Consider the following 566,405-nt stretch of genomic DNA (forward strand, 5'->3'; position numbering starts at 1 on the left):
TAGCGCTCTCAAGGCTGGTCCCTGCACCCACAGCACGTGCCCTTAACCCAGAGCTGGGCCTTTCCCGTCACAAACACCCGGAAACTGAGCCAGATCTGTAGCTGAGGGATGCTGCTTGCGGGGGGCGGGGGACTTGTCCCTGAACTCTGCTTTCCCTGATGTTCTGAGGCCCAAGGCTGCTTGGTTCTACACATTTCCAGGAAACTACAGCCCTCACTTCCTTGTCACCTGCCCATTCCTGTGATCTGGGAAGGATGGCCGTGTTTACACGCAGGGGTTAGATGGCAGTGGGGGGGGCGGGGGGTAGACACTGACGAGAACACAGGCTTCAATCTTCGGCTGTGCTGCTGACTTTGGGTCAGTCTTTTTATTTTAACTCCTTAGAGCCTCATTTTTCTCATCTACAAATGGGGAATCCTACTCGACGCCTCTGGGAGTATTCTAATGATGTGGTGCTCATGGCAGAGAAGCAATATACATACGTGACACAGACATGGGCAGTGACGGATACAAGTTTACAACCGTGACTTCCCTCGGCTTCTTCCATTACAATGAGGAGAGTACTTGGAGGCTGGTCTTGGATGCAGTTGATGCCCAAAAGGGGGAGCCCTCTCCCCAGGACCCTGCCAGCCCACCTTGCGGGGTGGGAAGAGACAGAAAGGATTACTTTGGCCATCACTAGGCTTCAGGATGCCCCAGTGCCTCACCCCATCAAAAATGGTCTCCCCTGACTCCCCAGTAGAAACCTGGGTGATTTCAAGCCCCGATGGTCTGTGTTCTCAATGAGCCCAAGCAGTGGAGACTCCATTCAATGATATCTCGCCACGTCATTTGTTTTCCCTTCATGGCACTCACCACATGTTATTTATCTGCCTGTGTGTCTTTTCAGCACTTTTTTCTTGGATGGAAATTTGCAAGCATTTACAAAAGGAAACAGAATATTACATGGCCTCCCTGTACCTATCACCTAGCTTCAAGAGTGACCAACTCAGGGCCAATCCTTTTTCACCTCTACCCCCACACCCTCCCTTCCCTGTATGATAGAGGCATCATATCATTTCATCTTTAACTATTTTGGTATGTATCTCTAGATGATTAGGGCTCTTTCATGCACTATAGCCACAATACCATTATTATGCTCAGAGAGATGAACAATTCCTCGATATGTGATTATTGTTAAGTGTCTGTCTTCTTCCATGAGACTGAGAGGTTTCTCTCATTTTTGGCTGTATCCACAGCATCTGAGACCTAGCAGACGGTTGCTAAGCATCTCTTGGATGGATGGATGGGTGGATGGATGGGAGAAAGGCAAGGGCAGCCTTCTTTCTGTGGATGCTGCCCCTGTCCCTTGACACTGGATGTGATCGGGGCCTTCAGCCCCAGCGTCACTCACCCCCACTGGGCGAGCAGCACCGTGGAGCCATAAACCTCTTAGTTCCTCTCACTCCTAGCCTGCCTTCCGCTTAGTCGGGCAGCAAGTCATTAACCCTCTCCTGGTGGCTGCAGCCCGCTCCCCCTGCTCAGCTAATTCCACCTTCCAACTTAATCATCATACTTAGCACTCTCAATAAGGGCTTTGCATCTTCAGAGCCCTACTCAGGCATTAGCTGATTACTGTAATCTGTCTGACTCTCGAGGTGTCAGCCAGGATGTCGGGGGAAGAACTAAACCAGTTCTTCCCCTGTCCGCTCGAAGCCTCAGTTTTCCCATCTGGAAAATTAGATGAATATACCTAACTGGCAGGGCGCCTGCGTGGCTCAGTCGGTCAGGTGTCCAACTCTTGATTTCAGCTCAGGTCATGATCCAGGGTTGTGGGATGGAGCCCTGCATCTGGCTCTGTGCTGCGTGTGGAGCCTACTTAAGATTCTATCTCTATTCCTCTGCTCCTCTCTCCTGCTCACAAGCACTCTCTCACTCCCTCTCTCTCTAAAAAAAAAAAAGCAAACTGGGGCACCTAGTGGCACAGTCGGTTAAGTGTCTGACTCTTGATCTTGGCTCAGGTCATGATCTCACGGTTTGTGAGCTCAAGCCCCACACGGGGCTCTGTGCTGACGGCGCAGAGCCAGCTTGGGATTCTGTCTCTCCTCGCTGCCCCCCTCCCCGCCTTGTGCGCACGCCTGCGCGTGCGCGCGCCCCCTCTCAAAAACAAACTTAAAAAAAACCTAACTGGCATGGCTGGTGTAGGGATTAAATCAAATGAAATACAGAGAGTGCTTGTCCCATGGGAACACGCAGGGATGATGACCTTTTCCCAGTATAACTCAAGGGTTCACGCTGATCAGAGAGCCAAGCAGATCTTGGTTTGAATCCAGCTTCCTCCACTTACCGTGAAAATTTCCAAGCCTCCATTTCTTCATCTCTAAGACGGGGTTTGAGGTATCTCCCTTACCTTTGAGCGTTTGCTGAAAGTACTGAGCCACGTGATAGGTGTATGTGATGTTCCCGGGCGCCTCGCCAAGTAAGTGCCTGTGGTTATTGCTGTTCCCACGAGGAGATGGGGGCAGGAGGAGTCTCTGGTGCCCTCTGGAAGGCGCCTTTACATCTTTTCTCCTTTGCAAGGTGTACAAGTCGGCAGAAGACACTCCTTGCGCCCACTGTCGTAGTCCCAGCCCTTCGCCTAGTGGTGTGCTCAATAAATGAATAAGTAAATGAGTTTGGTGATGTGGGAGTGGAAATAGCGGGTCTGAACGAGTCAGTTTCTAGAGGACTTGCAAGATTTTTCTTTTTCTTTCAACTAGAGAAAGTAAGCGGGCTAGGGATTATACCCCACAGGCTCCAGACGAGGAAAGAGGTTCGGGGACACAAACACTAGGCCTGTAAATGTTAGCAGCCGTGGCCACTCCCACCCCAGTTTGGATGCAGCAGGAGGAGTTGGGCCTCTGTCTCAGCTGGAATTACAGGATTTTGCCTGCTACTCCTTCGTCCTCCTGCTGTACCTGGCATGGGGCAGCATCCTAGCATTCTTGTTTTTAACCACTGAGAATTTCAACATCGGGGCTGACATGAACAGCCACCGAGGTTGTACACTGTGCAACTCCAGGGGGGCAGACATTGTTCACTGTGACAGCAGTGAGTCACCAGAGGTTAAGGCCCACTGTGAAGCTGAAAGCGACTTTAGGAGGAGCTGAAAGGGCCTTTCCCATGTGCTGGGTGGACCCGGGTCAGGAGCACTGTGCCAGGAACCAGGGCTCCTGGGCCCTCCCTGCTTTGGTGTGGGAGGGCAGGGTCCACGTTCAGAGCGTGGGCATCTGGAGACTGATCTCCACTCTTCTTAGGAAGAAGGGTGTGGAAGCCCTGGGAACTAACTGAACCCTCGTTTTAAAACTTGAGGAAGTTGAGGAAAGAGAACAAGACTCTGAGGCAGGTACTTTATATACTCTATTACCTATATAAGTAATAATTTAATCTCAAGAACAAAGCTCTTGGAGAAGAACCATCTGCCCATTTTATAGATGAGTTCACTGGTGGCACATGGAAGTTAATTGACTTCCTCCAAAGGGTCACACAGCAAGGAAAGTGGCACCCTGCCCAACTCCAGGCCTCGCTGTAACCTGCACTTAATAAGGGAGGCAGCTGAGGCCCCGAGAGGGGCAGTGCCTTGCCCAGGGGCACACAAGCCAGCTAGTGGCCGAGCAGATAGTGAACCCCAAATTCTAGACTCTCAGTCCCAAGATGAGCCCATAAGGCACCCGGCCCATCAGTTAATATTCGTGGTAGAAGAAAGTCTAGGGAGAGAGACCTAGGATGGCTGGGGGAGGTGGAGCAGGTGGTGAAGGACAGAAACCAGGACTCCACATTTTCGACCGGGTCTCTAAGACTGGTTTCCTTCAGAACAGGGCTGGAGGGGAAGGCCCCGGTAACGGGAGAGGCGCCGCGCGGCCCTCGACCTCTAGGTGGCGCCCCGCACTGCAGATCTGGACTCCCTTGGGAAGCCAAGCCACCGGGAATTGGTCTGTCGGGGGGAGCGCCAGTCTTTGTAGTTTTCAGGGTGCCTCTGGAAAACAGCTCCCCTTTCCCCCCAGGCCATCTCCGCCCGGGGCTTTGGCAAGGAAGGGTTGGTAGGTTTCAGACCTGCGGATCACACCTCAACCCTGTCCTCCTTCGGAAGCCTTCCCCTTTCCCTCCCTCCCGAGGGACTTGGACGAGGGTGCCTCCAGATGCTTCCCGTGTGCTTGCTTGACCTTGGGCAGTTTGCTCAACCTCTTTGCGCCTCGCTTTCCTCATCTGTAGGGTGGAAGTGGGTTTTATTTCCAGGACATTGAACAGAATCAGAGGGAACATTTTATGGCCTGTTGCAGGTGTTCAACAGATGGGAACTATTAGGATTGTTCCCGTGGACAGTGGCTGCCTGATGTTATTTCTGTCTGGCTGCTGTTTCTTCCTTTTTTTTTTTTTTTTTTTTTTTTTTATCATATGATGCCAGCCCATCACGCCATGCCTCACCTGTCACCACCAACCTCTATTACTCATCCCCTGTAGACCCGGTCCGTCCTCAGAGACAATACAGAATAGCGGTTAAGCAGAAGGTCCTGAAACCTCCCTATCTGGATTCAGATCCTTGCTTCTATCACTTCCTATGTAGCCTCGGTCAAATTCCTTGACTTCAGATTCTCAGGGCTCACCACTACATCAACCAGCCTCCCTGGTCGTTAGGTCGGAGCCACGGGATGAACTGGTTCTGGCCAGAGAAACGGGAACACAGTGATGTGTGTCACTCCAGACCAAAGCAGTTCAGAGCCATGCCTTTTCTTGCCCTGTGACAGTCACCTGTGTGTGGCCAGATTGTACAGCTCTAAGACGGAAGCGCCCTGGGTCCCCAAGCAAACTTTGGAGGGGGGCCGTCCACTAGCACTGCACCGTATACGAGGGAGAAGTCAACTTTTTATTGCCACCGAGAATTCAGGGTGTGCTTATACGACCCCTAATCCCAGTTTAACTTCACCGATACAGCTTTCCCGCGCCTCAGTTTTCTCATCAGTGAAGTGGGGACAGTACCGCTCTCGTGGAGTTGTTGCATGGATTAAATGAGTTCGTGAAAGCAACCCTCTTCAAATGTAAAATCTTACTGTTTACGACTTCTCCGGGAAGATAGGGAAAAAAACACAGAATGGCCTTAGATTCTGAGGGCAGGAGGGATCCTGTCATCTCGAACTCACTCTTCACCGTGAAAATGAGGAAACGGAGGCTCAGGGGGAGAAATGCCTTGTTCAAAGTCACCCAGGCAGAGAGTGGCAGGATCAGGGCTGAACCCCGGGCCTTCTGACCTCTGTCTAGAACTCCTTCGGCTCTCTGGGAGCTTATGATTTTATTGGAAACAGACAGACATAAGAAGAAAAGGTCACTAAGGATTCCATACTATGTACGGGTATGGGGAGTCACCCAGATTGGGAGGATTCTGAGGGTCAGAGGAAGAGCTGGGGGTCCAGGAGGTGGTCAGGGAAGGCTTCCGGGAGGTGGTGGGACTTCAAGGATGGCTTTCAGCAGAGGGCAGGGGAGGACGGCGAGCAATGGCAGGAGAGAGGGCCGTGTAACCTAGGTGAGGGGCTGGGGGGGGTCCGAAGAGCAGAGTGGCCCCTAGGACAGATGAACCCAGGTGCCGCCTGTTTGACCAACCCCCTAGTGAAGGACATGTAGGTTTCTCCCCCTCCCCATTATATAGCCCACTGCCCTGAACATCTTTGTACTGACGTCTGTGTGTCTGCGTATTCCGCTGGCTGAGACAGAGACTTTGTGGGGAAGCAAGTTTAGGGTGAGGCCTGAAAGGTATGCTGGGCCTCGTTTCTTAGGGTGAGGGGGCTGGGGCCTTTGAAGGCCACACTGATGCTTCCACGCCATTCTAAGGGTCAGGACCTCCAATTTCAGCCGCTTACTTACCGCAGTGACAAACTCTGGCCAACCCATGTGCCGACTACACCATTATTCACTCTATTTCCATTTCAATCCCTCACTTTTCAACTTGTCTATTCATTCTTTAAAACCTAAAGAAAAGAAAATCTAAAAAAAAGACAGCGCTAGTGGCAATAAATGAAAGATAACAATAAAAATAAATACAACAGGGACATCTGGGTGGCTCAGTCTGTCGAGCATCGACTTCAGCTCAGGTCTTGATCTCACGGTTTGTGAGTTCGAGCCCCACGTCGGGCTCTCTGTTGTCAGCGTGGAGCCTGCTTTGGATCCTCTGTCCCCCTCTATTTCTGTCCCTCCCCTGCTCATGCTCTCTTTCTCAAAAATACATAAATATTTTTTTTAAAAAATACGTAAATACAACAATAACAATACGATACCACTAAATACAGCCAGCCAGAGTTGCCGGCTGGAGGCTCAGACGAAGCCTGATCCTTCTGGTTCAAGGAAGAGGGGTTATGGAGTGGTAAAGACATAACTGCACAGAGATGATGTTCTGTGCGTGCTTGCATAGACTACAACAGACCTGAGGACAGAACAACCCTCTCTCTCTATTCGAGGGGCCCCCATCCCTGGAGACCAGTATGTAACCACTACGAGAGTAAGATCTTCTCTGGGGTGGCTTGACTGCAGTGGCGTCCAGAGGTGGGGAGACCGGACCAGCTGATCACAGGCCGCCCGGATGTAAGATTTCCTGGTGTGTGACGAATGGGGGGTGCTCGGAGCCCGGACAGAACAAGGCTTGCCTACTGCTTCCGGTCCAGGCTGCGGACACTCCCACGGGCACTGCCTTCTCTCCGCCCCATTGTCTCAGTCAGGGCTGGCTCTGCGGGCATGTGACCTGTGCAGTCACATAGCACCCCAGGCTCGGAAGGGCCTGATGCTCAGTTTCGTGCTCTGTTGTCAACATCATTCTATGGAACACATGCTGGCAGATTAAAGAGAGGAGCCAGACCCTCTGTGTTCCAGTGTGGAAAGAGCTCCGGGACATATTTTAACAGAAAAAGTCAAGTTATAGAACAATGGGTGAAGTATGACTCGATTTATAAACAACAAATAATTCTCGAAATATACACACACACGCACACACGCATAACTTTATTATTCCATTTTCCCTCCTATTGGCTGGTGAGTTATACATCCATTTACCGTTCTTTTAGGGTTAGCCTAGAGATAGACCAGATATCCTTGATTTATTAACGTTTCCCATACGTTCCTATTTTTACCCACTTCCTGGACAACGCAAGGACCTTAGAACAATGCTAACTCCATTTACCCCCTTCCTGACTCATGTGCTATTGTGTCGTGTATTTTAATTCCCTCTATATATTTGAGACATTAGTTTTAGTGTTTTATCCAACCAAGATTCATTTGTATTTGCCTGCATTTTCCTTTCTATTCCTCTTCTTTCCTTCCTGAATATCCAAGCTTCCATCTGGGACCACTTTCCTCGCGCCTGAAGCATACCCTTTATATTGAGTTTTATATTTGAGCCATTCATATGGTTCGAAATTCAAAAGTACAGAAGTGTGCCATGATAGATGCCTCTCTCGCATCCCTGCCCCCAGCTGAAAACTATACATTTCCATATGGACATAGAACATTACTTGGAAGGGGGTGCCTGAGTGGCTCAGTCGGTTGAGCATCCGACTTCAGCTCAGGTCATGATCTCACAGCTCGTGGGTTCGAGCCCCACGTCGGGCTCTGTGCTGACAGCTCAGAGCCTGGGGCCTGCTTCGGATGCTGTGTCTCCCTCTCCCTCTCTACCCTCCTCCGCTCACGCTCTGTCTCTCTCTGTCTCAAAAATAAATAAATATTTAAACAAAAAATTTTTTTTAATAAAAAGAACATTACTTGGAAGGATACGCACCAAACGGAGAAAAGAGGCTTGTCTATGTGGTCTGAAATGTTTGAGATGATAACGTATTCCTGTCTCCTTTGTGCAAACAAAAGGAAAGTCAGGGCCCGGGCAAGGTAGCCAGGAGGCCTGTCTTTCTGACCGAAAACCTCCACTGTGCCCCACAGTGCGCACAGCCTCTCTGTGTCACCCTCGTCCTCATTTGATCCCGGCCACAGCCCTGTGGGCCAGGAGGGGCAGGGTTCCCCATTCCCAGGACAGCGGACGGCCATGGCTCTGGGGTGCCATTTTATATTCATCAACTCACTCAATCCTCATGACTCTTGTCACCACTTTCCAGATGAGCAAACTGAGGCAAAGGGAAGTTAGATAACCTGCCTAAGAGGCGGAGCCAGGATTCAAAATGAATCTAAACACCTCGACTCTGGAGCTCAAGATACTACTAACCCCATTTTACAGAGGAGGAAACTGAGGCCCCAGGAGCTTGAGCCATACACTCAAACTGACAGTCAGTGATGGCAGAGCAAGAACTCCCGTCCATGACTTCTGGGATCAAAATCTACTCCCCGGCCCCTGTGCCCAGATAAATGGCTTTCCTTCACACATTAGAATCACACAGGGAACTTTCGGGGTGCCCGGGGGGCTCCGTCGGTTAAGTGTCTGACTTTGGCTCAGGTCATGATCTCAGGGCTCCAGCCAGCCGAATCGCAGGCTTTTCCCACCACCTTTCCCCACCCCTCTGGAAGCCAAGCCCTGCCCTGCCCATTTTGTGCAGGGGCTGCGGAAGGCACGCGCTTCGAGAACCGGGGGTGTGCTTTTGTGGGGTGAGTCTAGCCTTGGTTATGGTGTTGACGTCTCTCACAGCCAGCACATGCTGGGCTGTGCAGGGAGAAATTGCCCATTGGGAGGTGGTGGCCGACAAGCCTCCTCTTGTCCCCAAAGCCAGAGGGCCCAGATGGGGGGCAGGAGAGGCAGGGGTGGGGGCCCTGCTGGAGCTGGGGGTCCTGTATCCACTTGCCAGAGCCCAGGGCAGTCGGTACCAGTCCCTGCCACCAAGTGCCATTCCGTGCCAATGCATAATTCATGCCCCCGTGTGCCAATCTGTGCCAGCTTTAATTAGCTTTTAACTTTTTGTCATTCATTTTGCTATGAATACCTTATAAATAAATGATGGGAGAGGGGAGCAGGGAGCAGGCCAAGAACGTGAGGGAAAGAGCCATGGTCCGTAGGCCACGCTGGGGAGGGGTAAGCTTCCAAGGTGGGGCCAGGGAAGCCATGCCCCCCGGGGGTTCCCTGGGGCCCTCGACTTTGCAGACGGGTGGCCCCAGCCCGCCTTGTCCGCCTTCCAGCCTCTTCTCTCTCACAAGCCGAGTCGAGCCACCACAGCTGTGCCAGGCTCCAAGGGCCCACAAACCAAACTCAGGAGCACACACGTCTGGTTTATGGTGGCAGGCGCTACCCCGGGAGAGGACCAGCGGGCTGGGGACGCAGACAGGAAGCAACAAACGGCTTTGCGCCAGCTCAGGGATGGGAATAGACGGAGAGAAGGAAAGGGTACTTCGTTGTGAGGCGGGACAGGGAAGCTGTTATGGAGGACACCCAGAGGAGAGGTGTTTATGTGCTTTAAAAATAATAATCGACCCTCGCGGGGAGGAGGGACTTGCATGCAAGTGTTGTTTTTGTTTTCACAGCTTATGAAGCGTCTCGAGGTGTGTGTTTTCCCCTTCTACTTGAACGGCAACCCAGGGAGGCGTTCAGGGAGCCTGGGGGCTATCTTGCCCATGTACAGCCGAGGAAACTGAGGCCCAGACCGGTCAGCCAAGACCCAAGTCCACTGCATTCCTCTCATGAGCTCTGCATTACCTCGCACTGACTGGCCTACCTCCATTTCCAGGGAGGAAGCAGGGGAGCAGAGCTCCCCACTGGGGGCCGGGGGCAGATGTGGAATCTGGTCCAAACCCAGGTGAGGTTTAAAACAGCACGTTTGGATTCATTCCTCTTCCTTCCTTTTTTCCCTCTCTCCCTTCCTCCTCCCTTTCCTTTCTTATTCGTGGAGAGTGCCAGGAATACAAGAGTGCTCAGGAATACAAAGACAGTGAAGGCGAGGTGCCTCTTCCTCCAAGGTGTCAGCCCGGGACCAGCCGGGACAGTGCACTCTCTTCCTATTCATCCTTCACCCTGTGCATCGGCATCGCTTGCTGAGTGACCCTCAGACCCGGCACGGCACGCCAGGCCCTTTCTGTCTAGCTCTGGTCCATCCCCTGAGACCCCTCTCTCAGCCCTGCCCAGCATGCCTTGGTCCAGCCCCACCACCATATCTCCTGGAGCCTCTTTGCTGTTTGATGCCCCCGGGGCTTTGCATACACTCACTCCTCCCCCTTTGACCCATCAGATGCCCTAGTGGCCTCATCTTGCCAGGGGCGGGTATCTTTCAAGGCTCTCCTTAAGCGGCCCCTCCTGCTGGAAGTCTTTCAGTCTCCTTGGTTGGGGTGGGGCAGATCTTCCTCCCGAGGGCCCTCTGTCCCTGTTGAACTTGGTCCTGGTTTCCAGAATGACACTATCCTTTGCTTCCTATTTGTTTCTGTGTCTGTCTCTCCAACTGGACTAAGGACCAGAATGCCATCATGCGCTTCTCTGTGTCCTCAGCACCCAGTTCAGAGCCTGGCACACTGTGGCCTCTCCGGGAATGCCTGCTAAATGAAAGAACAAGACACAGTCCCTGCCTTTGAGGATCCTAAAAGTGAGTGTCTCTCTGAGCTAAAGATGAACTGGAACCTACTACAGAGATGTGGCTATTTCTGGAAATTCCTGGACAAGGTATTCTGGTATGGAAGGAGCCAGGGTATCTTCCTCCCTCCCTTCCTTCCTTTTTTAATTCTGGGAAAGGGGAGGTCCAGGTACTCACCGGTGCTGACCCCATGTTGGGCTGGGATCCCCCACGATTACTGGGAGAATCATCATATGGTCGGTCCATACCAGGCAGAGTTCTTATGGTTGCCGGTCACAGCAATGAACTCTGGCTAATTGATGTAGAATATGAATGTCGTAGATAGATGAGGTGGCGGGGAGGGCGGATTGTACAACCCGAAGGCTGGAGGATCGGCCCAGGAAACAGGAACCAAACAAGGCTGAATGCAGCTGAGAATACAGCCCAGGGCAGGCCTCAGGAGCTGTCCCTAGGCGTTTGGTGCTTTCCATAACCTCTCAACTGCTCTAAAGGATTTCTAAACTTCAGGACTCCCCTCCAGGGGCAATGTCGAGAGTGGTGATTCCGATTGGCTAGCCTAGGCCACGTGCTGCACCCAGGAGGCGGGACCTGGGGGAACCTACCCCTCAGTTGCTGCAATGGAAGCGGGGGGTTGGCCCATCCCTCATGTCCCACGGCGGGGCGTCCCCCCAACCCTCAACCAGAAGGAGAGGGGGTTCGCGCTGCTGGGGCCCTGGGCAGTGAACATCTGTGTGGTTCTTTACTGCTGTCGACGTGCTTTCACTCCACCCCTGGAGGAAGGCCGGCCTGGCTGCACGATCTCCGGCTCAGGGAGCGGAAACCCAAGCTCGGAGAGGTTAAGCGATTTGTCCAAAACCACACAAGGTGGTGAGAGGTGGCTCTTTATCACACTGTCCATCTTCCTCCATGCTGCAGGTGCTTGGGGAGGGGCAGATGTTTTCGAAGGAAAGGGAGGTGGGGAGAACCCCAAGAGCTGTGGGTGGGCAGCCCTGAAATGCTTTGATGGAGGGCAACCCTAGCCCGGGAGAAATGCTAGATTTCCAGGGATTCATCCAGCTCGTCCAGAGGAAAGATGGAGGTCTTTCCCCACCTCCGAGTCTCCCGCAAACGCCTCCATGCTTCCTTTGGCTGCTTCTTGTGCAGAACATCAGGCCTGCTACTCACCTCCAGGATCACCTTTGCTCCTGCTGTTTCTCCACCTGGACTGTCCTGCTTTTGCTGCCCGTGGAACTCCTGATCTTTGCAGCAAAGTCAGCCCTCAGGTCCCCTGGTCCCGGCAGCCTTTCTGGACCAAACTTTCTTGGAAACCTGTCACTTCACTCTCCTTGGGGCTCCCTCTCTGCTTTGCCCCCCTCCCTTGCTAGATTTTAATTGATTTCTAGGTCTGCCTCTCTCTCTGTGTTACACCGGGAGTGCCTCAAAGACCGGGGGCTGGATTTTATTCGCATCTGTGTCCCCAGTGCGTGGTGCTGGCCGGTTCCGCTCACGACCGTGCCCCTCTCTCCTCTGCTATGCTCTGGATCCCAGCGGAGCTGCTGCTACAGGCTGGACTTCTCAAGCTCCCCGGTCTGCTGGCTTCTGGCTGGGGTCGACCAAAGGGAGGCCCGAGTGGGAGGCCAGAGGGCTGGGGGAAGGGAGACGCGAAGGTATGCTTCCTTCACACCGGGCTGCAAGCAGCGCTTGGCCGTGGAAACATCCTCAGTCCCCACCAGACAGGCCCGCGGTTCCATCTTGCACTGCATGATCCTGAGCCTGGTAACACTGCTTCCTCCTTTTGTCCCTCCAGCCCGGGGCGAGTACGGCAAGTTCTTGCCGTCACCCACCTCTGGGTTACCTTGCCATTAATTCCCCGTTTGAATTCTCAGCTCTTTCGTCGCCGTGCGGCCAAATTCGCTTGGAATTGCGTTACACACTCAGAGTGGCTCTGTGGGCTGGACGCGCCCTGGTGGACACCCCAGTTTCCTAGCAGAAAGGTCCTACGAGAAGAAGTATGGTGCCCGCGGCAGAGGAGGTGATGGTCTCCCTGAGCTGAGTGCTGTTTCGGTCACACGGAAAATACCTGAAGATGGCTTGGGGAGTCAGTTTAAGACAGATGGGGGCAAACCAGAAACAAAGAAGGTTTTAGGGTTGAAGAAATTCTGAAGAACACCTCTCCTAGCACTTTTATTTTATGCATGAGAAACATGAGGTGAAGAGGGGCCCGGTGTCCATCGAGCTAACGAGGAGTCTCGCATTCAGAACACAGAACGCCCCGCTTCTGGCTCTGTCACCTTGTCTAAAATGTGACTACCTGTGACCTACCGTACCTCCAGCTCTGCCCTTTCCCCACGCGCGTGTCCAATGGGCTGCTTGACGTCTGGGCTCAGTCATAGCACACGCTTCTCAGCAGGTATTTGTCCCCCCGTGGTGGCCCTCCTCCCGCAGTCTCCAGCTCGGGGACAACCCTGTGCATCTGCCTCCACAAGCTAGAAGCCCGGGGTCTCCTGACACCTGATCTATATCATCCCCCGATGGCTACCTCTCCCAGTCCTGGGGCCTTTTTGCCTCCTGAATGCCACCTCTCTCTCCACTTCTGTCACTATCACCAGGTCCCAGCCTCTTTCACCTGGACGGCCGCCACAGGCAACAGGAATGCGAGCTCTGGGAGGGCAGGGATTTGTGTGCAAGCACGCGTGTTTTGTTCACTCACGTACTCTAAGTGTCTAGATTCACGGGGGTCAGCCACCTTTCTCTGTAAAGGGCCAAAGAGTGGATATCTTAGGCTTCAAGGGCGGCATGGGCTCGGCTGCAACCCTTTAATTCTGCGGCTGTAGTGTAAAGGGAGCCATAATTAGCATGTTTGTGTTTCACGGAAGCTTTAGTTACAAAAATGGGTAGCATTTTTGACCTGAAGGTGGAAGTTTGCTTACCTCCGATCTAGAAAAGTTCCTGGCACACGGTAGATGATAGGTACATTTTTTTTTTAAAGGTCATTTATTTATTTGGAGACAGTGAGAAAGCATAAGGGGGGGAGGGGCAGAGAGAGAGGGAGAGAGACAGAGAATCCCAAGCAGGCTCCGCACTGTCCGTGCGGGGCTCCAACCCACCGTCAGATCATGACCTGAGCTGAAGTCAGACACTTAACCGACTGAGCCACCCGGGAGCCCCGGTAAATATTTTTAAATTGAATTGGTCCCTTATCATCCGTTGCCTCCCAATGAATTCCCCATTTTTCCAATCATAAATCGGATCATGACGCTCCCATCCCGCAACTTCCATCCCACCACCTGCCTCAAGGCCTCCACTCTTCGGATAAAGATCAAATCCTGAACAGTCTGGCTGCTGCTCCCATTCTGGCTCCATACTCACGGTCCTCCTGGCCATCTCCGCACCCTCTCTGGCCTTCCTTCCTTCCTTCCTTCACTCCTTTCTATGTGCCAGCTCCTTCCGCCCACAGGGCCATTGTGCGGGAGGTTTCTCCTGCCTAACGCTTTCTCTCTCTCTCCGTTGCTCATCCTTCAGATCTCAGCTCAGCATTACCTCCTCCAAGAAGTCCTCCCTGATCCCCTAGACCAGGTGCCATGAAAGCACTCATCTTTCTAGCACTGATTCTGGCTGTCATTCTAGCCGGTTATGCGTTTCATGGGTTGAAGTCGGGTTCCCCCATGAGAGGACCTCCTCCACCAGGCACAAGGACCAACTGCTTTGTTTCCCCATCATAGTCCCGGAACCTATTTCAGTCAACCAGCGCAGAGTAGCAACTGTGAATGAGCGAGTGAATGGTGAAGAACGGAAGGTCTGGGGTCAGATTCTCGGTTCAACACCTGACTCGACCACGTGGGTCAGTCACCCACCTCCCTAAGCCCGTTTTCTTACTGTAAAACCAGGCTAATGACAGGACCTACCAGAAAGGCTGTGTTGAGGACAGGAGCGGAGTCTCAGCCCAGAGCCTCGCTCCAGGCAGCTATTGTCAATATGCCCACTGCAACACTGACAGGTCCAGAAACCCTGTCACGTGGTAAACATGTAAAAGAATTCAGAATGTTTAGCCTGGCGAAGTGAAGATCAAGGTCAAGGAATGACCCTCCTCAGCTACAATTCGTGAATCAAATACGACTCCTCCCCAATCCAGCTGTCCGGAAAAGTCATGAAGTCTCCATCCCTATAGGCGGGCAAGAAAAGGCCGGGGGACCCTTCCTGCAGGATGGTCTACTGCACAAGTGAGGGTGTTCTGGTGGCCTCAAGGCCCTCTTCCCATCCGGGGTCCTTCATTTGTAAGCACCGGGGGGGGGGCATTCTGAGCTCGAGTGAGAGAGACGGCGCAGGTGGGAGCGCCATGAGTGGTGTGGGCAAAGGCAGCTGGTTGAGCCAAGCGGCCTCGAGGACTAGAGGGACCGAGCCCCGCTCGGCGCTCAGCGATTCTGGGAGCAGAGAGGGGGCGCTTAAAGCCAACAGATGGCGCCGGCTCACCCAGGCCGTGGGCCGGCTCGCTGGCTCCGGCTTCCCGGGAGCGTTTCCCGGTTCGGCCGGAGGCGCGGAGCCGGCGGGAGGCCCGCCGGGCCCCCACTCCTCTGCGCGCCCCTCTCTGGGAGGGCGGACGGCCCTGCGGGGCAAGGCTCCCGCACGCACCTGGGGCCGCTTCCGCGGGCGTCCTCCCTGCCCCTTGGGGGGGGATTCGTCGAGTTGCCACAGCAGCCGGTGCCATGACATCGGCAGAGGGCAGCTTCGCCAGCACTGAAATATTCATGCCCTGAGCGCCTTGCCGGGCTCCGCGCGGCTCCCGGGGGTCGCAGCGGGACCCGGCAGGGGCCACCGCGATCCCGGCGCGCAGCGTGGAGGGGGTGGGCGGCGAGGCGCGGCCCGGCCGGCGGGGGCCCGGGAGGAGGGAGCGCGGGAGGGAGCGTCAGGAGGCGGGGTCTGGGTGGCGGGGGCCGAGCAGGGCGGAGGAAGCGAGGGAAAGTTGATCGCGGACTTGAGCGGCGGCGGCGGCTCGGGAGAGAGGGGCGCGGGCTGCGCGGCGCGATGCTCGGCGACAAGACGCGTCCGACGGCGGCCGGGCGCTGAGCCGGGCGGGGCGGGGCGGCCCGGCCCCGGGCATGGAGCGCGGGGGTGCAAAGCCTCGGGACGTTTGGGGTGCGCCTCGTCCGAGCCCGCGGCGCGCCTGAAGTTGCAGGCGGCCAGCGGCGGGCCCAAGGGGACGCTGGAGCGGCCGGCGTGCCGAGGGTGAGCCTTCGTGCCGGCGGCGAGACGCGGCGGTGGCCAGCAGCGGAGCAGGCGGCCCGTGGGGGCCGACCCGGCGGAGAGCAGAGCCCGAGGCGCGACGCGGCGCTTCTCCGCACACGGTACCGAGAGCCGCGCACCGCCCCTTCCCTCCCCGCTTCCCTCGCTTTCTCCGCGCCGTTCGCCCGCCACGCGGCGGGAAAGTTGCAGCCGTGGGGTCGCGACCGCCGCCGCGGAACCACTTGTTCCGGGCGCGGCCCTCGCCCGCGGCGAGCGCCCGGGGCCTCCTTCCGTCCCCCGCCCCTGGCCGGGGTGCTGCGCCCGTTCCCAGCCCGCGGCCGGACGCGCGGCAACTTTGATTCCCGGGAACTCGAATTCCCACCGGGTTGGCCTAGGGGGGACAGGCACTGCACTCCTCACCCGGTTCCTGGACATGAGGTCGCTTTGATCTCTGCGCCCTGGAGAGGGTCGGGTCTGGGTCTGGGTCTGGGTCTGGGGTGGGGAGAATTTCGGCGGTAAAGAGAGCGTCGGGATCCCACTCCCGTCCCCTTCGCGCTCTGGGTCCCCATTTGGACAGTGGAATGGGGTGGGGCGCACCGCCACCGCGGGATGGGCAGTGGCGCTGGAGGGACCTCCAGTCACGTAGCTCTGCCCCACCCTCATCACCTCTCAGTAACCGCGGGAGACCCCAGAGGACCCCCGCAACCTTCCCAAACCGATCCGGCTTTGGGGAAATGCACCCCTCGCGGAGCAGGGAGCCTAGTGCGCCTTGCACTTCGCTTCCCCAGTCAGTCCGCGGGCAGGTCCGCCACCGACGGTGCTGGCTGTCCCTGGAGGCCTGCGCTCGGGATTGCTGCCCCTTATCTCCCCTGCAGGTCAGCCCGGGACGCGTGGACAGCCCGCGCGTTCCAAGGTGGTGGCGGCATCAGCCGGCGAGCTCTCAGTACCTTGCTCTCCGTGAGCCGGCACCTAGAGTCGCTGCCTCTGTGCTCCGAGCGGAGATCCGGTGCCATCGCCGCCGGCCACCGCCCCACTGCGACCCCAACCCCCCAGCCCTGGTGTTGTCAGTGGCCACTGGGGGGAAAATTAGCCTTTCCTGAGTAGTAACACGCCTCTTCCCTCCTGCCTCTTGTCTGTACTTTGCCCTCTTAGACCAGAGGCTTTGACCCTTACGGTTCAGGCAATTAGCAAGGGCCCCCACCCCAATTTGAATTTTGAAATAAGCTGGAGAGGCACGTGAGGATTGTGTGTGCGTCCCCGCGGGCGTATTGGGTGGAGTCAGTCCCTCGCCTGGGTGGGGGTGGGCTCCAAGAGCCACGGTTGGAGCCAGGTGCGAGGTGCTGATGAGTCAGCCCATGGTGGGGAGAGCTGGCTGGAGTTAACATTTGGGTCACGGTGCAGGGGTAGGCGCACTGCGGGCAGCACCCACGGGGTGGGGGACTAGAGGTCATTCTGCGGGAGGAAGGGCCAGGAGGGGAGGGGGCTCAGCCGCCAATAGGAATGCTTGGGGAGGGTTCCCCTCTGGCGGGAGAGGGTCAGAAAGCGGAGGACCTGGATGACAGGGGGCGGGGGTACCCCATGGGCTGGAGAGATAACGCAAGGAAGTAATGGGTATGAGCTAGGTGGTGGAAGACAGTGAGCGAGTGGGAGGCTTGGGGCTGGCATCCTGGCCCTTACTTGGGCTGGGTCCCCATACACATGTCTGTCTTGGCCTTCCTGATCCTCAAACAGCTGGGGTCCTCACATCTGCCTGCTGAGGGGCTTGGTGTGAGGGTTCTATTGGCAGATGGTCATGTTTGCCTCCCAGATAGCTTCCTCTTCCAACAAGCCACCTTACCTGCAGTCTCACCATTTAGGGTTCATTTCTTTGAGCTTAATATTTTAAAGGGCGTCTTTCTGAAGTCCTTACTTTACATGCGCATACTTCTGGGAGGTGAAGGCATGGCGGAGCCTTGCGGTCCCGAGGGTGGCTTGTGGACACACAGCATCAGTATCCCCTGGGGGCTTGGTAGAAAGGCAGACGCTTCTTTCCCATCCCAGAACTCTTGAATCAGGATGTGTATTTGATAAGATCCCTGAGTGATTTGCTCAATAAAGTTTGAGAAGCCCTGGTCCACGGTATCTTCTAGGGACATGAGCGTTTCACAACCTTTTGGTGCAGAAGGAGTGTCCCACATAGGGCAGTGGATCAGAACGTGGGTTTGAGAACGAGACTGGAACTTCCTTTCCTGGATCATGCTAGGGTCAGGTAACAGTTTTCCACTGGCGCCTCGGGGCCATCCCCTGCTAATGCCAGAAAGTGTCTGTGTTTTGGGGACCTGTAAACAGAGTCACGCAGCGGCCCAGCTTTCCATGCAGGCAAAACGTTAGTGTGTGTGCTGCCTTTGGGCTGGTAGAGAGTGGGCACGGGGCAGGGTTTCTGGAATCCGATATACTGCTCTGCTCCTAGGAGGCCTGGGGCTGGATAGAGGCTGTCCCTCAAAGGGAAGGAATTGAGTAACTGTCCTCCACTTCATCTGTCCCTCCCACACGCTGGAGGGCCTCACTGATCACACCTCTCAGCGGCCACAGGACTTACGCAGAGGGAGCTGCATACGTGCTAATCTGGGATAGCCCACGGAGGGCAGGGTACTGACCAGGCTCCACTCTCACCCCCCCAGCCCAGGCTGGACATTCCACTTTTGCCGCCCTGGGGCCGGGGGAACCCCTGAGCCCCAAGACACAAGGATGATGCCAGCCAGGATGGTGGCAAGTTAGCCCCTGGTCTTCTGAAGGAATAATGGCGATCCGGAAGCCATCAAGGCTGGCCTGAGCATAGAAGATTTGGCAGATTTGGCTCAGCGGCCAGGTGAGGCCAGTGGTGTCACAGGGGAAAGGTCATGGCATATGCCCCAGCCCTGTCAAAAGAGGACTGCCCTTCCCCTAAGCTGGCTTCCTTGCCAGGAAGATGGCAAGCCTTCCGGGGTGCAGAGTGACCAGAAAGCCGCGTGGGAGGACACAGGTCAGCCCGGGTGTGGGCCTGACCGCGGTGACGCTGACGTGAGCCATTCCTTCGTCAATAGGAGTTCAAACCCAACTAGATGAAGAAAAGACTTTTTTTTTTTTTTTTTTTTTACGAACCCTCAGGTTTTTAAAATTGTAGTGTTTTAGAATGTAAAGCTGTTTTTAAAAATTGCCTTAATTGCCTTTGAACTCGTTGATTCCGAGCAGTTACAGTGGTTTGGTTTTTTTTTTTTTTTTTTTTTTTTAGTTCATTTTTTATTTTGAGCCCCGATTAGAGTTTTTCTTGGCGCTGGGGCCGTCTTCTTTGTGCGGGTAATAGGTGAGCAAGGTCATTCACGAGGTAGGCTCTTACGCAGGGGGGTGGTTAGCCTCCAGGAAGAAAGGAGTGGGGATCAGAGGGGGTTTTTCTGTGCTCCAGCCTCGGGTGCTTACATGCATATTACTGACGCTGTTTGGGGATCGCCAACCCTGGGAAACCTTCACGGACTCCTCTCCAGCCCGTGCTCCCTCCCTCACCTCCTTCCCTGGCGCATTTTACTACTCTGCAGGGGTCTGACCCCTCCCCTGGGCAGTGAGCCCCGCCCCCCCCCCCCCAGCACGGGCTGTATCTTACTCCTCCTTGTATCCTCAGGGCCTGCCACGCAGGTAGACTTATGCTTGTTGACAGAATGGCCTATTGTTGCCAGGCGATCAATCCCCTACTTCTAGCCCCGGTGTTAACTGGCCCTTAACACGCAGGGCATTTGGTGTGGCCATAGCCAGTTTTCACTGTTCACGTTGGTTACTGTCAACACCGGGCAGCTTTGCCCGTCCTGCTGTGTTCTGGGCTGCGGGCATATGCCCTTGGAGCGGAGGTCTCAAACTCACATGCCTGCGAGGGCCGGGGGGGCACACAGATACACGGTGCCACATGTGAGATGACAGGGAGTGGCGGGCACCGTGAGAACAGAAGGGCCCGGGCCCCGTACGAAAGGGGCCGCGGAAGGCAAAACCCACCTCTGCGACAGAAGACGGAATCATGGTTGCCCCGGGATGTAAAGACGAGGGCACGAGGTGTGCTTCTGGAGTGCTGGAAATTTCCGTACCTTGATCTGCATATCTACATCGGTGGTGACTAATCATTTGTGCAGAAGAGTCAACTGAGAAAAACTGGAGCATTGATGGGCCATATCTGTTTTGGCTCAATATGAAAATAGCTCTATCGAATCCCCTTGGGCAGAAAATGTGTATCCTCACCAACTTTATTGACCAGAAGGGTGTCAGTGAGAAACTTGGCATATTTAAAAAGGAGCCACACAGAGACAGCTTTCTCGGCTTCCACTGTGAAATTTAATCTGGATCTGTCATGGGGAAGGGGGCAGGCCTCTGCTGCTCCTTGCCGGTCTGTATATTTGGGTCTCGGCCTTCATGCTCTTCAGGTACTCTCTCGCATCGGCAGTGAAATTCCGCGGGGCTCAGTGTTTTGCCAAGGGGCATGGGAAGAGCGGACGTCGTCCTCGGCCTCAGGGGCCTCAAGCTGTGTCACGAAGGGGGATTGCAAACCTGTTCCCTTCGTAATTTTTGGAAGGCAGCTTGGAAGCAGGCGGAGAACACTGGGATTGAACACCAGTGTGTCTGCCCTTGGGCTCCGAAGCCTTGGTCCGGCATGCCGCCTTGCCCAGGCCTTAGTTTTCTCATCTGTTACATGGGAATCATTCTCAATTGCCTTGTAGGCTTGCTGTCAGCGTGAATAAGGGGAAAATGATAGAGCGAGCCTTTTGTGCGGTGCCTGGCTCACAGGACACATGCAAAATGTAGTAGCTTTCGTTCCTACCCCTTTTGATTTAGTCATGTGTGAGGCACGTTGTAGTCTAGCAATTTCGAGAGGTTGACAGTCTGTAAGCTCATAAATTGAATTCTGCCTGAAGGCGTGTGTGTGTGTGTGTGTGTGTGTGTGTATGTGTGTGCACGTGCGTGGCTGTGAGTTTTCATTTTAAATTAGCTACTAACAACATTAAAACGACAGCAGTTTTGCATGAAAGTCTAGGTTTCTGGCATCTGTGACTGGAGCTGGCGCTGGAGGGTCTGTGTTCCCAGTTGGCAGTTGTCGGTCGCTGCCGAATTGCAGCCTTTTATTTACTTACGTTTTTAGTTTAAAAATTCTTTGAAGCAGAGCGGAAATAGAAGTGGCGAACCTGTGCGCGTGTGCCTGCCTGTGTCGCCGCCACGCGGACGGGACGCGTTCCCAGTGCCTCGGCCGGCTCCCGCATGCCCCCTCCCAGGCAGTGTCACCCACTCCAGACGTAGCCACTTCCGACTTCGCTCTGACTTCTGTCTCACATCCGAGTTTTGCCTGAGAGCCTCCCTTTAGATTTCGGTGAGCTCCCAGCCTTCACTCTCCACGAAGCCCCACCCTCCCTGCCATCTCACATTTGATCCCTCTCTACTCATTTGCCCTTTAGCCGTTTGAGGTTGTGACCTCCATTCCAAGGGCTGGCAGGGTCCTTAGAAATAGCTAGACTCCCCCTGTTACAGGTGGGGAAACTGAGGCCCCGAGCTGGGGAATGGGCTTGTTCTAGGCCCTCTCCCTGGGTGAGGTATCTGGGCGGTGGCTGGTCAGGGGCTGAGCCCTGCTTCTCTTGCCCCAACATGAGGTGTGGAGCAGGCCAGGCAGGCCTTCGTCTCTTGGACCCCAGCAGCCCCGCACCTGGCTGTGCGGTCACAGGCACCCAGAACCTCCCGCAGGCTGATCAGCCTACGAGGGAGGGAGCCTCTTGTGGCCCGTGCCTTCTTGGAAATGCGTCTTCCCCCAGGCAGGCTGGTAGTGGCACTGCTTTTCTCTTTAAAGGCCATGCTCCATTTGGAGAGGACCTGAGATGCCATTTGTGACAAGGGCCCTGCGTGCCACCTTGATTGTCTCTGTTTCTGACAGAAGGCTGTAATTTGGGAGCCAGTGAAAGTGAAGGAGGGAGGGAAGGAGAGGAGAGAGCGAGAGAGGGGGAGGAAACAGAGAGAGGGGGAAAAAGAAACCCCAGGGTGGCTGGGACCATGTCTGGGTAACCATTTGTGTCACTGGTCCTGTCTGCAAGGGATACTGGCTTTTCCTGGCTTCCAATTAGGGAACCGGCGGTGATGGAACTCGAAGCCTTACTGACCCTTCTATGGAGGCCCGTGGCTTCCTGTTAGAGGGCGATCTTCGGGTGGAATGCCACTGGGAAACCAGCACGTCCTGGGCAGTGGGGCAGAAAGTCCTTCCAAACTCATCCTCCTTTATATTTTAGGGTCTCATGTGCACTGGTGGGGAGGCCTCTCGTTCAGCCATTCAGTCAGCGGGTACTAAGCATCACAGTGTTCTAGGCTAGCTCTGTCCTCTATCTATCAGGGATTCGTGCCGAGAATCTGCAGCACGGCTGGCCCATAGAAATATAATGCAAGGGGCCCCTGGCTGGTTCAGTTGATTGAGCATCCGGCTCTTGATTTTGGCTTAGGTCATGATCCCAGGGTCGTGGGATTGAACCCTACCTTGGACTCTGTGCTGAGAGTGGGGCCTAGTTAAGATTCTTCCCGTCCCTCTGCTCCTCTCCCCTGCTCTCTCTCTCTCTCTCTCCCTCTCTCAAATTAAAAAAAAAAAAAAAAAGAAATATAATGCGAGCCACAAATGCAAACCACAGGTGTGGTTTTAAATTTTCTAGTAGCCACTTAAAGAGTTACAAGAAATAGGTGAAATTACTTTTGATAATCTATTTTGTTTAACCCAGGACATCTAAAATATTATCATTTCATGGGGCGCCTGGGTGGCTCAGTCGTCGGTTAAGCGGCCGACTTCGGCTCAGGTCATGATCTCACGTGGTCCGTGGGTTCGAGCCCCGCGTCGGGCTCTGTGCTGACAGCTCAGAACCTGGAGCCTGTTTCGGATTCTGTGTCTCCCTCTCTCTGACCCTCCCCCGTTCATGCTCTGTCTCTCTCTGTCTCAAAAATAAATAAACATTAAAAAAAATTTTTTTTAATATTATCATTTCAACATATTATCAATATAACAAGTTATTATTTGTTGTATATTTTACTTTTTTTTTTTTTTTTTTTGTACCAAGCCTTTGGAATCTGGTGTGTGTGTTGCATTTAGAGCACATCTCAATTTCGACTGGGTACATTCCAAATGTTCAGTGGCTCCCTGTGGCTGGTGGCTACTGTGCTGAACCGGGGGAGGAAGTCCGGTAATAAAGACACACCCAAGCCTTTTACAGATGGCCCCGGGTGCTACGGAGAAGACAGGTGACAACAGACACGCTAAAGGCAGAAAATAGGGTGGTTGGGCTCCGGAGGCCTCTTGGTGGATGGGAAGACGTGGGCCATCCGCGTGGACCTGAGCCCTGGCAGGGCTGGGGAGGGGGTGGTAGGAAGGAGGGGCCCAGGTGTCCACTGCAGCCCCCACCATCCCCCACAGCACGCAGGACACCAGGCTTACTGAGCATATGACACCATGTCCCTGTCCATAGGAGATCCGAGTGGAGTGGGCCTGGCATGGAGACTAATACTTTAGAAAAGCACTTTATCTCTGGTTGTGTGTGTGTGTGTGTGTGTGTGTGTGTGTGTTTCCCCATCTTCTCTGCACACTTCCATGAGAAAGGTAAGGATTAAGTTCATCTGCCCCTTGCTATTTTATGCTGGGGAGTTTTCAACCCAGCGAGGATGGCAGCCTGGAAAGCTGGGAAGTCGCTTGCATTGTGGAGCATTTGGGGTCACGTCCTCTGGGGAGAACGGCTGGCCTGTCTGCAGTGGGGAGGGGGCGGCGGGGCTCAGGTGCCCAGGGACGGGGGTGATCCAGAGACCTGGAAGCTTGTCTCCTTTCCTGGACCGGGAGGTGGGAGCGGAGCCGGAGGGGATCCTGGGACCCTTGAAGAAGAGCCCGTGGGCAGATTGCTCTGGGGCTGGGGAAATGCAAACCTTACTTGCTGTCTGGACTTTACCCATGACTGACCGGGGCCAGGGCGGACATTCAGGTGCCTATGGCTTCCAGACGGCGGACGTTAAAGGACAGACTGGCTGCTGCGTAGGCCCTGCGGCGAACCGCATATGCCCACCCCGTCTAAAGGGGGTGCCAACGCTTGCATTCTCTCCCATGTTTGTCAAGCTGGAAGGCAGGCCAAGCGTGGCCATGCACTGATTCCAAAATTATCTAGAAGTGCAGATTTTAAGAAATGCAAAATTTTGGTATTCTCAATGTTAGCAACTAATTCAAGTATTTAAAAACACCATGAAGCCATTCATTCATTTATCAAATACTTACTGAGCCCTTACTGTGTGCCAGGCACCGTTCTAGGCCCCTGGGACCAATCGGTGGCCCCTGCCCTCGTGGGATGTATCTTATAGGGAAAACCCTTCAGCAAGCTGCATGTGGCCCATGGATGACCAGTTTACTGTGACCTCTGTCATAGACTTCTAGAGCATCAGGACTGGTAATAATAACAGAAAACACTTCCTAAGCGTTAACTGTATGCCAGGCCCTGGTCTTAGCACTTCCTCAGTCCCAACAATAGCCCGGTGAGATAGGGATTGCTGTTACTCGTACCTTACAGGTGGCAGACCTGAGGCACAGATAGGTGAAGCAGTTCACCCAAAGTCACATAGCTAGCAGGTGATGCAGTAGAATCTGAGCAAGGTGGTCAGACTCCTTAATCTTCAGTCTGTGCTTCATCCTGCACTGGGCTTGGAGAAGGCCAGAGCCAAATCCCTGATTACACAGATGGACACTGAGCTCAGAAAGGACAAGTGACCCACCTCGGGCCTGCACAGAGGCAGCAACAGGGCTAGACTTGGAGTCTAGCCCGTCGTGTGTGTTCAGTGCCGTCTGGACCTTACCTGTGACTGGCCCTGGTTTGGGTCATTGAGGTGCCTACAGCACCCAGGCATTTAAAGAGAGTGAGGCTGGGCAGTGATTTAAATGTCCATGGGGTTGAACAACAGGGCATCTCCCTGGCTCAGGGCATCTGCCCTGATGGGGTTGCCCCCATCCCAGAGGGTCATGTCTTCGGTGGTTTCTGCACTTGCCTGGACCCGGAGACCCCAGCCGGACCCCCAGCTCTTCCCACCTGTAAAGCCTGCGGGTCGAATGCAGTGACTCCTGGTTGAATCCCACCCCACACTGCCCCTCAGCTATTGGCCTGGCTGGCGACCAGCTACCCCGCAGTGTTTCAGGCCAAGTGTGAAGGTGCTTGGCGAAATGTATTGTGATATGTAGAAACTGCAATCAATCAATCAATCAATCAATCAATATTTGTTAGTTATCACTATGTATGGATGACTTAAACTATGTGGGATTTACAAGATATATGCAGATAGATATTTAAATAACATGAAAATCTCTGAACCCAACAGCGGTGTCTTCGAATGGCTTAATGGCTTATGCCCACTCTCTCAATTTGGTGCCCATCTTTTGGGGAGAGTGTACAAGTCAGCACATGTTTATTAAGCATAATAAATAAAAACAATTTCTAAATACAGAAAGAGACAAGACAGGACCCTTCCTTCCTGTGGGCTCTCACACTTATTCAGAGTACCGTACTGGGGACAGCTGATACACTGTGTGTGTGTGTGTGTGTGTGTGTGTGTGTGTGACAGAGAGGAGGGGGCCTGCAGCTACCTTTGGAAATGTTAGCATCTCAAGCCTAACTCAGCCAAGGTGTTCCTTCTTTGCTCTTCCTCACTGACCCCAAAGCTCTCCTCCTTCCCCGAAGTGCAGGTTGACGCCTGGGGGCTGAGTTAGCACCGGGATGGCTGCATCCTAACAAGGGGGTGGGAAGGGCATGGGGGGGGGGTGGTAAAGAGTGGGGATTGCCGCAGGCTAGGCCTGCCAGGCTGCTTGACCTGCCAAGCCGAGCCCGAGGGCTGTTGGAAACTGGAGCTCAGGCCGGAAGAAGGGAGCCCATGAATAATACAGCGGGAGGGAGGCTGTTAACTAGGTGACCTGGTTGCACCTGCATGTTTCACAGCTTCCTCGGGAGTCGCCCCGAGGAGGGTCTGGCTGTCAGGCGAGGGCAGAGGGGAATGGGAAAGGCCAGGCAGAGACACAGCTTCTCTGTTATCCTTTCATCTCTCCGGCTTAGAAGTTCTTTGCGCTAACAGCTCGCTCTCCGTCTGACTTTGACCCACATGGCCTTGGCTGTGCGTGTGAAGGTGTTCTCACAGACAGGTGCGCTGCAGCAGGCACACCTGGTCCCTCCTCAGCAATGGCCGAACGTAAGGGTGGTCCTTCCCTTATGCCCTGCCCCTGGGCCGGATTTTCCAGGGCTTTTAGGCGAACTGGGTGTCAGGCCTGCCCTGGTCTCTGGCATGGATGTGCCGTGTCACCTTTGCCAGGGTGGCCCCCTGTCTGGGCTGCTTCTGGTTGCCATGGACATAGGACTGTTTTCTCTCCCCGGGCTTGGGCCTCCGACAAGCCAGGACTGTTTGATGTAAGCCGGAGGTGGGTAACTCTGACTTTCTCTTCGGATGCTGTGGGGTCTGTCGTTTTAAGTGTTTGTCACTGGAACCCGGCTACGGCCACCCAGACCTGGCACCAAGGAGCTTCTGTACCCGCATACCCCCCCGGGAAGCAAAGAGAGCCTCTGGCAGAGACGAGGGCCCCTTCCAGGGAGAGCAAAGGGCATGTGCTTAAACTGCAGCAGGACAGCTTAAAGGCAGATTCAAGAAGAAACTTGTGACACATCCTGTCAGGTGAGGGGTGGAGAGTCCGAGATGCTAGAATTCATTCCCAGAGGAGGCTGGCTTTGCCTTAAAAGGAGCTGTTTCCAGACCCGTGGGCTGGGGGTGGGAAGCAGAGGGCCCCTGGCCAATGCCTACAAGGGGAACAGGGGCCCCCATCCCGCACCTCCTCTTTGTCCTGAGTGCTGTCAGCGGGGGTCTGACCTCTGAGAAGGTTCCAGGCCCTCCTCTACAGGATAAGGAAGGAACTTGCCCCCAACCCAGGCATTGGTCCCACCTGGCTTCCCCAGGTTTAGGAGCCCAGACCCAGCGGCCGGGCCTGCCTGCTGTGTTTTAGTTTAGAACCGGGTTGGGGCGGGGGGTGGGGGGGTGGTTCAAGACATTACACACCTCATCCCTGTCCACAGACACATAGACGCATTGCCAGCCTGGAAAGATGGCAAGCATCTCTTCATTTGTGCCTGGCCTGGGCGGTGTCCCCGGGGCCCCCGGCACAAGGCCTCATCGGTGGGCTCATGGCTGAAACAAAGTGTTTCTGAGCCAGACTACCCAGGTTCGAATCCTAGCTCTTCTAATTATTAGCGGTGAGGCCTTAGGCAACTCAATAAATCATTCTTTTCTTTGGTTTCCTCATCTGGAAAATTGGGATAACTGCAGTACTGACTTCACAGGGTTATTGGAAGGACTAAATGAGTTGCTGCATGTAAATTGCTTACAAAAAGTGTCTGCCGTATAGTAAATGCTCAACAAATGCTATTATTATGTATTATCTCAGCTCCTGCATTCTGGAGGCTCACAGCCTTGCAGGCTGCCTGGGGATGTCAGGAATAACTATTATATCGATGAGAAAGGCTGTGTAGGTTCAAAGGAGGGTGGGGGAGGGGATTGGCAGTCTTGGAAGGCTTCGTGGAGGAAGAGGCTCCCTTGTCCAGAGACTGTGGCTTTTCTCTGTGCCCACTGGCACTGTGCTCCCACGGTAGGCAAGCAAAAAGACAGGCAGGGCACTGTAGTCTTTAGGAGAACTGATGGTGCCTATCCAACTGGGGCTTTTTTAGCCAACTTTTTAATTGAAGTATAACACATACAGAAAAGTCTCCAAATCATACAGCTTGAATTATTACAGTGACCACTCCCATGAAACTGCTGCCCAAACCGAGAAAAAAAAATATCAGAAGCCATCTCCCTGTCATCAGTCCCCAAAGGTAACTGCTAGTCTGACTTCTAGCGTCATACGTTCGCGTTGTCTCTTTTAAACTTCATAACATTTAATCATGCGGTGTGTTCTCTTTGTGCTGTTTTCTCTTATTCGGCTTATTTGTGAGATTTATCCTGTCGTGTATAGTTACGCTCATGCATTCTATTTACTGTAGTATCCATTGTGTGAATATTCCACAGTTTACCCATTCTACTGTCGATGGACAATTGGCTTGCTTCCGGTTTTTGGCTGGAAAGGATGTTATGATTGTTGGTTATGTGTCTTTTGGAATACCTATATGTTTATGCAAATTTTGTTGGGCGTATTTGACTGCCTGTGTACCAATATAAACTTTATAGTGTAATTACTATAGCTTTGTACATGTAGTCTTGATATCTAGTAGTATAAACCCCCCAGCTTTGTTCGTCTTCCACACTTTTGTTTACTTTCGGTTCTTTAAATTTCTATATAAATTTTAGAATTGGCCTTTGAGGGGTGCCTGGGTGGGTCAGTCGGTTAAGTGTCCGACTCAGGTCATGATCTCACAGTTCGTGGATTCGAGCCCCCACGTCGGGCTCTGTGCTGAGAGGCCAGCTCAGAGCCTGGAGCCTTGTTGGGATTCTGTCTCTCTCTCCCTCTCTCTGCCTTTCCCCTGCTTGTGCTCTGTCTCTCTGTCTCTCTCTCTGTCTCTCAAAAGTAAACATTAAAAAAAATTTAGAATTGGCTTTTGAAATTCCATAAAATCCCTGCTGATTGAGACTGCCTCAAAAATATGTAGGTCAACTTGAGGAAACTTGACATCTTTACAACATTTAAGTTTTCTGATCCAGGGATAAGATAAGCTCTTCCATTTACCTCGGTCCTAGTAAACTTCTTTTAAGAATGCATTTTATTTGTCTGTGTAGAGGTCTTACACTTTTTTTATTAGATTGCTTTCCATGTGTATTATGTTTTTTATACTATAATAAATGCTATTTAAATATTTTTCATTTCTAATTGTTTCTGGCATATAGAAGTACAATTGATTTTTAAAATATTTCCCTGTGTCCAACAACCTTTGTTAAATTTACTTATTAATTCTAAATGTTGACAGAATTTACTTTTTAACATCTAGAATCATGTGTTTTATAAATAACAATTTTTTTTATCTTCCTTTCCAATATATTTTTTTCTTGCCTTATTGCAATGGCTAGGATTATCAGCATAATATTGAATAGAAGTGATGATAGTGGGCATGTTTATTTTGATTCTGGTGTTGAGGAGAAAGTCTTCAATATTTCACCATTAAGTATGATGTTCGCTGTAGGTTTTTTATAGATCTCATTTATCACATTAGGGAAATTTTCTTCTATTCCTCCCCTCCCCCCCCGAAATTGTGGTAAAATATTCTTAACACAAAATTCACCATTTTAATTATTTTCAGTGGGTAGTTCAGTGGTATCGAGTATCTTCACAATGTTGTGCAAACATCACTACTATCCATTTCCAAACTTTTCATCACCCCAAACAGTAACTGTGTAAACTCTGTGCCTTTTAAATAATAACTCTCCATTCCCTCTTCCCTAGCCCCTGGTAACCTCTATTCTACTTCCTGCCTCTATGAATCTGCCTGTTTTAGGTATCTCGTATAAAGAATCATAAAATATTTGTCCTTTTGTGTCTGGCTTATTTCACTCAGGGTTCATTCATGTTGTAGCACTTGTCAGAATTTCATTTTCTTTTTAAGGCTAAATATTATCCCCTTATATGTAGGCATAGACCACACTTTGTTCATCCATTCCTCTGTTGAAGGGCATTTGGATTGTTTCCACCTCTGGTTACTGTGTATCATGTTGCTGTGAACATTGGTACACACGTATCTGTTTGAGTCTCCACCATCAACTCTTTTGAGTATATCGAAGAGTGAAATTACCGGATCATATGGTAATTCTACATTTGATTTTTTTCAGTTTATTTATTTATCTTTGAGAGACAGAGGGGGAGAGAGAGAGAGAGGGGAGGGGGAGAAAGAGAACCCCAAGCAGGCTCTGTGCTGCCAGTGCAGAGCCCCATGTGGGGCTTGAATTCATGAACCGTGAGATCATGACCCAAGCTGAAGTCGGAGGCTCAACTGACTGAGCCACCTAGGTGCCCCTTTTGCACTCTCTTTTTAGATGCACAAAAGTTTTTCAATTTGGAGGATGTCCACTTTATCTTTTTTGCTGTTGCCAAGAAATCATTGCCCAATGTCAGTGTCACAGCCAAGAAATCATTGCCAAATCCAATGTCGTGAAGATTTTCCCCTAAGAAGTTTATAGTTTTAGTTCTTATATTTAGGTCTTTGGTGGGTTTTTAGTTAATTTTTATACATAGTGTAAGGTAAGAGTCCAACTTGATTCTTTTGCATATGGATGTCCAGTTTTCCCTGCATCATTTGTTAAAAAGACTGTCCTTTCCCCAGTGAAGAGTCTGATACCCTTGTCACAAATACATTAACCGTGGGTGCAGTGGCTTATTGCTGGGCTCTGGGTTCTGTTCCAGTCATCCAGTCCTTACATCAGTGTCACACTGTTTTGATTACTGTAGCTTTGTAGCAAGTTTTGAAACCAGGAAGTGTAAGTACTCCAACTTTGTTCTTCTTTTTCAAGATTGTTTTGGTTATTCGGGGATCTTCTGAGATTCCATATAAGCCTTAGGATGAGTTCTTCTACTTCTGCAAAAAATCACCCAGTGGGATTTTGGCTGCATTAAATGTGTAGAATGCTTTGGGTGGTATTACATCTCAATAACGTTCAGTTCTTACAGTCTGTAAACGTGTAATGTCTTCCACTTATTTATGTCTTCTTTAACTTCTTTCAGCAATATTTGGTAGTTTTCAGCGTGCAAGTCGTTTGCACCCTAGGTTAAATTTATTCTTAACTATTTCACTCTTTTTGATGCTATTGTAAATGGAACTGTTCTCTTAATTTTCTTCTCTTCAGGTTATTTATTGCTCGCGTATAGAAATGCAGCTTACTTCTGCCCGTTGCCTTTGTATCTTGCAACTTTGCTGAATATGTTCATACCTCTGACGGCATTTTAATGGAACCCATGGAATTTTCTACATAAAGATCTTGTCATCTGTGAATGGAGGTCATTTTGGAGTTGGACATTTCTTGCCTAATTACCCTGACTAGAACTTTTAATACTACGTTGAACGGAAGTGGTAATAACAGGCATCCTTGTTTTGGTCCTGTTACTTAACACCTTTAACCATTTAGTATGATGTTAGCTGTGCGTTTTTCATCGATGGCCTCTTGTATTCTTCTATTCCTTTTTGGTTTGAGTTTTATCATGAATGCGTGTGGAAGTTTGTCAGATGCGTTTTTGCATCTTTTGGAATGAACATACAAGTTTTCTTCCTTCTGTTGTGGCAAATTACATTGATTGATTTTCAAAAGTTAACCAATCTTGCATTCCTGGACTAAATCCAACCTTGTCATGATATATTATCCTTTTCATAATCCCTTGGCTGCTAATAGAATGGCTACCGCAGCATCCTTTGACTATATTTTTCATGGTGTATGTGAATTATTAATATTCTGTTTAAGTTTTTTTAAATCTGTGTTCATGAAACAGATCACCTGTGATTTTACTGTCTTATGATATCTTTGTCAGAGTATATCTTGCAGTTATGCTGGCCTCATGATATAAATTGGAAACTGTTAACTCCTTTTTTGTTTTTCTGCAAGAGCAGGGATAAGATTTGTGTGTTTGTGTGTTTTTTGTTTTTTTCTTTAACTTAAATGTTTTAGAAAAATTCCATAGAGGAGCCGTGTGAACTTAGATTTCTTAGTGGGAAGGTTTTTGATTACAGTTTCTATTTCTTTAACAGAAATAGGATTATTTATATTTCTGTGTTCTTCTGTGTCAGTTTTGGTAAACTGTATTTTTTGAGGACTTTTTCTATTTTATATAAGTTTTTTAATGAATTGAATAATCTTTGTACCCTCTGTGCAATCTGCAATGATACTTTCTTTTTCATTCATATCGGTAATATGTGCCTTCTCTCCCATTTTCTTCAGCGTCTTGCTGATTGCTGGATTTCTCAATTTTGTTAGTCTTTTCAAAAATTACTTTTGTTTTTACTGATTTTTGTCTATGTAATTTTTTAAAATTTCATTACTTTCTAGTCTTATTAAAACTTTTTGCATTCCCTTTCTAGTTTCTTTGGGTTTAATTTACTTCTTAAAAAATTTTTTTTGAGTTAGGTACATTGATGATTGCTTTTAAGATTTTGTTCTTTTGTAAAATCTGAATTTAAGGGCATAAACGTTAAGCACAGAATTTGTCACATTTTCATTACCGTATGGTCCAAAACATTTGCTGATTTCTGTTGTAGTTTCTTCTTTGACTTAGGGGTTTTTATTCCGTTCTGTTTACAAGTGCATTGCTTCATTTCCAAACATTTGGGGATTTCCTCACTTTTTTTCGTGGTTGTTTTTGAGCCTAATCTGCTATGATCAGATCACATACTTTTAATTATTTCATTTCTTTGAAACATCTTGAAAGTCCCTTTATGGCCCTGCATGGTGGATTCTGGTAAGTTTTCCGTTGCCTCACCAGAAGAATGTTTATTCTGTTATTATATGCAGTGTTTAATTTGGTCTGTGAGGTCAGATATGTAAATCATGTTTAGATGTTGGTCTCCTTACTGATGTGTCGTCTCCTTTTTTTTTTTTTTTTTAAATCAGTTTCTGAGAGAGATGCATGGAAGTCGTCCACTGTGTTTGTGGGTTCGTCTGTTTCTCTTTCTAGTTTTGTGCATTTTTGTTTCCTATATATCGAAGCTGTGTTAGCAGGCAAGTAAAAATTTAGAATTTGAGGGGCGCCTGGGTGGCGCAGTTGGTTAAGCGTCCGACTTCAGCCAGGTCACGATCTCTCAGTTCGAGCCCCGCGTGAGGCTCTGGGCTGATGGCTCAGAGCCTGGAGCCTGTTTCCGATTCTGTGTCTCCCTCTCTCTCTGCCCCTCCCACGTTCATGCTCTGTCTCTCTCCCCAAAATAAATAAAAACGTTGAAAAAAAAATTAAAAAAAAATTTAGAATTTGATTATCTCCCTACTTTCCTTATCTCCAGGTGATTTCCTGGTGGATTTACCCTCTGATCCTGTTGAAATGCCGGTCTTTGAAATGTCTATCCTCATTTCTGATGATCTTGGTAGCTTTTTCCTCGAAGTGCAACTTGCCTGCTGTTAGAGCACCTCCGCCAGCTTTCTTGTGATTGGATTTTGCGGGGCGTAACTTTTTTTATCCTTTTGCCTTCAGTGTTTATGTGTCCTTATAGTCAAGGTGCGTAATTTGTAAACATAATGTGGTATTTTAAAATCCAGCCTGATTATCTTTGTCTTTTAATTTGAATATTTCATTTGTCATTGAAGTAATTACTGGTATATTTCTGTTATGGCCATTATCTTCATAGTTTTCTAAAAAATTTTTTTTAATGTTTATTTATTTTCAGAGAGAGAGGGGGGAGGGGCAGAGAGAGAGGGAGACACAGAATCCGAAGCAGGCCCCAGGCTCTGAGCAGTCAGCACAGAGCCCGACGCGGGGCTCGAACCCACAAATCGCGAGATCACGACCTGAGCTGAAGTTGGACGCTTAACCGACTGAGCCACCCAGGCGCCCCTCTTCACAGTTGTTTTCTATTTCCCACTTATTTAACTGCGCCCCTTTACTACTTTATTGCCTTCTTTTGGATTCCTTGGGTATTTTTTATTGTTCAGTGTCCCCTCTATTAGCTTGTGTATGCAGTTTCTTTACTCTTCATGCAGTGGCTACTCTGGAGACTATAGCCAGCATCCTTAAGTTACTCGAGTGTTTTTTTACTGCCTCTCAGAGAGTGCTAGTCTTTAGAACACTTTAACTCCATTTACTCCCTTTCTGCCTCTTCTGGTAATGTTGTTGTAAGTTTTTTTTTTTTAATGTTTTTATTTATTTATTTATTTATTTATTTATTTATTTATTTATTTATTTTTGAGAGAGAGTGAGAATGTGCTGGTAGAGGAAGGGAGAAGAGAGAGGGAGACACAGAATCCAAAGCAGGCTCCAGCTCTGAGCTGTCAGCCCAGAGCCCGATGCGGGGCCTGAACTCATGAACTGTGAGATCATGACCTGAGCCGAAGTCAGACGCTTAGCCGACTCAGCCACCCAGGTTGCCCATGTTGTTGTAAGTTTTAATCGTGTGTGTATTTTATATTCCACAAGACATTTATTGTTTTTTTTCCTTTTAGTCAATATTCATTTGCTTACATATTTACCCTTTTTGATGTTCTTTATTCTTCACTGTATTTCCTATTTTCCTGTGGACTAATTTTCCCATGGCCTACAGATTGCTCCTCTCAGTGCAAATACGTTGTTTAATTTTCTGTTTTTGTGCGTCTGGAAAGCTATTTATTACATTGTCACTTTGGGAGGATGTTTTTTTTTTTTTTTTTTTTTTTTTTTTTTTTTTTTAATTTTTTTTTTTTTCAACATTTATTTATTTTTGGGACAGAGAGAGACAGAGCATGAACGGGGGAGGGGCAGAGAGAGAGGGAGACACAGAATCGGAAACAGGCTCCAGGCTCTGAGCCATCAGCCCAGAGCCTGACGCGGGGCTCGAACTCACGGGCCGCGAGATCGTGACCTGGCTGAAGTCGGACGCTTAACCGACTGCGCCACCCAGGCGCCCCTGGGAGGATGTTTTTATTGAATATAAAATGTCCTTGTCACACTTTATTTTTTTAAAGTTTTATTTATTTTCAGAGAGATGGCACGAGTGGGGGAGGGGCAGAGAGAAAGGGAGAGAGAGGGGTGGGGGAGAGAGTGAATCCCAAGCAGGTTTCACACTGTCAACACAGAGCCCAACATGGGGCTCGATCCCATGGACCATGAGATCACGATCTGAAACAAAATCAAGAATTGGCCGCTTAACTCACTGAGCCACCCAGGCGTTCCTCTTGCCACACTTTAAGGATGTCATTCCATTCTTTGTTTTCTGGTTTCTGTAGTTTCTTTCAAAAAGTCAGGTGTAAGTTTTATTAACAGCTTTGAAACTAATGGTTCTTCTCTCTGGCTTATTTAATTTTTTTTTTTTGCCTCTTGATCTCAAGAGTTTTACTTCATTTTATCCTGCTTTGTATTCATGGCATTTATCTAATCTGTAGCTTGCTATTTTGAATCAATTTCAGAAGATTCCTGGTCAATATCACTTCAACTATTGTTTCTGCCCTACGGTCTCTCTTTGTCTTTGGCACTGCAACTAATACCTGTAGTAGACATTTTCACCGTATCCCATGTATCTCATGACTTATCTTAAAAATCAATGTTTTCTGTGTGTTTTTCTCTCTGTGCTTGGGTCTGGTTATTTTCTGCTGGCCTATTTTCAGTTCACTTATCTTCTTTTCAGCTGTGTCTAATTCACTGTCATACCCATCTAGTGAGACCTCAAATTCCATTGTATTATTCATTTCTGGAATTTTTAATTTATTTTGTAGATTTGAATTCTCAGATGAAATTACCCATCTTGTCAACTGTTTGCCTGATTATACCAACCCCTGTTTTTATTTATTTTTTATTTTTTGAGAGAGAGAGAGAGAGAGAGTGAGAGAGCACGTTTGTGCACACATGAGCGGGGGAGGGGCAGAGAGAGGGAGAGAGAGAATCTTAAGAAGGCTCCACATTCAGCACAGAGCAGCTCCAGCTGGGGCTCGATCTCACGACCTTGGGATCATGACCTGAGCTGAAATCAAGAGTTGGATGCTTAACCACCCGAGGCACCCAGGGGCTCCACTAATCCCTATTTTTAAAGCCCATATTTGATAACTCCAGCATGTGGGTTACCTATGGGCTTGCTTCTATTCTCTGTTTTTTCTCTTAGTCCTGTCTATGGTATGGTTGGCAATTCTTATACGAATGTCAGTCACTTTGTGTGACCACCTGTAGAGACTCTGGATGCTGCTACTTTACTTCACAGAGGATTCACCTTATCATCTGGTGGGCGGTACAGCAGCCAGTCACCATAATCTGGTCAGGGACAGGGCTGACTCAGGACTGGGTTAAAGTCTTTATAATGCTTGAGTTACCTTTGGTGCATAGACACTTTGGGAGCAACCCTGCAGGGGTCTTTAACCGGGAACCTGGATATTAACCGAAGCCACTTCTCCTGTTACTCCTGTACTCCATTTTTGCCTCCTCGATAACACGAGTCAGCTAAAAACTCCATTCTACTGTTCAGCTGCTCTCTGCTTAGTTCCTGAGCCTCCCTCCACAGCTTATGAAGTGGCAAACACCTTGAGGGGAAAATTGGTGTTGAGTGCTGAATTCACTTCTCTGTGCCTCCCTTCTCTCTGGGATCTTGGATCCTTAAGTGTGCTGGCTGCCTTTTTCGCCTCAAATTCCAGTTTTTATTTCCCCAGGCTCACAGGATGGCCAAAATTCCGCTGGCTTCCGCGCTTTCATTTCTTGCCAAAGCCCTGAGTGGAAAAGAGGCTCCTAGAATGTTGGGCTGATCTCTGGGAGCTCCCCTTTTCTCTGGATGTTTGCACCTAAGGTTCTGTCTGCCCTGACACCTCTCTAGTGCTTTCAAGCTGACTTTTTTTTTTTTGGTCCAGATTTTTCTAGTGTCGTCAAGATCCTCAGTCTGCTCCAAGTGACTGCATCACAGCACAAGGTAGAATAGGACCCAATTGGGATTTGAATCTCAGTTCACTTATTTCCTGGCTGAGCAACCTTGGGTTCATGACTTCTTTCTTCTTTTAGCCTCAGTTTTGTCATCTGTGAAATGGGTATAATAATCATTGCATCTTTTTTTTATCAGATGGTTGTGAGAACTGAATAATAAACGTAATGCTTGACCAGATAGTATATGCTCAATAAATGATAGCTCTCCCCGTCACCATCACCATCTTTGTCCTTGTTGTTGTTGAATGATGAAGTAATATCTCTGGCGAGGTGTCATAGGGTGTCCTTAGTATGACTTGAGGGGACTGAGGGTTAGCGTTCTTCTATGGCCTCAGCACGGATTCAGCCACCCCCCCCGCCACCCCCCTGCCCTGCAGACCCGTGCACACTCTCCTCCACTTCCTTGCCTTCCCCCTGAAGCATCAGATTGCGCACAGCTTTCTTCCTAGTGGGGCTGGCTCTCTCACTGCTCGTGCTGCGGGAATTGGCTCTCTGCAGAATGAAGGGAACTTAAGGGAGGATGAAAATGAAGAGGCATCCCTTCTGCCTCCACCCTGCCGCTGCTCCGTGTCACCCTCAACCCATTAGTGTGCCCATCCCCACGCTGGCTGGTAGGGGAAAGGCACTGGGGACTGCTCCCAGGCCCTTTAAGAAGGACGTGCAGAGACCTCTTCCCCAGGGAAAACCCCTAACCCATAGGAAGAAGGGCATTGGAGGGCACCTGGATGTGAAAAGCCACTTGAAGTTTTGTGTGGTTTTCATCATTCTAATTTCCCCCTGACATTCTATCATAAACGGTTTCTTATTTTTTTAATTTTTTAAAAATTAAAACTAATATTTTTTTTTAATTTATTTTTGAGAAAGAGAGAGACAGAGTGAGTAGGGGAGGGGCAGAGAGAGAGAAGGAGACCCAGAATCTGAAACAGGCTCAAGGCTCTGAGCTGTCAGCACAGAGCCCGAGGCAGGGCTCGAACCCACAAACTGCGAGATCATGACCTGAGCCGAAGTCGGACGCCCAACTGACAGAGCCACCCAGGCGCCCCTATCATGAACATTTTCAAACATGCAGAAAAGTGGAAAGACTTGTACAGTGAACACCCATACGCCCACCACCGGGATTCTTCAGTTTACATTTTGTGGCATTTCCTTTATCGTATGTATCCGTCCAACTATCCATTCCCCAAACATCCATCAAATCATTTTGTTGGGGGGCGGATGCCTTTCAAATGAAATGCCTTTCAAATGTGCACATTGGTTCACTTCACCTCTAAACATGCATGTCACTAAGGGGTCACTTCATATAATTTTCGCATCAAATGTAGGGATCTGACATTTCAGACATGAGAACAGCTTTTTAAGGGAAAGTGAGCCAACAAGGGAGAAGGTGGTATCACTAAAAGAGTTTTGCCCGGAGGACCCGGGACAGGGGTGGTGAGGCTGATGACCCCTCTCACCTGCCCGGCTGCAGGGCTGAGGTCTGTCTCAGCCTCTGCCGAACACCTTGCACCCAGCAGCTCAGGGCTGGTGCTCGGGACGGGTTTGTTGGGCGAATAAATGACTTGCTTGGAAGGGCGGCACAGACTCTGTGTGATTCCGGAGACCAGAAGTCCAAAGAGGGAGCAGAAGTCTCTAGGAGGCAACTTGAGATCCTTGAGAAGAAATTTGTCTTTTTCTTGTTTGAAATACCAAATTATCGTGTGTTTTATTCAAATTCACGAGGCCCAGAGAGGTGACGCATCTCAGGCAAGCTCACACCCCGAGGTGGGCAGTCGGGATGTGAGTCCATCCAGGCCAGTTGCTCTCTTGACCTCCTGTGTTACTCTTTTCAACGTTTCTTGGCTCTGGCTTCATCAGAAGTTCCCTCCAGGGGCCTGGCTGCGGTGTATTTGACAGAGGGAGCGAGCTCCCCGTCCCTGGAGGGCATACAACCAAATGACTCCCAAAGGCTTCTCCACGGATGGCTTTGTTATGTTTTCCCCCAGCTTTGGTTGCTGCCTGTGGGGTCCGTCAGTCTCCTCTCGTGTCTTTAGGGGGTCACGGGTGCTCCTCCTGCTCCCTTGAACCCCCAAACAGCAGCCCTTTCAGCATCTTACAAGGCAGGATGAGGTTTGCCCTCGCCAGCCTGTTGGCAGGAGCAGTGGCGAGGCTCAGAGTGGGCAGAGGGTGCTGCTCAGCCACGGAGCAAGGCTGTGGCTGGCAGGGAAGGTTCTCCATGCTGCTTTCCTGGGGTTCTGCCTGTGCTCATGCTTAACCCGACTCTCCCCTCTCCACCTCCGACTCTAGGCCCGGCCCGAGGCGAACTTGTCTGCCTGGGGAGGTGGGGGGGGGGCGCATCTGGGAAAGAGGGGAGTAAAATTCTTCACTAGGAACAAATCTCATTTTCAAGAAAGTCTTGACAAAATGAGGCATTAAATTACAATATTTCGGAGAGCGTCGTAATTCTATTGCAGACAGCCCTTCATCATGGAATCTGAAAGCTGGGAAAATACAAAACTCATTAGATTAAAATAAACCACCTACTGCTCTGGAGAAAAGCTTATTTATCAATATCAATTTACTTATGATTACTCTGGCCTGCAATTTGTTATTTTTAAGAATTATGATTTGTGTATTGCTCATACAGATGTGAAATGTTTTTTTCTTAAATTGAGTATTTTAAAAAAGATATCCTTGCCCTTAGTAAAGGTTAAAAAGTGGCTGCTGGGGAGGGGTAGAGGGTGGGAGGGTCCAAAGATAAAAGAGGCTGGGGCAGGGGATGGTGAGGAAGTGGGTGTGTGAGGGGCTGAAGGGAAGCAGATGTGGCCAGAGTGAACCTGTAGTCACGTGAAGCCTTTAGGTATTTAAAAGATGCTTTTGGGGGGCACCTGGGTGGCTCAGTAGGTTAAGCGTCCGACGCTTGGTTTTGGCTCAAATCATGATCTCGCGGTTCGTGGGTTCGAGCCCGGCGTCAGGCTCAGCGCTGACGGCGAGGAGCCTGCTTGGGATTCCACCCCCCAACCCACCACCTCTCTCCGTCTCTCTCTGCCCCTCCCCAGCGTGTGCTCTCTTTCTCAAAATAAGTAAATAAACTTAAAAAAATAAATAAAAGATGCTTTTGGTCTTTTAAGAGGAAGGACACCCTAGTTAACCAAGCTATCCTTAAGATAGAATGCATCCCGAGTACGTAGTGAGCTTTCCATCACTGGGTGTATACAAGTTCAGGCTGAGTTCCTATGGGCGGGGATCCCGTAGCACACAGCAGTCAGGTGAAGAGCCAACTGTGGTCCAGTCTTGGCCAGGGATTCTTCGGATCGCACACAGCGGGGCCTGCAAGGCAGGACAAGGTGGGGCAGCCTTATCGCAAATAGGAGGAGGAGCACCGGGTTGGGTGTTAAAGAACCTTTATCTTGAATTCAGTGGCTGTGGGGCTCCTGGCCCCAGGCAGCCCTTTGCTCTGTGGTGCCAGGGAAAGAACACCATTTCTGGAACCAGAGCCTCTAGGATTCAAATCTCGCTGTCCTCCCTTTCTGCCCGGAGACCCCAGTCCAATTACAGACTCTCCCCGATTCTCAGTTTCCTCATCTGCAGAATGGGCCAGTTTGGACGCCCTCGCAGATAGTGCTGAGGGTTTCTGAGGTTAGAAAGTCTAGCACATCAGAAGTATCCTCAGTTCATGCTAATTCCCTTCCCGCCTCCGTCCCGGGCTTCAGTTTTGCTGTCTGCGGAATGGACAGCCTGCTGAGGATCTCTGGGTTTCTTCCGGCTCTAGATTTCTGCCCTAGGTTTTCAGTATGCGGAGGGAAGGTGGTTGAGGGGACGGGCTGGACCCCCCCCGGGTCTTTAGGCTTCCACAGGCCTGCCCAGCAGTATCCAGCACGTCAAACCCCCTTCAGGGCTGCTTGTGCTGATGTGGGTGGTTTTGTTGGTCAAAGGACCAGCTGTAGGTTCTCCATGTGCTTGCCTTGCCTTTGGGACACCGGATCCCCATTTCACAGGTAGGAAAATGGAGGCCCAGAGAGCAGAGGAATAATGTGCTCAACTGCCTCCCCCAGAGCCCCTACCCCTGGCTCCTTTTCCTATGCAGCTCAGTGCGCTGGGGCGGGGAGAGGGAGCGGAGGGGAAAGCGTTCACACTTCTTGGGAACATTTGGGGACATTGGGGACATCCCTGCTGTAGTCTCTCGGAGAAGACTTGTGCCCTGGCCCTCCGCATTCACTCCTTCCTGCCCTTCCTCTCTCCCTTCCACTTATTCTCTCAGATTTTCAGCAGATCGTACTGAACCCCCCCGTATGCTAGGACAGCCCCTGTGTTAGTCTGTGGAGCATCCAAGGTGAACAAGGCCCTGATTCCAGGGGAGTTCAGGGTTCCAGTGAAGGAGACAGATGTGTGTGCACGTGGGGAGCACCCGAAAAGGGGAGTCTGTTTGTCAGGGGCACAGTGTGTGGAGGAAGGCCTACCAAAGCCCAGCAGGTGAAATCAGAGAAGACTTCCCAGAGGAGGTGATGGCCAAGCTACTGTAGAGGCAGGACGAGGAACCGCTGTGAATTTTGTGCCTGCAAGGAACCGGGGCTCAGGAACCACCAAATGGGCCAACAGCGCATTGCACCTGGGGCCGAGTTGGAAACGACTTCTTGCTCCAGGCCCCAGACTAGCCCTTTGCCCCCAGAGGAGGGAAGAGGAATAGGAGGACCCTCCTGGGCTGGTGAGGAGCACATCAAGGTAGAGGTTAGCAGTAGAGAGAGGTTAGGAAGAGAGAGAGCCAGCCGGCAGCTCCAGGACGGGGAGCTGGCCGCTGTGGGTGGGTGCTTGCTGGGGACTGGGATCTGGGGAGGCAGGTAGGGCCGTGGCGGGAGGTGACAGCTTCGAGGCTCCCCTAAACTCCAGACTCCTAGTTTGGCCAGTCATCCTGAGGTCCAAGCACTTCAGGGCTTCGGGGTCATGCCTTTTCTCCTCCCTGAGATTCAGTTTCACCATCTGGAACACGGGGTGACACTCTCGCCTCCAAGATGCTGTGAGAGCCAGGTGACATAAAAGGCTGGACAGCGGTGAGCTGGGGGCGGGGGTGGGGACGGGAGATGGTGTTCTCCGTTCTGCTCACTGCCACCAGGTGCGGGGTGCCTCTGGGGTCCGCAGCCCGGGCCTCTGAGCTTGCTGCCCAGGCATGTGGGGAGCTGTCATGAGCAGCGACATGCTCTACGTGGGTAACCAGGCTGCTGCTGCTGCTGCCCTCAACGTTTTGTGAATTGGGCAGAAGAGACAGGGACTGAGAAGGGAGGCAGCCAGGGGGACATTCGACTCCGTGGACGCTCCCCTTGTGCTGGGCGTACTTCTGGGCTCTCTCATTTAGTCCCCTCACCATCCCGGCCAAGGAGGTGCCATTCTCTTGGTTTGCATGGAGGGGAAACTGAGCCTGAGCAGGGATTTGAACCTAGATCTCTCACTCCAGCCTCCTGATGGTTCCTGTGTAGAACTGTCCCTTTGTGCCACCGGGTGGGAACCAGGTTCCTCACTGAGCTCTTAGTGGAGGGTCCGAAGCTCCTTTCCTCCTGCCCCCGGGTCCCACTGGGCCCCCCATTCTCCCTTCAGGAGCTGTGATATTAATAAGCATAAAAACAATCGAATAGCATCTCACACAATTATGTGGGGATGAAGTGGCTGTCACAGGCAATTTGGAAAAGATTTATCACTTAACTTACAGGGAAAACTATCAGGTTGCTGTGATACACGGTGCAAGCCTTGCCCTCCCTCCTTGTTCTCTGAGGTGGGGACACGCCCCCCACCGGTACCCCATACCCCAGAGTGCCTCCTCCTGCCGGCTGGTGGGCCTGGGCCTTCCCTGCACCACGGCCTCATGCTGTTTGAGCCAGAAGGGACCTCCTCGATTTATTCATTCAGCCCTTTAGTCATCGGGTGTTGACTATGCATCTACTATGTGCTGGCTCTGGGCTGGCTGGGAGGCCTTCCCAGCATAGCCAGCGAAGCTCGCAGGTGAACAAGGGCTCACGCTGCCCTAGGCTCTAAGTGCTTTAAAGCAGCGCGAGTCATGTGTTAGGGATCCCAGGCAGAGATGGAGGGACCACTCCTACCTGGGGGGAGGGTTGCGAGGGGCTGGAGGGAGGTGACGTTTGAGCCTCTTCCTGACAGGTGAGTCTCCGTATGGCCAGGTGGGATGCATCCCTCTGGCTGTAGGAACCCGCCCAAGCAAACGCATGAAGTGTGATGCCCTTTGTGGCCTCTTGCAGACAAGGACACTGAGGCTGGGAGATACTCGATGCCTTGCCCAGCAATTTGTGGCTGTGCTGCATCTGAGAACTGCCCTTTGAACCTAAGGACAAGGAGGAGAGGCTGAGTGCCGAAGGGGGTGTCCATGAGGTACCGGAGAATGTCGTGGAAGGCATTCCGGAGGGAGAGAGGGTGGAAGGCAAGGGAACAGTTGGGCTATAATCACGGTGGGAGAGAGGGGAGAGGGCCGGGGAGAGGGGCAGGGGAGAGAGAGAGAGAATGGGCTCCCAGGTCACCGAGGAGGCATGGGGATGAAGAGCCTGGGAAGGGCCTCTGCCTGGGAGTGGCTGGCCTGGGCTTTACAGCTCCTGCGTGGGAGAGGCCACAGCAGGAAGGGGCCACCTGCATGTTCTTTCACCTGTGGCCCCCTGGGGTCCCGGGCCAGGGAGGGGGCTCGCTGTTCAGGCGGTAGGTCCAGATTCTGCCACTGACCCCTTGGCCAGTTCTCAGCATCAACTTGATCCTCTCAGTGCTCTGCTCTCTCGTCTGTGAAATGGGCACAACACCCACTTATCTAGGTTGGCAGTCACATTTACAGAAAGCCTTTACACTGTTAAAGCCGCCAGAGATGTTCTCCTGGCAGCCGCCTGGAGCGGGGGTTCTGCCTCGGGACATAGAATGGAAACTGCTGGGTGAAGGTTGCCCAGCATTCTGGACCCCTTTGGGGCAGGTTTTGGGGTGCTGGGGGCAAGAGTGGGGAGAGCAGAAGGAGAGAAGCAGGTAGAGTCTTGGTACTGATGTGAACCCCTCCATCTGTCTGGTGGTCTTCTGACCTCCCTCCCACCCCTCTGCCTTGGGGGTGCCAGGAATAAGCCAGTGGAAATTGAACAGGGGGCCGCTAAGAGTGGCTTTGGTCCCATCCACACTTCCCTTGACTGCCTGCATCGCTCCTGAGTAAATGGTCTTGACTTTTTTTTTTTTTTTTTGGAGGAGGGTGGGCAGCATGTGAGAGGCCGAGAAGAACAGAGGTGGGAATGCCAGGAAAACCAAATCCACCTTGCTCTTCACAGAGGGGTGGGGGCAGGATTTTGCAAAGGCCATGCGGCAAGTAACTGAGTGGTGAGGACAGGCTCAAGCCCTGGGTCTCCGTTTCCATCCCTGGCTCTTGGGCTGAAGGTGTGAAGAGAAGGAAGGCGCCTCCGTGGCACTCAGTTTCCTTGTCTGGAAAAATGGGCTGCGTGGCCCAGATCGGCTCATGTGGAGAATGGTTTCAGGAGTGGCAAGAGGGGGCTGTGAGCCGGGGTCGGGTGGGGCGCAGGACACGGGGAAGCAAGCCGAGTGTCTGCGCGACGGTTGAACATGGCAGGTTAACGAGCGTAATCCTGAGAAGCTTCAGTTTCTATACTAGCTTTACTCGTTGCCTTATAAATTTATTTTAAAAAGTTTAAACAGCTTTATTGAGCTATAATTCACATATAATACAATTTATCCAGTTAAAGTGTACAACTCAATGATTATTAGTACATTCATAGCAAACTATGACAGACGGCACAGTCTATTTCAGAATATTTTCATCCTCATGGAGAGACACCCCATACCCTATAGCTACCAGTCCCTTATTCTTCGGTCATCCCCGGTCCTCAGCATCCACTAATCTACTTCTGTCTCTATCGGCTTCCCTATTCTGGACATTTCATACACATGGACTCAAATGCTGTTCTTTCGTGACCGGCTTCTTTGGCTCAGCATGTTTTTAAGGTTCATCCATGTTGTAGCATGGATCGGGATTTCATTTTTATGCCTGAATTGTATGTATCCCATTGTATGGATATACTGTACTTTGCTTATTCATTTGTCCATTGAGGAGCATTCGGGTGGTTTCCACTTCGGGGGCTATTATGAATAACGCTGCTGTGAACATTTATGGACAAGTTTCTGTGGGGACATATATCTTCATTTCTCTTAGGTGTATACCTAGAAGTGCTGGGACATCTGGTGGCTCTGTTTAATCGTTTGAGGAACAGCCAGACTATTTTAAAGTGGCTGCGACACTATATTCCCATCAGCAATGTAGGAGGGTTTGATTTCTCCACATTGCCTCCAACGCTGTTATTATCTGTCTTTTTGATTATAGCTATACCAGTGAGTGTGAAGGACTATCTCATTGTGGTTTTGATTTGCATTTCCCTCCCGACTAATGATATTGAGCATCTTTTCACGTGCTTGTTGGCTGTTGGTACATCTTCCTTAAAGAACCGTCTGTTCAGATCCTTTGCTCATCTTTTAATTGTCTTTTTACTATTGAGTTGTAAAAGTTCCTTTTATAATCTAGATAGGTCCCTTATTAGATGTGTGATTTGCAGACATTTTCTTCCATTCTGTGGGGATTGTCTTCTCACTTCTTTGATCGTGTTCTTTGCAGCAAAAAAAAAAAAAAAAAAAAAAATTAATTTTGATGAAGTCCAGTTGAATCTATTTTTTTCTTCTATTGCTTGTGTTTTTGGTGTCCTAAGAAACCATTGATGAATCCAGGGTCATGAGTTTACACTGACTTTTCTTCTAAGAGATTTTAGTCTTGGCTCTTTCATTTAGGTCTTTGATCCATTTCGAGTTAATTTTTTCATATGGAGTGAGGTAAGGTCCAGCTTTATTCCTTTCCTTGCAGCTATCCAATTCCAGTACTGTTGGTTAAAGAAGACTGATTTTCCCCATTTGAATGTTCTTGGCATCCTTGTCGAAAATCAGTGGAACATAGACACATGGTTTGATTTCTGAACTCTCAATTCTATTCCATTGATCTGTATGTCTATCCGTATACCTTTGGTTCTTCTGATGAGTGTTGCATATATTTCCATTTATTTGTGTCGTCTTTAATTTCTCTCATCAGTGTTTTTCACCTTTTTGGTTAAAATTATTCCCAGGTATTTTATTGTTTTTGATGCAATTGTAAATGGGATTGTTTCCTTAATTTCTCTTTCTACTAGTATATAGAAATGCAACAGATTTCTGTACGTTGATCTTGTATCCCACAACTTTCCAAAATTCATTTATTAGTTCTAATAGCTTTTTTGGTGGAGTCTTTAGGGTTTTCTCTATATAGTATCATGTCCATCTGTAAATAGTGACAGTTTTACTTCTTCCCTACCAACTTGGATGCCTTTTTGTTCTTTCTTCTTTGACGCTCTGTTAGAACTTCCAGTATTGTGTTGAATAAAATTGGACAGATTGGACATCCTTGTATTGTACCTGATCTTAGAGGAACAGCTTTCAGCTTTTTACCATTGAGTATGATGTTAGTTGTGGGCTTGTTGTATACGGCTTTTATTATGTTGAGGTGTGTTCCCTCTATACCCACTGTGTTGTGGGTGTTGATCACGAATGGCTGTTGAGTTTTATCAGATGCTTTTTCTGAATCTATTGAGATGATCATATGACTTTTATCCTTCATTTTGTTAATGTTCTGTATCACATTGATTTGCAGATATTGAACCATCCTTGCTTCCCTGGAATAAGTCTCACTTGATTGTGGTGAATGATCCTTTAAAGTATTGTTGAATTTTCTTTGCTGATATTTTGTCAAGAATTTTTGCATGTGTGTTCATCAGGGATATTGGTCTGTAATTTTCTTTTTTTCGTAGTATGTTTTTCTAGTTTGCTATCTGGGTAATGTTGGCCTTGTAGAATGAATTTGGAAGTGTTCCTTCCACTTCAGTTTTTTGAAATAGTTTGAGAAGGACAGGTGTGAGCTCTTCTTTAAATGTTTGGTAAGTTCACCTGTGAAGCCATCTGGTCCTAGACATTTGTTTGTTGAGAGTTTTTGAATTACTGACTCAACTTCATTACTAGAAATTAGTCTATACAGATTTTTAATTTGTCCCTTACTAAGTCATGGAAGATTGTATGTTTCCAGGAATTTATCCATTTCTTCTAGGTTGTCTAATTTGTTGGCATATAATTTTTCTTATAATATTATACTCCTTTTGCATTCCTATGGTGTCGGTTAACTTTTCTTTTATTTCTGATTTTATTTATTTGAGTCCACTGTTTTTTCTTGATGAGTCTGGCAAAGTTTTATCAATTTTGTTTATCTTTTCAAAGAGCCAGCTCTTAGCTTCATTGGTCTTGTCTATTGTTTCATAGTCTCTATTTTATTTTTTATTCTGTTATTTTATTTTCACTCTGAATTTATTATATTTTTCCCCTTCTACTAACTTTGGACTTTGTTTGGTCTCCTTTTTCTAGTTCCTTTACATGTAAGCTGAGATTATGTAGTTGAGATTTTTCTTGTGTCTTGAAGTAGACCTGTATTGCTATAAATTTCCCTCTTTGAACTGCTTTAGCTGCATCTCATAGATTTGGGGACATTGTGGTTCCACTTTCATTTGTGTCAAGGTATTTTTTGAATTCCTCATTGATTTCTTTATTGACCCATTGGTTTTTAGTAGCATGTTGTTTAGCCTCTATAGGTTTGTGTTTTATCCCTTCTTCTTTTTTTGTAATTGCTTTCTATTTTCATAGCATTGTGGTCATAAAAGATGCTTTATATGATGTCAGTATTTTTTAAAAATGTTTTGATATTTTTATTTACTTTTGAGAGAGAGAAACAGAGCAAGAGTGGGGGAGGGGCAGAGAGAGAAAGGGACACACATACAATCTGAAGCAGGCTCCAGACTCTGAGCTGTCAGCATGAACTGCGAGATCATGACCTGAGCTGAGGTTGGATGCTTAACCAATGAGCCACCCAGGTACCCTTATATGATGTCAGTCTTATCAAATTTATTGAGTCTTGTTTTGTGGCTTAACATGATATATCTTTTTAAAATTACTTAATTTTAATTTTTTTAAATGTTTATGTGTTTATTTTGAGAGAGAGAGAGAGTGGGGGAGGGGCAGAGAAGGAGAGAGGGAATCCCAAGCAGGCTCCATGCTGTCAGTACAGAGCCTAACATGGGGCTGTGAGATCATGACCTGAGGCAAAATCAAGAATCAGACGCTTAGGGGCACCTGGGTGGCGCAGTCGGTTAAGCGTCCGACTTCAGCCAGGTCACGATCTCGCGGTCCGTGAGTTCGAGCCCCGCGTCGGGCTCTGGGCTGATGACTCAGAGCCTGGAGCCTGTTTCCGATTCTGTGTTCCCTCTCTCTCTGCCCCTCCCCCGTTCATGCTCTGTCTCTCTCTGTCCCAAAAATAAATAAACGTTGAAAAAAAAAATTAAAAAAAAAAAAAAAAAGAATCAGACGCTTAACTGACTTAGCCACCCAGGTGCCCCTAACATGATATATCTTGGAGTATGTTCCACATGCACTTGAATATGTATTCTACTATTTGGGGATGGAATGTTCTACATGCATCTATTAAGTCCCTCTGATCTAATGTGTCAGTTAAGGCTATTGTTTCCTTGTTGACTTTCTGTCTGGATGATCTGTCCATTGGTGTAAGTGGGACGTTAAATCCCCTACTATTACCGTATTGTTGTCACTTTCTCCCTTTTTAACACATTCTAAAAGCACTACATTTTTTACTGTCATCCTCCACATTTTATGGATAAGATATCATTTTTTACATCTTTTTATTTTGTGTATCCCTTTATTATTGTAGATGTAGTTGATTTTACTATCTTTTAACCTCCGTACTACCTTTATGAGTGATTGATACACATACTGTTAGCATATATTTGCTTTTGCTTTAATCTGCAGAATTTTTTCTTTTCATAATCTTCCTACTTTTAGTTGTGGCCTTTTCTTTTTTTTCATTTTTTTTTTTATTTTTTAAAATTTACATCCAAATTAGTTAGCGTATAGTGCAACAATGATTTCAGGAGTAGATTCCTTAATGCCCCTTACCTATTTAGCCCATCCCCCTTCCCACAGTTTGTTCTCCATATTTATGAGTCTCTTCTGTTTTGTCCCCCTCCCTGTTTTTAGATTATTTTTGTTTCCCTTCCCTTGTGTTCATCTGTTTTGTCTCTTAAAGGCCTCCTATGAGTGAAGTCATATGATTTTTGTATTTCTCTGACTAATTTCACTTAGTATAATACCCTCCAGTTCCATCCATGTACTTGCAAATGGCAAGGTTTCATTCTTTTTGATTGCTGAGTAATACTCCATTGTATAGATATACCACATCTTTTTTATCCATTCATCCATCGATGGACATTTGGTCTCTTTCCATACTTTGGCTATTGTTGATAGTGCTGCTATAAACATGGGGGTGCATGTGTCCCTTCGAAACAACACACCTGTATCCCTTGGATAAACGCCTAGTAGTGCAATTGGTGGGTCATAAGGTAGTTCTATTTTTAGTTTTTTGAAGAACCTCCATACTGTTTTCCAGAGTGGCTGCATCAGCTTGCATTGCCAACAATAATGCAATAGAGATCCTCTTTCTCTGCATCCTCACCAACATCTGTTGTTGCCTGAGTTGTTCATGTTAGCCATTCTGACAGGTGTAAGGTGGTATCTCATTGTGGTTTTGATTTGTATTTCCCCGATGATGAGTGCTGTTGAGCATTTTTTCATGTGTCAGTTGGCCATTTGGATGTCTTCCTTGGAGAAATGTCTATTCATGTCTTTTGCCCATTTCTTCACTGGATTATTTGTTTTTTGGATGTTGAGTTTAATAAGTTCTTTATAGATTTTTGGTACTAACCCTTTATCTGATATGTCATTTGCAAATATCTTCTCCCATTCTGTTGGTTGCCTTTTAGTTTTGTTGATTGTTTCCTTTGCTGTGCAGAAGCTTTTTATTTTGATGAGTCCCAGTAGTTCATTTTTGCTTTTGTTTCCCTTGCCTCCAGAGACATGTTGAGTAAGAAGTTGCTGCAGCCAAGATCAAAGAGGTTTTTGCCTTTCTCCTCGGGGATTTTGATGGCTTCCTGTCTTACACTGAGGTCTTTCATCCATTTTGAGTTTATTTTTGTGTATGATGTAAGAAAGTGGTCCAGGTTCATTCTTCTGCATGTCGCTGTCCAGTTTTCCCAGCACCACTTGCTGAAGAGACTGTCTTTATTCCATTGGATATTCTTTCCTGCTTTGTCAAAGATTAGTTGCATACATTTGTGGGTCCATTTCTGGGTTCTCTATTCTGTTCCATTGATCTGAATGTCTGTTCTTGTGCCAGTACCATACTGTCTTGATGATTACAGCTTTGTAGTATAGCTTGAAGTCTGGGATGGTAATGCCTCCTGATTTGGTTTTCTTTTTCAAGATTGCTTTGGCTATTTAGGGTCTTTTCTGGTCCATATACATTTAGGATTATTTGTTCTAGCTCTGTGAAGAATGCTGGTGTTACTTTGATAGGGATTGCATCGAATATGTAGATAGCTTTGGGTAGTATCGACATTTTAACAATATTTGTTCTTGCTATCCAGGAGCATGGAATCTTTTTCCATTTTTTTGTGTCTTCTTCAATTTCTTTCATAAGCTTTCTATAGTTTTCAGTGTATAGATTTTTCACCTCTTTGGTTAGATTTATTCCTAGGTATTTTATGGTTTTTTGTGCAACTGTAAATGGGATTTATTCCTTGATTTCTCTTTCTGTCACTTCATTGTTGGTGTATGGGAATACAACCGATTTCTGTGCATTGATTTTATATCCTGCAACTTTGCTGAATTCATGAATCAATTCTTGCAGTTTTTTGGTGGAATCTTTTGGGTTTTCCATATAGAGTATCATGTCATCTGTGGAGAGTGAAAGTTTGACCTCCTCCTGGTCGATTTGGATACCTTTTATTTCTTTGTATTGTCTGATTACAGAGGCTAAGACTTCCAGTACTATGTTGAATAACAATGGTGAGAGTGGACATCCCTGTCTTGTTCCTGACCTTAGGGGGGAAGCTCTCAGTTTTTCCCCATTGAGGATGATATTAGCATTGGGTCGTTCATATATGGCTTTTATGATCTTGAGGTATGCTCCTTCTATCCCTACTTTCTTGAGGGTTTTTATCAAGAAAGGATGCTGTATTTTGTCAGATGCTTTCTCTGTATCTATTGAGAGCATCATATGGTTCTTGTCCTTTCTTTTATTGATGTGATGAATCACATTAATTGTTTTGCGGATATTGAACCAGCCCTGCCTGCATCCCAGGTATAAATCCTGCTTGGTCATGGTGAATAATTTTTTTAGTGTATTGTTGGATCCAGTTGGCTAATATCTTGTTGATGTGGCCTTTTCTGCCTAAGGAAGTTGCTATCACATTTCTTGTAAGGCCAATTTAGTAACTTTGGTGAGCTCCTGTAACTTTTATTTGTTTGGGAAACTCTTTCTCTCTCCCACAGTTCTGAATGATAACTTTGTCAGGTAGAGGATTCTTGGTTGTAGGTTTTTTATCCTTCTAGCACTTTGAATATATCCTGCCCCCTCTCTTCTGGCCCACAGGGTTTCTGCTAGAAAATCAGCTGATAGCCTTATGGCTACAAAATTATTTGCTTTTCTCTTGTTGCTTTTACAGTTTACTCTTTATCTTTAATTCTCATCATTTTTTTTATTTTTTATTTTATTTTTTTTTAAATTTTTTTAACGTTTATTTATTTTTGAGATGGAGAGAGACAGAGCATGAACAGGGGAGGGTCAGAGAGAGGGAGACACAGAATCTGAAACAGGCTCCAGGCTCCGAGCTGTCAGCACAGAGCCCGATGCGGGGCTTGAACTCACAGACCGTGAGATCATGACCTGAGCCGAAGTCGGCCACTTAACCGACTGAGCCACCCAGGCGCCCCAATTCTTGTCATTTTAATTATTATGTGTTTTGGTGTGGACCTCCTTGGGTCTACGTGATTTAGAATTTTCTGTCTTCTCAGACCTGGATGTCTGTTTCTGTCCCCAGGTTAGGCAAGTTTTCAGTTATTTTTTTTTTCAAGTAATTTTGTCACTTTCCCTCTCTTCTTCTTTTGGTTCCTCTGTAATGCAAATGTTAGTATGCTTGATGTCTCTGAGTGTCTTAACCTGTCCTTATTAAAAAAAATGTTTTTTCCGGGCGCCTGGGTGGCTCAGTCGGTTGAGCGTCTGACTTTGGCTCAGGTCATGATCTCAGGGTCTGTGAGTTCGAGCCCCGTGTCGGGCTCTGTGCTGAGAGCTCGGAGCCTGGAGCCTGCTTCGGATTCTGTGTCTCCCTCTCTCTTACCCTCCCCCATTCATGCTCTGTCTCTCTCTCTGTCTCAAAAATAAATAAACATTAAATTTTTTTTTCTTTTTGTTGTTCAGCTTTGGTGCTCTTCCCTATCCCCCCTTCCAGATTGTTGATCTGTTCTGAGTCCTCTGATCTGCCGTGGATTCCCTCTAATGTATTATTCATTTCAGCTACTGTATTCTTCAGGTCTGATTGGTTCTTTTATGTATTCTCTATCCCTTTGTTGAAGTTCTCACCGAGTTTTTCCACTCTTCTCTCGAGTGCAGTGGGCATCTTTATGATCATTACTTTGCACACGTTATCAGGTAGATTGCTTATCTACATTTTGTTTATTTCTTTTTCTGAGGTTTTCTCTTGCTCTTTGATTCAGAACATATTTCTCCATCTCCTTATTTTGTCTGACTCTCTGTGTTTGTTTCTACGTGTTAGGTAGGTCAGCTACATATCCTCATCGTGAAAGTAGTGGTTATGCAGAAGAAGTCTTGCGAGACCCAGCAGCACAGTCTCCCCCGGTTTCCACAACCGGGTGCTCCAGGGGTGTCCTCTGTGTGGACTGCATGGTGTGACTGGGCCTTGACTGGGCAGGCCCAACCCTTGGCTTGGCTGTGGCAATGACTCGGTGCCACTGCTGTGGGTACACGGCGGGCAGGGCTGGCCCCGGTGTGGTTGGTTGAGAGGCCCGACTGTCGTTGACTATGAGCTGTTCGTTTTCACTGTTATAAACAATGCTCCGTAAACATCCTCAAAACAGAGCCCTGTGCCCTGATTCTGATGATCTCCTTAGGGAAAGTTCCTATTAGTCGAATTGCTAAGTCAAAAGGTATGAATGCTTTTAAGGCCGTGGTTTGTTTGTGCCAAATGGCCTCCCACAAAGTTGTACCACTTATGCTAGAGGAGATTTTCATCAAAAAAAAAAAAAAAAATTGCCGTGTGGAATAGTCTGAAAAGCAGAAGGATTCGCTGTTTTACCTTTTAGGGCCTCTTCCTGTTTCCACGTTCCGATTTCTTGCATCAGAGGAGACAGCAAGGCTTGTGCAGAGAAGATTGTCAAAGGGAGCCCACCCTTTGACAGAACCTTCCTCCACACCTTCTCTCCTTGGCCTTCACCTGGCCAGATGTCTGGGTCCCCCACCCACCCGTGACTTTAATGGTGTTGGGGAGACAGACAAGCAACCAGAGGATAACTCTTCATCTACAAAATGTGTTGAGAGGTATGAAAGGCAAGAGCAGGGTACAGTGAGAAAAAAATAAGGGTGACCAACTGTCATAGTGGTTAGGGAAGGCCTCCCTGAGCAGGGGACAATTAAGCTGACATACGACAAAAGAGGGGTCAGAGTGTGGTGTGTGGGGGAACTTCACATGTGGTGACTGGGCTGCTTTGCAGCTGGTGGTCCCCGTAAGTTTATTCTTTATATTTTTAAAGTAGGCTTCACGCCCAATGCAGTGCTTGAACTTACGACCCTGAGGTCAAGTCAGATGCTCTACCTACTGAGCCAGCCAGATGCCCCACCCCCCACCCCCCATAAGTCTATTCTGATTGGACCGGGCCCTGATACCATCGGTATGCCTGACTCTACTGACGGCTTATTAATTTTTTTTTCTTAGTAATAACATGAGAGGAGCCTTTTATTTATAATAAATAAATATAATTAAATATGATAATAAATAACCTTTTATTTATTTTATGTATACATATCATTTTATTATGGCAGGATTTACAAAATGTAAATTTTGCCATTGAGTCATTTTTAGCATTTTTTTATTGCAGCAAAATACGTATAACAAAATATACCATTTTAACCATTTTTTAAAAATGTTTAATTTTGGGGCGCCTGGGTAGCTCAGTCGGTTGAGCGTCCGACTTCAGCTCGGGTCATGATCTCACAGTCTGTGAGTTTGAGCCCCGTGTCGGGCTCTGTGCTGACAGCTCAGAGCCCGGGGCCTGTTTCAGATTCTGTGTCTCCCTCTCTCCTGACCCTCCCCCGTTCATGCTCTGTCTCTCTCTGTCTCTCTCTGTCTCAAAAATAAATAAACGTTAAAAAATTAAAAATAAAATAAAATAAAATGTTTAGTTTTGAGAGAAAGAGAGAGGGCAAGTGGAGTAGGGGCAGAGAGAGAGGGGGACAGAGGATCTGAAGCAGGCTCCATGCTGACAGCAGAGAGCCTGATGCAGGGCTCGAACTCACAAACCATGAGATCGTGACCTGAGCTGAAGTTGGACGCTTAACCGGCTGAGCCACCCAGGTGCCCCTTAACCATTTCTAAGTATATGGTTCAGTGGCATGAAGTACATTCACACTGTTATGCAACCTTCACCACCATCCATCTCCAGAACTTTTCATCACCCCAGCCTGAAACTCTGCACCTGTTGAACAATAACTCCTCCTTTTGCCACCCCTACCCCCAGCCTCTTGTAACCACCGTTCAACTTTCTGTCTCTCTGAGTCTGACGACTCTAGGTACTTCATATAAATGGAACCATACGCTCGTTGTCCTTTTGCGACGGGGCTTACGTCTCTTGGCATAATGTCTTCAAGGTTTATCCATGTCATAGTATGTGCCAGAATGTCGTTCCTTTTTAAGACTAAACAATATTCCATTATATGTGTATACCACACTTGGGGGTATCCATTCATCTACTGATGGACATTTGGGTTCTTTCCACCTTTGGCTATTGTGAATAATGCTGCTATGAACATGGGTGTACAAATATTTGCTCAGGTCCTTATTTCCAATTCTTTTGCATATATGCCAGAAGTGGAATCTCTGGCTCGTATGGTAATTCTATGCTTAATTTCTTGAGGAACCACCGTACTGTTTTCTACAATGGCTACACTGTTTTATATTCCCCCTGAGCAACACACAAGGGTTCCCATTTTTCTACATTCTTTCCAACACTTATTTTATGTTTTCTTTTTTTTTAATAGCTACCCTAATGAGTGAGAAGTGGTCTCTCATTGTGATTTTTATTTGCATTTCTCCAATAACTAATGATGTTGAGCATTGTTTCATGTGTCCCTTGGCCATTTGTATATCTTCTTTGGAGAAATGTATATTTAAATTTTTTGCTTCTTTTTGACTTAGATTTTTTATTGTGCTGTGGAGTTTTAGGAGTTCTTTATATATGATAGATATTAATCCCTTATCAGATAGGTGATTTACAGATATTTTCTACGTGTTAGGTACAGATATTTTCTACATGTTAATAGTGTCCTTTGATGCACGGAAGTTTTTCATTTGAATGAAGTCCAGTTTATTTAACTTTATTGCCTGTGCTTCTGATGTTATCTCCTTGAAATCATTGCCAAATCTAATCATGAAGATTTCCCTCTGTTCTCTTACATGGTTATATATATTTCGTAGTATTGGTATTGTAGTCCCTACCAAACCACTACAACAATCATTTATGCTTACTTATGTCCGTGGGTCAACGGGAGGGTCAGCAAATCTAGGCTACGGTCAGCAAATCATTAATATGATTCTAGGCCATGTGTGGTTTCAGTCTGCTCACTCTGCCTGGGGTGTGCTCATCTCAGGTTGACAGGTAGGAGTTCAAGAGGCACGCTCCTCTGCGTATGGGTCACATGCCTCCACTAGTATGGAGGTGAGCCAAAACATCCATTGGTCCAGACGAGTCATACGGCCAAGCCCAGCTTAAAAGGTGGGACAGCACACTGCCTACCATGAGACCCCAAGATGGGTGCAGATGTGTAATCCTATGCAGAGTGAAGGCTTGGGACCGATCATTTGATCAACCACAGTGATGGCCAAGGGTTAGGAATGAACTTGACAGGGGTGAGGCTTAGAGAGGGCAGGTGAGCCCAAAATATGATAATCATGAGGGTAAGGAGGAAACTGCCACTTACTGGCTGTATAAAATGTGTTTGTTAACTGAATGAAAAAGAAAAAGAGTGTATCAGTGGAGGTAAGCTTACTGAGGCGAGAAAGGGGAGCATGGGAACCTATTTGGAGAAGAAATTGGGTCACTGTAGGATATGTTAAGTGTTAGCGACCTACCCAGGAGGGGATGTTAAGTGGGCAAAGGCTGTATGGGATAAACTGGACTCTACTTGCAAGGAGCTGAGGGTCTTCTGGGAGAAGGAGGGCATGTACAAGTCTAGCCCCTACAGCTGGAAGAGCTGCTTCCAGAAATGCAAACCTAAAAGCCAGGGGAGCTGAGGGTCCAGCTTCTAGCAGGGATCCAGGATGACTTTGTGGAAGAAGTGACAGAGCTGTGCCTTGAAGGCAGAACTGGAGGTGCAAGATGGAACCAGGTGGCACTTCGGATGGAGAGAACAGCCTGGCCAAGGACAGGGTGTGGTGACTGGCAGTGACCCCAGTGAGGGAGAGGGTGTACATTGCAGCAAGGTCACAGAGCCAGGCCAAGGTGTGTTGGTTTTCACCCTACTGGTGAGTCAGGGGGTAGAAGAAAGCCAAGCTTGGTCAACTCCATTCTAGCTCCATGCCCCAATGGGGCGGGGGATCTGAGGATCAGGATCCTTAGCTACCCTTTCTGGAACTTGAAAAATAGTGACCACGCAGCTCTGGCAAAGGTATGGGGACACTGGCCCTTCTGTAAGAGTTGAGGGGAATGCAACTTGGTGCATCCTCTTTGAGAGTAGTTTGTCAACAGCTATAAAACTATGAAAGTTTCCTTCTTCATATGGTGCGTGTAAATATAGGAACAAGGCTATTCATTGTGGCTTCATTTGTCAAATTGCAAAGTTAAAAACAACCTCGATGTCCATCAGCAGAGATAAGTTATGGTCCCCCCCCCCCACTCCCACTACAACTGTTAAAAAGAGCAGGCTCTGTATGTTCTGAAACAGTCTTCAGGATATATCATCATGCGGCAAAACGGACTAGGATAGCATGGATACCGCTTAGATTTTTCTAAGAGAGGGAGAGACCTGTATGCTATATCCTTGTATGCACATACGATAGACACTTCAGGGACCCTCCATCCAGCGTCCTTTCTGGGAACATGCGAGCTTGGGTAGAAGGGAGACTCACTTCCTGCTGGGGCTACGCTGGAAGGGAGACTCACTTCCTGCTGGGGCTACGCCAGAAGGGAGACTCACTTCCTGCTGGGGCTACGATGGAAGGGAGACTCACTTCCTGCTACACACCCTTTTGTATAGTTATTTACCATGTCTGTGCATTACTTCCAAAAAGAAAAGACTAAAATAAAATATATTGCCTACGGAGTGACTTTAAAAAAAAAAACGTATAGGTCAAGGAGACTCAGATACTAGGCTTCACGTGGAGGATGCTGGGCCACTGTGGTGTCCCTCCTGGGATTTTCAGTCCTGCCTGACTCATCTACCATCCCTGGGCATCAGTCAGTGGGAACTTTGGGGAGGGATCCAGCGGAGGGCACAAACACACTGATCTTTTCCCTCCTTACGGGAAAAGTCCCGCTTAGTGACCTTCTGTCACAGCAGCCTCCCCTGCCGGTGGCCTGGATGGGGTAGGCTTTGAAACATGGCCATCAGTGGCTGACAGTGGCTTGTCCGTTAGTGGCCCTAATGGTGTCGTCTGCGGGCACCTCCTTGCACGCACGAGCCCCTCCGTGTGTAGTGGTGGTGAATAATCCCCAAATTGTATTTGATTTCTGCCGTGTATTTCTGTATTTCTATTCAAAGCTGAGTGCATCTGATTTTATGGGAATTCATAGCAGTTCAAACTAAATTGTGGCACCCTGCTGTGAAAATCTTTCACTCCTGAGAAACTGAAAAGCTGCTCAGATGTCCCCTCCTGCCCTTTCCCTCCCCCTCGGCTCTGTTTCTTCCTGTCCCCTTGCTTGCTGGATGGAAGCCACTGCCTCTCTCCACCCTGAGCACACCCTCGGTTCCTGCATCCCCTGACTGAGCTGCAGGGAGAGGTGGGAGATGGTAACCATTGAGGGCCCTTGAGCCCTGAATGCGCCAATTTCCCAGAAGAGGGGAGTGTGTCCTTTGTCCCTGCAGCCACAAGGAACATGCTTTCCAGTCTCTGTCCGGGAGACCAGGCTGTGATGGGCTCTGTCTTGGGTTTGGTCCAGAGGCATTTGGTGACACCCCTACAGATCGGGAGGAGCTGTATGACGAACCTGGCTTCCTCCAGCCTGGGGGAAGCAATGGGGACAGGAAGGGGGGGCTGTCCAAGGTTGGGTCAGGGGCATCTTGAGGGCACATTTCGTTCGGGGGTTCACTGGGCCCAGCTTGTGTGTGTGTGTGTGTGTGTGTGTGTGTGAGCGTAGGAGTACCTTCGGACACTTGTTTTTCTTTTCAGTTGTTAGTCCCCACCTTCAGCCTGGGGCCTGGTCTCTAAGGCCAGGTTTAGCTCATTCTGGTACTTACGAGTCCCCATGGCTGGAACGCAGGGAAGTCCTCCTGAGGGTGGGCGTAATCAGAACAACCCCCAATCTGCTCCGGTGTGGGAAGGTAACAGGACTGGGCAGGGAGGCAGGGGTCTCTGAGCTGGGACCGCCTCGCCCCCTGTCCAGGAGGGAGAGAGCCCCTTGTCCACGGAAGGACCTGAGTAGTGGCAGAGGGGTGTTATTAGCCAGACGACTTTTGAGAACCCTCCCAGCCCTAAGGGTCTCCTCCGGTAGTCACATCTGGGACTGTGGACTTCAGGGAGGCTCAGCAGAGCATTAAGACAAAACTTTATTTTTTTTTAATATAAATTTATTTTTATTTTTTTATTTTAGAGAGAGAGCATGAGCTGGAGAGAAGGGCAGAGAGAGAGAGAGAGAGAGAGAGAGAGAGAGAGGGAATCTTAAGCACGTTCCACACTGAGCATGGAGCCTGATGCGGGGCTCAATCCCACGAACCTGGGATCGTGACCTGAGTCAAAATCAAGAGTTGGATGCTCAACGAACTGAACTACCCAGGTGTCTCTAGGAAAGATCAGTCTATCTTTCTTTCTTTCTTCCTTCCTTTCTTTCTTTCTTTCTTTCTTTCTTTCTTTCTTTCTTTTCCTCTTTCTCTCTTTCTCTCTTTCTTTCTTTCTTTTTTCTTTCTTTTTCTTTCTTAATGTTTATTTTTGAGAGAGACAGAGCACGAACATAAGCAGGGGAGGAGCAGAGAGAGAGAGAGATGGAGACACAGAATCCGAAGCAGGCTCCAGGCTCCGAGCCGTCCGCACAGAGCCCCGCGTCGAGCTCCAACTCACGAACTGTGAGATCACGACCTGAGCGGAAGTCGGATGCTCAACCAACTGAGCCAGCCCGGCGCCCCTAGGAAAGAAGTTCCTAATCAGAGTTGTGTATCTGTTCACATGCTGCTGCCGATGTTTTGGTAGGACGGACATTAGCTAAGTCTCTGGTTGTAAAAACGTTGGGTGTTCTAATAGAAGATTTGGAAAATGCGGTGAGTGTGTAGAAGAATGCGGAATCAGCTGTAACTGCACCTCTCAGATGAAACCGTTTCACCTAATAGTCCTGTCCGTGCACACGCTGCCCCTACCCACAGACACACACATACCCATCCGTATGTGGTCCTCTGCTTCTTGTGGACATCACACAGTTGAACCAGTTCCCGCTGGGTGTCTGGGCTGCTCCCCTGGGCTGCTGCGAACATCGCTGGGGGTTAGCGTTCATGCGCCGCCATAATCATTTCCTCAGCTAAAGTTCTGGAAGTGGAATCGCTAGGCCACGCGTTGAGAGTGGCTTTTTGTAGGTTTTAAACATTGATGGATATTCTCAGCCAAGTTGCCTCGGCTCGAGGGTGTTGGGATCTTGGTGATCTCGTCTCTCTGGTGGCCCCAAGTACCACCTACACGCCGATGACCCCCACGTCTACATCTGCATCTCTGGCCCCACCTCAGGCCTGACGTCTAGGTGGGGGTGTCCTCCTGCCTGTCCCACGATGCTGCTGGGTTCTCAACAGCCTTTCCAAGCTCACCGTGCCCCAAACTGAACTTCTGCGCTCAGCTCTCAGCTCCTTCCCCCTGCCGCCTCCTCCCAGCTGGGTAGCAGCAACTCCATCCTTCCGGGCGCCTGGGCCAAACCCTCAGGCTCGGTCCTTTCTCACACGGCCTCGTCTTCTCCAGTAGGAGACCCTCTCAGCTCTACCTCGACACATGCCAGACCCCACACCCTCCACCCCAGTCTCTGGCCAGAGCCCTCAGATGTCTGGCCGCCACACCGGTCTGCCTGCTTCTGCCCTTGCCCCTGCAGTCAGTCCCCAGTAGTGCGGCCAAGTGCTCCAGTAAAACTTGACTCTTGCACAGAACTCTTGGGGGGCTTAGGACCATGACTCCCACTTGACTCCCATCAGTGATGGGCCCATTGTGTCTGTGGCCTCGTCTCCTGCCACTCTCCCCCACCGTGTACCCAGTTACAGCCCCACTGGCCTCCTTTCCATGTGCGTTAGCACCCTCTTGCCTCAGGGCCTTTGCACAGGCTGTTGCCTCTGCCTGGAAGATGGCTAACCGCATGGCTCACTCTCCTGCTTCCTCACTGTTTGTTCATATAGCACCTTCAGTGATAGGCAGACTACCCTCACCCCGTTCCTTGCCTCTCTCCTTAGTACTTATTCCCAAGCACGCCGTAGAACTTGCCCACCTACGCCGTCTGTGTTGGTCTCTCCTGGAAGTGTCAGCCCCCACCCCGGAAAGGTCCTCAGCTTGTTTCCTTCTGTGCGCTTGTGTCTAACACAGTGCCTGGCACACGGCAAGTAATGTCAGGGCAGACGCGTGCGGTGTGGCCAGACCCGGCTTAGAAGCCTCTCCTTGCAGCTCCCCAGCCCTCGGGGGTATAAATGGAGGCTTTGATTGGGGAGGTGATTCCCAGGTGGGGTGACTCCCTAGATGCTGTAACCGTGCCACCTGCCGGAACATCCCCTGTGGCCCTCAGCCCAGGCCCGCGTGAGCAGCAGGTTTTTACAGGTTGATCACAGGAGAAGGCACAGGCCAGTGTGGGTCACGTTGCTGCCTCGAGTACGGCTGTCTTTGCACTCTGCTCCCTCCAGGGACAGAGGTGGTAACCTCTTGGGGATGGTGCTGGAGAGGGCCATGTGGGATGAGGAGGCGGGGGGCTTGGTCACCTCTGATGGTGTGGACATTGTCTTATTGGTAGTGGTTCTCGGGCCAAGGCCTGTGAGATGCCAATATGCCAGAAAGGCAGGCTAAATAGGAACCCACTTCCCGGCCCTGGCTGTCCCCCTTCTTCCTGGCACACGCACTCGGCCTTGCTGCTGCCTCCTATATCCTGTGGCTGTGAAGCAGTTGTAAGGGTTGGGGCTGAGGCTGGGCGACCAACTTTTGACGGCCATCGGAATGGGGTTCGAATCCCGACCTGGCCACTTATCAGCTGTGTGACCTCGGGCAGGTCACTCAAACTCTCCGAGCCCCAGCACGGACAGCACGTCGCCCGCCGCAGTGGCTGGCACGTAACGTGCACTCGGCAAACGTTAACACTGTGCAGCCCACATCTCACCTCCTCTGGAAGGTTCAGGACTTCTCTTTCCATGGCCTTGGGCAGCAATGGTCTCTATCATTTATTTGACACCTGGCACATGTTCGTAGCCATCCTCCCCCAGGGCCTGGCACCGGGCTTAGCATGAAAGAGGCTGTTGAGAACTGACAGCCCGACGACTCTGAGGCTTGGTTCTGTGTCTTCTTGGCAGTGGGTATGTTTGAGGGATTTCTGGAAGTCTTCCTGCAAGGATGGGCTCTAAGCCAGGTCCCTGAGAGATTTGGGGGCAGCCAGCCCTGACCCTGCTCCTACCCCTGGGGCATGTCTCTGGCACTTATCCCAGGCCCAGAGCAGAACCCCCGCACAGAAGGCTGTGTGTCTGTGTTTCCTGGTTCGGTGGGGGCAGGTGAGGGTTGGTAGGAGCCCAGGCCCCATCCTGAGGTGGAGGAGGTCACGCAGCTCTGCCAGGTGGGAGGTGGGAGGTGGGAGGGCTGGGAGGTTGGGGAACAGCCGTTGCACAAGGCAGGGCGAGGTCAGGCTCTCCCGGGGGACACAGGCCACTTGCTGTGGCCCCAGTGTCAAGGGAATGCCTGCAGGCAATGCAGCATCCATTGCGACACCTGGGCTGGAGGTTGGAACCCAGGGGCCTCTTCCCACTGCCGTTAGCCTCTCTCTCTGGGCCTTGCTTGCCTTCCTGTAGCCAGAGAGGCCAGAGGAAGGGCAAGAACTGGGATTTCAGGGAGAACCCGGTAGCAGGAGGGACCCACTTTTGCCTAGCTACTCCGCTTCACCCTCCGGAGCCGGGGTCCCCGCGACCTACGGTCTCGGCTCCCTTGCCCCAAGCTGAGGACAGAGTCAGCATGGAGCAGACATCACCCCTGCGTCTAACGGCTTCAGAGCTGCCCCCCGCCCCCGATCCTGCAGACTCAGGGCTGTGTTTGGCTGCCCGTAACCCACAGAAGAGAGGCGCCAAGGCAATGTGACTGCCTCCGGAGGGGAAGCAGACGTTTAAGGAGACAGGCTGGGGACAGTGTGCCTGGCAGTGTTGGAGCCCGAGCCAGCGTCGTGGAAATGATGCGTTTTGCACGTGTGGGTGTGTTGTGCACAAGTGTGCACTTCTTTGCAGACGTTCATCCTGTGTCTCTTGTGTATTGTACTCCTGAGGGAGGGGCCGTGCCTTCCCTTTTATCTGTTAGGAAATGGGGAATGGCGGGCAGCAGCGTGGCGTGATGGAATCAGTTCCAGTCCTGGAGTGACCTCTCTGGGCCTTGATTCCCTCATCTGAAAAATGGGGACAATACGTTATGGGGACACTTCAGAGGACTGAATAAAACAACACCTCTGAAAATCCCTGGTCTGTGGGAGTTGCCCTCGTAAGTGTTTATTTTCTTCCTTCCTTCTTCCTTCCTTCCTTCCGCTGCAAACTTCGTGCAACACCTTGCAGAATGGCTACCCTCCCCAGCTATTTGTGGATGATGTTCTTGGCAGATGTTGTTTAATTCTTATAACATCTGGCTTGGGAAGGCAGAGGGCTGGAGATTTTTTTTTGAAAAAAACACTCACTCACTAGGAGATGTCAGATTGTCACTTAATTGCTCTGTGCCTCGGTTTCTCCACTTGTAAATCAGGGATAATGCCAGCAATGCTGGCTAGCTTCTTTGTAGGATACGCTACGGCAGTGCAGGATAACAGATGGAAAGTGGTTTGAACGTTTAGAAAAAGGCATCCTGCTCAACCTCGCTAGTAGTTAGGGAAATGCAAATTAAAGCAACAATGCCAGACCATTTTTCATGCATCCGATTGGCAGCCATTTAAAAGAGGGATCACTTCCAGGTGGGCACAGAGGCCCTCTCATACGCTGCCGGAGGGAGCGGGAATTGCCACAACCTTTCCAGAAGGTAATACGGCGATGTCTAATAAAGGTTTACATACATGGCCGGGGTTGTATCTAATCCACCCAGTAATGCCGCAGCTGGAGAGCCAAGTTCAAGAGCATCCAAGGTCCCAACACGATTATTTTCGGAGGGAGGCCCCTCGTGGCATTACCCGTGGTGGTGGGAACCTGGGAACACCCAAATGCCCAACAGTAGGGGATCCTTGTCTCTCTTGCAAACACCCATGCTCTGAACTATGATTTAGCTCCTAAAAAGAAGGGCGCAGATGTAGCAGTGTTGACGTGGAGGGTCATCCGTGAAATATCATGATGTGAGAAGAGCAAGTTTCTTTTGTGTAGAGACAGCTCCATCATTCTAAAGATAAACACAGCCACACCGCTCCATACGTGTGTGTAATGTGCACGGATTTGCTTGGGTGCAGGGAAGGGCCCAGTAGGACGCGTGCCCAGCCCAACCCACCCACTCTGGCCATCCGACACGTCCTGTTTGGCTCCTACAAGTTGAATTATTTGCCAACATTTAAAAAGTGAATTCATAGAAAAAGCCCGATTGTCGGCTTTTCATTGAGAGAAATCAGAAGCCCTGGCCGCGCTGGGCTCACATCCCTCTTGGCTGGAACACATCAGCGGCTGCCCCTCTTGGACAGAGCCTGTGGCCTCGGAGTGGCCATCATCCCCACCCACCCGGTGTCTCCCTCATTTCTGTTCCTGGCCTGGCCCCTGGAGCATCTCAGTTTGCCTCCCTGTGATGCTGTTAACATTCCAAAGCTCAAGGGGGTGGAAATATAGGAATATATGAATGGGGGGGGGTCTGTCTTTTATTATTTAAATACATCTTAGGATCGTTTATTCTGCAAATTACCGTTTCATGCCTAGTAATCAGGACATCAGGGAAACAGATGTTAGAAGGGAAACCAAAGGGCGTCACGGGCCAGTGAGTGTTGTATGTGGCAGGAACCCCGGTGGGGTCGTGTCACAGGCCACTCGGGGCCTGGGCTGACAAAGGCCACTCTGGGTCTGGAATTAAGGGATCTGAGCTTGTGGCTCTTTTGGAATCTCTCGCCCTTGGATCTTGCAGACATGTGGAAGTCTCTCCAGAGATCCCTTCCCTTCCGTTCCCTTCACCTCCCCGTGGCTTTCCTGGCCTCTCATCCACGAGGGAGGCGGCCGGTCAACTTAGGTCCAGATGCTGAGCCTGGTGCTCGCTAGCCGGGAGTCTCTGAGCAAGCTGTTGAACTGCAGGATGACGTGCAGGCCCTTGGCTAGGCCCTGCGGGGATGTGGAGGCGTGTGGGCTGTGTCCCTGTACTAACAGGGCTGGCATTTGAGAGGGCCGTGGCATCCCCAGCTGAGGAGCGTGGGCCTCTCCTGGTGCCTCTGCTGGTCTCCGGGAGGCCTGTCCCTGAACTGCTGCAGGGCTGAGAAGGAACCAGAGGACCGTGGCCCCGCTGTAACAGGGCCACCGCTATGGTGCGAGGTGCAGTCACCCTCCCCGACACCCTTCGAGGTGGGATCTCGCCTCGCTGAGCCGCTGGGGGCTGGGCTCCAGATCTCACTGGAGCCCCTAGAAATTTGGCCTCAGTGTTCTACAGACTTGCTGTGGAACGCTGTGCAGATACCTCCCCTCTCTGTGCCACTCTGGACACTGCTGACTGCCGCCACCTTTCATATCCCAGGTTATGAGATAGTCGGGTGGGTAGGAAAAGTGAGAAAAGGCATGCCCATTGGGCACTTAGGCTGGGGGGATCCGGGGTGTTGGGCCTGCCAAGCCCGGTCTTCGACCCCTGACTGCCCGCTCAGCACCTATCTCCTATCCCTGTCCCCAGGCTACCCAAGCCCCATCACTCCTGGGGCTGCCATCCTGGAGGATGTAGGCAACGGCCCCTCCCCGCAAGGGGCCCAGAATGCCTCGGTCACGCATTCCTGTGCCTACCGCTTAGCCTCGCTCACTCTCTCGCTCGCTCGGCTGCGCAGCCAGCCCCATGAGGGCAGACGCACCGCTGCCCCTGCCCCCACCCCCAGGCCGCTGAGCTATACCCAGCCCTGGACGATACGAAACCAAGCGATGCAGACCCTCTCTTCTTTCCCACACCCGCCTCCCCACCACGTGAGTTGATTCCCTCCCTTCTTCCCAGGCCAATTCTCCCCGGAGCTGCAGGGGTGGGCAAGTGTAGGAGGGGCTCGGAGGGCAGGCTTCTCACCTCTCCTTCCTTGTGTCCCCAGGAGACATGAGGTGCCACGTTGCCACCGGCTGCCTCGTGGCCTGGCTGTTTGTGCTGATCTCCGGATGCCTGGGTAAGTCCGATCCTCTGCCCTTCCTGCCGCCGCCAGCGAGGGGTTTGTGCACTGGGAGGGGGCTGGGGGGGGGGGGGCGCGGCTGCTCTGGGCCCGCAGACCTCGCCTTGCTGTGTGTGTGATTGCACACACACTTCCCTCTCTGGGCCTCGGTCGCTTCCGCAGCACTCACAGGACTGAAAATACCAGCCTCCCCGGGAGGGAAGGGGAGGAGCCTTGAGAAACAGGTGAGCTCCAGGGGAAGGAGGCATCTGTGACCGTGAACCCCTTCTGGGATGCAGGGAGTGGCTGCAGTGCTCTTCGGTTTCCGAGCTCTCTTTTGAGTACCTACTGTGTGAGGCTGTGTCTACTGTGCCCAGTTCTGGGGTACGGGGCAGTGACTCGTGCTCAGGGAGCCCCGAGCCTGGTGGGGGAGGAAGCCACAGCTAGGATTTACTACCTAGAAGGCAGGTGAGTATAGTGGTAAGAAGGCGGACATGGCTCTGGAGAAGCCCATCAGAGGAAAAGATTGATTGGGCCTGTGGGGACAGGAGGGACTCAGCCAGAGGGAACATTTAATCGGGGCTTTGAAGACTGAGAAGTAGTTTTAGCGTAGGGGAACAGGAGGAAGGGAATCCCGGGAGGAAGGAACAGCTTGAGCGAATCGTGGTGGTGAGGTGCCCTTTCCCCTGGCAGGGAGGACCGGGCCTCCTTCCCCAGCGGCCAGATCAGCGTCAGCCCTGGTGGCCGCGGAGGAGGCCGGGAAAGGCCTGGGCATTTGCCTGTCCCTTGGCTCCTGGGCAGCTGGTGGCAAGGAGCAAAGCAGCTCTGGACTGCGCTGAAGGAAGGTTAGGACTGCAGGCACGGCTGGCATGGTGTCCCCTGGGGCCAGCTTGTCCCCGGGGAAGAGCTGTGGGCCCGGCCTGCCTGGTGACACGGGCAAACATATTCCTGAGTGAGGCCAGCTCCTTCTGTCACTCCAGGGAGCTAGGGAGTCGCTGGAGGAAGCCAGCCTCCCACTGGCTGCCTGAGAGTCCCTTGAAGCTCCCCTCTCCTGGCCACTGTGTCTGGAAGGATCTCTGCTGGAATGCCTCTGTGATGGGGAGCTCACTTCCATCCAGGCAGCCCGGGATTACGGCGCAGTTTCACGGACTCTCAGGGGAGAACTGGAGGCGCTCTCAGACCCTCTCTCGAGTCTTGACCTCCTTTGCAGAGAAACTGACACCTGGAGATGTTACTGGCCCAAGGTCATGCCAAGCAGGGCATGGCTGAGCCTCAGTCAGGGTCAGGATTCTGCTCCCACGGCCATTGCAGGAGACCTCAGTGGGGGCACATGAGATCAGCTCTGACCCTCTGGCTTTGCTGGATGGTGGGGGAGTCAGGACACCCTCCTCAGCCGGCTCTATGACCTTGGACACTCATGCCCTTCCCCCGCTGTTAAGAAGAAATACATCGGGGCGCCTGGTGGCTCAGTCGGTTAAGCGTCTGACTCTTGATTTCAGTTCAGGTCATGATCTCATCATTTCCGAGTTTGAGCCCTGTGTTGGGCTCTGTGCTGACAGTGCGGAGCCTGCTTGGGATTCTCTCTCTCCCCCTTGCTGCCTGCCCCTCCCGGGCTTGCACTGTCTGTAAAAATAAAACAGGTGCTAAGAGCTCGGCTGTATCCTCAGCAGAGGATAGTTTCCTCTTGAGCTCTCTGGGTGGAAGACGGTTTGTGCATCTCAAGTGGGCACAAGGGAGTAGCACAGAGCCAGGACTCCTGGGTTCCCGCCCCACTTCTCCAACCGCTTCCCTTGGGCAAGTGTCTTAGTCGCTCTGTCCTTCAGCTTTCTTATCTCTAAAGTCAAAGGACAATAGGACTCTCCTCCTTCAGTTGTCAGAATGATCAGACGAGTTAATGCACATGTCAAGCACTTAGAATAGCGCCTGGCACGTATTAGGTGCTAAAATAAAGCGTTAGCTCTTTTATTACGAGCTGTATCTTTCTCTGGGTGAAGGAAAATGGGGCACAGAAAACAGAACACTTAAGCAAGTTGCCTGGGGCCACACAGCAGCTCTGTGGCAAAACCAGCCCATCTGGGGACTAGTCTGCTTTGCACGTATATGAGGGTTCCTCTCTCTCATTGCCGGGTATGGTCCTCCCTTCCTGGTGCCTGTCTGAAGTGGCCAGTGTTGTTCCTTTGACATGGTGAGGCCATGGCTGACCTTAGGGACTGAAGGACACCGTCTTCCACCCTGCCCTTCTGACACCTGCCCTTGACCCCTCACCCTCCTCTCGTTCCCACAGACCCTCCCTCATCACTTCTCCCCACTTTGTTTTCATCTGACCCGCAGCCCCAGTGGATCTCTCCTCCCATCCCGGGTAGTTAGAGATGGGTCAGGCTCACAGATGTCAGACCCTCTTGTCAGCCTGTCATCTTCTCTTTGCCGAAGCTTGTTCCGCCTTCTTCCCTCTGGCCTCGACGTGTTCTTCATCTGTGGGCTTGCTGGGGGGCAGGAGGTGGAGGCCTGCAGCTCGCATGGCGTGTTTTCTGTGAGCCTCCCTGCTCCCTTCTCCCCTCAGGCCTGCGGTGGTAAGAAGCTAGATGCTGTGCGGTGTTTTTTTGTTTTTTTCTTTTTTTTATCATGAAATTTATTGTCAAATTGGTTTCCATACAACACCATACAACAGCTGCCCTCCTCAATACCCATCACCCACCCCCCATCAACCCTCAGTTTGTTCTCAGTCTTTAAGAGTCTCTTATGGTTTGGCTCCCTCCCTCTCTAACTTTGTTTTTCCTTCCCCTCCCCCATGGTCTTCTGTTAAGTTTCTCAGGATCCACAGAGGAGTGAAAACATATGATATCCGTCTTTCTCTGTATTACTTATTTCACTTAGCATAACACTCTCCAGTTCCATCCATGTTGCCACAAAAGGCCATATTTCATTCTTTCTCATTGCCACGTAGTACTCCATTGTGTATATAAACCACAATTTCTTTATCCATTCGTCAGTTGATGGGCATTTAGGCTCTTTCCATAATTTGGCTATTGTTGAGAGTGCTGCTATAAACATTGGGGTACAAGTGCCCCCGTGCATCGGCACTCCTGTATCCCTTGGGTAAATTCCTAGCAGTGCTATTGCTGGGTCATAGGGTAGACCTATTTTTAATTTTTTGAGGAACCTCCACACTGTTTTCCAGAGCAGCTGTATCAGTCTGCATTCCTACCAACAGTACAAGAGGGCTCCCGTTTCTCCACATCCTCGCCAGCATCTATAGTCTCCTGATTTGTTCACTTTAGCCACTCTGACTGACGTGAGGTGGTATCTCAGTGTGGTTTTGATTTGTATTTCCCTGATGAGGAGTGACATTGAGCATTTGTTCATGTGTTGGTTGGCCGTCTAGATATCTTCTTTGGAAAAGTGTCTATTCATGTCTTCTGCCCATTTCTTCACTGGATTATTTGTTTTCCGGGTGTGGAGTTTGGTGAGCTCTTTATAGATTTTGGATGCTAGCCCTTTGTCCGATATGTCATTTGCAAATATTTTTCCCATTCCGTCGGTTGCCTTTTAGTTTTGTTGATTGTCTCCTTCGCGGTGCAGAAGCTTTTTATCTTGATGAGGTCCCAATAGTTCATTTTTGCTTTTAACTCCCTTTCCTTTGGAGATGTGTCGAGTAAGAAATTGCTGCGACTGAGGTCAGAGAGGTCTTTTCCTGCTTTCTCCTCTTGGGTTTCGATGGTTTCCTGTCGCACATTCAGGTCCTTTATCCATTTTGAGTTTATTTTTGTGTTTGAAATATTTAAAGCTGGCAGACTCCTCCATCTACTGTGTGGGGAACAATCAGTAGGCGTGGCTGGCAGAGGTGGGAGGAAGCCACCAGGGCGGAGCCAACAGTGGATGCGGACTCACGGGGAAGGGGTGTGTGGGGCACGGGAAGTTGGGACTCCCCCGTGTCCCCTCCCCTTGTACATCCACTCACGGACCAGCTGGGCTGGAGGCCTCACACAGAGCCTTTGTGCCTTGAGAGTGGTTTTTAAGAGAACGAATAACCTGTCCGTGTTCCCTTTCCCCACCCCTGCCCCGTCAGCCCCCTCCTGGTGCCCAGGGACCGCACTGGCAGCCCAGGGCCACGGGGTCTCTGGGGGCAGCAGAACTGTTCTGAGGACCCAGGCCCTGCTTGGTAGGTGGCAGGAGACATCTGCCCCTGGGGCCCTGCCGGCTGCCAGTGCAGAGCACTCAGCAGGTGATTATCGGCAGGTCCTGTAAAAGAAAATTTAAAAATGAACAATGCTGCTGCACGCGGTGTTTTTTCCTGGCTGGTTTCCCTCCCAGCAGCCCAAGCCCACCCCGGAGCCTTCACCCGGGTTCAGCCCGCTTCCCATAATGGAGCCCAAGGCTCTTCTTGGTCAAAAGCATCCTTCTCTGGCTGAGCAGGTGGCTCCATTATTAATACCAATATTAATAGTAGTTACCATTTATCCAGTGCTTGCTGTGTGCTGGGGCATGGTGCTAAGCACTTTATGTATGTAATCTCACTTAATCCTCAGGGCTGCCCTGAAGTAAGTCTTGTTACTGCCATTTTACACCTGAGTAAACTGAGGCATGGGAGGATCGTGTGGCTGGAAAGAAGCACAGGGAAGTTCCAAACAAAGGCAAGGCCCTTGGCCATTGGCCTCTTTCTGAGGCTGTTATGTGTGAGAGGGGTTCTGGATTCCTGATATGAGAGGATGGAGGAGTGTGTGTGGGTGCACATTTATAGTAATGGTGATCAAGGAGGGCTTCCTGGAAGAAGGGATGTCTAAGATGAAACTTGAAGGATGTCTAAGAAGAAACTTGAGCCCACTCCGCACTAGGAGCATCTCAGGCGGGAGGGGGAAGTGCTCCTCCTCGACTCCAGCCTTCTCACTTCCTGGGAGCTGGCCTCCGTTCTCTAGCCTGGCACCAGCCCTGAGACAGCCCCAGCTCAGCCGAAATGGGGAAAAGAAGGACGTCCCCGAAGGACCCAGCAGGGGCTGCTTATGGCTGCACGACATCAGCCCTGTGCGAGACAGACCAGCTACCTACCCCCTGGTTGGCAGGGGCAGAAAGGGAAGAGCCCTCACTTGCCTACTTCTCGGGTGTTTTCCATACCAACAACCAATTCTCTGGACACCAACTGGGTGTCCAAAAATTTAATGAAACTCAGTCTGACACTATTTGGAGTTAGTGTCAAATTATACACATTTAAGGGCTCGGGCGCACAAGACCGCCCCCATGTCACAGGCCAGTCACGAGTCCTAGGCCACCCATACTTCTCACCTACCGGCCATAAATCAGGGCTTCCTCTGACCCCCTTCCTCAGGTTTTATCAGCTAGAATGACGCACAAGACTCAGGGAGGCAGTTTACTTCCATTTCCTGGGTTAACATAAAGAGTACAGCTCCGGGGCAGCCAGATGGAATGGGGTGAGAGTGGAGCTTCCGTGTCCTCTCCAGGTGCGCCACCCTCCCAGCACATGGATATGTTCACTTCCTGAGCACTCATCAGATCTCTTCAATCTCCAGCTCCCTCCCCTCCCCGGAGGTCTGGATGGGACTAAAAGATCCCCCCACTAACGAGTTGGTCTTTCTGCCCACCAGCCCCATCCTGGGGCTGCCTAGAGGCTCCCCACCCCCCAACCAAGTCCCCTCACTAGCATAAACTCAGCTGTGCTCAAAAGGGGCTCCTTATAAATGATACTCCTCTCTCTCTGGAAATTCTAAGGAGTTTTGGAGCTCTGTGTCAGGAACTGGGGCAAAGACCAAATATATATATATATATATATATATATATATATATATATATATATACACACACACACACACACACACACATATATATATATACACACATATATATACATATATATTAAATATATATTATATATATACATGTATATATACATATATATATTTAAAAAAATTTTTTAATGTTTATTTTTGAGAGAGAGAGGGAGAGAGACAGAGCATGAGCAGGGGAAGAGCAGAGAGAGAGAGGGAGACACAGAATCCAAAGCAAGCTCCAGGCTCTGAGCTGTCAGCACAGAGCCTGAAACGGGGCTCAAACTCACGAACCATGAGATCATGACCTGAGCTGAAGTCAGATGCTTAACTGGTTGAGCCACCCAGGCGCCTCCAAATATATTTTTTATTATACTGCACTACTGAAGGCTGTTAAGAGGAGGTTCAGGGGACAGGTAAAGCCAGCCTTGGGGAGGCCTTGTGTGGGGAGCTTGTGGTTTGGGGGGCTCTTTGGAATCACTAAATTCCTCAGCCCGTGCCACTACTTCCTCAACTCCTTCCAAACCTGGCCCTTGTCCCAAGGCCATCACAGAGTGATACAAGGTCAACCACCCAGGGGTCCCCTAAGGCCTGTGCCACTTACTAGCTGTGTGACCCTGGGCAAGTTACTGCTTATTCCCCACAGGCCTCGTTTTCCTCAGCAGTAAGATGGGGATATGATAGCCCCGGCTATACCATGAAGATTGGTGGAGGGGACATAGTGGCTGGCATGGAGAAAGGTTCTTATACATGGCATTGTTGTCATTCATCCTATGGGGTCGGCTCACGTTCCTTCACACGACAAATACCTCCTGGGGCTCCTGAGTCCTCGCTCTTCTCTGAGCACCAGGCTGGTAGCCATCGAGGAGGATAGCCCTGGTCCTTGGTGTGCTCACATGTCACCTACAGCCAGGCTGCCTGGTGGGAGTACAACGTGAGCCACATGTGTGAGTTGGAGTTTTCTAGAAGCCGCATTAGAAAAGAAACACATTTTATTTAAAAAAATTTTTGTAATGTTTTTATTTATTTTTGAGAGAGAGAGACAGAGCATGAGCAGGGGAGGGGCAGAGAGAGGAGACACAGAATCCGAAGCAGGCTCCAGGCTCTGAGCCGTCAGCACAGAGCCCGATGCTGGGCTCGAACTCACGGACCGTGAGATCATGACCTGAGCCAAAGTCGGATGCCCAACCGACTGAGCCACCCAGGCGCCCCAAGAAACACATTTTAATAATAAGTTTAACCCAATATATCCACAATATTTTCATTTCAACCCATGTTCAATATAAAAGGTTAATGAGATATTTTACACCCATGTTTTCATATAAAGCCTTTGAAATCCTGTGTGTATTTTATGCTTCCTCATGTCCCAGGACTCATTAGCCATGTGGGGCTGGTGGCCTCTCTCACCGTATGACCTCCCTACTGGCATTATTCCCCATTTACCCAGAAGCAGGACAGTGACTCGCTGAGGTCCTGGGAAGGTGGCCATGGCACTGGACGTAAGCTCAGTGCCCTCTGCAGCCCCTACTCTGTGTCTCCCTTGCAGAAGCTATGGCATAAGGTCCTTGACTGACACTCTTGTCCTCTGACTTCCAGGCCAGGTGAACCGACTGCCCTTCTTCACCAACCACTTCTTTGACACGTACCTGCTCATCAGCGAGGACACGCCTGTGGGTGAGTTGGCACAAGGGCTGGTGGGCATGCCGAGTGGCATAGGGTGGGCTTCCCTTCCCATAAGCGAAAGTGATCTTAAAGATTGAGTCCATCTTCTACCAATTTTTGGAACCTCTTCTGTGGTGTCCCTCATGGGGGTGTGTATGGCCTCTCCTTGGGGATGGGGCGCTCAGTCCTTCCCAGGGCTGTCCCTTCCCACACGGGGGTACTCCAAGTGCCCAAGGAGTTATCACATTGAGCCCAAGATGCGTGACTTCTTCCACTTCTGTCCTGCAAGATGGCTTGTTCCTCTTCTTTGGGCAAACTTGAACTTGGCAACTGTCACAGAGTTTGTTTTGTAGCCTTTTGCACTTTTCCGTGATCACCAAGTTTTCCGCGCAATGAGTCTGCCTGTTTTTGTCATTAGGGGAACAATTACCTATTTTGGAGGTGATCACAAACATCCCTCACACCCCAGCTTGAGTCACCTCATTACCCAGCTCTGTCCTCATGATCCCCTTCCTGAGGGCCTGGCCTCTATGCCTGTGGCTGGAGATGTGCACACATAGCCCTGTGGCCTTCGCTCGGCTCCGGGGACCAGAAGGTTCTCGGGAAGCGCAGCTGCACTGATGGGAAGACCCTCATTCCTGTGAGAGGCCCCTCCTGCCTCCCCCCACACTCCCTCCCTTGTCCTCATTCTTGTCCGTGTCATCTTAGGGAAAATGCCCGTCATCTGGGGCTTCTTAAACTCAGGTCTGCCTCCTCCGTGGGTCTGCGGGTGGGGCTCAGGGCCGGTGTGGTGCTTCTTTCTGGAGCGTCGCTTGTCCTTGGAAATGAAGCAAGATGGCATGGAGAGAGGGGAGGGGTGTGAAGGCATTTAACGCAGAGGTCATTTTAAACACTCTCTTACGTAAAACCAAAGGTAGATGTGTGATAGAGAAGATGCAAAATTCTTCACAGACATCTCTGCTTGACGAGGGGAGCCTCAGCAGGCCCCGGCCTCTCCCCTGCTGTGTGTGCGACCAGGAGGGCAACCCCTGGAGAGACCTTTCCTTCCATCCTTCCTGGTGGAAGCTTTTTTGCAGGTGGCTGCAGAGTATAGCAGGTGTTTCTGACTGTTGTGGGGATTGTCCCCACAGTCCAATTGCTCCTTTCTAGGACCCATGGGGTGGGGGGGGGGCCCTGGGGAAAGTTGCAACTCCTTTGGTGATTCACAAGCCTCCCTTGGATCAGTGCTGCAAGGCTGGATTTGTGGGTGTAGGTGCTTAAAGGCTCCTCCGAGAAGGAGGCTGCCCGCCTCTCTGTCTGCCTCTTCGTCAGGCTTAGCCTAACTCCTGGTGGGGGGGTGGGGGGTGGAGAGGGAACCTAGAAGTCTCCCAGGGATGCTGCTGAGCTTCAGGCCATGTGCGTGGGCTTCTGGATTCATCTGGGGGTTCTCCCCAAACCCAGGCCTCGCATGGGGCTGGTGTGGAGGTAGGAGACTAGCTGCCTAGTATATGTGATTTGGGAAATGAATGAACATTAGCAGCCTTTGTCATCAATAGAGGCTCTCCCGGTTCACCCATCAGTCCATCAGCTATAGAGGGGTGCACCCTCTGTGCCGGGCCTAACTGCCATTGCACCCAGAGAGGAATCCGACAGAAAGATAAAGAAGTCGATGTTGGGGCGATGGGGGCCGGGTTGGATGTCCGGTTAAGTTCCAGTGGGGCCTTGAAGGAGGAAGGTGTGTTCTTCTGGGGACAGAGCAGAGGCAGGAGGAAGCCGGAGAGGTTTTGGGGAGGTGGTGGCCCTTGAGCAGAGTCCCAAAAGACTCCCTTTCTGTTCCTTCACATACTGTTTCCTACAGCTGATTTTTACAAGTGTCAGTTCTTTTTATTTTTTAACATTTTTTAATGTTTATTTATTTTTGAGAGAGAGAGAGTGTGTAAGCAGGGGAGGGGCAGAGAGAGAGGGAGACACAGAATCCGAAGCAGGCTCCAGGCTCCGAGCTGTCCACACAGAGCCCGACACGGGGCTCGAACTCAAGAACCTCAAGATCGTGACCTGAGCTGAAGTCGGACGCTCAACCGACAGAGCCACCCAGGCGCCCCTAGAAGTGTCTGTGCTAACCTCAGCCTCCCAGGGATTGCTCTGTGGTGGAGGGACTATATCTGGGACAGGGGGGACCATTGAGGCAGAGGCGTGGCCAGCCGTTAACTGACGGGGCTGCTGGCAGGGAGAGGCGAAGGCCGCCCTCAGGTGAGCGGTGCTGGCTGTGTCACCCTATCTGTGACCCTGCTCAGCCCTGAGTGTGGTGTTCTCAGAGGCCTGTGGTGCAGGGAACGTGGTGGGGTGGAGTGGGTATTGCTTGGCCAGTGCTGATGGTGATAAGCCCCAGGCTGGATGCCCCCACTCCCAGCGAGCCCTCCCGCAGGCCCTGCTCTAGTTACTTTTGGCTCCGGTTCCGCAGACGCGTTCTGCAAATGCTAAGCATCGATCGGCTTCCGGGAGCAACTCCTAGGACATGGCCCCATTAAGCCTGCGCTTGGCAGTCACAGCAGGGCCGTCGATCTGGTGCCGTGGGGATTGATCCCTGGCTCTAGGGGACCTTAGGAACGAGGGCTCAGTGAGCTGAAGACAGCTCTGTTCGTCTCTCTCCGGGCAGGGGCTGGTGCTGAGTTGGCCCACACCTTCCTGGCTTCCCCCCTTCGTGTTGCATCGGCATGGGACGGCAAACTCTGGCCCGAGAGTCATGAACTTAGTTTTTGTTCTTCACTGTGTGGCCTTGGGCACAGCACTGCCCCTCTCTGGGCCTTACCTCCTATCTCACCAATGAGAGGGCATTGGGCCCATCTTGGGCGGCCCTGCCGGCCCAGTGTATAGCCAGGCCCCCAGATAACAGGCCTGGAGGTGTCCACTGTGTGCTGTCACCTGTGTGGCCCTGGGCCATTCAGAGGTTGATGTAAACTCACATGGATGTGGCGGGGTGCAGGCCTCAGACCAGCAGAGGCCAGGGCGAGGGTGAGGGTTGAAACAGTTTGTCCAAGGGGCTGGCCCTTTGCTTGCCATGTGGAATGGGGTGGCCTAGAGACTTGGCTTGGAGGCTTGGTTCTCACTGGCCCTTTGCTTTCTGAACCTCAATGTTCCAGCCTGTAAAATGAGGACAGAATGGACCCCTCTCTGGATTCCATGCCTGGAATGGTTTGTTAGTGAACGGGGAGCCTGTGTGTGGCCTGGAGATGACTGGTTGAGCTGTCCTGCCCGCCATGGGCTGTGGAGGGGAGAGACAGGTGCACAGAGGAGCTGGGTCTAGGGATGGTCACTTTCGATGGCTGGAGGCAGAGCCCAAGCCAGTCTGAAAGCGGCAGGAGGTCAGAGCTGTGGGCAGACCAACTTCCAGCCTGGGTGCTGATTATCTGGCTTCTGCTCAATGCCCGACGTGGGGAGCTCATGATCCCGGAAGACAGTTCGTTTCTGTGCTACGGGACGGTTCTGGGAATGAAAAATCCTTCCTAATAGGAATATGAAATCTGTCCCTGGAACTCCCACCCATTGAGCCTAATTCAGACCACTGGAGCCTTACAGAATAATGATAATAATAATATATGATATACTGTATATGTATAATGTATACAATCATAAAAACTACGTTTGTTGACTGCTCAAGGTAGAGTACAAAGTGTGTTAACTAATGTGTTTTCCAAATTCCTCTTAAGATTCCGGAGGTAGGGGCGCCTGGGTGGCGCAGTCAGTTAAGCGTCCGACTTCAGCCAGGTCACGATCTCGCGGTCCGTGAGTTCGAGCCCCGCGTCGGGCTCTGGGCTGATGGCTCGGAGCCTGGAGCCTGTTTCCGATTCTGTGTCTCCCTCTCTCTCTGCCCCTCCCCCGTTCATGCTCTGTCTCTCTGTCCCAAAAATAAATAAAAAAACGTTGAGAAAAAAAAATTTTTTTAAAAAAATAAAAAAAAAGATTCCGGAGGTAGAGGTGGCTGCGGGCTGTTAGTGTGTGGTTTCTGCAAATGTTCTCTCCTGAGCTAGAGATTGGGTCTTAGATTCACCCCAAACCTTCCGAGCCTTTCCATTCTTTATGCCGTCGCCTCGGTTTCAGCCGGCAGGCCAGCAGCCGTGTGCTGGGGAGCAGAGGGGGAGGGCACAGCCCAGCCGCCCCAGATCCCTTGCGGAGGCTACGCGTCGTGTCACTCTATCTCCTCACCCATCTCTGGTTCCAATTCCCTCTGCCTGATGTTCTCTTTGAGGACCATCTCCCAGCCGGAGAAGACAGGAGCAAAATGAAGTCATTACGGAGCCCTGCCCGTTAACATTCAGGGCCCCCTTGTCCCTGTGTGTCTTACTCCAGACAGGAACGTCCATCATTGGCAGCTGAGCTGGCCGGGGAGGGGCAGAGCAAGGGCAGATCAAGGACTCGGCGCCCGGTCGGGCTGGTGGCATCGCCCACACCGTGGCCTTGGCTGTCAGCAGTAAATGACCGCGTGGCACCGGCATCCGAGGGAGGGACACTTCCTGGGTGCTGTCTCCAGGTGACGTCCCGACTCCACTCCAGACACTCACCAGTATGGCCCACGTCAAGGTCACCGACGACCTCCCGGTGGCTGAAGCCAGTCCTTAATTCTCAGACCTGTGGCCTTCTGGCAGTCGGTCATTTTCTCTTCCAGGGCATTGGCTCTCTGGCTGTGCCTTCTCAGCTCCCTTTGCCGGCTTCTCCACACAGCCCGCACCCCTGAGTGTTGCAGGGCCCCAGGCCCAGCTCCTGTGTGCCTTCCCCGTCCGTGTTCTAGCCCCGTGGCCATCACCTGTGGTCTCGCGGCTTCAGGGCCTGTCGTGTGCTGACAAGTCGGAGGCTGCTACCTCCTTCCCGGGCCTCCTTGCGGAGGACGTTCCAGACTTGTGTGTCCGCCTCTGTGCTCAGCATTTCTTCTTGGGTGTCTGCAGGGCTCTCAGCCTCTGTGCATCCAGGCTGGACTCCTGCCCTTCCCCCAGGCCCTGCTTGCCCTGCAGCCTTGCCCGGCTCAGTTGCAGCGGCACCACCTGCCTCAAACACCGGTTGCCCAGGCCAAAAACTCGGGGTTGTCCCTGTCTCTTCCCTCTCTCCCTCACCTCACTTCCGATTCATCGGCAAATCCTGTTGGTGCCATCTTCAAAAGCTTTCCAGAATCTTCTCGCTTCTCGCCCCTTCTGCTCCCGCCACCGCGGTGCAGGCCTGGATTCTCTAGCAGCTTCCTGACGGCTGCAGTGGTCTCCCTGCCCCCTCACCCCGCTGAAGCCTTCTCTCACCCCCGCAGCCGAGCGGTCAGGGGTCCTGAGACAGAGCCTGTCATGAGGTGTGCTCAAGTCCCTCGCCCCGCTTGCAATGAGAGTGGCACAAAGGCTGTCGGCTGTCTGGCTACGTGTCAGACCTCGTCTCCTCCGCGCCCCCGTGCTTGCTCCCCTCCAGCCACACCGGCCTCCCTGCGGTTCCGTGAGCGTGAGAGGCGGGTTCCTACCTCAGCCTTGCACTTGCCGCTCCTGCTGCCTGGAAGGTGGCGAGCCTCCGCTGGTCGGTCAAGTCTGTTCTGATGGCTGCCTCCTCCGGGTGACCTTCCTGGGTTTCTCCAGGCAGGGAGAAACCTTCTCCAGGCAGGGTTCGAGTGCTGCTTCCTTTGCTTACTTTCCTCTCTGTTGGTCCCTGTCATAGTGCTAGTGTGGCTCAGTTCTCATCTGCCTCCCCTCTTGCACTGTGAATGCGCCCAGGTGGCCTGGACCATCTTTGTGTCCCCAGGACCCAGCTCCGGCCCTGGCTTGTGCCTGGGGCCCGGGGTGTCTTGGGGAAGGAGTGAGGTCTGGAGCGTATGGGCACGTGGGGAATGTTCCCACTGGCTCCGTGCCTGTGCACCCTCCTTCCTGCGGTCTCAGGCCAGGCGTTCCGCTCCCGAGGGTGTCAGGAGCGAGCTGTCGGTGATGACGGGGATGGCTGCCCAGGAAGTGGGCCCGGGAGAGCACGTGCCCCAGATGGCACAGACACCGTACGTGCCTGTGCTTGTGAATGACGAGGCCCACGCCGTGCCAGGGGTCGTGTTTTGATCACCCCAGCTGCCTGCCGGGGCTGCATATGGTGTGTTTGCTAGGGACCCGCAGGGAGTCACAGGAGCAGCAGCGGGAGGTCTGGTGTGGAGACACCAAGCTGACCGAGGGGCTCTGTGAGGGGCGGAGGACATCTAGTCCACCTGCCTTGGCTCCTGAGCCCCTGGAGGGGGACAGGGTCCCTTGGGGCTGGGCACCAACGTCCTTCCTTCCATCCCAGTTCTAGACACTGCCAGCCAAGAGCCTCCCAGGTGCCTAGAGGGAGGAGGGAGAACTCTTCATCACGGCCTGTCACCTGCCACTCACACCCTGATCTCTAGTCATGGGGACCCTCTCAACACCCCAATACCTCACCTCTGTCTCCCCACACCTTTGCCATGCTGGTCCCTCGGCAGGGAAAGCTCTTTCCCCTTCCTGCCTGGTGAATTCCTACTCATCTTTCAAGGCGTAGCTCAGATGTCACCTGCTCTGAGGCCCCCACCCTCCCTCTGCTTTGTATTCGCCCCTGTGAAAGCTCTGAGCGAGTTCTAGCCGGGTTGTTGGTGTGTAACTCCTCAGCAGCTGCTCATTTTTGCTCACTCCTTTTATTAATATCGACATTCCAATTAATTAGCATTTTAGCATTTATGTATAATAGAAGATTGTAAAGTGGTAATATGAACGAGCATTTATTGACTGCCAGCCTCCTGCCAGGGCCTCTGTGAAGGGTTCTCAATGCCTGGCCTCCTACAGACCTCACAGTGAGTCTCCGAGAGGCGGCACCGTCTCCATTTCATAGCTGGGCAACCTGAGTCTGCATGTGCTCTGCGCCAAGCACGGCGCCCCCTACAGGGGGAGTCTCGGCAGACACTGACCGAGTATAGGGGGGCGAATGAAAGCAGGAGGGCCCGTGGATGCTGGATGTCTTGTTGAGCCCCCTCCCCTTGGCTCCTTGACCCTCCATATGTCGCCAAGGTCAGTGCCCGTGGAGCCTCCTCCCCCCCAGCCCCCAGCCCCCGCCCCCAGCCCCCACCCCCGGCAGACCCCTCACTACCGCCAAAAGCATCCTGAGTCACAATTCAGGTGCTAATGCCCACGCTAATCACCTGCGCAACTAAATTAGTCTTGTCTGGAGTCATTAAGGCGGGAGCTCGGGATTCATTAGGACGGATCGGGCCCAGGCAGCGCCTGGCACCGCGGCCAGTCGGCGCTGATTAATTTTCCTGCAAACTCCATCAGTGCCCAGCTGTTCCGTCTGGACCCGGGGAGAACAGTTTCCAGGTGGGCCGACCCCACGTTAGCCGTCTCAGTAGACGGAGGAGGAGCGGGGAGCCTGCGAGCGCTTGGATGGCTCCCCGCAGGGAGTCCCCTACCAGGCAGGGAGCCGATGCGGGAGGGCTGGTGTGAGTGCGGGCAGCAGCCGTTCAGGGAGGGCCAGAGCTCCGGGCATGGGGCTCCGGAGCAGCCGTGGACAGGCCTGGGTAAGGGGAATCTGGGAGGTGTTTTGGCCTTCCTTGGGCCCATTCTCTGTACCGAGGGTCCTGGAGGGAGCTGTCCCTGGTCCTGTGCCCCTCCCCCTTTCTGTAAAGGGAAGAACTCCCGTCTCAGGAGAGGATGAAGACATCACTGAGTGAGAATGTTTTTTTTTCCCTCTTAACCAAAGGGTTCCTTTGGACTGACATGCAGGAGAGGGGGTCATGGTCCCCCAGAGCAGTTCCTTGGCAAGGGTTGGAGGCAAAGCCTCAGCGGGGTGACATGGGGAGGCCAGTGAGGGGCTCCCAGACATCAGTGGAGTGTGTGCTCAGAGGGTGGTGTGGGCCTTTGTGCCAACCACCCGCGTGGAGGCAGCGGAGCCCGGTAGCTCCTAACAGCACAGAAAATACACAGCGTGTTAGATGAGAATAAATGCTGAGGGCAAATAATTATCTGTGGGTGAAGTTAGGGCCACAGGTAGACAGTGGGGAGCCGTAACAGCCCGTATTCCTCACCTTCACTTTTACCCCCATGCCCAAAGGACCTCTGAAGGCCTGCGATGAACAACTAGGGCCTCCTGCAGGGCAGCTCGATGGCCGCTGTCTTAGTCAAACACTCCCCCTTTCTGGATGGGGAAACTGAGGCCTAAGGTGGGGAGCTTGCCCAAGGGCCCCAGAGAATTACTGTTGGGTTCCAGCCGGAAGCCTGTGCTGATTCCACACATGGGCTGCAGAAGAGGCTCCGGGGGGCTCTGCCCGGCAGGCACCTGGCCCCCGTGGGCCTGGGGACGAAGGGGCACCCTCCCAGGTTGGTGAGCTGTGAGCGTGGGACTTGAGGTTTGGAGAAGGGGCTGCAGGGGCCTCGCAGCTGTCTCGGTCTGGGGTTGGGTGCTTCAGGAGGGAATGTGAGGTGGTCCAGAGGCTCCCTGGGGCTGCTGCCATTGGAGGAGGGTGTGGTGTGAGATTTTGGAGGGAAGGAGGTGACCCACTGTCTGTCTAGATGATCAGATCCTGGGACCGAGGAGCCCAGGGCCCTGAGTTCTTGGTGACCTCAGCGCAAGGATTTTACTATTCCTTCTAGGAGCCGGGGATGATCACAGGATCTCTGGAAGGGGCTGGCTGCTTCTGTGGCCTTGCCTCCTCTCTGTCTTTCTCCAGGGCAGCCTAGGCCCTCCAAGGGTGTGCCCTTGTGGGGAACCTTGTGATCTGCAGCCACTCCGGCGAGACCCCTGCCTGGTCACATCTGGGGCCCATGGCAGCTACCGACGGACTGTACCACAACACATAGGTGGGGTGGGCCGGGTGGTTTGGATGTTGCCATAACACTAATGATAATGACGATGTGCCCACCTGTCGTGTGGGCAGGCTGTTAATGGCCTGCCCTGGGCACCTGTACCGGGCTGTGCTAGGGGGTAGGGTAGGGACATGCACATTCAAGATAGCTGGCGAAATGGCAACTGTCTTTTACTATGCTGTGTGCAGATAAGCTCTTCACACATGTGGCTCATCGAATCCTTATAGCAACCCCAGAAGGTGGGCTTTGTAACCCCATCTTACAGATGAGGGGGCAGGGGCTAGTGAAAGATAAGCAACCCGCACAGGATCACACAGCTTATCTAGGCTGGAGATTGGGATTGAACTTGTCTGACCCCAAGCCTGTGTACTTAACCACAACTTTGGGATTCTGTGTGTGGGTCATTGCTTTGAAGGAGCCCCCATTTGGAGTGGAGGAGGGGGCCGACGACGAGTGCCTGGTCCGCCCCAGGCAAGCGGGAGGCAGGAGCTACAGATGCTGCCAACGCTCAGAGTGGGAAAGAATTCATTCCGGACTCAGGGACAGAGAAGGCTTTATAGCATAGGTGGCGGTAAGGGTTTTAAGAGGCTGAAGCCAGAGGAGAGTCATTTCAGGAGGTGATAGAACAGGCTGACCAGCCGTGGAAAAAGCAGTTTGTGTTGTTTCTTGGACAGCAGAAATAGGTCGTTGTGGTTAAAATAGAAAGAATAATATTTAGTACTTGTGTCTTAACTAGTTAGGTCACCTGCGTGGTCTCATTGACTCCTTGCAGCAGTGATGGGAAGTTTGTCCTATCATGACCCCCAGGGTATAGACTCAGGGAGGTCAGGCAAGCTACCCAGGCTCCCACAGCCAAGTCAGGATTTGCACCCTAGGAGTTCACCGTCCGACGTCCACGCTTGATCCCCCACTGTGCTACCTCTCAGGATTATGTGGGCCTTTCCTCAGTCTGTCACCCAGGAACAGGTCTCAGTGGCCAAGGGTCCACATAGGGTGAAGGTACAACAGCTTCAGGGAGAGGAGAGTGGCCAGCGTGGCTCGGTCTGGGCACGCAGGCCTAGGACCGGGGCCGGAGCCTGGGCCCCAGGCGGGCTCTGCTCGTGCATTCGAATGAGCTTAGGCAAGTCTGTGTCCCTGTCCAGGCCTCTCTTCCTGGCATTACTCAACAGATGCTAATCCTTGCTGGGCACACGACACAGAGTTGGGTCTATTGCTAAAAAATGACTGGGGAAGAGGGGCACCTGGGTGGCTCCGTCAGTTAAGCGTCTGACTCTTGGTTTCGACTCAGGCGATGAGTGCCACCCTCCTGCTGATGGGATGTCTGCTTCCTACTGTTGCCCCCTATTCGTTCTGGTCTGCCCAGCTCCTGGCGTCAGCCTGACTTCTTCTGACAGCTGCCCAGGCCTGCAGACAGAGGCCTGCCCCCGAGTGATTCCGGAGACCCTAGCTCCTGTGGCCAGCCCTCTGACTCAGGACACACTTTGCCCACCTTCTCCCTCCTGGTCACCCTCCTGTCTTTGCTGCACAAAGGTTTTGCAGGCCTTGCTCATTTAGTCCTCACAGCGCCCCATGAAGGGGGCGGGCATTAAGCCCATTTGACACACGAGGAACCCGAGGCTTAGGTTGTCACCTGCCCAAGGCTCATGGTCATTAAGTTAAAGAGCCGGGTTTGTGCGCCCGGTGGCTCAGCCGGTTAAGCGTCTCACTCTTGATTTCCGCTCAGGTCGTGATCCCACCCCCCCCTCGTGAGATTAAGCCCAGCGTCGGACAGCACGGAGACTGCTCGGGATTTTCTCTCTCCCTCCCTCTCTCTGCCCCACCCCTGCTCGCCCGCTCACTCGCTTGCTCGTGTGCAAGCACGCACGTGCACATTCTCTCTCGCCCTCTCTCCCTCAAAATAAATATTTGAAAAAGAGTTGCAGAGCCGCATTCAAACCTAGGTCCTTCTCCCTCCATCAGCGACACTTGATCCTCCGTGGGTGAGTGGATGAGAGTAGGCAAAGAGGAGACTTTGCCATCCCCACGGCTGCTGCGGGCTCCTCACTCACTCTCTCTGGCCGCTCTTTCACTTCCCCACCCTGCCTGCGTATCCCGGTGGATGCAGGGGTCCCCGGTCCCTTGGGGCCCCCTGCCCTGGGGTGAGGGAGAGGGCGTGCCTGGTCCGCCTCCCTGTCCCCACCCCCGGTGTCACAGCGCTGCACGCGGACCTCCTTCCCTGCAGCAGGGCAGCGGCAGGGGCCTCGGCGCTTCCGAGGATTGATTTGGCCTTCGGAAAGGATAATTCACGATGAATATGCCGGCGTCCGACTGGAGTGAGATGGAGGGATTATTGAGTGTAGACCTGCTTCGCCGCATCAGCTGCTTTATGAGCTCTCTAGAGAAACCCTATGTTGGGGATAACTCACCCTGACGGGCAGGGAGGTGGTGTTTGTCTCCTCTCCCTTGGCGAGTGGTGCCAGCGGGACCCAGGCACCCTGCTCGCCCTCTTTGCAAGCAGGTCATTGTGCCTCCCACCTTGTCCATCACGTGCTGCCCCAGGGTGTGGGGTGACCGCATGGGTGCCCGCCTGCTGGGTCCCTGTGTGGCCTCTGGCTCCAGGCTCCTCACACGGGCCCGGTAGAGTGGAGGCGAGTGCATTGGAGCCTGCAGACAGATCTCCTTGATGTCTGGTAGGTTGTCACCCCCGGGGGGCAGCCCAGCCTCACTGCCGGGGGTACCACCTCCGCAAGTTGGCAGATTCCCTGGAAGATCAAAGTGGATCTTTGGTCCGGGGACTCAGTGCACCACTGGGGAGGTGTCCTCGTGGGCTCAGCCTTGCTCAGCGTTGTCACACGAGGGCACGAGGCCGGGGAGTGCAAAGCCCCTTGTGGCGTCCCGGCCACTCAGGTCAACTCTGGTCACCCTGGGTATTGGTCCTAATCAGCCAGCCCTGTAGTAACTCAGTATTCTGGGCTGGAGCCAGGGAATAGACCAAGTTGGAAACTCTTTGAGAGCAAGGACCACATCTTAGGGCCTTGTTAGGTGAGGTTGCCTGGAAGGTGCAGTAGCCAGACAGGGATGGCCTTCCTTTCTTGGTGTCCCCTTTGGAGCCTGGCATGGGCAATGGCCACGGATGGGACTCCTCCTATGTGTAATGACTTCCACATCTGTCCCGGGACAAGAGCACATTCATCCCTAGGCTTCGACAGCCTTAAATCAGGAAAGCCTTTTCTGAGGGGCAGGTGCCCAGAGGAACCGGAAGGGAGACACATGACACAACTCAGGGACAGGAGAGCTCAGGTGGCAGGGACTCCCCTACAGAGGGGTGCACAATAATAGTGAGTAGTCAGTGCCCTGGGCGGGGCTACGGGTGAGTGCTGGCGTTCTATTATTTGTAACACGGTCCATATCTCAGATCTCGCCCTTCTCTGTGCCCTGTCCCATCACGGGCCTCAGAGTACGATGGCAGTGCTTGGATGAGCCTGTGCCAGGTTCCTTAGCATCTGACCCCCTGGACTACCCAGTGGGACCACTGCTGTCCCCTCTTCACAGATGAGGAAAAGTTAGTGCCCTACCTTGAAATGTCAGTGCCAAGGTTTGAAGCCGATGGTCTGACCACCGCCCCAGCCCCCACCCCGGGGTGCACTTGGCTCCATTTTCAGCTGTGTGATCTTACGTAAACGCCCTCAGCTCTTCGGGCCTCAGTTTCCCCATCTTGTACACTGAGCAGAGCAGGCCTCTCCTAGCGTTCTTTCCCTTTCCCCAGCAATTCAGAACCCCCTGGAGGGCTTGTTAGCACATGATTGCCGGCCACATCTCTGAGTTTCTGATTCTACGCGTTGGTGGGGATGGGACCTGAGAATTTGCATCTTACACATATTCTTGGGTGATTGTGTTGCCGGTCTGGAAACCCCACTGTGAGACCGCCACCCTCGCCATGTTGCTTCCCGGCCCCTGGAATTGGCTCCTGAGTCTGGCCTGCCGGACCTGCAGCCCCAGGGGCGGCTGCCCGTGGACGTGGAGCTGGGCTCCCCGGAACCGCCCCTCACCCGCCTGCCTGCGTTGCAGGGCCCCTGCCTGGGACGTCACCTGTGCTCTCCACACCTCAGCTGTGGCTCCTCCTCGGGGGGCACGGACGTGGGAACTGAGAGGGGCCCAGGTGGGAGGCGCAGGAGAGCCGAGATGCAGATTCCCAGTGCCCCCAGCCCCGCCTTCGGTGTTTACACAGAGTGGCCGCAGGGCAGCCGAGGTAATTACTCCTGACGGCCTCCATTAAAAGCTCTGGGGCAATTTACAGTCAATTAAGGAGAAGGGACCTGCTTCCCTCCTCAGGTGCCCCCCACTACCACCTGCTTTGAGGGAGTCCTGCCCAAGGGTCTGTGATCTGGTGGAAGCGGCAGGTGTTTTAGGACCTGAGCAGAGAAGGAGGTGGGGAGGGGGGCGCGGGTGGCTTCTGAAGCCACCGAATCCGCTGTCCTCACAGTCCGCACCCAAGCCATCAGTCGCCAGCTGTAGGCAGAGGACTCTCGGTATGGTGTGAGGACCTGTGAGCCGTGGAGGAAGGAGCCCTGAGCCCTGGCTCTGCCCCAAGTGCGCCAAAGCCTCGAGTAGATCCTTCACCTCTGGGAGCCTCAGTTTTCTCATCTGTAACATGGGGCTGGTCCTGCATACTTTGCAAAGCTGTCATGGTTGTTGAGGGGGGTACTGGGTGCGGTGAGCACAGGGCGTGCCCCCCACCCCCCAGGTGCTCAGTGGCGGGGATCGTGACTCCTGTCCCACCTGGGGAGCCTCACCTGTCCCTGCATGCACAGGTGTTTTCTTTTTCTTTTTTAAAATTTGTTAATGTTTATTTATTTTTGAGAGAGACAGGGCATGAGCAGGGGAGGGGCAGAGACAGAGGGAGACAGAGAATCCGAAGCAGACTCCAGGCTCTGAGCTGTCAGCACAGAGCCCGATGTAGGACTCGAACTCAAGAGCCATGAGATCATGACCTGAGTCGAAGTCGGATGCTTAACCGACTGAGCCACCCAGGTGCCCTGCACAGGTGCTTTCTGAAAGTAATGTTGACAGTCTGAGGACCTCCTGAGCCTGGCCCAGTCCCTGCGTCACTCTTTGGACGCAGGAAACTAGAAGACTTCCCATCTTAGAGAGCCTCAGATCTGAGAGTGAACGCCTCTCCTTTTGCCTAAATGCCAATTTAGGAAAATCAAAATATTTACCAGCTGCATTTCTGTCCATCTAAAATGAAAATAGCTAAGGGATGCCCGGGGGGCTCAGTCAGTTAAGCGTTGGATTTCGCCTCAGGTCATGATCTTGCGGGTTTGTGAGTTCGAGCCCCGCGTCGGGCTCTGTGCTGACAGCTCAGAGCCTGGAGCCTGCTTCAGATTCTGTGTCTCCCTCTCCTATCTGCCCGTCTCTGACTTGCTCTCTCTCTTTCTCTCTCTCTCTCTCAAAAGAAATAAACATTAAAAAAAAAATGAAAATAGCTTCATCGAGTCATGGGGGGCAAGGGTGGGGGAGGAGAACGTATATTTTACAACTTGGATTACCTACTTTATTGACTAGAAACGTGGCCAGGAGAAAGGTGACATTGCTTTTGAGCTCCAGAAATAGAAATATCTGAGCCTATTTGAGAAGTGGCAAGAAGGAGGCTGCGTTCTGGAATTAGACCAGGGGCCACATCAAGCAGACAGCCTGCCTGGGAGCCCCAGGGTGCTGTCCCTGCTCCAGCCCGGTGCCCTCATTTGGAGGGATGACATATGGGCTGTGACATATGACGTGTGACATTTGCCCAGCACAGAGCCTGGCACATCACCAAGGCTGGTTAACCTCAGCCTGCCCTCACCCAGTTGGCAAGAATTGCCTTTGCCTTTCTAGTTATTTTCTGTCCAGTCTGATGCTATTAAAAAGAATATTGAGGAACGAGGATGGGATTATTCTCCCTCTCTTCTACCCCTATTTCTCACCCTTGGGAGGGTCCCTTTTTCAGCTTCCCCTCTCTGGCTCTGGGGGAGGTGGGCGAGTGGCAGGGAAAACAGGACCAAAGGTGAAGGAAGTTCACATTTTCTTACCAGCCAGCTCTGCTCAGCGTTTTCCTGCCCATAAACCAGGATGTTGACTCTCTTGTGACCAAGCACCAGTGGGAGTAAAGTCCCCAGGGTGTCCAAGAGCCAGGACCCTTGAGGTCATAGTCATCTTTATGTTAGAACTGCTCTGTTTTGCCTGAAGTTCTTCTGATGAGTTCCTCATCCCCTGCCCCTTTGCTTCGGCTGGCCAGCGTCCTGCCGTCAACATATCAAAACCCAGGGCTGCTGGGGTTTCTTGCATTGGATGCCTCTTTGTGAGGAAGGCCTCTTAGGAGGCCTCACCAGAATATTTCACTCAACCAATGCATGCAATGCTTAACTCTGTATCAGTGATTGCTGTAAGCTCTTCTAATCCTTATAATGACCCTGTGGGGAAGGTGCTGTTGTTATCATTACTGCTTTATAGAAGGGGAAACGGGGAGACAGTTGCCCAAGATCATAGAGCTGGTGAGCGGGGGTGGAGATGGTATTTGAACTTGAGTGGTATGGTACCAGCCGCTAGCCTCTTACCCCGTGTGCTCTGCTGCCTCGGGATAATAGTGATGGTAGTAACAATGGCTTCTGTTTATTGAGCACCTATGAGGTTCCAGGTACCTTGTACATGTTATTGCATCCAACCTTCATGGTCACCCATCAGGTAGGCATTTATGTCTCTATGTAGCTGATGAGGAAACTGAGGCTCAGAGAGAACAATGAACTTGCCCGTGGTCACAGAAGTAGTGAACAATCCAGTGCAGCCTATCCGCGAGTCTCTGCCTGCACAGCCTTAGGAGATGGTCCAGGAGTCATTCCCCCAGCTGATCCTGCTGCACCTCCTGGAGGCTCTGGCTGCAGAGAAGACGGGGGTCTTCTGAGACCCACCAGTCGCCTGTGATGAGGACTTTTCTCAGACAAGAGCAATTCCACTCAGTCCCACTCTGCCAGAGCCTGGACAGATGACTCCTCCTTATGGTTTGGGTGATGCCAGGAGTGTGAGGAATGGGGGCTGGGGGGGAGGGCGGGGGTACAGAAGAGGAGAGGGATGACGGTGCAGGGCAACAGGACCTCTCCCGGACAACTGATTGTTGACCCTGGCCATGTGTCCCACGTGTCCCTCAGCAGTGGCAGCTGGAGTTCCTCGCCAGTTAAACTGAAAACCAATGGCGGGAAAGTAAGTTACTTAAAGTGCTGCTCTAACCTGACACTCCTGAGTTCAAATCCCCCCTTCCTCCTGTCCTTCTGACTGTGCCCCATCGAGTTAATAAGAGCTGTCACTTACAGAGGGCCAACGAGGTGCCCAGACTCCGTATGCCTTCTCTCATTTAGTCCTCATAATAACAGAAGAGGACCTATAGTCAGTTTGAGATACTACAAGCATAAAAGTATAACACTGCATTGTCCCAAGCAGTAGCCCCTAGACGTGTGGTTATTTACCCTTCTGTTAATTACAATCTAAGTAGAAACATAAAACTCACTTTCACATTCGCCTGGCCACATTTCAAGCCTCCGGTAGCCAACGCGGATGCACAGGACAGCACGGATAGAGAATGTTTCTATTATTGCGAATTTGGTCAGACCACGAACAGCACTGGTATAGAATATCTCAGTTTTTCACATAAGCCACCAAGACTCAGCAGCCTGCCAGTTGTCACTGGGCTGGGGACAGGAGACCCCCCACAAGGGAACCCCTGGGCTCTACACCACTGTTGTCTGTGCCTGGCCATCGTCCTCCTGACCCTGAGGGTAAAGAACGTTCTCCCCAGGTAGCAGCTGAGCGCTTCAGGTACAAAGAAGCAGAGTATGACCTACTCAAGGTCAGAGGCTGGAGTTGATGGGCGTAATAGGAGCTGAGGGCCTGAGTCACTGAGTGCCACCTGGCTCTCCGGACCCCCAGCCGGGCCAGCTCGGAGCCTGAGCTGTGGGCGATGCGCCCACCCCCTGTCCAGAGGCAGCCCCGCAGGTTATGAATTTTTACAGCTGTTTACCTGACGTCGTTCCGTCCAGGAGTGAAATAACTCTCCCCACGGCCACTATGAATTCTTCGCTTCCCTGGGAAAAAAAAAAAAACAAAAAAAACCCAGCCCCTGTGATTGGAACATTGTCTGCAGTCCTGTCAGGTACCCGGCGGTGAATGACAGGTGAGAGAAAGCAAACGGCTGAAAGCCATTACCCTCTTGCTTTGGTGGACTTGGGAAAATAGTCATAAATTAGTGCCGTGTGCCGAACGAGGGGAGAGGAGAAAACGCGAAAAATAAAAAGACCTCCTCCCTGAGAAAGTCATAATTTTCCTCCCGAGGGCGGGAGGAGGAGGATGTTCAGAAGGGAATGTCTCAGCTGGAGCCCGCACGTCACCCACACCCTTGCTGGCCAGCTCCTGCTGCCACACCCCAGGGACAGAGTCAAAGCAGGAAGGTCCATAAAGCAAGAGGGACTTGGCTTCCCCACCCCCTTGATGGACCGCTGCCTGCTGAGGCAGCTGCCTGTGTGTGCGCGCGCGCGCGTTTGTGTGTGTGTGTGTGTGCGTGTGTGTGTGTGTGTGTGCATGTGTGCCCATGGAGTCACAGACCACCTTGGAGGCTGCTATTTATTATGAAGTTAGAATCTCAGGGAGGGCAAAAGTACGCTTGTCAGCCCCGTAGGGATGCGTGTGCTCTGGGGTTATTATTACTCAAAGGACATCGGCTGTGTTTTTCTTTGTGGAGGATGGTAGGAGGACAGATGAGGAGGGGCTGGCTCCAGGCAAAATGGCTGACGGAGCCCCTTTGGAGACCCCAGAGGAAGAGAGGGAGGGAATGATCTCCAGGATTTGGGCTGCTGGGAACAGCCATCTAATTTCAGCAAGTTAAGCTTACAAACAGAAAAGTGTGAACTTGAATAAGAACATTCTGTGGGTAGAAAACGTATACACCAGTGGGTCTCAGACTTCAGTGTGCGTCGGAATCCTCTGGAAGGCTTGCTACACTGGTTATGGGACCCCATCCCCAGGGTTTGGTTCAGCAGGTGTGGGGCGGAGCCTGAGAATTTGCATTCCTCACCAGCCTCCAGGCGATGCTGATGCCAGCTAATCTGGAGACCACTCTTTGAGAACCACTGAGGCGCACCTTTAACAAAGTCCTTTACTGAATCCCCAGTCCCACAAGGCTGCAAGGTTGGCGAGGAGGTAGTCTGTGCAGTGGTTAAGAGCCTGGGAGCAGACTGCCGGGACTCAAAGCCTGACTCTGGCACCTACCGCCTGTGTGCCCTTAGGCAAGTGACTTCACCTCTCTGTGCTTGGGCTTCCCCTTCTGTGACATGGGGATGATGAGAGTATCCGCCGTGCAAGGCTGGTGTGCAGAAATGTGGTGTAAGTAAACAGCTTAGAATTGTGCCTGGGATCCAGACAGCGCTGTGCGAATCGGTTACTGTTCTCCCCACTTTGCTCAAGAGCAGACTGAGGGTATGTGGAGCCCCAAGGTCACACTGCAAGTTAAGGAAAAGCTGGACGGGGAACCAGACCTTCTGACTCCATTTCGTGCTCCTCAATTCTTCTTTACTGGCATCCCTTGGTTCCAGATGCCCGTGCGTCCTGCCCCTGCAGGGTTGTTTGTTTTTTCCTGAGCCTCCTTTCAGAGTGGGAGGCGGCAAGCCTTTACTTCTTCCCCCTCAGAGAGAAAGTAGGGATGAGCAAACCCTGACAGCCAGCTCTGGCCTCTGCCCCGGCCCCCGTGCTCCCCACTGCCCCCCTGTGCCCTGCTCTCCAAGTTCTGCCAGCGTATCTCCTTGCCCTGCCTGGCTGTGCACCTGCATCACACCGGACTCGGCCCGGCCCGGGGTGACGGGTCAGGGAAAGGGAAGGCAGAAGGGCGTGGGCAAGTCACACGCACCAATGTTTGCATGGGTGTGCCCATTCACGTGCACACGCTTACACACCGGTTCAGAAGCGGTTCAGAAGCTTCGGGCTCCGGGCGGAGGAGGAAGCTGTCAGAGCAGTTTGTGACAGGCGGTCGGTAGCTGTGGGCCAGAAACTGGTCTTTGCCTGCTCTGCCCCGGCCTCTGGAACCCACCTTAGGCCCCACAGGACCTTCTGGGGAACAGACCGGCCGCGTGTCCTTGCCAGAGGAGCAGGGGATGGCAGGTAGCTGCGTCGGAGGGGCAGGTCCCCGAGGTTCCCACTCACGGTGTCCGGGGTGGCCCTGACCGTGGGCATTTGGGGCAGGTTCTCCCGCAGCGCTGATGTGCGCTGTGGCGAAGGAACCCCAACTGGAAAGTGAGTCTTTGCCCTGAGAAAGGAGATTCCCAGGGGCCCCGGCTTACCAGGGATTCTGTTGGAAGGGGAAGGGCAGAGCCTTCTCAGCCAACCAGCAGTGCCCGGGCTGAGAGGGATGGGGGTGGTGCAGGAGAGGCGTGCCCTCGGGGCGGGGCCCAGGCGCTGCAGTCAGACGCCACGTCTCTGCTGCACGTCTGGGCAGGTGCCCCCAGGATGCACTGGGGGCACGGTCGTGGTTGGCCTTTCCCGAAGATTAAGGGAGCACCGTGCGTGTCTGCGGCTCAGTGTGCGGCACAGGCACTTGGACGAACGCTGTCCGGGGTCAGCCTCGTGCAGAAGGGGGATTTGAGGCAGGTCTCCGTGGAAGCCGGGCAGAGCCTCAATGGGCGGAGATGAAGAAGAAAGGCAGACTCGGAGGCAGGGACTGCTTGGGGGTCATTGCAGAGCCCAGGGTCCTGTCGCTACCTGCCCCCTGGCAGACACCCTTCTTCTGGGGTGACAGGCAGCATTGGCTACTCCTCCTTTGGGCTTCTGGCTGTTTCACGTGACCTCTGTGTCACACGTAGCATGCTGGGTTCAGCCATTAGTTCCTTATCTGTCCTCCCACCTCCCCGGATGGGGCTGACCTCCAGGGAGGGACCATGACTCCGACATCCTGGTGCCCCTGCTCCCAGCCCAGAGCCGGACCCAGTTATTAAGCTCTCTGCCGTATGTGACATGCGTCCCTTTTCGTGTACCTTTCCCTCTTCCACGCCCCTTTCCCCCTGCCCTGTCCCCTTTCCTGTCATTGCTCAGCTTTCTTCTCCCAGATGTCCTCACTGTCCCCTGGGCCCTCTCTCTGGTCCCCAGGACCTCTGGTCAACCCTTTTGGTGGCGCAAGGGAGAAGATGGCTGTTTTTGCCCAGAAAGGGTACTCTGCTGTAAGAACAACGTCATCTACCCCCAGGAGTGGCATTCAGCCCAGCCCTGCCAGGCGGGCCAGCCCTCCTCCCCCTCCCTCCTCCTTCTCCCCCTCCGTCCTCCTCCTCCCCCCTCTTTCCTCCTCCCCCCTCCCTTCTCCTCTGTTCTCTTCCTCTCTCCTCCATCCTCCTGCTCCCTCCTCCATGTTCCATCTTCTGTCCTTCATCCTACAAATGTCACAAGCAGAGCCCTCTGTTTGGCACTGGGAGAGCTCTAAATTTATTGTTTTTTTTCTTAAGTATTTTTTTTTCTTTTGAGAGAGAGCATGAGTGCATGCACGTGCACACACACACACACACACACACACGCACTCTCGATCAGGGGAGGGGCAGAGAGAAAGAGAATCCCAAGCAGGCTCTGCACTGTCAACCTAGAGCCTGGCGTGGGGCTCGATCTCATGAACTGTGAGATCACGACCGAGCCGAGATCAAGAGTTGAGCCACGGAGCCACCCAGGCGCCACATGTTTATTGTTAATATTAAAAGGAATTTTCAATTTAGTGGGAGGCACAGCCAACCACCTACATATAAAGATTGAGGTCAGTAACCAAGAGAGTCTGTCACAGGAGTTTATGATGGAGCCCAATCTAAATGGCAGCCACCATGAAGACATTCAGGGAGGGGTCATCACTGACACAGAGTAACAGTGACAACAGTGATTGGGCACTTACTATGCGACAGGGCTCTGCTGAGACAGTGAGATCTCTCTCTGGTACAAGCCAGGAGACTGAAGGGTAGTTAGTAATGCCCCAGGGTTGGTTGCCCATGTGGGCGGTGGAGCTGGATGGGGCCGGGCACATGGTAAGCACTCACCGAGTGTCACCTTAATGAATGAATAAGGAGGTATCTAGACAGGTTCCTCCAGGAGGGAGGAGGAAGCTTCCTCCCCTCCTCCCTCCACAGCCACCCAGTCCACCATCCACCTAGACCAGCTAGAGCAGTCATTTTAAAATGTAGATCGGGGCAGCCCTTCCCTGCTTACAACCCTGCCTGGGCTTTCCCTTCTAGTCAGACTTAACCCAGACTGCTCCCTTGGCCAGCAGTCACGTGGCCCGAGCCCCGCCCACCTCTGACTGCTTTTCCTATCCCCTCCCTCCCTGCTTACTCTGTTCTGGCTACGGGACTTGCCTTTGGTCTTGGAACAAGCTCAGCCTATTCCCACCTCAGGGCCTTTGCACTTGCTCTTCCTCTGCCCGGAACACTCTTGCCTTGGGTCCTTACAGAGAGATTAAAAAAAACTGGGACCTCCTCGTCGTTTCTCTGGAAGCCTTCGACGACTGCCGTCTCTAATGTGGCCCACACCTATCTCTCTTCCCTCTCTCCCATTACCCTGTTTTGTTTACCTCTTGACACCTAACTGCTAAAAGTATTCACTGTTTATATGTTTATTATCTGCCTCCCCACCTCTTCATTCCCCAACCCCCGCCCCCGCCACAAGGGCAGGGACTTTGTTCTTCAATGCTGGGTCCCTGGTGCCTAGCTGGGGGCTTGGCACACAGTGAGACTTCCAAAGATATTTATTGAATGAGCGAATGAATGAATGAATGAATGTCATGGATACCGATGGCATTTGGGTGAGGGGACACTGTAAGCAGAGTCCACGAGTGGCCTTGTGTGCCCAAGGAGAGTGGGTCGGCTCGTCCGGCTGCAAGAGGGCTTGAGGGAGGGAGTCATGGCAGAAAGATGGTGTGAAAAGGCATGGTCCCATTGTGGGAGCCCTGACACCAAATCCTCATTACCTGGATTTGAGCCTAGGTAATGGTGAGCTATGGCCGGTCTTTGAGCATGATACATGCAGGGTCTTTGAAGCAATGCCCTCGTGGGTGTCATTCTTCAGCTGCACGGCCTTCAGGGGCTCCCACCACCCACACATCGATCCCAGGCCCCTTGGTCTACGAGGCCAGGCCATTTGTGATTGGATTCACCACCCTTCCGGCCCTGGCTCCCCTCAAAAGATCTGCTGTCATCCCCCACGCGTTCCCTGGGCTGTCATGTTCCACAACTCTGGGGCGGGGGCGGGGTCAGTTGCGCAGCATGGTGGGACTGTACTTATCTTGGTACTTTTCAGCTCGTGTCGTCCCTGCAAGGTTCTCCTCCACAAAATCCTCCCTGATGCACCACTGGAGGTGGTTTCCGTTGCCTGTGACTTCTGGAAGTCCTCCGCTTGTGCGATTCCCACACCCTCCCTTGTTCACGGTGAATTTTGTTCCTCTTACTGGAACGCTGGTTCCCTACACAGCTGCCACCGCCTCTGTGCAGGGACTGGTGGGAGGGTGGCGGGGAGGCAGGCAACTTGGCTCTCAGCCTCTGCTCCTGCCTCTCAGGGTTCTTCTCTGTGGGCCCGAGGAAGGCTCAGCAGCCCCCCCCCACGCCGTGCCCCCAGGAGCCCCAAGGTAGGCTCATGTCCCTTCCATCCTAAATCACAGCCCTCCCGGACCCCGTACCAACTCTCCTTCCTTTTGTACCCAATTGTCTTTAGAAAAACAAGCTTTTCTACAACATTGTTGAGGTATAATTGACATAAATGAAAAACGACACCATTGCACATGTGTAGTTGATCATTTTGAGATATGTTACCTACTTATGAGACCATGACCACAGTCAAAGTAGCGAACCTATCCATCACCACCCCCCCCCCCAAAATTTTCTCGCATGCCTTTGACATCCTTCCTCTCCCCACCCTGGTAACCACTCCCAGGAAACCACTGATCTGCGTCTGTCGCTAAGGATTAGTTTGCATTTTCCAGAATTTTCTGTAAATGGTATCATACCGCACGTACTTTTTGTCTGTCTTCTGTCCCTTGGCGTCATCGTTGGAGCCATTTGTGAGATCGCATACGTCAACAGTGCGTTCCTCTTTATCTCTGAATTACGTTCCGTTGCAAAGATAAACCACAATTTCTTTTTTTTTTTTTTAATTTTTTTTTTCAACGTTTATTTATTTTTGGGACAGAGAGAGACAGAGCATGAACGGGGGAGGGGCAGAGAGAGAGGGAGACACAGGATCGGAAACAGGCTCCAGGCTCCGAGCCATCAGCCCAGAGCCTGACGCGGGGCTCGAACTCACGGACCGCGAGATCGTGACCTGGCTGAAGTCGGACGCTTAACCGACTGCGCCACGCAGGCACCCCAAACCACAACTTCTTTATCCATGCACCTGTTGCTGGACATGTAGGTGGTTTCCAGTGTTGAGCTATTCCAAATAAGGCTGCCATGAAATCTGTGTGCTTTGTGTGGACATAGGCTTTTATTCTTCTTGGGAAAAGGTCTCGGAGTGAGATGCCTGGGTTGTGTGTGTGTTTAGCTTCCTGAGAAACTGCTGAACCATTTTTCAGAGTGATTGTACCACCCCCCCACCCCCCCATCAACAGTGTGCATGAGCCCCAGCTGCTCTGGTCCCCAGCACTTGGCATGGGAGGTCTTTTCCTTTATTTATGTTTTAATGGTGGTGAAATACACATAACAAAATTTACCCGTTTTAACCATTTTCAAGTGTATTAATTCGGTGGCAGTAAGCAATTCACAGTGTTGGGCAACCGTCACCACTGTGTTTCCAGAACATTCTCACCACCAGAGACAGAAACTCGGTCCCCATTAAACAATAACTCTCCACTCTCCCCTCCCTCCAACCCCTGGTGACCTCCATTATGGGAGGAATTTTTAATTTTAGTCATTTTAGTAGGTCAATTGAGTTTCTCAATGTGGTTTTCATTTACATTTTGCTAATAACTAATGCTGTCGAACGTCTTTTCACGTGCTACTCTGGTGAAGTGACTGTTGAAAGCTTTTGACCACTTTTGAAAAATGAGTTGTTTCTTATTAGTGAGTTTTGAGAGTTCTTTATGCAATTCTGCATAGGAGGCTTTTGCGAGATGTAAGATCTGCAAATATTTGCTCCCAGGCTGTGGCTTGTCTCCATTCCCTTAGCAGTCGGCGTCTTTTGGGGAGCCGAAGTTGTCATTTCACACACTGGGCAGCCGGGCTCTTGACTGGGTGGGTTACACTTGCTTGCTCTTGACCTCAGTCCCCCCCACCCCGTTCACTCCCCTGCACTTTGCAGCCCTGCTCCTGCTCCCACACGCCACTGACGGGGCTCACGCTAAGGCCAGCCAGTGGCCTTTCCCGTGCCTGGCCCAGCAGGCGCTTTTCAGGCCTTACCTCCCAGACTCTCTGCCGTGTTTCAAGTCACTGCTCTTTGGGCACCCTCCTGCTTCCCTCCTATCTCTGTGACTGTCCCTTCTTAGTCTCCTTCCACCCAGCTGCGGTGCTTCCTGGGAATGTGCCCTTTGTCCCCCTTCACGTGTTCTCTCTGGTGGGACCTCCCTCTCTGTTCATCTCATGATCGCCCCCAAACCTGTGATAGCCAAGTCACCTTCTGGAGCCTGGCCGCGTCCCAAGCACTGAAGCACAGGCTGAATGGACCCCGCTGTGCCCCAGAGGCCACACGAGGACGGCCAGAGCCCGCTGTGCTTGTCATAACCCGCCCACGCTCTCCCGTTCCTTGCCTCCGTGCCTTGTTCTCATAATTCCTGCTTCCCAGTGCACGCTTCCTAGGTTTCCTTTCCTCTTCCTTTCCCTTCATCTATCTCCCGATGTCTCTCTTCCAGGAAGCCTTCCTGGACTTCCTTCTTTGTGCTCAGTCCAGGGATACAGCCTAGGACCTGTCATATTACTTGGAAATGATCTGTTTATGTGTGTGTTTCCTTAGCCAGGCAGTAATATGAGGGCCGATGTGACGTCTGATTCATGTTTGTATCCCCCACACGCATAGGTGTGCCCGGAATGGCATCTGCGCTCAGTGAACCGTGGGGGATTCAATTTCAGGGCTGAGCCCTGAGGCTTGTTTGGCCTCGGGTCTGTTCTTGGCCTTCTCCAGCTCTGCTCTGAACTGCAGGGAGCTGACCCTGTGGGCTGCCTTTGGCCGACTCCCGGGTCAGCCAGCTCCCATCTGGATGTAGCCAACGGGAGGCCGTGGCAGGAGCCTGGACGGCGGGAGGAAGGGAGAAGCCAGTGTATTTGTCCCCATCGCTCTCTCCTGGGGCGGTGGCTCCAGCTCCCACCAGGTGATCACAGCCCCTAGGCTTTGGAAACATCGCTTCCTCCCTGTCCCTCCCGTGCAGAGTGGCCGTGGTGGCTTCCTGCTGTTGTTGATCTCTGGGTCACTGCAGCATCCTCCGTCGCCATGTGACCGATTCCCTTCACTGGATTCCCTCTCCGCTGCACGCTAAACGGTGCTCTGTCTTCCCGGTTACCGGACCCTCTCACAATGTCGGGAACTTGGGAGCAGGGGGCTTCTTGCTTTTCCCGAGGACCTGCTTAGGAATCTTTCATCCAAGGAAGGCTCAGTAAATGCCAGGCATGAAGACTACAGGCCCCAGCTTGCTCTGCCCCCCGGCCTTTGGCCCTGAGGGTCCTGCCAGGCTCTCCGCAGCTAAGTGGGGCCTGCGTCCTGCGTCCTTGCGCAGGACGCATCGAAGGGGCGGCTGAGCCGTGGGTCAAGCCGGGGGTGGCAGCACCAGTGCCCCCCATCCTCTTGGCGTGGCTCCTTTATCTGTTAAGCCTGCTGAGTGTTAAAAGCCAAAGTGGCCCCAGGTGGTGGGATAATAGCATCTTTAATTGTGCTCGAACGAGATTAACTTCTTATCTGACAGTTTGACATCTTTATTGTTATTAATGCCCGAATAATGCATTGTTATTTTTATAAGCTCCATGGTGGCAAACATTTTCCCTTTATTTGGATTAAAAATAGATGTATCTGTTACTTCCCCTCATTACCCTGGGAGGGACTCAGGGTCCCCAGCTGGGGAGCAAGGACGGGTGTGAAGGGAAGCCATATCTGCCAAGTCACCTCCCGAGGGGCCCCAGGGACAAGGTCCCAGAGCTGGTCACTTGGCAACAGCATAGCTGGGACCTGGGCGAGCTGAGGCCTCCGGGCTTCCAGTCACTGCCTGGGAAGCAGGGGTGCCTCTGTGTGCCCCTCCCTCTGCCCCTCACCGGAGAGGCAGTGTTCTAGGATGTAGAGTCCGGGGACCGTCTTGGGTGGGCTCAGGAGAAAGGCCTTAGTGGCCCCCGACTGAAATTCGGGTTCTCCAGAATATGAAATAGGTTGAGGAAGAGGAGGTAACAGGTAAGTAAATATAAAGACTCTGGAAGATCAAAGAGCTCGCCCTGCTCAGTCATTTGTTCATTCGTAAGTGTGTGTCGCTAACCTGCTGTGTGCCAGGTACGGCGTCAATGCTGGGTGTGCTGGCCTCCACATTGTCGCTTCTGGGGCTGGGGTCAGGGGGAAGGGTGGGATCACACGGAGGTCAGGAACATGGCTCTGGAGTCAGAGCACCTGGGTCCAAGTCCTGCTACCCATATGTCCCAGGGCAAGTTACTCATGGCCCTGAGCCTCAGTTTTCCTCCTTCGGAAAATGGAAATAATGGAAGGATTTATTGCTAGGGATTTGGAGAACATTAAATATCTGTGAAAACACTTACTACGCTGCCTGGGGCACAAAGCAGCCAAACAATATTAAAGGTAGTTATAGGTGAAGTCTCCTTGGCCCTCTCGCTGCCCCAGGCTCCCAGGGGCATCCCTGCTATGGGGATAAGCCCCTGCGGAAAGACTGCTGGAGGGTCAGGTGAGCCCTGGGAGGGAACGCTCGTGGCCCTGCCCCCAGGGCTGAGAGCTGCAGGGGGACAGTGTCCCGGAGAGCCTTGTGTCCCCTTCCAGGGACCCTTTGCCCACTCCCAGGCCCCCTGTCGCCTCCGCTTACCCAGTCATTAGCCCTGCTGACAAGGTCGATGATGCCTCTGCCTTGGAGACTGGTGCCAACGTCTTTATCAAAGCCAATATTAATTTTCACTAATTAGGAGCTGCCGCTAATGAGCGTCACAGCTAATTTAGCTCATCTATAACCCAGCGATGGCGCCACTCTCGTGCCAGGCTCTGGAGTCTAGGATGCTGGCACCCACTGCCTCTCCCGCCCCCTCTACGTGGTGTTGGTCACCAGCTGCCAGTGCAGCCTGCACTGCCAAGCCACCCCAGCCAGCTCATTCTGCCAAGGGCCCATGACCCTGCCTCCAGGGAGTCCCCCAGGCGGGCTCAATGGTGAGCTCCTTGGCAATGGGTGTGTCTGCCAGCCCCAAGTCTAGGAGGCTTCCTACTGGGAAGGCTCCGGCTCTATTCTGATGTCTCTGCTGCCTCCTCCAGGAAGCCTTCAGAGATCGCCTCAGCCCAACGAGCTCTTCCCCTTCTTGGAGAGCCCAGCCCTCACTTGCCAAATACTGGCTCTAATCAAGGGCTGTCTATGACAGTGTCTGCCAGGTTGACTTTTTCTGGGAGAGAGTAGAGCATGGTGGTCAGAAGATGGGCCCTGAATTCTCATAACTAGCAGCCGTCAGACCTATGCCTCAGTTTCCTCATTGGTACGATGGGGAAAATAACGTATTACTCCTGGTCATTGTGACGGTGAGCTGAACCCGTGCATTGGCCGCGATCATTGCCCTTTCCCACTGTGGTTCAAGGGTCCACATGCTTAAGTCTCGCTTCTTTATCTGTCCTTGTGCCCGCTCTGTGCATAGTACAGGGCTCTCCCCGGAGCAAGCAGCAGGTGAAGAGCCCTGGCTGACAGGCCGAGTCCCCACTGTGGTGTCAGTAATTGTCCAAGGAATGAACAGACTTGGACTCTTATATCGCTCCTCTGGGCCTTAGTTTTCCCATCTGTAAAATGGGACTGTTGGCCGGATCAGTCTCTAAGGGCCCTCTCAGCCCTTCTGTCCTGTGATCCTCTGAGGTTCTTGGTAAGGATTAGGTGAGTGAGTGGACTTTGACCTCTGCCCTCACTGGGAAGCCCGGGAGCAGTGATTTATCTTCCCTCCAGGCCCCTCAGTCCCAGTTCTCCAATGGGACCTGAGATCAGGTGCGGCTCTAAGCTGTGCAGGCTTGGAACAGGGTCCCCTTGCCTGGGCCAAGACGCAGCTCTTTCTTCCCCTCGCCACCCACCTGGCCATCACTTCCAAGGGGCCAGAGAGGTGATTCGCCTGGCTTGACCCTCGAGCATACAGTGACATCCCCAGAGCATCCTCTGGCCCTTCCTGGCACCCCCAGCCACGTGTGAACACGCTGTAGGATCATGGCGGGAGTGGGCTTAGAAGGGAGGGCGCATGTGGGTGATGGGCTCAGAGTTCCGTTTGGAGAAGCTTCCATTCCTGTCTCCTCTTCTCTGATTCCTTCTGCGCAGCCCGAGCTCTTGCTTGGAAGGGGGAGGGCCCGGAAGGGCGGGTGAGGACATCTTTTTTGCACTTATCACCTCGGAAAAGCGACCTTCAGGCCGAGCCAACTTTGGGGGAAGTGCCTTCAGCCGTGACAGATTTGACTATAAATCTTCGGTATTAATGCCGGTTCCCAAGGTCTGTCATTCGGTATGCCCGTGTGACAGGCGAAAATAGTGCGTGGCCCATCCGTCACCCGAGGGGTCCCCACCCCCACTGGATTTGCCTGGGATGGGGTGTTGGGTGGGGGGCAGGGGAATGAAGGAGAAGGAAAAAGTGGGGCAGATGGGGCCAGTGGCAGAAGGGCAGGGGTTGCAGCCGGTGGCCAGGCGTGTGGGTCCTGAAGGACAGAGGCTGGAATCCTAGGGGGGACAGGCCCCAGTTCAGCCTGGAGGTGGGTGGGAGGAGGGTCAGCCTGTGAGTCCGGGCCTGGGTTTAGTTCTGGTTCCATTTTCAGTCTGCCGTGGAGCCTGGACAGGTTGGTTGCCCTCTCCGGGCGTCAGTCTCTGCTCTTCCAAATGAGAGGGTGATTTCCACGGTCCCTGCCGTCTGGTTGTGTGTATGGAGCCCCCTGTCCCGCCCCCAGGGCTTGTGAGCCTTTGGAGATTTGTTTGGTGGGAGCCGACATAGCAGCACCCAGACGACAGCACATACGTTGCAGGGAACCGGCAAGGGGGCAGATGCGTCCCCAGCTCCTCAGGGTTCTCCGCAGAGATTTGTGGCCAGAACGCTTTATGGCCAAGTGGAAAACCACTGACCTGGTTGAGGGGACAGCAGCAGCATTGGGAGGGGACACTGGGCTGCTTAGGGTTTGTCTGTTAGGCCCTGTTCCATTTGCGCCCGTTTTAAAATTCGTATTTTTACTTTTGACCTCAATTGTGACACCTGTCTCACAGACAAAAGAGTAAATAGACCTTGAACGTAGAGATGGAAGAAACACTACAAAGGGAACACCTGTGCGACCCCACCCTGAGCATTGCCGGGACGCTCAAAGCACCCTCCCTTCCCCTGCCTGCTTGGCCTGGGCCCTATTCTTCAGGAGCGGGGATACCCCTCCTCTCAAAGCCCCTGCAGGGTGAGAACATTCTCTGGAACAGCCTGGAAAGAACGCGTGGAAAGAGAGGGGCACCTGAAGCATCGGGCTGCCTCATCCTTGACCTTGAGTGTGATTTTCCATGCAGCGTCCCACACGGCCCACCTCTCTCACTTCCCCAGGCTCTCTCCCAGGCCTCCCCTCCTACCTCTCTGATCATCTTGGCCTCCCTCTCTGGCTCCTCTTTGAGCGCTGGTGTTCCTGAGGCCCCCGCCCACTGGGCCTTCCCTAAGGTACTGCTCAGGCGCCCCAGACACAAATCCAAACCAGAATTTTTCTCCTACCTATCTTCCAGAATGCAGTGAGTGGTAGTAAGTTAGTTGCCTAATCCAGAACTTCACAAGTCAACCTTTCTGTCCCTGAGTCTGTTTAGTAAGTATGTCATTCAGTCTTGCTGTTTCTACTCCCGACGTGTCTCTCACATTACCTGTCCCTTGCTTTCTTTTTATTTTTTATCTTAGAGAGAGACGGTGTGAGTGGGGGAGAGGGGCAGAGGGAGAGAGGGAATCTTAAGCAGGCTCTACGCGGAGCGTGGAGCCCGACGCAGGGCTCGATCCCACGACCCTGGAATCATGACCTGAGCCAAAATCAAGAGTTGGATGCTCAGCCGGCTGAGCCACCCAGGTGCCCCTGCCTGTCCCTTTCTTTCTATGCTCGGTTCTTATCTTCTTTGTTTAGCCCAGGATTGGTAAATCCCTAGCACACATACCCCGTTTTCCTTGTCTTGTGCCCACGCCAGACATCATTAGTCCATCATCGCACTTTTTCTCTTCTCCACACAGAACCCCAGACAGCCATTACCAATCTACCGGAATTGGTACCTGAGCTGGAGATGATTTGCTATCCGTAATAACTTCCCACAGTCTCTTTGCCCGCAGTGGCTGCCCACGCCCATCTGTCTTCTGCACGACCGCAGAAGTCTTTTTAAATGTACAGTCTTTGTCAACGTACAGATGGGGCTAGGCTACTCATCTACTTTAACATCCTTCCGTAGCCATCGTTTAATGGGCACAGAGTTTCAGTTCTGCGAGGTGAGGACTTCTGGCGACGGATGGGGCCGATGGTGGCACGCCGGCGTGCACCTACTTAATACCATGGAAAACTGTGCCCTTGCGAATGGTTACGATGACACATTTTATGGTATGTTTGTTTTACCACAAGAAAAAAACATCGAAGGGAAAAAAATGAAATTCTGACACCTGCTATGCGTGGGTGAACCTTGAGGACGTATATTGAGTGAAATAAGCCAGTCACCGAAGGACAAATCTCGTGTGATTCCTCTTACATCAGGTGCTTAGAATGGTCAATGTCCTAGAGACAGAGTAGAGCTGTGGTCACCAGGGGCCGCGGGAGGGAGTGGAGGGAGGTCAGGGTGGGATGGTGACAGAGATCTAGAGGTGATAGTGGTGATGGTGGCACAGCACGGTGAATCTACTTCGGGCCGCTGAACCGCGCATTCAAATATGGTTCAAGTGATGAGTTTTATGTGATGGCTATTTTACCACAATTAAAAAAAATGGCTTTTAACGTTCACTTTTGAGAGAGAGAGAGAGAGAGAGACAGAGCACGAGCATGGGAGGGGCAGAGAGAGAGAAAGAGACACAGAATCGGAAGCAGGCTCCAGGCTCCGAGCTGTCAGCACAGAGCCCGACGCGGGGCTCGAACTCACGAACCGTGACATCATGACCTGAGCCGAAGTCAGACGCTCAACCGACTGAGCCACCCTGGTGCCCCTATTTTACCATATTTTGCAAAAGTCTTTCTATGCATCTTTCTTGCCAACAGGATAAAAGCTTCTCGGCCTGGCATGCAGGGCCCCTTCTGACTCAAGCCGCCTGCCTCTCCTGTCTTGGCCTCTTCTACCACTGCTTCGTTGTCCCCTGCCCCCTGAGGATTTATGGCTATGTTGACACATCATGCAACCTCATGCCTCTGGGCCTTTGCACCTGCATTTTTCAGTGCTAAGAATCCCCACCTCTTAGTACTTCCTTCTTCCCCTTCAAGGCTCTATCTTCCTGGACTCCCATGGCCACTTTCCACCATCACAGTGCGTTGCCCCACTCTGTTCTTCAGGAGTATCCTGAATATCCCTGCTTGGCAGAGCTCGTGGCAGCGGTCTCTTTGCTACTCTGACTGCATCTGACTCATCTTGACTGTTCCAGGCCTTAACGCTGTGCCAAGCACACATGGTCCTCAGGCAGTCCACTGGATACTGTGGGGGCAGAATTTGGGGTGCCATGCCTCCCCTCTCCCTCCACTGTTCAGTAGTATATTAGTAACCCCTGTAGGTATGGAGAGAGAAATCTAAGAGCCTATCCCCAAAGTCTGAAATATCTAATAAAAACATTTTCATATTTTCTTAGAGCCTCTCCTTAACAAATGCTTAACCAAAAAGGAGGTTCTCTCCCTCTCTCTCTCTCTCTCTCTCTCTCTCTCTCTCTCCTTCTTTAAGGATGGAGAGGCTGTGGGCAGGCGGGGCGCTGGTTTATCTGTCCCCTTGGTTCTTATGTCTGTTCTCTGGTCACATGGAGACTTACTGGCTTTGGGCTGGGGAATGGAAGGGAAGGGTCATTTACTGAGTGTCCATTTCAAAGCAGGGACTTTCAGATGTGTTTCTCCTCTTAATTCTCAGAACTGTCCTAGGAATCAGGAATGATTGTTCTCATTATATAGATGAGGTTCAGAGAGGTTCAGCGCCTTGCCCAGGGCCCCACAGCAGGTAAAGGGGTCAGCATTCAAACCTACATGTTTCTCCATTTCCTGAGGTTAGGACGGATCTGTAACCTGTCCACATGAAAGGAGGCAAGAAGGCAGGGCTACTGTGGTTGGGGTTTCCCTGTGTTCACTTCTTTCACCCTTTCTCTCCCCTCTCTCAAGGAGTGGTTCCTCCAGGGTCCTTAAGGGAGCCTGCAGGGTGAAAGCCTTTGGAAAGTTTGTCTAAGGAGTCAGCAGTGGGGAATGAACTGAATGCCTTAAGAGAGCAGGAGTAAGGGGAAAGGGGTGAGGCCAAGGCTGGGCTTGCCCTCTGCACGGGGACCTTTGTGAGGGGCAGAGTAGATTCAGTGGGACCAGGATAGGTTTGAGCCAGGAAAGTGTCCCTGCTCCTGTTTGTGCCAGAAATTCTACCATTAGGGTGTCATTCTTTTGTGTCTTTAAGTTTTTGATGCTTCAATACCTTATCGGTACTCCTGGGAAGCATCACCCCTTAGTTATTCGTCATGATTCATGGGAGGGGCTGTCCGGTGCCCCACATTAGAGATTGGGGAGCCAGGTGAGGAGGGGGGCTAGGGGAACCAGCCACCCTGGGGTGATGGTCATGGATAGGGAAGAGGGCCTGGGGCCTGGAACAGACGTGCGGGAGGTGAGGCCACGCAAAGCACACCTTGCTGTGATAGCCACGCGAGACGTTCAGAGGAATGTGGGTGTGCATACATGTACCTGAGTGTGCATGTATGTGACTGTGAGAGGACCTGTTACAGGGACTTGGAGAGCCACTTCGGGGCTCAGAGCCATGGCCGAGGTCACGTGCTCACTGCTGTCCTCTCATGGGCTTAACACGATAGGCTTCTTTCTCATCCCTACAAATGCAAAATGGGTGACTCCATGGGCACGTGGCCTCCCCAGGGCAATTCGGCGATCAGCCTGCTTCACCCTCGTGCCCCTGCTGCTGTCTCACCACAGGCGCCCCTGGCAAGGAAGGAAGAGTCAGGAGAACTTGCATCTCCCCTTCCGTGCTTGGGCCAGGAGGTGACACACGGCACTGCCTCCTGGGTCCGGTTGACCAGAGGCCATCCATGGCCCGCCCAGGTGCCAGGGGGCTGGGACACGAGGGCGTGCCCGAGAATATTAGGGTAGTAAAGAATGTCTGCCACTGATGGCCAGCTAGGACACGAGGTTCCGTCTAGCGTGTTTACCGATGTCTATGTATTGTCACCCCTCTCTAGTCGTGCCGCGTCATTTCCGCCGTAGCGTGTCCCATGGGCGTTTACGCTGTCCTACTGTGCGTCAGGATCCTGGGTATGCCAGTCGAGCGAGAGCTTTCATGTTACCCAAGCCACCCGGCAGACGAGGGTGGGACCACAGTGCTGGAACGTGCTCTCAAGGAGAGGACAGCTTGTTCTGCGGGCCCATTCCAGGCAGGCAGGCAGGAGAAATGGCGTTTGAGCAAGGGGGGTGGGGGTGCTTTCAAAGTCCTTTCAAGAGGACTTTGTGAAAATCTGTAGCCTGACAGCCCAGAAACTTTGGGTTGGGGCTGAGGTTGGGGCGGGGGGGCGGATCAAGACCCCTGAGGAGCCCCATCTCCCAGCCTCATTGTTGTCCAGCTGTGGCCCTGGAGGCAGCTCCATTCTGGAGAGAAGGCCCGGACCTTGGCTGTGCTTATGGCGGCACTGACTTCTCCTGGCTGTGTGCAGGGTCCCAGCACCCTCTGGACCAAGCCTCAAAGCAGTGCTTTGATAAACAGATACGGTAAAAGGGAGAAAGTTCTCTGTCCCCAGAGGGTGCAGAGCAGCCTGGATGAGTGAAGGGCTGAGGGCTTGAACTGGGGGCTTACCTGAAACAGGTGTGTGGCAGGCAGGTGCCCACCCACGCCACCCTTGGGAGTCTGGAAACAGGGAAGGAGGGGGTGTGCGTTCAGGAGCAGAAGGCCCCCCAGAGTCCCAGGGAAGGGAGAAGGCTTATGAGAGAATCTTAATGGTGCCTCTTCTCAGAGCTCACATTGTTGGGTCCCCGGGCACCCTGGGCCAAGGCCCTGACCTGCCACGTCCCTCCGCTTGGGTGCCAGTCACCAAACAGTTCGATCAATACCAGCTTCTGTCTAAACAATGGGTAATTAGGGCTAGGGAGGAAAGCTCTTTGAAACCAGAAGCTGGAAAATCACTGGAGAGGGCAAACGGCAGGGAAGGACTTCTTGGATCAGTTTCTCCTCTGCAATTCCATGCTGAGCCAAGCTCTAGAGATCAAGGGTTTCCTCCCATCCCCCAAGCCCAGTCTTGGGAGGCAACTGTGGCCATGACCTCTGGGGCAGCCCTGGGGCAGCCTCGGCGTGGGGGGTCCTCTTGCCTACACGGGGTGAACGCATTTTGCTGGCCCACGGCGGCACGGGGATGCTGTCCCTAGATGGGGGGCATTGGATGCTGCGGGCCTGGCACGTATCTCCACTGTTTCGGGTCAGCTCGGTTGCAGAGTGGTCCCGGCAGAGCTTGGGCTGCCTTCCCTGCAAGGGCCCAGGGAGTCAGGCTGGCTTGAGTCCAATTTCCACTCACCCTCCCCGGAGGAGCAGGAGCTTGATCGAGGCCCTTTGCAACGGGGACCGGACCCTGAGTCCTGGCTGTCCCCGTTCTGTATGGTCCCCACCCCCGGGGCCCCCTCTCTCCCTCCTCTCCCCTCCCACTGCATTTCTTTAATTCCTCCACTATTAAACCTTCAAGGCACAATTCCTTGACATCAAGGACCTCAGATCCTAGAATCCCTTGCAAGTCTTCTCCCACCCCACCTACCGTCACCTCTACCCCAGGAGAGAAACCTCTCTGTCTTCTCCCAGCCACAGGACTGCTTCAAAGTTAGTGTCAGAAGTTTCTGGCCCCCTTGCAAAGTTCTCCTCTAGGCTGGGGCAGACCCCGCAGGCAAGGGAGAGGCTGTCTCCTCCACCCCAGGAGGACACCGGTGGGGTGGGAGCTCCAGTGCTCAGGACCACAGGGGCCAGGCCACACTGCTGGGCAGGTGGAGGGTTGGGGATACTGTCGATGCTGCTGGGCTGGTTGTTTATTTCAGATTTCTTACTTCCCCGGGGCGGGGGCGCTTAACAGGAAAGCCCAGAGCGACTGGAGACACAGAGGGGAAATATCACAGCGTATCCGGGGGAAGCCAAGGGACTAGGTGGTCTCACTCGGTGACTGAATTGAACAGATTCCAATATTTGGGTGTTGAGTTTGCCCCAAAGTGTCCTAACAGTGAAAGCCAAAAGGGAGCCACACTGAGGCATTTCCAGGCGACAGATAGCATGCCCATTAATCTATAGGGTCCGTTTTCTCCCTGGAAGTAAATCTCGAGCAGGAATGGATCATCTGGGTGTAAGTACAGAGGACATTGAGGGACGCGGTCCGTGGTGCCTTCTGAAGTGGGGGGTGTGGAAGATCTGAAACGCTGCCCACCAGTCCTGGTGTTGACGAAGGGGGACAAAGGCAGGGGCCTCGTGATAAATCACAACACGGGAACAGCCCAGACCCCGTGTAGAGCTGGAGCCCAGGCCTTGCTTTCTAGGAGGCCCGCGTGATGAAGGGTAGTCAGAGGACTCAGCGACCTAGCCTGGTATAACCTCGCCCTGCTCAGGCTGGAAATCACACCCTCACACCTGCCACGGGTGACATTCAAGATGCTTCCTAACCTTTCCAGCATGGGACATGCTGAGCGGAACAGACGCTGGCCTGGCATGGGGCTGGAGCAGGTCCCATAAACCCTCTGGTGGGAAGAATGAGTTCTTTGGGGGCAGCGGGGTGGCCAGTGCCTGGTAGCACGTAGCACTTGAACGTCTAGCCTCCAGAGTGGCCGTATGGGTGTGTCCCAGCCGAGTCACCCAGCTAGAGCCCTGTGCCTCCTCTTGTTCCTCTCTGCTCTGTTCCCAGCATCCTCAGCAACCCAGGTAGACTCTCTCTCTCTCTCTCTCTCTCTCTCTCTCTCTCCTTCCTCTCTGACACTTTCTTGCTGGCACTCTGTCCCAGGAGCAAGTGTGCTTTAATAATTATAGCAATGGGAAGGAGAAACTCCCCACCCTTCCCTGGGCCGTCTACATCCTTGAGGCCAGACCCCAGTCTCAGCCCTTTGTGTAAATTATCTGATTTAATCCTCCCAGAAGTCTGTATGTGGATGTGGTTATGGCACCCATTGTACAGACGAGGACCCTGGGGCTTAACAAGTTAAAGTTCCAGTCCTCGGAGAAGGTGAAGCAAAAATCACTCTGTCCCCGTATATGCTCACTCGCACACATTACCTCTGTCTACGATCATGCACCTACACACATGAGCACACCTGCACGCACGCACCCACGCACACACACGCTCTCCCACAGGCATATTCTCATGCCCTCGCTGCCTGAGCTCCCAGGGGAGGTGCTGGCTCCTGTCCCCCAGCCAGAGCCCTCCTGTCGAAGTCATAGTTCTGGGGTCCCCTGCTATCCCACAACCTCCCATGACCACAGAGAGCGGCTGCCATCTTCCCAGGGCCTGTACCTGGATGGGGGGGCCCAGCAGCCCCATTACTCACGGGTAGGAGGATGTGAGAACACTCGGGCCGCTCTTAAACGTCTCTCCACGTCGTCCTCATTAATAACTGTAATGCCAGCATCACTCGCTCTTAAATAGCCTCATTTATCAACAAGCAATTTGCCGTGGCGAGGTGGCAGGGACGCAGATAAGCAGACGGGGCCGAGGTGCCTGCAAGACACCTGCCAAGTATCTCCCTCTCCCCTCTTCCATCTCCAGGGCAGCGGGAAAGGGAGGAGGCGGTGGGCAGGAAACTCGGTGGAGGCACCTTCCAGCCTGGAGAGAGGCTCTCAGAATCCCTCTTTCCAGGCACAGAGGGGACCCAGTGTGGGGCAGGCACGGCCGATGGCAAGACCTTGCCCTGTCTGGGTTCCAGGGCTCGTGTGGTGCTCACGGTGGGTCCTCTGTCCTAGAGATGCGTGTCCGTCTGTCTGACAGCTTCAGCGGACAGCAGGACTGGGAGTCTGAGGTCAGAGCTGGGTCCTGCCCTGCCTCCCCCCCGGCGATGCCGTTTGACCACCGATGGCGGGCGCCCTTGTCTCGTTTCTGATCTTGGAGGGCCCGTGATTAAAGTTGTTTCTGTTCAGGGTAACGCCTTACGATGCTATAGGTGTTTGGTCTACGGATTCTATGGCGTTACGGCAGTTCCCTCCTCTTCCTGGCTGGCTGGGGTTTTATTACAAACAGGTGTCGGTGCTATATACCCCGATAGGCTCTTGATCTGTAAAACGAACTCCTCGTGGCATTATGAGGACGGAATGAAAAATTTACAGAGACGTTGTTGTGCCCTCTGACGAGTTCGTTGTTTAGGGGGGTATCCGGCTGCAAGTTACAGAAAATTGGCTGACGGCGGTGAAAACAAGGAAGGGCCGGTGGTTGCCTCATCACAAGGTCTGAGGGCTGGCAGTTGCTGGAGCTGGTGGGTTCGTGGGCGCATTGTCGCAGACCCAGGGTCTTTCGCTCTCTCACCATCCTTCCCCTGGCGACCTTTTTCCCTGCTAGAGGTGGCCACTGCTAGAGGCCCCACCTCTACATCCTAGGGAGGAACGAGGGAGAAGGAGACAAAGGCTTTTTCTTTGCCGTGCCTTTGAAAAGATGTTCCCATCTGCACCCACGCGGGCCTCCCCTTCGTCTCATTGGCCGGAATCAGCCAAGGGGGGTGGGACTCTGGCCGCTTTAGCTCAATCCTGATTCTGCGTGGACAGGTGGGCATGCATGCCGGGCACGTAGGCCTGTTTTCACTTGGGTGGCAAGAACTGGTCTGGAACCCATTGTTCTAGGCCAATCTCCAGGGGACCCCGCTTCCTGCTTGCCCCCAGGATGCTCAGACCCCGACGAAGCTGGGTGGAGAGGGACGCATGGTCCGGGCTTCCCACGCTGGGATACGTGGACCTAGCTGGCACACCAGAAGCCACAGATACATCTGACATGTCTTCCTGGGGTGCTGATATTATTTGACGGTGGAATGGAGAAGGACAAATTTTATGTCAAAATAAACATGAATGTATTCTGGGGTACGATGCAGAATGCACATCGATCGTCGAGGCAGGCCCACTGGACTCTAAGCTCCTTGAAGACAGGAGCCACAATCTGCCCTGGCGATCACGGTGGATTTGTTGAGTGAATGAATGAGTTCGCCGCTTAACCGAACAAGTAAAATATTAAATGCAAGACTTTGCATTAATTCAGTCTTTGGGGTCTGCTTCTTCAGGCTCTACATCTCGGGAGTCCGCTGAGATACAAGTTTTCTTCTCTGCCTCTAGGGATATTTGGTGTGAAGCACTGAATTAACTGATTATTTGGTGGAGACTCTGAGCTCCCTGAGGGTACTGAGGAGGAGGCAGAGAGTGCGGGATTATCAGGGAAGGCTTCCTGGAGGAGGCTGACCTGTAGCTGGAAAGGATGGGATGGGAGGAGGGGAGAAGCAGGGTGCTTTTGTGGCGTGGGTCAGCCTAGAGCAGAGGGTGGGAGTGGAGGCCGGAGATGGGATAAAGGCTGGGGCTCTACTGCAGGTCGTGTGGCTTAAGGTGGCAACAGTGTCTCTCTCCCAAGGTGTCCCCGCATGTCATGTCACGCCAGGCCTCCACAGAGTGGGACAAGTGTCGTAGTCTTCGTTTCATAGGTAGCAACCGTGGCTCAGAAATAGCCACGGTTATAGTCAGTAAGAGGGAGGCTGCGCTTGAACCTGGCGTGGCAAACTCCAGCTCTCCTACTTTTGGGCCGTTTCTCGCAGTCTTAGGCCAGGATCCCCAGAAGCGGACTCTGAGATGGAGATTTGTATGCAGGAGGGTTATCGGGGTGCACAGGAGGGAGGGGAGCAGGATTGGGCAGAGGGAGAAGCCAGGTTGTGCTGCAGTCACAACAATGCCTCAGCTGACTCTTGGGGCGGTGGGGGGTGGGGTGGGGTGGGGGAGGGCATGTCAGGCTTCAGGGCTGGGATGATCCAGGCTGAGGAAGGGGCCAGGCCTTTGCACCCACTCTCAGTCACTCATGGGGCACAGGCCATCATGGGAGGGGGCACAAGCTTAGTCAAGATGCGTATTGGCAAAGGCCGCCTCCCTCCCTCACCTGCCCCAGGAACATGTTGTTCCCTCTGCCTGCAACTGTCCATCTCTCCTCTTACCTACAGAACTTCAGCTTATCTTCCAAATGCAAGTTCACGTGTCATTTCCTTTAGCTCTAAAATCTGTCAGAGATATAGCAAAGGGCAGGACGAGACGACTACCTGTACAGAAAACAAGGGGGGAAAATAAAGTCTATATAAATATATGTATATGTAGCTATATGTACATACATATTTGCTCCCGTGTGCATCACCTAAACATCTCTCTGGAAAGATACATAAGTTTGCAAGGTAAGGACTGTGTGGGTGGGGGCTTTTGTATCTTTTGAATTAAAAAAAAATTTTTTTTAACCTTTATTAATTTTTGTGACAGAGAAAGACAGCATGAATGGGGGAGGGTCAGAGAGAGGGAGACACAGAATCTGAAACAGGCTCCAGGCTCTGAGCTGTCAGCACAGAGCCTGACGCGGGGCTCGAACCCACGGACTGCAAGATCATGACCTGAGCCGAAGTCGGACGCTTAACCGACTGAGCCACCCAGGTGCCCCTTGAATTTTTTTTTTAATGCTTATTTATTTTTGAGAGACAGAGAGACAGAATGCAAGTGGGGAAGGGCAGAGAGAGAGGGAGACACAGAATTTGAAGCAGGCTCCAGGCTCTGAGCTGTCAGAGCCCGACATGGGGCTCGAACCCACAAACTGTCAGATCACGACCTGAGCTGAAGTCGGACGCTTAACCGGCTGAGCCACCCAGGTGCCCCTATCTATGCCTTTTGAATTTGGGATGGCATAAATTATTTAATAACAGTAAAATAAATAGTCGTTAAAAACACAAAGAAGTTAAATGTCGAAAAAAAAAAAAAATTAAAAAAAAAAAAAAAGGGGCGCCTGGGTGGCGCAGTCGGTTAAGCGTCCGACTTCAGCTCAGGTCACGATCTCGCGGTCCGGGAGTTCGATCCCCGCGTCGGGCTCTGGGCTGATGATGGCTCAGAGCCTGGAGCCTGGTTCCGATTCTGTGTCTCCCTCTCTCTCTGCCCCTCCCCCGTTCATGCTCTGTCTCTCTCTGTCCCAAAAATAAATAAATGTCGAAAAAAAAAAAAATTAAAAACACAAAGAAGGGAAGGAATGGTGAAATCATTTGATGGGTAGGGCCTAGATACTCACTTTCCTCTGTAAGGCCCTAGCATCATAATTAAATAATTTGGGGTGTCATTATTTAGTGGGACCTGTCTCCACCCCCAGATTGGAAGCCTGTGAAGGCCTTCTCATCCACCATAGTAACCCCGTGTCCAGCACACCTTAAAATGAGCGTTTGACGATATCAAGACTTACATCCTCAGGCAGACTGCTGCTTCTCTTTTCCCTCTCTCCTTCCCCCACCCCATGCTTGGAAACAAACTGCTTTCCTTCCATTTTTTGCTTATTAATGTTCTTTATGATCACTTATGCAACCAGCCTAGAGGCCCTTTGCATAATGTATCCACCCTCTGCATCGGGGCGGAGAGTCATTGCATACATAATGGGCAGGAATCTGCATTTCCTGGGCCATGGTCCCTGCCACTGTCTGCACCTGAGAATCTCAACCCCTGTCCCCTGGGTGCCTACCCCAGGCCCTGGAGGAGAGCCAGGGTCAAGGTCTCCAGGGAGTGGGGAGATAGACCACAGATGCATTTATTTCACGTGTCTAAGTGATTGCTCTGAGGGCAGCAAACACAGGCAGCTCTGGGGTGGGCTAGGGAAGGCTCTCCACTCTCCCCCACCCCACCCCGGAGATGTCCGCGCTGACGTGGGAAGAAGGATGCATTTACCAGGAGAAAGGAAGGAAGGGTCTCCCAGACGGGGAAGCTTTGGCCTGGCACATTCTCCTGAGGATAGCACTCTGTGAGTGTGGAGAGAGTGCTCAGAGAAAAAGATGGGAAGGTTTCCCTGCAGGAATGAAGTCTGCCCTCTGGTCCTGGACCCCCCGGGGCTGCAGGATTTGCCTCCAGAGCCTTTTCCTAGCACTGCCCTGGCTACTATGACATCCTTACCCTATCGTTCGGTTGGTCCTTTGTGTCCCCCCATAATAGTATGTTCCAGTGAGATACTTGCTGCATTTTGTGTGCAGACTTGCTTTGTTGGGTCCGCTCAGGGTTTCTTTACACATCTGATTGGTGGCCAACCCTTAAACATTGGGAAATTTGGGATCAAAACATAGATTTCCAGTTTTTGTTCATCAGATCTGGCGACAATCAGCTGTAACAGAAGAAAGTGGCCCCTGTTTAGGGCAGCACAGTCCCCACTGAACTTTGTTCCCTCCCTGACCCCTACAGTGACCTTAAGCTGTGACTTCATTCATTCCTGACGAGACCAGTTAAATACCTGAACGTGTCTTTGTTTCATTCCTGTCCTAGAAAGATATTTTTGCTTCATAGAGAATTCCAGGTTGACACTTAGTTTTCCTCAGCAAGTTGAAGGTTTCAGTCTACTGCCTCTGGCATCCATTGTTATTATCAAGAAATTCGTTCCCGGTTTAAAATGGCTCCTTGAGGGTTGTCTGTTTTCCTTCTCTGGTTGCTTCTATATTTTGTTGTTGTTGTTTTGCAGGTTTACTATGACCTGGCTGGTGTGAATTTCTATTTATCCGGCTTGGGTTTCCTTGGGCTTCTTGAATCTATAGATATGGAGTCTTTGCTCAATTCCAGAATGTTATTCCTTCACATATTGCTTTTGTGCACTCTTGATTTCTGGAATCTCAATTAAATATAAGTGAGACCTTTTCATTTTAGCCTCCATGCTTCTTAGCCTCTCTGTTATATTTCCCATCTCTGACTTTCTGTGCTGCGTTCGGATAATTTCTTCCATTTTATCTTTAATTCACCAAGTCTTTGTGGCCATATCTAACCTTCAGTAAAACCAATGCATTTGAAATTTTAATGATCATAATTGGATTTCTAGGAGTTCTATTTGCTCTGTTCTTTAAATTTATTTGTTCCAGGGGTGCCTGGGGGGCTCAGCCAGGTAAGTATCTAACTTCGGCTCAGGTCATGATCTCGCAGTTTGTGAGTTGGAGCCCCGCATCAGGCTCTGTGATGACAGCTCAGAGCCTGGAGCCTGCTTTGGATTCTGTGTCTCCCTCTCTCTCTGCCCCTCCCCCACTCACATTCAGTCTCTCTTCAAAATAAACAAACATTAAAAAAATTTTTTTTAATAAAAGAAATTTATTTGTTCCTTGTTCATATTGGCAGGCCTTTCTTTTAGCTCTTGAAGCATAGTGAGCATACTTTACATTCTGTGCTGATGACTCCAATATCCGGAATGTCGGAGGGTCTGATCACGCTGTCCGTTTTTCCTTCAAGTTTTCAGTCATGGTGTTCAGTGTCTGTTGATTTTGACTGTGCACTTCTCATTTGGTTGGCAGGGTGGGGAGGGATTCTATGAGACCTGAGACCTTTGGGTGGGTTACTCTGGACAGGATTTGTATGTGTTTTTATTAAGCGCTTAGGCTTCCTATTTGTCTGGGACCACCCTAACTTAAAGTTTTTTGCTTAGGGATTTTTCAGCACCCAGGCGATGTGAACTCAGGCTGCAAAGGTCTATGTGGCCCATCTGGTGATTATGAATCCTCAAGGGCCGTATCCCTTTTTCTATTCAGGACCACAATTTCAGAGAGTTGTTTTTTTTTTTAAGACTCTTGGTTCATGTGGGGGTACAGGTTTATTTCTATACTGATTTTCTTAATATATTTATTTCTATACAGATTTATTTCTATACTATATTTATTTCTATACACCTTATGCTGAAGGTGTGGTTCTTGGGGGTCCCTGCTGTGGTGGGGATCATTTTCTAAATGGGGCCCAATGGGCCCTGGGTCTTTCCTCTTCTCTGAGCCCCGGGATATATAAGCCCACTTAAAGTATGGCAAATTTGAGAGCAGGATTTTTTCTTATTATTTATGTTATGACTTGTGTGTGTGTTTTATTTTTTTTAATGTTTTTATTTTATTTTTGAAAGAGAGACAGAGTGCAAGTGGGGGAGGGGCAGAGAGAGAGGGAGACACCGAATCTGAAGCAGGCTCCAGGCTCTGAGCTGTCAGCACAGAGCCCAACGTGGGGCTCGAACCCACGAACCATGAGATCATGACCTGAGCTGAAGTCAGATGCTTAACCGACTGAGCCACCCAGGCGCCCCTGTGCGTGTGTGTTTTTAATGTGAGTCCTATGACCAACATGGGGCTCGAACTCACGACCCCGAGATTAAGAGTCATTTGCTCTTCCGACTGAACCAACCAGGCGTCCCCATGTCGTCACTTTTGTTCATTCTCACTGGATCGTCCATAAATGTCAATTGAGTAACAAATGCGTAGCTGAGTGAATAATGGGTGGGTTAGTTGATAGAATGGAAGATCATCGTATTACAGATAAGGCAACTCGGCCAACGGACTTTTCCACACCGAGGTTGGTAGCTGAGCCAGAGCTACTCGAATGAGGCTTGTTAAGGGACAGCCAAGGGCCTGGTTCAGAACAGGAAACTGAGAAATCTCCATGAATGAATGGCTTTGGGAATGGTATTAGCAGCCAACACTCGCGGAACACGTACCTGTGCACTGGACCCTTCTGAGTGCTTTGCCTGTGTTAACCTCACTCTCACAACAAGCTCGTGAGATACCTACTGTCATTTTCCTTGTACAGGTGAGCAAACTGAGGTGCACAGAGGCAAAGTAACTTGCCCCAGGTCACCCAGCTAGTGAAAGTGCAGACCCAGCATCCAAGGCCCAGGCAAATCTAGCTCCAGAGCTCCCCCTCCTAAGGACCGTGTGAAGAGTGGCCCTAACTGGCCTTGGCCCCACCCCAGCGATCAAGACATTTCCCCCCCTCTTCTCTACTGAGGGACAGTTGACAAATAAAAATTGTATGTATCTAAGGCCTACAACTAGATGGTTTCATAGATGTATACCTTGTGATACGATGACCACAATCAAGCCACTTAACCAACCCATCACCTCACATAGGTGCTATTTCCTTTGAGTGAGTGTGTGTGTGGTGAGAACACTCAAGATCCGCCTTCTTGGCAAATTTCAAGTATGCAGTACAGTATTGCTAACTCTAGTCACCATGCTGTACCTCCACCCTCTAGCAGTTACTCGCCTTGCGTAAGTGAGATGCTGTATCCTTGACCTACCTCCGTCGACTGAGACTTTTGGCACCAAGAGGAAATCCACGTGGCCAGGAGTGCCAAAGGCACTGATTAAGTGCGTGAAAGTGAGGCTGCCAGACCCTCAGGCCGCGTGGTCACAGCTGGGTTGAGAGTGGTTGATAGAGGTCGCTCCAGAGGGTTCCCTCCGGGCTGGCCATGTGGTGAGGTTGTGGGGAAGGCTTCCATGACTCTCTGGCAGCGCCTCAAGCTTATGCACCTCACTTATGAAAGCGCCCCCTTCGACAGTGACCATGCTGGAATTGTTTCTTTGCCCCTCGTCTTTGCCATTGTGAGGCTACAAGGTGGAGAGGAATGGGGGCTTTAGAGAGGAGCCCAGTCCCTTGCCTGGGTGTAGAAGTCTTATGGGAGACACTCTAGACTGGGCCTCTGAGAGGGCAATATTGTGGAATCATGCAATCCTGCTGTGTGGCTGGCCACGGCCCTCTTCTGCTCCTTCTTTCCTCCCTCCCTTCCTCCCTTCCATTGACATACAATATTATATTAGTTTTTTTTTAATGTGTATTTATTTATTTGGAGAGAGAGAGAGAGAGAGAGAGAGAGAGAGAGAGATGAGTGGGGGAGGGGCAGAGTGCATGAGAGAATCCCAAGTGCTCAATGCGGAGCTCAATCTCATGGTTTCTCATGAGTGTTTAAATATAAGGGGCACCTGGGTGTGAATAGTGATTCAACAATTATATACTGTATGAAATGCTCACCGTACGTCTAGTTACCATCTATCACCACACGGTTATTACAATATTATTGACTGTATTCCTTACACGGTACTCTACATACCCATGACTTATTTATTTTATAATTGTAAGTTTGTACCTCTTAATTCCCTTCACTTATTTCTTTATCTTTGGCAAGAATGAGTTTGTTCTCTGTGTTTATGAGTCTGTTTCTATTTTGTTTTGTTTGCTCATTTGGTTTTTAGATACCACATATAAAGTGACTTATGTGGTATTTGTCTTTCTCTGACTTATTTCACTCAGGATAATAGATAGGCTCTAGGTCCATCCATGTTGCTGCAAATGGCAAGATTTCATTGGTTTTAAAGGCTGAGTAATAGTTCGTTTTGTGTGTGTGTGTGTGTGTGTGTGTTATCCATTAATCTATCGATGAACACTTTGGTTGCTTTCATATCTTGCTTATTGTAAATAATGCAGCAATGAATATAGGGTCGCGTGCATCTTTTTGAATTTGTGTTTTTGTTTTCTTCGGATAAATATCCAGAGTGGAATTGCCAGATCATAGGGTATCTCTATATTTAATTTTTATGAGGACCCTCCATACTGTTCTCCATAGTGGATGCACCAATTTACATTCGCACCCATAGTACACAGCGTTTCCTTTTCTTCCCATCCTCACCAAAAGTTGTCATTTTTTGTCTTTTTGATACTAGCTATTCTGACAGGTGTGAGATGGTGTCTCATTGTGGTTTTGATTTGCATTTCCCTGGTGATTCGTGAACATTATTGAACATCTTTTCATGTGTGTTGGCCATCTGTATGTCTTCTTTGGGGAAACATCTACTCAGATCCTCTGCCTCTGTTTTAATTGGACTTTTTTTTTTTCTTTTTGGTGTTGAGTTGTATGAGCTCTTTGTGGCTTTTGTATATTAACCCATTATCATGTATATCATTTGCAAGTAGCTTCTCCCATTCAGGAGGTTGCCTTTTTATTTTATTGTGGTTTTCTTCACTGTGCAAAGCTTTTACGTTTGATGCAGTCCCAATCATTTCTTTTTGCTTTTGTTGCCCTGGCCCAAGGAGACAGATCCAAAAACATATTGCTAAGACTAATGTCCAAGGCTTTACTGCTTGTATTTAGGTTTCAGGTCTTACGTTTAGGTCTTTAATCCATCTTCAGTTTAGTTTTGTGCATGGTGTAAAAAACTGGTCCAGTCTCATCCTTTTGCATGTAGCTGTCCAATTGTTCCAACAATATTTATTAAAGCAACTGCCTTTTCTCCACTGTATATTCTTGCCTCCTTTGTCATAAATTAATTGACCTTACATGCATGGGTTTATTTCTGGGCTCTCTATTCTGTTCCACTGATCTTTGGGGTTTTGTACCAGTACCATACTGTTTTGATACTATAGCTTTGTAGTGTAGTTTGAAATCTGATACTTCCAGCTTTGTTCTTCTTTCTCAATATTGCTTTGGCAGAATGGGGTCTTTTGTGGTTCCATATACACTTTAGGGTCTTTGTTTAAGTTCCGTGAAAAATGCCACTGGTATTTTAGTAGGGATTACATTGGATCTGTAGATCTCTTTGGACAGTATGGAAGTTTTAACAACATTAATTCTTCTAATACGTGAACATTGTGTATCTTTCCATTTATTTGTGTTGTCTTTGATTTCTTTCATCAATAGCTTATAGTTTTCAGTGTGTAGGTCTTTAACTTCCTTGGTTAAGTTTATCCTTAGGTATTTTATTGTTTTTGATGTAATTGAAAATGGGATTGTTTTCTTAATTTTTCTTTCTCCTACTGTATAGAAATGCAACAGATTTCTATATATTGATCTTATATCTCACAACTTCCCTAAATTCATTTATTAGTTCTAATAGTTTTTTTTTTTTTTGGTGGAGTCTTTAGTATTTTCCATATATAGCATCATATCATGTCTGTCTGTAAATAGTGACAGTTTTACTTCTTCCTTCCCAATTTGGATGCTTTTATTTATTTTTCTTGTCTGATTGCAGCTGCTAGGACTTCTAGTACTGTGTTGGGAAAAAAAATGAGAATGGTGTGTTGTTCCTGATCTTAGAGAAAAAGTTTTCAGCTTTTCACCATTGAGTATGAACTTAACTGTGAGTTTTGTCATATATGCAGGCCTTTCTGATGTTGAGGTATGTTTTATAGCCAGTTTTTGTGATTTTTTATCACGAATATTGTTGAATGTTTTTCAGATGCTTTTTGTGAATAATTATATGATGTCATGATTTTTATCCTTCCTTTGGTTAATGTGGTGTATCACATTGATTGGTTTGCAGATATTGAACCATCCTTGCATCCCTGGAATAAATCTCACTTGATCACAGTGAATAATTTTTTTAATGTATTATTTAATTTACTTTCCTAATATTTCATTAAGGATTTTTGCATCAATGTTCATCAGGAAATTGGTGTAATTTTATTTTCTTTAGTGTCTTTGTCTCGTTTTGGTATCATGGTAATGCTGGCCTTGTAGAATGAATTTGGAAGTGTTCTTTCCAATTTTTTTGGAATAGTTTGAGAAGGATAAATATGAGCTCTTTTCTAAATGTTTGGTAGAATTCACCTGTGAAGCTATCTGGTCCTGGATGTTTGTTAGGCGTTTTAAAAAATATCTCATTCAGTTTCATTACTTGTAATCAATGTATTCAGATTTTCTACTTTTTCCTGATTCAGTCATAGATGATTGTATGTTACTAGGAATTTATCCATTTTTTCTACATTCCCCAGTTTCTTGGCATATAATTTTTCATAGTAGTCTCTTTTGCTCCTTTTGTATTTCTGTGGTGTCAGTTTATTTCTCCTTTTTCATTTCATTTCTCCTCCTTTTTGATTTTTATTTATTTGTGTTCTCTTTTTCTCTTGATGAGTTTGGCTAAAGGTTAATCAATTTTGTTGATCTTTTCAAAGAACCAACTCTTAGTTTCATTGGTCTTTCTCTTATTTTTTTTAGCATCTATATCATTTATTTTTGCTCTGATCTGTATTATTTTCTTCCTTCTAATAACTTTGGACTTTGTTCTCTTTTTTGTGACTGCTTATTGTGTAGGGTTAGATTGTTTATTTGAGATTTTCCTTGTGTCTTGAGGTAGGCCTGTATCACTATGAACTTCTGTCTTAGAACTGCTTTTGTTGCCTCTCATAGTTTTTGTAACGTTGCCATTTTAATTTGTGTCAGGGCATTTTTTGAACTTCTGTTTGATCTCTTTCTTGATGCATTGGTTGCTTAGTAGCATATTATTTAGCCTTTATGTATTTGTGATTTTTCCCCAATTTTTTTCCTCATAACTGATTTCTGGTTTCATAGCATTGTGGTCAGAAAAGATGCTTGATATGATTTCAGTCTTCACAAGTTTATTAAGACTTGTTTTATGGCTTAATATATGATCTACCCTAGAGAATATTCCATGTGCTTTTGGAAAAAATGTGTATTCTGCTGTTTTGGGATTGAATGTTCTTTTTACATCTCTTAAGTCCATCTGATCTAATGTGTCATTTAAGGCGACTCTTCCCTTATTGATTTTCTGTATGGATGATCTACCCATTGATGTAAGTGGGGTGTTAAAGTCCCCTACTATTATGTATTGCTGTTGATTTTTCCCCGCATGTTTGTTAATACTTGCTTTATATGGTTAGGTGTTTCCATGTTGGTTATGTAGATATGTACAACTGTTAGGCCCTCTTGTTGGATTGACCCCTTTATCATTCTGTAATGCCCTTCTTTGTTTCTTGTTACTGTCCTGTTAAGGTGTATTTTGTATGGTATTAAGTATTGCTATCTCAGCTTTCTTTTCACTTCCATTTGCATGGGATGTTTTTCATTTCCCATCCCTTCACTTTAAGTCTGCATTGTCTTTAGGTCTGAAGTGAGTCTCTTGTAGGCAGCATATGGATGAGTCTTTTTCTTAGTTCAGTCACCCTATGTCTTTTGATTAGAGCATTTAGTCCATTTACATTTAAAGTAATTATTGACAGCTGTGTACTTATTGCCATTTTTGTTAATTGTTTTGTAGTTCTTCTCTGTTTCTTCTTACCTTGCTCTTTTCCCTTGTGATTTGATGATGTTCTTCAGTGTCATGTTTGGATTCCTTTTTCTTTATTTTTGCGTGTATTTATTATAGGTTTTTGGTTTGTGGTTACCATGAGGTTCATGTATAACACCCTATACATAGAAGTCCATTATAAATTGATGATTGCTTGAGTTGGAACATATTGTAAGAGTGCTACATTTTTACTTCCCACCTCCCCCATGTTTCATCTTTTCAACATCATGTTTTACATTTTTTTATTTTGTATCTACTTTAACTAATTTTTGTAGACAGAATTGATTTCACATCTTTTGTTTTTAACCTTCATATTAGCTTAATAGGTGGTTAACCTTTACTCTACATTTGCTTTTACCAGGGAGAGATTTTTTATTTCATAATTTTCTTCTAGTTATGGCCTTTTCTGCTCAAGAAGTGTTTTTAGCATTTCTCGTAAGGCCAGTTTAGTGGTGATGACCTCCTTTAACTTTTGTCTGGGAAACTCTTTATGTCTCCTTCAATTTTGAAGATTATAACCTTTCTGGATAGGGTATTCAGGGATGTAACTTTTTTCCTTTAAGCATTTTGAATATATCATGCCACTCCCTTCTGGTCTGCAAAATTTCTGCTGAAAAAACAGCTGATAGTCTTACGGGTATTCCTCTGTACACAACTATTTTTTTTCCTCTTGCTGTTGATTCTTTCTTTTTATCTTTAATTTTTCACATTTTAATTGCTATGTCTTGGTGTGAACCTCTTTGGGCTCATCTTGAGTCTGGGGCTGTCTGAGCTTCCTGGACCTGAATGTTTCCTTCCCTAGGTAAGGGAAGTTTTTTAGCTACTATTTTTTCAAATAAGTTTTCTGCTGCTTTCTTTCTCTCTTTCCCTTTTGGGGCCTTATAATGTGATTGTTAGTGATGTCGTGTCCCTTAAACTATCTTAATTTTTTTTCTTTTTGCTGTGCAGTGTGGATGATTTCCACTATCCTGTCTTCCATATCACTGATTCATTCTTCTTCATTCTCTAATCTGCCACTGATTCCCAGTAGTGTATTTTTTTTCATTTTAGTTATTGTATTCTTCAGCCCTGATTGGTTCTTTCTTATATTTTCTATCTCTTCCTTGAACTTTCCACTGTGTTTATCCATTCTTCTCCCAAGTTCAGTGAGCATATTTATAACCTTTACTTTGAAGTTTTATCAGGTAGATTGTTTATCTCTGTTTTGTTTACTTCTTTTTCTAAGGTTTTATCCTTTTCTTTCATTTGGAACACATTCCTCTGTTTCCTCATTTTACCTGAATTTCTGTGTTTTTTTTTTCTCTATGTATTAGTCAGATCAGCTATGTCCCCTGGTCTTGAAGGAGTGGCTTTATTTAGAGGGTGTCCCATGGGGCCCAGAAACACAGTCCTCTTGGTCACCAGAACCAGGTGGTTCAGGGTTATTTCCTGTGTAGGCTGTGAGTGCCCTTCTCTGTGGCTGGGCTATGACTGATGCAGGTACACTGGTAGGCAGGGCTGGCCTCCAGGGTGGCTGCAACTGTTGTGACTGTGCTTGTTGGTGAGGCTCCCCCCCACCCCGCCCACCGCCAACACTGCGTCCCCAGCAGGAGCCACCTTGGAGGGGTGCTAGTCCTGGCCGAGGCCATCACTTGGGCACCTCTAGATTCTCTGACAATGGCACATCCCTAGCAAACACCAGTCACCTGAGGTCCCCAATCAAGTAAACATACTTGCACAGTTTGGGGCACAGAGTTGGAATCAGGTTCTCCAAACATGACATTAGCCTTGGCACCCATTTACCAAGGAAGGACTTTGACTGAACTGTAGTGGTGGTGGTTCATTTGACTGAGTTGCTGTTGGGGGAGTTGGTTTTTCTTTTACAACCTAAAGTAGGGTCACAGTCTATGCCCTTCTTTTATGATACAGCCAGAAATATCACATTTTGTTTACTATGATTCTCTTGATATATCTGGTACAATTTGTGGATAGAAGGGTATACAGCAAAGTTGATAGGTAGTGGGAGATACATTTTGGAAGAGATGAGGAAGGAAAACACTTAACTGTGACAAAGGAGAGCAAGATTTTAGTCCTGACTCTGTCACTGTATATGGGACCTTGTCCAGCCCCACCCACCCTGGGCCTCCATGTCCCTATAAGCAGTCTGAGGGCATTTCATGATATTTGAGTCCCCATTCAGCTCTGACACTCTGTGATTCTTACTGGAGCCAGAGGATGCCCTTCTCCACTGGAGCATTATGGGGTGGGGGGCAGTCCTGGCCACTACAACCCCCTGGAAGCCCATTCAGGGGCTCTTTGCTTCATTGTGCCCAGCTGCACAGAGTGCCATGTCAGCCTTGGTTAGGTGGGGGTGGGAAGACAGCCAGTACTTCCTTCATTTGCTTGGCTGGAGGTCGGATATTTTCACTGGCATCCTGCCATGCTCTCTGACCTTCTCTGGTGGGGAAATGGTCTGCTGGGCACTGGTCACCTGGCCCATACCAAGTCTGCTGTGAAATACAGAAGGATCTAGAGGGCATGAGGCACATGTTCTCCGCCTCCCTTTCTAGGCCTCTTGAAGCAGATTTCAGAAAACAGTTTAAGAGCGAAGACCCAGCTAGAGAGAGAGAGAGAAAAAAAAGAGAGGCCAGAGTCTTACCCACAAGTTTCCAGAGTAAATTCCACCCCCAACATTCAGAGAATGTGGGGGAGGGGGCAGTACTGAGAACCATGATGTAACAAGTATGGCTAAAAAAGTCTCTGGGAAGTTCCTTGGCTAACTGGCAAGGAGACCCCTCTGCAGCCCACCCTAGGTCTTCCTCACTCGTTCCAACCTCCAACCCACTAGCATACACCATTTTGATGATGTGGGACCTGAGCTCTTCCAACTCTGCCCACAGGGGACTAGGAGGAAGAACCCTGATTCCAGTGGACAGAGGACCCCCCAGGACTCCACATACTTCCTCTCTGCCTAATTAAAAACTAAACAGACCTAATTAAAGAACATCCTTCCCAGTTAGACAGGCACCAGACAGTTTTCCCACTGGGAAGGCTCTCTGCCCCTCAAAACAAAAACATCAGGATAGTCCTTGGGATGTGCCTTAGTAGAGACGGGATGGAGTCCTTCGAATGGCTTTTTAGCAATAGAAAAACCAAACTCCAAACTATAGAATCAAATCACATTGTGTTTACACAGTGATTCATCACTTCATTCATTCATTCATTCATTCATTCACTCATATATTCATTCCTTCATTCACTCACTCACTTATTTGTTTAACAGACACTGACCAAAGGCCAGACCCAGGCCAGGCACTGTGAAAGGCTTTGGGCATAGAGCTGGGAACAAGAGTCACAGTCTTTGCCCTCAAGGCGCTCCTAGTCAGACAGTAGATTCAGACCAGAAGATCAGCAGCTAGAGTGTGTGAAGTGGTTTTGTTGGGGTCAGCTGTGGGGGAATTGAAGCCTCTTTGGGATGTCTGGATTTATGGAAGTACTTCCTCTTATGTTTTCTGGTTTGACCCTTGCCATAACAGTCTGAGGCAGCAAAGAGGTCAGTGAGGTGACAAGACTTGCTTAGGTTCCACAGATGGGGCCAGGAGTGGGACCTGGGTGTCTGACTCCAGTTCCAGGAGCCCACACTGGATGACTCTGGACTCCTCATTTAGCTGTGCTGAACTGTAGTTACTTTGCCATTAAGAGAGTGTGTAGCCACTAGCCAGCCCACTGCCTGGGGCTGTGGTGCAAAGGACCTGGAATGAATGGCCTGGAATGCACTTTCTGAGTGTTGGGCATCATCCACATGTTTAGAGTTATGATTATTAGCTCAGTGTGTCAGGTGCTTAGGATTTGGCATGAGTAAAAAGCAGCTCATCTGATGTCCAGCTAAGGAGGCCCCAGTTCCCTCATCATGAAACAGTGACTTATAACCTGGTGGGATGAGGGGCTGATTCATCTGGAGGAGTGGTCCCAGACTCTGCAGTCATGTGTTCTTCTCCATAACAGCGATTTGCATATGCTCCTTGAATGAGAACAGCTCATTCATTTATTTGTCCTTTTACTCATTTGTTCATTTGCTCATCCGTCCATCCATCCATCCATCCATCCATCCACCATTCCTCCTATCCATCTGTCCATCTATCTGTCCATCCATGATTCCTTCCATCCACCCACTCATCCATCCATCTGTTCATCCTTCCTTCCTTCCTTCCTTCCTTCCTTCCTTCCTTCCTTCCATCCATTCATCCACCCACCCATCCACCCATCCATGATTCCTTCCATCTACCCACTCATCTGGGGAAAGCTGTATCTTCTCTATCACCTGTGCAGCTTCAGAATGCATGTTAATGTAAGAAAGGCTCTGAGAGGTCCTGCAGGAAGGAACCCTGTTTACATCTCTTTAATGCAGTGTTGCCTAGACCTTTTTGGCCAAGGAGTGCATTTTCATGGAGTACCCATTAGCATCTTAGGGAATTAATGATTCGTGAAATACACTTTGGGAAGCATTCCTTTTAATTATAATGACTTGTATGGAATATTCATAAGATCTATTATATATGTACCTGCCTTCTTACATAGGAATGACTCAGCATTTAGCACTTTCTTGGAACATCATTGAACATCGCGATGAATAACACTCTATGACGATCTGTGTACGATCTATGATGATACACCGTCATTGACAGGAACTAGTGGAGGGACTCAGATTATTTTAAGTTCTCACTTTTCAAGACGTTTTGATCTTTCCCTCTTGTGAGCAGCAGAAGTTACTGCTTTTTATCATTGTTCATGTCCCTGTTTGAGATTTCTATGAATTGAAAAAACAAAAAAACAAAAAGCAAAGAACAACCTAATTATGATTGTATATAAAGCAAGAGTAAACAGGCTCTGAGGCGGACCTGACCTTATCTCTGTTTTTCATAATGGTCTTAAAATTTAGTGTATGCATCCCCAAAGGCAAGGGAATTAAAAGCAAAAATGAACTACTGGGACCTCATGAAGATAAAAAGCTTCTGCACGGCAAAGGAAACAATCAACAAAACTAAAAGGCAACCAACGGAATGGGAAAAGATATTTGCAAATGACATATCGGACAAAGGGCCAGTATCCAAAATCTATAAAGAGCTCACCAAACTCCACACCCGAAAAACAAATAATCCAGTGAAGAAATGGGCAGAAAACATGAATAGACACTTCTCTAAAGAAGACATCCGGATGGCCAACAGGCACATGAAAAGATGCTCAACATCGCTCCTTATCAGGGAAATACAAATCAAAACCACACTCAGATATCACCTCACGCCAGTGAGAGTAGCTGAAATGAACAAATCAGGAGACTATAGATGCTGGAGAGGATGTGGAGAAACGGGAACCCTCTTGCACTATTGGTGGGAATGCAAATTGGTGCAGCCACTCTGGAAAACAGTGTGGAGGTTCCTCAAAAAATTAAAAATAGACCTACCCTATGACCCAGCAGTAGCACTGCTAGGAATTTACCCAAGGGATACAGGAGTACTGATGCATAGGGGCACTTGTACCCCAATGTTTATAGCATCACTCTCAACAATAGCCAAATGATGGAAAGAGCCTAAATGTCCATCAGTTGATGAATGGATAAAGAAATTGTGGTTTATATACACAATGGAGTACTACGTGGCAATGAGAAAGAATGAAATATGGCCCTTTGTAGCAACATGGATGGAACTGGAGAGTGTTATGCTAAGTGAAATAAGCCATACAGAGAAAGACAGATACCATATGTTTTCACTCTTATGTGGATCCTGAGAACCTTAACAGGAACCCATGGGGGAGGGGAAGAAAAAAAAAGAGGTTAGAGTGGGAGACAGCCAAAGCATAAGAGACTCTTAAAAAATGAGAACACACTGAGGGCTGATGGGGGGTGGGAGGGAGGGGAGGGTGGGTGATGGGTATTGAGGAGGGCACCTTTTGGGATGAGCACTGGGTGTTGTATGGAAACCAGTTTGACAATAAATTTCATATATTGAAAAAAAATTTAGTGTACGGATTTTGTGCTATGACTTTTAGCTGCCCAAAGACCTTTGGGGCTAATTTCCTGATTTTCATCTCTGGTCTGGGTCACTGAGTATGTGGGCTATGACCCTTCGATGTATAGTATTACTAAACTCCCAGAAGAGGGAAGTCCTCTGTGACTCATTTGGAGTCAGTACTGAATAAAAATGTTGTCTTCAGGGTCAGATGGACCTACCTTTGAATTCTGACTCCACTTCTTCCTAGCTGTGTGATCTTGGGCAAATCGCTAAACCTCTCTGAGACTCAGTCCCTTTATCTGAGGGTGGGAATACCTGTCTCACAGGTCTGTGGTCAATAGTAAATGAGACCGTGTGTGTGAAGTGCTTAACAGAGTACCTGTCATACAACAGGTGCTCAGTAAATGGTAGCTAGTGGCAAGATGGGGCCTAGGGTGAGGCAGGAGAGGCACCCAGGGCACAACATTTTAGGGGACACTCTGAGACTTGTACAAGTATAGGGTCAGCACCTGAGAGTGAGTGCCGTCTTGAATTTTGCTTCCTATGTGCCTCTCTTGTCTCATCCCCGGGCGGGTGATATGCTGTCCTGGAGGCTTCTGACTGGGTGGGAGAGATCCCTGCTTATCCCAGAGAAGCAGTCCCACCACCTGTAAGGGTCTCCCCACCTGAGGTGGCAGGGGCACCCGCAGGGAGGGCTGGCTCCGGATGAGGAAGGGTGTATCCGGGGAGAGATGGGACTGAGGGAGGAGCCCAGTGGGAAGGCCAAGGGGCTTGCTCGCCTGGGGTCCTCCAAGGGCAGGAGCCACCATAGAGCCTTTCCCCTCCGGCCCCTGAGCAGAGGTGGCACCTCAGCCAGCTGGGCTGGACCCCTGCTTCCCTATCAAAACTTTTTAAAACACAAACAGTGTCAAGAGCAGCATTTGCATAAATCTCATTAGAAAAAGTGCAAGTTTCATAAATCTTGTGATAAATTAGCGCGATATCATTCTCAACGTGATGTATTAATTTTAGGGCAAAATGAATGGTGCTGTGATCATTGTGGGTAATTATGAGTCTCCTCAAAGAGGAAGTGATTTCTGGAGGGACTTTTCTGGCCTCCTTCGCGGTGGTGAGTGGGAGGTGGAGCAGGGGTGAGGGGAAGGGTGTCTTTCTCACCTGCTTCCCCGTGACACCATTCTCAGTTTCTGAGTATTTTTTCTTGCCGTTGGGAGGTAGAAAAGGAGCCTCTGGGCCTTGGGCTCTGGCTAAGGGATGGGGCACAGGAGGGGCTGGCATTCTGAAGTCAGACCTTAAGGTTCAAATTCCCTTTGAAAAGAATTTTAAATGACTAGGACCTGGAATCTGGCGTGCAGCCAGGCCTGAGACCCACTGGACTTCCCATCGTTGGCCAGAGAGGGAAGGGACACGCCGGAGATAGCAGCTGGTTAGCAGAGACTGGCCGCCACCTTCGTGTTCACACTGCGGGTAGGGGCTGGTGACGGGGGGGGGGGGGGGGGGGGGGGGGGGTAACCGCGGCCTCATTCAGAGCCGGGGGAGTGTGAGCGTTGACTAGGGCACTGGCTTGGGCAGGAGGGAGAGTGCCAGGGTTCCTGTGAGCAGGAAGGAGTCAGCACGTGCCTACAAATGTTTGGATAATCTCTTTGTGAGCCTTTAAAGGCCTGCAGTGCTCTGTTTATTTTAATGATAATGTCAAGTTCAATTTGCCGTCATTTTTCCACATTTCCTTTTGTAAAGTTAATTGAACAGTTCAATGAATTGAAAAGTTTCAGGAGAAGGGAAAAAAAAATACCCACCCCACTATTATCACTGTTATTAAATCTGGTAACTACCGCTTGGCTCTCCCGGCCCCTGTGACAGGACTTCAGCCCCCCTGGGCCTGGGAGCAGAAGAAGCAAGGACTCAGGAAGGTCAAACAGAGCATTCTGGAGTCCCTTTATTCATGGCTGCTTTTTGTTCAGGCTGCTATTTCTATGCAGAAAGGAGTATCCAGTCCAGCCCAGACCCTGGCTGTCGGGCCTGACAGGTGAAGAGATACCCTGGGTTTCTCGACCAGTATGGGAAGCCTTGCCAGATGGGGCTGGGGTGTCTGTGCCCTTCTCTCCTCCACAGTGCCTTGCACATGGCCTTGTACATGGTGTGGCAAACGGGACCATAGTCTTGTAGGTATTTTAACTGGATGGGACTTAAAAAAAAATTTTTTTTAATGTTTATTTACTTGAGAAAGACATGGAGAGGAGAGAGGGAGAGAGAGAGAGAGAGCACACAAGTGGTGGAGGGGCAGAGAGAGGGAGAGAGAATCCCAAGCAGGCTCCACAATGCCAGTGCAGAGCCTGACGCAGGGCTCGAGCCCACGAACCACGAGACCATGACCTGAGCTGCAATCAAGAGTCGATGCTCACCCAACTGAGCCACCCAGGCGCCCCTAACTGGATGGGACTTTAATGTGGTGTGGTGGGAAGGGTACTGGGAGCCCAAGACTGATCTGAGTCTCGCTCAGCCCTGCCCCCTGTCGCCGTTAGCTGGGTGGCCGCGGACTCGGCACGGAGATGCCCGGCCCCGCTTTCTCCTTTGTAAAATGACTTCACTGGCCTCATCGAGAATGTGAGTGTGGCGCGTGTACAGCTAACCTCCCGTCCCCTGCTCACATCAGGTGTCTAATGAATCACAGTGTTCCTTCCTGCTGAACCCACGCAGCCTCGAGATCCTTCCCCATACAGTGCCCGTGCAGCCGCGACTGGGGGTGGCACACGAACCCCTGGCCCATTTGCCGGGCTTGGAATGGATTCTCCCCAAGGACCTGTGTGCTTTCGCCGTTGCCTTCAACTCCATCGTGGTGTCAGCGGGGAAAGGGAGCTCAGAGAGGAGAATGAGTGTCCCACGATCACACAGGAGGTCATTGCTATGAGCACCGACCGAGGCGGCCGTGTCAGTTCTATGCCTGACTGCTTCTCTCTGTCTTATTTAGAGGGATTTCACCGAGGCCATCTTCCTCTCGAACTGTCTTCTGTGCCCTTTGATCCTGTGTCCCGTGTCCTCACTCCCCTGCCAAGTGCTCATCCTGGGGGTCACAGCCCATGCGTGAACCAGGGCAAAGGGTAGGAATGGGGTTCTTCGTACATATGGACTGTGACCAAACCCCACACCCCTGGCTCACGCTTCCCCCGTGTGCCTGTGAGAGGCCAGGAAAAGCATGTAATGTCTGTAGCTGTGTCCACTGGAATGTCGACTCCAGGAAGGCAGGGACTTCTGTCCGTTTCGTTCACTATTGTATCACCAGCGCCCAGGACGGAGCAGGTGCTAGGCAGCGTTTGCGGAGTGAATGAATGAAGGACTGTAGATGGCGTCACCGGGGATTAGATGGGTGGCTGAACAATCCCACTTCTGTCATATGCTAGCTGTGTGACTTCAGGCAAGTAACTGAACCTCTCTGTGACTCATAAGGTTACAGGGGCTTAGAGCACATTGATGGCTGCCTCTGGGCCTGGCAGCCCTTGGCAATGATGCTTTTATTTGTTCTCTTGTGCCAGAAGAGGAAGAGCTCTGAGTTCTGAGACTCGGGGCCACGTCCCTCAAATATTTTTATGTCTGATCTTTCCTCTTGGGCTTTATTGCTTTAAAACAACAACGACAGGTCGCTCCTCCTCTTCCCTGCCGCTAAAACTTCTGGTTTATATCATCCCGCCCTGCTTAATGTCTCCTTCTCTGCTGAATTAGCTTGTCCCCTTGGCCCTCGGACTCCTGCGTGCCCCGGTGAGCCAGCCATCCCTTCTCTGACTCTCACGAGGGACTCGCCATCTTGCTAGCTGGTGACAAGCAGGCTGTGGCAGGGTGATGGAGGAGGGGGGGGGGGCCCACAGTCTCTGCCTCAAGGGTACTCCTCTTCGGCCCAGCCCAGTCACCCAGGGGTCCAGGGTGGCCTAAACTATGGAGGGGCCTAATACACGGAGGGGGTCTGGGGGGGTCGGTCTCTGGCGGGTGAGCAGAGGGCAATGCTTAGCTTCTCAGATTAGGGCTTGGATAAAAGGCTTTGCGATAGAAGCCGTGAGGGTGGTGGAGGTGAGTCAGACCGACTAGAGTTCAAATCCTCGTGCTGCCACCTCCTAGCTGTGGGACCTTGGGTCGGTCCCTTTACCCCTCCGCACCTCGCTTCTCTCGTCTGCATAGTAGGGACGCTAGTCCCTCTCTGTGGGGTCACGGTGAGAAATAGATGGCAGTGGGAATGAATGAAAACCACTGGGCATGGCGCCTGGCAACCAGTAGATGCTCCGTGAGTGCTGGTTTCCTTTCCGCCTGACCGTTCGTGCCATCTGCTCTGAGGGGACCGAGCTGCAGGAGAGGGAGAACATGGCCATGGGTTTTGCAGACAGACGGTTCCCTTTATCCAGAGCAAGGGTTTTCTGATGCGAGTGAGGAGGCGGGTCAGCAGAGGCAGGCTGGGGGGCCACTTGCCTCTCAGGAGAGGGGGGGTCTGCGTCAAGGCTCTCTCTGGCTTCCCCCGGGGGGATAGAGCAGGGCCTAGGACGCGCCAACAAACACCCAAAACAAAAATCAGCTCCTCGGAGGTCAAACCAAGTTCAGGCCCCTGGGGTGGGGAGGGGGATATGAGGAGGAAGGAGCCTGACTGAAGGCAGAAGAATGGGGAGGGTGAACCTAAGACAAATGAGATTATCCGCAGGAATCAAGACTCTTAACAGGCCTGTCTGATCCCAGAGGAGAGACAAATGAGATTGTAGGCTCCAAGGCCAGCCCAGGCTCTGGGGGGCTCGTCCTGGGGGAGAGGCAGAGGGCAGGAGCCCCTGGCTGTGACAGAGACCAACACCAGTGCCGCTGGGCCCCCCGGACCAGGAGGAGAAGGGTGGGCTTGGGGCTTGTGCGGCAGATCCCGTGGCGATGGGGAAGGGAGGGTGGTTATTCTCAGAAAGACCTGGTCGTAACCCATGGCGTGTAATCTTGGGTCAGGGCCCATCATCTGCTTCTCCTTGACTCAGCCACTCACCAGGGCACAGCCCTGTCCCTGCCAGGACCCCTGCTTCTCCCGCTGCACCATGGGGGGCTTTGTCTTTTTGGTTCTCACTTCGGCCGTGACCAGCCCTGGTTTCTGAGCTCGTCCGAAGGCTCCACGTCTGATTCTGTCCCTTCTCACTGCCCTGAGCCTGGTAGGAGCCGACTACAAGGTCTGTGGCCCCTGGATGGGAAGGGCCAGTAGGTCAGGGCTGATGAGAAGTCCTTTTAGGTTTGCTTTCACACGCCTTTGCAGATTGGCCAGCAGTGGCTGCATACGACCAAGCGTCGCAAGGGGTTCTGGAGTTGACAATGGCAACAGAAAAGGGAGCCACGATCGATGAGCAGCGTCTGCTTGGGCAAGGGAAGGAACTGGCTAGCTCCTTGGCCTCAGGAGAGGAGCCACAGTTAATCCTGGAGGGGTGGGGAGGTTTGCCAAACATGTCCCAGGACATCAGCCTCCGTCTTCAAGGGGCGATGGCCATGCTGGGCCGCATGGAGGTACAAACGGCGGCCCAGGGAGTGCGGAGGGGAGAGAACCGTGTGACCAGAGTGGCATTTGAGGCACACATCTACAGATGACTGGGACTGAGGGGCAGTGGCAAGGAGGAGTGGCCTTCCAGGCTGAAGGAACAGCCGCACAGCATAGGAGCGTGGAGACCACAGCGTGCCTGAGGGAGGGCAGCTGCCTGGCGGGCCGAGCCCCAGGGACGCAGTGGGAATGTGACTGGCCAGGAGGCTGAGCACAGGTTGGGAGGGCGTCGGCCGCCTCGGGATGGAGTGCGTTGAATTCTGCGGGCGCCACGGGAGGGCTCAGAGCGGGGGGCGGCACAGGCGGGGGTTTGTTGCAGGAGGAGGCTGCCGCCGGGAGGAGTGCAGTGTTCTCTGCCCTCCATCCATCCTGTGGCACCCTGTCCGTGTTCGGAGAGCCGAAAGCTGTCACCTTCCCCCGTCCAGAATAAGCACCAAGCCTTGCTGCTACCGCGGCCCTGCCTAAGTTTCTGGCCCGCCCCTCGTCTGGCAGGCAAAACTCACAGCTCTCCGGGAGCGCCTGACACGCCACCCCCAGCCTGTGCCCCTCGGTGCAAATAACAATAATAGTAATAGCAGTCATCTCGGCGAGCGGCGTGGGCCCAGCACGGCTGCAGGGAGAGCTGTGATTGTCCAGCCCTTGCCAGGAAGACGGACGTGGTCTCCTGCTGAGGGGCTGAGGCCACTGTGGGGATGTGTCGCCAGCCTGTGCCTCCCAGGTGCATTTGTAGCCTACTGAGTGGATCGCCACCCCAGCCAGGGCCCCTGGATGGGGTCCCTGGCCTCAAGGATGCGGTACACAGCCCCCAGGATAGGGTCCATGGCCCAGGATGGGGAGGATGGTCCCAAGATAGGGTACATTACCCCTGGATGGGGTACAGCATCACAGGATAGAGTACATGGCCCCAGATTGGGGTACACTGCCATAAAGGATCGGGTACAGACCTACTTCTTGAGACACTGGGCCCCCAGCCAGTGTCCCACTATGATTCTGCCTGCGCCCAAGCACTACTGGTTTGGGCATTGTTAGGTTTTGATTAGCCATGCTTTTTCCTGTCCACTAGTATACATAATTAGGAATTAGCTGGCTATACTCTCTCCCTTCCTTGTGGCTCACAGATCTACACAACTTTGGGGACTGTTGTTGCATAGGACCTCCGGCAGTTGGCAGGACTCGTTTGTTCACCCAGCGGCCCTTAATTGAGCGCCCCTAAGATGCCAGCCCCCGGAGGTACAGCAGGGAACGTGACAGGCCAGGCCGCACCCCATGGAGCCGACATGGGTAGGCTTGTGTGGCAGGCAGGGGGCTGGGGCACGCAGTCTACAGGTCAGGTGAACAAACAAAATCAGCTCCGAGCAGGGAGAGCCGTGAAGACCGTGACACGGGGTGCAGGGACACAGAGTGACGGGGCCTCTCTTTAGATAGACTCTCTCTGTATGATCGAGTATTGGAGAAGGCCTCTCTGAGAAGGTAGCCCTTGGACTGAGAGGTGTATAGTGAGGAAGCTGCCAGGGTAGGGACACTCCCAGCCGAAGGCACAACCGGGACAAAGGCCCTGGGGCAGCCACAAACTGTTCAGGAACAGAAGGAAGGGCCAGGGAGGGGCCAGTCCAGGAGCCTGTGTGTGATGCGGTGGGAGGTGTCTCAGGCCAGATCGCTAGGGCCTTGCACATAATCTGATTTAAGTTTTGGTTTTGAGTTCTTTAATGGTGGTAAAATCCACGTAACGGAAAATTTGCCATCTTAGCCATCTTTGAACGTTCAGTTCAGTAGCGTTCAGCGCATTCGCGTGGTTATGTAACAAGTCTCCAGAACTCTTTCCATCTTGCAAAACTGAAACTTTGCACCCGGTGAACAACAGCCCCCCATTGCTCCCTCCCCCCCAGCCGCCGGCAGCCAACCTTCTACTTCCAGAGTCTGTGAATTTGACTACACTCGGTCCCTCGTGTAAGTGGAACCATCCAGTGTTTGTCTTTTGTGTGGCTGGTTTACTTCACTGAGCACAGCGTCCCTTCCTTTTTAAGGCTGAATAACGTTCCGTTACATGTATGCGCCACATTTTCTTTATCCATCCTTCCATCGATGGACACTTGGCTGCTTCCACCTTTTGGCTGCTGTGAATGATGCTGCTGTGAGCATGGGTGTCCAGGAATCTCAGGTCTTCAAAGTCCTGCTTTCTACCCATGAGGTTAAGCTTGCCCCCGACTCCGGGTTGGGCTGGCACAGAGTGGAGAGGGGCTAGCCTTGCTGAGCTACCTTTCCCCGTGAGGCCGGGGCGGGGGTGGGGGCGGGTGCCAAGAACAGAGAGTCCTCCCGCAGCACTGATTGAGCCAAGAGCCCGAAGACTGAGCCTTTAAATCATCCTGGGGCCCGAGAAGCTTTTCTCTGCATCTAAAATGTGAGCCATAAACCAGGCTGACTTACAGGCAGTACTCGCCGGTCTGCTTGTTTATGGCCGGCATCCTTTCTGATCGGTTGATGCCTATACTGTGCCCATTGTTAAATATTTGAATATCACCCTGCTATAAACCAGTCCCCCGACTTCCTAACCTGGCTGTGCGGCGGGGTCTCTTGTAGGGAGAGCGGGGCTGCTATTTAAACGTTCACACTCTGGGGGCGCCTGGGTGGCGCAGTCGGTTAAGCGTCCAACTTCAGCCAGGTCACGATCTCGCGGTCTGTGAGTTCGAGCCCCGCGTCAGGCTCTGGGCTGATGGCTCAGAGCCTGGAGCCTGTTTCCGATTCTGTGTCTCCCTCTCTCTCTGCCCCTCCCCCGTTCATGCTCTGTCTCTCTGTCCCCAAAATAAATAAACGTTGAAAAAAAAAAATTAAAAAAAAAAAAAAAAAACGTTCACACTCTGGGCTCTCCTCGGGCCAGCAGAGTGAGCGGGGCCTGGGCATCTGTCTTGTTACAGGCTTCTGGATGATGCTGTTGCCGCAATTTTAGGGGGTATCTTATGTGGGTTCCCCCCAAAGCCTTGTGATGAGGGTTGAAGTGCAAACCATTTGTTGGGAAGGGATTCTGGAAAGCGTAGGCGGGGAGCGAGGAGGTGAGACAGGGAGAAGAAGCTTGACCAGCTAGACACCCTGCCCCCCCCCCCGCGCCCCCGCTCTGAGGGCCACTGGAGCTTGAGTCCCGATGGGGAACTCAGAGAGCCAGCGTATAATGCGGCCTCCGCACCAGCCCCCGAGGGGTGAGGGAGCTGGAACAATTATCTGCCAACTCTTCATCCGAGGCTTTGCCTCAGTCATTCTTTGAGCACTGCAGCCAGAAGGCCAGAACCCTCAGGCACAGGGTCCCCAGGCTGGCATTTGGAGGTCGGGCTGGCGTGTGTGACATTGGGATGTGCTGAGGCCCAGCGGGCAGGGTACCGGTAACATCGGGTAGGGAGCGCTGCCCAGTTCCCATCTCTCCACCGTACAGGAGGCGCCCAGCCCCGGTGAATCACCGAGTGTCCTTCCTCCCACTGGAAGGAGCTCCAGGCCTCATCCCTTGCTGGTGAGATGCACCATATCATTGGTGCAGTTGCTGTGGAAGATAATTGGTGGGTCCTTAATAAGTTACATGTAGAATTACCACAGGACCCAGCAATTCTGCTCCTAGGTACGTATTCAAAAAGCGCTGAGAACAAGTGTTCCAACGAAAACTTGTCCACAACTGCTCATACCAGCGCCATTCACAATAGCCAAAAGGTGGAAACAACCCAAACGTCCGTCCGCGGATGAACGGATAGACAAAATGTGGTATCTCCATACGATGGAATGTTACTCAGCCATGGAAAGGGATTAATGTATTCATACGTGTCACAACAGGGTGAACCTTGAAAACTTTATTCTGAGTGAAAGAAGCTAGACCCAAAGACTACATCTCAAATAATTCCATGTATATGGAATATCCAGAACAGGCAAATTCAGAGGGACGGACAATGGGTTAGTGGTTGCCAGGGCAGGGGGAGGGAGGAAATGGGGAGTGACTGCTTCGTGGGTTTGGGTTTCCTTGGGGATGAGGAAAATATTCTAGAAGCAGATGGTGGTGGTGGTCGGGCCACACCGTGAATGTACCGATATCACTGAATGGTATGCGTTAAAATGGTTAACGATGTAGTTTATCCCAGTTGTACAACAAAACAAAGCCAAACTCCAGGTATTCCAAAGCCTGAGTCGCAGGGTGTATTGCCAGGAAACAAACTTAGAATGTGGGATGTGTACCCCATGGTCCCATAGCCGGGATGGTTCTCCTGAGTGGCCGCTTCTAGAGCCATTGGGCTGGGGCTGGGCCCCATAGATTGGCCTCTTTCCCGGGTGAATGGTGCAGAGGTTGCTAGAAGCCTCCCTGTTGGAGAAATGAACCCCGTGCCCAGGAGAAGCCAAAGCGAGGCCCAGCTTCTACAGAGTAGCCGAACAGCCCCGGGCGGGGGAGCATGTGCCCAGCTGGAAAATTGCGGGGCGTCTTGTCTTAAATATAATATTAAATCGGCACCTTTAATTAGTACACTTAGAAAAGGTCACTAGCAATTACCTGGGACACAAAGAAGGCGTAAGCAGGCAAGAGCCTGCGAGGAAGCCGAAAAGGACCATTTTGAGCAGCACATAATTGAGGGGAAAATGGATAAAAGTCCGGGAAATTATAGGGTGGGTGACAGCAGTTGATGGCCCCATCCATGTCCTGCCCAGTGCCCCCCTTCTTGGAAGGGCCTGAGCACCAGGCCCGAGAGAGCCATTTGGGATATGAGACCGAGTCATCTGACCTTGGCTAGAGGGCCAGTGTGGTCTTTTCCAGAATCCCCTCGGCTACCAGAGAGCTTGGTCCCATATTCCCCACCTGGGCTGGCCCCTGAAGGTGGTTGGCAAGTGAAGTGTTCACTCCAGGGGGCTGCCATGGGCTCGTAGTGGACGGGCAGGACCTGTCCTCATAGGGAATCTCCCCAAGAAATTGGGAAGTAGGTCAGTGTTCCTCAAACTTTGCCATTAAAGGACACTTGAGGGTAATGGAAAGGATATGGGTATGCCTGGAAGTCACGGGGAGGCTGGAAATTCTTTTATTGCTTTAGGTTATGTCTTTAAAAATAAATTGTTAGACGGGGGCTCCTGGATGGCTCAGTTGGTTTGAGCATACAACTTCGGCTCCGGTCTTAATCTCACGGTTTGTGAGTTCGAGCCCCACATTGGGCTCTCTGCTGTCAGCACGGCGCCCGCTTCAGATCCTCTGTCCCCCCTCTCTCTGCTTCTCTCCTTCTCATGCTCTCTCTCTCAAAAATAAATAAACATTAAAAAAAATTCTCTTCAAAAAACAATAAATTGTTAGATTGTGTTCCAAAACGTTCCCATTTATTTTAGTATGAAACAATCGCGGGGCGCCTGGGTGGCTGTCGGTTGATCATCCGACTTCGGCTCAGGTCATGATCTCACGGTGTGTGAGTTCAAAACCAGTGTCGGGCTCTGTGCTGACAGCTCGGAGCCTGGAACGTGCTTCGGATTCTGTGTCTCCTTCTTTCTCTGCCTCTCCCCCACTTGTGCTCTTTCTCTGTCTCTCAAAAATAAATAAATGCAAAAAAAAAAAATTAAAAAAAATAAAACAATTGCTTGCCATTGAACAATATAGATGCCTTGTGAGGTGTTTGGTCTATCTATGACTTCTTCCTCCTTCCTCATCCAGAAAGAGCACTGTACTGGGAGTCTGGAAACTTGGGTTCTAGTTGACTGACTCTTTTTCCCACCATTGTACTTTGAGCAACTAGCTAAATGCCTTCAGCTTCCCCATCTCTAAAATGGGAAGGTTGGACCTGGACTCCCCAAAATGTCTCTGAGGTCATTCCAACTCTGTTCTATGATTTTCCTCCTCTTCCTCCTCCTCCTCCTACCTCCCACCTTCTCCCATTATCTTGGATGCTGCCATATCCTACTGTGTTGTGTGACCTTGGAGAGGACACTTTGCCTCACTGATCCTCAACTTCCTAGTCTGTAAAATGGGTAGACTAATGGCTACTAAACAGAGTTGCTGGGGGTGGTGGTGGTGGATTTCATGAGAGAACCCATGTGGATGAGCCTAGCACTGTGTCTGGCATATCCTAAGAGCCCAGTGATTGCCCAGTGTCTTCCTTTTCCAAGCGTTCGGCTTCTGGTTAGGGTCTGATAGGGTCATGTTCATAGAAATCCTGCATCTGGAGTTCACATATCAAGTGTTGAGATGTGTAGGGTCGTGGGAAGAAACATGGGCTCTGGACCCAGAATGCCTAGGATCTGAATTCCAGCTCTGCCATTTACTGTGTGCCATGGTTAATTACTTAAACACTCTTTGTTACCTTATGTGTTAAATGGGGAGAATAGCAGTAAGGATCGAATCAGAAAGTCCACGGAAACCCGTTAGCCCACTGTCTAGAATGTGGTTAGCACACAGAAACCTTAGTTGTCATTGTCGTGTTAGAACTGTCCTTTAGAAAAGCTCATTAGCGTTCTTTTCTAGATGATGGTCCCAGAGTTTGCAATCCTTTCTTGCTTAGCTTGATGATCAGAGCTATTCAGTAAACATAAGAATCTGTATTTGGGGAAGAAAGCATATCTGTTTCATCTTATAGGGGAAACTGAGGCTTTAAAAGCAGTGATTGGCCCAAGGCCATGATTCTAATCTAGCCACCCCTTTGAGAATCAGGCTATAGATCCTCTCTGCAGAAAGCGATACTGTATTCTCAACATTTTGCACAGTTCCTGGAGGCTTGAGGACCACCTGAAACTAAGGTGGCCAGCCAGTCCAGTTGTCTGGGACCTCCCGGTTTTAGTATGTGTTCCACCTCTATCCCAGACAAACCAGGGGGGCTGCGCACCCTGACTGAAGGCTACCTAGAGAGGGCTGTGATCGCCGGGAGAAGATGCCCTACGCTATCGCTGTAGGCCAGGCATCCTGGGGGCTTCTGGCCAGGGCTGTGTTTCCTGGGGAAGATGGACAGCCTCAGTCCTCTTCCTGGGAACAGAAACCTCACCTAAAGCCAGTCCTAGCCTGGAGTTCTTCGAAGCTGGGTCACATCTTCCTAACCTCTGTGTACTCCAGCACTTAGCACAAGGCCAGCACCTGGTCACTGTTGGGTGAATGCCAAGTTTTGTAATATATTCTGAATTAGAAAGGGTGCTTCCATTTGCAAAAGGCAGAAGTCCAGCTCATCTGACTCAAACAAAAAAACAAAAAAGAAGAGGGGGAGGCAGATTTATTAGCGCATATAGCCGAGAAGTCCAGAGGTTACAGCTTATATCAGGCACAGCTGTCTGCACACCCTCAAACTTTCAGGAGCCATTCTCTGTGCACCATTTGGCTCTGTTTTTCTCCTTGTGGGCTTCATTCTCAGACAGTCTCTTCCTGGGCAAGCCAAAGATGGCTGCCGGCGGGGCCAATTTAGCAACCCCAGCGGAAGGAAGGCTCCTCCTTCCCAGTGGTTCCAGCACAAATCCCAGGGCTGGCTTTGATTGGCTAGCTGGGGTCACATGCTCCTCCCTGAACCAATCAGTGTGACTAGGGAGATGGAATGCTTTGATTGGCTAAGGCTGAGATATGTGCCCATCCTGGAACAAAAGAATTGAAGGGCTGGCCCCCCATCTGAGCCACTCGGAGAAGGGGGGGGTCTCCAAATTAAAATCAGAAAAGGGGGGACAGGCACAGGTCACAGTTGTCCATTACACACCTAAAACGTGGTGAATGACACTTCCCGGTTATAAACACATACACAGTGATGAGTGGCCATGATGGAGGCAGGCAGCCTGAGTCAGAGCCCAGAGATGCACCGGGCTCTTACAGTAATCACCTGCTGGCGGTCTTCTGGGTGGCTTCTCCCGCTGGGATTCAGCCACCTGAGCGAGGACCAACCTCCCGTTTTTGCCCTCTGATCTCTCCCATGGCTCTTCCAGGTTCCTCTGTGACCCAGTTGCTGGCCCGAGACATGGACAACGACCCCCTGGTGTTTGGCGTGTCTGGGGAGGAGGCCTCCCGCTTCTTTGCCGTGGAGCCTGACACAGGGGTGGTGTGGCTGCGGCAGCCGCTGGACAGAGAGGTATGACCTGGCCATAAGCCTACCCTAGTCCTTTCCTGGGGGCGGAGGCAGACACTGAGGGAGAGTGGCTCCTCGTCTTTAAGGGGCTTTCCTCTGAGGCCCCATTCTCATGTTCAAGTAGCATTTTCCTGCCTAAATGGTGTCCTTCTTCCAGGGCCAGGGAATGGGGTTAGTTGGGGGTGTCCCCAAACAAGGGGCAACACTGGATGGGTAGGAAGGACAATGAGCCATAGAACGGTCGCTTCATAGTATGCACAAGTCTACCCCCACGAGCAAATGTTCCCCTAAAGGATATTTTCCAGAGATGCGGGAACGGGTGACAAGCAGCCCTTAGCAAATTAAGGTATGAGTTTGAAAACCCCAACCCTTGTTTTCTCCTTACATTTGATGAAGTGGCCACAGAGATGTCTAGTGACTTGCTCAAGAGCACACAGCAATTTAGAAGCGTAGCCCGGGTTAGAGCCCAGGGCCCAGGACTCAGGAGCTCAGCGCGCCTCTCTCTAACTCTGCCTTCTCCCCCTCCCTGTCTTCTCTTTCAGACCAAGTCTGAGTTCACAGTGGAGTTCTCTGTCAGCGACCACCAGGGGGTGAGTGTCTCCTGCAGCCCCTGCTGCCCTGGGAGGCAGGGTCCCCGGCTGTTGGGTGGAAAGAGGCTGAAGCCTCTGCAGATAGACAGTAAATCCCCACCCTTCTCTTGCCAGGTGATCACGCGAAAGGTGAACATCCAGGTCGGGGACGTGAATGACAACGCGCCCACGTTTCACAATCAGCCCTACAGCGTCCGCATCCCCGAGGTAGGAGCCCCCAGCGTCACGCTTGAGGGACACGGGGTGGGGGGCACGCGGTCGGCCCAGGGCCACCTGGGAATAGGCTGGAGCTGGGGAAAGGGCAGCTTGCGCTCCACATCTCCTGACCGCGCCTCAGCTGGGGCACCAGCTCTGGGCAGGTTGCTGACTATGCCAGCACCTCTGAGGGTAGGGACCCGCCTGCTGGCCAAGGAGAAGGAGTGATGGTAGCCTTAGGTCTGATGGAAGGCCTGCCTTGGACGAGACCCACCACTCCAGCTGGACGCGGGACAGGACAAGAGATGGGAGGGGCAGTGTGACCTCTTTCCTTCCATTCATAGCCAGTGCGGGCCTTGGGCGCTTGGGTTGGCAGGCCTGACCCCAGGCTTTCTTGCTGTGGCCAGAACGGGTCCCCCCACCCCCAGGACACAGGAAGCAGGTGGCTCCAGGAAGGGACTCTCTTTCCCTAGCCTTATGCTTGAGCCCCATTGTCTCCCTGGGCCTCTGCTCCTTTGGGTCGTCTGTGTACTCTGTGTTTGCATGAGCGCATACATGTAAAACCAAGCCATTGCTGGTAATTGAGAAGTAAAATTATTGCATTACAAACGGTTCATTAATGAGCTGGCTGCTGGCTCCCGATGGTACTCGGGTTCTCGTCGCTTACTGTCCCTCTCCCTGTGACTGATGGCAGTCTTCTGGGCTGGCAGTTAGCAATTCAAAGACCTTGAAGGTGGTGGGGTAAAGAGCTTCTACCGGGCGTCCCTCAGGCCTGCCCTCGGGGCTCTGGGTGGGGCGGCAGCAGTAAAGGGTTGGCATGGGAACGTTGAGAGATGGAATCCACTGGAGACAGGCAGGTCGGCACCACGGCATTAGAGTTCTAGCCCCTTTGTGTTCTATGTCACGGGATCAGGAACCTAGAAGCGTCTTCAGAAAGTATCTGTTCAGTGTGTGGATGAGAAAACTGAGGCTCATGGTGGAACAGTGACTTACCCAAGGTCGCACAGCTTTGACTTTGAGCCTCCTGATTCTCTGAGGGCAGCCTCAGATACCCTTAGAGGTGAAGAGACCTCGTCTCGTGCCCCCCACGTTCCTGTTCCTGGCCCTCCTTGCTCAGCTGTGAGCCAGTTGTCCTATGCTTGTGCCAGATGGCGGGAAGTGAGGACAAATGTGTGGGTGAGAACACAGCAGAGGCTCCCACGCCCTTCCCCTGATGGGGCAGGACAGGAGGAGGAGAGCCCGCGGTCCCAAGCATGGGGACACAGTGCCCTGAGCTGTGGCCAACGTGTCCGGGACTGCAGCTTGGCTCCGGGCCCCCTCTCATTTGGAAGTCTCCCTAATTTAATTAAGGGGCTCTACGTGCCAGCCTGCACTCTGGGCCCAGGCTCAGAAACCAAGGGCACGGCTCGGAGTTAATGAGCCTTGGACCCATTGCTCAGCTGCCATCCTGGCAGGCATGGCTGCCCTCTGCCTTCCCTCACAGGGGGCAGCGGGCAGCAGCAATGGCAAGGGGACGACAGGTCACATTCCCTCCTCCCCAGCCTTTGGGCTGAGGCCAGCCTTTCCCTCACTTGCCAGGAGAGATGTGACCTCCAACGCTGCCCTGCTGGAATCCCCTGGGATTCTCCAAAGGCCTCTGCCTCCAAGGAGAGAGCCTCTTCAGTCATTCATCTATTTAACAAATATTTATTGAGTGTCTGCCGTGGGCTTGGTGCCGTGCCAGACTCTCACTGCACAGAGACCTGGGAGGCCAGAAGAATGTGCAATGACAGAAGCCGGAACTGGAGGCAAGGGACCCCAGGCCCAGCCCCCCGCTCTGCTTCCAGATCGCTGAGTCTCTGCGGGCACGTCACTTAACCTCTCTGGGCATGTCACTTAAACTCGCTGGGCCGCAGTCCTCCTTATCTAATAAAAACAGAGGACAGACAGGATAAAGTGGCCTGCCTGATGCCCATCTGATGAAGAGAGGGTGGGTTGAGAGGGGCCAGTTACAAGGACACACAGTTCTTGGAGGAAGTCCTGTGGGGTTTACTTGCTCACGTGTAAACATCCCCAGGTCACCTGCTTGGCTTGATACTCGATGCCCTAGTTAGGGCTGCTCCGTGTGGCTGGTCGGGTGTGGTGTCAGCTGGATGGAGGCCTGGCCACTCCTGACCCGAGGTGGCTTGGCACTGACCAGCCCTGGCCCGGTGTGGTCACCCGAGCTAGCACTTAGCTGCCTGACTCAGGCCCCAGCTGGGGTACCAGCAGAGGGCCCGCCGGCTCCCGGCCCAGAATTGAGCAGGGCTCTCCCGCTGGTCTTGAGGTCACCCTGGCAACCTCAGGCCCCTGTCCTTGAGAAGTGTGATATGTGGCGGAGGCCCCACAGATGTGAACGGGATGAAAATGCAAGTCGGAGACAGAGGCAGGCACTGGAGACCCCGTGAGGTGTCAGTGCTGGGGGGGGGGGGGCTGCCAGAGTGGTCAGAGAAATCTCAGCAGGCTTCCTGGAGGAGGTGGGTTTCCAGCTGAATTTGGCCAAGGCGAGCCACGGAGCCCCTGAGTTGTACCGTGGAAGACGTCGAGACACCTGGGGTTTTGTCCTGGCTGTGCCAGCGACCGGCTGGGTGACACTCTGGGCCTATTGCCGCCCCTGCTGGCTTCGATGCCAACAGCTGTTAAACTGGGAAGGTGGACCAGATCCCTTCTTGGGCTGATATCCCATGGTCTGAGGATGAATCCCAGTGGGACAAGCTCCTACTTCTCCTTCCATACTTCATCATCCCTTAAGGGGTGGCAGACGAGCTCCAGGGGCTGTTACCATCTACTGAGCTCCTCTTGTGGTCACACCAGCTACCTGCACCCCATCCCTCACCTTCTCAACATTCGCTGTCCCCACCCCTAGGAGCACTGATAATTTGGGGGTCTCTTGTGCCCAGGACACAAGGATGGGTGTCAGGAGCAAGTTATAGGGAGGAAAATGCTAAGTTTACAGAAGAAAGAAGTTTCTAATCTTGAAACCTACTGCCCAGTCACCGCCCCCCCCCACGTTGTTTGGAAAGAGGGGGCCCAGGCTCTGCATTTTTAACAAAGTCCCCCGGGCGACAGCTAGCGCTGGAGGATGACATCGGTGGCCCTCCCCACCTGAGCCTGGAAGGTGCCAGGGCAGCCCATCCTCAGCTGCCTGGAGGCATGACCCACGGGGACCCACGTCCTCAGGCCCGGAATGGGGGCCGGTGGGAGGCCGGATCGAGGCCAGTTACTGCCGCTTTCTCTGGGAGCTCATTTGTCCCCGGCCCCCCAGCCCTGCCCCTCATCCCTCCTGAAGCCCCCTCTGCCCCGGCCCCGCCCCTGCTCGGGAGAAGCCAGACAGGTGTGTTTGGATTTGTTTGTTCTTGGTTCCCCTCCTGCCCAGCCCTCTCCCCTCACTAAGCTGTTCTACATGTAATTATCCATTTTATCAGGGTGAAAGGCCCTGCAATTCACTTGTCGAAGCCCTAACGAGGCAGCGTGGATGCTTTCAAGTCCGTAAAGAAAAGGGAAATCCTGCTAGAATTGGCAACTTAATTCACCAAGCCAGCCTCGACAGACCTCATTAAGTCCCCGTGTATTCATTTCAGGCTAATGGCTGTCATGCTGACTGCTGTTTGATTTGCTGTAATAGACTTTTATGGCGTTCCAATTTGCTCAAACGTGTTTGCCTGTGTCTGTGCCCAGCGGCACTGCTCCGCTACCTCCATTAGGGGCGTGTGTCCGCCTCGCTGACCTTCAGCACCTCCCCCGTCCACCGTGTCCTCCTGGGGCCACCCCCTCAGCCCTCCAGGTGTGCCCTGGGGAGGCGCCCCTGGGTCCGGGGTGTTCGGGCTGGAGGATGGGTGTGAGGTTAGACGTCAGATGCTGCCAGGTGTCTCCTCGGGTCCAGGAGTCAAGGAGGGCCTCCGTGATCTCAGGGACGGCCGTGTCCTTGAAGTTCTAACAAGTTCAGCCGCCTTCGCTGGCCATGCGAGGCTGCTACCCACCTGGCCTCAACCTGCCTTTCTCAACTTACCTGCTGGCTTCCCCCGCACGGATCGGCCCAGGGGCCGATTCAGTACCTGTGAGCCTGTGTCTGTGTCTCTCTTTTCTCTCGCTTCAACGCACACACATTGTACTTGTTCTAACTAGATCCGGAGTGTTTGCTTTCTGCTCTCAGCCTAACTCAATTCTGCCTTCCTTCGAAGCCCGGAGCTGATCCTGAGCCCTGATCTACTGAGCCCTGATCTACTGAGCCCTGATCTACTCAACTTTTTTTTTTTATTCTTTTTTTTTTTCTCTTTTTCTCTTTTTCTTTTTTTTTTCCTTTTAACGTTTATTTATTTTTGAGAGAGAGAGAGACAGAGCATGAACAGGGGAGGAGCAGAGAGAGAGGGAGACACAGAATCCGAAACAGGCTCCAGGCTCCGAGCTGTCGGCACAGAGCCCGACGCGGGGCTCAAACTCACGGACCGTGAGATCATGACCTGAGCCGAAGTCGGACGATTAACTGACCGAGCCACCCAGGCGCCCCTCAACTTTTTTTTTTTAAATGAATGCAGCAAACATTTGCTGAAAAGCTATGGAGCAAGGCCCAGGGATTCTAAGCTGACTTGGACATGTAGAGGAGAGCGAACGGACTCTGCCGCTGGCCAGCTGTGCAGCTTTGGGTGGTGACTTAACCTCTCTGAACCTCAGTTTTCTTCTCTATGAGACAAGAAACAATATTGGCCAGGTGGGGTCATTGTGAGGTGTAACAATGCAGGTGGGTAAAGCCCTTAGCCCAGTTTGTGGTACATTCAGTAAAATGCTGGTGATTAAGACCAAGGTCTTGTCCTTAGAGAAGGTAATCTTACAGAGACAAAAACATGTAAGAGGATGTCTAATGAGGGGTGCCTGGGGGGCTCCGTCGGTTGGGCATCCGACTTCGGCTCAGGTCATGATCTCGCGGTTCGTGAGTTCGAGCCCCGCAGTGGGCTCTGTGCCGACAGCTGGGAGCATGGAGCCCGCTTTGGATTCTGTGCCTCCTTCTCTCTTTCTCTGCCCCTTCCCTGCTCATGCTCTGTCTCTCTCTGTCTCTCAATAATAAATAAACGTTAACAAAGAAAAGAGGATGTCTAATGAGATATAAATGTACTAAATGCCGTGGTGGCTTAGGGTGTGCCAAAGCAGGATGGAAGCAGGAAGGAATGACCTGGTCTATACGCAGGGCTATTTATTTGGGACCTCACAGGATGTGTAGAAGTTTGGTAGTCTGAGAAGGAGATCATGGTGCCGCTGAATATCATATGCCTTCTGACCTTTCTTTAGCTTCTTTTCATATGTTGGAATTTCCAAAAGAGGGAGATGAACTCTAACCCCCGACCAGAGATCCTGTTGAGGAGGGACAGTGGCTGTTTGGGTACGTGTGTCCCTTGCAGGGACCCAGTCTTACCTAATGGAAATGCAGCTGGCCTGGAAGTAGGCTCCCTGGGTCCCTGCCCAGGTCACTGTGACAGGGAGGTCCTGCATAGATCTTTGTCACCCGTGGCTTCAGATGACCAGCTGTGAGATGCGGAGGAGGTTGGAGGAGGGAAGGTTGGACGGAGATGAGACAACAGGGGCCCGAGAGACTGAGAGTACTTGCCTGAGCCCCCGGCTGGGGGTAGGGTCCAAGCCAGGACTGAAGCCTTCTGGCCCTGGGTTCCCCTAAGCCGCATCGCCTCTCCATGTCATTCAGCAAGGACAGATGAAAGTCACTCCTCGCCGTAGCCCCTTACTAGAGACGGGAAAGCAGGGAGAAGGATATTCCTGGGGCCCGTTTGTCGGTGAAACAAAATAACTCATTTCTGTGATAGTAATAGTAAGTTGACACCGTGGTTACTGTTGAGAGTTTCCTATGTGGCCACGGCCACGCTTTCCGTGGGGGAGCTCACTGAGTGCTTTCTCCCACCTCACAGGTTAGCTGCACGCACGTGTTATTCCCATTCTGCAGGTGTGGACCCGGGACCAGAGAGGCTTGGTGACTGGCCCAGAGCTCATCAGGGCTGGAGCCAAGATGAGGAGAGACAGACCCGGGTACTTGACTTTTGGCAGGTTGGTTCCATTCTAGCCGAGAAATGGGAGTAATTACGCCCGCCTTGCAAAATCGTTGTGAGGATTAAAGTAAATGGGACTGCGGGTGGGAAGTACTTAGCACAGGGCTCCGTATAAATATGTGTCCAACGCACGGCTGTGGCTGTAGCCCTCTGTACATTCGTCTCCCCAGCCCGCCTGAGCGGGGACCGTGCGCCCTCAGCACCCAGCCTGGGGCCTGGCCCGTGGACGAGAACTTCACAAACGGGCAGAGCCCCGCGGCTCCCTCCACGTCTTGGGCACTCGGGAGGACAGCGGGATCATTCACACAAAGTGCTCTGCCCCCGCCAGCTCTCTTCACCCAGGCGAGGGGTGCCTTACTGCTCGGTGAGAGCAGCCGGGCCCGGTGCTGGGGTGGAGAGGGTGCCCACACCTCACAGGACGCCTGAGACCTCACTGCTGGAGCTCTCTAGTGCCCTCTATTGCCCGCCAGGTCCTGAATCTCAGCCCTGCGTCCTCTGAGCGGTGGGCACACAGGGAGCCCCGGAGTGGTGGCCAGACGAGGCCCTGAGCACGCGGAGGTGGGCATGACCAGACTTATTAGCACCCACTGGGGCCTACAGCGGCGGCCCCACTGCCCTCCTCACGGCGTGCCCATCAGACGCTGAATGATTTATAAACTGCATCCTTGGTTTGCAGCGAGGGGTGGGGGGTCAGGGGGGCTCCCACTGGCTTGTGCCCGCCGCTCCCCCTGAGATGTCAGCTCTGCTCAAGAGAGTGTCGTCTCCCACGCCAGGAGACGCAGCCCCTTGACAGGCCATATTAATTTATACCTTGGGGCCATGGTGCCCAGCAGCCCCCTCTGCATCTATAACCACCCACCTATTGATCTGGGAGAGGGAGACCAATAAATCATCTCAGGGGCTCTGGATCCTGCTGACCAGAGCCAGAGTGGTTTGTTCTAGCCAGGCGGCAGCCCCAAGCCGTGCCACGTCTCTGTGTCCCTCGGCGAGTACCCTGAGGTGCTCATGCCCCCTCTGGCCCCCCGCCGTCAGCACGGCGACGCATACTTCCTCCCGCAGCCGGCAGGTGCCACAGGCTGCGGCGGCCAGGGCAGTGAGCTTTGGGCTCGTGGGGCTGGCGCGACATAGGCACGTGGGCAAAGCCGCAGGGCCACGTGTTTCTACGTCGTCTTGAGCTGGAGCGCCGCGTGCGTGCTTATTTAAGTAATGTCATCGTCTCCATATCCGAGTGTTTTCGGCATCTTTCGTTTGTCCTCTTGTCGACTCTGTAAGTGAGGGGAGAATTGTTCTTCCCGTTGAGGAGACGGGACAAACTGAGGCCGAGAGAAGTGGACCGGCCTCTCCAAGTCCCCCAGAGTCAAGTATACTTACGGCTGGAGCCACGGTCTTGCTCTTTCTCTGTCTCAGCGTCTTCGCATATGTCCTTCTGTAGCTTTGCCATGGCCTGCCTGTAATTTGCCCGAGGTTGCAGAGAAGAGGCCTTGAGGGAACCGGGACGGGGGCGGATGGGCAGGGAACTGGGGGCTGTCACCTCGTGCCCCATACGCAGGCCGCGGTGGTCCAGGGGAGAAGCTTCATTCAGCGCCCGCTGCCCACTCTCCGGAGTGAGGACCACCTCTGGCGGTCAGGACCCTGCCGCGGTCATAGTGACATGCCTTCCTAGTGACCTGCAGGGTTAGTGTGTCCCCACCTGTAAGATATCAGTCCCCAGATGCACGTGCCACATTGTTCCGCGAGAAGCAGAAGCCCCATCCCTACAGGTAAACACCAGCCTGCTCCCCAGGGGAGCCAAGGACCCCGGGTCCCCCATGACCCCTGCGGCACCCCCTCCTTCCGTGCCCGTGGGGGCATGGCCAGGGCTGGGAGCACCCTCCACCACCCTCTGCACAAGGAAAGAGGGCAGCACGCACGGGAGCAGGAGACAGAAGGAGCCCACGTGTGATTAAAATTATTTTTTGTTTGAACGGTAGTAATGCTCTTAATCACACCGGTTTCCTCGCCGATTCTGGCTGGGAGTCTTCGGGGGCTCATATTATGTCTGTTGCGGTGGCTGCAGGACCCTCGGCCGTGAATATGAAGCGGGGGCCTGTGTGCAGAGCCCAGCTCACGTGCATCAGGGATTCTCTGGCACATGCTGGGCACCTTTTATTGTGCCCTCCGCCCTTTAAATAAAGACCCTCTGAACGGAAGGAGTTGAGAGCCGGCTGCTAGGAGATGTTCCTGCAGCAGCATTGGGCTGCCAGCCTCACGTGGCCCCAGTCCACCTGTCGTGGCCTCCTCTCCCCTGTGGTGGGGCCTATAGCCAGAGGGGTCGGGTCTCTGGCCTGCACCCCTTTTCCTCCAGGCAGTGGGGTATCCTCAGACCCTGGGTGGGCAGCGGGCTAAGGAAACCGATAGTCAAAGAAGGTTTTGCCTTATTGCAACTGACTTGCGCTCCCTTTGTGACATGGGGACCCTGGTCCCTACTGTGGCACACTCTGTGAGACAGCCACGCACACACAGGTTCTGACTCCAAACTGGGAGGCCATGAGCAAGATGCTTAGTCTCTCAGGGCCTCGGTTTCTTTATCTGTAAAATGGCGGTACGTTGGGTTGTGTAAAAGTTCAGGGAAGGCACATGTATGAAGCGCGGCATTTTGGGGGGAGACGACTGGTATTCCCGTCGTTATGAAGAATTCTCGGAGAACGTTGGGAAAGCGGCTTGGGGTCCAAGGAACCTGACAGAGAGGCTCCGTTGCTGTGGACTGATTGCTTGACCTAGGGGTGTTAGTGGTCAAGAAGCTTACGGCCCAGTGGGAGACAGGAAGCGTGTGGAAAAAATGAAAGGAAAAGGTGACATAGAAAAAAAAGGAAACGGTCATCGAAAAATAACTGACAATGGCCTGAGAGCAGGCCTTCCAAAGGGGTTCCTGGGAACCAGCGCCAGAGGGACTGAAGTGACTTGATCCAGCCACACATTCTGTAGAGGTCAACAAAACCAGAGAGAGGAAAAGATTTTCCCCAGGTCCCCCCAGAAGTCAGTGGCAAACCACTGAAGACCTAAGGCGATCAGGGAAGATTCTCAGGGACATGGTTTCCAGAACCCAGAAGACCGAACCCATTCCTCCGCAGGAGATGCAGCACTGTTTTCCCGGGCGGCGGGCAGGGGGGCCTGATGCCCAGAGCAGGGACGGGGAGGGGTGCTGCCTCCTGGGCTCCCACAGCCCCCCGCGAGCCCCAGGGCAGTGGCCTGATGTAGGGCACTGAGGCCCATGTTGAGTGTGTTGGCTGACCGCCAGCAGGCTGCCACTGTTTCTCCTTGTTCTGGGGGCTCTGGAATTTTGTCGCAGCCCTTTCGTTTGCCCAAACGAGTTGGAATATTGTCAGAACAGCCCGAGGACAGGCCTGACAGCCCCCGTGACATTGAGCCGCGCCCCCCCCCCCCCGCCCCGCCCTCCCCATTCCCACAATAGGCTTGTTTGGATGTGTTTGCAGGCCGCCTGACCCACCTTGTTTTCTACCAGGAGGGGGAAAACGGGGAAAGCGAGCAATCTCTTGGTTGGTAGAATTATTATAATTTCTCTGATTCCTTAGCAGCCTTTAATTACTTTGCAACTTTGTGGCACAGGCTGGAAGCCAGGAGGGGCTGGGCTCTCCCTCTTTATAATAACCTTACGCGGAAACCTCCCGTCCGTCTATTAAAAAGACGGCTCTTCTCTCCGAACGCAATAATGCAGCCGAGAGATTTCACCCAGGGCGTAATCACTAGGTACAATGTAATCTTCCCGCTCACTGTCTTCATCACCAATCGGCCAGCCCACCTTCCAGGCATGGGGGACTGCCAGCCACAAAGAGCCGAGTGTCCGGTCACGTCCTTGTCCGCTAGGGTCACGGGCTCAGGAGGGACCCTCTCCCAGTCCTTCCTCTGAGAGGGAAACGGCACAAAGGCCTTTTCCCGCTGACTCCTCCCCCCTCTGCGCCCAGCCGCGCCTCCTGCCATTCCCAACACAAACCCTACATGCTAGAAACCCATCCCGTTTGCATGAGGTTTAAGCTTCAGGCTTTCCTGTGCTTCCCGTCCAGGATCCTCACTGTGGGTGGCCGCTTTCCTGCCGCCCTGCCTTCGCTCATGCTGTGCCCTCCCCGGAGATGCTCTCATCCATGACCCCTGCACGTCTTTCCCCCAAATCCTATTCTTCCTTCCTTCCTTGGAATGGTACAGTGGGGCAAGTGGGGGAAGTGGGTACTGTGTCCCCATTTCACAGACAAGCAAGCCAAGCGTTAGAGAAGTCAGAAGACTTGCTAGGTTATTCCCTTTTTGGAAGGGGCTGGCTGGGATCTCACCCCAGCTTCTCTCTGCTGGGCTTGAAGGCACAGGCTTCTTTTAGTCCCTGCCCTTGGAGTTGCTTCCTACACCCACTCCATCCTGGCTTGTAAACCCCACTCTGAGATGTACCTTCTGCCTCCTGACCGTGGCCTGACTTTTTCTGCCTTGCGGTGGCCTCAGGAACACTGTGGGCAGAAGTTAGCTGGATAAAGTCCTGGTTGCTGAGCCTTCCTGGGGCTGACTGAGCCAGGTCTCGGTCACTTGTCTGTACAGCTCAGTGAGTTAGAGTGGGGTGACCTCTAGCCTGGAAGGAGCAGGAACCCCACCACCTGTGGCTGGGAGACGGGTCAGGCACTTCCCCCTTCCAGGGCTGCATGTGTGAATTTGCCCCTCTGTTAAATGAGACTAGGAATCCCGGACCTGACCATGCCATCGTGGAGATCAAGGACAGGACTGATAGGAAGGCCTTGAGCTTAAAGCCTTGTGCAAGTGGGACAGATTAACCCCTAGAGTATTTTCCCCCACGTGCCCTTCGCCATCAGCTTCATGAGTTTTCTTTTTTCTTTTTTTTTGTTTTTGAGTCTATGTATTACTTAGGTACCTTTACAGAGAAGTGAACAGCCATAGATGTTCTCAGGACACCTGGGTGTCTCAGGGCACCTGAGAAACAGAAACTCTCAGGGCACCTGGGTGGCTCAGTCGATTAAGCGTCCGACTCTTGATTTGGCTCAGGTTGTGATCTCACGGCCTGTAAGTTGGGCCCCGCGTCAGTCTCTGTGCTGATGGTGGGGAGCCTGCTTGAGATTCTCTCTCTCTCTCCCTCTCTGCCCCTCCCCTGCTCATGATCTCTCTCTCTCTCTCTCTCTCTCTCTCTCTCTCTCTCTCCCTCTCCCTCTCCCTCTCCCTTTTTCTCTCCCCCCCCCAAAATAAATAGGTAAACATCAAAGAAAAGAAACTCTCCAGCACCTAGAAGCCCCATCATGATTCCCTGTCTCCCCTGCTAAAGGGCCATCACTACCTTAGCCTCTATCCCCATGGAATACATTTGCCTGTATTCATTTTTTCTGCCTACCCTCTGGTTTTTATTGGCACCAAAGCCCAGGAACGGGCAGCCTCCTCCAGGAGGCCACTTCCCACGGTGGTTAGGATCGGCGTGTGGGTTAGTGGTGTCATCCTGCTCACCGCGTCCACCTACAAGTCCCTGGGAAGCGTCCCGTCTCTGCTAAAATGGGTGTGGTGCAGACACAGGGGTGCCGCTGTGCTCATCCCACAGTGTTGCTCTGCCTGGGGCTGTGATGCTGTGTGTGCGGTGTTCAGGGGGCAGCCTGCGCTCAGAGAGACTGGAGGGACTCTCCCCTGCAGGCATCCCCCCCCCCCCCCCCCACCGGGCAGCCTCTCCCAGGGTGGGCTTCTCTCTGCAGGTGGATATGGAGCTGCCCAGCTCCGGGACAGGAGGATGCAGGGGAAATGGAAGCTAAACGCAGTGAGCAAAACTTGGGCCGTGTGGAAGGAGGAAGAAACACAAGGGGAGGGGCCCTTTCCCCTTAGTGCCTCTTCTGGACCCCACAGGAGTCCTTCAGGTTAGTAAGGAAGGTCTGATTGTCCTGACATGTTATTATAGGCCAGAGAAGTGAGCCCAGGCAGGTTAAATGACTTGCCCAAGGTCACACGGCTAGTCCCAGATTTTGTCCTCATTGTACTGCCCCCAAAGCAAGTCCAAATGCATTCTACCCCCCAGCGTATCCACTCAGGGTTTGGGGTTTAGTGAAAGTGTCCGCTGCCTTCAGAGGAGCCAACCTTGAGTCTGGAGAAGGTGGAAGGAGGAGGGTGTCTGGTTAGGACAAGGATTCTTCCGTAGTGACCTTTATTATGTTCTAGCACCTTCAGTCTCCCTCAGAGCTGTGGCTTATATCAGCAACCCAATCTGAGCTCTGCGTGCACGCGCGCGCACACACACACACACACACACACACACACACACACACACACAAAGATCTTTAAAGGCTTCTTAGCAGCAGCTTGAAGTGGTTGTTTTTTCTTTCCCCTTCATGGTCAGGGTTGGGGCAGGGCCAGGGCGATGGGAGAAGACGAATAAAATCTCCTAAAGACCTGTCTTTCTCCCCACCTCCCCAAACCATCAGATCCCTCAAATTCAAGGGCCACCAAACCTTGAAAAAAAATCCCCCCAGTACAACCCAAAAGGTGGAGACGCAGGGAAATGCAACAGCAGCTATTGGGGCGGAAAGCCCTAAATGGTGTGGAAGTAATGTCTAAAGTGTGCTGGCGATTACAGACATTTCCACGGGACCATGCTCAGGCTGCATGGGTCGGTGCCAGCAGCGGTGGGGAAATAAATAAATAAGTGAGCAAGCGTCGGAGATCCCGTTAACCGTTGCCGTGCGGAAGGGAGGGATGGGGCAGGTTGCTGGTGAGGGAGGACGGAAGGTAGACAGGCTCATTCATTCGTTGTTCCATCCATCCATTCATTCCACTGTCCTGAGTCCCTGGGAGGCACAAGGAGTACCGCTAAAACCTTTCTGTAGCTGGTGGCCGGAGTCCCACAGGCTGGTGGGGTCTGATCCCAGCCTCCCTGCCAGCTTCCCCGTGACTCTCTGCTTCCCTGCGCCTCCACCTTCTTTCTGGTCCCTGAGAGCACCATGCCACAGGGTCTTTGCACGGCAGTACCGTCCGTTTTTCATGAACTCAAATCCCCTGAGATCTTCGATCCCTGATTGATCTCTTTTCCCAGTATAGAACCTATCCCTGTGTTTTGGGTCTTCGGAGCATCATAGCTGTGGTCTTGGGATATAATTAGTCACTTATTTCCAGGACTGCTTGATCACTGTCAGTCTCCCATGTGAGACAATGGGCTCCACGAGGGGCATGCCCATGTGGCCGTTTCTCCATCACTGCACCTTCAGGATCTTGTGTCCTGTGGGGACCCAGTAAAGATTTGTTGCATGATACAGTTGACACTGCTTGCCTTCTAGGAGTTTCTCTTCCTCCTCTCCTCGGCAGCCCATATCCTTTCAGTGAGCAATTCCCTGGACCAGTGCTTGGCATGCCGTACGATGGAAGGCACCTCAGAAGTGCTAGCAAGTTCCCCACCAAGGCCTTCGGTCCCACCAGACTTCCCAGGCAGCCAGCGGGAAATGGTGGGGCTGTTGGAGGAAGGGGTGTCATTAAAGGGGCTGGGCTATGGTAGACAGAGGAATAGCCCCAAGGTTGTCCATATCCTAATCCTGGGAACCGTGACTGTTTCCTCGCATGGCAAAAGGCTCTTTGCAGGTGTGCTTAAGGACCTTTGTGGGGAGATATCCTGGCTTTTCTGTGTGGACCCAATGTAACCCCAAGCATCCTGATAGGAGGCAAGTGGGAGAGTCAGAAGGAGAAGTGACGTTGGAGGCAGAGATCAGAGAGACAGGTTTAAAGGTGTAAAACTGCTAGTCTGCCCGGGGAAAGAAGGGTCCAGAAGCCAAGGAACATGAGTGTCCTCTTGAAGCTGGAAAAGACATGGAAACATTCCCCTGCAGCCTCCAGAAGGAATGCAGGCTGCTAACCCCTTGACTTTGGTCCTGTAAGCCCATTTTGGACTTCTGGCCCCCAAAACTGTAAGATGCTCAAGTCGCAGAGATTAGTCGCAGCAGTGAGAGGAAGCCGATACAGGGTGCTAACAGGGAGGCATGGTGGTGGCAGCATGCATTCTACAGGCCACCCCTAGCAACCCAAACTCAAGTTCGCTTGTTCCTGTGAGATGCTTCACGCAGGAGGACTGGTGTCCCGGGGATGGGCTTCTAGATGTACATAGGTGTGAGGCTGGCAGTCACTGGGGATGATCCATGAGGGCTAGCCATCAGGCAAGGGCCCCTGGAACTGGGGAGGGCAGCTGGCTGGGAAGGGGCCCTGTAGAAACCGGGAGGGGTGAGATGGGTGAGTCTGAGTGCCTGTGTGGCGAGCGTGGAGAGGGAGGGCTTTTAGGTGAGTGGGGGAGAGCGGTGCCGGAAGGGGCTGCGTCCGAGAACTGGCCGCCACACCCTGGGTCCCCAGGGAGCCCTCCCATTGCACAGAGGATGGCTTAGCAGGGGCCAGAGTGCTGGAGACCCTCCTGGAAAGCGTGGCCTCAGGGCACCAACCAGCCCAGAGACCAGAGAGAGAGGGGAGTCTCTGCTTGGCTTGCTTCCAAAGTGACAATGACTGCAGGAGTGTCAGCTCCAGGCGCCTGACCCCACCCTCGTCCACTCATTCATCAGACATTGCCTGGGTGCCTCTAGACGCCACGCCCACGCGGGATGCTGGGGACACAAGACCATGAGCCACGGTTCCCGGCCCCCAGGAGATCCTGGCTGGGCCCTGCTCTGTACCCACAGGGCACCCTTTAAAACGGGAGGGGAGGCCAGTGCTTGAGGACCTGGGCAGCTACGACCCAAAGCCAAGCTGTCTCTAGGTTGCTGAGGGGTGGAGTGGGGCCCCCCACCCATCTCCGCTTTGGTGCTACAGGAAACCCGGGTCATGCCTCCCACCGGCCCTGTCCTGGCCCCTGAGCCCCTTAGGGCACGAGGCATGTATTGCTGTCGAGTGCGTCTCCCTCCAGGCAGCAGAATTGGACAAACAAGTTCTAAACGAGCTTAGCAAATTGGTTCTCTCTGCTCCGTCCCACCCCTCTGCCGCCCTGCCCTGCGGCAGGCTGGGCCTACCTGTAGGTCGCTCTCGGTAGAGCTGGGGAGGGAGGGAGCAGGGACTGACTTGGGTCTGAGGCAAGCAGGGAGAAACCCCCCCCACACACACACACGCACTCCATCTCTGGGCCCCCATCTGCTTCATTATATCTGAGGTGGATAGAAACCCCACGAGATGGAAACGGCCCTCCCAGAGGGTTCAGGGGCATTACGGAGATGGGGCAGGGCACGGGTCTCTTAGAAGGCCTGGCACGGGTTCGTGATCATACCTTTTCCTCTGACCTCCTATCCCAGCCTCTGGTTTATACCATTTGTCTGATAGGTGGGTCCTCCGGGTCCCACGTTCCAGCATTTATGATCTGATTAAAGATAGGGTCTGTGCCTTACAATTCCTTGAACCCACAAGCTCCGGGGGTACTGGGCATACGGGAGGCACGAGGAATGGCAGAAATGACAGTAAAGGAGACTGTACATTCACGCGTGTACTTGTTAGGGCCAAGCTGGGGTCTAGGTGCTAGGACTATTCCCGTGTTCAAGGCGGGGAACGTGAGGCTCCGAGAGGTTAAGTCAGGGGCAGAGCCAGGATGTGAGGCCTGGCGGTGCACCCCGAGGCCCCCCAGACTGTGCTGCACCTGTGTTGACAGTCAAGGGGCTGAGCTGTGACATCTTCCTGTCTTGTACATCAAGTGCCCGGGACACTCAGGACCCAGCAGGCAGCAGAGCAGCGGAAGACTTCTGGGCCGTGGTTTCTGGCAGGCCTCTCGAGGTCTCCCCTCATCCTTCTGTCCCAGGACAGTGCCCGGTGCGCCACGGCCGGCATGGGCCAGAGGCAGTGGTGGTGCCAGTCACCTCTTCCAGGCCTAGAGAGCCAGGCTGGGCCCCGGTCCTGGGGAGACAGCCTTCTCACCCCGCACCAATGCACACACGCATGCACACGCCTCAGGCATGACGTCCGCCCTGCCTCCTCCTGGCTTGTGTGTCTCCCTCACGGGTCAGCACCCCAGAGTGGTAAATCATGGGCAAATCGGCCACAGCCAGCGGAAGCCAGGAGGACAGAAGGAGGGGACACTGCCATGAGAGCCATTAACACCGAGCCGGCCAGGCAGGCAAAAGCACAGCTGATTGGGGCAGAGCAGACCAGCCTCCTCTGGGCCCTGCTCTGTAGCCCTCTAAGATGTGACACGGGAGGAGACACACACGTGGAACATGCGTGCTCCCTGGGAATCACTGAGCATGCAGGGTTCACGGCATGGACGCTTGGTCAGGCCTCCCCCATGAGAACAGTTTGCAGACGGGGACAGTCACTTCGCGTGGAAAGTGGCGAGAAGAGAGAGGCTGGTTTCTGCCTGGAATCTTTGGACTCGAGCAGACCTCATTCCCCTGCCACCCTCCATGGACAGCGCTGGACTGGGATTCTTCCATACATCCTTGGGCCTCCCTGGGTCTCAGTTGACCCACCTCTACAGTGGGGTTAATCCCCTTAGCTCTGACCAGCTCCTTGGCTGGTCAGTGTTATAAGAAACAGATGAACCAATGATGTTATGGGGTGTAAACCATGGCCCCAGTTCCCCGGCCGTGTTCCTGTTGAGTGATGCCATTGGACCATGGCATGAAGAGGGGGGTCTACATGGCACCCCTGCCCCCGGGAGGAGAAGGCAGAGCTACTGTTGTGACACAGAGGATCGCCATAGAACAGGCCACCCGGGGCGCCTCTCCGGACTTGGACCTCAGTGTTCCTTCCCCAAGGTCGAGGGCCAACCAGTCCCAACAGTTGCTGAGAAGTGGGGGCATGTGTTGGAAAACCGAGGCCGGGGACCCCGGTGCCCTCTCTGGGTAGCCGTGCCTTGGGACGGGTCCCTTCCCGCAGTGTCACCTGGAGGGATTGCAGGCAGGCAGGCCTGTCCCTTCTGCACGGCTGGCCTTGCAGCCGGCCTGCAGCAGACACGGCTTTTTTGTTTTTGGTTAAAAAGCCTCATTGGAGCGTTATGATATTGGAATGTGAAGGGTAATTGAGCTGAAAGCTATTCTCTTCCCGCGACCGGCACGATAGGAGTGATTGAGGCGCCCGGGCCTGCGCACCAGCCTGGGAATCCTGATGAAAGGTCTGTGCAGAGATGGGGGTGATAGATGGAGTAGAGCAAGGCTCCCCGATCCTTCTTCCCACCCCCGGGGCCCAGGCCCACCCTGCAGTGTGCTCCTCTGAGACTCTGAGCTGCCAAGCTAGGCCTCCACCCACCTGGGGTAGAGATGGCCAAGGCCTCGGGGGGCTGGGCGCAGGCAGAGGGTCTCCAGGGACAGGTCCACAAAGAGAGAGCTGGACATCAGACTGAAACCAGCAGAACAACCTATTAGCTGCAGCCTCACCCCTTCTTACTGCTTTGTCTTCTGATAGGACTCATCTCCTGCCTCTAGCCTGGAGAGGGGTCTCTCTAGACTTTCTGCATTTCTATCCCCCCGTGTTCTACCCGACCTCTGCCAGTGTTTGGACAACTCCAGTGTTTTCTAAACTGGTTTTTTTTTTTTTTAAGTTTGTTTATTTATTATTTTGAGAGGGGGCCCGGGGGAGAATCCCAAGCAGACGCGGGGCTTGATCTCACGAACTGTGAGATTGTAACCTGAGCCGAAATCAGGAGTCAGACACTTAACTGACTGAGCCACCCAGGCGCCCCTAAAATGGGAGCCCTATTAGCTCACCTAGGAATCATCTGAGGATCTGATTAAAATGCAGATCCTGATTCAGCGGGTCTGTGGTAGGGCCTGAAACTATTTCTGCCATGCTCCCGTGTGATGCCGACGTTGCTCCCACCTTGCTTTGAGGAGTAAGGTTCTAGGAAGTAAGCAGGCTCCAGATTCTCAGTTCAGGGCCCAGCTGTGAGGAGACACCACTTCCTGAACACGGCTGCCCTCTGTGGTTGTGTGGGTAGAGCACTGAGCAAGGAAGGGAGTGCTGGTGCAGTCCAGCCCAAGCGTTGCTCTTGAAGCTGGGTACCTGGAGCTGGGTGGCATCACCTGGCAAAAGGAGCACGTTTTTCTTGGCACAGACGGGCAGTTCGTGCACCAAGCTATGTATTCACAGGGCGGGGTCCACTCTGAAGGGGCGCCTTTTTCTGATTTCGTACAAAGGCGCCATACAGACCTTGCCCCCAGACTTCGAGCTGTTGCTGTCGGCCTGCTTCTGCCCACCCTCATCCTCTTCCATCCCACTGCCCAAACCCCCAGCTTCTTCTGGCGGAATATGGAAGTCCAAGGAAAAGGGAGACTGGAGTGCATTACACTCATATGCTTCTCCCTGCAGTCACCCCAGCCCCTGCTGGGTGGGGAGAGGGGGTCCAGGCCTTCCTGAGCCCCGGACGCCTAAGGAACAGATCCTTTCCAGCCTCCTGCTGTCTGCTGCTCCCAGAGAGCTCAGCTGGGTGGGTGAGGCTGGGACAGGCCCCTGTGTCCCAACTGGGGTCTGCTGCAGGAGGGGGTGTCCTTGAGGAAGGAGGCTCTGGCCCACCCCAACCCAGCCTGTGCCCTCCCCCCAGCATGTACACACACACACACACACACACACCATACTCAGTCTCTCGGCGTGGCCCATTATTAATTGCCATGCAGGCTGAGCTGAATGGGTCCCATCAATATGTGTTCCAGCAGCTTCAAGGAGCTGGGGCCTTTGGTGGGACGCCACAGCTTATCTCTCCCAGCCAGGCTTTCCCTGCACAGGACTCCATTGGCATATAACGAGCCCTCCTTGGGGGCTTCTGGGCCCTTGTGCCAGGCCCAGCAGAGGGAGAGAGGCCCGCCCCTTCCGGGCTCCGCCCTGCCGGCTCCCAGCTGAGCACAGGCCTGCCTCTTGCCCTGCAGGTGCCTCCAGGCCAGATGGGGGCCTCTCTGTGGCGGCAGAGTCACAGGAGGGGCCTCTGCAGCTGCCATGCCCGGTTCCCATCCCCCACACCCGGCCTGAAGGGACCCGCTTACGCCTTAGACTTGACTTCCCTCATCCTGCTATGCCAGCGGTTGCAATGACACTGTCGTTCTTCTGGCCTGGTGGCATGTTGTCGGTGGGCACGTGTGCAGGGCTGGGTCTCTGGTCTCGCAGGTGGGCAGAGCACCATCTTTCCCAAGCACCTGCCACAGCCTCTCCTCTCGCATCCAGCTGCCTTGGGTTGGCATTCACGGCCCCTCCGACCACCGGAAGAGGGAGGAGTCCAGATGGCCGTTTGTTTCACCTCTCCTACCAGCGAAGAGAGTCATATGCACAGTGACTGCTTTTTGGACGATTAATGCTTAATCACACACGTTCCACGTGCCAGGAAATGTGCTTCGTTTCGTTCTTAGGCCATCCTGGGGAAAGGGATGTTCCCTCTTCTCATTAGGCAGATGAAGAGGCAGAGACGTTAAGTGGCTGGCCAGGGTCACACAGCTGGCTAGCAGCCCCTACGATATGGATGACAGATATAGTGCCTCTGTGTGGACACTTGCCCGTGACATGGAGCTCTCAGCTTCCTGGGGCCACGCAGGACATGTTCGGCCATCTCAAAATAAGGAAATTACCCCTATCCATTTATCCAGGCTTGCTGGCTAGGCTTGGGCTCCGCGTATGCACGTGCCACCATGGGAGGCTGCCGTCGGTTGAAGCCACCTCCTTGGGCCCATTAGCACCTGTGTGTGAGCCTCTGGCCGGCTTGTGACATGTTTGATAGGAGCAGAGGGGCCTCAGAGTAATCTCTTCTTCTCCAGGACTCCCCCAGCTGTGGACCCCTGGGCCTCATCTGCTCTAGCTTTTTGACAGGGAAAATAGTGAGTACTCCCACCCCCCGGAGGTCATAAGCCCAGTGTCCCCTGTTCAGGATTCGCAACCCCCTCTGTTGGGGGTCCCCAGACTCCACGGGTACTAACACGCCTCTAAAAGTATGGCTTTTCTTGCCTTCTAAGATGCCCATTTGCCCCTCCTTCTAAAATATATGAAATTGGGATTCATCTGAGTTAGCCACCTACAGCCTGTGCCTGCACAAGTAGTGACCACAGTCACCTCACCAGAGTGTGGCTGCTCTGTTGCTCCTTAGCTCTCTGCAGCCCCAGGAAGTGGCCCAGGGCTGCTGCCCTTGGAAGCATGGGCATGGCTCACCCCTCCCAGGCCCAGCAAAGCCAGGCTGAGTGGGGGCGGGAGCGGAGGCAGGGGCTGAGGATCAGAGCCTCTAAAGGCCATCACTTCTCTGATCCTCTTAGCCGTAGACAACACCCACATTTGGCACGAGAGCGGCCTTAGTGAGGGTCAGATGGGGCTGTAATGAACTGAAGACGTGTGACAGCTACAGAGGAATAAGTTCCTGTGTCGGCAGGAAGTGCCGACATTTTAGACTCTTCATCTCGGCCCGCTTCATCAATAGTGTGGTGTGTCAGTACCAGTCCCTTTGGACCGAGATTTTCCGCATCCCCTGACCCCGAGTGTGGAAGTCAGAGCCCAAGTGGGGGGCAGCAGTGGTAAGTTTTGCATTCTGTTCACAAGTTCAGTTTCTAAGGAGTTGAAGAGTTGGGGACTGGACCGAATACTTCTCACTCTTATTCAGAAGACCCTTAGTCCTCAGGGAGATTGCTAGCCAGCCCCTTCCAGGAAGAGGCTGACCCCTGCTATCCACAGCAAAAGGCAGAAGGAGGTGCTTGGGAGCCGGGGTGGAAACCCCTCCAGGGTCCTGAGACTCGGGGAGCTGAGTAGCTTAGGCATCGGGACCTTTCGGAGGGAAGCCAGTCAGCCCCCTCCTCCCCCACTGCCGCCCTTCCCAGAAGTCCTCAGGCAAGAAGGCTCTAATTGATGAACTTGTTCCTCTGTAGCTGTCACACGTCTTCAGTTCATTACAGCCCCATCTGCCTCTCACTAAGGCTGTTCTCTTGCCAGCCTCCCGGCTGGTCTGAGGGAGAAAGCACACACAGCAAGAGCAGCTGGGATCCGAGGCCCCGTGATTATCTTGGAGAGTCCAATCAGGGTAATGGCAGGTCCTTCTGGAGGGGAACTGACCATCAGGACAGGGGTGCTGGAGGGGGGATCTTGAGGCGGTTAACCCTTAGCCATCTAAATCTGGAGGCCAGGGCCACAGCCAGGCACACCTTGCTAGTGCAACCCTGCCAGTGGCTTGGGAGTCACTTGGAACACCTAGGGGCTGGGCCTTTCGAATCTGTAACCCTGAGCTCTCCTTTGACACAAAGCACTGGAGCTTTCAGGCTAGGAGTGTTACGTTTGATTTTTAAATGCGCGTGTGCGCCCGGCACTGTATCCGGCACCATGGGGCGCGACCCCCCGCGATGTTCTGCGCCTCCTGGGTGGGCTCCCGCTCTTGGTAGAGTGTGGATCGCCGGTACTGCCTGAGTTCTAGATGATACTCCGTAAGTGTGTCATTGAACAAACGTGTGGAGGGGCAGTCTGCTTTGCCGCCGGATCACAAGCCCCCTCTGATGCCAGTCCCGTCTTTGCCACCAGTCAGGTGACTCTGAGTGCCATTCACTATTGGACTTTGCACCGTGAGGATATGACCACCTCCTTGCCCACCTCGCAGGGCTAGGCCCCGCCATGCTGTATTTGGCCTTCGATTTTATGGGCGGGACATTCAACAAATACTGGCTCCTAGGGTACGGAAGATACAGCCTTGCCATCCGAGGAGACACGTAGAAACCCACACAACTGTTGAGCCCAGCCTCCAGGTCACATGCAAATACCCACCGGGGGCTGCAGAGGCTGAAAGCCACTTAGTCGGGGAGGCGGCCTTTGCTCCCCACTAAATGGGCTGAGGTGGAGGCGAAGGGTTGCCCAGGTAGCGGGGAGGGAGGAGAGGGGGGAGTCAGCACAAGGAAAGGCCTGGAGGCTGGAAAGGGCCAGGTATGCTTGGGGAAGAGTAAGGACAAGGTTCTGGAACAGGCCCAGCGGACATAAGTGAAACACAGATTGAATAGAGCCATAATATAAAGGAGCCCGTGGTTTGGACTTTCTCCTCTCTGGTAGTAGAGAGGGGTGGAGCGCCTTTGTGCCAGAGAGGGATGCAGTCAGAGCTGGGCTTTGGGGCAGGATCTCTGATGGCGGCAGAAAGAACGGATGTGGGTGGCTAGACGTGTGGATATTCTCTGCTCCCCCCGCCCCACCGCTACATCGTCAAAGCTGTCTAAATCTATAACTCCCTGTTTTAAAGAAGGCACTGTCCCACTTCCCATTTTCCCGCATTATTTTTTTCCTGAGGTTTCAGAAAACATCTCCTTTGAGGCTCCCACTGTTCCCTCCTCATTTCCGGCCAGGCTCTGAATTTTAACCATTCTATTTTCTTTACCGATTTTATGATAAACAGCCCGTGTTTTCCGACGCCTTTCCTAAGTGTGTCAGGCTGTCCCTCAAGGCGCTGATGCGTCCCTTCACTCCGAGATGCCCAATCTCATCCCCACCCGGCGGCGTGATTGTCCCCAGATCTCACTGGTGCCTTCCGAGTGCCCGGCACATCTCCAGCCCACCCCAGATCCATAAAATTTGGGGGCGAGTGTCCATCATCTCAGGCTGAATCTGGGTCACTCTGGCTCATAAACTAACCCACAGAAACAGACCCCTTCAACTCAAGCAAGGGACATCTGTCCTGATTTTCACATTTTCCTGCCACTTCCAGGTCTGGAAGGACTGGCTTCCCCTGGCAACCACTAAATGCACCACCACTCTGCTGAGCAAAACTCTGCCATGCCGTGGAATCCCCCCCCCCCCACCCCAGCTTGGCTGATGCCTGACCCCAATTCAGGCTTTGTTGCTGAGAGAGAAATGAAATCAGTTTATTGAACCTCTCAGAGCGGGGTGCTTTCTTGAATTGCCTCTCGTTTCTACTGTTGAGAAGGATCTTGCCAGCTTGGTAGGCACACCCATGTCCTACCCCCCGCCCTCCCCCCCCGCCGCCCCGGAAGGCTGCGGCCACCGCCGGCCACCTCTCAGAACCAACAGTTAAGCTCCTAGGATGGTCGGACCAGGTCACCTGCAACGTTAGAGCCCAGTGACATTTTAAGTCTTCCACCCCCATTAGCTCTGTGCTGAGGGGGGTAATCCCCAGGTATGCTAGGCGCCAAAGGTAGGACAGATACAGACATTGCCACCGGCTACTTCACTCGAGGACCTGAACTCTCGGCTCCCGGAGCACCCCCTCCCCGGGCTTGGACAGGCAGAAGGAAAGGACCTTTCAGACGGGAAAGCCAGCAGTCCCGGGCCTGACGCCTGAAGAGCCCCCGTCTTGCCCTCCCTGCCCCGGCGGCCAGGAGAGGGCCCCTGGGGGGGCTGGGTTCATTCGGCCTCTGTCCTCTGGGGCTCTTCAGGGAAGCATGGCTGACTGCCTGCTCCATGCCCAATCTCTTCCATCCAGACTGCCCATTGCACGTTTTATGGCTTGGAGCTGGTGGTTTATGGAGCAGGAGAAAGACAGCAGTAGAACTGAAGGAAGGGCAGACTGGTTGGGGGCGGGGTGGATGGGGCTTGTAACCTCTGGTTAAGCCCAAAGACATTGTGTAAATTATGGCCCGTGTCTTCCTTCATTCTCATTTGGCATTCCTGATCAGCTCATCACTTTCCGCCGGGAGGGGGTGCGCTCCGGTCCCCCTCACACGCGGCCCGGGACCCTCCGGCCCTCCTGGGTCTCGTTCTAGGTGCCACGGCGTCTTTAAAGCCACAGGCACCAAGAGTCCGTTCATTTTTCAAGCTGATCCTCACTCACAAATATATTGGGGCTCATGGCATCATAGAAGGCTTCGCTCTGCATCCTGGGAGCCCAAGAAAACTGCCTCATGCTGAGACCACTCAGTGGGTTGTGAGACACAGGAAAGAAGCTCGGTTCGCGGGCAAACCCCCATCGTAACGGGCTTTTACTGTGTGGAGCTTTGCGGGGTAGGATTTGACCTGTGTTCTGCCCATAGAAGGGTTTGAGTGTTCTCTGTGCCCGTTGGCACTCGCCCTGGAGCTGGCTAGCGGGAGGAGACTCACCCCTCGTGTCACCGCCCCCAGGGCAGGTTCATCAGACTTGGATAATCAGGCCAGGGCATAGCTGGGGCCCACCCTCACCCGCGTGCCCTGGGACGCGGTGACTTATGTGAGGCAAGGGACATCACATCTCCACTCTGTCACCCAGAAGCACTGACCAGGCAGCTGTCTGCGTGTAGCTTTGAGTTTGGACACCAAGGAAAGTGCCCATAACCGAAGCAGACACCGTCAGCCCAAAAGAGAGAGTCCGGGAAATGGCTGAGGAGAGGACACATGCTCTTGGTTGACGTTCTTCGTCCGCATGTCGAGGGCCTGGCTGCCCCGGGCTCTGCGCTGGCCAGATATGAGGGGACAAGCAGAGGGGCAGGTCCCCTCCGGCTTGGCATGGCCCCTGCCCTCAGGTCGCCTACATTCCGTCACAGGAAAGAGAACCTAAAATAGAGGGGCTTCATGGGGACAGGGAGACAGAGGGGCAGGATTGCTCTGTGGGGTGCAGGCTGTGGGTACTTCTGGGGAGACCCGTGGGGGCATAAGGGCCTACCTCTGTGGAAGGAGGACTGGAGCCCAGGATAAGGTCTGGACAGATGCTGAGGTGACGACGGAAGTGGGCAGAGGAGCAGAGGCGGGGACCCCGCGGTGTGGTTGGGCTGGTGAGGAGGGCTGGTGTGACCGAAGCGGGGCAGGCATCCAGGGGAGGGGGGGCTGGAACCAATGGAAGGAACTGACCATGGAGGGCTTTGAAAGGCATGCAGAGCATTTGCTTTCCAGGCAGTGGAAATAAGGAGCCTCTAAAGGCTTTGGGGTGATGGCGTGCCACACGGGAGTGGATTGGGAAGGGGACTGCCGTGAAATGGGTTGAGCGGGCAAGGCTGCTGGGGTTTGGACTGCACCTTCCATCTAGGGTGAGGCTGGGGACCCGCTGAGGGGGCCAGGTCGAGCTGAAGACCAGGGGTCATGGAAATCCGCCATTGATAATCCGTCCATAGTCCTTCTGTTCCTTCCAGACCTAAAAGGGGGTCAGCGGGGCATGTGGCGTGACAGAGGAAAGGTCCTCACGAGCCAGGGCCACAACAAGACAAAGAGGCGGGGAGCCCATGTGTCGGGCGGTAAAAGGGCTGACTCGTCAGAGCGCATCGGTCGTTAAAGGGTGAGCGTCTCAGACACGTTCCTCATGCCACAGGAGGCTTCATGGCCCTGGAAGGTGGTTCTGGTCTGGCCTATAAAACGGGAACAAGAACTTGGACTGTTTGGATATTTGTTCGCAAGACTGTTCTCGAAGGTTCCATGTTCCTTTGACGCCGTAGATTTGACAGAATCACAGCACGAGCCAGTGTTGACCCCTCAGCTGTTCCCCACCCTCCGTCCCCATCTTCCCAGCTCCCACTAGGTCCACAGCTGAGGGCCAGGAGGTGGGAGCAAGGCACAGCAGTCACCCTTCGGGGCCGCAGCCCCTACTCCCCAGACAGAAGGGCAGCTCGGTTGAATAGTGTGTGGAAATAATGGGATTTCTCCAGAACTGTCGGTTATGTTTCAGAGCCAAATCATAACAAGAAAGTCATTAGTAGTAATAAACACAGCAGAGAGGATCCGTCAGGGGCCTGACAGAGACCCAGTGGGGAGGGGGACGGCATTCCATTTGCATTGTCGTTAGCTAGCAGAATGTCACCGACACCCTCCTCTCTCCCCGCAGAAGTCCAGATTCACAGAAACGCATTAATCCGAAGGATTTTTCTCTGGTGTTGTGATGCCAAGGACAACACAGCCAGTGATAGCCTCGCCTCTTCCAAGCGGCTCTTTATTTCCTTTAAAAACTGAGAGTTATCAAGGCAGTTTCCACGTTCCCCTCCCTTCCCCCTTTGCAGGGCCCAGAGGAGCCCAGCAATGAATGAACTCTGTGTATGCCTGTCCTGGGCCTCTGGCTTGTCTCTGCTCCCTGCCCCGTCAGTCTGGCTCTCCGTCCCCCCAGCCCACCCCCCAAAAAGAGCCAGCTGCCAGCCATCTCAGTCACTTTCCAGGGCCTCGAACTAGCAGCGTTAGCCGCCATGCGCAGAGCCCGTAGCGTGGGCCAGCGCCGCGGTGACCGACTTCAAAACGTCCACGCATTTCCGCCTCCTGGCTCCCCCAAGATGACAGCGTGAGGATCTTATTTCGCCAACGAGACCGGGACCGAGAAAAACTTAAAAAGTCAGCTACCGGAGTTCACTTGGCTGGTGTAGAGCAGAACTGGGGTCCACACCCGGGGTTTTGCCACCTCCTTCCCTGCAGGGTGAGTGACCAATAAACGCGTTGGTTCATTCCTCGCACAGCCCTCCTGAGTATGACCCGGGAGCCAGCATCATCCTTTCCATTGATAGGAGTTAGCTGAGGCCCAGAGACGTTGCCGACATTCTAAGGCAGGCAGAGGAGAAGGTAAATAGGTCCGTGTTCCCTCTGCCAGCACCCACGCCCACGAGTCTCCTTTGGTTATGCCGCTCAGGGAGGGGCAACTGGGAAAGTGATCAGTGCGTTAATTTTCAAACACACTAAGGGTGACCCCAAAACTGTGAGCTTCTCACACCCTCCCACGTGTGCTAATAACTCACCGCCAGGTCCCCAAGGAGCCGGGTCAAGGAGGGGACTATGTCAGTCTGGTGCTTAGCTGTTTGTCTGGTTTGTGGTTATGACGGCCACCAACGTCCTAGGATTCCGGGGCCCTGACTGGCCTCGGTGGCCCGCTCCTCACTTGACATTTGGGGAAGCCGAGGCCCAGAAAAGAGAAGTGAACTGTGCGTGGGCACACGGTCGGCGGAACCCTTGGTGCCCCCCAAGACCCCTTCTCTTCCTGTTCCCTGGTCGTACCCGATATATCTTTTCCTGCGGTTCAGATTAATCTGATTTTAGCAAAAACAGGATAGAAAGCAAGCACACCGGAAGAACCCTCTGATGTTGGGGCAAGTGTATCCTGGCAAATAACAGGCAGCCAGAAGGACCGCCTTGTTGGTGGATGCAGCCCCCTGTGAACTCCCAGGACTTACCTGTCGATCGTAACTGTTTGTATTTTCTTGTCTTTCCATGAGCACATTTGGGCTCTGAAAGTGTACCAGGTGATATCGTGTGCACGAGTCTATGAAATCCTCACCCACACCTCGTGAGGTCGACAGGACAGTCCTCATCTCTCCGGTACAGATGAGGAAACGGAGGCTGCGTTCACAAGGGAAAGGGAAAGGACTGGAAATCGGGAGACAATGTGTGAGTCAGAGAGCAAGAACCCTGGGCTCTGTGACTGCTGTCCCCCGCCCCCAGGACTGTTCCTGCCTGTCTCCTGGGAACCTAGGGACATGTCTCAAGTGCAGACATGTGTCCCTTTCCCACTCACTGCTTCCTGTTTCTGTTCTCCCAACTGGCAGGTGAAGCAGGTGACAGCGCCCTCTTAAGGCCAGAGGCCTGCACTCGCCCTCCCCATGCCCCCCTGGCCTCCCGCTCCGCCCGGGCACCCCAGCCAGGAACTCAGAGTGAGCCCCTGGGTTTATGGTGCTCCCCAGGCCAGGACGGACTCCTCTCCTGCCTGTCCTGCCCCTGGCCTAGCACGTCACGCCTCCTGGCTCCTTGAAGCAGGGAATCAACTCGGAATAAAAGTCTGCAGCGTCGGCTGTGCTCAGAGCCAGAGGAGGGCCGCACTTCTGCCCGCCCCCTGCCTTGCTTAGCCTCTCTCTCTCTTTCTCCGATGTCTTTCGTTGCCTGCTTGTGGCTTTGTTAGACACATGTCAAGCCTGATGAACTAAATGATGCAAAGCTGGAGACATAACAGCTCCTTTTATCTCTCATTTCAAAACCCAATTTGTTCTTGCTGTCTCCTGAGGGCTGCACTACGAGCCCAGCCTCTCCCCGACCTGAGGAACTCTGCGTATCCTGTCCCTGTCCCCGGCTCTCTCAGCCCGCGCTCTCTCCCTCCCCTCCTCTTCCCCTTCCCTCTTTCCCCATTTATCCACTTCTCTGACTTGCTTGGTGTCTCTGTTCCTCTCCCTCCCTCTCCCTCTCCCTCTCCTGCTCGCCCCCCTACTCATCTTCCCGCTTCTCTCCCTGGGGACAAGCTGCATGCATTCGCCTTCGTTCTATTAACCCATTAGCTAGAATAAGAGCAGTAGCCGTGCTGGTCGAGACACGGGTGGCCGCGTGGCTGGTGGTGCGGATGGCAGGGAGTGGGTTGGCTTCGTGACCTTGCAGCCTGGATCCCGGCTGGGGACTCAGGAGCCTCTCTTCTAACAGGACCCCCCTGGGATTCGGGCGGGGTGGGGGGGGGTACTTTCTGCTCCTTAGGGATGCGGAGCACCCACCACTATCTCAGGTGTCCAGTGATCAGGTGACATGACTTTTCTCCTGTCTCCCTACCCCCACAGCCCTGGGTGGTGGGATGGGGCCCGAGGGGGCCGAGGTCCCTCACAGACCAGAGTCCACGACCCTCCCAGGCTTGCACTGGGAACCTACCTCATGAGCAGCCTAGACCCTGGAGCCAAAAACGGCTCCTCGTCCTCCACCTTCCCCACAGGTCACTTGGCAAGTTTGGCCTGAGTGGGTGACTCGGTGCATGGTGCCGAGCCGCCTGGGATCCTGCGGGCAGGGCTTATGTGGCCTAGTTACTTGACCGTGGTTGTAGAGGGCCCTGCCCAGCCCAGCCTCCCGGGCGCAGAGCTTGGGCCCTCGGGGCTTGACAGAGGAGTGGGGACCACTCTGAATGCCCTGCACAGGCCATGCACGTGCTCCTGGTGATGACCCGATATGCCCTTCACTGCCCCGAGAGGCTGGGGGCATGATCACCCCAGCCTATCCCTTCCCTGCCCCCTTTGAACAGAGGAGGGGAAGAGCTTGAGATGGGCCGGAGAAGACCCTTTTGGGAAGGACTGTCTCCTCCTACCTTTGTCAGGCTGTACCAACTAGACCCCAGCCCGGAATCGCCGGCCTCCCGGCTCTGTGCTAATCTGAGGTCCCCGGGGAGGACTTCCCTTGGGCCTCTCTGGGGCCGGGGATAGGGCTTGCCCAAGACAACACAGCAGATCAGACTGCTGCCTGGCCTGGGACAAGGTGGTGTCCATACTGTCTCTGGTTGCGAAGGATGGTCTCCCTCGTGAACCCTGCCGTCTCCACCCCAAGGCCTGGCTCTTGGGGCCTCGGATTCCTGGCAAGGAGACCCCACCGAACCCCATATCCAGGGTGGTCAGGAGGAGGCCAAGGATAGGGCCCCTGCTCTGCCACCCCACATAGTTTTCCCTTGTACAGTTATACAGGCAGCCAGAGCTCTGTTCCTCCCATATACAATTCTCATGCAGCTGATGGTCCCCTTGGAAATAGACAGTCATCAGGCTCTTATGGATCTTTCAAACCCCCTTTTCTCCCTAATAATCCCTCCTCTGGGGTGGTATTGATTCCTAGCCGCCGGCAGCCTCTTGGTATGCCAGGGCCCAGTTTGGGGTGGATAAATCGCTGTGCTGTCATTTTCACGCAGCAATTACCCACTCTGATTCCTCTCCTCCCGGGCCCCTGCGCCAGCCACACAGCCACCTGCTTATTGACAGCATATCAAGACCAGGCCACCTGGGCAGGGGGCCCGCACACTCAGGAGCCACGGGATGTTGGCAGGCACAGAACTTTGGGAAGGCGGGCCTGGGGTCCAGCTCTGGGCTGGAGGGCAGGAGGGAGGTAGGTCCCCAGGGCTGTGGCTGCTGGGTGGAAAGCTCTGCACCCCAGCCGTGGACTGGGAGCGTGCATGTGGTGTGGCCCAGTGCTTCCTGTGACTCCCCGTGCCCTGTGAATAGAGAAGCGCTGTTCCACCCAGCTTCCTCCCTGAGCCTTTCCACCCCCGGCTATTCCCAAGGGCTCGGAGCCCAGACCCAGCTCAGCCTTGTACATCAGGGGCTGAGCAAACATGTTCCGGAAAGAGCCTGACGGCAAATGTCTCTGGCTTTGCAGGCCACGCGGTCTCAGTTACGGCCACTTAACGTTGTGGTGGCACAAAAGCAGCCACGGATGACAGATGGGCACGAGTGTATTCCGATATGACTTCATGGGTGTTGAAATTTGAATTTAATGCAATTTTTCACATGTCACGAAATAGGATTCTTTGACTTTTATTTTTCAAAACACTGAAAACCGTAAAAGCCATTCTTAGCCATTGGGCTATAAAAACCAGGCAGTGGGCTTAGATATAGCCCATGGGTCATAGCTTGCTAAGCCCCGATTTAGATGGAAAAAGGCCTACAAGGATTTGTGACTCCCCTCACCCCTCCTCTCCCCGTGTTCCAGATGAGGAAGCCCAGGTTCTTAGCCACATACAGGAGGAGGGCTCCCTGTCACAAGGGATCTGTGGGCACATGCAGACCTTCTTGGGGGAAAATGGGGAACAGTGGGCTAGAGGATGAAATAGTCCAGAAGGAACTTCCAGCTCCAAGAATAGTGATTAGTTTATGACTGATTATTCAGCCCTTGTTCCTTTGTCGAAATGTGTTTCGAGAGCCTTGGCCCGAAGGCCCCACCTCCTACAGCAGGACTCAAGGCGCAGCCTCCCTGTCTATCTAGCAGATATCTGCTCTCCAGGGTCCCTCTGCCTATGAGTCTTGTCTCTGGAGCAGCATTTCTCGGGGCTTTTCAGGGAGGCTGAGCTCAGCGGGCGCCTGGCTGGGCAGGAGGCCGAGGAGATAAGGCCAGCCAAGGCCTGGCCACTGACACCTGGCGTGAAATTGAAAAGCACCAGACTCCTGCCTGCACAGCCTGGTGCCCTGAGTGAGAGAAGACCAGAATGGTGAATGAAACCTAACTGGCCGCTGGGCTGGGCTCCAAGCCGCCACACTTCAGTCCTCCTGGCCCCTCCTCCAAGCAAAAGTGTAGGAACAGTAGGCTCTTCTATGTTTGGCTTCTTTGAAGATGTCAGTGGCTCTGACCAGGGAGCCCCTTTCCAGCGGTGGCTTGGAGGGGCTTTCATGGGCCGGGATTTGTAGTGGGTGTAGTGGCCCCTCGGGTTTGGAGGGAAGAGGGAGTCATTCGGGAAGGGGGTTGGTGAGTGTGTAGACTTTGCCCCTGTGGAATTATGCCCATCAGGACGGCCTGATGCACAGACTCACAGAATGCTCCTGCACGGGCCCCATTCCACAGGTGAGGGCACCAAGTGAGCTAGCCGCATGGCCCACGGTGTGCAGGGAGTCAGGTGCGGGCACAGGTCCCTGATTCCTGGGACAGAGCTCTCTCCTCTGTTCTAGAAAGTTCTGATCCAGAACTTATCACCCTCTGAGCCTCCTGCCCTGCAGAACTCTGTCATCCAAAAAGCCCTGAAAGGAAACGTTGCTACAGAAGGCCTGAGGGTCGGGCCCGGGGCAACCCTCCTCTCTTCTCACCCTCACTGATAAAGCACCCAGTAGGGGAGGACAGATGTTGCCAATGTCCTCTCCAGGGTCCAGCCCCCAGGGGCAACTGACCAACTGCATGCTTATTAGGATCCCTACACCACCGATGCTGCTGGGTGATCTCCTGTAAAAACACCAATTCGTCATGGATGGTTCCGGTTATAACAATGTGAGCAAACCGGGGGGGGGGGGGGGGGGAAGACCACCATCTTTCTATTGGTGACTTGAATTTTTCCATGATTCCTCATACTTCTCCTGACCACTCTGGCAAGGGAAAAGGTTCTCGGTTTCCACTTGACAGATGGGAAGATAGAGGCCCAAAGGGCTACTCTGATCACCCTCAGGCGTTCCAGGAGTTTAGGGGCCAGGGTGGAACTGAACCCCCCAGCCTCCTGTGCTCAGCCACCTCGACCCCATGATGAGGAGAGGGGCCGGTCTGCCAGGAACTGTTGCTTCTGAGTGACTCGGTTCTCCCAAAGCTACTGAGTACTGGAGGCTAGAGTGAAGAGTAGCAGATGTTGGGCCTCTTGGAGAGCTGAGAAGAAGAGAAAAGGGTGAGAAAAGGCAAAGTGGAGGCGAGAGCAGGCTCCATTTTCCATCCCTACAACCCTCTCCTGCTTTAAGGGGCCAGCTTCGTCCTTGGGGAACGCGGGGAGGATGAGGAGGCAGGTCTCGGCTTTTAATCAAAGTTACACTAGCTGGAGCTTTTCTCTTTCACCTGGCTTTATTATAGCTATTTTTACTCTAAGGTGAGAAGTTAATGTTCCTGATTTTTACTGGACTCCGGTCTACGTGGCTGCCGTAGACGCAGGCAGGGTGGAGGAGAGTAGTGGAAAAAAGCGGGGGGGGCTGGGGGAGAAATCAAGTCGAATAAACTCACCTCACCCAGCAGACCAAGAGGGTGGACAGAAAACAACTTTAATAACAGGGGAAGCTTCCAGAGGTGGGAGCAGGCTGGTGAAATCAGGCCTAATCAGCCCTAGCACGAAGGGTGCCAATCACCCCCAGCTCCACCAAGGGGAGGGCCACGTGGAGAGTCTCGGAGCGGGGGGCCACGGGGGCTGGACAGCGGGCAATCAGGGCCCTGGGAGGGGAGCCTGCCCCGGCCCCGGCTCCCACCCCCTCCTCTGGGTTCTGGCTGTCAGGGTGGGGGAGGGGGGCTGGCAGAGAGGTTAACCGGTTAGTGACCAGACGAGGGAGAGGCCCAGGGGCATGGGCATATCGCCCCCAACCCTGAACACCCTGCCCACATTCTGGCATGAAGCTGGGGTCACCAGGGCCACAGACAAGGCCATGAGGCAAAGACCCTTGGCCACAGCCGTCTGGAGGGAAAAGACACTGCGGCTTTAGCTCCTTCTCTCTCCACCTTCAAAAGGAGTCCTGTCATTCTGAGTTGACTTCTCAGCCGGTCTAGCAAATGACGTTCTAGTTTCTTCACAGTTTGGGAGTCGTCTTCTGGCTCGATGCGCTAAATCTGGAGCAGTGAGCGGGTAGCCTGTGGCTAGGGTCTGGTATCCGCCTGTGACTGCAATGTGGTATAACCTGTGTCAGCCCCGGGCCGGGGTCAGGGCTCCCCACTCTAGCCATAGCAGTGGCAGAGAATAAGCCCTGCCCCCCCTGCCCCCCATAGATTCCTGTCCCAGGAAAGACTGGCAGCCTCTGGGCACAACCCTCAGCCAGAAGCCCCCGATGAGATAGCCAGAAAGCCTCCCCAGCCTCTTCCGGCCACGGATGGTCTCATCTTCCCAGTTCCTCCTAGAAGGAAGAAAGAGGGTCTGCAGAGAGGAGAGGTAGGAAGGGGGCACGGGTGCCCCAGGCTCTGTTTCATGTTCCAGGGACAAGTGGGGGGTGTCAGGGAGGGGATAATGGAGCGTGACCCTCACAGAGGTCAGCGGCCTGGAGAGAAACCCGTTAGGCTGGTCGTACCCACCCTTGAATTCCATTCAGAGTGGCTCGGGGCTGCAGCTCTCAGCCCAGCAGCCAGCACCCGCTGGATCCCCTGGGTGGGGCTGCAGGTGGACATTTTCCATCTGCCCCACCGGGAAACCTTATTCTCTAGGAGCCTGTGCCTTTTGCCTAGTGAAGGTCAGATGCCACAGGTCACCTCCCTATCCCTTCGCTCAGTCAGAAACAGTTCTTGAGGACCTACAGTATGTCGGGCACTGGCCTCAGAGGTGCGGACCCAGCCCGACAAAACTGACAAGGTCCCTGCCTGCTGTGGAGGAGACAGCCGAACCCACACATAAATCTGTGTCTGTCGCTGAGAAGGGCCATGAAGGAAAACAAAGCAGGCAGGGGCTCTCGCGGAATCTGTGGCCAGGGAAGCCTCTCCGAGGACGTCCAAGCAGAGACCTTGAGGGAGTGAGGCACACAGTCTCCTGGGGATGACGATGCCAGGCAGGGACCACCCCCCACCTCGTACCCCACAGCATGAGGGCAACACCAGGAGGGCTTCTGGAAAGGAGCGGACACCGAGGGGCACCCCAGGGCCAAAAAGTGGAGGGGTTTGGAGTCTTGTAGAGCCGGGCCGTCCAGGCTTGCAGGCTTCTGAGCCCGCAGCCTCATTTCCCCTCTGATCTGATGGCCATGGGGCTCTCAGACTCAAGGCAGGAATGCTCCAGTCTTCTGACTTCTATCCCCCCTCGTGCCTTCCCTCTTCGTGGTGGCCATGGCCTTCTCACAAGCGCCCCTTCTCCATGCTTCCTTCAGCTGACTGCACCTCTGTCCAGGGTATCTCCCCTCTGCCTTTAAAGCTTGTGGAGACACAAGTGGAAAAAATGGAGGGATCTGTTCATGCAGAGAACAGATATCAAATGGCTGCTCTGTGCTAGGCAAGGAGCAGCCCGGGAAGGGGCCTCCGGAAGCTTGTAGAATGGACACCCAACCCAGGTTTGGGAGTTAGGGAAGACTTCCTGGAGGAGGGGATAACAAAGTTGAGACCAAATACACGTAGGAGTTTGCCAGCGTGTCCTCTGCACCTAGAACACTGCTCGATACATACTAGGTGCTCAGTAATTATTTGTTGGATGAATTAGTGAATGAGGAAGAATGTTCCAGTCGGGAAAACAGCATGAGCACAGATCCAGCAGGTACCAGATCCGGGTGGTGGTGGAGCTGGGAGCCCGAACTCAGACTCAGAATCTGCCTGTCACTGACACCCTCAGATGGCCTTCCAGACAGCACGGATCCGCGTGCCATCACCACCTAGCAGAGTCCAGAATGTCGGAGGCGCTCAGTTAGGATTTGTTGAATGAATGCAAGGGAGAGATTTTGGAGCTGGTGTGTCCCGAGGAGAGTGTCAGTAGGGGGGTGCCCGGGATGTCTCTCGTTCAACAAACGTTGTTCAGCGCCAGCCATGTGCTGGGCCCTGGGGGCACAATGGTGAACAGAACCGGACGTGGCTCCCACCCTTCAGGGGCTTGGGCGGGGGGGGGGGGGGAACAGAAGGAAATAGAGTCACATAATTATAAGGTGAGATTGGAGCCTCCAGGAAAATCCCAGGGGGCCAGTGCAGCCAAAATCTGAGCTAGACTAGGGGGTTCAGAGAAAGTTCTGGAGGAAATGGGACTTGGCTGAGATGTGAAGGCTGAGTAGACGTGAACGGGGGTAAAGATGAGAAAAGAATTCTGGTGGATGGACAGCACCGGCGGCTCAGAGGCCGAGAAGCACCTCGTTCCTGTGAGGGGGTGAAAGAGGACCCCGCGTGGCCGAGGCAGATGAGGACAGGAGGGCTGGTGAAGGAAAGGGGCTGGAGACCTGGGCAGGGCCGGGCCGTGCAGGTTCGTGGAAGGGATTCTCTGACATTGATCTGAAGGTCAGCAGGGAGCCACTGGGCGGTCGTTGGAGCACAGGCCACACAATCAGACCCATGTTTGAAAGAGTTCATACCAGGCCCTGGTGGAGTCTCCATTGCAAGGCCCAGGCAGGAGGCCGCTGGGGCGGCCCAGGCGGGTAGACACTGGGAAGGGCAGACCAATGTTTGGGAGAAGAAGTTGCTTGGCCGACTCTGGTTTCTGGCTTAGCAACCGGATACAGAGAGAATGTGTTGCCATTCACAGGGCCAGGGCCACGCTTCCCAGGGGAGATGCTGAGTTTGTTCTTGGACGAGTTGAGTCTAAAAGCACCTTTGTGACTTTCACGTGGCTTGTTCAGAACCCCTAGAGACCTCCAGGGAAGCTGGGGGTCCCTTGGCTGCTGCAGCCGGGGGTAAGGAGTGGGTCAGCCCGTCTGGCCTCTGCCAGTAACAGAAGCCAGAAGGGAGGCCCAGCGGGGTGAGGTCAGTCAGAGCCTGGCCACGGCGCTCCAGCCTGCCCGGGGCCTGTCAGTGGAGTGGTGACGGAGTGCATTTCTCTGCACCAGAATAGATTTGAGCTTAGCAGTTGGCTCTAAGTGCTTTTTGCCCTGACGTGTGGAAATGAGCGCTATGGGCAGCGGGAGGGCTGGGATGGGGGAGGGAGCCCAGGGGACGGGAGCCACAGCCTGCTGGGGCCTGCTGCTTGCCTGAATAAATACATGTTTCCCTGACAGCCACATCATAAACTGTCATCTTGGTGGGGAGTGGGGGGTGGGGGTGTTTCAGGGCAGAGAGGGGAGAGTGTGTCTGCGTGTGGGCAGTAATGGCCTATGGGTTGGTGCCCCAAAGTCCAGTGGCATCGGAGGACAGGAATATCTCAAGGTCCGGGTAAAATGGACAGAGCCCGGCAGCTTCTTCTCCCTTCTGTGTCTTCCTGCATTTAGCAAAGATCTTGGCCAGAGGCGCTAACTCTCCTCCAAGCCAGGAATTGGGAAGCAGGGGGAAGCAGAATCTGAGATGGGCATTGAGGTGGGCTGGGAAGAGGCAATACAGAGCCCCTGGGGAACCAGGGGAAAATCCAGTGTGCCCACGCAACCACCATCTGGATCTCTAGGGCTCAGTGCCAAACCTGGCCAAGGACACAAGGAAGAAGGAAGCAGTACAGTCCCCAGGGAAATACTTAGTGGTTGACATTTCTTGTAGGGGAACCAACGAACAGCTTTTGTACAGTAAAGGCTTCATTTAGGATCAGTGTCACGCAACCCCTCATCCAGTGGCAAAGTCTATTCCCGTGGAGCGGTCATTGCCTTCGCCACATCTGTGGGCTGTAGCCTGCGCGCCAGCAAAGCCTTCTGAGAGTTCTCCTTGAGAAGCCAGCTGTGAGCGTGGTTAGACTGCCTCTGTCTTGGCTTGAGAGAAGTGACAGGCTGCCTGCAATTCCCGTAATTGATGGCTCGTGAGGCAGAGACAGTAAATAATTGTTCCACAAGTTTCGAGAGTGAGCGTAATTAGTACAGTTAACAATCTTAGGTGATTAATTGGTTCATTCAGTACAGTGTGAATGGGGGAAAACGTGAGCAGGAGAGGGGGCTGGAGTCCCCCCAAACACCTAACTGTGGGCTGTGGCCCCCCTCTAGCCGGCATCTCATAAGCCAAGTGGCATTCACCTTCTACAGCGAGGACTCCTGGGGCCAGGGCGGAGGGCAGGTCATAGGGCAGCGGCCAACACGATTTGGCCACGTTAGCAGCATCTCATGGGTGTAAAAGCTAGATTTGGCTCCCGTGGTGTTTTACCCGTTAGCCAAAGGTCAGAAAGCTGTTGTACGAGATAAGACCGGCCGATTGATTCTCGTAGGCGGGAGGGAGGAACTGATGCATGGAGTCCCAAACTCCCTGGGTTCGAAGGACCCAAGAGGTCACTTAACCAACCTCTTGGCTACCGTGCTGAACTGCTCTTGGGCGTTCCCATCAGAAACTGACTCCTATTTTAAAATCCTCCAGGGAGAGATGTTCTAAACCAGGGGTAGCAAACAGCTCTCAAATCATGTGTCAACACCAGTTCACGGATAGAAGCTGCTTAGAGCCCTGGGCTGGGAACCCCAGGCTGAGTCTGGGGAATAGCACTGCGATCTCTTGGCACTTTCTGCCCTGCGTGCAGAATGGAGGAGGGGCAGCCCGTGTGCCAAGGATTTGCAGAACTAAAACCCACCTGGGTCACCCAGGCCCGCCTGATGCTTTCTTCCAAGCGTGGCTTCCTGGGACCTTCCCGATGGCCCTTTCGAAGCAAGAGTTGTCTTGGCCTCAGCTTCAGGGAACTGAGAGGGTGTGAGAAACAACCAGGGTGGAAACTGTAGACCCAGTTTGTTGGTCCCTTTCTGGCTCCCGCAAGATTACAGCCCAGAGCCCTGAACCAGGGGAATGGAGAGTAGCGATTGGCTGGTCGGGTCATCCAGGCTCTACCTAGTCTCCACCAGGATACTGACCTTTCCGGGCAGATGGCAGCTTCTCCTTGCAAAGAGCTGGTGTATTGGGAGCTTGGGGATCAGGCAGAGCTGAGTCCCACGCGTGGCCCTTCCTTACTCGAGCTGTGGATGGGTTTGAGCGCTCAAAGCGTCTTTTGTGCCCTTTCTGATGAGACAAAGCCTCTGGGCCCTGGTGAGGACTGCCGTGGAGAAAGTGGATGCTACTTCTAGCACAGTGCTGGTCATCGGGCCCCTGGATTGTGTCCCCAAGACCCTCAGGGGCTTGAAGACCAATCTGACGTGGGGAACCTCGGAGAACAGACGGCTGCTATAGCTGCACCCATTCAACCCTCATCAAGCCAGGCTCCACCCCTGGGCCATGTTGTTTTTATTCCTTTCCCCACTAGCCCTTTCTTAGGGACAGAATGTATACTGGGTGTGCTGGATAGGGCAGACCAATAGCAATCACACCCCTTACACGGAGTCCCTAAGCCTGGGGCAGGGCTCTGGGGACAGAAGTTCTCTGGAGGTTGAGGTGGGAGGAAGAAAGGGAGGAAGAGCAGGTGCAGGGAGGTCCGGAAGAGGCTTTTCGCTTTCACTGCCACAGAGCCAGCCACGACCGGCTGCCTCCCCCAGCCAAAAGGCGAGGGAACACTCGCAGCAGAAAACATATACACATATTTGCAAGCTACAGTACAAACGAGCCGCAAACCTAATGATTCGTGATTATTATTTGAAGGGTCCCACTGTTACAGATTTATTTGTCATTTCTTGTAATAACACCAACGGTAATGAATTCATTTGTATTAATGTGAGTGTCACGAGGACTTCCGTCGAAATTCTGCATTAATTAATGTACCATTAAAACAAAGTGTCGCCCAATTAATATCAAATGGAGGTAAGGCTGCCAGGGTCCTCTTCATCTGGGTTTCATTTGTAATTCATGGTATTAGCACCCCTGCTTAATGAAAGTCATTTGCAATTCCTACCCGTGGTGTCTCCTACTTCCTGCGGGAAGGCCAGTGTGCCCCTCTTTCACTGGGCGCCCTGGGGCCAGGAGAAGCAGAGATGGGGAGCACTCTTTCTTGGTAGACATTGGTCTCCACGTTCATAATTCCAGGAGGGGCTTGAGGAGACCTTTGGGAGGTCCTAACCAAGTTGATCGTCAACTTGAACCACCAGGAAGGTGTGTGGAACCACTTTCTCTGGGTTCTGTTAGGAAGGGGAAGGCTGGTTTCTTTCTTTCTTTAAATTTTTTAAAAATTTATTATTTTTTTAATGTTTATTTTTGAGACAGAGAGAGACAGAGCATGAGCAGGGGAGAGGCAGAGAGAGAGGGAGACACAGAATCCGAAGCAGGCTCCAGGCTCTGAGCACAGAGCCCGACGCGGGGCTTGAACTCGTCAACTGCGAGATCATGACCCGAGCCGAAGTCGGACGCTCAGCCGACTGAGCCACCGAGGCACCCCTAAAATTTATTATTTTTGAGAGAGTGAGAGAAAGCACGTGAGGGGGGAAGGGGCAGAGAGAGGGGGGAGGAGAGAGGATCCAAAGTGTGCTCTGTGCTGATAGCATAGAGCCCAATGCGGGGCTCGACAGACCATGACCTGAGCTGAACCTGGTGCTTAACTGACTGAGCCACCCAGGTGCCCCTTGGCTGGTTTGTTTCTTGGTCAAGTCTGGTCTTAACGGAGGCAGCCATGGCTACCATAGGACTGCCTTACTCTGGGCAGAGCAGAGTGCTTCTGGGATTCTGGGTCTCCGTCTTTTCTCGGGGTCGGTCTAGTGGTCTTCTCATGGTTTTGTGTGCCAGGCTTCTGGCTGTCCCTAAAACCAGTGACGGAGCCCATGTGCCTTGATGTACCAGCCACAGTAGACCAAGGAATTGGAACCCCTGCCGTGTGCCTCCCACACCTCCCTCAAAGGGTGCCCACCTCCCCAGATCTGTGGGAACAGATGCTCCATGCCACCCCAGCCTTTAGAGCCCTCACGGTCCCCTACTATGGGAACGTTCCCAAGGACAATAGAGAGGGGTATCCTCCCTCCTCGGGTATGTTCCTTGGGTGTCTGGACCTCCCTGGGCCATCCTTACCCAAGCAGGAGAGTGTCATCCATGTGACCTCCATCACGTCCCCTCTGCTCTCTGGGTCTCAGCGTTCTCATCTGTAGAGTAGTGACTGGGAAGGGCAGCGCTCCACCCTGGCCGTGCATGAGAATTCCTCGGGGAATTTCGAAGCACAGAGGCTGGAGAGGGCCCTGGCACTGATATTGTTTCCAAGCTCTCCAGGATTCCAAGCCCTGGCCTAGGTGATTCTTCAAGTCCTTTGTAGCCAGGATAATTCCAGTCTCTGCCTCTTGACTCTTAAGCCATTTCCCAGCTCCCCCACCCCCACCAAGGCCAGTGAGTTCCTTCAGCTGCCCTCTCTCTGCCTGGGTCCTGGGCCCACCAACCCCCCTCTCTCCAGCCCTCAGCTCCCCTGCAGCCTATGTGTGGTCTCCCCCAGACTGTCGGCCCTTAAGCCCCTGGGCTCCAAGTGACAGGTTCTACTTATCACATCACACTGCCTAAAGGGCTGGCAGCATTAGCCACCGGGATTGGGGATCTAACAGGGGAAAACGCACCAGGCCTGTGCTGCCTCCTTTACCCACCCCTTCAAAACGCACACCCCAGCTGGGGATAAAGGGGCACACTGGTGGGCGGAGCCTGAGGGGCATGGGGAGGAGAGATGAGCAGAAGTTGTATTACTTGAGCTGTCTCCTTTTTCAGAATCCACTTATTAGCCTCAGCTTCCCATAGATGTAAGGCCTGCCCTAAGGAGATTTGCATATTCATTTTGTTTAACATGATTCATCATTATGCAGGGGAATGAATTTGGGGGCGGGGAGATGGAGCCCCGTTTGTGAGCCACGGAGCCGTGCACCGAAAGCTCAGGGCAGCATTGGAGGCACCACACGGCCAGCGGGCTCCCCTGGGACAGAGATGGGGTGAAGGCCACAAGGAGGCTTTCCCTCAGCCTTTTATCCAGGCCTTTTGTCTCTGCTGAGAGCAGAGCAAGGACCTCACCCTTCAGAAGCATCCCCTCCCCTTCCAGACCTCCCCACCAGAAGTAACATTTGCAAAGCACTTTACAGTTTATAGACCCTTACACGCACCCCGAGAAGGAATAACATTATGATAGAGCCTAAGGTGTATTGAGCAGCGATTTTGCACAAAGCACTCATCGTGTGTTATCTCCTGTAAGCCTCATGATAATCCTGTGAGATAGATCTTCTTATTCCCATCTCACTGTAAGGAAACTGAGCTTCAGAGAGGTTGCCTAGCTTCCCTAAAGTCACACAGCAAATAAGGGCTGGAGCTAGGACTCACACTATAGTTTCCCTGATGTATTTGCTCTTTCAAAGCCTCCCTTTGTCGTGTCTGTCTTCCTCCCCATAAATAACCACCTGGAATTGCTCATAACCATTTCTCTTTCGGAGGGGTGAAGAGTGTGAGTGTGGCCAACATAGTCTTGAACTGTGTTATTCGATAAATATGTTTGGGATCGCTGGATGAAAGAACCGGACAGCTCCTGATAGATGACTAATTCTTACACTTCCAGCACCTTCCTGGTGACGTCTGACACTTGTCGCTTTCTGAACCTGGAGCCTCTGGGTGGCCTGAGTTGTCCTGTGGCAAGCCCCTTAAATGTCACTAGTAGACCCTGGCACTTAGCCGGCGTGACAGGATTCCCAGTTTCTCAAGGTCATCTTGGCCATCCCCCTGCCTCCTAGACCTCGTACACTTGGCTCACTCATCACTGAGAATAATATAGCATGGTGGTTAAGAGCTTGGGCCCTCGAGCAGCCTGCCTGGGTACAAATCCCAGGATTCCTGCTTACTACCACATGGCCTTGGACATCTGGATAATGGGAATGGTAATAGTGTCTGCTCCAAGGCTTCCATAAGGACTGTACGAGATAGTGCATGGAAAGTGCTTAAAACAGGGCCTGACATATACGATGTCTTCAATAGATGTGAGTTATTACCTGAGATCCACAGAAGTCTTTTTCTTACTTAAAAAAAATCCCAGGAGACTCCATGCCTCTATTCATTGTCATTTTCCGTAATCTAGCAAATCTCAAGACGACCTCATGCCTCAGCTGATCCCTGTTTCCATTCAGAACTCAGCACCCTACAGTCCTGGGCTCAGGGACGGTGTCCTGGAACCTAGACAACCCAGGTTCTGTCCCTCCAGGGTAGCTTTTTAGAATTCTTCTGTAGATCAAATCCGACCTTTCCCTAGTTTTTTTTTTTCTCTTCAAATTATCTACTTCTGCAAAAGGTGGTGATTTTTATTTTGACCTTTGAGTTTTCAAAGCACTTCCTCCACTGTTAACTCATTTTGTCTCCCCTGCAGCGCTATGTGGAAGGCAGTACAGGAATTGTTATACCCATTTCCTGGGTGGAAAAACCGAGGCATCAATGTTTGCATTAATGCTCTGTGACAACAGAGAAGGAAGTCCTGCAGATGGTTATTGGAAAGCCAGAATGCGACCCAACATTTCAGAACTGTTGTTTCTGGATTTTTTTCCAGTCGGGCCAACATGCATGGGGAGTAATCATCACCTAATGAATGCTCCCAGGTCTCCAGAAGCTGGTTTCTAAGTCCCTGCCAGGGGAGGGAGGCGGGCTGGCTTCCAGGAGCCAATCAGCTTAACTTTCAAGTCGGGGAGGGGTGTGAGAGTAAAGCTAAACAGCCCAGGTCATCTGGATCCACTCCTCCCCTCTCTGTCACTCCTCCCATAACACACAGAGAGAAGCTGAAACCGGTTCCCTGGGGGAGGGTGCGGCCCTGCCTGGTGTTGAAAGCAGCATGCTGTGGGGACTGGGGCCGGTGTGGGCACAGGGGCCACCCCACCATCATGGCGCTCCTGTCCTGTGCTCTCTTCACATGGCCTTCAGCCAGCTGCTGGCCTGTCCATGGTGCCCTGTGCTCCCGCAGGTCAGCAAGTGAGAAAGTATAGAAGGCGTCTGGGGGAGGACAGGTGCGTGGACAGCCCTGGAATGTGGTGCTAATGGGAGGTGGCACTTGGTGGAAGAGGTGCCTTGGAACTCTACTGCCGCTCCTTATATAGGAAGGACACTGGGCTGGAGCTGGGGTGGGGTTGCTGCAGTGAGGGGTGAGAAAAATGGCCTGGGGTTTCCTTAACCTCTGAATGAGGAGGAGCGGGGGCCTTTGCACACTTAAGGATCATACCTCGCTCTGAAAATCAAGCTTCTGAGAAGGGAAGGAGGGCCCAGATGTCTGTTGGATGAGGCTTCTCCCAGCCCTGCACACCCAGCACATGTGTAAAGGCCAGGGTCCATGTGTGTGGGGTGGAGAGAGAGCATCTCAACCTCAGCCTGGGCACATATGCCTAGAAACCTGGGGAGCCAACAGCCTTTTCCAGGAAGGGAGTGTCGTCTCTATATGCTGGATGGTGATGCCTACTCTCCAGGGAAAATACCAGAAGGAATTTGGATGGAGGACACAGAGCACCATAAGCAAAGGCTAGAGGTCGGCACCCTGGGGGCTGCCATGTAGAACAGTCTGGCCGAAGCAGAGTGTCTCAGTGGGGCAAAAATGAAAGCTGAGTTTAGAGAGGGAAGCTTTGGTCAGACTGTGGTGACATTCAAGGCCCAGGAGACCTTGCCTTGGAGGCAGTGATAGTGTCTGAGGAGGAGAACAAGCTGGGAGATCAGTGCTTTAGGGCAGTGACTTTCTGGGATCAATTACAGGGTCAAGGCCAAAAAAAAAGAGGAAGGGTTGCAGTAGACCAGCCTGTAGGGAGATACAATTTTTTCCACTTTTATATTAATTTTTATCAGAGTCATATTTGCATGAGTTTAAAAGTCAGGTAGTAAAGCCAGGTTTATAATAAAAACATCAATGCCCCGTCTCGCCCTTTCTCATTCCTGATTCCCACCCTGAGACAATCTCTTTCAATTTCTGATCGTTACCTTCTTATTTCCAAATTGCATGCGTGTACATTTTTCAGTTTTAGATATTGACTTCCAGCTCTGAAGGATGAGAATGGCACTTTTGCCCCACCCTCTACCTCATCTCTGCAGCGCACGCACACACACACCCCACTCCTAACATGCTCTACCCATCTGCCCGTCTTAACCAGAGCCCACACGACATTCAGTGTCTAAGGCATTGTGACTGTGTACATATTATTCAAGCTGTGCCACATAGCGTACTGAAATTTAAAAAAAAAAAATACTTTTTTGTTTTCTCTAGAGTTAATGATTACCTCTCTTTCTTATTTGTTTGCTTAGGGTTCTGTGAACCTATCACTTATTCTAAATATTCTGACATAATTAAGTACCTCCTCTCAGTATATTAAAAGTATATTGATTTTTTTATCAGTTTGTATTTCTCTTGGCAGCATTCCCCTTGGAGCATCCATCCTCCAGCTCCACTCCAGACGGGCTGTGCTCTGGTTCACTTTGCTCTTCTGGAGGCTAAGTGGCTGAAGACACCTGTGTGGGGCATGGGGGATGAGAGGGGAATCACCCAGAGAATTTCTTTGTCTCTTTCTACGTGGGTCCCATAGCTTCCTCTTTCTTGGTTCACACCCTCTGAAAAGGGATTCATGGGATTTTTTTTTACTGTGTTTGAAAAATGTGTTTATTCTAAACACATATTTGTTGATAGTTTAGCTGGGTATAGAATTCTAGAATGAAATCGTTTTCCTCATAATGTAAAGTCATTTCTCCTTTGCCTATAATGTTGCTGTTAAGAACTTCAGTGCCATTTTGGTTCCTGATCCTTTGACTGGAGACGTTTGTTTTCTCTCTGAATGTGTCTCAGATTTTTTTTTTTAATCTGAGTGTTTGGAAACTTCATAGTTTTATGCTTCAGTGTGGGTCTGTCTTCAAAACACAGTGGCCTCTTTCCATCTGGAAACATGTCATTCAGATCTGGGAGGTTTTTTTACCTCTCTTTTCAGATAATTTCCTTCCCTTCACTTGCCCTGTTTCCTCTGTCTCTGGAACTCCTATTAGTTGGGTGTTGGATCTTCTGAACTACTTCTCTAATTTTCTTATTTTCTCCCCCAGTCTCCATCTCTTCGAGTTTTGTCCTACTTTGGGGGAAATTTCTTTATCTTCCAACTCTTCCATTCAGTTTTCATTTCTATTATCTCTTCCTCTTGGAATGTTCTGATTTCAAAGATGCTATGTCTTGTCTCTCTGGATGTTAAAGGCATTCACTTTTGGGGTACCTGAGTGACTCAGTCAGTTAAGGATCCAACTTGATTTCAGCTCAGCTCATGATCTCATGGTCATGAGATCAAGCCCTGTGTTGGGCTCCGTGCTAAGCATGGAGCCTGCTTGGGATTCTCTCTCTCTCCCCCTCTCTCTGTCCCTCCCCTACTCGTGCATATGCACTCACATACACATGCACTCTCTTGCTGTCTCTCAAAATAATTAATTAAACATTTGAAAAAAGTTACTTTTGTTATTCCTTCCCACTGTCCCCCTACCCACCCCTGTCTGTCTTTCATAGTAGAGGCTCTTCTCAAATGTTTCATGACCCTCAGTTGTATGTTTATATTTAAGAGTGTGTTCACATTTAGGCACATGGAAATCTGTGTGTGTTAGGGCAGGGTAGGGTGGAGTGCTCTTGTCAACCAGCAGACTTCACTATGGGGTGATTTGGTGAGGACCTAGCTGTTTCCTTGCGAGAACTCTACCATGTTAATATTAGTGTTTTCTCTTGGGCCAGTTTTCCTATCTCCTGCCAGGCTGTCAGTCTTCAAGAGGCCGACTGGCTAAAGAGGCCTGATTGGGGATGGGAGCAGAGGAGAGATGCAGATTTTCATTGGACCTCCTTGTTCTCAGTGCCTTATCCAGCTCCCAGCCTGGGTCCAGAGCCTGACTAACTTGGCCCCTTGAGAAAGTAGACCTCCTGTCTTCTGCACAAGCCAAAGAAGGCATTTGGGAGTCTGACTACTCTTTAAAGATTTGCGGTTGGTCTCCCTGGTTTGGGCATCACCTGGTATCTCCAGCTTCTGATTTTCCAGGGTTCTGAGTTGCCAGCCTGAGCTTTGGCTTGCCCCTCTTTCCTAAGGCAGGCTCCTGTCCCATCAATTCCTAGTTTCCAGGATTTTGTCAACGTCTCTCGTCTGCTTTTGCCTCCTCTCCTGTTCTTTTTGTCCTTGTGGACCTATGCATTTTTAATTATCATATTGTCATTTTGGTGAGGGGTTGGGACAAAAACAGAAATAAATGGACGTGTTCAACCTGCCCTGTTGAATAGGAAGTCCCGATTCTGTTAAAACATTTATTGAATGCCTTCTATAGATTTGTAAGTGACGATGCTAGGTGTCACTGCAGAGGTGGCCAAGGTAAATAACAAAGAGAAAAGGAAGGATGTGAGGAATGTTGAAGCAAGAATTGTCAGGTGCTGGTGCCTGATGAAGAATGGGGGGCAAGTCCAAGATCACGCTGGCAGGCAAAGACCCTCACAGGTGTGGTGAAGTCAGGTCTGCACTTTGATGGGTGTCTTCCTGGGATTCAGAATGGGCAGTGCACAGCTGGAGGCCAAGAAGGAGGGAGGGACTCAGATGGACAGGCCAGAGCTGGCCCCAAGGAGATGTGGAATAGCTAGGAAAGTGCTTTAATCATGCCAGGGTGTGTGGCACTCAGAGCTCAGCCCTTTGGGGCTCCTTGTGCCCACAGGGCTTGTTCCTCCACCCAGCAGTCTGCCCAGCTCTCAGGGAAGACCCAGCACCTTTTGGGGTCCAGTGCACATCATGTGAGAGACAGCAGACACTGATAGAGAAAAGAGACGTTGTGAATTGATCTCTTCTGGACTCTTCTGCAGAGAGACGTGCTGGAGTGCCCATTATACACATGCGGGCTTGTGCACAAGCCAGTGTGCCCTCTCCCTGACCAGGAGGGGACCACCTGAGACATCCATCGGGGCCCTGTGGGCACTTGCCTCTCCAGGTCCCCCTCGAAGCACTGTTTCTCCCCTTGGACCTGCTTTCAGCTGGAGCTTGCACAAGAAAGAGTGTGCGAGCTCCACACTCTTTCTTTCTCAAAGAAATATGGTCCATCTCCCACAGACGCCGTTTCTCCCCTTCCCTAAGCTGGAATGCCACGAAGCCTCTATAGCTTCACATTTGGAATGACACCCTCCCCAAGACCCCAGTGGGCCCCTGCCTCCAGAGTCATCAGTGAAGTGGCACCTGCTGTGGCATTCGATGGAAACTAAAACACCAGCACCTCCCCTTTGCCCCAGGAGCCCCCTTGTCAGAAAGGCCTCTACTTCTGATTTGACTTCTTCTTGGCCCAGTGGGAGCTCATTTCCTGATTCCCAGTAGAAGTGTGCAAATTTTGGGACACTCTCTTCCTTCTGAGTTTTTGGGGGGCTAAAGCTCCCCATCAGCCTTCCTTTCTCCAGTGCAAACAACCCAGAGCCCCCCCCCCCCCCACCGCTGTCTTCGGCTCCCATGTCATTCCCAGCCCTTCCAAGGAGGGAAGTGAGTGAATCAGCCCTACTTGAGCAGGTGCCCTGAGCCCACTCTCCACCCTCATCTGCAGGGTCCCTGAGGTCTGGGGACACAGAGGTGACCTGAACTTGAATCCTAAAATTCCATCACTCACTTACAAGCTGTGTGACTTGAGACAGATTGCTTCATTTCTCTGAGCTTTCATTCTTCCGCTCTGGAGGAAAAGGAGGTGATGAGATAATATTTGATGGCTCCCGGGCCTGAGGATGGAGGAGTGAGCTCCCTCCCCGCCCCCACCCCACCTTGGGTGGGGGGGCTTGGGGGGGGGGAAGGGGGCGGGCAGCAGCCCAGCCTCTGAGCAGCATGCGCACGTTCCAGGAGCGTCTGTTCCCAGCTCCGATTCACCAAGGCGCCCGCACCTTGTCAGAACTCCATCTGTCAGGAATTTATTACTAATGCATTTTATAACAGGCTTTATAATAAGATATTAAAGACTGTGGCGGCATCCAGCAAGCATTCCATAAATATTAATAACGCCTTTAGAGACGACACCTACAGTGGAAATGGTAGGGCTTCTTGCGGAGGTGGGGTCGAAGGTACAGAATAAATCGAATTGAGGAGGGTACACCGCGAAGATGAGAGGGTACGGTGTGCTCTACTTCCTTTCTCTTGGCGCCTCGAACTTTCGTACTTCTTTTCCTTTGTTCACAACTTTCCCTCTGCACTGTCTCTTTTTCTCCCTTTCAGTTTCTTCCTCTTTCCTTCCCTTTCTCTTCTTAGGCGTGCTCTCCCACCTCACCCCCATCGCCCTTTGCTCGCCTGTTGTGCTCTTTCACTGTCCCCTCCTAGTTTCCTTTGTCCCCTGTCACCTTCTTCTCCCTCCCCTGCCCCCTTCCGTACCGTCTCTCCTTCTCTGTTTCCTGCGCCCTCCCTCTCTGCCGCTCCACCTGCCCGGCCCCTTCCTCCCTTCTGCACGCACCCCCCCCCACCCCACTGTTCCAGTGAGCACCCCGAGCCACCTCTGTAGAAGCCTGGAGTGTAATGTAACTCACACTGCATGTGAGAAGTGAGCTATTTATCATTATTATTAACGAACAAGATCCCTTGCACAGCAGAACATTCCCAGAGTCTATTCCCTTGTCACCCCAGGAGTAGCAAAAAGATTTATTTGTCTCTGAATTGCACAGGGTGGCCCATTTGCAGCGGGTCCATCAGAAGTGGCGTGGAGCTTAACCGGGAACTGGAAGAGGCGGGGGCCTGCCCTGTCTGCGACCTTCGTGGAGTGGGCCCCTGCTGAGAGGGACCCAGCTGGCAGTGCAAGTGTTTTGCGGGGGGGGGGGGGGGGGGGGGGGTGCCTAAACACTGGTCCCTGCCTCCCAGGAGGCATGGGCGGTGCATCTGGGGAGATTTCCCTTGAAATGGCCCAGAACCTATGAGGGAGTGGGCAGGCCTGGGCGGGAGAAGGAATGGTCATAGAGGAAGGGGTGCTAGGAGCAGAACTGGGGCAGAGAAGCAAACCAAGAGGCCTATCTCAGAGGCAGGAGTAATCACGCCCCGTGGAACCTTTCCTCCAAAGACCAGCCGCCCCTTTCCAACAAGAAAGTGGACTCAGGGCCAAGTCTACAATGAACATGTGGGGAGAAGTTGCCCTAGAACGGGGCGGCCCACGTCGACTGGAATGGGCCTTTTGGCCCTGCCTCTACAGCTCAGGACCACCCTGGCAATGCTTCTGTAGACCCCTGAACCCCAAGCCTAGACTCCGTAGGGGTACCTGCCCCTGGTTTCCTTGCCTCCAGGTGGGCAGAGCCTGGCCTTGCAGAGCATTGCTCATCCAGGCCTGTCTTGGCTGAGTGTGTCAAGCCCATGATCAAGCTGTCCCCTGCCTGCCCCTGCCACCTCCACATTCATGCTGAACATTGCAATGACCTGAATGGATTTGCATGTTAAATGGAGTGTCTGGGGACGCTTAAAAAGGAGAGGGAGCCCGCATTCATTCATCTAGGCTGTTTTATTCTTCTCCCCATTATTACCTCTCTTGCCCCCAGCAGTCTAGGAGCAGTGGTAGGGAGCTTTGCTTTCTGTGGCCCAGCCTGGGCATTAAAAGGACGGAATCCCTGCCGGCAAGAGTCAGGCTGAGCCTGGGGCAGAGCTGCAGGAATGAGGAGGCCTTGCCTGTGGCTGGATACATTCTGGGGGTGCCACGGGGCAGGCAGGAGCTGAGACCCATGGAGGACAGTGTAAGCCAAGGGGGTAGCCATGGGAAGGACAGTCCAGATTGAGTCTGTACGCCACAGCCAGGGATAGAAAATGAAGTCCAGGCAGGGCCTGTGACGACCAGGGTAGGGGAGGCTCTCAGAGGCCCTTGTCTCTGCTTTTCTGTCTCACTGTGCTCATTGTCATCCCTGCACATGGGCTTCCTTGGCCTGCCCGTGGCTTCTCTGCTGCCTGGTAACTGTGGCTTTCTGCTTGCCATGGTGCCCACCCCAGCCCGAACAGATAGCAAGAACCTTTGTCAGGTTTGTGCAGAAAATTGGTTTAACTTGCAAGGCCCCATTTGATTGGCCTGTTTGAGTCAGGTGATTATCCCTGGACCAATCAGATGTGGCCTAGGTCTGAAGGCGCTTGGTACAAACTTGGCTGCCTACATCCATCCCCTTGAGCAGAACTGTGAGTACAAAGAGCATCTTTACTTGGAAAAAGTGTGGGTGGGGAGGCAGGGGTTGGCAGTCTCTGGGTGGGGCAAATAAAGCACTATATGTAAGGCGAGGCATCATATTTCCAATCGTGGCTGGACTGGATAATCCCCAAGGCTCCTTCCTGCTCCTACATGCAAGCCATCCCCGAGTGGTGCATGGTCAGGCCTGGCCTCGGCCCCCCTCCGACCCCTTCCCCAGACCCCAGCCCTCCTCTCCCAGGCCCTCCAAACCGGCTGGGGAGGGTCTCCAGATGTTCTCCTACCCTGAATCTGTCCGCAGCAGCCATGAACCAATCAACAAAGATGTTCTCTTTCTGAATTTTTAAATGCCCGTTTGTCTAGGTTGATGATGAAGAGATTGATTGGCTGTTTTTAATATCTCCCTTTAAATAGAGCTCATCTCACCCTGCTTGTGATGGTATTTTATTACCATAATAATAATTGCAACGACCATTTATTGAGTATGGTTCAATATTGCCGTGTGCCTGGCTCAGCAAGAAGTTTTTTGGGTTTTTTTTTTTTTTTCGTACCTTGTCTCACTTAATTCTTTCTTACAACCCTGGAGGTAGGTACTGTTAACAACTCCATTTTTACATTTTCCCCGGTACAGGGAAACTGAGCCAAAAGAGTAAGTTCAACAGCAGAAGTTTGAGGTCTCCAGCCAATAAGTGGAGAGAGAGGCTGGGACTCAAACTTGCGGGGGGAGGGGGGGTGCCGGGGGGGGGGGGGGTCTGACTCAGCATCTCTGCTCTGAGTCACCAAGTTCTACTGTCTGCTTGGAAGCCCAGGTGTACCTGGCTTCACAGAAGAAATCTGCTTGCATTGAAGGGGCAGATCTTTAAAGGGGGTACATCTGCACATTTGCATGAAATAGCTTCGTACTTGGAAAAGCCCCCATTGTCGGTGCTGATGAGCACCACCCCCCGCCCCATTCCCCTGATAGAGCATGGCACCCGGGACCTGAAAAGCAGGAAGTCAGCATTCTTTTCCCTCCAATGGCTTGTCCCTTCTAAGTATATGAATGGCTCTTTGCCAGGCCCGTTTAAAACCTTTCCTAAGTTACGCACAAATTAAATGGGTTTTCACTGCCGGGCATGAAACATAATCTAAGAAGGTCAGACACAGGGCCATTCCCTCTTTTTCCCCCTTTCCCCTGTCTTCTTGGATCTCGCTTTTAAATCCTCTAATCAGTTGCCCAGAGAGCCTTTGCCCCGGACCGTGAGGTATGCACGGGTGAAATGTCCCCTGCTCCCCGAGGCAGGGGGCTGCAGAGCTGACATTCTCGAGGGAGCCATCCCTCCCCTCTGGGCGCTGGCTTCGTGTGGGGTGTGCTCTGAAGTGCTGTCTAGCGGCCTCACAGGGGGCTGGCTGCTCTGAAATGGGAACATGTCCCTCCCTCCGGTGGCAGAACCCAGGCCCTGATGGAATGGCTTGGAGGGTTAGGCTGGCTCCGGTGCTCACGTGTGCTGTGCGTGTTGGATCTAGAGGGAGAACCGTAGTTTGGCTGAGAGGCTTGTAAAGATCTCCTCGAGCCCCGTGCCGTCATGGTGGCATGTGAGGGCGGGGACCGGCTCCACCGAGCCCAGTGCCAGAGGGCCTCAGACTTCGGGCCCCTGCGTGCGGTGGCCCCGGGTATGTATGTGCAGAGTGCCTGTATCCATCAGGTCCCCGGGGAACAGTTCATCTCAGTTCCAATAAAGGCATTTCAGTGAAGAGACATCTTACAGAGGGTGGGCAGGGCGAGGGGGCATGAAGGGCTGTTGAGGCACCTGAGACCAGCAGCAGCCCTTAGGGCTACAGGGAAAAGGGGAGGGGATAGCGCTGCCTGCCTGGACCCCACTGAAGGCTGCAGCCAGGGAGGAGGGGCGGCTGGCCTGGAGCTGGAGGGAGTGGAAAAGTATCCCCCAGGCTCCTTCTCCTCCGGCCTCTTTCCCAAACTCTGAGCTCCTACCAGCACCTCCCCCTGGCAGAAGCTAGTCTGCAAGGGATCCTGGGGATGGATGCTGTCCACTGAGGTCTTGCCGGGGGCAGGGGGGGTGGGGAGACAGAGCAGGCTACTCTGTGCATCTGGAGGGTGCAGACAGAGGATGCCCAGCACGGTATTATTACTATTCATCGTGCGTCTTGACACCTGCCTGCCCTCCCCTCGAAGGCGTTCTTGTCTACAAGTCTTCTGGAAGGCACCAGATGACAAAAATCGCAACTGCCAACTTCTAAGCACTTATTACATGCTGGGAAATTTGCACTCCTGAGCTCACGTTCTCTTCACACTAACCCTGTGGGACGTTATTGACTCCGGTGGACAGAGAGGGGATTAAGGATCAGAGAGATTAAGGAACCCAAAGACACACAGCGAGGCTGGGGCTCCAGCAGAGGCCTCTCGATCCCTGAAATCCTGGCACTTGTCCGCTCTGCCCCCGTGCACACTTGATGCTCTTCTGGAGGGAAAGAGAGCATCTGTTTTCCAAGCCACTGAGCTGAGGAGGGAAGGCCTAGCAGAGGAAAAGGAGGTTCAGAGGCTCCAAGGTGCGAGGCAGCCTGCTGGGTTTGGAAAGTACAAATAGCTCAACCTACCAGGAAATATTAAACTGATAAGAATAGATGCTACACATGATCTTAGCTAAAGGCCACGAAGGGATACCTGCCAGGAAATAAAGTATGAAGGAGGAGACGGGGCCAGACCATGAGGGCCTGTGTCCTATGCAAAGGGGCACTGGGGAGTCATGGATGGTGTGGAGGAGAGGGGCCTCCCTATCTGCCTCCTGTGCTCAGTGCTGGTGGGAGAAGGACAGGTTATGAGCCTGTTTATTCAGCCTGACACATGCTCAGCGATGGGGGAGAATCAGCACACTCAGAAAGAAACAATGGCAACTGCATCACATCGTTCTCCCGAGGCCCCTTCCAGCCTAAGCAGGGGTCTTGTAAAGAACACTCTTGCCTCAAGGAGATAGTCCCGGGGAAGGGTTGCCAGCATGCCCCAGTGAAAGAAGTTGCTCAAAGCGGTGACACAGGGCCCACGTCATGGCCAGCAGCACAGACAGGAGGCAGCAACGCGGATGCCTTCCTCGAGAGAGACCCTGCAGGTGTCAGAAGGGACCCAGTCATTATCCCAGCGTGAAAAAAACGCAGGACCAGGAATACTGTCTCTGCCCTCAGGGAACTTACGGGCTAGTCCCACACTCCTGGCCAGGAGGCTTCACTCAGGCTGGCAGCTGACCCCTTCACACAGAAGAGTCAGGAGGAGAACTGCCATGGGTGTTTTAGAGAAGTATTTAGCGTAGAGCTTAAGATCGGTGGCTTAGAATTGGACCTGATTTCAAGGCCACCTTCTCCCATTGCCTAGCTGTGTGCCTTGGGCAAGGCACTTCACCTCTCTGAGCCTTAGCTTCCTTTTCCAAAACCGGATACTAGCTGCCACCTAGAAAGCTACTTGTCACAGAGGTGGACAGACGCAGCGCACAGCACAGGACCTGGCACGTAACAGTCAGTCGACGGGAGCGGGGATTGTTTTTACCCTCTCGTCTCCACGAAGAGCCTCATTAGCTTGCCCATCTTCAGATGTGCCCAGAGCTCACTAAATTATGAATCGGTTCCTTCGCCCAGCATTTTGCCGGCGTGGCTCGCGTGCCAGGCCCTGTGGCGGGCGCTGCGGTGACGAGAGCTGACCGTCGGGCAGAGATGCAAACAGATCCCGAGAATGTGCTGAGCGCTCTCTGGGCGGCTCGCGCATGTCTTGAGACAGGACACTGACTGAACACCTGCCGTGTGCCAGGCACTGTGCTAGGCAAGGCAGCTGGAGCCCTGTGGCTTCCACGGAGCACGGGCGCTGTGAGGGAAGACAGGTGCGGGCCAAGGAATTATAGAAGATATGTGGACGATGAAAACATCCAGGGTGAGGTGGGAACCTTAATATAAACAGCGGTGGAGGGTGGGAGCCGGGGAGGGGCTGACCTGCCTTAAGGGTCTAGAAGGTTCCATAAGGAAGCAATATTTCACCAGAGACCCCAAGTCGGAAAAGGGCAGGGGTCCGTACGTAGTGTATAGCAGAGGGAATCATGGCAGGCTCCCAGGAGGTAGTAATATTGGAGTGGGTCTTGTGGGCCTCTCGTGGCAGGCTGCCATGGCCCAGGGATGGCTTGTGGATGCCCTACCCCAGGGCAATCCGAGTAACCTCTATGCTGCCAGCAAAGCCCTCGGGGCCCCCGGCCACCTGCCTGTAGTGCACACCTGTCAGCTCCCTGCCCTTGAACCTCCTGACACACTGACTCTCAGGTGCCCCACCGAACACCCGAGCCCGAGGCTTGGGCAGAAAGGGGCACTCATCAAGCGAATCAGCACCGCCAAGAAACAGGAGGCTTGGGGACCAAAAGGCCCTCATCCAGAACTCCAGGATGAGCAGATCATCTTTAGAACTGGTGCTGTTACGGCCACCAGGAGGCCATCAAAAAAAGGAAAAAAAAAAAAACCACCAGATACTGCATTTTAAATTCCTCTGAACCCTCTTAGAATAAAAATGACAAAGCCGCAGGTCCGGTTGGCTGGAGGGACGTGGTTAATGGGCTTCGGGGGAATAGTCACCGACGAAGGCAGCTGCTCCGAGCACTTCTCACCCTTTTGTTTGCTTTGCTTCACCCCCAGAACACACCGGTGGGGACACCCATCTTCATTGTGAACGCCACGGACCCCGACCTGGGTGCGGGCGGCAGTGTCCTCTACTCCTTCCAGCCCCCCTCCCTGTTCTTTGCCATCGACAGTGCCCGCGGCATCGTCACGGTGATCCGGGAGCTGGACTACGAGACTACGCAGGCCTACCAGCTCACCGTCAACGCCACGGTGAGTCCCGCGTGGATGTCTGCCTCGCCCCCTACCCCGGGGGAGAGCAACGGGACATCGGCGTCCTTCCCTGCTGGTCAGGCTCAGCCATCGTGATGCTGGCGATAGTCACAGGGAGACCAAGGGCCGGGCTGGGCTGAGCACTCGGGTGGATGGTCTCCATGAATCCCCACGGCAGCCCCAGCTCATAAGTAATAAATACCAAGTGACCCATGTTACAGACGAAGAAACTGAGGCACGGGAGCCATTCGGGTGACGGTGGTGACTCAGCAGCTTCACTCCCGTGCCCGCGCTGGTAGTCCCACAGGACATCCGTGGTGTGGGGTGTCCCCTTGCTCTCTGGAACGTCAGGCCGAGGTGGGAAGCCAGCTATGTTGTGACACCACCCGACATGCAGGGACCGGAGGGTCCAGGCATCCTGAGTAGGGCACGTTATGTGCTCCAAGGACCGTGCTGGGTCCTGGAAATTTCGGGTTCAGTTAGTGAGGAGAGGGAGGAGAGAGAGAATCATCATCCCGTTATATGGCTGACGCTGTTGAGACTCACAAGCCGACGAGTAGCAGGGAGCGAGCATTCAAACCTGGCTTATCAGCCACCCGTCCAAGGCCCCCACGGCCAGGAGTTTCTGAGTTTCCAGAACATCACAGCGGCTCGGCCTCTGTCACCTGCTGTTCGGGAGGACCTGAGGGACAGGCAGGCCACACCCTAAGCAGGCTCCTACCCCTGCCTTCCTGTCTTGCCTGCTCCTGCCTCTTCTCCAGGCACAGCCGGAGCCCTCAGCAGGCCGCAGGGCAAGAGCCGGTGCCCGTTTGTCCCTTATCGCCTGACACACGCCCTCTGGCCCCGTGTCGCTGCAGCGGGGACTGCCAGTGGTGCTGGGGGCTCCGCTTGGCAGGTCACAGAGCCCGGATCCTGGGGTAAGACACACGGACTAGGTCGAGGGTCCAGTGTGAAAGGCGGGGCTCCCCCAGGCTTGGGCAAGGTGGAGAGAGGCCCCAAGAACGAGGAAACGCACTCTTTTTCTGGGGAGGCCACCGCAGGAGACATTCACGTTCTTCCCTTTCTCCCCTGGTTCCGTGTTCATCGCCTGGGAGGCCACGTGTGCTGCTGTTAGTAAACCTGACTTCTGGGACCGATGGGGCTTGCGAGAGCAGGGTCCGCTTTCTGCACGCACCTGCACCCTTGTGCTCTCCCTTGCCCCCGCACCCAGCTGCGGTGTCCCTCCCGCCACCCGCCATTTGCCCACACCGGGGCCCAGAAATGCACAGACGCTTGCTCTCTTTCTTGCTATGAGCCTGTCCCTGTGGAGTAATTTCCATCTTCCGTAAAAATGGCTTTGGGCTGGTGGGGGAGAGACCAGAGCCGGGCACAGGCTCAGGTCTGGGTGGCCGGGCCTGTCAAGAGGCCTGGGCTCAAGCTGAGACGGTGAATACAGTTAAATTGCTGTTAATCTCCCAGCGCTCAGGCCCTGAAGCAATAGAACGGGAGCAGCCCTTCAATACTGATGGCTCCTGCACCTGCATAGTCCCCCCTAGGACCCGTGCTGTACCCTTGGCTGCTGGGCATTTCCCCAAGGAGAGTCTCCTGTGTGGCATCACAGGGAGCAGGCTGGGGTCCCAGCCGCCACGGGGTGGGCACCAGGTGGGGAAATGTGAGGACTTCCCCGGAGACGGCTGCCGAGAGCTGCAGGCCCCAGAGTGGCAGCTGGGAGCCCAGCGTGTCGCCTGCCCTGCCAGGGTGCCCTCTGCCATCCCCATTCCCCAGCCGTGGAATCCGAGATAGGCTGCGTGGGGACATCTGTGGCGGGAGCAAGGCTGTGGCCCCAGGACTGCGGGACGGAGGGGAGGGCACGTGCCAGGCCGGACAAAGCCAGCTGCCCACAGAAGACTGCTAACGGCAGATGAGGGTCACTGGCCTCCCCTGCTCCGAAGGTCAAGGGGCTTTCTGTTCCTCCCACTCTGGCCCTGTCTGCCTGGTTGTTCAGGTCCCTGGCGGAGAGCTCTTACCACGGGCAGCCCCCAAGCCTGGGCTGTGGGTTCCATTGTCTTAGAGTCTGGGAAGGTGTCTCCCTGGTGGATCCTTTGCCCAGCTCCTCCTGTGTCCAGACTCTCCCCCACCCTACCGCACCCACCCCTCATCCCCAAAGTCCCTCACCCTCTCCGTGACTGTCCCTGAGGACTCTTAGGACAACCTGCCCTCTCCCCCGCCAAAGACTCTACTGCTGCACCTGTGTACCTGGAGGGCAGGAACAAGTTCTAGGCTTGTTGAAATGGGGAGAATGCTTTGCATCAGTCAGGTCACCCCAGACCAAGGGAGACCCCATCAGAGGACGGTCGCTCTCAAATCCCAGACCAGAGAATTTACAGGCCTGAGGGTCCACGGAGGTCATTGTGTGGAGCCCCTTCGTCTCCCCGAGAAGGAAATTGAGACCCCACGAAGGAAGAGAACTTAGGCACAGTGACCCAGCAAGTCAGGGGCTGAGATGACGTCAGGGCCCCGGATCAAAACAGGGCAGGTTTGTATTGCAAAAGGATCTGAGTTTGAGTCTGGGCTACACATGCACCATCTGCGTGACTCTGGGCAAGTCACTTAATCTCTGTGAGTCTCGGTGAACATATCTGAATAATGGGCACATAGCATCTACAAAAGCAAACAAGGTGCGAGCACAGTGCCTGGTACTGAAACGTGTATTCAGCGTGTAGTTTCTGTTCCTCTTGGCTATCGTTATTCGATAGCAGTGGGCTATTTAATGTTTATCATGGGGGGCTGTGTATTTGGGGGTAATAGAAGATGTGTTTCTGATTTCCTCTCTTGGTGAGCTTTCGTAAGACTAAACTTCCAATTGACTAGGAGGGTTTAAACACGGCCTGCCTGGCCGCAGGGGGATGGCCTACACGACCTCTCAGGATTTCTTCCTGGAGTCCCCCAAATGTCACATGCCCCGGAGCTCCCCCGGCTGTTCTGTCAGAAAAGTTGCTTGACCACTAAACCCTGGGTGCAGACGGGGAGGGGGCGGGGATACAGGTCTCCGACTAGCCCCCTGTCCTGTGAGAGGGCCTTTCTTCTGAGGAACGCCCATCCTGGTCCTTCCCTTGCTGCCCTGGGGTGAGAGGGGGCAGGAAGTAGGCATGATGGCAACCAGTGGCCTTTGCCTGAGTCAAGAGAAGTTGCTAAGGACAGCACTGTCTCTTTACCCCAAGTCAGTCATCCCATCCGTGAGGTGTCCAGCATGATCAGGGCTAGGCTGGGCGGGGGGAGGGTGGGGTGGAGATCTACCCTAACCCTCCTCTGTGACACTGGATAAGCCACCTTCTGCTGGGCCTTGGGGGCCCTGTTTGCATTTTCCTGCACAGGTCAGAGATCACCGTGGGTTCTTAGAGTTCTTGAACTTCTGTGTACTAACGATCTTTGTGCAGGAGTGCGGGAACCTGTGCGTACATAGGCACACAGGTTTGTGCACATGGGTGTCATGTGTGCAGGTGTGTGTGTGTGTGTGTGTGTGTGTGTGTGTGTGTACGCGTGTCAACAATGTCACAACCTAAGGCTGTGTATTCTCTGTCCTCTAAGGATCAAGACAAGACCAGGCCTCTGTCCACCCTGGCCAACTTGGCCATCATCATCACAGATGTCCAGGACATGGACCCTATCTTCATCAACCTGCCTTACAGCACTAACATCTATGAGCATTCTCCTCCGGTAAGATGCTCCCTGGCCCTCGTGGGGCTTCCCTCCGAGCTTCCGTTGGGGACGGGGGCCCTGTTTGGTAGGACAGACTCTTCCTTGGCATTTCTTATTCCCTTCAGTCCCTGTGCATGTCAGTGATGGGTGTCTTGGCACAGTGAAAACCCAACCCCCTCTTCATACTGCACCCCGTGTCCTCACCCTCGCACTTCATCCCCAGAGGGTTCCAAGAAGCAAAACACAAATGTTTACTAGCATAAACAAACAGGAGCAGCTCAGAAAGATTTATGTGGGACACTAGGGATGCCTGTGGAACCAGCCTGGTCTGGAGAGCACATTTGGACTCAGCCAGGCTTACCCAAACAGATTTGGGCTCAGCCATATTCATGGGTCGATCTGCCTCTCCCAGCCAACCAGTGCTGTCTAAGATGGCGGCCATTTACCCCCCTCTCCCCAACCTTCTCTGGCCTGGCTCTTCTCTGAGAGCACACAGCTCTGGCTGCCCCTCCTAACTGCTGTGTCTTTGGATTTCTCAAGTCCACGTTTTCAAAAGAGGCACCTGATTGGCCGTGCTTGTGATTTTGTGCCACGTTGCACAGTCACAGATCTCCAGCCAGCCTGGAGATTGGCTGCCCTTGGGCTCTGTGTCTGCCTCTGGTTCAGTTGGTTGTGACTGGGAATCTTCGAGACCCAGACGTGCTACTGCCTGCTTGGCAGGGGCTGGGAGCGGGCAGCTTCACTCGCCCATCCCTTGCCTGGTCGCCATCCGTGGTTTTGTGCAAACTCGACTAAAACACACACTCGGCTGATAAATTAAGAAACGCTGGCTCCTCTCGGCAGGTGCAACCCTGGACATGCAGCTTGGGGAGTCTTTCCTGTGGAAAGAAAAACATGCCCTTCCTTTTGACGGAGCTCGGTGTGCTTAGAGGAAAGACACACAACTTGGAGAGCAAAGCAGGGCACCACATGCACACTTGCATAGGCTCACAGGATTAGGTTATCAGTGAAAGGCAGGCTTCCCTTGATCAGGGTGAAGACTGTACCTGTAAGGCCACCACAGGCCAGGGAAGCCTGACCTCCAGTTTGGAGGCTGTGGTCCATCCTGACCATGGCATCCTCGAAGCACTGTGCTTTAGTCTCTGGGTTTGTGGGGGTAGTAGCCACGTCCTTCTTGGGGCCAGGTATGGGCTGGAGGACCTAACAGGCAGGATCCTTTTTAGTCTTCTGCTGCAGGCATCTGGAGATGTTTTTGGGGTGGAGGGGGACATCTCAATGCCCCCCTCCTCACCTTCTCTTTCTTAGTGGTCCATGGACAGCAGGACCTCTAGCTTTTGAGGCTAAAGACTATCTCCTTCCAAAGTCTCTTTGCTACCCCCACATCTTCTCAGCCCAGGGAGTCCTTCCCTGGCCTTTCAGAGAAGATAGGCCCTTCCAACTGTCCCTGGCCCCTAGATGTCCCCTTCTTAGCACTCAGTGCTCTTGGACAGCTGGCTCAGCCTCTGCTTCCCTGCTAGACTGGAAGTGTAGTTGGGCAGGGATTGGGACTACTGTGGGCAGAGCACATCAGGGGTGCTAAGGATGTATTTGTGGAGTGAATGAATGGATGAATGAACGAACGAATGAACGAACAAACGAACAAACGATGTCCTGGTCAGACCAGCCCTCTCACCATCCTGCCATCCTCATCACCCCTATGGCCACTCCTATCACCAGTACAAAATCTGCCCATCTGTTGGTTCCCAGCTCACTGGCCACCTTTCTTTGATTTTTTTTTTCCTGGCTTTATCCTCACCAGCCCGTAGACGTAACCAGCCATTTCTTTCCCTCAGCCCTCCCTGTGTTGCATAATTTACCACTGAATTATAGTTGTCCCTATAATGTTCACCGACGTGTGAGTGCGTTATTTTGGAGCTCCTGGTAGTCAAGGTACCTGAGTCTCTGGGACCCGGTCTCAGGCTTCCAGTGGGTCTCCCAGGGCATCGTGCCCAGGGCTGAGTGCAGAGAAGATGCTCCAAGCCAACTTGTTGGTTGAAGTGAGGATGTGATGGCGACCAGGCAGCCAGGGAAACTGGGAGCAGGTCACCGCACCCACCTTGGCCAAATCACACACACTCTGGATGGCTTCCTCGCTGGGAAACAGACTGGGAATGTCTACAGTAGTGCCTCCATCCCCCGAGGGCTTCAAGGATTAGAGGTTGCATGCTTGTGTAGAGTACCCAGCGAGGCATTCGGTCACAGAGGTTATGGGTCGGTTGTCCCTTTGGCGCCGTGAGGCCACTAAAGCCAATGCCCCAGGAGCTCCCAGGGAGCAGGTGTGAGCCCCACCACTTAGGTCATGACTGGGCTCAGGGGAGCCAGACGAGGAAGTAAGGGGGAGGTTTCGGACTTTCCCAGGCACCCACAGAATCTTCTCGTGGGCACACAGCTCGGCCTCTCCATCCTGTCCCCACACTTAAAAGGAGCACTGTCACTTGTGTGTCCCTAGCACAGCTTTTTCTGCTGCAGGCCGATTCCCATATACTCCAAGCGTGATTGTCCCAGGCTTCTAATCGGTTTCCATGCCTTGATCCGGGCCCTGCGTGTCCCTTTACAGTGTGGAACCCTGACTTAACTCAGTACTTCCCAGGCCGGCCGGGGCCAAGGAGCACTGTGGCAGGCCCAGCCTCCTCGACCCGAGGACCCAGGCATCCCCACTCCCAGCCTTGCCTCTGCTGGCCTCGGGGCCTCCATTCGGACCCCGGCCCACTCTGCCTCACTCTTCCTCTTTATCTGCGGCTCCCAGCATGTATGCCTCTCTCTATCAGTGTATCGGGCCAGCATGCCTCATCTAAAGTGTATATATTACCTAATAAAATCCTTCTTATTTGGGATTATTGCATCAAATTTTAATTTCCTCACTCGAGCAGCGGCATGTCGACCTGCCCGTCAGTGAAGGACCGATAGAAGGTGAAAAGAGCGGATAAACTGCACAAATTACTGCCAGCTGATGCCTATCAGCCCTTTGACTGGAATTGACTGGAATTAAGGACTGAGAAATAGGATTTTCTGCCTCAGAATCTGCTGTGGCAGCTCTTGTCGGAAGTCCCCTGCAGCCCCCACGGGCCGCCTCCCCCCATGGGCACCTCCCACCTCCTGAAGCAAACTGTGTCCACCTTTCAAGTCCTTAATCCTGTCATGGAACCGGGAAAGCAGTCCCAGGGGAGAGAGGTGGGCTGGGACCCCCGAGGCCCGGCAGAGCCTGATGGGTTATCGCTCCAGCTCCTGTCCTGGCCGGCTGCTTTGGAAAAGGCTGGCCACACAGAAGGGAGACACAAGTTCCTTCTAGAGAAGTCTGAGCTCCTCTCAGCTCCGCCCCCGACTTCCCCGCCAGTACCCAGACCTCGGAGGCAGGGGCTGTTTCGCACACCTCCCCCACCCCTGGCTTTGGCACACCTACTGGGCACAGAGCCCCGGGCCTGTCACCTCTGCCAGCCGTGGAGTCCCCCAGACCCACCTCAACCCAGCCCTCCATTCCCCGGTCATCCGCACCCCACCCACTCCCCACACTTTGGGACGTGAGACCAATTCTGGAACCCTCTGAGCCTCCGTTTCCTCACATATTCCCCCGCACTGGGGCTTGTGAGGAAAACGTGAGAGTACCTGTGTTGGGTGCCCAGTGCGGTGCTTGGCACAGAGTAGGTGTTTAACCAGTGCTAGCTCTCCCTGGGCTGTTAGCTGCTCTCTCTATAGGACACCCAGAAAACACCTTACCCGTAGAACACGTGGTATGTTTCTGGAGTGCTAGGGAGTCTGAACGTGCCGACGTCCTTTGGAACATCACATGCATGCGCTCCCTACGGAGAGGCAACTCAGCTTGCATCAGATGCTCACGGTGGTCCCCGTGAACACTGACCGTCACGTCTATAGCATTTGCTGTGCGTCCTGGGTGCAGTTCCAAGTGCTTCAGAAGTATCAGTTGCTCAGGGGTGGAGGCTGTCATGTCATACCCATTTTATAGATGGGGAAAACAAGGCAGCGAGAGATCAAGTAACTCACTCGAAGGGTTCGCAGCCCAGACAGCCTGGCACCAGTCAAACCCCGAACCCCGTCACCATACTGCTCTATCCGCCACCAGGAGCCGGGACCCTGGGGGCCTGTGCCCCCTTAACCTCTCAGGGGAGCCTCCTTTCCCAGGAGGCCTCCTGCTTACAACATGGGTTCCTGTGACAGGAGGAGCCTCGTGGCAGGGTGGACCCTTCCCTGACCCTCCTGGGCCTTCCCACCTACTCTCCCAGCCAACCCCGCCCCTAGCTGGAGGGCCAGCCAGTTAGGGGCCTGGCTCTGGGCCGGGCAGGGGCCATGCTTCCCCATCCCCTCGTCTTTGGAAATAAGTTTCAGTATATTGAAAATATAATTACTGAGACTCCGAAACAAGAGCCGTGGGATCCCAAGAGCCCCCATTCCTCCCCGTTAATTCCTTCTCATAACATTTCCAGTCCTTGTGGCTGCACTTGTATTAAAAGCTCAGGGTTTTATTAAAAATGGATTTATTTACCCAAAAAGAGATGAAACCCCAAACTTTGTCAGGAGCCTGTTGGATCTCACTTCCCAGAAGCTCAGGTGTGGCTCTTCCTGGGGAGAGCCGGCCTCCTCGTCATCTCGTCCTGGATTGCCTGCCGGCCCCTCGGAGCCCCACCGGCAGCCCAGGGTGGGGGTGCCCGTGGGGGAGGTGCTCCCAGGGCTCTTTGGCCACCAGGTCCCTTATTTGCACGGGCCACCACCGGCCCCGTTTCAGTCCTCCGGGGGCTCACTAGGCCCAGCTCAGCCCAGCCACTCCCGGATTGTATGCCCGGAGACATGCGGTCACCCCTTGAGGTCTCTTGTTTAGTGACCTTCTGGAAAGGTGTTCTGGTAGCCTCAGGGCCCAGTTAACCTGGCAGGCTAGTCTGTGCCCTCAGCAGGCCAGGGGCTGCCTGGGACCTGGAAACCCTCATACTGGAACACGTTTGGGGCCCAGGCCACATGGGGCTCTAGAAAAGGGAGGATTGTTCCCATGTCCAGAAAGCCCATCCTGGCACCCGAGACTCACACCATTGGGACCTCCCCCTGGGGACAAATCCAGGCCCCCCCTATGTGAGGAGTGGCCCCCAGAAAGGCAAACACCCCAAAAGTGCCCTGTGTGGGGTGATACCGGGGTGAGCAGTTAGCATAGACGCTGCAAATCTGATGAATGCCTCCTGAATGACCCCCCACACACACACACACACACACAGATGCCTGGGTTTGGGACCATTAACTGATGTTACAGGAGAAGAGTCTGTCATCAGACCAGAAAGCCCAAGAGAGCAAAGGCTAACAGGGTTGTTGTTGTTGTTGTTGTTGTTGTTGTTGTTTTAATCACTTTACTAACTTCTAGGAGCCTTTACTACACTAAGCTCAAGGGAAGGATGGGATATGTAAGTGGTTCCGAACGTGACATGAGCTAATGCTTGTGAAGTGCTTAGATTGGTGCCTGCCACATCACAGGGACTTTCATAAATGACAGCGTCATTATCACAGAAGCTGGTAGACAGGCAGTGTTGCCTGGAGGGCAAGAGCATTTTGGAGGCAAAGTATCTGACTTTGAACCCTGGTTTCACCATTCATTTGTTGCAACGGGACCACGGCCAGGTCCCGTAACTCGAGTTCCCCAGTTTCCTCATCCGGAAAATGGGGCTTCTGGGGTACGTGTGAGGGGGAAAGGAGTTCCTAGCAGGCGTTTGCCGCAGCACAGAGTGAGTGCTTGAGAAAGAACAGCACCTGCCTTAGCGGGAACTTCCTGGGCTCTGACCCCCTTTGGGTCCTCAGAACCCACCTGGGGAGATGCTCATTTAATGATGTCTTTCTCTGACTTGGTAACAGTCTATTTCCCCCCAGGGGGTGTCGTCAGAGCTCCGGGATCCCTTATCCCAGCGGGGGGGCCAAGGAGGGAGCCACATCTGCTTTCTGCATGGCCTTGGCCTCGGGGCAATGGCCGTGTTTCTCCTGGAACATTCTCGCCTTCCCTCAGCCCACCCTAGAGGTGTTCCAGATTGCTGCACACCTGGGCCCAGGAGAGGATGGAAGGAGAGCTGTGCAGGGGCAGCACTGCCCCGAGTGGGTGAGGTGGTGAATGCCCCTTCTGTGTCTGGAGGGGAGGTGTCTCGCTCCCGGGCCCCCCTCCCCCTCAGAGGGCCTCCGTGTCAGAGAACAAGACTCTCTCCACAGGAGAAGGTGTTCAGGAGCACGTGGCCTGCAGACTTCACCCTCTAGCTGACGAGCAGCAAATGAGTGAGAGGCAGCATATCAAGGCCACAAGAGTTCATCATTAGACATGTAAATGCCAGGGTTGACATTTCCCTAGGGGATGGGGACAGGGCTGTCCTGCTCATTATTTAATTTTTTTTTCTTTTTAACGTTTATTCATTTTTGAGAGACAGAGAGGGACAGAGCGTGAGCAGGGGAAGGGCAGAGAGAGAGGGAGACACAGAATCCGAAGCAGGCTGCCGGCTCTGAGCTGTCAGCACAACATGGGGCTTGACGCGGGGCTCGAACCCATGAACCGCGAGATCATGACCTGAGCCGAAGACGGACGCTTAACCGACTGAGCCACCCAGGCGCCCCTGTCCTCCTCATTATTAACCAGGGAGAACTGTAGCCCAGGCGAGAATCCCAGGCTGGCATGGTGGACAGGCTTGGCTGGCCAGACAGTGGTGTGATAGGGCCTGGAGGCTAAGGTGAAGGTTGCCGTGGGCAAGGGACGACCCAGCAAGTGGTGGTGGTGGTGAAATGAGAATCGTATACGTTCATTCATTCAATCAGCCAACCGACCCATCAACTGACATGTGAATGTGCCCATTATATGACAGGATCTCTTCCTGGAGAGTCTTATGGCTCCAGGCCTCTGCCTGTGCTGCCTAGTTTGCCTTCCGGATCATTTTCTCTCCCTGGAAAACTACTCATTTGTCATGACCCGTCAAAATGTTGCTGCCCGTATAACCCTTTGCCAGCTCCTCCAGGTGGACTTCTGCACTTTGGGGTACATTTCCGCATCTAGGCACCCTAATGTGTGTATAGCAGTGCCTGTGAATCTGTCTGCGACCCCTCCCCATAGACTGTGTACTCCCTAAAAGCGGGGACCCCCAAGTCCTCATCCTGGTGGTCCCAGAACCTGGCTCCTTCTCCCCCATTGCTGCAGGGAGGATGAACAGGGTGTGGAACAGAGCCATTTGAGGCAGGAACCGCGGGTGGTACTGCTGGATAGGGCATGGTTCCTAGGGCCTTGGTGGCCTCCCGGGTCATCCCTAGAGATACTCACTTTCAGGATGTATGATGCTTTCGTTAGTAGAGTAATTGATCCATGTTCTCCTTTACTGAAGTCCTAGTGAAAGCAAGGTCCCAGGGTTATTGCTGTTACCCATACTACGGTGGGACAAATGACACCAGAAAGGTGCAGCAACCCTCCTGACATCCCACAGCAATTTGATGCATGGTTGAGATAGAGATGAGATCTCTTGTCCCCCAGCTGGATGCTCTTCTTTCCTGGGTGGTCACACCAGATGGAGGGAGATGGGGAGGGGAAGAGAGAATGATAGCATCAGCAAGATTGGGCCTCCCCATGGGACTCTGAGGTGTTTGCCAAGGCCTCAGTGTTATGTCCTCAGGGTGATGGGGACAGCCGAGACCTGAGCACTCAGCAGCTACTTCCTAGGCTGGCCTTGCAGCAGGGAGGCCGCCCGGGGGCTGGACAACCAAACTCAGGTCCCTCCTCTCTCCTGCCCAGGGCACAACCGTGCGAGTTATCACTGCCATTGACCAGGATAAAGGACGTCCCCGGGGGATTGGCTACACCATCGTCTCAGGTAAGGCCTTGGGAAGGGAACTGAGTGGATGAAGGAGGGAGGAGCCAGGAAGGAGGAGAGGTGCTTGGGACTGAGGCTAAGATGTTGGGGGCTGCTGGGGTGGTGTCGGGTGACAGGAGTGTGTGACACTGTCCAAGGTCCGAGGCATCTGAGCACTTTGGGGCTCCGAGCCCGGGTCATTGGGGACTCCCATCTAACCTCCTTCAGTGCTCTGTTTTTCTTTGTTTTCTTTTCTGACTTGATGAAAGGGTGGCATTTGTACATCATTTTAGAATGAATAGAGCTACACCTCAGCTGATTTCATGCTCCCATCACATTTCTGACCATTGGGAGTCCATGTCTGGTCGCAAGGGAGGCACAGAACCCCTCCTCTCCCACCCGCTCTCTCGGTTGAGCGGAATGGTGACTGGCTACAAAGAAGGTTCTGGGTGATGGCGTCCCTGACCTCCTATCCCCACCCAAAGATGGATCATGTAGCAGCTCCATTTGGCTGTCCCAGGACTGGGTGGCTTTGGAGAGAGGGAGCCGGTGACAGGCCCATGAGAGGCTGCTTACTCACGCACACTCTCTGGGTCTGTCCCTGTGTACCCTGCCCACCACACATGTGTCCTCCTTCCCTGCCCACTGGTCCGTGAAGGGTCAGCCTAGTGCATGTGGGCAGGCCAGACTGATGGCCAGGAGGATGGCAGGCCACCAGGCCAATGTCTACCCCGGTGCCTCTCCTGACCACACCTCCACAACAGAGAGCAACATTTTGGGGACATATTTTCCCTAAAACTCAAAAGACACCAAGGTGTAATGATGAAGAATGTAGAGGATGGCGTCTCGTGAGTGTATTGCCTTGGGATGGTCTCCATACCTCAGTTTCTCAAACATAAAATGGGAGCAGTAAGAGTACCTACCTTGGATGGTTAAGGGTCAGAAGACTTAATATATGTAAAGAACCCAGTTAATGGATCTAAGGTCCTTTATAAGTGTTAGTTGCTGTTATTATTTTTATTGCTAGCAGCCAATAATAACCTTGCAAAGTTGGGGATTAGCTGGTGGGAAGAAGCACCCCCCATCCTCAGGAACGCAGGAAATCAGGAGCATTGTGGGTTCCCTGTGATCTGCAGCTGCTGGCATGACTACCATTGTGTCTTCCAGCCCAGGACCCAAAGCAAATTCCACCCCAGCTCATGTGGTCAGCAGCAGCATAGATTCGGGCCTCTCTTCCCCCACCCCACTTCCTCCCCATTCTGGTGCCCCACACAAGACTCAGCAGAGTAAACACCAATATGTACTTGTGGAAGGAAGGGAGGGAGGGAGGGAGGAAGGAAGGAAAGGAGGGAGGGAGAGAGGGAGGGAGGGAGGGAGGAAGGAAGGAAGGAACGAACGAAGGTAGTGACTCCAGGGTAGTGGGTTTTCAAATTCCAGAATGCCCAAGGATCACCTGGGGCTCCTACCAAAAATAGAGTCCTTGGCACCCATGGAGAGTTTCATGCTGTGGAACTAGGGTGGGGACCAGGAATGGTCCTTTCTCACAGTGCCCCAGGTGCAGATGGTCCTTAGGCCAGGGTGTGGGAAAGCTAGTCCTAGGAAGGAAACCATTCTGCGGGAAGGCAGAGTCCCCCCCCCCCCCCCAGAATTTGGGGGCCCTCTCCCACTGAGCAGAGGAGGGAGGCCCATGCTGGTGTTGGTCTCCTTTATGAGTTTTTCGATTTGGGAAGCAAATCAAGTGCCTCCCAGGGGCAAGGGGCTTGTGCTGGAGAGCTGCAGAAACACCGGTGAACCCTAAGGATGATAGTTGAGGGGTCAGGATAAGGTAACAGCGCGAAGGGGACACCAGGCTGGGTGGGGGATTGTCTCCTCATCTCATTGCCTGTGTGCTGGTTCCAGACATACCCCCACCTGGATGAGGTGGGGAGCAAGGAGCCAGGAGCTAGCCTGCAGTCATGGCCAGACGGGAAATTCCTGCAGTGACACTGAAAGGCCATCCTCCAGGGTTTTGGTCCATTCCAGGTTCATGCTGGGTGCTAGGCCACCAGCCTCAGACCCTGAGGCCCTCTCCAGCCTTCAAAGATAGCCCCAGCCAGCTCTCCCTCCTCACCCCATCCCCTGGGAGCAGGAGGCTGGAGGGCAGAGCTGCTGAGCCTTGGGTGTCTGGCTGGGCTCTGGAACCTGAAGTCTGGGGCCAATTGCCTGTGGCAGCATCCTACGAGATTTCCAGGGGCATGCTCTCCTGGGCCAGGTCCCCACGTATGAACCGCAGGATGAGAAAGGAAACCCGGAATGTGAAACTACAGGTAGGCGATGTGTGTAAAGGTGGGGGCAGGAGGCAGAAACTTCTGGAAGGCCTGGAGCACTTAGCGTAGCTTTATAGGATTCCCACTGCCAGCAAAGATGTGCTTTGAGGGCTTTTTTAGAAAGGTTGACCAATGGGTTTCCTCTCACATGCCAACTGTGATTGATTGGTAATGGCTGCCTGAAGAGGACCCGTGAAGCCAAGCAGGCTCAGTGCGGTACTCAATTGGTAGAGCCTGTTACTGATGTGGAAAGAGAGAGGGCAGCACGTGCAGCAAATAGTTGCCATCCTTGCCAAGATAGCACTTGGACCTCGCTTATAGGGTGGCCTTGATGGTCCTTTAACTCCTTCATGGGTGTTTGTCGCCACAAAACCCGCAGCCCCACCCAAATGCTTTTCAGGCAGCTGGAGGAAAACGTTTCCCTTTTCCTTCCCTCCCGATCCTGCTGCCCACCTGCCTGTTCCTGCCCGCCCTTCTCTGGCCCTGGGATGGCATGGTCCTCCTGCAACCTGGCCTCACTGTGAGCCTAAAGCAGGCAGACCAGCAGAAGGGTGAAGTCCCCCAGGGGGGCAGGAGACTGAAAGCTAGGATGTGGCCTCAATTCTACTTCATTTGATCACCATAGACACTGCTGCAAAGCACATTGTCTCCCAAGGATCTGGCCTCACACACATGCCTTTCCAGTGATGTTAAGTCTCGGCCCTTCCCTGGGAGGCTCAGCCAGTGTCTGTTTGGCTTGAAGCAGGAAGAAGGAATGCCCCCTAAGGGCATCTTCACATGGACTGCCCCAAGTTGGCCCTGAGTACCCTGTGGGAGCCTGCTTCAGCCCTCAATACTAGGGAGCTATTTTCATTGGAGAGGAAAAACGAGGGTCTTGGTGGCTCCTAGAGCCAGGTGTGAGTCCCGACAGCCACAGAGGGTGACCCAGTCTCTGGGCACCTCCAGAGCCTGGGAAGGGGGTGGCTTTGTCTGTATGTGGGTGGACACAAGTCTGAGCCCATGAGTGATCCATGGCGTGCGGTTAACCTGCTGGGCTCCTTGAGGCCCCCATCCCCTCTGGGCTGTTTATCAGCCCTGCAGCTGGGGGGATTTATGTCTGCACACCAGCGCTTTCGCCATTACTAATGACCCCTTTGTTTTGCCAAGAACAAAGAGGCCTTCAGAGGTAAGTTATGGCTCCATTGCCATCAATTTGTTCTCAGCCTCTTGTGGCCAAACTGAGACTGAAGAATGACAAGGTTCTTTTCCACAGAGGACCTGGCACGGGCTCCATCTGCTTCCTCAGCCTGTGCCTGGCCTGCCACTCACCAAGGGCATCACTTCCTTCAGGACCCGAACAAAATGGGGCTCCCATCCCCAAAGGCCAGCCCAGCCCGGGGTCTCAACAGACACCTTCCTTTGCCAGATGGAGACAGTCCTGCTTCAAGGGGCAGCTGTGGCCCTCCCCATACAGAGCACTGGACTTGCAGTCCAGAGTTGTGGGTTCAAGGCCCAGCTCTGCCACCTGCAGCAGTGTGTCAGAGAAAGGCGTTTGACCCCTCTTAACCCCATAATCTTTAACCATGGTACAGGGTTAATAATCCCTATGGCAGATAAAATGGTGCCAGAGAGACTCTAAAGGGCCATAAAGTATTAAGCATTATTAATTATCAAGGAAAGATCAGGCCCAGGGGTCCTAGGAACTTTATTCATTCATTTCTTCCTTCATCCATTTAAGCAGGGAAGTGGTTGAGAGGGCAGGTTCTGTGGCTGCTGTCCAGGGTGCTGACCGCTAGCTGTGCTGGCCAGTTCGGTTGCCCTGTGGCTACTGAGCTCTTGATATGTGGCTAGTCTGTAAGATAACCCAGGGGATTCTGAAGACTTATTATGCAAAACAGGTTATAAAGCATCTCATTAATAATGTCTTATATTGATGACATGTCGAAGTCTTATTATTTTAGATAGACTGAGTGAAATACAACATATTATTAAAATTAATTTCATCTACTTTTTTAATGTTGAATGTTTTTAATGTTTAATGGCTACTAGAGAATTTAAAATACCACATGCGGCTCACATCCTATTTCTGTGGGCAGCTCTATTCCAGAGTCAGACCACCTTGCTCGCCTGCTACCACTGACTGTGTAACCTGCATCAGTTTTTCAGTCTGTGAAATGGAAAGTAGGAGTAGCCTGAGCCTCATAGGGAAGCTATGCACATACAGAGAGCAAAGACACATAAGTATGTAGAAGAGTGTCTGATTTTATAGTAAGTGCTCAACAAATGTGCGCTCTTGGCATCCACCCGCATTGGATCAAGGGTTTTCTCTAAGCCAAGAGCTGTGCTAATGTCCTGAGAATGTGTGGGACTGGAGGCACTGTCTCAGCCTCTGGAACCTGTAGGGTAGGTGGGGAAGCAGACTGAGATACGTGGGCTGCGTCGGTAGCTATTGACATGGAGTGATGGCTCCCTGGAAGGTCCATTAGACTGTTCTCTCTACTTCTCTGTATGTTTGAAAATATCTGTAATAGGAAGTGAGGAAGAATCCATGGGAGGGGCCACCTCCCCCAGCTGTTGCTGGGGTGAGGATACTCACCGAGAAGAGATCACCTAAGCTGCCCCCCGACTGATGAGCAGGAACTACCCGGGAACTGTGGAGTTAGGGTGTTACAGGCAGAGAGCACAGTGTTTACCAGGATCCCAGAGCAGGAGAGAGTGCGGTACATTTGTGGAACTGCAGTAATCCAGCACGGCTGAGCGCAACCTGCAAGGGAGACCTTGGGGAGGGGAGGCCACAGAGGGAGGCAGGGCCCAGCCATGCAGGGTGTGGAATGCCCAGCTCAGAAGAATGCCAGACCTTGCTCCTGAGGGTGGTAGCAAGCCAGTTCTAGGGGTAGGTGGGTGGCGGGGCGGGGGGTGGTGGGAGATGTTGTTGAGGTGTGTTGTGTGAAGCTCCAGTGGTCAGACTGGAGCCAGTGCGCTGGAGGAGGGCAGGCAGAACAAGCAGGCCCAAGGGGAGGCTGCCGAGGTGTCCCCCATCTGGCTGTCACATTGGGAAGCCGAGATAGCAGAGCCAAAGGAGGATGAGGAGGCCGAGGTGACAGGAGGTGACTGATGGGGCAGGTGGCACAGGACCGGCCCACAGCCTGAGATGCCTCTCAAGCCCCCTTGAGCAGGGAAATTGCTTACTTTAACATCTGACTATTGTTTGTTCCAGAGAGGAACCCTGTTTTCCTAAGTACCCTTGAGTGGGTGACTGAAACTCTCAAAGGACTAGTTTCCCCAGCTTTTAATGGGGCCAGTCATATCTTTCTCACAGAGTTGTGAAAATAAGCATAAGTGAGGCCACCGTCTAAAATGGGCAGCGTTTGGTGAGTGTTGCATAGGTCAGTTGCATGGTAGGCCCTCAAAAGAGGCCAACCATTTATTTCCCTCCTCCCTCAGGGAAGCAGGATGTGGCAGAGGCACGCAGGTGTCGTGCTGCCCGAAGCCCGCATTCCTAGCCAAGGCCACTCTCACATGCTAGCAAGCTGGGCTCCCCCAGTGGCCAGGAGCCCAGGTTGAAGGCTTCCATCAGTCATCCCCAAGGGCACTGAGGATTCTGTCCTGCCGTCACCTTTCTGCAAATACCCAGAGTTTTTGTGGTTTCTCCATCCCCTGATGTAGGGAGCCCATCTACAAGAGGCTGTAGAGCAGCGGTTCTCAAAGTGAAGTGGGGGCCGTGGACCAGCAGCAGCAGCCCCTGAACTCTTGTTGGACATGGGAGCTCTCAGCCCCCACCCTGGAACTACTGAATCAGATGCCCAGGGCAGGGGGCTTAAGGAGCCCTCCAGGTGGTTCTGACACCATCTGAATCCTTATTGGAAGCGTTTTCATTTTCCACACGTGCTAGACTGATGGGTTCTGTCATTTAATTCTCTCCTTCCTGTACTGATGCTGAACGGACTCCTTTCCAGTGCCTGGGGTGTGAGGGTGTGGTGAACAAACCCTGGACAGCGCTTTCTACCGTGTCCTGCCTTACAGCCTCTATCTCAGCCCAGCCACACCTTCCAGGCTACAGAAGCCCCGCCTCCCTCATCATCCTTGCCTTGCAGGCCACGTCCCTTTTCCCATCACAGCCCTGCCTGCCTGGGCCTTCTGCAGCTCTGGAGTGTTCCCCAGGGTGAGGGGCAGGGAGAGCCATTTATTGGGTGCCTGCCATGTGCCAGGCACTGGCTGGACACATTTATCTCTCACAGCAGTCTGTGAGGGAGACATTATTACTCCATTCTACACACAAGTAAAGTGAGGATCTGCGAGTACATAGACTGGCCAAGGGTCACAGCTACTAAGTGGAAGAACATGAATTTTTTTTAATATTTAAAAAAAGTTTTTTAAATCTTTATTTATTTTTGAGAGCGACAGAGAGAGAGAGAGAGAGAGAGAGAGAGCGCATGGAGGAACAGAGAGAGAGGGAGACACAGAATCTGAAGCAGGCTCCAGGCTCCAAGATGTCAGCACAGAGCCCAACGTGGGGGGCTCAAACTCATGAACTGCGAGTCCATGACCTGAGCCGAAGTCAGATGCTCAACCAACTGAGCCACCCAGGTGCCACTTTTTAATTTTTTTTATGTTTATTTTTGAGAGACAGAGTGCAAGCAGGGGAGGAGCAGAGAAAGAGGGAGGCACAAAATCTGAAGCAAGCTTCAGCCTCTGAGCTGTCAGTACAGAGCCCGATGCGGGGCTCGAACTCATGAACTATGAGATATGACCTGAGCCAATGTCAGACACTTAACCAACTGAGCCCTCCAGGCTCCCCAGAAGAACATGAATTTGAACCCATGTCCCTCGGGTTCCAGAATACACCCATTTTTCATGATGACAGTGGTCTTCAAAGTGTGGTCCCCAGACTGGTGGCATCAGCATTAACTTCTAATAATGGGAATTATTAGAAATTCAAAATTTTGCACCCCAGTCTAAGCCTACTGAATTGGAAACTCTAGGGGCAGGGCCAGGTGATGCTGAGGCTGCTGGTCTGGGGACCACACTCTGAGAAGCACTGGTCTGGAAAAGCATGTGTAGTTGATAAGGGCGATATCATCCGCAAAGAGGCAAAAGTGTGTTATGGGGGGGGGGGGTGAAAAGTTTTTACTCTGTTTATCAAGCACAGCTGTATATGTGCAGACATATCTGTGGTATTGGAATTTCACGAGGGGAAGCAGTTAGGAAAAAATATCTTAAGTGTCTGGTAGCAGGGGCAATAACGAAAGGAAGGTTGAGAAACAGTGGCCTGGAATCGAGAATCAGTGAGCAGTGTCAGGGCTGAAACCCCTCACCCCTGCTTGAAAGGCAGCGGCCTCACTTCCAGTCATGTTGGAGACTTGCCCAGGTGTGTTAGTGAAGGACAAAGCCCTCACTTGCCAGTCCTTTGATCTTATGTCAATATTAACAAGTGAGGACGTTCCTTGAAAACACATTGAGTGCTTTGAAATGAAGGCTGCTTGTGTGTGAATACGCGAACGAGTATGGGTGTGCGTGTGCGTGTGTGTATGCGTGTGTGTGTGTGTGTGTGTGTGTGTGTGGAGAGAGAGAATAGTCAAATACAGTCAGACTTGCTCAAGCTTACACATATGCCAATAACTGGACTGGGCCCCTGGCCGTGGCCTGGCAGGGGGTAGCTATCACAGGAGACCATATTTTGAAATACATCAAAGCCCTTGTGATTAAGAGGTCTGGTGTTTTTTCTCCCCCACCCCCCAAGAAGTGAAAACTTGGGAGAATCAGACCTGCCTTGGACACCTGAATCTCATGCCATAGCCCCTGGCTTGGGGTAGCATAGCGGGTGCCTGGAAGCACGGGAAACTTCAGGACATCTGGCTCGGCGCAGGGCGAATGGCCCACCTGGCTGGAGCCAAGAGGTGGCCAGGGAGAAGTGAAGGGCAGATCGCAGACAGGTGGGGGTGGGGGCAGTTGGTACAGGGCATAGGAGGCAAAATGAGTGGGTTCTTGAGCAAGGCTGGGGGTGGGGAAGGGGAGCAGGGGGCCATCAGAAGATTCATCTTGCCTGGACGGATTGGAACAGGAGGCACGGGAACGAGGAATGATCTGCTAATAGACTGTCACACCAACTGGGTGGCGGGGGTGGTCATTGAGGAGATGTAAGGGAAGGAAGGCTGCAGGCTCTGGCGACGTACTGAAAATAGATAGCACAAGAGAAGGAGGAGACAAAGAAGCTCCTAATCTCTGAGTAGAGGTTTCTGGGGTCCTGGTGGTGGCCTAGACAGAAAGGGGCATATTCATAAGGAAAGTTGATCTGTTTACACCTGTGATTGCTACCCTAGACGTGCATCAGCACACATACCAGAATTGACTGATCGCGTACTGAGGCAGACATCACTAGCTGATTCCAGCACACTTTCCCACCAGCCTAGACAGGCCACCAAGCCTTACCCAGCCCTCCAGAAGCCACTGACAGTTGGTAGGCACTCTCTCTAGAGCTGGAATGAATGTGTGCAAGGCATATTCCTTTTGCAGCGTGTGGCTTTTTCAAAACTATCTGGGGACAGTGCCTCTGGCAGGTTTTTTATGTGATTATACAAATACATTGGTACGTTATTTACAGTTCTCCCCCATCACCACGCCTAAATGACAGTGATGAACCTCAGGAAAGCCTGTACTTCATTCTCCCCTTGATCTTTCTCCTTCCTCTCTTCAGGGGCGTGCTAACCAGCCGGCCTATTCTTGCTCTCAGTGGCTCTCCTGTGCGCCCCTTTGTGATCAACCAGAGAAGTCTTTGCTCTTCCCCCCTCCTTTAAGGAGACCCTATGTGCTCTTTGCCAGGATCAGCAGTTTGCCCCTTGCTTCCCATGGATAACGTTGGTCAGCAGACTTTTGAGAAGTGTCATTGCCACTGGGTCTGAGACCCTCCCTTCCAGCTTCTTCTCTCTCTCACATCCTCTTCATGGGCAGGAGTCTCTGTCCTGTGCTCAGGATACTATAGAACCTCCTACATGTCCTGTGTACTGTGGGAGCACGCCCCAAGATCTCCCTCTTAGGCCCAACTAGAACCTCTTCTGCTACACGTCGGGTCCACCTCCCTAGCTGGGCAGGGAATGGACCTCAGCTCAGCTCAGGGAACCACTTCTCTGGGGTCTGGCAGACCAGTCACGGCTGGAGGTTGCTCACAGGGGCTGGAGGTTATCCTAGCTCTTGGCTGGAGGTTGTTTGGCAGGGAGGTTCTAGTCCGGTTTCCCTATGTCAACAAGCATTTGTCTTTTTAACAAAGTTGACCCTTTTCCACTTTTCCTCATCTGTAGGGTAACTGCTTTGTATTGGACTTCCAGGGCTTTGAGACCTTTGGGGAATTATGAAATTAGCCACCATTTATTTTGCATTCTCTTTCTGTATTACCTCAAGCACAGGGAACTGATTTAGACATAATTCTTGGATCATGATCAACATTGGTCTATGTTGGCCCTCTTTAGTTTCCTTATTAATTTTTATTTAAAAAAATTTTTAACGTTTATTTTTGAGAGACAGAGACAGACTGCGAGCAGGCAAGGGGCAGAGAGAGAGGGAGACACAGAATCCGAAGCAGGCTCCCGGCTCTGAGCTGTCAGCACGGAGCCTGACGCGGGGCTCGAACTCACGAGCTGTGAGATCACGACCTGAGCCAAAGTGAGACGCTTAACGACTGAGCCACCCAGACTGTCCCTCATTACTAATTTTTAATGACACTGTGGACACCCATGAACCCACCGACCAACCCAAGAGCTCGACTGTCACCCATACCTCACATCTGGCTCTGTTCCTCCCCATCCCTATAGCCTTATCTTTGAATCTTGTGTTTTTTTCATTCCCTTGCTTTTAAGAACTATTTTGTCACATATAAATGGATCACATGTTGTTTGGGTTTAGTTGTCTTTGAACCTTACTTAAAAAGTGTCATGTTACGCATGGTCTCCAGGGACTTATGTTTTCTACCCAATATTATGTATCTGAGATTCACTCATATTTTTTTTCGTGTAGGTATCATTTGCTCATTTTTATTACTGCACATTATTCTATCGTGTGAAAATACCCCAGGCAATCCACGTTCCTATCGATGGGTGCATGCATTGATTGCTGCTATTACAAACCGTGCTGCTACGGACAACATCTTGAATGTCTGTATGTCACAGAACATGTGTGAGAGTTGCCTGGGGCCAGACATCATCTCTGACCCTCACCATCACTCAAGGATGTGGCTGACCAGAGCCATTTACAAACAAGGAAACAGCTCGCGTGCTTAGGGTCATGCAGCACGTAAGTGGTGGACACAGGATTCGTATCTAGATCCTTCTGCTTCCAAAGCCCACTTTCTTTCTGCCATCCTTTACTGTTCCGCCTGGGAAATGAAGTAATTCCTGTCCACCCACTGGTCTGTGTGTGGACTAGAATCCCAGGATTCGTTCACTCATTCAGTTAACCGTGAATATTGATTGAGTGCCTACCGTGGGCCAGGCTTCATGTAAGACCATGGGGACCAATGGCGAAGTGAAAGCCACTGTCACTGCCCCCGTGGAGCTCATGTTCCACTGGGAAGGAGGGGAACTAAATAAGTCTGCAGAGGCGGTGCCTGGTGGCTGTGGGGAGCACTGGGGAGGAAATACCGGGTGAGGAGAAGGGAGAGGGACGTCTGGAAGGGGGTCAGGAGGGCTGGGCTAGGCAGGTTGTTGTGCTTGACTCAGTACCCGCCCTACCCCACCCCCTCCCCACCCCCCGCAGGCTGTGGGCATTGGAGGAGACTTTGCCCCTCCCCTCAGAAAAGGTCTCAAATACCTTTTGGGGGCTTTGAACCTGAGATGAGCCCTCTAAGCAGCTCAGATTCCCAGCTCCCTTTTTCATCTCACTCCCTGGATGACTGCTCAGCTTTCAAGGCAGCCCCCAGCCGGGGCTAATCTGAAATAAAAGTTTTTATTTATCTAGCTTGATACCTGGTGCAAGGTTAAATCATACAAGAGAAAAAGCAATAAAAGAGAAAGATTAAGCGAAAGGCGCCGTCTTAGGCATGCCCTTTTGCAATATGGTTACAAAGATATTAAGCCTGAAGTCGCCCAACAACCCCACGCCGCGGTTCCCAGTCTCTCTGGGCTCAGCTCGGCAGGCGGGGCGGAAGGAGGAGGAGCGGACAGGGTGGGGGGCGCAGGAGGGGGCCGCCCTGGGGCTCCCCGACTGGGTAAGTAAGCAGATGGAGTTCTAGGAGCTCAGCCCATCACCATCTCCTACCCCCACACAGCTCTGATTCATGACTTCCCGGGGGAACAGAACCATTGCATCTGCCCCTTCGTTCCTGTCAGCATATCCACGTCTTCAGTGTTTTAACTTCGTGCCGGCTACGGGCAGGGCACCCTAGGGAGAGAGGGTCTTAGACCCGGTGCTCCTCCTGGCCAGCCTGGGCTCCAGGGGCAGGTGACCCCGAGCAGGTCGCTTCTCCTGCTTGTGCCTCGGTCTCCTCATCTGTAAAATGGGAAGGTTAACGGGGTGAACATTAGGCAAAACATTATCGTCTGATGACAGGCACAGACGGGAAAAGATACTAGCGTTGCTCAGCGTGTAGGTGGGAAGGGAGTCTCTAAAAATACAAAAGTCATTGGCTCGTGCCTGTCTCCCCTGCCTGCAAAACCTCACACTTCAGCTCTCTGTAAAATCCCCAAGTGTCGCAGGGGCCCCTGGAGGAGGGGGGGTGGTGGAGGGGAGAGGGAGAGGGAGGCAGTTCCCATGTGCTATATGATTGACCTGGTCTTTTGCCCCTGACCCCTTGCGGGTATCCCCTGCACCAAGATGGAGGTGGGTGACTCACCAGGGCCCCTGCTGGCAGCGCCTTCCACAGCCGTTGGAATGGCCCAGCTTCCCTTAGACGCGCCATGACCCGGAACCAAAATGGATCGTGGGCAGAGACAGGGACACGGGGACACCACGCCACCCTCCCCACTCCCGTCCCTCCCACAGAACCGTGTTTTAAAGCAATTTAAAACAAGAAAGGAAGGGAAGGGACCTTTCTTTTAGCCAGAATGTCAGCCACTGAAAGCCCACCCCCAGGTCACTTGGACATGTCCAGTTTGGGCCCCAGGGAGAACCCAACTGCACAAGTGATTCATCAGGAAAGCTTAAAGCAGAGCGTATATAACAGATACCTCAGGAGGTCAGAAAAGGGTTTGCTGTCTGAGAAGACAGCCGTCTTGCGATGATTTGGGGACCGTGAGGAAGGGAATTGTCACCAGCCAGGGCAGGGAGGGTGTGAGCACACAGGCAGGGGACTTCCTCTTCCGCCCTAACACCCTCTTACGGCATTGGGACTCACACTGGAGAGCTCTGAATGCCAGGCTAAGGAGCAGCCGTGATCCGTAATAATAGCTAGCAGTTCATGAATGCTTAGGAAGTAACCCACATGCTTCGTCGGCATCCACTCTTTTAGTCCTGCCAGGAACCCCAGGAGGTGGGTATTAACTATCGTTGTTGTCCCCTTTTATGGATGAGGAAACTGAGGCCTGGTTGCCCAAGGTCACATGGCCAGTGGGAGGAAGAGCAGGCTGGCTCCACAACCTGTACCTCTCCAGGAGCCCTGGCCTCACTGCCCCCTGCCCGTTCTGAGAACCTGTTGGGGCTGCCGAGGTTTGAGAACCACCAGACCTACCTCTGGGCTCAGCCGTCTCGCTGTGCCCCGCGGCCTCTCTGCCTCTCCACCTCTCTGTCAAGTGCTCCGCCCGAGTCAATTAACTAGCTGCCCCATTCAAATATTTGACCAGTGTCCTGGAAACAGAGATTTCAGGGCAGATACTTTCAGACATTGATTGAAGTGAACAAACACTCTGGCACAGAATGAATTTATTGTTCTCACGGTCTCCTGCCGCGCTGTGCTCCATCCCGGCCCCCCACCCCAGAAGGCGCTGCTTTCGTGGGGGGAAAGCGAGGTGGAATCAGGCTGCCTCAGTTTTCCAGCTCACGCCCCTCCCGCCCGCTCCTGCTGGAGGTGCAGGGAGATACCCCACTTTGAGGGACCACATCAATGAGGCGCTTTTGAATCAGTGCAAATACAGGCTGAAGGGCACTTCACAACAGCGTCCGGCATAGCAAGGGTTATTTTAAAGGTGCCAGTGGCTGATTTTTCTTCATAAGGATGGCGGGGGTCTTTAGTTCCACGAGAGCAATTTAGGTGAGACTTAAGGGAGTGTTTTGCAAATAAGGACTTGAGGTCCTGGGGTTTTGTTGGTCCTCTAGAAGTCTGCAGGGACGGGAGAGTTGCCCGCTCATGACCCAGCAGATGCTTAGCAAAGTCTTGAGCTAACCTCCCTGCTTGGCCGTCCTGGGGAGACAGGCTCTAGAATGGAAGCTGGAAATGGAAAACCCTTCCATCGGGAAGCTTTGAGGAGTTGTGGGGAGGTGACCTATGAGAAGTCAATCATCCGTCCACAGAGCACCCGCTGAGCAGCAAGTGTTGTCAGTGAGTCCTTAGAAAGATCCGAGGAAGGCGGGCAGTGCTAGGGGGCTGGGGCTGGGGCGAGGGCAGTGGCTTCCCCACATGCTGATCCCCCAGAGAGGTGATTTTAAGTGGTGCACGGGTGGGGCGTGAAATGACATCGAATCACACAGCGAAGCGGTTATCCCTCTTCTCAGTTCTCTCTCAGAATGTCTGTTTCTGTCAGTTCTGTCCAGGACAAAGTCCAGTTGGGTGCTCACACCTTTAACACCTCTCTCCTTTGGCTTCTCTTCCCACTTAAGGAGAGTTGGCTGGAGCCATCAGATGTCAAGCTGATGTGGCTAAAATCTCCCCACGTAGGCTCATTTTATCCATTTTACAATCAGTCCCCATTATGGTCAGTGAACTGGTTCTCCGTCTGTGAAACTCCTAAATACATTCTGTTGGAACGAGTTGTCGAAGAAAAGAATCAGATTAAAGAAAATAGTAAATAATAATAATGCAAGGTGCAGGCAGATATGGCAAAAATTGGGAGGGTGGCATCCAAATGGTTGAGGCTTAGGCATTTTGACGGGCAGGAGACCTGAGCTGGCCCTTTCCCTAGCTGTAGAGTCGGGGGGTGGGATGGTGGAGGCTCTGAGAGTCACATCAATACACGCAAAGTGCTCAGAACAGCGCCTGGCGGGCAAGAGCTCAGGACGTGCCAGCATTCTGTTGGGTAGGATTGCGTAATGAAGCCACCTTGGAAATGGGGGAGTGCTAGCACCCACAAGGCGGTATCACTGGGACAGAGGGTGAGTGGCTTAGATGGGGAGGGAGGCATCCTGGGAAGGGGGTCTGACCAGAGCAGAGGCTTAGTTAGAGAGAGGACTATTCATGAAGAGTCTACAGGGCAACCGACTAGCCAGGCTGCAGAATAGGGAAGATGATTTGAAGGGTCTTGAGGGCCAAGCAGAGGGGCGTGGAGTGTTCCTTTCAGGGCATCTGTGGTTCCGGGAATCTGAGAGCACTTAGGAAGCTTCAGGAAAGGGGCCTCCCGCAGGAACCCCGGGCAGACCCTCCTCAGAGTGGGGCCTTCTGGGAGGAGGAACTGAGGCAGGAAGCTTGAGTACGCTCTCCTTTCTTACAGAGTTTCCCATGGCTACCGTAATAAACCACTACAAAGTGTGGCTTAAAGCAACAGAAACTTATTCTTTTATGGCCCTGCAGACTGGAAGTCCAAAATCAGTCTTACAGGACTAAAATCAAAGTGTCAGCAAGGCTGGATCCTTCTGGGGAGCCCAAGAAGGATCCATTTCTTGCCGACCCCAGCAGCTGGTGGCTGCCAGCTTTCCTTCATCGGCCCGTGGCTGCACCCCTCCAATCTCTTTTCCCCTGGCCACATAGCCTTCTCTTCTGTAGTCTCATCTCCCTCTGCCTCCCTCTTCAAGGCCCCTTGTGGTGACAGGTAGAGCCCAGAAGGTAATCTCTCCATCTCATGATGCTTAACTGAAAAACATATGCATGTAAAGTCACATTCAGAGGTTCCAGGGATCAGGAGCTGGCTTTGATGGCCATTATTCAGCCCACCTCTGCATCTTTTCCCCACCCTAGTTATTGCCTCACTCATCTCTCTCTATCCCACTGGCTCCCTCATGATCCCACCTGGTCCATGATGACCATACCACCCCCTCTCCATCATGGCTGCCCCTGGACTGTCCTTCCGGCTTCCGTCTCAGCTGTCAACCAGCTTCATATTCTAGTTTTCTAATTCCAGACTTCCTGCAGGGGGTCCGGTTGGCCAGTTCATCATCACCAGCAGTGTCCACGAGCCATAGGGAGCTGGCAGCCTGAGGCGGTGTCACCTGAGGCAGCCGGTACAGAAGAGGGCAACGGGGCCGTGAGCAGGGCGGGCCCTAATCCTTCCAGGACGTCTTAAACGATAGACAGATAGGCCAATGGGACAGAATGCAGCTGTTAGAACTAGACCCACATATAAACACGGGAAGTTGATATATGGAAAAGGTGGTGCCGCAAATCAATGGGGAAGAGAGGACTTGTTTAGTAGCCGGGGTTGGGGAAACTAGCTCACGATGTGGAGAAAAATAAAGCAAGAGCCCCACCATACACCGTATACCAAAGTGGACCGCAGACGGATGAAAGACGTCAACATGGACAGTAAAATACAAAGCTCATAAAAGGAAATGTCGGGGTATATCTTCATGACCTTGTGCTTGGAAAGGACTCAGCGCCCAAAGAGCACGTGCCGGAGATGAGAAACGGATCTACATCAGAGGATTTCCAATTCAGTGGGAATTATATAGACGAAGGGAACAACAGAGGACCTGTAGGGAGAAGACTTTTGCAGCAATTGTAACCAACAAGGGTCTGTAGGCTATAGGAGGAAGCCCTGTAAATCAGTAGGGAAAAGTTGAGAAATTCTATGGAAAAGTAGGCAAAGTGTATTCTCCCAGGATGGGAGAGCCCGCCGACTGGGGAGCCCCAGTACAGAGGTGCTGAAGCTGAGTAGAAATCAGGGCATTGTAATGGCGCCTGTGATGACCAACCTCTCCACACCCCCCAATGTGGGCACCTGGTGCCCCCCCCACTGCCTGTTTCATGTGATCTCAGAGCTAAGAATGGATTCCAAAGAGTCATTTTGCAGTTGATGTCGTGCTAGTAAATCCTATCTTTGAACTCCGCTTACGTGCTCAATTATTGTTGCATTTTGAATTTCACCAAAAATGTTGTGGCAATTTGTTTTCTCTCTTGTTAGATAGGGACCAACATAATGTCCTCAATTTTGCCTCAAGGCCTGCAAACTCTAGAGAATTTACTATGGCCTTTTACAGAAAATGTTTGCCAACCCCTACACCAGTACTCTATATCAGACGCCACAAACTAGGAGGTTAAATCACATGAAATCACTATTTTTGCAGGTCAAAAATGGTGGAATGTCGGCAATTTCACATGGCTCGGCTCAATAGATGTGCAGACAGCAGAAGAGATAAATCTTTACAACCTAGTGTGGAGTGGTAAAAGAAATAGAAAGGAATCGCCTAATACCACATATGTAAGGTTAAAAAGCCAATAGCAACCGTGGATATTTAGCAAGAATACGTACATGTGCAGGGACATTTTAGCAAAGCACTGGAACTAGGACTTTGATTTGGGGACAAGGAGGTGGCAGAAGAAGGGCTAAAGAGGAAAACTCAACTGTGATAACACTTATCACCATTTATTGGGTAATGGCCACGTGTCCTGCTTTAAGCAGCTTACCTGGGTTCATTCATTTGCTCCTTATAGCACCCCGGCGAAGAAGGTACTATTGTTCCGTCACAGATGAGGAGCACAGAGCTCAGAGAGGTTAAGTAATTTGTCCGAGGCTGCTCAGCTTGTCAACATTGGAGCCAGGACTGGACACAGGCAGTTGGGGCTCCCATTTTGGAGATCAGATCTGAAGTCAGGAAAGCTAGTGAAACCCAGAGGGATGTAGATGCACCCAACAGATCTGGCTCCACCCTTGTCCCTCAAACCCAAGCTGTTCTGTGCCCAGCAACCCCCTGCTATTCCCTTCTCACTTCTGCACAATTCAGAGCACACCCACCTTAGCAGCTGGCCATGCTACAGGCAAAGAGCCAAAGAGTTAGGAGGTATGGACACTGTCCCTACCTTGACCCCACCTTGGGTGATGGGATGTGCCACCCACAGGATGAAATAACCGACCACATGCTCCCTGAGAAATGGCTCTGGCTTTGGTGTGCTGAGGCAGCAACTTTGGATCTGCTCAAATCCTGGTCTGAGCCAGGTCTGAGCTCAAATCCTGGCTACCAGTGCAACAGCCTGTGGGACCTCGACAAATCACTTCTGTAAATTGAGGTTAAAATACGCGCTGCAGAGGGAACAGTGCTTAGCACAATGCCTGGCATATAGTTAATGCTTAGTAAGTTACTATTATTCCCAAGTTCATTGACTTCACCTAGGGGAAGCGACCATTTCCCATTGCATGTTCTTGACAGGAGGACAGTCAAGAAGAGTGGGCAGGGGCCTATCTACCTAAGAAGCCTGTCCCTCCCTTAGCCATCTGTCTACATCCTTCCCTTGCTTTGAACCTGGTCTTCCCGCCCACTGCCTCCAGAAGCCCTCCCTGACCACCCAGCTTTCACGGTCTGGTTAGTTGACGGAAGCAGGTTGGTCATCGGATGTGCACGCTCTCCGACCAGCTCACCTTCCATTTTCTCTCTGACCTGTCACCTCCCGCTGCATACACAGCCCCATGCCACCTCTGGGCTATGACTACCTGCTGGACTCAGGAGTTCACAAGGCTCTGCCTCCTTTGCCTCATTCTCTCCCTCCCCATCATGGGGATCGTGGAATCCCCTGGAATTCACATTTCCATCAGGCCCCCGAGATGTGAGCCGCTGAGGCTGAGGCCTGTTTGGGCCCCAGCCACATTGCCCTGAGAACCCAGAAAGAGGCCAGGCTTTCCGGAGGGGTTCATGTGAACTGAGCAGCTACAGGGGACGTCACCTAAGTTATCCGTCCTCAGGATGACACTGCAAGGGACGGCTGCCTTCCCACTTTACCTCTGAGAATATGGAAGCCCACCCAGTGCGGCCTGCCAGGGAGTACCCAGGTCATGTGTGGCATGGCCAGCACTCGGCCCCCAGCCATCGGCATCCCACATCCATGACCTCTGTCACTCCCCAGCCACCTCTGCCCAGAGGGGACCATCTAACACCCACATTTCTACTGTGATATTCACTCCTCTCCCTGTTTCTCCAGGGAACCGAAGGCTGCACCAACCGTTTCTCCTCCGTGTCTCTTGTGACTCAGAACAGCTAACTGGGGCTTGGCTAACTGTGAGCTGGCTCCAGGCAGCCCTTCTGCGGTCAGCACCGATTTTCCTTGGTTCCGAGAGTGGTGCCTTCTGTTTGGCTCCACTCCGGGGCAGGGGAAGATTTGCACACAACGTGGGCTCCGCAGGGAGAAGGCACTGGCCTAGAAGGACAGCAGAAAACAGAAAGCTGCCATGAGCCCACTTCTCTTGGAGCTGTAGTTGGGATGCCAGTGGAGTCCCACCCAAGGATGTCATGCGAGTCCCTCTACAGAGGCAGTGTCTTACGCTTACAACCAGAACTACTGCTGCCCCCGTGTCACAGATGAGAAAATGGATCAGAAAGGTTGTGTAACATGTAGGGTCGAGCCAGGTCAAGAAGTGGCAGGTCTGTGTGAGTCTGGAGTCCATGGCTTTCCACGAGGCCACCAGCCTCGCTGGATTGTCGCGACGATGCCCGTTACGTACAGACCCTACCTCCACTGTTCCCTTTTCGCAGGTGGGTAAACCGAGACTCAGGGAGCTCCAGGAACTCCAGGTTGTATGGTCGGGTGAAATGGTAGATACTGAACTGGCTCCTGATCCAGTCGTTATTCTGTCCATTGCATATAGAACTTCTTCATCCATACCCAAGTCTGGGCAGCAGAAGCGTAACGAGGTAGGGTCGTCCTGGGAGGCCTGGTGGGTAGAGGGGTCAAGGAGGGCCAAGTTGCAGAAAGTGCTGGAAGCTAGGCAGACTTGACGGGTGGGGCAGGAGGGCCTATTTAGGGTCTGGCAGGACAAGTGAAGTGTCTTACAGTGTCTGTCTGCACAGCCCAACCCAGGCCCAGTGCTCCCTCCCCTGCAGGGTGGGGACACCCGGGCCGCTGAGGTCAGGTCTTTGTTTGAAGGACAGATAATTAATCCCACAAAGTAATCCCCGAAACACTCCGGCAGATTTATGGAGATCGCCTCTGTCCCAGGAACTCTGCCTTCCCATCTTTCATTTCCTAGGCAAAGCAAGTGACTTGTTATATCACGGGCCCCACGCCAGTAGGAATTTCATTTAGGGGAGTTCTCCAGGTGGAGGGAGATTGATAACCCAGGCTGAGAACCCGCGGTGGCGCTGGGGTCAGGCAGGGAGGGGAGCAGAACAGGAACCATGCTACCTCCTGTCCCCTTGCCCGCCGCCGTCCTTCTCCCAACACTGGGGGCCCAGTTTCGTGGGGTCACCTGCCACAGGCCACAGGCACCCAGGTAGCATTCCGTCTGACCCTTCCGAGCCACAAATGGGCAAAGCAAGGCCCAGAGCAGGGAGGGAAGGGCCTATTTCCCAGGCCAGCTCTTTCAGCCTCTCTGTTCCACCCTTCCCCACGGTTACCTCTCCCCCAGTCCCACTCCCTGCTCTGCCGGGAAGCCGCCCCAGAGGCAGGAGTCAGAGTTCAGCACTGGTGGGGGCTCCTCAAAGCTCCCCAGTGGGAGTCCTTGGAACCTGACTCCCAAGGGGGCTTTTATGGTGGGGAACGGGGGGGGGGGGGTTGTTGACAGCTCCCCTACCATGCAAAGAGGGGAAGGGGGGACATGGTCCTGGAGGTCATGGTTGTTGCTTCTGGCCTGATGGCTCTGCCTTGAGCTTGCTGGGCCATCTGGGAAGCTTGTCCCTCTTTACAACACAGACTTTGAGCTAAGGTGATTACTCACAAATGTTTATCAGGCACCTCTCCTCTGCCAGCCTCTGGGGATATAATGCGAACGAGACAGATAAAGCTGTTGCCCTCGTGGAACTTACGGTTTAGTAAGGAAAATAGAAAGGTGAAAGTAAGCCAACAGATGAATGTGTGAGATAATTTTAGGGAGTTGACAGGTGCTCGCAAGCAAATAAAACACTGGTGGGTTGGGGACAGATTGGTGAGTGACTGAGCTGGGACGACTTTGCTGGCGTGGTTGGGGAAAGCCTCCTTGATATGGTGACATTTGAGACGGGCCTGAGCAATGGTGGAGGAGGCAGCCATGTAGAGCTGAGGGGGAAAAGTGTTCCAGGCAGAGGAAACAGCACATGCAAAGGCCCTGAGGTAAGAATGAGCTGGTGTGTCTTAAGAAACAGGAAACCAGAGACGTTGGACAAGGGTAGGGTGTGGTGGGGAATAGAAGGTTGGGTATAGGAAATTCAGAGAGCTGGACGGGGATGGATCATTTAGGGTCTCACAGACCAGGATGAGGAGGTGAGATTTTATTCCACTTGCACTAGGAAGACATTGCAGTGCAGTAACTTGATCTGTGGTCAGGCCTTTAAAAGATCAGAGAAAGGTGGAGCGTGGGCTGGAGAGGGTCAAGAGGAGAAAGCAGGGAGGCCAGCTGGAAGGCCACTGGGGTGATGAGGTGAGAGAGAATCTGGAGTGCTTGTGCCAGCTGTCCCAGGCTCTGTCCCTTTGTCCGTCCAGCCACTCGCAACCCTTCCTCACCACCCCCAGATTCTCTGGCAGCTCAAGACAGAGCTCTGCGGTGGGCCAGCCTTAAGCTGCTCCTCCTGCGTACCCTGCCTCATCCACACCCCCACTTGATCTCACCCCGCCCTCGAGGGCAGGGGGCCAGGCCGTGGGCACCCCAGAAGTGAAGGGAGAGCTGGGTCACCACCGGGAGAGAGCCGGGGATGGCGTGGCAGCATGCAGGACCGTCCTCGCCAACTTGGCACCCCCTTGTTCGACAGGCACCGAGCCTGGTGGGGCTGGCTCCTTCCTGAGGCTCACACCCGGCACTGGATAATTAAAGCCATAAGTCACCTTCCATCAGGGGAACTGCAGGCTGGGGCTCACAGCTGGCACGGCTCAGGGCTTAGTGCTGGGAGGGAGAGTGGGCAGGACATCTGGGCAGAGGTTGGGGGGCTGAAGATCAGAGACTACCGTCCCTTCTGGCTTTGACTGAGGTGGTGTTTGGGCTCTCAGACGCTGCTCGGTGCCAGGGACGGTGCCAGGAGCTCCCTCCACAGACGAAGGACTTAGTTCCTCTTTCCCGTGGGCTCTGAGTCTCAAGCTTGCAAACACCCCCCCAAAATGCCATCTGCCTGCAGGGAGATTCTATGCTCTTCTTCCCCCTCCAGAAGTGTCTGTTCACAGAGCTTGGATTGGGGGCGCCGTAGGGTGTCCGTCCCTTTAGCCGTGCCGGGGAGCTTCCCAGAGAAACTGCCCCCCCCCCGCCGCCAAGGGAGTAGGTCTGTACCCCAGATCAGCCCCTGTCACTGAGAGGACCCCAGCCGCATATCCCGAGGGTGGCCCCGTGAGAAGGACCCTGCCTTCTGACCCGTGACTCTCTTTCTCAAAACCGTGCCTGGTCAGAGTCTTTGCCGAGATTTTGGTTGCTGACCCTCCTTGGCCAAAAAAGGCAAGGACATCTCTCTTTCTCCTGTTTCCTGCTTGCTCAGCAGAAGTTCCTGCCTGTGCGAGCCAAGGGGACGGGAACATCTCGGGACACCCCTCCCCGTCCAGCTGGGCTCACTCGTCAAGCATGCTGAACACCCACTCGGTGTGGGGTGCTGGGCCGGGCCCCGGGGACATCACGTGACAAGGAGGACTGACGCTCAGGCTGCCGCCCCACCACAACCCTGTCTGGGACCCCTGGCCTTCGTCAGAGAAGCAGCGCCAGGATCACTGGCAAATGGAAATATCACACTTTTAGAAAAGTACAGAACCTGCTACAACACACCCCCTTGTGTTCACCCACCCAGATGACATTTTGCCTCAGCCGTTCCTCATCTTTTTTGCTCTCGCTTTCGTCCTCGGTTAGGCAATGAAACTTGACGACGTTTCTTGCATTTTTCAGGAATCTCCGAGGCTTGGGCTCTGAGGACCGAGAGCAGAGGGTCAAACAAAGCCTCCAATCCTAATGTGGCTTCAAAATTGGGGTCCCTGCTCGAATGTGGGCTGTGTCTCCAGTGACGTTAGGAATCATTCATTTTGTTTAGCGTGATAATGACAGGTTCAGTGCCCTAAAGAAGTCCTCATCAGAGATGTGTAAGGATGAGCTGAGCTGGCTGTTAATAACTCTAGAAAATGTTGCCGGGGGTGAGTTTGATAAGTGATTGACAAAATGCTGATGGTGGTTGAATCTGGGTGATGGGTGTATAGGGCCTCGTCATGCCCTTATCCCCACATTCGTGTATGTTTGAAGCCGCCCACAGCGAAAGCTTGTTTCTTTTGAAAAGTGTGGTCCCCAAAGCTGCCGGGGGACCCACCCCTGGCCCGGGACCCGCATCTGACTGTGGCCCCAGGGAGGCCCCCAGACTCGAACCAGACTTGAGGTTGACCCGTCAGACCCGGCTCTGCCTCTTCCGTGCCGTGCGATGTCGGCCAGGTTTCTCCCCATCCCTGACCCTCAGTTCCCCAGGGGAGATGGAGAAGTTTGAACCTGACGGGCCTTTAAGCACTCTTCCGTTTTCCGTCTCCGACGCCGCGCGCATCTAACTTGAGTGCTCGGAGACCCCACCAGAGGGTAAGTGTGGGAACAGCCCTTTTTACACCTTCGGTTACGTCAGCGGGTTTCCCATACCACCCCTCAAGAGAGCGCGTAGATAAAAGGCCCTATGGCCAAATAAGTCAGAGAGACATTGCATCACAACATCCTTGCCCTGGCAAGTCACAGTGCACGTCGGCACATTAAAGGCTCTGACGAGTCCTGCGGTGAAGAGATCTGTTCTGTGTTTCCAAAATGTTTTTGATCTCAGAACTTTTTATTTTATTTTTTTAAATTTTTTTAATGTGTATTTATTTTTTTAAAATTTTTTTTTTCAACGTTTATTTATTTTTGGGACAGAGAGAGACAGAGCATGAACGGGGGAGGGGCAGAGAGAGAGAGGGAGACACAGAATCGGAAACAGGCTCCAGGCTCTGAGCCGTCAGCCCAGAGCCTGACGCGGGGCTCGAACTCCCGGACCGCGAGATCGTGACCTGGCTGAAGTCGGACGCTCAACCGACTGCGCCACCCAGGCGCCCCAATGTGTATTTATTTTTGACAGAGAGAGAGAGAGAGAGACAGAGCATGAGTGGGGGAGGGGCAGAGAGAGAGGGAGACAGAATCCGAAGCAGGCTCCAGGCTCTGAGCTGTCAGCACAGAGCCCGACGCAGGGCTCGGACTCACGGACCGCGAGACCGTGACCCGAGCCGAAGTCGGACGCTCAACCGACTGAGCCACCCAGGCGCCCCGATCTCAGAACTTTTTAAAAGTTGGCTTTTCCTATATCCCTTGCGTCAGAGTTCCCGGAGATACCCTCTAGGAAAACCTGACCTTCGTGTTTTCAGATCGGGGGCTCCAACCCAAGAGGACAAATTTGCCATCTTTTCTTGGGAACGTCATGATTTCTGACCCATTTTCAGTAGAACGCGAGATTTTCTGTTTTCCACACTGATGGGTGGGTTTTGTCCTGAACTAAATTGGTAGTTATTCCCTTAGTCTTTCCCTGACCAGAAATATCTGCTTTGATGTTACAATCTGAGTCACTGACCAGATGCCGGAAAACCCTCCAACATTGGGAAACTGTGCCTGGCACAGTCTGGGGCTTTCCTGCTGAGGCCTTCTATAGAAGCAGCGTTTCTAGGGAGGGGTAGGGCTTTGGCATTAAAAGCTGTGGGTTCAGATTTCAGTTCAGCCACTTAGCAGCCACAGGACTGGGGACACACTAGCCTCCCACGTCAGTTAAGTAATCAGTGGGTCCCCACGAGGCTTAAGCAGCATAGGATGTAGCAAGCTCCAATTGTCCTTCTTTCTCGAAAAGAATTTACAGCAACAGCTTATATTTATCGAGTACTTGCTAGGTGCTGGACACCGTGCAGGACTAGAAAGAGGCACCACCAGCTTTGGCATTGGTATCGGCTCTGTGAGATAAATATTATGCCTCCCCTTTTACAGCCAAGGGAGCTAAAGCCCAGAGAGGGTAGTTAACTTGCCCATAGTCACACAGCTCGTGAGCAGCGGTGCTGATGTTTTAACGCTGGCCTTAGGCACTACGACAATGTGCCCCTTTCAAAAAGATCAGATCCGGATGAAGACATTAATCCTCTGAGCCTCAAGAACTACGCCTGTCTGGTCTTCAGCATCTCTTGGTCCTAGGATGACCTACGCGGCATGATGTCAGGCCCTGTGCATCCTTGGGGATGCTCTCGTAGACAACCATGGAATCTTAAAAGTGAATGAGTCCATGGAGACTTCCAAGTTCCCTGAGGCCCCCAGCCTCTAGCCCCATCCCGTGGGGCCCCCTCTGTGGGCGAGGAGGGTGCCGAATGTGCTGGACTCCATCAGTCCCCCCCTCCCCCAACCCCGTCATCTGCTCCAGCCAGGGCGGTTAGCTCAGTTCTTGACTGTTTTATATACTGGGGTTCTCTGCAAAATTGTGTCCGATAAAAGGGTTTGCTACCCAAACAAAGACATTTGAAAAACCACTGCCAAAGGAAAACCCGTCTGTTTTAAACAAGGGAGGACCCTGAAGCCCAGAGAGGTTAAGTAACTTGCTCAGGGTCACCAGCTGTCCTCCTGAGCAGCAGACAGATCTCTGTCCTGTCTTCAGGACTCAGGACAGGGGCCAGGCTGAGGGGGGGCTTCGCAGCCCCCCAGGGAGCCCCTCAAGGTCAGTCGTCCAGGCCGGTTCTGCCCGCTGGTGGCCAGTTTCTATGAAGATAACTGTGTCTGAGGCTGGCTCCCTGAACCTCGTCCGACCACATCTATTTCTGGGCAGCGGAGCCCTGACGGAGCACAATTTGATTCATAAATTACCCAGCTCAAGGTGTGTGTGATGGGCTCTCCTTCCCAGATTTGAAAGTCATTCAGTCCAGAACTTGCAGTACTTGGGGCTGGAGAGGGGGGGGAGGGGTGCAGCTGTGGGATTGTCGGGATCAGCAGTCACAGAGGGGAGGTGGCGGGGGAGATGGGAGGACTCGGCGACTCAGGGAGCATTGCTGTGAGCCGGCCCCATGCTCGTGGACTCCTTAAATCCTCCCAGCAACCCCAGCAGGCAAATTCTAGTATCATCTCTGATTGGCAGGTGAAGAAACTGAGGCTCAGGCGGGCGAAGTCATTTGCCCGAAGTCACGTGGCTGTAGTGGAGCTGGGATTCCAACTCAGGGCTCTCTGATGCCGGAGTCTCTCCCACACGATCATGGCGACAGCAAGGCAAGGAACACAGAGCAAGTGACATTTAGAGGACGAGGCTAGACCCTGGGAAATAGGGTAGGAAGGGGAGGTTCGTTCGGGTCGCCAAGGCTCCTGGTTCCACAGGCTTGGGTGTGCACCTGCAGCTGGTCTGGCTCCGCACCCTGCCCCCTTCCCACAGTCTTTGCTGCCTAATGCCATTCAGTTCCGGGCAAAGCTTGGTTCCACCGGCCCCTGGATGCTTGCGTCATCATCCTTGACACCTACCTGACGTAGGCTCGGTACATTACCACTTGCAAAGCCTTTTCGGATCCCTTATCTCACTGAACCTCCAAATAGCCCTGCGAACAGGACAGATATTCTCACCCACAATGAGGAAACTGAGGCTCAGAGCGGTCCGCAAGCCCACAGGTATGAATCCAGTCTCCTAACTTCGTCTTCTGCCATTATATGTAGGTTTTGTCCTTCTGGAGGTGACCAGTCCTCCTCATTAGAATGTGGGCACTTGGGGGCATTACCCATGTCCCCAACCTGTGCTTGGCACCTAGAGGCTCAAGGTGTGTGTGATGGGCTCTCCTTCCCAGATTTGAAAGTCATTCACTCCAAAACTTGCAGTACTTGGGGCTGGAGCGGGGGTGCACCTGTGGATTGTCGGGATCAGCAGTCACAGAGGGGAGGTGGCGGGGGAGGTGGGAGGACTCAGCGACTCAGGGAGCTGCCTGAGGGCCCCCACTGCCCAAGAAACCCCTTCCCCTGCACCTGTCTTTCCCACGTCCCACTGCTAGGACAGCACAGAGGTGTTGGAGACGAGGAGGTGGTGGCCCACAGGCTGACAGCCCACCCCCCCCCCCCCCCCCCGCTTCCATCTCCTTGGGCATCTGATCACCATCCTCTTTGTTTTCTTAAGTGTCTCTCCTCCTCCCTGCCACCCCCACCCCCCGCCACTCCCTCTCCGGGACAAGGCCTTTCAGATCATCAAATATCACACTCTTCTTATGCGAGGGCTGAGATGGCTTTATCGGAGCCCGTAAATCTCCCAGAGCCCTGACGCCCTCCTGAGTGCCAAGCCTCAGGTGAGTTATGTGGGCCGGGCCCAGCAGCGGGCGGCACAGGCAGGCCTCCGGGGAACACGGCCCAGCGACCCAGTGCACCTTGGCGCCCACCCTCGGCTGGGGGAGGGGCTCCAGCTGAGGGTAGGAATGGGTGTTCTGGGCCCACCTGCCGCAGGCCATGGAAGCAGCCAGGCTCAAGGCAAGCGAGCAGGCAGGTTCCTGGGGGATCTGTAGCCCTCCGCTTTCCTTGTCTCCTTGATCATCGCCAGCCAGTCTCCAGACCCACACAGGAGAGACCACAGCGTCCATGAGGGACATTTGAGACCCGAACCACCCCGGTTCTAATCCCAGCATGGTCACTGAGTAACCATGAGTCCTTGAATATGTCACCTCCCTGACCGAGCCTCAGTTTCCTCATCTGATAATTGGGATGGCAGATAGCAGATTCTCAGATAACATTCTGAGAATCCAGTGAGCTCACACATGTGAACGAACTTGCCAAGCACCCTGCCAGGGGGCAGAAGCACGTATCTTCCCCACCTCTCGGGGGCAGCCTGGCCTGTGCACGAAGCCTTACAGCCTGGAGTCAGCCAGCCTGGCCTTGAGCCCTGGCTCTCCCACTTACCAGCTGCGTGACTTCAAGCCAATCACTTAGTCTCTCTGTGCCTTGGTTTTCTCACCTGCAAAATGGGAAGAACGCTAACAATGGGGACGATGAGGATGATGATGCCTGCACGTGGAATTGCCGTGAAGCTTAATGAACAGATACACGCAAAGGGCTTAGAACCTTGCCTGCCACACGGTGGGCCCACACTAGATGGCCCGTGTTATCGCTCCTTTTGTCGCTCTCATCACCCATTCCGTGCCCGCCTCACCAACAGGCCTTCCCGCCTCCAGAAACTCCCCACAGGACACAGGTCCAAACTGCTTACCCGGCGTTCAAGGCTCCCACCTCCTCGTGTCAGCTGGTCCTGACACCACTGTGCGTGAGCCCTGCTCCTCCAGCCGGCTCCCCCGCCGTGAAAGGATTACTCTGCCCTCCCGCTTCTGCTCTTGCTAGACTCCCAACAGGAAGGCCTTCTCCCCTCCGTGCTTACCCAGACCTGCCCACCAAGGCCCAGTGAAAGGAGCTCTTCCCACACCGGCCCCCATGAGCTGCCCTCATCGGGGCCGGGCACCTTTTTGGGCACAGGTGCCATTTTCTCATCTAAACTGGACGCCACTTGGGAGCAGAGACGTCATCTTGCGCTGCTCGGCCTCTCTCTCTTTAGTGGCTGACATGACTTCCATATAATAACTTATTTAATTCCTATTCCTGGACATGGAGGTTGTTCCTAATTTTCTTTATGAAGCAGCTCCTTGGTGAACATCCTGTGCAGCTGCCCAGGAAGCTGGGGTCCAGGAAGTGTTGCCCAGAAAGTGGCGAGGAAACGTTGCCCAGGAAGTGGGGAGATTCTGATCCCAGCCGTAACCCCTGGCGATGTTTCGCTGATCCCCATTAAAGTGTCCTCAGAGGCCCCGAGGCCGCCTGCCTGAACCACCTGTTTTGCAGGGAGCCACGCGCTGCTGTGGGTGAGAGGGCCGTCACTGGAACCCCAGCAGCCCTACGTAATAAGTTTTACTACCCTTGACTACCCGGGTTAATGTTTCATACATCGGAGCCAGTTATTAGCAAATTAATCAGAGTCCAGTTTGTGGTCTTATTAGGAGAGGTAATCATTTGTTGGTTTAAGTGAGCTTGATGAAACCCGCCGTTCTGTGAGATGCCTGCAAGGCAAGCAGGCTGCCGTTCGCATTTCCTTGAGGGACTGAAGGTTGTCTTTCCCTGACTGGACGGTAGTAACGGTGGTTAATGCAGGAGGCACTCAGCTCAAGAAACATACCACTCTGGGTGCGTCAGGAGCGTTATGACGGCCCCAGTTAGAATCGCTTGTTGGCCGATCCCCCCTCAGAGCCCTGGAGCATTATGGTCTCCGTGACATCTGACGTTGCAAGTCACGCCAGTACCGGGGCACCTGGGGGGCTCAGTCGGTTAAGCGTCAGACTTCGGCTCAGGTCCTGATCTCGAGGTCTGTGAGTTCAAGCCCCGAGTCGGGCTCTGTGCAGACAGCTCGGAGCCTGGAGCCTGCTTCGGATTCTGTGTCTCCCTCTCTCTGCTCTTCCCCAGCTCATGCTCTGTCTCTCTCTCTCTCTGAAAAATAAACATTAAAAAAAATTAAACAAGTCACGCCAGGACCGTTCTGCCCCACCTTTTACACCAGCCTCAGAATGGCCCCCGGACATCCCTGTGTTAGTGCGTTTGTTCGTTCAAACAGCATTTGCTGAGCCCCTTCGATGCATCAGCTGGTCATCTGGGGGAAACCAGTCCTTCCTCTCCTGGGGCTTATGTTGCAGGGAGGAGAGACAGACCATAAGCAAACACGTAAATGGGTGAAAAAAGAGGTTGAGAAAGTGGAAGTGTTCGGAAGGCAATAAAACAGGCTAATGGAGCGGAGAGTGAAGGGGTGTGAGGGGCCGGCGCGGGGATGAGGGAGGGCTCCTCTGAGGAGGTGACGTTGGAGCTGAGGCCCGAGTGTGGATAAGGCACCCTGCAAGGTCTGCAGGGACAGGGTCGGGGCAGAGGGGCTTCAGGAGAAGCTTCGGAGAGGAGGCCTAATTCCCTGCCCCTGCCTCCCCCAGGGTCCGCACGCTCTCAGCCTGTGTCCCCTCCCCCGGTTGAGAGCAGAAGTAGCCCCCCCCCCCCCCCCACTGGTTGCCACGTGTTGATCACGGAGCTGTTGAATGCAGCCCGGCCCACGTGCCACCCGGGACGCCGGCCCCTTTTGTCAGCAGGCAGTTAAGTGACAATTTTTTTTTTAATTTTTTTTTTTTAACATTTTATTTATTCTTGAGACAGGGAGAGACAGAGCATGAACAGGGGAGGGGCAGAGAGAGGGAGACACAGAATCCGAAACAGGCTCCAGGCTCTGAGCTGTCAGCCCAGAGCCCGACGCGGGGCTCGAACTCACGGACCTCAAGATCATGACCTGAGCCGAAGTCGGCCGCTTAACCGACTGAGCCAGCCAGGCGCCCCAACAATTTTTAATTCATAAGACATCTTACCCAAAGCCCACGTCTCGGACTGACTCCCCGTTTTCAGTATACAGCCTTAGAGTCAGACCGGTCGGTGCTGGGCCCGCGGGCCAGCCTGCCCCACTGGACCCATAGAGCTGTTTCATGGTCTACCCCTGGCACTGGAGGAAGGAAAATCCAGGGCCCGGGAGACGTGATCTCTTCAGCTGCTTGAGAGCTGAGTTTAACTCTGTTCCACCCCTCACCACCTGAGTGCCAGTTATTTTTAACTGCTCTGTGCCTCAGGCTCCTTAGCTATAAAATGGGGATGCAGATATCTATCTCATGCGCAGGGGGGGGATGTGAAAACGTGTAAAAGATAATGCATGCAAAAACACCGCGCGGTACCAGCCGCGATTCCTGTCGGCTGCTGTTCGGAGACTCGCCGCTCCTTCTGGACGAGACGGGCCACGGTCGGGAACGCCCTGCTTTGATTCTTCCATTCAGGAGGCAGGCATGGCGGGGAACGGAGGACCAGGCACCAAAGCGTGCACCTACTATGTGCCAGGCACCACAATAGATGCTTTATGTACAGGATCATGCCTGATCCTCGCACAGCCTGGTGAGGTGGGAGCTGTTATCTACACTTTGCAGATGAGGAATTTGGCTCAGAGGAATTAGCAGTTTGCGGGAGGTCTCACAGCTGGTAAGTGGCAGATCTTTTGCCGGCACCTAGGTCTTTTTTTTCATCCTGGGCACAGTAGGTGGTCTCTTCACTTGGGTGTTGATATAATAGGCTCCAGGCAGAGACGGGGACTAAAAGAGAGACCCCTGGAGAGAAGGGGCTGCAAATCCCAGCCCTGCTGTCTTCCCTGGGAAGGGCCCCTGACCCTGGACCTGAGGAGGGCAGGGTGCCAACTCAGAGGCCAGGTGACGGAGCAGACACCCATCTCCTGATGCCTCCTTCCTCCATTCAGGGACTGGCATTTGAGTGGATGGATGTTTGTGCCCAGAAGCCCAACCAGATCACGAGCTCCTCATAAGCGTGGCCTTTTTTCCTCTTCTTCCCTCCACAGCCCCAGCTCAAGGCCAGGCCTGCAGCATGCCCCCACCTAGTGTGTGCTTACTGACCCTTCCCGGTTGCTACAGAGTGGGGAGCGAAACTTCAGGCATCCAACAGATATGTCATGAGCATCGTGCCATGGGGGACAGAAGTGGGAAACCGTGGCCCTTATCCTCTAGGCCACACTGGATCTCGCTGTGCGAACCAGGGTCGCCCCGCGGCCAGCCCAGCACCGTGGCTCAGCGAGTGTGATATGGCACAGCCCCCAGGATTGGTTTTCCTGAGGCCTGTGCCATTGGAGGTGGATCTTAAGAATAGGAAGGACCACGGTGGAAACCATCGCTTTTCCCTGAACTCGGAGGCCCGCAGGACCGGTGGCTGTTAGCCCAGCAGAGCAGACAAAGCAATTCAAAGTCACGCCTGTGTTCCCACACGCACCATCAGCCACTCGCTAAACTGCTTCTGTCCCAGACCTGGCTCGCTGCGGGTCAAGATGCTGCCAGGGAGATAACAAGGGGACGAGAGGTGGCAGTGATGCTGTTTAGCAGGGCCTTGGAGGAGGGGTACCTGGGGAAGGGGGGAGGCTGCCAGCCTGGGAGGAACAAGGATGTGGGCGGGTGAGCCCCCCACGGCCCAAAGAGAGAGCTGCGCCTCCTCTGGCTCCCCATGTCTGACCTCCTGCCTCTCCCTACTCCCTCCATCCAGCTTCCCTCTCCCACAACCTCCTGCCTTTGACCGGCTGTAAAATACAGAAGCCCTTTGCCTGACTCTGCTGCGCCCTCTAGCTGCCACTGGGCCTCTCTCCTTGTTTTTTTTTTTTTTTTTTTACTCCCCAAGCATCTGCATCTGCACTCACTGTCCCCACATCTGTGCCCCACCCGCCCGCAGTGTCTCACAGTCGGACCTCTGGGGGCATCTGAAGATCCAACCTGTGGCCGGTTCTGGGATCTTCCCTCTCCTTAGCCTGACCCTACTGACCATCTCTCTCTCGGAACTTCCTCCTCTCCTGCCTCCGGGCACCTGGCCTATATAATTTCCAGACTACCGCCTGTCTGCCTAAATTCTCCTGCTCATCCTCACTGGAGCCATAGGTCTGCCCTAAAGGTACCCTTGCCAGTGCCCTTTGTGTGTCACCACCTCGGTGCTGACAGCTCCTGCCTGCAGCCCTGCCTTCCCACTAGTCCCCACCGCAGGCCCTCCTGGCCACCACCTGGGGGACCTCTACATGTGGGCATTCTGCTTGCTACATAAATCTTCCCTGGAGGAATGTATCTAGAACTTCGGAAATGTATAATGTTTTTACCTAGGACTCCATCCTGAGGGAAAAAAAAATCAACTTTGTTACATCCATTCTACGTGGGATGATGATCTCTTGTGTATCACTTAGCACAGGGCCAGGTGCAGAATGGGTGCCAACGCGGTGTAGGGCCAGTGCCTGCGGGGCAAGGAAAAGAGAGACGTAAATGTACTTCCAAGCCAGCCATTTAGCAGCCATGTGACCTTGGACAAGCTATTTAACATCTCTGAGCCTGCTTCCTCGCGTTTGACGTGGGCTCTGTTCTTACTAAGTCATTGTGAGGAGTAAGTAATATGGTTGTGCAAACAGCTTAGCCTCAGTGCCTGGCATATGGAACTGCTCAGTAAGTACTGGCTACTGTTTTTAATAAATAGGGGAAAGAAGGCTGGGACTCCCCCCTCGGCCGCCTTTCATGCTTTAGCAGACTCTGTTCACATCCCCGCCCCACCCCCGCCCCAGCCTTTCTTTTGGGAATCTGAAGAGGCCTTGGTGCCTGGAGCTCCTAGAGGAGATGGCTGACCCCAAGAGAACCGGCAGGGTGGTAATGACCTGCTTCTTCTCTTTTGCAAATGCTGTAAGTCCCCAGTTCCCAGAACCCTTAGGGTGCTGAGGCCAGCCCTGCTGCATCCCAGAACCACCCCCACAAACCAGGTCTATGCGCAGGCACCATGGACAGCACCTGTCGACCCAGGGAAACAGCTGCCTTTCTGCTCAGTGGTGGGGGCTGAACAGGTGAAAGGCGTCCCCGGGAAGCCTCCCCAGGCCCCCCCAGGCCCCCTGGGACTCAGATAAAGAAAGTCCGGGAGACCAGAGGGCTGACGGGGTGGTATCAGTTTCCAGGGTAGCAAAGAAACTTGTTTGTGTGGCTGCCAAACCCACTGAAAGGGAGGATGGTGGGAGGGGAGCTAAGGGAGAAGAGTAAGGAAGTGGTGACCCACTCCCCACCCCGAGGGCAGAGCCCCAGTGAGATGGCCTGTGAGATGCCCTTGACCTTGGCCTCAGGGCTACCAACTTGTACGTATGAGCTTTTCGTTGTGAGGCCCTCCTGGCAAGAGGGCAGTCTTGGCTCAGTGTTCCTGCTGGGCAAACAGCTCTAGACACAGGCTTGTGGGGTGGGGGTGGGAGTGGTGCAGGGGGTCCACGGTGGTGTCATCTTGGGCAAGTACAGGTGGCCAACCCTTGTTGAGAACTTCCTCTGCGCCAGGCACTGTATCCACTCATTTAATCCTTGCAACAACACTCTGGGGTGGGTACTATTATTGCCCCCAATTTACAGACTAGGAATCCAAGATCATCCAGGTATGTTAAGTAACTTGACTGAGGTCACCCAGCTAGCAAAAAGCAGAGCTGTCTGTGCCCATACAGTCTGCCTCCCGAGAGCATAACCTTAACCACGTCTCTGTGCCATGTTGCCATGTTGCTTTCCTTCGGGAGCCTGAGCTCAGCAGGTACCTGCTTACATGTTCAATAGCACGATTATGTCATCAATGTCGATCTTTGCTGTGAGACGGAAGGCATGGACCTTGCCTGCTTTTCTCTGTGGATTCTCCAGCACCCTGCCCACAGTAGGTGCTCAATCTGAACTCAATCAAATGGGTGATCTAATCAATCCATCAGTCTTTGAGTGAGCCCTGCCCTTGGCCCCCACTGCTTAGGGCACAGGGCTCACCTCCCGTCTATGCCTGGACCAGCATCCCGGTGAAGACTGCTATTGCCATGGTGACAGGAGACCATCAGAGCCAGTGGCTCACTCAGGTGGCCCTGTCAGCTCCCTGGGTATAAGCCTTCCTGGCTGCTGGTCCTGGGAGTTAGTGATTCATACTTAGCAGGAGGCTGAGGTAGATATGGAGAATAAAAGGATAGGTGTGGGTGGAGGGGGGATGTGTTGGGGGAGGGTCCCCGAGCTTGAATGTGTACCAGTTGGAGAGTATTTGCCTGCCGGTTTGTTGGAGAAGATGCCTGGGTCGGGGGGAGGGGATATTTTATGTGCTGGAGACAGATTTCAGGTTGGGGATGGGCAGTATGGCCATGACTGGGGCAAAGGTGCTGAGTGGGGAGGCCCAACTGGGTGTTCCAGGGTTGATAACCCCATTTTTCAAACAAAAACCAAAGCACATCATTCAACAAGGGGCTTCTGGTTTGTGAATGATTTATAGGAAAAATCTTGCAAAGATAAAAATTGAATCACATTTAGTTAAACATTTGAGAGGTTCCTTTATTGGGAAGAATAAATTTATATGGAAATTCGGAATGATGGGATGCTAGCCCTGGAGCTGGGGAGGTGGGGCCCACGCTGGTGGCGGGGGGCGGGGGGTGGTGACGGGTGACAAGAGGCTTTGAGGTGTTGCCTCAGGGCAGCCCTTCAGCTCAGTATTAGGGGCTCAGAGGACACAGCGCCCACCTGCGGTGTCCATGCTTCACCCCACCTCAACCCTGATCACCCTGTGATGTGAATGCCTGGTTGAGGGCTGCATCCCCTGCTAGAATGTGTCCCTGGCACATCATAGGAGCTCGATAATTGTCAAATGGATTAGCTAATGACAAAAAGATGAAAGCATGCATCCCCTTGTGTGCCCGGCAGCAGAATTCCTGGCTAAAGAAAAAGCCCTTACACTCATGCGTGTCTCTGCCTCCTTGCAGCCCTGTCCTCCCCACTCCACGCACTCAGCGGGAAGGTACCCAGGTTTCTCTATGGCTATGGGAAGAAGCTCAAGACAAGGGGGAGGCTGGAGTGACGTCCCATCCCTGGTCAAGCCCCACATCAGATCCCCAAAGCCCACAATCAGAGCTGCACGGGTTCCGCAGTCATCAGCTGCCTCTCCCCTGCCTCGGCCAAGCCCTGCGGCGGGCTGGGAGGACAGCGGAGGGCAGCTTCTAGCCACCAACCCGGTAGATATGGGATGCCCTGCCAACCAGCAGAGGTTTGGCCGAGAACAGTCCCTGTCCCCAAGTCTAAAGTGAGAAGAGGACATTGTCTGCTCTGTGCTTTCCCTGGTCGACTGAAGACACGACGTGAGCCCCTAACTGTGCACAGATCCCTTGAGAGCCAGGGCCACGGGTGAGTGAAGAGATCCAGTAGTTTCTACCTGTGTGTGTTGAAAGCCTGAGGATCCGTTCACACCTATGGAATCAGTGTCCATCAACCCCTTCCCCAGTCCTGCCCATCATCCAGGGCCCAGCTCAAGCCATACTTAGCCAGTACTTACTTTGTCCGGGAACTGTTCCAAGCCTGCATACATACTGTTTTTCACTCTCATTTAATTCTTATAACCTTGACCAAGACATAGAGGGGTTAGGTGAGTTGCCCAAGGTCACACAGCTGCTACACGGTGGGGCAGGGGATGAATGCCACCTCCTCCGTGAAGCTTTCCTTCCTTGAGCCTTCCCCTGTGTGAACAGTCTCTCCCTGCTGAGAACTCAGAGATGCTAAATCTCCTACGTGTCAAAGCCCCGTCACCAGGCTGCGAGTGCCTCCCTCCGCATCCCCCACGCCACCAAGCACGGGGTCCGGCCAGAGGACACGCGCCCTGGAGATGGCGGATTCTGTAAAGGAATGGCAGCGTGTGCGTATGTGAACGAACCAACAAGCTGGTTAATGAGGGCAAGAGAAGAGCAGAATTGGGATCTGCCCGCGTGAATTCGCAGCCTGGTGGGAAGGGCACCAGGACAAGTGTGGGGGCCCCAGTGGGCTGGGAGCAGCGATCCTTTAGGAACCTGCTTGCCACTGGGTGCCCAGCACTGGCCAGCCTCCTTGAGGGGCAGTCATGAAAGGCCCCCGTCTTCAGGCTGGCCGGGAAGACCTCATGAACACACGGGCAGCAATGGGAGAGAGAACAGAGCAGTGGCGACTGCCCGTGAGCACAGAGGGTCAGCCAGAGAAGCAGGGCCACCTTCCTGGAAGAGGAGGAGGGGTGGCCCTGTGTGGGAGGATAGGAGGTGTGGCCAAGAGAGGCAGGTGGACATGCAGACAAGAGGAGGCAGGAATGGACATGGTGATTTGGGGAACCTGGGGAGGCCCCCGGGGGCACACGGGGTGCCTGTAGAGGGAAGCATAAAATGAAGTCGGTGAGGGAGAGAGGGGTGGACACAGAGGCCTCGGTCTCCACCAGCATCACCTGTGTGTGATTTTTGCCAGTACTTTAAATATGCACTTCAAGGTTTTTTTAAGTTTATTTATTTATTTTGAGACAGAGAGAGAGAGAGAGAGAGAGAGCACATGAGTATGAGGCAGGAGGGGCAGAGAGAGAGAGAGAGAGAGAGAGAGAATCCCAAGCAAGCTCAGCACGGAGCCCAATGTGGGGCTAGAACTCACGAGACCGTGAGATCATGGCCAGACCTCAAGTCAAGAGTCGGACCCTTAACCGACTAGGCCACCCAGGAGCCCCTGTGCTTCAGGTTTTGATAAGTACTTAAAATAAAGGCTTGTTCTTAAAATCAAATTATATTTATTATACAAGGGAATTGTACCACTGCTATGTAGGAAATCAGAGTAGGATAGAATGGAATAGAATAGAACATGAGCCTAAAAATAACCAAGCAAAGTGGGCTCCTGCTTTAGTCCATTCGGGCTCTATGACCAAAATGCCAGGGGTCGTACGGCTTACGGACAGCAGACATTCATTTCTCTGCTGGAGGCTGGGGAACCCAGGGTCAGAGCGCCAGCACGGTCAGGGAAGGGCCCTCTTCCCGGTTGGCAGAAGGGCGCTTCCTCACTCTGTCTTCACACGGTGGAAGGAACGTGGGATCTCTCGGGCTCGCTTTTATCAGAGACCAGTTCTACTCAGGAAGGTTCCACTTCACGACCCACGCGCCTCCCAAAGGTCCACCCACTAATACCGGCGTGTTAGGGCTTTGGACGTCCCCATATGCATTCTGGGGGGGGGGGGGGGGCGGGGCGAGGGGCAAGCATTCAGACCCTCGCGGTTGCTGAGTCCTGGCTGCGTGCTGCTCCCTTTGGAAGGCTCCCAGCCAGAAGCCTGCACTCTCGGTGAAAAAAAGGGAGAACGAGCGAGTGTTAAGAGAGATGCCAAAGGCATACTAGCACCAAACCAAGGCTTCCCCCTTGACTCAGTCGGAGAGACGGGAGAAGACTGAAGAGCTGAAAGTCGTCACTCTGCAGGTCACTGCTGGCTGTGCCTGGGCCCCGTCCTCCAGAACCCTTCCCATTACTCCTTGAGCCAGCGTCCGCGTTAAGTTACTGGTTTGTCCCTAATGCGCAAAGAGGAGCCCTCACTGAAGCCCACGTCCACCTGCCCTGGGCCCCAGGCATACCTGGAATGTTACTCTCTCCTTGCAGGGAATACCAACAGCATCTTCGCCCTGGACTACATCAGTGGAGCGCTGACCTTGAATGGCCTACTGGACCGGGAGAACCCCCTGTACAGCCATGGCTTCATCCTGACCGTGAAGGTGAGGGCCTGGGGGCGGGGACCTGCAGCCCGTGTGGAGGGGTGCCCACACTGCGGTGCCAGCCTCCAGCAGTGCCCCCGGTGAAACTCCAGGAGGGCAGCGCCCCTGGCCTCCCACCCGGCGTGCCCAGGGCCGCTGTCAGGAATGGACAACACTAACCAAGCACAGGCCACATCGGGGGCCTTGCTGGGCACCTCACAGCCATTGCCAAAAGTCACATAGGATTGGGACTTTTATCCCCACTTGAGGAATGAGGGGACACACAGTAGGTGCTCATCCATGGGGCCACGTTCTGGTACTCATGATGCCAAGTTCTCCATCGTAGCTGCCTCAGATTCTTACATTTACCCCATGTCTGGGATGTGTCCAGCTTCTAGCTTCCCCGGGGCTCTTCCCTGGTTAGGAAGCAGCAGCACAGTGGGGAGAGGTGGAAACTGCTAAAGTCCTTCCCCTGGAGGTGTGGTGGAGCCACAACCCCCAGGCGCCTGTAGCCCCCTGCCACCCAGGGCCAGTTGTAATTAAAACCTGTGCTTTGCAGAGCCATTCCCTGGGAACCCCATTTAGGGTATGGACCCTACCTGGGCCACAGGGGTCCTCCCCAGCCCTACCCATCGGTTGAGGCAGGGGAGGGCACAGGACTGAGGAGAGGGGCTTGGGGAAGGAGGCCCTTCCATCCTGAGGAGAATAAGGCAGCCCAGCCTGGCCCTCGATTGCTCTCCTTGACCTTGGGAGGGGCTGCAGCAGCGGCCGGTTGATTAGCCCTCCCTGGCCAGCCGGCTTCTCTGTCTCCACCCAGTGTGGACATGTGGGCCGGTGAGGGGAGGTAGGCTAACACCGCCTTTCCCCCAACCCTGCATCAAGCTGCCAGCCAAGCCGTGGGCCCCTCTCCGCCTCCCCTCCTCTCTGCTTGCTTCCTGTGGAGGCACACATTTCAGGGTGGAGAGAGCTGTACCCTGGCCCCAGGGGACCCTGAGCTCAGTTTTTCCATCTTTATATAAAATGTGAGGGTGAGTTCCCAACTTTGGATGTGACTCCAAATCTCCTGGGGAACTGGCGAAAGGTACTTAGTCCTGGGCCTCCCACGCAAAGATTCGGGTCCAGAAAACTGGAAATGGGTATTTGGGAGCCGGGGGCCTCTGCCCCAGAGACTAGGCACCCAGGGATTTGAGCCCATCTTTCCTGAGCCCGACCCAGACCCTCATGGCACCCGGCTCAGTGTTTGGGCCATAGCCGATGCCACATTAAGTCTTGATTACCTGCTAGCACCAAAATGCTTAGCCTCGGTTTTATCATCTGCCGCATTGAATAAAGAGTCTCCCTTTGCCCCTCAGTGAGCCCCCAAATCTGTCTTGTCATCACCATGCCCCCCTCGTCCCCTTGGTTCTGGAATCCTCCTGCCTCAGTTCGCTACCTACTCTGACTGTTGTCCTTATGCAAGTTACTTAACCTCTCTGAGCCTCGGTTTCCTCAACGGTAAAGCCTCCGTAAATGATGATAGCGTGACTATGGACGCCTTCGTCTCTGGGATGTTTGTGCTCTACCTGCAGGGCACAGAGCTGAATGATGACCGCACCCCGTCCGATGCCACAGTCACCACAACCTTCAACATCTTGGTTATCGACATCAATGACAATGCCCCAGAGTTCAACAGCTCTGAATACAGCGTGGCCATCACTGAGCTAGCCCAGGTCGGCTTTGCTCTGCCCCTCTTCATCCAGGTGGTGGACAAGGACGAGGTGAGTCCCGGGAATGCGTGGTCTCTCCAGACCCCCCGCCCTTCCTGGGCTTTGCAACCCTGAGAAAGATGCCAGGTATTTCTAGGCTTCCAAGTCCCCAGCTAAAAAAAAATAGAAACAAACGTTGCTACCTCCTCCCCTGCAAAACTCAGCAGTCTCTAAGCTTTGACCCCCGCCCCCACCTCTGCAAAAGCTATTTGAGCACACACGTCCAACGTGTAGTTCTTCATTTAGTCATTTATTTAGTAATGTATTTAGAAATATATGCCCATCGGGGCACCTGGGTGGCTCAGTCGGTTAAGCGTCTGACTTCAGCTCAGGTCATGATCTCGCGGTTTGTGAGTTCGAGCCCCACGTCGGGCTCTGTGCTGACAGCTCAGAGCCAGGAGCCTGCTTCGGATTCTGTCTCCCCCTCTCTCCGCTCCTCCCCTGTTCCCTCTCTCTCTCTCTCTCTCTCTCTCAAAAATGAATAAACGCTGGGGCGCCTGGGTGGCTCAGTCGGTTGAGCATCCGACTTCGGCTCAGGTCATGATCTCGCGGTCCATGAGTTCAAGCCCTGCGTCAGGCTCTGTGCTGACCGCTCAGAGCCTGGAGCCTGTTTCAGATTCTGTGTCTCCCTCTCTCTCTGACCCTCCCCTGTTCATGCTCTGTCTCTCTCTGTCTCAAAAATAAATAAACGTTAAAAAAAATTTAAAAAAAAATGAATAAACGTTAAAAAAAAAATTAAGAAATATATGCCCATCTTAGTAATCTAGTACATGCCTTATAAAGCATACACTGAAAACTAGAAATTTTAAAAGTTGGAGGCTCTTGTATAAAATCTGTTCCTGGAAAAAAGTTTGTTTTCTGCTTTTGGTGTAGTGAGGACTCCTGCTTTTCCATGCGAAGAGCTTGAATGTTTTCAAGGGGATCCCAGGCCGCAGGAGACCAGAGGTCCAGGAAGCTAGAAATGGGACACACCCATTGTGTGTCCTTGCAGGGCCTGCCTGCCTGAGGCCAGTCTTGAGAGGAAGGGACATGGGCTGCGAGTGAGGGAGAGCTTGAGAAGGACAGGAGGAGGGAGACTTGGGGATGGGGCCCGTGCCCCTCCAGGCCGGGATGGGACGGGCTTCCGAGCTGATGGGGACGCTCTCGGCCTGCCTCCTCCCTGCCCCTCTCAGGCACCAGGTCTCCCCTGCCCGTCAGCAGCCACAATCGTTAATAGCACTTATATTTATTACCGCTGTTCCCTGGCCCATTCTGCTCAGGAATTCCATTAGGTTTTCCAGCCTGAGGGGCTTCTCTGCAATTACTCCTCCCTTCTTGGGGCTCCCGCACTGGCCTTGCTCCAGGCCTGGCTTCCTGCTCGCTCCTCCTGCCCCTCTCCACTCTGGCTGCTCAACAAACCAGCACACCTGCCCAGGGGCCCCCCCTCCCACGATCCACCGCTCTCCTGTCAGCTTCTCTCAACCGGACAAGGTCCTCCCCCTCCTGCCCTAACCCCCCAGCCCCCTTCCCCTGGCACCAGCTCACCCCTGTCCCCGCCCCGCTCCGCCCACCCCGCCAAGGACATGACCGTGAAGATGTCAGTCCCAGTGTGCGCGCGGGCATGCACACACAGCACATCTTTCCATCTCTTGCTAAATCATCCCATACCTAGCTCTCTGGGATAACTAAAGTATGTACTGAGCACCCCCTGTTTACAAGGAGCTATATATTTGGCCCCTTGAGGGAGTGTAGCCCACGGTCACTGTCCTAAAGGGCCAAGCGTGCTTATACAAGGGCAGTATGTAGTTTCGAAAATGTACGCAAAAATGTCAAAAGTTTAAAAAGTGGGGATAGATAGGTATAAAAAGAAGTTGCAACATTTTCTCACACCCCAGGGGGTCATCTTTTATCCCCCTGGAGTGCAGCACCCCCTTTAGACACCGCTGTGTGAGTGAGAGCCTCAGGAAAAGTCCCATCTCTGGTTTCAGGCTATCACTGATGTCCCAGAGAACAGAGACACTTGGTACCAGGGTGCGGGCCAGTGACGACGAGCAGCGAGGGCTCCAGAGCTCAACTGAGGAAGGGGGAAGAAGGGGCCAGAGGACCAGCAAAGGCTCTATGGTGAAAGGGGGCCCAGGGCTGAACCTTGGGACACAAATCAGATGGTAAAAGGCAGCCAGGAGGGCTGGTGGGGTGGGCAGTGGCCCACGGAGAGGCCCAGAGGAAGGAACCTGTACAAAGGTTTGTGGAGTCGGCTGGTGGGAAGGTGGGCCAGGACACAGGCTTTTAGGGCCTTGAATGCCAAGCCAAAGAACTGGGGCTTAATTTTGGAGGCAACCCAGAGAGGAGGCAGCTTGTGTAGTGGTTCATGGCCCAAGCTCTGGAGACAGACGGGGCCTACGTTCAAGTCCAGCCTTGCCATTTGCTAGCTCTGCGACTTTGGGTGAGTCATTGACCCTTTCTGAGTGTGACTTTGCTCATCTGTGTGAAAATGTATGTTTCTATTGCAGTAACAAATTAACCCTGAAACAGAGGGTTGTTTTTTCCTCAGAGATTTATTACTACTCGTCTGGCACAGGTGGGCAGGGGGACCCCGCTCCGCGTCGTCGCTCAGGTGCACGCTCTGCGGTCACGTCGGTCACTGCAGGAGGGAGGGGGCAGCTAGAGGAGGAAGCACCAGCTCTTCTAGGCTTTGTCCTGGGACTTCTGCCCAGTTCTAGGGAAGGGCCCCACCTCACTGCCAGAAGGCTGGGAACGTGGACAAGCGAATCCACGTTTGCGTCTGCCACAGAGAATGCCAACAAGGCTCAGAGATAGGAGATCAGACCATTAGTCTATAGGACTTAGCCCAGTACCTGCCACCCACCCAGATGTTAACCAGATGGGTCCAGGGAGCATTGCCACCAGCAGGGCCAGAAACCCCAAGGCCCTTTCACCATGACTGGTTGGGGGATTTCAAGGTCACCCGGACCCCTGGGGTTTAGCTCAATTCTGCTTTGCTGGCAGCCCTGTCCGAAGCATCTGCAGGAGTGCTGAGGGGTGTCTGGGTCCAGCCTGCCTCTAGTGGCCACCCCCCACCCAGGCACGGGCAACAGCATGCCCGCTGTGGACAGGGTGCCCAACACTACCGGCGACCATTTCACCGCTGCCCCAGGGAATTGACCAGTGTGTGACAGTAAAGGGCTGGCCCCATGTCTCCAGGGCACGGTGAGGTGCAGAGAACCACTGATAAAGAAGGGCGGCCCAGGGGCGCCTGGGTGGTGCAGTCGGTTAAGCGTCTGACTTCAGCCAGGTCACGATCTCGCGGTCTGTGAGTTCGAGCCCCGCGTCAGGCTCTGGGCTGATGGCTCAGAGCCTGGAGCCTGTTTCCGATTCTGTGTCTCCCTCTCTCTCTGCCCCTCCCCCGTTCATGCTCTGTCTCTCTCTGTCCCAAAAATAAAATAAACGAAAAAAAAAAATTTTAAAAAGAAGGGCGGCCCAGAAGCCCAGACTCCCCACCCTACGGTCTTCTGGGTCACCGTCCAGCCTCCCCCAGGAGAGCTACACCCAAACCATCCCAGACATGGTCCTGGACCGATTCCTAAATAAGAGGGGAGAATAAATTGCTTTCTAAATTGCCCTGCTCTTTTGTACCTCCCATCTCTCCTCCACTCTCCAGAATTCTGGAAGGATCCAGATCTGGATGGGGTAAATGCTCCCAAGACGCAGTCTTGGGTGCTGAGGGTCGGGCCCCAGGTTCCCAGGGTGGAGCGTTTAGCCACATTGCCAAGAGGGAACAGAAGGCAGCGGCCACTGGCACTTGAGCACTGGCCAAGTTTCCAGAATCTGGGGGAGATCAGGGAACCTCAAAGAGAAATCAGGCATCTTTTATAAAAAGAGATTTTTAAAAATGTGTCCTTTCTTCCAGTTCTCTTTTGCGGGGGGAGAATGCATCTGTTGGGATTTGTGTCTGGGGTGAAGGTGACTGGATTTGCTAGGGTGGCAGAAAAATGTGTCCATCGAGCCGGCTTGGATGGAGGAGGGAAAGGAGCAAGAGGAGAGGTGAAATCCCTTTGTCAGGGTCTAAAGAGCCACGTGATTCTCCCTCGCACTCACCATCGTTGTGGGTTTATAGTTACTAATGTGATGATCTAAATAGTATCTATCTCCCCGATTAGACTGAATGATGCTCCCCGATGTAACCCAGTGCCTCACACTCTACCTGGCACCTGGGAGGCACTGCAGAAATACGAACTGGTTCAATTAAAGCATGATTAAATGATAAAAGTAGCAATGAGGTGGCTCCAGGCTTTATCCAAACTAGATCATCGGTCAGTGCCCCTGTGCTAAAGCCCAATTCCCGCTGAGTTTCTGTGAGAAGGTGACCTCAAAGTTCCACAGTGGGGCAGTAGAGGGTGCCGATGGAAAACAGAAAGGGAAGGAGGAAGCAGTTTATCCCGTCAGTTAGCACTTTGTGGCAGCCGTTCCTAGTAAGGATGCTAATCTAACTCACAAAGACTAGATAATGCCGCCATCCCCTCCACATGGGAGATTTTGCCCAGTTTCTTGCTGAATCTCAGGCTCTGCAGCAACATTCAAGACCACAAAGGTGCTTGAAAGAAGCCCTTTCTGTCTCCCAAGGACTCCCGTCCCCATTGTCAAGTCCCGCTGAGTAATTTCTTCTCTTTTGCCCAGCTATAGGAAACTCACGGAAGCCAGAGAGGCAAGGGATAGGGTGGGCTGAAACCACTAACAACCCATTTGCACAGCATGACAGTTGAGATGCAAATAGATGGTTGTAATGCAAATCACAAAAAACAAAACAAAACAAAACAAAAAAACTCTCAAGGCAAAGGCCCCAGGAGTCAGCCTTGGTGTGGAGCGCAATCTCTGAGTTTCAAATTAAAGGTTGTGGCAGCCTCATTCCCCTGCTCCTGGCTACTGGGCGTTCTCCTGTGTCTTCCTCGGTGTTCTGGAAACCCACAGGAAATTAGCAACACACTCACCCACCGGGATTCCTACCGTATCCCCACCCACCCCCTTGGCCGCAACATGTTCTTTTGTGTTTTCTCCAGTTTGGTCTGCTTTTCCTCTCCCCATCAAGCCTGCAGCCCTCCCCACCCCGTCCTGCCCACAGCTGAGCCAGCCGGCCACATTTTCCCATCTGCATGGGGTGAGGTTATTAGGATGGTTGGAATTTTCTGTTCCGTTGTCCTAAATTCCACTCTTCTCCTTAGAAGCAATCAGATCCTCTGCGTTCTGCGTCCTGCCTGTGCGGTGGCAGTGAGTGTAGGAGATCATCCGTGCCTCTGGCTGCTTTACAGATTCCAGCAAAGGGCTTTGTTTTTAAATACCGTTCGGCATCGGGCACGACCCCTCCCAGCAGATTTTTGGATCGCTGAAAACTGGTAGTACCTCTCACCTGCCCTGTACCTTTCTTCTCAGGAGTTGGGAGCCTTTGATTCTCTTCATTTCTGTCTCGTTTCTGACCTCAGCTTCTCAGAACATATTTCCTGCTGTCCTTAAGACATTTTTGCAGAGGGGTGGGGTTGGAGTGGGGAAAGGGACACCAAAGTCCCCCAGAGAGGCCTCTATCGCCTGGTTCTGGCTGTTTGCAGGAATTGGAATCATCTCAGAATGGCCTTCAGACTTCATTAATTTGCTGGCCTCCTGGCCTTTCTGAGGGCCTAGGCTGAAATTTACATAGATGAACGATTATGTATTCATTCACTCAACACACAGTATCGTGCACCTACTATGTGCCCGCCATTGGGGAGTTAGTGCTAAAGATGCGGTGGTCCCCGCCCTCCAAGAGCTTACATTTCATCCCAGTGGGGCAGCTAGAGGAATAGGCACCAACATCGTTGTAGGTGAAAATGAATGTCAAGAAATCAATAAACAGGGCAAGTGATGGGGCACAGGAGGGGGCTATCTTTGGCTCCATGGTTCCAGAAGGCCTTCCAGAGAGGTGCTGTTTAGAACGGAGGTTAAGAGGCGTAGAGGAGGCAGCCACACGGAGCGGCAGAGGGAGAACGTTCCGACAGCAGGTGTTCGGCTGCAAGGGCAGAGGCCCTCGGAAAGGGAAACGGCTGGGCATTTTCAAGGAGCAGGAATGAGACTGGTCAGGGGGCACTAGAGAGGAGGCAAGGACGAAGCATCGAAGCATCGGGCAAAAGCCAAAATGCCTGGGGAAGGCTTTTCTGTTACTGGGAGCCCAGTGGGGAGCCGGGGGGTTGACATGCTCTGAGTCACCTTTCTTAAGGAGCCGTCTGATTGCTGTGTTGCAGATGGGCTCTCAGGGGCCAAGGGTAGAAGCAGGGAAATGTGGCAACGTGGCACGGAAGCCCCTCCCCCTCAGCCACCTGTTCCACCCAACATGTGCTTTCTTTCCAGCATCTAACTGGAGGTTCTCTTGCAGTCGGGCTGTTTTCCTCTTAGGGTGGCGAGAAGCCAGAGAACCCCACCCCCCTTATTAGGAAACCTGAGAAGTCCCTCAGAAACCACCTTCAGAACTCTGCCCAGGAGGACAGCGTGAGTGGCCACCTTTGGTCTTTGTGACGGAGGCTCCCGGGTTAAAATCCCAGGATTCAGAACCCTGGCCGTGGCGTTCTGCTACCAGACCTACCCCAACTGCCCAGGGAAGGTGGTAGAGAAAACCCCGGAAAGCCAAGCCCCGCCCCCATTCTGCTCCTCACTCACAGTGATTCCAGGCAAGGTGTGGGGCCCACTCTGCCTCAGTGTCCTCTGGAAAACCATGGGTTGGGCCGGTCAGTCTCAATTAAGACTCTCTAACCTTTAGGTCCAAGAGGACCGTGGCGGGAAGGGGAGGGTGCCACCTGAGCTTCCCACTTCACCCCTGCCCCCATCCTCCCTTCCCTGTTGCTGCAGCTGCCCTGCTCCCTGTTTTGGGGCTCGGCCCCACCACCCTCTCCTAGCCTGCCCGTGTGCTTATTTGGTATTACCTGGAGCACCCTTTCTCTAGTGAGGGAGGGAGAGGCAGCTGGAATGGTGAACAGTAAGGACTGTGAAGCCAGACCGCCGGGGTTCAAATCCGGCTCTGCTACCTTTGATCTGTGGAACCGGAGGGAACTTAACTTATCCTCCCTGCAAAATGGAGACAACAGCAGTACCTGCCTCACAAAGCTGTTGTGCGGATTCGATGAGTTAATCGGTGTGTTTGAAACCGTGCCTGGCCCATAAAAAGCCCCCTTTAAATCTTAACTATTTTTTATTATCCCAACCGTGAGAGAGACGGGCATATTGCTGTGTGTCCTCAGAGAGGAGGGAATCGAGGCTCAGGGAGGTTAAGGGGCTTCCCCAAGGTCACACAGCCAGCGGGCACAGAGCTTGGCCTCGAACTCTCTATCCTGTGATTCTTGCATGCACTGGGGAGCCCCCCCGTTCTCAAAGGTTTGGTCCCACCCAAGCAGGTGTGTGCTCTACCTCCAGCATGGCTGGGGGGAGGGCAAGGGGGGAGGTAAGGCAAGGGGGGGGGGTATCTGCTCCGCAGAGGTGAACGGGGACACATCTGGCAGGAGCTAATTCCTATTTCAGGCAGGAGATGACACGATTCATTTGTTTGAGGGGCATAGGGAAAAAAAAAAACCGAGAGAATTACCCACCTCCCCAAGGAGAAAACATCACCAAATAAATAAATAAAAGGAAACAAATGACAGGGGGAAAAAGCCGTATTCTGGAATACTAGGTTTACTTGTAGGGATGGAATGGAGGCGGGGGGGGGGGGGGGGGTGCAGTGAGCAAGGGAGATTGCTCTTGTTCTGCTAATCTTGGCCTTTATTTTTATCCATCACCCTCATTTTCCATTCCACACGTGTTCCAGCCTTGTCAGGGAGCCCAGCCCGCAACCTTGTATTTATTTAAATTTGTTTTCACATGTGTTCTTATTCGTCAGTCTGTCCAGCATGCAGTTTCTCTGGCCCCTCTCCCCACCCAACCCTGCAAGGTTGTGGCGGTGGGCTCCGGCCGTGGGGGGGGGGGGGGGGGGGGTGGTGGGCCTCTGCCAGGCTTCCTTTCAGCCCAGAGGTTCCTAGCCCAAACGTGGGGGTCCACTGACTCCCTAGGGCATCCAGGACCCTGGATGGAGAAAACCCTGTATCTTTGTTTTTCACTAACCTATAAGCGACCTTTAGCACTCCCTTTAATTATGAAAATAGAAACAAGAGGTGCCTGGATGGAGCAGTCGTTTGAGCGTCTGACTCTTGGTTTCAGCTCAGGTCACGATCTCATGGTTCATGAGTTCGAGCCTCACACGGGGCCCGGCGCTGATGGCGCGGAGCCTTCTTGGGATTCCATCTCTCCTTCTCTCCGTCCCTCCCCCACTTGTTCTTTCCCTCTCTCTCTCTCTCTCTCTCTCTCTCAAAAATGAATAAATAAACTTAAAAAAAAAAGATTTTTAAAAGAAACAACCGTGGTATCAGTCGTAGCTAGGGCTTTAACCCCAAAAGAAACCTCAGACATTTGCATAGCACATTTCAGGTGTCATAGGGATCTCGATCTATCACTTGCAGTCATCGCTACTTTAAAATGACAGCGTATGTCAACCCCGTGCCAAATCTTACTGTGTACAGCATTAAGAACTACATAATTCTTCTTTAACACCCTTTTAAAATGCCTGGTGACTGTATTTCAACATAACAAGTTGACTGTATCTTATTTTTTTGCAATTAAAAATGTTATTCTAGGAAGGGGATCCCTGGGCTTCACCAGACTGTCACAGGGATCCTTGGCACAAAAACGAAAAAGATGAAAAAACCCTCCTTAATCCCTGCTCACGAACTAACGCCTTTTAGCCCAGCTCCCTCCGTGGGCTTCTGCCATAAGGCTAACATTCTGCTAGTTCTCGGAGCAGGGGTCCTGAGCCACACATCCACTTGGATGAGATAGGAACAGGGAGGATCTGTGTCACACGTTCAGCTGAGGGTCCATTTTCCAGCTGCGGATGGTCCAGGCCGCTGTTCAACTGGCCCCGTATATCTATCTACCAGGATCTCCTTTGCAGTAGAAACACAGGAAATATACATTCCCTTGCCCTAAACTCTCCCACCCTGCTGATGTGACCCAGAGCGTGGACCTCCGTTTCCCTATCTTCCAAAGCAATTTCAATGAGAAACCAAACTCTAGAAGCAGTGAAGAGGTGGGGAAGAGAGGGAGGGGCAGGCTGCCAGCATCCATGGAAGCAGATGTAAGTTTTTATACTTTCTGTGGATGTATGATTATCCAGGGATCCAGACCCTTTTTCCCCTCGACTAAGGAGATAAGGGGGATCTGGCTGGAAATCACCCACCTCCCACCGAATCCCCTGGGTGGCGTGAAGGATGTAGATAGAATGCCTCCAACATTCTGGACCGCTCACCCAGCTTATGATTTCATCAGCGGAGCAAAGCTAAAAGGAAGGAGGGAAGGAGGGCTCTGGTCCAGGGAGCAACCAAGATGAGGTACATACATAAATAAAGGCCAGCACTGCCCTTCCCCCAGTCTCCAGGCCCCAGGCCACGGTGCCCATCCTGGCTGCTCCTATTTCTAAAAGGTTCTCCGGTGATTTGGTTGCAGAGCAGAGTGAAGCATCCACCCGAAGCAATGTCCACACAGCCGGTACCTGGAATCCGTGGTGCCTGGGCGAGCCTCGCTCTGCCCCTTTGTGTGCCTGGCAGCGGGCAAGGGACTGTTTGCAAATTCTGCTGGGTCGCGGCTTCAGCTCCCATTTCTAGGGTTCTTCTCCCAAGATTTAAATTCTCCAGGAAAATATCTGTGGACTTCAAAGCAAAGCCATTCTGGAAGGGAAGCCAGGGGGAACAGGGCAGCCCCATCTGTTCTTTTTCCTATTAATTTCTCCCCAGTTGCCTTCACTGAGGCTCTTATTATGACGATGGTGATTATTAGGATTTTTCTGTGCATGGCTGCATCCCGTGGTGTGATTCCTCCCAGCATGCTAAGCTCCAGCCTCCCTGAGGACCAGAGGGTGTCCTCGGTGTGATTCTGACACCTCCTAATTTAGTCTCATCTGTAAATCTAATTAGCGTGCTATTTACACCAGGCCCAGGAGCCCTGGTGGGGTGTGAAGCAGGCAGCCTCTTTCCTCACCTCTCCCCTCCCCAGTGCCTGCTCTCGGGCCGGCCAAGTCCCCTTCAATGGCTAGAGGTGGACTTTCATCTTGGATGTGGGGGACTGTACCCCTTTCACCCACTGCCCTGGCAGCTGTCCCCTCCGCCATGCCCACCGCCCCCCCCCCCCCCCCCCCCCCCCCCCGCTCACGACGGGACCTTGCGGGAGTCATTTTGTCGTTGGAGTCACGCTCCCTAAATGCAGAGTCTGGTCTTCCTCAACATCCCCATGGGGATCGGAAGCAGAGCTAGCGCGCTTCATCCTGCGTTCTCTTCCTCTCCATTACCTCCCGGCCGCTTCATGCCCACTCCGGCGCCCCTTTTCCCGTGGGCACCTGTTTTCTTGCTCCCACACTTCCCCACCTGCCCCATCTGCCACCCCCGCCCCACCCCTGACAGCCGTAGATGGTTTGTCTTGTTTATTTATCCCCCTTTCTCGAAGAGTAGGGGTAAGCACAACCCAGCAGGGAGGGGTCCCTGCGTGTCTCACCCCGTCACTGTGCTGATGGGTTGGAGACTGCAGAGCCCCGCTGGGCAACAGTGGTGAGGGTGGGCCAGCAAGCCGGGCATGGAGCTGGCAGCCAGCTCTGCTTTGCTCCTGCTGACTCTGTCCCCCCGAAAGGGGGAAGTGGTGCAGGGGTGGCGGGGGGCGGGCAGGAGGAATTTCGTGGCTCCGTTGTCACTCTACCCAGGAAGGCGCAGGGTAGACGCTCACTCCCTTCTCGCCCTCCAAGGAATTGGGTGTGGGAAGAAATTCCCAACATCAAGGTTCAAAGGTGCAGCTGTTTCTCTGCTTGGTCCTGACATGTGCCCCGAGCCCAAGGGCAGGTATCTCTGCTTCTCACACATGGGCAAAACTGGCCTCCGAGGAGACCTTCCGCTAAGTCCGGAGCCGCGCAAAAGATACACTACGGCAGCCGCTGGAGGGCAGGGTGGCCAGCACCCAGAGGCCTGGGGCAGGAAAGAGTAAGAGACGCCCTAGAAGCACCCTTGCAATGAGCGGGGAGGTGGGTGGGAACAAGTACTTGTTGAGCACCTGCTGCATGCCAGATGCTGTTCTAGGCACTGTTCGCAAGTGAACGCAACAGCCAAAGTCCAGCCCTCGGGCAGCACATGGCAATGAGAGCCATGGAGGAAGACAAAGCAGGGTGAGAGGGGTTTAAAGGAGTCCCGGGGGGACGGAGGCCTGATGGAGGGAGGTGACATTTAGGAGAGACCTCAGTGATGAGAGAGTGAGCCACAGGACAGGAATACTTGGAGGAAGAGCATTCCAGGCACAGGGCACAGCAGGCATGTGGCTCTAGGCAGGAGGACGCCCGCCCACGGGTGGAGGAGGGGCCAGGAGGCCCCTGCCCAGCCTGGCCGGGAAGGTCAGATAGACAGCTTTGCTGTCAGGGCTCTGCTTGCACAGGCAGGGGGCAGGAAGCCACCTGAGGGCAGTGAGCAGGGAGCGAGGCACTTACGGACTGAAATGTCAGAAGGACAGTCCATGCAAATGACCCAGGTGGCCATCCACCCCTGAGCACATAGACAGAATGTGGTGGCTCCCCACGGGATATTACTCAGCCACGATGGTAACGAAGCATCGATGCGTGCCACCACACGGATGAACCTAGAAAACCTTATGCTAGGCGAAGAAGCCAGTCACAAAGGGCCACAGGGTGTCTGATTCCATTTGTACGAAATGTCCGGAACAGGCAAATCCATAGAGACAGGAGCGCAGATCCGTGGCTGCAGGGACTGGGGGTGGGGGTGGGGGTGGGGGTGGGGTGGGGAATGCGGCGTGATTGCGCATGGGTGCGAGGTTTCCTTTTAGATGGACATGTTTTAGAACAGGATGGAGCGATGGTCGCACAACACTGTGGATGTACTGAAAACCACTGAATTGTACACTTTATGATGTTCAAATGGCGAATTTTATCTCAATCAAAAAAATTATTTCAAAGGATGCTCAGGGCAGGGCTGTCACTGGGAGGGAAGGACAATAACTAGAGGTACTGTGGGGTGGGGGGGAGGAGTGGTCAGCTCCCAGGCCGTTTTGAAGAGAGTTAGGATTTGCTGGTGTGTGTGTGTGTGTGTGTGTGTGTTGACCTTTGACCTGAGCAGTTAGAAACACGGGGTCCTTCCTGCCTGAGACAGTGAGGTAGTAGGTTTAATGAGGGGAAGGCGGAGTCTGTAGGTTAGCTTTCGACACATTATGTTTGACGTGCTTGTTAGCCATTTGGAGACATCGAGAAGGCAGGGGGGGGGTGCTGATAAATGTCCAACAAGCGGCTCTAGGGTGGGGGCCCCCTCATCTGTAGCACTCAGTGGTCTCTATGGCGTAAATCCCCCTACCATGCCTACCTCGAGCCTGACCGCGGGTGCTCACCGAGATCCTGAAAACCTAGCACCTGGCTCTCCGGAGTCCACGATGTGGACCCACAGTGGAGATGGAAATGTGAGCATTGCCAGCATCTGGACCATATTTAGAGTCACAGATCTAAGCTGGGCTCACGGAGGCAAGGGGTGTGAGTATAAGGAGAGGAGAGCTGGGGCGCCCCAGTGTTCACATGAGGGGAGATAGGGACGAGCCAGCGAAGGTGACTGAGAAGGAGTGACCCCGAGGGAGGAGGGCCAAGAGGGAGCATTGCAGGACGGGAGCATGGACGGGGTGGGGAGGCGGTGGGCAGGTGCCATCAGCAGGAAGAGGGGTAGGGCTCAGGAGAGGGAGGAGGCAGCCAGCCCTAACAAGCAGCAGTGTTTGCCAATTAGCATATGGATCTGTGTTTACTTTTCTGTTTTCAGCTTAATGACTCTTAATTGCCCTCATTAGGGAATGTCCAAATCCGCCAACGTTTACAGAGCAGGCCAAGCGGGGCTTTTTTTTTTTTTTTTTCCTTTTTTAATCCACTTGACCCTCTTCTCCCCTGCCTTCAGGGCCCTCCCCTGGCACACTGGATGGCTCACCCCTTAGAAGGATGCCGGACGGCCCCCTCCCGCCCAGCGCCTGGTGAGATGTCAACTCAGTCCTCTAGGGACGGAGCTGTGCTTAAATAAGCAGACCTCTACGGGGAAAGTGAGAATCGGTGATTTCAAAGGCAGTATAGGAAGTGAAAGCAGCCAGTCTCAAAGGCTACATCCTACATGATTCTTTTACGTTCTCAAAAAGACAGAGAACCCAGCAGTGGTTGCCAGGGGTTGGGTGTAGGAGAGGGGTTGACTGAAAAGGTAAGCGCAGGGGAGTTTGGGGGGCGGGCCGGCGGCACCGTTCTGCACCCTGGTTGTGATGGGGTAGCATGAATCTATACATGTGTTAAAATTCATAAAACTGAAGGGGCGCCTGGGTGGCTCAGCCGGTTAGGCGTCCGACTTCGGCTCAGGTCACGATCTCGCAGTTTGTGGGTGTGGGCCCCGCATTGGGCTCTGTGCTGACAGCTCAGAGCCTGGAGCCTGTTTCGGATTCTGCCTCTGTCGCTCTCTGCCCCTCCCCCACTCACGCTCTGTCTCAAAAAAAAAAAAAAAAAAATTAAAAAATTTTTAAATTCATAAAACTCAATACCCCAAAATGTCAATGTCACTGCACGTTAATTATAAAAAATTATAAATTATTGACAACCTCTCCCCCCCACCTCTACCCCCTCCCGGAAAAAGATGAAGTGAAAGGTAGCCGCATAAATAGCACCACTGGTGAGCTTTTAGACTCCACGCCATCCTTCTCTCCACTGTCATTTGATTCAGCCCGTCTGTAACGCGCACCCCCTGTAAAGCCAAAAAGGGAGACTAGAGGGCCTTGAATGCCGAGATGAGTTTGAACCTATTCAGCAGGCACGCGGGAGCCATCGATGGTTCTTGAGCATGAGTGGTATCCTCAGAGCTGTGTTTTAGGTCGATTAATCTGGACACCAGGAGAGTGAAGACAGCAACAGAGGATGACGGCAGACTGCAAGGCAAGCAGGGACTGGATACGGAGTCTGTGGGAGAGGCAGGGGTTGGAATGCCGCTAGGGTTTGGAATACCGGGGGCAGGAGTGGCAGAGACCCAGAAGGGAGAGCTAGGAGGAGGAAAGACAATGGGAGCTACCACCATCGTCTGCCAGCCTGCTGGGCAGTGGCCAGGCCCTCCTGGTCTCTTTACCCTCGGCTTAGTTCCTCATATGAACACCCTCCACCTACCATTGAATCTATTATCGTCTCTTGCCCCGCCCCCTTCCCAGCCTTCCTCCTGTCTCTGTCTTCCGATTTTTTCCTCCCACTCACACATTCTTGCATCCGTTCCTTTGTCCATGCAGTGTAGTTGTTTTGTGCCTGACCCGAGTGTGGAATGTGTCAAATAGAAGGGACTCTTCGCAGGCCTGGCCAGCTGTGCCAGGGTCAGACTTCTGGGCTGCCCAGTGACTGCTGAGTGACACATAGCGCTGTCACCATTCATGATCCCCCTTGTGCCTGAAGCCCAGCACCCTGTCCCAGCCCAGGACCCATCCCTGAGGGCATTTGTGATGTTGTTGTTCCCGGGAAGGGGATGCAAGGCTGGGCAGACCTCCCTGGCAGGGGGCTAGGATGGGAGATGAAATCACTGTCCCCCTTTTGGCTCCCAGATCCCCCACAGCAGGTGCGTGGCCTCCATAGAGTCTTGGGCTCTGTCCCTCGGGGCCTCCTGAGGCGATGGGATCCCTTATTTTGAAAGGCAGCCCAGAAAGGGCAGTTTGCCTGAGGTCACAGAGCTGGTCTGCTCCAGGGGCTCCCCTCCCCTTCCCCCACCCGCTCAGCCCCCCCTTCCCCCCCGCCCCCAGGCCTGGGGAGGTGGACTTGCAGTTGGAGAGGCAGAGGAATACAAAATGGTGTGATTAGCGGCAGGCAGCGTGCCCTCCCCATTTCCATAAGGCATTTAGATTTCTTTGCCTTGCCACACATTTTTCTCTCTGTGGGAACAGGGAAATAGTTTTAGCATGGTAAATAGACAGCGCCAGGCAGCTGCTGAGTGCAAAGCCCAGCTCCCAGCTCCGCACAGACCCCCTCCCCGCTCCTTGTCCTGAGGCCCCTTGGGGGCCGGATGCCCCCTCAGCCAGCCAGCCAGGCTCATCCTCCTCCCGGAGTGGCCCTGCCCCTAGAGTCCCCAGAGGGACAGTTCTGGGCTTGGGGCAGACTGGGATGCACACTCTTTTTTTTTTCCTGCATTTTGGACTCTCCTTCCTGCACATCTGAGAACACTCATACCCCGCTTCAGCCCCCTGCCCCGGTCCCAGCCAAAACTCCCATGCAGGGTCTGCCAGCGGAATGAGGGAGGGAAAGAGTTGAAGCCAGGTATAGGGGTGAGGTCAAAGTTGGCAGATTCTGATCGGAGTTGTAGACCTTGAGGGGAACGGTGTGGCCACCCTTGCTGGGAGGCATGCCTGGGCGGCAGACAGGAGCAGAAGGAAGGTGCTGTGGAGCTTTCCACTTGAGGCAGGAGTCTTTCAAACAGGGTCCCTCGGAGGAGGGGCGCATGGCCTAGAGGATCTTTGGGATCTGGGGGGGTTGGGGATGGGACATGTCATCCTGAATGAAGAGCTCAGAGCCTGGGCCTCATGAATCCTACGTGGCCCCCTGTTCTGTGCACATGAATTTCCAAGTGGCCTGGAAAGGTCCCTGTGATCCCCTGGGCCTTCCACATAAGGCTTGCCCTTTGGCCATGCCCACAAGCACTATTCAGGTGAGCCTAGCCCTCCTGGCCAGTCCCCCCAGGACCACTTCATTTCTCTCAGGACTCCCTGGGCTGATTGCCCTGACACCTAGACGTCTAGTACAGCCCAAAGATTTGGATTCCACCAGAAATGTCTATTTACCTGGAGCATAGAAATGAAGCCAGAGTGGCCGGTTCCAACTCTGGGGGTAGGGACATTTAGCTCTGCTGTATCTGTTGGACATAGGGGGCACCTCCAAGATGGGACCCTCCCAGAGCAAAGGTCACCAGGGCTGGGCAAGAGCCCTTGGTCAGCTGTGCAGCCATCCTCCCTGGCAGAGGACCAGCTCCTGTGTGTGAGCTGCATAGACACTGGGGCCTCTGAAGTGGTTCAGCCTTCGGGGAGCACCTGGAGGACACAGGGGCTGGAATGTCACATGCTCAGAGCCTTGTTTTCCATACCAACCGCATGACCTCCCCACCTGACAGTGGGGACAGCTTATCCTGCCGTGCTCTCAGACATGCCTCGTGGAGTTGGGCACCGGCCCTCCTGTGCCCACTCTGGCTTACAAGTGCCTGGGTTTTAGCACTTTGAGTCCTACGTCCTGGGAGCCCTCACAGTCCCAGGCAAGCTAGGACAGCTGATTGCCTAGGGGCAGGCCGGAGAGGTGGCCCACCCCCAAGGTTGAGAAACTGAGGCTCGGAGCCAGGCAAGCCTGGAATGCCGGAGAGAGACAGGTGGTCAGGTATAGCTGGGCTTTGGAGGTGTGAGATTCCCACAGTGCACTAGGGCGGTGGGTTGCAAATTCGGGAAACAATTTGAAAGCACCTGTCCCTCATTTACCTTAATGCAAGTACCCAATGCACATTATAATTCACTTCCCAGAAGTGTCGCTGCGGGGCCAGCGACAAGATCCCTCCTGAGGGAGGGAGGGGAGGCCTCGTGCCCTCGTCTGTGAGCAAAATAATACGCACGTCCACGCGATGAAATTGACAGCTCTCTAGTATTCTTTCCCCAAAGTGCCAGCTGCCGATCGGATTGAATTAGATTTCACAGGGGTTTTTGCAATACATGGAATTCACCAGCAAATTACTCTTAAAGAGGGAAAATCAATCATTTGGAGCAGAGATAAGCTGAAGGCAAGGCAGCCTTGGATTGATCCCGTCTGTGCAGGCGTGTGTGGAATTCAGCAGATAACCTGGGGAGAGGAGGAGGGAGAGGAGGAGGGGAGGAGGGAGGGGGAAACAGGATGGGTGAAGGAGGAGGAGGGAAAAAAGGAGAAATGGAAAAGAGAAAGGTGGGGGGGGGGGTGGAGAGCAAGGAGAAGAGGGCTAGAAGGGAAGGGAGGAGAGCAAATGAGGAAAAGGGGAAGGAAGAGGAAGGAGGGGCAGAGAAGGCAACAGCAGAGGAGGAAGTGGAGAGAGGCCTTAAGCGGCAGGGGGAGCGGAGGCAGGGGGAGCGGAAAGCAATCTGAGGAAGCACAACAGGAATTAACGGGCTTAGGAGAATCATCCCGGCTTGCAGATCTGGAAACTGAGGCCCAGGGACAACAAAGGGCTTGCCCCAGTCACACAGTGAGCCATGGCCAATCCAGAGAAAACGGTTCCTGTCCACACTGCTCAAGGGCCCGATCCACAGAGGAGCCGGGGAAGGAGGGTCTGGGTAGGCTGAGCACCTGACATTAGGGCAGTGTCCTTCGCCCGACGTGGGCCTGAGAGGCAGCCCGCTCCCGGGGCAGAGAAACTGAGGCTCTGAGCTGGGCAAGCCTGGAATGCAGGAGAGAGGCAAGGCTGAGCGTGTGCCGTGGTCTTAGCTGGGGCCCTGCTCCCGGACAGGGCGTGGGGTGGGGGGACCGTGAAGAGACAGAGGGTGGTCCTTTACAAGCAGGTGCCGCGTCTGTCCTCCCGGACTCTGAAACGTGGAAGGTCCCTGGGGGTCGAGGCAGACTTAGGGGATGGAGGCAGTGACCACCGCAGGGCTCCTTCCCATTGCCCCCTGGACTCCAGCTTCACGTGGGCAGCCTGCCCTGGGGCAGCGGGCAGGGCCAGAGGAGTGTGGTACGCCCACTAGGTGTAGGGGACTGTCAGGAGCAGTGATGGGAAGGGGTGCTGAGAGGCCCGCCCTGCCAGGGTTCACATTGGCATGTCTGATTGGGGTTAATTAAGTGAAAGGCTGGACAAAGGAGTGATAAAGAATCCATCTTGGGTGGACTTTGATTTCCTGCCGCTCGATAGCATGGATTAGACCAACAGAGCACAGGGGAGAAGGGAGACCTACGGCCCCAGCCCAGGCGGGAGGGGGCTCACTCACCCCTGCACACATCCAAGCCTTCGCCCTTCTCCGCCTGCCCCTCTCATTCCTGGCTAATGTCTGGAAATCAGCCCTTCCCCACGGCCACCTCCTCCCCTCCCCCACTCTCTCCCAGAATGAGAACGACAACCCTTACTTACTAAGCACTCGCTCAGCCCCCGGCACTTTACCAGGATCTTGCAGCTCACCCAACAAGAGTGCTATCAGGTGGCCCTCATGCTTTCCATTTTGTGGATTGGGAAATTGAGGCTCAGAAGGGTGAGGTCTTTTGTACCAAGTCACACGGCTGGAAAGGGCGGCGCCTCCGTCTGGAGTAGATCCAGCCCCCCGAGGCTGTGCTTTTAGCCGCCACTAAAGCTTCGGGCTCCACACCCTGGAGTTTCTGGTCCCGGGGCTCTTCCCTGGCAGGTCTGAGTCCTGGACACGGCTTCTGCGAGGGTGGCGCGAACTCTCGGGGCACATCTGGGCACTCCGGGCCCCAGCCCCATTCCCAGCCCAGGCTAAGGGTGTCTCACCAGCCCACAGAGCTCCCTGGCTCTTCTCTGTCTTACTTCACAACACTGCCCACCCCCAACACAAAGACCTTGGCCCTTGCTGGCCTCCCCTGGCCCATCATACATCTGCGTGACCCTGGACCTTCCTCTTTTGCAGAGAGGAATTAAGGTCCCTACCTGGGTAGAGGGTAGTGCACAGGATAAGGTGAGTACCTGTAGCGTTTGGGGTACAAAGGGGGGAGAAAAGCACAGAAAGCTACTTCTAGGAGAGCCTCCTGTCTTAGGCAGGAAACCAGAACTCACGTCACCCACCAAAACAAGACAGGGCAAAGAGACAACGCCGCTCCTTAATCCTGTGGGCGTGCCTTCTTCTCCCGGCTTCACAGATGAAGCGGGATCAGGCTCCAACAGATACAGCAGAGCTAAATGTCCCTACCCCCAGAGTGGGAACTGGCCACTCTGGCTTCATTTCTATGCTCCAGGTAAATAGACATTTCTGGTGGAATCCAAATCTTTGGGCTGTACTAGACGTCTAGGTGTCAGGCCAATCAGCCCAGGGAGTCCTGAGAGAAACGAAGTGGTCCTGGGGGGACTGGCCAGGAGGGCTAGGCTCACCTGAATAGTGCTTGTGGGCATGGCCAAAGGGCAATCCTTATGTGGAAGGCCCAAGGGATCACAGGGACCTTTCCAGGCCACTTGGAAATTCATGAAGGAGCACCTGCAGGCCTTACGTGCAGGAAAGGAGTCTGGGGGCCGAGCCAGGCCTGCCTCTCTTTGGGGACCAGGTCGTCTGCGAGGGACATGCCAGTGTCTAGAACCTGCAGGTGATGACCCAGGCAAGCTGTGTTCAGGAGTCAGGGGCAGACTCTGAGAGAAGCCAGGCCACCCCCATGCAAGCCCAGGGCAGGGGTCTACCTGAGTCTGAGTCCTGGAGGAGGGAAGCGCCGTGTGCGTGCAGCTGTTGTGAATGTAAACACCCCCCTGGGCCCTCCCAAAGTTGTGAGCGTTCCGTGAGCTGCTGCCCTAAGAGGGCCCGTCGCACACTAAGCTCTCAATGACTAGTTGGGAAAACGCCGCTGGTCCGCTCCATGGAGTCCGGTGACCATTGGGACTGAATGTGGGTCCCCTGGCTGTGGGAGCTGCAAAGAGACTGGGGGGGGGGGGTGGTACTAGGAGGCAAGGCTTGCAAGGCCACCCCCCACTTCCGGCGGGAGGTTGGGGGGGCAAGGTGTAAGGGGAGCCGAGGTGGGGGGGCAGCCCCTTCTGGCAGCGGCTGATAAGGAGGGCCCGACCAGGACGGCTGCCCTCTGCGGGGCAGGGGGGTGGGGGGAGGGTAGCAAGCCTTCATCACCGGAAGCAAAGCAGGGCTGGCTGCACGGGGGAACGGCAGGAAGCGAGGAGTGATCTCCTGTGTCCTTCCCCCTTCCACCAAACAAATAAAGCAGAGCTGTCGCAGCCCCGCAGGCAGCCGCTGGCACCCCAGCCCGGTGCGGGAGGGCAGCGTGCGGCTCAGCTCCGGCTCTGGGACCCGCGGCTGCTGGCTATCAGCCTTCTCATCGCCTCTCCCAGCTGGAAGAGAATTTAATCCACCGGCCTCCTCTCCACACGCACTGGGACTCCTTTTGATGTTCCTCTTTATCTCCCTTCCCAACAAAATTGCCCCTCGACAGCTCCAAGAGGGCCTCCTGCCGCTCCCCCGCCCTGCTCTCTCCCTCCCAGCCCCAGTGAACAGCCCTCCGTTGGGCCTGGCAGCGAGTGAGGGGGCAGGCTGGCACCCCTCCACCAGCCTGGGCCCCCTGACCTTGGCAGAGGAGAACTTCCCCCGGGGCCTCACCCCCGCCACCTGGAGGACCACCGAAGTCCTCCCGGGGCCGGTTCTTTGCTTGCATGGCGAACAACTTCCACAGTGGGAGGGGGCTCTCCAGAGCCGGGTGGTTGAGAGCTCAGGCTGCCGAAGACAGAACAGACCCAACTTCAAATCCTTCCCTGGCAGCTCGGAGGCCTGAATAAGTTGCCCGCCCCGACCTCGCTTTCCTTCTCCATGAAAGGGGTGGACGGACGCTGATGTCCGTGAAGAGCCCGGTTAGGTCACAAGAAGCACACAGTTGGGGCTTGATAAACAGAAGCTGTCTGTCCGGAGGGCTGCCGTTAACAAGGGTTGTGCACCGCTTTTGTGAACTGGGTGAATATCACACGTGTGTCCCATCCCGAGGGGCTGACGGTCATAAGCCAAGAGTCCCAACAGGACGTGGCCTTCTGGGCAGATTCCGAATGGGGCAGGCTGAGCATCTGATGGCACTTAGCCAGGAGGTTGCCCTGGGCTCTCAGGACAGCCATATATGGGATCCTGACCCCCGCGGCCGCAGGCCTGAGTGAACTTCCAGCCTGGTGGCAAATCTAGGAGATTTTAGTTGAGACCCAGAAACCTGGCCTGAGGGGCCGGTGCTCCTGCCCCGCCAGGGATGCAGGCCGAATCCACCCTGAGCTCAGCACCCGCCTCACCAGGCACCTCCTCAGTGCCGCAGGCTGGTCCTCCGCCCTGTGGCCGCTCCAGCCCCCACCCACGCACCCCGTGAGGGATGTGCTCGGTTTTCTCTCTCCAGCTGCCCATTCAGCACAGCTCGATGATCCCTTTTCTTCCCCGTTCTCAGAATCGCTCCCGCCTTGCCTCGCTCCACCCCTCGGTTCTCAAACTCCCATCAGAACACCCGGTGGGCTGGCTCCACAGTGCTGGGCCCCGCCCCTGGAGTTTTCGATGGGTGGATCTGGGTGAGGCCCGAAACGTGCATTTCTGACAAGGTTTTAGGTAACGCTCAGCCACCGGTCCCTGTGCCACACTCGCAGAACCACCCCTGTGCCCCGGTATTTCCCACTCTTGGATGCACACTCGAATGGATAAGGTGGAAAGCGTTACAAGGTCCTGAGGTCTGGTCTCCCCCAGCCCACCCACGTCTGATTTGCTTGGTCCGGGGTGTGGCCTAGGCATGGGGCTATTTTAAAGATCCCCAGCTGATCTTGATGGCTGGTCGGATGGAGCACTGCCTCTCCGCCTCTCCCCTGTTCGCCCCCGTGGATCTCTATGAGCGCCACCAAGCCCCGGCCTGCCCCTGCCGTTGTCTCCTCCAACCTTGGCCATGCAGCGCGGCTCCCCAGGAAGCGTGGGAAAAAATGCAGCTTCCTAGGCCCCACCCCGAAGATTCTGACACGGTGGCCCTGGGCATCTGTGTGCCTGAGTTTTAGAGCTCTCCTGGCAGTTCGGATGTGCAACCAAGTGAGGAGGGCAGCCCCAGTGTGACCTGCGCCCACTGCCAAGTTCACCTTCCTCGTTTTAACCACCGTTCATCTGCTTCAGAGCTTAGAGTGGCTCCCGTTGCGCACGAACGCAGTGCCGGAGCCCTCCAGACGGTGCCTGCAGTGGGACTGTCCCCCAACCTCCTGCTCTCCCAATAGTCTTGCCAGCTTCCCTACAAGCACCCTTTGCAAAGCAGCTCGCCTCGTCTGCCTCATCGCTAGTCCTTCGTTCCTGCTTCTCTGCCTTTGCTTAGGCCAGCGGCTCTCAAAGGGTGGTCTCAGACCAGCAGCGGCCTGGCAGGCAGCACCTGAAACTTGTTACAAGTGGAACGCACATCACAGGCCCCAAACTACCAAATCAGGTATTCCCGGCGGGTGGGCTGCAGGCTTGTGGCTTAACAAAGCCTCCAGGTGATGCTGATACAGGGCTAAGGACAGAGCTGGCTCCGCCTGGAATCCCTCCTCTTCGAGCTCATTTCCCCTGGGCTCCTGAAGCCAGTTCAAAACTCCCCTTTTCCGGGAGGCCTTCCTGCTCTGCCTCATCTCAGACCTGCTCAGACTTTAGCCCGGGGTGCTCAGCGTTACCATCTCTGTTCGCTCTGGGAACTCAGACTGAGCCGGAGCTTCTGGTGGGAGGCGTCCTGACCCCGCTTCCCTCGGCCTGGGAGCTGGGCCTGGGCTTTTGTCCTCACTCTGCATCCAACAACCTGTGCAACCTTGGGCGGCTCACTCAACCTCTCTGAACTCCCATTTCCTCTGGAGGGGTTTCTAAGTACCAGTGGTCCTTCAGCTCCACCCTAGGGCCCGTGGAATAGAGGATGCACAGAGTAGTGGGTGAGGAAAAACTGCTGGAAACCAATGGCTTCTTGAGCACCTACTGTGTCCCTGCTCTCATGGGGGATTACACCGCCCGAGGCACTCCCAGCCAAGGGCTCCCAGCATTCCACAGTGACCACAGAGGGTTATTCTGTAGTTACTCTGAATGTGTCTGTGTTAGTAATATCGGCGCCTATTTATACAGTTACGGAATGATCTCCAAGGCATAGTTTTCAGTGACAAAACCTAACCCAGAACAATGTGAGTCGCGTGCTATTTGCATCGGGGTGGGGGGAGGGGCTAGATACGGTAGTGCTCCTCGTGTTTGCGTGACAGAGCCATGGACAGGATATGATGGTTGCCTCTGGAGAAGGCTCTCCAGTGGCTGGGCCGGTGGGGACAGGGAGACCGACGTGTGCCCTTTACGCTTTTTTTTTTTTTCCAAAAGCTTATTTATTTTGAGGCGGGGAGAGGGGCATCCCAGGCAGGCCAGAGCCCAAGGTGGGGCTCGAACTCACAAATCGCGAGATGGTGACCCAGGCCAAAATCAAGAGTCAGACATTTAACCGACTAAGCCACCCAGGTGCCCCTACACCTTTGAACTATGTGAAAATTCTCCATATCCGTATTTATCACATCTTAATATTTTCCGTGTTAGGAAAATTAAAACCTGACAATGCTTGGGGTCGTTTTGTGTAGGGGTTTGGTCCAGGCTCCTGGGAGTAGGACACAGTGACATGACCCATCTCCCCCCACCCCCACCCCACCCGTGCTGCCCCCACCCACTTCCCTTTGGGTGAGGACCAGGTGATCTGAGGAGCCCTAGTCTCCCCTCACTATTCGCACCCTAGGACCTCTTCCTCGGCTTCCCTCTCCCTCTCTTCTGGGTAGGGGGCTGCACAGACCTCCCCACCCCCCTGCACTCCCAGAGGCTATGGCCCGTCAGATACAAAGGGGGCTATTCCTCTGGAGCAGCGTGTGCTCCTGGGGTCCACTCGGCCCCTCTCCCTCACCCTGACCTCGGATCTCACCATCTTTTCTCTCTGGTTCCTTCCTCCTCTCCGTACCTTTCCGGCTCCTTCTCTGTCTCCATACCTTTTGACTGACCGACTCCCACTGACAGAACTTGGTAAGTGAGCCTGGGAAGGGCAGGGGCTGGGGGAGGATGGTGGGCATCATGGGGATGGGGCTTCAAAGGGGGAGTTGCTGTACCTGCCCAGGCAGAGCTCAGCCCGCCCCCACCTTCTTGGGCCCCCGGGTCCTATGGTGGAGGGAGAGGTATTGGTGTCACCTGCTCACAGCTGTCACACTCTGCCGCTTTTGGCTATTAGTGCCCCTTCGGGCATTTAATTGATCCCCTCCTTCTGACGGATGGATTCCACGCCAGGGAGAACTGAGGACCCCACAACCTGATGGGGCCAAAGGAGCGTTGCCTGTACAGTCTGCTGGAGTCACTTTGCACGCAGGGGTGGGGGGGTTGGGTGGTTCTGGACGCCCTGCTGCTTGTCTGTACCCCAAGATTAGCAGTGTTGTTTTGCCAACTTATAATTGCAAATAGAAAAAGAAGATAGAGACTGATGGGGACATATTAACATGCTTTCACTCCACAAATGTGTTTGACCGCCTGTGGGACGGGTCCAGGACTGTAAGAATTTTGCGAACTGTCAGGCTTCACTGAGGGCATTCTTTCCAGCCAGGACCATCCCCATCTGGAAAGACTTCCTGGTGGCCTGGCTGCCCCATCTCACGGCAGGAACAGGTTCTGGAAGAGATCCCTTTCAGAGATCCCTCTGGTGACAAACACGTACACCGAGGAGTGGGGCGGGGCACCAGGTCAGGGGTGGGTAACACAGGATGAGCAGTGGGGACATTTCCTCCTGGGGCTGACAGCCCAGGTCTGAAAGCCACTGAGCACCTGAAATAAGGATCGGGAGATGCTCTCCACCGGTTGGCTGCAAAGCATGAGCATCTGCCTAGGTTGAAGGAGGCTTATTTGGGGGTAATTTCTCCCCATGGAGGTTGAGTCCATTTCTGAGCAGGTCAGACCCTGGGGAGTCAGTAAGTCACCTCTGCCACCTCCACCACTGGCTCTTTTGATCTGGGGTCTTGGGTAGCCTGAAGACCTCACATGAGGTGTCAGAATGAGCCTTCAGCTGCCGGGCCACAAGCAGAGCTTGTGAAGGACATGGGAGCTCTGAGCTACCTGGGATCCAGTGTCTTCCAGACCCCTACCGGCTGGCCAGTGTGGGGTACACAGGGGTTCGCTTTGCCATTCAGCTGCTTGGGTGATCCCATCCCCTGTGTAGGGAAGCCAGCATTCTCCCTGGTTGACACGTTCCAGGGGGAGGAAGGGGAAGAAGTTGTGTCCTGCTGTCCCTCTCCTGCCCAAGCCTACTGGGGACACTTAACTTGCTTCTCTCCCCTCCATTCCCTTCTGACCCTCTTTCGTCTGTCTCCCTGCTGGGTCCTCCAACTGCAGATCATTCCCAGTTGGGGTCACTGGGACTGAGGAAGGGGACAGGAGGTGGGAAATGAAATGAACCAAACCACCTGGAGGGGACATTTTAGGCATCTGAAGGGATAATGAAGGCAAAAAGACCTGGTCGAGACTTCCAGAAGGCCCAGACAGGGACAGGAGGCAGGGTCAGAGAGCTAGGCCAGGGTCACCCAGAGGAGGCCAGACCGCTTTTGGGTTGGGGGGGCAGGCAAGCCCCACCACGGGCACCTCGTCCACCTCCAACAAAGCCACTCTGCTCCTGACCTTGGCCTCCCGAGCCCTCTCTGACTGGTTTTTCTTCACTTTGCCCCAGGGCCTGAACAGCATGTTCGAAGTGTACCTGGTGGGGAACAACTCTCAGCACTTCATCATCTCCCCCACCTCTGTCCAAGGGAAAGCAGACATTCGCATCCGGGTGGCCGTCCCCCTGGACTATGAGACTGTGGACCGCTACGACTTTGATGTAAGACCTCCCCAACTTTGCTGGGTAGAAGCTATCAGGGGAAGCAGGGGTGATCCCATCCCCTTGAAACTCCCCTTCCACCTCTCCCCATTCTTGCCCTATGTATCTGACTCTGAGAAGCCCACGGAGCCCCTGACAGGGGCCGGGCTGAGCCCCCCATTTTCAAGGAGCACAAGGAAACGTCTGGAAATTGAGCAGAATTTATAAGGCATGATCACAGCCTCAGAAGCCAATAGTGAGCCTCACTGCCCCAGCCCCTGCCAGCCCAGCCACCAGCAGAATCAGTGGCCACCCTGGCCCTCTGGACACTGATGGGGGGGACTCACAGCAACACACACCTGGGATGGGCAGTGACGCAGACAGGAACTCCCTGTCAGGACCTGTAAAGGCCCCAGGGGGACTTTGGGGGGAGAAGGCTCCAGGAGCATGTGAGAGCTTACCCAGGCCCCTGCTCTGCACACCCAGCTCTTTGCCAACGAGAGTGTGCCTGACCACGTGGGCTATGCCAAGGTGAAGATTGCCCTCATCAACGAGAATGACAATCGGCCCATCTTCAGCCAGCCACTGTACAACGTCAGCTTGTACGAGAACATCACCCTGGGGACCTCTGTGCTGACAGTCCTGGTGAGTCTTGCTCTTCTATGAGGCCATTGAGCTCTGGTGATGCCCATGGGGAGGCAGCCAGAGGGATCTGCCCAAGAAACCTGGGCAGTCAGGGAGGGGGTGCCCCCCCCCAAGCCCCCAGAGGCTGTGGTGTTTGCATATTAAAGCATCTGGACTCTTTATAATGGGACTCCCATGGTCAGGGAGCACTGTGGAAAGAGCGCCAGCCCGGGGAGGATGGGATCGGGCCAAGGACACTGGTTTTCTGCCTTGGCCCTGAGAGGCACTGAGCCTGAGTAGGCCAGGAACCCTGGAAGTGCCCTCTAATAGAGATAGGGGGCAGCCGGCTCCGAGGAGGGCCACCCTCGCTCTTTGAACACAGGCGCCAGGCAAGAATGGGCTTCTCAAGGGTATCTGGCCATCCCCAGCGGCCCTTGGCTGGGACTTTGACAAGAGGCCTCTCCCAGGGTCTGTTTGTATCAGTCGGTATTCTTGATGGCAAGGGACACAAACTCTTAAGTGGACCAGCTCGTGTAATTCAAAGTGTAAGTGATTTCAGGCGTGGCTGTATCCAGGCGCCCAGCAAGAATCTGCCTTTAGCACCAAGGTGCTGCTTTTTTTTTTTTTTTAATGTGGGCAGAGGAACACCAGCACCCCCAGACTTGCTTGTTACCAATTTATCACCCATCGTGGAAAAACCGTCTTCTTTTTGAGTAGTTCCAGCAAAAGTCCCAGAGCCGATTCTCCTTGCTGGGCCATCCTGGACCCAATCATCATGATCCTGAAATACCAGAGATGGGTCACACTCCTCCCGGTGGGGCCAGAGGTTGAGTCAGATGCATGCAAATTCTATGGGCTGGAAATGGGACAGGGGCTACGCCAGAGGGGCTCCTGTTACCAGAACAGAGAGGGTTGGTTGCCGAGCAGATCCAAGTGGCAGTTTTATGGTATGCAAGCTCAGCTCCCACGCATAGTAGGTGCTCCATAAATGTGATGCAGTTCAGCTCACTGCTGCCCGTCCCTGCCCACTCTGAGGGCCTCAGGTGCCCCGTTTCCATTTCTTGTTCCATCCTTACTCCGAGCCAACACCTTGCCTGCTGATCCCGGGCCCCCGACTCTGAAGTGTGTTTACCGACAGATGGTATGAAACTGTACTGAGCCCCCAGGCCCTTCCCATCTGACAGTTATTAATATTCCAAACAGATGTTTAGCTTGGCAGGCCATCAGACAGAAACAATAAGGCTGCCATGGTCGTTTTCCTCCCCGCCTGCTTCCCCAGCCCGTGGCCCCGCTGGCTTTCACCAAGATGCTCCTTGCAATCAGTCACCTGGTGCCTGAGGTCCCACAGACCCTCTTGGCAGCCAGAGAGCAAGTGCTGGAGGCTGAGGTCATCAGCTCCCCACCCCCAGCCATCTTCAGATATCGGGGTGAAGGACACACAAGCAGCCTGTGCTTTAGGGACCCCACCCCAACAGGCCCGGGACCACATGGCAAAGATTTCAGGCGTCAGGCTTGGGGGGGTGTCCCTGGGGATGGAGGTCTCACTTTGCACTCACAAGTTCCCACAGCCCTGGAGAAGGGTTGCCAAACCTAGGGAGCAGGGGTGGGGTGTGAAGGGGCAGGAGGCACACCTCTTGGCTGGTGGCCAGTTGCTGGGGTCAAGGACAGTGTGTTAGGCCCGGTCTCCTCTGGGGCTGCCACCAGAGAGTAGGTCCTCACACTGGGTTTTCTCAAGCACCAGAGCAGTTCCTGGGCCTGCGTAGACCCCGGCCCGGCTCCCACAAACCCCTTCTCCAGTTGCTTTCCAAACACTCCATGGATGCGTTCAGCCTCCTCTGAGTGTCTCTTCCTAGGCCTGGCTGGTCTGGGCAGCCTCCAGTGCCTGAGTCTAAGCCTTGCCCACCTCCTTCTCAACACCCCTGGCCCCAGGGTTGTGGAGTCGTGCAGATAGGAAGGGGCTCTTTCACCCAATGATAAGCTCTGGTCCCAGGGCCGTGTGCCTGCAGGAGCTCCGGAGAGCACACGAAACTGGGTGGGCCCTGCTTTCCTTGCCTTTGCTGGGCGTTAGTCTAGCCACATCACCTCTGAGAGCCTTCATTTCCTTATCTGCAGAATGGGCATGAGGCCACCCAAGACCGCGGTCAAGAGGTGTGAATGTTAGGTGTGAAAGAATCCCCTGCGCGGCCCCAACCCGACGGACCCACCATCATCTCCCAGGGGGCTTCCACAGCTCCTAGCAGGTGGCAGGTTTCATGGCCTCACCCACCCCCCTGTCCAGGCCTGACCTGGCCTCCCCCACGCTGCCATTTTCTGGGGTCAGTCTGATCTTTCCCCCTCCTTTGCTGCAGAAGGAGCTGAAGTTATAGCTGCCTGCTCAGGGACTGTGAAATTCCTTCTCCATGACCTTTTCTGGGATGTTATTAAAATGTTTCATGGGCAGTTGTGTCAGAAAAAAATGACGAAGAAAAGGAAAATGTTTTAATTCGCGCTGAGGAGGACTGGGGCAGAGCCTGCTGTGAGGGGCCTCCCACACAGCACTGGCCCCTGCTTCCATGGCTTATCACCCGCCCTGGGGTGGGGGGCAGGGGAGGCAGCAGGTTGACAGTGGGGAGGGGCAGCTGGAAGGAGAGGGTCTGTCCCCTCCAGCCTCGTCTCTGGCCAGGCTGGAAGGGCTGGACCCTTGTACCTCTCCGCTCCCTGGACCTCCCGCAGCCTAGATTTTGCGACCCTTCTAGCTCCCGGTTATGGCACAATGAGTTTCCACTGGCGGAGGGGAAAGCGTGGGCACCCAGAGTGCAAAGGCTTGGCCGTGAGCGCTGACTCCTTGGATGCCTAGGGCTGCTTCTCTCCTTGTACCTTATCTGTGAAATGAACAAGATAGACTAAGATGTGTCCTTGGTCCCTTCCAGACCTAGAGCCTGGGGCCGTCATGCCCAGAGGAAGGGGGATGGCGGAGCTGACCTCTGAGGGCGGCTACCCCTGTTAGTGTTGCTACTGCAATAATCATTTCGGTGGCCGTCACTGTTGAGTCCTAGCTGGAAACGGGCACTTTACCTGCGCTGTCTCTAACCCGAGAATGCATTGCCATTCTCATTTTATAGGTGAGGAAACGGACGCTTAGGTTAAGTGATTATAACTTGCCCGGGCCCCCCAGGCTACTAAGTGATTGAGCTGCAGTCCCCAAAAAGACTGTCTGGCCCCAAGCCATAGGCCCTTAACCAGTGGGCTGCCCATCCAGAAGGTTCTGAGTTGGACCACTGAGCCTGTCCTTTCAGTAATGTTCAGAGCTGAGGGTGAGGAGAGGAGCCAGGAAGTGCCCTCTGCAGGACGCAGGTGGGCAGGCCACAGGATTGTCTCTGGGTGACCCTTGAGCCCTTCCAGAACCTCTGGCACCATCAGGTGAATTTTGGGCTGTGTAGGTCCCGAGCTGCTCAAGGGTCAGAGCTGCGTGAGCTACTCTTACTGACGGGAAGACCAAGTCGGGGAGACCAGAGCACTTTGCCCAGGGAGATGGGAACCCCAAGGCAGCCCGGATTAGAAGAGGCTTCCTGGCAGGAGGGAGGATGCAGGACAGATGTCCATGCCAGCCAGGACCGGTCCTCCAAAGGATGACCATGCAGGGGAAAGGTGCAGGGGCACATGTACCCACGCATGTTCGGGGGGTGCACGTGAGGTATGCTTGCGGCGGGGGGAGGTGTCCACACAGGCACGGTCTTGTATCCGTACACGCACATGCGTATGCAGCTACGTGTGCCCAGGGGCATGTGTATATAACACACGTTTGTGTTCATCAACACGTGTAAAGGTTCCTGTATCATGTTGGTGGCTCCCCATCCTCTAGATGGCGCTGCTTGTTCCCGTCTCGTATCCCCAAGCCACTCTGATTCTCACCTTCCAACCCCACCTCCCGACCTGACAGCAAGAGTCAGGTGGGAAGGCTGTGGGGTGTCTTCCTGGGATTCTGCTGGGCTCGGGACAGCCCTGCAGCCTGACCAATTGGTACCTGGCACCTAGCAGGGTTTCCTGGACAGTAGGAAAGCAATCCAACCCTTCGTTCATTCAACATATGTTTTATGAATACCTACTATGTGCCAGGCACGTGGCCCTGAGGACAGTAATGATGTGAATCTTGCCCTCATGAAGTTTCCAGTCTCCTGGGAAAGCCTGATGTTCATATTAAGAAATGAATCTTTAATTATTATTTGCTACGAGGGAGAGATAGGGGAACTATGAAACCTATCACAAGACACCTGACCTTGACTGACGTCAGAGAAAGCTTCCCTAAGGAAGTGGCAACTGAGTAGGCATTAATAGGTGAGTGAGGGGAGGAAAGCACATTGGACAAAGAGGGAATGGCGTGTGCAAAGGTCCTGTGGCTGAAATCTAGTGAGGGGGGATGTGCTCTGTAGGGAGGTGGACTTGTATTCTTTGGACATGGACAGAGCTCAGCTCTTTCTCTTTTTGTCACCCACCCCAAATATAACCATTGGGCTGCTGTTCTGACAAGGGAGAAGTCCTGTATCAAAGCATCCTCATTCTCTTACCTCTTCCTTCCTGGTGGCCCGTGGCAGGCATTTGGGAGACAGATGACAGAGGTGGTACCTGGGATGTGCGATGAGCCAGCCCAGCCTCCCACAATAGGGCGCTCGTGTCCCCAGATTTATTAGCTCCATGTCCCTGGGCAGTGGAAGAGGAATGCTGAGAAGGGACAGCAGCCAGGAAAGAGGTTACTCCTAGGGCAGATCTTATTGTCATCCAGGGCCTCTGTCCCTGTTCCAGGGAGATCAGGCAGAGCAGGAATGGGCAGAAGATGGACAGTCTGACAAGATGGGATTCTTCTCTAGGCGTAGAAATCAAAGCAGGAAGGAGAGACACATAAGAGCCCTGACTGAGCTGGTGTGGGGTCCCAGGACCAGCTCACAGTTCACTCAGCCCAGGGGCGGAGTGCTACCCCTCAGCTCCAAGGTGGCCTTATAGGGGCCGATAGGCATGGCTTCTCTCCCTCCTCCCTGCCCATCTTCCCAGCCTGTCCTTGGGAGACTGATAATGTCTTGGGCAGGGTCAAGAATCCTGTTCTGCCGCGGGCTGGCCACTCCGTTTCCAGGTTTGGTTCCCTTGCCACCGGCTTGGGAAAGTACCACCTGCCCAGCACACAGGGCTGGGTTGCTGGGAGACCCCAGGGTGGTGACGTGGATGTAAGCAGTCAAGGGCTTACAGTCATCCAGAGTGGATTTTCTTATCAGTGGCCTCAAAGGACCCTGATCTGGCTGGCCTGTACCCCTTCAGCCTGCGTGCAATCCCTGTTCTGCCAAGATGGGCCCTTGACGGTCAGCTGAGCCTGTGTCGTCCCCAGCGACCTGGGGAGGTGTGCTGAGAGGTCCTGTCTGGGAGGGCTGTTGTTAGAACGGAACGGGACAGTTGGGGAGGGCCCTCGGCACCAAGCCCGGCCAGCAGCGCGTACTCAGAGGAAGGCAGGCAGACAGCAGATGTGACAGGAGGGCTGGCTTCCTGGGTGTCAGGCCTGGGCATGTGCTCAGGGGCCTGGACTCCAAAAGCCCCACACTTGGCCTGTCACTGTCTTGAAATTCTTAATTTTTGAACCAGGGGCCCCCCGTGTTCACTTTGCACGGGGCCCTGCAAATTACATAGCTTGTCCTGGCTGTAGGAGCTTTATAATGCCCTGCCCAAAGGCACGCCCTCCTCTGCTGTTTCCGTGCGTTCCCACACTCCGCGCACGCTCGGTTAATGCTTGCTCTGTGCCGTGCTCTGGACAGGGACCCTCAGCACATGTTCCTATCACGTAAGAAGCCACCCAAACTTGGCTGCATAAAACTGGAGCCGTTTTTCTTACCCTCACGGATGGATTGGGTAGGTCAGGAACATGGAAGGGGCTCAGCGGGGGCGTCCTTCTCGGCTCCTCCGGGTGTGGCATGCCCGGCAGCTGGAGGCTTGTCCCTCCCGTGTCTGGTATCTAGGCTGGGCCCACTGAAGGTCTGGGTCTACCTGACTGTCGTGGGCACCCACACACGGCCTCCCACCACGGTGCACACATCTCACACACACGGGTGCCGAGCAGGAGCACTTTGGAGGACGCCTCTGGGGAAAGAGTGTCCCAAGAGAACCAGGTGGAGGCTGTGTGGCCATTTCCGACCTAGCCTCGAATGCACACATTTGTGCTGAATTCTACTGGTTATTAGAGAGTCACCAAAGCGAGCTCACATTCAAGGGGAGGGGATGTAGACCCCCCCCCCCGCCCCGCTCAATTCTCAATGGAAGGAATCTCAAAGCATTTGCTCAAACACAGAGATCTCGGAGCCACTTTAGTGCTCACTCTAACTCGGTACCCCTTTACTGAGATGTCCTATGAGAGCATGGTGCCGTGAGAAAGCAAGTGCCCTCTCCTCCTCCTGGATGCCCTGCAAAAACCAGCCGAAGGGGAAACCCTTCAAACCCTGTGTTGAGCCTAGTCAGAGCTCTCCAAGAATAGAAGGGAGGGAGGGGGAAGGAAAAGAGAGTAATCCCTGCCGCCCCCAGATACCCCCTGGCCAGTAAAGTTCCAGTGCCCTAGGCCTGGGTTGGCATTCGAGGCCTCCACACCCCGGCCCTGAGCTGTTTCCAGCCCTCTGCCCTGCCACACCCCTCACCCTCCTCTCCTGCTGACCAGATTGCCCCACTTCCCTTTACATCACCCACACGCTCTCACACTTCTCCCCCATCTAACTCTTCCTCCCTCCTGTCTGAGACCATCAAAACTCTGCTTAACCTAAGAGCTGGCCCAGTTGCTAGCTTCCCCACAGGAAGCCCTCCCCCTGATCACTGGCAGTCTCCCTTCTCCCCAGCTCCCCTGGGTACCCGGCACCTTGTTTCCCCTGGCAGTTCTCACGGCTCAGGGCTTTCGTGGCTAATGTCGTTTCCTCCCCCACTGCACTTAGAAACGGCACTAGGGCGAGCTTAGTCTGGGGATGCAGACCCCCCAGCCCAGGAACAGAGGCAAGGGGGCTGGGAGGTGCAAGGGCCACCAGATTCCAGGATCGCCTGGGCCTCCCAGTCCTAATCAAGACCTGTGATTGCAAGGTCAAGGCTGAAATGCACCCAGGCCCTCAGCCTGGCTCTTCGAACAGGTGAGCAGGAGCTGACCCGGCTCCCTTGGCTGCTGCTGGGTGGCACTGGGTGCCACCGTGCCCCTGTGTCTCTGCTGCAGAAGCCTTAGCCACTGTCCCCTCCCAGAGCAGGACTCCATACTCTCTGAGACAGAGAGGCCCCCAGATAATACTCCATTCAGTGGCTGTTTATCGAGGACCTAGAATGACAGCAGTGAAGAAGACAGACATCCCTGCACATTCCAGGGGCAGGAGACAGGCGGTAAACAAGCAAGCCCAGAGCATGTCAGATGGGGATAGGCGTCATGGAGGAAATTACAGCGGTGCGGGTGGGGAGCAACAGGGGTGGCGGTGTTACTGTGTTCTCTCCAGGGGTCAGGGAAGACCGACCTCGCACAGAGGGGGGCAGTGGATAGAGGCCTGAAGGCAATGAGGGGGGAACCCGGGAAAGAGCTGTCCCACGCTGAGGGAGCTGCAGGTGAAGACTTGAGACAAGAGCCTGGGGGTGTAGGTGGAGGAGAGGTGGCCAGAAGGTGACTGGCTAGGACAGGGAGCCCATCAGAAGTGCCAGCCAGAGAGCTCTGATGGTCACCGTGTGGGGAATAGGCTGAGGTGGGGTGGGGAAGAGGGAGGGCATGAGAGCACCAGGGTGGAAGCTGGGAGACCAGGTGAGAGATGACGGTTCCACTCACGGGTGGCCATGCTCACGCCCAGTTCTGGGCAATGGCTTTGCCGTTCTCCGCAGGCCCAGCACGGCGCATCCCTCTCCGTCTCCACCTGACTTCCGGGTGAGCCCTGCACCTCTGCAAACACAAAAGTGGGCAGACACTGGCTAGGGGTCCTGCCTCGGCTTCTTACCGGCAGGTTGGCCTTGGGCTTGTAACTTCCTTTCCCCGGGCTTCAGTTTCCTCCTCTATAACATGGGAGGATAATTTCCATCTCAGTAGTGTTGTGGAACCATCTATGGAAAGGTTGGAGTCCAGAGTCCCCACGTAGCCAACGCTTTGATAGTGGTATCAGCACCTGCTGCATGCCAAGTGTCCAGGACCCTCTGTGCTGTTCTAGAACAGTGGCCTCTCCGTGCTTCTGATAGCATTGGTTCAACCTGATTGTATCCTTGCACAAAGCTGGCAACAGAAATTGCCAACACGAATTATTAGTAAGTCTGGGAGATCACGTGAGCTGATGAGCGGGTCTCGTCTAGATACTTCAGCAAAACCCAATAGAGACAGGCAGGTCAAAGCAGGGAAGAGCCCAAGCTAGACTTCTGGGGCAAGCCTGGGCCACCTCTTCCACCTTCCCCTTCCTGAGAAGGGCCTCCTGGCCCCCCTACCTGGTGCTCTCCCACTCCACCCCCTCCTGACACCCTTCACTGCAGGCATCTTAATTGATCTCATTGTTCTCCAGTCCCTTGAGACAAGACTCCAGCTGTGCTTAAACAGAACAAAACCTCTTCCAATTTCCCCACCGTTTAAAAGAAAATTGAATATCTGCAGCCTGGGGAGGGGGAGAGGGAAGTGAAAGACACACACACATATACACATACACACACGCATACACACAGTCAGCCCAGCCCAGCTCCCAGGCTTGACTAGAAGGCCTTTGTAAACACACCCTCCCCCATTCGGGGCGTGTCCAGGCTGTACTTCCGGACCCCTCTAATCTACTCCTGGGTTCATCGCCAGTCGGAGGGAACAGGTGCTGGAGGAAGCAGAGCTGGCTGCCGGTGATTGACGGGTCGAGTTCCTCTGTCTGTCAGGCCTCAGTGCTCCTGGGCTGTGTGTATCTCTTTAATCTAAATATCAATCCGTAAAACCGAAATGGGATGGGATGAGAGGTAGGACAGGCACTAAGGAGAGACAGAGAACACAGCTGGCTGCCGTCTGCCCACCACCACCCAGGGCTTCTGGAAGGAGCTTTGGCAGGGCCTGTATTAGGACCGAGAGCTGCCCGCCCCCACCTCTGCCCCTGAGGTGATTGTCCTGGACCTTGTTTAAGGTCTGACCATTTTCAGTCATCTCCCGTAGCTACTTGATTTTTGGCAAATTGACGGAAAGCCCCGTTGCCTATCAAGCTCTGGAACCCTCCCTCCCCGGTGCCTCCAGAATCTCCTGTCCTTGACCAGAGCAGCTCTGTCACTGACCTTTGCCCCTTTCCCAAAAAATGGAAAGAACGGGCCTTGTGAGCTTAGCAAATCATAAACCCTTTGCGATATGTTAGTCGTCTCTTCTGGATCCGTGGTACAGAAGCAAGCTGCGGATGTCTGGGGAGGTCAGTAACCTGTCCAGGGCCAGCCAGCTTAGTGCGTGTCCAAGAGCCAGGATTCCAACCTGGGTCTGTCTGACTCCAAAACCCCTGGACCCCTCTTCTGCTTGCTGGTCACCATCAAGTGCCACCCCACACTGGGCTCCAGCCTCTTGTTGGAATCGGCCAACTGGAGAGTCGAGGGAGATGGGCGGAGCACGGGCCTCGGATACAGGAGCTGCTCAGTTACCGGGCGACCTTGAGCATGTCCCTGGTTTCTGGGGCCTTGGTGTCCTTATCTGTAAAATTAAGGGGTTGTGCCTCACTCTCTGAGGCCCCCTCAGCGCTAACAATGTGTGACTTCCTGCCCCGGAGAGTTCCCCCACCTGCGCCGAGAGCCTGTGGTCCCCTGCACTCTGCCCGTCAGAGTCCCCCTTCAGTAGGTTAGCTGCTGATTGTTCCTGCTCAGGCTGTTGCTCACAGGACACCAGAGCAGAGCAAATGGGCCCCCTGGGCGAGGGGACAATAGGAAGCGGTGAGAGTGGCCAAGGCAGAATGAGTTCATAAATGCAGTCAACCAAATGCCTGCACAAAAGGCACCTGTGCCCCGTGCTGGGAAGGTTATGGGCCCTGGGATGGGACCACAGGGGCAGGATGGGCTCCAAGCAGCCCCCAGCGCCTTGGCCTGACAATCTGTCCAGGGGGCAATTGGGAGAAAGGGGGCCCACAGAGGTTTAGGAAGAAGTTGAGCTGGGCCTATGCATTTGGGGTGACTTTGTCTTGCTGTACAGTCCCTGTGGGAGACAATGACAGCTGTGGTTCCTGCCAGCTTCTTTCTAGGAGGGGTTCAAAGTCCCTATACTCCCATTGGTTTAGTGTTTTCCAAACTTTACTATAATCCATAATAAAAACTACATTTAACTCCATGGCCCAGAGTTAACACACACATCCATATCTAGAACACAAACAATACTTCCTTACCACATGTAATAATACACTCTAGCATTTTATTATTATTTTTTATTCTTTTTTTAAATTTATCTTTTAATTTACATTCAAGTTAGTTAGCATCTAGTGCAACAATGATTTCAGGAGTAGATTCCTCAATGCCCCTTACCCATTTAGCCCATCCCCCTCCCACAACCCCTCCAGTAACCCTCAGTTTGTTCTCTATATTTAAGAGTCTTTTATGTTTTGTCCCCCTCCCTGTTTTTATATTATTTTTGTTTCCCTTCCCTTATGTTCATCTGTTTTGTCTCTTAAAGTCCTCAGATGAGTGAAGTCGTATGATATTTGTCTTTTTCTGACTAATTTCACTTAACATAATCCCCTCTAGTTCCATCCACGTAGTTGCAAATGGCAAGGTTTCATTCTTTTTGATTGCCGAGTAATACTCCATTGTATGTATATACCACATCTTCTTTTCATTCATCCATCGATGGACATTTGGGCTCTTTCCATACTTTGGCTATTGTGGATAGCTCTGCTATAAACACTGGGGTGCTTGTGCCCCTTCAAAACAGCACACCTGCATCCCATGGATAAATGCCTAGTAGTGCAATTGCTGGGTCGTAGGGTAGTTCTATTTTTAACCTTTTGAGGAACCTCCATACTGTTTTCCAGGCTGCACCAGTTTGCATTCCCACCCGCATTGCAAAAGAGATCCTCTTTCTCTGCATCCTCACCAACATCTGTTGTTGCCTGAGTTGTTCATGTTAGCCATTCTGACAAGTGTGAGGTGGTATCTCACTGTAGTTTTGATTTGTGTTTCCCTGATGATGAGTGATGGTGAGCATCTTTTCATGTGTCAGTTGGCTATCTGGATGTCTTCTTTGGAGAAGTGTCTATTCATGTCTTTTGCCCATTTCTTCACTGGATTCTTTGTTTTTTGGGTGTTGAGTTTGATAAGTTCTTTATCAATTTTGGGTACTAGCCCTTTATCTAATATGTCATTTGCAAATATCTCCTCCCTTCCGTCACTTGCCTTTTAGTTTTGCAGATTGTTTCCTTTGCTCTGCAGAAATTTTTTATTTTGATGAGGTCCCAATAGCTCATTTTTGCTTTTGTATCCCCTGCCTCCGGAGACGTGTTGAGTGAGAAGTTGCTGCGGCCAAGGTCAAAGAGGTTTTTGCCTGCTTTCTCCTTGAGGATTTTGATGGCTTCCTGTCTTACGTTTAGGTCTTTCATCCATTGTGAGTTTATTTTTGTGTATGGTGTAAGAAAGTGGTCCAGGTTCATTTTTCTGCATGTCGCTGTCCAGTTTTCCCAGCAGCATTTGCTGAAGAGACTGTCTTTATTCCATTGGATATTCTTTCCTGCTCTGTCAAAGATTAGTTGGCCATACATTTCTGGGTTCTCTATTCCATTCCATTGACCTGAGTGTCTGTCTTTGTGCCAGTACCATACTGTCTTGATGATTACTGCTTTGTAGTATAGCTTGAAGTCCGGGATTGTGATGCCTTCAGCTTTGGTTTTCTTTTTCAAGATGGCTTTGGCTATTCGGGGTCTTTTCTGGTTCCATACAAATTTTAGGATTGTTTGTTCTAGCTCTGTGAAGAATGATGGTGTTATTTTGATAGGGATTGCTCCAGCATTTTATTCTACTAGATTCTGGGTTTTTTATGAGAACTTTTAAGATCAACTCTCTTAGCAACTTTCAAATATACCATGCAGTGTTATTAACTGTAACCACCATGCTGCACATTACATCCTCATGAACAGTTTATTTTATAACTGCAAGTTTGTATGTTTTGACCCCCTTCACCCATTTTTCCCTCTTCCCACCCCCACCTCTGGTAGCCACACCAATCTGTTCTATCTGTGAGCTGGGTTTTTTGCTTTTTAAGGTTCCACCCATAAGTGAGATTATACAGAATTTGTCTTTCTCTGACTTATTTCATTTTGTATAATGCCTTCAAGGTCCATCCATGTTGTCACAAATTGGCAAGGTTTCTTTCCTTTTTTATGGCCAAATAATATTCCATTGTAAATATACACCACATTTTCTTTATTCGTTCATCCACTGATGGACATTCGGGCTGCTTCTCTCTGTTGGCTATTGTAAATAATGCTTCAGTGAACATGGCGGTGCAGATACCTTTTCTAGTTAGTGTTTCCATTTATTTTTGAGATAAATACACAGACACAAGATTGCTGGATCATATGGTATTTCTATTTTTTTTAACTTTTTTAAAGTGTGTATTTATTTTTGAGAGAGAGAGCAAGCAAGGGAGGGGCAGAGAGAGAGGGAGTCACAGAATCCGAAGCAGGCTCCAGGCTCTGAACTGTCGGCACAGAGCCTGACGCAGGGCTCAAACTCATAAGCTATGAGATCATGACCTGAGCAGAAGTCAGATGCTTCACTGACTGAGCCGCCCAGGTGCCTCCATGGTATTTCTATTTTTAATTTTGGGGGAGGGAACCTCCATACTGTTTTCCATAGTGGCTGCACCCATTTACATTTTCACCAACAGTGCACAGGGTTTCCTTTTCTCCACATTCTCTCCAACACTTGTTATTTCTTGTCTTTCTTTTCTAGCCATTCTGACAGGTGTGAGGCTATATCTCTTTGTGGTTTTAATTTGCACTCAATGATCAGTGATATTGAACACCTTTTCACGTTGGCTGTCTTCTTTGGGAAAATGCTTATGCAGATCCTCTGTGCATTTTTTTGAATCAGATCTTTTTCTGCTGTTGAATGGTAGGAGTTCTTTATATATTTTGGATACTTACCTCTGATTAGATTTGTGATTTGCAGATATTTTCTTCCATTCAGTAGGTTGCCTTTTCATTTTGTTGATGGCTTTCTTTGCAGAAGCTTTTCTTTTTTCCCAAAGTTTAATTTTTTTAATGTTTATTTTTGGGACAGAGACAGAGTACAAGCAGGGGAGGGGCAGAGAGGGAGACACAGGATGCAAAGTAGGCTCTAGGCTCCGAGCTGTCAGCACAGAGCTGCATGTGGGGCTCGAACCCACGAGCCGTAAAATCATGACCTGAGCCTAAGTCGACACCACCCAGGTACCCCACTCTGCAGAAGCTTTTTAATTTGATGTCCCATTTGTTTATTTTAGCTTTTGTTGCCTTAGCTTTTGGAGTCAGATCCAAATAATCGTCACCAAACCTGATGTCAAAGAACCTACTACCTATGTTCTCTTCTAGGAGTTTTATGGGTTCAGGTCTTATAATCAAGTCTTTCATCGATTCTGAGTTAATTTTTGTGTATGGTGTGAGATAGTGGTTTAGTTTCATTCTTTTGCATGTAGCTGTCCAATTTTTCTAATATGCTTTATTGAAGAGTGGGCTTTTCTCCATTGAGTATTATTCTTGGCTCCCTTGTCGAATATTAGTTGACCGTATATGCGTGGGTTTATTTCAGGCTCTCTATTCTGTTCCATTGATCTCTGTGGCTACTGCTGCTTTTATGCTGATGCCATACCGTTTGGATTACCATAGCTTTATAATACAGTTTGAAATCAGGGCACGTGATGCCTCCAGCTTTGTTCTTTTTTTGTCAAGATCGCTTTGGGTCGTTGGGGTCTTTTGTGATTCCATGAAAGTCTTAGGATTGTTTGTTCTGTTCCAATGGGGGAAAAATGCCATTGGAATTTTGATGGGGATTACATTGAATCTATAGATTGCTTTGGGTGGTATGGGCATTTGGACAATATTCATCCTTCCAGTGTATAAGTATGGAATATTTGTTTATCTCTGTCATCTTCAGTTTCTTTCACAATGTCTTATAGTTTTCACCTTAGTATATTCTATTGTATTCTACGAGATTTCTTTTTTTTTTTTTAATGTTTATTTATTTTTGAGAGACAGAGTGTGAGCAGGGGAAGGGCAGAGAGAGAGGGAGACACAGAATCCGAAGCAGGCTCCAGGCTCTGAGCCATCAGCACAGAGCCCGACGCGAGGCTTGAACCCATAAATCGCAAGATCATGACCCGAGCTGAAGGCAGATGCTCGACCAACGAAGCCATCAGGCACCCTTACTAGATTTCATTTTTAAAAATACTAGTCCTGACCCTCTGAATTGATTTCATGACCAACTAAAGTCTGGCAACTGAACATCTCTAGAAGGAGCCCCCTCTACTTTACTATGCAATGATGAGGATGATGGTGGCGATATTATCATCTCATGTTCCTCAAGTGCTTGCTACAGGAGGCAGAGTAGCAAAGACCCCAGGCTCCAGACTTAAACCACCCAAGCTGATCCTGACTCGGCCACCTGAGCCATATGACTAGGTTACTTGTATCAGCAATGATCCAGGACAGCTACCTGTCGCAGAGGCCCCCCAAATAGTTTCATAAACAAGATTGAACTATATTTTCTCTCCCATGTGAAAGCAGTTTAGAGGTCAGCAGCCTTAGGTGGCCCCTTCAAGCTGTCTTCCCCCCTGCCCCATTTCTAGTTATCTTCATGGTCCAAGGTGGCTGCTAGAACTCCAGCCATCATATCCATACTATAAGCTGCAGAATGGAGGAAATGAAGAAGGGTACTAACCCTCCCTTTTAAGAAGACTTCCTAGAAATGTCTTGCAAACTTCTGCTTTCATCGCATTAGCCAGAACTTAGTCACATGGTTGTGCTTATCTACAAAGGATGTTGGCAAATAGTATTTAGGCAGATAGCGTCGTAACGCCTAAAACTAAATTTTTGTTCATTTGAAAAAGAGAGCATGGATGTTTAGTCTGCCGAATAACCTCTGTGTGCCTCGGTTTCCTCTTCTGGAAAATGGTGATGAGGTTCGTTCCTTCTGGATTTGTGGTGGGTCTTCGAAGAAATAATACATGCAAAGAACTTAGCACAGTGCCTGATACAGAACAGGTGCTAAGCGACAGGTGCTAATACGAAGTGCTTGGAGCCAAACTCAGCCCCTACGTGTTATCTCCTTGAACCCCCATGACCACCTGGTGAGGCAGAAATGAACCTCCCCGTTTTGTAAATGAGAGCATTGAGACTCAGACAAGTTAGGTGTTTGCCTGAGGTCGCACCTATGGAAAGGGCAGAGCTGAGGCGTGAACTCTTGTCTCTAGAACGCCCAAGTCCTTTCCTTTTGCCGTGAGGTAGCACGGCCTCCTCGTGGAGACTGCATCTCTCCCTGAGAGCCTGGTGAGACTGCGGGCCAAGAGGTATGACAAGAGGCGCACTGATCTTGACTGGCCGATGTCCAAGCTGAATTGAAGGCCAGAGCACACTCTGCCTGTTCGGCCACCTGCAGCAGGTACCCCCTACCTGGAAGAGAGACAGGGCCCGGACAGAAGGCCCCTCTAAGCTCCCCTTGTAACAAGATCTGTAAGCTTAGGGTCTGGAAGATAAGGGCCTTCAATTTGTCAAATGGCCCTGGGCAAGCCCCTTTTCTCTGCAAGCCTGGGTTTCCCCATGTGCAAAATGGATGAAATGCTGTTCATCCCCTCCCCCCTGTTCTGGGGACATTGTGAACAGTGTGACCCGCATGTTTGATCTTCTGGGGAAACAAGTCTTTACAAAGGAGATACGCTGCGTTCCTATCAGTGAGCTTCCCTGTGTTAGAACCTTCTGGCTGTTGGAGGTGGGGCGGGCAGGGGAGTGAGGGCACACAAAGTCTGTGAGCGGGGACTGCCTCTCAGGCTTGAGGGCTCCCAGCACGCCCTCCCCACCCTGCACTCACACACAGAATGGGGCTGTCTTGCCGTGAAGCCCTGGGCTGAACTGGCCCAGGTGAGTGAGGGCTAGGGCTGCAGGACCTCTGCTGGTCTCCGAGATCACGGGTGATTTATAGTTCCTGCGTCGGACTTTGACCTTAATTTCTTCTGTCGTTGCGGGGCTGTAAAATTCATTAGGGACCCGCAGGCGGAGTGATGGAGATGTCAGGCGGGCAATCATGTGGGTATTTAATCTATCAGATGTGTGGCTTGCCATTTAGGGAGACAACAAGAGAATGTGGAATCAATACGCTTCATTAGCGAGCAGCACGTGCTGGCCCAATCAGTGCCCGCCAATGGCAGCGGGCCTGGGGGGCGTGCCACCCGGGTTCTAAGTCACCTTGGGATGAGGACACGTCCTGGCACGCGTGTGGGGCCAGCCCCAGCCCAGGTAGCTCTCACCACCTTCTCGCTAGACCTGGAACTGCCTGTTGCACCCCGCAGGGGCTGAGGAAAAGAGAGAACGGGTCAGAGTCAGGGCAGGGGTGTATGGTGAGATCCAGTAATGGGGGAGCCATGGTTCGACTGTACCCCCAGGGGGTTGATTAGACTGTCTTTTCTTCCTCCTTCCGTCTCCTCTGCACGGAAGGTCTCACTTAACTGAGACTCAGCCCCGGTGTCTGGCCGCACATCTCTCCTGCACCCTCCCCTCCTCATCCTCTACCCCATAATCCCAGCTTGATAACTGGCCCCAGAGAGGCTCTGAGTCCCTTCTGATTGTGAATGCCTCGTTCACCCCCAGGCAGCCGGCTACCCTCCCTCCTGCATCCCCGGAAAATGGCTTTCTGTATCCCAATTTTCTTTGTTTGACGGTCAGATGTGATTTTGTTTTATTTTTTTTTAAAGTCACTCAGTTGAGTCCTGCTCAAACCTAAGGCATAAGGGAATGGACGGTGGCATCCAAGGGTTAGGAGCTGAAACTTTCTTCCTTTTCATTTTGCTGTGTATGAATATCAGAGAGACTGGGGTTCGAATCCCAGCTCTGCCGGTGACCATCTGTGGGACCCTGAGCCGCTTGCAGCTGTGAGGACAGGGCCATGCTGTGTGGCTCACCGTGTGTGCCCAGCCTGCAGTCTGTGTCTGAGGCCTGGCTCCCCCCACAAGCACACCCCGACACAGGACTTGCAGGCAGGCCGTCTCCTTGGGACGCGGCCCCGGGTAACCCAGGACTGGGAAGTGAGATAAGGTCACCCAGGGGGGGCATTGCGAAGCCACTTACCGTGGATCCCAGTGGAGCTCCATCCACTGGGACATCTGAGGGCGGAGATGAGCCTTTCCACCCCAGGGCCACGAGGCTGGGGTATTGATCCATGGACTCCAACCCCTGTTGACAGAGGGCAGCTTCCGGGATACCCTCCCGTGCCAACGGCTTCCTTGGGAAAGAAAGCCCGCAGGCTGAGAGTGGCTCAGGCGCTCTGAGCAAAGCAGCCCCTCCCGGGTGGAGGCGGGCACCGGGGGGTTTTGCGTGGGGCCGGCTGCTTCTGCCAGTCGGGCGCTTCCCGCATCCGTAAGGTGAGGGTGTCTGATACTCCTCTCCCAGAATGGCAACGGAGATGGAACGTGTCAGTACACGGACTTCTTAGAATAATGCCTGGAGCCCAGTCGGGACTAAACGAGGGGGAGCTGCCGTTAACTGCTGCTCCAGTTAGCACCAGCTAAAGTGACCTCCGTCTTGTCAGTTGCTTTAAGGCTTAGGGACCAATCACGTCAAGTTCCTCGCGCAATGCCAGGCCCACAGGTGACGCCCAGCAAGGTGGTGGTCTCAGTTATCCCTGTGCCTCCGAGGGGAGCCCCCACACCCCTCCTCCGGGCACCGGCTCCCGCGTCCTCCTGGGGACCACCAGGCGCGGCCAGGCCCTGGGCACTGGCCGCCGCCGGCCGCCCTGACAGCCTTTGACATCCTGTAATTGCTCTCCCAGGAAGACTCCTTTAAGCACAGAGCTGCTGGCCAGAGCAATTTGCTCCCCATCAATTTTTATTTCCACGTTTTGAAATAAAGAGAAATAAACAAGGGGCTGGGGGAGCCCAAGAACAACACCGTGTCTGCAATAACAAACATGCTGGGGTCCCCACTCACCTGTCAGCCCGACTCTCATGCCTCCAGTCTCACACAGGACTGACCCCTTCATACCTGGGGTGTGGACCTGGCTCCCACGGGGCTCGGCGACCGTCCCTTCCACCCACGCCTGGCCCGCAGCTGGCCCAGGGCTGTTAGAATTGGGGGTGGGAAAACTGCCACTTGCTCTACACGATTCTGTTCTCACTGCCGAGCGCTGATCTGAAGCGCCTTACGTGTAACGCCTTTAGTCCCCGTAACAACCCCGTGAGGCAGGTACTATTATCAGCCCCATTGAACAGATGAGGCTTAGAGTAGATGTCACTGTGGTTGTTCCCTCGTCTCCCGCCATCTCCCTCCTCCCTGTCCCCTTTCCTCCCGCCCCGTTGTATCCTTCTGGTGTCCTTGCCTCCTCAGAAATCCATCTACTCAGGACCGGGGGCTCCTGGCTTGTCACTGGTAGAGAGGACCTCATAAGTCATCAAATAGAATCTTTTCGTTCGTTCTTTCATTCAGCTCCTCTTTGTGGAGGGTCTCCTGTGTGGGTTCCACTGGTTGGGGGCTGGCGATCTATGGGAAGCAAGACCATGCCTGCCCTCATAAAGCTTACAGTCTGTGGGAGGAAGTAGCCAGTGAGCGTTCACCCAGATGTTCCTGCCGAAACCGGGCCCTCTCCCCACCATGTCCAGCCACGAGCAAGGCCTGTCCGCTCCAGCGGAGTCCAGCCAGTTCCCAGCACAGCCCTGACCACCCCCCCCCCAACCCAGTCCAAGCCCTTTGCCTCTCACCACCACTGATCGCTATGACCACCTCGGCTCTTAGCCCATGCGGCGGCCAGCGGGCAGCCCAGTGAGCCTTTACAAATATAAGTGGGTCCTGGGAGCTGAGCCCCCAGCGGGGAGAAGGAGCGCCGTTGGCCCAGGGAACGTAGTGTGAGGGTTGTGAGGCAGGAGCAAGCCTGTCCTGTCAGAAGCCTGAAGACTGAGCGGCCAGAGCAGAGTGATCCAGGGATGGCTCGGAGAGGAGGTCAGCGGCCGCAGAGGCTGGCCCGCCTCGGGGGTCATGGCAGGCAGCTTGGATCCGAAATGCCCAGGGAGCCTTCTGAGCTGGCCAGTGGCGTCTCATGGCATCAGCCTGGCTCTGATGGAGGCTGGGCTGCGGATACCAGAGCAGAAGCGGGCAGATGGGTCAGGAGGCGTGCAGCCCAGCGTCTTACGCAGGTCCCGCAGCTGCGTGGTTAGGGCGCTCTGCCATTTTGTCGGCATCGTCGTGATCCCACACTTAGCCCACATCCTTTCCGAGGCTCTCGGTGCCTGGTCTTGTGCTGTGCGTCCCAGTCCCAAGGAGAAGGACGTTCTGACCCTCAAGGAGCAGAGAGTCCAGCGGGGTTAGCAAAGAGGCTTTAACACAACTTGCACGACAATTAGCTGTTGGTGGCTGGAGGGAAGACAGGGTTGAGAGATCCTGAGGACTTTTCTGCACTCAAACCATGATGATTTAGTCTGCCATGGGCATGGGTGATGCAATGGTGACTGTCCATCCCCGATCCGTAATGGGACATGAGGGAGGAGGGGCCCCCTTCCCTCTCTCCGCAGCCCCACCACCAGCTGCTTCCCCCAACTCGGTGACTCCACCTTCCCATGGGCTCTGAGCCTCTGTCCCCAGCCCCAGACTCTCCAGTGGCACCCTCTTGTCCTAAGGTCTCCTACATGCCCGGAAAGCCGAGAGCAGGACCCAGGAGCTTTCCTGAGTATATTTTTCTTCCTAGGATCCACAGGGTCACAGTGATCTCTCCTGCACCCCGTTGTGCACTCCCTGGTACCACTGCCCGTCTGGAACACTCCCTTCTTATCCCCTATATGCCATTTTCCTTACAGCTACTACTATTTCCTCCCCTCCCAGGAGTGTGTCCATTCCCCTGGCCAGGACCCCCGCGAAGGTGCTCGACCAGCAGCTTCCAGCCAAACCCTTACGCCCACCTAACACCCGCCATGCGCCCACCCATCAATGATGAGGGCACCTGACACACCCAGCATTGCCCCGGAAGTGTGGGGCAGACTAAGTATTTCCCGGCCGTTGGCTTCTGCCTCGTGTCTTAGGAAGAAGCAGAGATCCTCTCGCAGAGCACCATGGGAGGGAGTGCGGGAACACGGGAGGGGACCGGGCCTCGTGGGCCTGATCTGGCCAAGTGGAGGTCACCCAGCCTCTCGGCGACCAGGTTCCTTCTGCGGAGTCCCTCCTGCTCTCACCGGCCACACCAGCTTCTCTGCGCTTGCCAGAGTGCAGTTAATCTCCCATAGTTTAAGGAGTTATTCAGAGAGGCTCAGCGAATGATGAATGTGGAAAGCATTACCAGCAAAGCGCCGGGGCTCCGTGGAGCTCTTTAAAAATGCATTCTCCCATGTAAATTTCTGCTCCATCAATCCTTATGACATGTCAAACATTGCTATTGTTTCCTGAACAAATTGTACCGTGTGCCCTTCTCTGCAGATCTGTGCACGGGAGCAGAACTGCTCGCTGGCACCCGCTGCCTGCCACCATTGCCGGGACCCGGGGCTGCTGGGGAGGCAGCTGGGCCCGCCTTGCTTCAGAGCGGAAGCCCCGTGCAGGGTGTCTGGGCAAGCATGCGTGACAGGGGTGCGGGCGCTAGTGGGGAATGATTGAGTGAGGGCCTGCCAGCTGCCAGCCTGCAGGGAAGGGCACACAGGTGGATGGGAAGGGGTGTGGAGGGGCCACAGGGGTTGTAATCAGGGGTGGGGTGGGGCCCGAGACGGAGGGTGAATGCGAGCGTGTGCGTGCGTGTGTGTGAGATTGTGTAGCGGGATGGGGTCTACCTGAGCCAGGCAGAGAGAAGATTTCCATGGGAGGCGGGAGTACAGGAATGTACTAGGGGCTGCCTGAGCCATAGAAAAGGAAAAAGGAGAAAACGCACGCACGCGCACGCGCGCGCGAGAGAGAAAGAGCGTGTGTGTGTGTGAGTGTGTAGAGGGAGAGGGAGGGAAGAGTGAGGACACGGGAAGAGAGAAGATACAAGGACAGGACTCTGAGGCTGTAGAGAAGAGTCGTGGCTGTTTGAAACCACGAGAGACAAGGGCATCTGTCCCCAGGGAGGGATCAGCACTATCAGAGAACAGCAGCACCCAGTGGGTGGCAGTTCAGAGGAAGACCCAGGGAAAGGCCAGGGCAGGAAGGAGCAGCTTGGGGCGTAAGGCCCAGCGTCAGCGATGGGTCTCTGCAAGGCTAGTAAGAGGGACAGCAGCGAGGTGCAGGGATATAGGGGGACAGTGTGTCGACAAGGGAGGCTCTTGGTCCAGAGCAAATGAATGGAAGAGGGTGGGAGATGGTGACTACTCGTCGTGAAAATAGTCTGGGTCACGAGGGGGCCCTTGGGGGGGGGTGGGGCTGGGAGAGGGGAGGACCTGACCGCTTGCGAAGCAGTGGGTGCCCAAAGTGGCCATGAAATGTTGTGATGAGCCAGGCTGGGCGGGGCCGATGGCATACAATTGGCATACGTGTTGAAGGGAGAGCTGTATCCAGAAGGTGCCAGGTGGAGAGCCCTGGGTGGGTTGGGAAGGGTGCCTATAGCCAACCGGGCTGCCCTGGCCTTCAGTGGGTGACAGCGTCTCCCAGTCTAGGTCCTGAGTCACCTACACATACCAAGACCAAGCTTGGGCAGAAGTGGGGGGACCTTATTTGAGGGCCAGGGGCCTTGGCTGAGGGCCTGCATCCTAGGAAACTGCAGCCAGAGACCCCTGCTTCCTCTGCCGACGGGCATGGCCAGGGGTGCCGGAACCTACCCCTTCTAGGCAGAGGCTGGGGTAGGACCATCAAGGCAAGAAGGAGACTGCTGTGGGGATTCATCTAGCTTCTAGAGGGCAAGGACAGTGACCTGGTAGGAGCACTCTGGATCCTATGGCTGAGCCCTCCAACGGCAAGACGACCCCTCTCCCCCAGCTCCATCAGCAGGCACAGCAGGGGAGGGGAGTGGTTAATAGCACACCAGAGCACAGGTGAGATCCTATCTGGTACTGTGGCCATTTGACCTTGAACAAGTTGGCTGACCTCTCTGAGCCTCCGTTCCATCTGTAAAATGCGGATAATGCTGGTGCCGGTCCCACCACCGCCAGGGCAGAGCCATCGGGAAGATGGAATGAAATAAGGTGGGGGAAATGCCACGGTGCATCGCACAGAGTTTGTGCTCCAAGGGAGATGGCAAGGGGCAGCATCTTAGCTTCCCCCTGCCCCATAGCCGGGGCCAAGATGGGCATTTATGACTCGGGCCCGGCCAGTCTGGGAATTTGGCTCTCCCCCCACTGCAGGCTCACCTTGTCTTAACCTTTGGAATTTCCCCCACCACGCGTATTTATTTTTTTTTCCTTTTTGTCAGCAGAAGAAAATTACACTTCTGCCGGCATTGTCCATCACGGAAATAAGCACTCGCGATGCAATTATAAAGGCCCAAATGAGGGAATTAGTTTTGCTGGTAATGCCAGTGTTGGGGAGAATCAGTGTAGACGCCTTATCAGTCAGGCTCTGGACAGCAGCCAGTCCCAGCCGCACCCTGTCTCCATGTGCCATCGGCAGGGACAGCGGCTGACCCGCAGGCCCCTGTCCCCGGGCTGCACGCGCTTGCACTGGAGGAGGCTGGTGCCGTGAGCTGCCTCCGAGCTGGGTGCCGGCAGTAGGGTCCTTCCCCAGGAGCTCCCAGGGCTTCCCAGTGTCCAGCCAGTGGCTGCCCCGTAGACCCAAATACACCTGGCCAAGGAGGTCTCTCCCAGGACTCATCAGTCCAAAATAGCAACCCCAACACCTACTAGATCCTTTTCTGCTTTGTTTTCCTCACAGTCGTGACCGCTGTCTGAAATTCTATTCCTTAGTTATTTCTCCTCTGTGTTCTTGTCTTCTCCCCCCTCCCGACTGTAAGTCACATGCCAGCCAGGATGTCGGCATACTTTTAGCTGTGACTCCGGTGCCTGGTCCAGTAGCTGGCACACCGGAAGAACCCAGAAAATATTTAGTGAATACATGACCGAGAGTATCTGGTCACTGTCTTCACAAAGGTTCTTGCCGTGGTGTGCCAGGCATCCTCCACCTGTCCCTCTAGACCCACTCTGCTCTTTCCCACCTGCTCTGCGCATGCCCCGGCAGGCTGACTACCTGGACCATTTGGTGAGTCCCCTACTCAGCCTGCAGAGCTCAGGCCAGACGTCAGAGCTTGAGGGACTCCTTGGAGGGGCTTTAGAAACTCCAGCTGCACCCCCTGCACCCCGTGGGCAACCTGATCGGCCCCGCTCTGGCTGCCCACTGCCCACCGTGGTATCTGCTGATGGAAGGCATCAGCACCCCCCCCCCCACCCTGAATGAAGGTCACGCCAGCCCTCAGTGGTTGGCAGTGGAAATCCCAGATTTTACGAACTTCGGCGACGATCTGGATCCCTGTGCTGGACGCAACTGAGGATCCAAAAACGAGTTAGATACAGACTTCTCTGTCAAGGAGCAGAAGTGGGGCACACGCAGGTAGTTTTCAAAAATGCCAGGGTGTACCGCATCTCCCCAAACAGGTACAGGCTTAGATGGAGAACAGTGAGCAGTCAGGGAGCTCCATAAGTGAGGGGGCACTTGGAGTGGGTCCTGAGGGACGGGCTGGAGTTTGGATGGCAGTTCCAGAAGGCGGTAAGAGAACAGTCCGGATGCATCACGGAGAGGTGGATACAAGCCTGCCAAAGCCAGTCGGGCCTTGACACCAGGCTGCTGGTCTAGATTGACTTCAGCACCAGTAGGGAGCCATCGAAGGTTTTTGAGCAGGGGAAAATCATTGTAGCCGTTGCCTTTGACTTCTGGCCCCTGGGCCTCTTCTGGCAGTCTTGGTGAGCAATAGAGTGTACTAGTACCTATGGGTAAGATTCATGCCCTGAGGGCCAGTGGCGGGGACCTAGAGGCCCCCGAGGGGAGACCTGCAGCACAGCTGAAGTGCCCACCTGGAACCCTGGTTTGGCACTTCCCAGAATTGCCAGGGACAGTATGGGGCCACCCAGGCTGGCTGGCTGGACCATCCCCTTCCCCCATCCCCGAAGCCGTCTGACTGGCCTGTGAGACCCCGGACGTCACCCTGCAGGAAGATGGACATATGCACTCCTGGAACATGGCAGATGGGATGGTATTCACGGCATGAGGAGGACGTGTGTCCTCTGTGCACAGACCCTAGTCACCGCCCAACCACTCCTTCGTAAAGTGGGCTCAAGGGTCACTGTCTGTCTGGCCCTGGATTCGTCCGTTGACCCTTTCAGATGCTCAGGCAGGCAGCACGCCTGGGGAAGGAGGTTGTGTGAAAAGCGCAGGCGAAGCCCAGTGGGGCGGGATGTGGGGTGGGCAGGTGCGGGCCCCAGCAGCGCCCTCCACTGGACCAGCTCGCACGGCAGAGCCGCTCCCTGGCTTCCGCAGGACAGACTCGGGGGTTGCCTACCCATCGAGGTGCTGGACGGTCTTAAGCCCAGAGGGATTTGGAGGCCAGCTCTGCCACTTACCAGCCGTGAGATCTTGGTCAAGTTACCCGCTTAGAACCCTGTCTGCTTCCTCGTTGGGTAAAGGCGGGGAGCAGGGGGTTGTACCTAGCTCCTAGGGCTGCGGCCAGAATTATACACGGGTGTGTGACCGCATGTTGTGGTGGTGTGGATGCAGATGTTGCTGTAGGTGACAGAGATCAGCTCTGAGCTGATCCCGTCTGGGCCCCGTGACCCCAGCACGTCCTCCGCGGCACCTTCAGAGCTTCGACTGTTTCCCGAAGGGCCCAGCCCTAACCCAGCCTTAGGGAACCCAGGAGGACAGAGGTGGGTGAGCCAGGCGGGAGAGGAAGGAAACGGTCCCGGCAAAGGGAGCAAATGGGCTGCACCAGTCTGGCCCAGAGCTGCACCTGGGCTAGCCTGGCTCAGTGATGAGGCTTGAGCCGGCGGCCAAGTCCAGAGGGCAGGGCCACCCGTGTGTGTCCCCTGAGGACACCGGGGGACCCAGGAGGGCCTCTGGCAAGGCCGCCGAGTGATCGGATTTGCTGCCTCCTCCCAGGCACAGAGCCCTCGCTCTGTGAGAGCCCTTGCACAGAGTCCCCCTGCGGCTGGCCCTGGCCCGAGTGCACCGAGAGGCCCCCTGTGTTGGTGCTAGCCGCCCCCCACCCTGGCAGGGCCACAGAGGCAGCTTTTCATCCTCTTATTCTGCTTCGTGCATCTGAAAAATGAAAGTTCTCCCTCTCCTCTTCACCGGACATGCATATTTCATACGGTCATTAGACGGTGGCACTAAAGGACTCACAAATCTTCCCTGGTCAGCATCAGTGGCTGGGGCGGGCAGCGAGAGGCCCCAGGGGAAAGGGGTCACTGTAGGAGCCATGGCTGTGCCTAGTCCCCCCGGGGGAGGGAGTGGGGGAGGGGGTGGGAGGTTGGAGGCCAGCGTCTGCCCGGGAAGAGAAGACCATCCCATCTTGTTACCTCATTTCCCTGGGCCTCAGCTGCTCTGGGCCCCAGGGTGAAAGGGCCTAGACAAGGGGACCTCAGGGATCCTTCCTGCCCTGAGAGTCTGAGTGTGGTTCCATAGTGCACCCCGATATGAAGGGCTTTGTCCCGGGGCCAGGAACCCCTCCCATGGTTTGTTTGTTTTTTTTTTTTAATGTTTATTTTTGAGACAGAGAGAAACAGAGCATGAATGGGGCAGGGTCAGAGAGAGGGAGACACAGAATCTGAAACAGGCTCCAGGCTCTGAGCTGTCAGCACAGAGCCCGACGCGGGGCTCGAACTCACAGACCGTGAGATCATGACCTGAGCCGAAGTCAGGCGCTTAACCAACTGAGCTACCCAGGCACCCCCCCTTTTTTTTTTTAATGTTTGTGTATTCCCCCCCCCCCCATGGTTTGATTGTGCCCCTCACTTCCTGCACGGTCAGCGCTCTCTTCCTCTCCTCCTGATCTCCTCCACACCTCCTAGCTGCTCTCTCTGGTCCCCGTCCCCTTCTTGGGCTGTTTCTGCCCCCTCCACTTCGAATCCTCTCTCCTCCTTGGCTTTGCTCCCTCTCCACTCCCCCTCTCTTGCTTCCCTCCCCTTTCTTACTAGAAATTGTCCATTCCCTTCCAAGCATTTATGAAGCACCGCTCTGTGCCAGGCACTGTCTATGCTGGGAGGTGAGCCCGGGAGGAGAGGCTCTGCCTGTGTTGTTCCCCCAAACCCTTTCCTTTGATGTATGAGGATGCTGAGGCCTGCGGGGGGTGGTGTTCGGTCACACAGTGACCTGGGCTATCGACACTGGCCTAGAACTGGGGTCTCTCCACCACACTGCCCCCTTACCAAGGGTCCCCCAGACCAAGCCGCTCTTACCATAGTGTAGCCATACCACACATGGTGATTATTAGTGAAACGAAAGGGCGCTTAGGGGCTCCTTCCCCCCTTCTCTTCTGGCCCCTGGGGTGGGGAGGAGAGAGGCTAATTCTGAGGAGCTTTGTCTCCTCTCCCTGGAACCTCCAGGTGCAGGTTCCTCTGAGAGCAAGCTCTCCTCTTGACTTAGAAGCAGTAACACACAGAAGCGGAGGGCATGGCGGTAATTGTGAGCAGTGGCTCAGGGCTCCGGGGAGGGTCTGTCGGGCAATCGGTCCTGGGTAGGAGGGTGTTACAGCGCTCAGCGTCCTCCTCGTCACCTATCCGACATGCGTCCCTAAGAAGCTGTGTCCTCGGAGCCTGCCCCGGGGGAAGTCCGCACACAGTCTGCTGGGACGCAAGTGGTGGGGACATTGAATGGGAATCTGGGCACAAGAGGCAGTCCTGTGCAAGTAGGCTGAGCACAGTCCCAGAAATGGCTTCGTTCTGTGGAACCAGGTTTTTGGGGGGTGACTAAGATCTGAACCCCTTGGGTACAAACATTTTTTTTCACTTGAATCATTTGATATAGAAACATACTATTTACTTACCTGCCTTCCTGAGCTAAGGATACTAACCACAAATGTTTCTCAAAAATTCAGGTTTAGGGGCGCCTGGGTGGCGCAGTCGGCTAAGCGTCCGACTTCAGCCGGGTCACGATCTCGCGGTCTGTGAGTTCGAGCCCCGCGTCGGGCTCTGGGCTGATGGCTCGGAGCCTGGAGCCTGTTTCCGATTCTGTGTCTCCGTCTCTCTCTGCCCCTCCCCCGTTCATGCTCTGTCTCTCTCTGTCCCAAAAATAAATAAAAAACGTTGAAAAAAAAATTAAAAAAAAAAAAAAAAGAATCGAAATTCGCTAAGAGAGTACAGCTTCAGCGTTCTTGCCGAGAAAGATTTGAAAAGGTATAGAAGCGAGGTGACGGATGCGTTAATTAACTCAGCGGGGACATCCCTGCACAACGTACACGGATATCAAATCATCACGTTGTACGCTCCAAGTGCATTACCATTTTATTTGTCAATTAGGCCTCCATGACGCCCCAAAATAAAAGCTTTGAAACAAAAGTTTCTATTAGCGGAAAGCCAATCACAATCTTAGAGAGAAGCCCTGAGAGTGAAGCACGTGACCCTAGGGTCAGCCCAAGGCCTTGCCCTCCTGGCATCTGGGGGCAGCTCCAGGGCAGTGAGTAGCCTGAGTGACTCCAAGCAGGGTCACCGTGCCTGGCACACGGTGAATGCTTAACAAGGGATGAATGAATGGTGTCATTTAACCTATACTGTGGGCTGCAACCATGCCAGGGACAATGCAGGAGCTAGAAGTCCCAGCCACAGAAACCAAACCTCTGCTAGAAGCACTGTCATCCTAGAGAAGGGAGGAGATGGAGAGGGGCCCCACGGGGGTGGCCAAAAGGATGGATCCCCGGGCTGGGAGTGGGGATCCCTGTTTCTGCCCCACTTTGCCTATAACCTGCTCATGACCTAGAACGGTGACAGCAATACACAGGGCCTCGCTGGGGACTGGGCCTCAGTTTGGTGATCTGTGAACTGGGTAGAAACCTCTGTCTTCCTCATCATGGGGGACGGTTGTGAGGATAAAACGAGGTCTTAGTAAACATGAGCGGTCTTCGAAGATGTAAAAGGTGTGACGACAGGAAAGGCTGGCAGTGGTCACCATCACTGCCACCGTCATCAGCATAAGGCAGGCGTCTCTCCCTCCAGTCTCTTCCGACTGCAAGTGGCAGAAGCCGAGTTGGACCAGACTGCGTGAAAGAGGTCTTGTTGGACTCACAGACTGAGTCAAAGGGAAGGGATGTCAGGGTCAGGACTCTAGAACACGTAAGCTTCTGCCCCTCTCCTCCTAGCTCTCCTCTGGGGACACCTTCGTCCCCCCTACGCATCCCAGCAGCTCTCAGTCCGTAGTGTTTGGGCTTCAGTGCCCCGGAAGGAAGCGTCCAGCCCCAGCGATAGCCAGAAGAATCCCAGAGAAGGATTCAGATAGGCCCCCACTGTGGTCAAGGGCCTCTCGCGGCCCGGTGCCCGTGGCCGTGGCAGAGCAGGCAACTCCCACTCAGAACACTTGCTGCTCCCCCAGAACCGTGCTCTCCAGTGTTCATGTCAATAGCCGTTGGCGACTGGTGGCAACCGTATTGAACAACGCACCTCTAGAAAATGCAGCCCGAGGAGTCGTGTGGGATGACCGTGGGTTCGCTGTGGACGTTTCCTGGTGACATCAGGAGGTCCGCCGGGTCTGGCAGTAACGACTTCCCGTTCTCCCCTTTGCAGGCAACAGACAATGACGTGGGCACCTTCGGGGAGGTCAACTACTTCTTCAGCGATGACCCTGACCGGTGAGACCCAGCCCCCCGCCCCTCAGCGGTGGCACTCTGCTACTCGTGAGGTTCAGGAAACTTCTCAGTGCCCAGGGAGGGTGCCATGCCCCCGTGGCTAGAGCACTGAGCGAGGAGTCGGAACCCACGGGCACCGCTGCTGGTTTGACCCTGGCTGTGGCACAGTCTCAGTCAGGTCCTCTAACCTCTCTTGGGACGTAGTTTCTCTGACATCCAAAAGACAGCCTTTAGCCTGGGGAATGAAGAAGCTTTGAAACACCAGGGACGGTGCAGCAAGCAATTGCCGTAGCAGCAGCCAGCACTTAGGACCCCGGCCCGTGCGTCAGGCCCTCTGCACACGCATTACCTGGCGTCATCCCCACAAGTCCTGGAGGAGCTCAGTGCTAGGCACTGCTATCACCTGCACTTTACAGATGAGGAAACCCAGAGAGGCTGAGTCCCCTGCCCAAAGTCACACAGCTGGTGAGCTCGAGGGCCAGGCCTCTGCCTGCGGTCTTCGCCACCAGGATGCACGGCCTCCAGCAGGACGGGGCTCTCAACATGCCTCGGCCGCTGGGTGGGTGGCTTGCCTCACCACCTGACCTGTGCCAGCCCTGCCCTGTCACCCGCCGCGGTTCCGGGCCTCTCTCTCCCATGTCTGCAGTTAAGCTGAAAGGGAAGCCCTCTCGTTTTTAACATGATCAAAAGCCAAGCTGGAGTCCGAGGGCAGGTCTGCTTCTAAAAATGAAGTGTCTGATGCATCTGGAGACTCAACAGGGTCCGTAAGACAGTGGCTGTCAGCTTGGATTACTGGCCCTGACGATCTGTGTGGATGGTCAGGAAGAGACAGGGACTGTTAGGTGCATCTGGCCATTTTCTGCCACTCTGGACGGAGCCTCAAAATGGGAGGAAGGAACTAGCAGCAGGAGGAATTTCCTGTCCCTCGGGACACCCTCAGGTGCCTTGTCCTGATCATCGTGGATTTCCTGTTCTCTTCCCATCTTCTTTCCTGGGCTTGGAGCCAGGACCTTCTGGGCTCAGTGGCTGGCAGCTGTGGACCAGGTCTGGGCCTACAGATGTCAACTGACAGCTCAAGGGAGGCTCCTGAGGGGATGTTGAGAAGAGGCGGGTCAAGGGACCGTCTCGCTGGACCTTGCTCCTTCCGAGGACACAGTTCCCGGGCTCTTACACAAGGCTCATCCCTTGAGCAGAAGACCAGGGGTATTATTCCCCAAGAGATGACCAACCTGCCCACCCCTCCACCCCCCCGCCAAGCTGGATGCTTTGCCACCCATTTAAAACATTTTGGTGCAAAACCATCTGGAATGGCAGAATCTCTGACCATGACAGTTCTCTGGCATCTAAATATCTGCAGTGGGCAGAATTCCTATTCACAACAGGAGGAGGGTCCTTCTGCCTGAGATTCCTCTTAGATGAAATTAACCTGCTCCTTCCCTTTCCATACCTGACTCTCGCACACCCCCCGCCCCGTGTGGTCCTGATCCCTGCCCACCACCTCCCACCCCACTCTGCATCAGAAATAGTGGGGCTTTTCTTATTTAGGGCAGATTCCTGACTCCGTTCATTCCTGTTTATCACCTTGGGCAAGGACAGGCTGGTACATACAGGCCTTACCTACAAGCTGCCTTACGCCAGGGTCCCTTTCTCTCCGTCTGTCCTACCTGACGCAGGTTCTCTCTGGACAAGGACACAGGCCTCATCATGCTGATCGCCAGACTGGACTATGAGCTCATCCAACGCTTCACCTTGACAGTCATCGCCCGGGATGGGGGTGGGGAGGAGACCACAGGCCGGGTCAGGATCAACGTGTTGGACGTCAACGACAACGTGCCCACCTTCCAGAAGGATGCCTACGTGGGGGCCCTGAGAGAGAATGAGCCTTCTGTCACACAGCTGGTGCGGCTCCGGGTAAGAGAGATGCCAGGGCCTCCTGCAGTCCAGCCCTCCTCCCATCCTTCCCTCTGTGCCCTCGTCCTGACCACCACCCTGCAGAAGCTGCCACGAGAGCCCCCAACCTGCCATCCACAAAGAATTCGGCCCAGATTTGTGTCAGGCCTCTGAGCATTCCCTCCTGTCCCTGGTAACCGAATGGGCCAAGTATCTGTGTCAGCTTAAATTTCAGGTCCCCATTGAGCAAAGGGATGTCCTCCCCATCTCCCTTGGTAGGTGGCAAGCAGTATCTCGCATAAGGATCCCTATCTGGTCCCCTTGGTGGCTGCTTGGAATCGGGAACTGCCGCAGCTGGACAGAACCAGAGACCGTGGGGCACCGCGCATTTCACAGAAGGGGAGACAGGAGGGGAGACACAGTCCCCAGAGGCACAGTCCCCAGAGGCATAGTTGGAGTAGTGAAGCCAGGACCAGAACTCAGGACCGCACATTCCCAACGTCCTCCTGCAGTGGGATTCCCCCCACACATTGTAACTCTGACCAGAGACTCCTTCCTGTCCTCACTCGCCTTCCCCACTGTGCCCACCCAGAGTGACAGGACCCAGAGCCTCCATTTAGGATGGGTTTCTGAAGCCGGCAGGGATGAAGGCCAGGTAGCCGGGGTGGGCACGGCGGCAGGGGAGGGGTGGGGGGGATGCAGAGAAGGCAGGACCCACCCACCATGCCAGCCCTCCCCCACTCAGCTCCCAGTGCACCCAGAGTGGTGGGACGGCCTTGGGGGCCTCTAGGATCAGAGACATCTGAAAAGAAGCCCCAAAAGAGAGTCATGGGGAAAAAGGATCTCTGACCTCATTCCAGTGCATTCTCCCTCCATGTGGCATTCATGCCGTATGCAGTGACACCGACCATGTGCTGGGCTGTAGGTACACGGCAGTAATCAAGAAATGTAAGGTTCCTGGGGCGCCTGGGTGGCTCAGTCGGTTAAGTATCCGACTTTAGCTCCAGCCATGATGTCACAGTTCGTGAGTTCGAGCCCCACGTCGGGCTCTGGGCCGACCGCTCAGAGCTCGGAGCCTGTGTCGGATTCTGTGTCTCCCTCTCTGTCTGCCCCTCCCCTGCTGGCGCTCTGTCTCTCTTTCAAAAATAAGTAAACATTAAAAAAGAAACGTAAGGCATCTGCTTACACAGAGCCAACCGTGTGGGTGAGGCCAGCAGAAACCGAACAAGAAGCTACAGTTGGGTGTGGAGGGGCGGACGGCAGGCTCGGCACAGGGCCTGCCTGGTCCAGAGGTCGGGGAGGGCCCCTGTGGGTGGGCCGTTCAAGCTGAGACTGAAGGCTCTAGGAGGTGGTCACACTGGATATGGTGGCAAGCCTCTCCGTCCTCGGGGGGAGCCCCAGCCTTCCCTTTTCCCGGGGTCTCCAGCTGACCTTCTAGATCCCCACGCCAGCTCCACACCCCAACATGGGAGTCACCCTCCCGCGGAGGGACAAGGAGGGCCCGGATCCCCCAAAGCAGGGGACTCTGGAGGGGGCCAGCCCTCCCCTCCCACCCACCCTCTTCCAGCCCTGACCCCTGAGGGCTCACGGGCCCTGTCTGCACAATTCCAGGCGACAGATGAAGACTCGCCTCCCAACAACCAGATCACCTACAGCATCGTCAACGCCTCGGCCTTCGGCAGCTACTTCGACATCAGCGTGTATGAGGGCTATGGAGGTAGGTAGGCATGCGGCGGGACCGAGGGCCCAGCCCAGGGATGAGGGCCTGTGGGCCAGAGCAGGGCCACACGCTCATGCCTCTTCTCAGGATGGGGTTGGCCATCTGCTTCCCAGCACCCTGGCCAACCCAGGAGACCGCCCCATAGCCCGTCGGCTGGAGCGACGCAAGCCAGGGATCGCCCTCCTGTGGGATCAGGATCTGGGTGTCTGATCAGCTACATCCGTCTGTGGGTGTTAGGCCATGGTCAGCCCAGCGTCTGATGTTACCACAGTCTGCGGGGCCGCTATTTCTTACCAAGCCTGTCTGGGCAGGTCCATGGGGACTGGTCAGCCATCCTCCCGATCCTTTGGGTGCACCTCAGCCGCCCCCCCCACCCACCAGGCTGTGGCCACTCCCTGCTGGGTCCAGGCACAGTCCCATACTCTGGACCTCGCCCTGCCTGCCCCGCCGTGACTCCTGACTACTAGAACGCAGGCAGGGAATCACAGCAGCCGCCTTGAGACCACCTGGCTTGGCAGATGAGGGGCACCCGACGTCCAGAGAACAGGGAGCGACTTGCCCAAGGCCGTGCGGCAAAGGTGTCCAAGGAGACCCGTGTGATCTGGCTCCTGGTTGCCTCTCCCGGCCTCTTCTTTCAGCGCCTCTCTGCCCACACCAGAACCCAGCCTCTTTGAACCCCTTGACACTCTCTCCCCTCAGTGGTCATCTCTGTGTCTTTGCAGACTCGGTTCCTCCTGCCAGGAAAACCCTTCCTCCCTGTCTCTTTGCTCTGCCTCCCTTCTGCCATTAAGCCCATAACCTCTGGCTGGCTTTAAGGGCTCCTGCGGACGTCCCCTCCTCTGAGAAGCATCCCGAGTGCTTGAAGATGAGTTAGGTGCCCCCAAGGCAGAACGGATGTGCTTTGGGTGATTCTGAGTTCAGCACTCACCCCTCCTGCACCCCACGGTGGGGTCGGAGAAGTGTGGCTGCACAAACTGCGGTCCCGGCTCTAGGTGCTACAGCCTGATGGTCTCTATAAAATCTGTGTACCCCGTTTAAAAACCTTAAGTTCCACGTCTCTGCCCACTTGCACACGCCGGCCTCTTCTTGACCCTCCCTCAGGTTTTATATTACCAAAGCAATAATTTTGCTCCCATTTGCCACGTCCAAAGTGGTGACTTCATACTGTTGTCAGGACTTCGCAGACCACCAGTGACCCCCACGCCCGAGCCACTGTGCCTTCCCTCCCCCAAATGGAAGAGCACCTATGGGAGAGTTCAGGCATGTGTACTGGGGAGGGGCATTGGAGGGGGACATCTCAGCTCCCTCAAATCCTGCCTTTCGTCTCTGCCCGCCTCTGGCTTTGTGTGCGTGGCAGGGGCGGGGGGCGGGGGGTCTTTACCACCTTCAAGCAGTGTTCTGCTGAGAGTAAAGTCTATGACACCGTGCCCTGAGTAACCCCTCAAAGGGTCTAAGCAGTGCCCAGAGCAGGCCACTGGACGGGCACAGAGAGCCCATGGGTTAAAGGGAGGAGATGGGGGAGGGAAGAAGAGAGGAGAAAGTCCATGGGAGGGAACAGGCGGGGCCATAGGAGATGGAGGAGGGAGCTGCTGTCTGCACCCCACTGCTGGCATCACCCCCAGTAGCCCCGAGGCTAGGCAGTAAGTGGGTGCTTCTTTGGAGGGAGAAGTGGTAAGAGACTGAACTAGACAGACTGAGGCATGACCTTGTCCTCTCGAGCAGCTCCCAGACTAATGGAGAGTGCCAGATAAGTAGGTGAGACAGACAGACAGATAAGCAGCCAATGGCACCCACCGGGAAAGAGCCTGGGCTCTGAATTCAGAGCCTATGCCTCTGTCATAGTCGCTAGCTGTGTGACGTTGGGCGAGTTACTAAACCTCCCTGAGCTTGGTTTCCTCATCTGTAAAGCGGTGCTTACATTACCACCAAAACAGTTCACACCAAGTGTGCTCAGCACTGGGCCTCGCATGTATCAGGCGGTCAGTAAACCTAAGGCAAGACCACGAGGCTCCAAGAGTTCAGGGGAAGGAGGGGGAAATGAGGCAGGGCTGGCCAGCCCGAGCCAGCCACGTCCTCCCTGCCCAAAGGAGACCCCCGGCTGGATGAGCATCTAAAGTCTGCTTATCGGGCTCCACGCTGACAGTGCAGAGCCTGCTCGGGATTCTCTCTCTCCCTCTCTCTCTCTGCCCCTCCAATGCTCGATCCCTCTGTCTCTCTCAAAATGAATAAATAAACTTTAAAAATTTAAAAAGGAAAAACGTCTGCTTAGAGAGGGCCTGGGGCCCTGTTCCTGTCATTTCAGTGATCAGTGTAAGCCGTCCCCTGGATTATGAACAGATACCCAACGGGCTGATTTATCTGACAGTCATGGCCAAGGACGCTGGCAACCCCCCTCTGAACAGCACTGTCCCTGTCACCGTCGAGGTGTTTGTAAGTACCCAGGGGTGCCTGTCGTGCAGGGCGAGGGGTGGTGAGTGCTTCCCAGAGTGTTGGGGGCCCTTCCTGAGCCCAGTGGTGTCAGACCGTGTCCCTACATCCTCGGCTGTCCCCACAGCTCTGGGAGTCGCCCAGCAGACTGCCCCAACGGCTGCCCCCAGCAAACCTGTCATGCTGCAGCACCCAAGCTGCCTCCGAGCTCAGCCAGGGAGGCCCAGGCCCTGGGGTGCGAGATGAGCCTGACGGTCCTGCTCCAACTCCATCAGGGGCCTCGGGTCACCCGCTGATGGGGAACAGGAGCCAGGGCTCAAGCGGGAGGGAGTGTCGCGGGACTCCCTCATGTACAGCCATACTTTGTGAGGTCCGAGGAAATTACTAGAAGGTCATCTTCTCTCTTCTGTCTCTCCGAAACCAAACCACAGCTTGTCTGACATGAGTGCCGAGCACACGTGAGTGCTCTCCGGGTCTGAAATTATTAGTCACTGAATCTATCTCCACTCTGGTTCCTTCGCCCCGTGCCGCTCCCCCAGTGATCCCAGGGGTGCAGGGGCCCCAGGGGGCCTTTCCCCGCCGGAGACCTCCTCACGGCATCTGCACAAGCACACCCCCCTCCCCATCTCATAGAGGCTGCTCCCAGCAGCACAGGGTGGAGGCGTGTTGATGGCAGAGTTAGTGCATCACCGGCTCCAGGAGGATTAGATCAGATTGTCAGGTGAGGAGATACGCTGCGATCTGACACGCGCTCGGGAAAATCCCTTCCAGAGCGGGCGTGCTAGATGACCTTCCTGTCCCAGCCCGCTTCGCCGGTAGCTTCTGGCACTGCCCCACACCTGGCTTTACAAAGCCTTGTCCTCTCGACCCAAGACAGAGGCTCCGGGGCCAGCTCCTGAGCGCGAAGGTCCTTGTCTGGGCAGGGACCCCTACTGGCTTGCTGCATAGGATGGGCTGGCAGTGATGAGGCCAGGGCTGAGGCCCTGGGGGGAGGGGGGGAGCCCTGCAGGTGGGCATGTGGGAGCAGGATTTAGGGGTGGCCTCAGAGGGTAAGGCTGGGCAGAACCAGCAAAGGGAAGAACAGAGAGTCTGAGGCCCTGCTTCAGGGAGTGGCAGGAGGCCCCGGGGTGGGGGTGGGGTAGAGGGGGGCAAGGGTGGAAGAGAGTCGCAGAAGCCTCAACACTCACTGCTTGCCTTTAACCTGCAGCGCAGCTCCCCGCTTTGAAGTACCGAGCAGAACCAGAAGGCTCTCCCTTCCAATCGTGACCACATCTTGGTTTTCTAACCCACATGACCCTGACCCTCGTTTCCCGGTCTTGATTAAACACTGCCCCCTTCAAAGCCCCCCCAGTCCTGGTCACGCTCCTAACCCTGACCACCCCACCCATTATTTCCAGCCTGGCTGGTGTTCTCCGCCCAGGCAAGCAATGACTTCCCCCCAACCCCAGTCCCCAGGCAAGCAATGATTTCCCCCCCCAGCCCCCGCCTGTGCGGGTTTGCAGTAGCGCATGGGCGAATGTGCCTGCGAAGCCAGTTCTGCCCTAAAGGGGGCGCTGTGAACGGAGGGAGGAACGTAGCTGTGGAGGTTTATGGTTCTGAAACAGGGCTCTGCCACCCGCTAGCTGAGTGACCTGGGGTCCTTAACCCTCTCTGGGCCTCAGTTTCTTCATGTGCAAAATAGGGATAATCGTGGTACTGCCTCATGATCTTATCGTGAGGATTAAGTGAGATCATGCCGGTGACACTCAGCACCTGTAATGTTGGCTGTCGTCACGGCTGATAAGACAGACGTGCATACGATCGGCAGCATCCATGCCCAGGCTGTCTCTGGTACAAACGGGAATTCCGGAGAACTCGGCCAGACAGAGAAGAACCCCCTGTCAGTTTGGGGAAGACGGGTGAGGCAGAGGGTGGGAATAGGGGAGGTCTAGAGAAGTAAGGTGAGGTTGTTTTACACCAGCCCGGGGATGGGCCGGCCGAATTGGCCAAATGGAAACGGAAACTTCTTGAGCTCCAATAATATGTGAGGTGCTTGCACATTACACAATCTCTCTTAATCCCATTTTACAGATGAGGCAAGTGAGGCTCAGGAGGGGAACAGAGCGGGGCCCAGATCACCAGCGCCTTCCTCACTTTTGGGCTAGCAAGTGGCATTTGAATTTGCTTCTGGTCCTAATCCTAGTAAGCTAGGATTTGAATCCTGACCTGACTCCTGAGTTCACCTTCTTCCCACCGCACTCCAAGGCCTGAAAGCCCTCTGCGTGTGATTGAGACCCGTGCTCCTCTAGGTCCGTGGAAATTTCCTGGAGCTCTTCTTAAAATGCAGATTCTTATTTAGTGAGTCCAAGGAAGGGCTGAGGCTCTGCAGGCCTAACAAGGTCTGGGCAATGTTGATGCTTCGGGTCAGGGGACCACCCTTTGGGTAGCAAGGCCTTCCAAGCTCTGCCCTGATGGGATCTTGAGACCCAGGGACTATGCCAACCTGTGGTTCGGTTGAGGAACCCAGAAAGGGCCCCTTTCTCCTTTTGCCTCAGCTTCTCCAGTGGAGCCAGGGCAAGCGGGAAGAGGGCGGCCAAGGAACCAAGCTAACCTTTCATTCACTGGGAATCAAAGAGTGGCCTCCCGCCCCGAGACCAGACAGCAGGGTCTCCATGTGCAGGGGTGGGTGGGGGCAGGAATCCACTTGGCCTGGAGCTACCTGAGCCCGGCAGAAGGGGTCATTTTCAAATCCCCTCAAAGCTGTCACACAGGTCAGTGAGGGCCCTACGCTTTCCTTCCACGTGTGCCCCGGCCCCTGGCAGCAGGGGGGGCGGGGCGGGGGGGGGGCGGTCTGGCAACAAAGGTGCCACCTTGGCTGTGAGTGAACATCCTCTCTCAGGCAGGGCTTTGGGATGATAGAGTCGCTCGTGTCTAAGGACCACACTTGAAAAGGTCACCGCCTTTGGGCTGATTTTGCATGTGGGTGATTTTTAAGTAGCTGTCACTTGGCTAAGCTGCTGCCTCCATCCACCAAAGGGATTTTCTCTCAACTGGGGGCGGGGGGTGGGGGAGAAAAACCCAGTGCAGATGAGTAGCTTATGGCGGCACTCACTGCACAGGGTGGGGGCGGGGAGAGGCAGATCGGGCCGACAGGGCTCCTGAGGGAAAAGGAGGCGGGCGAGAGGGGCCAGGTGATTCAGGTGATTCCTTTCCACCCACTGCTTGTTGGTTTTTAATAAAGAAGTCAAACTCGGTTTGTAGATTTCCCATTAGGGGACAATAAGCTTTTGTAGAGGGAGCCGCTGAATTAGAACTAATAGCGAATGCAGTGCCAGGATCCGGGGAAATATCACCGCTAATAAGTTTCTGCCTCGTGCTCTGTCACTGACATTCTCGACGCCGTCTCGCGCAGCCAAGCAGAAGGCTTCGATCTATCCGTATATGGGGCACCCGCGCTTGCACCAGAGGGATGCCCAGGCAGGCTGTTGGGGCACCGGACGTCAGGCGAGTCCTCACGCCATGGGTTCTCTGAGGCGGGGGAGCTGCTGCACAGCCCAGGGCCCGGGGACAGGCGGGGGAAGAGGGGGAGCACCACTCCTTTCTGGGCACCCACAGTCTGGCAGGATGGGACTGTCTTAAGTCCCAAGGGGTGGACAGCAGCTTTGGTGCCTCTCTCTCTCTCTCTCTCTCTCTCTCTCTCTCTCTCTCCTTCCCCCCTTCTCTCGTTCATTGCTGCTCAGCTAGAAGGGACTCCAGCAAAAGGAGCTTCCCCCCAAAGAGCTCCCGGTTCCTTGGGGAATGAGGCCCTGGGGGGGCAGTGCCGCGAACACTGCGGACTCCCCCGGAGGCCACCGCCCCAATACCCCTGCCCCCGCTCCCTGGATCCCAGGGGAAGGGGAGAAGGCTCTGAGTCAGGTGGGCCAGTGGGGGCTTCCTCCAAGAGGCCAACGGGCAGAGATTCTCACTGATTGATTACAAAAAGCCGTGGGTGAGGACCAGAGTCTTCAAGGTAGGGGGAAGTCGCCCCTAGCTGGGCAAGAGGGAGACAGAGGAGCCAAGAGGAGGCAGAGGCTGTGCCTGTTCAGCCCCTCGGCCCACACCGGCCCTGACCGCTGCCCCGCTGCCCTGCTTGCTGGTGAAGGCTGGGCCAGATGAGGGACTGCTCAAGACCTGGACGAGGTGGGCTCTGGGAAGCCGCCTGACCCTGCCTGCCTGCCACTGCACACTTCTGTATCCTCCGGGCCAGAGTGCTCCTTGCTCCCTTCATTTCTGGGGGCCAGGAGGGTTCTAGAACCTTCCACCGTCATCCTGGCGGAGCTGGGAGGGAAGTTGCAAGCGGGCACCCCCAGCGTGGAGGACGATGAGCTGAGCAGGAGAACAGGAGCGAGCTTGGAGCTGCACCAAAACACCACTGGGAGAGCAGGGAACCTGCTGCTCCCTGCTGCCTACATTCTCCATCTTCCTGGCCCTCACACATCTCCCCAAGGCCCGTCCTCCGTCCCTGTACTATAGCCTAGCCAGGGGAGCACCTGGCCCCTTCGTGACAGCCCACTTGGTTCTGGTCGTGCGTCGAGGCCAAAGCCCCTCAGCGCCAGCCACGCCCAGCCTCCCCTTGGCCGACAGACCAGCCCTGCAGGCCTTCCTGTCCCCTCCAACCTGTCTGTTTTCCTTCCAGGATGAGAACGACAACCCGCCCACCTTCAGCAAGCCTGCCTACTTCGTCTCCGTGGTGGAGAACATCATGGCAGGTACGGGCTTGGGCGGGGGAGGGTGTGAGGGCACGAAGCCAACAGACACCCCCATGACAAGCGAGGGGAGCCTCTGGAGAGGTCCGGTCATCTGCCAGCCAACAGCCATTTACAGAGCACGAGCCCCTACTATGTGCAGGCACTCCGCTGGGTACTTGGTCCCCACTCTCCCGCAGCTGCAGCCTCGTGGGAATGGTGACCCATCAGTAATCCGACAACCTTGATTAAGTGAGTGTATACAGAGTACTGAATCACAGTGCTGTGAGGCAGGTCCCAGGGCCAGGGTGGCCAAGGGGGTGGCCTCAAAGGATGCAGTGCGTACCTACGTGAGAACAAGAGTGGGCCGCTCATCTCTCGGCTGTGTCTCTGGTGGCAGGGCCCAGCTTGCAGACCCGGGGCCACCAGCTCCACATTCAAGTTCCGGGGGACCCGCTCCGTCCTTCCTGACGGCTTCACCCTTACACCCAGGGCGGACTGTTCTAGTGGGGAAACCGCCCTATCAGGAATTGCTGTAGCATCCGGAGGTGGCAGGGGTGACCTTCTGTGGCACCATGGAGCCTTCTCTAGGGAGTCTCCGGGTACCTTCCTGGTATGTGATGATTTTTCTGGGTGGGTGCCAGGCTGTGCCCAGCCCACCCTTCCCTGTCCCAGTCGGGCATCTCCTGGAGAATAACACTGCTGAAGCTACCCCCGTGCACTCCCCGCTGTCCCCGTGACCTCTGCTTAGGAGAGGCCTTCGTCATATGGCACTTAGTCCGCTTCCAGCTTGTGCTTGGATAAAGGGTGTGTCAGGGCCCCGTGTACCTGTCCCCCTGCTCAGGGTGAGACCGAGAGTCAGATTAGAGGCTTCACAATCCCCGGAAGGGGCCAGAATGACCTGCCTATCTCACAGCCCTCTGCCTGGCCCCTTGGACCCCCAGGGACTGTTGATTCACGCACACAATAGTAACGGCAGCCTGTGGCTCAGAGAGAGCTGCCACGGGCCTGCACCCTGCATGGGCCTGCTTCCCCTCCCCCATCCTCACCAACGACCCCGCAAGCTGGCTTTCTTTCCAGGTAGACCCATTTCACAGAGGAAGAGGCCGAGGCTCAGACAGTTGCCAGAGGGTCCCCTGGGGTTCCAGCCTGGGCGTCAGACACCGAACCTCCTCGGTGGGGCAGTCGGGTGGCAGTGGGGACAGGAGGGGGCTGGAGCCCCAAACCCGACCAATGGGGGTCTGGTGAGCACAGCTGGGAAAGGCGGATCCCCCGACCCCGGATTTCAGGAGATGGAAATGAAGGTGAGGGCCTTCACTAGACATTACAGGGAAAATAAAATCCCTTATAAATTCCCCTTGTGAACGAGATGGAACAAGACCGAAATTGAATACGGTAAATGTGGCATCATGTAACATGGGGCTTCATTTCTTTTTGACTCAAAGCCAAAGCTGGCCAGTCTGAGTGTATCGCCCATGGTGAGCGGCCAGAGAGAGGTGGATAGCAGTGGTGGGTCGTGAGCTTCCGGCACAAGCCACCGCCACCGCAGGCTCCGGGACCCCCTTCGTGGAGCCTTGTCCCCACGCAGCCCAGGGAGCTCTGGAGGTCGAGCCTCCCCCCCTCATCCCTGGGTGCCCCAGCAGCAGGCTCCCTGCCTCCTGAAGGCTGGTCACCAGGAGGTCCCGGGTCCCCCTCCCAAGGCCAGGGGCCGCAAACCCGGGGTGAGCGTTCCCCACTTTGTCTCCCGGAAGGGGCCACGGTGCTGTTCCTGAATGCCACGGACCTGGACCGCTCCCGGGAGTACGGTCAGGAGTCCATTATCTACTCCTTGGAGGGCTCCTCCCAGTTTCGGATCAACGCCCGCTCAGGTGAGCACCCCCCCCCCGCCCCGTGCCCCGTGGTCCCTGTCACCTTCACCTCAGGCCTGCTCCCCACGCCCAGCCCTGGTCCTGCTCCTGGGCCAAGTTCTCTCTCCCTTTCACAGGAAGCCCTCGTGTGGAGCACGCCAGCTTTGAGCGCCTGGTCTTATCCCTGAAATATTAACCTGAGTGTGATTACTGATCCTACACGCCCCCCCCAAAAGAAATTGGAACGTGAATGTATCCACTTCAGGGTATCTTTCAATGGTGAAGAGCCCTGTTAGGTTTAAAATGTGTTCCATTTTACCAACAGCTGGCCAACATGCCACCCTTTGGGGGCTCTCTTTCCTCAAGCCTCCATGTCCCCCTCCCTCAGTGGCTGACCTATTTGCTGAACTCTGGCTTCTCCTCTTAACACTGTGTAAGCCTTGGTTTCCCCCCTGCAGGACGAGGATGGTCACGTTAGGGGTGGAGTGTGGGTCACGTGAGTGATTGCAGGGAGCGCTCATAGAGTGGTCCCTGGCATACAGTAAGTGCTGACAGAATCACGTCTTCATCATCATCGTCTTTGGTCTTTTCACCCAGAGGCCCCCATCCCCGGCTCCCTGGTCAGCCCACGGAGCCCTCACCTCTCTTCCCCCTTTCCCCATACGCCTCCCTCCAGATCTCTTTCCCTTGAAGCTGGTGGGGGGGGGGGAGGGGGAAAAAGCAACAATAGACCCCAGATCAGAAGCTGGGAAGGGATATGAGGCCCTTGGACATTCATTCATGTATTCAGGCTTCAGTGGGGACCTGCTCTCCACCAGGTGCCGTGCTGGGGCGCAGGATGGAATCAGACATGACCTGTCCTCCTGGGGTTCCCGGCCCATTTAGTGGACATGCAAGGCCCCCCGCTTCTGAGTCCCTGATTCTGTATTGTAAGGGCACTGCCGATGCCAAATGGACCAACCCTGAAATCTCAGTGGCTCAACACAGCAGAGATTCTAACTCACACGGCGGTCCAGCACCACGTCCGGTGGACAGCCTTCCGCATGGCGATTCTGGGACCCGGGTGCCTTCCCCGTTGTGGCTCCAAGGTCACTGCAAAAGGGAAGAGAGCCTGGAGTGCTGTCAAAGGAGATGCCTATGGGCCAGGCCCGGAGGTGACATATGTCACTTCTGCCCACATCCTATTGGCCGGAACCAGGCAATGGCCCCGCCTAGGTGAAGGGGGCCTCGGGAAGTGGTTTCTGGCCTGCCAGCCCCTCTCAGGCAGTCATGCTCCCTTAACACAGCTCCTTCAGCTATGAAGGTGTGTTTTCCTCAGAGCTCCTTGGTCAAATTAGCCAGGCCTGCTCCACAAAGGTGGCCTTAATTGGATCTAATTTCCCAGACAGGGGTAGCCATCTATCACACCGACAAGTTCACGTTTAAAACTTTTCAGAGATTAATTTCTTCCTTGCCCTGCCAATTAATCGACACCACCCCAGCAAGGAGCACGGTGTGGTGGGCAGACCTTTGCCAGTCTTTTGTGTTTGGCCTCAGCACCTTCACTGTCCCGTCCCCATGCTCAGCTCCCCTCTCAGCCCTGCACAAGCCAGACGTTCTGCCAGTGTGGCAGGGAGGCAAATGTGAGACATCTGGTCCAGCTGCATCATTTCATGGTAGAATAAGCCAAGCACAGAGAAGTTGAGTAACTTGCCGGGGGTCACACAGCGCAGGCAAGAGGGATTAAAAAAAAAAAAAAGACAGTCCCTGCCTTGGGGGTATTCTCACAGTCTATTGAAAGGAAATAAGCCTTTTCTGAGTGTGGAGAGCTTGACCTGTAGTTACGTAATCCTCACAACAGCTCTGATCCGAAGGTGTACTAATACCCATTTTACAGGTGAGAAAACTGAGGCCCACTTTTCCAAGGCTGAACGTGTAGAAAAGGGCCGTTAATCAGAATTCAGATGTGGGCCTCACTGTCCTCAAGGCATCGCTCTTTTCCATAGCCCATGTGCGCTGGTAAATGGCCTGCCTACCATGACGCCCTGAGGCTGGCCCACCTCACAGCTGCTCCTGAGAGCCAAGTTCAAGCATCTCCTCCACTCTGTGTTCAGTGCCATCCAGTCAGTAGCTTCCAGTGGCCCTGGTGGGAGCATTACGACTTGAAAATCAGCAAATGCCTTTTTGTTCTTGTTTTAGGGAGGCGGTTGTCAAACACCAGCACGCCACGTGACCCGGCGTGACCTCCACGTTTTAGTTATACCAGAATACAAAGAAAAGCCAAAAACGGGCTGATAAATGATCCATTTTTTGAAAAATTTGTGTAACATTTATTTTTGAGAGACGGCAAGCACGAGTAGGGGAGGGGCAAGGGAGAGAGGGAGACAGAGGATCCAAAGCAGACTCTACCATGAGCAAAGAGCCTGATGCAGGGCTCGAACTCACGAACTGTGAGCTCACGGCCTGAGCCGAAATCAAGAGTCGCATGCTTAACCGACTGAGCCACCCAGGTGCCCCGATGGTCAATTATAATTGCTTGTATTTCATGAAATAACTCATTTATACACTGGGGGGGGGGGGGGAACACCTCAAGGCAATATAATCACGTTACAAGGTAATTAAGGAAATTCTTTTATAACTGTTCTCAATACACTGTAAGTTACTTGTCCAGTAATGAGTCACCAGGGTGAACATGTGTGAAACATACATTTCAGTGCTGTCCTGTAATAAACAGCGCCAGGCACTGTTCATCAGCCTTCTGTGATGTCAGCCGAATTAATCCCTCAACAGCCCTATTACTTTTCCCTTTTGACCAGATAAGGAAACTGAGGCACATAGGATTTAGATAGCAAGTCTCAAGTGATAGGGCTGCTAAGATAATGTCAAAAATCTTAAGAGAGGTCTTTTGTGACCTGTCGTATTCTCCATCCCCTAAGGCCATTATCAGCCCAGATTTTCCCACATTAAAAAATGACTTTCCGATCAGAAAGGTGTTGCCACCTCTGGCTTCTGGTTGCCAAGGCATAGGTGCTATCCCCTGTCCCTTCACGAGCGTCACCTCACACCCCAGCACATGCACACACGTGCAAACACATGCTGGCAGCTTGTGCAAACGGCTTCACCCCCTCTCTCCCTCCTTCCCTGCTCCCTCCCTGGCCCGCCCAAACCCTCTCTCCTGCAGGCGAAATTACCACCACCTCCCTGCTTGACCGTGAGACCAAGTCTGAATACATCCTCATCGTACGAGCGGTGGACGGGGGCGTGGGCCACAACCAGAAAACCGGCATCGCCACCGTGAGTGCCCGCCCCCTGCTGTGACCCCTGCGCCCCAGCCCATCTTTAGGGTCCACCTGTGTCCTGATGCAGTGTGAGGCACGTGGGAGCGGGGTGAGGGTGGCAGTTACCAACTCACTGTCAGCCAGGGTCAGCCCTGGGGCCGCTGCAGCCGCAGGAAATAAAGGCATTCCCACCTGGGACGTGGTGGCACATGGGAGGAGCAAACGTCCCCCAAAGACCAGCGGGGCAAGAAGCAGAAAGCGTGCGCTCCATAGGCCCTTCCCTAGGGGCTCCTACACGGGGCACGTATTCCTGCCAGGAAGAGTGGCCCAGAACAGGAGGCAGGGCCCCCAACCCTCACCACCCCTCACCTTGGTGCTGAGAGATGATGCCTAGATTTCCCTGCCATGAGTAAGCGGGACCCATAAAGGCCTAGATTCCCCATCCGAGGCCTGGTCATCCCACCGAGGTGCCTCAGATATAGGAAGCTAGAGAAGGGACATCCGAGGGTCCTGACCAGGCTCTGGGCTGCACGAGAGATGGGGGGCAGTGAGAAGCAGGAAGACGCGCGGACCACTCACTCTAGCCACCTCCCTTCCTTCCATGACCCTCCCCTTGCTTTCTCTGGCTGCCCCTCAGGAGCCCTCCCCGACCTCTCCGCACGGCCCTCACCCTACCCACCGCAGCTGCCCCCCATCCTCGCCCAGCCAGAGGGGCTGGTGTCAGTATTTCTTGGCCAGAGACTTGGCAGAAAAATCCCCAGTACCCCATCCAGTCATGGGAGGCCCCTGCTAATAGGATTCTGAGCCCTATAAATAATTTACGTGGGTGGCCGGGGAGCAGGGAAATTGCTTGGCTGGTAGCGAGACTGACGGAATCTCAGGGGATTCTACCAGGTCCCCCCACCCTGTCAGTCACCTTCCACCAAGACAGGGGTGGGTGAGAGAAGGCCCAGGTTACAGGAAGTATTTCAGGGGTCACTTCCTTCATTCCTCTGCTTCCTGATGGGATAACACCTAAGCTGTCTCCTGAAGGGACCTGGCTCCCTCCTTGAAAGCCCAGGCCTGCCCCGAAGCCCCCAAAGTGGGTGGAACCAGTGGAATTAATGCAGAGATGCCCCGCAGGCACCTGAGTATGTCCCCCTTGTGGGCTCTGCCCTTGCACAGCTCAGCCAGGTGCCTTCCCGCCCCCCCCCCCCTGCCGTGGCTTCGCAGGTGAACATCACCCTCCTGGACATCAACGACAACCACCCCACCTGGAAGGACGCCCCCTACTACATCAACCTGGTGGAGATGACCCCTCCAGATTCTGACGTGACCACGGTAAGTGGCGGTAGGACAGCCGAGGTGTCTGCCATTCCCTCGTGAGCCCCATGGGCCGGTCCACGTGGGACTGATGGATGTCATGTCTCCCTCTGAGCCAGCCCACGGAGCAGATTTCCGGAAGCTCTCTTGCATGGTGGAAGGTAGTCAGAGTTTGGCAGAAAGCCCTCACCTGGGCCTCAGAGACAGTGGGCTTTGGGCTTTGTCAAAGGGAGCAATGGCAGCCCAGGGACAGTGACAAGGCAACTAGGGCTGGTTCAGCTAGTGACCACACTTGGCAGAGACCCCGGGACTCAGTCCGGGCCACAAGGAGTGCCCCACCCTCCCCAGGGAGGTACAGGCGTCCTCCTTAAGTCCTACAGCATAGATTCTGCCCCCCACCTTGCCCTCACTGCTTCTGTCACTGCAGCGGGAGCCTGGTCAGCTCCCCCTACAGGCGGGCCCCAGGGCTTTCCCAGTGGGGCGTTTGAAGTTCGCCCAGGGATTTTCTGGCCCGGAATATTCCAGGTCTTCCCAGGCCCCTGGGCGTGCTGCGTGCAGGGATATGACTCAGAGTGGGGAGCAGGGGAGACATGGCCAAAGCCTCAGGAGTCCGGAAGGGAGCCAGCCTCCTGGGGAAGATGAGGAAAGTCAGGGTTGCACACCCCACTTGGTCTGCTCTGGAGTTCACGTTTGTGAGGCTGTCTCTTCCCCTCACCCGTGTGCCCCCTTTGGCCTCATTTGAGGTGGCTTATCCCCAGTGTCCAGCCCCATGGCCACTCCGCCAGCTGTGACGAACACGAACCTGATAGTCCATGATAACCCCACATATTGAATGTCTGCGACATGCCAGGCTTTGCCCGGAGGCTTCTCATGATTTCTCTCTCATCCTCATGACGGGGCAGGTAGACTCATTGCTCCCATCACACTGTGGAGGCAACCGAGACTTGGAGTTTGAGGGGTTTGTCCGGGGTCCCAGAGCTAGTAAGAGGTTGTATCAGGACTTGAACCCAGGTCTGTCTGATTTGGAAACTACCTGGTCCAGCCCTACATCCCTGCTGGCTCAGGGAGCCCTGGCTGGTGGGCCAGGTCCTGAGAAACTGGAGAGTGTGTGGGGGGTGGGAGAAGGAGGGCACGTTTCATATCCAGCTCTCCAGGAAGGCTGCCCAACCCCCTTTGACGCTTAGCCTCCCCACCCCCGCCCCTCATCAGCCATAGCCAGTAGGACTGGTCTAGACTGGTAAGGATGTCAGCCTCGAAGGGAGTCTCCTGTCCTCCTTTCCATGTGTTCAAGATCTGAATGGCTCTCAACTGGTGGGTGGATCCCCCTCCCAGACATTCCAGTAGGGTCTGCGTCAGGTATCTGGGATCTAGTTTTTCAAAGCCCCAGTGGGAGGACTCCTTGGAGCCCAGGGCCGGGTTTGGGAACCACTACCTTGGGCCCTTTCCTGGCTGTCTCAAGTGCTCTAGACCTTGTGGGCACTCTCTGCTGCCATCTCGTGGGCACTTGGGCTCTAGCCCAAGACCACTCCAGCCCGGGGCCCCAAGAGAGCCTACCTCGGAACACCTGCCTGATCAACTCTTACCTTTGCTTTACGTTTCTGAGAAAATCTTCCCAGAGGGCATTGAGAGGCAAGTGAGACAGGTGTCCCTGGGAGAAAGTGGCTGCATGGGACACTAGCCAGAGGTGCCATGTTTGAAGAGTCCACCTGCCAGACAGAGAGAAGGTTTGCGGGACTGGGACTGCACTTGGCCTTGGGCATTTCCCAGATCCGGTCCCCAGTGGCGCTCTCCGGGTCTCCAGCCTTCCTTGCAGCCTTTGGACTGTGAGTAGGTGTGGACAGTGGGCCAGGAGCCTGCTGCCCAGGGTCTTCTCACTCCCCGGGAACTTCGGCAGACCTTCAGTGAGCACCTGCCATGTCCCCGGCCCTGTGCCCGTCAACCTTAGAAGCACAGAAAGTGACGACATTCCCCTCTGTTTTCAGGGAGGTTTGTGTCACTTTTCTGCTTAAACCCACCACTGGTTCCCATCTCGCCCTGTGTAAAAGCCAGAGTTCTTAGCAGACGGACCTGCCCCACCTTTATCTCTGGGGAGTCGGACATGTGAACCCACCCCTCAGGACAGGCTTGGCATGGCCGTTCCTCCCGCAGGGTGGGGATTCCAGTGTTTCAGTGCCCCCTGCTAGTGTTTGAGATGCCCCCCGCCCCTACAGTGTCATGACTCAGAAGTTGAAAGAGAAAAGGGCAAAGTCAAAATTAAAACTTATTATGTCAAACGTCTAGCCAAATATATAATGACAACTTCAGCAATCATGGGATTTAGCATCTGAAAAACTTTCATTGCACTTAAGGACAAATTGTCGGTTAGATTTTTTTTCTGCAATTCTTGAGAATTTTCAGAATTCTCTGCAATTCCCAGGTATGTGTGATCGTTTCCAGGAAACCAGGAATCAGGAAGCCCGTACATTAGTCAAAGGTGTCATAGCAAAATAATTTCAAAAGGAATAGTCATGAAATTCTGCTAAATCTTATGGTGGCTAGGCATTTACATGTGGGTACACTGTAATGCTGTTGGGGGGGCTCCCTGAGGCCTTCTAAGGCCACACAGTGGCCCTGGGTGAGGTGGGGGCTGTGGCTGAGATATGAGAAAGGGAGCTGGGGGTGGGGAGGGGGACAGCTGACCCAGAAGTGACATCAGGGAGGAGGCCATGTTTGCATAGGAGCTGCCCATCTGACACACGTCCTCCCGCCCGTCCCCAATCCGCTAAACTCTTCCTCCCCTCAGAGCTTTCCACCCCCTGCTCCCCCCCTCCCCCCCACAGAGCGTTCCTCTCCCTCTACCCCTCACCCCTGCTTTTCCCACGGCTGCCTCAGTCTCCTCCACAGCTTAAAATGCCACTTCCTCAGAGAGGCCCTCCCTGATCACCCTGCCTAAGGCAGCTTTCTACATTGTTTCTTCCAGAGCTGATCCCACGTCTGTGTTCATTTATTTATTAGGTTACTTGCTTATTCAGAGACACTATAGGGATTAAGAGAGCAGCCTTTGCTCCCAAAATGTCTACGGTCTAATCCCAGCCACATCCCTTATCAGCTGTGTGACCTTAGGCAGGCAAATCACCTTACCTTTCTGTGCTCCGATGGTCTTATCTAGAAAATGGGACAGTGAGAGCCCCCACGAATAGAGTTGTGGTTTGTATTTAATGAGCCACGGGGTGAGTAAGAGAGAAATGATAGCTGTCGTCACCATGCCTCCTCCTCTGGGTTCATACCTGTCTCGTTCGCTGTTGAACCCCAGTGCCTCGCACGGTGCCAGGTGCATTGTAGGAATTCAAAAGCTAGGGCGCCTGGGTGGCTCAGTCGGTTAAGTGTCCGACTTCGGCTCAGGTCATGATCTCACAGTTCGTGGGTTCAAGCCCCGCATCAGGCTCTGTGCTGACAGCTCAGAGCCTGGAGCCTGCTTCGGATTCTGTGTCTCCCTCTCTCTCTGCCCCTCCCCTGTTTGCGCTCTCTCTCTCTCTCTCTCTCTCTCTCTCTCTCTCTCTCTCTCTCAAAAGTAAAATAAACATTTAAAAAAATATTTTTTAATTAAAAAGAATTCACAAATGGTCAAATGCTAGTTGTTGAGGGTCTTGTCCGACTTTGTTCCCCGCTTCACCTGGCCCCCCAGTCCTCCCAGGTCAGGTTGGGTCTTCCTTGTCAGAGGGAGATGAGGATGTGTGGCCCAGAACTCTCCCAAAGGCCACTGACTTCCCAGAGCTGCGTGTGGACAAGCGTGTGCCTGTATCCTGGCGTACCGGGGGTGGTCTGGGCTTGCGCACCTGTGCGCTCCCAGGGCATGCACCTGCGTCAGGGCGAGCCCGCGCATGGCCCCTCTCGGTTTGCGAGTGAGATTTGGGCCCAGCCTCCCTCCTAGCTCCTGCAGGCTCCTTCAAGGACCTGGCTGATGGGCATTGATTTAGAGCCTTTCAAAGCCCTCCAGCAAAATAAGAGAGGGGAGAGGGAGAGAATTATTCCCCGTCAGGCCGGGAGAAAAATGACAGTGTGAAATGGGAAATGAAGAGGGAAAGTGGTGAGACTTTACACAGTGACCAGGAGGGAGCCTGCGGGAGGGGTGACAGCCAGCAGCCCTCCCCTGTGTCCCCAACCCTGCCCGAAGACCAGGGAGTGGCCCTCGAGGCCAGAAGTCTGGGCCCACCTCTGGCTCTCCGGTCAGAGAGAGAAGACGAGAACCCCCCATCCCCATCCCAGATAAAATTGATCTCTACATATTCAGCAACTAGCTGCTAGCCCGGAGCAGATCTTTGAACTGCTCTGTACCTCAGTTTCCCCATCCAGAAAAACGGTGATAAAAACCTCCCCCTCCTCCTCTAGAAAGAAGCGCTGTAGAAATGCGAGGCTTGCTGGTCCCCACTGTCCGTCAGTGGGATGATTTTTGCCTGGCTGAAGCCACACCCGGAGTGCCTGAGAGCCCTGCCTCGCCTCCTGTTGTCAACACAGGGGTGATTGGGTCCCCTTTATCGAGGCTGGGGAAACTGAGGTGACGTGCCCCATAGCACAGCGAGGGCCCCTCAGGCCCGGGAGGCCGGGGCCCTCCCCCGATCCCTGCCCCCGGGTGCAGCCAGGCCAGGAGGGGATCCAGTGTGCTTCTCTGAAACAGAAGGAAGGTCCGCAGGGCTCAGGGTTCAGCGCCAGCACTGGCCTCTCTCCCCGGCCACTCCTGGGCCCAGGGGCAAGATGGGGGCCTGTGGCCAGGGCAGCCCATCTGTCTGTTCTGGTCTGGTGGCCCCAGAGACGCCTCCGGCTGGGGATTAAGCCAGAAGAGGGACAGATTCTGCCGCCAAAGCACAAAAGGCCCCACATCAAGTAAGGTGAAGGAGCTGACGAGGCTAGGCTGTCATCGCCGAGTGTCTTGGAGTTAGGAATGGCATCGTCCTGATGCAGCCCTGGGGACTGCGGTCCCCATCCCCCCACCCCATTGATCTTGTCCACCTCTGGTACCACAGTGAGCTCTGCAGCAAGGGCAGGGGTGGGCTGAGGGCCGGGGACCACTGCTGTCCTGGGACCCTAGGAGGCGTCCAGGGTGGGAGCTGGGTCAGCCCCAGGGCTGGTGCTGTGTGACCTTGAGTCTTGCCCATGCCTCTCTGAGTTCTGCTTTCCCCTTGGCGGGGGTGGGTAGACGCTAGAGAAGTTTCCCAAAAAGCAGGAGATTGGCAGGCACGGGGGCAGGGAGGAAATGGCTTGTGGGGGTTGTGCCCTCCTAACCCAGGGCACTCAGGTCGATCCCTTCTTGGGGTGAGGCTTACAAGTGGGGAGCCAAGCGTGGGGGGCTGGAGAGGTAAAGGGGCCTCTGTCCCGAGGCCCTCCCCCTTTTCAGGCAGGGAGACTCAGCCCCCTCTCTCCTCCAGCCTCCCCCTCCCCCAGCCGCACAGCAGCCCCAACCTGCTGGGACCCACCCTCTAAACAGGACTCCCTTCCCCTGCCCTGTCATTCCTGGGGTCACAGAAGCCTGATTCTCTTCCAATTGCTGACTAACTGTCCATCTCTTGATTTCGGCTCAGGTCATGATCTCACAGTTTGTGCCCAGGTTGGGCTCTGTGCTGATAGTGTGGACCCTGCTTGGGATTGTCTCTCTCCCTCACTCTCTGCCCTTCCCCATGCACACTTGTGTCCATTCTCTCTCTCTCTCTCTCTCAAACATTTAAAAAAATAATAAAAGTCCATGGGAATGCAAGCTAGTACAGCCACTCTAGAAAAAAGTATGGAGGTTCCTCAAAAAACTAAAAATAGAACTACCTTAAGACCCAGCAGTTGCACTACTAGGCATCTATCCACGGGATACAAGTGTGCTGTTTCAAAGGGACACATTCACCCCCATGTTTATAGCAGCACTATCAATAATAGCCAAAGTATGGAAAGAGCCCAAATGTTCATCAATGGATTAGTGGGTAAAGAAGATGTGGTATACACACACACACACACACACACACACACACACACACACAGTGGAGTATTACTCAGCAATAAAAAAGAATGAAATCTTGCCATTTGCAACTACGTGGATGGAACTGGAAGGTATTATGCTAAGTGAAATTAGAGAAAGACAAAAATCTTATGACTTCACTCATCTGAGGACTTTAAGAGACAAAACAGATGAACATAAGGGAAGGGAAACAAAAATCATATAAAAACAGGGAGGGCGACAAAACAGAAGAGACTCATAAATATGGAGAACAAACTGAGGGTCACTGGAAGGGGTGTGGGAGGGGGGATGGGCTAAATGGGTAAAGGGCACTAAGGAATCTACTCCTGAAATCATTGTTGCACTAGATGCTAGCTAATTTGGATGTAAATTTTAAAGAAAGAAAGAAAGAAAGAAAGAATGAATGAATGAATGAATGAATAAAAGTCCAAAAGAAGGAAGAGAAGGTTCAATGAGGAGGATCCAGTTCCCAAAATCCAGGGTTTCAGAAGCTTCTGAGAAGTTCTCAACCTCCCAAAGAATTCCTAGTCCCCAAAGAATTCCATGACCAAGGCCTGCCGGGCACCCCCTGCTCCCCCAAAAGCCCATGAACGTGTCGCCCCACGTGTCTGGGAAGGAACGACACCAGGATGTGCTGGCGGTGTTGCCCGCTGGCTACTGGCCCAGGCTGTTGCTTCTACGAATCAGAAGGCTGGGGCTTACGTGGGGAAGGGGACTGGCCTCAGGGCAAAACCGAGTGCACACCGGCTGCTGATCCATTTTGTGAACCTCCTGCCTGCCGTCCCCCCATCAGAAGCCCTGCCAGAGCTGGAGGGAGGAGCAGGGGGGGGTGGGGAGGGAGCAGGAGGTGGGGGAAGCAGGAGGGAGGAGCAGGGGGGGTGGGGGGGACGCAGGAGGGAGGGACCCGCGTGTCAGCTCAGACCACCCAGGAAAGGCAGCCTGGGGCCCGGAGACCGGGGCTAGGCTCCACGGAGGGTCCGTCTCTTCCTGAGCAGGTGGTGGCCTTGGACCCGGACCTGGGAGAGAACGGCACCCTCGTGTATAGGATCCAGCCGCCCAACAAGTTCTACTCCCTCAACAGCAGCACGGGCAAGATCCGCACCACCCACGTCATGCTGGATCGGGAGAACCCCGACCCCCACGAGGCGGAGCTGATGCGCAAGATTATCATCTCTGTCACTGACTGTATGTGTCCCTTGCAGCCCCACGCCACTTGGCTGTGGCCTCTGACGCTCAGGGCCCCGGGGACCTCTCCCACTGACTCGTCCTCCATGGGTCCTGAGGCCTGGGTACAGGAGGGCTGTGTCATCACTAATAATGGAGGAACACTCACTTGCCAGTCGTGAGCCCCCGGAGTACCCTCGGGGGGTGCGGGGAGGGGTGGAGGTGGCTGGGGCTGCAGGGCCAGGCTGCTCCCTGAAGGGACCCCTGGGATGGAAAGTCACCGAGCCTGCCTTCCTCTCCCCACTCCCCGTTCTCCCCTGTCCCTTTCTCTTTCGCACCCCTCTTTCCCTCTCCCCCTCACCTCCCAGGCGGCAGGCCCCCTCTGCGAGCCACCAGCAGTGCCACAGTGTTTGTGAACCTCTTGGACCTCAATGACAACGACCCCACTTTTCAGAACCTGCCTTTCGTGGCCGAGGTGCTGGAAGGCACCCCGGCGGGGGTCTCTGTCTACCAGGTGAGTTTCTCTTTCCTCGCCTGAGCTCCTGGTCTGCCTCCCTCACCTCGTCTCACCCAATCAACAAGCGGGCACAGGGTGCCCTGGGTGTCTAGCTTTGCAGTGGGAGAGGGGGGCAGGGGATGCCAGCTGAGACCACCAGACGGGACGGTCTGTGCTGGGCTTGGAGAGCCAATGCTCTGGGAGATGTGATGGAAGGCTTCCTGGAGGAGGAGGGGCTTGAGCTGGGTCTCGAAGGACAGGTGGAGGGAAGGTACCAAGGGAGATGCCAGAATTCTGGGCCTGAGTATGGAGGTCATACTCCGAGCTTGTGGCTGGGTCTAGAACACAAAGAAGGTTGGTGGGTGTAGCCCAGGGACCCTGCCTCCGTGGGCAGACCACTCTCCCACGTTCTCCCGTAAGCCCCAGAGCAGCTCCACACAGAGCAGGGGGTGCCCTCCCCACTTTGCAGGGGCCGAAAGAGACTTGCTTATGTCCCTGTGGCCAGGAAGAGGTACGGCCTGATCTTGAACCCGGCCCCTCTGCCTCCTGCTCCATCACCCTCTGGGAGGCAGCCCTGAAGATGCTCGTTCAGGGAGAATGACGCCCTTTTAGGAACGGGGGAAGGCCCTCATGGTGAAGAACGTAGGCTTTGGAGTACAGCCAACATGAGAATAGACCACAGCTCTTCTGCTGGTGGGCTGTGTGGCATGGAACAAACAACCTCGCTGGGCCTCCGTTTTCCCACCTGTGCAATGGGGATCATAATACACCTGCCTGGCTGTGCTACAGGGCTTCAGGCAGACACACATGGAAAGCAACCTGCACTTGGGCTGCGGGAGACCCACGGTAGCTGACGGGCTCATCATGATGGGTCCTGTGGAGGTTTATGCCTGAGACCCAGCGGGGCCCAGTGGCAGAGGCTTAGCCTGACCCCACTCGAAGAACGCAGGATTGTTTGTCGGGATATGCCACAGCGCGTAACTCTGGTGATGCCTTGCAGGCCTGCTGTGCCTCAGTTTCTTCATCTGCGGAAGGGGATTAATAGCCTTCTTTGGGGATCCCCGGCAGCAAGCTCTCCAGCAGGACATTCTCCCAAACGCCCAGCAGGGGGTGCTGCGATCCAGAGAGAACAGCCAGACCCTGAGGAGGAGGAGCCCCCAAACAGAAGGCGGGAGGAGGGCCAAACGAGGCCCGTTCTCCTCCGGGGGCTCACAGCAAAGAGAGCACAGCTTCTGAGTTCACAGAGGAGCTGACTCAGGCATGAAAGGATGGTTGAAGGAGCTCGAGCGTTTAGCTTGGGAACTGTATCCTCAGATACAGAAAGGTTTCTGACTGGAGCTATGCGTTCCCCAGCCTCCTCTACAACCTGGACCGAAAGTGATATCTGCTGGCTAGGTGGAGAACTTTCTCCAGGAATTAGAGCTCTATGCAGATAAGTCAGAAGTAGTGAGCCCCCCCATCCTGGGGAGCATTCAAGTTGAGTCTGGACACCCTCTTGTCCAGCTTGTTGGATGTGAATTAGACCAGCTGACCTTGATGTCGTCTCTCCATCTTGAGGGTCTTGGCTTCGTCATCCAAAGCTTTTATTTTTAACTATCACGTTTCCTCAAAGGTCCCCGATCCTCTTCTGTAAAACTCTGAGTATATCAGGGTCTTGAGTCAGGAAAACTCTCGTCAGGGCTAGAGGTGCAGGTGGGAACGGTGTAGGGATCGGGGAGGAGGCTTGCCTATGCATGGCCCCACATGACTTTTTCCAAACGGTAAATCATCAAGGGAGTTTTAAAAACTGCCCCCTTCTATCGTCTTGATGTCGTCCAACAAAGCAGGGGGGAGAGCGCCGGCGATTTTGGGTAGTCGAGGAACCCATGGTGGAAGGGCTGCTGGAGGCGTAACTGTTGCTTCCAGCCGGCAGCCGGGAAGCCTGCCGTGACACGATGGCACCCGGAGGCCCCGAGCCAGCCAGGGCCCATCTGGGGGGCTTGCAAGGAGGAGAGCAGGGTTTTGAAGAGGAAAGCTGCGGTGACCCGGACTCTTGTCCTAAAAAGTGCCTTCCCCACCCCACCCCTGGCCCCGCTCAGTGTGCCTGGATGCCTTTAGTTGAGCCACGCTACCCTCTTAGCATCTGGGAAGGCGCGCTGGGAGCAGTGGCGTGGCCCGAGGCTCTGGGGGAGGCAGGTGTGTCTGCACGGGTCGGCGGGAAGGAGGGGGCACTTCTCAGGAGGGACGCCCTCGTGTCCCCACCCCTCACGCGGCCCCCGCTTCCCCGCAGGTGGTGGCCATCGACCTGGACGAGGGCCTGAACGGGCTGGTGTCCTACCGCATACAGGTGGGCATGCCCCGCATGGACTTCCTCATCAACAGCAGCAGCGGCGTGGTGGTCACCACTGCTGAGCTGGACCGCGAGCGCATTGCCGAGTACCAGCTGCGCGTCGTGGCCAGTGACGCAGGCACACCCACCAAGAGCTCCACCGGCACGCTTACCGTCCGAGGTGAGGGCGGGGCTGCCTCCTACTGTGTGTCGAGCACGTTGGGCCCTGGGGCAGTGCCAGGCAGGGTGGGGAGCCCGCGAACACCACTGCTGTCCCCGCCCGTGTGGGCACAGGATCCCTTGCTAGTGGGTGCCCTCCTCGACCGTGCCACTCAACACAGAGTCTTCCCCATCGCCACCAAGTCAAACGCTCCAGCGGGGTCTTCTCTCTCCCCACCCCGGGGCCACTGTACCCCCAGGGGTCTGGACCCACTGCCGGGGTCCCCTACCCCTCCCAGCCTCTTGGAACCCAGCAAAGAGCAGAGAGGCGCTGCATAGGGTTGGGGCCCTCGGGGTCGGCAGCAGGGAGGGGAATTTGCAGAGCCCTGCACCCCTTGTCTGGGCAGGGCCAAGGCCAGTTAGCATTTCTCCTCCATTCTGATCATATCTTTAATTCTTGGGGCAAAACAGGGACATCGACACACGCTGTGGCCAAAGGGCCCGAAGTAACCACGGGAAACTAAGTACAGAGCGTGACGGGCAAGATGTGGCCTGTTCTCTCGCATAGGCCGGCTCCCAGCCAGGCTCCTGCCTGCCTCCGGGGCATTGGTGCAGGCGGGGGCTGGGCCCGTACAAACACCCGCCTTGGTCCCAACCCAAGACTCGACTACGCAGTCTCTCATCTGCTGGTCCCACGCTTGCCCGGTGGGTTCCCGGTGCCAGTTTGGGGACCCACTTCTGTGCCAGCGATTGACAGGGAGGGCGCGCTCAGTTCTCTCAGGGATGGCCCCAGAGGACTTTTCTCTAGGGCTCAGCAGAAGCCGTGTCCTCGAACAGGCCCGTCGTTTCTCCCGGTGCCGTGACAAAGAGTGAGCCAAAGCAGGGGGATGGGATTGTTTCACAGGGCAGCTCGTCCCAAGCCCCATCAGCTGAGAAAACAAATCTTTCGGGGAAATTAGACTTCTCTGGGAGGGGGCATCCTCAAAGCCAGCTGTTTTCCTGGGACCCCGTTGCAAACTAGGGGCAGGCCTCCCCAAGACCCCCACCCTGCCCCTCTCTTGCTCTCTGACTTCAGACAAGTGACTCCGCTGCTCTGAGCTCTTGTCCCCTCCTCTATCTGGCGTGTCTAATAATGACTGCCTCACGCGGGTGTTTCGAGGGGGCTCATGGGGTGCCATACGGGAAGCACTTAGCACAGGTCTGGCACGTGGCAAGAGCTGAGATGTCGCCGGCCTCGCCACCATCATAGCCGTTGTGGTTGTAAGGCACAAACTAGAGAGAGGCCCTGCGGTTTTCTCTCCTGCCTTGGGCAGCAGCAGCGGCAACAAACCGCCAGGGGAGGCTGAGGAGCTCTGGTCAGCTTGGCCCTGACCCTAGCAGGCACAAGGGGCCTCGGCCCGGGACCGAGAGGTGTAGACCCCCGCTGCCTTTGGAGCTGGGTTATCTGGAGCAGAAGCCAGGCCTAGCCCTGGGTGCTGACTCTGTCCACAGTGCTGGACGTGAACGACGAGACGCCCACCTTCTTCCCGGCGATGTACAACGTCTCTGTGTCCGAAGATGTGCCACGGGAGTTCCGGGTGGCCTGGCTGAACTGCACTGACAATGACGTGGGCCTCAATGCCGAGCTCAGCTATTTCATCACAGGTGCAACCAGCCTGGGTGGGGCCGGAGAGGGGGAAAGGGGCCCGAGTCAGCCATCAGCCATCAGGCTTTAGCCCCTGCATGAGCCCCCGTGGGATTTTTCCCAAGGGCTTTGTAGCTGGGTCCCTCCTGTCTGGCTCTCTGGGGGCCTCCTGGACCTATTGGGAGATTGGGAACTTACGGAGGTTCAGTCTGGAGGGAGGTAGAGCCCGTGACTCCTGGGGAAGAGCCCTGCCCCCCACTCCACCCCCATGTCAAGGTGATGAAGCGGACACTGGGAGACTGTGGCCTTGTCCTTCCCCGGGGACCCTTCACTCATGAGAATTCCTGTCTGTTTAGAGACAAATGGTTTAGATCTTTCTAAATAAAATGGTTGCAGCTCAAAAAGACCAAGCAGAAAGCTGTGGAGAAATAGTATGAAGCCTTGCCCTGGCTCAAAAGGAGAAAGGGAGTCATGATCCATTAGTGATGTCTGCCATGACAGTAGACTTGGGAGGTGGTGGTGAATATGCCATGTATTAGTCATGCCTGGATTAGAACAGTTGCCCAGCATTCTTCAGTCCCTGATACAGCCAAGACGTGCTGGGATGGCACGGGGCAGTTCTTTCACATTCCTTAGCTGTCCCTTGGCCATTTTACTGGTTCAGTCCTCTCTCTGTCCATGGCCTGCCTGCAGCCACGTTACTCACAAGCTCATGTGCACACGTGTGCATGCACATGCATTCAGCACGCACACCGGTCTCCCTGATGCCTCTGCCCCTAGAGCAAGGAATGTCAGGTTCACAGCCCATCCTTGCTTGCTGCAACCGAGGGGATCTCCCAGCCCTCAGCCTCTCCTTTCCAGAATTTTCCCTCCTGCCCCTCCCTGTAGGGACCTAGCACCCACAGGTCAGTTCCTCCCAGTCTAGTCCTCCAAACTCCTCCAAGAAAGTCTTAGTTATCCAGACCCTGCCCGCCCCCTGCCCCGTGGACCAGTCATCGTTCAGCACCCAGCACTACTTGTGTCTCAGTTTCTACCCCACCCCCTAGAACCCAGACCTTGTGCCATGTGACTGGTGCTTCAGACCATCCACAAGGATGTCTGGGGTTTTCCCCAGGGACAAACTATGTAAGGACCAGGGAGCATCTCATGGCTCCCAGGATGATTTCCCAGCACCCAAAGTGGCCAGTTCCTACTGACCTGCTGAGAGCCTTCCTGGGTTGGGTGGGATTCTCAGATTTTGATTTGCTCATTCTGCAAGTTGCCTCGCATGGTCCGGGTCCAAACCCAGTGCCATGGCGCCCTCTACTGCCCAGAACACCACATTGCCTGCCAGCTGACCGGGGAGGGGTCTTTGCACTGTTTAGATGGGGAGGGGGGGCGGGGGGGAGTCCTTTCCTGTCCACCTTGGAGAGGGGACCCTCACACTTCCTACCCCATCCACCTGCCCCTACTCTTCACTCGGTGGAGCCTCGGGGAGTCGCCATTCAGTCCAAGATTAGGGACCTGGAAAAATCTTGGCTGACCCCCAAGTCCCTGGCCACATCTAAAAGCCTCGACCCAGGCTAACTGCTCAGACACTTCTACCAGACAGGCAGGTGGCAAAATGGCGAAGGACACAGGCTCAGGAATCAGACTGCCAGGCTGGCATCTTACACCCAAAATAGGTGACTGTAACCCAGGACAACACACGTATCCTCACTAATGGGCCTTCTCCCCTCTCTGAAATGGGCTTGTGATAGTACAAGTGAAATGAAATAGCCCACATGAAGCCCCTGGTACACAGTAGGCGCTCAGTGGATATTCAGCCCTTATGATTTCAGGCATTCGGCACCCACACCTGAGCCCACACAGGCCACACCCTCTTCAGAGCCACCCCCCCAGAACCCTGTTCTCGGGGCTGAATGGGCAGCATGGCCTTTTCCTCCCAGGCTACCCCTGGAATGTTCTGGCTCAGAAGCAGAGCTGAGGTGCCACCGCCCTTTCCCTGGCAGGAGCCCCGGTTCCTGACAGAGGCTCCATTGTCTTTGGCCCGCAGGTGGAAATGTGGATGGGAAGTTCAGCGTGGGCTACCGTGATGCCGTTGTAAGAACAGTAGTGAGCCTGGACCGGGAGACCACAGCCGCATACATGCTCGTTCTGGAGGCCATCGGTACGCACCGGCCCCGCCTGCACACCGCCAGCACGGTTCTGGGCACGGTTCAGTGAGGTGCCCTTCGAGGGCCAGGCAGCCCTGACCCCGGGAGCCAGGCCTTGAGTCGCAGTCTGTGTCGACACCGGTGGAGAAAGGGCAGCCAGACAGCCTATTGCTGAGCACGGGAGGCCATGAGGCTTAGCTCACAGTGCTACAACGCAAAACATTTAGTTGCTGGGGTGGGAGCCACGAGGCAGCCAGACGGGAGACCGCTGTGTGGACAAACCGCTGCAAAACCAGGCCAAAGGAAGCCGAAAGGGGGAAGGGAGGAGCCAAGAGTATCGGGCGCACAGGGAGGTGCAAGCATGTTCAGGGGAAGGGTGTGATCAGGGAAGTCTTCTTAGAGGAAGTGTCTTTGGATCAGCATCTTGGTTGCAAGTTTCAAATAAACTGACTTAAGCAATATGGGCTCACAAAACCAGTCCGTAGCGTGATGGAGCTTCAGGTGTGACTGGACTGGGGGCTCAGGGGATGCCACCAGGCTTCAGTCTCTCGGCATTGGCTCCCTCTGCCTCCTGTGTGTTGTCTTCATTCTCTGGCTGATGTGGTGACAAGTTGTGGCCGCAAACCTGGTCTCAATCCTTTTGGGTTCAAGTGCTGCATCGGGGAGACAGCACTGGTCTCTTTCCTAGTCTCCCCAGCTAAAGCCCCGGATGAGCTGTGATTAGTTCCATCTGCCCCAGTGCCTGTCCCTGAACCCCTCGTCGTGGCCAGAGGAGGAGAGAGGTGCTAGTGAAGCCTGAATCACATGCCCAGCCCTGGTGCCCAGAACCCCGGGCCTCAGGGTCAGGAAGGCGGAATTCTCAGAGGGACCTTCAGGATACGGGCCGGCCTGTGAGAGCAGCATGGGGCAGCTGGGCAGATACCTTGAAGGCTGAGTAATCGTCACATTGCGGGCCAAGTAAAGTTTCAGTAAGTCTAGAAGCAGGGAGGGCATTTCAGGCAGAGGAACCAGCTCAGGCAGAGGCCTGGTTGTGGGAAAGAGCTGTGTGTGTGTGTGTGTGTGTGTGTGTGTGTGTGTGTGTGTGTCGGCAGCTGGCTTGTGGTGTGATGTATACTGGGGAGGGGGAGGCTGCAGTCAGGCAAGGCCAGCTTTTAGAGGCCTTAAGTTGGGCCAGAAATTTGGTCTTTGGTCTCCAGGTAGTAGGGAGCCCATGAGGGCTCTAGATGAGAAGAAGGATGTGATGAGACCTGTCCCCCACCCCCCTCCCCCACCACCCAGGTACGCTGCATCCTCCCAGGAGCATCCAGTTCAACATGTGCAGTAAGCTGTGGGTGAGAGGGAGTGAGCGTTCTGCGTCTCGCTCTTTCCTCTTTCCTGCCAGTAGCTCCTCCCCAGCCCGCCCACGCCCAGATGCATCTGCCCTCTGGCGGCTCTCCTCCCACCCTCTGGAGACCCCTCATTCCCCCTGCGTCCAGCACCGTCTGGCAGGAGGAGAGGGCTCGGGATCAGGCCTCCGAGGGGGCCTGGCAGCTCATGCTGTGTCCAGACAGGCCAAGTAAGCAGGAGCTCCCGTGGGAGGCTGGGCTTGGAGAGGAGCTCCAAAGAGCAAGACCAAGTTAGACACTTGTGCCCCAGCAGTGGTCAGCTGGCCTCGGGAAGAAGGACTGAGTCACCCCTGGTCCTTAGTCAATTCCAGCTGCCTGCACTCCGCCCTACGGGTGACTCTCCTCGCCTGGACGCATAGCACGGGGCCCAAGTTCCTTCCTCCAGGGAGGGCAACGTGACAGCTGTCCATGGGGCTGAGCCCCTTCCCCAGCCCCGGGAGGGTCCTGCAGGGAACTGAGGGGGCAGAGCCCCTGGATACCTCCGGCTCGGAAATCAAGCAGGGCCTGTACCCCCAAATGCAGAGGGTCCAGAGGCCAAATCTGTCCCGTAGGCATGTGTGACCCGTCTCTTGTTTCGTACAGAAGGTCAGTTAGTTGCGAACATTTAAAAATCAGGAGATTTTATTTAGAAGCTCAGAGGTTCAGTTTCTCTGGAGAAATCGGAAGGTCTAGTGTCATGGGGTCCACTATGGACCGGTGCGGAGAAGAGCTGCCATCGGGGTCACCCCTCCCACCTGTGCCCCCATGGGTCTCGCCCGCCTGGCCCCGCCAGCAGTTGGCTTGTGAGCTGTTCCTGGATCTGTCTCCGAGGGCTGCTGTAACGAATTACCACAAACCGAGTAGCTTAAAAGAGTAGAGATTTATTTTCTCATGGCGCTGGAGGCCAGAAGTTCAAAATTAAGGTGTCGGCAGGCCTGCATTCCCTTCTGAAGGCTCTAGAGGGGCCTCCTTCCTTGACTCTAAGCGTTTCTGGTGGCTCTAAATAATCCTTGGTTCGTGGCTGCAAAACCCCGATCTCTGCCTCCGACTTAACCTGGCCTTCTCTTCGATTCAGGCCTCCCTCCGCCTTTTTCTTTTAAGAACCTTTGCCATTGGGCCTGTGGCCCACCCAGGCAGTCGAGGATACCTCATCTCAAGACTCTTAATTACATCTTCAAAGACACTTTTTCCTAATAAGGTGACGTTCACAAGTTCCCAGGGATCTGACGTGGGTAGATCTTCCGGGGGCCACGACTGAAGCACTTTGTGCCTCTGTTACCTCCTCTGTAAAATGGCAATAATAATAACAGCACCTACTTCACGTGCTTCTCCTGAGGGCTGCATGAGTTAGAATAGCGCCTGGGACAGGTTAGATATTGTTAGTGTTATTCTTAATCTAAAAAAGGGAGGAAAAAAAAAAAAAACCCCACCCCTTGCGACGGCCAGAGCAGGTGGGATGAACAGGACACGTGCCCAGGGAAATCTGTCCCTCAGGCAGCCACTAACAGCCCGTCTTCCTTCAACTCCCACAGACAACGGCCCCGTAGGTAAGCGGCGCACGGGGACGGCCACCGTGTTTGTCACCGTCCTGGATGTGAACGACAACCGGCCCATCTTTCTGCAGAGCAGCTATGAGGCCAGCGTCCCCGAGGACATCCCTGAGGGACACAGCATCGTGCAGGCAGGTGGCCATGGCCCCTTGGGGCTGTCGGTGGGCTGGGGGCAGGCATGGCTGCCACGTGGAGGGATGGAAACAGAAGAGGGTCCCGCTGCTGCTCTGGAAGTATCCAGTCGGCAGTGGGGAAAGAGGGAGCCAGGCACCCTCCTCCCTCCTGGGGATGGTAGGCCTTTAGTTTCTGTGGCCTGAGACAGCACCCTGGTTCCCCGCAAAACAGAAGGAAGGCCTTGCCTCCCTCCCTTCCCCCACAGCCCTCTCCTCTTCCCCCACCCCACCCGGAGGGCTTTTTGGAACAGCAAGTGGATGGAGCTGTCACATTTTCCCCGGTACGAGGTGAGGGGGAAGAGGCAGGGCCCAGCTAGGCCCAGAACAGAGCGGCTTTCACGGGGCCCTTGGCCAAAGCTCTCCTCTTAGGAAGTAAACAGGCACGAGAAGAAAGAGTTCCTTTGCCCAGGGTGCAGGACAGCTCTGAGGCTCAGAGGAGAAAGGGGAGGACCTGAAAATGAGGCTTAGGTCCCCTCCCCCACCTCCCCCTGGAGGCCTCCGTTGCTGGATGCGGTGGGAGGCCGGGGCTGAGCCAAACACAGCAAATCTGGGCCTGTCCGCCAGGGCAGACTCCCAGGATCCAGGATCAGAAGGGGCTGGAAGTGGATCCACCTCCCTGTATCGGGGCAGGAGGAAGGCAGGAAATGGGCTGGGAGCAGGGTGCTGACTCCTAGAGGAACGGAGAGTCCAGGAAGCCACAGGGATTTGCAAGAGTCCGGGGGTGGTTCCAGAAGGAGGAACGGGGAGGTTTTCTTCCTCTGGCCTCAGCTTCTCCTCTAGCCTAATACCTGCCACCCCAGTCACTGACAGTCTCCCAGGACCAAACTGGGGACATGCCTAGAGGTGTGGCCAGAGCTTTGTGGGCCACCCACCCCCCCACCCTACCCTTCCATCCCCAGCTATTCCTTCTCCTCAGGCCTCAGGGCAGCCTTACCCCCTAGTCTCCAGGAAGAGAACACCTAAGACCGAGCAGGACGCTGGCCTGGGCATGACACCGGTGACTGTAGGCCGAGTGCATCCTGGGATGTCTCAGGGAGGCCCTGGGAAGGGAGCCAGGAAGAAGTTCACAGGCTGGAAGGGAGAGGGTAACAAACCCCTGTGGGAGGAGGCCTGCCCCACTTTCTAAACCTGAAGAATTGGTTTCTATTTACACAACACTGCGCAGCCTGAAATTCTAGAGCCCGTGAGTAATACAGGGCAGCCCTGATTCTTCCCGTTTCTCAGGAGAAATTCGGGCATTAGTGACTTCTCCAAGGCCTTGGAAGTTTCTGGCCAAGTTGGCCTCACTCTCTGGTGTCAAACTGACCTGGAAGGAAGGTACAGTGGGCCTCACCAACATGCTGGAGAGAAAGCTTCTGTCTCGGGGAGAAGATGGCTCTCCCCACCTCCCCAGGACTCCTTAAACTTTGGGGGGTTGGGACACACCCAGACGGGGCCATCCTTCACCCGGGAAACAGAGGCGTCCTACTTCTGTGCCTGGAGTCAGTGAAGCAACGTGAAGGTTTGGACATGGTCTTGCTCTCTGCAAGCTTCCAGGCTTGTAGGAAGGACACGTAGACGTGGATCGCCCCCAATGCCAGGGAAGAAGTGATCCTTTCTCTGAGAGATGTGAGGAGCAGGAGTGGTTCTAGGCAGAAAGTGGCTTTCCGCTGGAGAGCAAAGAGGGCTTCCCGGAGGGGGTGCCTTGGGAAGCGTAAGCCACGGCCTGGGGACAGGTGGTTCAGTTTGTCTGGAGTCTCGGGTCGAGGTGAGGCTAGAAAGGTAGTTTGAAGCCAGCTCCCGGGGGACGCCGATCACCACACTAAGGAGCCGTGGCTTTATCTAGCCAGCGGTTGGAAACCAGCGATGGTGTTGGAGCTGGGGGGTGGCAAAGCTGGAGCTCACTTCCTGAGAAGACCTGGCTGGCTGCGTTGGGAGTCACAGCAAGGTGGGTCCCGGCAGCCCTGTAGCAGGACGCAGGTGGCAGGAACTAGGCAGCTCAGACCCCCTCCATCTACCCTCCAGACTTGGGACCCCGAGTGCACAGCCGCACCCTGTGGGGAGAGTTGGGGGTTTGGAATTCCGAGAAGCCCACTCTAGGGTAGGATTGCTTTGACAGGTAGCCAGTCAATGGCACAATTGCCAAAAACTCAGATAGCATCCCTGGTGTGGTCCAGACCTGAGGTCCCGCAGCTGTCCCGGAGAGGTCTGGACCCTCCTACCTGAAAAGGAGGAGGCCTCCTGCCCTGGGCGAGGCAGGAACGCTGTGATGTGTCCTCGGAGCCCAGGTGGCATCACCTCTGGCTTCTGGCAATGCCTCCCACCGCTTTGACACAGCACAGCTCCTTGGCCTCACAGGGAGCCCTTTAACCCATTCTCAGCCCCTTCCTGGTCCATTGTGACATGGGCGCCTTGAAGGGGGGCCACCAAGATGGCTGCCAGGAGGGTGACTGGCTAGGCAGGGTTGAGAGCCTCCTGCTCGCCCTCCTCCCAGCAGGCACACGGGCATCTGACCCACAGGGGTGCTGGCTGCTCCCAGGGATTAGTAGGTGAATGCTGGTAGGTCCCAAGATTTCAAGGCGAGAAGTCCCTGGCTTGCCTCTTGCCTCTGGCACTGAGTTGGCACAGAGGGCAAGACAGTTCCTTGGCCCCCGTGTGGACGGAGTGTTTCGTTTGGCTGGAGGGAACCTTTGGCCATTCGGCAACTCAAACTGGAATCCATGCTGGACTGTGGCACCTAGAAGGTGGGCAGGACTTCTGTTGGGAAGCAGGGGCACTGCTTCCTGGAGGTGGTTGGTGCCTGGTGGCCAGAGAAGAGTGCTGGGGGTCCCGGGTTGTACCCTCTGGAGCCCGGGGCCGAGGGTCAGATGGCTGCAGGTACCCCACTGTTGGCCCAGCAGTCTTTCAGCAGGCAGCAGCTGCAGAGTCAGCAGAGGAAGGCTTTCCTCCAGGGGCTGTCTCTGGGAAAGGCCACAGGCCTGGGCGCACAGGGGACCACTGTGGCTGAGCGTGTGGCCCAGGTCCTTCTGCAGTCCCTGGTTCCAGGCTGTGTCCGCGGCAGGAGGATCCTCTGGTGGGTCCTGGGTGGCAGGGACGCCCCATCACATCTTGGTAGATTCCGTGCAGTCACAGTCGAGGTTGTCCTCGCAGCCCGGCAGGGGGCGTCTGGGAGCAGGCCTGCCTCTGCGGAAGCTGTGCAGGGAGCGGCGCAGAGAGCCCAGGCGCTTCCAGAGCCTGAGCTGGGGCTCGCTGGGGCTCCCGGGGTGGTGGGGCATGCACTCCCGAGCCCTGCGGCTCGGGTCCAGAGCGGCTGGTTTGCAGAGGGTCATGAAGAGCAGACAGCTGGCCAGCAGAAGGAAGATGCAGGCCAGGGCGAGTAGCGCCGGGAGGGGGTCAGCTGCCTCTGTGGGGCTGCCGGGAGTGACAGGGGCGGTGAGGAAGGCAAGGGGGCTGGGACCCCGTGTGCTCATGGCTCCTGCAACAGGAAGGGGAACGTTGATGGGGGCTGGGTGCTGCTAAACTAGCCGCAGACAGCATCACGGCCATTGTACAGGTGAGAACAGTGAGGACCAGAGAGGTGACAAGTCTCAGGCCACACAGCAGAAAGTGATAGAGCTGGGCCTGAACCCAGGTCCCCTTTCTGCTCTACCCCCGGCCCACTTGCTACAGAGGAGGCAGCAGGGTGATGCCTTCTGGCATTTTTAAATCAATCCTCATGAATTACACTAGACTTCTGCCTGAAAACCTGGGATATAAGACCAACTCCGTCAATAGCTTGCTCTGTGACCAGGAACAAGTTATCAGTTATAGGATGCTGCAGCTGGCAAGGGCCCTAGAAATTATCTAATGTTGGGGCTGCAACCTGGGGGCCCGCAGGTACATTTCATTGGGTCCTTATCGTGTTTTTGTAAATGTCAATTAATCACGAGTATTTTTAAAGTCACAAACCCAAAACGAAGGGATTTCACATGGCTGTCTGAATGTCCGGCTGCTCTTGAAATTTGAGAATTGCCACACTGGCAGCCAGTTCCTGCCTGGCACTCAGTAGCTGAGGCTGAGCAGCCTTTGTCCCCTTTAGAGAGGTCTCTGGCCCCCAGGTCACCGCACTCCCCCACAGGCCCGCTACACACCTTATTTCACCTGCCTCGCCCCATGGGCGTTCCTGCTGGTGCTTCCCAGTGTGACCCAACCTGCTCCCATGACAAGAAAGAAACTGAGGCCCCAGCAAGGGAAGGCCAAGCCGATGCCGTGAGCCAGTGGCCAAGCGAAGACCAGAACTAGGTTCCCTGACTCCTGGCCCTGTGGCTCCCAATCCTCGGAGATCACTGAGCAGCTCTGAGAACAGGTGGGAACCCACAAAGAGCTACACGGTTGACTCCCCCTCCAGACCCCAGGTACCTGTTATCACTCACGGCCATCCCGCTAAAGGGAGCTCAGCAAACAATCTTTGTAGATGGAAAATCAGGCTGAGCTGGTTGGATAGGTCTGGGGTTGCAAATAAAAATCCTTAGAGCGCATGGCCGGTAGATAACTTGTGACAGAGGACCCTCAAGCAGGTGGCGGTGCCTCGGCCAGGCTGATAGAACACAGGCCCGGCTCTTTCCGGTTTCCCAAGAGAAGCCAGAAATCTGGATTTTTCAGGCAAACGTTCCTGGCGTTTAAATGTTGGCAAGTAATTCAAATTTGGTTAAACCAGGAGAGGGGCACAGGAAGGGGGATATGGTGCCAAAGTTAAACAAACTCGACTCCAAAAAAATGTGCAATGAATTTTCAAATATGTAAAACACTACAACAGGCCAAACAAAACACGCAAGCGGGCCACCGCCAGCTCTCAGGCCAGCACTGATGATCTTTGATTTCTACAAATGCAGGACAGGAAGTCCAAAAGAGGGCCAAAAAAAAAAAAAAAAAAAAAAAAAAAAAAAAAAAAATCCTTTATTTCTCTTTGACCTTAGATACTTTCGTGCGGCGGGGACAGCAGGTTTCCCCCTTTCTCCCGGCTTGTAGCTTAGAGTAAACTTACGGTTGAGTTTCTAGCATGACGCTCTGCAGAGTTGTGCCAAGGCTCTGTATGTGGGTTGCCCAGAGCCCGTGTCAGCAGGCAGTGGGGAGTGGAGAGGGCCCCCCACCCCACCCTCTGGAGCCCCTGTCCCTACCCCGGGCACTCACCAATGGCGGCAGGACCTAACTCCCAGCTCCCAGCGCCCAGCCTCCTTCCTGCTCACAGCCTCACCCTGCGCCCGGCCAACTGAGGGCACACAGCACAGCCCGCCTCCCACCCATTCCCTGCTACCACTCCTTCCCACGTTTCCAGACAGAACACGACCCCTCCCGGCTCCCAGCTGGAAACTTTGATGCCCGTCTAGCTGCCCAGGGCCCCTGCCTTTCAGGCATCGGGCCTAGAGAGCACTCCAGCTGGGCGGCCATATGTGGTTAGCCGTCCCTTGAATATGAGCATGGAAAAGGGATGGGGTGTGCCCACCACAGGGAGAAAACTGAGAAAACGTGCCCCCTCTCCTACCCTGGGCAATCTGAAAGAGTCTCAATCCTGCTAGTCTGGATAGTATTTCAAGGCTGTCACATGAGTCTGGGGACCCTATCAGACCGGCAAAGCTGGCCCAGACTCCAGTCCTTGAGGGAAGCACTTTAATAAAAAGGCACGTGAGGCTATAATTAGCATCTTAGTAGTTTTCTTGGAAGCGAGAGATTCTAAAGGGCTTGAATACATCAAGCCACCCTCCCTGGAACACACAGCAAAACCAGCTACCAGATCCTTTTACAATCCCTCCGATCCACCAAGGGTCAGCTGGTTGCAGGGAAAAGAGGCCTCCACCAGACCGAGGCTAGGAATGATCTCGAGAGCAGGTGAAGCTTCTCCCTGCCCGCAAGCCCAAGGCACACTGGCAGGCCCCTGCTTTAGACATATCTCTGCAAGCTCGGTCAAGAACGGTCTTTTTTCCCTCAGAGGTCCCTAGAACAGCACCTGCTGGAACAGAAGAACTAACCTCAGGGTACATCTTGCTGTGTGGCCTTGGGCCAGCCACTGTCCTTCGCTGGGCATTGTTTCCACTCTGCAGAAAGCGGAAGGACTCCCCAGGTCTGCACGCACCCTCACACCCTCCCCCAGAGTCCCCCAGCAAGGGTCTGGCCCCACTTTCCTCACCACACCTTCTCCCGCAGCTCCCCGAACTCTGACCTCAGAGCCAGCGCTCAGCAGTCCCAGGCTGGGTGGAAAGGTCTTCTTAGCTGTGCAAGAGAGGCCCAAGGAGCACCGGGTGCCACCCGTGACCCCAACCTGCCCCGGCCTCTGCCGTGCCCTGTGCCCCTCAGTCAGCCAGGCTGGGCAGAGCGAGCTGTCTTCACTCACTCTCCAGCTAGCCCTGGCTTTGTCTGGAAGAGTTTGGGCCCTGCCTTGGGGGGAGGGGACAGCCAAGAAGGGTAGGGATGGCAACTGGGCTGGGCAGAGGGAGAGGGGAGCCAGGCAGAGGAGCCCAGTTGCTCCCCAAGCCTTCCCGGGGCCTCACTTCAGCTGGTCTCCTTGGAGCCCTCTCAGCGGGCAGGGTGGACGCCTGGGGGAGTCACGGGGAGGGTTTCACTGCCCCGGCAGCAGCCCTCACCTTCCCCCATCGGGTGTTTGAATGGTATGGTCGGCAGCCAGAGGGTTGCTATTCAGTGCCTGCCAGCCTCCAGGTTACCCGGGAGAGGGGAGAGAGGAGAGGGGCTACAGCCCAGCAGCAGGGTGATGATAGGCCCTGGCAGCTCCCGGGCCCCTCCTCCCCTCCTGCACCCCTGCGCCCCTCACCTCCCAGGCTTACCACTCAGCTTCCCAGAAAAGCACCTGCCCTTTGAAGGTGTCTCGCTGCAGAAGGGAGGGGTGAGCGATGTTTTCAAAGGTCAAAGAGATCTTAGGGCAGAAAGCACAGGGTTGAAGGCCAGCCGTGGCTATGTTCCTTATAGTTTGGGTGGGCCCTTGGAGACCCTCCAGGTGGTGTTTCTCCAGCTCTCCCGCACCACACACACACACACACACACACACACACACACACACACCCCTCCCCAACCTTCTTTCTTCCCGGAAGCCAGAGCCTCCCCAGCAGCCAGCTGCCTGCAAAGGAGCCTAAGTCGTAAGCAGCTTCCCCGTCGAGGACCCCCCCTCCCCCGCCCAAGCTCCCAGAAATACAGCACAGAGGTCATGGTGCCTGGGCCATTGTTCCAGAGACTGAGGATATAGCAGTGGACAAAGTCCCTTCTCTCCGTGGGAATATAGATAGTAAACAAGGTTATAGTATATCAGAAGCTGATGGGGGTGGGGACAGCCTGGGTATTGGAGTGGTGGGGACCGGGGGGGGGAGGGGGCTGCAGTTCCACATACAGCGGTCAGGGAACAGATGACATTTGAGCAGAGACCTGAAGGCGATGAGGGTGCGAGTATAACACAAACCCGGAGGGAGAGCTGGCCGGTGGAGGAAACAACATGCGCTTGGCATTCAAGAACCAGCAGGGAGATCCGTGTGGCTGGGGCAGAGCTGGTGAGGAGGGAGTCGTGGAAAATGAGCTCAGATACTCCCACTTCTCACCAGTAGGAAGGTGGACTCGCTCTTTCTCTGGGCCCAAGGTCCAAAATCTCAGCGAAGGAGCAGACTGACCCAGTTTTGATGAGGTGCCCCCCTCGCAGACCAGCCACCGCTGGCCGCCCCGGTCAGTAAGGACCCGGCAGCCTCGGTGCCGCGGTGAGAGGTAGAGAGAAGAGGGAAGATCCAGAAGCGAGAGGTCCAGGGCATCGCAAGGCAATTCGCCACAACTCGAGACGACACGCCGAGGCCCCGAGTCCGCCCGGCCATGCCGTCGGGCCTCTTCCTGCATCACCTTGCGGGGGAGCGACCTCTGCTCGCTTCAGACGCGTGGCAGTAGAGTAGGTGTTCGGTTCTTGGTTCGACAGGACCCGCCTTGGGGCTGGCGGTGACTTGGTTCTTGGTTCGACAGGACCCGCCTTGGGGCTGGCGGTGACTTGGCTCTTGGTTCGACAGGACCCGCCTTGGGGCTGGCCAGCAGCCTCGAGGCTGGACTCCTTGTGAAAACGGAGAGACCCTGGGTGGGGTCTCTGAGTGAGAACAGCACACCCCAGGTCCCACCAGGGACAGCCCACAAGCGGCGGTGACCTGAAATAGACCGGAGTGAACGCATGGGTGGTTGAGTACGGAGCCACCTGGCGGGAGGTGGGATTTCTGGGGTTCCACCAAGTGGCTCTTTCGGTACCCGGTGCCCAGCCGGGACTCAGCGTGGCCAGAATGGCTTCCGCCCGGGAAAACTGGGGGCGAGGTGCGGCCGCACGTCCAGCCCCACCCCAGATGAGGCTCCTGGGGTCTCAGAAGGAGGAAGGAGGAAAGCAGGCTCCCATGGGCTGACCTAGTCAAGCCTGGATCTAGAGAGCTCCAGTGTGCCACCCTCCACCCTCTCCCCCACCTTCCCCAAGACCCTGGTGGAGGATCAAGGAGCAGAGCTGACGGGTCCCCTGCCAGGACAGGGCAGCATAGAGCCCTCAACAGGCGTCCTTGTGGGGGTCGAGACGGGCATGTCCTTCGCCTCTGACGCTCCCCCGGCTTCTGTGGGCAACCACAGGTTGTCCAGGATGGGCTGGGGGCGGCGTGGAGGGCGGGAGAGGGGCTTCACCAGCGCCTCCTCTCCCCGTGGGGTGGCATTCAGGGGGTGACATGTCTCATTCTCCCTCAGCTCAAAGCCACAGATGCAGATGAGGGCGAGTTTGGGCGCGTGTGGTACCGCATCCTTCACGGTGAGTGGGTTGCCCTCCTGCGCTGAGGAGGGCAGAGCTTCTCCAGGCTGCCGGGAGTCTGGGAAGGGAGGCCAAGGAAGCCTTAGGCGCCATACAAGCCACACACGCGGGCGGCGGGCAGAGGGGGGAAACGGACATTCTCTGATCGTTCGCACCAAGTTGGGTGTCTTTGAAGTAAGCCTGCTGCGCTTGATTGCTGTCCTCCTGGAGTGCCTCGAGTGGGAAATCACCCTGACAGAGGGGGCCTTGGGGGAGGGCGGCCCCCGGCAGTGAGCCCCCCAGACATTGTCACCAGCCCAACATCACTCAGACACTGGGACGGGTGCCCTCGGCGAGCTGGCCGGGAGTCTCGTTGGGCCAGCCAGCATCACGTGACCATCCCTGACCCGATTACTATTGGCCAGAGATTGAAATACGCCGATCTGCCCGCTCTTGGAATCGGGGGTAAAACCACCCCTGCGCAAAGCACGTGGACTGATGGTGGAGGAGGGTGGACCCCCCAGCGGAAAATCGGCGTGCTCTTACCCTAGGACGGTGGAAAGTCCTGGACCAGCCCAAAGATGTACACAAAGTCCTCACTTCAACAGCCCACAGAGAACTTGCCTTTGTGTCTCTTCTTGTACTGTCCCAGATCCTTCTGAAATTTTGAATCCCCTGAAACGTCGTATAGGGGTCTCAGGGGACCCCCAGCCTTCCCATAAGGGGGGTACAAGGTGGGCTCCCGTCCCCTCCCTCAAATCCTGCCAGGCCAGGGCAGCGTGAGGCAGAGGCCTTCTTGCCATCGTGGGCTTTGTCCAGGCTGCCGAGACCTCTGTGCGGGGTCAGCATTCTAGGGGTCCGGGCCCCACATTTTCCCCATCGCCATGCTATGAACATCCCATGTCCTGCTCCAGGCCAGAGCCCATGCATCTCCTCTGTCCCTCGGCACAGGTAACCATGGCAACAACTTCCGGATCCACGTCGGCAACGGACTCCTGATGCGAGGGCCCCGGCCCCTGGACCGAGAACGGAACTCATCCCACGTGCTGATAGTGGAGGCTTACAACCATGACCTGGGCCCCATGCGGAGCTCCGTCAGGGTAAAGGGGGGGGGGGGGGGGGGAGGGGTAGGGAGGGGCTGGCACGTAGCCAGTCAGCAGGTCGTGAAGCCCTGCCTCCCCTTCAGCAGTGGCCTCAGAGCTGGGCCAAGACCACAGCTGGACCAGAGATGGCCACCAGCTAAGGCTCGGTGGGGGCCAGGAGCCACTGGTTTTAGTTGCTGAGTGACCGGGGGCTAGGTGTGTGGTCGAGGAGGCCAGAGCCCAGCCTGGGATCTTGGAAGCGTCCTTTTGCTCTGAGCCTCAGTTTCTCCAGATGCGGAAGGGGGTCAGCGATACCGATGTCGGTCCTAAGAGACGGGAGGGGTGTCCTGACCCTGCTAACCCCCACATCCACGCCACTCGCCAGGGAAATCTCACAGTTACGATCTCGGAAATAGAGATGTTGCCAATTTCAGTCTGCGCGAGGAAACTGAGGCACAGAGGCGTGGCTAGTGCTGGACCAGGACTCGAGCCAGGACTCCTGAGTCCAGGCTCCGCGCACTTCCCATTGAAAGTGTCCCCCAAAATATTCCAGTTACCGCTCCCGGCTGCTGCAACAAACGTATTCTTTTCCGCCCACCCTCACTCACCTCGAGCCTCTGCCCTACGCGGCTGAAATCAGGTTAACCTTGATCTTCCCGAATGGTCGAAAACAGACACACCGGTACCCCTAGTGGCTGGGCCGGTTTATGCACTATTCTGCCCCGTGGCAGAGGGATGGCTGAGGTAAAGGACACGACCTCTGGAGGCCACCCCACCCTACCCCCACTGCACACTCAGCAGCTCACAGCCCCTTCCCCAGCACCAGCACCGGGTGGAAAGTGAGTCAGACCCCAAAGGTGAAGAGTAGGAGGAAGGTGGGAAAAAAGCCGGGGTGGGGAGCAGGCAGGGACTTTTACCCAGGACTGAGTATGAGCTTCTTATCAGCCACATCTCCACCCCACTATTTCCCCGGGCTGGAAACAATGAACAGAAGCCTGGGTCACCATCATGCGGGAGGCGCTAGAGAGTAGGTGACTCGGCCTTGGCCCATCTGCTGATGCCCCCGCAGCTTTGCCCCAGGAGGAGATGGAAACAGAAACCTGGGTCCTTACAGCTGCCCCTCTGAGTGAGGGTCTGTCCAGGCACGGACGGCTCAGGGAGTCACATCCCTTGGGCTTTCACACCTTGGGGCTGCTTGGAATGATTCCAGCGCCCTGGTGACCGCCGGGCGTACCACGTGCCCCGGGGCATTCCCCCACGGCCACGTTCACCTGCACGACTGCGAATCACTTGCTCGCGTGCTGATTAGCGCACGCGTCACGGCTTGCTATTTGTGGAGCCGACTTCAGGCCGCAGAGTGACTGATGTCAAGGTAGCTCGGGTTGGCTCCCTGGACTTTTGGCTTCCTGATCACGGCCCCCCTTGTGGCCCCTCACTCCCCACCCTCCCGGGAGCAGGTGGGCACTCTCTCCAGGGCCTGCCCCTGTCGGCCTCGGCATTGTGACTGCAAACCTCCTTTAGCCACCAACCTTGGTAGACAAAATGGTGTGCAGTGCCCCAGGGCATATAGACCGAAGCCAGGCTGTGACGGTCAGCGCAGGGATGGGTCACTGAGAAGCACACCTGCTTGGCCACGCTCCTTTCTGTCCTCTCCCCATGGGCCATGAGGAAGAGCAAACCCCCATGTGAACTCTAAGTGCTTTCTGTCCTTGAACTCTTTCCTCTTTCTTTTTTAAATGTTTTTTTTTTTTTTTTTTTTTTTTAGGAGGAGGGTGGGGAGGAGCAGAGAGAGAGAGAAAGAATCCCAAGCAGGCTCTGCCCTGTCAGCACAGAGCCCGACACAGGACTCGATCTCACGAACTTGAGATCATGACCTGAGCCAAAATCAAGAATAGGACGCTTAATGGACTGAGCCACCCAGGCGCCCCTGTCATTGAACTCTTTTAACCCTCCTAACAGCCCTACGAGGGAGGCATTGTCATTATACCCATTGTACAGAGGAGTAGACTGAGGCAAAGAGGGGTTGGCCAACATGCTTAGGGTCCCATAGCCGTAAGGGTAGAGCTGGGCTTCATGCCCCGGCCATCCAGGCAGGTCTGTGCTCTCAGGCACTACACCGTGCTGCCCTACATACAGGCCCTTCGGAGCACAGAGACCGCTGCCCAAAACCCGAGTCATTTTAAGGTGGGAATTTAGGAGCCGGCACCCAGGGCGGGGGCTTGAAAGCCCTTGTGAGACACAGCCGCCACACCTCTGGGCCCCAGGAAACCTGGGAGCTTCCCTGAAGACAGTGTGGGGACTCCAGCTTTGCCCCAGATTCACTTGCCCAGCAGCAGTGGAGACGGCCCCTAGGCACCACCTCTATTCTCCAGTTCCCGCTTCAGAGACCAGGGCCCGGGAGCACAGAAAGTCCCCCTAGAGACCGGGAACCTCACATGCACACTGCGATTTTGCACACGCCTGTGCACACATCTCCTCCCCTGTCCCTGTTGGAGGGCACAGCGCTGGGCAGACAGTGGGGCTGGTTCTCCAGGGAGCCTGGTGGTTCGGTCGCTGAGCCCTCCCGCTCACAAGAGCTTGGCAGACCTGGGCGTTTCCTGTACATCTGTGTCTCTCAGGTTTGTAAACCACACCGTTTTGCCTCCTGTCTCTGCTGCTAAAAACAAGGCTGAAACCAACAAGAGGCTAGAGGTATGGAGACAGCCTCATAGAAGAACGGGCCACACCCAGGCTCCATGCCACCTCCGTCCTCTTTATCGTGCTGGCAGGCTGGCCCTGGTTTTGTCCCCACGACCCTTGGAGGAAAGGCCATTTGGACCAGCAGACTCGGGAAGGGGAAGGCTGACGGTTTTGAAAGATGGATGGTTAGTTTCTGTTTACAGAAAGAGAGTTCCCGAAATTCGTCCATGCAAATTCCCCCCACACCCACCCCACCCAGCATCTTCCCAGCCAAGTTCTTGGTGAAGCCAGACTTAGAAGGTTCCAGTTCGTAAGCAGCTGCACTCCAGGGCGGGCACTTTAGTTTGCATAGTGGGTTCTGGGCGTCTGGACATGAAAATGTGATGACACAGCAGGGCTCAGGAACCCCAAGAGCAGGGAAGTAGAGAAACCTTTGCCCGCATGGGCCTCTCTGCCCCCCCTACGTCTGCTACCAGCCTCCCCCAGCCCCCAAGTCCTCTACTGGTCAGGCCACCGTTTGTGCTTCAGAAGCCCCTTCACTTTCTTCAGCAACTTTCCAGCTAAGCCCAAAAGAAAAGCCAGAGTAGGGGTGCCTGGGTGGCTCACTCAGTTAAGCATCCAACTCTTGGCTTCGGCCCGGGTCGTGATCTCACGGTTCTTGGCATGAAGCCCCGCGCTGGGCTCTGCACTGACAGTGCAGAGCCTATTTGAGATTCTCTCTCTCTCCCTCTCCCCTGCTCCTGCTCTCTCATGCTGGCGTTCCCTCTCTCTCCCTCTCTCCCCCCCCCCTCTCTCTCTCTCAAAATAAATTTAATAATAACAGTTAAAGAACCCAGGGCTGATCCCAAAGGCAGCGATGAACCAGAAACCCAATGTTAGTGCTCTCACATTGCCTGGGCCACGGTGCCCCCCATCTTGGAGAAGAGGCAAAGGCCCTGGGCCTCCCTGTGGCTCTTTAAGCACCAGCACTCTGTGACACGCGCCCCTTCCCTACCACACTGCTCCTTCTGGACACAGACCTGTTCCTGCCCATCCTGGGCCAGACCCTCCCCGTGCCCCTGTGTGTAGGTGAGGGGCAGGGGCAGGTGGTGTGGCAAAAGGAAGAGCCATGACCCTGATCTCTAGCCACAGACTCTCTCTCCACTAACAGCTCTTAAACTGTTTTCTTTCTGTTCTGCAAAGACACACGTTCTTTAAAGAGCAATTAGAAAGTACACCTAAGCAGTGATGAAAATTGTGCCTAATTCTGCAGTTCAGATATAGGCACTTTCTCGGCCAGGATCCTCAGAAGCAAATCCTAAGACAAGAGTTGCTATGAAGGTGATAAGGAGAAAGGATCCCCAGGAGAATTTGCCAAAAGGGGCATGGGACCAGGAAGGAAGGGCCGCCCTGTGGGAACTTTGGCTCAGTCCCACAGAGAGCTCTGGAGAGAATCACTCCAAGGACCCAATCAGGGCTGAGGAAGCCAGTGTTTATACTCCACGCCCATCAGCCACTGGCTAAGGACCGCCCCGGGTGTCGGGGGGGGGGGGGGGGGGGGGGGCGCGGACAGAATTCCCAGGCACTTCTGGCTCTCTGGGTGTTGGTGTTCAGCAGCCTGGGTGGGCTGGGGTTCGTCTCCCAAAGAGAGCCACGGTTCCTGGCCGCAGACAGCAAGAACATTCAGAGAAGGTGCCTGAGCATCCACAGGGGTCTGAGCACCAGCGTCCTCTGCTGATGTTTGAATGGGGTCACTTTCAACTTTTTAAGTACTTTTGCAAGGCCTGGCTGGTTTTGTCTTCATAACAACCCTAGAAATGGCTCAGAGCATGAATCATGACGCCGATACGTTACTGTGTCATAGCTGAGAAACTTGACGGCCACAAAGAGTCATGGGTTCCCACAGGGTTAGTGGCGGAACCAAGAGAACGATAAAATGATGTTTGAGCACCTGCCCCATGCCCGGCACCGTGCAAGGTCGGGGGACATGGTGACCAACCAGATAGCCCCAGGCCTTCCATAGAGAGCTCACCGCTGGCCCGGGAGAGCAGCGGCCACACATGCAGGCCCAGGTGGGCCCAGCCCTGGACTTCTCGGGTCTCCACCCAACCTTGACCTTCCACCCCCGGTCTGGCTCCTACAGGTGATAGTGTATGTGGAGGATGTCAATGACGAGGCCCCCGTGTTCACACAGCAGCAGTACAGCCGCCTGGGGCTTCGAGAGACCGCGGGTATCGGCACATCGGTCATCGTCGTCCGAGCCACAGATCGAGACACTGGTGAGGCCGGCTGGGGAAACAGGGGAGTCCGGCTCCCTAGAGTGACCCCCTCCAGCTCATCCCTCCTGCTCCTGTGGAGCCTGTCTTCCTTGGGATGGCTCGGGCTCCCCCATCCAGCAGCTCCCAAGCTGGGGAGGGGCTTTGGGGACAGTCCTGGTAGCGTCCCCACCAGATGCACAGGCCTAGAAGGACTGAAGTCAGGGAGTTGTCCCAGTCTCCAGATGGAGAGAGGGTAGGTCCCAACTTGGAAAGTCTAGGTTTCTCATTGGGGGACCCGCAGCTCCTGGCTAGCCTTTGGCCGGGGGCCGGGAAGTGCTGGGGGAGGTAAAGGACTTGTCACACAGCTGGCTGAAGCCTGCTGCTCCAGCCAGAAGCGGCTCCGTGTCCTACAGGCCTAGCTCAGGGCCTGACACACACTTGCTCCACAAAGGGCAGGGTTCTGCAATGCTCTGAAGGCAGTCGAGACCTTGCCAAGGACCCTGAGCGCCAGAGAGGGCCCCAGGTGGCAGTGCACAACAAAGGAGAATGGGGCCAGGTCACTGTGGCCCTCTTCATGGGGCCCAGCTATGTGGGCCACTACCCCCAGCCAGGGATGCAGCCAGAGTGGGACCCTTTCCTAGGGGTCCACTGCCCCCCTGGAGAGGCTCCCTGAGCTGCTCCCAGCTTCCCAGCCCCCCAGCGTCACCTCATGTCAGCCCCTCTCCGCACCCTCAGCCCCGCTGGGGCACAGGATGGGGTGGCGGGAGCAATAGGCCTGAAAACTCTCAGGTCGGTTGCCATTCCTTATATGGCACTTTCGTACGAGTCAGATCCCACACGTCACCGTTGCCCACTGCTTCGTGGCCTTTTCTGGGTCAGGAATCCTTTTGAGAAATTAGTGAGAGCTGTGCATCCCTCCCTAGAAAAATCCCAGAAAGATGTATATCCATCCCGAGCTTTGCAAATGCTTTCAAGGAAGTCTGAGATTTCCTGAGTGGTTTTATGGCCATTCCCTTCAATGCCTGTGGACTTCAGCTGAGGAATCCCAACTCGAACTCCTGTTGAAGAGCGCGCTGAGGCCAAGGGTTTGAGGTGGAGGAGTGAGGAGGAAGGGGGGAGGTATCCCTGTTACTAGAACCCTTTGGCTGGAGGGGCCACATGGAGTGTCGGCCACTTCTGAGGATGCTGCCCCTGTCTGACACTTTGTAGATGAAAGTTCCCCCTACAAGAGATCCCTAATGTCCAAATACCCAAGGGAGATACCTGAACTTGAATTTGGAGGCTCCAGAAGCAGAACCAAATCCCACCAGTGCCTCTCTCATGCCAAAGCCAAGCCCGAGAGGGGTTGTGTGTGCTGGGCCTTGCTGTCCACACAGACCTTGACCCCCTCCTCTGCCGCTGCTCCTGGGACAACCCAGCCCACAGGGGTGGGGGACAGTGCACACCGGGCAGGCCGGCCAAGGCCCCTCACCCTGTGTCCCTCCGGGTCAGCAGCAGGTGTGCTGGCGGCACCTTGGGAAGCCCCAGGGCAGCCCCACACCGGTCTGGGACAGCACAACCTCTTGGGTATTCCCACAGGGGACGGTGGCCTGGTGAATTACCGCATTCTGTCCGGCGCGGAGGGCAAGTTTGAGATTGACGAGAGCACGGGGCTTATCATCACCGTGGATTACCTGGACTATGAGACCAAAACCAGCTACCTGATGAACGTGTCTGCCACCGACCAGGCACCCCCCTTCAACCAGGGCTTCTGCAGCGTCTACATCACTCTGCTCAACGAGCTGGACGAGGCTGTGCAGTTCTCCAATGCCTCCTACGAGGCTGCCATCTTGGAGAACCTGGCCCTGGGCACCGAGATTGTGCGGGTCCAGGCCTACTCCATTGACAACCTCAATCAGATCACCTACCGCTTCGACGCCTATACCAGCACCCAGGCCAAAGCCCTCTTCAAGATAGATTCCGTCACGGTGAGGGAGACTGGGAGCAGACACAGCAAGGGCTCTAAGGGGCAGGAAGCTCAATCCTTTTACAGCTAACCAACATTTATTGAGCTCCTTCAATATGCATGGCACTCTCCTCTTCGTCATAAAGTGTCTTTGAGATAAATATCCCTAGGAAACATTCCTCTCCATATTCAGGGGTAAGGTAAAGTTTATACGTAGGCAACCCGGTAACCTTCTTGTTACCAGACAACGACAGCTAGGTAAGTCATCACATTTCTCTTTTTACCTTGGCTGTTAGGAAGCTCAGACATAAAGTGCTTCATCACAGTAGCTAGTCTTAGCTCGGTAGCAGCCAGCCTCTCATCTACCATCCGGCTCTTACTCTTCCATCTTTGCTTTAACGTGTCTTTTCTCGGCCTCCCTTCTTTGAAAATAGGCAAGCGTAGGGGTGCCGGGGTGGCCCGGTTGGTTGAGCGACTGACTCCGGCTCAGGTCATGATCTCGCAGTCTGTGACTTCGAGCCCCGCGTCGGGCTCTGTGCTGACGGCTCGGAGCCTGGAGCCTGCTTCGGATTCTGTGTCTCCCCCTCTCTCTGCCCCTCCCCTGCTCATGCTCTCTCTCTCTCTCTCTCTCAATAATAAATAAACATTAAAAAAAATTTTTTTTAAATAGGCAAGTGCACAGTGTACGGGCCTTATCCTAGGGAATACTGGGTTCACAAAGACGAACAAGCATTCCCAGCCTTCAAAGAGTCCTGAGACTGAGGGGAGAAGCAGGCGTAATCAAGGGTGCACATCAGGGCACCACAAGGGAAGATGTAAAGAGAACTACAACGCGGGTGTGATGTTGCTGCCTGAGGCCCAAGCGAGAGGGATCTTAGCTGGCTGGGGAAGCCGGCAGAGGTGGCATCTGAGTGAGATCTGAGAAAGAACTAGGGTTTGGGCCGACAGAGCTTCATGGGGAGGTTCTGCCGGGCAGAGGGAGCGACAAGGAAGTGGGGAAGTAGGCAGAAGGTTTGGGAGTAGCGAGGACTCTGGTTTGACCGGAGCGCGGGGCTGCTTGGGGGCGGGGTGGCCTCCGCCCGGTGGGTAGGACGTTGTCACTCGCCCGTCTGGCCCCCTCCCCACAGGGCGTGATCACAGTCAAGGGCCTGGTGGACCGGGAAAAAGGCGACTTCTACACCCTGACGGTGGTGGCAGATGACGGCGGCCCCAAGGCGGACTCCACCGTGGTGAGTGGGTCCTCGGGTGAGAGCCCCACAGGTATAGCTCGCTGCCCCCAAGGCACCCCAAAGCCTGCATCTTCACCAGCCACCCCACGCACGGGCCAGGCCACAAATGGGTGAGGCTTTTGACCGCTGCGGCCAGTCGTGCCACACCTCCCCGGGCGGCCCAGAGACCACAGACAGAGAGCCGGAGGGAGGGGTGCGGTGCGGGGGGCGTTGGCGGGTGCTGGGAACGCTGCAGACTGCTAACTGTTCGCACCCTTGCCTCTTCTCTCCCGTGGCTTCCCGCCGGCCCTGCCTACAGAAGGTGAGTGGCCTGTGGACCGGGGCTCCCCCCTGTGTGTTGGCTGTGGCCGTTGCCGGCTCGGTCCCCATGTGGCCCTGCACCTTCCTGCCTCCGCTGGAGACAGGCACAGGGACAGGCCTGCAGCAGGTTCCTGCCCAGCCCCCTCGGGCCCAGCGCCTCTCGGGCACATTCCCCATCTCCGGCTCTGCCCTTCCCGCCAGCCCACGGGGCCCGGGGCGGGGACCCTAGCGCGCCGTAGGTGGAACACACGATGGAAGGAACGCTGAGGCTTCGCCCCAGCTCTGCTCCTCACTGGCTGGGTGACACGGGCAAGTCGCTCCACTTCTCTGTGCTTCCCCTCCTTGGGTCTAAAATGAGGAGGGTGCCAGCAGCCCTGACGCTGGCGGGCGGTGACGGATAAGAAGCCCTTTGTAAACTAGACCCCAAGACCCAAGGAGCATATGATGGGAGTGGCATCGGTAAAGAGGAACCTCGCCCTCTCTCGGGGGTTGGGGGAAGAACCGCATTCTATTACTGTGCGCGTGAGGTGGGACACACAGTGCCAGGGCCTGAGGGGTCCTAGACAAGGGCAGCCATGGGCACAGGGTGAGTCACTGCCCTCGAGGACCCGAAGGGCTTGAGGGCAGAGACCACATGCTCAGAGCGTTTTGAGGAGCATGACTGCCGAGGTCACAGGTGTCAGGCAAGGTTCCTAGGAGGGTGGGAGAGGCAGGCAAGGGACCTCAGGCTGGGAGGCTCGGGGCTGAAACGGGGGCGGGCCCCGGGGTGGCATCCTGCAGTGACGATGAGAACATTGACAATTGATTCGGCTTGGGTCCCAGCCAGTCCGGGCAGGCCGTCTGTAGGTCACATGGGGCAGCCAGCTCAGCAGCAGTCTTGGTTACAACCACATTTTCACTCCCCACCCAGTCCCTATGACATTAGCCTAGAGGGATAGAAATCAACCTATTGTCCAGGCTAAGAGCCAAATGCGCTTGCTTGGGGTTCTCTGCGCCACTGCCCCCTGCAGGTACTCAGTTCCAATGGCCTTGGCGGGGGCTTGAGGGTACCCCAAAGCCCCCGCCATCCACGGGGCCAGCCTAGGGGTAGTGAGGCCATGAGCAGCCGGGAGCCACATAGCTCCCCTTGGCCCACTAGGAGTCCCAGAGGGCAGCCGGTGAGCAGAACCCTCAGTGGGGGACACTAGGCAGGTGGCCTGTGTCCCGTACCTCCCAGCTCAGGCTCCTGGCCACCCCAGCCAGAGGAGCTGAGACTCGGGTTCCGTGGGGCCCTCTCACTGGGCCTCGGCAGCCTCATCTGCAGCTTGGGCCCATTTGCAGCTCACCCATCGTAGTGTGGGGAGTCTGGGAGCCGAGGCCAGGTGGAGCCTGAGAAGCAGCAGGATGGTTAGGACCCTCCCCACCAAGGCTGCGGAAGCCCTTCTTCCTCTGCATGGGCTGGGCTGGCAAGGGCATTTCAGAACGTGCACTTCTGTGCAGGCCCCTGGATTTCTAGTCACTTCGCCCTCTTCTAGGAAGCAGGACCTATGGCCTTTTGCTTCCGCCCTGGCTTCCTCTCAGGCTCCAGGGGCCACTGTGCCAGATACACCTGCTCTGTCGGCCCAAGCACTGTCAGAGGTGCTAGGGTGGAGGCAGGCTGAGGGGCCTTTTAAAGGTGGCACCATTTCCTCTGCAAGGCCGGAACCCCCAAACCACAGCTCACCTACACCTGACTCCTCCCTGACCCCAGCAGCCCCCGTGGGCCCTGGGAGGGGCGGGGAGGCAGCAGGAAGGGACAGACCGGGGCAGGCTCTTGAGTAACACCATCAGGCCTTTGGGACCAGGGGAAGCAGATATAGATCGTGAGGCCCTGGGCAGGAACACAGACCCAGATCTAATGCTGTAAACCTTGGCCCCTGCCCTCTGTTCTCATCCACTGAGGCTGACTCCCCATGCTGGGAGCACCTCACAAAGGACATCCCAGTGGTGATCCTAGAGGAAGCACTTACTGTGTGCCAGGCTGTGGGCTGGGCTCAGGGTACAACAGGAAACCAAAATCAGACACAGCCTCTGTCTTCACAAACATAAGATACAGTGGGAGAGGAGAGGAATATTAAGTTATCACACCAGTAGGGGCACTCGCGTGACTCAGTCGGTTGGGCCTCTAACTTCGGCTCAGGTCATGATCTCACGGTTCTCAAGTTCGAGCCCCGCATCGGACTCTGCTGTTAGCGTGGAGCCCGCTTTGGATCCTCTGTCCCCCCCTCTCTCTCTGCCCCTTCCTCCCTCCCTCCCCCCCCCAAAAAAATAAACGTTAATAAATCAATAATCACACCAATAAACGTATGCTACAGGAAAATGTGTAATAAGATGCCAAGGAAATTGAGGAGGGCTTCCTTGAGGAAATGACTCAAGCTGAGATCCACAGAAAGCATAGACAGACATTTACCCAGCCATGAAGGAAGAGTGTGAAGGCAGAGGGAATAGCATATGCAAAGGCCCTATGGTGGAAGGGAGCACAGGAAGCCTAAAGCAGGCCTTGACCCCGGCCAGAGAGTGTGGGAAGAATCAGGGCACAGAAGCCTTGTCTGGTTCTGCCCTGACAGCATGGTGGGCATTATTGTACCCATTTCACGGGTGAGCAGACTGGGGTTCTGGGACTTCACAGAACTCCCTGACCAAAATCATGACGGATGGGCAAAGCCTTGGCTCGTGAGATCACGTGTGTCTGCCAGGCAGGGCACGGGACGGGGACCACCCCTTGTCCCACCCCTCGACTTCTTGTTCGCTCCTCCATTCCCCAAAGCCTCCCGGTGCTGTATGTGTTTTTGTTCCTACTTTCAGTTGAGGAAATGGAAGATCAGAGAAGTTGAATAATTTTTTCCAAAGCCACACAGCCAGTAAATGGTGGAGTTGGTGCTGTCACTAAGCCTGGGCTTGTTGCCTGGCGGCTGTGACAGCTGCCTAAAGGTACGGAGGCGTGGCTAGGATGGAAAGAAGGAAGACCTGACGGGCAGGGAGGATGCGGTGATCTCCTCTGTGGGAGCGGGGGCTCCACAGGCTCCCTGTGGGGGCCTATATACACCGGGGGTAGGCAGGCAGGCCTGGGAGCCCCTTAACCTCAGGCCCAGGGAAGGAGAGGATGAGGTCTGGCCTGGAGCAGGGCAGTGGGAGGAAGCCTGGCCTGGGATCCCTAAAACCTGAGCCTCCTCCCGCCCTACCTGAACCCTCGCGTCGGTGAACCTAAGGAGCGGTGTGTCCATCCGGGAGCTAGGAGCTGCAGACACAAAACAGCATGCTCTTTGTCTGCAATTTGCACGTTCCCAGTTTTCATCTGACAGTTGGAAATTCCTCTCCTGTCCCCACTGGGGCCCCCAAGCTACCTCACGGCCCCCTCCTGTGCCTAAGCCCTATTTCCTTCCCTCTGACCCAGATGCACAAGAGAAGAGGCCTTTGGGCAGTCTCTGGCCGCCAGATGTGTTTCGGCCAGCCTGCACATAAGTGTTTCCTTTAGTTTTTATTAATCACCACCGAATTCCTCATAAAAATGTGGGTTCCTAGTTCCTCTTGAAAAACAGGAAGCCCTACCAACGCCAAGCTGGCATTCCTCATGGATTTTTTTCCTGAGTAGCCTCTGCCCCCTTCAGCCAAGGCCCACGCCTTCTAGCTCTGAGTCCCCCACACCCTTCCTTGCTGTCCTGGCCCCAGCACAGCGGTACGTACAACCCTCTCCCATCATACCGCTGGGAAAAATGTGCCCGAGATCCCCGTGGAAAGTCCATACTGGCCCAGGCAGGCTCTCAGCACTACCTGCCATTCCAGAATCATCAGAGGTCTTGTCCCCACCGGACCCACGGTGGGAGCCTGGCGTTTGGAACCGGGAAGGGGAAGGAGGGGCTAGGTCTCTGGCTACCTTCCCCACAGGTCTACATCACGGTGCTGGACGAGAATGACAACAGTCCCCGGTTTGACTTCACCTCCGACTCAGCAGTCAGCGTGCCTGAGGACTGCCCCGTGGGCCAGCGTGTGGCCACCATCAAGGCCCGGGACCCCGACGCTGGCAGCAATGGGCAGGTGGGCGCCACGTAAAATACCAGGATCTTGCCTGCCAGTAGGAGGCTTCTGCAGCCTCGAGGCTCGAGGAGAGTCATTCAGGTTCCGCCCAGCCCCGGGCAGCGCTGCCCTGCCCTCAACCCGAGTCCACGGTCAAGTAAAGGAGGCAGCGCTGTGCAGGCTGTTGGCCCTGCCCGGGTCTGGTGAACACAGAGCCCGAAGGCCGGCCACAGCTCAGCCCTCCACGGCAGGCTGAAAGCACGAGGGTTTATCTCTCCCGGTGACTCCTGCCTCCCCTTATCCACACCCGTGTGCCAGGCCCCAGACCAGCCCTCCCAGTGTGGCCCCAGGTCTCAGAGAGGACGTGCCCCCTCTTCCCTCCTGCTTTGGCCGGGTGGGGCGTGGGGTTCCGTCCCACAGCAGGAAGTGCCCCCTCCACACGCATTCTAGCTCCGGCCACCCCAGAGCACAAGGAGGAGGGGCGATAGAGCATATCAGTCTCTCCGTGGCTTTAATCTGCCCTGTGAATTGGGTGGTACGTTTGGGGAGCTGCCCGCCGTTTACAAATGGCTTGCACACCTCTGCGGGGCTGGCTTTGGGGTCAGAAGCGCAGGCGTTCGAATCTTCGCTCTCTTGGGCGTTTGCGAGCCGCGTGATCGTGGCCAGCCGTTCCGTGTTTCCGAGCCTCCTGGCTGCAACCTGGAGAACATCTCCCTCTGACCGTTGTTGTGAGGGCCAGACGGAACTCCTCTCACACACTAGGGCTCATGCCTGCTTCTGACAGTCTCCAGAAGTGTCGGTATTTCCCCACTCCTGTCCTGGGAGACATCCGTGCAGTGGGACTCACACCCACCCCTCTGGCCCCTAGGCCAGTATGTTGACATCCACTCCCCCTCCGGCCCAGGAACCTGCCACAGGCCTCACACTGCCTCAGTGGGCCTGCCACACACATTTTAAAGGGCGTAACCACATCTGCATAAAACGCTCTCTTTTTAAAATGCCTTTACTGAGCAGAGGGCTGGGGAGGGACCCTTGGCCTGACCTAGCAGCCTGTCCTCACCCTCACCCTTCGTCCTCCCTGGCAGGTGGTCTTCTCCCTGGCCTCTGGCAACATCGCTGGGGCCTTTGACATCGTCACCACCAATGACTCCATTGGCGAAGTGTTCGTGGCCAGGCCCCTGGACAGAGAACAACTAGACCACTACATCCTCAAGGTGGGGACCGCCCCCCTCCCCGGCGTCTCTGTTGACCATCCAGAAGAGAGGTCGGCACACCCTGGCGGTCAGCTTCCCCGTGTCGCGAGTCCCCAGCAGACCCAGAGCAGGCAGCTACGCAGGTGTCCATAAGAACCAGGAGAGAGAGCCTGGCAGAGCCCAAAGAGCCCCGACTCTCCCACACACAACAGGACTTTGGGCAAGTTGTTTACTCTCTCAGCGCCTTGGTGTCCCCTCTTGTGTGACAGGCAGGAAAAAAAAACCCTGGTCTGTCTCTGCTCAGGTGAGAAAAAGTGCAGCTGTGAGGACTCACAAAAGCCACCATTATTGCTGAATTGTTGTGACTGGCATGTTTCCTGGGGAGTCTGGGGACCCCACGGGTGTATTTCTGCAGGGGTCTGAGCCTGGAGAGCCCTTTCTGCTGCCCTGGAGGCATCCAGGAAGCATCTAGGCTCCCAGGGATAGGCTCGGGCTATGGGGAGAACTCCAGCTCATTGGAAATGATTATAGGAGGCTCTCTATTTGCCAGACTTCACATGAGTGCATAGAACAGAGGTATTTGAAGCTAAAGGCAGGGTCCCTGGGTCACAGGCCCAGGTCATGGTCAGGGTCTGGCACAGCCCAGAATAAAGCCAGAGGTAGGATCAGGAGGGAAAGCCTAGGCACATCAGAATCAGATTCCAAATGACGGTCCCAAGCCAGATAATAATTAGGCAAGGATTGTTTGCAGCATGGGGCGAAGGCAAAATCCTGGGGAGAACCCAGAGCTGGCAGGCCACCCAGGGACAGGGATGGACCAGTGAATCTCTCCGCCCTCCCGGTCCTCCCCACCAGGCAGACTGCCCTTTAAGACTCCATGATCCTGATCCTTCCCCTACCTTTGGCCCTGAATCCAGTCACCTCCCTCCTCCAGGTCGTAGCATCCGACCGTGGCACCCCTCCACGGAAGAAGGACCACATCCTGCAGGTGACCATCCTGGATGTCAATGACAACCCTCCCGTGATTGAGAGCCCTTTGGGGTACAATGTCAGCGTGAACGAGGTGAGGGCAGCTGGCCACCCAGGGTGGACAGTGGGTGTGAGTGACCGTGAAGCACCCGTTTCAATGTCTGCCTGGCCCACTAGTCTCTCGGATCTCGTGGGTGGGGGCGTGGCTCACTCACCCACAATTCCAGCCCTAATGCCAGCTCCTGGAACACAGTATCCTTTTGTGGGAGGCATGAAGAAGGGACCAGAGGGGAGAGAAAGAAGAGAGTGGCCTCTCACCGCCGACAGGGCACTGAGAGATTTGTCCCAGGAGAGCTGCTCTTAAACGAGACGACACATTTATCGTTCAGTCGCAAGACTGAGCCACTCGGGGAAACTCTTGCCTCAGCGTTGCTGGGTAACGTGCCAGATTAGATGTCCATGAAAGCAAGACGGTGTAGGGGTTTGAAGGCCAGGTCTGAGGCCAGGCTCCTGTGAGTCAGACCCTGGCTCTGCCACTGACAGGCTGTGTGACCTGCATACGTTCTTTCTCCGTGCCTCGGTTTTCTCATCTGTAAATGGGGATGACGTCATACCTCACTCAGAGAGTTATGGAGAAGAATCAGTGAATTAAGGCAGCCCCGCATGCAGTGGGTGCCCACAGGAGGTTCGCCACCATCATCTTTATGCTCCTCATCGGTGCTCCCCGGTAGAGCAAAACTTTCTGAAGGCCCAGGTGGAGCCCTCGGGCTCCCAGAAGCAGGCGCTACCCTTTGCCCCCCGGGGGCTTCGAATCCAGAATGACCTCTTTCCCCCCGCTCTCCCCACAGAACGTGGGCGGGGGTACTGCTGTGGTCCAGGTGAGAGCCACCGACCGTGACATCGGGATCAACAGCGTCCTGTCCTACTACATCACTGAGGGCAATGAGGACATGACCTTCCGCATGGACCGGATCAGTGGCGAGATCGCTACGCGACCCGCCCCGCCCGACCGTGAGCGCCAGGGCTTTTACCACCTGGTGGTCACCGTGGAGGACGAAGGCACCCCCACCCTGTCGGTGAGTAACGGCAGCGGCTGCGGGCAGGGGAGGGGGCGTAGGGGGCAGCTGCGCCTTCTGTGCAGGGGGGAACAAGACGTGTGGGACCGGAATTCCTACGGTGGGTAAATCCTCGACAGCTCCTTTATCGTGCCGTTAGGTGGCCAGCCTAGAAGTATCTATGGCGGGCCCGCGCGTGCTGGTTCACCTGCATCCGTAGCCACTCGGAGACTCTGTGCGGTCCTCTCTGCTCCAACAGAGCACTTCTCTGGGGTCATACAGATTGAGCCTGTGCCTTGGGGCCTGGGCAGCCCCCACTCCACCCGCCAAGCCGTGTACCTGTGAGGCTGCATTAACCCATACCCTGTGCCAGGCAGGAAGAGGTACTCTCTTCCCCTCCGTCATGCTGCTGTGACATGCCATCACGGTACATCTGGGTTGGAAGAGACTGATGCTCTTGGTCCAGTGTGGTACTTGAATGGGCAGAGCCTCTGCCCAAGGCAGTGTGCAGAGTTTGCAAGGTTGGAGAAGGAGGTGGGCCCCGTGGGGCCGGATGGCGAGATGGTCCGGGGCGGGGGGGGGGGGGGGGGGTGGTGATGGGCCGGAGTGGGAGCCATGTGCACATTGAGAGTGGAAGACTTGGCCCTGTGAGCTGGCTGTACGAGTGCTGGCAAGTCAGAACATCCCGGAACGTTGGTCTCGTCATCTGCAAAGGGAGATGATGTCTCCTCTTAGGTGGTGTCTGGGGAATTGAATTAGCTCGTGTCTCTGGAAGTGCTTGGTAAACCCTATGGAGGATGTACAGCTGCAGGAAGGCCACACGGCCAACCAGACCAGAGGGATGGAACACAACCGCCGATTTAGTACAGTTCTACAAGCTGGCAATTTAGACCTGGTTCAGCTGGGCTCCCACATGTGTTGTGTGGCAGCTGTGTGTCATCGGACGGCTATGATTTTAGGGGTGACATTGGACGCCTATCAGCTGGGGTGACAGGGCTACCCGTCTCTCGTCTTCTAGAAGGCTAGCCCGTGCTTGTTCATGTGGACCTGGAAAGGGGTCCAGAAGATAGGGTGCCTGGTGGCTCAGTCAGTTAAGCGTCCGGCTTCGGCTCAGGTCATGATCTCATGGTTCGAGGGTTCGAGCCCTGCGTCGGGCTCTGTGCTGACAGCTTAGAGCCTGGAGCCTGCTTTGGATGCTGTGTCTCCCTCTTCTCTCTGCCCTTCCCGGCTCTCACTCTGTGTTTCTCTCTCTCAGAAAAATAATAAACATTTGAAAAAAAATTAGGGTCCAGGAGAGACAGCAGAAGCCTGCAAGGCCTCTTGAGTCCAGGCTTAGAACCGGACCGGGGTTACTTCTACCACATTCTCTTGGCCAAAGCAAGTCACAAGGCCAGCCCAGGTTCAAGGTGTAGAGAGATACACTCTATCTTTCAAAGGAATGAGCTGCAAAGTCCCATCGCTAAGAGTGTGGATACAGGGAGGTGTGAAGGACGGAGGACGTTTTTGTAATTTGTGCCCTAGAGACCTGATCGTCAATGAGGCCTCAGCTCTGTCCCTCTGCCCCCAACAGGCGACTCTGTCAGACCCTTCCCTTTGGCAGCAGCACTAGGGACTGGGGGGCAGAGCAGGTCTGGGCGGGGCTGCTTATCTGGAGTGTCTCTGGGGAGGATGGTGGAATTTGGCCAATCTTAGGAAACCACATTCTGAGATGCCCAGGAAATGGGACTGGCTCTGGGCACACCCTGGGCATCCTGAGCTCCATAGCTGTCAGTGTCACCGCTAATCACTTCAACCCTTCACACCCAGTGGGCCAGAGGCACATTTACAGGACACATATAACTACCTGAGGGGGGAACAGGTAGGGGTATCAGTTATTGTGGTGACAGGGAAGGACCCCATTTTGACAACCCCTCGCTAATTGCACCAGGCTTCAGGGAAAGTCATCATCCTGGTCATCTCTCCAATTAGAGACGTGTTTGGCTACAACTGACAGAAACTTAATTCTCGAGTCGTAAATAAATCAGAATGCATTTTATTCACATAACAAAAATCCTGGAGAGAATCACGAATGTTGATTTTGCACTCCATGACGTCAGAGCTGATGCCTCTTGACCTTTCCCCCCATGGTGCTAGGTGGCTGCTATAGCTCCAGCCATCACGTCAGCATTCAAGGCAGGAAATGACAAGAAGACAAAGAGCTATGCGAGCCATTTCTGCCCCTTCCTCAGGAAAGCAAAGTTTTGCCAGAACGACTCTCCAGACTTCTGCGTATGTCTGTGGCCAGAAACGGTTCCTAGGGCATCCTAGCTGCAAGGGAGGTTGGGGAAAAAAATGACAGAATTGTCAGGATTGACCTATTTATTATGTGGGAGCCACATATATCACTGCCTCCAACAAAAGCAGGGCTTGTTAGTGAGGGAAGGGTAGAGAATAGGTCCGGGGTGGGAAACCGAGAGCATATGCCAGGCCGGTACTCTTCGTCCTGACCTAGGCCGGTGAACACACCGATCTCACCCCTACTCTCCCCTCCCACTCCCCTACGGTACTAGAGTTTCCTGGGGAGGCAGTCGGTGAGACCCGTGACATTGTAAGACTCTGAGTTTTGGAGGCAACGTCTGGCTTCCTTTTGGCCCCCAATACGATTGGCATTTGCCTCCAAGGAGCACCGGACCCTAGAAGATTTGCCTCCACTGATCAGACTGTCACCTCTAGACAGTGAACCCGCAGGATTGAGCACAAAGCTAAGGGCCAAGCCAGAGGTGACCAGAGGATGGCCCTTCTCTGCTCCTGGGCAGATTTCACTAGATGGTCACTCAAGGCAGTAGGGTTAAGCCCTCCTGCACCCAGCCAGAGCCATGAGCAGCATCAGACCAACCATCCCAAAGGTTCCAGGAAAGGTTCACCATGGTTTTATGGGCAGATGTCACCCTGCACATATCCGTCCAGAGGTGCCCAGCAGACCCACACACCATCCTCTTGTTCCCACCTGCAGTCATCTGCCTGGCTCAAGCCAGCCCTCGCTGGCACAAGGCGTCCTTCATTCAACACCAAATACGTGCCAGGCCCGTGCTTGAAGCTAGGAAGTCAGACCTGAGTTGGGCGCAGTCCTGCCCTCAACGAGCCTACAATCTAGCGGGGGAAATGGACCTGTAACAGAGAGGTACCACTCTGTGATGTGATAAAGTGCCGGGAACTCGCAGCCAGGAACCAGGGAAGGTTTTCTGGGCATCGTTTGCGTTCGTGACTTACATAGCGAGGCTCCCTTAGCAGGGGGCCTGGGATTCAGCTGCCAAGAGAAATCGTGTATCCGAGCCCTCTTATTTCTTTGTTTCTCCCTGGGCCCCCCCCCCCCCCAGTTTCCTGAGAGCTGTACATTCCTGTCCCCACCCAGCTCTCAGCCCCGTATCACCAGCTGGGCAGCTAGGGGTTTCCGGGCCAGCCCAGGTCTGTCACACAATGGCGTGCCACCCAGCCAGGGGAAATCGTTGTACAGCCTCAGCCCTCTGGCCAGCTCCGGGCCGTGGGCTGGGGGGCCAGGCTCGGGGGAGGGGTCAAAGTGGCTGTCAGGGAGGCCTCTGCAAGAGGAAGGGCCGGGCCCAGGGAGGAAGGACGGAAGGCAACTGGGAGGTCAGGAGCTGAGGCCCAGCCACAGAGGGACCTTGGCAGGAGGATGGAGAGAGGAAGGGCCTGAGGGGGGCCTCCCTGCCACACGAATCACAGCCAGCAGGTTAGACAGTCCCAGATAACAAGCTCTGGCTTCTCCAGCCGGTAGGGACCTGCAGAAGTCACCTGTCCAGGCAGAAGTCTCCCAACACCCACTTGCGGGTACAAGAGTTGCCAGCAACAGCCCCGTGAAAGTCTGTGAGCTGGGACATTGCTCTTGGCAGTTGACCTCATGTCTTCAGGGCCAAGAGCTCTTCTGTTTGTTAAATTTGGACCCTGTTGTTGGTAGCAAAGCCTGCTTCCCCTGGCTCACGAAAGCCCAGCCTGGCCCCTTCCCCGTGCTGTGCACCCAGCAAGCCAGCCGCCTCCGGCCCAGGCTGATTAAATTCAGATCCTTCCCTCACCCTGCTTCTTGAGGGATGTTCCCCAGCGGTCACATGGCGCGCCTACAACCCGCTCAGTTCCTCCAAGAGACCCTGGGGCTCTGCCGTTAGTGGAGAGTCGCTCCCTTGCCCTCCCTCGCTCTCAGCAAGCTGGGAGGCACGGGCCCCCATGCCCCCAGGAGTCCTGTGGATTCGGGGTTGCCATGCGGAAAAAGGAGTGGCAAGAACGATGCAGAAGGACTGGAGCCTTGGGCTTGTGGGCACAGGTTCATCCCTCAGGGCCTTGGTGTGTCCTGTAAAGTCCAAGTCCTGGCCTGTGATGCCATTCAGTTCAGAGAAGAGGAAGGAGCACTGGCCGGAGAAGCTTTCGCCCCAGTTTCACATTCACTTGTGACAAGACCCGTCTCTTGGAGGCCTCGCTTTTCCTGTGCATTAAATGGAGACAGTAAAGCCTCCCAGGGTTTTCTGGCAGGGGAGGGGGATTCACAAAAGTCATACCACGGGTGTTAAGTGGTTCGGCCGACGCAGTGCTGGAACGCAAAAGGCAGAGGGATGGCACGCGGCCCACGGCTCCATCCTGTGCCCGAGGCACGTGGCTAGCTGATGGTCAGCGTTTTCTCATTAAGCCCTCTCGATACTTCAGAATCCCGCTCAACGTACACTTGGAAGTCATGCCAACAGATCAGAATTGCGAAACAGAAGGAAACCTCTGCCCCCCGGCCCGCGCAAGCTCGGGGCATCACGTCGCTGTTCAGCCGATCCCATCGAGCCCAGGCAGAGCCGCTAGGAACTAGACCCGGCAGAAAGCTGGAGGGGCCCCTGTGAGGGGCCCAAAGAATAGGATGCTGGCATCCTGGCTCAGCCCATCGCCCTGCGGCTACGCTTCAGCTGTCAGCTCCTCAACCGGGCCCGAAGGACAGGCCGTTACTGGACCCCCGCCCTTTTGGAACTCACGGAATCGTGAGGGAGACACAGCATCCATGCAGGAAAGAGAGGCCAACAGTGCCGAGCAGGAGGCAGTGAATGCCCAGTGAAAGGGCGAGGTGGCCAGTGCTCCCGGGGGGTTGGGACACGACGCGAAGCTGGGCTCTGAGTGCCCGCTGCTTCGGAGGCCTTTGCGCCCAGCATCCTGGCTGGCAACCCCTCTCCCTTTCCGCCCATTGCTGTGTCCCCAGAGTTGCCCGAGCAATCATCCCAGCCCCCAACACAGTGAGACCAGCCTTGGAGTGCTTCAGCTGACACCCAGGAGGGGCCCCTCCAGGAGGCAGTGCCCAGGCTGGGGGGGCAGGCCAACCCGACCTCTGCAGGCCCCGGCCTGGCTCCGTACTCCTGAGGCCCTCAGCGCAGAGCACTTCCTGAAGCAGCCACCAGGGCAGGTGTCTCTAGGGGCACCACCCACCCCCAGGCAAGCAAGGAGGCCTACCCAGCCCCAAGACCTGCCTCCCCTCGCTGGCAGGGAGGACGCCACAGGGCCTTTGGGGGTGGAGCGTGTGGTCATGGATGCAGATGGAGCTTGGAGCTCAGAGTAAATTTCACTGAAAACAGGAAACCACGAAGCTGAGATGTGCTCACTTGTAAGGGTCTGGAGAAGTAGAGCTGGAGGCCGTGCGGGAGGAAACTGGGGAGGAAGTGTGGTGGCTTTCTGCTTGGGGCCTCCTCTCTCCCGCCACATAGCAGCAGCCAGGCTTGGGGTCTGGTGCCAAATTCTTAGAAATTATATGTGCCTGGACATCAGAAGCCAGGGGCTGGGCCAGACTGGCCTCCGCCCTGGGGCAGGAGCACTTTCAGAGCTGGGGGACAGGGAGTCTGGTCTGTAGGCTTATCCTTCAATCCTGGGGGCAGCCCTGCTCTGCCTTGAGCAGGTGTCACCCTGCCCATCCCTGCCGCGTGGGCCCCCACAAGCTGTAAGAACAGCACCCTCCTTCTGTGACAACTGGCACTGAGGGTCCCTGGCAGCCGATGGACTAGAAGAGGGACACCCCCCCCCCAAAGACAAAGCAGGAGCTAGGATTTTGAGGTTCTGGCCACTGGAGGTGTCCCTGTGGTCTCGAAGCCCATGCCCGGCATCGCAGGACACCCACACTGGCCCATGTCCTTGGGCGTGACCGGGGAGTTTGGGAGCAGTGCAGTGCATCCGGGGGGGTTCCTGGTTCTACCCGCAGGCCTGGGGGCTCGCTGCTGCTGGAGAGCCTAGAGCTGCTCCTTTGTTCCACCCCCAACTCTTGTCTCCCCCGCCCCAGGCGATCCAGCGGGTTCTGAGTCCTGGCTCTCAGTACCCAGGCCCAGCTCGGCAGAGCCGCTCTCGGCTGCCGGGGGATGAAGGCCTTCCTCAGTGCAGTGCCCGGGCCCCCACGCGGCCCAAACTCGCCCCTTCCCCTGGTGGGTCCCCCTCCCTGTTTCCACCCCAGAGTCTACAGAGGCCCCCCGCTCCTCTCCATGTTTTAAAACCCTTTAATCGAAATTCCACAAAGGATTCCCTTGTATGTGTGTATAAAACAAATCCAGGGCGTATGCCCTGAAGCAGGAGACAGAGCAGAGGGTCCAGAGCAGAGTTGCCACAAACCCTCCCATGTACATGCCCACCTGACAGGGCCACTCTGCAGCGAAGACTCAGCAGATTAAATGGGACGGAACCCTGAAGACCGGGGTGGGTGGAGGAGGGCTCCCCGGGCCTCAGGCACCCCTACCTAGAAGCAGCGCAGGGATTAAAACCCAGCTCTTACAGTCCGTTCACCGGGCTTGCACGTGTTGCCCGTGTAGTTAATAGGACTCCCTCTTCACACTCAAGAGTGTCACAGTTGGGACAATACAGTATGGGGTCACCTTCTGTAGTGAGCACACTGAGCACTAGAGGGGGGAGGGAGGATGGGAGGTGGAGCATCTCCACTCACCTTCCCAGCAGGCTCCACCTGCTCCCCCTCCCCACCCCCTACAGTGGGTATTGCAACCTCCTGCCTGGCGTCCGTTACCCAAGATGCCAGTTAGCCCATAGTGGCCACCATGCCACCATGTGCACTTCCTGTTTCAGGGACCCCGGTCAATGAACTCTGGGAACCAGAGGGCAGGCAAGGGGAGCCCAGATTTGTTGAACCCGTTGACAGCTACTGGGGGAGGCTGCTGGTAGCAGGCAGCGGGGGAAGGCTCCCATGGCCCGGAGGCAGGCAGGCCCAGCCCCAGAGACCCGTGGTTACAAAGAGGGAGTCTGACAGATGAGCAGAGGCGAGATCACCACGGCAGGGAGGAGTCTTTCCACGTCTTGTCCTGTATCTCACGCCTGGCAGGATGGCACTGGGTCGGGGAGAGTTCCGCCCAGTGCCCATCGTGTCCCCTCTGTGTTGTCAGGTCCCAAAGACTCCTGTCCCAGGGGAGGAAGCTGCCACAGAGCTGAAAATTCTTGGGCTTCTAGGATGTAGGCCTTTTGGCATTTGCAGCTGGTGAATCTCGGGTCTCTGGGTGGGATCCCGGCACCCCACCATCCTTGAGACAGGGACTGAGGGATCCAATACCTTCTCCCTGCTGCCGTGTAGCACCCAGAGGAGTTGAGGGTCTGGCCATCAGAGGTATCTCAAAGAGTCTGGGCTCAGAGCAGGAGGGAGGGAACCAGGGCCAAGGCTAAGGGACCACTCAGAGGGCCGGCTTGACCTCAAATGCACCTGCCCCAGGCCCAGCCACGATCGCCCACTGGCCCCAGCTGGCCTAGATGGCCTCAGAGGTCGGAGAGTCAGGCACGGTGTCTGCAAAAGAATGAAGCAGAATGAATGAGGGGCTCCTCTCTCCTCCATCCTCTAATCCCACACCATGAGACTGGGAGGGGAGTAAGGCTGGTGCCCTGCAGGCCACGGGGAGGTCATGACCTTGCGGGCCATACTGCCGCAAGGGTTGAGAAGCACTCACCGAGGGTTGGGAAGAAGACATCCCCAGGGCCTGGTGGAGACACAGGAGTGCAGGGCTCGGAGAGCAGGTGCCGGCCAGACTCCGAAGGCTGCCTCTGAGCCATGTAGGACAGTGGAGGCCTGGGCTTGGCCTCTGGCATCCCGTGGGAAGACGGAGAGACCTCAAAGCCAGGGTTTTCGATTCCTTGAGGGTTGTTGCTAGAAAATCAGAGCTGAATCAGTCAGTTGTACTACCTGGGCTTTGGCCCCCTGCCCTCCTGCCTGTACCCCTCCTCCACTTCCTTACCCTCACCTGCCTTCGCACCCCAGGCCTCAGCACCCTCTTCCGGCAGGAAGGGAGGGTCCAGGGCCACAGAGAAAAGGCCATGGGCTGCACTCTCCCATCTTCTCTGAGCCGAGGGCATCTGATCGCAACTCTACCCTATTATTTGACCATCTGCCCCCGGCGTAGCCGGGAACCCGAGGGTCAGAGACACTTTCAGGACATTCAGGAATCTGGGGACAGGTTTCTCTTTGGTCAGTAGAGTTAATGGCATTAAGATTGAATGTCCCCACGGCTTGTCTTAAGCTGAAAGGAGGAGTTCCCTTTCCTTCTTCGTGACTGGGAATAGGACAGCCTCTAAAGACATCCAGGTGTGCTGTCCTCCTTTGCATGTTTCAGTGTCTGTCCCCAGTTCAGCTGCTCTCCCTCCTCCCCCACCCTGGCCAGTTGACAGGGAGGCCCAAAGGTGGGTGCCTGGCTCATCCAGGCAGCGTCAGGAGCTCGGCCTGCTGGGTGAGGGGTGGCAGGGAGAACAGCCAACCAGCACAGATGTGTTGGCCTCAGTAGCAGGTGCTCTTGTAAGTACTGTGCTACATGGCTATACGGGGACCCTGCTGCACAGCTGTCCTTCCTGTCAGCTGACCCAGGGCCCAGGGAGGACCGGGAAGGCCATGTCTGTGTTCTGAGCCCTGTCAAGGTACAACCAGTTGTCAGGGAGGAGAAGGGAAAGGATCCTATGAAGGGGGAAGTCAGTCCTGGTTAAAAGTTACCCCTCTTCCTTCTACATTAATTCCAGCCACGGTTCGGGTATAGACATTGCCCTACAGAGCCACAGGCCTGCGGAGAGGCAAGAAGAGAGAGAGCCTGCCGAGCGTTGAGTCGGGGCCCAAGCGGCTGCGGGAAGGTTTCTCAGGAAGGTCTCCATGGGCCTTACCTGTCCATCCGCACCAGCTCCTGGGCACCTAGGGACACACAGACAGACAAGGCCGTCACAAAGGAAAGGCTTCCCCAGACAACATCCCTGCCCCCCACTGACAGATGCCCTTCGAGGAACTGGTGCAAGACCAGGCCGGGCCACGGTCAGCCCTGGATCCCACTTGTGTTTGCTCTGGGGGCCCGTACTCTGGTGTTTATCCTGCAAGCGAGGCCTCAAGGAGCCGTGCGTTTTAACCAGTGATAGATGAAACTGGGGCTGCATTTCACAAGCATAAAGGACAACATTTGTCACGAGGAGGCCAAAGGCAGCCAATGCTTTCTCCTATGGCTCGATTAGGGGTCGTGAGACCTTCCGGATTTAAGTATCAACCAAAGGCCTGACTCCTGAATTGGCTGTTTCCTGTTTGGACTTTTGCCACGCTCTGGTCCTTCACCACGATTTGCTGAGTGGGAGTGGTGTAAGGTCAGTTCCGAACTGGAGGGTTCCTGATCCTCTCTGGCCCGTCCTCCGTGTTACCCGTAGGTGGCCTTAGAGGTGACATCTCTTAGAGGAAGCTTGGGGGCCCGAGACCCCATCACTTCTCAGACATCCTGCCACTTTCTGCTCTTCCTCCAAAGCTGTTGCCACCCCGCCCCACTCTTGGGATTCCCCACCCCGACACTGGCCACCAACCAGATACAGTGGCCCCAACTTCCCTCTTCCTCGCACTCCGATACGCTTCTCATTTGTAAGAGCTTTACCACGACCACTGTGGGGAAACATGGGGGGGGGGGGGGTGGCTACACGGAACACACAGGGAAGTTGCACAAAGGTTCCTAAAATCTCGGCTCTCGGAATCATGGTTGCTGTCTACCAAATGGCTTTGTGCTCGAGGCTTCGCGCAGGTGCCCAGCGTTCCCTGGGCTCGTCCTCTCCACCCTTTGGGGGAGGGATTTCTGGCCCCACGTTAGAGCTGGGGCACCCAGGCTCCAGCTGACACTGGCTCGATTTCCACACCCATCAGCCTTCGCAGCAAGCTGCTGACCTCAGTGCTCCCAGCCCTTTCTCTGTGGCTCCCTGAGTGTGGCTCACTCCTGAGCACGCCCTGCCCACAGCGACCGCAGGCTCCCTGTCTCCTCCCTGACCTGCCGCCCCACCCCCTCACCCCCCCCCCCCCCCCCCCGCCCCCGGCGCTTAGCCTCTGCTTTGTGGCCCAACCCCTGGCATCTCCTGGTGACTTCTGTTCCCATGGCTCCAGCAGTAGCGCTTCTCCAGAGTCTAGATGCAGAAATGACCCCAGTCCTCGGCGTCCGGTCCACCTGCCCCATCCCGGTCCTTCCTCTGGGGAGCCCTCAGCTCGGACTCAAGGCGTCCCAGCACACGGAATAGGAGATACTAGGGGCCGACCCCAGGCTTCCCTCGCGTCCTCAGGATACCCCTATGGTGTTCGGGCCTGGGGCCTGCATCCAGCCAATGCCCAGAATTTGGTTTCCAGTTCCCGTTCCCTGATGGGGGCAGCGTTGTGGTCTGAACTAAGGGGGACAGAAAGCACCTCTTTATCTGGGAGCTGGGCGTGTCTCCCTCCTCGTCCATTCCCCGCCTCCGTGAAAGCGCTGCACGGGTGAGCACAGGCTCATTGGCAGCCCCACGGTGATTGCTTGGGCCCCCGGGTTCCTCTTTCTGCTACAACCCCCTTACCTGCCCCCTACCCACCCCCACCCCGGGGTACTTCTGGAGGTAGGCCATGGTGGCGTTTGCGAGAAGAATATGCGAGTAAGGGAAAGGCGGTCACAGCCCCTGAGTGAGCCACTGCGGGGCTCCGGGTGACAGAGGTCTCAAGGTGTTACAGTCCAGCCAGAGGAAATCAGGTGTGAGCCAAAGCCACCTGGTGGCGGAGCAGCCCCGCTCAGCTCCCTCCTGCAGCGGAGCAGAGGAGAAGAGGTGGGGGAGGTGATGCAAGGGCCAGGGCAGAGGACTCTCCAGCCTCCTGCTCCTGGAGGACTCAGACTAGCCCAGGTTCATGGGTGGGGTCAGAGGAAGGGCAAGGGGCACTGTCACCACAGAGGAGGGTGAAATGGTGTTTGCGGCCGTGACTTGAAGCCTGGCTCCACTGCTTACTCACCGTGAGGTTCCCTAAGCAAGTTACCGAACCTCCCTGTGCCTCAGTTTGCTCCGTGGCAAGGTAGGAACAATTGTGGGACCAAGTCCTCGCGTTGTGATGAGGAATAAGCGAGAGAAGGTATATAACAACCTTGGCGTGGCACCCAGCACAGCGACGCTTCCAGGTAGGGGTTGGTGGCCAGGACGCTCGTGCTGGCGAGCATTTTGATGATAGGGTGGGATTATATTCTCTGGAAAAAGCATGAGCTGAAGCTCTGGGTTTGAGTCCCCGCTCTGCCGCTTGTTAACTTGCATAACATTTGGTTAATTATCTAACCCCGCTGAGCTCAGGTTTCCCAGCTATAAGCTGAAAGAACTGAACTGTTATCTCCGAGATCCCTTTCAGTTCTGATCATCCAAAGGTCATCTTTGTCCCGACAATTGCTCCGCTAGTTGCAAAACAAGCCTACCCAGACTTTAAAGCAGGTCCCCAGAGGATCGCCAAGGGGCAGCATTTTTATAAACCCACTTGAACTACTCCATGTGGTCATTCACTCATTCAGCAGATATTTTGTGAGTGCCCAGCCAGCCCTGTAGGGGGCTGGTGGGCCCTCGGGCCCCCCGAATGGCACACCTGGGTCCCCTCCTCCCTCTACCACTGAGCCCATCTCCTTGCAGGGCCTATAGCAGCTTCCATCTCCGGAACAGAGGAAATGTGCCTGCCTCTTTGCTAATCCCAGAGGCTGGGCTGGGGGCTGGGGCCGACCACTCATACCGTCACCCACCCCAGGTAGGCAGGGATACTCACGGCGGTTGGAGGCCACCTGCCTTTGCTTGTAGACCAGGAGCAGGATGAGGGGAAGGCAGAGAATGCCCACGATGCAAGCGCCTGTAGCCACAGCAGCAGCCGTGATGCCTGTAAAGGCAGAGAGACGGCCAAGGTGAGGCCCCATTCCCCCTGTTCCTCCTGAAGGGAAACTGAAGCCCAGTGAAGGAAGGCCAGGCCGCAGGGGGACCCAGCTTTACCCAGGCCACACGGCCAGACCCTCAGTGACCTGCAGAGGCACGGGAGGCCCGGGGATCCCCTTTCAAAGAGAGCCCCATGCGTCCTTCCCAAGTGGGCTTAGGGCACACAGAAATGAGACCACGGGCTTACAGTGGAGGCAGCTCCAGGGAAGAGAGAAAAGGGTTTTCATCCCAGCCCCCTGGGGACAGTTCAGCTGCCCTGGGCCACAGGTTGTTCCCCGTAAAGGGAAAGCAGGCCCTTCACAGACCCCATGCCATGAAGTTCAAGGTCAAAAGGAACCCAAGTGCTGTAAAACTTTTGGAGGTAGAAAGCAGTAATGGTCCCACAACATTGTAAGCATAATTAATGCCATGCTTAACCGTGGTTAAAATGGCGAATTTTATGTTCTCTATGTTGTACCACAATAAAAACAAGCAAACAAACAAACAAACAAAAGCCCCACTCAGCCCGAGAGACCCCTCAGCTCTAGACACAGCTTCCAGAAGTGATCGCGCACATGAAAGTCACAGGGGGAAACTTGAGTGAGAACTGGAAAAATGTGAGTCCTTGATCCGACATTTAAAATTGTTTAACTTCCTAAATTACAAATAAAGAAAAAAAACCTGTAAGTTAAAATATATTCAGAAGTTCCCTCCTCTTCCTCCCCCCAGGTCCCCTGCAAAGACACAGTCACTGTCCATGCTTTTCTTGCGTGTAGCCTAAATTTGCTCCTTGCGTGACTGCATGTGTGTGTGTGTGTGTGTGTGTGTGTGTGTGTGTGTGTGTATGCTTTTCATGACAATCGCTTTCCCCACTGACCATGGCTTGGACATCTCTGTATCACACAGAGATCTACCTCGTTCTGCCTAGGGCTTTATCACGGGGCTCACCCCAGAATTTATTGCAACAGTCCCCTATGGGTAGCTATGTAGATTACTTCATTTTTCAACATAGCTAATAACGTAACAGCGAACTCCTCGTGTCCGCATCTTCGCTCACTTGGGCAAGTACCTCTGTACATAAACTCCCAGCAGTGAAAATGCTGAGCCAAAGGGTAGGCGCATTTTCTTTTAGGGTATTGCCTAATTGCCCTCCACAAAGGTTGTACCGTTTCACGATCCTACCAACAGCGTGAGAGGCTTGACTTATTTCCGCCCATCTGCTGACTCCAGAAGTTTAGCTGGGAACAGACATGCCCTCAAAACCACAACCAGCGTAAATGCATTTTTTCTTTTTCCTGATTTTAGCCCTTCCCAAAATATGGGCTGGGATACCCTGTCACGGTGTCCACTTGGCCCCAGGAGCTTTGGGAAGGTGGACGGGCTGTGGTCTCAGTGTTGCCTCTGCACTATTTATTTGGGAATAAAGGCTGTTTTTATCTCATTGTATTGCTAAATAACCTGATGGTGTAAATAAGCTTTCCGGGGGTTTGTTCATCCCACGGAAGAGAACAAACTGTTTACAGGCACTTTAGACATACCCACTGGTACAGGACCAGTGGCTATGCTAATTACAAACCAAGTTCAACTTCACATTAAAGCGGGTTCCCTGCAGATCTTGGCAAGGCTGCATTTTGATGTGGACTGTTGCAAGTAGACACGTTCTACAATTTAGACGTTTGAGGATTTCTAGCCCCCCAGGCACAGGACCTTCTTGCGGGCACTGAGAATCGAGTTACCAAGCGCTCTTTTTCTAGGTACCAGAGCAGGTGTCCAGACTGGTACTAAGCCACATCCGGTGAGGTGAGTCAGGTGCTCACTCACGGTGGCTCCCTGTCCGTGGCCTGACTCCTGTCCACAGGCAGAGATCCCCCTCTGGGGCCACTCTAGGGGATCAGGGTTTGGTTTCTTTGCAACCTGGGCTAAGAGTCGAGGCCAGGACAGGAAGGCACGGGTCTGGGGGCAGCTGTGTGGGCCCAACTGTCCTCCAAAGCTGAGGGCTCTTCTGCAGAGCCCCAGCTCTCCATCCCTCCCCCCAAGCATGGCCAGTACCTGGGCAGGAGAGGAGGGAGCCCTGCTTGGTAGCCATCCAGAGCCTGGCTCATGGGGAAGGTGATCGGCACTGGCAGGGACAGCTGCCAGGCCAGCTCTGAGACTTGTGGCAGACCTTTACATAGCACGCTGCGATGGGAGCCCCAACCCCCAACCTGCTCAGCAGTGCGTCCTTGTCTAGAGCCTGCTGGTACCCTGTGGGTGGGTAGGGAGGTATGAGAGGGGAGGAGGGAGTCCGGTCAGGCTGCCCGGTTCCCCCAGGAGGGGGCTGGACAAAAGCAAACCAAACATCCTGCTGTGCAGGGGGACAGGGAGGTGGCTTTGTGGGGAGATATAGGCTTCCCAGTGCCCCCGCTTCCCTGGGCTCAGTGAAAAACCATACAGCCACTCAGCAATTCAGGGTTCCTTGGGGACCAACTGCCTCAGCCTCTCTCCCCTCCTGTTGCCCCCACCCCCGACCTCAGACTGATGTGGGCTTTCAGAGGATTTCCTAACCAGCTACCCCCACACTTTCCAGAAAGAACTTTAGGAGACAGGGCAGCAGATAGATCAGGAAAACTCAGAGCTGCCCAGGGTGGAAGCATCCTTAGCAGATCAGGTAGTAAGGTTGGCCGTGGGACACCTGTCTTAGAGCGAGCAGGGACTACGGTCTTTCCAAAGGTAGGCAGCACGGAGGGCAGTACCCAGTGGCCAGCCCTGAGGCCCACCCAAGCACGTGGGCCACCAGGCAAACGTTTCTAAACCATCAGGAAACATGGGGCGCCTGGGTGGCTCAGTCGGTCAAGCATCTGACTTTGGCTCGGGTCATGATCTCACGGTTTGTGAGTTCGAGCCCCGCATCGGGCTCTGTGCTGACCGCTCAGAGCCTGGAGCCTGCTTCAGATTCGGTATCTGCCTCTCTCTCTTGCCCCTCCCCTGCTTGCTCTCTCGCAAAAATAAATAAACATTAAAAAATAAAAGAGAGAGTTTATGTAAAATCTGGACTTCTGACTGTGCTTGAAAATGGAGTGGCTCTGGCAGCCCCAGGCCCCCTCCATGCATGCAGCATTTGGAACTGCACTTACAGGCTGGCAGCTGGGTGCCCACCACAGTCTCCACCCCTCCCTACTGTCTGAATCACCAGGTCCCCGGCTCAAGGGGCGTTTGAGTTTTTGATCCCTGATTCAGCCTCTTGGGTAACACTGATTGCCTCCCTGTTTGTAGGAAAAGGACACCCTCGCTCCCATTTCTGAGTGGACACATGACACCTAGAGAAAGGGAGCGCTGTCCAAACCCTCCGCACCGCACCCAAAAGCACAGCTGGGTTTCTTTGCATCTGACCCCATGCCACCTTAGCGGCAACACTCCGCCAGTTATAGTCTCCGGACCTCCAGAACCAAGAGTGTGGAAAGGGATCGGAAAGGGACTTGCAGAGGCCATCAAAGCCACCCCCCTGCTCTCAACAGCTAGGACAGAAGTAAACACATCCCTCTGGCCCTGGGTGGGGGGGGCAGGTCAATGTGGACAGCAGCTCAGGGAGGCAGGGGCCAGAGCGAAGCCACACATCCCTGTGAATTGGAGAGTCAGCCAAATGTCAAAACCTGAGAGCAGAGGAGCCCAGCCCTGACCCACGCCCGACCATCAAGTTCAAGGCTCTGCCTCACCCTTGGGTTCTTGCCAGCCAGACACCTAGGGTTTCCCAGGTGACTTCTGTTTCCTTAATTCCCACAGCTCCTTCTCTAGAGTCTAGATCAAGAGAAATGAGCCAAACCATCTCTTGTCTGTGTCCCCAGGACTTCAATTCATACAACTAATTTCCAGAAGATTGGTACTGACAGAGGGTAGGACGGCCCGGCCCCCAGGCAGGGTTTGCGCACTGAGAATCAGGCGCTCTGGCTGAGGGACTGGGAGCAATCCCTTCACCTGTCTGAAGCTCAGTTTCACCATCGGTGAACCGCGGGCAGTGGCAGAGGTGACGGTCCCTAAGGGAGCTCTGGGGGCTCCTGGAGGAAGAAGCGGGACTGGAGGGTTGCTCAGAGTGGAAGGAGCAATGGGGAAGTAGAGACTCGTGGGTCCGGCCAGGTGAGGCTCACCCCGTCCAGTATGCTCGTGCGCACAGTCGTCCGCCCTCGCTGGGGAGCTGCCGGTAGAGGAAGTGAGGACAGCAGTGGCTCAGTGCCGAGGCGACACCTAAGGGCTGCGGTGCGCAGGGAGAGGGGCTTGAACCAAAGAGTTCCTTAGTTCGATGCGGGTCTGGCTCAGACCGAAATGTGTGTTTTAATTTAATTCCTGGCTAAACTGTCGGTTCAAAAAAGAGCAGTGTGAGTAGAAAGTCACCGCGACCCTTGAGGCGGGCTTTGGCGATGTCTCCCCTTTGCCTGCTGTCTCGAAGCTGCCGGGCATTCTTTCCTGGCCTCTGGGAGCCCCCACATCCCTTACAGCAGTGCCCCCTTCCTCCACAGGGTACCTCTCTGGGCAAACACCAGGGGGCTGACTGCCACCCACTGCCTTACGCATCCCTCCAGCGGGGGAGAAGGTGGAGTGAACACAGCCCAGCTGTGCTTCCCTGGGCATCTGTTTCCATGCTTATAAAGCGAAGATGGTGCTACCTACTTCAGAGGGTTCTTATCAGGATCCGCTGCGATACTGGTACTTGAAAGGACTTAGCACGGTGCCTGGCACATAGTCAGGGCTCTAGGAAAGGTAGATCTCTTCCCCTTCTGGAGCCTCTCCGTCCACCCTCCCCCATGCACAGAATGAGGAAGTTTTAAGTAGGTGCAAGCCAAGAGGAACCCCACAGCCCTGTCATCGTCCCGGGTGGCGGAGGGCTGGTGGGCAGGAGAGGCACACACTGAAAACAGCTTGGGGCACCAGCACCTGTCATGGGAGGCACTTGGCCAAAGGTCACTGCCAGGGCACACCCCACCCAGGGCTTTGAGCCTTGGAAGGGGAATAGGCTTCTGGGGACCAAGCCACCTGGCTTCAATGAAGGGGAAAGCAGAAGGGAGGGGCAACAGAAAAGGAGGAAGGACGGGGGTCCCGTGGGCTTGGGGTGATGAGGTCAGAATTTGGAACAGGGACTGGGTCCAAGATGAGGACAGAGGAGAACAGAGGACCCAGAAGGGCCAAAAGAGTGGTCCCTTACTTTCACTCTCCCTGGGGGAAGGTGGGTACAAGATGCACTGGGGTGAAGCTTCTTTGTCTGTGGGAACAAAGAGAAGGGTTGGTTAGGTGGGCTTGAGGCCAGGGAGGCTTGTCCCAGCCAGCGCGTGCACACACACACACACGCACACGCACACACACACACACACACACACTCCCCAGCTCACACCCCCGGTCCCATCCCATGACCACCATGTTGTCACGAGCAGTGGCATCCCAGCCTACGTTTGTACACCCCCTCTCGTTACACAGAACGACACACACGCTGCTGTCCATCACACCCCACCGACCAGAGATTTCCACACAGCTCCACACACTATGGCCACTCTGTCTCGCACACGTCCCCGGAGTGCCAGTGCCACCCATATACAGGATCACACACTCTCCGACACAAAATCGCCCACGGTCGCACCATCACACGCACAGCAGCACGCCCCCAGAGTCCCTCTGTCTTCCTCCCCGCTCGCCCTTCCGGAGGGGTGCACGCACCACCCCCCGCAGTGACCACACCCCACCCCACGCTGTCCCACAGAGGACGCCCTCACCTCTCTGCACCTGTAGCTCTATGGCACCGTGGACCCTCTGCTCCGAGTGGTGCTGCCTGATCTCCACCACCAGGCAGCAGTAGAGGCCGCTGTCCACTGGGGTCAGGTTAAACACGGTGATGGAGAAGTTGCCATGGTGGTCGGAGACGGATTGCAGCCCGTGGCGCTGGGCCAGATCCTGGCTGCTGTTGGCCTGGTGGCCGCTGTGGTGCAGGTGAAGGTCCTGGAATGTGAGGTTGCGGATGGGCCGGCGCTCCGAGCACAGCTGCACTTGGCCCCGCGAGCTGCGGTACCACGTCTTGTAGTAGGTCACGTCGTGCCCCTTGGCCATGGGGCCCAAGATCCTGCAGGTGAGGGTGACGTTCTGGCCCTCGGGGCACACGTACAAGGAATACGGTGTGGCGACCTTGAAGGCCGCCACCAGACCTGTTCAGAGAGACAAGAGACTGTACCTTCTGAGCCGGCACCACTCCCAGTTCCCCCAGAGCGGGGAAGAACCTTGGCCTGGGGCTCCGAGCCCCGGGTAGGTTCCCGAGCCACAGGCCCCAACAAGTGAGTCCACCTCCCTGGGCCTCAGCTCCTTCATTAGCTCTTGAACCTGACTCCCTCCTGGGCTGTGTGGGAGGAGGAGCTTCTCCAGGTAAGGGACGCCCCTGACCCCTGGAGAGCTGGACGAGGCGTAGGAGAGCAGGCAGCACACTGGGCCCAGCCAGTGCGCCCTTCTCCTCCCGCCCCCACGGTAGGCACTGTGGCTCTGCTCACAACGGGCCTCCGGCACGTCCAGCCTCCGTGCCCAATGCTGTCGGGTGGGAGGCAGGATGAGGAGCACAAAGCCTGTGTGGGAATGGCGGCCCTTGACCACCCTTCTGGGGCCATTAGCACCTTTGGCCCTTCCCTCTCCCGGGGCTGGTCATGCCTTCCCACGTCCCCATCACAAGCACCAATGGAGCGCCTGTGTGTGAGGCCTGTGCCCGGTGCTACATCTCACCCGGATGCCGAGCACACGTGGCCTCCCCTTGGGAGCTCGTGACCTAGCTGGGTAGACCGGGCGTGCATTCCTGGCAAAGCCATCCCAAGGTTAAAGGGCAAACCAGTGCCAGCCTTCAGGGCACTTGGAGGAGGGACGATACAGCCGCCCCGAGGATGGTCAAGAGACTTCTGGAAGGAGGAAGCGTCTTTGGGGTTGATGGACAGATAGGACTTTAGCAAGTAGAGAGGGTACCCTGGGCCGGGTGGTGAGGAAAAGCCCAGGGGTCTCGGGGACAGGGACAGGGAAATCATGAAAGGTCCCTTCATCCAGGTACCTATTGCCATCCAGTCTTCTTAGAAATATTTCCTAGTTCATTCTGTTTTCAATAAGCAAACGAAGCCATCCCCCGGTCCTCTTTACCCTACCCCAATCCCCCGGCATTTAACCGTGTTGACTCCCATAAGCACTGGCCCCCAGAAGCAGAATGCTGGGGCTGCAGACCCGGCTCCTTTAGCTGTGTGAGCCCCACCTTCCTCATGTGGTCATGAGAAAAACATTCGCTACTTCACGTGGTTGTGAGAAGCCTGAGCGAGGGAAAGAGAACACGACAATGTGAGCTCTAATGCCCTCTGCGGACATAGGGAGGATAGCTACAGTTATTACACATTAGCAATATCTGAATCTTAATCAGCATGTCAAGGACTGTTTTAAGTCAGGCAGACAGGGAAGGAGAGTTTGGATGTGTGTACGGAATCCAGACTGGAATGTCTCTTTCATTGCCATTGCCTGAATCAAGATAATGCCGCTTCCTCCTGCGGACACCCCCTTCCCTGCCTTTAGAGCCTGGGACCCACTAGCAGAATTGAAAGCCTTGCCCCATCAGGAGGAGGGCGGCCAGGTGTAGCTTTGGAATTGGACCAGCCTGCTCTGGAGTCTAGCAGCTGGGGTCACTTAGACTCTGAGCTTCAGACTCCTCACTAAGAGACAGAAATGAAAATTCTACCTGCCAGAGTTGAGGCAAGGGTAACAAATAATTTACATGAAGTGCCCTGTAGCACTTTGCTAGTAGTTGGTGCTTGCTACGTGGAAGCTAGGCAGCTCTCTAATTCGTCTTGGCCAAGTCCAGAAACATTTCCTAGGAGTGAAAATAGTTCTGCAGAACAGAATGGAGAAGCCAGCTTCAAACACTCTTTCCCACTAAGATGTGAATGACTGATAACAGCTTGTGATCCAATCTTGGAGTACCTGCCCATTGAAAGCAGACTGTGGGGGGTTAGCAAAGCCATGGCCCCGAAGACTATGTCTGCAAGGTGGAGTTTTAGGCCCTGGGAAGTAAGGAGGACAGACGCACACTAGATGCTCCCACTCACTCCATACACATGTGAGAGGGAGTCCTGTCTGAGAGTCCCAGATTTATGGACAGTCTTGGCCAAGGTGAGCAGAGATTTCAAAACTTCCTGGCAAGATGCTGATCTCGTCCTCAGGCAGAAACGTAGAGGCCCGGGAGGGGAAAAGTGATTTGCCTGAAGTGCGGCAGAGGGTATAGACTCAGAATCTGGAGCGTGGGAAGCTTCAGGTAAAGCCCGATCTAGTTAGAACTAGCAGAAGAAAGAGCATGTCTCCTGCGCGATGCTACCTACTGATGGGCGTAAACAACCCTATGGAGGTAGGTGGTGGTGTTATTCCTCCTTCACTGAGGAGAAAACACGAGGCACAGCGATGTTAAATAATTCGCTGAAGATCACAGCAAGCGACTTGACTCCCCCTCACAGGCCTGCGTGGTGGCTGTCACCACAGAACTATGTGTGCCAGTAAATGGAGGTGGGGAGTAGCTAAGGAGGGGACCCTCCCAGGCACTCCGAAGAAAAAAAAACCCACTCAAAGAGCAGACCAAGGAGTTGCCTGCCCTGCGCTCCCCCTCTCTCCAGCAGGCCCCAGCTGGGCACCTCCTCCCAGCACCTCTCCCAGCTAGCACCCCATCTTCCCTGTTCCCGACCCCACCCCCACCCCCGAGAACCCAAGGTCGGGAGCCAGATCCAGATCCAGCAGCATTCGCCAAGAGCACACACACCTTGCAGGCTGTGGGCAGAGCTGGCTCAGCAGAGGCCGGGGCCGGGCGCGTCTGGGGTGGCTGCAGGGGGCCAGGCGGACTAGAGGTAGAGACAGAAGCAGGAAGTGGCATACAGAGCTGAGCCACATTGGACTGGGGGCTGCGGAGTGGACAGAGGTGTAGATGGGGTGGGGCTGAGATGCGGGCAAAAGCTGGAGGTAGCTTGTCGGTGGGGGGGGTGGAGGACGGTGGAGCAGGGTGGGAGCAAGCACCAAGGCCTCCAGGGGGGACACCAGCCGGGGGAGGGGGGGGTTGCGGCCAGCAGGGCATCACGCTCCAGCTCTCAGGGTCCAAGCAATGCTGTCAATGAGCACAGAATTGCCTGGACAGCACTGGGGAGAGATTTTCAACACTGGAAGCAATTTCCTTGAAAACCCACAGTGGGGCAGAGAATTGTTGAGACTGGCGGGGGGAGGGGGGGAGGAGGAGGGGAGGGGGGGTTGTGGTACATTGCTCAATTCCCAACACCCGACACTCCCCAGAGGACCTCTTCCCCTTTTAGGAAAAGGAGAAGCTGCAGGGGATTCAGATTTGGGGGGTGGGGGACAGTCTTCAATTTCAGCAAAAGGACCAGAGAGCAGTGGGCTAAGGGTTCACGGGATCTTGTCCTGGGGGCGGCAGGGGATAGGTGGGAAGCATCCGTTTGTTGTGTCTAAGACTCAAGCTGGCCTGTCCCTGGGAGGATGCTCAAAGGCACAAAATCGGGGAAAATACACACATCCATGCCATCCACAACTGCACGTGCACATGTGTTATCGGGGAGATATATATATATATATATAGCACAGCTGGATTTATAATTATTTGGCAGAAGGATGTTGCTTATTGTCAGGAGCAGAGCCTTTTGGACACCTGGGTCATTGTCAAAGCCTGGGGCGAGTGGGTGGGGAGGAAAGCCCCTGGCTCCAGGGTGGCCGGGAGCATATGAGACAGGAAAACGGCCCTGGCCCCGAGCCTGTGCCCAGGCGGGAACCATCCAGTCATGGTGCTGCTCTTGGGGCCCAGCCCCACCCCGGTCCCCACCTGTCACTGGGTTAAGGAGGCAGAAGCGCTTAGAGGAAGATTGCTAGGAACCTGGAAAATTCCAGGTCTCAGGACTAAAACCTTGGTGTGACAGATCCCTGGGCCCCAGGCCCCACTTAGCCCTGTCCTTGCTGTCTGCCCTTGGGCGGGTCCCACTTTCCTCTGTGCCTCCCTCTCTTCATCTCAAGAGACTCCCATGTTCCTAGCCCTTTCCAGCTCTTTCAGAGAGTCGTCCAGACTTTCAGTCTGTGGCCAGAGAAAAGGGCCGTATTTCCTTAGGGCAGAGGAACAGGGCAAGAAATGGGCCACTTCTTACATATCAGGACTTGCTTAGTACTTTATACCCATGTCACTTAGTTCTCATAATACACCCTGATGAGGGTATTATCAACCCACTTTAAAGGTGAGGAAACAGGGGCACTTGGGTGGCTCGGTCGGTTGAGCCTCCGACTTCAGCGCAGTCTGTGAGTTCAAGGCCCCCATCGGGCTCGCTGCCGTCAGCCTGTCAGCACAGGCTCTGTCCCCCTCCCCCTGCCCCTCCCCGGCCTGCCCTCTCCCAAACATAAATATTTTTGTAAAAAAGAACAAAAAACAGTAAAGGTGAGGGAACAGACACAGAGAAGTCAGGTGACTTCACCAGGACCACCCAACCGTGTGTGGCGAGGCTGAGAGCCACGCCTCCGACACATTGCTGCAGGAAGGAAGAGCCCCCCCACCCCCCGCCCCTGAAGCAGGTAGCTTCATTCTCCAGCTGCTCAGATGACCTACTCATCTTCCACCCAGTCAGCCTTGCTCTGCTGCCTCAGACCTAAACTGAAAACATCATTCCGTCATTCCACAAATATTTACCGAGGTCCTAACATGAGCCAGGCCCAAGGCAAGAGAGGCCGCGGGGGTGCAGAGTTTCGTAAGGGATGTCCGCTCAGAATTTAGGCTTGCTTCTGCCACTTTCTAGCTGTGGGAACCTCAGCCTCTTGTAGAAGCTTCTGTTCCAGTCCAGGGGAGAAGGGCTTCATGTCGGGATGCTAGTTTTCGTGACCTCACCTCTTTCCATCCAGCAGGCACCTCATGAAACCCTGTGGGTGTGCACGGGATGGGTGTGGGTGTGGGTGTGGGCAGGCCTGTGTATTTTCCCTGACGGGGCATGAGTTTAGCCTACGGTTGCCAAGGCGACGCCCCAGCCTCTGGAGGTGGGTCCCCAGCTTGATTAGTCAGGCCTGGGAAGCCCAACCCAAACAGCTGAACTCTGTCCAGTTGCTGCGACGGGTTGTAAGTAAACAGTCACTGATCTTCTGCTGTGGCTGGCTGTGTGCTAAGCGTAAAAGGCCAGGTCCCCACCCTCAGAAGGAGCACCAGACAGACTGGTCTCCAGTTCCCTGCCAGGCCCTGTTCCCCAGGACCGTCCTTGGAGGGTGTAGGGAAAGCCTCGGTTCCGTCTTCATCAAGCTGCGGAGCACAGAGGGAAACAGAGTCGAGGACCAGTCAGGACTGAGTCTGCCAGTGCTGAGTTAGAGGAAGTGCCCCCGGTGCGGGGGGCTGAGCCGGCAGGTCGGCCCGTGAGGTCTGTGGCCAGCAAGGACAAAGGGCATCTCAGATGTGTTTATTGATACCTGCCCCCGCAGGAAGTGTCCATTCACATCAGACCAAGGAGTCTGGGAAGGGGAAGCCAGGCTCTATTGGAGGAAGCAGCACTTCCAGCACCTTGGGAAAGCATCCATGCATCCGGGGCTGGAGGCTCTTGGCCAGCACGCCTCCCTGGAGAGGGCCCGGGCGGCTGGCCAGACGCCCTGCCAGTGGATGCTTCTCTGGATGCCTCCTTCCCAGACTCCCCCAGGCCCTCCCTGAGGATGACTGTGTACGGCCCAGAATACCAGCTTGAGCCAGCTTCCCCCAAGAGCCTGTGCTATGAAGACGCTCTAAGGTCCAGGTTCCGGTCTTTGGGGGCCCTGTCCTCACTGCAGGCGGCTCCGTGGTGGTCGAGGTAGCCGGCACTTGCACAGGAGGTAGCCCGGGACTGACCAGACGCCCCATCTCCTTCCTGTAGAGGGAGAGGTGGCCTGGCCGGTGAGGGCTCAGCTTGCTCTCCCTCCCTCTCCCCTTCCCTGCTGTTGTTATCGGGATGGCTAATTGGCCTCAACGTAAGAGAGGACCCAGCTGGAGCTCCTGTATTTGTTTGGACACTGTATTTATTTGAGGAAGGCAACAGGGGCTGGGAGAACTGGGGGCTGGAAAAGGCCCAAAGAAGCCCTCCGACCGTGCCCCGACCTCTTAGGATGGGAAATACTGTTCTCTTTCTTTTCCTCTGGGGGAACTGAACTGCCCCCTGCCACCAGCTAACACTCCTCACAGTGGTGAGTTTGCTTCTGCGGTGAAGGGGAGGGGACAACAGCAACTATAACACAGTTTTACTTTTAGTTTTGTGGCGTAACATTGAATCACATAGAGAGAAGGTTATCCTCCTCCCCCACCTTTTTTTTTTTTTTTTTTTTTTTTAAACAAGGGACAGCGGTTTCGGGCTCAGAGCCTCCCCCAGACGATAGTTTCCGACTAGAATTTAATACTCCTATTTAGTGTTCTTATTAGGTACTCGTGTGATTTTGTTCTATTTACGGCAAGCGATACTGGCTTTCCATTGGTGGCAGTGATAGAAAGTTTCCTTTTCAAATCTATTTACTCAAGGAAAAGAATGAGTTGATTTGAGGGGGAAAAAATAAGTACATACGATTGGCGGATGCTGCAGAAATCCCAAAGGTAATGAGCAGATGACGGAAGCTCGGGAAACACCACCACAGAACTACCCTTCAGAAGGGGGTGGGCAGCCTCACTGAAACCACGGCACCCAGGCTGCCCGTGTCTCAGGGAAAGAGACCGGTCCCACAGTGAATGGAAGAGGCAGGACTTGAACCCAGGTCCCCATGGGAAATAGCATCCCATGTAGAACATTCAAAGGACCGGGCTTGCTTGGGCAGAAGCACAGCAAGTTCATTACTGAATGATGGATGGGCACGACAGCCACTGTCTTTCTCTCTGGGAACAGTCAGCCACAGTAAATAGGCTAATTGCAAAGATCAGTTGCAAGATCCCAGTGAGACAGGCAAACCCCGAGCTGGTCTTGCCTTGAAGCTGCAAATTCCCCATCTCTAGAGAACACCTTTAAGAGAATCTACAGGTATCTCCACGGACATTTCATGCTTTAAACACTTAGAGGTGCCGACAGGTGGCTGGACCGGTGCATCCTTCAGACCTCCAGGATCCTTAGAGTCCAGTCCTAGTGAAATCGGTCAACGCTCTCCCACACCCTGGGCTCTCTACTGGCTCTGTAGGCAGCAGGGAACGTAGACGGAGAGCCAATGGCATGCGGCCTCAGAAAGCGAAGAAACAGCTTAATGCTCCCCAGGTGCCGGGTGCTGTGCTGAGCTTGTGCACTGACCCTTCACAGCAGCCCTCTGAGGGAGGTGCTGCCATCGTCCCATGTTCGAGATGAAGGAACTTGCTCAGAGATACCGAGTAACTGGCCCAAAGTCACAGCAGTCAATGGCCACCGTGGGATTTGAACCTAGTTCTGGCTGACTCCCGAGGCCAGACTGTTAAGGGACGGGAAGCATGCAAGGCACACAACTTTGGGTCCCTTGCTTCACCATCCCCATGCAGGGTGGCACACAGCCCATGGCACGCGGCATGGCCAATCCCAGGTTCACCCCGTCCAGGTGAAGCCAGACTGCTCCTGGATGAATAGCTGACCTAAAATGGGGGGCCTCAGGCTCAGTATGTGGGGCTCAGTGCCGGTTGAAGGGGTCGCTGCCAATAGGCCGGATGGGTACCCAGGAGCCCTCCCTTCTTTCCTTCCCTTGATCTACTAGGGTGAAGACCCATATATATATGTATGGAGGGAGGTGGCCTCTTTCAGCTTCCCAGCTGTTCCTCCCACTTGGGCCGCCCTCTCCCAGGAAGGTCAGGCCCCAGCAGGGAACCTTTGCCCTGCTTGGGGGAGGAAACAGGAACAGCTGGCCCAGCTCAGCAAGGGACTCCCTGGTATTGTTGGCTGTCCCCAATATTGGGTAGATGCCCCCTTGTGCCCAATGGCCGGCCTCAAGAGCCACCCCGGGGCCTCCGGACAGAAGGTAGAGGATTTCCTAAGAGCTGACCTTTGCTGTGTCAGAGGCTTGCGCCACTGGGTTACTCAACAAGACCCTGCAGTCCTGTTTCCCACGAAGGGGAAGAAGGGGTCTCCCCTCCCTGGCCTCGGTGCACTTCCCTGTGCTAGTCCCAGAGTCTGGGCCTCCTGGACTAGCCTATAAGGACATGGTGAGGACAAGAGCTTTCTCAGGTCCTAGGAGTGCCCGTAAGGGAGGAAGGGTCTCTGCCACCCTTAGGGTCTGCCGGGTCCTAGCTCTTCCCTCCACCCACCTCACCCTGAGTCGGGTCCAGGTAAGGGGCATCTTCAATTCTTACTGGGCTTCTGAGCAGCCTGCTCTCCACCCCCATTGTCCTCGGTGCCGACCCAACCCCGGGAGCTTACAAAAAAGGCCTACGCCAGCCACCCCCCTCTCGCCTTCCCAGACGTGGAGGCTTTGACCTTGAGCAAATCCTGCCCAAGGCAACCCAGCACCTCAGCAGGCCAGGGAGTAGGTCTTTCCAACTCACAGACCCTTCTGACCGTGCCTGCGACCAAGCCTTCGGTCTGTTCACACCCGTGTTGCACAGGGTACTGGGTAGTGTGAATATTCACAACCGTGCCCATATTACAGTTAAGACTACTGAGGCCCAGGGTAGTTCAAAGCTAAGAGAATGCTTCTGACCCCTTTTAGGGGAAAGCTGCTTAGAGCCCTAATCACTGCCATGAGCTGAGCCCAGGAAGCGATGGCCCTTTGGGGTGCCAAGCTGAGTACCAGAACCACTAGGGGAGAAGGCTTCTGGCTATGTAGACAATATGGAGCCAGGGGTGCTGAGCCTTTCTGCTACCGGCTGCTCTGCAGGGTGGGCCCCTCTGCCTTGTTCTCTAGAACTCAGTTTCCCAAACTGGGGCTGCTAAACAGCAGCCGCGGGGCAGGGGTGAGAAAACAGAAGGGCCTCTTGAGGTCACTTGAGGCGAAAGGGGTGGGGCAAGTGCTCTCTGGGGGGTGTGGTGCTGGCCTTCCTGCCTGCCACCATGCCCTGCTCCTTCTGGAAGCCACGTCCTGCCATGCAGTGTGGCCTTGGTGCCGAGACCGCCACCGCCATCCTGGAAGTATCCAGGCCAGGGCTGGGCAGCTCTGTGGGGAGGGGTGTGGGCTCCCTCCTCCTTATCAGAGGCCAGCCTCCAAATGCTGAGATAACACACTGCCTACAGGCACGCAGTTCGTTTGGGAGGTACATTCCAGGTCCTCTAGACTCCCTCCTCTCCTTCCTCCCCTGTGCTCCTCCTCCTTTCTCCTTCTGACACACCCACTGGGTCCCTGTGCCAAGTGCCCCACCTTCTTCCAGCCTCCCTGACTCCCTGCATGACTCAAGCTTTCCCTGGGCCTTCCCCATAAAGTGTAGTTCACAGGCTGCTTGCTGGCCCCCTCTTCCCTTGAAATCCAGCCACTCCGGCGCTGGGCAGGCAAGAGCCAGGGGCCAGGCTGTGGGTACCCCGACCTCTGCCCTACCCCCAGGAGCCCCAGCCAAGATTCCACTTGGACTTGTGACAGTCTGGACTTCGGAAGAAGAAAGTGGTGCCGCCCTGGTGTGGGGCTTCTGAGGAAACTGAGACCAAAAAGATGTCATAAGTTATCCCACGACCCAGAACGGGCTCACGGGTGAGCTGGGGAAATACCCCCACATTCTCCCCAGTGCCCCCACATCAGTCCCTGAGCTGCAGCTTAGCCAGATGCCAGGAATCAGCTGACTCTTCAACTCTCAGCAACCAGACCCTCAGGATAAGGACCCAATGGGCACCCACATCGGGGTGTGGACCAGTGCCCCCCAAGGGTCAACCAGGAGTGTCACCAGGGAACAGGGCGCAGAGAGTACCACACCCCCTGTGCCCAGTGAGATCCTGGAGCCCTGAGGCTGGAGGGGCAGGGAGAGGCCACAGGAGTCAGAAGCCAGTGGCAGCCACTAGAAAATGCTGGGGCTGTCCCCACCGTTTTTGTCTCCTGCCCTGCAGCAGCTGCTCCTGCCCAGGGGCTCTCTGGGCAGGGAAGGGTCAGGCGAGAAGCAGTTCGGGCAGCTGTCAGAACGTGCAGATGTACCCAGCCAGAGCACTTGGCAGGGAGCTGCTGGCCCCTGCCCAGCAGTCCCAGCAGGTAGGAGACGTGCAGGCTGGGGGGGGGGGGGGCGCCCCCCAGCTGCCTGCGACCCCTTCCCCCACCCCTTGTTCTCCCGGGGCACTTCCCCAGTGCCCAGGCTCCTGCCGACCTTACCTCGGGAGGCAGCCAGGAAGAGAGTGAGGAGCACAGGCCCCCAACGCCGGCCACCGGCCTCCGGGACTAGGGGGACGCCCATGTCGCCGTCGGGCGGCGGCGTCTGGAGCCCCGGGGGCCGGAGCGGGACCGCGGGCGTGCAGGGGGAGCTCCTGCTGCTCCGGGAGCGGCGGGACACGGCCAGCCGAGAAACCTCCGGTCGAGTGAGTGCCGAGAGAGTGAGCGCCCTGGGCGCCCGAGAGCGAGAGCCGCTGCTCCAGGGCCCACCCCGCCTCCCCCGCAGCGCCCCCGGGGGGCCGTGGGGGGAACTGCCTCCTCGCCGAGGGCCCCGCGGGAGGGGCTTCCCCTCTGACTCACAGGGCACCCGGGCCCTGTAGGTAGGGGAGGCAGCCCGCGTCCCGGGGTCAGCTGCACTTGACTGCCAGTGTTAAAGTCTCTTCTCCTCTCTCCCCTTCCCCTCTGGAGAGGATGGGTATTGTCGCACAGCCTGAGAAATGCGCTACCTCTTAGCAGCCTGCCTAATCATCATAGGTTGTGTCTGACCTCCCCCAGTGGCCTTTGTCCCCAGTACCCTCTAGCCCAGCTCAGGGCCTGGTGTGAGAAAGAAAGAGAGAGAGAGAGAGAGAGAGGAGGGGAGGGGACGGGAGGGGAGGGGAGGGGAGGGGAGAGGAGAGGAGAGGAGAGAAAAGAAGAAAAGGAGAGGAAAGGAAGAGAGAGGGAAAGGAAGGAAGGAAGCAAAGAAAAAGAAAAGAGAAAAGAAAGCTAGCTTTTGTAAAGGGCTGGGCAAGTTGGAGCACGCTTGACTGTAGATTCCAGAACCTGCAGTACCCTTGCGGATGCATACAGGTGTGTGCACACACGCTCACACACGCACGCACGCACGCAGGTGAGGCACAGGTGCAGGAGCACACGACAGGCTTGGCACGTCCTCACGGGTACATGTGTGCGTGCCTCTCGTAGCGTGTCCTGTCGCAAATCGTCGTGGCTCCTCTCCCACCAGTCCCCGGCAACCCTCTCCACTCTGCACCTGCTCTCACTCCCTGTACCCCAGGCATCCACAGGACAGTCGTGCCCTCCGCCTCTAGTCCTCTGCTCTTTCACCCCCAGCCAGCGCTGGCGCCTCTGCTGATGTCTCCCTCCTCCCCTCTCCCTCAGGGCTCCACTCAAGTGTTGCCCTTCACAAAGTGTCCTGAGCTCCCCGGCGGGGACCCCTCCAGGCCTCACTGCCTACACCCCTTTCAGCGATCACACCTCAGTTGCCAACCAGCTGATCCGCACCCGGGCTGATCCGCCCTCCCGAGCTAGACTGTGAGCCGTGGGGGACCAGGGCCTCCATTGTACCCCAGCCTTGCTGAAGCTTCCAGGGGCTTGGCTGAGCCACGAGGAGTCTTGAGCTCACGCGACCCCCCGGCCGAAGGTCAGAGCACAGCCAGAGTCCATCTGGGTTGGGAATCAGCGTAGAGGAACTAGAAAGTAGCCAGGAATTCTGGGTGCCCCGTGGGTGCCCCGATCCTAGTCAGAGGCTCTCTGGGAGCTCTGTCCTCACTCCTGGAAGGCAGGCATCATGCTTTTACTGCTATGTGATACTGCCCTGGCCCAGGCCCCCTCTGAGATGGGAGCCCCAGAGACTGCCAGGACAGAATGGGGGCCTTTATCGTGATCCTGACCTTGTGACCCCACTTGGGGAGACAGCCCAGGGCCTTTCCTGCTGGCAGAGTATGAGTTCTTCCACCCACAGTGGGTAGAAAGCCGATTGAAATCAGGTAGATCCTGGGCCCTCTTCCCACCCTAGCCAGCCTCTGACAGAGGTGAGGTGGGGTCACTGAAGGGTGAGACCCTGGCCTGGCCTCACCCAGACCGCCTTTGACCAGACTCCTGCTGCCCCTGGGTCTAGAAGGTGGATAAAGAGAGCCTGGGATTAGTGGGAGGGAAACCCCTCCCCCAGTGAGCTAGGACACCTGAGCAGAGCCCAGTGGCACTGTCCTCCACTCCCCTGCCCCCACAAGGTCCACTAGTGAGCCTCCTGGGCTTGCATCAGAGTGAGATACAGAGGCATTGCCCAAGGTGTGGGCACAGTCCAGAAACCTCAAGCACTGTTGCCTCAATGCCAGGGCAGGAAGGACTCAGCTGAGAGGGCCTTTGGGTCACTGACTTCCTCCTCACCCACCTTTTCCTCCTAGGTTCAGGGCCAGTCACAGAAGGGGCTGTGTGGGGCAGTCCCCTCTCCCAGCCCCTGCAGCCTGCGTGATGGCTAGACCTCCTTCTGGGATCCTGGGGAAGTGGGAAAGGTCAGCACTGCCGCTCCCATCAGTGAGGCTGGAATGCAGCCCCTTCCCTGCAAGGGGGCACTCCTGGGCTCCCCCTGGCATCTCGGGGGTCTCAGGAGGGCTCCATGCTGGCTCCTGGCCGGTGACATGTGCTCGCGGCTGCATCCAGGACCGTGCAGAGCCAAGAAGTGAACACGGTGGCTTCCCTAGACGGTCACCTTTTCTCAACTGCTTGAGGCACACACCCTTTATTGACCTAATGGACCTACAATATTGTATTCGTTTCAAGTGTCTATCGTAGTGATTCAGTATTTTATACATTATGGAATGATCCCCATGATAAGTCTAGTTACCATCTGTCACCATACAGCGTTGTTAGGATATTATCGACTGTGTTCCCCCTGCTGTACTTTTCATCCCCATGGCTTATTTATTTTATAAGTGGAAGTTTGTACCCCTTCATCCCCTTCACCTGTTTCACCTGCCCCCGCCCCCCCCCCCTCGCTGCTCTGGTAACCAGCCGTTTGTTTCCTGTATCTATAAGTCTGTTGCCATTTTGTTTTGTTTGTGCATTTGCGGTTTTTTTATTCTATATATAAATGAAATCCTACTGTGTTTTCTTTCTCTACCACGTTTCACTGAGCATAATATTCTCTAGGTCTATCCATGTCTTCACAATGGCAAGATTTCATTCTTTTTTGTGGCTGAGTAATATTCCATTGTGTCTATAGACCCCATCTCTCTCTATCCATTCATCTATTGATGGGCACTTGGGCTGCTTCCATAATTTGGCCGTTGTAGAACAATGCTGCTGCTCACATAGGAGTGCATGGATCCCTTTGAATTTGTGTTTTTGTATTTTTTGGATCAACACCCAGGAGTGCAATTACTGGATCATACAGTAGTTCTATTTTTAACTTTTAAAGGAACTTCCATACCATTTTCCACAGTTTACATTCCCAACAGCGCACAAGCTTTCCTTTCTCTCTATATCCTCACCAACACTTACTGTTTGTGCTTTTGATTTTAACCACTCTCACAGGTGGGAAGTGATATCTCATCGTGGTTTCGATTTGCATTTCCCTGATGACGAGTGATGTTGAGCATCTTTTCATGTGCCTGTTGGCCATTTGTATGTCTTCTTTGGAAAAATGTCTATGCAGGCCCTCTGTCCATTTTTTAATCAGGTTATTTGTTTTGCTAAGTAGTGTAAGTTCTTTGTACATTTTAGATATTAACCCCTTACTGGATATATGATTTGCAATTATCTTGTCCCATTCGGTAGTTGTCTTTTTGTTTTGATGATGGTTTGCATGAAAAGCTTTTTAGTTTGATATAGTCTCGTTTGTTCATTTTAGCTTTTGTTGCCCTTGTCCGAAGAGACTGAGCCAAAAAAAATAAAAATTGCTAAGTAAACATTTAAAAGAAAGAGAGAGAGGGGAAAGAAAGAAAGAAAGAGAGAGGAAGGAAGGAAGGAAGGAAGGAAGGAAGGAAAGAAGGAAAGAAGGAAAGAGAGAGAGAGAGAGAGGCACCTGGGTGGCTCAGTCAGTTAAGCGGCTGCCTCTTGATTTCTGCTCAGGTCATGATCTCACAGTTCATGAGATTGAGCCCCACCTCAGGCTCCACACTGACAGCACAGAGCCTGCTCGGGATTCTCTCTCTCCCTCTCTCTCCACCCCTTCCTCACTCTCACTCTCTTTCTTTCTGTCTCAAAATAAATAAACATATTTTAAAAAGAAAAAAAGTGTTGCTCTTATATCAAAGAGCTCATTGCCTATGTTTTCTTCTAGGAATTTTATAGTTTCAGGCTGTATTTTATGGATTAAAGTCTTTAATCCCTTTTAAATTTCTTCCCATTGTATATTCTTTTTTAAAGTTTATTTATTTATTTTGAGAGAGAGAGCGAGTGAGTGAGCGTGTGGGGGAGGGGCAGAGAGAGAGGGAGAGAGAATCCCAAGCAGGCTCTGCACTGTCAGCACAGAGCCTGATGCAAGGCTAAAACCCACCAACCATGAGATCATGACCTGACCTGAAGTCAGAAGCTTAACCAACTGAGCCACCCAGTTGCCCCCGCTGTATACTCTTGCCTTCTTTGTTATAGATTAATTGACCATATATGCATGGGTTTTTTTCCTGGACTCTCTGTTTTATTCTATTGATCTCTGTGTCTGTTTTTATGTCAGTACCACATTATTATGAGTACTATAGCTTTGTAGTATAGTTTGAAACCTTGGGGCTGATACCTCCAGCTTTGTTCTTTTTTCTCAAGATTGCTTTGGCTATTTGGGGTCTTTGTGGTTTCATACAAGTTTTAGGATTCTTCTAGTTCTGTGAAAAATGCCTTTGGTATTTTGATAGGGATCACATTGAATCTGTAGAGTGCTTTGGGTAGTACAGACATTTTAACAATATTAATTCTTACAATCCATGAGCATGGTATGTCTTTCCATTTTTTCATGTTATCTTCAATTCCCTTCATAAGTCTTAAAGTTTTCAGAGTACAGGTCTTTGACTTTGGTTAAAGTTATTCCCATGTATTGTATTCTTTTTGATGTAATTGTAAATGGCATTGTTTTCTTAATTTCTCTTTCTGATAACTTGTTATTAGTATACAATTTATGTATGTTCATTTTGTATCCTGTGACTTTTCTGAATATATTTTTCAGTTCTAATAGTTTTTTTGGTAGAGTCTTTGGAGTTTTCTCTATATAGTGTCATGTCATCTGCAAATAGTAACAGTTTTACTTCCTCCATTCCCAGTTTGGATGCCTGTTATTTCTTTTTCTTGTCTAATTGCTGTGGCTAAGACTTTCAATATAGGTTGAATAAAAGCAGTAAGAGTGGACATCCTTGTCTTATTTCTGACCTTAGAGGAAAAGAGCCTTCAGCTTTTCACCATTGATATTAGCCGTGGGGTTGTCATATATAGCCTTTATTATGATGAAGTATGTTCCTTCTATACAACCTTGTTATGAGTTTTCATCATAAATAGATGTTAAATTTTGTCAGATGCTCTTTGTGCATCTATTGAGGTTTTCATATGATTTTTATCCTTCATTTTGCTAATGTAGTGTATCAGGTTGATTGATCTGTGGATGTTGAACCATTCTTACATCCCTGGAATAATTGCCACTTGATTGTGGTGTGTGATCCTTTTAATGTATTGTTGAATCCGGTTTGCTAATTGAGGATTTTGGCATCTATGTTCATCAGGTATATTGGCCTGTCATTTTCTTTTCTCATGGTCTGTTTGCCTGGTTTTGATATCAGGGTACTCCTGGCCTCAAAAAAGGAATTTGGAAGCATTCCTTCCTCTTCAATTTTTTTAGGATAATTTGAGAAGGATAACTACGAACACTTCTTTAAATATTTGGCAGAATTCACCTGCAAAGCTGTCTGGCGCTGGACTTTTGTTTGGAGGGAGTTTTAAAATTACTGATTCATTTTTATTACTTGTAATCGGTCTATTCAGATTTTCTACTTCATGATTCAGTCTTGAAAGGTTGCACGTTTCTAGTTTCTTCGTTTCATTGATCTTGCTGTTGTTGTTTTTTTAGTCTTCATTTTATTGCCACTCTGATCTTTGTTTCTTCCTCTTACTAAATTTGGGCTTTGATTGATCTTTTTCTAGTCCCTTTAGGTATAAAGTTCAGTTGTTTATTTGGGATGTTTTCTTGTTTTCCGAGGTACATCTGTACCACTATGAACTTTCCTCTTAGGACTGTTTTTGCTTTATCCCTTAGATTTTAAAAAGTTGTGTTTCCATTTTCATTCATCTCAAGGTATTTATTTTCTCTTTGATTTCTTTTTAACCCATTGGTTGTTTGGTAACATTTGCTTAGCCTTTATGTATTTGTGGGTTTTTTTTAACATTTTCTTCTTTTGATTTCTAGTTTCATACCACTGTGGTCAGAAAAAATACTTGATATGATTTCAGTCTTCTTGAATTCAGTGAGACTTGTTTTGTGGCCTAACATGTGATCTATCCTAGAGAATGTTCCATGTGCTTTTAATAAGAATGGTATTCTGTAGTTTTGGGATGAAATGTTCTGTATATACCTACTAAGTCCATCTGGTCTAATATGTTGTTTAAGGCCAATATTTCTTTATTGATTTTCTGTCTGGATGACCTATCTATTGATGTAAGTGGGGTATTGAAGTTTTCTGCTAATATTGTATTACTGCCCATTTCTCCCTTTATGTCTGTTAATATTTGTGTTTTTTTTTTTAATTTTTATTTATTTTTGAGACAGAGAGAGACAGCATGAATGGGGGAGGGTCAGAGAGGGAGACAGAATCTGAAGCAGGCTCCAGGCTCTGAGCTGTCAGCACAGAGCCCGACGCGGGGCTCGAACTCACGGACCGTGAGATCATGACCTGAGCCGAAGTCGGACACTTAACCGACTGAGCCACCCAGGCGCCCCTGTTAATATTTGTTTTATACATTTGGGTGTTTCTATGTTGGGGACATAAATCCCTACCACTATTGTTAATGAAAACTAACACAAACACATTATGGAGAAGACTGTAAAATCTGTATGAGCTTTCAAAGATAACATGAGAGATTGTGAAGGTATTTCCTTCTCTTTTTTGAATGTTTTATTTTATTTTTTGAGAGAGAGAGACAGAGTGTGAGCGGAGAAGGGGCAAAGAGAGAGGGAGACACAGAATCTGAAGCAGGCTCCAGGCTCTGAGCTGTCAGCACAGTCGAACTCACAAACCGTGAGATCGTGACCTGAGCCCAAGTCGGACACTTAACTGACTGAGCCACCCAGGCACCCCTTTGAAGGTATGTCCTTCTTAAGACAGACACTTCAGAGTATACCTCAAAGTCAGTGCAAGTGCCCTCTCCACTCCGGTAGAAAAGTTTGAGAAATGTTAAAATAATGCATTTCCCCTCTGTGTGTGATTACTGTTTTAATAAAGATTCATCGAGGGGTGCCTGGGTGGCTCAGTTGGTTGAACGTCCAACTTCAGCTCAGGTCATTATCTCCCGGTTTGTGGGTTCGAGCCCCGCGTCAGCCTCTGAGCTGACGCTCTCTCTACCCCTCCCCCATTCACGCTCTGTATGTCTCTCTCACCCTCTCTCTCTCTCAAAAATAAATTTTAAAGATAATAATAATAAAAATAAAATAGGGGCTCCTGGGTGGTTCAGTCAGTTAAGCGTCTGACTTCGGCTCAGGTCATGATCTCCCAGTTCGTGAGTTCCAGACCCGTGTCAGGCTCTGTGCTGACAGCTCAGAGCCTGGGGCCTGCTTCGGATTCTGTGTCTCCCTCTCCCTCTGCCCCTCCCCCACTCACGTTCTGTCTCTCTCTCTCTAAAACAAATTTAAAAAAATAACAAAAAGATTCACTGAGACTCTAAGACCCAGATGAATGCTTCCCTGATAGTGGGATTTATTCCACATGACTTATGACAGCACACCAGAACCCCAGAATGCTTGAACTGGAAGGGACTTTAGATATAAAATCAGGTTCTTTATTAACAGAAAAAGTCCAGAAAGGAGATGTGGTATGCCCAAGGTCACAGAGCTCTATCTCAAGGTTGCCAACCCTACCTGCTTGGGAAATAATTTTAGCAACCACATGAACCCCACCTCTCCCAGATCCATAGCCGCAGCTCAGTGGACCCATTGCCTCCTCAGAGGAAGTGACAATCTTCTCAGCTGTAGGTCTACTGCTCTCTGACGGTCTCCCCACAGGGGTTTCCAGGGGTTTCCACCCAAGGTAGGTTTCAAAGCCCCAGAAAAAAAGATGTACACAAGCTGTCTCCATCCAGCTTTTTGTATCACCTGCTTTCTATTCTCTGGCCTTGGCAATGGCCTAGTCATAGTCTCTCTACCCAGGCATTTTTGCATTATTATAACCTTATTATCTTCTATTAGTCACTGATTATGGTTTGTCTTAGGGTCCTGGCAGGAAACAGATGGCACACTTAGGGCTCCTCTGAAGCAAGTTTAAGGGGGGACTATGTACAGAGGGCTGGTGAAGCACCCATAGACCAGCAACTGCAGGAAGCGGCTACCACCCATGCATCCAGAAAGACAATGAGAGGAGGTGAGGTGACATGAGCCCAGGGAGAGCTAGAGCCATGGAAGGAGGGCCACCCAGCTGGAAAAACACAGCCACTGGCAGAACTGCAGTGAGGAGAGGAAGGAGTGTGGAAGAAATGCCCTCACCTCTCTTTCTTCCCTCCTCCTGGCTTTTTCCAGGACTTCCTGTTTCTAAAACCCCTCTGGAAGCTACATGGCAAAGGAGCCCAGATGAAACAGTCTACAGGGAACATCCTCCCAGGTGGGGAAGCAGAAAAAGGAAGGGGGGCAGTGCAAGGAACAGAGAATACCAGCACATGGCTAATTTCTTTCTCCCATTTATGTACTCTGCTTGTAAAGTGCCACATCAATAATTTCTCTCTGTTTCTTGAGTGCTGATCACTGAGTTCCAGCTGGCTGGATATTTTGTGTGGTCTTATTAGACCAAGCATCAGCCAGAAATGGCCAATTACAGGACAGCATATTGCAGAAAATGTTCTTACAGTGAAGTCATATTCTGTGAGCTTTCTTTTTCATGGTTCAACAAGTTCTGCCAATTTAATTGCCCCAAACCCAATGTCTTCCTTCTTAAACATGCTGAAATTAGGTATCTCTTCCATTTACGTGAACAGTGGGTGAATTTTAATATTGTATTGGGCTGAGAACATCACATTCTTAACTTTTGTGATCTAGCAGGAAGCCTAGGGTCAGTAAGGCCCTGGCCCAAACAAAGCTGTGGGCTAGGGGATTGGCTACTGGGATTCATCTCATATGTCAGTTTGAATCACTAGATCGCTGTGCTGACAAGGATTATGAGGTTGCATCTCAGCAGTGCCACAACTGATTAGTGATGTCTGTCATGGGCATAGACAAAGGAGCAGTGATGTAAGTGCCATCTTGGACCTAAACAGTTACCTAGCTCGGCTTTTGGTAGCCTCTGTGATTTCCTCCTCTACCAGCCTGTGACTTTCCACCCTCTCATCCTTCTCTCTTTCTCTCACCATATTGTATCACGCTAAGTGATTCCAGCCTAGGAGAATATCCAGCTGACTCCACTGCTCAAACCATCTTACCCAACTGAGCGAGGAACCTGACCATATTCTTCTCCACAGGCCACCACTCATGTGTACGTGACCATCGTGGATGAGAATGATAATGCACCTGTGTTCCAGCAGCCCCACTACGAGATCTTACTGGACGAGGGCCCAGACACAATCAATGCTAGCCTCATCACCATCCAGGCACTAGACCTGGATGAGGGGCCCAATGGCACAGTTAACTACGCCATTGTCGCAGGCAACATCATCAACACCTTCCGTATCGACAGACACACGGTCAGCAGCTGATGGCAGGGTTTAGGAGGAGGTTCAGCTGGCTAACGGGGTTAGAGGGGACCTTAGTGACATCATGGGAGATGGGAGCAGAGCAAAGATGGGAGTCTGGAGGAAACTTGTTGGGGGGGAGGCATCCAATGCAGAAGGAGGCAAAGCTTGGGTGGGATGGCAACAAGGGTTCCCCATCCTGGCCGGGATGTCAGAACATGCCTCCTGGGGTGGTCTGAGGGGACCGCATGAAGAAGCTGGTCCCTGGGGTGCCCCAGATCCACCACCCATTGATCCACCCTGTCCCCTATCTTATCCCCCCAGGGCATCATCAGTGCTGCCAAGGAGCTGGACTATGAGATTAGCCATGGCCGCTACACTCTGATGGTCACTGCCACGGACCAGTGCCCCATCTTATCTCACCGCCTCACCTCTACCACCACGGTGGGTGGGTGGGTGGGACAGAGCCTCAGCTTGGGGAGGACAGGGCCCAGAAAGATTGTCCGGGAGAAACACCTAAATCCAAGAGCCCTATCCTGGTCTTGGCAACCGAGCCGAACTTGATGTGTGACTGAGGATCTTACTGAACTTCTCTGTGTGGCTGCATCTATCAGACAGATCGTGACACCTGCCTTCCTCCCCTTCATGGGAAGAGCGCAAACTCTGGCCAAACCAACAGAAGCTCCTACCCCTGCTCTCCACTTCCTAGCTGTGTGACGCTGGGCAAGTCAGTTAACCTCCCTGAGCTTCGCTTCACTCCTCCATAAAAGGGAGATAATAAAAACTGTCAGGGTGTGGGAGGGACAGATGAGACCATGGGGAATGACCACAGTGCAGCAATAAATAAAGGTTGGAGCATAACTATTAATAATGTGATGATGAAGCCCATATAAAGGCTTTAACAATGATAGTAACTCATCCACAGACATAGCTTAAAAGGCCTTCCCCCATCCACGATCCCTGAGGATTTTGGCATCAACCCGATGAGACAGGGTTATCAGACCCACTTCACAGATGAGAGAACTGAGCTCAGCACAGGGCTGGCTGGGATGCAGCCCCAGCTAAGTTTATCCACCATCTCAGGTGCTGGTGAACGTGAACGACATCAATGACAATGTGCCCACCTTCCCCCGAGACTACGAGGGGCCATTTGACGTCACCGAGGGCCAGCCGGGGCCCCGAGTGTGGACCTTCCTGGCCCATGACCAGGACTCGGGCCCCAACGGGCAGGTGGAATACAGCATCGTGGACGGAGACCCTCTGGGTGAGTGGGGCCTGAGCCGGGCGTGGAGGGCGGCACAATCCGGGGGCCTCTCCCCCCCACCTCACTTAGGAGCCGTGGCCTTGCTCTCTCTGGGCCTCAGTTTCCCCCACCCATCAGATGGTGGAAATACTCTTCTCCCCACCCCTTCTTCATCGGGATATGTGAGAACATTCTGAAATCCGGGAACAGAGACTGGTGGCCTTGGAGGGTCAGAGACCCCTTTGAGAATCAGATAGAAAATGCCCCTGTGTCATACCCAGAGAAATAACTCCAGCACGGAGGGAGGGCGAATATCCTTGCCCCAAACCATCAGGACCCCCTAGATGCATTCAGCACCCAGATTTTTCTGCGCATCTTGTTACCATGAAGAGCCTTCACAGCTACCTCAGTGGTTGTCCTGGGGTGAAGAGCAGGGCTTGCCCTGGCCAGAGAGGTTCTTCAAGTCAGTTTCCACTCGTTTCCATAGAGTAGGAATTCCAAATTTAAATGCCTGCTGGTGTCGGGCAGGAGACATACATGGGAGAAGGGGTCTAGGCAAGACAGTAGGGAGTAGCGGGGGCTGTAACAGCCTGCAGCTCAGCTCCTGCCAGCGTGGCCATGTCAAAATACGGGCCCAGAGAGGCCAGGTCTTCCCATTTTCAAAAGAAAAGCTAGAAATCCAAATCTTTGTGAAACATCCTGATTTTTAATTGATCACGCAACAAATATTTATTGAGCACCTACCATATGCCAATCATATGCCAAGTGCTGAGGATACAGTATGGTACAAAAGAGACCCAAATCCCCGCCCTTCTAGAGCATGCGTTCCAGTTGGAAGACACAGGCAATGAACATCACTGATTCAGGACCTGAAGGTGGATGTGGGACCTGCAGCTGTCAGTCAAGCCCGTTCCTCAGACCCTTCATACACCCTCATCCTCCCTGAAAGCCCCCACTTCCTTCAGAGGACTGCCTGGCCTTCCTTTCGGCGTCCGCCTAATGATACCAAGACCTGCCACGGATTCAGCACACACGAGGGGGACCCGGTCTTGTCTAGCCCCAGCTCACCCCTGCAAGTGGCACCTCTTTATTGGCCCATTTTCCATATGAGGACATCGAGGCAGGGCCCAGTAACCATGCCCAAGGGCACAAAGTAGTGAAGTCAGGATGCAGATGGAAAGTCTCTGCTTTTTTTTTTTTTTATGTTTTTATTTATTTTTGAAGGACAGAGAGACAGAGCATGAGCAGGGGAGAGCAGAGAGAGAGGGAGACATAGAATTTTGAAGCAGGCTCCAGGCTCCAAGCTGTCGGCACAGAGCCCGACGCGGGGCTCGAACTCACGAACTGTGAGATCATGACCTGAGCTGAAGTCGGACGCCCAACCGACTGAGCCACCCAGGTGCCCCGGAAAGTCTCTGCTTTTAACCCCTATCTCCGAAAGGAGTAGAATGGCAGGAAGTTCCCTGGGGCCAAGCCACTGAGGATAATTTGTAGTGTGGGGACCCTTGGCCCGCCCACCTCCCTGATCTTCATTCCTCGAGCTGATCTCATGGAGGTCTAGCCTGGGCCCAGTCCCCCAGAGCCTTAGACCTGCCCCCCCCCCCACCGCCCCGAGTTCTCAGGATCCCTTTCCTTCCTTCAAGAGGGCAGCTGGCTTTGGAGAGCGGGCAGGAGGCCATCTGTTCGCACATGGTCAAGGGGCTGAGACAGGGCTGGGAAACCCCTAGAAAGGGAATCCCCAGTTCTCGTGAGCCCTTGGAGTATCAGGCTCAGGAAATCCGGCTCCAACCAGTTTCCACTTCTCTAGGAGGGGGCGGCCTGTGAGGCTGCAGGTGGGCCACAGAGGGCTGTTACTGCAGTCGGAGAGGCAGGGGTGGTGAGTTTGGGTGGAAAGAGTAAGGAGAGGGAATGGCTGGGCGTTTGGGCCTTCACCCTCGCCATGCCCCTGTGCTCTGTGTTTCCAGAGCAAGTCAGTGCCCCGCTCTGGGCCTTTTCCCCCAGGTGTCAAAGGGAAAGTGAAAGGAAGTAGCTTTCTCTCTGTCCCCAGGTCCTGGGGGAGGGCACAGAGGCAGCCCCCCTTCCTCATGCTCACCTCTGCCCATCTTCTCCATCGCCTTCCTGGCCCTTCTTCTGTCCACCTGGGCTCCCACCTGCTCCCCTCCGCCCTTCCCCTCCAACCACTCTCCGTCCTCACCCCTCCCTCCCAAACCTCCTGCCCTGATCCACTCTGATGGTGGTGTCGGGAAAGACCACCGTCCCAGGATGCAGCGGGCTGAGACCCAGAGCCCTGGATTTGAATACTGGTTCTGGCGAGAACTGCTATGGGAGCTTAGAAAAGTCGTCACACATCTCTGGACTCTCAGTTCATTTTCCAAACGACACTCAATGGTCTCTGAGGTCCCTTCCACATCAGTCTGAGGATCTGAGGTTCTTGCTGTAGACCCTCTCAGACATCTGCCCCCTCAACCAAGCCAAAATAAGGACGGAAGCCAAAGGGCCAGCTGAGCGTTTTCCAGAACATCAGAGAAAAGAAGTCAGGTCTGACTAGAGGCCACAGGGTGGCCCCAGACCTGGCAGAACCCTGTGTTCTGCACACCACACACAGCACACCAGCTGTGGCTCGATACCAGGGCTGTGGGAGAGCAGCTGGGGGCTTCCCTGCCCTCAGACCCTCCCGCTCTGTCCTGCCTCGGTGCCTCACCCCTAGCAAGGCGTTCCTTCAGTCCCCAATATCCGGTTTTCCGAGACATGGCATCTGGAAGACATTGCACATTACAAAGTACCCGAGACCCTCGCTAATCAGTTTCTGATCAATAGTGATTTGGGTCAGTGGTGGTTAGAGGGTGCTTGTGTAGAAAGGGGCCCCACTTTTTCAACACAACCCTCTTACTCAGGGTCAGTCCCTGCCCTGCACGCGGCCCAGGGAAAGAAACCAGCCTGGCCTCTCAGGCACGTTGGGCTATAAGCGGGCCCGTAAGCACCTGCACCCCTAGCCGTTCTCTGTCCCCCTTGCTCCCGCCCTGGCCAGCCCAAGTGAGGTTCCCTGTGGATCGGAAGCAGGGGGCACAGGAGGACCCAGCCCAGCTATCCCCCACCCCTGCTGAGGAAGGCTCGCTGGAGAAAGGAGGGAGAGGCCTGGGCTTTCCACAGCTCTTGGCCATTCCCAGCTAACTCCACCTCCCTTGGGCAACACCCAGGCGAGTTTGTGATCTCTCCTGTGGAGGGGGTGCTGCGTGTCCGGAAGGACGTGGAGCTGGATCGGGAGACCATTGCCTTTTACAACCTGACCATCTGTGCCCGCGACAGAGGGGTGCCTCCACTTAGCTCCACGGTGAGTCTTGGGGCCCCATTCCATTGGCTTCCCCTCACTGACCCCTTCACTGTCCATAGAGATTTCTATAAATGCCCACCCTGTACCCAGAGGCCACAGGCTGACCGGGAGCCAGTCCAGACCCTCAGGGCCCCCACCGGGTTTGCCAGTGCCTCTTGGGGCTCACTGGGGCCTGGCGGCCGTGGCCATTTAGAGCTCTGCCCACCCAGACAGCCCGGCCTCCGCACCTGTCACTCTGCCATCGCCACCCGGCCCTCTGCCCCATCTCTGCCCCTTCGCCCATTCTGCTTGCTTCTTATCCTCACTTTCATCCTCTTGCCTTTTTTATTGCCATTTTCCTCGTCTTCTCCCTTCTCCGCGACCACCTGTACCTTTCCTTTGTCAATTACCATGGCCCTTACTCTCCTGCCCCATCTCACCCATCCCTTCCGCCTCCGCCACCATGTCTAACATGACCTTCTCTTCCTTCTCTCTTCTCCCTCCCCGCCATGCCCCCTTTTCTCCTCATCCTGCACCACTTCCTCCTCTTCCCCAACGTGCCCCAGATGCTGGTGGGGATTCGCGTGCTGGACATCAATGACAATGACCCCGTGCTGCTGAATCTGCCCATGAACATCACCATCAGTGAGAATAGCCCCGTCTCCAGCTTCGTCGCCCACATCCTGGCCAGTGACGCTGACAGCGGGTGCAACGCCCTCCTCACCTTCAACATCACTGCAGGCAACCGAGAGCGGGCCTTCTCCATCAATGCCACGGTAGGGAGGCCCCCGGGGTTCCTCTGGGAAAAGAGGACCCTGCCCTAGAGGCTTTTCTGCTCCGCTATCTGGGCTCCTCCTGGTTCAATCTCCTCCCCAGGCTTCTGCCCTCTGCTGGGACGTGGGCGTCTCTGGGTGGTATGGAATCTTGGATTTCCAGCTAAGCCATCTCTGGGGTCCCTGTCATCCCCAAGGCTTATCATGTGCAGAGATGGAGCCAGAGCCTGAGTTCCTCTTGGTTCATTACCAAGATGCACCAGCAAGTCCCCGTCGTCCTCTTGGAGTATTACCTACCAGCTTGAACACCACGGGACCCTCAGGGGACCCACCCTTTGAGACAGCAAGACCTGGGCATCGGGGAATCACTCTTTTGCTCTGGCAAGACCCTGCCAGCCCGTTATGGCCTTCTAGACCGTATCTCTGGCGATTTAGGGAGAGAATTCACAGATATTCCTGGAGCCACGGGTGAAGCAGTGTGGACCAGAGCCCAAAGTGGGGGACGGGGCACTGCTCAGCTCACCAGCTGTCCACATCCCAGACAGGGGTCATCACCGTGAACCGGCCACTGGACCGTGAGCGGATCCCCGAGTACAAGCTGACCGTTTCCGTGAAGGACAACCCGGAGAACCCACGCATAGCCAGGAGGGTGAGGCCAGAGGACACGGGGGGGGGGGGGGGGGGGCGGGGAGTGGGACTGCACGCTGGAGGTGGCAGGCACTATGCCTGGGGATCAGATGCACAGGTTTTAGAGTAAGCGAGTGCTGGGTTCAAATCCCTGTTGTGCCTGCCGTTGAGCGTGTGGCTTTGGCAAGTAGATTTCCTCTCGTATCCCTTTTTCCTTCTCTTCGGCAAAATGAAGACCAGCCCTACCCCAAAGTTGTGGAAAGGACTTGAAGGAGCCAGTGTCTATACAGTCCTCAGCCCAGTGGCTCGCACGTGGCCAGCACTCAACACCGGCTGTCCTCTTTCCTCCCCACGCCACTGCTACTTGGGCACACGCCACAGCTATGTGTGCACACAGGCCTGCACTCAGAAGCTCATACTCTGGGGTTCTGAGAGGGTTGCATTTTCCAGGTGGCTTTCCCTCAAAAGCCAAGAAAGTTGGGTCTTTTTGCCAGGAGGGGGTGGGTGTCGCAAGGCAGTCCCTTTGGGGTTAGGAGTCTGCCCTCTTTTCCCAGCCCATGAGGTCCGGGGCAGAGCCCTGGCCAAGAGTCCTTGGGTCTGGCTCATCTCAGCTCTGCTTCCGACTGGCTGCCTGGCTCGGTCAAGGCACTGCTCATTCTGCACCTTCGGTTCCCCATCTGTATAAGCCCAGGAGACATTCGGCTGGAGGTGGTCATAAGCCACGGGCCCCTCATCTGGCGTTCCTCTCCTTTCTTCCTTCCTCCCTCCTCTCACTTCCGACCTCCTCCTCTTCCCCCCCACCCCGGGCTCTCATCCCCCTCCCTGCCTGTGCTGTAGGAGGGCGGATCACCCTGGAAGCAGCAGCATTAAGTGGTGGGAATCGAGAAGCGGGGAGGCTGGTCCCCACTCTGCCACCAGCTTGCCCCGTGGCTCTGAATAGCCGCCCCACCTCCGGCCCTTCGTTTCTTCAGCTGTGCAATGGAGATAGTGTCCAGGGGTATGGAGAGGTTCTGAGTAAGGACTATACTGTGGTTTTGGAAAGGCAGGAGGTACAGCACTGGGTGAGAGTTTGTTTGAGCCCAGACTGGGGCATCAGGAAGGTCTGCGGGGTCTGAAAGCCAAGACTCATCTTCCTGTCTGAAGTCCTTTACCAGCAGATGGAGCACGATTAAATGTTGTTTGCATCTATCCTATTCAGTTCACAATACCTCTGTGAAGGAGTTAGGATTCCCGTTTGCCAGATTGGAAAACTGAGGCCCAGATAAGGGAAATGATTTGCCCAGGGGCACCAAGAGAGCTGCTAGCACATCAGGGACTTGAACCCAGGTCTCTGGACCTGGTAGGCTTTTTAATTATCTACCTCTCTGCCCTGACCCGCCCCCGCCCCCCGCCCCCCCCCCCCCCCGCCCCCACCTCTCAGCTCCCGTCCAACTGGAGCATTTTGCTAGAACGTGGCCTACAACCTAACCTCCCTTTGTGCCTCCCTCAGGATTTTGACTTGCTGCTGGTCTTTCTGGCAGACGAGAATGACAACCATCCCCTCTTTACCCAGAGCACCTACCAGGCAGAGGTGATGGAGAACTCTCCCGCTGGTAGGTGCCAGACCCACCTGGGAACTCCTGCTGCAGGCACCACCCAGGCTCCAGATGCCTGAGGACCTCCCTTGCACTTGATAGGGGCCCCGCTGAAGCCTGGCTGGGGAGGCAGCCTCGCCACCTGGCTGAACACAGTCCCAGCAGGTGCACAAGCGTATGGAGGGAGGAAGGGGCACAGCCCTGAGGGGCTGGTGGGCCCCCGGTTGCCACACCTTTTGAGGACCAACCGAAGAGGCCATAGGTCTGCTTGGAAAAGACACCTGTGGTCATTGGTCCCCAGAGGAGTCTGAAAGCAGCCCCATAACCACCCCCCAAGAGGGGCAATTAAGGTGTGAAGACCACCCAGGAGGGGCTTTGCTCACCCCTCCCTGCTCCCTCACCCCAGGAGCCCAGGGCATCTTAGAAGCTTCTGGAAGCTCAGGGAGCACCTGGAATCAGAGGAGGGGGACCAAGCGGCCCTGGGTAGGCCAGCCTAGCCCTCTCCCCACACAAGTACACCGAGCAGCCCCGCCTCCCTTCAGAGGGATAGAATCTCCTTTTCACTGTGTCCCCGGGGAGGGCCCCTTACTCCGCCTCCAGCCTCCCCAGACCCGAAAGCTTAGGTCCTAAATCAGAAAGAGGTGAGCTACGTAGGACGTTCCTGTCTCCGGCTAGGCGTCCCCACTCTGTTTCTTAATCTTGCCTGTGTACCCGCTTACACATGTGTGTGCCAGTACATGCCTGTGTCCGGGCACACGTGTGGGCTTGCTCATGTGCACACACACACCTAGGTACATGGGTAGGGGCCTACACAGTGCATTCCGTGTGCAAATGTGCCCGCTTGCAGAGGCAGACAGGTGCCCAACCAGGGGGGATCCCGGGCCTGCCAGCGCTCCTGCTCAGTGCACATGTGTGCTCATGACCGTGAACACGAAGTCCTGCACGCTCGTGGGTGTGCCTAGCCGGGTACAACCAGACGCCTATAGGGAGCGCCTTGTGCACATGTATGGACAGACTGGGCTGGAAGCGCATAGCTAGACAGGGCCCACACGCTCAGGGAGCCCCCGACCCTCCCACGGAGCGACCCTCAAAGGCTGCTGGGAAGGCAGGCGCGCTCCGGGCGGGCCGGAGGGGCTTGCTCACCGCTGTTGTGTTTTCTCCCCAGCAGGGCTTTGAGGCTGCTCCCCAGGCATCTGCGTCAGTCTGCCAAGGCTGCCGCAGCCCGGCCCAGGGCTTCCCCCACCCCGTCCACCTCACCTCCCTCCCTCTCATCCATCGTCAGCCATGGCTCACGGGGGCACGGGCGGGGGAGGGGGAGGGCGGGGGCCAGACTGGCCCTGCGGTGACCCCTCTCCCCCTGGCCCAGGGACCCCCCTCACGGTGCTCAATGGGCCCATCCTGGCCCTGGACGCGGACCTGGACGTCTACGCCGTGGTGACCTACCAGCTGCTGGGCTCCCAGGGTGGCCTCTTCGACATCGACAACAGCACGGGTGAGGCCTTGTGCCACCCCAGCACTCTGAGCCGGGCTCCAAGTCTTTCTGCTGGGGTGGGAGTGAACCACTGCTAGACCTAGGGCCTCCCTTCTCAGTGACACCCAGGCTCCCCATGGAGACCCCATTCCTCACAACCTCCATTCCACTGGTTGTTAAGCCTTTGGGGAAGAAAGTCACTGTGTCGCCTTCTCTGCCCCTCTCTCCTCTCTCTCCCCTACCATGCCCCTGTCTTTCTCTGTCCCCTCCCGGTTGGTTCTTGCCCTGTCTCCCCACCGTACCCCTTTTCCTTTGTGTCTCCCGGCTGGTGGCGTCGGGCACCAGGCGTGGTGACGGTGAGGTCAGGTGTTATCATTGACCGGGAAGCCTTCTCACCCCCGGTCCTGGAGCTGCTGCTGCTGGCTGAGGACATTGGGCTACTCAATGGCACAGCCGATCTGCTGGTCACCATACTGGATGACAATGACAACTGGCCCACCTTTAGCCATCCCACCCTCACAGTCCACCTGCTGGAGAACTGTCCACCAGGTAAGCAAGGGACAGGCCCCGGGCCCCAGGCCCCAGGCCCCAGGCAGGAGCTGCTTAGTGGTCCTTGGAGATCAGAGCCCCACAGGTTGGAGGCAGAATTCACCTGCAGTGGGAAGACAGAGGGGCAGTAGGGGGTTGGAGAGAGCACTGGAGAAGGAGTCAGAAAAACCAAGCCACGCTTAATTCTCTGCTCTGACACAGTGTTTATCTGTAAAATGAGATTATTAAGATATGTTCCATCTGTGTTCCTGGATGGAAAAACTGTTTTAAATTCTTTTTAACGTTTATTTATTTTTTGAGAGAGAGAGAGAGAGAGAGCAAGCGCACAAAGGGGAGGGGCAGAGAGAGAGGGAGACACGGAATCCGAAGCAGGCTCCAGGCTCTGAGCTGTCAGCACGGGGCTCGAACTCACAGACTGCGAGATCATGGCCTGAGTCAAAGTCGGACATTTAACTGACTGAACCACCCAGGTGCCCCTAAAACTGACTGTTTTAAAGTCAAAATAGGATTAATGTGATTCCCAGCAAAATCAAATATGGTTTGGAGGTTATATTTGATTCTAAAGGTCATCTGGAAGAATAAGAACATTTTGAGATAGAAGTATAAATAAGACAGATTTGCCTTACCAGATATTATTACGTATTACAGAACTGAGGTTTTTAAAACCATATATGAGGGGCGCCTGGGTGGCTCCCTCGGTTAAGCATCAGACTCTTGATTTCCACTCAGGTCATGATCTCAGGGTTCACGGGTTCGAGCCCCGCATCGGGCTCCGTGCTAACAATGCAGAACTTGCTTGGGAGTCTCTCTCTCTCTCTCTCTCTCTCTCTCTCTCTCTCTCTCTCCTGCTCTCTACCCCTCCCCTGTTGATGCTCTCTCTCTAAATAAATAAATAAACTTAAAAAAAAATTTTTTTAAACCACATGATACAAGACTCTGGGACGGAGTAACCCAGAAACAGATACTGGTCAATTAAAGAAGGTAATATTATGTAATAAAGGAAACAATGAAAGGCTCCTGGCTGGCTCAGTGGGTGGAGCATGCAACTCTTGATCTCAGGGTTGTGAGTTCAAGCCCCACACTGGGTGTAGAGATTACTTAAAAATCAAATATTTTAAAACAAGGGTGGGGGGCACAGTGAAGTCAGTTGTGAGACCTACCTAATGTACAAAATATCTGTTAATATTTAGTGTAGATTTTCACCCTCTATCAGACACTGAGATGAAACCTAAAGACATTCCATAGAAAATACAGAAGAGTAGAAAGCATTTACAAATAAAAGGAAAAACTCTAGGTAAATATTTTTCTGATTTCTGACGAAGAGGTTCTAAGCGTACGAGAAACAAATCTTAAAAAAGGAAAACTATTATAGTTTGATGCATACCAAACTAAATTTCTTTACACCAAATAATAACAACCAATATTGAAAGGGAGACAACAAACTGAGAAAAAGGTATCTGTCACCAGTTACCATAACTATGTAATTTGTACAAATTGACAGATAAATGGACGGAGGTCAAAGGCAGACAATTTGCACAAGATACAACTAATCGTTAAATTACTACAAATTTTGCAATCTCTCAATCACAGACTATGAAATAAAATGAGATACCATTTACCTACAAAGTTTCAAACATGGGAAACATACAAAAGATAACCAGTGGCAAGACAGTGGCAAGAGGGGCCCTTAGGAACCACCAAAAATGTATCTGGCATAAGGTTTTTGGAAGAAGCCACTCTGCTCAGTCACTCCCCATACCCACCCCCACAGGATTCTCAGTCCTTCAGGCCACAGCCACGGACAGGGACAGTGGCCTCAATGGGGAGCTGATCTACCGAATAGAAGCTGGGGCTCAGGACCGCTTCGTCATCCACCCAGTCACTGGGGTCATCCGTGTCGCCAACGCCACCATCGACAGGGAGGAGCAGGAATCCTACCGGCTGACAGTGGTGGCCACCGACAGGGGCACCGTTCCTCTCTCAGGCACGGCCATCATCACCATCCTTATCGACGATATCAATGACTCCCGTCCTGAGTTCCTCAACCCCATCCAGACGGTGAGCGTGCTGGAGTCGGCTGAGCCAGGCACTGTCATTGCCAACGTCACCGCCATTGACCGCGACCTCAACCCAAAGCTGGAGTACCACATCATCGGCATCGTGGCCAAGGACGACACTGACCGCCTGGTGCCTGACCAGGAGGATGCCTTTGCTGTGAATATCAACACAGGTACAAGGGCCTGCTCCCCTCCCACCCCACCCCTGACTCCCTGCCCGTCTCCTTGCCCTCTGCTTTCTTCCCGATGCTCCCTTCTTTCTGTTCCCTCTCTGCTCCTCCCCTTCCCTCAGCTGCTCCTCCTATTCTCTTCCCCTACCCCCACACCACATTGTTCCCTCTCTTTTTCCTCCCTTCCCTGGCTCCTTCCCTCTCTCCTCTCCTCCTCCTTCTCCTTGGACCAGCTCCATCTCGCCTTCCAGATTCCCTCACTCTACCAGCGTTCCACGAGAACGCCCACCTCACCACACTCTTGCCAGTACTAAATAAACACTGTTAAGTTTTCACATTTGTAGTTGTATAGGAAAATCATACCTTGTTTTAATGTGTATTTTTTAATACCCAGGTGGTTGAACACTTTCTTCATATGTATGCTAGTCATTTAGGCCACTGTAAATTTTATATATACCCTTGATGATTTTCTTACACTATCACAAAACAAGGAGAAATGTGGTTTATATTTCACGATCTATGCAGATTATTGTAACTTTGATGGTTTTCCCATTTCCCCAAAAGTTTCATGGTTTTGCTACTCCAGGGAGTTAGGAAGGGGACATGGGACCCCTACAACTACACTTCTTGGAAGGCCCAGAAGAGTGACAGAAAACTAATATGGCTATGACAAAATGCTAAAAATCATTGTTATTCAGAGAAACGCACAGTAAAACAGCAGTGAGATAACAGTTTTCCATATGTAATTAGCAGATATTAGGATGCTGGACAGTGTTGAGTATTGGTGACAATATGGGGACATCAGAACACTCGTATACTACTATTGGAGTCTAGACCACTTCCACCATCTAGACAGCAATCTAGCACAAAGTACACTCATGCCCCATGACCCAACAATTCTGTTCCCTGGGTATGTGTCCCAAGGACATTCTCAGGTCAGTAACAGGACTATATGTCATGTTTCCTGCCATGTTATTGGTGGTGGGAGTTGGAGGCCACCTGGGCATCTATCCCTAGGAGATTGGAGAGTAAAACATGGTGAGTGTACACCATGAATACCATGCAGCAATCAGAAGCAGTAGATTACATTCACAGAGAAGTGTGCGTAGACCTTAGAATGGGATATATATACCACAATCCCATTTGTGTAAATGTAAAATACACAAACACAATATATGATTTTCAGGAATGCTTTCAAGTGAAAAATATACTTCAGTCCATTACAGTGATCGGCCAAGGGGAGAAAGAGGGAGAGGGTTGTGGGAATAAAAGGGAATAGATACATACATAAAACAAGAGTGGTATCAATGACCACAGGGTGCAGTGAACCAAAGAGTATGATTCACTCAATATGCATCTGAGGCCCAGAGTTAAAAAGAAGACAGGAAAACCATGAGCACCAGGAGAATTTAGACAGGTTAGCCGTGTCCCAGGTTAGCAAAATTCCCCCCACAGTAGTTGGTTAGGACCATGGAAAGCTGCCCTGCACCCTGCTCCACCTTATGTTCCACTGATGCCTCTACTACCACTTTTCTCTGTTCTCCCTCCCTATGACTGATTCTCTTTTCTCTATTTTTCTTTCCAGTGTCTTCTCTGCCCCCTCTTCCTCATGACTTCCCTACCTCACCTGCTTACCTTCCCTCCCCTTTCTTCTTGCCAGAGCCTCAGTCCCCTGAGTGCTTCTATCCAATGGGGCTCCCACTTGCTCCTGGCTTCCTTCCCCCTGCCTCTTCCCTTCCACTCCCTTCCCTCTCAAACCTCCTGCCCTGGTCTGCTCTGAACCCTACCGTTCCCCATGCCCTGCTCTACTCCATCCCCTCTGCACCCTGAACTAACTGATGTTAACCCTCTTCTCTCTTCCTCATGGCTGGCAGGCCTGCAGGTTTGAGCTCTGTTTCTCTGTCACTTCCCACCTCATCTCTGCTTCACCCCATTGCCTTCCTCCATACCACACCCCTACCACCCTTCCCATCCTGTGGGGCCCAGGCCGTGGCCCAGCCTTTGCAGACTGAATGCAGCCACCCTCTCCCCATCCTCGCTCCCCAACCTCGGGGACGGGGAGCGAGAGTAGGAAGAGGAGGAGGAGGAGGAGGCAGCGGCCCAGGGTAAGTGACCACCCCATGGCTGGGGACCCGAGGAAGACAGAAGCCCAGCAGGGGATCTGCCAAGGGAGAAGGGAATCCCAGAGGCCACACTTTCTGAGAGGGAGCTGGAGAGAGCAAGTTTCACCTAGGATCTGGCCACCAGGCCCTCCAACAGAGCCAGCCCTGAGATTGGCCCAGCTAGGTCTGTCCAGTCCAAGCCCAAGCCTCTGGAAGTTTCCTCTGCGATTCAGGGGCAGGCAGCAGCCATGGGAGGCAGTGGGCAGGAGAAAAGAGAACACCTCCTTGCTAGTACTTCCACAGGACAGTCCTCGTTCCCCACAATCAGGCCCTGTCATGCCCACGTAATCAAGACAAAGAGGTCGGCCTGACTATCCAGCCTGCCCCACCACCATCCCCTCCAGGGAATACCCTCAGGACTTCTTAGCTGCCTTGACCTTCTTTTATACTTGGTCCCCCTAGAATACAAGCAATTTTTAAGTGATAACATGCACGGAGCATAAAATGCACAATCTTAATTCAATAGTTCAATAGTTCAATAGTGTTCAGTATACTCACATTGTTGTAGAATGTAAGCATTCTTGGAACAAGCGATTACATGGCACTGTGCCAAGCACTGTTCTGAACCCTTTGCAAATGGAAACTCGTTTTACTGCCATAATCCTCAAAATAGCCCTATGCAGTAGGTACGCATTTCAAAAATGAGGAAGCAGAGGCACAGAGATGTTAAATAATTTTCCCAAGTCCACCTGGCTAGTAAGCAGGGGGTGAGGGGCTGAGTGAGGTGCCCCCAGCTTGCAGGTGGCTGTGGCCTCATCCCAGCCAAAGATGTCACCAGCCTGTCCCAGTTCTACTGGGGACCACTGCCCTTGGTGTGGTTTGGGAGAGCTAGCCAGGAGAGCCCCTGGGAGGCCCAGATTTTAGGGGGCTCCCCTCAGACTGAACCCAGTCTGGTCTTACAGGGTCTGTAATGGTGAAGTCCCCACTGAACCGGGAGCTGGTTGCCACCTATGAAGTCACTCTCTCAGTGATCGACAATGCCAGTGACCTACCAGAGCGCTCTGTCAGCGTGCCAAATGGTAAGGCTCCCCCCGGGCATCTCCTTTGGGTCACTCAGAGCCGATCAGGGCAGGGGCAGCAGGCTGGGAACGGGCGTCAGGCTATGCAAAGAGCATGAGAGGTGGCAGCTACCATGAGGCTCAGGGTGGCCTTGTGTCCCAGTGGTCAGAGCTCAACGGTGGGGGTCCAGAAGCCCAGGGCTATGTGTGATCTTGAACCCAAAGTCTCAGAGTGGGAAGGAGGCTTGGGTAGAGGCTGGACGGGCCCTGAGAAAATGACAGAACAGAGACGTAGGCCACAGTCTCATTATCAGAACTAACAAGGAGGTGTGGCTGGCATGTGTGACAGGAACCTCCGATCTGATAGGAAGCCATGGGGTCCTCCCAGAGACAGGAAAGTACAAGGAAACATGAATGTCTGTGGAGGCCACGACACCACTTTGGAGGGCACAGGCGCCAGAGCAGAGAAGGGCACAAGGCCGCCCCCTACGCACCCCCCCCCCCCCCCCCCGCCTGCAGCCCTAGGCATGAGCTGGGAGGGACTCCTAACAGAGGGGATTTTGTGTGGGCGGAGCGGGAAGGGGAGGGGGATGTGGAGAAGGGGTAGCCTCAAGTCACCTCTGCCACCTCTGCCTCATGTCCATGAGGCATGGACAGCGGCTGGGGTGGGGAGATAGGCCTGGCAGATATTGGTTGCTTATTATTACAGACCAGAGGCCCAAGTTTTCAGTAAGGAAGAGCAGACCTGGTCATGGCCTACATGTTCTCCACTCAGAGGGCAAAGGGCCAGGGCAGGTTATGTAGAGGGGACGACTCAGACAGGAAGTAGAAGGCTGAACCGTGGCAAGGGTCTTAAAGACCATCATAGTCCTACCTCATTGGACAGCCTGGGAAACTGAGGCACAGTCAGGGCCAGCAGCTCCACCATGGTCACCCAGCCAGTTCCCCTACGGAAGAGTGAGCAACCAGACCAGAGAAAACGGTCACGTGCTACCACACAAGGGTTGGGTCAAGCTCCAGGGAGTCCCGGGAGGGCAGTGAAAGGCCCCACCCTCTCCAGCCTTGACTGAGACGTAGGAAGCCTGGTCCAGCCACAGTGGCACCCCTCACGTCACCCTCACCTCCTGCCTCCACGCCAGCCAAGCTGACAGTCAACATCCTGGACGTCAATGACAATACGCCCCAGTTCAAGCCCTTCGGGATCACCTATTACACCGAGCGGATTCTGGAGGGGGCCACCCCAGGCACCACACTCATTGCCGTGGCAGCTGTGGACCCCGACAAGGGCCTCAACGGGCTGATCACCTACACTCTGCTGGACCTGACGCCCCCAGGCTACGTCCAGCTGGAAGACTCCTCAGCAGGTAGGTGGGAAAGATCTGCCAGAAGATTGGGGGACATGCGTCTGTTCCTGCTTAGCCTCCACAAGGGACCATGGCCCACTTGTCACCCTCCGGGCGGGAGCCCACCATAGCCCCTCAGTGGGCTGGGCCAGATCCAGTATGGCCCACGCTGCCGTCGCTCACAGATGCCCAAACCACAGGAAGGGACAGAGCGCCTGGTCCTGGGGGTGGGCTGGACCGGCCCTTTGAGGGCCGCTGGGAACCACCCAGGCTTCCGCTCTCAGGATCACTGAGGGGGTGAGAAAGCCAAGAGAGCGATCTCTCCGAGGTGGTCCCGGCCTTGCCTGTACTCATCCCTTTGACTTGTGAAAAGCTTTCTCCCGCCTCCAGTGAGGAGAAGAGCTGGACACCAGCTGCTGTCAGCCTCTGGCCGGCCTGCCACTAGGCAGTGCTGCTGGGCCACCACTCTCCTTCTTCAAGAGACCACATCTGCCCCTCAGGGCTCCAGATCCTTCTCTTTATACTTTGGAGAGTTTCCATGTGTGAGGAGTGGCAAAACTGGCGGCAAGTGCCTCTGTGTCTTAGGGAAAGTCATTGCCAACCGGACAGTGGACTACGAAGAAGTACACTGGCTCAACTTTACCGTGAGGGCCTCAGACAACGGGTCTCCGCCCCGGGCAGCTGAGATCCCTGTCTACCTGGAGATCGTGGACATCAATGACAACAACCCCATCTTTGACCAGCCTTCCTACCAGGTGGGGGGCCGGGCAACAAGTTGGGTCAGGACCTGGGCCCATTCCTTGGGGCCTTCGGGCATCTTCTACCCTTACCCTGCCAGCCTCTGAGCCCCAGGGGCATGACCACCCCGTGAGCAGCGTGGTGCCCTGGGCTGTCTACCATGGTGAGTTTTTAGGGAAGGGGCATAGACCGCAGGACTGACCTTGGCCCACTCTCTCTCCCTGCCCGCTGGGTTCCAGGAGGCCGTCTTTGAGGATGTGCCTGTGGGCACGGTCATCCTGACAGTCGCTGCGACTGATGCCGACTCAGGCAACTTTGCCCTCCTTGAGTACAGCCTGGGGGATGGAGAGGGCAAGTTTGCCATCAACCCCGCTACGGTAAGCAGGCAAACCGGGCAGTGGGAAGGGCCCAGGGTCGTAGGCTGAAAAGCCACCAAAAGTATCATAGTCATCCCGGTTTCTGGGTCATGCCACCAGAACGTCTGTAGCCTCAGAGGTTTTTTTTTTACCAAGTCAGCAAGCCCTGCTACAGTCCCAAACATCCTGTAGACCGCACTTTCTTTCCTGGGGCCAGAGACTTTTGGAATTCCCCCAAACCAGAAAACCTGATGCAAGTCCATGAGGCTGCTTTTTAAAACTATCAAAAAAGAGGTATAGGAAGCTCTGCAGAAAGTGGGCACGGTGTTTGAGCTCCTGCTGTATACATGGCACTGTATTCCGTGTCGGGGGAGGGAGGTGTCAGACTTGTGAGAGAGCAGAAACTCAAGAGAAAGGACGGGTGATGACTTCAAATGACTGTACATTGGTTCAAAGCAGCTAGTTCAGCACAGGAGAGACCATGGTGGCCTGGGGGCGGTTGGTCAGGTAGCGCCTTCCCCAGGAGCTGGGCTGGAACTGGACTTTCCCTCCTACTGCCTCTCCCTGCCCATGTCCCCCTGAACTCCGCCCTGTCAACAGGGTTCTGTCCTTCCTGCTCGGTGTGAACAGTCAGTCGTGGTCCTGGCCCGGCCCTAGGAAGGGCAACTATTTACAGAGTACCACTCTATACCTGGCCAGGGAGTGACTTCCATCCTGGGCTGAACATCCCATCTCCAGGCGGATTGGGCACTGGGGATAAGAGGAGCCACTGGAATCAGAGCTCCACGGGGGCGGGGGCGGTCATCCGTTCTGTCCAGTGCTGCACCTGCAAAGCCTAGAACAATGTCTGCCGTGTAGTGTATACTCAATAAATATCAGTTGGATTGATGAAGGACCTGATTCCACCCTCCCCCTACTAGGGTGACATCTATGTGCTGTCCTCTCTGGACCGGGAGAAGAAGGACCACTATATTCTGACTGCCTTGGCCAAAGACAACCCTGGAGATATAGCCAGCAACCGCCGAGAAAATTCGGTGCAGGTAAGGGCCACCAGCCTGGGCCAGGGACACCGAGGACTAGAAGTGTGGGGGCATCGAGCAAAGCCTTTCCTTTAGAGAATGCTGCAGAGTGGGAGCAGAGCCACCTGGTCCCCTCAGAGACATGGTGGCAGAGGAGGAGACAGCAAGAGCTTAGCTGGCTGAGTCAAAACGGCTGTGGCTTGGGGAAACGGGGACTCTTGAAGAGAAATCTCTTGTGCCAAACCCCTGCTAAGGCAGCTGAAAACACTTGAGTGTGACTTGAGTCAAACCTGGGGTGCCACGTGTCCCACTGTCCACGGTGACCCACGGAAGGAAACAGTCTAGCAACCAAACATAATCGTAGAGCGATTATCTTTATTTATGTCTCCTAAAGAACATTAGCGAGGGATCCAGTTCCCAGCCCCATTCCTACTCCAGTTCTAACACCGATGCCATCACCCTGAGGCCAGCGTACCACCTTCTAAACTCTATCCCCACTTCTCTCCAGAGTATGCCTTGAGGCTTTGCTTTCTCCTTCTTTCGTCCCCCCTGTTCTGCCTTCTCCAGTCCTGTCATTCTCTATCCAGTTCCTCCACATCTTCCCGCAATAACCTAACCATCCAAGGTAAAGGGTGGGAGTGGGTGAGAAGTCGGGTGGGCAAAGACAAATTCTTGTGAGCAGGTAGGGGGGGAAGGGGCTGGGAGCTCTCACACGTACCCGAATCCTGTCCCTGTCACATGGGCTGTGTCGTGTCACACGTGCTGTGCTGGGAAAAGCCCATTATTTGGAGCCAGAAGACAGAGATCCCACTAGCTGAGCACCCTACATTTGGCATGTGACCTCTCCGAGCCTCAGCTGTCAAATCTGTAGGGGATGGGAGAAAGGGCAGCAATGATGATGCTTCCTGCCCAAGGCAGTGGTGAGGCAGGGAGATGGGGAGTTGGCAAGTGCTTTGTGCACGGAGAGGGGTTCTTGAAATCACCGCCGTGAAGGACTCGGATGAGGCTGCTGTCAGGGCCATGGGAGCTACGCGGGGAAAGGGCCTCCTCACCTGCTGTGTCCATAGGACCCGCCCTGGGCTGTGGGGTCGGCAGAGGGAGCCAAGTCCCAAGCCAGACACAGATCCCCGGCAAGAGAGAACTTCTGGGAGTGGAGGAAGCACAGCCCAGCATTAAGATCCAGAGATCAGAGTCAGATGTCTAGGGCCACTGTGGGAAGCAGCAGAGGGCAGAGCAGGAGGTGGGCGAGGAGGGCTCCCTGCTTCTGGGCCCAGACGCAGATGATCCTGTAACCACAGTACTAGTTGCAAAGCATTTCCTCGAGCCAGGCATTGGGCACACATACCATCATGGGTGAGCCTCACTAGCCCCTGAGAGATAAGATACTACCATCCCCAACGGCGAGGAAAACTGAGACTCGGGGTTAAAGAAATTGAGGTCAGACTCCAACAGTGGGCACTGTCCACCCTGGCTTACTCCCGTGTGACCGGGTCACCTGAAGCAGCAACCTAGTATGCTCCTGACCTTTGACCTCAACCTCCCCCCCCTGCCCCCAGGTGGTGATCCAGGTGCTAGACGTCAATGACTGCCGGCCACAGTTCTCCAAGCCCCAGTTCAGCACAAGCGTGTATGAGAATGAGCCGGCAGGCACCTCAGTCATCACCATGATGGCCACCGACCAGGATGAGGGTTCCAATGGGGAGCTGGCCTACTCACTTGAGGGCCCTGGCGTGGGTAAGTAGTCTGCTCCCCACCCATGATGCCTTGGGCGTGAGAGGGGCAGCCCCAGGGCCAGGAGGAGGAGGGACGGGAAGGACGTCTCAGCCAGAGCCAGGCCCTGCTCTCTTGTCCCACCTGCCAGAGGCCTTCCACGTGGACCTAGACTCAGGCCTGGTGACCACAAAGCGGCCACTGCAGTCCTACGAGAGGTTCAACCTGACCGTGGTGGCCACGGATGGCGGACAGCCTCCACTCTGGGGCACCACCATGCTCCTGGTGGAGGTCATCGACGTCAACGATAACCGCCCCGTCTTCGTGCGCCCGCCCAACGGCACCGTCCTCCACATCAGAGAGGTACTGCTGTCCCCTGGTCCTCCCGCCCACCAACATCTCCCTTCCCATATCCGGCCCACTCCCTCCTCCTGCAGTCACGCCTGGGAGACTGACAGGGCCCCTCTGTGAAAGTGGGGAAGCTGAGGCCAGAGTGGGAGACAGACTTGTTCAGTGTCACACAGCGGGTAGTAGTGGCCCAAGTCTGACTCTGTTGCTACCAGCCAGTGACCTTGAGAAAGTGACTTTTCTGGGTGTTTTTTAGATGCCCCATCTCTTGCTCCGAGAAGTCTACCAGAAAAGCCAGTCTCCCCGGAAACTCACACCCCCCCATATTGGTGTCTCAAAATAAGCACACATGTTCCTTCCGTCTGTCTGTTGTTCCTGCTGATACCATGCCTAGGAATTGAGTACCAGCATCAAAATAAGAAACAAGGGGAAGTGGCTGAGGTTCCAGAATTCCCCCGCCCTTTCGTTCCTTGCTCTAAATTGCCTTGGAGGGGCGCCTGGGTGGTCAGTCAGTTAAGCGTCTCACTCGTGACCTTAGCTCAGGTCATGGGATCAAGCCCCATGTCCAGCATCATGCTGACAGTGCAGAGCCTGCTTGGGATTCTCTCTCCCTCTCTCTCTCAAAATAAACTTTTTAAAAAAATCGTTTAAATTGCCTTGTAAAGACAGGCAGTACTCCTTCATCTGTCCCTTCCCTCCTTCCTCTCAGCACCCAGGCCCGACCTGCCCCCTGGTGGTATAATCGCCCACTTGCTCTCTGTTCCCCAAACTTCAGCATGCCTCCACCTCTCAGAATGTCAGCATCAAGTCCTTGTCGTCACTCTGTCTCCTCTGAGAGGCCCCACAGGAGAAATCCGTCCCAGGGCTGCGCTCTAGGAAACGCTGTGCACCTACCTTGTGAGTTGCTTTTTCCAGCACCTACTGCAGTGACAGAGTAGTCCTCTTTGCACTGCCCGCCAGGGAGCTCAGAGCAGTCAGCCTGCGCCAAATGACCCCGCAGGGACTTGGTGCACAAACCTGGACCCCTACTCCTCAGTTTCCATCTTCCTGCCATTTTCTTTTCCTTTTAAAAAAATGTTTTTAAGTTCATTTATTCTGAGAGAGAGAGAGCACACGTGCACACAAGCAGGAGAGGGGCAGGGAGTGAGGGAGGGAGAGAATCCCAAGCAGCTTCTGTGTTGTCAGCACAGAGCCCGACGCAGGGCTTGATCCCACAAACCACAAGATCGTGACCTAAGCCAAGATCAAGAAGAGTCAGACACTCAACTGACTGAGCCACCCAGGTGCCGCCATTTTCTTTTTCTTTACCCCGATTATTTTTTAACTTCTTTGCTCTTATTATAACTTATACATTCTTATAAATTGTCTCAAATCTTTTTTTGTGGAACGAGGCAAGGTATAAATTAATAATCATCTAGTTCTTTTTTTCACAACAAAGGCCCATTTGCTACGTTTTTCCCTTCAAGACTCCAAATTTTGAAAGACTTGTGTCTCGCAGAGAACCAGCTGCGTTAAGTAATTTTCACGTACCCTCATTTTCATGTACCCCATTGGGTAGACGGTGTTGTCTGGGGACACCTAAGGCTCCTGTGATTAGGGTAGCAGAGAGCAAGACAGACCCAGCAACAGAATGGTAGCTGTGGCCTCAGCTTTTGGATTCCCCTTCTGCCTTCCAAATCTCAGCATGCAATGGGATCCGAGGGACGGGGGAAGGCCCTGGAAGGGCAATAACCCTGAAAGACTTTGAAGCGTGGTGGATGGAGACCAGCTGGGACCATCACTGGGTAGTGGAGTGGGGGTGGGGTGAAGGGAGGCTCTAGCAGGTGCCGAGACTCCAGGAGAGTCCAGCTAAGCGGACAGGCGTTTCCTAAGGATGCCAGAAGGTGGCAAGGGCATTCTGCTAAGTGAGGACAAAGCACAAGAGCTCCATCCGGGCGTGGGAGCTGGCATTCTCTCAGATGGCCCAGGAGCCTCCCTGCCATGCCCCTCCACCCCCCACCACAGGAGATCCCGCTGCGCTCCAATGTATATGAGGTCTATGCCACAGACAAGGACGAGGGCCTCAACGGGGCCGTGCGCTACAGCTTTCTGAAGACGGCCGGCAACCGGGACTGGGAGTACTTCACCATCGACCCCATAAGCGGCCTCATCCAGACAGCTCAGCGCCTGGACCGCGAGAAACAGGCTGTGTACAGCGTAAGGGGGCGGGCCCCAATGCGAGGGGCGGGGCCAAGAGAGGGGCAGTCCTCTAGGCGCAGGGCCACCACCCCCCCACCTAGAATGCCCACAAGGGCGGTGACCTGACCCCCAGGGAGTGCCCTCCTCTGACTGTGCCCCTCCACCCCCCAGCTCATCCTGGTGGCCAGCGACTTGGGGCAGCCAGTGCCATACGAGACCATGCAGCCGCTGCAAGTGGCCCTGGAGGACATCGACGACAACGAACCTCTCTTTGTGAGGCCCCCGGTGAGCTCGCCCATTCCCCCTCCCCCTCCCCAACCCGCACCCACACAGGGACTCCCCGCCTGCAAGTACACACGCAGGGCTCTCCTGTGCACACTGTGCCATATACATGTGGTTACGTTCAGAAACTGCGTGCACTTCCTACAACATTTATTGAGCTGCTGCTATTTCAAGGCACTACCCAGCAGTCAAAAAAGCAGGCAAATACACCTGACCCCTAGTGCTGTAACTCACCTAACTGCACACACAAGAGCACACAGGAAACCTGAAATTGAGCTCCACTTCACCCAGCTGGGGCCAGCCGAGCTGCTCGTGTAGACTCATACTCCACAACTTGATGGGGTTTTTTCCTGTGGGCACATGGGGGTGACATTCCCTGGAGGCTCTGAGTGCACATCCATGTGCATATAAGTGTGCCCCCTTGGGGCACCTGGGTGGCTGGGTTACGCGTCCGACTTCAGTCTAGGTCATGATCTTGTCGTTCCCAAGTTCGAGCCCCACATCAGGCACTGTGCTGACAGCTCAGAGCCTGGAGCCTGCTTCAGATTCTGTGTCTCCCTCTCTCTCTGCCCCTTCCCCGCTCAAGCCCTGTCTCTCTCGGTCTCAAAAATATAAGTGTTTTTTTAAAAAAAAGTTTTGTTTTTTTTTTAAAGAGTGTGCCCCCTTGTTCAAACATCCATTCAGGTGCTGGGATACTTCATAGAACCTGCCAGACCAGGCCCAGCCCACGCTCCCCTGAGGTTACAGAGGTCCTGCTCACCCCACAAGCCTTGGGCAATAAAGTCCCTCAGCACCTACAAGGTGCTGCGCAAGGGCCTTTGGCCTTGGCCCTCATGTGACATCCCCCTCCCCCCTGCAGAAAGGCAGCCCCCAGTACCAGCTGCTGACAGTGCCTGAGCACTCGCCACGTGGCACCCTCGTGGGCAACGTGACAGGCGCCGTGGATGCGGACGAGGGCCCCAACGCCATCGTGTACTACTTCATTGCAGGTGGGGCCTGCCAGGGCTAGTGCCCTACCTACCCTGGGGCTGGAGATGACCCAAGTATGCCCCACCCCAGCCCTGCCCCTTCACCCTGTGCCGTGGTCCCATCCTCAGCCGGCAACGAAGAGAAGAACTTCCATCTGCAGCCTGACGGGCGTCTCCTGGTGCTGCGGGACCTGGACCGGGAGCGTGAAGCCATCTTCTCCTTCATCGTCAAGGCCTCGAGCAATCGCAGCTGGACACCTCCCCGTGGGCCTTCCCCAGCCCTCGACCTGGTCACTGACCTCACCCTGCAGGAGGTGCGCGTCGTGCTAGAAGACATCAACGACCAGCCCCCGCGCTTCACCAAGGCTGAGTACACTGCAGGTGCAGGGGCCAGAGCCTGGGTCTGGGGGGCGGGGCGGCCCCTGCCCTGCCGCTTACACCCACCTGCCCGTTCTCTGCAGGAGTGGCCACCGATGCCAAGGTGGGCTCAGAGTTGATCCAGGTGCTGGCCCTGGACGCAGACGTTGGCAACAACAGCCTGGTCTTCTACAGCATCCTGGCCATCCACTACTTCCGGGCCCTTGCCAATGACTCTGAGGACGTGGGCCAGGTCTTCACCATGGGTAGGAGCCTCCACCCAAGACCTCTGTCACTGCATGGACTGTAGTCTGGAGGAGGTGGGGTCTGTGTGGGCACCACAGGGTATGAGTGGCTGGCCAGCCAGCCATGTCAGTCCTTCGGTCCACCCACCCATCTGGCCATCGTTCAGCCAGCTATTTGTTAATCCGTTCATTCACCCACCGATCTTTCTAGTCTCTGATCCCCCTTTCCATCTCTACATCTACCCACCCACTTTCTCCTTCCTTCCATCTCTCCCATCTTCTCATCCATTATTCATCCATCCATCCGTTCACCCACCCGTGTGTCAGTCAGCCCATCCATGCCTCCGTCTACCCATCTGTCCATTCATCCACCTTCCCATCCTCCTTTTGGTGTGTCCACCTATCTTCCTATTTATGCACCTCCCCCTCCCCCGGGCCAGGCACTGTGCTAAGCACCGAGGAGCCAGAATTCAAAGAGCACATATGTACCTGAAAGCGTGCATGTTTACTTGTGCATCGGCCTGTGTGGACAACTGAGCCTCTTGGGTCAGGTTCTGCAAGGCCTGGAGGGTGTCCCATTACCCAAAACCTTCCCCATTCTTCTCGCCTACAGGGGTCAGTCTAGACTCCTTGGCCTGGCTTTCAAAGCTCACCAGGTCTTCCTCCTGGTCCCTCCTCTTCCTGGCTCCACAGCCCCCCACTATCTGTAAGGGCCCCATGCCCACCCAAGCTGAGCCCCTCACCACTCACTCCTTCAGCCTGTTCTGTACCATCCTCCATTGGCCTTTGCCCTGTCTTCACTTCCTGAAATACCATCTTGACCTTCACCTCTGTCTTCAGATATGCTCCCCCTAACCATCCTCTGAAGGCTAATTCACAACCAGTCACACAACCAGACATCATCCCTACGTCCTCTCATCTCCTACTGCTTAGTTTAGTAACTTAAGACACAGAGGGGCTGTGTACCTTGCTAAAGGTCACACAGCGAGAAAGTGGCAGATCTTGAACCCAGGTCTATGGTCTTCTAAGAGAAGACTACTGTACGACCTCTGGTTATGTCTCTAGTATGGTTGTGGAATTCTGAAGTGCATGTGTGTGTGACAGAGACAGACACCGAGGTGTTCACACGTCTCCCATCGCCCCTGCCTGGGACAGTGGAGTCCCAGACTTGTCACCCTTGGGACACTGCAGCCCACAGTTGTGTTTTAACTTGCAGTGTTTAAGTAAAACCTTAGAAATCTCTAGAAGCACCGGTTGTGGCAGCACTGGCTGCATTCTCCCAGGATAATAATCCACCAAGTGGAGGTCAGAACTGCTGCTCCTTCAGATGAACAGAACACTCATACTCACTTGTCCCCCGCCCCCACCTTTTCTGTCAGCTTTGCTCTGCTAGGCCCTGTGGGGACTTGTGGCCTGAGATGCAGCCTCCCCTCAGTGTGTCCAAATGCCCCTGGCCCTTGCCCCTCCCCAGGGGATTGAGGGGCACTGGGTGGCCCCTGAGCTGCACCCTGCCCGCGGGCTCTTCCTGCAGGGAGTGTGGATGGCATCCTGCGTACCTTTGACCTCTTCATGGCCTACAGCCCTGGCTACTTTGTGGTGGACATTGTGGCCCGGGACCTCGCAGGCCACAATGACACGGCCATCATCGGCATCTATATCCTGAGGGATGACCAGCGTGTTAAGATCGTCATTAACGAGATCCCCGACCGCGTGCGTGGCTTTGAGGAAGAGTTCATCCGCCTGCTCTCCAATATCACCGGTGCCATTGTCAACACTGATGACGTGCAGGTGCCCCATGGAACCCACCCTGAGTCTGTGGGCTATGAGGGGAGGAGGACCACGCCACAGGGATGGGGCACTGCCACTGCGGAGAGGTCAGGGGAGTGAAAGGGGGTCTCTGTAGCCCCTCAGTCATTCCCTAGCTACATGGCCTTGGGAAAGTCCTTCCACGTCTCTAGCCATCAGCATCCTTACCTATAAAAATAGGGCCAGTGATAGCACCTGGCCCAATGCAGCCAAGTGACTGATATCACGCGTGGTCCTCCGTGAGCACTCAGCAGTGACAGGTTTATCGGCAGGGTAGGCCAGGAGCAGCTCCCCGTCCCATTCCTTGTTCCTGCCACGCCCCCTGACGCTTCTTCTCACCTAGTTCCATGTGGACAAGAAGGGTCGGGTGAACTTCGCACAGACAGAGCTGCTCATCCACGTGGTGAATCGCGACACCAACCGCATCCTGGACGTGGACCGGTGGGTGGGGTCTGGTCGGTCCACCTGCCTGCCTGGAGCCGGGGAGGGGACCCACCGAAAGAGGCCGATAACACCATCAGGCCTGCTGTGTGGGGCTCTCGCCCAGAGGTGGGCAGGGCTAGTAGAGAGTAGTTTGCGGGTATGAGCAGAGCTCCACCCCTCTGAGTCCTACTCTCCCCATCTGTAAAATGGGAGTATTACATGGATGGTGAGGAAACAAGCAGGATCCTGTATGAGGAGCGGTAAACCCTGTAAGATACAAAACCATTCTAGCTGAGTGGGATTTGATCTTGCAAAGCTTGGTGGGGGTGAGTCTGGGGGTCGGAGGCAGGAGCGCAGCAGAGCCTTCTGAGTGGGATGAGTTCTTGAGGAATGGCTGAAGAGGGAAGCTGAGGCCCCCTCCCCTCACTCAGGGTGATCCAGATGATTGACGAGAACAAGGAGCAGCTGCGGAACCTCTTCCGAAACTACAATGTCCTGGACGTGCAGCCTGCCATCTCTGCCCGCTTGCCCGACGACATGTCCGCCCTGCAGGTAGGTACTCCTGGTGGCGCCCCGCCCCACCACCCCTCTGCCCTGGGTGCTCTCGCCCACTCACGCCTGGCCCCACTCCCCCAGATGGCGATCATTGTCTTGGCCATTCTCCTCTTCCTGGCTGCCATGCTGTTCATCCTCATGAACTGGTACTACAGGACCGTGTGAGTGACTCCTACACCTCCCTGCCCTGGGAAAGGCTGACCAGCCCTGCTCCTGGGACAGTCACAGAGGCAGGCAGGGCCCTGAGATGCCAGCCCCACCCAGCCTCCTTCACCAGCCCCTCTCTCTGCTTCTCTCTAGACACAAGAGGAAGCTCAAAGCCATTGTGGCTGGCTCGGCAGGTGAGCAAGGGCTACGATGGGGGACTGAGGCGGGGTGGGGGGGTGAGGATGACAAGGCAGGAGGGGCCTCTGGGGGCCTAGAGTGCCTACCTAGGCCTCATAAGGCTGGCTCAGGCTCCACCAGCCCCAGCAGGGTGCCTCCCTCCCCTCCATGCCCCAGAACTTCTCCCTACAGGAAATCGTGGTTTCATTGACATCATGGACATGCCCAACACCAACAAGTATTCCTTCGACGGGTGAGTGGGGCCCCTGAGACCTCAGGGTCACTTTGAGGAGGCATGCCCAGGACCCAGTGGGAGCGGATTGTCTGACACCCCTCAAGCTCTGAGGGACCAGACCAGCTAAAATCTGGGGTGTGGGTGCCCCCTGGTGGCCAGCTTTCTCTACAAAGTGTTGGCTGAGCTGGGATTGGGATCAACACCCCAATTGGGCCCCCAGTTCCAGCAGACATAGACTTGGACTCCAGGTGCAGAGTGAGGCCTCTGTACCAAAACTAATCGAGATCAACATGTCCTGGTTCTTGAGGGATCCTAGCGTGGCTGTGCGCCCAAATGCAATGGGCTAGGGGCCTACTTCTCAAGGCCATGAACCTCCAGTCCCAGGAAGGTACTACCGTTGGCCAAAGAAAAGAGCAGGGGTTAGTGGTTAAGCTACAAGGGCATCTGTCCCTCCGCACCCCACCCACCCCACTCCCCACCTGCAGGGCCAACCCCGTGTGGCTGGATCCTTTCTGCCGGAACCTGGAGCTGGCCGCCCAGGCTGAGCATGAGGACGACCTGCCGGAGAACCTGAGTGAGATCGCAGACCTATGGAATAGCCCCACCCGCACCCATGTGAGCCCTGGCCAGAGCTAGGGGCAGGGGGTGGACAACCGTGCGGGACGGGGTGGAGGTAAAGCAGGTCTTTGCCACTGCCTGCCAAGGAGCTGGGTTCCTTGGGGGATGAGGGTGGCAGGTTGTATCCACTACCCTGGGTGTGTGTACATACGTGTGCATGCGGTCTACCTCTGCTCCGGCTAATGTCCCCTCTCCCCAGGGAACTTTTGGGCGTGAACCAGCAGCAGTCAAGCCTGATGATGACCGGTACCTGCGGGCAGCCATCCAAGAGTACGACAACATTGCCAAGCTGGGCCAGATCATTCGGGAGGGACCCATCAAGGTGAGCCCTCCCTGCAGGCTTCTGCACCACACCCCCTCAGGGGCCTGCACCCAGGCCTCTGGCTGAGCTTAGACCAGTTCCCCAGGATACAGGGATGGGGGAGGATCCTGGGAAACAGCTTTCTCCACCTCGAGGCTCAGAGAGGCCAGGGCATCTGGCTGACCAGGAGCTACTTCAGCCTGCAGTGGCCTGGAGCCCACGTGGGTTCTAGCTGGCCACTGTCACCAGGCTCTGCTCCCAATTCTTTCCCCTCGGATCAGGTGCCTATGCACCTTCCATCACCTCCATCCGAGTTATGGGAGTGAGCAAGGGGTATGACAGGCAGGGGAAGGCCTTGGTGGGGGGTTAACCCTCTCGCTCCCCCAGGGATCGCTGCTCAAGGTGGTCCTGGAGGATTACCTGCGGCTCAAAAAGCTCTTTGCACAGCGGATGGTGCAAAAAGCCTCCTCCTGCCATTCCTCCATCTCTGAGGTAGCCGGGCGGGCCCGGAGCTGTGTGCTGTGCCCCAGCCCTGGGGGTGCTCATTCCTTCCCTCCCTCCCTCTCTCGCTCCAGCCACCCACATCCTTCTCAATCCCTAGAGTTCAGCAGCCAGGGCCAAAGACAGCAATGGGTGGGGCCCAGGAAGTCAGCCGGCAGGCCCAGTCTACTTTCTGGGCTCTGCAGTGGGCTTTCCTAGAGTGGGTGCTGAGGAGTGTTTCTCAGACTTGAACCCCAAAAAGATGCCTTTAAAAGGCATCTGATGTCCTTATAGGAAACAGGCTGCAGGGTCGAATGGGCCTACATAAATTTATTTGCCTGCAATGATGTCAACACTTTAAAAATTCACTTTCTTCAAAACCCCAGATTTCCAGTTGGGCCAATTCCCAAACGGAATAGGCTAACAATGAACAGCTCCACCCGGGACAAAAGTGCCACCACGTGTTGAGTTTCTACTATATCCTATCACCCCTCCAACTTCACCTGTGGACACTCCCTACATGTCCTGCTCGAGGACAAATTGTTGACAAATCCAGATACCAAAACTCCACCACAGGACCCTTCTCAAAGCAAATACACAAAATTCAAGATTCTCATGGGAAGCAAGAACACATCCCTAACACCCTAAGTGTCCGGTTTCCCCTCTGTACCCAGTTTGAGAAACACTGCCACCAGCTGGACAGGCCAGCCCACTGCAGCACAAGCCTAGAGGTGCTTGCAGAGCTACCTGTGGGCAGTAGGAAGGAAATGGACACAGGAGGTGGGACTCTGGGGCCATCCACCTGCTCAGCCCTTGGGCATGACCTTGAGCATGGGTGGGTCTCAGAGCCATTGGGGGATCCTGGCCTCTTGCAGCTGATCCAGACTGAGCTGGAGGAGGAGCCAGGGGAGCACAGCCCCAGTCAGGGCAGCCTGCGCTTCCGCCATAAGCCGCCGACAGAGCTCAAGGGGCCTGACGGGATCCACGCGGTGCACGGCAGCACGGGCACTCTGCTGGCCACTGACCTTAACAGCCTGCCCGAGGATGACCAGAAGGGCCTGGGTCGCTCACTGGAGACGCTGACCACAACTGAAGCCAGTGCCTTTGAGCGCAACGCCCGCACAGAGTCAGCCAAATCTACACCCCTGCACAAGCTTCGTGATGTGATCCTGGAGAGCCCCCTGGAGATCACAGAGCTATGACCAGACAGGAGCCTCGCCGGTGTGAGCAGCACCTGCCCCCATCTCTCCCAGGGCAGGGCAGAGCAGGACCACAGTGTGGGCCCCTCCCCAGGCTGGCTCTGGGCGCACGACCTCGGGCTGGCCTGGTGGCAGCCCGCACCAGCTGCTCAGATTCCACTTCTGCCAGATGCCCATTTAGCACCTGACCTCTATCTTCATAAAATTTGTTATTTTTTTAAGAAAACCAAACAAAAATGTTAAGCATCTAAGGACACAGGTAAGGAGGGTCACCGGGGGCTCAGGAGCGTGAGGACCAACTCAGCCCAGGCTGAGCTCTTAAGAGGCCAAGCGGGGCCTCTTCCCGTCCCCTCCCCCCAACTTTCAGACCAGAAGAGGGAGGCCCAGAGCTGGAGTACCCTGCCTGGCCTTGGCTCCCTGACTTCAGTTCAAGTCCCAATGCATTTCTAGCACATCCCCAGCTGGACATCCAGCTAGGGGCTGACAGTGATCCCTGCCTCCCCACATGGACATGGTCAACGTCGGCGAACCGCGTTCTCTACATTTCACTGGCTTCCCAAACGTGCCCGGCTCCTAAAGAGAAATGACTGGTGTTCTCTTGGGTTCTGAATGTGTTTGTGTGTATTCCTTTTTTAAATTAAGTTATTCCCTCAACATTTTCCCCTTGATTTTGTTTAACTGGTACTCACTGAACGTTTCTGGAATGGTCTGAATTTTAAATAAGAAAAGCAACTCACAAGGAATCAGTAATTCAATTCATTCAATTAGCTCTGGCTCTGGTAAACTACCCTCCCTTGGGTTGGCCCAGGGAAGGGGGGAGGGTGAAGGGCAGGGCAGATCTGGGCCTGACTTTCAGGGGTTCCTTTGACCCACTGCGACCCTGGGCCAATCAGAGAGGAGCCAAGTAGGATTTCTTTGCCCACTCTGCTTGCCTTCTGTGGCCAAGTGGGGCTACAGAACTGCTGGACACCCACAGGTCAGAAACCAAACTCCCCTGGCTGGGGTGTTATGGAAGCACTCAGGCTCAGGTCTGGTTAACAGACTTTATTTATTATTAAATCACAGAAACTTTAGTGCAAAACAAATCAAAAAAGTCATTAAGTCCATTTAATAGCAACTTCGTATCTCGCTGTCTCCTGGCAACTAGAAGTGGAAAAGAGGAGGCCAAATGGAGAGGAAGCAGGGCAGCAGACGAGGCCCCTGGACAGCACACCCAGCAGACCCTCTACCTGAAAGCCAAAGGCTTAGGAGCTGGTCATCCACGTTTATTTGAAGGTCAGAAAGAACATCTTCGAAATGAGGATTGGAGCAGAGAGAGCAAAGGCAGGCCCTGGGCAGCAGTACGGACGCACAAAAAAGCAAGGCTTCCACGGCCACGCAAACACAAAAGCAAGAGGTGGTCACCACTGTCCACGCTCACACGCAAAAGCAGACCCACAGGACCTCCACGTGGAGCTAGCAGATTACATTCAGGCAGGTTTGCCCCTCCCACCCAAACCCACAGAACCCCAAACAAGGCATCACCAGCAAAGACACAGGAAAGCTGAAACGAAGGTCGACACAAACCTAAGCCTCACCCAGGTCTCCTGAGCAGCTGCTTCCTAAATCCTCCCTATGGTGAAAACGTGGTTTTAAAAAGCCTAATTATTCTGAGCCTCTAATCTTTCTTATAAAACTGCCTTTGTTTTGCTGCTATGAATAGCAGCCAATCGGCCCAGAAGAGGGGCGGTCCCCGCATGGGGTAGGCAGAGGGCTCAGAACAAGGCCCGGGCCGGGACCCACCACAAGGGCAGGCTGAAAGACTCCCGACGCACAGGACATCCTCACCTGTCTAGGCAAAGGAAAGGGACACTGAAGCGGCTATGGGTGGCAGAGAGCGAGACGCCTCCCCCACTGACGGCAATGCTACAATCAGGAGACAGGAAATGAGGAGAGGGGAAAGGGGGTCCTATTTTTATAACAGAGTCGACAGATCTGTGTTCACTGCCCCCAGACACACAAGTAGGAAAAGATGCTGCAGTTTCTCCAAGGAACATCCCTTCTAGTTCCACACGTGACGTTTGCAATGCTCGACAGCCTGACAGGAGAGAGGAAACTGTGTTTAGCCTTCATGTGACAAATTCCACCCCTGGCCCATTAGTGCATCAGACATCACCCAAAACTGGGACCAGCTGTCTTGTCCTGAGTCAGCTAGACAGCGCCTCATTTAAAACTGGGGAGCGCGTGTCCACCCCAGTGTTGGGGACCCCTGAGGCAAGCACCCAGGGCAGCAGCTACAAAGCACTTGCATGTTTTCCAGATGAGCACCCATGCACGTAGGGCCCAGGTCCCCTCCCATCTGATTACACTCGGAGTCCTGGCACTCAGCAGGCGGCACGGAGGGGCCCCCAGGGCAAAACTTCCTACCCAACTGGGTGCACACCAGCTCTGGCCCGGAGGGCAATGCCCCTCGGGCACATCTGCCCGGAACAGCAGCAAGAGCCTACTCCTCTACTGACTGTGCTGTGGGCCAGGCCTGGAGGAACAAGGAGCCCCTTGTGGCCGGGATGGGCGTCGCCAAACTGATGCAACCACACCAGCACAGTCATGCCCCATGGTCACGAGGAACCCGCTCGAGGAAGAAAAAGTTGCACAAAGGAACATTAGGTAACCAACTGGTCCACACACGTCTCCACCCAAGAAAGCAGCGTGGGGCACCGCCGGCGGCTGTGCGGTCAAGTCAGCGCCACAGCACCCTGCAACACCTGGGTGGTGCCAGCTCTCAGGACCATTCGAGAACAGCCGTCTGGCCTCAGGTGAAGATTCAGGCCGGGCTTAAGACCCACCCAAGGGATAGGACTTGTGCAATCTCAGGGGTGGCCTCATGTGAATGTGAGCCTGACCCTGTCACAGGAGAATTAAAGCCAAGAACAGGAAAGCAGAAGCACAAAATACTGAAGCACACCCCCACCCTTCTCAAGGCCAAGAGCGCAGTCTTCCTGTCTTTACTGGGCCAAGATAGATAAGCCTAATCGCTCCCCTGGGCCTCAGATATCCCCCAACCCCTGGACATGAAGGCAGGGCAGAGAGCTGACTGCAGAGGGGCCTACTGACACAGGACTGTCGTGGGAGCTGCCCAAATGACAAGGCAGGCCTGCGGAGCACCCGCTAGGCTACTCACATTGCACTGGGTCGCCGCCTCCATGCTCTGGCACCAGTAGCTAGGGCCCCAGACACACTTCTCAGTTCCCAAGAGAGGCTTACGGACTGCAGGGCAGGCTCCGATTTTCTATACGGTGAAAAAAGGGGAAATGGAGGAGGAAAGAATTAGATCCACTCTACCGATCCTTTCCAAAACCAGAGATCAACGGCTTCTAGAAGCAGCTACAATCAGAGCTCCGACATGTGCTTCCAAAAAGTCAGCACTGCCGAGTGAAGTGCTGCAGGCCTAGAATGTCCTCCCAACCCCCTGAGACTCTGCCGCAACCTCAGAGGAGCCCTTCCATGCAGAGCCACCCAGAGGAACTTACCAAGCACACGAAGGAAGGGTCCATCACCTCCACCAGGACTTCGATCAGCACGGGCTCATACTCAGTCACAAACTGATCGCACTGTTAGGTAAACACAGATGCACACCCAGGTCTAAGGGTGTCCACACAGAGTGGGGGCACAAGAGGAGGGGCGCCACGCATGTTCTTCCAAAAGAATTCCTGCCACTGCCAACCCAGGACCCCCTTCCCAGATGCCCACCCACCCACACTCAGCCTCATCTCACCTGCTCCTGTTATCTCTCCCAGTGGCTCCCCCTGAGCCAACAGACTGCCTCTAAGAAACAGCTAGCTTTTCCCCCTGAAAACCTCAATCACAGGTACAATCAATGAGCTACCCCAGCCTTTGTGCTCTCCAGGCAGGTTCTGACATTCTGGGCCAAAGCAGCCAGGGGCATACCTGCTTCTGGTATGGGTCAGGCAGGAAGCTGCAGCCTTTCTCAAGAGCAGCCAGGATCTCCTGCTTTGTGCTGTTTTTCTCCAGGTTGTGGTCCAAATAGCTCACCAGCTTCTTGCATACCTCACAGAAGCCACCATCCTTCGGCTGAATCACGCGTACTACGCACAGGGAGCACAGGCTGAGTACTGGCAGGGCCCTTCCAAGCCGAGGGGCCAGCCAGCCACACCCTCACCCTACTCACCAGGCAGCACAGGCAGCCCCTGGGTGGAGCAGAGATGGAGCACGCTGCACACCAATTCAGGGCTCACCTCCTGCAGGAGGATGGACAGGATGGAGGAGCCGTAAGTCTCCACCACCTCTTGGCACTCTTCAGACAAGGATACAGGCAATTTTGAGCACACGTTACCCAAAGTGTGAATTATTTCTTCCTGAAACACAAAACAAGAGGATCGTATCAGAAGATGGAGAGGCTGGACAGGCCTAGGAAAGATTCTCAGTAATACTAACATGACCAGGAAACCAGCCAACAGCAAGATGCTCTCTCCTCCCCAAAAAGACAAGACCTATGAAACAGGCCCGACCCCAGCCCAGAGGGATCCACTGGTGCGCAGGGGGTATGCAGATTCCCAGGGCTGGCGTCCACTGCCAGCGATGGCTGAGTCCACCTCTTCGGCCGCTTCTGCCTTTGGGGAACGGGGGCACTCTAGCATTCTAGAAATGCACATACCTCGGTTTTGTTGTTGTCAATCAGCTTGACCACCTCCTTCACCACGTACTCACACATCTCGCACAAAACACTAGCCTTCGCCTGGACCATGTCCTTCTGTTGAAAGGGGAGGACAGCACTTTAATGCTGAGATCCTCACCTCACCCTGGGCCCTGCTGCTCTAAAGGGAAAGGGGACACCCTGTGGCCAGGAACAAGAGATTGTCACCCAAAAGGTGGCTTCCTCCCAGTGTCCAAGTTCCTGTCCCTGCTGGTTTTACATGGTGGGAGACCCATCCTTTGCACAATCCTCTACCACCACCACATCCCGCCACGCACCCCCCCCCCCACCCCACAAAAACCAGTAACCCATACTTCAGAAGACAGAAGCAGTGAAAACATCCCCCAACCCCAAAGAGCTGCCTGCATGATGTATCTGGTCACAATCATTTCATCATTCCGCAGTCATTTGGGGAAGGTGGTTGGGGGAGCAGGAGAGTGAGGACTCACTTCCTGTCTACTGTTTAGAAGACAAAGCTTTAAACACATTTCAAGTCTGCCCCTAAGTGTCAAGTCTCCTTATACCCGAGACTGCTTTCCTACAGCCCGCCTTTAGTAAAGTAATCCTGCTGAGTAGAGCTTTCTAGGACAGGAGGAACGCTCTCCCCCTCTGCTGTCCAGCAGAGCAGCACGAGCCACATGTGTCTACTGAGCGCCTGAAATGTGGCTAGGGTAACCAAGGAACTGATTTTATGTAAACGTGTAGCCACATGTGGCTAGAATACAAGCTGTGAAACTCCCCTTCATTTTCTCTGGCCAGTAATCCAGTCAGCAAGATGGGGCAGGTGGAAGTGCTTCCCCAACCCCATCTGACTTCGTAAACCTGTGGTCCACACGCTGCACATGCTGAGGGAGGACAGAGGAGGGAGATGAGACAGCCAAAGGTCAAGTGCCATGGCAACTTCAGAAGTGTGTGCATGTGCCATGTGATAAAATGTCACGTGGCCCGGACCCTTTTAAGAACTAAACTGCAAGCCCGATGAACACTAGGACAATTTTGTTCGCCACTCCAGGTCAACGGTTTCAGGACTCCATCTCTAACACACTGCTGGACCCATAACAAGTGATGAATGTAAGCTGATTCTGGAAAACGGTGGATCTTTACTGAGTGAAGGGTACCAGGGAAACGAAAGCACACACCCACGCATGCACGGCAGTACACCGAGAAGCTTCTGCATGAGCCCTGGGGTGTTCTGGGAGTATCAGGTTTGCACTGCGGCAACAGTGGGCAAGGTGGAGGGACACGAACATACTAGAAAAAGCTAGACGTGCTACACATGCAGGCTGATCCTGTGAAGCACTTGGGTTTATAACTAAAGAAATAAACGCACTCAGGGCTGGGAGAGGGGTACTGCACTGGTAGAGGGGACAGCAGAAACTACTGAATGGTCTCAAACTCAAACACCTTTAGCAGCCAAGCAGGGAACCAAAAAAGCGTGAGCCTCACAGAACGTGGTATAATGTGGAGTGGCCTGGGCGTTGCACAGCCCTCGCCAGTACAAAACGGGTGACACCAGGTACCTTAATAGGCTCCACCAGTTCCAACGCAGGGATGACGTTCTCGGAGACCACTTTGGCAGGGACCAGAGTCTGCATGGGCACCTCCTTCACTTGTTCACAGAACCCAACCAGGCCACATATCTCCCTGGGTTGCTAAAGAAGGCACAGAAAAAGCAGTCAGATGCAGGCCTGCACCCACCACCCCCCTCAGTTCCACTCTCTAAACACAAAGGGTGGAGTGCTAGGGGGGCACCCTGGTCACAGCATCAAGCCTGACTGCCAAACAGGCAAGATTCCTCATTGAACCTGAAGGGACTCCCACGAGTGCAGATGCACCGGTTTCACGCAGGGAGGAGGCCACACAAAGCTGAGGGGAGAGCAGACAGAACCACATCCCTGCTCCAACCAGAGAGCGCCCCAGGAAAGCGAGACTTCTGGTGCCTGTTCCCTTTCACAGGCAAACAAATCCTCCTCCAAGCACAGCTGGTCTGCTCTAGAACCTGTTTCTCGCTCGAGCTGGTTCACTCTCAGTAGGAAATAAGCCGCATGTTCTTTCTAGAGGAAGAACCGCCATGCCCATAAACTAAAAAAGCCAAAAATCTTGGAAATAAGACCACACTTTATCTTTCGGTGGCAGGACCATTTAAAGAAGAAATGGATGGCTTTTTGAAAACTGCATTTTCACAACTGCATAAACACAGTACACACAAAAACCCAAGGTCCCAAAGCGATCAATTCTTTCAGGTCATAGATGCTCCAGATCAATCCCCTTTCCCACCCAGACAGCAAACCACAGAGAACTTGTAATTTGGACATCTTGACCGTTTCACGATGATGATGGCCAAGAGTGAGGAAAGTATACACTCTGTATCCTTTGTGAACCAAGTGCAACCAGCAACAAGCTCTGGGCCTGACAGCGATTGCCTCCCACCACCAAACCATAAAGCGTCAGGACAGGACTGCTGAAACGAGCGGTTTTGCAAAAGAGCTAGACCGTGGCTGTTGTTCACCTTGTTTTAGTGTCGAGAAGTCTTCAGAATTAAGATTAGGGAAGTCTGAAATGTATCCTAAATACCCTGTCTTTGCACACTTTAAGTATGGGGAGAGAAACTAGAATGGGGCCAAAGACAAAGCAAGCTTTTTAGAAAAAAGACAAAGACTCAAGAGGTATGTGGCTGCTTTGTCTCAGATGAGCTCTGTTCTACTAACTCCTTGGGGCAACAAGTATTTCAGCCAAAGTACTCTCCCATGAGACTTCAAAATACCTTTGAAAAATCTTTATTCCTACAGAGAAATGCCAGTGCTCAGAAGGGGGTACTGCCACAGTAAGAATGGTCTGGGGACTTGGTCCCCATATTATGCCACCAGTGGCCTGGCTCTTAAGCCATCTGATATGGTTCTAGGATCTGCAGGACCCCATCACCCAGAGGGGCGGAAGCCACAATCAAGAGACTGTTTCCAAGTCTCTGGATCCAACAGACAGGAATAGTCTGCTCACTATTTGCAAATGATTTGCTCATGCAGCAGAAGCGTTTCTGAGGTGATGAAAAACAGGACTGAAGACATGCAGTGCCCTTCAGTCATCACAGAAACAAGGTGTCCCACTGGAAGTCAGGCCTACAATTAAGGAAACAGTCATCTCCGGGGTCACCTATGGTTCCCCATCATCACATTGGTGGCATGCACATGGCCAGCTGGGTGCTGGTTTTTAACCAGAGTCCAAGCCCTGCTCGCTTCCTTTTCTGGCCCCTTGAAGGGGAGAGGAGACCCCCCCCAAATCACAGGGGAGAAATGCAGAAGCTCCCCACCAGCCTATGTATTAACACAGGTCATGCCATTAAAAAAAAAAAATTGAGCAAAATTAACTACAAGAAGCAGCAGACCACTACTACAAGCAAATCCCCCATCACATACCTGATCCTGCTGTTGAACAAAAAAACAGGAAATCGGAGATGAAAATAAGAGAAAGGAAAGGACACAACAGTTAAGAAAAAATTAAAATAACAACATCAGTTAACCAAGGTTGTAAGGATGTCACCAGAAGTTCAGGGGAAACCTTGCAGTCACAAATCAGCAACCTACCTTGTTCCTATTATTTCAGGGGGCCCTGAAAGTTACTGTGGCCCTCAAGGGACAGAGCACACTGTCCAACTTGTGTGTGCACTGTCCCCATGCTCCCACCACACCAAATCATGCTCAAAAACACAGGGCAACAGGTCCCAGGAAATGCCAGGTGATGAGGAGCTCTCCATCCTCAGAAGCGTCAGTGCACCATGCCTGCAAGGCCTTCCCCTCAGGTGGTAAGCAGCAAAGTGGGACAAGACACAGGAGTGCCCAAATCGGGGGTGTGTGCTGGAATATACACCCAGAGGGGTCAGGGGTCCTGAACCACACACCCTCTGCTGCCTCGGCCTCAGGGCACCAAATGCCAGCCTGGAAGGCCGATTTGACAACAAATCAAAAGCCTTACCCCTTGATTCAGCAATTCCAGTGTTAGTTCTCTCTACTAAGGGAGAAACGGGGATCTGCCTGTCTATCTAACTGGTAGGGTGCTGCTCATCATGCTTTTGATCCCAAAAGCAAACCTCAAAGCAACCTAAACATCCAAAGGGGACTGGTTACATACATTATGTTCTACCCAAACAGGTTATGCAGCCACTTAAAAATCCTTTTGTACCAGAATGTTTAATGACCAATAAAACACGTTTTTGAGCAAATAACTGTAAACTACAAAGTTTAAAGTACTATATAACCGTATGACCCACTGCTATTTTTTTTTTTTTTAACCACAAATGATTTTTGATTTGGGATGTATTACACGTATTTTCAAAAAACATCTACGCAGTAAATCTTTTATCATGAGAAAATTTTATTATTTAGCTATGAGAAAGCACTAAACCAAATCGAGTCAAATCAAAGGCTTATTGATTTCCTCCTCTAGCTCCATGTCTTTGTAAGCTGCCTCTAAACTACTTTTAGAACAAGGCATGTTGTAATAATAATCCCAATGCCTGGCCGGGAGCCCTTGAGCAATTACAGCAGGGCCACAGAGTAAATCTTTCAGGCACTGCAGGCTGTGAGGTCTCAACTATTCAACTCTGTTGTTGCAGCACAAAATGGGATGAGCATCACTGAAACCCAGCAGAACTTTACAAAAACAGTGGTGGGCCACAGTTTGCTGACCCCTGGTTGGAGAACAAACTCAAGGACCCACACAGGTCAATCTCAACACAGTCAGAAAGTCAGCAGGATGGAGACAAAGTGCAACCCACCCCCTCAACTCCAGCAGCTTAGATCTCAGGAAGCCAGGGCATGTTCCCAATTTAAGAATACCATCACATCACCCTGATTCGTACAACAGTTTTCTGCGTGGAGCTAACTAGCTCATGTCCACGATCAAGATTTTCTACCTCTAGTAAGGGAGGGATGCCCATACCACCCAGAAGCATCAGAAGCAAGTGCAGGAGTTAGGAACTCAGGCAGCAGCTAGAGCTAACACTGCTGCAGAGTACAGGACCAACTGTGGGAGGCGGGATTCCCCCGCACCTGCAAACTCCAGCTGCAACGTAGCAATTCTCAGCCCTGGCCTACCTACCAGAGCAGACTATTCCCACGGGCCCCAGGGTGAAAGGCAGATACCAGAAATCTGATGGCCAGCTCACATATGCACAGGCAAACAAATCACCAGGAAGCCATCAGGGCAGTCCTGGGGGTTGAGCTGCCTCAGCCTTCTCCCTGGCTGGGGAAGGTAAAGGGGAGGAGGTACTGAGTTGCAGTAGAGAGTCTGCTGGTTGAAGAAGGTTCGTTTTGACCCAATTCGTTATCTGAAGGGAAAAAGGGAAAACTAAACCATGTAATTTTCAAAATCCTGAGAATCACGGAGTTTGAGACAAAGAATGCTAACAGGGAGCCTCCCCTGCCACCTACCATGTGCATCATCATCTGGACAGCAACGTCAGAATACTGGTTGATATAGTTCTTGCACTGAGGAGAGAGAAACAGGTTGTCAGTGACACTAATTGACCCCAACGAGACACCAAAACCCCAGCATTTCCGACAATGTCAACAGGCAACTATCAAGCAGTTTCCAAGAGGAGAGTCTTACAAACGTCTGAGATAAAAATGGCAATTTGCTTATCCTGTACGTTTTAGGAAAAGGTGTGCAAAAGGTGTTTTGAAAATGTGTCCCGAAGGCCCTTAGAGAAAAGGTCCTCCAAGCTCCTTTTACAGCCCAAACTTGCCCCAAGATCATATAGCAACTGCTCAGGAGCAATTCTGAACATGGCTACAAGACATGCCACTACAAACACGAGATGACTTTTCAAACCCATTCACACATTCCTAGACAAGGTTATAAAGTTAAAACCCAGCAGAACCAAAGTTATAATGATTTTCAGCACACCTACTCTCATACACATCTAGTTATTGCCTATAGACCTTCACAGAATAGCCCTGGTCACACTGGGGCGCCTCCACAGTGAGGAAACCAAGGGAAACAGGGCAGCCCTCACACAGGGTTGAACTGGGAAACCAAGTCAGACTGTGATATGCAAAGATACTTCAATGAGGCCAAAAGACTCCCGACAGAAAAGAACCCGGAGCTCCCAGAACCAGCCATTCCTACCCAGGAAGGCTGCTCTAGATCCTAGACCCATGGAGTTATTACAACCAGCTTCCCTACATCCAGTCTAGCCAAGGTTGTTCGGTTGCTGGATACAAAACTAGCATTTTGGCTTTATGTGTCAATTTCACAGGCCCCCGGTTAAAGTGAACAGGGTCCAAGAAATGAAACTCCCTAAGAATCTAACAAAATGAGTTTCTTAGCCTGCAGGACTAATATTCAGCAAGGTAAGGAAAGCATCCCAGGTGGATCTGCTGTAAGACAGCCTGCACGGCTTCCCAAGGACAACAAGCCCACTGGCTGTGGGGAAGGCACACCTACAGCTATGAATATGTAACAGCCAGGCTTCTAAAAACAGGGTTATAAAGGATTCTAATGTTCCTTATACATATGGTGACTGGGAGGGGAAAAAATTCTTCACAAAAGTGGTCTCCTTATACTACTTTATTCCAAACGTTTTGTTACATATACAAATTCAAGTAACCAACAAAGCATTTAAGTACCCACCAACTATTCCAGATGCTTTCTGGAAAAAAGGAAACAGGAGTTGTTTGAACAATCTCTTCCTCAAAGCCCTTGGGTTGGAACTTAAAATGGTACCTCAGGAATTGAATTTTTCTTGGCTCCCCCACTCCAGAGCCCAGGTCCCAGGCCCAGGACATCCTCCAATGCATGAGGAGATAAGGCTCACCATGTCGGCCATGCCAGGCCCCAGGAGGTCACACTGCTCCTTGGCATGGTCCACCAAGGCCTCGACAAAGGTGGAGTTGGTCCTTACAGCATTCTGGATATCAGTCACCATCTGGATGCAGTCCTGGCAAACGTCCCCACCAGCCTACAGTGACAGGGGTTGATGGGTGGGTGGGATGGGGTGTCAGGCTGGAAACACTGCTCCTATGATAACTAAGAGGATTCAAATTCCCAAGAGAATTTCCTTATGTGTTCATGACCACAGCACAGTGACTTACTGAACTAGGTTTTTAAAAGGTGTTTTTTTTTTTTTTAAGTAATGTCTACAACCATTGTAGGACTCAAATTCACAACCCCGAGATCAAGAGGTGTACGTACATTCCACCAACTGAGCCAGCCAGGCACTCCAGCTCTGTGTTTTCATAGGCTCTGAAATTATCAACAGGCTTATAATCAACTGCGGCCTGATTTCAATAAAATTTAACTGGAACAGAGAGAAGCCTTTGCATATTTTAAATACCCCAAGTTCTTCAGAACCTCCATGACACAACCATTTGAAAGGTGGCTCATCTAACTGCAAGATCAAATGAAGGAGTAAGTCCCCAGCTTGAGAACTGCGCACACGTACCGCCCCTCTCATGCCTCATCTCTAATCTGACAGAACCGGGCCCTAAGTGGCTGGGCCTACTGCCTTACCTTCGGCTGGGGCTCGTTGTGGGGGCCGTCCTGAGGGTAGAGGAGGAGGGGGATGTTGGCCATGAAGGGAGCCACCACCTCAGCCACATCCAGTTCCGGGATCTTATTGGACTCCAGCTGTTTCTGGTGATTCAGTTCTGCCAGGTGCTTCTGAAGAGACTCGCAGAGATTGAGGGCAGAGCACACTTCCCCAGGATGACTCTAGAGAGGAAAGAAGTCCAGCTGGAAATCCTCTCCCCAGAGGAAAACAAAACTGCCACCTGGTGCCTGCGTCCCTGTCCTTTCCTCGTGGCCTGACTCACATACACAGGCCTCACTCACAGGTATTTCCAACAAAACCACCTGCTTCCCTCCCCACCTCCACTTTAGCAAATGGCTCCCCCAACCCCACTCCCAGCAGCTCAAGCCAGAAACCTAGAAGACATTCCTCACTCCTCCCTCTGTCCCTCCCTTCATCAGCAGGTCCAGTCCATTTCTCCTCTGAAACAGAACGTATCTCTGTCCACCTCCACTGGCCCATCACATCTCACACCAGACTGTCCTGCCAGCTTCCCTGCTTCTAACTCCCAATTGGTGGGACCTACACATTTAAAGAAGGCACCTATGATCATGTCCCTCCTCTGCCTCTCCTTGAACCCTCCAAGAACTTCCTGCCTCACCTGCAACCCTTAAATAGAGCCTAAAAGGCCTTGCATGGTGTGACCCCTGCTAGTCTTGCCAAAACCTTGGTCCAGTCTCAGGACCCTTCCGCCCCTCTGGCCCTGTTATTTGGGCACCTCTTCTTTCTTAGTGTCTTTCAAATTCCACAGACCCGGCTCCTTGTTTGTTGCTGAAAATCCAACAAGTAGCACACGGTTTACGCACAGCAGACGCTTATTTGAATGAAAGCAGAACACCCTGGTAGCTGAACCCACGAGTATATTCCCCGAATTATTCTTTGGGATAAAAATCACAGAAATGAAATGAATTGCATGCTCAAAGGGAGAGCTAAAGATCTGACAGGAGTTATCAAATGGGCACATGTAAATGTGACACCATATTTACGATTTTACACCACATTTACAATTGAATCAGTTTACAATTCCTTCAGTATTCTGCAAGGTCCCATTTCCTGCACCCTTCCCAACCCTTGAAAGTTACAAGCCAGAGTGTTCCACTGGGCCCAAGCCCTCTTGGAAGTCAGAACGGTAGGAACAAGCTATGGAGAAAATCCAAATCCAGGAAAAGACTTTCCACTCTAACCACTCCATTCTGGTCCGGCACCTCCCCAGGCCCCGAAGTGCCCTCGAGTCTACTCTCCACCACGTACCATCTGTCCTTTAATCATGTCCAGGATGACTGGGAGGTAGGTGTCGACCATCTCCTTGCACGAGGCAGACAGGTTCTGATTAGGTAGCCAGTCACAGGTCCTCTCCAAGTACACGAGGATCTCTTGCTAAAGGGATACAGACAAGGGCCAGATCAGGATGTGCATCTGCTCTGCTGACGACTGAGAACACAGGCCCTCCACGGCTCCCAGCAAACGGCAGCCTCGGGGAAGAGCCCAGGAAGGGGGCCAGCGGGCAGCCCTGGCTCCATCAGACAAACGGGCAAAAAGCAGACATTCCTCAAAATACAGCCACTCTGACTTGCAGTCTCCTGGGCATGGGGAATTTTGAGCAGAGATGCCCCAAACGGACGTACAGGTAGCGACCAGCAATACAAAAGCCCCCATCAAGCCTGGGCATTGAACACCCAGGCAAGGGTGAGCAAGCTAGAGCCCACAGTCTGTTTGTGTATAGCCTGTGGCTAAGGATGGTTTTTACATTTTTAAGGGATGGCGGGGCGGGGCGGGGGGGGGGGGGGGGGGGGGGGGACGCTAACAAATCTATGTAACAGAAGTATGTGGCTCACAAGATCTGAACTACTTCCTACCCAGGCCTTGACCACTCCTCATTAGACCCCCAGAACCACAGCTCTTTTAAGGAATGGGTGCACACAGCCACTGCCCGCACGCGGTCACACACACTCATAGCAGCTCACCTCAGTGGCATTGTCTTTCAGCATGTCCCCAGCTGCAGTGATGACATCTTTGCATATATCACAGGGAAGGGATTTCTAAGAGGAAAGAACATGAGGGAGAGAGATCTGTGTTTGTAGGATGTAACCCATGCCGTACACAGCTAAAAAGGCCTCTGGACCTCTGTCCTGTTATATCTAACCGGGGTGTCTCACACACCAGCACATCCCGGTTCCCCAACCTAGACGAGAAGCACAGGGACGCCCCGGGGAAGGATCAGACAGGACTGCCCAGAGCACTCTGTGCTTCTACAAGACAAATACCCTTTTCTTGTGCCCTCCGCCCCTCAGCACCTTACTCGGCACACACGGCACAGGCCAAATTTCACATTATTGCTCACAATAGCTCTGGGAAGAAACTGAGGCTCAGGAAGGTAAAAATGCAAGCAGCAGAAATCAGACAAAACCTGTCACCTGGGGGCAACATCATTAGCACAGAGTGAAGGGGGGGGGGGGGGGGTTGTGCAAAGAAGCAAGCCCAGCCGACACCAGCACGGATCCCTGCACTCTATCTACCTTCCACCTCCCAGGCGCTATGCTCAAGTAGAAGCCACATTGCCACCCCAGACCTTCTAAACATCCCACCGGCCTTCTGATAAGCCTGGGCACCTAGGGCCTCACATGGCCCAGGACATGGAAATTCTATTTGGTTCTCAAAGGCTGTAAGGAGCTCCCTTCTTGAAGTCAACTGATTTTCAACCCACGAAGAGGGAAGGAACTAACATGTCTGGGTGAGAAACACCTGGGATTGACTCAGCTGCACTGAAAGAAATCAGTTTGAACCTTTGGACCGAAGGCTAATACTGTGCATGGGGCCATCCAAGAGAGACTCCGGCCCCCAGGAGACTGTCCTAGCAAAAGAGAAAGAGTTAAAGTCCTCCCTTGACACACTGGATTTGAAAAGAGGAAGCCATTTGAAAAACAAGATGAGAAGCAAATTAGAAACCAAATCAGAAAGTAATTTTGGCCACAGAGGATAGTGTTCCAGTGAATTCAGAAACGATTTCTACAAGGACAGCATTTTAATTGCTCTTCTCTTAATGAAGCAGCACTAGTAGCCGCTCATGACAGGTTTTAGGCGTGGAACTCCACGCAGTCAAACGTGGCCCGCACCACAGGAGATGGCACGTCCCGGAGCCAGCCACAAGCATGTTGTGCAGCAATGGGTACACAGCCAGCAAAGCTCAGGCGTCTCCTGAGAGGGCTTAGGTCCCACACAGAATGCACCTGAGCACGCCCCGTGAGAACCCTACATTAATATGCTCTGTCTAACACCGTTTAGATGAAAACCCCATAGCATCGTGCTCACTTCAGCAGCACATATGCTGAAATTGGAACAATGCAGAAAAGATTAGCATGGCCCCTGCACAAGAGGACACATAAATTCATGGGAGTCTTCCACTGAAAAACAACAACAAAAGAAACATCAAGGGGACAAAAAAATCTATAGCAGTTGAAGAAATTTCTGTGATAATGGAAATAATCTAAAATTTTCAGTATCCAATAGAGAAACTAGCCCCATGTGGCTACTGAGCACCAGAAAAGAGGCTAGTACAAATGAAAAACAACTTCTAATTAATTATTTACTTTTAAATGTTTTATTTTTGAGAGAGAGAGAGTTCACACATGAGCAGGGGAGGAGCAGAGAACAAGAGGGACAGAGGATCTAAAACAGGTTCCATGGGACAGCTGACAGCAGTAAGCCCGATGCGGGACTCGAACTCACAAACCGCGAGATCATGACCTGAGCTGAAGTCAGACCCTCAACCAACAGAGCCACCCAGGCACCCCTGAAATTTTAACTTAAACTCAAATAGTCACACATGGCTAATGTCTACCTTACTGAACAGCACAAGTGAAATGCGACACTTTCGTTTTAAGTATAAAGAAATGCAGAGATAACTTATCCACATGTACAGCAAAGCTAGCAACAGAAGCAGACACCCATCTTATTTAGGAGCCTGATGTCCACTCTTCCTTTAAACACAATTACTTACTTGAGCTTTCTTTTTTTTTTTTTTTTTAATTTTTTTTTTTTCAACGTTTATTTATTTTTGGGACAGAGAGAGACAGGGCATGAACAGGGGAGGGGCAGAGAGACAGGGAGACACAGAATCGGAAACAGGCTCCAGGCTCCGAGCCATCAGCCCAGAGCCTGACGCGGGGCTCGAACTCACGGACTGTGAGATCGTGACCTGGCTGAAGTCGGACGCTTAACCGACTGCGCCACCCAGGCGCCCCCTTACTTGAGCTTTCTTAAGGATAACAGTACACTGCAGGATATAAACAACATATACAAAATGGATTTTTAAAATGACCCACTGACTTCACAGATAAGCACGTTAGGCAATCATGTTGCAATATAAACCTATCTAATCAGTATATGTTGCCCCTTAATTTTACCATGTTATAGGTCAATTATCTCAAAAAGCTGGGGAAAAAAATTTTTTTAAGCTGGATAAAAATAAATTGTTTCTCTCTCTCTCTCACACACACACACACACACACACACACACACACACACACATCAGCAGATTCTTTTCCAGTGTGGCTATAGCTGAAAATAAAATTTTAAATCACTACTAAGCTTGAGGGTCTGAATCTATGATCTGCCTGTCTGAGAGAGACAGAGAGAAAACACCAAAAAGTGGGGAAGGATTTGAAAAGCTTAGCATTTACTTATTTGGATGACCAAGGATGGAGCTGTGTCCGTGGCACCCCGCCTGGGGAATGGAGGCTGTGAGCCGGCCGGCCCCTTATTGGGAGCGGATGCGTGGGGCGCACACAGAGGCCCGGAAAGCAGCACGGCGCGCACACGGAGCTGGCCACGGGCGGACCTCATCCTCTCACTGCCACCAGCAGATGGAGTGACCCTGGGGGAGCAGAACTAAACCTCTCTAAGTCCACTGTGTGGAAAATGGGTCCACCTGCAACGGGTCCCGCCTCCTTCGCAGGGTCCCCGAGAGGAACAAACCAAACGAGGCAAAAAAAAAAAAAAGCGCCTTGAAAATGGCAGCAGCTACAGCTGATACGAAAAGACCCAGCACAGTAGCAACGGCACTCACCACCGTCGGCTTGTTCCAGACGGTCTGCAGGCAGTGCTTCACGGCCCCGCACTCAGCCGCCGTCTTCACGTTCTGGCACCACACTGCCGAGCCTCTGGTGCATTCTTTCAGTCCTAGGACAGGGCTGGCTAGAGCTGAAAGACAAACGACCATGAGAAGGTGGCCCCCCTCTCTCACCCACCCAGGGTGAAGGACTAGCCTGGGCACAGAGCTGGAGAGCAGGGCACGCAAACCACACGGCACCACTGGGTCCAGGCGAGACACCGTGTGACCATCTAGGTCAGTCTAAGTCAAGGGCTGGGAGGGACTAATTTATCTGGTTTGCTTTTCTCCTCTCAAACTATTGTATTTTTAGTTTATCTATTCTGAGAGAAAAGAGAGGGAGGGAGGGAGGGAGAACACGCACAGGGGAGCGGCATTGAGAGGGAGACACAGAATCCGAAGCAAGCTCCAGGCTGTCAACACGGAGCCTGACACGGGGCTCAAACTCACGAACCATGAAATCATGACCTGAGCCGAGGTCAGATGCTCAATCGACTAAGCCACCTTGGCACCTCTCCCCCCAACTATTTCTAAACAGTATCAGGGCTTTTAATCTTTATAACCTTAATTTTTTTCCATGCAGTAATAAAAGGAATCACAGGATTTAATTATAGAAAGAAATATAGAATGAAAAAGTTTTTTTTTTTTAATCTGTGGGGGAAATAAGATTCATATCCTTATTACAAAAAACAATGATTCTTAGTGTTCTAGAAGAAGAGCCCTTTTATAAATCTAACTTTGTGCATATTTGCACACAAACAAGTTTACTAACAAAGCAAACTACATAATCCGCTTTGGTATCAGTGAACACATGTGCACTCAACACCAGGTGCATAAAACGACATTACTTCTGTTGTGGTAATGAAAAAAACGCTCAGGCAGAAGTCACATGCACAGAAATGAAATTAGGAGAAAATTCAAGAAAGGTACAACATCACCCAGGACCAAAGAAACCCACGCTACAGCAGGAAGGTGCCATATTTTAAAAGTTAAATCAGCCAATGGAGGGGAAAAGTGACAATTTTGTAGTAAAAGATGCATCTGTAAGGCTGGTAAGTGTGACCGCCAAGGACTTAATATATGAACGTATTTCAAAAACTGGAAAAATAAAATCCCTCTTCAAAAAGTAATCCACTTCTAGAAATACATTTTAAAGACATACAGCAATCCAGGAGGCAAAATGTGATAGGCATAAATATATTTATTAAGTGTAATTCGCAATACTAAAAAACTAGATGTAACCTGAAAAAACTGTGTAGCTGTTAAATAGAAAAATGGTATAATATATCAAAAAGAAAAATTCAAGAATACCTATATTTCTTAATACAGGTCTACAGCAGCCTTCACTTTGGAACAACCTCACCTCTACCAAACAATTCAGCTAGAAAAGAATAGAATCTATGAGGCTACACAAAGACGGATGATGGTGCAGGAGGCCGACCCCAGCAAATACCCATCTCCCCCTGTACACAGGAAACACATGGCCCAAGACTGAGAAGGAAATCCCAGAGCCACCTACAAAGTACCTCGAGAACCTCAGGAGTCATGCGGCACTTTGCTTCAATTTGTGAGCCCAATGAGAAGGCACAGTAATTCTACAGACACAGTACACAAAGAATGCCTGTCGGTGGTAGGTACTCTCCCTCCAGGGGAGGGAAGACAATGAAATGCTGTCATTACGAGCTTTTCAACCAAAGCTATATTCCACAAACGATTCACACAAAGACTGAGTCACAGGTGTCCAAAAAGCTCAAGCCAGATTATCTGCACCCTTTCAGACACCAGCAAATGAATGATTCATCTCCTGCCCAGGTGATAGCCTTCAATGCCCCTTGGCGGCAAAAATCACATCCATAACCAGTCTACGAACTCAACAGAACTAGCCGCATTCCAAGTCCAAGTTGGCTTGGACTCTGGTTTCCAGAGGAAAACATGCACCGGATTCAAAACAGTACACACGAATCCCCAGATGGTTCACAAATGTTTAGTACCTATAAAGTAGCCAAGCTAGGCTGGGGCCAGTCCTCAGCTATAGGTCTGGGCAAAGGGGAGGGGGCGTTAACTGTGTCACAAGGGTCAAGGCTCTGAGAAGTGTGGCAGTCAGAGACAGCACACGGAGCCAGCAGGTCCCAGCAGAACCTCCCACGCTCCTTCCAGGCACTGGGCCCTGGGGAATCCTGAAAACGCCCAAGACAGAAAAACTGGTTCTACCTCTAACTGGGAGAAAAAAGCCGGAAACATAACAGGAAGCTACAAAATGAGTCTCTAGGCAAAGGAATGCACAGTGATACACAGGGAAGCCAGAAAGAGGTTGGACATCAGCACACCAGAGCCAGACAGGATTAAGAAAGGCAAGGCCAGTGTGAGCAGTCCTCCCCACAGAAGCCCTGACCACCATCCTCTATTCTCACAGACGCAGTCACAGAGAACTCTGATCCAGGGGGGTTTCTCCAACCATCCCGACCAGGAACTGGCTTCAAGGGCCAAAATCTATCAGGCTTCAAGAACCGGATGCACTATCACAGGCCCAAGAGACAAGAATATGTTGTAGCTTATTTATTCCTTCTAGGAACTGGAAACAGTAACCATTTGCAATAATGACTTTGTTACCAGTTTGGGCCAAACTATCTGGACTAAAAAGAGCCTCGGGCAGCTGGTTATCTGAGATTGGTCCAGCTAACAAATCACAAGTCATTCCCCAATCTCCACAGTTACTCTTACCTAATAGCCCACCTCAGGACTTTCAGAAGTATAAGGTATGCGTGCGTATGCTACCGAATCTGGGAGGCCTATCAAGTCATCAAAATCAAGCCTAAAAAAATATTTCATGGACACTGAGAAATGAAACTGAACTCCCAGCTGGGAACTAAATTCTCAGTAGGACGTTCCGATGTACCTCCCAACAGAAAGCCCAAGTTTTTAAAAGTGCGTATTTTTATAAAAACAGTCTGTGGTATACAACGAATGTGATGTCCTAAAATGACCCAAGCTACGTTCACAACCATGCGTCCTCAGGACGGCTACCGTGAGGCTAAGACGCAAGCGTGGGTGATGCCGATGCCAGTGAGCTACCTGCTGAGGTTCGGGCGCTTATTTCAGGAGCTGATCCCCTGTGAGGGAACCAAAGGGTGGGTCAGAACACTCGTGAGACACGAATCCTTTTCCCGGAAAATATATTTGTATACAAAAGCCTCACACCATTTCAGGGAGCTCTCAGGCATCTCTCAGGGTGATCCCAGCTACGGACCGAAGGGCTGTAAAGACAAGCCTGGTTTTTCGCTACCCAAGCGGGAAGACGACGGAGATGAAGGCAGGACTATCAGACTCCCCTGACTGGGAAGACAGTGGCACTCCGGCAGAACAAAGTGGGGAGACAGGCTCTGTGACCCCACGTGAGAGGCACGGACACCCAAAGGGAGAAACAAAAAACAGAAACACAAGGAACGAGATCCCTGGGGCAGCAAAATTACTGGGGAGCTGGAGGAGGCTTCTTCACAATGACGTTTTTGAAGGGACCCCTGACAAAAGAGAGACAAAAGACCGGCTGAGAGGGGACTGCTGAGAGGGGATTCCCGAACGTACCAAGGGAGAGAAACCTCCTCTGTCTCTTCAGAAGCCAGCCTGCAAAGACAGACCTCAGGCCCGGTAAGAGGGCCTCCGCCGGCAGGCTCGCACCCGTGTGAAAGAAAGCTCACCCTGTGGGCTACAGCTCCTGCCAGGGTCTTAACCCGGGGGCGATGTGGCAGAACTGAAAAAGAGGTGGGAGATTCAGACGAGGGGGCACCTAACTGGAATGGAAAGCGATTACCAATGTTCCAAGTAAGAAGTGGTAGCAGCGGGGCTGAGAGAGAAGCCAACAGAGAGACCCCTACAGAACAGAGAGCCAGGAAGATGACACTCCGTGTAAAACTTAAACATGGAGAGCAAGGGCCAACAGCACAAGGTAGGAGGTGGTGGTCAGAAGCTGCAGCTGCGGGCCCACTGACAGAAGGCGGGGCTCAGGCCTGTGTGCTCCGCTTCCCAGGAGACAGGGACAAGCTCGGCAGGTCAGGAGGGCGGGGGCACGTGACACCACTCCCGCATCCCCTAGAAGACTGCAGGTGCTTGGCTGGGAGAATGTTTCCAAGAAACAGTCACCTTCATAGGGAAAGGGCACCTTCCAGCGATCACACGAGAGCAGATCTGCTCTGTGCGGTTTTGGACCCAGACCTCAGAGCAATAAAGAGGTTAAGAGAAGCAGACCACAGCTCGAGATAGGGGACACCCACAGGGTTACAAAATGGGCATGGGATGCCTCGTCAGGTGATGACCTGTCCAAAAGCAGAAGCAACCAAGCAGAAAGCAAACACCCAACCTACAAGGAATTCTGTGTAAGAGAAATTCTGAGTGGACAGCAGGGCTAAGTCCTTTAGGGGCTACACGTCTTCACTCTTGTAAAATGAGGCAAACGACCTTTTCAGTGTTTACACATAAGCAATACATAAAAATCACCGTAAACCACTTTCTTATCAGTTATTTCTCAAAATGTGTTCCCAGCAAAGCTTTCATCTCTATTCTGTCTCCCACACTCTGCCCCCAAATACCAACTTTCTTCTCTACACCTAGTTTTTTTGTTGTTGTTGTTTTCAATGTTTATTGTTGAGTGAGAGACAGAGTGCAAGCGGGGGAGGGGCAGAGACAGAGGGAGACAGAATCCGAAGCAGGCTCCAGGCTCTGAGCCGTCAGCACAGAGCCCTACGTGGGGCTCGAACTCACAGACCATGAGATCATGCCTGAGCTGAAGTTGGCACTTAGCCCACTGAGCCACCCAGGCGCTCCCCAACTTTCTTCTCTTGAGGCAACATGCTGAACTCTGAGAAAGTTCTTAGAATGTGTGCCTGGCCCACTGGAGAGTTCTGATTAAATGTGTCCTATTAAGACACAAACACTCCTGAGGACAAACAAGCACTACCTCTCTCAGCTCCAAGGCCTGCCATTTGAGCCGTCAAAGACAAAAGGCTAGTACACTGAAATTAGAGAAATTATCACTTCAGAGACACTAAAACCCTATAGGCAAGTTCCATTTCATTAAGGAAAGACAGGCTTTGTTTTAAGACACAAGACTTCCATTGTATTTTCTCAGCAAAGGGATGGGTGCACTCTGTTCCCTCTTTACTCCCCAGGCCTAGAAGAAAATAGACATATTCTAAACAATTCCACATGTAGGTCATTTATAAAAAATAGGCTACAATGGAATTTTACTGTATTGAGAATGGCTGCCATGAACTACACCAGAAATGGGCTCTGCGGCAGCTCTTGAGTCTAGATCTAGACAAAAAAACCTTAGTGGGCCTGGAAGGCAGAGAGAACTCACTAGAGCCACATGTGTTTTAGGTGTGATGGCTTCTTGCAAAAAGAAAAGTAAGTTTTGAGCCTAGAAAGTGAGACATCTAAGGTAACTGACATCACCATCTAAATTAAATGTTTTTCAAATGTGGGATACTAAAATCAAGATCTTCCTCAAGTCCCTCCCAAATGACCTTCAGCAAATCACTCTCCTGAGCTTGTTCATCTATAAAATGAAGACGCAACTACTGGAGTCACTGAACTGCTGCTGAGAATCAAGAGGACATGGCTGTTATGCGTTTTCAACTACCAGAATACATCTCTCAGCCATCACGCCTTCACCATCATCTCTCTGGCATTTTAATTTATCCGCATAACTGAACTCCCCGACCACACTGGCTTTGAAATCAGTCAAGGGTTCAGATCATGGCTCCACCAATTCTAGTCAGGTGACCTTAAGACTTCAGTCTTCCAATCTGCAAAACGGGCCTATTGCTAGCACTCCCAGGAGTTTGTAAAAATTAACCAGTAACTGTAAAACACGGAGCTAGCATGCTACAGAAGTGCAGTAAGTGCCATCAGCATCATCAACATCACCTACAGTAGCGACAGTAGGATCTCGGATCCACTACCTCACCCCAAATGGTTGCTCCCACAAATAGTAGAATCCAGGCTGGTCTGTTTCCTCTGCAACTCATCAAGTAATTAACTGGCAGCTCGAAGACCTAAAGAGTTGTATCCCCAAACCTCAGAAGCTGTTGGTTAGTCACAAAGAGTAAAACAGGCTCCACTATAAGCAGCCCAGGAGTTGATACTACCTACGTATGTGCTAAAAAAGAAGTTTTGCATGAGCAAGAATGAGAGGTGCCCAGTGGGTTGAGCATCCGATTTCGGCTCAGGTCATGAACTCACGTTTCATGAATCCAGGCCCCGCGTCGGGCTCTGTGCTGACAGCTCGGAGCCTGGAGCCTGCTTCAGATTCTGTGCCTCCCCCTCTCTCTGCCCCTCCCCTGCTCGCACTCTTTCTCAAAAATAAAGATTAAAAAAAATTTAAAAATGTAAACAAAAAACAAAAAACAAAAGCACCCTTAAAGCCTGTACTTTTCTGGAAGGGTGAGGAGGCAATAAGACAACATAATCACTGCCCTCAGCGGTGGTGTCTACTAAAAGCCAAGACCTGGGGGCGCCTGGGTGGCGCAGTCGGTTAAGCGTCCGACTTCAGCCAGGTCACGATCTCGCGGTCCGGGAGTTCGAGCCCCGCGTCGGGCTCTGGGCTGATGGCTCAGAGCCTGGAGCCTGTTTCCGATTCTGTGTCTCCCTCTCTCTCTGCCCCTCCCCCGTTCATGCTCTGTCTCTCTCTGTCCCAAAAATAAATAAACGTTGAAAAAAAAAAATTAAAAAAAAAAATAAATAAAAGCCAAGACCTGGACAAGTAATTTCACCACAATCTCCAAAATATGAGGGAAAAAAGAGCACCCCTTTCTCAGGAATTCTGTGAAAATCAATGAGAAAGTAGAGAAAGGACCGAGAGTGCCTGGTTCCTACGAAGCTCAGTTAATTGTACCTAACTGTTAATGATAGTGGACTTGAGGGAAAGAGCCACCAACAGAAGGCATTCACGTTCTAATTTTTATATTGTGGTATAATTTTCTCCCAGGTTACCTTCAAAGGCAGAAAAAAAGCTAAACCACCAGTTTCAGGGAACAATTACTGCCCAATGTGGCAGAAACTGAAACTATATTCCACAGGGTTAATGAGACTCAAACTATCAGGAAGTTTAAAGCTGGTTTTTCAAAGCCCTGTTGCTCCCAAATCAGCTGTTGTTTCTTTTTCAAACCCCACTAACAAATCCACTAGCTATCCCTGCAGAGGCCTGAGCTGAAGGTCACTGGTTAGGTTCCAGCCAATGAACAAGCAAGCCCTGCATTCCCTACCAGTGATAAGGAGCCCAAGACCTCATCCAGTTTATCCGGGCTCTTGGGAGCATGCACATAGCCCCTCTCCTTGTCCTAAAAGGACCTCCTAATGTCAGGACTCCAACTTTGCCCTATTTTATGTCTCCAACCTAAAATGAACATGAACAATAGTAAGTTTCATGTATGTTTGCTCAATGCACATGCTCCATCTTTCCTCATCAATAGTCATGAGTTCCACCCCCTCTTTTCATCAATATATATGTAATCTCAACCCCTATAATTATAAAAAAAAAAAAAAACTTGTTCTCTGCCCCTTCAGAGAGGCGGATTTGAGGCCTGCACTCCCATCTCCTTGGCTGGCTGGCTCTCAAATAAAGCCCTCCCTTGCTGCACACCTGAGGTCTCAGTGATTGGCTCTGTTGCATATGCAACAGATGAACTTGGGTTTGGTTACAAGACCACAAATTACTCCTTATGTCCATTCCCCACTCCTTCCAGAGAACCAGCTAACCATGTTAGCTATAGACATGCCTGCCAAGATTTAAAAACTACATTTCCCAGTCTCCCTGGCGGCAGGATCTGGACATGAAACCACATTCTGGCTAATGAGATGTTAGTAGAGGTATCACATCTTTAAAGGCAAGTGGGATGGCTGGATCTTTAGCACTCATGATGGACATTAAGAAAGGGACTAAGTCTGAGTTCTTCTGGAAGTAGAACCACAACACTGCCTGGCTCCTGGCTCCTGAACTTCCTGTGGAAGGACAGGGACAGTTCTATCATATTTAAGCCACTATTATTCTAGCTCTCTGTGGTCTGCAGTCAAACCTAAGCCTAACTAAATACCAGCTTAATCTATTTCATTCACCAGAATAGTCCCCAAATAACAAGTCTTTTATAAGGCTTACCTCCACTGAGGATATTTAAAAGCCCACATACACAATGTAATTACCAAAGATTTTCAAAAACATTCTCAGAAAGAACGGGACGACCTTTCCTAAAAGGTGTATTTTATAAGCTCTATGTGTTAAAACAATCAGCCTTATTATTTTAGCCATCGTTTTTCCTTGTAAATATCTTAAGTAGCATATGCTAAATGCTGTTTGGAGTCTAGTTGCCCAAAAAAAGGATAACAGAAAATACAAGCAGCTTCCCAGCACCAACAATCAGTGCATACATTCCACAGGGCAATGGATCTGCTGCCTGGCTAATTTAACACCATGGCAACAGGCAGGCTGCTAGGAAACCAAGAAAGGCTAACCCCGGGAGGGCCAGCATCTACCGCAGGTTCCCTCCATTCAAACATTTCCCAGAAGAATTCACGCACTTAGATCCCCTAAGAGCAGGACATAAAGCAACGCACTCAACACTGACTACTCCAGCAAAAGGCTGGTGTCACAAATACCTTCTATGGCAAAGAGCACTTGTCTCTTCTTTGCAGGATCCTGCTCTTGGAAACATTCTGACGAGAAGAATAAAAAACACTGCCCATTTTATCACTCAGAAGAGCATATGCTCAGAGGCAACCTGCCTTGATCTGAAGAAGGCCCAAATATTCCTCTTATCACAAAAAGAAATCCGTGGCAATAAAGGTCTCAAGGTCGCCTGGCTGACACCCCATCACCTCTGGCCCCAATAATATTATTCCTGTTATGTAAGACAAGGTTCTTTCTTCCCTGCTTCTCCTCTCCCTCCTTAGTTTTTCCCTCTTTTTGTTCCTTCACTCTTCTCATAAGTGAGATCATTCCAGGGCAAAAAAACTGATCTCCATGGAGAAGGCAATAGAGTCCTCGGGTAAATTAGCTTGTGCAGTGATAACTGAGACCCCGAGGGACAAGAACGCAATCCTCTTAGATTACACAAGAGTGATACAAGTGGCATAATTAATTTTGGGAAGAGAAATTCCTATCTAGTTCATTCAAGAGCACTCCAATCCAACAAACTGCTAGCAAAGCTCTTCTTCCAAAGCGTCAATCAGCTGATGATCAGAGATGAAAGTAAATCACCTTAGATAAGATGCTGACACAAGTGGACCGTGAAGAAATGAGCCCCTGGCAGGACTGCCTAGGGTCCGGTCAGGTGAACGGGTACAGGCGGAGGTCAGCGGCACATCTACACGGCTCTAGACCCGGCCCAGGTGTGCAGAGGAGTCGATTCAGTCAGCCAGAAGCCGGCATGGGCTCTACCTCAGCCCTGCTGACAGGCTGGGTGGTCTCTCCACACCCGTAGAAGACGGTAATATGCTAAAAAAGATTTCACGCGAGCCCCACTAATAAGGAAACTCAGTGTTCCGGGCTTGTCCCACACGATCAACTAAAAAATTGCAGATACGTGCGTGTCAGCTATAAATGTAACTCTGACTTACCTTAGTTAATACTTTATAGGAATACCACCCTTCAGCCTTTCATCTGAAGGGCCGAAACCTAAACTTCAGTCCATGGCACAGATAAGAACAGAATGGTAGAATGCCCTAGCATTCTGATTTCATTGCTCTTACCTTACAGGTCTGTTGTGAGGATTAAATCAGTGTTAGGCAAAAAGCACTTTAAAAAGTACTGGGTACACAATAAACCCTCCGTGTTAGCTATGATGCCTGTAGTTCCTGCGAATCAACTATTACCAGTAGTTCTCAAAGCATGGTCCAGAGAACCCTGAGGGTCCCAGAGATTTCCTCAGGGGGTCTGTGAGGTCAAAATCTCCTAACAGTAATAATACCAGGGTGTTAGTTGCCTTTTTTACTCATTCGTTCCCAAATGTGCAGTGGAGTCTTTCCGGAGGCGTAGAGTATGTGACACGGCGGCAGACTGAATGCAGAGGCAGCACAGAATCCTGTCAGGTGTTTAAAAAAAACACTGCAAAAATGTAGAACAAGCCATTCTCTCACTAAATATATTTGTGTTTAAGAAAAGTTATTTTTCATGAAAATTATATTAACACGGGTTAATGGGTTTATCATTTCTAAAGGATTATTTTTTTTAAATTGCCAGCTTAATTTGTAAGACGGTAATATTGAAAGCTGCAGCCCACATCAACAAAAGCTCTTTGGGGTCCGTCAATAACTTACAAGTATACAGGCATGCGGAGACCAAAAGCTTGAGAGCCACCACTTACAACAACCTATATCTGGAACCCAGAGCAGGGGAAAGAACTTCTCAAATTATGGCTGGTTCCCTTTTCAGATTTTCCTCAAATCACAGCCACCACAGGATTATCTAAGTTCTGTTAACCACAGGGTATGTAAGTCGTTACGTTCCTATGTCCCTACTCGCCACGTAATATCCTAACAGGTTTGAGGGTCCCCCTAATCTGGACATAAACTATTATAATGGTCAACATTTCACTTGAGCTCAAAGTCACTGATCTGTCAACCCCTAGACACCAATTCTAAAACTACTTTCAGTAAATAAAAGACTTTTTTTAATCGTGATAAAGACTTGACACCATTAACCTACCAGCGCCTCCTGAGCTGAAGTCTACTCGGCCGCACCCACACCGCCACTTAGCAGCGCTAAGCACCTACTATGGGCTGAGCACACTCAAACATGTTGCAGACGCGGCAAGTGATCAAGACGACAGATATACATACCATAGAATGCCCGGTGCTGGGGAATGCTATGAAGAAAAATGAAGCCAAGTCAAAAGAAGAACAAGACTAGCGCAGGACAGCATGGCCATGCAGACAGCGCAGTGAGGAATTCTGACGAGCCAACAAATGAGCAGACAACTAAGTGGAGGGAGGAATCCACATGGATTGTCTCGGGAGGAAAATGTTCCAGACAGGTGGAACCCAAAATGCAAAGGTTCTAAGCAACGGTAAGGCACCAGAGGCTGGAGAGCAGCCTTGACCTGACAGAAGAGGGAGAAGAGCCCTGAAAGGTGGCCAAAGACAGGGTGACGTGCAAGCCTGCAAGACAAATTAAGTTTTAATCCATGAGAGACAGGAAGCCCCAGGACCCTCTGGTACCAATGCCTACACTTGCAGGAGAGCACCCCATTACCACTGCTGAAGAATTTTTTTTTTTTTTTACCGTAATAAGTGACATCACAAAGGCTAGCCAGAAGAATTTTCTAGAGTATCTCCTTCAATCTTATTTATGAGATTTCCATTAATGCAAATAATTTCTTTTCAAAAGCAGCATCTGCCCAAATATGGCCAAGATTCAATTTTAAAATTTGGAAATGTTATTAGGATTCATCTCACTTTTTCAGAAACAAAGATGTTCATCAACGAGGTTAACTAAATTGACTCATACAGGGGCGCCTAAGTGGCTCAGTCAGTTGAGCATCCACCTCCCGATTTCCGCTCTAGGTCATGATCCCAACCGCATTGGGCACCCTGCTGTGTGTGAAGCCTGCTTGGGATTCTCCCTCTTTCTGCCCCTCTGCCCCACTCACATGTTCTCTCTTGCTCTCTAAAACAAAAATAAAAAAATAAATTGGCACATACATACAATGAAACCCTCTGTAACTATTTTTTAAACAGCTGGGAGGAAGGAAGAGATTAAGACATGACAACTAACTGCAGTGTGGTACCCTGGATTTGATTCTGAGATTAGTGGGAACATTACTAACGGCTACATGAAGTGTGCAGTGTAGTTAATGACCCTGTCCCAATGTTCACTCCTTACTTGTGACAAAGGTATAGTGGATACGTAAGATGTTAACAATAGGGGAAGCTGGGTGAAGAGTAGATAGGAACTCATCACACTATCTTTTTAATTTTTCCATAAATCTCTAATTATTCTGAAATTTAAAAGACAGGTCTATCCATACTAGCATGAAAATGCAAACCTAATCACTCTTTTATAAAACTGGCAAAGTTTAAACTCCGACAATATCAAATGTTATTGATGCAAGTAAAATTGCTTATACCATGGGAATATAAATTGCCAAAATATGTGAGAGGAGTTCGGCAATTCCTAAAGTAAAACATGTACAGTCCACAACTCAGAAATTCTGCTCCTAGGTGTATCCTCTAGAAAAATGCCTGTTCATGTGCACAAGAACACTTACAGAAGCAGTTTAAGAGAAAAAATTAGAAATAATCTAAATGTCTAGCAATAGAGTATACATGACGTAAATGAAATACTATACTGTAGTGAAAAGAACCACACATTATCAACATGAATGAAGCTCACTAGCCAAAAAATAAATAACCCAAGAATATATGCAGTATTTGTACAATGTTTAAAATACCCAATACATACCAGTCATACTTACATGTATGCGAGGATAAAGACCTACAGGGGAACGATAAACACCAAGCCCAAGAAGGTGATTTACAAAGGGAGGAGGGATTTGTTAGGCCCTGTTTCTTAACCAAGTATTGCACACATGGGTGTTCACTCTAATTATTCTCCCACTTTTCTGGATGTCTACAATGTTCCACATGTGAAAAAGACCAAGCCAGTGTAATATGTTTATTACATACTTGTGTTATAAAAAAAATAAAATAAAAACATTTTTTTTACATTTGTGTTAAAAAAAAAAAAAAAACAAAAACGAGAAGGGGGAACCCCACACAATTATATGCTGCTCTGGAAGGCTCCTAAAGGAGCTAGTACCAAGCTGTCTCTGGGAAAGGTCTGGGGGACACTGGTGGGACGGAAACAGACTTTTTACCCTTCATTTTTTCACTGCTGGACTTATTCACTATGTGCAGCTATCATCTAAACTGTTCACCCCCACGTATGGACAGGGAAACCAGAGGAGAGAACTTAAAACAGGTACGATGGTTAGTAACAACGGGCCTAGATTATGAATACTCGGATTACCAAAACCAGGCCCTGATCTGCTAGACTGCTGATAAAGGCTGATCTAGCTACACACCAAGTCTAGCTAACTAGCATATAGACTTCCACCCCCTCTTAACTGCTGACTGCCTATACCCTCGTTTGTTTTCCTGACCCAGTAATTACATACAGCACACGTATTTATAAGTCAATTTAATTGTTTTATTAAATTTAAAACATTCTTTGAAATGAAAGAAGCCAGGGGATGTCACAAAATCAAGGGCACAGGAGAGTCGCCTGTGCAGGTAACAAGAACACTGACAAACATGATATGGTTTTTATTCGTGGTATAGCAGCCAACCTTACAGTATGTACTACCTACATCCTTCCAGAGTGAAGTCCTAAAGCGTCACGGCAACCTTATTAGATCAGAATGATCAGTAACCCTATCTTGCAGATGAGGAAGCACCACTGTGTAAGAAACTTGACCAAGGTCGTACAGCTGTCAGTGATGTGATAAAATTATTTTCCATGGTATCATCTCAGTCCCATTATAATTACAAATTCCAAAAGAAAACATGGAATTTACAGATTATTTAGCAGTACACAAACTATTACCCAAAGACATAATTCTGGTTATTTTCTGGAATTTCACGGAACAAAACAAAAAGCAAAGCAAACTAGTACTTCTGCAACAGCCAAATTCTTCATCCCAGTCACTGTCTTTTTCACCATTATTTTAAAATTATTTAGAAAAAAAAAAAGGCAGGGTAACATAATTCGTATTTTCTGTTGATTTAAAGAGAATCTAGACCTTCCTTTCTCATGGCAGAACCAAATAAGAGCCAGAGAGCAAGGCTTCCAGCTATCTGGAATGCCCATGCTAGAAAACCGTTTCCAAAAGCTTGGCACACACTTGCCCAAGTGACACGGTCTTGGCTTAGAGAGCTTCCCACGCCTCTATCAGGTGCTTTCCCCAGGCAGCAGCCCCCTGTCCGCCCTCCCTCCTCCCCGTCTAGTCAAGCCCCAGTCTGGCCATTCCAGTTTCACAAACCAAGAAAATGGAGGAACAAGTTCCCCTCCCCTGATCTAGAAAAATCCAGACCACCCAATCCAACTTGTAGAATATATTGGATGTGGCTTGTCAAATGCAATCACTCAATCCAACTTGTAGAATATACTGGATGTGGCTTGTCAAATGCAAGTAAAGCAGTTAACAAATCCTTGACTGGTTAATACAAATAAACCTTTCATGAATAACATTAATATTTTCAGAATAAAACTGATTATTGATTGAAAATTGACAAATCAGATTTATCCAAAATTCCTGTCAGGTGAGAACTGAAGTTGTGTTGATATTCAGCAGGCTACACCACAAACTCATGTCTTGAATCATCATAAATATGAGCTTCCAAATGGATTTTTATATATATATATATACATACATATATACATAAAATACATATAAATACATATATAATACACATATACATATATATGCATTTTATACACATATATACATATATAATACATATATACATATGTGTATGTGCATTTTATATATACATATACATACATACATATATATGCATTTTATACATACATATACATACACATACATACACATACATATACATATATATATACACACATATATATAAATACCTTTTTTTTTTCTTTTTTTTTTTTTTTTCAACGTTTATTTATTTTTGGGACACAGAGAGACAGAGCATGAACGGGGGAGGGGCAGAGAGAGAGGGAGACACAGAATCGGAAACAGGCTCCAGGCTCCGAGCCATCAGCCCAGAGCCCGACGCGGGGCTCGAACTCACGGACCGCGAGATCGTGACCTGGCTGAAGTCGGACGCTTAACCGACTGCGCCACCCAGGCGCCCCTATAAATACCTTCTAACATCCCCCGAGAGCCTACCTTCCTCAGTGTTGGGCAAACACCATTCACATGGTTAGCCACCACCCAAGTGACAGTAACAGGGCACCTAGGTTTCACTGAGCACATACCACACCCCAGGCACCATGCCACGTGCTTTACACACATCACCTCATTAACACTGGCCCTGTCTTTGTCCACCACAGGAGTCACCCAACAGTATGCCTTACCATGGCTCCATTTGCAAAAAGTTCAAAAACGGTTACTTTTTACATCTATGGTGCTGGAAGCTAACAGAGTGGTTTCCTTTGGAGCAAGTGAGACAAGGCAGTGAATGGGTGAGGTACAGGGGATCTGATGCTCTCTATCCCTTGACCTTGAGGGCTGCTTAAGGTGGTTATGTTCGCTCGGTGGTAACCAATCAAGTTCTACACCTCACAATGTGCATGTTTCTGGTATGCAAATTACAACCCAGTAAGTTTGTAAAAGGTAAGAATTGATGAGAGGCTACAGAAAGAGCAAGCACTGTCAGGAGTCCTGGGTTCTGATCCTGACCTCCCCAGTACACGGCCTATGATTTGGGAGAGTCAGCTCTGGGGGCGCATCAGTGTCCTCATTCCTTACCAAGAGGTTAGATTAGATGCTCTCCAATTCTCTCGGTACACCATTACTTTACTTTCTTTATCAGGTGGGGGAAAAAGAAGGACCACTGGATGAGTCCGAAAATCTCAAAAGCAAGGGTCTCCATCACCAGGTCATCATTAAAAGTACGGGATGCCACTGCACTACGTAGTGCCATGCTGGAATGGCAAGTTCAAAGCACCTCTCAGCAGAGGATGGCTGTAGTCACCACACACCTTCATTAACAAACTCAGTACCATTAGAAACTCATAACCTTGGGATAATCCTAAAGGCCGGGCAGCAAGGTTAGAAAAAATCCTAGAATTGTAACATGGTCCCATTTACTCAAGTGTTCAGGGAAGAGGGTCTCTTGGTTAACTAAATATTCTGGTTAGCCATACTCCCAAGTATACCAAAGGAGGCTTTTACACTTCAAAAGAAACAAGTCCCTTTCTAGTGATTTGAATGATTCAGAACTCACAAAGGTCTTGTGAAGAGTGACTCACTGCCAATAGGAACTGTGATACTGAACAAAAAATTGTTCTCAATCAGTGCAGAAAATTTAGAGACTAGTATTAGTTTATTACACAGATGATGGAATAGCAAATAGGATCAACCCCAGAGAGAAATACATTTCCTTCAGTGACTACAAAATCAAGTATCTTTCTTTATAAGCAGATCACCTTTCACAACCTACAAGTAAAACAAGTTTAAGAGCACGGTTTAAGGTTAAGACACATTCCTGGGAGGTGCTGAAAGCTACCAGAAGAAAAACATCTTCAATTTATTTCATCTGTAAGTATCTTATTTCTTCGGTTTTCCATCAACTCTGTCATCCATTTTATTAGTTTATCGAAATCTTAACAGTTGCATGATAGAATGGAAGAAAGCTCCTGATTACAGTTAACTAGAAACAGAAATTGAGGTTGGCCCTAAAGGTCGGGTTTATTACCTTTCAGTGTATTTCCTTTCAGCTGTATTACCTGAAAAAACCCAGACTTGGGATCCTCTCCGTATATAAACTAAAATCTGGCTCCACAACTATCAAACTATAAAAGTCTGATAAGTACTCAATCTCTCATTTCCCTTTACTAGGATTTAAATGAGCACGAGTTTGGAGGAATAAAGGTCACAGTAACATGGGGAGGGCGGAAGGGCTCCTTCTAATTCCAGAAGGCCATGCGGCTGGTCCCCAAGCATTGCCTTAATAGCCTGCAATGATTTTAATAACCATCAGTACTATTTAAGGGCAACAAACAAGTGTAAGAATATTCCTGTGCACAGCTTCTCACGTACTTCTATTTTCCCCCAAAATAAAGGCCACTGCGAAAAAGGGCCAGCGGCTGTGCCAGACATTTTAAAGGAGGTGAAATGTGAATTTCATTGCAAAATCATCCGCACAAAACCCCTTATCATCTGATTCAAGACGTAGGATCAAGAGTAAAATATCTATGTAAAGATAAACATCTACATAGATGACATACTTATGTGCTTCCTGCAACCTCAACATTCTTTAAAACTGGGGCAGCTTGAGGCCAAGGACCTAAGTGTGTCCCAATGGATGAGGCTCCAGGCCATCTCGATCACGTGCACCCAGCCCAAGCATAGCACAGGTGCAAGAGGGGTCACCCTCCAGGCCCACTCCCAGAGCTGGGGGGAGGCCGCGGCGACACCAACTCGAACCCCGAGGGAGATACTACTTCTCCCGTCCTGCCCGCCTAGCCCACTCGCCCCGGCCCTCAGTGGCGGGCCCGGGGGCTTCTAGGAGACCGGTCTGTCAGCCGCCTCCCAAAGCCCCTCCGCCGCCCCGCAGCTATCTGCGCTGCGCAAGCGCCTGCGCAGTGAGCGCCCCTCGTCAACCCCAATAGAGGAGGGCCGAGGCCTGAGAAGGTCCGCTCCAGAACGGGTGGGCAGCGTTCTGCGGGGAACCCCTTCCCCAGACTGGGGGGATTGGGGGTGGTTTCAGGGCTTACCCGCGCCCAGGCAGCTGGCCAGGAGGAAGAGAGAGTACATGACGACGCCCGACTCCGCAGTCTGCAATGCGGAGCGTCAGCTGATCCTCAGCGGCTATAAACCTGCCCCGCCCCAAAGCTGCGCACTGCGCAGGCGCAAGCTCCGCCCCGGCCAGGCCTGCCTGAGCTCTCCCCGCAGCCTGACTCAGCGACGCGCAGGGCGCCTGCGCGACTGGAGGGGGTCAGGTGGAAGGAGGACGAGAGGGGGGATGGGACGAGAGGGGGAAAAACGTGTGGTGGAAGGGAAAGGAGAGGTCGTTCGAGAAGAAAACTAGTACTTGAATAAGTCAATATTAGAGACTTTATGTGTATATTTTAAGCCTCACATTTTTTCAGTGAGGTACCGCTTTCCATTATTATAGAAATTACGTAGAAATAAATTTCTATTCAATTGTTCTGGTGAGAATCCAAACTCAAAAAGGTTAATGACTTTATCTAAGCTTTCAAGGTCATTATGCAAACTCGGCACCCCACCACATTGTCTCTTAAATGATGTTTATATGTAATTTACCTGGCTGGGGCCGGTGTACGGCTTCATTCTGGACCTCGATTTTCCCTCTTAACATGTCATATCCACAATCTCTTCTCTTCATGACCCACAGACTGGTTTTCAGTATTAAATACAGTCCCTCCCGAGGTCCTACCATTGTTTGCCCTGGAGTTGGCCAGGGTGGAGGGGAAGATGGGGGAGAAGAAGTGCCTCAGCCATTGAAGAAGGGAACAAGAAGCGAAGCCTGAATTTGAGAGCCTGGCTGTACATCAGCCAGAGCCCCACGCTGTGCAACCCTCCATATTCATCTTATTCTTGAAAATAAGAAAGGCCCACGTGGCCCGCACAAAACCACTTGCCCTCTACCTGTGGCTACCAGTCTAATTCTGAGCAGGGAGACGATCCAGCCCCGCTCTCTCCCAAAGGAGTGCCTACTAGCCCAAGGGAAGGAAAGGAGGGAAATCTCAGCCTATTAGGACAGATGCTGAAAGGTCATTTAGTCCCATTCCCTCATTGTAGTAAAGGGGAAATTGAGACCAGGCGAGGGAAAGACATTTATCCAAGGTCACACCTGACCACAGGGGAGCAAACCCTAGGTTCCATCTGCCTCTGACAATCTGTACTCTCTTAGGAACAGGCCACAGACAAGTCTCAGAGCTTTTGGTTCGCCCCCACCCCCACCCCCACACTGCAGTTCTTACTTCCCACTGGGGAGCAAACTGGGAAGTGTGCACCACAGAAGGTGACATAAGAGGGCTGAGTAAAGTTGAGACAAGATTTGATCTAAATCGGGTGCCTCACTGGTTGGCCTCAGTGGTCAAATGGCTGCATGGCTGCCTCATCTGCTGCCTTCTTAGGTCCGGGCACAAGCACAAGGCCGATCACCCCAGTCGCCAGATAAATGCAATGGAGGTAGGGCTCTAGGACACAGCCCTGTCCCTCGGCTCCAGCCAAGCAACCCTGTGTGCCATGCAGAGATTAGAGATTACAAGACTCTATGCCAAAAGGAAGCTTAGAGACCTTCTGATCATGTGCTCTCACTTTAGTGGAGTTACTGAGCTCTCAAAACCGCTTAATGACAGAGTGAACCAACCACGACTCTTTTTTAATACCCCCCCCCTTTCTCATAACTAGAGGGATATATCAATGTTTTTAAGATGCACTTTTGCTGCCTTCATTTGCATACCTGGAACACAATAATATGATCCTGTGTCCACCTCCCTGCCTGTAAGGACAGAATTTTAATGAAGAATATAAAAACAGTAAGCAGATTATTATAATTTTTCACCAAGTCAATAATGCTTAAATCTCTTAAAACACTTTCTTAGGCATCTGTGCATAGATGATGAAGAGCCATGAAATTAGTTGGACGCTTTGACCCTATAATATCATTCCTAGCAATATACCCCCCAGGGAAATACTCTAGAACTAGGAAATATTTTATCCAAAGTGGTCACAGCAGGACCCTTTGTGACAGTGGATACTGAAAAGATCTCAAATGCTGAACAATCATGACTAACTAAGGAAAGTGGCCTGGACGAAACACTGATACTCAAATCGCCTTTGAAACATGAGGTAGCGGGGCACCTGCATGGCTCAGTCGGTTAAGCGTCCGACTTCGGCTCAGGTTATGATCTAGCAGTTTGTGAGTTCAAGTCCTGCATTGGGCTTGCTGCTGTTAGCACAGAGCCCATTTCAGATCCTCTGTCTCCCTCTCTCTGCCCCTCCCCTGCTCGCTCTCTCTCTCTCTCTCTCTCTCTCTCTCTCAAAAATAAACACTAAAAAAGAAAAGAAAAGAAACGAGGTAGAAGCAGCAAGCACTGGTACACAACAGGCCCAGGAGGAATGTAGTTTCCAGAAAATTCCAGAGCAAGGCCCAAGCCCCATTGTCCACTTCAAGGCCTGCCATGACTTCCCAGAGGGGAACTCAGAGCTGGCAAGGGAGGTTCAAGGATCTCCTGCTCCAGGCATGCACTGACCGGGAAAGTGAAGCCCTCTTGCCCTGTCCCCCTTAGAAGTGGGGGGATTTTGGGTGAGGAGAGGAACAGAGAATCAGAGGTGGGGAGAGAGCCTGCTGACTTGGATTAGCTCATCTTTGCACTATTTCACTCATTACAATGTCCATGTGTTACTTCACACTTTTTAAAGAAAAAATTATGGGAGAACTTTAAAAAGAAAAGAAAACCCCCTTCATTTCCTCCCTCCTGGGAGCTCAAGTTCTCAGGAAACTGAAGAGATGTCTTTCCTTAGAAATGTGAGCCATGCTGGAAATCTCAGCAGCGATCCTGATGGTTTTCCAGTTCCAGGGCCCAGATCGTCAGGAGGCCCCACGTCTAGTGTCTGAGATCTCTTGACCTGCCTGTCAGATCCACTTGGATTCCACTTTTGGCCCCAGAGGGCTACCGTCTGTTACTCTTTCTACACCTGGAAGGGTCCTTGGCCAAGACAGCTGATGTAACAGAAGCAGCCACTGTGAAGGCCCAGCTCCCCAGCATGGCCCCCCAGACAGCCACCACGGAACCTCATCCTGGAAGCCTCCTGTCCTGCCATCGCTGTGTCTCAAAGTTCAGACTCCTCTCCCTCTGGCATCTTCCTTATCAAGACCTCCAGCCTTTAGTCTCCCTGCCTGCATTTGCCTTTCAGCCTCCTCTGCACCCCTCAGGCGGCCACTCAAGTATCAGCCTCTAACGAGGACCCCTCTCCCCATCACCCTTCAGTCACCCAACCACCAATTCCCAGCCTCTGATTTCTTGTCTTATATCCTCACCTGAGACATCTGCTGGAGAATTAACAGTCCTGGCTAGGCTCGCACAGCCCTCCCATGTGTCCAAGGCTGCTGTGATCTCCTAGTATCTTTCACCTCTTTTCCCTTGATGCTGAGTAACCAAGGCTCCCCCTCCCGCCGCCCCGCCATTTCTGGCTGGGTACAGGACCACCCAGAATAAAGACTACATTTCCCAGCCTCCCTTGCAACCATGGGACTTTATTCCGGCCAATGTGATAAAAGAACAAGTGCCTTTTTTGTGAATTCTCGGTACTGTTCTTTTTTTTTTTTTTTTTTAATCTTTATTTATTTTTGAGAGAGAGAGAGAGAGACAGCGTGTGAGCAGGGGAGGGGCAGAGAGAGAGGGAGACAAGAATGCGAAGCAGGCTCCAGGCTCCGAGCTGTCAGCACAGAGCCTGACGCAGGGCTCTAACTCACAAACTGTGAGATCATGACCTGAGCTGAAGTCGGACGCTCAACTGACTGAGCCATCCAGGCGCCCCTCGGTACTGTTCTTGAAGAGACATACCTAATGCAAATATTTAACAACTGGTACAGCCAGGACATGGGGCATAGTTCTGAGGGAATGCTAAGGAAGGTCCCAACCGATCCAGGGGATGAATTGGGAGGATGAGGAGGTTGGCATCAGGGAGTCATCAGCTATTACCAGCTGGTGGAGAAGTATTTCAATAATTTTACTACTGAACAACTCTGATTTGTACCAGCTGCATGCTGTCCTGGCTACAGATTCCTTTCTTCTTCTCACTACCTGGACTGCAGACACGATGGCAGGAGCTTAAGCATCCATCATGGACTATGAGGTAGAAGTCTTATTAAGGATGACAAAGCAACAAGATAAGAGCCTGGATCCCTCATGATTATTAACTGCTTTATGTGGCCCCTCTCCAGACTTTATTTATGTAAAGACACGCATATCTTGTTTAAGCTTTCATTATCTCCAGTTTTTGTTATATTCCAGATCTTCTCAACAATGCTCCAACCCCTACCTCATCTTTATCTTTATAGTCATTTCCTATTTGACCTCTTCACTCTATCTCTGAGGAGGGAGTGCCTTTTCTTCTCTGTATGAGGCTAAACTGTAGCTGTTAAACTGTCTGATGAGCACTCTCCTCTTTGACATCTTCAGTCTCTCGCCTTGCCACAGACTCGTCCCCTGGAGATTACAAGTATACCCAATGCTCTCCCATCTTAAAAAACAAACAAACATTTTCTCACTCCTGATTTCCACTTCAGCTCTGTGCTTTTTCTCACCTCCCTTCACTACTCTCTGAAACAGTCACCTACCCTCACCATGTCCCTACTTTCCCTCCAGACTAACTCTAAGGCAGCCCAGCGCTCCACGGAATGGCTTTCTGGAAGTAGATGGGAAACTCCTACTTGGAAGGTCCCCCTTCTCATTTCCTTTGGCCTCTGACTCTGTCGGTGTGTTTCTCCTTCCTACAACTCTCCCACTTGGCATCAGTGACACGGTACCACGCTGCAGGGATGCTGACCATCCAGCCCACAAGCCCACATGCCCATTTCTTCACCCAAGGCAGACATCACTAGTAGAACTTGACCTCCGAAGCCCTCTCAATGCAGTACTCCAGCTGCTTTTACCAGCTAGTCAAAGTTGGCTCTTGGATTGAACTACCTGCCATCTGACTCGGGTGGGGTCCTCTGGGCTCTGAGGCTGAGATATGTGGGCAGAAGTTCATTGGGGCATGCTCTCAGGCTCATACTTCTGAGGTGACGAGGGCAGCAAGCCAAGGCAGAGGGGGACAGTGAAGTGCCATGAAGTTGCAGCAGAGTCCTCAGCCTACCCCATGTTGAATTGTCCTCAACCGAAGCAAGGGGAATGTTTGTTTGTTTGTTTGTTTTTCAAGTTTATTTTTATTTATTTGGGGGCGAGGGGAGAGAAAATCCCAAGCAGGCTCCGCACTGTCAGCACAGAGCCTGATGTGGAGCTTGGACTCATGAACTGAACTGTGAGATCAGGACCCGAGCCAAGGTCAGGAGTTAGACGCTTAATTGACTGAGCCACTCAGGCACCCCAAGGGGAATGGTTTTTAAACCTCTACGTAATACTGCTCCCCCGGAAAGGTGTAACCTTGGGCCAGGAGCTCTGTTTGGCTGAGGGCAATTCTTGAAGATGGGCAATTATGGACCGAATGTTTGTGCGTCCCCTCCCCAAATTCATATATCGAAGCCTAACCCCCAGTGTGGCTGTGTTTGGAATTGGGGCCTCTAAGGAAGTAATTAAGGTTAAAGAGGTCATAAGAGTGGGGTCCTGATCCTATGGGATTATTGTCCTTAGGAGAAGAAATGCCAGAGACCTGGCTGTCTGCACAGCGTCCCCACCCCATCACCTGCACACACCGAAGAAAGACCACGGGAGGATATGGTGAGAAGGCAGCCATCTGCAACCAGGAAGAGAGCTCCCACCAGAAATCAAATTAGTAGAAACCTGGATTTTAGACTTCCAGCCTTCAGAACTATGAGCAAACACATGTCTGTTGTTTACGACCCCCAGTCCATGGCATTTTGTTGCAGCAGCCTGAGCAGACTAAGATAAGTGCACGGTTGTGAGTCCCCCACCATGCAGCCCTCCAGGTGGCAGGGAGCTGAGTTCCTTGGTCCCGAAAGGGAGATCTGGTTGTACACTGCGCCACTGTATCATCCCTGCTCTCAGATGTCTCCGCCTACTCTGACATTTCCTTCCCGAATGCAGGGCCTTGGACCCAACCCAATCTCTGTTCCCCCAAATTCCCAGCCTTGCCCTGCACCCCATGGTCCTAGCCACTCTGCCCTACTCTTTTATGGTGGCCTAAATAAGCCATGAAATTTCACAGCTATGTGCCCTATATATACCCTGCTTCCCTACGTCAAATTCTTTTCCCTAGTGAACTTCCACTGACCCTTCATAACCCGGTGAAAATGACACTCCCAGAGAGAGGTCTTTTCTCTGCTTTAGGAGATGGCCACTTCCTCGTCACTGCTCCTACTGTACTTCGTTTTCTTGTCAAGTAGCTGTCTTGTTAGTGTTTAAGCAACATCTTTATGGAGCCCCTAGCATATACCAAGCACTGTACTAGGGGCTGAGGACACTGAAGGGAAGGACACAGGCTGAATGGAAAAACCACACAAGGGTTTCTGTGATGATACCTTACCCCCTCTGGGGAAGCTAGAGTCCCATTTGGAACCTCAAGTCCCTGCCACCCCTCTGGACTGGAGATGAATGAGCACCGTCACAGGCAACCAGTCTATTCTGGAAGCTAGCCGGCCCCCAGGACAAGGCCAGGCCCCAGAATTCTGCCCACAGATGTCCTCATGGTATCCTGTGCCTGGCTGCCTGCCTGAGCCAATCTGATGTTCTCTTGGGGAGCTCAGACAGGGGCAGCTAAGAGCTGGTGCTGGTGAGTCAGCAGTGGGCAGCAGAGCCCCCCCCCCCCCCCCGGGGAGGGCTGAGTCACTGGAAGAGTCTGCAAGTCTGTGAGGGCAAAGAGCCTTTTGAGAAGCTGCTGAAAGCTGTGAGCACTTTGCCAGAAAATGCTCAGACACAACCTTTTGTACTGTTTTCAAGAGATTCTCAGGCCTCTGCCATCCATCTGTGAATATCAGAGTGAGAACTTCCAAAGAGAGGAAGTGACGGAACCAGTCACACGGCCAGGAAATCACAGAACTGGGACCAGAACCAGCTCTCTGGATTTCCAGCCCTCTCGATTTACCAGCTCAGTCTCTCTGTCCCCAGCAACCACCAAAACCTCCCTTTGATGTCAAGGTCCAACCACATTCCACCTCCTGGGAGGCTCCCTGCCCCTGCTAACCTCACGCAAGGCATCCTTTTCCTCCTCCTCCGGCTGGCTTCTCGGCTTCTCGAGCACCCTCAGACCTGGCTCTGGGCCAGGCTCGGAGAGTAAACAACAACAGGGAGGAGATTAGACTGAATAGTTTCTGCAACTGAAAGGGAAAGCAAGACCTGGGCTGTAATCAAATTGACCACAATAGCTTATCTTTAATAACTAAGGTTTCCTGGGCGCATGGGTGGCTCAGTTGGTTAAGGATCCAACTCTTGATCTCAGCTCAGGTCTTGATCTCAGAGTTGTGAGTTCAAGTCCTGCATTGGGCTCTGCGCTGGGCATAAAGCCTACTTAAAAAAAAAAAATCATTAAATAAATAAAAAGTAGAGCTCCCTAAGGAACTTGGAATTTGGCAGGGGAGGAAGAGAATAATCGAAAAGGCAAAGTAGCAGTAAATAATAGTAGCAGTTAGAACAACTGGCATTAACTGACTGCCTGTTGTATGCCAGCTTCTCTCCTGACCACTCTACATCACGATCTCAAATCTTTAAATCAAGAGTGAATTATGCCCATTTTACAGATAGAGAAACTGAGTCTCAGGAGGCTGACTTGCCTAGGATATCCCTGATCCTGGCAGGACCAGGATTCAAGTCCAGGAAAGTTCGGGACTCAAGTCTATGCCACACTCTTCCACTGAGAATGCCCAGAGTTGCCCAGAATGCCTTGACTAGTCCACTCACCTTTGTGTTCCAGGCAGGGAGACACCAACCACGGGGATGCATCAGGGCTGTCAGGGCCTGATGCCATCAAACAACTACCCTTCTGTGTTCAGGTGCCACATGCCCCCAGCAGATTTCATAACTTGCCCGACTGGCCGGGTGGCAGAGAAGAATGCACTCCTTGGCTGGGTGGATGATGGAATTCAGGTGACAGGGCTATTTCTCAAAGTGATGACTATTGGTCTGGTCTTTATATCAGACTCATGAATTTGTTTATAAGCCTCATCAACTCCAGGCCCTGAAAATAGCAAACTTCTGTTTGGCCAGGTGGACCAAGACCCTTGGAACACTATAACTTCAAGGTTGCGACACTCTGTGCAGCCAGTTGGAAACAATCTGTGCCCACAGAAGGAATCATTGTGACTCTGGGAGGCATAAGCCTTTTTCAAGGTCAGATTTGCCTATCCAACCACAAATTCAACTACTCCATATTCATGGCCAGGAACTGGGTAAACACCCGCAGTTTCTGAGCAATCTCTTTTCCCCTCCTCTCCACGGAGGATTACAAAGGTAGGCTTATTATTATTATTATTATTATTATTATTTTAATGTTTATTTATTTGTTTTCAGAGACAGTGAAGAGTGCAAGCAAGGAAGAGGCAGAGAGAGAATCCCAGGCAGGCTCCGTGCTATCAGCACAGAGCCCGACGAGGGTCTCGAACTCACAAACCGCGAGATCAAGCCCTGAGCTGAAACTAAGAGTCACTTAACCGACTGGGCCACCCAGGCGTCCCAAAGGAATGCTTTGTAATGCCGCTTTTAAACTTGAGACCCTTATCCTTCACCAAGGGGACCCACGCAGTGCCCGACTCCATGAGAGGCTCTCCAAGGTTGATTCTGATAGTTCCTATATATTGCAACCCAAAAAACAAAGGCCCATGCCACGAATCTAAACCTACATCAGCCTGCCCTTATGGGCAACACCTGCCAGGGAAACCTACACCAGTCACAAGGCTCTGGCTCTACTTTAGCTAGCTTACTTTATCCTAAAAAACAGGACCTGCCAGCTTTAGGAAGAAATTCCAACCTCCCAGCCAGTCATGCCATCTCCCCCGTTGTCCCACGCTTGCCCCAGGTCCCTCTGGAAGGGCGTTCCACTGCTTGTGAGGCACTGTGCTCCCCCGTCTGTCCGTGCACTGTTTTCTCTTGAATCAAACACATCAGATTCATTACTAAATTGTTTCTGTGTTGTCATTGACAGTTCTCAACAGGTCCCCGCCCCAGCCTTCAAGGGGCCCTTAGTCCCTCCCTGGAGCTGGGAGCAGGACGTGAACAGGGCCGGCTTCCCATTCAAAACCCTGCTACACAAAGCTAGAGAAACAGTAGAAAGTTTGGGGGCGGGGGGGGGGGGGGTGGGGGGGCGGTTGGGTGCGGAGGATGAAAGGTGGAGCCCAGAGGATTTTGAGGGCAGTGAAACTATTCTGGATGATACTGTAATGGTGGATGCATGACATTGACATCGTGCATCTGTTAAAACTGCAACACAGAGAGTGAACCCTGATGCAAACTATGGACTTCAGTGAACAATTGTGTATCAGTGTTTGTTCATTAATTGTAACAAATGTACCACACTAATGCAAGACAGTATTCATAGAGGAAAGCGGGGAGGGGAGGGAAGAGGCACATGGGAACTCAATCATCTGCTCAAGTTTCTGTAAACTTAGGACTTCTCTAAAAGATGAGGTCCATCAATTTAAAAGAAAGTAAAAACAAAAAACCCTGCGATAAAGACCAGACCATACAGGGCCTCCTGGATTCTGATGCCAGAGATGCCTGATTTGTCCTCAAAGAAAATTAAAGGCTCACGATCCTGCAGACACACTGGGATCTCCAGTGGTTCTGATAGCACCAAAGCAATGTCGAAACCTGTAATAATATAATATAAAGTAGAAAAACAAAGTACAGAGAAGTTGTTTAATATGTTCCATTTGTGTGAAGAAAAGAACATTTGTGCATAATTTTCATATTGCCTAGAATATCTCTGGAAGAATTCAGGGCAAGTGGAATGGAACATTTCACTCAACCTCCTTTAGAACTCATTGGGAAGCCACATAAAGGCATTTCCTATTTTTAAAAAATAGGTTCTTTTTTTTAAGTAAGCTCCGCACCCAACATGGTACTTGAACTCACATCAGGAGTCCCATGCTCTACCAACTGAGCCATCTGGGCTCTTGGATCTATTTAAAAAACAAAACAAACCAAAAAAAAAAAAAAAAAAAAAAACCATGGCCACCTGGGTGGCTCAGTCGGTTAAGCGTCAGACTTCAGCTCAGCTCGTGATCTCCAGGTTCGTGAGTCGGAGCCCCACACCAGTCTCTCTGCGGTCAGTGCACAACCCGCTTCGGATCCTCTGTCCCCCTTTCTCTCTGTCCCTCCCCTGCTCGCTCGATCTCACAAACAGGGGGGTCAATCAAAAACCCGTAGATATTACATGGCTGCATTTATGTGAAGTGTCCACAATAAGCAGACCCACAGAGGTTCGTGATCACCAGAGGCTGAAAGTGGCGGGAGAATTGGGGATGACAGCTAAGGAGTACAGGATCTCTTTTGTGGGGGATGACGTCCCGAAACTGATCTAGAGCTGGTGGTGATGATGGTTGCACAGCTCTGTGAATGTACTAGAAGCCACTGAATTGTATACCATACCTACGCACGTTATACGGTATGTGAATTCTATCTCAAAGCTGTCTTTTTGAAATATAGCTTTTAATATTTTGAGAAAGTATTTCCCTTAAAACAATCCGGGGGGGCGCCTGGGTGGCGCAGTCGGTTAAGCGTCCGACTTCAGCCAGGTCACGATCTCGCGGTCCGTGAGTTCGAGCCCCGCGTCGGGCTCTGGGCTGATGGCTCGGAGCCTGGAGCCTGTTTCCGATTCTGTGTCTCCCTCTCTCTCTGCCCCTCCCCCATTCATGCTCTGTCTCTCTCTGTCCCCCCAAAAAATAAATAAAAAACGTTGAAAAAAAAATGTAAAACAATCCGGGCCCTAAATGTCCTGGGGAAGAGATGCCAGGGTCCAAGTGTCAGCTTCATCACTTGCTGTATCAACTGTGAGCCCCTGGGCAAGTGGTCAAGCCTCAGTGTCCTCATCCAGAAAATGGGTCTAGAACAGGTGCAGCCGCGTAGCAGGGCTGCTGTGAGAACGGGATGAGACCGGGCACGTGAAGTGCCATGAACAGGCCCGTCACATGTGTCAGCACGGTGCAAATGGAACGAGCAGCAGGAGGGGGAGGGCGTGGGGTTTTGTTTCCTTCTTATTTATTAAGCGCAGGAGAAGGAGGCTTTCTCAACTGGACAAAAAAAGTGGGGAAACAAACCCGGAACCTACATGTGGTTGTCCACCCCTCCTTACCCCAGAGATGGGCCAATATCTGCCCCATGACTTTGGATCCCTCGGGACTGAAAGCTACAATCCCTCCAAATGTAACCACCCCACAGCCCCATCACCATGGGCACCTCACCTCTGTGCTGGGGGCAAGGCCAGGGGCCCCCGCAGTGGCTGGAGTGGCTGGGGATGTCAGTGCCGAGGGAAGTAGAGGTCCCCAGCCCGCTGCCACCAACCTCCCAAACCAGCTGTTGTTGAATGGCTTCCTCACTTCCTCTGTTCTGCCCACAGCCTGCACGTGCTCCCACAGCCCCCATCCCCCACCCCAGCCAGCACAGCAGGTGGTAAGAGAATGTCTGCCTACATCCAGACTCAAGATGCTGGGAGCCTACCCCCTGCTTCCCCAGGGAGCCTTTCCTGGGCCGGGAGGTTGGGGCCCAGAGAAAGCACCCTGATAGGGCTTGAGAGATCTGGTTCCTGCTTTCCGCTCATCACAACTGAGCGGCAGGACCTCCCCGGCTTGTCCCCATCCCCGATGGGATGGTGACAGGCTAGGGTGCAGGCTGTCCAGGCCCCATCGGGGTCCTGACCCCAGCGGTGATGCTCAGAAGCTCAGTGCTCCAACCCCCTCCCCACCCCCCAGTAGGAGTTCCTCACGAGACTGGACATTCACATGGCTGTCTCTCACCGCAGAAAAGAGTAAGAGGAAGATCTGTGACCCTGCCCGTGTGCGGGGCTCTGAGACCTCTGCACGCTTCATCTCACGGAAATCTCCTGGCCAATGAGCCCCTGTGACCAGAAGGTCAGGATCCCCCGTGCCCTGAGGTTGGACGGCCCGGCTCAGTCCCAGCTCCACCACAAACTAAGTTGCCGATGACCTACGCGAGATTTTTGAGCTCTCTGTGTTCTGTTTCCTCATTTGTAAAATGGAGCTAAGAGTAGCGCCTTCCTTACGGAGGTGGAAGGAAGGATTAAATGCGTAAATAGGTGAAAATGCTTAGAACAGTGACTGGCATGTGTTAAATGAGCTTCGACACGGACAGCTACTATTATTCCCTTCTTTTTTTTTTTTTTAATTTTTTTTTTAACGTTTTATTTATTTTTGAGACAGAGAGAGACAGAGCATGAACAGGGGAGGGGCAGAGAGAGAGGGAGACAGAATCGGAAACAGGCTCCAGGCTCCGAGCCATCAGCCCAGAGCCTGACGCGGGGCTCGAACTCACGGACCGCGAGATCGTGACCTGGCTGAAGTCGGATGCTCAACCGACTGCGCCACCCAGGCGCCCCTACTATTATTCCCTTTTTAGAAGGGACATGGGGCTCAGAAAATTTAGGTGACTCACCCAAGGACACACAGCTAGGAAATGGTGGGGCCAGGCCCTCGGCCCAGGTCTGTCTGATTCTGAAGCCCATATCCTTTCCACCAGACAGCACAGGGCTCCCTAGAAAAAAATCATGAAATGAGCGGAGCGGTGGGTGCCGATGGCTTCAGGAATGGTACTAAAAAGATAATAATAACAGGCTTTTTTCCCCCGATTACCAAAGCAGGTCATGTTCACGGCCAACGATTGAGAAAATGTGCAAAAGCACAAAAAGGGAAGTAAAAATCTCTTTCCTCTACGGCTTGATAAAATCCTTATCTCCTGAGAACTATAGAAAGGGAAGGGTTCTTCACTCACTTTAAAGCAAGGCCTCACCTAGGGGCCTCATAAGGGCCAGTGCCTACCCTCCTGGAGCAAACACAGCCCCTCCTGGGCCCTCTTCACTCCCACCCTGGGTCTCCAGACCCCCACATGGAGTCACAGCCTTGGGGAAGTTCACTGTAAGCCCCAGCCTGCAGCTGCCTGGGTCACATGCTCTGGTAGAAAGCCTAGCCACAGGGCTCAGCCCCTCATAAAACTGTCAGGATCTGGGCTGCTGAGAAGGCCCACGGTCATATGCTAAACCACAGATATTGGCCTAATGTCACCACTTCCAGAAAATGAGAGACAATCAAAACTACCTTACCCTTGGGTTTCTGATCTCTGGCCAGCAGCAAATTTCAGTGGAGCCCTAGGCCAGAGGACCTTGCATGGCAAACACCGTGTAGGCTGAGGAGACCCTGCCCTGAGGCACCAAAAACAGTTAAAATATGATTTACGTTTCCTCAGAGATCCTCCTAGGGCAATGGGCTTGCTGTACAGAAGGGGAAACTGAGACCCAGAGGAACAAGTGATTCTTCCAAGGTCACCCAGTAAGGGGTTAGAGCTAGAGCAGATCCCCAGCTTCCTGACTCCCTGGACAATTCTTTTTCCAGTGCTTTGGGACTTTGCCCTAGATTTAATCTGCTGAAAAAATTAATTTGGGATTTCATTTCTTCTAGAACCTAAGGAACCTTGCCCAAGAAGAGAGGAAGAGGGATTATCAAGTTTAGATCTGGAAGTTAGATACTAGGCTTCACAGCAATGCTGGGAGCTGCCGTGTGCCTAGGCTAGTCACAGCTGGTATTTCTGGGAAAGGCTTGGCATGGGCAGGTCATGGCCCAGAGGTGTGTGGGGGAGTGGGTGCCCCATGAGTCAGCTGATCTGGCGTTACTCCCTCAGTTTGCCTTTCCCGTTCAGGATGACCCTGGATTCTAGCCTTCTGTGGGCTCTCAAAGGTGAGCCGTGGGTGGGTCCTACCCCCTCCAGTGGAAGCACCCTCTGAGGTATCATTCTGACCAGGAGAAGGGTTGAGAGTGATCAGAGATATCTGGTCACCCCACCCAACTGGAGTCCTGAGCTTTATGATGGGTTAGAGGGTCAGTCAACATGGGGATTAAGGACCCACTGGGCATGGGGTCCTGTACCTGATGGGAAAGAGAAACTGAAGTCCCTGTCCTGGGAAATCTCCATCCCAGCACACAGCGGTGTGGCCTAGGAAGGTAAAACAGAAACTCTCGAAGCTGAAGGGGCCCTTTGAGATCTCTAGGCCAGTCTAGATTATTGCCCTTATGGTACCAATGGAGAACCAGCATCTTGGAGAGGCCAAGGGCCTTGCCCAAGATCTCACCCCAGAAGAGAAGGGATTCGGACCCAGAATTTCAATTCTCAGCCCAGTGTGTGCTATGCCACTCAGATCCTTCATACCCGAACTCCCCCCACGGCCACAATACACACACCCACCCGCAAGCTCGCCAAAACTCTTGCTAGCACGGGGTTTTGCAAATTGTTTCTTACCCTGGACTGGTATGTGTCTTTGTGTTGGGGTGGGAGGGGGGGGGCTTCCTAGTCCTTCAGCCCCTATGGGCAGCCAGGCTCTGCACGTAGTAGGGCTTTGGGTACTTTGGGGGTCTAGACTCTCCCCATTGGAACCTCAGCAACATGCTTTCAGAGGTCAGCCTGGCACAGAGCAGGTCCTCAAGAGAGGTAACTGAGGCCAGAAGTGCTTCTGTGAGGGAAGAACAGGTTGAACAGGGCAAGCCAAGGCTCCTGGGGCCCGGTGACTGCTGTTTCCTTTCTGCCTGTCCTCCCACCTATGAACTGGACCATTTCAATCATAATTGAACAATATGCTGATTAAAGAGATGCCCTTGAGTGGTGAGCTTGGGCTGTGGGAAGCTCAAACAGTCACCAGGAGTGACAGCCAAGCCGGGGTTCCGCGTCACTAGTCCTCAGCCCCCTGAGTTTTTGAGACTCCAAGCCTTGGAGGGACAAAGCAGTTAGCCCGAGGCTGAGTCTGGAGAGTGGAGTCCCCCAGCAACCCAACACGCTGGCCCTTCCAAAGTCTTCCTCCTCACCTCTAGCTTTACAGCTCCCTGACAGTTAGGCAAGACTGGGTTCATTTGATAAATAAGCCGCAAGGAGGTTGAGTGACTTGGCCAGTGTCAAGGTCACACAGCTGCTGAGTGATAGGATCGGGCCTTAAGTTCCTAGACGTCAGCTCTTTGTGCCAGGCCTGGGATCGGTCACCTTTCCAAAGGGTGCTGGGCTCTGTTACATGGAGGGAGCCCAATGTTTCCTAAATTCCACCACCTCTCATGACATCCACTGGTACCACCCTAGTCCAGACCACTTCACACTCACAGGATGGTCTCGGTGGCCTTGGGGGTCTCCCAGCTCTCTCCCCCGGCTCCCTGCTCTCCACCTTCCATGCCAGGAATGTGAGTGCCTCTGTGTAGACGGCACAGCAGTATCCTAAAGCACCTGTGGCCACGACCCTGGGATACACAAAAAGGTCCCCTTGGCTGGAAACCCACCTGTCCTGCTTTCTCAAGTCCTTGTTCCCAGAACTCCTTCTCCCACTTCTCATCCCTCACCCACCCAAGTCCTCTGTGGAGCACTGCCCCATGGAAACTTCCCAGCAGCCAACGAAGGGGCAGTTTGAGAGGGCACCTGGAGACCGAGCCCAGGTCCCTCAACATACCAGCCAGGGCAGAAATGAGGGCTCCCTTGGCCGCACAAGACCCCCTGAATCCCCCAGCTTTAGAGCTCAGAAGTGAAGAAGCAGTCATGGGCACGCATGCTTATTTGAATTTCAAAAGGGAAATCAGGGGACTCTTGGTTATGGCTCTGGTCACGATGTCCCGGTTTGGGGGTTCAAGCTCCGCATTGGGCTCTGTGCTGACAGTGCGGAACCTGCTTGGGATTCTCTCTTTTTCCTCTCTCTGCCCCGACCCTGCTCACATGCTCTGTCTCTCAAAAAAAAGAAAGTTAAAAAAATAAAAGAAAAAGGGAAATCAGTATTTAAGCTTTAAAAATTTCAATGACTATTAGTTGGGGCCAACCCATTACTTGTTAAGAAGGAAAATAATTTTGATCTGTAAGTTTATGTGTAGGCACAGAAAGTTTTTTGTAAGGATACATCACACGAAGCAATTCAAAAGCTCTCCTATATATCACACAGAAGTCATAAGGGTTTAGGGGTTCATGATAACAGTTACGTTTCCAAAGATAATGCAAACAAAAAAGCCAGACGCTCTCTCCTAAAGGAGTGTTTATTGTATTTTGCCCCCAGGGCTCAGACATGGTCCAGATCCCTAGTAGGATTAAATTATCCGTTGTGCATCTGTGAGAAATTTGAGTTGTGGCCCTTGGGTTATTGCTCTGTCGCTTAGATGGCAAGTGAATTACAGAACAAACTTAAGTGAACAAAACATAAGAAATGAAGATAAAAACTAAAATCCAAGGTTTTCTGATGGAAAGTAAGTCTGTCTTGGCTGACCGTGATGACAGAGTATGATGGGGGAGGACACTCGTCATAAGTCAAAGGAGATATCCCCAAGGTTGGGTAAAGAAAATATTTGAAAACATCTATAACATATAGAAGCCACAAAATGTATCATTTGCAAGTTGAAATCTATAATATAAAAAACTTCAAGTGTGTGTGTGTTTGTGTGTATAAGCTCTATGCCCCACATGGGACTTGAACTCACAACCCTGAGGTTAGGAGTTGCGTGTTCTTCCCACTGAGCCAACCAGGCGCACCCTTCAAATGTGTTTTAAAGGGTGCCTGTGGGGGAGAAGTGTGATCGTTGCCTTGTTCAAGCAATCTTTTACAACATATATCAGATCACACTGTTGTCTGCTCAAAAATCTCCAGGGACATTTTGTTGCTGTTTCCCCTCAAACACACCCAGCTCATTCCCGATTGGGAGGGAGTTGGCCTTTGTTCTTCCCTCTGCCTAGAACGTTCCTCCCCCAGATTCTCCGTCCGATGTCTGCTCTCTGACCACCCCAACCAAAATGGCTTCCACCCTCCCCCCATCTGTCACCTGTTGGCATTTTCTTCCTGGCCTCATCGTTGGAGTTGTAGCATATGTTTATTTTCTGCCAGTATATTTGAATCTAATTGTGATGAAGGCCCAGATAATCTTGCCATATCGCTGGGCACTGGGTCAGCGCCTGGCACGTTGTAGGTGCTCTGGAAACATTCTCCAGAAACAGAGGTGACACAGTGATGGTTTGGGTTCAGTTTGGGCCACAGATAAGCATGATTTGAAGAATGAGTGAGTGAATGAATGAAGGAGCAAAAGGATGTGGGTCCATGTCCTGGAATCCCTGCACACCTCCCCCGTCTGACAAACTCCTTACCCAACCTTCACAATCCAGTTCCAGTGTTACCCAGTTTTTTGAGACCTTCCTCACTTCCACAGGTGAGCACGTCTCCCATGATGCATGAGGCAGCCTCGGTAGGGTTCCAGTACCTGTACCTGTTGCCTCCCCTTCCAGCCTAGGAGCCTAGTCATGCCTGGGTCCCAAGCTCCTAGTGCTTCATGGACAAATGGGTGGTGACGAGGAAGGAGAGACCCATTATGACACCCTGTCACTCGTTCAGCCAACACTTTGTGCACCTACCATGTGCCAGGCACTAGGCCCCTAATCTCAGCCTCCATTAAGTGGAAACAATCCATGTCCCTTATATTTTAATGTTTTACCCATTTATTTATATACCTTGTCAATGAAAAATGTAGTTTTTAAATGACTCCCAAAAGCATACTCACTGGGGGAAAAATTGGAAAATACAGAAAGAGAACTATAAGGAAGACAAGTACCCTTCTGTAAATCTGTGCCCCATTGGCTCACAACCAGCTCTGGGCAACTTGACATTTCACCCTTCCCTGGTCCCCAAATGAGCACCCCCACCTCCAGATTTGTAACAGGATGGATCAAGGGTCTTTGGGGACAGGGCTCTAGAAAGACAGAGATGAAGTGGGGACAGTTTGCATCCAGTCGGAGCAGCAGATGTGTTACTAGTTCCTGAAAGGCCATGGGGGTGGTTAACTCCCTAAGAAGCCAGACAGGTCTTACCCACGGAAGTTCCGGAAGGGACTCATGGGCGGGTCCTGAGGCCAGAAGGAGGCCAATCCCTGCCCAGGGCTTTGCTTCTTTCTGCAACAATCCTCATTGTTCTCCAGCTATCTCTAAAACACTTTATGTGGGTTTAGGGACAACAGGACTCGCTGAGAGACAAGCTAGGCCTTCTTCCTGGGCAGGAAGGCAGCAGTAGGCTGGTGATGACACAGATAATCATTTCCCACAGCCTTTTGCTGAGGGCCCGTCGTAGCAGACACTGCAGGCAGGTGCTGGGTGTTGAGAGGAGGGTATGGCAGGGCCCTGCCTTCAAGACATTCTCCAGGGGTCCACCGAAGTCCCATGTGGACCAAGAGATGACCTCTGATACATTCTCTCTGCCATGTCCACCTCCCACCCCATCTCTGGGGACTCCTGAAATCTCAGAGGCCACTGTCACCTCCACAGCCACCACAAACGGCTTCACACAGGCCATTCCATCTGATACTACCAAGACCTCACAGCCTAAATTTGTCATTTTTTAAAAATTTATTTATTTATTTTGAGAGAGAGAGAGAGAGAGAGAGAGAGGCCGGTGGGGGGGGGGGGGAGCCGAGGGAGAGAGAGAGAATCCCAAGCATGCGCCATGCTGTCAGCGCAGAGCCCAACGTGGGGCTCCATCTCATGAACCATGAGATCCTGCATGACCTGAGCTGAAACCAAGAGTCGGACACTCAACCAACTGAGCCACCCAGGCACCCATCTTTCTTTTTTTTTTTTTAACAGACAGTAGGTAACAATTTTATTAGTCATCATCCCCGTTCATAGCATAGTCTTCATGGCAGGCTTTATAGCTGTGAAAAATGGAAGAATCTGTGAGACCAGGACCTGCTCTGCCATGACTGTTACTGAATTCCAAGGGCCCAGAACAGTGTCTGCCACAAAGACCTCAACATTTTTTGTTGAGTAAATGAGTCTTGGGAGAAATTGAAAAGATTTGCCCGGCCAGAGAGATAGGTAGAAATGGGGTTGAACCCAAGTCTCCAGGCTGATTTTACAGAGCTGGGTCCACCATGTTTTGTAACATCATACCCGGCTACCATCTTGTTGCTCAGTAATTTTCACTGTCTCTCTACTGCCCACGGGGCCAGTGCCAAACACATCTCCCCGACAGTCAACACTCAGTTCTTCTCCCCCATCTCTCACTTGTCTCCAGCATGCCCTCTTTCCTTTCAGCCCCTGTGCCCACAACCTGCAATGCCCATCTTTCCCACTCACCTGCCCGTCCAAGCCCCCCATGCAGCCAAGCAGATGCCCTCACACCTATCACACTGTGCTGCCATCTTGTCTCAGCTCACGCCATTTCTTTTACCCAGAATGCCTTTCCTCCCCTTTGCTCATCTGATTCCCACTCACTCTGTGAAGCCAGTTCATATCCCACTTCTTCCAGGAAATCTCCTGTCATCATCCCAGCCCCCCTGGGCTCCCACAGCATGCTTGAAGTCTGCGCCTTTCAGAGGACCACACCTCATATGGCCTGCTGTACTTAGGTCTCCACACACCTTCCACTTATCCCCCCAAATGTTTATTGAGCCCCTGTTGTATGCTGAGCATTGTTTTGGATAAAGTTGATACAAGGTTCAAGAAGACAGACACAATACATGCCCTTAAGAGACCTCAACCAGTCTGTTGGGGTGACTTACAAGAGAAGGGTCAAAGGTCACAGAGAGGGTGAGCCGATTTAAAGGGAAGGGCTGCCATGGAATCACATGGGGGCCACCCAATTAGGAGCTGGACAGTCCTGGAAGGCTTCCGAGTGAAGGTGGATCTAAGTTCGGACCCAAGGACAAGTAAGAATCTGGCAAAGGGGACAGAGCATGGGAATCTTCCAAGCAGAAGTTCCAAGAAGACCAGGTATGCAGAGCTCTTCAGGGTGAAGGAGTGTGGACCTGATGGAAAGGGCTATCGGAAGCCTGTGATAATCCCACCCTGCTTCCTTCAACACGTCACTCTATGGAGCAGAGACTGGGTGCCTGCCTCCTCTCCTCCTTGGCATTTCTGAGGGTGCACCAAGCCAGACAGCCAGTGGGAGGCCTTGGCTAACCCTAGTGGAGTATGTGACTGAATGATCTAGGGCATGCATGCGTGCCTGCCTGAATCCAGGGGTTCTAGCACTGTTTCCTTGAATCTTTCACTAAGAACCTTTCAGCCTGTGGGCAGGCCAAGAAGGAAGGAGATCCCTTAGCTTCTCTACCCCGGTTTGCAAGAAAGGGAAAAACAAGACCATCTGGGTGCCAACAAGCCCCTGTTCTTTCTCCCAGGAGAGGATGGCCTTGAGGAGAAAAATTGCTATGGTCCTGGGGAAGACACCTGGACATACCCCACACAAAGCAGGAGAGCTTTTCCAGCAGATCCCTAGAGGAAACTTGGAGAAAAAGGTTTGGTGCTGTCCCAGAGAAGGAAAAGAATAATAATATCCAACCCCATCTGACCTCTGGGAACAAGGTCAAGTGCTTTAGCTTTCCAGCCACATGGGAAGGAGGACAGGAACTGGAGGAAGAAACTGGAGGCCCAGGGAGGTCAAGTGATTTTCCCCAAGTCACACTGTCAGTCACAGGGCCTGTCATGACTTGAACCCGTGGTACCCTGCTCTCTTCACTAAACCACAGGGAGGGAGGACAGAAGTGGGGAGCACTGAGTGTTTGCAGGGCAAAGATTCAGACAAGGAACCAGTCTTGCTTGGAAATGAAATGGAAATGAAATGGAAAATGCATGGTGGGCTCATGCATGGCTGGTGCAGCAAAGACAAGTCTACCCTCTTCCAGAGCAATTTGGAAATGGGCGCCCAGGACTTAATAGTGTTCCTTCCCTTTAGCCCGCTGATTCAACTGCTGGGAATTGAACCTGAGCCTGAGGACGGAAAGACATTACGACAAAGATGTTTATTGCAGTGTTGGTCATAACGGCAGAAGGTTGAGATGAGCCAAACATCTGATAGAAAGAAAATTATTAAGAAAACCGAGACAGTCATAGAATATTACATAGCCAATAACGGTGCCATTTGAGAAGGCTTTTTCCATTTAAAGGCTTCCATTAAAATGCAAGTCAGATAAAAAACAGGATGTGAAATTCTTCATGCCAAATGACAACAGCTATCTAAAGTAGACACAGGGAAAAAACCAGAAGCAAAGGAGCGGAAGTGGAACTGCAGAAGCCTTTGGGGGGGTGGGTAAGAACCAAGAGGAACTTGGGTTCTGTATTCTGCTTTTCTGTATTTTCTCTAATAACTATGTATTACTGGTAATCTTTTATTTTTAAAAAAAAATTTTTTTTCAACGTTTATTTATTTTTGGGACAGAGAGAGACAGAGCATGAACGGGCGAGGGGCAGAGAGAGAGGGAGACACAGAATCGGAAACAGGCTCCAGGCTCTGAGCCATCAGCCCAGAGCCCGACGCGGGGCTCGAACTCACAGACCGCGAGATCGTGACCTGGTTGAAGTCGGACGCTTAACCGACTGCGCCACCCAGGCGCCCCTACTGGTAATCTTTTAAAGGAAAATATGCTAAACATTTTTCTGATTGGAAAATTATACCTTCTTTTTTTTAAATTATTTTTGATGCTTATTGATTTTTGAAAGAGAGAGACAGAGACACAGAGAGACAGAGTGAGCAGAGGGGGGGGGGGGGGCAGAGAGAGGAGCCACAGAATCTGAAGCAGGATCCAGGCTCCGAACTGTTTGCACAGAGCCCGACGTGGGGCTCAAACTCACGAACCGCGAGGTCATGACCTGAGCCGAAGTCAGACCCTCAACCAACTGGGCCACCCAGGCGCCCCTAAAATTATACCATCTGATGGTACAAAATTTTTTTAGCAATGCAGATATGTTATGAAAGTAAAAAGTGAAAGAACTCTATAACCCCACTGTCCAGAGATAACCAGTGTTAATACCCTTTTAGCCATAAATACACACATACAGATACACAAAAACGCACAACTCATGCACATAGACACATATACACATGTACACACAAATACACAGACATGCACATATATACTCATACACATAGATATACACACACATACCTATGTACATGCACACATATACATGCACACGTATGCATACACAAACACACACACACATATATTTACTTTTATGCAAAAGTGGGACCATATCCAAACACCATCTTGGAGCTTGTTTTCTTTCATGGTAATATAATGCATCCATTTCTCCATGTCAACATCCACAGATCAGACTTATCCTTTTTTTCAACTTTTTTTTTTTTTAAGTAGGCTTCACACCCAATGCGGGGCTGGAACCCACGACCCCAAGATCAAGAGTTGCATGCTCTTGGCTCTGAGCCAAACAAGCACACCCCTGGACTCATCCTTTTTTTTTTTTTTAATGTTTATTTCTGAGACAGAGAGACAGAGCATGAATGGGGGAGGGTCAGAGAGAGAGGGAGACACAGAATCGGAAGCAGGCTCCAGGCTCTGAGCTGTCAGCACAGAGCCCAACAGGGGGCTCGAACTCACGGACCGTGAGATCATGACCTGAGCCGAAGTCGGACGCTTAACCGACTGAGCCACCCAGGCGCCCCAGGACTCATCCTTTTTGATGGCTGTTTAATATTCCACAGTGGGATGCAGAATAATTTATTTTTGCCACAAATACTTCATTTCTGGATCTTTATGCTGTTTCCAATTATTTTAATCATAACAACATATTTTACATATATCTTAGCACATGCATTTTTCCTAGAAATGGAATTGCTACGGCAAATGAAAGGCACTTTTTAATGTTTTTCATCTGTATTACCAAATTCCATCTAGAAGATTGGATGGGTACGATTTTTTTTAATGTTTATTTATTTTTGAGAGACACAGAGAGAGAGAGAGACAGAGTGTGAGCGGGGGAGGGGCAGAGAGAGAAACGGAGACAGAATCTGAAGTGGGCTTCAGGCTCTCGGCTGTCAGCACAGAGTCGGACACAGGGCTCGAACCCACGAACCGTGAGATCATGACCTGAGCCAAAGGCAGACGCTTAACCGACTGAGCCACCCAGGTGCCCCTGCATGGATATAATTTTAAGAAGAGTGTCCACTTCCCCACATTTTTGTGCCATAAAGCATTTCACCTTTGCCAATGGTATGGGTGGGAAGATGTCATCATTGATTTAATTTGTGTCTATCTTGGTGGGATTCCTTTTCACATGTTCACACGTCTTTTGGATTTCTTTTGTGAATCACCTACTCATGCACATCTTTTGACTCTTCCTTCTTTAGTAGAACTGTATTGTCTTAATAATTGGAATTGTGATATAAACCTTAATTGAAAAGAAGGAACACATATCCAGCTTTACCCAGGGATCTGTGAATCTGAAAGCAGAGAAATTTGCAAAAAAAAGGTGATCCGAGGGGCAGAACCCTGGAGTGGGCAGCAAGAGTTCCCACCCCAATCCTGCTTTGCTCTTAACCTGTTGTGAGGGCTCCACACCCTCCTTTGAGGTCACTGGCTTTCAAAATCCTCATGTGGATCACCCCCAGCCTCACCCTATGATAGCACAGTGCTTCTCAGTCCTGGCTGTACTTTAAACAAACCTGAGGAACTTAAAAAAAAAAAAAAAAAAAAAGACATGTATTCCCAGTGCCCACCCTAGAGATCCTGACTCAATGGTTTAAAAAGCTGCCAGGTGACTTATATGCAACCCGGGTGGAGGACACACATCAAAGGAGGGCTGCTCTGGCTAAAAAGAGGCAGAGCATAAACCCACTCACTCCCCTACCCAGCTATCCCCGAGGCCACTTCTGGGACCACAGGAACTCCGAGAATCCGTAGCAAGTCTTTGACATAGCAGCTCCACAACTATAGAACAGAATACTATGCTACCACCAAATAACAAGGTGGTCCGCATGTGCCAATTGGGAAAATTTCCCACTGTGCATTTTTTTAAGTCTATTTATTTTGAGAGAGAGAGAGCGAGCACAAGCAGGGGAGGGTCAGAGAGACGTGGGGGGTGGGGAGGGGGAAGAATCCCAAGCCCTAGGCAGGGCTGGAACCCACCAACCATGAGATCATGACGTGGGCTGAAATCAAGACGGACGCTTAACTCACTGAGCCACCCAGGTGTTCCCCCACCATGCATTTTTAAGGGAGAAAGACAAGTCTTGAACAGCATGTATTGTATATGATCCCTGTGTTTTAGGAAAAAGCCTACCTTTAAAAAATTTTTTTTCTTAATAAAAATAAAAGGGGCGCCTGGATGGCTCAGTTGGTTAAGCATCCGACTTCAGCTCGGATCATGATGTCACAGCTCACGAATTCAAGCCCCGCATCGGGCTGTGTGCTGACAGCTCAGAGCCTGGAGCCTGTTTCACATTCTGTGTCTCCTCTCTCTGCCCCTCCCCTAGCTCACACTCTGTCTCTCAAAAATGAAGAAACATTAAAAAAAAATTTTTAAGCCTACATATGTGCAACATACAATATTGTACACACGTTTGTACATGCATGCAAAAATAAATGATACACGTCAAATCTTCCCCATCCTTACCACAATTTGTAGTTCTGCATTTGTTTGTTTTCCCATTTATTTGTCACCCACCTTCACTACGCAGCAAGCTCGCAGAAGGAGGAACCAGGTCTATTCATCAACAGAGCTTTGGAGCCCAGAGCATCTCCTGGCACATGATGGGTCCTCAGGTAATATTTGGTAAAAGACAGACCAACAGAGCAAGAGAAAGAGAGAAGAGAAACTTGTTCAAAGAGAAGAAGAAAGGCCGGAGAAAGAAAGAAGAAAGTTCGAGTTGAAATTTCACTTACAACTTTAATTGGTTGACTATTTTAATTTTGTTTATGTTTATTTATTTTTGAGAGAGACAGAGCACGAGCAGGGGAGGGCAGAGAACCAGGGGGACAAAGGATCCTGGGGCCCCACGCAGGGCTCAAACCCACCAACCGTGAGATCATGACCTGAGCTGAAGTCAGAGGCTTAACTGACTGAGCCACCCAGGCGCCCCAAATGGTTGAACATTTAAAAAATAGCTTTAGGGGCACCTGGGTGGCTCAGTCGGTTAGGTGGCCGACTTCGGCTCAGGTCATGATCTCGCGGTCCGTGAGTTCGAGCCCCGCGTCAGGCTCTGTGCTGACAGCTCAGAGCCTGGAGCCTGCTTCCGATTCTGTGTCTCCCTCTCTCTCTGCCCCTCCCCCGTTCATGCTCTGTCTCTGTCTGAAAAATAAATAAACGTTAAAAAAAATTTTTTTAAATAAAATAAAATAAAATAAAATAAAATAAAATAAAAAATAGCTTTATTGTAAAAGAAAATACAGACACGGAAAAATCCGTGTGCTCCAACGTACGGCTTAACTCCTCACTGCAAGGTGCGCCCCACTGAGCCCAGGAGGACCTCTGCCAGCCGCCCCACGGGGCTCTCCCCGTGTCTCCCCAACGCCCCACCCCGCGGTAACCGTTACCCCGACTTTTCTAGGGCACGGTGTCAGGCGGCAGGGGTAGGAGTGGGGGCTCTCAAGGAAGCTTCCCCGGCCCTCGGACACCCCGCTCCCCTCGCAGCTTTCGCAAGACCCTCCCGCGTGGAAATCCGCATCCCCTTTCGAAATGCAATTTCATGCAATCCCAGCCGACCCGGCAGAAGCGAAAGAGGATCCGAAACCACGCGCTGAGTGATGTCAGGTTCAGGGCCGCGCAGGCTGGAGGCGCGGGGGCGGCGGGGTCTCTCCCTCTCGCAGGGGGAGGCCCCGCGGGCGCAGGCCGCCCGTCGGAGAGAAGGTCCGGGCTCGGAGGCCTGTGCGCGTCCACACCGCCGCCCGAGGAGACGCTGGAGGGTGGTGGGCGCTGCCGGCGGTCGGGCCTCTGCAGAGGACTCACTTCACTTCCTTCCACTCCTTTCTGTGGAAAGGAAACACTTTCCAGAGTGTTTATTGATTTTATGTACACAGGCACGCACGCCCCTCCCTCCTGCCCATCTTCGGGGTCCCCTCCTCCAAGAAGCCGCCTCCCTCTCCCGGCTCCTCAGGAATTCTCTGGAGCTTCTCTCTCTGGAGCCAGTATCTGCCCACGCTACCGCTGTTTGCCACACCGTGGAAGAGTCGCTCCCTTTCCCTGGGCCTCAGCCTCCTGGTCTGTCAAATGGGGCTGACACCGAGTGGTGCTGAGCGCCCCCTGGCCCCTATCACCTTCCACCCCGGAAAGGGAAAGGAAAGGGGCGGGAGGCCTGAATTCCACCCCATCCCCACCTCTCCCCTGCTCAGACCCTGCCAACAACCTGCTGTTCTCTGGCCAAGTCACCCCTTCGTTGGGTCTCCCTTTCAAACTCTTCCCTAACATGAAGGAGTTGGCGAAGCTCAGGAATGTTCGTGCTGTGGAAATAATCACGAGGCCTGCCCTGGGGCTCTGGCCTCATTCGAAGAAGGCTTTCCAAACCCAGGTTGCCCTCTGGCCCATGTTTGCCCTCCTCTCTCCCTGTCACTCTCTCCACCCCCCAAAAGCAGGCCTCCTCTTGGAAAACAACTGCCAGGACATTCCCGTGGAGGCAGCGGGGGGGATTTCCAGATCAATGAGGAAGTCCTTCCCCGAGCTGGAACTGGCCACTGAGTCTGTGCCCTGAAGGACGCGTGTGACCTGCACGGCCTTGAAGGTTTGGTTTTTAAAAACATACTTTTGATGAGTTGCCAACACTGAAGATCAAGAGATAACAAATCGAATTTGGGCTGATTTCCTGCAGGATCGTAGTTGGTCTGCTGAGCCCTTCCACATGTCCACTTCCGGCCCCACCAGGGTCCTTCGGGGCCTTCGAAGCAGAGATTTCTGTTTGAGGCTGAAGAAGGGGTGGAAGTCAGGAGGAAGGACTTTGGAGTCCAGAACGCTGAGATTCTGCAAGGGCAAAGGCTGGCCTTGCCCCCAGGAAATGCTGCGTTACACTCCCGGCCTCAGTTGCTCCGCTGCACAATGTTCGGGCAGACTAGTTCAAGGATCCCTGAGGACTTCATCCGTGACGGTTTCTTGCTCTCTGTTCACTTGGAGGGTGCATTCCTCAGGCCTGTGGCCCCGGCCCGTAGTCCCAGAGTCCTTGGGGTCCTGGCCTGCCCCAAATCTTTCTTCTCTCCCTTCAGCCCTTTTCCCTCCCTGAGAGGGGCCTGTGTTTGGCCACCTGAGCCTCTCATGGCCACCCAAACATGTATGACATTGTTCTCTGGGATTCCCACAGCTCATTCCCCACCCCCACCCCCGCCCCTGGCCCCAGGCCCCTTCCCAAAGAAAATTCCCTCCAGGTCCCTTGGGGTCACCTACAACTTCCAGCTTACTCTATTCATTGGCCTCATCTATCAGTCCCGAGATATTATAAACCACGGCCACCAGCCCCGTGTCAGGCCTGTGGGGACACAAGGGAGAACTAAAGCATTCTTAACCTCTGTGAGCTCACAGCTCTCGTGGGGAGACAGACCCATGGATAAGGATAGTGAAAGATAAATTCTCTGATGGGCGAGTACAGGGCTGACAGGGCACTTGACTCAGTTAAGAGGGTAAGGAGGGGCTTCCTGGAGGAGGCAGTATCTAAGATGAGACCTGGAGGTTGAGTTACCAGGCCAGCATAGCAGGTAGGAAAGGGTTTGGGGGCAGAGGGACTAGCGTGTGCAAAGGCCCTGAGGAGAGAGAGAACATGGTACATTCAGGGCCCTGGAGAGATGAGGCTCTGGGGGAGGCCATTCTGAGGCCAGGAGCAGTTTTGGAGTTTAGAAAGGCTACATTCCCTGCTACCTCCCTGGCTATCCAGGTCCTTCGAGGCCCTGACGTCCCACAGCTTCTTGAAGATAAGGTCATACTGATGCTGTTCAGCAAATGTGCCTGGATTCACCAGCAAGCACCCAGCTCCAGGCCAGCCCCCTCCCCACGGGGCCAGCTGAGGGCCATGGACACAGCAGACGTTACCAAAGGCAGCCAGCCTGAATTCATAGGCTGCTGGCTGGGTGCCCACCCTTGGCCCAGCCCTGCCTCAGTCACCCACTGCGATGGACCAAATGTTTGTGTCCACCCCAAATTCGTATATTCAGATCCTAACCCCTAATGTGATGGTGTTAGGAGGTCGGACCTTTAGGAGGTAAGCAGTTCATAAGGGTGGAGCCCTAATGAATGGCGTTAGTGCTCTTACAAAAGGGACCCCAGAGAGCCCCCTGCTCTTTTCCCACCGTGTGAGGATACAACGAGAAGTCGCCAGTCCGCATCTTGGAAGAGGGTCCTGTCCCGAACTTGACCGTGCTGGCTCCCAAGTCTCGAACTTCCAACCTCCAGCACTGTGAGAAATAAGTTTCTGTTGTGTCTGAGCCCCCCACTCTGGGTAGTTTGTTACAGCAGCCCCGTTGGACTGACACCCTTTGGGTGAGTGGCAAGTCCTCACGGCCCTCGGCCTGGATCTGAAGCAGAAAGTCCCACAGGGGGGCTGTCCCTGTGGCATTTGTGGTATTCGTGCAGGCGTCTTGGCTTCTCACAACGACGGGGTGGGACAAGAGGGACTATGGGCATTTGGGGCAAGGCAGGAAGGCTGACCCTGCAATGCTCAGGCCTGCCCCTTGGGGCAGAAAAATTGTTCCCAGCGTCCTCTCCTGATTTTTACATGTCCCTTCAGATATTCATGGCGTAGAAAAAATCCAAGCTCCATCTCACAGTTAAAAATTGTTTTTAATGTCGGGGCGCCTGGGTGGCTCAGTTGGTTGAGCATCCAAGTTCGGCTCAGGTCATGATATCACGGTCCGTGAGTTCGAGCCCCGCATTGGGCTCTGTGCTGACAGCTCAGAGCCTGGAGCCTGCCTCCGATTCCGTGTCTCCCTCTCTCTCCGCCCCTCCGCCACTCATGCTCTGTCTCTCTCAAAAGCTAAATAAACATTTTTTAAAAATTAAAAAATAAAAATAAAAACAAAATTAAAAAATTTTTTTTAATGTTTATTCATTTTTTGAGAAAAGAGAGCACGAGCGGGGGAGGGACAGAGAGTGAGGGGGACATAGAATCCGAAGCAGGCTCCAGACTCCGAGCTGTCAGCACAGAGCTCAACGCGGGGCTTGAACTCACAAACTGCGAGATCATGAATGACCTGAGCCGAAGTCGGATACCCAACCGACTGAGCCACCCAGATGCCCCCATCTCACAGTTAAAAACAAGGTATTTTTGCATGTTTTGAAACACACTTTGGGAATGCTAATTAATGGAAGACTGTACTTTTTTGTGTGGCAGGTCTACCAGGAGTTTTAGCCGTCTCGGAAAATTACAGTTCTGACAGCAGCCTCTCCTGGGATTCAAGTCCCCAGAACAGGATCCTTAAAGCCACCTGCATTTGCAGCCGGTGTTGTGCGATGCGCTTATTGTGGTGAGAGCGTCTGGCCGCCTTGCGCCCCCTGGTGTCTGTTGGTGGGATTGGCTGGGCATTCACCTATTGAGATGCGCATAAATGTATTATGACTTTTTTTTCCTTTACATGTTAGTTGGGGCATTATACTGGTTTTCCTTAAAAAGAAAAAAATTTGTGTGTGGATAAGTTTGATTATCTGTGTGGATGATTTTATCGTGAAGCCCCTGAGACCCTCTCAGGACAGTACTAAGACACTCCCTTTCTCATCATGGACATTTGATGATGCAGAAGCCAGGTCAGTTTAACTGGCTGGAACCTCAGCAAGATGCAAGGCAGCAGCCCCAAGCTGTGCAGGAGGGTGGGGGGGGGGGGGGAGGGGGTCTCCCCAGTATCCTGCATAGACACACACTCAGAGTGACAAAAAATGCCAGCGTCGTCTAAGAGGGTCCTTGGTGAAACAGTAAAAATGATAAATTTCATTGAATCTCAGCCCTTGAGTGCCTGCCTTTTAATATCCTGGGTGATGACATCAGCCGTGTGTCTAGAGCACTTGGGCTGGTACCTGCGTGGAAGACTGCAGGGACAAGCACTTGTGAGCTTGTCTGAGTTGGAGGCAAACCAGCCTCTCTGTCCACAGATCACCATTTTTACTAGGAAGCACAACCCACAAACTGTGGGTGTTCAGACTTTGCTCTCTAGCAGGCAGCTTTTCAAAAAGGAGCAAAATGATCTCTCCCTCCAAGGAAAAACAGTTGATCCCATTTGTTGTCAATGATGAAATTTGAGCTGTGAAACAGAAGTTAGAATTTTGGAAAACTTGTATCCACTACTGTGAACTTGACAGCTTGCTAATATTTAAAGACTTTCCTGATGAGATGAGTGGCCATGATAATAAATGTGAGTTTTTACATTGTTTAATGATGCGTCATCTTTTGGAAGATCTGTGCCACTCAGCGAATGAAAAATTTCCAAATGACCAATGCATGATACTACAAGATCATACCTAGGTAAAAGATCCATTTCAGGGGCGCCTGGGTGGCGCAGTCGGTTAAGCGTCCGACTTCAGCCAGGTCACGATCTCGCGGTCCGGGAGTTCGAGCCCCGCGTCAGGCTCTGGGCTGATGGCTCAGAGCCTGGAGCCTGTTTCCGATTCTGTGTCTCCCTCTCTCTCTGCCCCTCCCCCATTCATGCTCTCTCTCTGTCCCCAAAAAAATAAATAAACGTTGAAAAAAAAAAATTTAAAAAAAAAAAAAAAGATCCATTTCAAGTGCAAAATAGACCCATGCATTTTTTTTAAATAAGAGTGTATGAAATATTCATGGATGCGGTTTCAGATTCCACATGGCAACGAATCTTTAAGAAACTGCCACTTGTTGAGTTCTGGTGTAGAATCAAAAAGGACACACGATTATGGGAAACACTATTAAACCCACTCCTCTCTTTTCTGACTACATGTCTATGAGGTCAGATTTTCTTTAATCAGAACAACATCTCGGGGCGCCGGGGTGGCTCAATGTGTTAAGCGTCTGACTCTTGGTTTCAGCTCAGGTCATGATCTCACGGTTCATGAGTTCAAGCCCCACATTGGGCTCTGTGCTGGCAGTTCAGAGCCTGCTTGGGATTGTCTCTCTCTGTCTCTGCCCCTCCCACATGCTCTCTCTCTCTCTCTCTCTCTGAAAACAAATAAACTGAAAGAAAGAAAGAAAGAAAGAACAGCATCTCACAACCATCGGTGCAGAAGCAGGTACAAAGATCCAACAGTCTTCTATTAAGATAGTCATTAAAGAGATTTGCAAACATGTGGAAAACTGCCAATCTTCTCACAACTTCTTGGAAGTTGCAGAAATGTAGACAGCTTTCGTAAAAATCTGGTCATTGTTCATGAATATATTTTGTTTTATGGATATATTTCTTTTTTTTTTTTAATTTTTTTTTTCAACATTTATTTATTTTTGGGACAGAGAGAGACAGAGCATGAACGGGGGAGGGGCAGAGAGAGAGGGAGACACAGAATCGGAACCAGGCTCCAGGCTCTGAGCCATCAGCCCAGAGCCTGACGCGGGGCTCAAACTCACGGACCGCAAGATCGTGACCTGGCTGAAGTCGGACGCTTAACCGACTGCGCCACCCAGGCGCCCCTAGATATATTTCTTAACAACATTTTGGTTTATAAGAAACCTACTATATGCATGGGTTTATTATTTTCATATGAATTAATAAGTATTTTTGGTCTGTAGTAATTCTTAAAAGTGCCGAGGTGTTTCAACACAGAAAGTTTGAGAACCACTAACCGATGCGTCTAATTTGAAAATTGCAAGAGAACTTTTCAAAATGTTTGTTTTGGAAAAGGACACATCGGGCCACCACTTCATACCCACCGGGACGGCTGTAATAAAAATCAGTAGCAAGTGTTGGCAGGGACGTGGAGAACTTGAAACCCTCACCATACGCTGCAGGCGAGAATGCCACACGGTACAGCTGCTGTGGGGAAACGTCTGGCAGTTTCTGAGATTGTTACACACAGAGAGAAACAATCGCACTCCTGAGTAGATACACCCAAGAGAAATAAGACATGCCTCCAACATAAAAATCTGGGCACCAGTGTTCATAACAGCATCATTTATGATAGCCGAGGGTAGAAACAGTCCGAATGTTCACCTCATGAGTGTACAAAGTGTGGTATCTCCACGCCGTAGAATGTGATTTTGCGATCAACGGGAATGGAGTAGTGATCCATGCGAGGACGCGGATGAACCTCGAAAACACTGTGCTCAGTGAAAGACACCAGCCACAAAGACCATATACTGTATGATACCATTTACGAAATGCCCAGAATTGACAAATCTATAGAGACAGGGAGCAGATTAGTGGTTGCCTGCGGCTGGGGGTGGGGCAGGAATGGGGCAAACAACTGTTAAGGGTGGGGGGACTTCTTTGGGCAGGGACGAACATGTTCGAAAATTAGATTTCGGTTGCACACCTGTATGAGTATACTTAAAAATACTGGATTGTAAGCTTTGAATCTGTGAAGCGTTTACACTATATGATATAGCTCAATAAAGCTGTTAAAAAAAAACAAAACCTACTTTTTAAAAAGGCGGAGGTTGTACGAGGGAAGGATGGTGTGGGAGGGTGCTGAGAACCCTGCCCTCTGGCGGCCAGTTTCAGCATAGCATCAGGAAGGTGATGGCCCTTGCTATCCTGGGACTGACCACAAGAGGGCAGAAGAACACAACAGTTGCCGGGGCTAACTTTGGAGAAACTGCTCTTAATCTGAAACTTCACGCCCAGTCAGGTGCCCAGGGACAGGGACTGGGCTAGGGAAGCGTCAGCAAGAGTGACCTTACAGAGCTGCCCACAGTAGTGATGTGTGAAGTGACCCATTAGCGGGCTAAGCTATCTCCTCCCGCTTCCACATAAGCAACCCTAGGAAAGGGCACACCCCCCCCCCACCAGACCCGAAACCCAGAGGGGCTGAAGAGGATGCAGAATTGGGTAGCAGCAACCCAGAGAGATATTGGATGCCAACTCTGGCCACTCTTTGCCTTGGCTCTGGGAAAATCCGATATATATAAGACTTTTGGTTGTTAATAGGTGCTTAACAAAAGCATTTGCTCATTCATTTAGTGAAGAAAAGATGTCTGAGCACCTACGAAGTGCCAGATACTATACTAGTCACTGAGGACACGGTGATGAGCAAGAAAGGCCGAGGCCCTGCCCACATGGGACTTAGAATCTAGTAGAGGAGATATGCCAGCAACAAAAACCAACCAAATTAAAGGAGGAGGAGGAGGAGGAGGAAGAGGAGGAGGGGAAGAGGAGGAGGGGCAGGAGGAGGAGGGGAAAGGAGGAGGAAGAGGAGGACGAGTAAGAGGGGGAGGGGTAAGAGGAGGAGAAGAAGGAGAAGAAGGAGGAGGAGGGGAGGAGGAGGAAGAGAGGAAGAGGGAGATGAAGGGAGGAGGAAGAGGAGGAGGAGGGGGGGAGGAGGGAGGAGGAGGAGAAGAAGGAAGAGGAGGAGGAGGAGGAAGAAGGGGAGGAGGAGGAGAAGGAGAAGGAGAGGAGGAGGGGAGGAGGAGGAAGAGGAAGAGGGGGAGGAAGAGGAGGAGGAGGAGGAGAAATGAGGAGGAGAAGGAGGAGGAGGAAGAAGGGGAGGAGGGGGAAGGGGAGGAGGGGAAGAGGGGGAGGAGAAGGAAGAGGAGGAAGAGGAGGAGGGGGAAGAGGGGGGAGGAGGGAGAGGAGGAGGAGGGGGAGGAGGGAGAGGAGGAGGAGAGGGAGGAGGGAGAGGAGTAGGAGGGGGAGGAGGGGGAGGAGGAAGAGGGGGAGGAGGGGGGGAGGAAGAGAAGGAGGAGGAGGAGAAGGAGAGGAGGAGGAGGAGGGGGAGAGGGGGAGGAGGGGGAGGGAGAAGGGGAAGAGGAGGAGGGGGAGGAGGAGGAAGGGGAGGCGGGGGAGGGGGAGGAGGGGGGAGGAGGAGAAGGAAGAGGAGGAAGAGGAGGAGGGGGAGGAGGGAGGGGAGGAGGAGGGGGAGGAGGGAGAGGAGGAGGAGAAGGAAGAGGAGGAAGGAGGAAGAGGCAGAGGGGAGGAGGGGATGAGGAGAAGGAAGAGGAGGGAGAGGAGGGGGAGGAGGAAGAGAAGGAGGAGGAGGAGAAGGAGGAAGAGGAAGAGGGAGGAGGAGGGGGAGAAGGAGGAGGAGGAAGAGTGGGAGGCAGGGGAAGAGGAGGGGGAGGAGGGAGAAGGAGGAGGAAGAGGGAGGAGGAGGGGGAAAAGGAGGAGGAGAAGGAGGAGGAGGAAGAGAGGAAGAGGGAGACAAGGGGGAGGAGGAAGAGGAGGAGGAGGAAGAGGGGGAGGAGGAGGAAGGAGGAAGAGGAGAAGGAGGAGGAGGGGGAAAGGAGGAGGGAGATGAGGGGAGGAGGAAGAGGAGGAGGGGGTGGAGGGAGGAGAAGAAGGAAGAGGAGGAGGAAGAAGGGGAGGAGGAGGAGGAGGAGGGGGAGGAGGATGAAGAAAGGAAGAGGGAGATTAGGAAGGGGAGGAAGAGGAGGAGGGGAAATGAGGAGGAGAAGGAGGAGGAGGGGATGGAGGAGGGGGAAGAGGAGAAGGAGGAGGAAGGGGGAGGCGGAGGTGGGAGGAGGAGGGGGAGGAGAAGGATAAGGAAAAGGAGGAGGAGGAGGAGGAAGAGGAGGAGGAGAAGGAAGAGGAGAAGGAGGAAGAGGCGGAGGGGAGGAGGGGATGAGGAGGAGAAGGAAGAGGAGGGGGAGGAGGAGGAGGAAGAAGAGAAGGAGGAAGAGGAGAAGGAGGAAGAGAGGAAGAGGGAGGAGGAGGGGGAGAAGGAGGAGGAGGAAGAGTGGGAGCAGGGGGAAGAGGAGGGGGAGGAGGGAGAAGGAGGAGGAGGAAGAGGGGGGAGGAGGGGGAAGCGGAGGAGGGGGAATGAGGAGGAGAAGGAGGAGGAGGGGATGGAGGGAAGGAAAGAGGAGAAGGAGGAGGGAGAGGAGGAGGAGGGAGATGAGGGGAGAAGGGGGAGGAGGAAGAGGAGGAGGGGGAGGAGGGGGATGAGGAGAAGGAAGAGGAGTGGGGGAGGGGGAGGAGGAGGAGGAGAAGGAGGGGGAGAAGGGGAGGGGGAGGAGGAGGAGAACAACAGTTACTTAGGGGCTGTGAGGGAGCACAAGTACTCTTAGGCCACTTGAGCGAGAGGCCTTGTTTATCTGGGAGTCAAGAAAGAAACATAAAGGGCCCACCTGGCTGGCTCAGTTGGTGGAGCATGCGACTCTTGATCTAGGGGTTGTGAGTTCAAGCCATGTTGGGTGTAGAGACTACTTAAAATAAAATCTTTGGGCGCCTGGGTGGCGCAGTCGGTTAAGCGTCCGGACTTCAGCCGGTCACGATCTCGCGGTCCGGGAGTTCGAGCCCCGCGTCGGGCTCTGGGCTGATGGCTCGGAGCCTGGAGCCTGTTTCCAATTCTGTGTCTCCCTCTCTCTCTGCCCCTCCCCCGTTCATGCTCTGTCTCTCTCTGTCCCCAAAATAAATAAAAAACGTTGAAAAAAAATTTTAAAAAAATAAAAAATAAAATAAAATAAAATCTTTGAAAAGAAAGAAAGAGATGTAAAGATGACGTAGGAGTTCATCAGGTGGTCGTGGGAAAAGGAGAGTTTCAGGCAGAGCAAGCCGTCTGTGCAAAAGCCCGGAGGTGAGAAAAAGCATGGTGCCCTCCAGGAGTTGAAAGAGGCCCATTTCACTAGAGTGTTAGTCATCCACGAAAAGGAACAAAGCGGTCATACGTGCTGCCACATGGATGAACCTCAAAAAAATTATGCTAAGGGCAAGAGGTCAGTCACACAAGGTCACGCACTGTATGATTCCCTTTTGATGAAATATCCGGGCTAGGCAGCTCCACGCAGACAGAAAGCGGATGGCCAGGGCCAGGGCAGGGCAGGGGAGCGACCGCTGAACGGGTGTGGGGCTTCCTTCGATGGTGATGGAAGTGCTTTGCAACTACATCGGGGCGATGGTAGCCCAAGGTTGTGCAGGTACGAAACGCCACGGACTCGTGCACTTGAAAATGATGGAGCTTCTGTTATGTGAATTTCACCTCAAGGAAAGAGTCCAGGGGGTGGAGTTTAGCGAGGTACGGGGAGACGCTCCAGGAAACCCAGATTCTGCTTGGCTGGGAGGGCAGGGAGGAGTACGTTTTTGCTCAGGGATGCGGAAGCCCTTGAGGGTTGAATGGGGACAGGCTCCGTGTGACCACTCTGACGGCTGGGCGGAAAGAGATGACACAAGGGGCCGACATTCAGGTCAGAGCTGATGACCCAGGGTCGTGGCAGAGGAGGCAGCTCCATTTACTGTCCTCTGAAGAATGGCCAGGACCTCACCTGAGTCAGGAGCTCCGAGCCCTGGTGGGGCAAAGGGGAGGGGGGTCACCTGCCAGTGAGACGCGGCCAATCCTACGGTTCCCATTCCGCACTCGGCCTGGAGATCTGTTCTGTGTCGCACCAGGTGCAGTCACGGGAACCAGCCCCTTTTCACACAGCCCGTTCTGTCATCGGGCTGTTCTGATGTGACAAGCACTTCCTTATTTCGAGCTGAAATCTGCACCTTCTGCACGTTGGTGACACTGTCCTCTGGGCAGGCTGTACTCTTTCCCACAACGATCCCTCTGTAAGTCGGAGGCTGAGTTCCCTGGGGATCCCCTACGTCTCCTTGAATGCCTTCTGGTCTTGCCTGTTGCTCTTTATCTAATCTATCACATCACTTTGTCCCCCTGGACAGGTTTCTATCTCTCGTGAGGGGTGGTGTCCAGAATGGAACCCAGCCCTCCTAGTGTTATGGGAGACGAGTCAGAGGGCACGGATCCTTTGTTCCTGTCCAGGACTCTGGGCCAGCCTCCATGGGGACCTTGGGGACATCCACGTCCACACAGAGCAGAGAGGGCAGAGGGCTGACTGCCCGTTGGACAGGCTCTCACTGCCTGCTCTCCAGAGTATGTAAGACCCAGAGTCCTTTGTCAGCTCTGCTAAGTAACCAAGACCCAAGCTCCCACAGGAGTGCCTCCCAGGCCTGTCCCCTGCCCCTCCTGGACACACGTCCTCTCAGAGCCTCTCATGTGGGCCTGAAGCTAAGTAAGTGTCCCTAATTTTTTCCTTAATGCTCAAAAACAGGGAAAAAGTAGCTCCAAAGTCACCCCGAATCCCACCACTCTACAAAGTATACAGTAAGAAGTGAAATTTTCCATTTTGTCCACCCTCCCGTCCCCTGCCCTTACCCCATTCTAACCAGTTACCAGGTTGGGGCACGATCTCCTCAAATCCTGCCCAGGTTTAAGCAGACGTAGCTTTACATGTAAGTTTATAGAAAGTACACAGCAGACTACATTTTTCCCTTTTCTTTTCAAAAATGGGGGGTGCCTGGGTGGCTCAGTTGGTTAAGCGTCCGACCTCGGCTCAGGTCACGATCTCGCGGTCCCTGAGTTAGTTCGAGCCCCATGTCGGGCTCTGGGCTGATGGCTCAGAGCCTGGAGCCTGCTTCCGATTCTGTGTCTCCCTCTCTCTCTGCCCCTCCCCCGTTCATGCTCTGTCTCTCTCTGTCTCAAAAATAAAAAACATTAAAAAAAATTTTTTTTAAATGGGATTATGCTATTAATAATGATCTGCATTTTTTCACTCAGTAATACATCACGGACATTTCTTTCAGGCCAGTATTTATAGATCTACTTTATCCTTTTAAATCATGGCATAGAGGGATGCCTGGATGGCTCAGTCAATGAAGTGTCTGACTTCAGCTCAGGTCACGATCTCGTGGTTCATGGGTTCAAGCCCCGTGTCAGACTCTGTGCTGACAGCTCGGAGCCTGGAGCCTGTGTCTCCCTTCGGATTCTGTGTCTCCCTTTCTTTCTGCCCCTCCCCTGTTTTCTCTCTCTCTCTCTCTCTCTCTCTCTCTCTCTCTCACACACACACACACACACACACATACACACACACACACACACACACGCAAATAAATAAACATTAAATCATGGCATAGAATTCCATTGTTTTCAGTATTACAATGTTGCAACAAACATGTACATGTACATCTATAATTATAAACTTGTATCAATCTCTGACTGGTGTTTCCAGGCATGCTATATTTCTACAGGTGATTCATTCCTAGAAGTAGGATGGTGAATTCCATGGAGGGGGCACATGGAAATAAATTTTAGTGCCTGCCGTCAAATGACTCCCCTAAGAGACTGTACCCATTTACAGTCCCACACAGAGGATGGACATGCATGTCTTCACGGGCACCCAACACTGGGCTCCATCAGTCCTTGAGCCGTCTGCTCCCCTTTCTGCTTCATAAAACCTGAGGCCACCCTGGTGGGATGGAGGAGGCTGAGTGAGGCAGTGTGGCCGGTTGAATAATGCCCCCTCCGAGATGTCCCTGTCCCCAGGACCTGTGGATGTAACCTCATGGGCAGAAGGGCTTTGCCGATGTGATGAAGGTTATAGGCCTTCGGGTGGGGGGACAATCCTGGATCGTCTGGGTGGGCCCTATCTCATCAGGTGAGTTGTTAACAGTGGAGAACCTTTGCTGGCTTTGGTCAGAGGAGGAGGTGACTATGGAAGAAAGGCCAGAGAGATGTGAAGCTGCTGGCTTTGCAGAGGGAGGCAGAGGCCGTGAGCCAAGGAATGTGGGTGGCTTGTGGAAGCTGGACATGGTTGCTCCCTGACCTCCAGAAGAGGACGTGTTCCTGCTGCCACCTTGAATTTAGTTAGGGCGCCCCAGAAGCTGGGACTTCTGGCCAGAGAACTGTAGGACAATGACTTTGTGTTGCTTTTAGCCACTGAGCTGGTGATGAGTTGTTATGGCGGCGCTAGGAAACTAATACAGCAGACAAGCACAGAGCTAGTTGCCTGTTGCCCCCTGCCAGCCTCTCCAGCTCCCAAGCCCTCTTTCTGGAAGAGCCTTTTCAACACTCTGGTCTCCTCACCACACCCAGAACGCACCAGGTTCCTTCCTGCTTCTGTGCTGATTCTCCCACGAGGGAAGCCCTGCTTCCTCCCTTTGAACGGGGTCTTTTACCTCCCTCCACACCCGCTCCCCATCCCCCAAGCCTTCTGGAGCCCAGCCAGACGGCAGAGAGCTCTTCCCGTAACAGAGTTCAGTCCGGCTCCCCCATATCTCTAGAGGGTCTGGAAACTGAGCATGTTCGTGGGCAGAGGCAGGAGGGTGTCCCCAACTCAGGGAAGAACACATACATATGAGGGTGTGGAGGTTAGAATATGTGGCTTACTTCTGAGGATTTACCACAGGTCGCAGATATGATGGGCGGGCCCACTGTCTTCGTCTATTCAGGCCGCTATAAGAAAATCCCATAAATTGGGTGGCTTAAACAACAGAAATGTCACGTGAAGGGGGTCATACAATCCACACTGCTTTATTTTGTGCTGTTCCCCCTCAACAATGATGGGAATGTTTTTCCGTGTCAACGTTTTTATTTTTTTTTTTTTATTTTTTAATGTGTATTTATTTATTTTAATTTTTTTAATGTTTGTTTGCTTTTGAGAGAGAGACAGAGCATGAGCAGAGGATGGGCAGAGAGAGAGAGAGGGAGACACAAGAATCCAAAGCAGGCTCCAGGCTCTGAGCTGTCAGCATGGAGCCTGACTCAGGCCTCGAATCCATGAACTGGGAGATCATGACCTGAGCTGAAACCAAGAGTCAGAGGTTAACCTACTGAGCCACCCAGGTGCCCTGTCCTGTTTTTGTTTTTTAAATCAGACCCAAAGATGGGACAAGAGTGATATAACTACTATTGGAATTTAAAATCTTCTTTCTGGGGGCGCCTGGGTGGCTCAGCCGGTTAAGCGTCCGACTTCGGCTCAGGTCACGATCTCACAGTTCGTGAGTTCGAGCCTCGCGTCGGGCTCTGTGCTGACAGCTCAGAGCCTGGAGCCTGTTTCAGATTCTGTGTCTCCCTCTCTCTGCCCCTCCCCCGTTCATGCTCTGTCTCTCTCTGTCTCAAAAATAAATAAACGTAAAAAAAATAAAATAAAATCTTCTTTCTGGCCTAGATTGTCTCTGGACAGGTGGCTTTCAGCTGGCTGGGCCGAAAGGACCAGCAGGTGATGCAGGACTGGGGTGCAGAGGCCACCCTGAGTGGGGCTGGCCCTCCAGCAGAGACTCAGGACAGTCTGTTCCCAGCAGCCAGTTTGCAAGGGGAGATGCCGTCCCTCACCTCCCAACCTCGGCCATAGATTATTTGTATCCATCCCAATCACCCCTTAGCCTGCAGCCCTGTAATTTGGGAGCCTGGCCACCTCTGTGGGCAGTTCCCCCGCAGATGCTCAGAACTCGAGACGGCCCCTTCGACTTGCACTTGGGTGATGCTCCGTAGCCATAGGCCTCTTCTGCAAATTAAAGTCAGGGTTCGGGGTGATGCAATCAAAACGGGGGTAGGAGAGGATGTTGGGGCCTCTGCATTTTCTGCAAGTGCTTCTTCTCAACCACCGAATTGGACTCGGTGGTTATCTTAGAAACACGCTTGTGCTATCTCTCCTCAAAGGGACAGGTTGGGGCTGAGTGTGGGGCTGGCTTCACGACGGCGAGGCTGGGGGAGCAGCAGGGGACGCGGCTCCAGCTCGGGGTAACCTTTGGTGAAGTGCATCCCTGGTTTTCCCCACCTGGTGCGTGTTCACTTGCAGAGGTCCCGACTTCCCTGGCCAGCCTGGTATGGCATCGATGACATGCTTGCATGCTGTCCTGACTCAAGGAAGACTCCGGGGATTCTCTGGGTGCCTGTCACGTTCTTTCATAGAAACTCAACCTCCACCATGCCACCCCTCTAACACCCGCAAGATGAGCCCCAACTGCTCATGCGGAAGGGAATCTAGTATATTGCTGAGAACTTACAGAGCGCCCGACACAGTTACAGTTGGTTTGGTTTGGGCAGAAATTCGTTTATTTAATGAGTATATACACAGAAACCTTAACAAAAGGGGGAAAAAAAAAAAGGCTTTGTAATAAAAAAAATCAGAAACTGGATGGACTTATTTGGTGCATTGTCCTTTGTTTATCACCGGTAGTGAGTCTGGCTGAGAAATAGGTCCTTTTTTTTTTTTTTTTTTTTTTTTGGTGTCATTTACTCTGCTTGGTTAAGGTTTTTGTGGTGTTATTTGATCCTCATGACATCCTTGGGAGGCGGACGTGCTTCCCTGCGGGTCACAGATGAGGAAGGCGAAGCTCAGATTTGGGCCAGGAGCTTTGCAGAGGCCAGAGCCCCTTCTGGGCACATTTTCTACAGTAATCTCCCTCGCCAGCCCCCGCCCCTCCTGTGAATCCTTCTCTGCCCCTCGCCCTCGGTTATATTTCTTCTTAGCCCTACCCTCACTTGCAAGCCCGTCACACCACACTCTTCTTCATTCCATTATATTATTTGATTGTTTGTGGCCTGCGGCTCTTGCTAAACTGAAGCGTTTGAGGTCAGGGAGCTAGCTGGCTGGTTTTGATCACAGCTGCTCCCCAGCACCCAGAACAGGGACAGCCCTCTGTGGGCACACAACAGGTTTTGCTGAATAAATTCAGGGCCAAAGCCTAGATTCGGACACAGGTCTGCCTGATTCCAAAGTGGGTGCATTTTCCATCCCACTGTCCTGGCAACGAAACCAAGGCTCAGTGAGGCTCCGTGATGGATGGAACCGGCGGGAGGTAGATCTCGGGATCTGAACCCAGATCCCCCGATCCCAGGCTCTCCCGGTGAGATTCCTGGCAAGAGAGGCCAAGAGGGGATATTTCCAACCTCCCGTGCTTCTTCTTCCTCCCTTCTGCCTGGAAAATTCCAAGCAAAGGGATTTGAGTGTTTGGTGGGCACCGGGGATATTTCTGAGCAGGGTGGCAGGGCCTGCCTATTCAAAGGGCTCCAGCAGGGTGGGGGCTACTAATCTGAGCACCCTGGTCCAAAACTCCCACTCCACAGCCAAAGGGGCAGACTCCTGGCCAGCTTGGACCTGTCGCCAGCGTATAGTAAGAATCAGATGGGTCTTTGTGCTCTTCAGTAGTCCTTGGAAGGCATTCTTGTTATCATAGAAACTGGGCCCCTTGGCTTCCTTCTGAAAATATCTTTGAACAGCATCCTATCAACCCACAATCCCCAGCCCACCCCCCACCCCCCGCCACCGCTTCCCAAGCTGACCCTTGAGAGAGCTCCAAGTGGGCTGAGGCCTCCAAGGCTTCCGGGATGACCTGTTGACCTATTGATCAAGATCCCATGGGGCACCTGGCTGGCTTAGTGGGTACAGAATGAGATCCTTGATATCGGGGTTATGAGTTTGAGCCCCGTGTTAGGTATAGAGATTACAAGAAGAAGAAGAAGAAGAAGAAGAAGAAGAAGAGGAAGAAGAAGAAGGAGAAGAAGAAGATTCGAAGAAGGGAGAGAACACCAGGCATTGGTTCATCTGGCAGGGAAGTATGTGCGGCTGGAGGCCTGTGTTCAAGGCTGGGAAACAGAGGAACACAGAGCTGCTGATCCAGAGCATGGGGTCTGAGCATAAAGAGGTGTCCCCACCACTGTATCTTTCACGTAATGACGGTGGCACTACAATACACACGGTCGCCCTCTGTGCTGGTACCCACGCTGCAAAGTCTGCTGCTGCCCCATCTGACAGATGAGGCATCCTGCCTCTCATACTGGTTGCCTTGCTCTGGAAAACTTAGCGCATGTCCGTCTTGCCACCAGCATGCGAGCCCTCCAGTTCAGGGACAGTGTCTCAGTTCCACCTCTGTCTCCCCAGCACCAAGCGTAGGGCTGGACATGTAACAGGTGCCAGGCAGATACTTGCTGAATGAATGAATGAATATAAATTGCAAAGCTCTTTTCCAGTACCTGATTTTTATTTCTTCTCTCTCCTTTTTCCCTAACCTGGATCCTCCCTTAACGATTAAGCCCATCTTGGTGGCTCTATTTCCTTTACATCCGGAAAGGCTTTGGAATCTCTAGACCTTCCAAGGGTAGAGCTGCAGCTTAGCATAATGGCCGTCATGGCTAAGAATGCAATCTTTAGAGTCCAACTCCCAGGGTTTGAATCTTGGGTCTACTATGGACGAGTTGGGTGACCTCTGTGAGCATCAGTTTTCTCACCTGTAAAATGGGGATAATGATGGTGGTGGCGATATTAATGATGATGGTGTATCAGACACCGCTTAGGGGTGACTTCAGATGCCCTGAGCCTCTGCTGTTACTCCTTCTAACCACTGCAGTGGTGACCAGCTCTGCATGGACTACGAAGAGCCTCGCTTGGGTGCAACCTGGGAGCATCTGGTCTCCTGTCCACACTGTATGCCTCTGGTCTCCTGTCCTGGGGCTTCTCTGAGGCCATCAAAGCATGGATGCTGCAGAGCTCTGCTTGGTGTCCAACCCTGCATAACCAAGAAGTGTTTGTGTATTGGGGGAAGCCCTCTGGGGTGGACATTGCCAATGGGAGACAGGAGCTAGTGAATAAATTCACCCTCCTTTTTATCCCGGTCCAACTGTCCTGGGGTCTATTCTATATGCCTTCTTGAAGGATATTCCCAGGGGATAGGACATTCATTCATCTGCTCTAGAGGCACCTTTATATTAACTCTGCCTCCTTCCCTGCTCCCCTCCTGTCTGTCCCTCCCTCCTGCACCTTAGGGGCGCGCCTCCTAACAAAGCAGTAAGCATCAGCCCTTGGCTTCTTAGGCTTTGTTTTATAGGCATCCAGGCAAGACAACCTTTATCTTCCTCTGAGAGCTCATGAGAAGGTGAAATTAGCTCATTAGTGTAAAGGGTTTAGATCAGGGTATGCCATCAGAGAGCCCTGTGTCTTACCACTGCCGGGTCCCCCCCGCCCCCTTCCCATGTCTGGTCAATCACAAGGCCCCACTCACTCTACCTCCTGAAGTAATCTTGACAAGGCCCACCTCTCTCCATCCCCACAGCCACCATCTTGTCCAAGCCACCACCAGCTCCTCGCCTGGACCAAACTGGGTGCTGACTCCAGCCTTCCTCTGCTGGGAAGCAGCCCTCCTCCGCTCTGCATCCGCAGTGACCTCCCTAAAGTAAAAATCTGGTCTGCCACGCTTCTGCTTTCAGTCCTGCCATTTCTCCCCATTGCTCCTCAAAATTGGTTAAGCTCCTTAGCGTTAAGGAGACCCAAGACCAGCACTCCCGGTTCCTTGCTGGCCACCCCTGTCCCCCACTTGTGCTCCAAGCAGATCTCTCTTCCTTTCAGCTCTTTACCTGCATTGCCTTACCTGGAACAACCTCTGCCTGTCCTGTTTCCCTCTTCATCAGGGTGACATCAGGCATCACAAGAAACAGGCAGCTTTCACTGGACTTTTTATCGAAGAAAAACTCAAATACATATACAGTGGAATGATTAGTATAATGAACCTGATGTGCCCATCAGTTATCAATATATGGCCAATCATGTTGCAGCTATACCCTCCCCACCACTCCTCCCTCCTCCTCAGATTATCTGGAAGGAAATCCCACACATCGGCCACATCAGTTCATCTGTAGCGGTTTCATTGTGTACCTCTCTCTAAGGACTCTCTTTTACGAAAACAGTACCACAACACCATAATCACATCTATAAACCTTAACAATAATTCCTTTAAATCATCAAGTATGTTCTGAGTTCTTATTTCATATTTTATGAATTAAAAAAAATTGTTTGTTTGGATCAGGATCCAAATAGTCCATACATTGTGTTGGATTCATGTGCCTCTTTGATTTCTTGTTTTCAATTCAATTTCTTCTTAAAAAAAAAATTGTTTTTTAAGTTTATCCATCTCGAGAAAGACAGAGACAGTGTGAGTGAGGGAGGGGCAGGGTGAGCAGGAGAGAGAGAGAGAGAGAGAGAGAGAGAGAGAGAGAGAGAATGGGAGAATCCCAAGCAGGCTCAGTACTGCCAGTGCGGGGCCTGGCAAGAGCCTGATGCGGGGCCCAAACCCATGAAACCGTGAGATCGTGACCTGAGCTGAAACCAAGAGCTGGACACTCAACCAACTGAACCACCCAGGAGCCCCAATTTAATTAATTTATTTATTTATTTATTTAATTTTTTTTTTTTTAACATTTATTTATTTTTGAGACAGAGACAGAGCATGAACGGTGGAGGGGCAGAAAGAGAGGGAGACACAGAATCCAAAGCAGACTCCAGGCTCCGAGCCATCAGCCCAGAGCCGGACGCGGGGCTCGAACTCACAGACCGCGAGATCGTGACCTAAGCTGAAGTCGGACGCTTAACCAACTGAGCCACCCAGGCGCCCCTCAATTTAATTTATTTTAATTTATAAGTTTCCCCTCCATCTCTCTCTTTTTTTTCTTGGATTTTTTTTTGTTGTTGTTGTTAAAAACTTGGGTCTTCTGTCTATAGAAATTTCCACAATCTGGGGCGCCTGGGTGGCTCAGTCCATTAAGCATTCGACTCCTGATGTTGGCTCAGGTCATGATCTCAGGGTTTGTGAGACCGAGCTTTGCATTGGGCTCTGCACTGAGAGTGCAGAGCCTGCTTGGGATTCTCTTTCTCCCCCTCTCTGTCCCTCCCCTGCTTGCTCTCTCTCTCTCTCAAAGTAAATATTTTTTAAAAACTAAAAACTAAAAAAAAAAAAAAAAAATTCCACAGTCTGAATTCTGTCGATCTTGATGGTATCATTTTAGCAATGTTCCTTCTTTCCTTGTATTTCCTTAAATTAGTAGTTAGGTTATAGGCTTGATAAGATTCGAGTTTATTTAATGGGCCATGTTTTGTTCTTCCATCACGAGATGCACAATGTCTGGTAACCTTTCTTTTTGTGACATTAGCAGCCACGGATCCTTTAACTCATTAGGGATGCAAAATGGTGATATTCGATGTGATAATTCTTTCTTTTTTTTTTAAATCATGTTTTTTATTTACTTTATTTTTTTCACTTTTTAAAAATTTTATTTTAGAGAGAGAAAGAGCAAGAGCAGGGGAGAGACATAGGGAGAGGGAGAGACCGAATGTCAAACAGGCTCCACGCCCAGGGCTGAGCCTGAGCTCAATCCCATCATCCAGGGATGAGGACCTGAGCCGAAATCAAGAGTCACTGCCCCGGGGCGCCTGTCACTGGGTCACTGGGTGACTCAGTGGATTAAGCTTCTTAAGACCGGGGGGAAAAACAGGATAAAATAGGCAGAGAGAGGAAAGGTCAGGACCTGAGGTCCCTGGGTGGGGAAAAACACATATTTTGGAACAATGCTGGCATTATCTGACCATCGCAAACCCCCTCGGGCAGGCATAAGATTCCTCTTGAGAGTGTGACCGACCCCACCTACTCTCCCTCAGGTTTTCCTCAGGAATTTGACAAAAGGTCACTGTGACCTTGACAAAATAAGTAGATCTTGAAACCTATGACCCACAGAAAAAATCTGTACGGCCATAGACCACTCTCCACGCAATGGAATCGAGTCACTGAGGAATGGACAGCCCAGCAGTAGAGTTACCAAGCCAGCAGGGGTAGAACCTGCAAAGAAGCAGCAAGGGGGAAGGGAAGGGAACTGACCAAAACCCTGCAACACAAAGTCCCTTGCCTATAGTCAGGGGCCCCCCTCTCCGCAAAGAGCTTTCATACTATTCTTACTTTCTGACCTTATGCTCTAATACACTTCTGCCTGCTGCTCAATTTACTTTGTGTCCACCTCTTCATTCTAAGAAGCGGCGAGACAACGAACCCGGGGTATTGAGGCAAAGAATCCAGCAACGGTCTGGCTCTTGGTTTCAACTCAGGTCTTGATCTCTGTTTCTGGGGTCTGAGGTCCACATCGGGCTCTGCACTGACAGTTAGCCACTCAACTGACTGAGCACCCAGGCGCCCTTCTAGGATTCCTTCTTCGATTATTAGCTGGTGTTCTGGAAAAAGGAAGCATATGCAAAACGACCTCCAAAGGCCAAAGGAGCTGTAAGATCAAAGAAAAAGGCCAAACAAGCCCCAGCTTGACAAGAAATGATTTATTAAGGGGCCATCTGCAGGGGAGTAGATTTGTAACCCCACCTCCCTTAAGACCACCCAAAAGAAGAATGTTTAAGAGCAGGCGTAATAGTCGTAATAGTCGTATCTCCAGGGCAGATCAAGGACGTTATGTCCAGAGGGGAAGGTGTGTTTAGTGAGGTGGTTAAACAAAAGGAAAGAATGTGGGGAGGGGGGCTGTGCTCAAAGTTTCAGATCACAGCCAGGTCATCATGGAGGATTTGTCCGAGGTCTAGTCTGGTGTCACACACCTGGGATATTTCCTAAGACTTAATGCCAGTCATTCACCAATCTTTTTTAATTTTCTGCATCTGATCCCTAGTGGATTATCCAGGAAGGGTTCAAGAGAACAGTATTGCTCTGGCTCTCCCATGTTCATAACAGCTGGATTCCCACACTTGATGGTCAGTTTCACTCCATAAAATCAGTGGCTCACAAGTCATGAAATACTATATTGTTTTATATTAAACATTATATTGGCTTCTGACATAAAGCATTGCTGTCGAAAGTAAGATGACAACTTGTTTTTTTTTTTTCCTTCGCCAGTGATGTGGTCTGTTGGCTAGGATTCCCTCTATTTATTTTATTTTTTAAAAGATTTTATTTTATTTTTAAAAATTTTTTAATGTTTATTTTTGAAGGAGAGAGAGACAAGAGTGTGAGTGGGGGAGGGGCAGAGAGAGAGGGAGACACAGAATCCGAAGCAGGCTCCAGGCTCTGAGCCATCAGCACGGAGCCTGATGCGGGGCTCGAAATCACAAACCGCGAGAACATGACCTGAGCCGAAGTCGGACGCCCAGCCAAAGGAGCCACCCAGGCGCCCCTAAAGATTTTATTTTTAAGTAATCTCTACACCCAGTGTGGGGCTTGAACCCATAACCCCGAGATCAAGAGTCACATGCTCCACCGACTGAGCCAGCCAGGCACCCTGTTTTCTTAAAGTCCAGCAGTCTTCCTAGACTTGAGTCTCTGGGTTACCTAGCCTAGTTTTTTAACCTAGTTCTTTGTTGTTGTTGTTGTTGTTGTTTTAAGGTGGGGGTGTTGGTGTATTAATCTGTTAGGACTGACATCATAAAACACAACAGGCTGGGTGACTTAAACTTATTTACTCAGGGCGCCTGGTAGCTCAGTTGGTTGAGCATCTGACTCTTGATTTTGTCTCAGGTCATGATCCCAGGGTTATGGGATCGAGCCCTGTGTCAGGCTCTGTGCTAAGTGTGGAGCCTGCTTGGGATTCTGTCTCCCTCTCACTCTCTTTCTCTCTCTCTCTCTCTCTCTCTCTCCCTCTGCCCCACACACTCACACTCTATTTCTCCATAAAATAAAAATTTAAAAAAAAACAACTAAAAAAACCCCAAGAAATTTATTTTCTCACAGACATTCTATCTTCTGCCATCTTTCCAGAAGAAGAGGGGCTTTGTTTGGCTGGAGTCCACACTGGCCAGTCCCCCTGGACAGGGAGCAGAATGGAGAAGGGTGGGCAACGCTCTTGGCGGTGAAGGGAAGGCATCCAGCAGATGACAAAGGCCCTCGGTGGCTGGGCTTCTACCTATGTCTTCCTGTCCACTCTTGACACCCACTGTTTTCCCCAGGTGCTCTGGAGACAACAAACTGCTTCTCGGGCTTGTGAGTAGTCACAGGTTGCTGCGAGCTCCGGGAAGGTGAGAGGTCTCACCCCGTCACCTGGAATAAGAACAGACCAGTTCTCATTCCCCTGGTCCCAGAATTCACTACCTAGGCCATCACCATGGCTTCTTAGTGGGTATAATGACTTCTTTGCCTTAAAGCCTTTAGGTCTGGGCATGGCATTTGCTTTACCCAGTGATGTCAGCAGAGCTTTTAAGAGTGCGGGGGTGGTTTGCTTTGTCTCTTGTACTGCTGTGATCTACCCTGGGAAGTGTCGCAGGTAGCCACTGGACCACGTAGAACGTGGGGACGTGAACAGTAGAGCTGAAGCCAACACAAAGGCTGACCCCAAGCCCAGTCAGCTCGTGGCCTGAAGCAGAAATCCCTGTTCAACTGCTGACCTACTTGTGAATGAAGAAAACCAACGCTTGTTGTAAGCTGCTGAGATTTGGAGGATGTTTGTTTTGCAGCATTATTGCAGCAATAGCTGACTAAAACAACATTCATCCTTGTGTTCCCAAGCCCAGGGCAGTCCTGGGGCCAAACCTGTTTGTTGGATAAAAAAGCAAAGACATTCTTTGATTCAATACCTTTGCAGTGTGGGTTGGCTCAAGTCACTGCACCACCTGAGACCTTTGCTATGTCTTCTTTCCAAAGGGCATCATAATCGTTTCTTTGTGGGGTTGCTACGAGGATAAATGAAATCGTGTGGGGAAAGCTCCCAGCACTTGGTGTTCAGTAAGTGACATTTTTCTTCCCCCATCTCTGCCCCTTACCATCTTTTTTTTTTTTTTAATATATAAGGGTTATTTTTTTTAAGTTTGCTTATCTATTTTGAGTGAGAGAGAGACGTAGAGTGTGTGTGCAAGCAGCAGAGGGGCAGAGAGAGAGAAAGAATCCCAAGCAGGCACCGAGATGTTAGCACAGAGCCGGATGTGGGACTCGATCCTGTGAAAATTGAGATCATGACCTGAGCTGAAGTCAAGAGATGGACACTTAATCGACTGAGCCACCCAGCCCCCTGCCCCTTATCATCTTTAAGTGAGCTCTTTGGTTAAAATGATCAGGGAGTAGAGGAAGCTGAGATGGGGCACGGTGGTGGGGAAAGGGGAGAGTTTACTCTCTGTTCTTGAGTCTCTGGGCCCTTTTACTCCAGCTGGGGAACCTCTTTATATTCTTCTTTCCCTCCTCCTTTACCCCCAGAATTCTTCCTTAAGTCACTGCCAACTTGCTCTTCTGGACCCGGAGAGGAAGATTGACCCCAGATCCCAAGAATGGCTCAGCGATTCCCTGGCCCAGCACATGACTGGGCTGCCTTACGAGGACAGGCAGCTTATGCTTCCTGTCTCAGAAGCCAGCTGCTATGTAGGGTCTGTCCACTCTGAAACTGCCATAATATGAGGACACCCAGGCTGTGTTGAGGAGCACTGTGTTGAGGTGACACCCTTGGCAGTGAAGCCTTCTTGGGCTTTCCAGCCCAGCCCAGCCCAGCTGCCAGCTGGGGGCAGTAGGGTGAGTAGCCTCAGCTGATGCCAGATGGAGCAGAGGAGCCTTCCAGATGTATCCAGTCAATCCACAAATGTGTGGGAAATAGTACATTTTTGTTGTTTTAAGTCATTAAGTTTTGAGATAAATTAATGGATAAATAGGGGCGACTGGGTGGCTCAGTTAAATGTCCAACTGCAGCTCAGGTCATGATCTCATGGTTTGTGAGTTCAAGCCCCGCATCGGGCTCTGCGCTGATGGCTCAGAGACCAGAGCCTGCTTCGGATTCTGTGTCTCCCCCTCTCTCTGCCCCTCCCCCACTCAGGCTCTGTCTCTCTGTCTCTCAAAAATGAATAAATGTTAAAAATGTTTTTAATTAATAGATAAATGAAATTCTTTCTCTATGACACCTATGTTATGTATACTATGTGTAATGTTTATTTTTTTAAGATTTTATTTTTTAAGTGATCTCCACACCCAACATGGGACTCGAACTCACAACCCCGAGTTCAAGAGTCACACGCGCCACCGCCTGAACCAGCCAAGCGCCCATAATGTTTATTTTTATTAGTCTTTCTGAACCATTTGACAGGAAGCAGCAGAAATCATGACCTTAAATATCACAGTGTGTATCTCTAATCAATCAAACATCCTCTCACATAACAGTACAGTTCTCAAATGCAGGCAATTGAACACTGACACAATATTCGCAATCATTTGGCCCCTATTCGTATTTTCTCAATTATCTAAACAATGTCTTTCTTAGTCTCTATTTTTTTATTTTATTTTTTTTTCAGTTCCAGGATGCAATCAGGATAATGCCTTGTACTTAGTGGCTGTTATCGGCTGTATGTAGCTGCATATCAAGTCACTCCAAAGCGTTAGTGGCTTAAAACAACCATTTTTATCATCCCTCAGTTTCTGTGGGTCAAGAATCTGGATGTGGCTTAGCTCTTTCGCTCAGGGTCCCTCAAGGCTGCAGTCAAGGTGCTGGCCAGGGTTACTGCGATCTCAGGGTTCAGCAAGGACAGGACCCACTCCTAGCTCATTCAGCAGTTGTTGGCAAGATTCGGGTCACAGCAGAAAGTTGGCCTGAGGGCCTCACCGCCTTGCCACGTGGGGCTTTCCACAGGGAATCTGGGAATTCCAACAGGCTGAGAGGAACCAGAGAGAATGTAGCAAGACAGAAGTCACAGTCTTTTGTAACCTACATTACCGTCTTTTGTAATCCAGAAATGACATTCCATTACCTCTGCTGTAGTCATTAGAAGCAGATCTAGGCCCACTCAAGGACAGGGATCCCACAAGTGCGTGAATGTCAGGAGGGGAGTCTTTGGGACCATCTGAGAGGCCTGCCTACCACAGTGCTCACCTGCTCATACTTCATCTCTTCTAATTTGGAGTGGTTTCTTAGTCATTTTCTTTGGCTTTTGGGTCACTGACATTTTAAATATTACAGGCCAGCTGGTTTTTTTGGTTTGCTTTGTTTTTGAGGGAGACAGTGTGTGCGTGAGCAGGGAGGGGGCAGAGGGAGAGAGAGAAAGAGAATTCCAAGCAGTTTCCCTGCTCAGCCCCAATTCAGGGCTCGATCCCATGACCCTGAGATCATTACCTGAACCTAAATCAAGAGTTGAACACTCAAACACCTGTGCCACCCAGGCGCCCCCCAGGCCAGCTGTTTTATAAATGTCCCTCAGTTTGGGTTTGTCTGATGTTTCCTTGTGATTAGATTCCAGTGATGCATTTTTTTGGCAGGAATGCTTCATGCTCAACATTGTAACCTTCCCAATGTATCACATCAGGAGGTACAAAATGTTGGTGTGTGCTCTTATTAGTAATTTTTTTAAATGTTTATCTATTTTTTAAAAATTTTTTAATGTTTATTTTTGAGAGAGACAGAGAGACAGAGTGTGAGCAGGGGAGGGGCAGACAGAGAGGAGACACAGAATCTGAAGCAGGCTCCAGGCTCTGAGCTGTCAGCACGGAGTCCAACGCGGGGCTCAAACCCACGAACCGGGAGATCATGACCTGAGTGGATGTCGGACACTTAACTGGACTGAGCCACCCAGGCGCTCAGGCTCCACATTCTAACCACTCTGCAATTCTGCCTCTGGCCTGGAAAGTTCTTTTTTCAACAGGGTACAATTTTTCAATTTTTCAAACAGGGTAATAAAAAACAAAACAAAACAAACAAACAAAAAACAAGACCAAATCTCTTGGCGGAGCAACTGTGACAAGAAGTTAAGCCTGGAACCTATTGTACGATGAAAGTTCCTAATGTCCTGCCAGACGTTTACCCTCTCCCTCTCATTTGCAATCAAGACAGCCTCCAACGAAGGCCCAATTATTAGCTGTCACGCCAGCCCAGAGAAACTCGTTTCTTTCAATTGCTGGTCACTTTACCTAGAAAGCTCTGTCCCATCTCTGACTTCTCTTCTGCCTGCAGAATTCTGGCTCATCTCGGAAGCCCAGGCCTGGGGTCTTCAGCTCTGAGAATAAGGCTATAGCACTGAATGATTCCCAGGGCTGACAGTCACATCACATTCCACCTGCCCCGGAGCTATGCAGGCCTGTGATCTAGTTCTGGAGACACCCACTCCCTTACCCCCAGCCCCAGCCTCCCCTCACATAGCACATTGTATCATTAGTATTTATTTAGACTTGGATCTGTCTCCTCTGGACAGAAGGTGGGACTACGACTTATCTACCTCTGTGGGTCCCAGTATCTAGAATGTGCTCAGTAAGTATTGGGTGAACACAGGAAGTTCCCAGTGGCCACCTGTGCTGCTCCTCCCCACGTCAGTAGCACAATCCGTTCTCTATAATCTGGCGATGACACAGTCCTAGGTTTCAGCCTTTGTATTCCCTGACGTGCTTACAAAGTTCTGGCACTAAAATCCCAGACTCCATGTGTCTGACAGGAAGGCCTGCCTCATAAGGCCAGCAGGTGCAGTTAAACATAGCTTCTTGACAGATCTGTGTGCCTCAGAGGAGGCCCTCCCTTCAGAGAAGAGATGATGGAGTCTGAAGAATCTCCCCCCTCCCCCCCAGAAACTGATTGGAGAACATGCAGACGGATTCCAGAGCACAGGTCCTCGCCCTGTGGATGTTGAGGCTAGGGAGATGTGGAGAGGGACTCAGGATGCTTACCCAGGAGGTGATTTAGGGTCTGAGCTCTCACCAAATTTCCAGTCCCCTGGAGGTCACAGAACTGTTAATAATAGAACTGAAGCACCCAGTCGGGTTTTTCTGCCCAAAGAGACACCAAGGTCTCACTTCACAGTCTGGAGCACTTTGCCCAGGTCCCTCCAGCCCACAGTCCTGGTGGAAGCTTGGGCTGGGCTGGACCCAGATAATAAACAGGGCCCTCTGACTTCCGCCACCTGTGAGGATTTCAGCCCAGGTTAGGCCGGGGCCATGCTCCATTCTGTTCAGGTTTCTTTTCTACACATGGTGAAAATGACCAGGGCGGCATAAGTGTAGATGTTCAGGTTGTTGCTTTTTAAAAAATTTTCCTATTTCTTCTTTTCGGGAAATAACCTCTTGTGTCTAAGCCCTGGACTATCCCATTAAATGTCAGGACCACTGTCTTAAAGAGGCCTGAATTAGCTTATGGCGCTAAGCGTTGAGAAGCCTCAGGAGAAAAACCTAGCAAGCCCAGCTCAAAGCCCGGGAGGCCGGGGCACCACAGGATGCAGGCAGCTGACAAGGAGTCTCGGCTTGTGTTCCAATTCCGAGCACTTCACCACGCTCCAGGTTAAGTTGGCCTTGTACCCCGTGAGCCGGCACTGCCCGGCCGGGCACTGCCCCGCGCGTGGGAGGCAACACGCTGCCCGCCCGACGTCCAGCAGCACCCACCCCACCCTCCGCGGGAGGCGCCGATCGCCACCCCCAGGAGGGTCGGAAGATTACGCGAAGCCGCTCTGGCTGGTCCGCGTGGACCCTACTTCCTTCTTGCTTCGCGGGTCTCGTACTAGGGGATCCCCGGACTGGAGGCGCGAGAAAGCGGTAGGGCGGGAGGGTGACCTGTGACCGCCCAGAGAGGGTGTGCTTTGGTCTTTGGAAGCCCTGGGGACCGTCACTTGGATCCACCACCCCAACATCCGGCCTAGAACCAGCGCAGCCAGGGGGATGTCTCCGGCGAGGGATAGGATGGGAGGCCGGTAAGGGCTTGGGAGGCTCTGGCAGGGTGAAGCCGCGAAGATCCGCACGCCGCCTCTCCCCCCACCTACCCACCCCGGGGCCGGGAGCTCCTCCCAGTCTCTCTGCGAGGAGGTGGGGGATCCGAGAGGCCCCCAGCGAGTCCCCGGGGAGGGCGGGCCGAGGTGCAGTGCCCGGAACAAAGGCCCACAGAGGGGTCCCGGAGAGCGCGGCTCCCCGGGGGCGGGGGCGGGCCCCCTCCCTCCCCCCTCAGCTCCTCCCTCTCCTCCCCTCCTTCCAGCCAGAGGCCGGGCCGGCGCGCTGCCCAAGCTGCGCCAACTTCGCCAACGGTTCCCAAGTTGCTGGGCGCGCAGGGCTGGGAGCTGGGTGGGGTGAGGAAGGAGAGGAGGAGGAGGAGGAGGAGGACGAGGAGGAGGGCTCCCCGGGCGCCTTGGACGCGGTTCAGGAATCCGCCGCCGCCGCGGGCCGCTCGCGGGCTCGGGCCCGAGCGGGGAGGGCGCCAGGCAGGACCGCTCGCTCGCTCGCTGCGCAGGACGGCGCCCGCCTGGCGCCGCTTCCCGCTCGGCGTGCGAACCGGCGGGGCCGCGCCTCCCTCCCTCCCCGCCGCCGCCGCCGCCTCCGGGGGGGCACAGAGCCCGTGCCGCGAGGGATCGGAGCCGCTGAGCTGCTTCTGCCGGGCTCTACGCAGAGGAGGGCAAAGTTGCGAGCGGATGCTGCAAGCGCCGGACCCCAGCCGCGGACAGTCGGATCCGCCCCCGCCGGAGGAGGCTCGGCGGCCGGGGTAAGTAGGGCGCCGGCGTCCCGGAACCGCCTCCGAGGCCCGGGCAAGGCCGCCCAGCCGTGCGCCCCCCAACCTTCCCCGTCCGGGCGGCCCGCCAAACTTTGGAGGAAGAGGGGGCGAAACGGAGCGTGGGAGAGGGAGTTCCCGGCCCAGGGAGAACTCCACGCAGGCACCCGCAGTCCCTAGACCCAGCCCGCACCCAGATTCACAGCTGCCAGGTACTCGCAGCTCATCATCATGCAAGCCACAGACACATCGCGCACTCGCTCTGAGCACACGCCACACGGACTCCGCACACCGCGCAGGCCGAAATGTACAATTCCGGGGGCGCCAGGGTTTGGATGTTTAGACCAAGCATGCCCTCTTCCCGCCTGCCCTCAAGAAAATCCACGGTCTTTGTCTGCAGCCCCCCCAGTGAGGGGCCCCCACAGCGTGATGGGCCGGGGAAGAGCTGTCTTGTCTTTACAAGTCGTGGCCGGCACCCCGAGGCTAGAAGTGGGGAGGGGGAAACAGACACTGCAGTTGGATCTCGGGGTTCGGCAGAAGCGAGTCTGGTGTGGAAAGTCCGTGTCTTGGTGATGTGTCTGGGTGTGCGCAGCCCTTCCGGAGGCGAGGCCGGGAGAGAGGAGGGAGTGATTCATAAAACTCAGACCCGGCATGCTGGGCTCTGAGCAGAGTGGAAAAAGCAGCAGGCCGATGCTGCCCTGCGCGGGACAGCTGGGTGGTGGCAGTGACAGGGCTTGCAGAGGAAAGCACACAGACCCTCCCCCCACCCCGGCGGATGTGCTTCCTCAGAGGGACTTCCAGGAGGACCAGCGGAGGAGATTCCAGCCCTGGATGGGTGTGTCAACCGGGGTGGGGGACGTTTAAGGCTCCCAAGGTCTTGAAGAAACCAGGGCAGTGCTGGAGCCCTTCTCATTTTCACTGCACCTGAAGCTGTGTTTATTTTCAGGTGCCCTGGTGTGCTGGGGCCCTGGGATATTTCAAGGATTGTCCTGGACCAAGCACAGTGCTTGGCACACAGCTGGTACTCAATGAGTAGTTGTTTGATGATTAATGGCACCAATATTAACGTTCGCTAAGGACTCACTGTGAGCCAAGCCTGGTGGCCTCACCTGGGTTGGATTTGGTGTTGCTGCAGAGGAGGCGGCCCTGAGTGGTTCCAGGGAGCCCTGCCTGAGCTGTCTGGAGAAGCGGCCCCAGCGGTGTCTTCCACTGTGCCCTGTGGGCTGGCCCTGCGGTCTTGAATCTCATCGTTGACCTATGCTCCCCTAAGAGGGGCAGCAGGAAAGCCTCCATGTCTATACCTGGCTAAGCAGGGGATGGTGTTGCACGCTTCTTCCTGGCTCCTGCTGGCCTGGCTGGAAATGGGTCTCATGAAAGGTCTAGGGGCTGTGTCCTCCAGCAGGAGCTTGGCTCTGGTGGCAGCAGGTGGAGGGGGGGTAGTCGCAGTCCCTGTACCGAACGTTGGGCGGGTTTCTGTGTGCCCGCGGGCATGCCTTTCCCAGAGGAGCTGAAACATCTCATGTTCCCGGAACTGGGATCACAAGCAGCCTTGGGAGTGCTTCCCTACCGGCATGAGATTGAGAGGGTGCAAGGGTATGGGACAAGCTGGCCGTGGAATCACAAGGAGATGTGTCATTCCCCCGCCCCTTCGTGAATAGGTTCAGTCTGCATTTCGAGCTTCTACATGGCCTAAATGCTGAAATTAGCAGAGCACGTGGGCAGCACCAGAACTACGTGGGTGGCCCCAGGTGAGAGAGGGAGTGACCTGGACCTGGCCACCTCCGGTTTCGGGTGGCGTGCCACAACCAGTGCTTCCCCGTATCACCTTCCCACCTTGTGTCTTCTGTGAATCAAGAGCCCTGCATACGTTATCTCATTAAGCCTTTCCATCCCTGTGAAGTTAGCATTTTGTGGCCATTTGGCAGATTAGGAAACTGAGGCTCAGAAAGTTACGTAACTTTTTCGAAGTCGCACTGCTGATGAGGCACAAAGCTGGGATTTGGACCTGGACGGTCTAACTCTGGAACTCACGCTGTCTCCGCCGTGGGAGGCTGTCTCCAAGGTCCCTACTAGTTCTCCATGGCAACAAAGAAGCCACACTGGCTACTTGCTAACGTGGTCCTGGGGCCTCTGACTGTAGTCCTTTTTCCACACTCTCTGCCCAGACTGGGCTACACCATGGGCCATGGGAAATTAAACTCTGGGTGGCTTCAGGCCTCTGGAGCCTTCCATGTAGAGCTGGAGTTGGGAAATGATGAGAGATTTGGAAGTGAATTGAGGGAGATGTTGCAGTAATTCCAGTGAGAGATGATTTGCTGCTTCTCCGAGAAGACAAAGCTGTCACTTGTGACCATACAAGTCATAAGTTTGGGTTTGGGAGAAATTGCCAGGTAGACATCCTCAGATGGTATTTCCTTTTTTTTTTTTTTTTTTTTTTTCCGGCCCTCACCAGAGTGGAAATCTGTTAACACGGGGAAATCAGTCCTCACCTGCCCCCGCCTGCGTGGTGAAGATAGAGGGACATGTTGTGGCTGTCCTTCCTGCACCTACCATGTGCCCCGGGGCAGTTTCTGGTCCCCAAGAGAGATGGGTGGGACAGAGCTGGGGTGGGGAGTGATGATGCATGGTTCACCTGGTCCCTAGCTTATGCTTTCCCACATGGGCCCCACAGAGGGACAGCGGTTATCAACCCCACTTTACAGATGAGGAAGTGAGGCTCAGAGAGGTGCAGTGGATGCCCAAGGTCACGAAGCTGGGAGCCGGCAAGCTATCTGCCTTCAGGCCCCCCTGCAGGCACTTAGGGGCCGCCATGGTCTCAGTCTGGTTTGTACTGTGTACCCCCCAAGGGCTGAGAGGGCTACCTCTCACTGCTCTGCCCACCCCCATCTCCGGCCAGCATGTCTATGGTACGGGAAAAACTGGCAACCTTAGAAAAAGGAGCAACTACCCAGCTGGCCCCTCCCACCTTCCCCAGGAAGCCCACCTTCCCCAGGAAGCCCACTGGGGTGAGCTCCGTGAGCCTTGACAGTGTTGAGCTGCAGGTATCGGCATCGTCTTCTGGCTCCATTGTGGAGTGGACACGCTGTCCAGGATAGAGGTTGGGAGACTGGGTGTGGGGAGAAACTGCCCCCACCCGAGGGACAGGGGCTGTTCGTCTGTGCACCCTGGCTCCATCCCAGTGTCTGAGACGTGGAGGCACTTAGGAACACTGTCAGGTGATGGGTGAAGCCCAGGGAGCGGCTGCGAGCGAGCACCTCTGCTGGGAAGTCATAAAGCAAGGGGAGCCAAGGGAATCTTAGCTGGAATCTTAGCCGTGAGGAAACCCAGAAGTCTCTGCACATCATGAAGTCACGTAGGAGGAAAAGAAAACAGCTCTCCTTTTCATTCCTTAAACAGAAATAAGAAATAATGTCACCTTTTCTTCCCTGACCACTAACTAGATGATAGAATGCTGCTTGTCCTGCCCTGAGCACGTGGCTTCCTCAGCTGGGTGTGGGGTGGTCCCTGTCGGGCTGGACAGTCTGTTCTGTGCTTGGAGGGGGACACACTCAGTCTTTGGCTCCATTGCCCCAAATCTGGCCCCTTGCTCCCCCTGCCCTTATCCACCACCGTGGAGAGAGAGGTGGCAGGCAGGCCATGGGGAGCTCCCGGCCACCCGTAGCTTCATATCCACCCTCCATTCCTCACCCTCTTGTCTCTCCCCTCCATGTTTCCCTCCCTCCCCTCCTCTCCCCTGCTCCACAAAGATGTCTGTGTGCTGAAGGACTGTGGGTTTCTCTAGGCCCTGGGAAATTTATCACTGGGGTTCTAGAGGACTCTGAAAAGGATTTGGAGGAAAGTGTGGAAAATAAATAAGCCAGGTCCTAGTTCAGCGTCTCCTAAATACCACAAGTAAACAGCCATCTCGGAGGCCAGCCTGGGAAGCACTGTCCTGGCCTCCCGTGGTTACACCTGGCTTACTGGCTGCTTTCACCAGCTCCCTCCTCCCTATCCCCTCCCTGTCCAGCCCCTCCTCCTTGACTTTGGGAGCCTCAAAAGTCAGGGAACACACCGGGCCACCGGGCTGTCCTTATGCTGCGGGAGGCTGGCACACTGGCCACCGGGGCCAGGAGGAACATGTGGGAGAAAAGTCCGCCTAGGGTTCCAGCTCAACCCTGTGCCATCTGAGCAAGTCTCGGCCTTGGTCCCACTCAGCGAGGCAGAAGGTGGTCTCTCCGTTGGTGAGTTTTACTTTGATGGTGGAGAATGGTGGGGCTTTTTCCAGCTTTGTGGCACCTGATGAAGCTTTGTGTCTTTTTTTTTTTTTTTTGAAGCTTTGTGTCTTAAATGTCAGTTTCGAGTGGATGGACCAAAGCTAACTTCCCTCTCTTGTGTCCATCCAAGGTGGGGCTCACTTGTGAAGAAACCTTCAAAACCCATACATTTAGCTTGAAGGGCTTTCTGGACTAACTAGAATGTCAAGGCTCTTTGCTTTTGGCCGGAGTCATATCAGATTAGGCCATATCAGCTTAGGGTGCTGGTGGTCTAAAAGGTTTCAAGAAGTCCCAGCACTGTTGTAAGTTACTATGCCTATAGGGTAGGAAGCAAATTCATGATCGCTTCAGAACTTCAGTGCATTTAATTGACCACTCTAAAACCCAGCACCTAGTGAGGAGAGCGAGCTGGGGCTCTCTGTGGGGGCAGTTGCTGGCTGGGACCTAGAGAGTGGCTGAGGGGCCTTTCCATTGGATGTGAGCTGGGTCAGCAAACGCAAACCTCCGGGATCTGGGGAGCAGGCACTGCCGGAAGGCTCTGGGTCCTGCCTCTGGCCAGGGAGTCCCTTTCTCATGCTGCTGCCAGGCTGCAACAGAGAGAGTACTTGGGTGTGAGCCCCATAACTTGCAGCCTTGGTGGGTTGATAGGAGAATGCATACCCATGTACTCACAGACCATCACACGTATCATCATGGGCATTTCAACACACACACACACACACACACACACACACACACACACATTCAGATATGTCCCCCTTCCCCGCCAAACACAAATATTTCAGTAAACAGCTAGACATAGTATATACCAAAACATTTGTAGGCCAAGTGCATGCATACACAAATACACAAACACAGGGACACACTCATTCCAAAAGGCAAATTATGTAATGGTTAAGAGCACATAACCTAAAGCCGGAGTGCCTGCAGTACTGCTTAGTGACTGTGTGACCTTGGGCAAGTTGCTTAACCTCTCTGGGCCTTAGTTTCTTAATCGGTAAGAGATTAGTTCACTGACAGCTCTCGGTCCTAGGTGATAGGGCTCTCAGTGAATTAATATCTGTGAGGAGTTTAGAAACGTGCCTGTACGTTGAACTAGGTCTGTGTTACAAGTATTATTCACCACATACTCTCTGCCCCAGATACTCAGTCCTGCATTCACAAGACTTCCCAGAGAGGTGCTCAAAAGCTTGTTAGTGAATGGAATCAATCACTTTGCACATTCTGAGCCCTGATTTCTCAGAATGTGTGGCATTTGCTATACTAGACACAAATTAGAATTTATTAGGAAAATAATTTCATCTTCCCTCAGAAAGCTCATTATTTTAACAGTGTTGGTCCTAACTCCCCCAGAGAAGGCCAAGATTCCTTTAGCAGCAGAGGTTTTCAAACTAGGTGCCACGGAGCCCCAGAGTTCAGTGGGGACCCCCTCCGAGGCCTGACGGGAGGGGGCTCCAGGCCTCTCCCCGCCGTGTCTGTGGTATGCATCGGGCTTCTGAGGGAAGTTCTGGTTCAGAAGTCTCCACAGCTCAGCCATTTGAAAGCCCCCCTCTACAGGCAGACCTGCTTCCCTTCTTGTGTGTGTGCATGCCTGTTCACACACGCCGAGCCGGTGCCGGTGTGAGCCCACACAGCCACCTGAGGTGGGGCCCCGGGGCCTCCCCGATCTCCTTCCCTCTTCCCTCTTCTCCCTTGCCCTCCAGCTGCCTCACCATCTGCAGAATTCTGGGAAGTGCTAACAAGTCTGAGCCAAAGCAGCACTATCTGAGGAAATATTTTGAAAACAAACTGGGCCACCCCCCCCCCCCCCCCCCCCCCCCCCCCCGGCTGAGACTACACCAGTTTTCAGCAAGAAATTTCACAACTCGAATCACGCCTGGGGCACGTGGGCCTGGCTCCCCTCCGGACAAGGCCTGGGGCCTGCAGGGTTAAGGACAGACGTACCTGAAGAGGCCCCAGATAGAAAGCTATAGCACCTGTGAGGAAGGGGAAGTCAGCCTCACAGGGGGGATGAAGAACCGAAACACCCATGACCGTGAAGGTCAGGCGCCCTATCTTATTTTTGCTCTGAGGAGCTGTTTTCCTCTGACGGTTCCTCCATACACATCTGGGTGCAGGTGTCCAGGGGTCAGGGGCACGGGAGGCGTTAGTAATGGCAGCTAGCATGCACAGCACCGTGCCCTTAGAACCTTCCGGGCCTGCGACCGTGTTCTCACAGGAAGCTCTTAAGGGAGGTTTCTTGTTATTGCCATATTACAGACAGGCAGACAGAACCACAGAGGCAGAATGCGTTGCCCACATCCCCCGGCTCGAAAGTGCACAGCGGGGTCTGAGCCCTGTGGCCTGGCTCCCGTAACCAGTACCCGGAACCCTGCCACAACCCTGCCGTGTGTGAACCTGCGCGCTGCCGTGGCTGCGGCCCGAGGAGGGACAGAGAGAGTGCACGCAAGAGCAGGCATTTCATAACTGGCCAGGGCGTGCCGCTGCTCTCTGGCCAGGAAGCTCTGGGGAGGCTGGCTTCAGGGGCAGCTCCGTGAAGGCGCTGCGGGTGGGAGTTCGAGCCCTCGGCCTTCCCCAGGCTGACCCGGACGGGGCATTTGTGATGGTCCGTCAGCCTCTTTTGCGAGGCCGGCCATGTGCTTCCCCTTGGCAATGATCTGGCTTCAGGAACTGGCATAGATGGCAGGAGAAGGGATTTAAACAAGTAAGGAGGAACTGGCAGATCAGGGCGGTCCAACAAGACAGGAGGAGCCCCACCCTGGGGTAGGTGCCGAGCTGCTTGGGATGCCAGCGGCTTCCGTGGGCCCTGAGATCTTCCCGCTGGATAGCATGCCCCAGTTTCCCCTTCCCCAGCCCTCACCTTATCTTCACTCGTCCACTTTCCAAATTATCCTCTTTCCCCAGACAGTGCATCCAGCTCTGCCTCTCCAGCTGCCAAGAACATTCTCCTTCCTTCTTTTCTGGTGGCCAGCTCCCATTCAGCCCCAGGCCTCAGCTTAGGTGTCACCTCTGGAAGCCTAGGTCAGCTGCCGGCATGTCTCCCCCTTGTCACACTTTACCCCACTGTGTGGCCATTGCTGGTTTCATGGTCTGTGGTCTCCTATGGGTAGTGAGCTCTGTGAGGCAGGACAGCGTCTGTCTCGTCCCCCTTGGTGTCCCCAGTGCTTCCACAGCTTCAGTGAGTCCCCACCTGACTGTGGAACCGTGAGTGGTGGATAGGACACAAAGCCACACCGTGCAGGAGAGGACAGTGCTCAGCCTCCCGGATGGGATGCGCTTGTTAGGGAGTGGTCTGAGTCTGCCCCCTCCAACTCACCATGACTCCCACCATGACCCAGCCCCAGCCCCATCAGCAAGTGCTTCTCAGTCCTGTCCCCTTGTGGACGGATGTCCGTTCAGCCCCTCCAGCCCCTCCGGGGCTCAGCCCCACCCCCAGGTAACGCAGATCTCCTGTGGCTGAGTCCTTTCCCCTGAGCCCAGAGAAGGAAGCCCAACTGGCAAGCTGCCTGGGGGTGGGGGTGGGGGTTCCGGCTGAAGCCCTCAAGTTACTCTTGCAGAAGTAGTGGAGCCCTGAGTGCTAAGTTCTCCTCTAGGCCACCCAGGGAGACACATTAGGTGCTTCAGCCCTGGCAGCGCCTGTCCAGATACTACATGCCTGCTCATGCCTGACACTGCGCAGGGTAGCCTGGGGGTAGCAGAAAGTGCCCTCGGGCCAGACGGGGAGAGGAGACTTGGGCACAGATAACCATCCTGGAGTCCAACTGTGATGAGCCCACAAAGGTGGACATGAGGGAGGACTTGGGGAGGGCTTCATGGATGAGGTGGGTCAGGCGCAAGGAGGGAACTTGGGCAAAGGCAGGGATGGGAGAGTTCAGATCGAATGCAGAGAATGGCAAGGAGTCCATTTGGACTGAACTGTAATTTGAAGGATGCACGAAGAGAGATGAGGCAGGATGGACTTGTGGTTGCAGGTGCAGCCTGTAGAGCCAGGCTGCTTGCAAGGGAAGGGAACCCTGCTCCCCACATGCTGTGTGACCATGCCAAGTTGCTTAACCTCTCTGTGCCTCAGTTTTCTCATTTGTAAAATGGAGATGCTAATAGTACCCACCATATGGGGGTGATAGGAGAATAAAATGTGTCCCTGTGCGAGTGTTTACAGCAGTGCCTCACACAACGGTAAGCATCAAGAAGAATGAGCTATTATTTTTTTAATAAATGCAGCTAGAAAAGTAAATTGAGGTCAGATCATAGAGGCCCTTGAATGTCATACTTTACATTTGCTGAGCACCTGCTGTGTGCCAAGTATTTCACACACCATCTCACTAAGCCCCATACAACCCAGCAAGGTTGATAGCAATGTTTCCATTTTATAGATGAGGAAACAGGTTCAGAGAGGCAGGTTAACCTACCCAAGATCACTTGGCCAGGAGGACTCAGGGGCAGTAATGAAATCCAGGTCTTTCTGGCAGTTAGGTCTTCCCTCAATGTGGAGTTTGGAGAGACATGACAGGGAGCATGGGGGTCACAGCTAGGAGCAGAGCACCAATGCTATAGCTGTGGGTCCCGGGGGCAGGGAGGACAGGAGGTGCCAGGGGAAGGAGAGATACCATGCAAGCCTGAAGGGCAAGGAGACAGGGAGGGTGAGAGGCCCAGTACACAGCTCCCATTCACAGCCCAGGGGTACCACTGAGTCATCCTGGGAAAGCATGACATCACTGAGTCTCACAGTCTGCTGCCTACCTGCCAGCCTGCCCTCTGGGGTTCTCTGGTGTCCTTGTGCCCAAAGTCCTGCAAGGGACCTTTGGGTAGCAGAGCCAGGTCAGCCTTCTGGCTTCCTGTCCTGAGTTCTCCTCTCTGGCTGCTGTCTCCCACCTTCCCCGCGTTCTCTTCCCTGCCTGGGGTCTCCCGTACCCCCACTCATAAGCTCAGCTTTGGCAGGAGCTTCTGGAAGTGGTGATGGACATGAAGAGCTTGCAAAAGTACATCTTTGCCAGGCCTCGGATTGTAATTCTGGAAATCCCAGTGTTGGAATCGATTTTAAAAAGTAAAGTCTCGGGGCGCCTGGGTGGCGCAGTCGGTTAAGCCTCCGACTTCAGCCAGGTCACGATCTCGCGGTCCGTGAGTTCGAGCCCCGCGTCAGGCTCTGGGCTGATGGCTCAAAGCCTGGAGCCTGTTTCCGATTCTGTGTCTCCCTCTCTGTCTGCCCCTCCCCCGTTCATGCTCTGTCTCTCTCTGTCCCAAAAATAAATAAAAAACGTTGAAAAAAAAAATTAAAAAAAAAAAAAAAGTAAAGTCTGGTTGAGCTGTGTGCCCAGCACTCTGACAGGTCCCAAAGGCCTCTGCCTTCCTTGTAGGTACAGTTGAGTATCTGAGAGCTCTGTGTGTACTAAGCATCCTCAGGCTGAGTGATTTATTTGCATCTGTCTGATTGCATGAGGTAGCCCCACTTTACAGATGCCAACACTGAGGCCCAGAGAGGTTAGGTGACTTGTCCAAGGTCACACAGCCAAGATTCAAACCCTCAGCTGTCCAACTAAAGCTGTGCCTATGCTCTTAGCCACTGCACCATCCAGCTGCACGACAAAGCCATCAGAGAATCATAGGAGATAAGGCGTATGAACCTATGTCTGCCAAATAGTGTGGTGCAGACAGGAAGTACCAGGAAGAGTTTTCATCCTTCAGTGTGGATCACTCCCTAGAGTTTCTTAGAGATTGTGGATCCATTTAGGAGGCGGCAGAGAGCACCCAGCTTCTTGGCCATGCAAACCCTGCTGACATGGCCATTTAGGGTGAGACTCACCTCTCCGGAAGGAGCACGGGGCTTCAGAGGATGCCTGTTCTGTTTTTGGTGGGCCAGACCTGGAAAAGGAGTGTGAGTCAAGAGAGGGGCCGAGTGCCAGCTTCCTTGGCCCGATCTGCAGGCGCAGGATGCCAGGCTGACGCAGCTGCTGCTGGGACTCCCAGCCCCGTCCCACCCCAGCCGCTCCAGCTGGGAGGAGGGGCCCATGGCCAGCCCTGTGCTGAACGGTGTCCTCCCCCTCCACAACCTCCCAAGGGAGGCATGGTCACCCCCATCTTCCAGGCGAGGACACTGAGGCTTAGAGAGGTTTTCTGGCTCACCTGAATTCCCTGGGCTGGAAAGGGGAGAAACGGACACTCTTAAGTCTTCTTTTCTGCGGAGACAGAGGAGGGAGGAGTTCAGCTGCCCTCTGACACCGAGAGTACAGGCCAGCTCTGTTCTCAGGCTTGCATTTCTGCTTCATTCTGCCGTCACTGCGTCCCTGTGTTGCGGAGAGAATGGCCCTCTGGGTGAGAGAGAAAAGCTCGGATTTCCCTTGGGCTATGAGTTACCATTTTTCCAGGAGTACTTTTGAAGCCACAGGGGCCTCCTCAGGCCTCCAGCACTGGCTTCTACACCAGATAGCCAGCTCCGCCCGAGTCCTGCCCTGGAAACCAAGGGCCTCCACGAGACACCTGGCTTAGGTGATTACCCAGCATGTGACTCAACCGACCGGTGCTGGATTCTCAGGGGTCCCTATCCCCTTTTTAATGCCCAAGTCCCAGGTTAGCACAAGTCCAATGGCCCTCCCCACAGCTATGTGGGGATCCCCCAGGATTCCACAGCCTGCAGGGTGGGTTCTCCTGACACTGTCCCCGCCCCCCCCCCCAAGCCCCCAGGACCCCTCCGGCTTCAGGGGTGGCCACGCCCCCCTCACACCTAGAAGGGAGGGGACCCAAACCAGTGACTCCCCCCACCCCCCAACATAGTAACAATTTCCGGAGAGTTGTTGCTTTTCTTGCGGGGAACATAGACTGTTAAGTTTGACTGTAGGGACAATTCTGTTTCCCAGTTGCCTCCAAATTTTCCTTTCGGGCTTTGCCTCTGCTTAAATTTTCATACAGAGGCCTGTTAAAATGACTTCTAAAATGGGAGTCTTCACCTCAAAAGAACTCTGCCTCTACCTCTATAGGTAGAAAACCGGTACCTGCTTTTAATTTTTTTTTTTTTTTTTTTTAGTGTAAGTTTTATGAATTCAGTAATACATGCCCATGGTCCGAAATTGGAAAGGTACAAAAGGGTATATGGTGAAATGTCTTTCAAACTGAGGCACTACCCAGAGAATAGCTGCCCCCAGACAGTGTGATCACCATCCTGGGTCACTGCTAGGCCAGTGAGTGCTCCCTCCCAAGCTGTGCTGGCTGCCGCATCCCAGCCTCCCGCCACCCCTCCTCCCCCAGCAGTCACCTTCGACTCTTCCACCCACGAGACACAAAGGCTCCCACGTCCTTCATCCCCTCCAGCCCCAGCATGGCCCCTCAGCTTCCAGGGGAGCATTCTTCTGTGCCTCTCCATTTTCCCCTCTTGCCTGGCTGGGCTGGGGTCTGCAGCTGTGGCCTGTGGGGTCAGTCAGGGCCTGACCATGGTGATCGGACCGGACATGCTGCCTCTTGGCCATACTGCATGTTCAGAGTCCCCTGGGTGTGGGGGCTCACATAGACAGGTCGGCCCTTCTCCACGGCCATTTGGAGTGTGACTGAGTGTGACCTAGGCCTCCCTTGCTCCCCTCCCCTCCCCTCTCTCCCCCCCTTCCTTCCCTTCATCCCTCCTCCTTTCCTTACATGTTTATGTGGTGCTGTATAGCGAACGTTAACTTTAATATGTATGAATGGAGCAAGGCAGAGAAATAAATAGTGCCAGGAGAGCAACGTGCTAGAGATTTGCTGTAAGCCGACCCGCCTTTCACCTTGTGGCCTTACATCTCTAGCTGGGTGACCTTGGGCAAGTTGCTTACCTTCTCTGAACCTTCCTTTCTCACCTGGATAATGAAGGCAAGGATGGCGGTAAGGATCCAGACTCTGCACAGGGCTGGCATGAGGACCAGGAGTAGCAGAAAGGCTTTCTAAGGAGGAGAAGGTGACATATGTGTGGGGGTGGGAGGGGGCAGTGCTTTTACTCTGGGGGACTGATGATGGCTGATGGCTGTGGGGGCTGGATCAAGGAGGGCTCTGGGGACAGGTGGGGTTTGGCCTCAGCCTTAGGATAGACTTTGGCCAGACACAGTGAGGGAGGGGATGACCCCTGGGCTCTGCCTGCCTTCCCGTGGGAATGCCTTTTCTCTGTTTCCACCCAGTAATGGACCCTCAGCTTTGTTATTTTTTAAGTACTGACTTTATAGTTTTTATAATAGTGTGCAAAATAGATGCTTAGTGTGCAAAATTCAAGTAAAATGGACAAATGCAGAGAAGAAAGCAACAAATCCCCCCCCCCCCCCCCCCGCCAGTCCAACCACCCAGATGTAACCAGCTAGTTATTTCATCCACATACTTCTCCGGGCACATGTACATGGAAGAGGAGGCGGTGGAGAGAAGGTTTTACAAACATGGGGAAATGCACAGTTTAGTTTAAGTTTTAGGCCAGTGTTGTAAAGAGGCCGTGTTCCAAAGCAGCCCCTCTTATTGTTCAAGGCCTCCGGAGGGCATTGTGTGGGGGAAGGGAACTCACACGCTGTGATCTTTAAAGTCTCCTAATTCAGACCCCTTACAAAAGGGGAGCCAGCTGAAATAGGTACATACCGGCTCCAGAAGAGTGCTTATTAACCTTCAGACCAAAACCTCAAAGATACGCAGAACTGAAACAAAACTCTTACGAAACCCGTGTGTATCTTTATGACACGTGCACTCTGATATTTTCGGTTCTATACAGTTTTATTTTTTACAAAAAAGTTTGCCGACCTACCAAAGTGATGGCAGACTGGAGTTTTAAAAGTATTGCTCTAGAAGAGTGATTTTCAAACTTTACAGCAGACTCACCTGCAGAACTTGTTGGACTCCCCCCCAGAGATTCTGATTGAAGAGGTCTGGGGAAGGGCCCGAGAATGTGCATTTCCACCAAGTTCCCAGCTGCTGCTGCCACTGGCCCCGGACCCCACTTTGAGATCTGACCAGCCTAGATTGTTTTTTAAAGCAAGGTGCTTCCTGGCAGAGACTTCCAGAGGACTTGCTTTATTCAACAGATGAGAATTGCCGATGGCTAACACGAGAATTAGGTCTCTGGCATTTTTGAAGGTGCTGGTCAGGCACTATCTTTGGGATCTTAAATGCCACCCTCCTGAAATCCAGCTTACTCTATTAATGTCAAGTGCCGCATGCAGAAAAGGTCTGCTAAGCAAAGGGACATTTATGCCCAGCCCTGGTTGAATTACCTGCCTCTTAAATCCCAAACCCACAGAACATAAAACCCTCCCAGCCCTTTTGAAAACACTGTTCTTCTATGGGGAATGAAAGGTGCCATTTACTATGCAGAATTCACCTTTCTGGTTTTTTAAAGGGAAGAAGGTAAGTCAAGCATGACCACCCCATGGGGAAAGCTGTTCCTCCCACTCCGGTTGGGGTCTGGTGGGTTTCACTGGCTGTCGCTGGGTTCCCGACTTTCACCAGAACCTCGTCCTGACTCTGTAACTGAGCGCGCATCAGCACTGGGGTTTCCCAGCCCTGCTGACTTGTGAGACTGGCCTAATGTTTTACGCTGCTTCTGCTCCTCCAACCAGGGAACTCTCAGCCGCCACTCCTAATCCTCCCCCTTCACAGCCTTGGGGCCCCCTCCCCAGTCTTGCAATCCTCTAGAAGCCAGCCCTCAGCTGGGAGCAGCCTCGTGAGGGAGGGAAGTGTTAAATGGGCACAGAGCCCCTCTGTTCCATTAACAATGGCCCGTTGATGACTGGATTCAGCCCAGGACGGCCCCCTTGACTGGACTTTGGGGAGGAGGAAGGACTCCAGGCCCCCCCGCCCCCCCCCCCCCAGGCAGCCATTTCTGGGTGTGAAGTTGATTCCAGTGCTGGCCTCTGCCCACAGAACCTCATTCTTCAGGCCCTGATGCAGCAGTGAGAGACCCCCTCACCCTTCCTATCCCTTCCCAGGGGCAGTTTGGGGCCCCAGGAGTGATTTAGTTCAGTGTGATTCAACAAACATCTATTGAACAGCTGCTGGGCAGGGAGGCTCAGTGCTAAGTAGCTGTGGGGAGTGAGACTAGCTGCTGACATGGGTTCAATGCTTATTATGGTCAACCCCATCCCTGGCTCCCGAGCAGAGTCACCAAGGAGCTTATAAACATTTCAGTGTGCAGCTCACCCCACCCTGGATTTTCAGGAGTGAATCTTAGGCCCTGATGTTTTATAAAAGCTCTCAGAGTGATTCTCATTCCCAGTGGAGCCTCCTATTGGTTAGACACTGTGCTAAGCATTGAACTTATAGCACCCATTTTATGAGGTAGGTGCTTGTGGGAGGCTGAATAATGGCTCCCCAAAGATGTCTACACATGAACCCCACTCTGGATGTGTTACTTCCCCATGGTAAAAGGACTTTGCAGTGTGACAAAGTTAAGGATTTTGTGATAGGGAGATTATCTGGGAGATACCCTGGATTATCCAGTGGGCCCAATGTAAGCATAAGAGTCCCGATAAAAGGGAGATTTGAGGGCCACCTGGGTAGTTCAGTTGGTTAAGTGTCCGAATTGAGCTCAGGTCATGATTTTGCAGTTTATGGGTTTGAGCCCCATGTCGGCTCTATGCTGCCAGCTCAGAGCCTGAAGCCTGCTTTGGATTCTGTGTCTCCCCTCTCTCTCTGCCCCTCCCCCACTCGTGCTCTGTCTGTCTGTTTCTCTCTCAAAAATAAATGAACATTAAAAAATTTTTTTTTAAAAAGGGAGATTTGACTATAGAAGAGGAAGTCAGAGTGATGCCTCAAGAAAAAAAGACTCAACCAGCCATTGCTGGCTTTGAAGATGGATGAGGGGGCCATGGGCCATGGAAAGCAGGAAGCCTCTAGAAGCTAAGCTGGAAAAGGCAAGGAAGCAGATTCTCCCCTCAGGCCTCTGGAAGGAATGAAAGCCTGTTGACACCTTGATTTTAGTCCAAACTGACCTTGGAATTCTGACATTCAGAACTCTTTTTTTTTTTTTTTTAACATTTATTTATTTTTGAAAGAGAGCACGCATTCGTGAGCGGGGGAAGGGGCAGAGAGAGGAGGAGACAGAATCTGAAGCTGGCTCCATGCTCTTATTGCAAAGCCAGAGACAATGGGGCTCGAACCCATGAACTGTGAGATATGACCTGAGCTGAAGTCAGATGCTCAACCAACTGAGCCACCCAGGCACCCCTGACATTCAGAACTCTTAAGGTAATACATAGGTGTTGTTTGAGGCCACCGAGTTGATGGTGGGGTGTTACAACAGCTATAGGAAATGAATACAAGGCTATTACTACCTGTTTTACAGGTGAGACACAGGGAGGTGAGACAGTCACCTGGGGTCACACAGCTGGTGGGTGACAGAGCTGGAACCGGAAGAGCTCAGGTGTGTCGGACCCCTCACTCAGTGTGCTCTCCACCTCACTGCACTGCCCCTCTTTGCAGCCAGACAGACATGGGTCTGAATCCAAGCTGCGACCCATTCTTTCTGGTGTCCTTTGCTAATGGTGGGATCCATTTGGCCAGGGAGAATATATGCAGGGTGGGCGGGCAGGTGGAGGAAAGCTAGGGTGGGCCAGGTTGTCCCCCAGTGGAATGCCCTGTTTGAACTTCGTTCGATTCTGGAGGAATGGTGCCCACGGGCACTGTCCCCGGTCTCCTCTGCTGCGTGTCATGACGCCATCTTTCAAGGTCACGCAGTCTCTAGGATCTGGCCCTACTACAGCAGACCAGCCCCTGTTCAGAACCACAGGGTTGGGCAGGAGCAGCTTCCGCTCAATGTCACCCGCAGCCAGCACCAGCTGCTTATCTGGGACAGCCAGCAGGCTCCTATTTCCTGGGAGGCCGGCAGTGGCCTTGTGCCTTCAAAGGATGTTTCTTCCAAGACTCTAAGAACCTTGTATTTGAGGTCGCGTGTGTCTCTTTGAGGAGTGTGAGACAAACAGAGGGTCTAGAGGATTGTCTAGAGTCACACAGCAAGTAGGTGACAGGTCCTGGTAGACCAGTCCCAGCCAGAACTCTCAGCTGCCCGCTGCTATATGGCACCCACCTTTTGGCTAAACCGGTTTGTTCAGTGATTCAGCACAGTGGTTGCATTCATGAACTGTGGAGCCAGACTGCCTGGGTTCAAACCCCAGCTCTCCCTTGTGCCTGAGGGCAGGTTGTTTGGCCTCTCCTGGCCTAGGTGGGGGTGGTGATCAGTACCTAGAAAGGTACTGCCCTACCTTCCTGTAGGGTTGTCCTGAGGACTAAACACATATGTGTGAGGTGCCTTGTTTCTGGTCAGAGTTAACTTGTTAGTATTCAGCTCCCCTGGGGCGCAGGCTGTCTCTTCCCCACTCTGTTCCCAGTGCCTCGGCCCCTGCTTGGCCCAGAGCAAGTACTCTGCAAATGAATTAACTTGTCCAATGTGAGCCTTTATCATCCAGAGAGGTTCCCTAGGTGCTTTCCCCAGACTTTTAACTTTTTACAAGTTCTACCTTAGTTCTTCAAACCCTTCTCCTGCTCCTTCTTGCCTGGGAGCTGCAGAATGGCCCTAAAGCAGCCAGGGGCGTGCCCAATTCTCACAAACCGTGAGTGCCCGTGTTACACAGTTGGGAAGGCCCTGCCGAGCTCTCCCGGGGGTCCGGGCCCTGTGGCAGCACTCTTTGCACACCGAGTCTTGTGTGGCCTCTTCTGGACCCTGTGCCTGTTCCCAGCGTCTCTTCCACTGGGAAGCCAGGCCTTCCAGCTGATGGGGGGGGGGGGGGGGTGGTCACAGACCATGTCAGTCCCTCCAGTCCTGCCTCCTTCTTCTTGCTTTCTCCTTCTGTAAGGATGGGGCTTCCTCATCAGGTTCTCCTTCCTCACTCAGCCTGCCCCACAAAAAGCCCCCAAGGTTATCCTTGCACCTGAATAGATCCCAGGGGGGTCACCAGTTCATGGTTCTACAAAAAGCCAGACTCAGAGTTCCAGTTTGGATTCAACCGGTTCACTCTCCTGCCCCCAGGAAGACGGTTTCTGCTCAGGCTTCTTGCCCACCTCTAGCAGTATTTTCAAAGACCTCTTTCAACCCTGCCTCTGTGGTGAGAGCCCGTTTCCTTTCTTTTGCTGTTCAATTAAACTTTTTAAATTGTCTAAGTTTTAAAGTCTAGTTAGTTGACACACAGTGTTATATTCGTTTCAGGTGTACAATACAGTGATTCTATAATTCCGTATATCACCCGGTGCTCATCGTGACAAGTCTACTCCTTAGTCCCCAATTTTTAAATTTTTTGAGGTTTGAGACAATTATAGGCATACATGCAATTTTAGGAAGTAAAACAGAAAGATCCCATGAACCATTACCCAGTTCCCCTTACGGTAACATCGTACAAAAGTCTTACACAAGATCACGACCAGGACAGTGACGCTGACAGTTGAGACAGAGCCCCGCAGGGATCCCTCATGTTGCCTTTTATAGCCCTAACCACGTCCCTCCCGCCCCCACCCCTAACTTAGCTCCTGACAATACTAATCTGTTCTTCTGTCTTTACAGTTTTGTCATTTCTAGAATTTTATATAAATGGAATCATGCAGTACGTAACCTTTTGAGACTGGCTTTTTTTCGCTCAGTACCCCTGGAATGCATCCAAGTTGTGTGTAGTTATAGTTCATGCCTTTTTTTTTTTTTAAGTTTATTTATTTTGAGGGGAAGTGGGAGGGGCAGAGGGAGTGGGAAATAGAGAATCCCAAGCAGGTTCCACACTCAGCATGGAGCCCAACTTGGGGCTCGAAGTCATGACTGTGAAATCATGACCTGAGCCAAAATCAAGAGTCTGGTGCTTAACCCACCGAGCCATCCAGGAACCCCAGTTCGTGTCTTTTTATGGCTGAGTAGTATCCCATGGTTTAGGGGAGCTGGTTTTAAATGGACTGCTCCAACACAGACCTAGACGTTCCCCCAAGTGCTTGTGTGTCCTGAGTGAAACAAGGAACACAGACCTGTTCACCTGGCATGGCCATCTGTCCCTGGTCAGCAAGGGATCAGCAACCCTCCCTCCCCGCCCCCCACCTCCCCTCCCCTACAACCACCAGTCTGGTCTTGCTCCTGAGCTGGTGCCACAGGCAGGTGCTCCTTAAGCAGGCTGGATGGGCTAAAGCCTGGCTTTCAGTCCTTGGCCATTCTAGGTTAGAATCACCCGCAGAGCTTTAAACAATCAATGCCCAAGCCATACCCAGACTAATTCACTCATAATCTCTGGGGGTGGGACCCAGGCCTCAGTAACTTCTGAACACCCCCTCCCCCAAACCCCTGCCCCAGCCAGGTGACTGTCACCTGCTACCAAGCAGAGCGCAGGCTGACTCTTAGCAAAGGCACAAGAGCCATGCTGTCCCTCTAGCCATGGCAGACGTCACCAAGCAATCACAGATAGCCCTCTTCTCCTGTGAGACGTACTTTTTCAGATACAGCGCGCTGGGCAGCCACTTCCAATTGATCAGCCTTGGCCCAGGAGTTGAAATTGACTTGCCCTCCCAGTTGGGAAGCCTGAAACTATTTGGCGATGGCCATGTTCAGGCCTGAGGCCTGGTGCATTGCACGAGTGTCCCTCCCAATAATGCTTTCTAGTGACCAGTAGTCGTAGGGGCAGCAACGGCTACAGTAGGCAAGATTGTCTGGGCTGGTCCCACAGGAAAAGCAATGAATCCACCCGCACCCTTCCCCTGCAGCAGCCTACACCCCAGCTGAGCGAGAGATGTTCAAGGGGAGTGCACACCAACAGCACTCCTAGCACGGTAGGCTCTGGCTTATAAAGACCAGCCTGTATGCAGAGCCTCCCACAAGCTTATCCGATGCTCGCAACAGCTCAGAACAGTTAAATACCTTGCCCACGGTCACCAGAGTGAATGGGAGAATAGGGACCCGGTCCAACTCGGATTCTAAGTCCAGGGTCCTCTGTCCAGTGCTCAGAGTAGGCAGCTGACTACCTGGACCTCTCCCCACCCTCAGACTCTCCTTTCCCAGGGCCGGGTACAGATAGGCTCCGTCGTGGCCATAGATCAGCTCAGACCATAGCAGAAGTCAGTGTGGGCTAGGACCCCTCTGCCCCTCTCTCTCCTACCCCTGGCTGCCCCCCACAGATGCAGTAATGGTTGCATGGTGGGCAGAACTCCCTGGTGAAAGAGAGAAGAGGCTGGGTCCCTTTTTTTTGGTCACAAGGAATAAAGCCCCTTCCTACTGCTAATGCACCATTATATGGGGGCTTGAGGAAACTGTAGGACTACAAGTACCCCAGAGGATCCAAACTCTGTTTCTTCTGCACAAAAGCCAGGAGGGTTGGAAGAATAGGGAGCAAAAGAAATTCTGTCCATCCTGTCCTGTGCTTGGAGGTTTTCTGGGCACAGAACGTTCTGGAGTCCCCTTAGGAAGTTCAGTAAGTAGGATAGAGCAGGAAGGGGGTCCTGGGCTTATGTATTGAGAGTTTTTCCTCCCCGGTGATCTCAGAAATGCTGTTGTGGACTTCTCTTCACAAAGGCACAGAGTGAGGTGGGAAAGCTGTGTGACCATATTGAGGGGCACCCCCGGTCCCCCCCGCAGCAGCCACAGGCTTCTCCTGAGCGTGTTCACCTACGATGTGCCCGTATGCGTGTATACATACTGGCACACGTTTCTGGTTGAAAGGTTGCTGATCAATAAAACTAACAAAAGCCCCCAAACCCGCAAATGAACACAGCCCTTTGTAGTAATGAGCACGACCCAAACCAGAAATCAAAGGGCACATAAGGAATGAGGGAGGAAAAGAACTCCATGGCCCAGAAGATTCCTAGCCTTCTTAGGCTGCTCCTCCTGAAGTAAGAATGGCAAATATGTGACACACGTGTCACCCCGTTCCCCTCTTACACACGTGGCAGACATCACTAATCAACCACCACATTCCTTCTCATGGAAAACAAGCTTGACCTTAGTCTTCTCACAGGGCTCTAGGCAGTCAACACCAATCTTCGGCTCGAGGCTTTGGCTCGTGGGTTGAGAATTACTTGCTGTCCTCAGCTTCACGGCATTCTTCGGTTTAAGATACTGGAAACCTGGTACGGTCACCATCTTTGTCAGGGCTCCCTCTTCCTCATGCTGGGTTCAGTTTCTCCCAGAGCTTCTTAGACGCCCTTGGTCGATCAAGTAAATATTAAGCACTAACTGTGCAGCAGGCAGTGGATTAGAACACAATTCCATGTACTCTTTTTTTAGTCCAGTTTATTTCATAACCACTTCCTTTTATTCAAGCAATACAAGCAATACAAGAAGGCATCGGTGAAAAGTGGGTCCCCATTCCCGCCCCTGTTTCCCAGTTGCCCTCAGCCACTCTTGCCAGCTTCTCGTTTTTCTCTCTTAGAGGCATTCTGTGTTCCAGCATTTGCGCATGTCCACCCCCGATTTTCCACAGATGGTAGTAAGACCTCACACGTTCTTGCTCCTTGCTTGTATCACTCATATCTTGAACAGCATTTCACATCAGCCCATAGAGAGCTGCCTCTTTTTTTTTTTTTAATTTTTTTTCAACGTTTTTTATTTATTTTTGGGACAGAGAGAGACAGAGCATGAACGGGGGAGGGGCAGAGAGAGAGGGAGACACAGAATCGGAAACAGGCTCCAGGCTCCGAGCCATCAGCCCAGAGCCTGATGCAGGGCTCGAACTCCCGGACCGCGAGATCGTGACCTAGCTGAAGTCGGACGCTTAACCGACTGCGCCACCCAGGCGCCCCAGTCTTTTTAATCAGCACAGAGTACTGTGCTGATAAAGGTACCATCATTTATCTAACTAGTTTTTTGTTTTGGGGGTGGGTCTTTCTTTCTTTTTTTTTTTTTTTTTGCCTATTAACACATACTAAGGTTATGTTCAGCCTTTTGCCATTAGAAACAGTTTACTGTTGTAGGTATCCTTGTAACTGTGACAGTGTATCTGCAAGTGTTATCTGCAGGATTAATTTCTAGAAGTGGTATTGCTGGGTCAAAAGGAGTGCGTATTTAAAATTGTAATGGTTTGGGGCGCCTGGGTGCCTCAGTCGGTTGAGCATCCGACTCTTGATTTCGGCTCAGGTCATGATCCCAAGGTCGTGGGATTGAGCCCTGCATTGGGCTCTGTGCTGAGAATAGAGGCTGCTTAAGGGTCTCTCTCTCCCTCCCCCCTGCCTCCCTCCCCCTGTTTTCTCTCTCTCTCTCTCCCCCTACCTTTCTCTCCCATTCTCTCTCTCCCTCTCAAATAAATTAAATTTTTTAAAATTGGTGATGGTTTTGCCAAATTGTCCTTCAAAAAGGATACTCCCCAAGGGCGCCTGGGTGGCTCAGTCGGTTAAGCGTCTGACTTCAGCTCAGGTCACGATCTCGCGGTCCGTGAGTTCGAGCCCCGCGTCAGGCTCTGGGCTGTTGGCTCAGAGCCTGGAGCCTACTTCCGATTCTGTGTCTCCCTCTCTCTCTGCCCCTCCCCCTTTCATGCTCTCTCTCTGTCTCAAAAATAAATAAACGTTAAAAAAAATTAAAAAAAAAAAAGGACACTCCTATCAACAAGAGGGTCCTACGTATTAGGACAGAACAGCTTGTGCTGCAGTAACAGTCAGACCCCCCGATCTCAGTGGCTACACCCAACAAAGGCTTATTTTTCACTTACGCTACATCTGGCTCAGGTTGGGAGGCTCTCCAGGCAGCAGCTCAGGATCTGTACTCAGCCAGCTGGAACATGTGGCCTCCCGTGTTGCCACAGCAAGAGAAGAGAGGGCCTGAGGAATGTGTGGGATCATCTGGAGGACCAGGCCTTGACGCGGCTCACGTCACTTTAACCTACGTCCCACTGATCCGATCTGGGTCATGTGCCTCAACGGGCTGGTGAAGGTGGAGAGCGCGTGGGCACGTGATGAGCACCAGGTCCCTGCTAGTCGTTTCCCCGTCCTTTGACCTGCACAGTATATTCCAGAATACGTTGTCCTCTGATCTGTGAGAAAACGGGCACCATGCATTATTCTGATTTGCCCTTATATGCTTTAGGCAATTGGCCTCAGCCTTTTTCTGCCGTTGTTCCCCTAGCAGATTATGTTCACACTCAAGACGCACTCCAGTGGGCTTGCCCCAATTTTCCCAGAACCCAAAAAAACATTTTGTGGGGAAGCCCTAAGACTTTTTAAATTTTGGCTCTTATTCATAAAAACATATAAAGGCATGCGAGTAATAATATAAAATTAGTCGTGTAAAGATCTTTGCCAGCTGTGGTATGGAATGGATTGGCAGTGGTTCTGTGCAATTTCCTAGGCTCCCTGTAACTCCGCCTCCACTCTCGTTCATGGAAGCACAAGCCAAGTGAGGGAGAAAGGTGGAATTATAAGAACCTTGTGTCCACTCCAGTTCTTTTCAAAAGGCCTTTTTTTTTTTTTTTTTTTTTTTTTGCAAATTTTGGTGCCTTAACTATTCTTAGTAACCTCACCATTAATTATAACCTGCGGTGTTTTGTTCAGTAAAGGGCTTTATGGACTAAATCAAAGGCTTGGAGGATAGATACACAAGGCACATGTGCTTGAATAGAAGGTTTATGTTAGAAGAGACCTGGAATTTGGGCTGGCATTGCAGGGTGATGTCAGATCGTGGCATGCCAAACCAAGGGGTGGTGAGGAATTCTGTTTGGTAGCCAGTAAGGATCCTGTAAAGTTGGGAGAGCAAATTGGTTTTATCTCACATGATGACCCGAATGGATTGGCATTGCAGTGAGAAGTGAGGCTACATCCAGTCTTAGCTGAAAAGGGGACGTTGATTGATTAGTGATGTCTGCTTCGGGCGCAGGGCTGCTGAGTGGTGACGTGTGCCACGTATTGCCATCCCTGTACAGACGCTTCTTAAGTGGGCTGAGCCGTGAGCGTCAGACCGATGACGCGGGGCAGGGCCAGCACTAGCCGGCGAGACAGGAGACCTACGCAGTCGAGTTTTGTCACCATCCACTTTGTATGCCTTGGTCTCTCTGAGCCTGAATTTCTACAGATGAAAAATGAGGAAGGGTGGATAAGAAAATCACCAAGTCCTGACATTCTGCAGTTTTAGGGCAAGAGCCATGTTCTTTCATGATCCATGGGGTGGTATGCAGGACAGATTTCTTTTGGACATCCGGGACACCAGCTTCCCCTGGAGCCCCTGTCTGGGCAAGTGCAGCAAAAAGCCCAGAGCAGGACTCTGCTCCGACCCAGCCCAGGGCTCCAGGTTCAGTGTGAGAGGTGCTGGAAGTGTCTCTGCTGACAGGGGGGCCTGGGACCATTCTCTGGGGCCCTGTATTTCACGAACCTGTTTTACACAGGCTCTGGGGTTTTACACAGGATGTTTTGCCCACAGGGCTGAGCAGGCCCTGATGAAGCGACTCTCAAATGGGGGTAGAGCGTGTGTTCCCCCTCATCCCCACAGAGCGAAACAGGGCGGGCTCCCCGAGAGTCTGTGGCGGCCCTGCCCCCACCAGGCTGGCCCTCAGCCCCATGGTCCACCTCGTGGCTGTGGCCCTCAGCTTCTCACAAGTTCTTGGATGTCCATGGCCGCTCAGGTGATACACACCTTCACCGTTGGCTGCTTCTACTCTGTCTCTGTCTTGGCTGAGGCGGAGCGCACGCCCGTAAGGAAGTCACAGAGGGGTCTGTTCCTCGGAGAGGAAGCTGGAGCCCTGGAATATGAGCAAGCCCAAGGAGTAAGGACAGCCCCAAGCTGCAGCAGGGGGCATCAACCAGACGTTCGTTCACTTCATCCTTTTATTCCTTCCCTTCTTCCTTCACTCGCTGATGCATCTAACAGCCCCCCTAGGCATCTACTCTCCTGTTAGACACTAAGCTTGAGATGCAGGGGGGCTTTGGTTCTTCCCAAGCCATCCTTGCTGATGTGGAATGGAACCTAGCTTGGACAGGCCCCTGGCTGGGCTTCTGCGTTCTCCAAGCAAAGATCGCCTACCTCATGGGCAGGCCCGGCGTTTGAACTCCTCCTCCCTGCCCTGCCCTCTGTTCTGCTCTCTGGGGGATTCCGAGACAACTCACAGAAACCCTCCTTATGGGCTTTGGTGGCATGGCACGCTTGGGGCACCTCCTGGCCCCCCAGGGCTGTGGCCCACGGGTTGTTGGTGTAGAGTTCCCCACAGTGGGCTTCACGGCTCCCACGGAGCCCCCCCCTCCCTCAGCTTCTCTTCTCTGGGTGGCTCTTCCTCTGATGGAGCAGCTGTGGGATCGGGGCCTGTGACCGCTGCGGCCCAGCTCCCACTGCGCTCCTGGGCCCAGCAAGTGAGGGGAGTGGAGTTTTGCTGCCTGATGCAATGCCTGGCAGGGCCCGTCCCTTATCAGAGCTTCACTCACAGCAGACTCTAGGACCCCACCTCCCCCTAGGGGAGGCAGGGAGGCATCCAAGTAGACAACTGTTGTCTAGTGAGGGCCCCTTGCCAGGCAGGAGGGAGGCCTGAGCAGAAAGGCCCCTGAGGAAAGAGGAGGGCAGGAAAGCCCGTGCCCAGAGTTAGGGCCTCAGCTCAGCCCACTTCCTTTTCGGTGTTCCCTCACGAAGCTTTGCCTGGGCTACCCGTGGCGGGTTTCTGCCCTCCCACCATTAGCACATAGCTATACAGGCTTGAACTGAAAGCCCCGAGGCCCCGTTTCTTCATCCCCAAATGACATCCCGGATTGATAATGATAATTCCAGAGACTGATGTATGTGAAACCCCAAAGCTTGAAGTTTTGCCCATAGTACGCACTTGTAGTATTGGCCTCCAGTACACACTCAGCACATCCTTCTAGTACACACTCAGGGCACACACTCAGCACACACATGCACATGCTCATAGCACGCGCACGGTTCACTCCTGTAGGGAACACCTGCTTTCTCTTCTCCATACTTCCCATCCACGTAGAATTGAGTAAGCATCTCACGCTGGGCTAAATGCTTTGGAAAAGGCATTCATCCATTCATTCAACAAGTGTTACGGAGCACCTGTCCTGTGCCCAGTACACACCCAGACTAGGGCACTGGGAATCTGGGCACAGAATAACGAAGGTGGAACAGACCGACAAAGCTCTCTTCTCATGGAACCCACTCCAGGGGCTGAAATAGGCAAGAAGCAAACACATTCCGGCCCAGGAAGGAAATAAAGCAGGATGCTGAGAAGGGAAATGATGGGGGAGGGGAGATGGTCAGTGTGAGGTCGGTGGTCAGGGAAGGGCTCCGGAGGAGGACTCCAGAGCTGAGCACTGGGTATAACAGGGCCAAGGGCAGCTGTCCTACCACCTGCTGCATCCAGGCAGAGCTGGGCTGGCCCGTGCTTCTGGCCTCCTTCACTCTTGGCCCTGGTGCCCTGGAAACGGGACCTTGGCTGGCATCCCACCTTTGCCTTTGGCTGTCACATCACTTGCTGGGTGTTGGGGGCGGTGGGGGGAGGGTATCAAGTACTCCCCCGGGGGGTGGCATCTCCCAAGAGGAAGAAAAGCTGCTGTGTTCTTCCCACGAGCTAAAGCAAGGGTGCGGCACGGGTCTGGGGAGGGAGGCAGCACCAAGGTTTGACTAGTGTTCACAGATGTCACAGACCTCCTTACCGAGGGCCTGTGCCTGGAGCTTTGTCAGGTGGCCACCATCCTGGCCCCGTCTTCCTCCCTCATGACCCCATGACCTCCTGGCCTCTCTGGGGGTCTGGGGACCTCCTCTCCTGACTCCTGGGTCTGGGGACCTCCCACATTCCCCCTGGGACCGCCAAACCTCTCTCACCTGCGTGCCCACCATCCACGGGGCTTCCAAAGCTAAAGCTAGGGCCAGCCTGCTGGGACAGGGCAAAGGAGCCAACAGTCTGCCTTGTGTGTCGTGTGGGAGAGAGTCTTCACCATTGCTTCTTCCTTTTAGGGCAATGCCGAGAAGGTTCTTGAGAACCCTGTATTTTTCGGGGGGGGGTGTGGTGAGGGGACTGGGATGGCAACTCAGAAATAGAAACCGTGCTTGGTAGGGAGGGGAGGAGAAGGTGCAGGAGCTTTGTCATCAAGGCAGCCAAACTTCTAATCTTACCAAAGACCCAGAAGGGAGACGACAGTGAAGGCAAGTCCCCCCACTCCACCCCTCCTTTTCTCCCCTCTTGGATTTAATGAACGCTTACCACGCCCCAGATACCATTCCCCACAGCAGCCTTATGTACAGGTTTTCCATGCTATAGGTGAAGAACCCGAGGCCCAGAGAGGTTAAGTCATTCATACAAGGTTGCACAGCATGGCAGACATGCAGGAAAGACTAAAATCCAGGACTTCTGGTCTCAGCTCCTTCTGCTTCCCTCACATCATCAGACACAGGCAACTGTCAGCCAAGACATGAGAGGGCAGAAAGTCAGATTTCAGTCCCTTTTGCCCTGCAGACTCTGTTGGGTCTCACCCTTCCAGAGCGACAGGCGGCCTCACACCCCACCCTGGGCTAAACAGGGTGATGAGGAACCTGGCTCTGTCATTCTGCACTCATGCTGACAGCCTGCCAGGCACTGAGCCAGGCATCAGCTTTGAAAGGTTTGATCAGTAGTGGGGTTTTTTTTGGCAGCTGACATATTCTGGGTACCATTCCTGATGCCAGTCTCTACTTCAAGGGGCACGGAGTCTGGGAAAGGAGGACAGACAGACCATCCGCTGGAAAGCCCAACCATATGGGCTACAGTGGGGGTGACGGGGGAACACTGAGAGGCTCGAGTGACCTGGATCTCGGGTGGGTGATGAGGGCGGCTGCTGGAGGAATCTTCGGCAAGTTATTTAACCTCTCTCAACCCCAGTTTCCTCATCTGTAAAATGGGATAGCTGCTACCTAATAGGACTTCCATAAGGATCTGATGAGGAAATGCATATCAAGTGCTTAACACGGCACCTGGCAGGGTGGTAAGCACTCAATAAATTTCAGCTACCACATCATTCCAGATGGCCCTTCCAACCAGAGCGTAAGCCCCATGAGGGCTGTGGGCCAGGTCTGCTTGTTCACTGCTTGTATCCCGAGTGCTTAGACCGGAGGCTGGCACATAGTGGGTGCTCAGGAAATAGTTGTTTAATGAGTGTGTGGGGAAAGGCCCAGAAGAATTAGGAAGAGGCAGGAGTATTCCACTTGCGCTGGAGCTGACCCCACACCACCCTTCCCCCCTGGGCCCCTCTCCACCCAACCACATCCAGGAAGCCTCAGCACCACTCTACCCTGTGCAGCCAGGGCCCTCCACTCGGCTGCCAGGTTACACATCTGCCTCCTCGTATTGCAGAGCCCCTGCCCCACTGTTTTCCCCAAAGGACAGATGGTTTGGCTGTCCCTCTAGCCACTTCCATTATGTGATGAAGGTCAACCCTAGGACCTGCCTTCCTGCCCTCCTTCTCCCTCACGTCAATGTCGGCTGCTTCTGTGGGAAAATCTACCTTTTCCAGAGAGAGAGAGAGAGAGAGAGAGAGAGAGATGATCCTGGGTGCACTGCACCAGGTCATAAGATTTTTCCAAACTTGGAGCAGATAGTATCCCATGGATGAAGGTCCTTAAGGAGAAGGGATAGATTTTGGGATGGAGGGTGTTATGCTGGAATCGGGCTCATGATGCAGGACAGGTGTGTGTGTGTGTGTGTGTGTGTGTGTGTGTGTAGAAATGTATATACATCTCCCGCTGGGGGTCATTTGTTCCTTTATCCACTCTGTCATTTGGCAACCATGCATAAGTATGTCCTGTGTGCCTGGCCCAGTGCTAAGGGATAATGAGGGGCCTGGACAAACTCCCTGCACTCCACGAAGGACGATCAGCATTGAACAAGTCATTACAAGTGGGCTCACCTTACGACAGTCTCAGGCACTAATAGGAGTCTGCATGGCAGTGGGGCCAGGGGATCCCTAACCTAGTCAGGGGGAGGCTGCTCCTGGAAGCTGAGACGGGAAAGGCTGAGGCCACGAGAAGGATTTTGGAAGGACCCAAGTGAAGGATCTAATATATATATTAGGTTATTAACATCAGCGTTTATAGGTCCACCTCCATCATTTTTTTTTTTTTTTTTTTTTTTTGGTATTTGTAGTCTTTTGTTTCAAACATTTATAGTACATGGAACACTCTTCCATGCACTTGCCCTTGAGTTATGTGTGAGGTCAAAGGATAAATTCATGGAAGTGGGAGGAATTAATCAAAGGGCTGATTAGCGTTTTAAATGACTTGATTTGCTCTCTCATCTATGGGAGAGTGGCTCTGGGGTTCTGGCTGCCAAGCAGGGCCACGACCTTCAGAAGTTGGTGGGAAAACCCCTCTCCATTCCTCATCTCCAGACAAGGGTGTCCTGACCACCTGTCTCTTCACAGGACAAGGGTGTCCCCCACCTGAAGACGCGGAGCCAGGTCCTGAGCGATGCTCCTGAGCTGAGCGCCCACGGGCCCCCCCTTTCCCCATGGAGAAAGGACTTGCTTTCCCCCAGGACTGCCGGGACTTATTGCACAGCCTGAGGATGAAGAGCAAATATGCCCTTTTCCTGGCTTTTGTGGTGGTGGTTTTTGTCTTCATTGAAAAGGAAAATAAAATCATATCAAGGTGAGGGGTGCCAGCACACGTCTTCCTTATCAGGGAGGGGTGGGTGGAGGCTCTATGTCTTACAAAGGCAGCTCTTCAACCAGTCGTCACCAGGCCCCTCCTCTGCCCAGGCAGTGGGTCACGCGCACGTCCTCATCACTGCTCAGGGGTAACACTTGGGCTCTGGATTCAAGCAACTTGGGTTGGAATCCCGATTCCGGCCCTCACTAGCTGTGACAGCTTGGACAAAATCACTTTCTCTGTCTTAAGTTCCTCTTCTGTAAAATATGGGTAACGATGGGGCACCTGGGTGGCTCCGTCCGACTCTTGATTTGGGCTCAGGTCTTGATCTCGTGGTTCGTGGGATCAAGCCCCACATTGGGCTCCATGCTGACAGCTCAGAGCTTGGGATTCTCTCTCTGTGTCTCTCTCTGCCTTTCCCCACTTGTTCTCTCTCTCTCTCTCTCTCTCTCACACACACACACACAAAGTAAATAAATATTTTAAAAATATGGCTAACAATGGGGTCTTCCTGGTAAAGATTAAATGAGGAAATGTAAAACATTAACTCAGTGCCCGGTGCGCAGTTGGTTTCTAGTATTTGCTGACCATGGTTATTATTACTAATTTACTTCTTGGCTAGGATAAAGCCTCACATTATCAGCACACCTCCTATACCAGCCTGAAGCCATGGATGAGGGTGAGTCCATGGAAAGGCAGGGTTCTGGTACACATACCTGGTAGGTGGGGCTGCCTCCCATGTGCAGTTGTTCAGGTTGCGTATTGCTAAACGCCAGGGGTGTGCACTCACCTCAGCTACACTGGGAATGCTGCCGCATGGAGTTGGCAGTGTACCTTTGTGTGCAGTAAGTGCCTCTGCTGGTGAGCCTGCTGGACGTACAAAGATTTCTTAGACCTTCTCTCCCAGCACAACCCCTGCAAGAAAGCATCAGCCACGTGGATAGATTAGGAACTGGACTGTGCAGCAGGCAGTCACTGCCCCACCTGAGTTTCTCAGCATGAACTGTTCCAGTTCGTGCCCACGGGATCCTGCTGCAAGCCTCTGCAGCTCTCCACCAGAGAACTTTCTCTCCACCTGTACATCGGCAAGCCAGGAATGCAGGGAGTAAATGCCTCTGGGAGCAGCCCTCAGCCGAGGCCAGCTGGGAGCTTCATATCCCTTAGGCAAGAGAATCCTCAGGTGCGTCCTCCCGGGTGCCCTAGTGGGATTGGTTTGCTCACGGGGACAGCCCGCTCACCCTAGACCGACTTTTTTCTTCCCACCCCTCTTCTCTGCCTCTCTGCCAGTTCTTTTTGTGATCATGTTCTAAATAAACTACTCACACCCAAACCCTTGCCTCACGGTCTGCTTCTGGGGAAACCCAGCTAAGACAGGCTTTGGGTGATCAGCCCTGCAGGCTGCTTAGGGGTGCCCAAGGGATGGAGTCCCCCGTCACTCACTGACTCCGATTTCCCTCTGTCCCCCCAGGGTGTCAGACAGGCTGAAGCAGATCCCACAACCCCTGGCAGACGCCAACAGCACCGACCCAGCCCTCATCTTGGCCGACAATGCGTCCCTTCTGTCCCTGAGCGAGCTCGATTCAGCCTTCACCCAGCTGCAGGGCCGCCTGCGAAACCTCAGTCTGCAGCTGGGTGTAGAGCCAGCAGCGGAGGCCGCCGCCGGGGCCCAGGGCGAGGCGGAGGCCAAGGCCAAGGAGCCACCCCGACCCCGCGAGGCCCGGCCGCGGCGCCACGTGCTCCTCATGGCCACCACCCGCACCGGCTCCTCGTTCGTGGGCGAGTTCTTCAACCAGCAGGGCAACATCTTCTACCTCTTTGAGCCGCTGTGGCACATCGAGCGCACCGTGTCCTTCGAGTCGGGAGGCGCCAACGCCGCGGGCTCGGCGCTCGTCTACCGCGACGTGCTCAAGCAGCTGTTCCTGTGCGACCTGTACGTGCTGGAGCACTTCATCAGCCCCCTGCCGGAGGACCACCTGACCCAGTTCATGTTCCGCCGCGGCTCCAGCCGCTCCCTGTGCGAGGACCCCGTGTGCACGCCCTTCGTCAAGAAGGTCTTCGAGAAGTACCACTGCAAGAACCGTCGCTGCGGGCCCCTCAACGTGACGCTGGCGGCCGAGGCCTGCCGCCGCAAGGAGCACATGGCCCTCAAGGCCGTGCGCATCCGGCAGCTGGAGTTCCTGCAGCCGCTGGCCGAGGACCCCCGGCTGGACCTGCGCGTCATCCAGCTGGTGCGCGACCCGCGTGCCGTGCTGGCCTCCCGCATGGTGGCCTTCGCCGGCAAGTACGAGGGCTGGAAGAAGTGGCTGGCCGAGGGGCAGGCGCGGCTGGGGGAGGAGGAGGTGCAGCGGCTGAGGGGCAACTGCGAGAGCATCCGGCTGTCGGCCGAGCTGGGCCTCCGGCAGCCGGCCTGGCTGCGCGGCCGCTACATGCTGGTGCGCTACGAGGACGTGGCGCGCTGGCCGCTGCAGAAGGCGCGCGAGATGTACCGCTTCGCCGGCATCCCCCTGACGGCGCAGGTGGAGGACTGGATCCGGAGGAACACGCAGGCGGCCCAGGACGGCAGCGGCATCTACTCCACGCAGAAGAACTCCTCGGAGCAGTTCGAGAAGTGGCGCTTCAGCATGCCCTTCAAGCTGGCGCAGGTGGTGCAGGCCGCCTGCGCCCCGGCCATGCACCTGTTCGGCTACCGGCTGGCGCGGGACGCCGCCTCCCTCACCAACCGCTCCGTCAGCCTGCTGGAGGAGCGCGGAACCTTCTGGGTCACGTAGGGGGGCCCCCTAGCGCCCCGCGGGCGGTGACACGGTGGCTCTCGCCGAGGGCGGGCGGGCGGGCGGCGGCCACGCGCGGGGCAGGCCGCCCTTCCGCCGTAGAAGTAGGCCCCCCGCCAGCTAGCTCCCCCACTGCAGCCTTGGGCCCGGGGTCTCTCACCGAGAACAGGACAGTGCCGGTCCGTGAGGGCCGCCAGACCCAGACCTGAGGGGCTGCGGTCTCCTGAGCAGGCTCCCCGCAGGCCTGGAACTTTTGACAAGCCTTTTTTTCTCGGTCACTGTCTCTGTCTCTGTCTCTGTCTCTGTCTCTCTCTCACACACACAGACACACACACACACACACACACACACACACAAGCATACACCCAAAACTACATAAATGCCTGTAGACCCCGTGGGCCAGAGTCCAGATGTTTAACCCGAAGGGGCTTTGGGCACCCACCAGCTGCAGTCAGACCTCCTGCTGTACTCACTGTTCACCTGTCAGTCTCTGGATTTCTACACAATCCAGTGTGGAATCTGCATGGGTCTGAGGGGAGGGGCTGGAACAGCCCAGAATGTCAGGATGACCGCTAGGGCTTATCAACCAAGAATGATTCAGTATTTTCATGAATGGAATCGCTGTGCGGGTCACTGACATCAGCCCTGCGTAGAACTACAAAGCACACATACACGTGTAAAAGACAGGTACCTACATATACCAGACACGGACACAGAAACATCATAGAAACACAAGTCCACACACCTACGCACATACCCACCACAGGCTTCCCTGTTGCTTTATGCCCACGGAATTGAACTATCACACACCTAAAGAGCAGCCTTTAATTACATTTTTAGAATTATTTAGGGACATGGAAGGAAACACAGTCATGGGCCATGACCCTGTTCTGACCAGGTTTAGGACTGAGCGGTGGATACAGGACCTCCGAGTCTGCGGCCCCTGCACGCCTTAGATTCTCCTGGCTACCTCCTCTGGCCCATTCACATCCTCTCTGCTGGCAGGCAGGATGTTTTGAAATGATGTGGCCAGTCCTCACATGACTGCAGCCCAAAGGCCCCGTCCCAGCTCCACTGGCTCCCTGAGAGCGAGTCCATATTTGAAGGCTGCCTCAGGTCTGACTGGAGGCAAAAGGCAGCTGAGGAGTCCTGCCATTTCCAGCCAGGCCTCGTGTGGGGCAGGGCCCAGAAGAGTGCAGAGTGCCCTTTAGGGAGAAGTCACATCAGGATACCCCTCCCCCGAGAAGACAGGGGACAGAGGTCAGCCTCATGGTTGGTCACCATGGTTACATGTTCGTATCTGTAATTCCTCCTTTTAGGGCCCTGGGAAAAGTGTTGCTCAACTTGGGGTAGGCTGGGTATTTTATCTGGGTGTTTTTTTTTTTTTTTTTTTAAAGTTATTTATAGTTTGGTATCTTGTTTTGTGGCTATGTTTTTTTATTTTGTTTCTACAGAAGTGCTGCGTGACAGCAATCTGGGCTTTAGGGGGCTGGGAGGACCAGCAGGGAGCACTCTGGCTCTTGCTGGAGGGAGAGGAGGAGGACGAAGAGCCTTTTCCCAGAAGGACCAGAGCCTGGGCGGCCACATGGCAACCCACAGTGCCCCACGGGCGTTTCTGTTTGAACCCCATGTGGAACAAATCTCAGAAACCACCGGTGTTCTTTGCTGTGTGTCCAGAAGCAACATAAATTAGCCCTCATCCTCTCCCTGAGACGAGGCCAGATTTGAACATCTCTTTCAGGTCCAAATGCATTTCCTGGGGGGGCAGGGCCTATGGCCAAGCAGCAGATGCCCCCACAGTGGAGGTCCTTTTCTACCCCCAGCCCAAACTGGGGAGCAAAGCTCAGTCCACCCCAGAACTCGAAGAGCTGCCCCAGTTCACTAGGGCTGTTTCTGATTTCCTGGACAACTTCTATGTCAGATCTATCCTGTTGTCAAACCCAGAGGGCTGAGTTTTGGATTGAGTAATATGGACATGAGGGAAAGAGAGGATCTGAGTCCAGCTGGTGCTGCCGTGGGGAAGGGAGGAGTGTGTCCGCCCAGCAGCTAGAAGCTGCTGTTTGAGACGGTGAGGACTGTAGCCATTTTGTGGGGTCTCTCACAATCACCACATTTGAGCTGCTGGGTCTCCATGAACTTCAAGTCGTTCAAGGAGGCCTCCAGTCTAGGCTCTCCAGTCCCGAAATAAGTTGTGCGGGGAGCTGGCTCTGATTTGGGGTCCAAAGGGACTCCAGCTCTGAAAACTTGACCCTGGGGCAGAGAGAGACCAGGATGTTTCTGGAAGCCCAGAAGCACTAGCTGTTTTTCCCCTCCCCACACTGTTCCCCACACGGTTCCCCACCTGTGGTTGGTGGGGGCTGGGGCAGGGACGGAGGCAGGTACCTCCATCTGGGGCTCTTCTTGGGGCCCTCCTGGTGTGGACAGCAAACTTCTTCCTTCCTTCCTATGCCTCTGCGGCCAAGGTCTCCACCCCTGAGCTCTGAGGACTGTGCGGAGAATGGACCTTTGGGACTTCTCAGGACATTGACAATTTGTACACTGCAAGTTGACTTAATTTATTTATTTTGTGACAAAGAAGAGACATAAGATACCTTATTTTTTGCAGGGACGCAAAGCTGTACCCAAATCAAGAAAGACAAAATAATACTAGAAACCGTTGACTCACTCCATACACACAAGGACACTCGAAGACGATTCAGAGCACAAGACTAAAACCGAGGGCGCGGAGCTGTGCTGGCCCCAGGGTGTTGTTTAGGGAGGTACCTTGGTTTCTTCTTGTTGATTTGAAGATGCGGCATTTAAGGCCCTTTCTGCTGTATTACCTTTGCCCTGGTGTCTGAAACAGGGCCCAACTCAAGCGAGTGTTGCCTTGGGACTCGGCAATGCTCCCGGGAACCCTCGGGGTTTGGGGAAGGACGGGGTGGGGGCGACTACTGACTTTATTCTATGGGGGGCCTGGTTGGAGTCACGCACTTGTGGTTTTCAGCAGGCAGCTGGGCTGAGGAAGGTGGTCCAGCTGGGCCAGTGCCTCCTTTTCCAGTGAGGCCAGTCCGGGCTTCTCTACTCTTACTGCTCCATCAGGAGCCTCTCCCCTGTATGGCGTCCACCTGCCCGCAGACAGAGGGAGCAGCTGAGGCCTCACCTCTGGGGCTGCCGGCTTCCCCGGAACAAGAGGCCCATTCAGCAATGAGTGTTTACTCATTTTCTTTTTCTTGATGAAGACCTCTTTAGCCCGGCCTATATAAATAGTTCAGAACATTCCAGGCCTTGGTGAGACAGGGTAGTGTCTAACACCCACAGGCTGTCACCACTGCTGCCTATTCCTGGCTTCTCCTCTGGCCTTGTTTGTAAACCTCGGAGAGGATGAGGGCACCAGGTTGGGGGCAGGGGTCTTTGGGAACAGTCGGTGGGGAGCAGGGTTCCTGAGTCCCCACAGAGAGGAAAGAAAGCAGATTCACAACGCTGTGGCACACCCCCACCTCCCGCAGTGGGTTATCACCAAGTTATTACTGAGATTGAGAGACATGAACAAATTCTAGCCTTTGGTCCCTTTATGTGATACACACACTTGAAAATAAATAACTAAATGAATAGGAAAAAAAAAAAAAGTTTACTGAAGAGTTTACTCCCCGTCTGCCAGTATGCTCAGCCTGGAAGCTACTGCCAAAGGCCGGTCTGATGGGGCAGCTGCCGACCGGACCCCTGAGAGCAGAGGGCCCACCCAACCCATTCCAGTGACATCTTTCCCCACCACCTCTATCCTGTCCTTTGCCCTGTCTGATGATGAGTGAGATCCAACAGGAGGTCAGGGGATCCCTGTCCCGGAAGATGGGGGCCTGGTCTAAACATGGAAGCATCAGGTGGTCTGGTCCCAACCCGGAAGGTCTCTTCCAGCCCTGGTGGTCCTCTCGCACATTAGGGCCTATTTTAATGGCCTGTAGGGCCTGGATTATGGAGGACAGGTGCAGAAGACCAGACGGCTGCATCTCTGAGGCCATCCCTCGCTCCCAATCCCATGGCTGAGCACAAAGGCAGGTCCTGGGGGGATGGATTCCTGGGTTGGGGAGAGGTGGGGGTGGGGAAGCATGTCTGCAGAAACCAAGTAGGCCTTGCTGATCTGTACTAAGTGAAAGGAGCACCCGCTGAAATCCAGGGGTCCCAGGTTGGTGGGTTTGCTAGTGAAAATTCCCAGGACGTGGTCCAGCTGGACAAGAGGCAGAAGGCCCAGGGCTTCCCGAATGCAACCATATCGCCTCTCGGCTGCCCACAGTTTCAGGAATACTGGAAGCTGCTCTTTACCTCAAAAGGACAAAGCAGAATTGGCAAATTCAGATGTCTTAAGAGCTTTGAGATCCTTTGGTCTCCGTGTCCTCTGTCATTCCAGGACTATATGCCTGGGGGACGAATTGGTTGTATGTGTTTCCACGGATATGAATGCAGTGCCAGCCCCATGGACCCAGCTCATACTGTAGACCAGGTATTTCATTTGGGAAAATACCCTGCTTCCTCTACCATTGGGCTTGAATTGGGCACCCCTGGAGTCTCCATCTCGTCTGTATGTTCCAGGCCAAGTTCGCCTGGCTCCCCTGCTCCCTCCTGGATCCTGCAAACTCTGTCTTTTTTGCCAAGACCTCGACCCTGTGTCCTGTTTCATGGCCACATGGTACGGGACACTCCCTTTGTGGCCCTGTGTGGCCAAGGTGTGTACATAATGGTGTGTACGTTGCTCCCGCCCCCTTGCCATCAGTGTCCCAGATGTCCTTGCCGTGGCTACAATCTGCCGTCTCCTGGAAACGCAGGGGCTGCCCTTCAGAGAGCTGGCGGCCACCGCCGGTCAGGGTCTGCTTTGCGGAACAGAATGTGAACCCATCACTTGATGGCTTACTTGACTTATTTAATTAAAAACGAAAACATGCAATGAGCAAAATCTGAAGTGTGTCTCCGCCTTTCTATTGCATTTGTTCTCAGCAGCAATCAAAAATTAACAAAAAATTAGCAGCAGTAGGAAAAGGGGTGACTTCTCACATGAAGCAGGGTAGAGGTAAACCCCCAAGAGTGACAGACAGAGGGAAGCCTGGCGAAGCGCAGGGGGCGGTTGACGATGGTCGTTTATGTTACCAGGATGGCAGAGCCGGTGAGGACTGCTCGGAGCCGGCTGCAAGGGTGAGGTCCGAGTCATGGATACCCAGGAATTACAGGGCAGAGACAGGAGCATTGGCTAGAGGCCAGGGGACCTGGGGACAGGTCCCAGATTTGCCACTTCTGGCCCCATGACCTTGGACAGGTCACTTTCCTTATCTGAGCCCTAGTTTCCTTGAGAATGGGGAGTGTAATCAGTGGTTTACAGCAACTGTTCCAAAATTCAGCTGAAAGAACAGACAGTGCCCTTTCACCCAGAGCACCTGCATGTTGACCCGCTTCACATGTTGAAATGGCACCTAAGATTCCCTTGACCTTCACAAGGTCTCAAAACCCACACGAGGACATTGCTAAAGACCCTTTCAGCTAAGAAATGTAATGAAGTCCTTTGAAATTGTTATTCCGTTGCTCTATCGGTCGTGATAACTTCGGTGCGAATTAGACTTTGGCCCTTGTGTCTTCTAACGGCCACCTGGTAGGCATTTCCCCAAGGAGAAGGGAGAAGGTTCATTTTGGAGCCCAGGAAGACAGAGCTGGTAAAGCTGTGTGGGTTTGGGGGGGACAGGAGCAACCATGAAGAAGCAGAGAAGGGCTGAGCATTGGTGAGCAAAGAGGAGGGGAATGAGGGAGGGTCACAACAGAATGAGGCATAATATGAAGGAACGGGACCCTTTCCCCCAAACTCAGACATGTACCTCTACCATTTCACCCAGGCCAGGCCTTGGCGGGGGGGAAACGTCAAACCATTTTCCTCCCAATCCTTAAAATACTGGCCTGTACCATGACATTCCAACCTCAGTATCTCCGCCCCCCCCCCTCCCCCAGCCAGGTGCCGTTGCTGTCTCCAGTCTTCTGGGCACTGGGTATATTTAGTTTAATTTCTGGGCTATGTTTCCTACCACAAATGACCTCCTGGAGAAACAAATTGCCATAATCATAGAGCAGAGAAGCCTGGAGACCTCTCCACCCACTCACCCCCTGAGTCACCAGTCAGGCTTGGAACCATCTTTCCTCTCCACTCTCAGACCCTTTTTGAGCTCCCGAATCTTCCTCCACTACATCCGAACTTACCCAACCCTGGGAAGGAGCCAAATACCCAGGGAGTCTCTGAGGGAGTGACAGTCAGCTGGATCCATCCGGGAAGCAGTGTGATCACCAGCAGGGACCCGTGTCATCTGCCTACAGCAGGCCCAGCACTGGAGTCTGCATCCATGTGTCCCCAAGTATGTTTGGAGGAACCGTGATCACCTAGAGGCTCTTAGGAAGTTACAGTGCCCATTAACATAGTAAAGGCTCTGAGAAGTCCTGCTTTCCTTTGCCCCAGCTTACCAGACTTCACTCAGAACAATTTTTATGGGTGGAATTCTTTCATCATGGAAACTTTTTTTTTTACCAAACAACATTTTGAAGACTCTGGCATTCTACAGAACACTTTGTAGCCATTGGAAACCTGCAAATGTATGCATATAGGACTAAAAGCCATGATAAGCAGATGAGAAGGTCGTGGGTGAAGAGGGTGGGAAGAAAACGTTCAGGAACAAGCTTCAGGGCCCCAGCCCACCTTGGGCACCATTCTCACGGAGCTGCAGGGCGGAAGCAAAAGAGTTGGTCTGTGGAGATCACAGCAGCCTCCAGGGCACTGTGGGTCAAAGTTCACGCCCTAAGGCATCTACGCTACTGTTGTAAAACCTCCTGGTCACCTGAAACCCTTAGCCCTTGGCTTCCTTAACTCAGCCCACACCTGCAGGGCCTCTGCAGCATTACCCAAAAGGTGTGGTGACCCCCACAGAGAGTGGGGACCCTGCGGGAGCAGGCCACGCATAAACACCACAGGACACTCTTGATCTGAGCTTGGAGGTAAGTCTTAAAGGAGCCGTTTCTGAAACAGCTGGACAAAGGTTACCAACAGTAAACAGGTTCCCTGGAGATGTAATCCTCTAGTAGCTAGTAAACCCCTCGCTAAACGCTGCTGCGCAGTTTATTGGAAGAACAAGCAAGTAGTAAAGGCCCAGCAGGAGAGGCTTGCCCAGGAAAATCAGGCCGTGAGAAAGAAGGGAGGAAGGAAGGGGCGTGGGGAGAGTGACAACAAGGAGGGCACATCCTCATGAGGTGCAGGGGGGGAAGACAGCCAAGTTGCTAAAGAGAACACCCATGAGGATAACCACGGCCACGGCGTCCAAGAACTCAGGGGGCGTGCAGGCTCAGGCCAGGCCTGGTGCACGCATCGCCTTGCACACTGCTGACCACGGACCGAATCTACCCTGCGGACAAGTGGCCCATGCAGTGTCTGGTTTTGTTTTTAACAATTGACATTAGAAGCCAACACTTAAAAAGTAAGGGGTTTTATTTAAAAACAAAAAACAAAAACAAACGAAAACCCCCCACCAGATTTCTAGCTCCTCTTGAAAATCAGGTGTCCTGGTTTGAGTAACGCCTGGAATTGATGTTGAGACAAGCGTTAGAGAGCCAAGGGTTTATTCGGGACCTGCTGACAGCCGGCAGGGGAGGAGGAGAGCGAGACAGCCAGTGAAGGATGCACTGTTTGGCCAGCTACCCCCCCCCCCCCCCGGGCTATTGGAGCAGAATCCCTCTGGGAAACGGTATAAAGCAGGTGCCTAATTCCACCAGAGGGGGGAGGGTAAGGGAGCCTGAACTATTCCTACACCAATGCTTGTCAGTCTTTGGCTGAAGGCTGCTTTGGGGAAGTATTCATTCCCCAGCACAGCCCTGCTGGCGGAAGAGCATTCCAGAATTCTGGAACATGCCTGTCAGGCCCAGAGATGCAGGCAGTTGGAGGTCTCCAGAGCATAGTGTAAGTATGCAGAGCGAGGTGTGTGGGGGTGGGGAGGGATCTGACAGCACCTGCTCCAGGGTGATGTGGGGCCCTCGCTCCCACAGGGACACAGGGCTACAGCTGGGGGAAGGCAGGCACCCCTCCAAGGAGAGAAGAGCCGGGGCCCACGCCCCGCCCCCCGCCCCCGGTCTCTCCAACGCATTTAGCACAGCACGTGCTCTATTTTACCTCCAACTGGGACATCTCTGTGTATCCATGTCTGTCCAAAGTGAGAAAGCAGCAGGCCAACAGGGCCACTGCTGTGACTCCATTCATTATAATTGCTCCCCGGGACCCACAGGCCTTTGCGTTTTCAACCTCCAGCTTGAAGTCCCGGTTGCATGCTGGGGTCTGAGCTGCATTTCCCAGCAATGCCTGCCCCGGGCTCCTTAACACTCTTTACACCTGAGGAATAAGCTGGTTATTCTGGAAACCACGGGCTTGGCCTCTGTCTGCCTGGTCAGAACCCTGAAATCAACCACCCGGTGGCCTTCTCTCTCTGCACCCACCTGGATTTCTCCTGTCCACCCGGCCCGGGGGCAGCTGCTCCCCACCTGAACAGGGGCCAGACTAAGCAGTGAGGAAGAAGACAGGTGGTTCTGCCCACCTAGAGGGCAGATGGGGCCACCCGTGTCCAGTCCACACCAGAGCTGCCCTCCCCGGCAAGGTTTCAACTTTTTTTGGTCTCAGATGTGCACGGTGGGCGATGCTCACCTGTGGGGTACACGGGTCCCCTGGGCGTGCTCTTGCAACGATCAGCGTGGCAATCCCCAGTGCCTGGGTTCAAATGCCACCCCGTTCTCTCTCACCCAGGAAAGCACAACAGAGTGACTAACCCAGGAGGCAGCACGTGCAAGGGCCCGGAGGACAAAGAGGATTTGGAGTGTTTGTGGCCCAAGAGACAGCTTGCTTCTGATGAGACAGGCAGCTGAGGAGAAGAGCAGGGCCTGAAGGCGCAGGAGCCACTAGGCCAACAGAAGGGACTGGACTTGATCCTTCAAGCTAGGGAGCCACTGAAAGCCAGAGTGAAGCAGAGGGGCTGGCTGTGATCGCTGTATCCCATTTTACAGACGAGAAGAGGGAGGCCCAGACAGCTGACATTACCGGCAGTGTCAGGATGTGTGTGAATCCATGCCTGTCACCCTCACAGACCCTTCTGTCCCATCCTTTGTCTCAAGTCTCCTGCTTCCGTCCATTGAGACCCCACAGGCCACGTAAATGCCAGGGAGGCAGAAGCACAGAACCAAAGACTTCCCCTTGGGGTCACGCAGAACAAGCCCGACCCCTCTTCTAAGTGCCCACTTTTCCAAGTCTGCCCCCTGAGTCTGCTCTCCAGGCTTGAATAGCAGCGTTGTGTCCTGCCTGTGTGACCTCGGGCCAGTGCATTGTCCTCTGTGGGCCTTCGGTTGCTCACATGTAAAATGGGGACAATATCAACATGAGAGACAGGGACGCATGTCATGTGCCTGGTTCATGACGAGCACTGAACAAACAGCTACTGCGTTTACTTGAGGCCATTCACCCCATGCCCGCCCTCTGCTGAGTGCCTCAGTTAGTCAGTGAATAGACCGATGTTATGAAGGCTGGAAGGGAGCCCTAAGTAGAGATTATCATTTGTCCTCAGGACAAATCCTGAAAACCAGAGCTGAGCTTCAGAGACCGACCCCGAGATGCCCCATGGAGCACCTCTCAGAGTTTGGGTAAGTGAACAGGGGTGGGTCCTGTTTCCTCTTGTAAGTTTTCACAAATTCCCCTTCTGCGCCTTAACATTCTCTTTTCCCTGCTCGGTGGTGACTTCTTCAAGCAGCGTCCCTTCCAGGAGAACATGGCCTCAGCCTTCCGTCTGGGTGAGTGGAGAGATTGAGGCTAGGGAACCGAGAAGATCTGGGCTTCAGTCAATGCCTTCAGAACAGTGCCCGGTGGGTGCTGCTCCCCACTGCCCCGGCCCCAAATAGAGGAGTGCTCACCCTCGGCTTGGAGCCCACTGCTCCTGACATGTGTCCCGCCTGGCTGGGGAGCAGAGGAACAGTTGGGAAGACGTGTGTCAAGCCTGGCCCATGGAAGCAGAGTCCAAGGAACCCATTACAGGGCAGCGCTTCTGATAGGTGTCAGTGTGCCGCCCGCTTCCTGTCCTTCACGGGTGATGAAGCCTCAGCGAAAGGCTTCATTCAGCATCGGCTCCCACTGGGCCTGACCCTGCGCAAGTGACTGCAGAATGAATGAATGAATGGTGATGAAGTTTAAGAAGCACTTAGAATAAACGCCTCCATTTTTTTTTTTTATTGTGGCAAAATACACATGACATCAAACTTACTATTAGTGGCACTTAGTACACGCCTAAAGTACAGCCATCACCACTCTTTCACCCCAGAACATTTTCATCACCCCAGAAGGAAGCCCCATATTCCCTGGTAACCACGGATCTGCTTTCTGTCCCTATGGATTTGCCTGCTCTGGGCATGTCGTATAAATGAAACCATACAGCATGAGGCCTTCGGTATCTGGCTTCTTTCACTGAGCATCATGTTTCCAAGGTTCATCCAAGTATGCGTGAGGACTGCCTTCCTTTTTAAGGCTGAAGAATAGTCCGCTGTGTGGATGGACCCCGTTTTGTTTATCCGTCCATCCGTCGATGGCCCCCTCGGGTCGTTTCCAACTTTTGGTAGCACTGTCATTTGATAAACGTTTCCTGCACACCTGCTATGACCCGGGCCCTGTTCTGGGTGTCTGCTCATGATCTCCTTTTGAACCCTCCTAAGTGCTCTCAACTACATGGTAATTATCTCCCCATTTCACCGATAAAGGAACTGAGGCTCGGCAAGGTTTAAGGACCTTGCTGAGATGGAGATAGCGGAGCCCAACAAACGTGGGCTGCGTGCCCGCCGTGTGCCAGACCCCACGTCGAACTGCAGGGTAGAAAATTGAAAGCACAGTCCCCATCCCCACGGGGACAGACGTCCCACGTCCGACTTCTCAGGGCAGACTCGGTGTTACCTACTTTGATTTTTATTTTTTTTTAATTTTTTATTATTTTGAGAGAGAGAGCAAGCAAGGGAGGGGCAGAGAGACAGGCAGAGAGAGAATCCCAAGCAGGGTCCATCCATGCTGTCAGTGGAGCCTGACGCAGGGCTTGAACTCCCAGACCACGAGATCATGACTTGAGCTGAAACTAAGACTCAGATGCTTCGCTGACTGAACCACCCAGGCACCCCAGTATGACTTGCTTCCATACTTTCCAATAAAAGAAATTCATTGACAGCTCCAATGAGGCTTTGCAACCATCTGTACCCAAAAATTCCCAGTCAGGGAAAAATAAAACCCACGATCAATACTCCATGTCTGTGTCAGTACCTCCCCCACCCCGCCGCCTATGACTGACGGGAACGTCCAAGTTGAAGTGGCCGGGCCTCGCCGGCTCAAGTGTAACTCACCAGCAACTTTCTGCCATTGACAGCAGTAAGTTACTCAGTCCGTATCTGTACCAACGGCTCCCGAGGGAGCTTTACAGGTCTTCTCAAGAGGTCCAGGACCGCCCCTGCAGGGCACTTTATCTCAGACACAGAAGCAGAGTAACCAGACCCCAGTCCTGTGGCTGGCTTAGTGATTTCTCAGCACTGTGCCTGGAGAGCCCCGTGGTCATGTGGCTGTGGGGACAGAGTGGCATCCTGAGGACATAAGCAGGAGAAGGCTCATGCAGGACCCAGCAGAGAGGCACAAAGTGGTAGGAGCTGGAGGGCTCAGAGCCCATCCCTGTGTGTCTTTTCTCAGGCTGGGGGAGGTTTAGTGCCTGTCCCAGGAGCTACCGGCGGGGCCCCGGCAGGTACACGTGTGAACTCTGGGAGCATACGCTGAAGTGGAATTTAAGTGAGATTGGGCACTTTTCCCCAAAGAGTCAGAGATGCCACCATCTTTGCAAATATCAGCATCTGTGTAGCCTGGAGGACAAGAGTATAATCTGGAGCCAACCTGCTTGTCCGCAAATCCTGGCTCCACCATGCTGTGTGACCTCAGGCAAAGCGCTCAACCTGTCTGTGCTGCAGCTTCCTCATCTGTAAAATGGGGAAAGGGATGGTATGTACCTGATGGGGTTACTGTAAGGATCAAGTCAAGTCCTCTGGGTAAGGGGCCAGGCACATAGGAAGGCCTCGTAAATGTCACCCATTATGTTAAGAGCCTGGTCACAGGTGGGAATAAAGAGAATAAAATGGACTTCTGATGAGTTCTCTTCCCAGAAATGACAAGGTTGGTTGAGTGTCCGTGAACATTCCAAGCAAGTGAACATTCGTATTATTGTTTCTCACCCAAAAACCTCCCCCGAAGCCCCTCCCCCCCGCCCCCCGCAGATACTCACAACTGACTGAGAATCATAACGATGAAGATCTTGGAGCATGTTCTCTCTGCTAGCACTGTGCCCGGTGCCTACTTTGCGGGATCTCACTGGCCGCCCCTCCCAACCTGTGAAACGGGCACTCGATTATCACCCGTTTTACTGCTGAATGAATTTAAGGCTCGCGGGGGTGAAGTGACGGCCCGTCCAGGTTGCAGACCCGGGTCTTGCTGCGTCTAGAGCCTGACCTCAGAATAGCTGTGCCGCACCGTTGTGGGGACATCTGTGAGTGCAGGGCCGTCCGCCTGCTCGTCCCTCTCTTTGGTGACAGGATGAATAAAGGGACTCATTCATTGGCCCGGTTGTCTAGGGCCTTGGGCAATCCCTGCAGATGTCTGCCTGTGTGAACAGTGCTCATGGGATCCTGACGTGGGCAAGAAAGAGGCAGTGGGACCAGAGTCTCTAGAATTCGGCTTTTCATGCCAGCGGCGTGGAGCTGACACAGGGAAACAGCACGTGCCGGTTTCCTAGATGAAAGGTCACTGTTGCCCTCCAGAAACCAGCCCATAACAAACACAGGAATAAATCTCAAACAGCAGAGCCAAGAAATGTGAACCAAAACAACACTGACCTCTTACATTGGCAACAATGTTTTTTATTTTCTTTCTTTTTTTTTTTTTTTTTAAGTTTCTTTATTTATTTTGAGAGAGAGAGAAAGCACAAGTCAGGAAGGGACAGGGAGAGAGGGAGAGAGAGAATCCCAAGCAGGCTCCATCCACACTGTCAGCACAGAGCCCGACGTTGGGCTCGAACCCCACGAACCCTGAGATCATGACCTAAGCCAAAGTTGGACATTCAAAAGACTGAGCCACCTGGGCACCCCAGCAACAGTGTTTTTTAAATAGTAAAAACCCAGTGCTGGAGAAGGTGGGGAGAAACATCTATTCATTCTATGGGAGACTGTAGGAGGAAAGTTTGGAGATATGTATCAAACACCTTAACCTTTTTTCTTACACTTTCATCCAGCAGATTCAGTACAGGAGTTTATCTTAAGGCAATAACTATGGCTGAATGCTAAGATTTAATGTTGTTGGACATCTGAGTTTTCAACAATTACTTTAACAAGCATGTATTCCTCACATCTGTCACTTGACCTTTAAGAGTGTGGCCTCTGGGGGCACCTGGGTGGCTCTCGGTTGGTTAAACGTTGGACTTGCGCTGACTACACGGAGCCTGCTTAGGACTCTCTCTCTCTCTCTCTGCCCCCCCCCCCCCCATCTCTCTCTGTCTCTCTGTCTCTCTCTCTCAAAAAAAAAAAAAAAAAGCTGTCTCTCACTGTCTCAAAAATAAATAAAACGTTAAAAAAATTTTTTAAAAAGGGGCTCCTGGGTGGCTCGGTCAGTTAAGCGGCCGACTTCGGCTCAGGTCATGATCTCTCGGTCCGGGAGTTCGAGCCCCGCGTCGGGCTCTGTGCTGACAGCTCAGAGCCTGGAGCCTGTTTCAGATTCTGTGTCTCCCTCTCTCTGACCCTCCCCTGTTCGTGCTCTGTCTCTCCCTGTCTCAAAAATAAATAAAATGTTAAAAAAAAAATTAAAAAAAAAAAAAAGGCTGTAGCCTCTGGAATCAGGCTGCCCGAGCTCAAATCCCATTTCTGTCTCTGGTTCATGGACACATCTCTGGATTTCTATATTCAAGTACACATGGGGATAATAGTAATAATGCCAAAGCACCTGATCAGGGGATGTTGGGAAGCTCTAAATGAGATGGTAGTACGTGATTTATCACGTGATTTATCATTACCATTACTGTTATTACCATGACTAAATACTGTTATGATTAATTTTTAATTTTTTTGTTTTTAATTTTTTGTTTTTAATTTTTTTTTCAACGTTTATTTATTTTTGGGACAGAGAGAGACAGAGCATGAACGGGGGAGGGGCAGAGAGAGAGGGAGACACAGAATCGGGAACAGGCTCCAGGCTCTGAGCCATCAGCCCAGAGCCCGACGCGGGGCTGGAACTCACGGACCGCGAGATCGTGACCTGGCTGAAGTCAGATGCTTAACCGACTGCGCCACCCAGGCGCCCCTGTTTGTTTTTAATTTTAATTGTAATTTTTTTTAACTTTATTGAGGGAGAGGGTGAGTGGGGGGGGGGCAGAGAGAGAGGGTGAGAGAGACCCCCGAGTTGACTCCACCCTGTCAGCACAGAGTCTGTCGCCGGGCTCAAACCCATGAACCATGAGATCATGACCTGAGCGGAAACCAAGAGTTGGACGCTTACTGACTGAGCCACCCAGGCGCCCCTGTTCTGATTATTCGTATAACTTTTGCCATTAGGAAGGAGCAAAGCCTGAGTGTTTGCCCGCTTCCTCTGCCCCCTACTAGGTCCACCCTGCCCCCCGTGGCCGGCACTTGTTTTGTGACCTGCAGCGAGGCCTTCGGCTCGCCCTTGCCAGG

At 53.3% G+C, this 566,405-nt stretch overlaps 6 protein-coding genes and 2 non-coding genes across 22 annotated transcripts; 3 read left to right on the forward strand and 5 right to left on the reverse strand.

Annotated features, from left to right (window-relative positions):
• Positions 1–15,212: 15,212 nt before the first annotated feature.
• Positions 15,213–16,702, reverse strand: LOC125147591 (basic proline-rich protein-like). The gene is made up of 2 exons (XM_047824674.1): positions 16,637–16,702; positions 15,213–16,181 (listed from the first exon to the last, which is right to left on the reverse strand). The coding sequence occupies exons 1-2, from the start codon at positions 16,700–16,702 to the stop codon at positions 15,213–15,215; spliced, it is 1,035 nt and encodes a 344-aa protein (XP_047680630.1).
• Positions 15,778–431,153, forward strand: CDH23 (cadherin related 23). 2 transcript variants are annotated; one of them, XM_047825054.1, is made up of 69 exons: positions 15,778–15,811; positions 65,092–65,163; positions 72,519–72,596; positions 141,149–141,291; positions 141,831–141,878; positions 141,993–142,085; positions 196,535–196,729; positions 200,297–200,425; positions 208,191–208,269; positions 245,659–245,771; positions 247,319–247,507; positions 271,250–271,255; positions 272,937–273,086; positions 273,552–273,710; positions 302,446–302,510; positions 304,181–304,418; positions 306,009–306,114; positions 308,420–308,547; positions 313,199–313,271; positions 314,999–315,115; positions 318,255–318,367; positions 319,564–319,671; positions 326,626–326,815; positions 327,163–327,308; positions 329,560–329,779; positions 331,249–331,401; positions 333,417–333,530; positions 336,413–336,561; positions 345,313–345,373; positions 346,304–346,452; positions 351,236–351,371; positions 352,929–353,317; positions 354,423–354,524; positions 354,823–354,825; positions 358,728–358,877; positions 359,942–360,070; positions 360,984–361,112; positions 361,867–362,094; positions 399,871–400,092; positions 400,405–400,524; positions 401,164–401,344; positions 404,521–404,654; positions 405,200–405,409; positions 405,948–406,055; positions 407,523–407,625; positions 408,974–409,099; positions 409,424–409,627; positions 411,399–411,857; positions 414,919–415,035; positions 416,154–416,378; positions 416,943–417,112; positions 417,335–417,472; positions 418,372–418,491; positions 420,027–420,204; positions 420,332–420,543; positions 422,533–422,724; positions 422,878–422,991; positions 423,848–423,977; positions 424,086–424,337; positions 424,418–424,579; positions 426,090–426,346; positions 426,708–426,805; positions 427,219–427,339; positions 427,424–427,503; positions 427,643–427,683; positions 427,844–427,919; positions 428,387–428,516; positions 428,719–428,841; positions 430,176–431,153. In XM_047825054.1, exons 2-69 carry the CDS (start codon positions 65,097–65,099, stop codon positions 430,500–430,502), a joined length of 9,975 nt encoding a protein of 3,324 aa, XP_047681010.1. In that variant the 5' UTR covers positions 15,778–15,811; positions 65,092–65,096; the 3' UTR covers positions 430,503–431,153. The 2 variants fall into 2 exon arrangements, with proteins under 2 accessions (XP_047681010.1, XP_047681009.1); XM_047825053.1 differs by lacking the exons at positions 15,778–15,811; positions 65,092–65,163; positions 72,519–72,596; ... (24 more) ...; positions 336,413–336,561; positions 345,313–345,373 and having other exon boundaries at positions 427,859–427,919.
• Positions 194,352–194,535, reverse strand: LOC125148471 (U2 spliceosomal RNA). Its single transcript, XR_007145562.1, has one exon. It is a non-coding gene; the product is annotated as a U2 spliceosomal RNA (small nuclear RNA).
• Positions 335,574–343,608, reverse strand: CD2H10orf105 (chromosome D2 C10orf105 homolog). Of its 7 annotated transcripts, XM_047825062.1 has the most exons (3): positions 343,398–343,608; positions 342,779–342,828; positions 335,574–340,057 (listed from the first exon to the last, which is right to left on the reverse strand). In XM_047825062.1, exon 3 carries the CDS (start codon positions 340,050–340,052, stop codon positions 339,684–339,686), a length of 369 nt encoding a protein of 122 aa, XP_047681018.1. In that variant the 5' UTR covers positions 340,053–340,057; positions 342,779–342,828; positions 343,398–343,608; the 3' UTR covers positions 335,574–339,683. The 7 variants fall into 7 exon arrangements, with proteins under 7 accessions (XP_047681018.1, XP_047681019.1, XP_047681016.1 ...); XM_047825063.1 differs by lacking the exon at positions 342,779–342,828; XM_047825060.1 differs by lacking the exon at positions 343,398–343,608 and having other exon boundaries at positions 342,779–343,384.
• On the reverse strand, positions 368,555–391,002 carry VSIR (V-set immunoregulatory receptor). Of its 2 annotated transcripts, none has more exons than XM_047825058.1 (7): positions 390,460–391,002; positions 379,974–380,399; positions 379,412–379,468; positions 374,099–374,206; positions 371,209–371,236; positions 370,014–370,210; positions 368,555–369,853 (listed from the first exon to the last, which is right to left on the reverse strand). In XM_047825058.1, exons 1-7 carry the CDS (start codon positions 390,539–390,541, stop codon positions 369,816–369,818), a joined length of 936 nt encoding a protein of 311 aa, XP_047681014.1. In that variant the 5' UTR covers positions 390,542–391,002; the 3' UTR covers positions 368,555–369,815. The 2 variants fall into 2 exon arrangements, with proteins under 2 accessions (XP_047681014.1, XP_047681015.1); XM_047825059.1 differs by lacking the exon at positions 390,460–391,002 and adding an exon at positions 384,926–385,132.
• Positions 431,154–431,528: 375 nt separating the features above from the next.
• On the reverse strand, positions 431,529–465,446 carry PSAP (prosaposin). 3 transcript variants are annotated; one of them, XM_047825055.1, is made up of 15 exons: positions 465,319–465,446; positions 447,822–447,955; positions 444,721–444,795; positions 444,008–444,133; positions 442,699–442,899; positions 442,004–442,147; positions 440,619–440,675; positions 438,606–438,614; positions 436,713–436,844; positions 435,154–435,249; positions 434,668–434,854; positions 434,427–434,584; positions 434,009–434,089; positions 433,660–433,767; positions 431,529–432,576 (listed from the first exon to the last, which is right to left on the reverse strand). In XM_047825055.1, exons 1-15 carry the CDS (start codon positions 465,356–465,358, stop codon positions 432,541–432,543), a joined length of 1,584 nt encoding a protein of 527 aa, XP_047681011.1. In that variant the 5' UTR covers positions 465,359–465,446; the 3' UTR covers positions 431,529–432,540. The 3 variants fall into 3 exon arrangements, with proteins under 3 accessions (XP_047681011.1, XP_047681012.1, XP_047681013.1); XM_047825056.1 differs by having other exon boundaries at positions 438,606–438,611; positions 465,319–465,373; XM_047825057.1 differs by lacking the exon at positions 438,606–438,614 and having other exon boundaries at positions 465,319–465,373.
• On the forward strand, positions 446,058–446,163 carry LOC125148508 (U6 spliceosomal RNA). Its single transcript, XR_007145591.1, has one exon. It is a non-coding gene; the product is annotated as a U6 spliceosomal RNA (small nuclear RNA).
• A 53,707-nt stretch (positions 465,447–519,153) lies between the features above and the next one.
• On the forward strand, positions 519,154–556,581 carry CHST3 (carbohydrate sulfotransferase 3). Of its 5 annotated transcripts, none has more exons than XM_047825466.1 (3): positions 519,154–519,218; positions 548,655–548,880; positions 550,349–556,581. In XM_047825466.1, exons 2-3 carry the CDS (start codon positions 548,741–548,743, stop codon positions 551,646–551,648), a joined length of 1,440 nt encoding a protein of 479 aa, XP_047681422.1. In that variant the 5' UTR covers positions 519,154–519,218; positions 548,655–548,740; the 3' UTR covers positions 551,649–556,581. The 5 variants fall into 5 exon arrangements, with proteins under 5 accessions (XP_047681422.1, XP_047681421.1, XP_047681420.1 ...); XM_047825465.1 differs by lacking the exon at positions 519,154–519,218 and adding an exon at positions 519,227–519,373; XM_047825464.1 differs by lacking the exon at positions 519,154–519,218 and adding an exon at positions 519,380–520,152.
• The last annotated feature ends 9,824 nt before the right edge of the window (positions 556,582–566,405 follow it).

The sequence above is a fragment of the Prionailurus viverrinus genome, chromosome D2 (assembly GCF_022837055.1).
Source record: "Prionailurus viverrinus isolate Anna chromosome D2, UM_Priviv_1.0, whole genome shotgun sequence".
NCBI lineage: Eukaryota > Metazoa > Chordata > Mammalia > Carnivora > Felidae > Prionailurus > Prionailurus viverrinus.

Excerpts from the sequence above, each read along its gene's own strand:
- VSIR (XM_047825058.1), bottom strand. The coding sequence starts at position 390,541 with ATGGGCGTCCCCCTAGTCCCGGAGGCCGGTGGCCGGCGTTGGGGGCCT. Across the intron at positions 374,207-379,411 it reads TTCCCCCAGGGAGAGTGAAA|GCATCACGGCTGCTGCTGTG; the intron begins GTAAGGGACCAC and ends CTGCCTTTACAG. Across the intron at positions 371,237-374,098 it reads GCAGGTGGCCTCCAACCGCC|GTGCCCAGGAGCTGGTGCGG; the intron begins GTGAGTATCCCT and ends GTGTGTCCCTAG.
- CDH23 (XM_047825054.1), top strand. The coding sequence starts at position 65,097 with ATGAGGTGCCACGTTGCCACCGGCTGCCTCGTGGCCTGGCTGTTTGTG. Across the intron at positions 308,548-313,198 it reads CTGTCACCGTCGAGGTGTTT|GATGAGAACGACAACCCGCC; the intron begins GTAAGTACCCAG and ends TTTTCCTTCCAG. Across the intron at positions 351,372-352,928 it reads AGCCACAGATCGAGACACTG|GGGACGGTGGCCTGGTGAAT; the intron begins GTGAGGCCGGCT and ends GTATTCCCACAG.
- CD2H10orf105 (XM_047825063.1), bottom strand. The coding sequence starts at position 340,052 with ATGAGCACACGGGGTCCCAGCCCCCTTGCCTTCCTCACCGCCCCTGTC.
- PSAP (XM_047825055.1), bottom strand. The coding sequence starts at position 465,358 with ATGTACTCTCTCTTCCTCCTGGCCAGCTGCCTGGGCGCGG. Across the intron at positions 447,956-465,318 it reads GGCCAGCTGCCTGGGCGCGG|CTCTAGCCAGCCCTGTCCTA; the intron begins GTAAGCCCTGAA and ends TTTGTCTTTCAG. Across the intron at positions 434,585-434,667 it reads GGGGCTGCCTGTGCTGCCTG|TACGCGTGATTCAGCCGAAG; the intron begins GTGAGTAGGGTG and ends CCCTGTGCGTAG.
- LOC125147591 (XM_047824674.1), bottom strand. The coding sequence starts at position 16,702 with ATGGCACCGGATCTCCGCTCGGAGCACAGAGGCAGCGACTCTAGGTGC. Across the intron at positions 16,182-16,636 it reads GCCGGCTCACGGAGAGCAAG|ACCCAGACCCAGACCCAGAC; the intron begins GTACTGAGAGCT and ends TCCCCACCCCAG.
- CHST3 (XM_047825466.1), top strand. The coding sequence starts at position 548,741 with ATGGAGAAAGGACTTGCTTTCCCCCAGGACTGCCGGGACTTATTGCAC. Across the intron at positions 548,881-550,348 it reads GAAAATAAAATCATATCAAG|GGTGTCAGACAGGCTGAAGC; the intron begins GTGAGGGGTGCC and ends CTGTCCCCCCAG.